We start from the raw sequence: 576716 nt of genomic DNA, 5'->3' as shown, positions 1-576716 counted from the left end.
GCCTCTAATTTATCATGTAACTTTGGGGACATTTCATACAAATGGAAGCAGGTAAAATGTATATGTAATTATCCTCCTTTTTGTTTTAGCACAAATGGTAGGGTACGAAAAATTGGTTTTTGTTTTAAAATCTATGTTTGTATTCTTTTTTTTGTAGTAAAATTTAGAAAGAGAATGTGATGATGCCTGTGTAAATTTTATTGCTTCATTTTTCATACTAAACACCATGTATAACCCCAAACAGATGAAGAGTGGGTACAAACATCAGCTTTTTTCTCCAGGGCAGCTTCTTCCCATTTGGAACCATGCTCTGGGGTAAGGCCAGAGACATTGGCTTGTATAAAATGCTGCATTTTAAGTATTCTCTTAGGATTCCATTGGGGGGGGAGGAGGGTTGTAAGAATTAAAAATAGGGAGGGAGATCAGGCCGGAGGCACAAATTTTCCTCAGAGTGAGAGCTCAGTGGGGAATCAGCTCAGGGCTGGGGTCTGTTGCATGTCACTTTGTTTTTCTCTTCTAGAGGATGGAGTTATTGTGATTCTCAAACCTGATGATCACCAGAACCCCTTGGAGGCTTCTAAAACAACATGAATTCCAGGGGCTCAGAGGCTTTCCAAAACCTTGCCAAATCTCAGTGGAAATCGTTTAATCAGTATCTATAAGAACTTGTCTTACCTGGGCCAGTAAGAGTTAATGTGTAATAGATTTGATTACACACCTTCAGGCTGAATCTGCAATACATACGGTGTTGTCATCTGTATTAGACTAAACAGAGCTCCCTAAACGGTGAACCACAGAGCCCAGAACTTTCCCACCAATTAACTGCACCAGCTGTGGTTCAGACACCCCTTCTGTCCTCATTAGGAACAGGTCTATTCACAACCAGCCGCCTTATAAACAATCCCCACCACCACTATCACTCCTGAGAATTCCACATTCCCTGCAGTACCCTGCTGGGCAACTTGCACACGTAGACATAGGGTGTGTGTGTGAGAGATGTTTTGGGGAGTGGACAATGTTGACTTCTTATCCAGCTTCATCCCGTAATGCCCGTGTCTCCTCCTTCAGCTGATGGGGAGAAGCGCTTCTTACATCAGCATCATTTTGTTTTGAGTTCACGGTGTAATGGTTAAACCCTGCAGTGTTTTATTATGATGTGTTTGGGGACAATCTGCATCAGAATCTTCTGCGGAGTTTGTTACAATAGTCAAATTTCTAGAACTTAGTGAAGCCCATTGAATCAGAGTGTCTGGTGGCAAGGTCATGGAATCGGAATGGTGATGTATTCCAGGGTGACAACCACAGCGCCAGGACCGACTTTTCCTGGATGGCCTGCACTCAGGTGTGGTTCTGTTTTACTGTGATTGGCCAGTAATAAAATTCAGTTCAGTTCAGTTGCTCAGTTGTGTCCGACTCTTCGCGACCCTGTGGACCACAGCACGCCAGGCCTTCCTGTCCATCACTGACTCTTGGAGTTTACTCAGACTTATGTCCATTGAGTTGGTGATGCCATCCAGCCATCTCATCCTCTGTTGTCCCCTTCTTTTCCCGCCTTCAATCCTTCCCAGCATGAGGGTCTTTTCCAGTGAGTCAGTTCTTTGCATCAGGTGGCCAGAGTATTGGAGTTTCAGCTTCAACATCACTCCTTCCAATGAATATTCAGGACTGATCTACTTTAGGATGGACTGGTTGAATCTCCTTGCAGTCCAAGGGACTCTCAAGAGTCTTCTCCAACACCACAGTTCAAAAGCATCAATTCCTTGGTGCTCAGCTTTCTTTATAATCCAACTCTCACATTCATACATGACTACTGGAAAAACCATAGTCTTGACTAGATGGACCTTATTGGCAAAGTAATGTCTCTGCTTTTTAATATGCTGTCTAGGTTGGTCATAACTTTTCTTCCAAGGAGTAAGCATCTTGTAATAAAATTTAGGCTACATTAAGGCTTAGCTTTCTGATCATTTTAGTCAAGGACTCCTTCCAAATCAGATGAACAGCCATTTCTACTTACAGGATTACTGCTGCTGAAGCTTTTTTCTTTCACTGATCTCTTAGCTCAGCTTTCTTCAAACTTCACTATGCTGGTGAATTCCTTGTGGATCCTGTAAAAGTGTAGATTTTGACTCAATATGTCTGCAGTGGGGCCTGAGACTCTGCCTTTCTAAGAAGCGTCCACATGATGCAGACACTGCTGGCCCATGAATCATACGTGGAGTCACTCTGTTAGCAGGTGAAGTCTCCCACCTCTTACTGGGGTGTACTCCCTCCCAGCTGAGGATGTGTTAATATAATAGATCTAAGACCTGTACACGCAGCTGCCTGGCCACATGAGTGTCTTGGTTTTGTTGTTTAGTTGCTACATCATCTGACTTTTTGCGAACCTGTGGACTGTAGCCTGCCATGGGATTTCCAGGCAAGAATACTGGAGTGCATTGCCATTTCCTTCTCCAGGGGATCTTTCTGATCCAGGGTTCAAACCCAAGTCTCCTGCTTGGCAGGTGGGTTCTTTACTGCTGAGCTGCCAGGGAAGCCTGAGTGTCCTCGTACCACGTCTCAATTCCTCTGGTTTTATGCTTCTTGTAGATGAAGGAATCCCTGAGAGGGAGGCCAGGCTCTGTCCCCAGCTGCCTGTACCTGGGGTGGAGGGAGGCAGCTGATGACATCACGAGCCAAAGGATCTATCTATCTGTGGCAGTGGGCATAGGGTTGAATTGTAGAGTCTGCTCCCGCATTTTCAAGGGGAGTCTCCAGAGAGCAGAGGCCGCCTTTGCTTTAGTTTATTTTGTAATTAAGGGAAAAAGAGCCCAACCTAAATCATTGCTTGAGGGTCCTGGCTTTTAAATTTATGTCACTGAACAGTCTATGAATCAAGGGACTCAGGGTGAAACTGTCACTTCTGTTATCAGTTCTCTTGCTTACTGGCTGTATGGAAATACGCTGTGCTCTCCAGGCGATACGCTTAATGGGGATGCGAGACCTGGTCCATCCTAAGCCAAGCGTGTCTTGGGTGTGCACTGGTGTCTGACTATGGAACTCCTGCTCTGTCTCCTCAGCCTGGGGTGTGGAGGTGACCTTAGTTATTTCAAAAACCTGTTTGAGGGGAGTGGCTTTGGAAGTTCTTGTAAGTGTGAAGATTTATGAGCCTTAAGTCACATTTCTGTACAAAGCAATTGCAGTTCAGTAAAAACATGTGCCAATTTTTTCTTTTCTTTTAGAAATCAAGAAAACCAGATAACCTTAAGAAATACCTAGTTAAAACATATAAAGTTGTTATTTCCTTTGTGTGGCTTTTAAGTTCATCTGTCATCTTGATGATTTAGCTTTTCTAAATTTGGCACCTAACAGGGACCTGGCATTTTACTCAGTCCTGTGAACATCAACAAAAGAACGGACAAGACATAATTGTGTCATTACAGAATTTATAGCAGCTGTGTGTGTGCCAGAACAGTTTTGTGATATTCAAATAATCTTTTGGGAGGATGGAATATGGGAGATTCTGATGCTATGATTATATTGTTCCATCTCACTTATGTAAATATAGGTACCTGATTCCAGGTTAGCGCGGTTGTTGACATGCAACCCAGATGTCAACTGTGCTTTTTAGAGATCTGATTAAGCTTGACCTGGATGTTTAATTTCTCAGTCTTCTGAGGTTCCAGAGTCTTGTTCTGTCTTCCCTAGAGTTCTAAAGCCTCCTGGACCTTCCTTCCTTGTTCTCTCTGTCTTCCATTCCTGTTTCCAAGTTTACTGCTCTGGTTTATATGTAAGTTTATTTAGTCTTTCCAACTAGATAATCAGGAATTTCAGATCAGGAAGTATGGCTGCTTCTAGAGAACTGCCACACAGTTCTTAGGCTGGGATTTGATGGTCTCTCCCTCCAAAACTGGACTGATCCCCGGGGACATTTAGGTTCTCAGAGCATGTGACATCCATCTCTGATGTTGAGGTGGAGATGGAAGTGGGCAGCCCCAAGGTCAGTAATGAGGAGTCCTGTTGTTACTTAGTTCCTAAGTCATGTTGCGACCCCATAGACACCCCATGGACTGCAGCACACCAGGTGTGCCCCCGTCCTTCACCATCTCCCAGAGCTTGCTCAAACTCATGTCCTTTGAATCAGTGATGCCATCCAACCATCTCATCTTCTGTCATCCCTTTCTCCTCCTGCCTTCAATCTTTCCCAGCATCAGGGTCTTTTCCGATGAGTCAGCTCTTCACATCAGGTGGCCAAAGTATTGGGACTTCAGCTTCAGCATCAGTCCTTCCAATGAATATTCAGGGTTGATGTCCTTTAGGATTGAGTCCTGAGTTCTGTTCAAATACCCAAGTGGGCTGGGTCATGGGGCAGAGCACTCACCACTTTCTTTTTAGGTCAGGACTTCATCTGCTTCCTGTTGCGGTGCCTCTTCTGTCTTACTGTCCCTAATAAAATGGAACAGTCATTTGACTCTTGGTAATTTCTGTGATCAAAGGAAGTTAAGAAGTCTTTTCTGCTCTTATTAATTAGTCTTTTCTTTCTCCAATTAGTTTTCCATTGATGTTCTCACCAGATAAATGTAATGTCATTTATTCCTCTCTGTGAAGGCCGTTTAAAGCCTTAGTGGATTTAGCTTTTAATGTATTGTTGAATTTTAAGTAGGAAAAAGAAATGGAAATGTTAAGTTATAACAGATAGGTTTAAATGGACATGTTAGCTGCTTTCCTTCCTTGGAGTCTGCTCTTGCTTAAGCAAGCTTGCCATCCAAGCACCCAAGAATCACACATGGTTGTACTCACATGCACCATCTGTAGTTTGTCGTTGTGGGGCGGGGGTAGAGGGGACATCCTGGCCAGGTAGTGATATAATTAAATCTAATGATTTTCTAATCTTTGTGGCAGATGTTCTATTGGTGTTTTTATTATCCTAAGTAGTGCTTTAGTGCAGAGATTTTTTGGCAGTCTTAAGCTTTGGAACTTGAGGTGTTTCCATTATCACAGAAGGGACATACTCTCAAGGAAGCATAGCACTCTGGGGAGGTTCCCAGAAGTGTCACATTCCCAAGTGGGGACCCAGATATTCACAGATCCAGTTCCGGGATGACTCATGGAAAGGCAAGGTGCTAGTAGGGAATCCGAGTGGTTACGTTCCTCAGTTATGCTCATGGACCATGCTAGGCACCTTCATCAAAGTAGGAACCATTGTTATCTCTGATTGAGGAAGAGAAATGCTTTACTTTGCTTTCTCATAAACTCGGTTGGTGGGCAGGGCCATTTATCAAAGGGAGTGTGGTTTTCCTGGCTTCTAAATCTTCTTTGGTTACTTTCTAATTGGAAATTTTAAAGCCTAGATCTACTTTGAAAAGGAATAATAAACCTCTCAGGTCAGGGTGGAAAAGTTGATACACTATGTGTTACATGAAAGTCTTCCTAAACTGTTTGAGGTTAGTTTCTATAGTTAAAACAATGCTTTAAAAAAAAGAGACTGTTCAGTCATATTAACAAGCAGATATTTGTAGGAAAACAGCAGCACAGCAAATCTTCGGGGACTTGAAAGGATGCTTGTCTGGTGTTATCTTCCTAGAAGCTAAAGGCTTAGAGCCAACCAGGGCAGAACCTCCCAGTGTGAGCCACCAGCTCCTCTTGGAAAAGGCTCACTGCAACAAATGTGTCCAGATCCTTATTTTCCCTTTGATTTTTTTTTTTAAACTGTGGTTTTGATTTAATGACAAACATAGTGGTGTTTGGCTATGAGGTGTGGATGCTTCTCTGCACTTTCTCGGTGAAGGTTGGACCAAGGTGGCAGACAGAATCTAATTAATTAGTCCTTTTGAAGTCCCCTCCAAACCCCATTTCTTTCTAAGCCCCTCCCTGGAATAGTCTCATGTTAAATGTGTGGTCTCTCCTGTCATGTGAAAGGGCTTTCATTATTTATGTATTTAAAAACAGTTTACATGCTCTGCATATGGAAATATTTAGGGGAAATATACTTGTCTCTGCAACTTTGAAATATGCATTTATTTCTTACATAAAAAGTAAGATGGATGGGTGGAGGAACAGAGCAGTGGATAGATAGGTGATAAACAAGAATAGTAAAATGTGAATTGTAGAATTACATAGTGAGCATGTAGAGATTTACTGTAAAATTCAACTTCTATGTGTATATGAAAATTTTTGCAATTCAGTGTTGGGAGGGAAAAAAGACAGGTTTCTATCCTGTAGGATTCTCACTCTGATAAAACCCAGGCTCTGGCATGAATCAGCTCCTTAAAAAAAAATTCTTTCTTTCTTTGTCTGCACCGGGTCTTCATTGCAGCATATGGGATCTTCGATCTTTATTGCCGCTTGAGAGCTCTTAGCTATGGCATGTGGGATTTAGTTCCCCCACTGGGGATTGAACCCAGGCCCCCTGCATTAGGAGCGTGGAGTCTTAGGCACTGGACCACCAGGTAAGTCAGAGAATGAATTAATGATTAATACTATTGAAGTCCTGATGTACAGGTAAACGCAGGGAGTGTTAATTACCTCTGAAGTTTGGAAAATTCTCAGTCAACATGAATTTATTATTTTTTAATATGTATTTATAAATTAACTACAAAACCTTGCCTTTTTTTTTGGTGCGTTTTCTTACAATGTAAGAATACAGACATGTGTGACTCAGAGAAGTCAAACTTCTGCCAGTATTTTTTCCTCTTGCCCTTTTTTCCATTCTTGTTTCCACGATCTCTCCAGATTTGAAAGATCTGAGTGGGCCTGTACAGCACTTTGTTTTTTTAGTAGGGCCATGCTATACATCTCGTGATAAGTTTTTATTACAGTCACACAATGGAGGTGGGACATCTTTCCATGGCATCACATGTGATGCAATCCGTATTTCTTCTTGGCCTCCAGAGTACTCCATTTGTATGAGTATGCTGTCTTTGATGGAACCAATTTTTGACTGATATTTTATATTTGCATAACAAGATATTACAGATAGCAGATATTTTTTGACAGTTCTGGAGGATGGAAGTCTAAGATCAAGGTGCTGGCAGATTGCATCACTGGTGACAACTCTTGTATGGCTTATGAGCAGCCGCCTTCTTGTTCTGTCTGCACATCTTCCTCTGGGCACTTATCCTTCATTACTTTCATAGGCTGTCTGTAGATGGAGTGACTTTAGGATTAGGGCTTCAGCATACCAGTTTGGGGGATGTAGAGAGAGACGGTTCAGTCCAAAACAATGCATATTTAAATTGCTTCAAATTGGGAGCAAATCTGCAACGAATTTACATGTGCGGTGGAAGCCAAATTGTTGGCTTATAGATTATACATATTGAATAGGTAATGCTAATTTATTTGAACTAACTTACGTGATAATTTCTTTGTTTTCTGTACATTGTCCACAATCACATCTTACCAGATCAGTCTTTTTAATATGTGTCAGTGTGTTAAGTAAAATATTTTGTGTTGTTTTTCTTTGATAATTAGTGATTACACAGTATTGTATTTGTCTTTTGTATTCCTCTGGATTTTCCCCTTCATATCTTTAATATGTTCCTACAGGGCCATCTGGCTTTTTAAAAAATTGATTTAAAAGACTCTCTCTACATCAAAGAGTGAAGTCTTTGTTGGTAACAAAACTTGCAAGCATTTCTTTTTATTTTTTTGCCTTTTAATCTTTGTTCTTGTTTTTATAGTTTCCTATCCCACTGAAGCCTTTTGATTTTCTACAGGCAGTTTTAGTATATTTCTGAGAGTACAACTTTGCTCTTGAGTAATTGGCATTGTCTGTCTGTCTAACTGCTTCTCCACCTTAATCTCTGCTATGGGGTAAATTGGAGCCCCCTCAAATTCCTTTGTTGAAGCTTTAGCCTTCAAGACCTCAGAATATGACTGTTTGGGGAGATGGGGCTTTAGAGAGGCAGTTAAAGTAAAATGAGGTCATTAGGGTGTCCCTAATCTGATATGACTTAAAAGAAGAAGAGATGAGGATGCAGACAACATAGACTGGGGGGTGACAGTGTGAGGATGCAGTGAGAAGACAAAGTCTGCAAGCGATGGGGAGAGGCCTCAGAAGAAATCAACCCTGCTGACACTTTGATCCTGGAATTCCAGCCTTCAGAACTGGGGGAAAATAAATTTTTTGTTGTTGTTTAATCCCTAAGTTGTGTTCAATTGTTTTGCAACCTCATAGCCCTCCAGGCCTCTGTCCTTGGTATATCCCAGGCAAGAATACTGGAGTGGGTTGCCATTTCCTTCTCCAGGGGACCTTCCTGACTCAGGGATCGAACCTATGGCTCCTGCCACTTCTCCTGCATTGCAGGCAAATTCTTTACTGCTGAGCTACCGAGGAAGTCCCAGAAAATAGATTTTGTTGTGTAAGCTGCCCAGTCTGTATTATTTGTCATGGCAGCCATTGCAGACTCATACCCAGCCATAAAACATTATGGCAAGAATTCCTGTTTTCATTCTCTTGCTCACTCTCCTTAATTGCCTAGAACAAGGTTTGACCTATAGTAGTAAACCAGCTGTTTGGTAAATGAATGAAGAGAAGTTGAGTGCCTTTATTTTGGTTATAATTTGAGGATGTGTTCTAGGGTATGCCTAAGTTATTATATGAAAGAGCCCTACACAGGACTAAGTTTGTCTCTCCAGTATCAATCTCTTACAGAGAGGCTCCATTTTACTTGATAGACTCTTCCATCTCTGATTCAGAATTGCTGCTCTTGCTCCTGCCATCACATCTCCATCCCAGCCAGCAGGAAGAAGAAAATGACTGTGACAGTTTCATTCATATCATTTAAAACTATGACTTGAGTTGGTATATATAATTTCCCTTTTTGTCCTATTGGTGAGAAAATCCCATGACCATATACAACTGCAGGAGAGACTGGGAAATGGAGTTTTGAGGCAGGTGGCTGAACTAAAACTCGTAAAATAGGAGGGGAAAATGGATACTGGACAGTTAGTTACTCTGTCACAGGGAGCATTGAAGAATACTGCATTTCAAGTGCCTAAATGCTGCCTTTTCAAGTATTTCACTTTAAAATCCAAAGAAAGAAGAAAAGTTACATTCTTGTGTGCCTCTAAATTTTCAAGAATGAAAGAATTTTGCCCATATTCCAGAAGCAGTATTCTTAAAATTTTTAACACCATATTCTTATCAAATGTGTGGATTTCTTTTATGTCAAGATGGGGAAAAATGGCTCTATATTCAGAATAAAATTTTAGTCAATTATATTATTAATCACTAGAAGAAGTAGACATCAAATGGTTTAAAATGGTTGCCTTTGGGAGTAAAAGAGATGTGACATAAATATTCCTTGTATTATATGCCCTTGTGTACTATGACTTTTTTTTTGAAATTATGTGCCTTAACTGTTTTAACACAAATTAAAATGTACAAAGAATGGGATTTTAGACAAATAATGACTGAAAGTATAAATTTAAGCAATGACTACATTAAATCAATAAAATGGCAAATTCAATCCCAAACTGCTAATTTATCCTTAAATCCCTCATTTATGTAGTTTGGGATTATACACACTATTACATACCAAATAGATAGCCCACAAGGACCTACTGTATAGCATAGGGAAGTATATTCAATACCTTGTAATAGTCAGCATGGAAGAAAATGTAAAAATATATGTACACATATGTGTAACTGGATATATATGTATACTTGAATCACTTAGTGATACTCTTGAAACTTACACAGCATTGTGTAAGTTCACTGGGTCGGAACTTCCCCGATCCCTGGGTGGGAAAGATCCCCTGGAGGAGGGAATGGCAACCCACTCCAGGGTTCTTGCCTGGGAAATCCCAAGGACAGAGGAGCCTGGTGGGCTACAGCTCATAGGGTTGCAAAGAGTCAGACATGACGGAGCATAGCACAACAGCATGTGAAGAAAGATAAACCAATTTGTGACATCTTCCTTTCTAACAAAGTGATTACATTTAACTGTGGTACTCTAAGCAGTTGATCTTGGTCACATGTGAAGGTTAAGTAGAACATGGGGGTGGACGGAAGATTGGGGTTTATGTCATCATTTCATACCTGAGCTGTCTTCTGCTGTAGGCAGCCGAGAGGCTTCCTGGAGGGTTCTCTGTGTGACATCATTCACTTCTGACCGGAGTGAATTCCTTATGATTCTAATTCTTGGTTCTGCCTGAAGATGGATATTACTGTGTGGTTGGGAGTTAGGGTCACCCAGTTGCAGAACTTTGGGAGGCTTTTTCTTTTCTGGACAGCATTCTCGGGGGAGAAAGCACTGGATTTGTAACTAAACGTGATGCAAATTCCATATTTACAATTTACTTGATCAGCCAACTGAAGGAGCTTATAACCCTTTTGAAGCTTGAGTTCCTACCTGTGTAATGAGGACCGTCCTTGGGCTGTTGGAAAGCTCAGCATGGAAAATGCAGAGTTTGGCACAGTGCTTGGCAAGTGGTCAGTGAAGACGGGCTGGGTCAACTGACAAGGTTCGTTCTCATCATGGCTGCATATTCCCTGGGGATCTTGAAGGAAACCTAAAACTACCTGCCCAATTCCAGACCAGCCAAACAGAAGATTTTTGAGGTGGAGAAGTTGACGTGAAGTAGTATTGGGGAAAACATGACATTCACGTAACTCTTCCTAGGTGGTTCTCGTGAGCTGGAATCTCCTGCACTACGAGATAAAATGCGGCTTGTCTTTTTGTGACTGGGTTATTTCACTGAGTGTGTCTTCAAGATCTATCCATGTTGCAGCATGTGTCAGAATTTCCTTCCCTTTTAAGGCTGAGTAATATTCCATTGTGTGTATATGTGTATCACATTTTGTTTAGTCCTTGGCCATTTGGATTGTTTCTACCTTTTGACTGTTACGAATAATGCTCCTATGAATATTGGTGATCAGGTATCTGTTTTGAGTCCTTGCTTTCAGTCCTTTTGGGTATATATCCGTAAGTAGGATTGCTGGATCATATGCTAATTTATGTTCAAATCACCACCACATTGTTTTCTATAGCAGGCACATCAATTTACATCCCCACTGGTAATGTACAAGGGTTCCAGTTTCTCCACATCCTTTTTAATACCTGTTATTTTTTTTCTTTTTTTGATAATAGCCCTTCTAATGCATAAGAAGTGGTATCTCATGTGGTTCTGATTTGCATTTACCTTTTCCCTAATGACTAGTGTGTTGAGCATCTTTCATGTGCTTATCAGCCATCTGGTATAACTTCTTTGAAGAACCATCTGTTTAAATGCTTTGCCTATTTTTTAATTGGGTTGGGTGTTTTTTGTTTTTTTTTTTTTTTGCTGTTGAGTTGGAGTTCTCCTACATGGATTTCGAACTCTGTTTCCCAAAGTGTGTTCCTTAGGACACTAGTTCTGTAGAACCTTAGTGGGCTTTTGAGTAGGACATTTTGCAAGACTAGAGTTTTGCAGAACAGGATTTTTGGACTATTGACCTAGCTTATTCACTGTGTCAGTTTTAATAAATTACCTTCTAATGCAAACATTTATATTCTCTCACTGTCTATGGCTTCTGGCATTTCTTGAGTTATGTCAAAATGTGGTTGATTATATTTCCTATGTCTTAGAAGAAGCTTCAAGTAAATGTTACTTACCAATGATTCTCAACAGGGGGCAATATTCCTTCCAGTCTGAGGGTGTTTGGGATGGATATGGAAGTTGGGAATGTCATAATTACTGGGGGTGATACAGGTATTGAATGTATGCTACCCAGGATGTTAAAGATCCTGCAGTGGATCTGACAGTTCCAGACAAATCCAAACAATTCCAGGGATGAAGAATCGTCCCACACCAAAGTCCTCATTATGAAATGCTGTAACAGGGCTAAGTCTAAGACTCTGATGGATGATTTCTAGGTGAAACTGTTTTTCCCATCCCCTTCCTCCTTGCTGGGAGCTAAAACTTAAATTGTTTGTTACCATGTATTCTTTGTTACTGATTAACGTGGGTGGGCATTCTTGCTGTTTTTGCCTGTTCCTCTTATCTTAACCCTAGCCCTCCTCTTATCTTAACCCTAGCCCTAACACTTTCCTTTATATATCCCTACTTTCTCCCCTGAAGGCAGGATGGTAGTTTTCAAGAGGCTAGTCTGCTACTCTACTCATTTGGGAGCAAATCAATAAACTTCTCTTTCCTTTATTCTCAAAACCTTGTCCTCTTCATTCTCATTCAGCACTGGGGACAAGGACCGAGTTTCTGGTAATAATACAGTTGGTCATCACAGCATAAACTTCAGCCCTGCATGTGGTCCCTCATCAGACCTAGCTCCTGACTATGTTTTCAGCCTAACACACATCCCCTCTCTTCCTACTCCCTATTCCTCTCCAACACATGCAAATTTATTGGGCAGATGAACTCTTCATGTGCTGTTTTTGTATCTGGAATGCTCTTCTGTGCTTGACTAGTATATAAACTCTTCCTACTTAGCATTTGTTCCTCTGCAAAGCCAGCTCTGACCCTTTCTACTCCAAGGGGAGGTCAGTTGCTCTTTTCTCTGTGTTCTCATAGCCACCAGCAGATCTCTGATAGTCACTGGGGATGATCATGAATATTTAGTCTGGGAAGATGTTAGGATTATATTCCCCTGTCCCTTCTCAAACTTCTGCACAATCAGATGACCATATAACTTACCAGTGGAAGCATTAAGAAGTAGTCACAGTTGGCTGTTTTCCTTCCTGCTATGACAGCTTGAAGTACATCACATGGTGGTTGCTCTGACCCTCAGTCCTGGAGTTCTGATGGCAGGGCGCTCTCAACCACCGTTGAGTTTTGATCTTTTGAAAGTACAAGTTAGATAAAGTCATGTGTGCTCGGTTACTCGGACGTGTCTGACTCTTTGTGACCCTCTGGACTGTAGCCCACCAGGCTCGTCTGTCCATGGGTTGCCATTTCCTACTCCAGGGGATCTTCCTGACCCAGGAATCAGACTTGTGTCTCTTGCATTGCAGGCAGATTCTTTATCTGCTGAGCCACTGGGGAAGCCCAGATAAAGTCCTGCCCACTACTTCGATTCTATAACAGCAATTAGCAGTGATGTGTCACAATCATTTTGGGCTGTGTTGCAAAATCTTTTTCAAGTAGCAGACTTTCTTCACTTTGCCTGAGGAGTTTAAAATGGTAACATGAACAGGAGATAAGCTGTGCTATGTTAAGCTACTGAAGTGTTTAGGTTGCTTGTTAGGACAGCATTAACCACACTCCTACTGATAGATTCTCCCGTTATAGCTCTTATCACTCTTATGGTAGTGTTACTGTTGGTTTTCCTCAGCTGGATCTTCACCGTGGACAGTGAAGATTTGTTCTGGTAGAGACTGTGTTGTTTTCATTCCTGTGTTGCCAGAATTTTGCATAGTAGCAAACGGTGTTAGTTATTTAAAGTCACATAACAAATGACTCCAAAACTTACTGGCTTAGAGTGACGGTAAACATTGTTATCCTCATGGTGGGTGGTGCTGGCTCTCAGTCACTTCACTCATGAGGTTGCGGTCAAGATGTCAGATGGGGCGCCAGTCCTCTGAAGGCTGGACAGGGCCTGAAGGATCCAAGCCCATGGTTGCTGTCTCATGTGACTGACAAGTGGGTGCTCGTTGTTAGGAGGTCTTAGTTCTTGCTCGCAGGGGCCCCTCCACAGGCTTCTTGAATGTCCTCACAGTACAGCGGGTGGCTTCCCGCAGAGATGGGAATGATAATGTCTTTTATGCCTCCACCTCGGAAGAAACACATGGTCACGTCTGCCACCTCGTATTGGTTGGAAGTGATTCACTGAGTCTGGCCCACATTCAAGAGAAGGAGAATTAGCTTCTACCTTTTGAAGGAAGAGTGTTGTTGTGATCTGAACATCTGTGCCTCCCCAAATTCATACCTGAAATTCTGACCCCTGAAGATAATGGGATTAGGAGGTGGGAGTGTTTAGACGTGATTAGGTCATGAGAGTGGAGCTGCTATGAATGGAATTGGTGTGCTTGTGTTAGACCGGTGCAAAAGTAATTACGGTTTTTGCATTTTTGGAATTTGCCATTTGATATTGGAGTACAGTCTTAAATAAATGTTATGTTATACATCATTTTAATATACATTTCTTGCTTTGTGTTTTTTGCTAATGACTTATTACTTGCTGCTTATTCTATACTTATTTTAGACTATGGAAATGATGTTAGACCAAAAGCAAATTCAAGTGATTTTCTTATCTGAGTTCCAAATGGATCATAAAGCAGCAGAGCCAACTCACAGCAGCAACAATGCATCTGGCCCAGAAACTGCTAACAAACGCTCAGTGCAGTGGTGGTTCAAGAAGTTTTGCAAAGGAGGCGAGAGCCTTAAAGATGAGGAGCACAGTGGCCGCCGTTGGAAGTTGACAGCGACCAGTTGAGAGCCATCAGTGAAGTTGATTCTCTTACAGGTGCATTAGAAATTGCCCAAGAACTCAATGTCGACCATGCTATAGTCATTTGGCATTTGAGACAAACTGGAAAGGTGAAAAAGCTCAGTAAGTGGATGCCACATGAGCTGACCGCAAATAAAAAAAAATCATTGTTTTGAAGTGTCATCTTCTCTCATTCTACACAACAACAACAAACCATTTCTCGATTGGATTGTGATGTGTGACGAAGAGTGGATTTTAAGTGACAACTGGCCATGACCAGCTCAGTGGTTGGACTGAGAAGTTCCAAAGCACTTCCTAAAACCATATTTGCACCAAAAAACGGTCATGGTTACTGTTTGGTGGTCTATGCCAGTCTGATCCACTACAGATTTCTGAATCCTGGCGAAAGCATTACCTCTGAGAAGTCTGCTCAGGAGATTGATGAGATGCACCAAAAGCTGCAGTGCCTGCAGCCAGAGTTGGTCTACAGAAAGGGCCCAGTTGTTCACCACGATAATGCCTGATCATGCATTTTACAACCAGTGGTTCAGAAGTTGAACGAATTGGGCTGCGAAGTTTTGCCTCATCCACCATATTCACCTACTGCTTAGCAACCGACTACCACTTCTTCAAGCATCTCGAGAACTTTTTGCAGGAAAGATGCTTTCACAACCAGTAGAAGGCAGAAAAATGCTTTACAAGAGTTCATGGAATCCCAAAGCGTGGATTTTTATGCTATAGGAATAAACAAACTTAATTCTCATTGGCAAAAATGTGTTGATTGTAATGGTTCCTATTTTGATTAATAAAGATGTGTTTGGACCTAGTTATAGTGATTTAAAAGTCACTATCTGCAACTGCAGTTATGTTTGCTCCAACGTAATATCAAGGTGGTTAAGTGGTAAAGAATCTGCCTGCCAATGCAGGAGATGTGGGTTGGATCCCTGGGTGGGGAAGGTCCCCTGGAGAAGAAAATGGCAACCCACTCCAGTGTTCTTGTCTGGAGAATCCCATGGACAGAGGAGCCTGGTTGCAGGTCACAAAAGAGTTGGACATGATTTATCAACTAAACAACAACAACGAATCAATAAAAGAGACTCCCCACCCTCAGGGATGCCTCGGCCCTTCACCGGGTGAGGACAGAGTGAGAAGACGTCAGCATTGAACCGGGAAGAGGCTCCCACCACGATGTGGCCATGCTGCACTTTGATGTTGGACTTCCAGCCAACAAAATTGTGATAAATTTCTGTTGTCTATAGGCTCCCCAGTCTGTGGTATTGTGTTATCATAGCCTGAATGGACTGAGTATAAGATGATGATGAATCTTCCTTCAGTGCGGGAGACCTGGGTTCGATCCCTGGGTTGGGAAGATCCCCTGAAGAAGGGAATGGCTACCCACTCCAGTATTCTGGCCTGGAGAAGTCCATGGTCAGAGAAGCCTTGTAGGCTACAGTCCATGGGGTTGCAAAGAGTTGGATATGAATGAGCGACTTTTGCTTTCTTTCACATTAAAAAAAAAAAAAAAATCTGTGGCCACACCTTAAAACCATCAAACGGGTACATAGTGGGTCCTCAGTAAATACGTCCTGAAGGAATGATCAACTTTTTATTCAACTTGGTAGAAAATGCCTCAGCTGGTTTTCTCTTTTTAGTTCCACAAGTCTAAGTTGTTTTTCCCACCTCTTCAATTAACCTTTATTTCAAATTTCATCTCTCCATTTCTTTAGCTTATTTATGCTCCAGGGGATGAATTATGTATAACCAGTACCTGAAAATTTTTCTGAGTGTGCCTGAGGAGCTTAAAATGGTGAGAGATCTAAGTCTCGTCTGCCGTATGAACTAGAATCCCCCAAATCATCACAGGAGATAGAAAACTCCCCTTTCCAAAGGTTGACAGAATCATCTTTACCTTGTTATTAGATTTCCCCCAAACTGCCAGTGAGGTGTGGGATTCCATCATCGCCATTTGTAACTGCAAAGAGGATCATTTTCCTCACCCGTGGTTTTTTGGAGCAAACCCTGGTTGGTCTCCTTAGGTCAGTTTGTCAGCTTTCAGCTGATAGAAGATTCTGGGTAGCGGTTCTGTCAGCTGCATTGCCTCAGCATGGCCCACAGTGCTAAAAATATTTCTTCCCAAAATGCCTGAACTTCTCGGTTTGTTAAAGTTAAATGTTTGTTAATGTTAAATGTTCATGTCTTCAAGAAACATATTTTAGCTCCAGTTTTCTTAGGAAGAAATGGCGCCTCTCCTGGGCTAATGCTGTCTTAGTCACTCTCTTCTCATGGAGAGACACTCGGGGAGCTTAGCACAGATTCCTCTTGGTTAGAGGTGATTTCAGCTTCTCATAGCAGTAATGAGATACCTGGGGGTCAGGGCTGCCGCACCAACCCGGGTGACAGAGTTGGTGAGGAAAGGTGAAAGCAGGAGCCTCTTCTTGGCCCTTCATGGAGAACAAACTCTGTGGGAAGCTTGGCGGGAAAGGTCCTCCAGCCTCCATAAGCTGACCCACTATCTGTGCTCCCTATCTAGGGCCACGTAGAGTCCACACCTCATCCCCTGCTCCCCCACCACGTGCCCCCACCCCCAGCCACCTCCACGAGAGCCAGGCTGTTCACCGTCTTCTCTCTCCCCTTCACTGACGTCTCTTCCCTGTATCCTACTGGGAACTTCACTGTATTCTACTGTCTTCTTTTAACCACCTTTTCCTTGTACCTTTTGTAGCCTCGCCTCACCAGGGTGGTCAGCTGTTCTGCATTCATTTCTTCATAGTGAAGCTCCTTTTTATCCCCCTGCACTTTCAGTATTTCCTGTCTTGCATTCCCCCTTACACAGTGTTGAAGTTTTGTCTAGTGTTGCTGAGTACAGTAAAGTTGTGAAGTGCCTTATGAGGAAAATACAAATGTTAGATGAGCTATATAGTACTTTTGGCTGTAAGTTTTAGCTTAATGAATTAACTATATATTTTGTCTTTCTTTTTTTTTTTAAACCAGGGGAGTGTTTATTTATTGACCAGGTCATGCAGCATGTGGGATCTTGGTCCCCTGCCAGGGATTGAACCCTTGCCTCTTGGATTGGAAGCACAGAATCTTAATCTCTGGACTACCAGGAAGTCCCAACAGTATATATTTTTTTGACATCTTAAAAGAATTATTTTTTAATTGAAGGATAATTGCTTTATAGAATTTGGTTGTTTTCTGTCAAACATCAACATGAGTCAGCCATAGGTGTGCATATGTGCCCTCCTTCTGGAACCTCCCTCCCCTCTAGGCTGATACAGAGCCCCCGTTTGAGTTCCCGGAGACATACACCAGATTCCCGTTGGCCATCTATTTTACACATGGTGATGTAAGTTTCCCTGTTACTCTCTCCACACATCTCACCCTCTCCTCCCCTCTCCCCGTGTCCTCAAGTCTGTTCTCTATGTCTGTTTCTCCATTGCTGCCTTGCACATAAATTCATCAATACCATCTTTCTAGATTACATATATGCATTAGTATGTGATATTTCTCTCTCTCTTTATGACTTACTTCACTCTGTATAATAGGCTCTAGGTTCATCCACCACATTAGAACTGACTCAAATGTGTTCCTCCAACAGTATATTTTAAATAAGATGTCTTTAAGTGGAATCATATACTGAGTACATACTATATTAATTATATGTTAATAATTAAGCACATAATATGTTGATCAGTGGATGAAAATGTTGTGATCAGAAGCTCACAGGAACCTAACCCTGTATTTCTCCTAGAAGTATGGTTCAGTATTCACTAAATCAGTATTCATGGCAACTTTATAGAAGGAAGCTACCACAAGTGATGAGATTTGATTATATCAACTTCTTGAGGCACCCCTCCCCCCATTTTAGTAGGTTTCTCTGTATTTATTAAGGCCTCTCAGGGGCAGGACCAGTTACAAACTTTGTGGGCTCAGTGCGGATAAAAAATGCAGGAGCTCTTGTTCAAAAGTTAGGAATTTTAAGCTGACAAAAAAAGAAAAATTTAAAACATTTTTAAGGAAAAAAAAACAGAAAAACAAGGAAAAGGAAAACAGAAAAAGAATTTCAAGATGAGCATTGAACCAGGTAAGCTGCACTGATGGGCCCTCTGTGAATACACGTCACAGGCCCACAAAGCTGGTCCAGCGCATGGATTTGCTTTACTTGATCTAAAAGACTGTACCTCTAAACAGCAGGCTGGGAGAGAAGGGGAGAATCTGATAAGCCCATAATGGCTATTGCTTTTGATGGCCAGTGTGAAGGGTTTAAAGTTTTGCTGCCAAAACTCTTGGCTTTCTCTGCTTGCCGAAGTTGAATAAAAAATACGGAGACAGAATTTGGAGGAAATAAAAAGGTGGCTTTCATCCTCAGCCAGCGGAGGGGAGAACGCAGTAGGCTGGTGCCTCCAGAGCTGTGCCCTCCTCCCATGAGGAGTCCAGGGGCTTATATAAGATGAAGACGCACAGTCATGGGTAGGTGATGCCTCATCACAAAGGTGTAAGGATCTTGTCTTCTTCCTCTTGTGTTGTTTCAAAAACAGTCACAGGCTGGCATCAGGTAGCCGGGTAGTTGGGTCTAATGTCTTATGCATTGTTCTGCAGCCTTCTTTCTGAAATGCAGAAAGAGAAGAACTACAAGGCGTGGTCTTCGAAGAGAGTGCTGTAAAGGTGAGCAGCAGCTAGAGGATGTAATTAGCATAGAGTCAAAGGATAATAGGTGCAGAATGTAGCCCATGCAGAGTTAGGGGCAGAAAAGCAAACTTAGTTACAGGCTACAGATTAGGAACAGTTAGGGTAAAAACTAGGAGTGATCAGGCCTGCTCACAGTTACCTTCTATGTTCTCAGGAAAGAAAAGAAAAACTGATTCCTCTTTTTTCCTTTTCACTACAACAAAAGTGAAGGCTCACAGTTCAATGGACTCTGCTAGTCCACTAGTGTACAGAGTCCTTGCTGGCCCAGGCCTTGCCCAGGCTGCTAGGTTCCTATTTCTAGAGCTCCCATCACATAATCAGTTAGTTATCCATCCCCAAAGCACTAATATCATGGGAAACTCTTGAGTCTGGAGTACAGTCAAGACTTATTCCCCTTTTTTGAAACTCTCTTTGGAGGACTTATTTCATATCACATCCCAGTCTACCCTGATGATTTTCTAAATGTTTCATTTGGAGGCAGTAACTATCAGTAATATAGCTACTTCCAGGTAGGTCCTGGAACTTGATGCTGATTTGACTTTTCTTATTCCAGGGGTCTGCCCAGCAAGTGGGAGGAGGGCTTTGCTAACTTAAAGGGCCAATAGATTCATCCCTTCAAAGTGTGAAAGCCCAGGAGCCTTGGCTGCTTATGAAGAGGCTATCAGGTTCCCCTACATAGAACAGTGATGATTTGCTCCGGGCAACTGTCTGGTCCTTCCTTTGGTGGGGCAGTGAAAAGTTGACACAGAGGGGTCATATATATCTTTATTTGGTTTGGCCTGCAAAGAGTTTTCTTCTTTTGTGAAATTTCAAACAAGTTGTCAGTATTTAAATTTCATAAAGAGGTCAATTGTAGCCTCTCTGAGGGAAAAAAAAAATCTGTGTATCTGAGAGCACATGGCTTATATTCCCACATCTGCCATTCTCCGGAGCTGACAGTAGCCATGAGCTTTCCTCTTCTACAGCCTCTGTGCCCACTCCCTCCCTTCTCCTGCCAGTCCAGGTAGGCAGGGCTGATAGATGCTGATGGGGATGGTTCTGAACCCCTTGGGGCTCAGGTGGTACCAGTTGGTAAATACTTTGAGGATCATCCCTGCCTGGAGCCATTTGAGCTGCTAACCTTGCTCTGCAGAGAAGTAGCTGTCAGCTTCTTGCTAAAAAACAAATTTAAATTCTGACTCCTGGGTCACTCTGTTACCTTGATTAATCTGTTAGATTGTCAGTATTCTCCACCGTTTCATTTGTCGGGAGCAGGCTTTCTAGATGAGCCTAGGAAGAATTCAGAAAGTCTGGCCTTGTCTCTGCTGATGGAGTGGGCACCTTGGGAAGCCAATTAACATGAGGGCTGAGGCCCTTTCTGGGGGATAATCATCCTGATGAAATGAGGAGCCAGGTATGGAGAGCCTGACCCTGTTAGAGGAAGCTCAGCTGTCAGATAATGGCATGAAGTCTGACATCTTGATTTCTCTCTGCATCCAGGCCTCACTGGCTCCTCTGTTTCCTTGGAAAGTGGAGCAACAAGTAAAAAAGGAACAGTGTTCACATTCTTGAGTATCCATCTCACAGAGCTGAACGTAAAAGGGCTAAAGAGACATTCTCCCATTGATTCCCCAGGGCACCTGCGACACTTTGAACACACCTGTATACCTGGGGGGTGCTCTGTGGGAGAAGACATGTGGGCCCCTGTTGGTGGTTTGGGGTCCTCACTAATCATTCTCACCCCTTTTCAGGTCCTGAAAGTGTAGCCAACAGACATAAGGAGCCGAATGGGTTCAGACTCAGAAATTAAGAATATGGCAGGGTGGTTATATTGTCTTCAGTTTTCTTAAAATAGTGTAGATGATGCTCTGTGTGTGTTTGTTAAATTCAGTATATACACTGGGAACTGTTGATGAATGTCTTGATTATTCTTAGCCTGGATATCTATTGCCACATAACCCACCGCAAGGTTTACTGGGTTAGAAAGTGATGTTTTAGTGTTTCTCATGGGTCTATGGTTGGACTGGCTTATGTGGGCATTTCTCATTTGGAGGTTTTGTGTGGTTGCAGCCCAGTGGCAGCTGGGGCTAGAGGCATCTGGGCTGGGTGGATGTCAGTGTGATTTCTTTCTTCCTGGCTGGCATCTGGGCTGGGATGCCGGGAACAGCTGGGGTCTAGCCGAGCATCTCTTCCCCTCTTCCCCATCCCATCCTTTCTCACCCCTACACTGTGCTTTTCTAAAATTTTGCCCCTTGAGGCTTCCCTGGTGGCTCAGAGGATAAAGAATCTGCCTGCAATGTGGGAGACCCAGGTTTGACCCCTGGGTTGGGAAGACCTCCTGGAAAAGGGAATGGCAACCCACTCTTGCTTGGGAAATGGTGTGGATCGATGAGCCTGGTGGGCTGCAGTCCATGGGGTCGCAACAAGTCGGACACGACTGTGCGACCAACACTTCGATTTTTCTCCCCCACTCTTTTCAAGTCCTCTGGTAAAAGTCTTTCCCTTCTTCCTTCCTCCCCACATTTTAACAGTTTCCATATTAACCTCCCCTTGCATTACCCAGGCTCAGTGTGTCCTCTCTTTCCTGCCTGGACCCTGACTCAGACTCTAGGTGAGCTGGTTTCTCTACTGGGACCCGTTTTTGTCCTTCAGGGAACAGTTAGGAATGTCTGGACAGGTCGTGGGCAGTCACCAATGAAGGGGGTATGCTGCTCATGTCTAGTGAGTAAAGGCCAGGGATGCCGCTAAACAGCCGACAATGCACGGGGCAGGCCCCGTTCACAGAGACCTGCCCACCCCGAATATCAGTCGTGCCCAGATGATAGATAGCTCTCAGGTCTGCTATTCAACTATAAAGTCAACACAGATTTTGCAAATCACATAGGAATAAAACTATAAAACCCACGACATTTAAATTAACAATATTCACTGAAAGTTAAAGATGCCATTGTTTTGCTGAAATAAAACTGCTGCTCCTGGAGTGAGGTGCTCCTGACTGCTTGGTGCTCGCTGCCTGTGAGGCTGGCCGACGTCAGGCCCGAAGCTGGGCCACTCCTTTCTCTCCAGGTGGCTCTCTGGGGCACACTGTGGGGTCTTGTTGGCCTTTACTTGGCAACAATATGATTTTCATCTGAAGCCTCCCATTATTCTTTCTTTCATTAACTTGTATCCATGGACGTTACATTAATTGGTGCCGATATAAATGTTTGCCAAGGAGAACTCAATGGTATTTGTCAGTCTTCAGATATTTTTTAAGATTTCATAGCAGTGAAGGCAGGAGACAAAAATAGAATGTTTATAGTGAGCTCACGATACCCCAAGAAGCAGTCCTTGAAGTGCTGGGAGAGAACCACTCTTCCGGTATTCGATGAAAAATGGAAAGAGAGGCCTGTTCCTTCTCGTGGCTGAGGATGGAAATACAGAAAGCTTCCACCGTGGGCGGAAGGCTTTGCTAGCAGACAACCGCAGCTTGCCTCTTGGCTCTGTTTGTAGTGCCTCAAAGATAAAGAAAGGGCTTTCTAATAAAAGCTTGATCCCTCTGCCGCACAGTGGGAAGTTCTCACACGTTCCAATCAACATGCTTTGCTTCCTCAGCTCTGGCTTCCTAAATGAACTTCCCCAGTGACAGGAGGATAGCAACACGCGACGTTTCTCTTCATGAAAGAGATTTGTTGGATTTCCTGCTTTTTCCCCTGGCGGGGGACGTGTATATGCTTCTGAGAGCTGTTGAGTTTGCCCTGTATGGACCAGCGCTGCAAAGAGCCTGTGTTCTAAACTCACCCTGGGCCACGCAGACCTCGTTCCTGGATCTAATAACACACCCGGCGGAACAGATCCATCACAGAATCTTGTCTTGCTCTGTCTTTTGTTCATGTGTTAGCACCTTTTGCAAATCTAAAACAATTATGAAACCATTTAGAAACAATCATGCTTAAATGCAAATACTTATATGTTATTAAACTGTTAGCATCTTGCTGAATTATTTCCTTATGGTTAATTACTTCATTTCTTTATAGCTAGTCGTGATTGATTGCTGGTTAGGGCCATTTCTACTCTGTAAGAAAATATAGTTATGTGCTTTGAAACTCTTTGGGTTGCCCACCACCACTTTCCAAACTGAGAGTGGTTTTTTTTTTGGTCATGGGAGTTCTTCATTTTAATTTAGTTTTTATTTTTAAATAAATATTTAGCTACAGTGATTTTGATGAAAAGCTCTTTACTGGCTTAATGAAGGAATTTTATGGGTCTATATAACATCAGTGTCTTAATTACTACAAATGGATAATAAACCCTTTCTCATATGTGGGAATGGGAAACACACAGAGTGAGTGCCATTAGAAACAATTGGATTTTCACTTGATAATTCAGTAAAAAAAAAAAAAAAAAAATGTAAGTACTGCAAATAACAGCCCAAGGGGTAGTTTCTGCAGCTCCACCAGAAACCATAGAGCATAGCTAAGTCTTACAGAGATTTTCTCTGTGTTTTTTGGGCTGTGACAAAAGCAAAATATAACTTCATGCAGGGAATGAAGTAGTTTTTCGTTTGGTAGATGCTAATTAATTTCTCTCTGTATGCCAGAGACATTTAATTCCTCATCATAAAAGGTCCTTGAATTTAGGGGAACACGTGGAGAGCAATCTATGACCCTAGGCAAGAAGCTGCGGGTTCCCAGGAGGAGTATTGTGGGCTCTTACCTTGTGTGTGTGGCTTTAAGAAATTCACTTGAGTTTAGAAACTGTCACTTACTGCTGATGCAGAACGGCCTTTGCCTGGTTAGCAGAAGGCCAATCAGAAAATAATCTCAGAGAGATTGTAGGGTCTGCATTTCAAATGAGCAAAGGAAGAGCTATTTAGTAGATCTTGAATGAACTATTGAATTATCGCGTTCTTTTAACAGTTTTCAAATCAGAGATTTTTCAAGGTGGAGTGTGTCTAAGCATTGCCTGGGAAACTAGGTAAGATGCTCTAGTCCAAGAAATTGATTCAGCAGGTTTGGGTGGAGTCTGAAAGTGTTAGTCACTCAGTTGTGTCCGACTCTCTGTGATACCATGGACTGTAGCCCACAAGGCTCCTCTGTCCGTGGAATTCTCCAAGCAGGAATACTGGAGTGGGTAGCCATTCCCTTCTCCAGGGCACCTTCCCAACCCAGGGCTCCCACATTGCAGGGGAATTCTTTACTATCTGAGCCACCGCTGTGGAGTCTAGGAATCCTTTATTGATAAGAATCCTAGGAATGGACCATATTTTGAGCACATTGGTTTCATTTGGTAGGTTAAACATTCCTTCGGTAGGTCAAACATTTTTTTGGTAGGTTAAACATAGCCTATAGGCTTTGCTATAGGCTATACTCTGCTCTAGTCTATAGCAGACTATAGCCTGCTGGGCTCCTCTGTCCATGGGCTTCTCCAGGCAAGAATACTGGAGTGGGTTGCCATGCCCTCTGCCAGGGGATCTTCCCAACCCAGGGATTGAACCCTACATCTCCTACATCTACCTGTATTGGCAGGTGAATGCTTTACCACTGGTGCCACCTAGGAAACCCAGTATATAATTCTACGCAGTGCCTAATCAAGTGGGCCAAAATTCAAGTTAAAAACCCTACTTATGTGCAAAAGTTAAGTTTCCCCCACCTTCTTGGCCATCCAGTGTATTTATGGTCTTTAGATTATAGCAACCCTGAGGTTCTAGAAAATGGCAGTTATTTAAAAATAGTGGCTCACGAGTTAAGTACATAACTATCTCTAACTTTTTCCATAGGTTTGGTTTGAATTAAGGTAGGGATTCCACAGTCCAGATCTGAAGAAAGATTATGCCTTTCAGTTCCAAAAACCTAATTTATAAACTGCTTATAACAAGATTTTGGTTGGACCTATGTTTACGATGATATTCAATTAAAGATTTATCACTGTAATTGGGGTTTAGCTTTTATTTCTGATGGTGTAAAGCGTTTCCTTTGTCCTGTAATTTGCTCCTTTGCTTCTCCATCCATTTTTAAATCCTCAGTGTTCCAAAATGTCTTGTTTATTTTCAAATGAACTTGGAGAAAAATTCTTCTTTTGCTTCAATTCCAGGATCTTAAGAAACTGACCTATTTTCCTCTTTGAGGGAAAAAAAAAGGGTCCACATGCAAGAGGACCTGGAGGGTCCTAGGGAATTCTTGTAGTCCCCTGACTTAACTCTGTTAATATTTTGGCGTAATTGACTTTACATTTTCCAAGGCCAGATTTTTGTTAAAGGGAGTTTAAGTTTTACAGTACTCCTTCTCAGAAATTTATTAAAAACCTCTGACCTACATGGCCATGTTTTGTCATGTCTTTTGGAATGTCTCCTAAGAGGAGAGAGAAAAACATTGTAGGTTTTTAAAAAACATTTATTTGATTGAAGTATAGTTGATTTACAATGTTGTGTTAATTTCTACTGCACAGCATAGTGATTCAGTTATACATACATATCTACTTATGTATATACACATTATTTTTCATATTCATTTTCATTATGGTGTATCTCAGAATATTGAATGTGGTTCTGTGTGTTACACAGTAGGACTCTGTTGTTTATCCATTCTGTATATAATAGTTTGCATCTGCTAATCCCAAACTCCCAATTCATCTCTCCCCCAGCCTCCATTCTCCTTGACAGCCACAGGTCTGTCACTGACACATTCTTGGAGATATTTCAGAGGCTTTGTACCAGTTCTGTTATTGGCTCATTTCAAACTGGTTCTCTGTTCTAATCCTCTTGGGGTTTATGAGATCCAGTTTGGGGACCAGTGAAAGAAATTTCTCTCTTCCTTCCCCTCCTCCCTATTTCTTTCTCTTCCTCTTCCCCCGTCGTTTCTTTCTTCAGTCAGCCTTCTCTGGGTGAAAGACCAGACCTCCCCAAGGGGTTCTGATTGATCGATACCCACATGACAACTAGAGAGGTAGATTTTTCTCTCTGTTGTGACTGCTGTAATTTGATATTTGCCATGCCAATAGCCACCACATGCTTCCCCTAGTTAAATGACATTTATTTGACATTCTTTGTCACATGAGTAATCTTTATTCTGTGCAGTGCATTTATCTTCTTTCAGTCTTTTGGTGACAGTTTGTTCAAATAACAACAGTAGCAGGTATTCATCAGTTATTGACCATTTACAGTGGGCCGGGTGCTGGCATGAGTGCTTAACATGTGCTTACTCTGCATCCTTGCACGCTTCTCTGAGGCCAGTGGTGGCATCATGCTTTGACAGGTGAGGCCCTGAGGCTCAGAAGGTTAAGGAATTTGCCTTGATATGGCAGGTTCCAACCCTGGTTTCCTGCATTGCCAGCTTCTGGCGACAGTGGGTGGAGACTGGTGACTGGGCAGTATTATTGTTGTTTTCAAATTTTCTGCAATCAGTGTTCTTCCTTACTTCCTGCGCTCGGGGAGAATCACACCTCCCACCCAACACCTGGCCCTTGGTACATTCCTGCTTGAAAGATTGCTTTGTCTTCAGGTGTGTTTTGGGCTATTTCTAATCCATTTCTTGATTGTGTTCCCTCTGTTTTTCTCAAACGAAGGCTCCTGGAGGAGCCAGGGTTACGATTGTTCGGAGGAATCACTGATCTGAATGTATGAGCCTCACCATTGTGAAAAGAGGAGCGCAGGAGGCTCCCCAGAGGGCTGCGCCTTCCTCCGTTGCTGGCACGGTCACCCCAGTCCACAGGGACATTCCTGGCTCAGTGTATCACCATGCTTGAAATGGCCCATGACCCTGGTATAAAGAGAAAGTCAGTGGTCTACATCAAGATCAAATCTCTTTCCAATTTGTATTCTTGAGGAAGGTGCTCAGCTCAGATACACTAGACCACTCCCCCTCCCCCACCGCCACCCCCAATTTCCTGGTGGCTCCACACCTGCAATATGGGAGACCTGGGTTTGATCCCTGGGTCAGGAAGATCCCCTGGAGGAGGGCATGACAACCCACTTCAGTATTCTTGCCTGGAGAATCCCATGGACAGAGGAGCTTGGTAGGCTACAGTCCATAGGATCACAAAGAATCAGACAGGACTGAGCGAGTAACACTTTCACTTTGTAAGAGTGAAGGAAAGGGGCAGCGCACAACTTCTGAAAGAATGACATATCCCAAGTGCACAACAGAAACCACCAGGCTCCTCTGTGCATGGGATTCGCCAGTCAAGAATACGGGAGTAGGTTGCCATTTCCTTTTCCAGGGACCTTCGTGACCCAGGAATTGAACCCGGGCCTCCTGCATTACAGGCAGATGATTTATCAAGTGATCTGTGAGGGAAGCCCACAACATAAACCAGTTAGAATCAAATGGGACCAAGATGGCAGACACACTAGACCTTGATCTTCAGTCAGCAAGTGAAATGACACACCCAGAGGTGCCATGACAATTCCAAGTCACTGTCAGAAGACCAAGGAGTGGGAGGTGGCCCAAATCCTGGAAATGTCCACTCCTTCCCAGAAGTAGTTGGAATAATCCTCCCACTCATTAGTATATAAAATCACCCAGCCTATAAAAACTGACCATGCCGCATTTTGAGGCTGCGCTCACCCTCTGCGATGGCCCACACTCTGTGGAGGGTGCTTCTCTCTGAATCGGAATAAATCCACCTCTTCCTGTCACTTTGTCTCTTACTGAATTCTTTCTTGTATGAGACATCAAGAACCTGAGCTTCACTAGGTCCTGAAACCAAGTACCATGCGTTTTGGCTGGGTTCAAGTGCCAGCCCCATAGTTTATTTAAAGTCCCGATCTGAGATAAATAGTTTCAACTTCACTTTGCCAATTTCCGCCAGATTCAGAAAAGGCTACCAGCCTAGCTCTCCAGGCTATGCCAGCAAGTTGTATTCACCCGCTGTGTTTACTCCCCTCCCCAGTTGTATTTTCTTCTAAAATGGCTACTTAACAGCACAATGTAATCTTGATCAGCTAATCCCATTAGGAGACAGTCCCTTTGCAGGACAATCTCATCAGAAATTCCCCTGGAGGAAAACTTATATTAAATTTGGTTGAAGGAATCCTAATTCCACCCAATACAGCCGCTCTAAAATATATCCCTCTTGTCATGAGACCAGAAAGGCCTGTGGATTCATCCTTATCTTGTTTCTTAGAGATTTTATTAACCACAGAAATGATAAATACTGCAAGTATATTCCACTTGGCTTTCAGTGTGAGATAAAATACTTATTGAAATGAAGAGTTTTGGAAGCCTCTGAGACCAGTAAGTGCATAGAAGGTTTGGAGGAGAGGGGAAGAAAATGCTTTTGTAGGTTTTTGTTGAGGGGGAAACGAATGGGACTTGGATTGTAGGAGGTGGACAGATGAAAGTACTTTTTCTCACTTGAATAGATAGAACAGAATTAGGCCAGGAGGTTCACAAGGAGCCTAGAACCACGTGACCCAAAGCCTATTTGTAGGCATAATACACGTTATGTGTGAGTGTTGGTTTGCCAGTCCTGGGCCTATTTGCCTGGAATCCAGTCTGGGGGAAGAGGGGTGGCCCACTCAGGCTCCCGTATCACCTGCCTCGGTTAGGCCAGTAGGGTGTGTGGATGGGGGGTTGGAGGCAGAGGTAGGGTAAGCCAGGGTCTGTTTTCTCCCATCTTCACCTTTCTGCCTTGGGCAGTGTCTGTGGCAGCAACCTTGATTTCCCCTGTGGCTTCAGCCATCAGCTGCTTGAATAAGGCAACCTCTTCCCTCTATCGGGCTCTAGGCTGCGCTGGTGCTAAAGGACGCACCTGCAAAGGCAGGGGACACAGGTTCGATCCCTGGGTTGGGAAGATGTCCTGGAGGAGGACATGGAAACCCACTTCACTATTCTTGCCTGGAGAGTTCCGTGGACAGAGGAGCCCGGCAGGCTACAGTCAAGAAGATCTCAAAGAGCTGGACATGACTGAAGCGACTTAGCACGCATGTACTTCCCTCGGTTGCTTAGGGCCGTAAGGCCTTTCTGCTGTTGATTTTTTCTGGGGCCATCTCAGTGTTCCTTTTTGACTTCTCAGCTCTTTCCTCCTTTGGGTAATCAATTTCCTGCTTTTAATTCCCTCTGTATCACATGCAGAGAAGTTTCCATTTTTTCTGGCAGGATCCTGAAGGATGCAGTCTGAGTTCCTTTATTTTTAGAAGTGGCCCTATGAGAACCACACATGAACTAGGTACATGTTTGGTTTATTCTTCATTTAGAGACATTCCTGTCCTTCTTGTCTTTCTCCTTGGATTCCATCAAGGACCAGAGCTCAACTGTTCTAGGCCTGTACCTCTACTGATCAGAGCACCATTGGCAAAGAATGTTGGTTTCATATTTATAAGGTTGATTGGATAGATTTTGGGGGCTCAGTAAATTGAATGCCCCAGAATTGGGAGTAGGTAGGGAACCCAGCATCACCTGGATTCTAGAAATGTTCCTGCTATCACAGCTGACCTCTGACCTGATGATCCCCAAAGACTCAAGAGTCCTGATGGAAAGAATGCTGATGACTGAGCTTAAGTAATATGTCTGTACCAGAGGACTTGGGAGTAGGGAGGAAGGAGCCTCGTGCTTTGACTTCCATAGTGACTGTGAGTGTCTGCAGTTACCATCCCACAGAAACCACGCATGGAGAACAGGCGTGGGCCACTGCTGGGAAGCAGGGATGGAAGCTGGGCAGCCGCAGTGGGCCAGATACTTGCCACATGCTCAATGAAGGATAGTTCTTACTGGTTCCTGTTTCTATCCTGCCTTCTCTGGAGAGGGTCTTATAGTCACTACTGGCTTTTTTTTTTTTTTGATACTTAACTAAGAGTATCCTCTCATTTGTCAGTTTACTGATGAGGAAATGGTGGCCCGAGGTGCTGAAATAAATGCCAGAGCTCACACAATTGGAAAAGTAGCTGGGTTTTGGTTTGGGTTTGTCTGACCCCAAGGCCCTGGAGGACAACCCAGAAGCCTCCTCGAGAAGCTAGTCACGTTGACTGCTTTTGTGGGTATCTCCACCTAGAAGGAGCTCTGTAGGATTACCTCGCTTCAGGAGGTCATGGTGTAGCTTGTACTAGAGGCTCTGAAAGGTCCTACAGTGATTAACCATGTAGAACCATGGTTGAGCTTGGAATTTACTAACCCAATCTGACCTTGGAACCCACTGAACTTATTAAATCTGTGTTAGGGAGAGTTCTCCAGAGAAACAGAAGCAGTAGGACACATCCTGTAAGCTGGAGATACAGGGAAGCTGGTGGAATTCTAGGCTGAGTCAGACGGCTTGAGAACCAGGGCAGCCAGTGGTGGTTAAGTCCCAGTTCCTGGGACAGGAGGAGATGGGCTGAGATGTCCCAGCTCCAGCAGGCAGGGTGGAAAAGGGGCCAATTCCTCCTTCCTCGCCCTCTATTCTATTCAGGCCCTCAATTAATTGCAGCTAATCCAAACTGGACTTCACTGAGTTCACCAAGTCAAATGCTAACCTCATTCAGAAAGGCTCTCACAGACAACACCCAGAGATGATGTCTAATCTGGGCACCCCATGGCCACTAAGGTGACCCATGGAATTAACCATTGTAGTATGTCTCTGATGGACACCATATAGGAAACTTCACTGCACCCCCATTTTCCCTTCTGGGTGAATAGATGAGGATGCTCCTGCCTGAAGATGAGCAGCCCAGGGGCCGTGGCTGCTGTGAGGGGTTGGGGGAGGTATTCTGCTAACACATGTGCCGTGCCACACTGTTTGCGACCATGCTGGGCCGCTTTGGTGCCAGTCCAGAAACTCTGGACTTTCTCTTCTCGTCAAATAAACAGGCCTGTCACCTTGCCAGGTCACCTCATAAAATTGTTGAAAGGGATTTAAATAGATTTTGACATCACTTAAGGTAGCTAGAGGTCTTCTAGGTGTTTCGGAATTACATTTTGGGTCAGCGGTTGTTTCACAGTTTAGTTATTCTGGGATTAGAGACACACTTCTCATGCCATCTTATGTTTCTCCAACCAAGATGAATAGAAAAGAGAATTCTATTAATATAATTTTATTGATGCATTTTTAATTAAAAAAGCAATCTCACTCAAAACTTTGACATCTGACTTTGTCTTTGAAGTCAGCAAAGCAGTGATGTTTCCAAATGGAGTTTTCAAGCATGCACGTGTGTGGGTGTGCATGGCGGCAGCAGTAGTGGTCATTTCCTGGTGTCTTCATTAGAGGATTAAAGAATAAGGTCTCTGCAGAATTATAGTGACTTTATTTGAACTGTCAGCTACCATCCCACAACACATTGCAGCTTGCATCTTTTGGCTGTAAAGCTGTGATGCTATAAATCTGAGAAGAGACAGGCAAATTACAAATTAGGCATATTGTGCTATTAGCTGCAGATTTCATGATAAATTCTGCACATAAAAATTTCCCTGTGATGGTTCTATGAGAATTTGTACTCCATATATATCTTTCAAAATGAAGATCGATGAATAATGGTTTGGCCAAGCAATAAATACATGATGAAGCATCACCTTTGATCTTTCTTGCTTTCTATGAGGTCAGAGTTGGCATGGGTTATAAATCATGATTTATGCCTTTAAATCTCTGGGTTTTTTTTTTAAAGTACCCTCTTGCCTCTCATTGGTTTGCTTTTGAGGTGTTTAATTATTCATCAATCTGCAGTACTTTCACTTCTTCAGTATTACATATATTTGTTTAATCTTGGACACAATTTGGATTTTGAGGTTTGCCTTTGCTCTTCCACCTCAGTTCATTATCTTTGTTTTCAGCCGAATTTTAATAACATCAATGTGAAGACTTAGTTGCAGTGATAAAACCCTGAAACACATCTGTGTATCCATGGGATCTACTGCAATGGAAATAATAGATTTTTAAATATAATTTGAGGTGTTTTTTCCCACTGGGTACATGTTTTTCTGTTTTTCTCCAGAACTCAAACATCTAAACATTCATAGGAACTGTGAGGATTCAAGCACATGTTTCACACACCATTATAATGAGTTTTAAATACTTCTTGATAGTCTAGGCATTTGATGAGAAGGGATTTTTCAAACTAGCATTTGTTTATAAGATAATTGATTGATAGTAAAAGAAAACTTGAGTTGGTTTTGCAAAATGCTGGAGGAGGCACATGTTCTCTTCAAACTAGAGAGATAGCATGCGAATTTCCTTTTATCTTAGTGATTGATTTTAAATTTTATGGATGGACAAGACTCTGACACATCTAGCCCCTAAATTTTCTGCTCTCCGATGTTAAACTACATTCATCAACCTTTTAGCATAACTTGATACTATAATTGGAAACTGGCAAGAGCTAATTTCATACATTATTTCTGTTAATTTGTTTTTATGCCCCAGTTACATTTTCCTGTCACTTAGTACCTCCAGGGGAAAAACTGGTTGGCAGCATACTTAAGAAAAACCCTGGAGTGCCTCACACACAGGGTAAAATACCTCTTTTCCTCCCAGTACCGTCTTCCTACCCTGAGAGTTAGTTCTCCTCATGCTGAGATTGTTGAAATAGCACGGAGTATTTTAGTGAATGCAGCATCACCTCATTAAGCATCCTTAGCAAGGATGGAATGTGGCCTTGTGGCCACTCTCGTGAATATAGTCCCCGCACTAAAAAACATTTATCGCCACCATTAAAAAAAGAACTTTTAAAATGAGTTTGAAAGAAAGCCATTACCTCCTTAACTACCAAATAAACTCAGTGGTCTATGTAGATTATGATGAAATATCTCTGGTGCCTCCATCGTATTCTCTTTGTTGCAAAAGCTGTAATTCACACTGCGCTTTTGCTGACAGTCGGGTAGCTCTCATCTCCAGGTTCCTCCCCACGCCAGTCAGCGGCCTTTGCCCACTTAATGGTTTTTGCTTTGTTTGCTTTATGCTCTTGTTTTCATCTTGGAATAAACTTGCTTGTTCCTTATTTTAGTTTTAGCAGTGTGTGTGCATGTATGCATGGTATATAAGTCTAAGGTATAGAAACCTATAAAACTTTGTTTTTGTGGAGGCGGTAGAAACAGGCTATTAGAGCAAGTGTTACTCTTAGATTTCTCTGAGTGTTTCTTGCAAATAGTGTCGTTCACTGGTAAGTATAGACTGCAGCATATCTGGGAAAACTTAAATGAACTGACCTAGGTCATCAGGAATAGAGAAGTATCCAGTTTCTCCGCCCTCAAACTGACCAAGGTCTGACTGTTTATTTCTTGAAAGCTCCATGAATCCTAAGAAGACATGGTCAGTGGTTTTCCATTCCAAGGGGACAGAGCACAAAAGCTTTTCGTTCGCATTCTCTCTTGCCTGCTTTGTGGTGTGTTCTGAATATGGCTGTGGTCTGTCTTTAAAGGCAGAGATAGAAGTGGAGGCTGGCAGAGTCTTGTAGGAACAATACAATCCCTGCGGGTTTGAACTGCTCTACCCTCAGCCGTTTTCTTAGCCTTGTTCCTAACGTACACCTGCTGCTGCTAAGTCGCTTCAGTCGTGTCCGACTCTGTGTGACCCCATAGACGGCAGCCCACCAGGCTCCCCTGTCCCTGGGGTTCTCCAGGCAAGAACACTGGAGTGGGTTGCCATTTCCTTCTCCAATGCAGGAAAGTGAAAAGTGAAAGGGAAGTCGCTCAGTCGTGTCCGACTCCTAGCGACCCCATGGACTGCAGCCTATCGGGCTCCTCCGTCCATGGGATTTTCCAGGCGAGAGGACTGGAGTGGGGTGCCATTGCCTTCTCCGGACGTACACCTAGCAACATCCAAATGCTTTGGACAAGAATTAACTGAGTCTTTCTTCAGTTGGCCATTGTTTAAAATTCATTGCAAATCATCGGTCCCATTTTATATCTGTAGATTTCCTGAACTTAATCTCAAGTCTTCTAAGGCAAAGGGATTTATAGAAACCAACTGAAACAACAGGTAAGTAAACAAACACACACCACATCAGAGTGGGTGAACGATCATGTTCATTTGAAGCTCCTCGTCTCTCTGCTGTGGCTGAGGCCCCAAGCTGTGTCCATGGAAGTGCCTGCCTGTGACTTCCAGGCTGGCAACCAGGACGAGGGACAGAGACATTTCTGGCTGCAGAACAGCGGGTGGGGTAGGGCATAAATCGGGAGCCCTGGTCTTGGTTCTCTCCCTCCTTCCTTCCTTCCTAGACGTCACCTGACACACCCCTGAGGTTCACTTTCTCTTCTCACAAGTCAGGAGAAAGCCAGGGTGGTGAAATCAAACAAAATAACAGACGTAGAAACGCTTGTTAATAATAGATGTTTCTGAATGATTATTATTCAGCTTGATTTCTGGTGGGACCAGTGTCATGGGAGATGACCAACGCAGTCCTGAGCTTACTTGAATGCTGTCCTATTGCCATCTTGAAATTCTTCATCATAATTTTTGAATACAAACCCCAATATTTTCATCTTGCACTGGGCCCCCCAGTTACGTAGCCAGTCCTGGTTATGAGGCCACAGTTGGTCTGTGTGAGTCCACAGGTGAGTCGTTCACTAAGCAGGTGTTACTGGGTCCTGCCGTGGGCAAGTGTGATTCTTGGTCCCGTGTTTGTCTCCCCATTCTCACCAAAAGAAAGAGGCAGATTCACTGGGAAGGTGATGCCACTGAAGCCTGTGTTCCCCTACCTTGCAGATCCCCCTCCAAGCCTCTGGGAGGAGCTTTAGAAATTTTGAAAGTATATTTATGTGAAATTGTATCATCTTCTGTTCCATCTCTGAGTCCACCTGTTTTGTCAGGGAGCGATGTTTGGGAGTGTTTCTGGTTGTCATAGTAATTGGAAAGGCTCAGTGCTGGCCCTTGGTGGCCAGGGGTAAGGGATACTAAGCTTCTTCACATGCACAGACAGTCCCACTGGTTAGAGAATGTTCTTCCTTCAAATATGATATCCTGGAGGCGTCCCAGGTGGCTCAGTGGTAAAGAATCCGCCTGCCAGTGCAGGAGATGCAGGAGACATGGGTTTGATACCTGGGTTGGAAGCATCCCCTGAAGGAAGAAATGGCAACCCACTCCAATATTATTTCCTGAAAAATCCCATGGGCTGAGCCTGAAAGGCTGTAGTCTGTAGGGTTGCAAAGAGTTGTACATGACTGAGCATGCACGCACGTGACATCCCACGTGATGGTCACATTACTTAACCAGGCATTCTTGTAGGTGAAGACTGGTTTCCATTTATAGGAGGCAGGATCTTAATGCCATTTTACACATAAGTACAATATATTTCTGTGTGGTTTTAATGTTTCCTGTATCATCCAGGAGTACAATTGCAGTAAAAATAGGGGGCATATTTTAGTGTGTTTTATCCAGAAACTTACTAAGAACTAGTCACTAGTTAAGTACTAATGGTACTTAACCCCTGATGTAGCCCTGTTGTGTGAGTCTGCACGGACTGAGGGCATTTGGGGGCTCTGATGCACACGCATATACAAATATATAGGCTTTATTTCAACATGTCCAGTCCAGACCTGCTGATAGTAAATTGGTCCAAGAATCTGACATCTTGTTGTAGGTCTAGTTAGTGTTGTTGCTCTAGCAGTTTAAAACTTGTGGCCAGATCCAGCTTGTGGCCTGTTTTTGTTCAGCCCATGAGCTAAGATTGTTACATCTTTCAAAGGCTGTGTAGTAAAAAAAGAAAAAAATTCAGTGGAGACTGTCTGTGGCCTGCAAAGTCTACAGTGAATTGTCCTGTATAGTAAAGGTTTGCTGACCCCTGGTCCGTCGTTATAATGCTCAAGCATGTATATATCACAATACATAGTTCATTGTAATTATGTTCTGTTTATTTCTCCTGTATGTTAGAATCAGGACAAGATATTGATTTAAGCAATTTGTCAGCTGATAGGTTATTTACTACTTTCAAGTCTCAGAGCCATAAATGATGACATTATCCATGACCACTCCATCTCTTGGCTCAGGGTGACCTTCATTCTCAGGCTGGCCTTTCCCACCTGGGCGGGAGCAGTGCTAGCTTTGAGTGAAGGGGAAGTACATATCTCCCCATTCCTCCTGCCTCCAGAGATGCAGGAGCTTCTATTCCCCTCCGATGATATTTGCTCGGAGGAATCGGGCATGTGCAACTGAGTGGCTTTCTCCTTTTGGGGGCTAATCTTTCTTCAGGATGCTGGGATTAATGGCTGGCCACGTGATACGTTTACTAGGGTAGGATCTTCCGTTGTGAGGCAGATAACTGTGATTTTTAAGGGTGAAGTTAGGGAGTCCATTTGTGACTTTTAGTCAAGCTTAATTCTTCAGTAATAAAACTGACATTATTCACATATACCATTCTGACTCCTGTGCCGGTCTCTGTAATTAGATGTGTATACAAAAGTGGAGAAAGAGTGGTATTTAAACACCAGCTTCCAAACCGCATGTATGACCACAATTTATGGTTTCGTCTCATCGTTTTAGCAAGCCAGAAAGAAAAGATTCCTTTGTATTGTGTTAGCAGAAGCCTCTTCCTGATCTTTTGGGTTGGCCCGAGTCCTATCCTTGAACCTTCCGGTTATAGATCGGCCACCCCACTGAGGTCACATGCACAGTGAGCCGAGAAAGATAGTGCTTCTCAAACTGCAGTGTACAAGCAAATTACCTGGGGATCTTTTTAAAAGATGTTCTTGAAGAAGTGACACAAGGGATTTTATTTTATTCTACTTTAGTTTTATTTATCTCTGTATTTTAATTTTGGGGGCTGCCCTGAGTCTTCCTTGCTCTGCTTGGGCTTCCTCTAGCTGTGGAGAGCGGGGGCTACTCTCTCGGTGTGGTGCACAGTCTTCTTGTTGCATTGGCTTCTCTAGTTGCGAAGCACAGGTTCTAGGCACACAGGAGTCAGTAGTTGTGGCCCAGGGGCCCTGGAGCGTGCAGACTTCAGTGGTCGTGGTGCACGGCCTTAGTTGCGCAGAGGCATGTGGAATCTTCCCGGACTAGGGATCAAATCTGTGTCATCAGCATCGCCTGGGAGTTTATCACCATGCAGGGAAACACAGGTTCGATCCCTGGTCCAGGAAGTTTCCACCATCCTTTGGGTAACAAGGTTATAAGGAATATTTTAATGTGATTACCTTAGGGGTAATGATGCTGGGCAGGGGAAAAAACCACAGAGGGTCATCATGCTTCATGTTGTCCACCTCTTCTGCTCTGTGAACGTGAGTCCAAGATTTCCCATGAAACTCTCCTCAGCAGCTACAGTCCACCATGATCTGTTCCTCATTGATCTCATTAATGTATAGTGTATGACATTAATTCAGTTATTTATGATGGTTAGACATACAGGTGTGAAAAAACCCTTGAGGAGAAATACATCCTTAAAAAACTGAAAGAAGGGAAGAAACATTGCTTTCTATACTGGAGGACTGTTCTGCCGAGTTTTTAACTGTAGGTCCCTCTATTCCACAGGTAGACTGGGGACTCAGAGGCTTCTGTGGCCTGGCCCAGAGCATAAATGACTTGCTTCACTGGAGAAAATTGGTTCTACATTCCAAACCAATAATTTATAAAAATAGTCATCCTGGAACAAAAAAATATTTGGTGGAGCAGGTTTTTTCTGTTGCCTGGGAATAGGTAAGAAATCCATTTATCATTTGAGAATAGTATACGCCAAGGTGGTAAGAGTGGTTTATCTGAAGTTGGTGTGGTTGGGGATGAGTTAGCTAGTGGTCTATAGCAGATACTTCCTGAAATTTAGTGACTTAAACCAGCAACTGTTTATTTGACTCAGGAGTCTGCCATCTGGGCCAGGTTTGGTGAGGATAGCTCATCTTTGCTCTACTTGGCATCCATTTGGAGGGTGGGATAGAAGGTTGGAATCACCTGGGAGAGTCACTCACCTGTCTGGTGGAGACTCAGACAACTGGGGCTGGACAGCTGGAGCTTTGGGACACCTCCGTTTAGTTTCTTTGTGTGATCTCATTGGTGTGGAGACTTCCTGCATATCCATCTAGCACTCCCAAAGCCCACATTGAGAGAGAGAGAAAGAGAAAGGAAGCAGGGAAGGGTGCAGAATCAAGCTCTAGGCATATCACCTTTTATGACCTATCCTTGGAAATTATGCAGCATCACTTGCACTGAATTTTAACTGATCAGTGCAGTTTTGAAGCCCCACATTGTTTCACGGGGAGGAAACATGGATTCTCAGTGTGGACCGTCCATATCACAGTGTAAAAAGAACTTGGAGGGTGGTGTGTATGTATGTGTGTTTATAGCCATCTTTAGAAAATAAAAACTTCCACAGAGGCTGTGAGTGACAAAAATACATACATTTTTTGTATTTTCAAGGAGAACATGTTGTAATAACCACAAAAATTACAGTGAAGCATCTTTGATAGAAAGAACTTTGTATAGGGTCTTAGAACTAAAAACTTGGCTAATGTATAGTGTATTTCTTGGCCCTAATCTCCTAGTCACTCTGATCACTGATTATGACTGAGTCAAGCCTGTCTGACACAGATAAAGCCATTGGTAACCCTGGCTGGCCAAATCACAAACAAATTGATTTCCTTTCAATACTTCTTGATATTTCAGACCAGCAGCAAGGGAAAACCTGAGGCTTTTCTAAGTCAAATTAAAGAAATCCCCCTGAAATGCTCACTAGTCTTTCCCGTTCAGCGGAACTTTGTAATTGCAGAGACTGGGCTTGGAATCCGACAATATCGTAGCTGCAGGGCATGGCAGCAGGTGGAGATCGCCATCTCATAAGCTCACACTCCCATCGCAGCCTGGTCGCATAGTGAGGAGAGCGACAGAAACACTCAGAGAATGAAAACATCCATCAAAGGCTGACAGACCTCTGACAGAGATTTCCTTTCTGTTACTAAAGGAGCTAGTTAGATGTGATGGAGCTGCTCATAAAAATTCTTCAGTGGTTCTGATGAAACAGCTTTGTATGCCTTATCCTTGTTTTTTTTTTTTTTTTCTATTTTTTTCCATATATTTTTATTAGTTGGAGGCTAATTACTTTACAGTATTGTAGTGATTTTTGCCATACACTGACCTGAGTCAGCCATGGATTTACATGTGTTCCCCATCCTGAACCCCCCTCCCTGCCTTATCCTTGTTAAGTGAGCAGGAAAGCGGCATTAGATTTTTCCCTGGCTAACACTGAATCTAAGGCAACCAGACCAGTGACATTCAACTCAGTTGTCTCCTGAAATTGGTGAGACTTGGCAGTGAATTGTTTGAATGGTGGTCTTTGCCACTGAGAGGCTCTCGCTTTGTCATCGGAGCCCAGCATCAGATGCTTTGGAGCCCCTGGGACAGGATCTGCTTTTCCCCGCATGAGTCTAGTATGTAGCGTTTTTCTCTCATCAAAGATGATCCCTTGAGGTAGGAGATTTTTTCTCAGGGCTCAGCAGAGGAGCGTGATCTTGCCCCATGCTGGAGGAAGACGTGTTTGCAGAGGAGTTAGTGAGTAAGAGGCTCCGTTGCAGCGTGGTCATTCTAAGGCTGTGCTCCACTTCCCTCACCTGCACTGACCACAGGACGTCTGGGATGACGGCATTTGTTTTGATCCACCTTGGTTACTTCCTGTTTTCCCATGTCCACTGCCAGAACCTTTGATTCTGGTGACTCTTGCTTTCCTGACACTCAGGAGATTGGCTTCTTTCACCAGGTAGGAGACTCGAGGCCTGAGGCTCCCGTCCTCCCGTGTTCTGCACAGCCATCTCCCAGGGCACAGACAGGGAGCAGGCGCTGTCCTTGCATTGTAGGCTGTGACTGTTCTCAGGACCCAGAGGCCCCTGTCTTCTTCCCAGTCTGGGGGAATTCTTCCTCCTCTTTCTCCTTCCTTTCCACAGCTATCTCGTTTCTTGGCTCATCTAGCATTATGGCTTTCATGGAGTTAAGCTTTCATAAAACACAGAGAAGGTGGCAACATGGGGTGCTTCTGTCTTCTCCCCTAGTAAAAATAAAAATCTCTGAGGTAGTCTAAAAGGGACTGTCTCTCTTCCAAGAGGGGAAAAGAGAGACAAAAACATACAAAGCAACTGCTCAAAGGCATGACTCTTCTGTGTCACCACTTCTGGCAGGGTGTGCCAGTTCTGCAGATGAGAAGATCAAGGCCTGGGGTGACGAGGATTTGGACACAGTGACACTGTTAAAGGCTGGTCTCGGTCTGGGTTCTGCCAACGAGAGCCCCGTGTGTCTGAGCAGGTCTCTGTCAGTCAGAACCAACTCTACTCATCAAATAGGAGAAGCACTTATGAGCATTTACTCTTGGCATGGCTAGACTTCTGTCCTCTTGACCCATCGGTGGACCATCAGAACACCTCAGAATTCCAGCTTTCAAGCTGTCATAGTTGTGTGATTTTGGACAATTCACCAGACCTCTCTTGTTGTTCAATTTCTAAAATCTGAAACACTTCCTCGATCAACTTAACAAGATGGTGAGGATGAGAGGAAAACTCAGCAAGTCTTCAGTGAGTTGTCAGCACCCCATGAGTGGAGTATTAGCCGTCAGAATTACTACTATCTGCCTTTACTTGTTTCAGACTTCAGGTGATCATGTGCATCACCAGTCTTGAAAATCTCCACAGAGTCGTGACATCACAGTGTGGGCATTAGAGGCATTTATTTGGTTATTATTATTTTTATGACATGTGACTCTCTCGTCTCATTGGGATTTGACTCCTACACAGAAATAGTTTGGGATGTCATCCTGTTGACAGAAGTCACTGAACAATTAACCTGTGTCCTTAATAGTTTGTTACAACCTCTTTGCTTTGCTGGTGTGTGGCCCTGGGCATCTCAATACACCATTGTTCCTCCCTGCTCTGTTGTGAAAGGGGTTGACTGTGCTCTAGAGCAGCTCTGTCCTGGAGGAAGAAGTTCTCCTTTATTGAAAATAAAAGGCTCTTCTCACACGTGCTTGGGCAATACAGCCCCTTTCCTTGCTCAATACCTGTAGGCCTTCCACGCCAAGTAAAGCAAAATGCTGCTTTTGTAGGTCTTTGTTACCATCTGCATAATGAGCTCTTGTTGACCTAATGACTTCTTCCCTGACCAGATTGAGTTGCCAGGGCTCAGGGCCCCTCCGCACTGTGTAGCAAGATATTTTGCGTATTGTATTTAGTAAAAAAGTTTGTTAGGGTTTTATTGTAACATCCCATGGAAACTCCCAGACGACCTTTTTGGCCAACCCAATATTTGCTGGAGAAAGCTTGTTTGAGTTAAATTTTACTAGTGAGTTGCCGTCACCAAACAGAATGGCTGGTAGACTTGTTACGAGCTGTTGGTATTAATCTAGCAAGTTTGTTTTGCTGACAGATTGCTTGTTTAACTGTAAAGGTGAGTACAGAGACTCATCTTGTGCTGCTTATGATTGCACCAAATAGTATTCTGAAGTGGATGAAGTCATGATGTTGGCAAGCCCGAATGTCTTACTGCTGCAGCTGCCAAGATGCTTCTAGAATTATTTTGGAAATTGCCTTGAAAGAAAGCAGGCTAAGAATTTCAGGAGGTCATGAGACCAGAATTTATATATGTTGGGCATGAGGGGAATGTTTAAAAACACATGTTTCAGGTCTTCCTGGTGGTCTAGTGGCTAAGACTCCAAGCTCCCAACGCAGGAGGCTGGATCTGAACCCTGGTCAGGGAACTAGACCCCACACTCGACTAAAGATAACAGCATGTCTCAGTGAAAACTGAAGGTCCTGTGTGCTGCAGCTGAGACCAGGTGCAGCCAAATATATACATACTAAAAAATAAAAATACATGTTTCAGATGTGTATTCAGTGGGTCTGAGATGGGACCTAGGAATCTACATACTGAACAACCCCAGATGTTCACATGAAGGTGGTCCTCAGAGTACAGTTTGAGAAAAATTCATATTTTCCCCCAATTCCTTAATAGAAAGAAAACTGAACATTAGAGTAATTGGCAACATTAGGATTTCTGAAGTATTAGAATATTGCCTGAGTCAGATTTTCAGAGAAGAGTGAAATTTTTAGAATTTAACATGGCCAAAATAAAACACATTTTCGAGGTGAAGTTCAAATGTGGAAGATTGATGTTCTGCATAGATAGCTATCTAATTTGTAGGTTAAAACAACCAGTTTGTTTTGCTTTCGATTTTGGAGGGGGTCGGGTATTGGGGAAGGACTCGGTGTGGCCGCTGGAGTCTGATGCACAGACCATCCGCGGGGCCCGGGGAGCCAACCAGCCGCCTCCCTGGGGACCTGTGCAGCCAAGGGCCTGCTGCCCGCAGTGCTTCCTGGCCCCTCTGTGTGGCTCGGCTTTCCCAGGAGGGTGGTTTCAGCGTAACTGTACTTTTTCACGGTGGCTGACGTCTGACGAGTAAGATCGCCAGCAGGCTTGTGAAAGACTCCATGTGTAATTGACGCAGCGTTCCTTCTGGTGGATTATGCTGGTGAAGGCGTTCCCAAACCTGCGCAGGTTTAAGGAGATAAAGGAATAGATTCCACCAGCTGATAGGGTGCTGTGAGTTCTCATTGTAAACGACCCTGTGGGTTGGGGGATGTTGTTAAAGCCACGCTTGGCAAATACAGTCTGCCATGTGTGACTTGCCCAGGATTAGGCAAGGGACAGTCCTGGTGGATGCATGCTGAGGGAGGGGGCCCATTTATGTTAGTGGTAGAGGATTATAGCACCTGCTTGATAACCTCCGTGTTTGCAAAATGTTTACTCTGTTACTTGGCGTGTTTTCTTGGCATTTTTGAGAAATGCAGACTCCATCATACATGCATGTTTGCATTTATTCTCTTTGTCCTGTGTACCTTCTTGAAGAGTGAGGCTCCATGTAACACGTGCCTCCCACTTCCTGCATGGTCTTGGAATGTTCACATTTACTCGTGGGTCACTTTTATTTTATTTTTTTAAAATTTATTTTATTGTATTTTTTTTTGACTGTGCTGCATAGCATGTAGGATCTTAGTTCTCCGACCAGGGGTCAGCCTGAGCACCCTGCAGTGGAAGCACAGAGTTGTAACCACTGGTCCAGCAAAGAAGTTCCCATGGGTCACTTTACAATTTACACATCCTCTGATTTTTTTTCTAGTTAAAAGAATTCATAACCTGATGCCTTTGCTCCTTAGTGTTATTTCCTCTTTTGCAATCATACTTTAAGATCCAATTTCATTGCCCCATTAGATGTGGTTCTTCTATTTTGATTTCTGCTTTTTGACTCTATTGCAATTGATGCTATCATATCAGTGACATTGACTAGTGGTTTTATTACACAACAGTGCAAAAGAATTGCCTTTCCTCCACTTCTATAAATGTCATACCCACATTTGAGCTGTGCCTGGATTTCACTAAAATGCCCTGAACTTGTTTGTTGTTCCACAAATAGCTCTTCTCTCTATTTATGTTAATGCTTTATGCCAAACAACAATTTCACACTTAGAACTGTCTGTGTTGGTTTGTCTGTTTTAAATGTCATCTGCTCATATTTATAAATGTGCAGTGAGCTTACTTAAATTGGATTTCGTGGATCCAAGACACCTCTAGTTTTCCTAATGACCAAATAACCAAAAAGCAGAACCTATTAAGAAGAAAAAAGAAATCTCAGGCATACACATCTCCAAGCGGTTGGGGTTTGTTTAAAGCTGCTTTGTTTGGCAGGAATGGTTAATAAAAGAAACAGTTCCCCAAAGAACTGTTGTGGTCTTTAATTAAACTCCTTTCCCATAGGTTTGTAATATAGCATTGGACAATATTTGGTCAGTTTCTCTGCCTCTCTTTCTTAGTCACAGGCTGGACTTTATTGGATCCCATGTCCTAAGGGAACATTAGGAGCAGAGAGAGGCAGACTACATCAGATGAAAAGTTAATTGTATTTGAGCTTCGTTGGAAACCAGCCTCCTGTGCACCTTAGCCAAGAGCCAAGTTCAGCATGCAGGTTCCCTGGCTGTTGCGCCGGGTCCACAGCCAAGAATATCTGACACAAAGTTTAGCAGCACAGAGGCCAGTGAACGTGAAAAAGGCCAGTCCACAGCCTTACTTCTCAGCTGTCATGGACTTTGGAACAATGGACAATGCAGGTGGTTCATTCCACTGGTGGGGCTGGAAGTTGGGGTTTTCTTTTAGGAACAAGTGCTACTGGGCAGCAGTTTGTACCTTAAGTTCATTAAGACCCAGAAGTGTCTCATGGAAAAGCTGTGATGAATTACCCTAAGAGATCTGGAAGCTAAGCACGGTTGAAATTGTTGAAGAGCTATTTCATTTGGCTTTCTTCCTGCCCTTGAGTTGAGAATCACTATATCAGAGTAGACACACAGTGGGCTCCCTGCGTTTCTGCAGGGGACTGTGTTTTTAGAGGAAATGCCCCCTTTCCTTCTTGTCATCACCTAAGGTGGACCACCCCCGTCTCCCCGTCTTGGCACATCTCTGGACACACATCATCACGAAGAGATATCAAGAGGTCTTCTGGGGTTAGAAGTTCTGTGAACATTCTTGCTTCATCTGGATGGTGTGGCCATACCCACACGATTTATGATTCTTTAGCAATTCATCTATTAGGGTATGAATCAGTTACTTACATTAGGGTATGAATTAAGATAAAAAATTGCTAAAAGTTGATCATTTTTCAACCTATGAAGTGGCAACTTTCTAAGGTTAAACATTTTACAAGGAAATCATAAAATAATGTAGTGCAAATGCATCAGATAGATCAGCAGTCATGACATGTATATAATCTAGGTGCGATGGTGAGTTTAGAAGCTACTCTGTAGTATAATAGCTATTCTATTAAATAGTGGTGCTGTTTTCTTCCCCTCTGAGAGTGTACTGTAGGCCTCCATGGCCAGATGTGCTTGGATTTGATCCTCTGCTCTGCCATCCATCAGCTGGTTTGGCTGTGGGGAAACTTCTGGGCCCCAGTTTTTTCATCTGAAAATAAGACTCATAGTAGTACCTACTTTCTAGGATTGTTAAGCAGATCATATAAATAATATAGTTAATCTTTGGAAGGTACAGGTTTGAACTGCAGTTTGGGTTCACTGATGTTCAGATTGCTTTCAGTAAATATGCACTACAGCATGACATGATCTGTGATTGGGTTGAACTGCAGTTGGTTTAAACCATGGATATATGCACTGACTCTAAACTTAAACTCAGTCAGTGTCTCTAATCCCTGCCTTGTTCAAGAGTCAACTGTGCCTGTCTTGCCATATGCATCTCCTGCCACATCCCTTCCGAATCTGGTGCCCTGGATGCTCTGGACTTCTTTTCACTTGAGTCTTCTAGTCTTCCCTTCTACAACTGAGTCTCTGAGTGTGCTGTTTTTCTACTTTCCAGAATATTCTTCTCCTCACCTTTGCTTACACAATTCTCCCTCTTGCCTGGGATCTCACCTTGCTTCTTGTTTCCTTAGCTGCCCTTGACATCTCTAGATGGGTCATGATTGTTGACTCAAGCTCTAACCCTGTAACTTTCCTTTGTGATACTTAATCTGTGATATCAGATTAAGATATTTGAGGGTTTCATCCATCTGTCATCCTCAGTTGACTGTGAGTTTACACATGGGCAGGAAACGAGATGTTTTTGGTCATTGTTGCTCTCTGGGGGACCTGGCTCATAGCTGGGATTCCAGAAACATTTATTGAGTGAAGGGACTTACGATCCAGCAATTCTTCTAACTTAAGACTTACTGATATTTCTTGTAAAATAATGACATGGGAAACCAAGTTCTTAAGCACAATGTATATGTGTTTTTCTAAAAATAACAGATAAACCCATCAGATAAACCCAAGAAGTCACTCTCGGCATTTTGCACACAGTGACGGGTGGGCACTGAAGTGCATGGTTGAAGAGCAGAGTCTTTGTCAGAAGTCTAGGTTTAAACTTAGCTCATCACTTGTGTGTGCTCTGTGATCTTGGAAAAGATACTTTTTCTGAAACTCATTCTCTTTGCAAAATGAATATTAAAAATAGTACCTGTATGCTGCAGGTTGAATCACGTCCCTTCAAATTCTACATGTTGAAGTCTTAACCTCCAACTACCTCAGAACGTGACCTTATTGGGAGGAAAGGTCTTTACAGAGGTCATCAAATTAAAGCAGGGATGTTAGGGTATATACTCTAGTCCCATACGATTGGGGGTCCTTACGAAAAGGGAAAGTTTGAACATGGAAACACAGGTAAGAGGGAACATGATTAAGTGATATATATAGAGAAGATGGCCTTCTGCAAGCTAAGGAGAGGATGAGAGACAGGCCCAAGAGCCTTCAGAAGGAACCAATTCTGCCAGCCCCTTGATTTTGTACTTCTAGCCCCCAGGACTATGAGATGATAAATTTATGTTGTTGAAGCCACCCAGCCTGTGGTTCTTTGTTTCTGTCGCCCTAGAAGACTTAATACACTGAATTAGTTTAATATACAGTAGTGCTTTGTGTTGAACAATCCAAAAATGTCACTGACTGACAGCAGAAAGCATGGTGTTTTCTTGCCTGTGGGCCTTGAAGTTCACCTGGACTCTAGACCAGCTGGGTTCTGATCCTTGTACCTTTCTCACCCTGGTGCTGGCACCTAGGGCATATTCTCTCATGGAAGAAGGTAAGAGAAATGTCTAATGCAAATGACACAGACCCACTGAAAGTCTTTCATGGCATCATCATCATGCTTGGTAGCATTCCATTGGCTAAAGCAAGTCACTTGGCCAAACCTACTTCCAATAGCCATAAATATATACACTCTGTCTCCTGTAAGGGGAGGTCTTGAAGGTCACATGGAAAAGGCAGAGAATGAAGTAATCCAGTTGGTCAGTTGGATTGACCATAGTCGGCATCCACCTGCAATGCAGGAGACCCTATTTCAATTTCTGGGTTGGGAAGATCCCCTGGAGAAGGGATAGGCTACCCACTCCAGTATTCTTGGATTCTCTGGTGGCTCAGCTGATTAAAGTATTTGCCTGCAATGTGGGAGACCTTGGTTCGATCCCTGGGTTGGGAAGATTCCCTGGAGAAGGGAATGGCTACCCACTCCAGTATTCTGGCTTGGAGAAGTCCATGGATGGTATAGTCTATGGGGTTGCAAAGAGTTGGACACAACTGAGTAACTTCCACACATCACAGGGTTGTCTTTGATAGATAAGATTTGTCAGCTTAAACTCTTTGCACCTAGTCACTGCTCTATAAATGGTCATTGCTATTGTTGTTGTTGTTCTTATTCTTGGACAAATTCTAGTGTTCATCTTCAATTGTAAGTCTTCATGGACCTTTTCTGTTCAAACAAGAAGAATTAGCTGAGTAAATTGCATTAATACTTGGTTAAGTGAAACTCTCTGTAGACTGCATTCTCGCAGCTGTGATTAATTCTTTTAAAATTCTTTTAAATTGCATGTCTGCTTCAGTGGATTGGAACAGAGATATGACTTCAAGCTTATGTTTCTCGTTAGGGCATGGAGGCCACAATTAAACATCCTTTTTCTTCTTTGAAAAGAATCAAAGACTCTTAGATTGTTGTGAAAGACCACATAAATATGTTTAAATCGATAGTTGAATTCTCTAAAGTGCCATCAAGACAAAGTGTTAAATGTTTTGATTAAATTTGTGATTGGTTAAGCTAGAAATCCATACAGTTGCATGTCACACAATATTTAATAAATGGCATGTAGAGTATCTTAATTGTGCCCATTTATCACTTCCCTCTGTTTCTAGCTGCATAAAGTTATCAAAATTGGAAACTCAAACATTTTTATTTCCACTTGCTTGGTTGGGCTTTGTTCTCTGTATTGCTTGCTGTATTGAGTCTGGTTTTGAGTTAAATATTTCTGACACAACCTTCATGACTCATTTACATTTAAATAGTAACAGGAAATCTCTTTGCCAAGAAGGCTATTGGAATCAAATTTTACACCAGATCTTTTCTTTTAAAGATGTTATAATCAATTATTTTGTACATCAAAGTACTTTTTTGCTTTTCTTTTGGTAAATCTAAGTATTATGGACTGTGTACAAATGTTTCATTTTTCATCTTGGGTGATTATTATTGCTTCTGATGCTTATAATTTATGCCAGTTGCTATAATATTAAAAATTAGAAATGGACTTCTGAGATACTCATTGCTATTGAAGTTCTGTGAAAGAGAGTTTGAAGTATAATGCATGCTCTTGAACTTGTTATTTCATGTTGAATGAGATCTACTCATAGGATAGGGGATATATAATTATAGGAAAAGTGATGAAATCAAATAGATTCCTAATCAGCAAATTGAGGTGTGATTTGCAGACATCCAAATGATGGGAAGATTTCATGGAACTTGGTGGGAGTTGAAGATGATTAAGAGTAAATCTGTCTAGCTGGGAAAACAAGTATATTTAGTAGAGGATGAGAGGGAAAAAAAAACTCCCAGGCTTCCAAATGGATTTCATCTATCACCCTACCTCATATTCTCAGGAATTCTCTTAGGGATACAGTGGAATCGCAGGAAGGCTTCCAAGCTTGTAAACCAGCGTCAGTGGCATCAGCTTCATTAGACCTTGTTGTTCTAGATGTCTGTAGGAGGAAGAACAAAGTCATTGTGTGCTGAGATCTTGTCACGGTTCTCCCTGACCTGGATTTTTTTTTAAGGGATGGTTAAAGCCTTGTGTAATAATAACTTACATTTTATTGAGTCCTTAGTCTGTACCAGGCATTGAGGGTCTTATGTGTATTAGTTCATCTTATTCCTCCCCAAAGTTTTTTTTTTTTTTTTTTTTGAGATGAAGGATAAGGTTTATTACTTTGATTACAGTGATGGTTGCATGAATGTATGTATATGTACAAATTTATCAAATTTATGCATTTAATATGTGTAGTTTTTAAAATTGAAGTTTCCCTGATGGCTATGAGGGTGAAGAATTGACTGCAGTGCAGGAGACACAGGAGACATGGGTTCGACCCCTGGGTTGGGAAGATCCCCGGGAGGAGGGAGTGGCAACCCATTCCAGCATTCTTGCCTGGAAAATCCCACTGGACAGAGGAGCTTCGTGGCAGGCTGCCATCTGTTGGGGTTGCAGAGTTAGACATGACTGACTAATAGTTTCACTTTAAATATATCAGCTATATCTCAGTAAAGATGAAATAAAATGAGAAGATATGGATTTCTTGAGCTTGAAAGTCTTCCTGTTTTCCTGCTGAATTTTCTTTGAGGGAGATCTTTGATGCCCACTTTTCTCTACCACACATCCTACCATATCTAGAATTCAGTGGCATTCCCCTGGGAATTCTTTGTGTATCAGACTCACTGGGATAGGCAGGGGTGGGGGATGTCTTCCCCAAAGCCTCTTGAGATCGGTCATATTGTTCCCGTTTTCAGAAGACAGAACTGAGGACCGAGGAGGATGCTCAGCGCATCCAGGGGTGGAGCTGGATGTGGAACCTTGGCTGCTAACCTGGAGTGTCCACAGTCCTGATCACTGTGCTCATCTTCACTCTCTTGTTCCCTTGAGTATTTATATAGGTGCCCTATATACTGTGCTCTGTTCTGAGCACTGGGGATGAGGTGTGTTTACAACAGAAACATGACTGTCTTCAAGGAGTTGATAGTGTACTGGGGCTGACAGACAATAAACAAGCAAGTCAATAATTAATACGATTTCAGGTTGTGCAAAATGCTATAAAAATAAAACTGTGTCAGGCTAGAAATGCTGGGAGGAGAGGTACTGTCATAGAGATGTTGATGTTTGAGAGATTTCCAACAAGGGGTTTAAGATGTTGGAAAATTTATTGACTTGTTTGTTGGAAAGCGAGCAAGCATGCTCTACCGGTGTAACTAGGGCTATGATCTGGAATTTCCAGGACTCTGTAGATTTTAAACCATACTGGACCACAGATGGAGAATGCCTGTGGACAGCGTTTTGAGTGATCTCAGGGCAAACTTGAGTCTTCTTTGCTTTGCCCTACTCATCTCCCTAGCTCCCCAGTTCTCCTCTTTGAAAATCTAGGCCAGGAGAACCTGCATATCAACTGTTTTCTCCTTAGTTGGGAAGGGACTACATCTGAAATCATTCCTTTGTGCTCCACACTGAATGGGGCAGATGATCATGGAGGGAACTTGCTGCCACTTAGGACGATTCCATGGGCGATTTACAGACATGGTAGAGAGAAAGTTGGAAACTAGTATCGAACTATACATGTTGAAAAATATGAGAGAAAACAGCCCTTACTGGCCTGCTTATTACCTCCTTCCTTCACTTAACTGAGTAGATACTCCCAGTTTATTTATTTATGACGCACTGGGTCTTGGCTGCTGCACCGGGCCTTCTCTAGTTGTGGCAGCTGGGGGTCTCTCTGGTTGCGGTGCTCAGGCTTCTCTCTGGGGTGGTTTCTCTTCTCGGGGCGTGCAGTCTCAGCAGCTGTGGTACATACGCTTAGCTACTCTGCGGCGTGTCAGATCTTCCCCCTAACCAGGGACTGAACCCGTGTCCCCTGCACTGGCAGGCGGATTCTCGACCACTGAACTGCCAGGGCAGTCCTAACCATGTATCTTAACATCAGAGACTCTTGGTGAACTAAGGTGGGGACAAACTGGGAGAGGAACTAGCAGTAGGATGCATTTCACGTGCCTGCTCTGATCCTTCCTAGAAGCTTCATGGAGTGTAGTGTTGAGAAGGATTCTGAAGTTACGCTGGGCTCTGTGGTAGGTACACAGTAGCCTGTAGTGTTACCTGCTGAGAGCCCAGGTGGGAGAAGTGGATCTATATCTGTATTGCGGCATTGGAGGAGCCAGGTTGTGGAAACCACTGTACTCTGATTTTTTGGGCCTGATTGAAGTCAGGAAACGAAGTATAGCAGGTGGATGTTACTTACGGCTGAATTCCTTCCTCCTTTCCTTTCCATTTCCTTCCTTCTACCCTCGTCCCTCCTTCCCTTCCTTCCTCCTGCATCTTTTCTCTCTGCCCTCCCTCCTTTTCCTTCTCAAGTCAAACAGTGGTAGTATGACAGAGTCTATCATCATGAAGATCACAAATCCTAGAGTTGGGCTTCTTGACTACCAGATCTGATTCTCTCACCTTCCACGCATGTGACCTTGAACAAGGCACTTCAGCTCTCTTGTCTGCAATCTGGGAGAACAATACCCCTTTCTAGTGCCTTTTGTTTTTGATCTCATAATAATTCCTTTGAGGACTGTTTCTCAATGTGACACATACACCCCAAATGACTGTAAGTTTGAGATGAGTTTCAGTGGTTTCAGACAAGGGGTTAAATAGTAATGTCTTTTAGAGTGAGATGTTACTCTTCTCTTTGAATCCTTCTAAGAATTCAAGGATAAAATCTCAATGTAGAGTTCTTTTCTCTAACACTTTTGTAACACTTGTTCATCAGGGTTACTAGCTAAAGAACACACTCGGGCCTCAGATTTTTCTGTTGGGACCGTGTCTACCTGAAATTAATAGTGTTATTTGCATCCTCCTGCCTTTCAGATTTACCTCTCTTCATGACAAGTGATACAAGTTTCATGCTCTGAGAGAGGGTTCAAAATTTCCCTTCACATTTTTGTGCAAAAAAGAAGTCAGTCTCTTTAAAGAAAAAGTCCCAAAATACACAATGGAATGAAATGTAGTAATGACTGACATGTAGCATGCACTTAAGTAATACTTGAGTTTGTGCAGTGGGATCAATTGAGAAGAGCAGCAGAGATGGGCAACCAGTTATGAGTAAGTTTGAATGGGATCCTCTTTGTTTAAGCCAAACTAGCCTTGCATCTGTACTACCACCTCTGTTTGTAGGGCTTTTTCCAGATTATTTCCTCTGCCCCCTTTACTTCACCTTGTACTCTTAATCTTTCAGATTTCTGCTCATTTATTGCATTCTCAAAAAGTCCTTCCTTGATTCCCCTGCAAGGCTGTATTGTGTGTTATTGGTTCTTCTAGACTAATGTTCAGTTTTTGTGAGCACACATCTCTGGCTAATTACATATTTACTGGCAGGTGTGGAGTAGTGCCTGCCTGTACTGTTGAACTGTAGGTTACTTGTGGACAGGGTCCTTGTTTATTTTAACTTATCCATTATCCCCAGAACCTACTAGGATGTAGCAGTTCCATCTTTGGTAGTTTACGGTAAGTATATCAGTATTGACAATTTCATATATCTTTCCAAGTGGAAAGATTCAAAATCTACCTTAGGAGTAGTCAACATTTAGATTAGTCTAATCATGGACTTAACACTGTGGGACTGCCAGCAGATATTACTATTCTGAATCTGCACCATCTACATCTTTTAGTTTATGTAAGTGATGTTAGAAAAAAGTTTTACTGCATATGTAAGCAATATCATATATTTGTCTTTGACTTACTTCAAAGATATTTGACTTACTTCACTTTGTATTATAATCTGTAGGTCCTTCCATGTTGCTGCAGGTGGCATTATTTCATTCTTTTTAATGGCTGAGTAATATTCCATTATATATATTTACCACATCTTTACCTGTTCTTCTGTCGATGGATATTTAGGTTGCTTCCATGTCTTGGCTATTGTAAACAGTGATGCAATGGACTTCAGGGTGCATGTATCCTGTCGAACCATGTTTTAACCATTGCAGAATCTAAGAAAAGGATGATACAAGTGAACTTATTTACAAAATGTCAACAGACTCACAGACTTGGAGAACGAATTTATGGTTGCCACAGGGGGAAGGATAGGGAGAAGGGATAGATTGAGAGTTTGGAATTGACATGTGCACATTGCTGTATTTAAAATAGAATGACTTTCGATAAAAAAAAATAAATGTTTTGTTGGTGAAATAAATGATGTTCAAAATATACAATTGGTTAGAATCTGTTCTTACACAGATTAGGTTGTTAAAGAAAAAATTACTTATGAAACTTGTTTCAGATGGTAAGATAGGCTTTTTTTTAACAACTATAGCAATAGGCATATAGGGTCCGCTGCAGTGGAGTTTTACAGTCGGGGAGAGAGACTGGGCTCAGCCCTGAATTCACCATGGCAGGGTCAATGGATGGGAAATTTCTAAGAGGTGATATCTAGGGTCTGGAAGATTCTGTCTAAAACCAACTAATGGATTTCTTGCTAGGAGCAGGCCAAGGTGATCAGACGTCACCTGGAGGTTGGTGGACTTTGGGGAACCTGGTCAGATATTGAGGGCAGTCAGTTACTGGAGGTGTGGAGGGTTCTCTTCTAATTAAGATAATTCAGCAGGGTTCTTGCTAAGACTGGATTTTACAAGGAACTGTACAGAGGGACCTAGGAGAAGGTTCAGGAGCCTGACTGAAGTGTGATCAGGAAAGAGTCTTTGTTGTGATTTAAGAATAAGGACAATAGAAGCCTGGAGCTCCAAGAGTTCTAGTCCTCCGCTCAGGGGAGAATTTTGTTGTCTGAATTAATTAAGCAGAGTTTAACCTGCCTTTAGAACGCAGTTGTATTTACCTGGGGGGTGCATCTATGCAAAGAGCTTTATGAAGCACCTAAAAAGCCTGAGAACAGGGACTGACTTTGCCCTGCATAGTCCCAGGTGATTTGATTCCCTGGAGACCTGCTTGGTCATGAATGTTTGTAGGTGTGGTGGAATCCAGTGTGAGACCTGCTCTAATTGTGACCTCCCACCTGAGTGGGAACAAGGGGTTGAGGAGATCTGTGGCTCTCAAGTCACCTCTAAACATTGGAGGTGCCCCATAATCACTGAGAGAGCTTGGCAACCATTGATGGCCATTTGGCTTGGTCATCTTATAACAAAAGAGCAATAGAGCATTGTTAATGGGAGAGGCAGTGGTGGGTTGGAGAATGTTGAGATTGAGTCATGAGATCTTGATGATTGATTTATGTGACTGTGAGGAAGACGGCAAACCTGACAGGTCCTGGAAGCAGGTTTGGAGGTGTGGGTTGGTTGAAGGAGGCTTTCTGTTTCTATCTTGTAAACTGAGCTGGTCGCTGACTCTCTTAGGAAGCAGACAGTGTTGGTCTTTGATAACCTCTCACCTCTCTCATCATGGCCCATTGTGAAACATTTCTTTCCCTAGTGCTCTGTCTTAAAGAACATCCTACCTGTCTGGTGTGCTGTGGCAGCAGGCTCCCAGGCCTGGTTTGCCAGGAAAAGCACTTTGGAGTCATCCGTGCACCCAGCCTATGTTGTGATGAGTATGGCTGGAAATCCCATGGGACTCTAGCCCATGTATATAAATTTGTGGTTCCAAAAACAATCTTTTATGTATGGCTCTTTTTAGATTTGCTGAAAAGTTGCAAAAACCCTGTAGAGAACTCTGATATTACTCACTCCACTTGCCCTTAGTGTAACATCTTAAGTATCCACAGTGTTATTATCAAGGATGAGAATTTGGTATGTAATATTAACTGACCTACAGACCTTATGTGAAATTCACAAGTTTTTCCTTTAATGTTCTCGTTTGTTTCAAGACCCCATCTCGTCTCCCTTGATTGTCTTTAGTTTCCTCCAGTCTGGGACAGTTCCTTGATCTTTCCTTGTCTTCATGACCTTGACATTTTTGAAGAGTCCTGGTCACTTATTTTATAAACAGATCTCAGTTTGGGTTTTTCAGTGTTTTTTCCTGATTGGACTGAGGTTACACATTTTGAACATGAATTTAACAAAAGTACTGTGCCATTCTCAGTGAGTTATGTGAAAGGGTTTATGATGTTGATATATCTCATCACAGTGATGATTTCCTTGAACAGAACTTGGTACCTTGGTGTTTACCAAGTTTCTCCCATATTAAGCTAGTATCTTTCCCTTCATAGTTGACAGGCACATCTGTGATTTTAAACCTGGTAGCATCCCCATGAGGGCACTGAAATTTTGGGCAAGAGAAATGGCCCCCTTCTCCCAACCTTCACTTAAAAAGCATTCATTTGATTATTGTGGCTCATCCTGGAAAACCTGTGCAGAATGATTGATTCAGCTCAAATAAAGTTGTCTTTTGGCTGCTTCAGTGGCAGCTTTAAAAGAAATAGTGATAATTCCTTTCTCCTTGCTGCCATCACTGTAGAACCTGTCTTTGATGATTTTGCCTTCCTGATTAAAAATGTTTGGGCTCCAAATGATTGTAGGAAAATCTAACTTCCCAGCGTGCCTCCTAGGACCTTCCACAGTTAGACTGCAATCTACTTGTCCATTTTCTTTCCCTCTCTCTTCTCTGCCCTGCACACTGACACATCCCATATGTCAGTCATGTTCAACCAACAACTGTCCTCTGTTTTGGCTTATGCTGTTCTTTCAGTCAGATAGATGTCTCCTCTCTTCTCAGCTCTGCCTCTTAAAACTCCCGTCATCTGTGGATAAGCAGTATTACGTCATTTGTCATTAGGCCGTGGTCTCTCAGCTCTCAGCCTGTCTTTCTGTACTCTGCTTTGTGAGGCTCAGGACTCTAACAGCTACGTGTCTACGTATGCCAGCTGCCTCCTGGAAGGCTCTGCCAGCATGGGGCAGTAGGGGTGCTGGAAGATACTTCATTGTTGCGAGCATCACCCCGGGCATGCTGCTTCACCCCAGTGGTGGCAGCTCCTTCCTGGAGCAGCCCCGGAATTCAGATGCTGTATTCCCTGCACTGTCGCAGCCAGCCGCGTTGTGCCATCTCAGATGCTGGTGCTCGCTGCCTGGAGAGCTGAGTCCCAGCCCCACGGGAATCCCCCCTGTAAGCTCAGAGTTAGCAGTACCTGCCGGGTAGCCCTTCCTGCTCACACTTCCATTTCACCTCCACAGAGAGCCTTCTCTAAGCTTGGAAGTTCTGCTGATTCCAGCCTCTTCCCTTCATTTCTGCAGTCCCAACAATGGTAGGTTTCTCCCCACGTGATAGCTTAATGGTCTCTTTTTGCTCTCTGTGAAGTTAGCAATCAGATTCACAGGTAACAGTGACTTAATTAAATTCTCTGTTATAAAAATGTCTACTTAAAAAAATACCAAACCAGAACCCCTGGTATAGTTTCTGTCTTTGTATTGGACCCTGGGTGATATGGATGTAGGTGCCAGGATGGGTTTAGGGGTGTGTTTCTGGGCCCTTGTGGTCTGAGCCCTGGCCAGTGGCACGGGCAGTGCAAGGACTGCATGCAGCCAGTCACACCATGCTTTGTGGTGCCTCCTAGAGCAGGGCTCAGGGGTCCACGTCACTTCTGCCCTTGACTCTGATGGCGTCACGGTGACCGTTCGGATGACATACTCACGGGTTTAAGCGCTCAACCGTGTCATGGACAGAGAACCAGAGAGCTCCCCTGGCAATCCCAAAAGAGCTTTCTCACTAAAACCATATTTGGAGATGATGGTGACTGTCATTGTTATCATGTCTCCCTGGTTTGAGAGAGAGAGAATAGGAATAAACCCAGCTTGGCTCAGAAGTCTCCCCAGGCGCAGTTAGCTCTGGCCAGGAAGGAGATGCCACACAGTGGGGACCGGGCTGCCAGCTAAGGGCAGCTATTTCCCACAGCAGAGGGCAGAGGCAGTAAGAAAAGACTGAGATATAATTGACGTATATTATTGAGGAATTGTAAGGGGTATAGTATATTTATATTGCAATATGATTGCCATTGTACCTATAGCTAACATCTTGGTCATGTCACATAAATTATCATTTGTTCTCCTGATGGGAACAATTCAGATCTAGTCTCATACGAAGTTTAATGCTTTGTTATCTCTAGTCACCGTACTATGTACCAGGTCTTCAGGATTTATTTATCTACCGGTTGCAAGTATATCCCCTTAAACAACGTCTCCCAAAATCTCCAGCCCCTGGTGACCCATTCTGCTTTCTTCTTGTCTAGATCCCAGTATATGAGGTTTCATATAGTGTTTGTCCCTCTCTCTTTGAACTACCTTGCTTAGCGTAATCTGTGTTGTTGCAGATGGTGGGATCTCCTTCTCCCTCATTACTGAGTGATACTCCATTGGATGTACAGCATAGCTGCTTCGTTCAGTCCTCTGTTGACGGGCACTGGGGTTGTCTCCCTGTCTCGGCTGTTGTGAATGAAGCTTCAGTAAGCATGACAGCCTATTCTCACTTCCCTGGGATATATACCCCGAAGTAGAATTGCTGAATTGTATGGTTAGTTGTATTTTTAATTTTTTGAGGAGCCCCAACTCTGTTCCCCATCATGGCTGTACCAGTTTATATCACTGCCACCAGTCACTGGTTTTGGAATATGTATCGAGGTACAATTCATAGCCAGGGAAGGAAATCTAGCACCTGGTCACCTTAAGGGTGGGGAGAATTCTTTTGCAGCTCTATCTCAAAAACTAGAGTCTGACCTTTAAGCTGAGAGGGCATTTGGCATGTATCGGAAGAAGTAGTTGTCCTGAAGGACTTGGAGATTCAGGGCAAAAGCCTGGCTGCTCTTCGGCATCTTTGATAACAGAGCAGGACTCTGTGTGAGGGAGAGGGGCATCTTTTCTTTTCTGCATGGCGTAGGGTGTGGCTTTAGAATAGCAGAGACTGAGGGTGCTGAGTGAAGCTTGAAAAGCAGGTGGGTTTCACCTCTGGGAGTCTTAGGGAAACCACACCCCAGGCAGACAAACAGCCTTCTGGAACGGGAGAAGGGATGGGCGTGGTGAAGCTCCTTCACCCAGCAGATGCCAACCAGGATGCCAGAGCAGAAAGTCACATCAACAGGACCCCCCCTAAATGTTGAGTCCTTTTGAAGTAGGAGCTGCAGAGCCAGTTTAATTCAGATATAAATGTAATTTCTTTTATGTAATTTCCAGTATTTCTCATGCTGGCAAGGCTTGGGATTGCTCACGTTACATTAAAACCTGCCTAAACAACTTAGAAACACACACACACACTATTGTTATTCTGTACTGTTAGGCTGTGACAGGCTCTTCTCATCCTGAAGACTTAAGCGTTCGAAACTCAGACCAAGAGAATGACAAAGAAAGCTGTGGATATTAATCCTCTGGTTTTCACTTGCATGTCTTTTTCACTGACATCTTTTCAAGGTTTCCAGAAGAATGAAGCTTACTGGCAAGGGACTTCTGAGACTGTCAATTCCCCAAAGGCAGTTTGGGGTTTGTCGTTAGCAGACCTGGCCAAGCACACATGGGAATAACTCATTCCTTGTTTTACCTGTTGTTTTAAAAAGCCATCTTTGAGACACTTTGAATATTTCACTCTGGGAGTTCTGGCAAAACATATTTCAGATGGGGGGTGGGTGGGCATAACAAACAATGGGAAAAAGCAGATGAATGTCCTCTGAAGGATGGCTACTTAGGACACATGTGTATGTTGCTTGTGGATGTAAATTAGAATATTTGGAGACCCCATGGTGTTATTTCTGAAGCCTTTTACTTATTATTCATGGTTTCATTATGGCCCCTTTTATTCACAGACACATCTAGGAGCAGGGGAGGGGAGGGGGCAGGTGCTGGGGTTAGCCTTAAAAAAAAAACTAAACATAAAACTCGCCATATATTTTAGAGTTATAGGTGCATGCATTTCTTCTCTTCCATCAAATCTTGCTTTTCCATTTTAGCCACATAAATGGTTGTCATAGTGACATTTGCTTCCAGCCTCTATAGCTTTGATATGGAGCAGAAAGCTCAGATAGTATCCAGTGACCATAAATTCAGCTCTAACTGTCCCCTTAGCTCTCTGAAACTAATCAGAAGTGAGGACTGCCATGGAGCCACTCCTGCTATCACAGAAGAAGTGGAAATTATGTTGAAATTAGGCTACAGCGGACCCTTTGTCTGAGTCACTCAGAATGGTGTTACTCATTTTTAGGGTAAAGTTTGCAAGCTCAGTGTTTCAAAGAACATGTAGCCAGCAAAAGTCATGATTTCTGTGATCCAGCAGTAAAGTAGGACATTTAATTCTTTCTAACAATCTCTGCATGACTTGGCGTCTGGAAAGTGGCCATTAAAAGTGGTGAGATAGTTAAACAAATAATTTTTCAAAATTTCTTCCAGCAGGCTTCAAACTCTCCTCTTTTGTAATATTTACTAATGTTACTTTGTAAAACTTAGGTATAAATTCAGATTGAGTGTCATCTCTAAAGATATTTCCTTAAGATTTTTTTTTAATTGAAAGATTTAAGAATTACTATAATCTAGAGGCAAAATCTTCAGGTTCACTTCAGCAGTTGATGGTTCTAAGGCATGGAGAGGATTGTGAAAGACCACCGAGGTGAACTAGTTTATAGGCGAGGGGATGGAAAAATGATTTCCTGGTCTTAGTTTAGGTTGAGTGTCTTTGAAGGACTAGACATTTCAAAGTGTTTTCTAGTGGCATCCGGGCCTCCTGCTGTAGTCAGTTCTAACTTCCATAAGAATAGGACATGCAGCTATCAGCAGTGGCATGAAATATGAAAAAAAAAAAAGTGCAAAGATGATCTGGGATAATATATCATTTGGGATGCATTTGGCTGCAAGAAGCAAAATAGTACCTAATAGTGGCTTAATTCATTTGGATTTCTTTTTCTTCTTATAAATAACAAGTCAGGAGCTAGCAACTTCCAGGCTTGGTTCAGTCAGCCTTTAACGTCGTGGATCTTGGCCATTGTCTCTGCAGTTACGTTGCTGCCACTTCAGGTTCACACCCTTAAGTTGTCATCATCCGCTGTTGAGGGAGGGAGAAGATGAGCATGTTCTTCTTGCTCTTCTATATCTCTCTTTTTCTCACTAACTTTCTTTCTTAATCTGAGATACCTCTCTGGTCCTCCAGATGTCCACTTAGGTTTCACTGGTAGGATTGTATCCCACCCCTGGTTGCCAGGGAGATGGAGAAGGTGAATATCTGACATTTTTCAGGGTCTATCATGAAGGTGGAATCTATGTTCACAGTAGAAAGGGGAAGTTAATGGTTGGGGTTGAGTGTTGACAGCCAACATTGTCAGCCATAGATGGAGTTTGCGGACTGAAAAAATGTCATGGTGTTGTTTTGCCCATCTAGTCTGACTTACGAGGTGACTGGCAGCAGAAGAGAATAGGTGACCTTGGTGTCAGATTAAAAATCTAAGTCTAGATCTTCTGGCTCACAGCGTAGACCTGCGGTTGACAATGACTAACTTCGGCCTGTATGTTCCAGCTGGCACAGCAGGGGCTTTGTTTAGTGTGTATCAGCTTGCTTATTTTCTGCCTTTAGCACTGGGGGGCCTGCAGGCTTCTCACAGCTGAGGGCACAGATGTCGCGGCGTGGCGCTTCTTCTGCTGAAAAGTGGCCAATCATTGCCTCCTAATTAAAGATCAAACATGATTTCAGATGGTCCCCTTCCTAAGATGTCATGGGAGATGTTCCTCGTATCTGCCACTGGTGCTGATCATGTTGTCATTCCTGGCAACTAATTCCTGGAATGAATAATAAAATTATAATAATCTCGCACCAGAGGGAGGATGGCCAATTTGTAAAGTCCATTAAGAATTGAGCAAAGGATTGTCCTCTAATGAGATGAAGCACGTCACGGAGCCCGTACATCAAGCTGGTCTGTCACCGATGCACAAAGGGAGCCTGGAGGGAGGGGCCCCTGTCAGGCTGGCGGAGGGAGGGGCGGCTTGTCCTGGATGCACATTTACATATTGTCATTGATCGGCCGTTGGAGAGGGAATGAGAGGGAATGACAAGAGCAGCACCACGGCTGCCCATAGTGAGGCTCGGGGAGTGTTTATGCCACCAGTGATTCATTCCCCATGAGGCGAGAAGCATTATTCACAATTTCCTCCTGTGCCAGGAAGAGAAGTGGAATCAACGGGCATATCATCTCTTTGTTGGAAGATGACAGCTCCCTTATTATAAATCCCCAATAAATTGAGGGAAGAGCCGTTCAAACTTCACAGATATGAATGTTTCCTGGGATAGGTGGGAAGTTATTCCTAGAGGGGACATACAATTGAGGAGCTGGTCTTTGAATTTTGAGGTATTGTTTTTGTTTTTCCTCCAGTTATCACGATAATCCTCAAAACAGCTGAATAGAGATAGCCAAAGTTTTCCATTCTCCCCATTCCTGTGCCCACCACTTCCCCATGTCTGTTACATTTGTAGCTTTAGAAAAACCCAATTGTACCTACTTTTTGAGGGAAATCTTCCTTTCGAAACTCCTTTATAGGGGACTTTGGAAAAGTACAAAGCTCCTTGTAACTCTTGGGGGTGATGTAACCCCCGCCTCGTAGCCTGGAAGCTGAACTACTGTTAGCTCTTGTATTTTGAAGAGTTTAAGTGTTTTATTCAATAGATACCTCGGGATTTTTGCTTCTAATAGGCTTTGTGATCAGAATATTGAGCCACTTGACTGTCCCTTTGGGCGGAGATCATGCCTGCAAATGGCTTATTTTGTGCCATCAGAGCTCTTCTCCGAGGTGGTCTCGGAAGGTCCTTTGGTGACCGTCACTGGTATTTATATTAATGTTGACACTCTTTTTACCCAAGAGCTTTGACACGTGAAACTGGACCTTTTGTCTGACACCAGCTGCATGTGGGCTGTTAGTAAGTACCAATCTTAATGAGGACCAGCCTCTTACTGATATTGGAACGTAGACCCAACCACTTCCCCGATGGCTCCACAGGGAGAGATGCCTTGATACCTTGTGGTTTATTCTGAAAAGGACACTCAGGGCTGCCTACTCTTTTGCCTTTGTTGGACCTGTGCTGGGTGTGATGGTTATCCAGGCAATACTGTTTCTATTTGCCATTTGCTGGGGAGGTGGAACTACAGTTCCTGGTCCGCCTGATTTACTGTATTTCTATTTGCCCCGAGAGCCCCTGATTGGGTGGTAAGGGTGTTGTCTGTAAGCCTGCCAGCCTTCTGAATGGCCTTGAGCCCACATCCCAGCCTCCTCCCTGGATGTCCAACAAGTCAGAGAAGGCCATTCAGCACTTCACCTGGCATCTCCAAAGCGGGAAGAATTCTGGTAATTGCTGTGTTCTAGCCATTTCTACGAGCTTCCCTGGTGGCGAAATTGATTTATTCTACCTCATCTACACACCCCACACCCAGCAGTTGTAGTTCTGCAACTATATGCAATGTGGTGCCCAGTAATGTTTCACAGAATTTGAAGGCAATGAAGGAGGAGAGCACAGTGAACATGTTAAAACTGAGAATTAGACATCACTTTTCTTGTTTTAAACCTGTGCCTTGGTTCCCCTCACTGCGGGCATCCTCACTGGTGACCTCGGTGACTTAGGTTCTGGGCTCCTACCATGCTGCTTCCCCTTCTCTCCTCTTTGCTTATTCAGGCAACAAGTCCAGAACACTGTGCATGGGTGTGTGCGTGCATGCTAAGCCACTTCAGTGGGGCTGACTCTTTGCGGCCCTATGGAATATAAGAGCAGTAAGTGCAAAGCAGACACTAGCTTCGACCTGAGGGGGCTTTTAGTTTTCAGTGGAGGGTTCGAGAGGGGAGGAGAGGTGAGCTGCACAAGTGAGTTCTAGCTGCAATAAACTGTGGTGCAGCCTGAAAGCAGGAGAGCTGGGTTCTGTGAGTGTGAGTACTGGCCCCACCCGTGAGCCTGTGGCACTCCGAGGCCTTCTCGCCTCACTTTCTGTCCTCCCCCCTTCCCTTCCCTCACCTCTTTTTGTTTTGATGGCTTCCTTCCAGACCTGTTTCAGGTTGAAGATCTTCCCTTTTCCTACACCAAGAGACTATCAAAATACTTCTCTAAAGGGCCATCTCCCTTTGTTAAAAAATACGCCACTACTCTCCTATGAAAAAAGACATTTGGGATATGGTTTTATTTGAAATTGCAGTTATTTCCTTCCTGAAATGCTGTCTAAGTATTTTGTTTTACAGTGTGAGATGCCCAGAATGAGGATGTGAAAGTTGATTTAGACATTGTTAGAATATTAACCAGCAAGATACCTCATAGTGATACATTCTCTTCACCTGCTTTTATTGAGATATAATTGATGTATAACATACTAATTTTAGGTGGTACAACATCACGATTTAATATATGTCTGTATTGTGAAATGATTACACTGTAAGTTAACGTCCATGCACAAACGGTTATAATTTCTACATATGATGTGTGTGTGTATATTAACATCTATGATTCTTTTCATATCTCATTATTGCTCTTCTTCTGCGTCCCCTCCCTTCTCTCTTTCCTCTTTCTTTTGTATTCCCTGGAGGGTAAAACTGGACACTTTTCAGCTGCCCATTTGTGTGTCAATGCACATTTTATAATACTTGTTATGTTCAGGCCCTGTTCTGAGCACCCATTCCAAATTGATACTCTTGTCTGGTTCCAGGAGAAAATCTTAGCTGGCTGCTGCTGTGACCTAGTTATTTACCCCCCTGAACCCATAATGAGGATCTCTGGGCTCAGAAGCTCTGACGTGTAGCTGCAGTTTCAGGACTCTGGTTTTGTTTCATCATCCTGTCTTATTTTAAAGGCTACTGTCTACTTAGAGCGATGGACTAAAAGTTTCTTGTAAAAATTAGTGTGTTGTTAATGTTACATATTTAAGAATGGATAAATGCATTAGGGTGGGTAGTGTCCAGATACGGCAAAGTTGCAGAGCTAACTAGATGGTCTAAAGCTTGGGTATCCATGGTCCATGTGTGTCAGCAGAGAACTCGGTGGGCTGGCTCATGTTGTGTGATGAGGATGAAGAAGGATATTGGGTTTGAGCCAGAAGATGTGGTGTGAGGCTGGGTTTCGCTTGATAAGTCACCCTTCTCTCTCAGCTTTGATTTCTTCTCCTTCCCAGTGGGGATGGGTACCAGGCTGCTATACAGATGAAATGGGAAAAAGCTTGAGGAATTCTTGGCATGGTGTCTGGCAAGTCATTGATGTAGAACAAACGTTTAAGTGGGAATTGCAACATTTTATTGAATTTAGAAGTAATTATTTAGAAACTGAAAAGGCATCATGATGGGAAAAAAACCCATCTGCTGGGTTTCAGATCCTGGGTTGTCTGCGATGGAGACGAAGGACTGGGCCCCACACTTAGGGGACTTCAGTGTCACAGGACCGACAAGATATATTTCACAGTAAATCCTGGAATTAAAGTTGTGATCAATCGTGAGGAAGAAGAGAGAGGTGCTGTGGGAATATTTGCCAAGCAGGCTTCACATTTCCTGGGGAACAAAGACCATAAGAACTTGCTTGAACTGAGACCCCCCACCCCAAAATACGTGGATGATGCTGCCAGCCAGACAAAGAGGAGGACGAGAGAAGAACTGTGCAGACGGTGAGCCTGCTCTCGCTTCTGCCGAGAACGTGACACTGACCGTGGTTGCGCGGAGCAGATAAACTCATCCTATAAGCAAGCTCAGTTTATGGCTCCCATAAACAGGCTTCATCCATCCCCCGCCTCAAGGCAGTCCCTTTATAGCAGTGATCTTTCTTCCTGCTTTATGTTACAACCAGAGTGGTTCCTTTTCCAAATTGCCTGGCAGCCAGGGGTGCTTTATGCATACTTGGGCTTCTAGAAACAAGCCATGGTGTCACATTTGGATTTCTCCATCTCCACCAGCCTGTTATGCTCATCCTCAGGCAGGCACTCCCTTGTGCTTAAAATGAGAAGTGCCTTCTGCGATGGTTGATTCTACATCTTCCTGAGAGTCTTACTTGATGAGGACAAGATCAGATGAAATGCTGTATTAGATGGCGTCTCCCTTTATATTTTTGGCTCTCTTTCCAAAGGGGGTCTGTGTCACTGTTCGCCATGAGATGCCCTGTAAAGAGAAGGGCATGTCAGAAGTCAGGCGTGGATTAGGATGGGGGATATTCACTGGCCTTAAAAAAGAATCCCTATTCTTGTAAAGGAAGCTTTGCCAGAATAGGATGGTTTCACTAGCATTCTGCTTCTCACCTGCTTGTTATTCCAAGCCAGGAAATCTTTTTGGGTAGGCAAGTTCACATTTCTACTTTCACTGTTCTGAAAGTAGCTCCAGTTTTGTCTTGTCTAACCTCATTTCTTGCTACTTGCAGGCATGCTAAGCATGAACTATACCAAACCTTTTAGTTTCTTGAATAATCCTCGTCCCCACCCACCTCTTGGATCTGCTCCTGTTTCCTGAAATATCCCTCTGCCTGGAACTCTGCCTACCACCCGCTGTTCACCTGGACCTCTCCTTCCAGCCTCATCTGACACACAACCCCTGGGACCCTCTCTTGAAAAGGAAGATGAGGTTGGAGCCCTTCTCTCTCACACATGCTCAGATAAGACTATAATTCTCCTACCAGAGCACTCATCACAACTGATTGTTAGCCTGATGACTTGTTAGATTGACCCCCACTCTCCGTTGAGGTTGGGACAAGCCACCATGTTTGCATCTGCATCTTCTGTGTCTAGCAAAATCCCTACACCTTGCTGGTATTCAGTATATATATATCTGAATGAATAAATGAATGAATAAAGTAATGGGAAAATAATGTGGGTAAGTGTTCCTGTGGGTTTGGTTTTGAATTCAAAAATCATTAAAAATCAATATTTTTCCCAGCCTCTTGATAGGTTTCTTTATTGTTATCCAAGACAGATTTCTCTTAAAAATGTGTTATTCCTCTTAAAAATGTTTCTTAAACAAGATAAAATACTAGCTTGGGTTTCGTATCATCTCTACTGCTCAAGGCAGTCCTTGGGTAGTATCTTTCTTCCTGTTTTCTATTATAACAGGCCTCGTTCAGAGTATCAATAGTACTCCGGAAGCACTTTTCTAATTGACTCCTAGCACTGAACTCAGTGGCTGAAGCAGGAATGTTGAGAGTAGAAAGAAATTGGTTCACTCCTGACTTGGTACTGGCCAAGTGGCTTACTGCCTCTTGGTTCCTCATCTGTAAAATGGGGATATTCATAGTGCCTACTTCTTAGGACTAGTGTGAGCTGTAAATGCTAGCTACTTGAATGAAGTATAACTGAAAGGTGACTGAAATGATCCTTAGAGCAATGGCCTTTCTCAGCAACGTGTGTTGTACTGTAAATTAAAAGCTCGTGTTAAACAACTAGGATGTAATACCAGGCATGGAAGAGTACTCAGTAAATAATATTAATAGCTGCTATGGTAATGCTCGTTCATACTAACTTATGAATATAGTCAGTGCTTGCCTCAGTCTGGAGCAAGCAGAAAATTAACGCACGTGACAAACTTCTGAGAGTGAATGCCATTGAACCTCTTGCCATCTTGAGAAGTCCTTGTCAAAATATATTTCAGGCATCTCTCAGATCAACCTCCCTATCACCACATCTCTCTTGCTCTTGGTGACCCCCATGACTGAACTCACCCTGTAACAGGGAACATGGTGACAGGTGGCAAACGACTGTGAGGAAAAACTCTTGGGTAGAGGTCGAAGATTAACACGTGCTTTACAAATTTCCCTGGAGGCACTCATCAGGGAGTTTCAGCCAACTGATATTATTCGTGATCTAGTGTGAAAAATCGTTGCTGAAGCCACTTTGAAGTTAATGTGAGCTTTTTATGTTCTTCCATGGACCTAAGATACTGACCACTTTAGGAAAGGTTTAAATGATGAGGCTAGCCTCTTTCACCCCCAGTGTTCACAGCCAATCAGATTGTTTTGGTTAATGAAATACTATTGACGTTTTTTTGGACATCACCTTCAGACTTAATAATAGGGCTTTATGTTTAGTTTTCATGGATCTGGGCTCATATTAGCATTTGATTCTTCTGTCCAATATGCTCTTCTGCATATTGTAGATATTTCTGCATGGAAGTAGAAGACAGCATACCTAGAATGTCTTTTCTGCCTCAGTAGGTGAGAGGATACCTAGAATTTCTGGGATTTGACCATAATTGGATTAAAAATAAATCTGGAGTTCACATAGCTTAATTATAATGATCACAGTGATGGGCATTAATGGGAGAATAAACCTGTTTTATATGCAAGGATGTTATGGGCATCCGTATATGAACAGGTATATATCCTGAGATATATGATATGTGTGTACAGATACATATGTGTGCATACACAGGTAGAATTGCAGTTCAGTGCTTTAAAACAGTTGTCACTTGCCAAGATATATAAATGACATAGAACTACCCTTTCAACTTGTAAATTATGCTTGGGACTGATAGTAATGTGAATGTGATCAGCCATTTTTACCTGTCCCATTCTCCCCCAATTGATGGATCAATCTGTCATGATATCCCCCCATGAGACATTCATAGCCTTGTAAATCATTCTATCACTACACTCTGTGCGTTATTTACAGTGGTGTGATTTTAAAATTGAATTATTGGCAGGACTTCCAGGTATGGCTGAATAAGGAAGTCAGTAAATCCTTTTCCCCCAAAGCATCTGTAAAGCTGGACGAAATTGAGACAGCAACCGTTTCAGTATTCTGGAAATTAACCAGTGGCGTCCAGCAATTTAAGAAGCACTTATGCTTGGAAAACTTTTGAGATTCAAGTAAGACTAGCAGGTGAGTCTGTGATATGCTGGTTGGGAGCTTCTCCCCTGCCCTGCTCAGGTGCTGCTGCTGCAGTAGACTGGGGTTTGCATGGTTTGGAGCAGTGAGTGACATAGTGACTTTTGGTGAAAGTGATGATCCTGGTGACCAGCAAATGGAGAGGGTCAGTAGCTTTACTAGCTTGGGTTTTCAGTCATGTTTGGAGTATGTTCTGAGGTTGTGTACACATGTATAGCTGAGACCAGAAATTAAGAGGAACCCATTCGTGCTGCAACATGGCTGATCCTCAGACACATTATGGTGAATGGAAGAAGTCAGATGCAAGTGACCACATGTTATGTGATTCCGTTTATATGGAGTACCCAGAACAGGAGAATGTAACAGAGAGAGAAAGCCAGAACAGTGGTTACTTTGGGCTGGGGTAGAAAGTAGGGATTAAGTCAAAATAGACCTGAGAGAACTTTTGGGGGTAATGGCTAAGTTTAATGGTATATAAATAATACGTCAATAAAACAGTTTTCAGTTCAGTTCAGTTGCTCAGTTGTGTCCGACTCTTTGTGACCCCATGAATCGCAGCATGCCAGGCCTCCCTGTCCATCACCAACTCCCGGAGTTTACCCAAACTCATGTCGGTGATGCCGTTCAGCCATCTCATCCTCTGTCGTCCACTTTTCCTCCTGCTCCCAATCCCTCCCAGCATCAGGGTGTTTTCCAATGAGTCAGCTCTTTGCATGAGGTGGCCAAAGTATTGGAGTTTCAGCTTCAACATCAGTCCTTCCAGTGACCACCCAGGACTGATCTCCTTAAGATAATACTAAATCATTAAATATTACCATTGAAAAATTTTATTAAGCCATTTAGATAAATTCTTCCCATGTGTGGATATGGTCGCATATGAGAAAAGTTGTTTCAAGTGCACATCTTTTCTAGTATATTACTTAATCCTACTCTGTACCTATGCTTTACACAACCCAGAACTCTGCTGTGAGGCTGTTGTTTTCCTAACTGTTCACCTTGGGGGGATGTCATTGGCAAACTCTCTTGATGAATAAGAACCTTCCTTTAAGGACAGGCCTTGTTAAATGTCTACACAGATTTTTTATAATGCGACTTTTGGGACACATTTTCAAAATGTACTCATCCATAGCCTTCCTTCGTAGTATATTATTCCCCTGTAATCTGCATGCTGCATACATGCTGCATCATGTGCTCTCATTCAGGGTTTGGCAGGCAGCAGCGAGACTTTTTGCTGCTGTCATGAGTTCCCAGGATAAAAGCTTTGGTACAATTAGTGTTCTCCCACGTTATTTTCAGCGTGTGTGGCAAAATCTCCTTGTGCTGTTGTGTGCTGTCACACACCCAACACACTGCTCTTAAATACGCACACACTGACTTTTCCTTAGCTTCATTTTCAAGTCTCTTAAACAAGCGACTTGAGGTTCCCATCAAGAACCCCCACTCTGGGAGGTTCCCCTCTTCCCTTATTGCAGAGGGGTGGCTGACATGCCTTTCCTAAGTGGTCCCTTAGTATTTCCTAAATCTTGCTTTCTTGCACGTAGCACACTTAGGGCAGGCACTGCTAATTACTGCCTCCCCCTCCCCCCACCATATCCATTCTACCTTTCTGATTACCAGACTGTTCTTCAACAAAAGAATAATTACTTAAATAGTAACAAAAGAACCCTGATTTTTCTCAGAGTAACCATGTGCCCAGTTAAAAATTCTTACCTCCCCATACTCCCTTGCAGATGTGTGTGGTCATGTGACCCAGTAGTAGCCAGTGAGATGAAGGATAAGGTCTAGGGTAAAATTGCCAGGCAGTCTTTTCCATTTAAAACGGAAGTCAGCTAGTTTGTACATTGTTTTGCCCTTGTCCTTTGCTCTGTCTCCTCCGTTCATTTAGAATTCACTTTTTAGCCTTGAGGAGCAGCAGGCTTCTTGTGAGAACAGAAATGAGGCAAAAACGTTAAGAATGGTGGAGCAGGAAGATAGATGGGGTCTGTGACCTTTGTCACAACAGGTACCGCTTTCTGTGTCTGGGACTTACTGCTCTTGAATTTCTTTTCAGTCACATGAAAATGTATTGGGCTAACTCAAATCCGTGTCTGATTAAAGTATTGCAGGTAGTTGAATTCATTCCTAACTGATAGTACAATCTTTGAATGGACTCTTTACTTAAGTGGTTTTATTGTCTAAGGAGTAACTTCAAAGAAGGCAAGAACCCTGTCTTGTTCACTTCTGTATTCCTCGTGACTTGGTAGTGATACTTGGCACAGAGTAGATGTTCAGTAAAAGTTTGTTGAATAGATAATTGGTTGAATGAATGAGTCAAGGTGAAAATGTAAGGATCTCCCCATGATTTGTATTTGTTCTCTTTGGGTATATTTTCATATGGAGCTGGGTCTACATATTCAATAAGACTTTTTGGCATCCTCTGGAGCAGAATTTCTCAGCCTTTTCAGAATTTCTTGGAATTTTGGGCTGGATAATTCTTTGTTTTGGTAAACTGTCCTGGACATTGTAGGATGTTTGACAGCATTTCTGGTCTCTGCCCACTAGTTGCAGGATCACACCACCCCCTCGAGTTGTGACAAACAGTGTCTTCAGACATAACCCAGTGTGCTCAAAGAATGTTCAAACTACTGCACAGTTGCACGCATCTCACACGCTAGAAAAGTAATGCTCAAAATTCTCCAAGCCAGGCTTCAGCAGTATGTAAACCGTGGACTTCCAGATGTTCAAGCTGGATTTAGAAAAGGCAGAGGAACCAGAGATCAAATTGCCAACATCTGTTGGATCATAGAAAAATCAAGAGAATACCAGAAAAACATCTGTGACTGTGTAGTTCACAACAAACTATGGAAAATTCTTTAAGAGATGGGAATACCAGACCACCTTACCTGCCTCCTGAGAAATCTGTATGCAGGTCAAGAAGCAACAGTTAGAACCGGACGTGGAACAACAGACTGGTTCCAAACTGGGAAAGGAGTATGTCAAGGCTGTATATTGTCACCCTGCTTATTTAATTTCTATGCAGAGTACATCATGAAAAATGCCTGGATGAAGCACAAGGTGGAATCAAGATTGCTGGGAGAAATATCAGTAACCTTAGATAAGCAGATGACACCACCCTTATGGCAGAAAGGGAAGAACTAAAGAGCCTCTTGATGAAAGTGGAAGAGGAGAGTGAAAAAGCTGGCTTAAAACTCAGCATTCAGAAAACAAAAATCACGGCATCCAGTCCCATCACTTGATGGCAAATAGATGGGGAAACAATGGAAACAATGACAGACTAGTTTTTTGGGCTCCCAAATCACTGCAGATGGTGACTGCAGCCATGAAATTAAAAGATGCTTGCTTCTTGGAAGAAAAGCTTTGACCAACCTAGACAGCATATTAAAAAATAGACATTACTTTGCCAGCAAAGGTCTGTTTAGTCAAAGCTATGGTTTTTCTAGTAGTTGTGTATGGATGTGAGAGTTGGACTATAAAGAAAGCTGAGCGCCAAAAAAGTGATGCTTTTGAAATGTGGTGTTGGAGAAGACTCTTGAGGGTCCCTTGGACTGCAAGGAGATCAAACCAATCCATCCTGAAGGAAATCAGTCCTGAGTATTTATTGGAAGTATTTATTTATTATGCTGAAGCTGAAACTCCAATACTTTGGCCACCTCATCTGAAGAACTGACCCATTGGAAAAGACCCTGATGCTGGGAAGGATTGAAGGCAGGAGGAGAAGGGGACGACAGAGGATGGATGAGATGGTTGGATGGCATCACCAACTCGATGGACATGAGTTTGAGCAAGCTCTGGGAGTTTGTGATGGACAGGGAAGCCTGGCATGCTGCAGTCCATGAGATTGTGAAGTTGGCCATGACCAAGCAACTGAACTGAGAGAACTTGCTGGTAACAGAGAAGGGATTCTAAAGTTGAGCTCTTTGAACTACTAAGTAGTGGTGTGTGTGAAGCCTCTAAAAATTATGCAAAATCTCTTATATGTGTGCATGCATTATTTTGGATAGGAGATCTGCATTTCTTACATATCCTCAAGAGGGCCAGTGGTTCCAGCAGAGTTCAGAACCATTTGTGTAGGATGGTCAAGCTGTTAAACTTTTCACCATGTTCTTTTAACCTCCTATCCACTGTTGAACTTAATAGATTGAGAAGCTGATTAAGACTACTGCTTAATGACTAGGGAAATTCTAATCAAATGTTAAAGTCTAATAAACTGGAATTGCTTTGAGGCCCACAAAACAAGCCATTTGAAATATTTTGGAGAGCCACTATAAATATGGAAATTGAGGACAATATTCTTGTGCCTTGTAATATAATGGTCACTCCACTTAAAGGAGAATCAAATTGCAGTTCTGAAACTGTAAATGCAGCAGTAATTGGAGGAAAAGTAAGAAGAGAAACTCTCATAAACAGATTACTTAAAAATGGTCTCAGGTGAATATATACTGGCAGGAAAATTTAAATTATGAAAAAGAAATAAGATGGATGTAAGCATGACTGAACTGAATTTAATAGTTGATGTTCTCACTTGCTTAATCACATAATGCTGCTACTTGGGACTCTATTACTGAAGCAAATCATTTGTTGCATCCAAAGGGAGCCATAATAATGCAAAATGTGCCATGAAATACCCAATTAAATTATTTTAACACGTTGGAGATTGTGGGCTGGTGCACGTGTCCTAGTCTTTCCTCTGCCTGACGGTCTGGAGGGTATGATCTGTATTTAATATTACCTGGTTTGTATTTCTTCACTCTGTTGTGTGTGTGTGTTTGTGTGTGTGTATGTGTGTGTGTGTGAGAGAGAGATTATCTGGTTTGTATATCTTTGCTCTGTAGTGTGTGTGTGTGTATTTACAAATGGATCCACTGCTCTGCTCTAGCTCTGAAAATATTTGGGCGCAGCACAGGCAGGGATATAAGGAACAGAAATAATCTGTAAATAAGACAGTCTCCTCCCAGAGCACTCCAGGGGGAAGCTGGGCATGTGACATAACAGGAACTTGGAAATAAGGTTTCCTAAACTTTATACCTTGGCGGAAGCGTATTGCAGTGAATGTGCTGGGGGCATGTTCCTTGCTAACTGATAAAATAGAGTAGTCTGCTGGAAACAATGGCTTCATTTGCTTGCACTGTTTTGGGGGCGAGGAAGGGGAAAAATTGTACACAACTCCCCTTTCTACCTGTAAAGTATGTTTATTAATGTGTCTTTTTACCATCCAAATTATTCTTGACTATAAGTATGTAGATGAACCATGAATAGTTTAATAATATTGATATATTCTGTGTATAAATATTACATGCATTCATTAGAGGAAAAGATATAAAAGAAAATGAGAATTTCCATATTACCACCAAATGACAACTGCTCAGTATATTTCCTTTTCATGTGTATTGAAATCTAAAAAAGTTTCTTTTCTTTTTTAAAGAAATAGTCTCATTAATACACAGTCCTGGGGAAATAGCCTGTAATACTTTAGCCCAGAAATAGTAGTTGTTCATTTTTATTTTGTTTTGTGTTTTTGGCAGCTCCCCATGACTTGCCAGATCACAGTTCCCTGACCAGTGATTGAACCTGGGCCCACGGCAGTGAAAGAGAGGAGTCTTAACAACTAGACCACCAGGGAATTCCCCAGTTTTCCATTTTTGCATGTTAATGTTCCCCCTTTCCCCCCAATGATTCTTGCAGCCACAGATATCTGTAGATGGGATGTTATCTGTCCATAGGTACCCATTCTATCATGAGAATCTTTCCAAGTCAATAGAGTATCTTACCATATCAAGCTTTGTGTAAGACACAAAACTTTATTGCTTTTATGCAGAAAGAGATGTTCTAGGAAAAAGGAGGAGAGGGAATATACAGAAAGATTTGGAAAAGACAGTAATAATACCCCAAATCCACCATCCTGATATAGCTTATGCTAGCATGGATGGAAATTTAAAATCACATGTACCTCCATTTACTTAATTTTACGTGATATTGTAGAAAGCCAGTTTTCATCTGCCAAGTACTTCTGTGCAAACTGTAGAAGGTATTTCCTCCCTGATGAATACAGGTGCAGTCCTCTCATCAGGTGCAGGGAGGCCTCAGAGTGCCCACACAGAGGGAGCACCCTCGAGTCTTTCAGCAAGGTGTGGAAGTCACACATGGTCACACACAGATGCACCACCCTTCCTGTGTCAACGGCCCCTCTGTAAGAGAACCGTTAGGGTCCTACAAATATCACCCTAATTTAACCCTTCAACAACAATGTAGTAGGTGCTGCTAGGTTCCCCATTTCACTGATGAGAAAACTGAGACACAGAGAAATTAAAGCACTTGTCCTAAGTCAAGTGATTTATCTAATCATTTCCTTAGGCTCATTTTCCAGTTAGTTTTTGTTTAGCATAGTATTTCAGTGGACATGAACTTGGTCAAACTCTGGGAGATGGTGAAGGACAGGGAAGGCTGGCATGCTGCAGTCCATGAGGTCGTGAAGAGTCAAGACACTACTTGGTGACTGAACATCAACATACTATTAAATAACATGAAATGCCTGACACTGTTATAAACATTTTACCAGTATTAACTCACTTGATTTTCCTACTAATCCTGGGAGCCAGCATTTATCATAAGCTTCATATTGTAGACGAAACAAAGAGAGATTAACTAAAGTAAGTGCCAGAACTGGGATTCCCACCCAGGCAGTCTGGCTCTTGTTCCTTAACCACTAAGTTACGTAGCCTCTTCCTTCCTTTAGGAAGCAGGAAGTATCTTGGGCCTTAAATTGGTTATACAACCACCACATTGTGTTTAGTAGAGAGTATCCCAGTGGATGATTTCCATATTAGGGAATTTTGTTCTAGCTATCTTTTTAAATGCACATCAAAACAGAATTTACATCATACCTTACATATAAATTTATTCATAGTTTTTTTTATTAAAGTTAACTTAGAAGACAAAAAATATAAAGAAAATAATAAATTTGCCAATGCATGCAGACAGATCTTACAGAGATAACCACTGAGGTCCTGTAGCCTATGCATTATTTTCTTAATGGAAGTACAGCTATATACACATTAAAAATAAAATTGCTATCCTTCTTGCAGTGAAAATGATTCTTTTTATTGCTTGTGTCATAGTGAATTATAAAAATTCAGTATAATGTATTTAACAAGTCTTTTGTTGAAACAGATGACATTGAATTTGGGGTTTTTGCAGGAAAAAATATCACATTAATGAACATCTTCACACATTATTCTTGGTATTATTTTATAGTCCCTCAAGATGGGTTCTTGGGAGAGGAATAATTAGGTCAAGGACTATGAATAATTGAGGGTTTTATAGATACACATTTAGCTAACTTGTAAGAGACATTTTTTCTAAGTTACTATACGCTGTTTATAAGAACCATTTTACTCTTTGAATAATATTCAGCCATATATCTAGGCCATACCTTGACTATTTTACTCCAGTGTGATGACTTTATTTAGAATGGTGTTATTCAACCATTTCAAATACCCTTTTGATAAACATTAATATCTCACACCTTCTTTAATGTAATTTTTAGATAGTATTCAAATCATTGACCATTTCAGAAATAAAAAATTCATTTTGATTTTGAAAAGTTATTTCCCTTCAGTCTGAAAAATCTTATGTCATTTCTTGGAGTTCACATCTGATAGTGACAAATTCTTTGTTTTCTTTCATCTGAAAATGTTTTTTGCTTTGCTTTCCTTCTGAAAGACATTTTAGTTGGGTATAGAATTCCTTTTTGACATTATATTTTTCTTTAGAACTGCAGATATTATTTCACTTCTGGTCTCTGTATTTCCTGATGAGAAATCTATGATGATTAAAATAGTTACTTCCACGTGTTTAATATGTCTTTTTTCTCTGGCTGATTTGAAGATTTTCTGTTTATTTTCAGCTCTCAGCCATTTGGCTCTGATTTGCTCAGGGATGGTTTTCTTTGTCTTTATTTGGATTGAGATTTGGTGAGTTTTATAAATTTATAAATGTGTGCTTTTACCAAATTGGATACATTTTGGATTTTATATATTCAAATATTTTTCTGTACTCTTTCTTCCTTGTAGGACAACAGCTATATAAAGGCTGGTGGTGGTGATTTAATCACCAAGTCATGTCTGAGTCTTGTGACCCTGTAGACTGTAGCCTGCCAGGATCCTCTGCCCATGGGATTCTCCAGGCAAGAATACTGGCATGGGTTGCCATTTCCTTCTCCAGGGGATCTTCCCGACCCAGGGATTGAACCTGGGTCTCCTGCATTGCAGGCAGATTGTTTACCAACTGAGCTATGAGGGAAGCTAGTCCGTGTGATTTTATCCTTCTCTGTTTGCTTTAGATTTGGTAATTTCTTTTGCTATAGCTTAAATATTAACTAACTTTTCTCTTGTCATTTCCTTTCTTCTGGTAAACCTAGCCACTGACTTAAATTTCAGATATTTTAATATTCAATTTGAGTATTTCCATTGGGGCCTTTTTTCATCATTTCTAGTTCTCTTCTCATTCATCATGAGAAATTTTAAGATTTATTAGACATTAGTTAGAACAGCTGTTTCAAATGTCAACATGGGGTCATTTATGGATTAATTTCTATTTTCTCTACTTGTGCAGCCAAGTCATGGTTTTTGGTTCTTTGAATATTAAGTAATTTTGAATTACTTATTATTATATTGTAGAAACTCTAGATTCCATTATATTCCTCTGAAGATTATTGATGGTTTTATCAGGTATTTAACTTGGTTGAACTCAAATAGTTAACTCTCACTTTTGAGTAGCAGCTCAAATCTCTGTTCAGTTCTTTTTATCTTTAGCTGAACTACTTTGAAACCTGTCCAGTTAATATGTCAGCCAGACACTTGGGCAGAGATCACGTGTAGAAATTAAGAGTTTGTTCACTTTTGCTTTCTCATCTCTCTCCTTACTTTCTAGTGGCACTGCTTGACTCAAAACTCTATCCTCTTATTTGTCAGGTCAGAAAAATTGAGATATTTCTTTCAGAGTTTTAGCCGCTTCAAGACTTACAGCTGTAGAGACAGGTAACTCATTTTATGCCTTTTTCCCCCAAGTTTTAACTACTCTCTAGAATGTTTTCTGTTGTTCGTGCTTTAGTACCTTCAGGTCTTCATTTGTGTGTATGTTTTGTCCAGAGTTTACAGCTGTTGTGTGTAGGAACTCTGGGTTCTGTAGGAACCTCCTTGGCTGAACCAGAAGCTAGGCTTCTGGGTGTTCTAAAGATGTAATAATTGGTTTCAACAGTTAAACATCAAAGGTGTTTAATACCCAACACCAACTTAAATAGCACTTTTTGAATAGCATTTATGACATTTGATTTTAAACAGTTATTTGCACACTTATTTGTCTAACATGTCTTTTCCATGAGAGCACAGGAAACCCTTTGATCCCAGCACATAGGCCTGGTAACATAGTTATAACTCCTTAAATACTTGTTGAACAAACAAATACAGCTGGGAGATGCTGAGGGTCTAAACCGGGGCACAGGAGCTGTGGGGTGTATTTAAGAGAAGCCTCAGAGGGAGCTTTCAGAGAATTTGTTATGGGCTAGATCGAGGGAGTTACGAAAAATGGAGGAGTTGAGATAAAACCTCAAGGCCTTTAGCTGGGGTACCTTGGTGAATGGTTGGTTAGGGTCAGTGGGTGAGTTCTTAGACTGAGACTGGACTTTTGAGCATTGAGAAAAATGATTCTTTGGCCTTTGCATGTTGATGCATTCATGCATGCTAAGTCATTTTATTCATGTCTGACTCTTTGTGACCCTATGGACTATAGCCCTCCAGGCTCCTTTGTCCATGGGATTCTCCAGGCAAGAATACTAGAGTGGGCTGCCATGCTTTCCTTCAAGAGATCTTCCTGACCCAGAGATCAAACCCGTGTTTCTTACGTCTCCTGCATTGGCAGGCCATCTGGAAAGCCCCTTGCATGTTGATGGTCCTTCCTGATTTTTGATTGATGTTTATCCTGCCCTTGGCCCATCCTTGATTGGAACTGAGATTAAAGGAGGAGCAGTAGCCAGATTTTTGATTCTTCAGGTGCAGCTGGATGTGCTGAAGAGAGAAAAGAGCCAGTTTGCAACCCAGGGCATCTGTTAAGGAAGGGTGTTTCTCTGTGATAAGAAGCCAAAGGTTGAAATATAATCCTCCCAACCCCTGCCTACCCAGTACTTCATTAAATTGTTCCTATTTGTGTGATCACTCCAAGATACCCAAAGAGCAGGGGAAATATTAGAAAGCCTGTGAATGAGGGGAGAGAGATTGCAAACTGCGGCACAGTCGTGATTTCGGAGCCTCGCTAAATTCATAAGTGGAAATGTCTGACAGCCTCGGAATCTGAAATCTTTCTTCTTCCTGGTGGAATACGAGTTAGCTTGTGCAGTAAAATGAAAACTGGTGCTGAGTGCTGCAGTCAGGTTCATGTTCCCTTAGCGGTGGGGTTCTGGATAAGAGCACAATTACGTGTAGGAGTGGTGCCCTAGGCTGCCTGTCACCTGATGCCGGGGCGACCTGCGCTTCCCAAAGGTTTCTCATTAGCACCTCTGATTTCTTCCAGAGCCACAGGCTTTTAGCTCATCCTTCAGAGGAGGGTGGCTGTTCTTGCCAGCCTCAGTCAAGGCATTTAGCACCAGGAATGCCTCTGCTGATGGACTCCCCCCTGCAATGACGGAAAACAGGTTTCCAACGGGAGGAACTTGTGGAGGGCTGTGCCTTTCAGTGGGGTTTCTCATGCTATTTCTGCTTTGAGGCGAGTCTCACCAGGATGTCTGGTTCTTTGCCACTCCCACAGGCTGTGCATTGGGGCACTGATTACCTTGCTGTCGTTAGGGGGAGTTTATGCTCTTCTTGTCTTGTAGTTAGGAGTGGAGACGAGGAAATGCTGAAGGAAGAAGCAAGCCTACCAGTTGGAAAAGTGAAGTGAAGTCGCTCAGTCGTGTCCAACTCTCCGGGACCCCATGGACTATATATATAGCCCACCAGGCTCCTCCGTCCATGGGATTCTCCAGGCAGGAATACTGGAGTGAGGTTGCCATGTCCTTCTCCAGGGGATCTTCCTGACCCAGGGATCAAACCCAGGTCTCCCACATTGCGGGCAGACACTTTACCCTCTGAGCCACCAGGGAAGCGGGACTTGCAAAAACACAGCCGTGAGTGCATTCATGGTATTTGCACAAGAGAACACTGTTGCTACCCAAATGTCATCTTAGGGCCCTCTGCCACACAAACCCTGGCTGTTAATTCTGGGAGACTCCAGAGACTGTCCCGTGAGTGCTTAAAGCACACTTCCTCTGTTTCTTTCTGCACCAGCCTCCTCACTGCATTCCAGGCCCTGACATGGCTGTACATCCATGGCTCCATGTGGTCCAGGCCAACGGGCGCTACTGCCATTCAGAATTTCTCTTCTGTTGCTTCCCTTGGACATGGATGTCCCATTGCTCCCTGTCTTAGGGCCAGAAGATCCCAAGGTTGGGATGGGAGTCCCCGCCTCCAGTTCCCTCCTTACAGTGGCCCGGTATGTGGCCAGAGCTTCACGATACTCTAGAAGGCAACCCTGCGTTTCTTCTCTGCTGTCCTTGTGTCCGCAGCTGTGGTTCACACCTCTGGCGGCATAGTGCAGTCACACGTGCAGCTCTTTACTTTAACTCTGTTTACATCGACACCCAGACCTTTGAGATTAGGCTCCCATGGGGTGGGCCCTGGTGTTGTGGCTTTATAAATTCCCCAAGTGATTTTCTGTGATGCTGGGAAAGATTGAAGGCAGGAGGAGAAGGGGGCAACAGAGGACAAGATGGTTGGATGGCATCACTGACTCAATGAACATGAGTTTGAGCAAGCTCTGGGAGATGGTGAAAGAGAGGGAAGCCTCATGTGCTGCAGTCTATGGGGTCGCAAAGAGTCGGACATGACTGAGTGGCTGAACAACAAGTGATGCTGATGTGTTGCCAGGGCTGAGAGCCTCTGCTCTGCAGGAAGCAGGGAAGATCTTGACCTTTGGGTGGGTTGGGCCAAGGGTAGCTGTCTGTACCCTTGTCTCCCTATTGCCAGGCTCAGGTGCCTGGAGGCTTCTGCCCTTTTGCTCAAATAGATGTCTGTTCTTGGATGGGACTGGCCATGGCCCTGTGGTTTGACTGGAAGTCAGACTTTGGATTCCAGTTCACTTTAAAACATTTTAATGTATTGATTGTGATTTCGAATACGATGTTAGCTTAACTCAGGAAAACCTAATCAGAAGCCATGGGCTCAGAGTCATATAGATTGACAAAAATGTGGAGTGGGAGGCTTAAAGTAGCCACCATCCATTTCTAGCTGTGTGATCTTCAACAGGTGACTCAAACTATCTGGTCTCTTTCCCTACCAGTAAAATGGGAGTAGAGTCTACATGGTGCAGTTGTTGTTATGTACATATTAGGTGACGTGCGTGGAAGCAGTTTGTAAGGCATTGTAGAAAAGCAACACCTTGGTATGTGACTGTTATCCCACTGTCTTTCTGGCACTTGTGGCGAGTATGACTGTTCAGAGGGGATTCATGAGCGCTATTGGAAAAGTCATCCCACACTCACAGTCTAGGGGTGAAAAATTGCCTTATTTTTGTGAATGAGGGGCAGTTGATACTGTAATTCAATTCTGTGATTCTCTGTAAGAGTGTTATTCCTGTGGCAAAAATATCAGTTTTTTCCCCCAGTACTGAGAATTCTGACCCTGGAATATTTTCACATTTTTCAAATGGTATCCTGTAGACCAGAGGTTCTTAAACACTAGGGGCACCAGAATCACCTGGAAGGCTTGCTGAAACAGGTCTCTGGGCCCTGCCCCCCAGCCCCCAGCGTTTTTGACTCAGTAGGTCTGGGGTGGGGTCCAGGAGCTTGCATTTCTGACAGGCTCCCAGTGGTGCCAATGCCTCTGGTTCAGGTAGCACACATGGGGAGCCGCCTCTGCAGACCGTGTCAGCTTTCCCTCCAGGCCAGTGGTTCTTGCCTTGAACTGGGCATTAGAGTTCCCTGGGGAACTTTTAAACATCCTGCTCTCTGGGCCTCACCCTGCAGCACCTGAAGTAGTCTCTGTGGGTATCACGATTTATAAAATGCTCTGTGGGTCATTCTTAGGTGAAGCCGGAGGTGGGAAATCCCATTTCTCTGCTTCCCGTCTTATGCCCTAGAACACATGCTCTTCTCGGCAGCAAAGCCTGTTTTAAAAGTACAGAACAGATTATCTCATGGCATTTCTCTGCTTAAACCCCCACATTTACTTTCTGATGTGCTTGGGAGACAGTCCGAGCTCTGTAGCACACTTCCAAAGTCCTGCCATACAAGCTGCCTCTGGACCCCACACCCTTACCCTGCCACCTGCACGTCTCACCCACCCACCAGGACCTGGACTTCCTTTCTCTCTTCTGACAGACCTAGCCCTGCGCGCCCCCCCACTGCCCAGGGCTTTGCTCTTGTCCTGTGGCTGGAGTGCTAGACCTCATCTCTGAGCACTGCTGTCTCCCCATGTCCCTCCAGCCTCAGCTCCAGGGTTCCATCCTTACAGAAGCCTGCCTGGCCATCCTGTTAATGGCTACTGGTGATGCCACTAGTAAAATGGTAAGTCCTTTTCCCATCCCCCAGCCCATGTGCTCATATTTGCCTGATCAGATTTTAGTATCTTGTTAATTTACGCGATTGCTTGTGTATCCTCTGTGTCTAGAAATCATTTTCATGAGGGCAGGGACCTTGCCCACTTTATTTACTCCTCTTCTATTTGCTTGCCAGGTAGGAGGATCTAAATATACTTATCGAATGAATGCCTAAATAAACCCTTCAAATGATGAGCTACAGGAACCTCTCTGTTCTCTGATGTTACTGGAGTTACGTCCACTCCAGACACATGTGACGGTGGACACTTCCCTACCACTGAGCTCCAGTTGGCCAGCACTGGGGGCCACACGCCTGTCCGGTTATCTCTTGAGCTGGCTCGGCTGCACGCTGGCTGCCCGTCACCGCCTGGTTCAGACAGCGCGGGGAGAGGTCTGGGCAGCGCGTTTGTGTTTGGCAGGGAGATTTGACAGGACGTGGAGGGGCCCTGGAAGCCTTTACGACATGGTTCCCGTACAGAGGGGTGGAGTCGTGCAAGTGTCAGTGATCGATAATTGCCTGTTTTATATGGATGCTTTATAGGCTAATCTCAATTAATTGTTTCTGAAAGGGCAGTAAAATTAGGCCGGGAGGCCATCCACTATGATGGCCTGTGAGGGGCGGTGGCACAGACAGGCTATTAGCACCGTGGAGGTCACAGCGGGCTCAAAGTGAAGGGCATCACGCCTCCGGAATGAGAGTCCAAGGCTGGACTGAAGTCTTCCTAGTTTAAATGGCACCTAAGATGTTCAGTTTTCTGCAGAAGAAAGGGCTGAGAGAACAGTCTGTGCTGTGGAGGAGGGAGGTGGAGGGAGAAGGGTTGATGGAAAATCAGGTGATCACAGCAAGCAGGTCTGTTTCTGACGGCGTGGATTTTTTTCCCCTCATACACAAAGAAGTTTTTTACAGTCCGTGCAACCCTCTGGTCTCTTTGCAGTGGCAGTATTTTCTTGTCATACAAAGTGACGCGTTGTGCACATTTGTATGCAAACTGAAGTGAGGTGGGAAAAAAATGGTGCTTCTCAAATAATTATAATTGAATTTCAGGATAATTGACAAGATTGTCCAAAGTGTAGCCACCCTTACTTTTTATCAGTGAGAGAGTGTTAGGCATGTGTGTATTTATCATTTAAAAATTTAATAACAAAGGAGAAGAGTTACAACTAGATACCATACCTGTGTGCTTTCTGTTGTACTGTGGTATAAAGTCTTTTGTACAAGCAAATTTTCTTTACAAAGTGTGAGTTGATTTAAAAGAAAAGAAACTGTTAAGGAACTGTCAGAATGAAGTAAGGAGATAGAGCAACAGTTATTTGAAGTTTGAGAATTCCTGGGAACCAAGACTAGGATACTAGATCTAAGCAAATGATTTAGCAAAGTTTTTCTTTGTCTAATGGATGGAAATGTGAGAAAAATAGGCTTTGCTCAACATATTCAGCATAAATACTTGAGAAGAGGGGGGTTAATCGGCACCTTCACTCTTTGGGTGAGCTGAGTTTTCCCATAGTGGATCCACGGGGCAGAGATTGAAAGTAAGGAGAATGGATTTAGCTGGATTAGCCAAAGTCTTGTTGGATTTTTTTGTCCAACAAAAGTGGAAGATGGATGCTGCCTTGACATGATGCTAGCTTCCTCAGGAAACCTGCCCTGACTGTGGACACAAAAACTCATCAATCTTTTCTAGCAGCCCTTGACCCCAGCAGAAGACAAAGTCAGGCAAGTCTTAGCATCCGTGGATCTCTGCCTAATTCAGTAAGTAGAGAGGGAGCCGTTTGCACTGCTGGTCACACTAACATTCTAGCAGTTGCCTATCTTTCGGGAATGCCCCAGAGCAGTGAATTTAACATGATAGTATCTTGAGATGATTAAGATGTAGGTCTTCCATGTCAGCTCCAGCTAGTAGTTTTGACCACATCAGTAGGTGCTCATATTAATAACTGCTCTTAGCCTATTTCTCTTGATGAGCTTGCTCTAGTTGAAATGAGACTTGGGTAGGAGAATTTCCTTTTTAAAAAATTTATTGAAGTATAGTTGATTTGCAGTGTTGTGTTAATCTCAGCTGTACAGCAGAGTGATTCATTTTATACACACACGGGCGCGTCTGCTTGTCGGGTGGCTCAGTGGTAAAGAATCTGGCTGCCAGTGCAGGGGACTCGGGCTCGATCCCTAGGGCAAGAAGGTCCCCTTGGAAATGGAGGAGAAGGATCTGGCACCCCACTCCAGTATTCTTGCCTAGAAAATTCCAGGGACAGAGGAGCCTGGCAGAGTATAGTCAGTCCATGGGATCACAAAAGAGTCAGACACAACTTAGCTACTAGACAGCAAACATATATCTATCTATCTTCTTTTTCATATTCTTTCCCATTATGGTTTATCACAGGTTATTGACTATAGTTCCCTGTGCTATACAATGTGAGCTTGTTTATCCATTCTCTGTGTAATAGTTTGCATCTGCTAATTCCAGACTCCCAATTCATCCTTCCCTATTCTGTCTCCCCCTTGGCAATCACAGGTCTGTTCCCTTGGTCTGTGAGTCTGTTTCTGTTTGTAGGTAAGTTCATTGTATAATATTGTACATTCCACGTATAAATGATATCATATGGTATTTGTCTTTGTGTTTCTGACTTGCTTCACTCAGTATGATAATCTCTAGGTTCATACGTGTTACTGCAAATGGCATTATGTTGCTCTTTTTCAGGCTGAGTGGTTTTCCACTGTGTAGTGTACTGCCTCATCTTCATGCATTCATCTGTTGATGCACTTTTAGGTTGTTTCATGTCTGGGCTACTGTAAATAGTGCTTCTCTGAACATAGGGGTGCATGTGTCTTTTTGAATTACAGTTTTGTCTGGTTATATGCCCAGAAATGGGATTGCCGGATCATGTGGTAACTCTATTTTTAGTTTCATGAGGAACCTCCATACTGTTTTTTTTTTCTGTAGTGGCTGTACCGGTTTCCTTCTTGGGTGAGAGAATTTCAGAACATAGGCACGTTTTTATTATCTATCTCCACTGTCCAGTATGGTAACCACTAGCCACTGGGGCTGTTAACTTAGTTAAAATTTAACTTAGTCACTTTGTACAGGAGGTGGTGATCAAAACCATCAACAAGAAAAAGAAATGCAAAAAGGCAAAATGGTTGTCAGAGGAGGCCTTACAAATAGCTGAGAAAAGAAGAGAAGTAAAAGGCAAAGGAGAAAAGGAAAGATACACCCATCTGAGTGCAGAGTTCCAGAGAATAGCAAGGAGAGATAAGAAAGCCTTTTTAAGTGAACAATGCAAAGAAATAGAAGAAAACAGCAGGATGGTAAAGACTAGAAATCTTTTCAAGAAAATTAGATATACCAAGGGAACATTTTGTACAAAGATAGGCACAATAAAGGAGAGAATTGTTATGGACCTAACAGAAGCAGAAAATATTAAGAAAAGGTGGCAGGAATACACAGAAGAACTATACAAAAAAGATCTTCATGACCCAGATAACCATGATGGTGTGATCACTCATCTACAGCCAGACATCCTGGAGTGCAAAGCCAAGTGGGCCTTAGGAAGCATCACTACGAACAAAGCTAGTGGAGGTGATAGAATTCCAGGTGAGCTATTTCAAATAACCTAAAAAATGATGCTGTGAAAGTGCTGCACTCATTATGCCAGCAAATTTGGAAAACTCAGCAGTGGCCACAGGACTGGAAAAGGTCAGTTTTCATTCCAATCCCAAAGAAAGGTAATGCCAAAGAACGTTCAAACTACCGCATAGTTTCACTTAACTCACACGCTAGTAAGGTAATGCTCAAAATTCTCCAAGCCAGGCTTCAACAGTATGTGAACCATGGACTTCCAGATGTTCAAGATGGATGTAGAAAAGGCAGAGTTACCAGAGATGACATTGCCAACATCCATTGGATCATCGAAAAAGCAAGAGAGTTCCAGAAGAACATCTATTTCAGCTTTATTGACTACACCAAGGCCTTTGACTGTGTGGATCACAACAAACTGTGGATAATTCTTTAAGAGATGGGAATACCAGACCACCTTACCTGCCTCCTGTGAAATCTGTATGTAGGTCAAGAAGCAACAGTTAGAACTGGACATGGAATAATAGACTGCTTCCAACTTGGGAAAGGAGTACATCAAGGCTATATATTGTCACCTTGCTTATTTAACTTATATGCAGAGTACATCATGTGAAATGCTGAGCTGGATGAATCACAAGCTGGAATCAAGATTGCCAGTAGAAATATCAATAACCTCAGATATGCAGATGACAGCACCCTTATGGCAGAAAGCAAAGAGTAATTAAAGAGCCTCTTGATGAGGGTGAAAGAGGAGAATGGAAAAAGCTGGCTTAAAACTCAAAGTTCAAAAAATGAAGATCATGACATCAGGTCCCATAACTTCATGTCAAATAGTTGGGGAAACAATGGAAACAGTGACAGTTTATTTTTGGGGGCTCAAAAATCACTGTGGATGGTGACAGCAGCCTTGAAATTAAAAGATACTTGCTCCTTGGAAGAACAGCAATGATAAGCCTAGAGAGCATATTAAAAAGCAGAGACATTATTTTGCCTACAAAGGTCCATGTAGTCAAAGTTGTGGTTTTTCCAGGAGTCGTGTACGGTTGTGAGAGTTGGACCATAAAGAGGGCTGAGCACCGGAGAGCTGATGCCTTTGAACTGTGGTGCTGGAGAAGACTCTGGAGAGTCCCTTGGACAGCAGGGACATCAAGCCAGTCAATCCTAAAGAGAATCAACTTTGACTATTCATTGGAAGGACTGATGCTGAAGCTGAAGGTCCAATACTTTGGCCACCTGATGTGAAGAGCTGACTCACTGGAAAATACTCCGATGCTGGGAAAGATCGAAGGCAGGAGGAGAAGGGGATAACAGAGGATGAGATGGTTGGCATCACCAACTCAGTGGACAGTAGTTTGAGCAAACTCTGGGAGATGGTAGAGGACAGGGAAGCCTGGCGTGCTGTAGTCCTTGGGGTCACAAAGAGTTGAACATGACTGAGTGACTGAACAGCAGTTAAAATTAAATAAGATTACGATTCACTTTAAATGTAAGGGTTAAACTTCATCTTAAAATTCTCCTCTGCACTAGCCACATTCCAAACACTTAATAGAATCATGTGACTATTACTATTGAATATCATATTAGATAACATAGGTATGGAATATTCATTCAAGACAGAAAGTTCTTTGGACAGTGCTCTATGAATGAGTCATTTCTGAAACATTAGACTGAATCAGCCTGTTTTCAAGGAGGATCATCCCTTTCTAGGAGATTGACTTTTGTTGGGGAGGAGTGGGGGCAGTTGGCAGTTAGGAATGTTTTTCAGTTTTCCAGTTTCTGGCTGTTTCTTTGTGTATTTGCATCACCCCAGGATACACCTCTTGTCAACGTGCCTACTCCATCTGAGGTTGATTGGCTTCTCCACATGAGCGTGTTGTCTGTTCTCTCTTCACTAATTCAAAGGAATTCTTGCCATTTCTGGAGAGCATTGATAGGGGACGCATCTCAAAGGGAAAGGCATGTTAAATCCGTTCTTAAGACCGTCACTCTCTGATCATCTTCCCCTTAAGGAGGTAAACAATCTATGGTCAACATTTAGTTTTTTTGGTAGAGGGTGTGTGTAAAAGAACATGAAAAGAGGTGATCTAGAGGCGGGAGGAAATTTGTTTCGGAATTTCTCTAGGTCGAGTCAGGACATTGAGTTTTCTAAAAGACAGAACTGACCTTGGGAGCCCTGGACATTTTTGTCCACTGGGTCTTGTCCATGTAGCACAGATTCCCCACTGCCCATTGAGGGATGCAGAAGAGATATCGATTAAGCCTCTGCTAAGAAAACAAGTATCGCCACTCGATTTGAGAAAATACAATGTGTCACACACTTAGTGAAAATCAATAATGAAGGAAAAGTTACTGGCTGCTATTCAAATCTCAGTTCCTCTCATTGTAGGCGCTGGCAGAGTCCCCCATTTTTGAAATTCACAGGTCACAATAAGTACCAGTCACCTGCTATTTGGGCAATCTGTAAAGATTCTCTTGAGTTGTTACTCTGATAATGACGAGGGGGAAAGGGGAGGAAGCCTATGACACAGACAGACAGACTCGAGGCGCCTGTGCTCGGAGCTGCTGCTGAGGCCGGAGGCTGACTCTGTAGAGGATGAGGATGAGAGGATGAGAACACATGCTTCTGGCGGGTTTCTCAAAGCTGGGGTCCTCCGTCTGGCTCCCTTCACCCATATGAGTTGCCCACCTCACACTGGCTGGGATTGAAGTTTATGACCCTCTTTTAGGGAAACCTAGGCATTGCCTATAAATAGATTTAAAAGCCAAGATGGAAGAGAAGGGAGGCCCTCAAGGAGCCCTGGAATTGAAGAGTTGTCTGTTGTGGTCAGAACCGAGGTGAACGTCACTTACCACGCGCCATCCTTTCCTTGAAAAACAATTTACCAACCGCGTAAAAGAATGGTGGAATGCAGGGCAGGGACGGGCGCGAGCATGCAGACAGATGTGGAAGGACTGGTGAGAGGAACTGTAAATGAGTCCTGAACCGAGGGCAGTAATGCGGCGAGTTACAGGCCCAGCCCTTGAATGGTGCCTGAAGTCATCAAAGGTGTGGGTTTTACCAAGCTGTCATTCGCATGTTATGTTAGTGGCACCTGTAGCGACTGCGTCCCTCTTGGAAGAGGCAGTGGCTGTCCATCCTCTGATACCGCCTCCGTGGTATTGATTAGCGTGGGTGGGCAGTCATTCATGGGGCCCTCCCGCTACCTTTTTTTCCCTCTAGCCCCAGATTTTCGAGTCTTGTGTGAATTGTGCTAATATAGCGATAACGCAGCAGGAAATCTCATTGTGTTTGATTGGTGTCTGGGGGAGAGAGGAGGATTAGGGAGAGAATCACCAAATATAAGGTGAAATTATTAAGGCCAGGAATAAGGGGACCTTTCAAAATCTATCAGGGACTGAAGGGAACAGTTCTGCCTGGAGTTTTCACCCTTTAACTCAGTGGCACCCCTGGGGAAGAAATGAGGGTAAGCTAAATATTTGGACCATCACTATTTCCATGTTTTATTAACAGTTTCCAAGACACACTCTCCCTTTTTCACTGAAGAACTTTCCCAAAGCTCCACCCCAGTAGGCGGGGGTCTCAGTGAGATGTGGCTCATTTTGTCCCTCAGCGGTACTTTGGTGCTTTTCTGCTTTTACGTTCTCAGCCGGGGTTCGGTGTTGAAGCAGGCTTCTGCCGACTATCAGTGTTCATCCGGACATGACCTTGGAGTCTCAAATCCACTCCCCACTACTCGTTTCCCCCAAACTTGGGCTGATGTTGAAGGGTGACATTCCTGAGAATCTTGAAATCTGAAAGTTTTTTTTTTTTTTTTTTTTAACACAGGTGATGCCTTGACCTTTATCTCTGACCAAAAAACCTGCAACTTCATTCTGTGCGTATTTTCATTGTAATTCTGTTCTGTTTTCTTTCATTCTGTCTCCTTGATTTGGTGTAACATATTTAGCAAGTTGGGGAAGAGTGGAAGCAAAAGGAGAAATGGGCGACAGAGGATAAGATGGGTAGATTGCATCACTGACTCAATGGACATGAATTTGAGCAACCTTTGGGAGATAGTGAAGGACAGGGAAGCCTGGTGTGCTGCAGTCCATGACGTTGCAAAGAGTTGGACATGACTGCGATACTGAACAACAGCAACAACAAACTTTGGCAAGTAGCTCTCATTTGAGATGTGATATAATGAAGTATATAACAACAATAATTGTTATTATTACACTTCGTAAAATTTTGCATATTATATTAACGTAAGCTTATTGTTACAATTGTATACCTTTGTACTACTGTTGAAATAATAATTTTCTGTCACTGCTAATGTTGATTAATCTCTTACTATGAGCCAGATGATGTGCTAAGCAGTTTTCATAGGTTATCTGATTTAATCCCCGTGAAACCCCATTGGTGAGTTTTATCATTTTACCCAGTTCAAAGTTGAGGAAACTGATACTTACAGAATTTAAGAGGCCTGCCATAGGATGCACAGTGAGATGGTGGCCGAGCTCGGCATGCTGCCTCTGTCATCCTGAGTTGTCAGCCCTGTGAACACTGCTCTGTGACTTGGTGTGGCAAGACAGGTGGCTCCAGGCCCAGGTGTCTGGCCCTCTTTCAAGCCTTCTGTTCTCGGAATGATGGAAAAGCCAATTTCAGCCTCCAGGAAGATGTTATTTTCCAGTGAACTGATGATGGCCCCAAGCCCCATTAGTTGGCTGGTGCAGTGGGTTTCAAGGAGGCTGTTTAATGAATCGCGGGGCCAGTTCGCTTCTGGGCCACCCCATCCTCGCTGACCCCAAGTGATGCATTGATTGACGGGCCTGGGGCTCCATCCAGCAGTGGGTGCGCTGTGTGGGCTGCAGCCCTGGGGCAGTGCGGTAAATCTGATCTGTAGATTAGCAGGGTCTCTCCCCTACTGCTGGCTGCCTCCTGTAAGTAATGTGTGAGCAACTGTGCAAGGAGCCGTGTGATGATGAATTATGGCGGCTCTGGGGCTGGATGTGGGCAAAATCCGATCCAGTGTTGTCTTTGTTCTCATGGACAAGAATAAGGTAGAAGCTTGCAACCTGTCTCCTGAAATCAAAGTTGGTCTTTTCCAGTCTGCTCTGGGCTCCCTGAGTTAGCGCACAAGGCTGGCTTGGGCAGGCACATACTGGAATATATGTTGGAAATAGCAAGGGAAAAGTGTCATAATTTGTCCTGTAACAAATACCTGGGGATGCACAGCAGCGTTGTCCTGAGATCCCCCGGAGGCCCAAAGGCCAACGCTGTGGGCCTTCCTGCAAAAGAACACTCCAGAGAGGCTGCGTATCCCCGCAGTGCAGGCTGCCTGGGACAGTCACAGCTCACACACCTCTCACTCCCACAAGTTCCTGTTGGAATATAAATTATATGGCCATTTTATGACTTTGTAGAGAATGAGGCAGCTGGAGTCCAGAGCCCAAGTGCGAGTCTTAGCTTTTCGTATTCAGAGCTCTGTGGCCTTAGACAATTAGCTTTCGGAGCGCTGACTGCCTCTTCTCTGAATTGAAAGGAATCAAGGCCACTGTTTCTGAGGGTGATCCTGAGGATTAAATGAGACAGTGATTGTGAAGGGCTTAGGAGGAGGTGCCTCCATGATAAGTACTCTCTGCACATAGAATTTAGATGCTGTGTGTGGCTCTTGTGCATTCTGAGTGCCAGCAATGTAAAAGCGGCTTGTCTTCTATACCACAGTGCACCTTCTGGTTTGGGCCTTCCTTTTTTTTTTTTCTGGACGCTGTTAACACTTACCTCAAGTTTTGACCCTGCTCTGGTGAATAGCTGAGCTCCCTCTGTGGATGATTTCGAAATTCCTCATTCAGTAGCCGCTTTGGTAAGGTGAACTCTTTGTTATCCTTAGTGTCTCTGGGAGCTGAAGCCAAGTATCTGCTTTCAAATCCTGGCTCCTGTCACGTGATCTTGGGGGACTTGCTTCACCTCTCTGTTTCTGTTTACCGTCTGCTAAACAGGAATAGAATCTACCCTGTGATTCAAATCAAGTGTGTGAAAACTTGTAAGCCTCTGTGAACTGTATTCAGTAAGTAGTGGGCACTTGGTGAATAATATAGTGTTATTTTTCAGGGAAACACGAAGAAAATTTTTTTTTAAAGGTTCGTGATTCCATCATCTAGAGATACTTGCTCTTAAAATTTTAGTGTATTTCCTTTCATTTATATTTTCATGTCATTTTATTTTTCTCTTTCCTCCTTTAATTTTTGTTTTATATTGGAATATAGTTGATTTATAGTGTGTTAATTTCAGGTGCAAAGCAAAGTGATTCAGTTGCACACATACGTATGTTGTTTCGTCACTAAGTTACATCAGACTGTTTTGTGACCCCATGCACTGGAGCCCACCAGGCTCTTCTGTCCATGGGATTTCCCAGGTAAGAATACTGTAGTGGGTTGCCATTTTCTTCTCTAGGGGATCTTATTAACCCAGGGTTTGAACCCATATCAGCTGCATTGGCAGAAGGATTCTTTACTGCTTAGCCACTAGGGAAGCTATATGTTTCTACTCTTTTTTCACATTACTTTCCCATATAGATTATGGCACAGTGTTGAGTATAGTTCCCCATGCTATATAGTAGGTCTTTGCTGATTGTCTATTTCATCTACATTACTGTGTGTATGTTAATCCCAGCCTCCTAATTTATCCCTCCCTCTGAGCCTTCTTGTTTGGTAAAGCATAAGTTTGTTTTCGAAGTCTGTGTCGTATGTAATTAGAAAAAAAAAGAGTAATGTACATGGACACTTTGCTTTTTCTTATGTCACAGTTATTTCCCCTGTTTTGTTGGTGTTAAGCTGATTTTTTTAGCATTATATTCCGTCATAAGATGAAAGTTATTTTTATTCACCAATTAATATTTTACATGATTTTCTAACTTTATTTGCTAACAAGTAATTGTTCAGCAAATATTTTGAATGAAAAAATGCAGAAATTTCCAGCCTACTTATTTTGTTACTTCCTTTGGATAGTTTCCTGCCTGCAGAAACACCAGACTAAAGAATCTTGATCATTTTTAAGGTCCTTGATATATACTGTGAAGTCAAACTCTAGAAATGTATCAAATTTATTTTCTCAGCAACAGAATGTAACAGTGCCATTTTATCACACCTTCACCAGCCTTGAGTGTTCTTTTTTTTCTTTTTCTCACTCACTGGCCTTTGTAAGCAACCTACTCTGTTATTTCTTGACCAGTACTATTTAATAGAACTTTCTGAGATGATGGAAATGTTCTGTATTGGCACCGTCCAGTGTGGTAGCCACTCATCTCATGGGGCCTGTTGAGCCCTTGAAAGCAAGCAAGGCAGTGAAGTTTTCCTTTAATTTGGATCAGTTTGAATTTAAATAGCCATGTGCGACTGGTGCCTGTGATATTGGCTAGTGCAGCTTTGAACTGTACCGTGAGCACGGAGGAGCCGTATCACCTTGGAGCTCATCTCGTATTCTCTTCTGGTCCACATGGTGGGGGGCTGGGGGCAGGGGAATGTGGCAGGACAACTGCCAGTTGCTGATACTGGGGAAACAAGGTCCTCTGCCTCCTGCATCACGCAGCAGCTTTCCCGGAAGGCCACCAGCCCGGAGCGCTGAGCCATTGGAGCAACTTTCAGTTGAGTAGTAGACTTTCGTGCACCAGAGGTTGCTGCATACCCTGTTATTTTTAGACCTCTTTCCCGGGTGATGTAGAAACCCCAGAATGGTGGTCAGTCTGCTGCTTTGCCACGGGCTCATGCTGGTTTGGAAAGAGTTGAGTTGCTTCTCTGCTTCCTGCTGCCGCTTCCACAGATGACGCCTGTCAGAGCTCAGAATCCAGGCTTTGTGTTTCTCACTCCACAAGTGCTGAGTGTGCAGCAAACACCAGTGTTTGTCCTGGTCACGTGAGTAGTGACACAGAGCGGCTCAGCGCAGACCTGAGCTCAGGACCTCTGTGACGCCGAGCCACCCGGGCCCCCGTGAAGTGTGACTCCGTCTGTCCAGCCCCGCCCACTGGGGCCCGAGTCGAATGAGGCCAAGCTGCCCAAGGCAGCAGCTGCCAAATGGCTCTTGGCAGATGTGGAGATGCCCTATGGCCTCCTCCTGCCCACATCAGAAGAGAAATTAATGTCATGCCGTGTCTTCTCCTTGTTTCATTCTTGGCAAGCCCGAGCTACAGAAAATCTCATTTGTGAATAGATGAACTCATTTTCAAAACCCTGAAAGAAAACAAGCAGCAAGAAGTGGTAAAAAAGAAAAAAAGGCTTAAAATCTGTTTTAAGTAGCTCTTATCCACTGTTCTTGTTAGCCTTGGTAGTCTTGTTAGGACAGCGGTAGCTCTTGTCCACCATTCTGTTCAGATGCGTTCACTTCTCCGCTTCCTCGGGGTCTGTCTTTGCCTTTTATTTATTAATCATACATTGTAATTCTATTCACTGAAGAGAAGACCAGGAAATTACACACGTAAACCGTTCTGTATGAATTCCCTCGGAGGCAAATTCTTGCCCATATAGCTGAGACTCTAAGAGACACCCCTCTTAAACTCTGCCTACGTGTTTACTGAGAGTCAGGCATGAGCGCCATGCTTCACATGGATTATTACATGTAATCCTTACAGCATCCTCCTAGAGACAGTGACATTTTTATTTCCAGTTGCAGATGAAGTGGTTTTCAGGATAGAGAGGGGAGATGGCTTGCCTCATGTTACCCATGTAGCAGGTGATAAAGCTAGAATTGCAGTCCAAGCAGATGTACTCGAGGGTCTGTATTCTACTAGCCTGCATGCTTAATATAGTTCCGATGGTGAACAAATGTGCCAGGCACTGTGCTGGTTCACAGTAAGGATTCTTCTTCTTTTATTACTATTTTTTAACTCTCACAGCAGCCTTATAGGCTATGGGTACTACTCTTGCCCCCCAGTTTACAGCTGTATAAACTGAGGCTCACAGACTTGAGGGAGGGGGGACCCAGGTCACATAGGAAGGAAACTGGTAGAAACAGAATGGGCCAAAGGTTAGCTCTTTCTACACCCCAAGTTCTCATCTACCAGGTTATAAGCCCACCCTACCACTTTAAAGGTTAATGGAGGTGGCCAAAGTGTTATTTCTTACAGATTGAAAACTGAGAAATATCATAATTATGTGCTTTTCAATTAAACTGGGTTTTTGGTGATCAGTGAGAGAGGCTTAGTGGTGGTAGACAGTTCAGTTGTTCAGTCGTGTCCGACTCTTAGTGATCCCATGAACTGCAGCACACCAGGCTTCCCTGTCCATCACCAACTCCCAGAGCTTGCTCAGACTTACGTCCATTGAGTTGGTGATGCCATCCAACCATCTTATCCTCTGTAATTCCTTTCTCCTCCTGCCTTCAGTCTTTCCCAGCATCAGAGTCTTTTCCAGTGAGTCAGCTCTTCACATCAGGTGGCCAGAGTATTGGAGTTTCAGCTTCAGCATCAGTCCTTCCAATGAACACTCAGGACTGATCTCCTTTAGGATGGACTGGTTGGATCTCCTTGCGGTCCAAGGGTCTCTCAAGAGTCTTCTCCAACGCCACAGTTCGCTCAGTGCTTCTTAAACTAGTAACCATGGTGAAGAATCGGGTTTGAAAAAATTTCCAATCCATTGTGGTCCCACTGTACATAGATAGTAATGGTGCTTGGCCCACACCCAATTCACTAGGGAGTGGGAAAGACCCAGGGTTCAGAGAGACTGGACCATGGCTGTATGCTTACATGACATGTCAGCATTGTCAGCTTGCTATAAAGGTTTCTCATTTTTTATTCTCAATTTCTGTACTAATGTCATTGCAGACAGGTGAGAGAGAGGTCATGTACCAGTACTGATCATGTGCTACACTTTGAGAATCATAATCAAAAGTAAGATTTCAGGCTCCCAGTTCAGGAAACACTCATTCTAGCTCTGCCTCTACCTTGCTATGTGGCCCTATAAAAGACACTTATCCTCTCTGAGTTTAGTTTCTTCATCTTTCAGTGGATAGATTTGGAGCAGACAAATAAAAGATCTCTAGTAGTTCCAAGGGACCAAGATTCTATGTGGATTTTGAGAGTCTTCTGCACTAGAGATGCCGGTGATCAGAAGTATCAGAATGACAGACTTTTAGAATATACTGAAAATGTTTAAGAGTCAGGTACCTGGCACAGGTGACTTGGGAGAATTGCCTTATAAAGGGCTCTTGTGATTTATAGCCTGTGACATCCTTTTGTTTGACAAATGAATTTCAAGGGCATGGGAGTAAGTTGAATTTGCTGATAATCAAAGCAAAGCCAACATGCCCAAGTGAGCTGTGTGTGGTCAGTCTTTGAGTTTAATTACAGTGATGGTTAAAATAACAGGAAATATAATGAGGTTTGTAAAGTACAAATCCCTTGTTGGCTGTTAAGTGTGGTTTCTTTCAACATCAGTCAGGAAGCTGGAGCCGGCAGCCTGGGTTTCTGTATCAGTGGTATTTTGAGAAAGTGGTTCAAGGGCCTCTGTTTATATTGTAGCTTTAGCAAGATTCCCTTATTTTGTATTTTCTAAATCCCCACCATCATCTGTGGTGTGGTCCATGGGCCAGCAGCCTCTACAACTCCTAGGAACCTGTTAGAAATGAAGTCTCATGTTTCACCCCAGGCAGGACGAGTCAGAGTCTGCTTTCTTTTTTTTTAAATATGAAACTTCTAGTATTTTATTCATTTTCATAGTTTTACAGTATTAGTAAAAATAATGGCCATTATAAATAAGTATAAAATGGAAGTTGATGAAAAAATAGCCCCAAGTCTTCCTTGACTCCCACCCTCCCACCAAAAAACTAGCTAGTATATGGCAAATATCCTTTTCACACATTATCTTTAGGCATATATTCACTTTGTAGTGGTGGATGGTTTAGTCACTAAGTCATGTCTGACTCTTGTGATCCCATGGACTGTAGCCTGCCAGGCTCCTCTGTCCATGGGGTTTTCCAGGCAAGATTACTGGAGTGGGTTGCCATTTCCTTCTCCCAGAGTCTGCTTTCTAATAAGACCCCAAGTGAACCTTACGCATCCAAGTGAGAGAAGGGCAGCTTGAGACCCCTGGAATTGCACTTGGAAAGGGGAAAATGGAAATTGTAGGTATTCAGTGAGTGTCGCTATCAGTGGCCTAGTAGATGGCAGGCACTGAACTGGCATTGCAAGGAGACAGGTCTGGTCTCCGCGTCACAGTCACATATGTCACACAGCTCGGTGCTCTCAGAGGGCGCGTGAGAGGGTCCCGGCGCCTGCAGAGGAGGGATGCCCATCCAGCCTGTGGTCAGGGAAGCTTCCTGGGACATGGCTTTCAAGCCAAGATACTAAAGTATAATAAAAAATAAAAGTGAAATGCTGTTGCTTCTAGTGGGGTGGGAGAGGGGCTTGCTTTGCTTTCGGTACTGGAAAGTTCCTGATTCCCCTAGACCATGTGTGCTAAGTCGCTTCAGTTATGTCCAACTCTTTGCAACACCATGGACTGTAGCCCATCAGACTCCTGTCCGTGGGATTCTCCAGGCAAGAATACTGGAGTGGGTTGCCATTTCCTTCTTTAGGGTATCTTCCCGACCCAGGGATCTAACCTGCATTTCTTACATCTCCGGCATTGGCGTCGGAAGGCATGTTCTTTACCACTAGCGCCACCTGGAATGGGTAATCTGTGATCCATGGGGCCTAATCCAGCCTACTGTTTATTTTTGGAAATAAAGTTTTGTTGGGACACAACCATGCTCATTTCTTTCCATATTGCCTGTGGCTACATTCCTGATGCAAGAACAGAATTGAGTAGCCGCAGCAGAGAGCTTCCAGCCTGCAAAGTGAAAATGTTTACAGAAAACACTTGCAGATTTGTCTTCCGAGTGTGGTTGTCAGCTCAGCACCGTCGATGTTGGCTGGGGACTCTCTCGACAGGAAAATTCTCAGACCCCCACCTCAGATTCATTGATTCAGTTTCCAGGGGTGAGGCCCAGTGACGTGTGTTTAGTAAGTCCTCCTGGTGATTCTGATGCCTAGGAAGAGAATCACTGCCTCTGACCCTACCCCACTGAGCTCTGGGATCCTCTGTCCTCCAGGCCCCAGCTCAGAAGAACCCTCCTTCAGAAAGACCTTCCTTGGACACCTAGTAAAAGGAGACTCCTTAGCCAGTCTGTCTCATTGCATATTCTTCTGTTTCTCATGGCACCTGTCCTGTTTCCCTCACATTTCTAAGTTCACACCACAGTCCCCTCTTTAAATCTGCAGTCATTCTCTCATAACTTAAGTTTACTCATCTGTAAAATGCTAGAAGTACCTGAGCTGTCGGGTTACTGGGGGCAGTGAGTGCTCAGACCCTGGCGTGTGTAGGCATTAGTCTGAGAGATGACACAGTGTCTACAGGTGTACTGTGGCAGGAGTCACTTGGTTTGGACTCAAAGTTATTTTCACTGGGCCCCCCATTTTGCTATTCTGGTAACTGGACTCGTGTATTTTTGGAACTGATGAAGCTGGAAGACTATCAGGTCTAACCCTCTTGTTTTACAAGGGAGCTGGGTCTGGGGAGGAAGTGCTGTCTGCTCTGTGGCTGTGGAAATCTACCAAGTACTTGACATGTCTTATCTCTTTAGTCCTCAATACCACTCCTTCTGAATCCCCAAGTTGTGTTGAAATACCCTTCGCTCAAAGAATCATACTAACTTGACTAAGATCAATCAGACTGTTGGAAAAGACCCAGAAAGGCCTTTGTGCTTAACAATTTTATTAAATTGCTTGTTATGTAAGGTCACGGCAAGCATGATTTCTGCCCATGGCGGCTCCCTTGGAAGTTGTATTTTTCTGGAGGAGTTGAATCTCAGCTCCCAACATTGACCTAAAACTTGCCAGAAGTCGTCTTGCTCTCCTGGCGTGGGGTTGATAGCCCCTCTCCGTGGACATGTGGTTCAGAGAAATTTCGGTGGAGGAAATGCCCGACCGATGGTATGTGCTCCCTTCCTTGGTATGCTGTGGTGCTTTCATGATGTTTGAAATGGTGGGCACTGAACTCAGCAATGTGGAATACAGTAAGTCCCTTACATGCGAATGAGTTCTGTTCTGAGAGCGAGTTCATAAGTCCAGTTTGTCGGTAAGTCCAACAAAGTTAGCCTGGGTACCCAACTGACACAAATGACTATATGGCACTGTACTGTAATAGGTTTAGAATACCTTTCACACAAATAATACATAAAAGACCAAACACAAAAAGTAAAACATTTTTAATCTTACAGTATAGTACCCTGAAAAGTACAGTCGTACCAGCTACATCACTGCTGCTTTTATGTTTGCTTCCAGACATCCTGGGCTTGAAATAAAGATACTGTACTCCTGTCATGAAATATAGATATAGTACTAGAGTACTGTATAATGAAGTACGTAAAAGCACAACCACGTGTAGAGGATGCACGCACATGACAATGTACACCAGATACGTGAACTAACTTAGGTGATTGGACATGCGAATGTTTGCATCTTTGAAAGTTTGCAGCTTGAAGGCTTATATGTAGGGGACTCATTGTAGACTTTTGCAGCCAGTTAGCTTGAGATCTGGTTGGTGGTGGGACGCAGAGGACCAAAGGAAAAAAAGGGACACTGAGTGGGAAATGACATTCTCCAGGTTTCTTCCAAAGGTCAGGCGGTAAAATACCCACTTACATGTAGGAAACTTCCCCTAAGATGCTTATGGAACAATATTAAAGTGCAATGAAGAATTCCTGGCAAAAATAAATATATACTTTCTTATACTTTCTTTGTGTGTTTTAGGGAGAGGCCCTTTGAAATAAAGCAGTACGAGCCAGGTCCTTCTTATACAGAGAATGAAACAATAGGAAGGGATGCTGACTTTCAGAGGGATCTCAGCTCAGGACTTCGTAATTACTTTCTTCCTGATAACATCCAAGACCAGAATGTTTTTATTGCTTGCAAAGAAGTGCCCTCAAGTTATCTACTACTCTACTCAAAGGCCTGTTTATAAAGGTATTGACCTTAAGATAATAATAAAGTGCGGAGTTGCGGGAGTGTGAAGGCATATTGGGTTTGTTGGGGGTTCGAAGGGAAGGGGGTTGCCGCTGGGGACCAGAAGGGCAGAGCACGACTGGCAAGCTGAAGCTGAGCAAATGGTGGAAATTCATTTGGATTCTTTATTTTGTTCTGACTTGGTGGGGCCCGAGGTTGTCATACAGCAGAGACCGTCCTGGTGCCTGGGGTGCGCACAGCTTCCCTTAAGGCAGCTTCAGTGTTGGAAAAGTGCAGGAAGAGAAGAAGGGGATTTAAAACCACCAGTTCAGGGTGTCACACTGTCTCCTTTTCCAGAATGTCATAGAGCCGGAATTACAGAGTATGCAGCTTTTTCAGATCAAATAACCATATTCTCAGTGAGTGATTTGGAGGCATTTAATAAACAAATAGGTGTATTTGCTTACATTCTGCAGGTGAACATATGTCTGGTTGCTCTGAAAACTAACGGAAACCTGTAAAGTGAAAGTTGGCAAGCTTTTTCTGGAAAGGACCAGATGGTAACTATTTTAGGCATTGTAGGTATTTATATAACCATTTAAAGATGTAAAAAAAATTCTTGGCTCATGAATCCTGTTGGATCAGGCCCACGGCTATAGTTTGCTTACCTCCAATATGATAGATTTAGAGAGAGAACTCAGCATACAGACAATTGTCCCCTCTTCAGTTTACCATCAGCCACTCTCATCCTGTGAGCTGGCTGCTGCTTCTGTTTGTGTTACCTGTCTGACCCATTTAGGTAATTAAGTTTGCAACTCCTAAAGGAATGAGCTTTAGGACGTTGACGGTAGTTGAGGGTGGGGCAACTTTTTGAGCTAAGAGAACGAAAGCTCAGGGCTCTGGTAAGGTATTCTCTTCTGTTGGAGTGATTCATTAGAACAAAAGCCAGGCCTGGTTCTGCTGTCTACAAGCTGTGGCCTTCTACCAGCCAGCTCCCGAGACTCATGTCTACATCCATCAAATGGGGATGATGATACCTGCCTCCTGGCTGCATAGGCTTGTTGTTAAGACTCAGGTCATGTTCTCTTATTATGTGGGGCTGTGTTGGGAATATAGTGTCTAGTATTTTTTCTTTCTTGTATTTAGTGTTTTTTGACTTGGGATCACAGAAGATTAAATGAAGGTGAGTTTGAAGTGTGATTTGAAGGGTCTGGGAACCATAACCTGAGGAACCAGAGTTGGAGACTTTTGAATAGTTTGGTTGTAGAAACGAGAAGGGAATGCATCACTGTGTGGCAGACAATTCTAGAGAAGCTCTTCTTGTGTAAAGCCTGCGGATGAGAAGTATCCATGTAGAGACTGAATTAGGGCAAATATAGCAGCTGTCTTTAGTTCAGAGTCTGACCTTTAGCCGTGTGGCCTTCAACTGTCCACGACTGTCGTGACTGTACCCGTCTTTCAGGAAAAGACTCAGGCTGGCTAGACTCATAGGACCAATACCGCAGAACTAGACTGCTTGTTTATTTCTAGTGAAAAGTTCAAGTGCCAAAGGGATCAAAATGCTCTTGCCTGGTGATCACTGGCTTCTCTTCCTTTTGGCAGAACCACGTGGGAAGCCCAGCCTGACACAGAAGGTGGCCTGGGGAGTGGGCCGTGGGTACCAGGGAGGGGAGTGAAGTGAATCTACAGGTTCGGGGTAGGGGTAGCCTGTTACTATCAGCTCTCAAGGGCTCATGGATGACTTTGCCAAGGAGACTGGAAAATTGAGTCTTTTACCTGAAATTTTTTGTATCTCTCTATGTAAATATAAATGTATACCTAATTCTGATTAGAACAGCATTTGGAAAATGCAGACAGACACACTCAAATACAAATTGTCTGTAATCCTGTTATTCAAGTTCTAACCTCAGTTAATATGTAATGGTAAGTTTTTTCTGTGTATGTCTGCATTTTATATAAAAATGTCATTATAAAATACAATACTGTACTAGTTAGGGTTCTCCAGGGAAACGGAACCAATAGGATCGCTCTCTAATCCCCAGGAGACAGACCGTAGGGGAAGTAGAAAATACCCAAGGAATTGGCTCTGGCTCACGTGATTATGGAGCTTTGAGACATTCTGGGGTGGGAATCACATGGCAGAGTAGTAGAACGTGGTACTCATCTCTTCCCACAAACATATCAGGGGAAGTCCCAAGATCTGGGTCACCAAACTGGAGATCGTGGGGAGCTGATGGTGTAGCTCCAGTCTCAAAGTCAGCAGGGGTGAGACCCAGAGAGAGCCAGTGTTTCAGCTGTAGCCTGAAAGCAGCAAGGCTGATGTCCCAGCTCGGGCAGTCGGGCAGGAGCTTCCTCTCATAGGCAGGTCACCCGTTCTGTTCAGGCCTGCAGTGTGTTGGATGGGGACGGTCACGTTGGGGAGGGCCATCTGCTGTACTCAGTCTACAGATTCATGCATGATCTCATTCAGAAAAACCCTCACAACACACTCAGAGTAATATTTTAAACATTGTTTGGGCACTCATGGCTCAGTCAAGTTGACATGTAAAAGTTGACTGTCGAAAATACTGCTTTATTGGAAAATACCTTTTACAATATAATATATTGGGAACATTTTCCCATTTTATTACATAATCATCCACTACGCTGTTTACATTATAGCACATTTTAATGAACCATTTCACCATTATTGTACAGTTAAATTGTATTTCCTAAGTTTTGGTGCACTTCCTGAAATTCCTTTCTGCAACAAGAATGGTATAAATAAAGAAGTGATATAACCTATAAATAAAAGAACTAATCCAGTTGACTCCAACGCCACAGGGGTTGGGGCATCAACCCTCTGCATACTCAGAAATCTGCATATAACTTCTAGTTAGCCATCTGTATTTAAGACTCCTCTGCATGTGGTGTTCCATCTGCAGATTCAACCAACATCAAACCATGTAGCACTATAATATTTACTATTGAAAAAAATCAGCATATAAGTGGATCTGTGCATTTCAAACCTGTGCTGTTCAAGGATCCCCTGTATACATCATAGGGGATAAAACGCCTCCCTAGGAAATGATTTCTTATTCTCTTATAAGAGATGGCCCGTGGATTTGACTCATAGAGGATAGGTTAGTTAAGTTGCCTGAAGCCCCCCCCTTTATATAAGATGGTTCCTTTCTTTCTGGTCAGCATTTCCCAGCCCTTTCCCTGACAATGAGTATATCTCTGGGTGTATAGCAGGTATATACTCCCATGTTTCTTGTCTAAAGTTATTGCCCCGTTCTTTTGTTCTGTATTATTGTTGTTACTATTGTTGTCCACCTCTAATCTAAAACATTCTTGTTTGTTACTTATTTTGCTTCTTAAATAACATTCTTGTTATTTATCTGCCTTCCAGACTCTGAGTACAGGAACTGTTGTCTGCTGTTACAACATAGGCACATAGTCGGTGTCCGGTGAACCTCTGATAAATGAAAACCAAACACCTTGGTGACTAGCCTGTGAAAATTTTCTCAGTTTCCAGAATCTAGTTATTGGTCTGGGAGGGAAAGGTGTAGGATTCTCCTCTATAGTTAAAAATGGGTCAGCTGTGAACCATGTGTTGATGAGCTTTTGCCACGGTTACACTGTACAATTTTGATCATTTCCCGTGGTCTACTTGAATGCACTGGTGTGTATTTCTGGTAACACTCTCTCAAATTGGATTTTGGGCAGCATGATCTACAGAGTCACCCCTTCCTCTTTTGTAGCTTTGGCATTTCCTGTCAGTAAGCTTCTCCACCCCCGGGAAAGGCTGTCACTGGAAAGCTGGCAGATAGTATTGGGAACACCCATGAGTCCATCTGCAGAAGGTACGGGCCTGGCTAACTCCACCTGCTGGGGCCTACTTTTGGGGGTTCAGAGGGTCGGTGACAGAAGAGGGAGGGAAGTGTGGTCCAGAAAGACCGGGGCCCTGTCACCTTTGACCTCATCCTCTTAATTTGTTTTTTGGCTGTGCTGTGTGGCTTGCGTGCTTAGTCTGTGTGCTTGGTCACTCAGTCATGTCCAACTCTTTGTGACCCCCTGACCTGTAGCCCACCAGGCTCCTCTGTCCATGTGGATTCTCCAGGCAAATTCTTGGCTGGAGTGGATTGCCATGCCCTCCTCCAGAGGATTCTTCCCAACCCAGGGATGGAACCCAGGTATCCTGCATTGCAGGCAGATTCTTTACCATCTGAGCTACCGAGGATCAAACCCCAGTCCTCAGCAGTGAAAGCACAGAGCCCGAACCACTGGGCCACCAGGGAGCTCCCCGTGCGTCCTCTTGGTTCCAGTGGGCGAGAGCCTTCTCTCACGTCAGGGGCCAAAATGTAGCCTGAAAAATGACAGAGCTGCTCAGATTAAGCCTGGGCCATCGTGACATAGAAAGCTGCCAGCTCGGGTTGGTGTCTGTTCCGTGGGGACGGTCTTTCTGGTAGTGAACGTTTTGAGTTATCCGTTTTGGTCCCCGGTGATACTGAGTTGACTTCTGTTCTTTACTGGGAGTCAGCAGACTTTCTCTGGGAAAGTGTCAGATGGTAGCTGTGTCTGGCTTTGTAGGCCATGTGGTCCTGGCTGCGTGACCACTCAGCTTTCCCCTTGGAGCGTGAAAGCAGTCCTGGACAGTACTGAATGCCATGGCTATGTGCTAATAAAACTTTATTGACAGAAACACACGGCGGGCTGGATTCGACCCACGGGGTGTAGCTTGTGTGCCCCTGTGCTTTAGCACTGTGAGTGCAGATGTGGATTCTGGGATCAGATGCACCTGGTTTCAGAAGCCAGCCCCACCACTTTCTGACCTTGTGACTTGGGGGAGGACAGCATATCACCTTGAATTCTGTCTCCTCATTAGAGGAATCAAGGAGATCTGGTTTAAAAAATTGCTCAGCACAGGGCCTTCACGTTAGTTTTATTTTTCTCAAAGAAATTAAATCAGGAGCATTTTAGTTTTTACTGAGAATGTCTTCAGTGGGAAAGAAGGAAAATCCATTCTGAGGCAAAACATGAGACCCTTCTTTGCTTTTTGCAGAATGTGATCCTGTGATCACTTGAGGCAGCCAGTAGCTTAAGGGCAGCAGAAAGGAGACGGAGCCACTAAAGACCGTTTTGCTTTGAAAGGCACAGAATAAACCAGACCACAGCTGCATCCCTTAAAAATATTCACTGTGCTTTTTTCCTCAAGAAAATAAAAGTAGGTTTCTAAAATCAAATTTCTCTTTGTTTCCCATACAAATGTCCTTAGAATAGACAGAAGCCACCCCACCCTGCCTCCTCCATGTGGTCCATCCAGGCCTGCCGACTGCACAGCCCCTCATGGCGGTGTCTGCCCAGCGGAATCCGGGGGGCTGCTTAATGAGGGGTGAAGACAATATGGACTCAGGGATGCGGCCAGTTGCTTTTTCGCAGTTGGTAGGCAGTGTTGCAGGTGCATTCTCTTAATGAGGGTTAATTTGTCTCATATTTTAATCTGACAGAATCTGGCCGTGTTGCTAGTATTCCTTGGAGGTGACTGGTTGTTTTTGGTTGGCATAAAGAGAGAAAATGGAATGTAATTTGGGGGTTATTCAGTGATAAAGCAGCAAGCTGGAATTTGTAGGAAATCCTGCATTTTCAGGGCCCAGAGTAACAATTACCTGGAAGGAGAGCATTTTAGTAGAAATGGCACTTCCGAAGGAGGCCTGAATTATGTTTGTGTTATCTCCAGGTTCTAATGGCTTGCTGTACAATGAACTGAATCAGCAAACGAACTAGAGGCATATTGTGCGCTGTGTATGCATATTTGCTGGTTTCAGATATTGCTACCTGTGGGGTATTTAGTTGTTTCTACTTGGAGGTGAACACAAATACTCTCTCTCCTTAATTAGAGACAAAAGTGTTTCTGGGAAAAACTGGGTTTTACTTGAAAAATAGTATGTACCTACTGCAAAAGTTAAAATGAGTGAATCAAGTGGAACATTTTTCCTACGTTAAATTTTAATCATAGATTTTTAGACCTAAGTGCTGGTAAATTGCTTAGATAAGTTTTGAGTTGGGTGGGGAAGCATACCAAAGCATACATGTAAATATTCATGGTATTTGGGAGAGTCCTTTAATTTGTGCATGATAGAAACCAAACTCTTAACTAGCTTGAGCCAAAAGTAGAGTTCATAGCTGAGCTTTGGGAAGCCCAGGAGTGGATCTGGATTCCAGCATGATTGTGTCCTGGGGTTCATTTGAAACCTTCTATCCTTGTTTCTCTCCTTTTATCCTTTCACATCATCTTTTCTCTTCATTCCAGTCTGTTGCAGATGGATCTCCTTCTCTTGAGGGGAAAGATGCTTACCTGTGTCCCCAGGCTTGTAACACACCAGTTCAGTGATCGCGCATGAAGAGGGGAACTTCTTCACCCAGGGACCTGTGGGTCAGTCCCAGGGAAGGATGGTGACAGCTCGGGCCAATCTCCATGGACAATGGGGACTGTAACACGAGAGCCCTGGGTCACCTCCCTCTGTGACCAGGTCAGGGGGTGATATTATTGGTCACTGCCAAGGACAGAACCCCATGAACTCAGAGAGGACAGTTTCTGATACCAGAGAAAGGAGAGTTGGAATGCCAGTTGAAGAGACAAATATATGTGAATGCACACATACGCCCACAGTAATTTAAATAATGAACAGAAGAATATAGAATCCCTGGTATTCTACAGCCTTATTTTTCACTTGGTGCATACCTTTCTGTGTCGTCCTTCTAGCTTTCTTTTGAAAAGTTAAAGAAGATTCATAACTGAATTCTCTTTTGCCGAAGGAATAGTCCCTGAATGAAAAATCACCATTTCACATCCATCTTAAAGCCCACGACAATTTATATTTCAGTATTTCCTTGTATGTCTTTGACAGCTAACCTCAAACTTCCAATTTCATTAAATAACAAATTTAGATTTTAAAAAATAGACATCGTAGTAAGTGTCGGATTGGCCTTTGTCAGCAGGAAACGAAGCAGGGATCTCCGAGCCTTCAGAGCAGCGCCTTCACTTGCTCTTTGTTGCCTGGTGTCCAGCTTCGGCAGCCCCTGTCCTTTCGTCTTGAGAAATGGAAAGCTTAGCCCTGGAGAGACGATGACTTGAGTAATGAATCTTTTTTTTCTCCCTAAGTTAGATGAGTTTTCTAGAGCCTTTCTCTGCTTCAGGGTTCTGATGGGAGATGAGAGGGAACCCTGGATCCCCTATGCCATACTGCCCACCCGTCCAAGGAACACTCGCTCTCAGGGGTCCAGGATTGTACCATGCACCATGTGAAATGTTAGTTCTGAGACCAGAGACCAAACCCATGCCCCCCACAGTGGAGGCACAGAGTCCTAATCACTGGACCACCAGGGAATTCCTCCTCCTTTTCTCTAATGAAGCACTGAGCTCCGCTGTGTCCCCAGAAGCACCCGTGTTTTTTGCGTCACCCCCTCTTCCCCTGGCATGACAACAGCAATGACAGCAAAGTAAAATAAAAGGAATTACAAAAGAACAAAAGATGAAAAACTGCTTCTTGGGGATTTGGCTCCATATGTACCAAGACCTGTAGGAGTCCAGAGGGCACCCCCCCACAATTTCTGCCTGTGTCCTCTGCCTCTCCACGCCCCCATCCACGTCTGCAGCTCCACACCTGTTAACAACTGCACAGGACACTTACTCATCCCCCAACCACTGGTGAACGTAATCAGTTTTTACTGAAGCATTTAGAGGATTCATGGAAAGGAGCAGCACTGGGATTCATGTGACTCTGTTGCCCATCTCTGGTTCCAGCATATGTGTTGGAATCAGGCAGGCATTTCAGATTCTTGCCCTGCTGCTTCCTGGCTGTGCAAGCTTGGGCCAGTTAATGAAATCTCCCCAGACCCAGTTTCCTCCACTGTGAGGTGACAGTCATGACGCCCACCTGAAAGCACTGCTGTGAGCATGGAATGGAGCTTCCCAGGCAGAAAGCCCAGAGCTGGTGGCAGGGTACAGGAGGGTGGGGTTGAAAAGGTGAGCAGAGGTTATGTTATGGAAGCTTCTAAATATCTCCTGATTTTTTTTGTTTTTTTTTGCTTAATTTTCAATCCAGTTAGGGACCATTCGAGATTTATTAATAGAGCTGGGCTTTAGAAAGATAATTCTGGGAGCACGGAGGAAGATGGGTGGTCTAGAGTAGCACAAGAAGTGCTGATGAGCTCTGGGGCTAGGGAAAATGGAGATCGGAGCTGTATTTGAGATGATGTCAATAGAACTGGGGGGTTTCCCAGGTGGCTCAGTGGAAAAGAATCTGCCTGCCAGTGCAGGAGACTCAGGTTTTATTCCTGGGTCGGGAAGATCCCCTGGAGAAGGGAATGGCAACCCACTCCAGTATTCTTGCCTGGAGAATTCCATGGACAGAGGAGCCTGGCAGGCTGCAGTCCATGAGGTCGCAGAGAGTCGGACACGACTTAGTGACTAAACAACAACAGAATTTGATAACCTACTAGATTCTACTTCGGAGTGAGCTTCTGTTCATCGCTTTCCCCCTGCATTTACTTTTGTGATTTGCTGTCACACATTCATTCTGCATATATGCATTTTTCTAATCATCTATTATTTTTCTAATGGCGAGCAAGATAAAGCCTCTGCAAGGTGTTTAGCCTTGTAGCTCTGGCTCCCAAGCATAAAGGCTACTTCCATTAGCGTGGTCCCCGAGAGAATTTGCACCCAGCACCCTGGGGGCCTTTAATCAATATTAAATGAGTTAAATCAATATTAAATGTACTTGTTCACTGTGGCAGCATGAAGTGAGAGGTTTGAGAGGTAGGCCTTTTTGATGGACAGTTTGGAAGGAAAAGACTTTCTCTCCCACAGCACATGGCACACAGTTGTCTAAAATGGAAGGTTCCTGTAATTATTGGTATCATCCGGGGGACATACCTCAGCAGGTTCTGTTGCTGCAGCATTAGACCACATCCTTAACTGCTGGCGTTAGAGGTGGGGCTTTGGTTTCTCTTATGCCTGCTTTGTAGGGTAGGATGCTTGCAGGAGAGGCTGGGGGAGCTGTCTTCAGGAAAGGGGGTTGGACAGTGCCATGAGAAACTGTGTACACAGACAAAGCTCCAAGCTGTTGGTAATGAGAGTTTCCTGTTTGGGCAGAGGCACACGGGCTTCAGAATTTCCCCACATCTCAGGTGTGAGAGCTACAGTTACCTCTAGGCTGTTTCAGCTAAATTGTGTGATCGGTACTCCTTTGATGAACCCAAGTCTCTCTGAAGGCTTGGCAACCAGGAAGGCTGATCTTTCATAAGTGAACAGTTGTCAAACAACTTCCCTAACCTTTGAGACATGAACTGGGCTTTCCCCCACCTCCACCCCAGTTCTGTTAGCAGTGCCTCCTGCCTGCTTCCACTCTTGGGTTTCTTTCCTGTGGGGTAGGCCGAGCATGAAATTCCCAGTTTGTTTATGTCTGACATATCCTGTGTTTGTCAGGCTCATCTCTCCTTAATTATGAAATGCTGAGATGGACCTTTGAAATGGAAGCCAAATCTTATTAAAGACTTAATCATAGGTCTTCAAGTTAGATAATCGCTGTGATCTCCCTCTCTTGGTTCCTCTTAAGAAAATTTAGTTTGGTGTCTAAATTTCTGTATGGTCATTGAGCTAGAGGAGGTGCATCCAGTAAGTCTGTCCAGGTTGTACAGAAAACTGTGTGTGTGTGTGTAAAATGGATTCGTTTATGTATACTGCATGTTCATTTAATCATTTTACATGCACATCCTTATTACTGTATCAGAAACCATGTTGCCTTCCCTGGGTGAGCCCAGGAAAAGTGAGGCTTGCAAGCCAGTTTTGCTTGACAGAATGATGAGCCTTGTTTTGTGGCCCACATCACTTAAATGCTACCTTCGAGTTTGGTTTGGGAGTCTGTGTCTAGGCTTGTCTTCCTGTACGATCCAGGAGCCTTCAGACCTCATTCTGAGAGGTCCATGAGACCCCTATCTCAGTGAATCTAGAAACTTTTCCTGAGTTAGATAACATTCGAGTCTGCCTAAGGCCTGGAGTCAAATGAGAAAATGCAGGAGGCTGTGCTTACTGAACAAAGCTGCCCATCTGGAGTTCATCCACCCAAGGCTGAAATAAAATGGGTAAAAAATGAAATGAGAAGCTTTGCTTACTTTTATTTCATTTTTTTGCCTGTTGTAGCCAGAACTTTCCATTTGCCCATTTGCTCGGTAATATGCAAGTTACCCCCTGTTATCCCTGTCTATACTTCATAGCTCTTGAAAAATCAAACTGCCTTTATTTTGACTGTTTTTCATCAAATACAAATGCTTACAAATACACCAAGGCATAAGGTCAGAAATCAATTCCATCTTCCTAAAATTACTTGCATGCGGGAGACGGCTACTCCAGGGAGCCTGGTTCAATATCTCATATTTTACTCTTAGAGATTACTTGTTTAGCTTCCTAATATCTGGACCATGCTATGGGATATCTTCTGTTATTTTCTTTTAAAGCAAAGAATTCAAAAATGCTTGATGAAAGGAGACTAGAGAGAGGAGGGAGGCCAGTGTTTGAAATCCAGTGCTCGGCAGCTCTGGAGGAGCCCGTGGCCTACGGGTTCTGCTTTGGCTTCTCTGGGCTCCCGAGCCGCTGAAGGTTGTGTTCTGTCCCAGTGGTCTAGGAGTCCTTCCTTACTAGTGTCACCAGGGTCCTAAATTAGTGGTCTTGTTTCTGGAGGCTCAGGCGGTAAGGAATCTGCCTGCAATGCAGGAGACCCAGGTTCACTCCCTGGACCGGAAGGATCCCCTGTACAAGGAATGGCTACCCACTCCAGTGTTCTTGCCTAGAGGATTCCATAAACAGAGGAGCTTGATGGGCTACAGGCCACAGGGTCACGAAGAGTCAGACATGACTGAGTGAATAACACTCACCTTCTTTTCAAAGTAGGTAGATGTTTCTTTTCATGAAGAAAAATATCTGTCATAAAAATTCTTTTTTCCCCATCAATAGATGTATCTCCTCTCATGGTGAACGGTGTTGCAAGTTATTTGATCCTGATGATTATGTAACAGATCAAAGCCCTTCAGTTATAGTGTTTTTTGAAAGGAAATTAATGATTTCAAGGTCATTTCTGTCATAGCACCCCTCTCCCCTGAATCCTGATAGTTTTCCTTGAGTGGGACAAAAAGGACTAGAATTCTAGTCATTAAAACTTACATGTGTTTTTCCATCTTTCCAACTGCCCACCTGTCCATCCATCCAGTTCTCAACAGGACACTGCTCTACGTGAGGCCTGGTGGTAGAACTGGGACATGCGGTAAAGGAGACAGGCAGGGTTCACAGCTTCGTATAGCCCCCAGTCTATTGGAAGAAACAGAATAGAAAAAGTTGAGAGCACTAATAAATAACTTAAAAATAAAAAAGCAATTTAGGTAGCAGCAACTTCCATGTAAGAAATGAGACAAATAGTGTGGTGGAGGAACAGAGATGGTGCAGACCTTTGCAGCTTAGATAATCAGGGCACGTTTGCCTGAGGAGTCAGTGTCTGAGCCAAGACCCTGGCCTGTTAGAAAGACCAGTCCACGCCAAGACCTGGGGGAGAGTGTATTAAGAGGACGAAAGAGCAGGGGCAGAGGCCCTGGCATGGAATGAACGTGATAGATCTTAAGAACAGAAAGGAGGCAAGGAGGGAAGCGGAGATGATGGAAGGAGAGGTGGCATGGAATTGTGTTTCAGGACCGTGGACTTGGGGCTTCCCAGGTGGCTTAGTGGTAAAGAATTCGCCTGCCAAGGTGGGAGACACAGGAGACTTGGGTTCGATCCCTGGGTCGGCAGGATCCCCTGAAGAAGTGCCAAACCACTGCAGTATTCTTGCCTAGAAAATCTCACAGACAGAGGAGCCCGGTGGGCTATAGTCCAGGGTGTCGCAAAGAGTTGGATGTGACAGAGTATGCTCATCCACACACCCCTCACCATGGACTTGAGAGCTGTGTGTGCCTGGACTGGAAGCGCAGGCGCTCCACTAATAGCCTTGTGACCCTGGATGTGTTTCTTCACCTCTTGATCGATGCCTAGTAATTGCAGTAATTCTATAGACACAAACCTTACAATGTCTTGGTTTAAACAAACAAACACAAAATTGCTAACCTAGGTCAGTACCCTTGTTTTGGAGAAGAAACTGCAACTTGCTGACAGGTTTCATTTAACTTACTTGTGAAATGTAGTATACAGGACTGTGTTCTTATTGTAAGTTCATAAAATGTTGCGAAAGCTTCACTCTGCTGTTTTTACCATCAGTCCTAGTCCTTTCCTTGAAGGTCAATATTTGCCCATGACTGATGGTTACCTCTGCATATGTATGCTTAAGTCATACATATGAAAATACATAGTTTTATTTTCATAGATAATATTAAAAATATCTTTTCTAAAAATTGTGACAAAATACACATAAAATTTACCAGTTTCACCATTTGTAAGTGCACAGTTCAGCAGCATTAAGCCCATTCCTATTGTTCGGCTAGAACATTTCAGTATTTCCTCGTTGGTTATAAAGCAGAATGACCTTTTTCTGTTTGGCAGAAAAATGTCTTTTAAGTCAGAAAGCAAGCGGTGGACAGTTGCTCTGTAACAATCATTTGAGGTTCCAAGCTGGCCCAAGTGGAGCTTTAGCTAATGAATTATGGAGGTGAGATACATTTTAAATAAAGCGCTGCCAGAGAGAATGGCAGTCTGCTTTGTCTCCTGTTTGTTTTCCTTACTCATAATTTGAGGGGTGCTCAGATGGAGCCTGGTAAATAATGGCAGCGTGCTTTGTAATCAGACACCTGTCCATCCCATCACAACTGTCGGGATTCACAAGGGTCGCACCACATGTGTAGCGGTGCTGGCAGCCCCACGCAGAGCTGAGCCACCCTTTAGTGGCTGAGAGAGTGTGGGAGGCTTAGGCTTTCAGGAGGAGCCGGGTGCTGAATCCCAGGACGGGAAGCCCCCGGTGTCCCCACGGATAGGTCATCATTTTCCAAAACATCACTCCTGGCAGGTCTTTAGAGTGGAGTGTACTGTTTGTTGTCAAGGATCCATTGTGAGGCTGTGTTTGCATGGTGAAGACTGTTGCAAAGGGGGTACATTAAACAGCTGAATTAAAGTAGGAAGGATTTTATTTTTCTACCATGCTGTTCATTACATCTCGAGGAGTTAGTTGTGTTAGAACTGGAAGTGTGTACATTTTGACAACCTTCACCCATTTTGCCCACCCTACCACCCCACCTCTGGCACCTTATTAGTCTGTTCTCTGTATCTGTGAGCTGTGTAAGAGTGTGTGTGTGTGTGTGTGTGTGTGTGTGTGTTTAGATTCCATGTATATGTGAGATCATGCACTTTGTCTTTTTTCTGACTTACTTCACTTAGCATAATGCCCTCAAGGTTTGCCCATGTTGTTGTAAATGGCAAGATTTCCTTCTTTTGCATGGCTGAATAATATTCCAGCATGTGTGTGTGAAAGATATCTTTTTTTAGATATCATTATTTATTTTTAATTTTTAAAAAACTTTTTATTTTGTTTTGGGGCATAGCCAATTAACAATGTTGTGATAGTTTCAGGTGACAGCAAAGGGACTGAGACGTATGTATACATGTATCCATTCTCCCCCAATCTCCTCTCCAGGCTGCTGCGGAACATCAAGCAGAGTTCCCTATACTATGCAGTAGGTCCTTGTTGGTTATCCGTTTTAAATACAGCGGTGTGTATAAGTCCATCCCAAACTCCCTAACTATCCCTTCTCCTCCTCTTCTCCCCGCTGGAAACCATAAGTTCATTCTCTAAGTCTGTGAGTCTCCTGTTTTGTAAATAAGTTCATTTGTATCACGTCTTTCTAGATTCCACATATAGGGGCCGTATCTGCTTTAGTCATTGCAAGCATTGATGAATGCTTGTGTTGCCTCCGTGTCTTGACTATTGTAAATAAAGTGCAGTGAACATGGGGGTGCAGATATCTTTTCAGGATATTGATCTCATTTCCTTTGGATACACATCCAATAGGGACATTGCTGGATCACATGGTAATTCTGCTTTTTATTTTTGAAGAGCCTTCATACTGTTTTTCATTTTTTTGGCGACTGCACTAAAAAAAAAGTAAGGGCTTGAAAAGATGCTCTAATTCACATTCTACATAAGATTTAGAGATGTCAGGTAATAACCAAGTATTACTATTGTTGCTCTGTAATTATTGTTGTCGTAACTGTTATTCTTGTTGCTACTACCTCTCTTTCTCTTTCCTGGAGTGTCTGTGTGGGAGAGGAGAGAGCATCCAGTGGGCCTAAAGCCTTTGTCAAAACAGTCTCTCCCCAGCGCCTGTCTTTCCTTCACCCTTGTCTATTTGTTTAAGTGGTTCTGCTCCCAGTTTCTAAGGAGTAGGATTCACAGATCAGATTCCCACAGACTAGACCCTCTTTGCTACTGCCTCAGATCAGCTGATTGTCTTCATATCGTATTGGCTTAGGGAATTCTCTGGCGGTTCAGTGGTTAAACCTTCCCCTTCCAGTGCAGAGTGTGCAGGTTCGATCCCTGGTCTTAGCTCCCTGGAGGAGCTAAGATCCTCCATGCCAGGGGGCAGAAAACCAGAACATAAAACAGAAGCAATATTATAACAAATTCAATAAAGACTTTAAAAATGGTCCCCATCAAAAAGAACCTTAAAAAGTGTATCCTATAAAGTTAAGTCTTAAAAAGTTTATTTATTTTTTTTGAGAAGTCATGACTTTTTTCTGCCTTATGCTAATAGTTGGTGAGTATTTAAAAAAATAAGGCTGTCTGGGCATCTTAAAAGAGTCAGGGGAGTCTTGGCATGTATGTGAGGATGGTTCAGCTGCTGCATATATCATATGATAGACCGGGTTTCCCTCTGACCTTCTTAAAGAAAGAGAACAATCAGCAACAAGAAACTAATGATGAGAACAAAAAGAAAGCAGGGCCCCACACACCCGTTCCCAGAGGAACAATCCACGGTAGACCTCAAGAAGACAAGGATATGGAATCTGGCTATTTTGATATTTTGGGTGGAGTGTGCACAGTTGGGTGTGTTAAAAACTCGACCAAGCTGAGGAGGAACAAAAGGGTCGGGAGCTCAAGGGACTTCTGCACCTGTAGGACATTAATGTCCCCAGTGATCATCTGCACTGTCTGTTGGGGACACACATCATGTACTTTCTAACTGATCATTTCTAGACTGTCTGTAGGAGGGTATTACCAATCACAGACCCCCTTGGGCTCCCTTTCACTAAGGGACATTAGGTCATCAGTTGCCATGGCGACTGGGTCACAATCTGTGACACCTGCAGTATCGACAACCTGGTAGTTTTATGTCCCCAGGTATTGAGGAGACTTGGTGTCCTCTTGGCATTGCCAGTAAGCAAGTGCTCTCGGACCTCAGTTTAAATCTGAGATTAGTGGGTTTGCTTCTCATGAGGGTTGGCATTTCTTGAGCCTTTACTACGGATTCATGATGAGTTCTTCACCTACATTAGGTCATGTAATCTTCATAACTTCTCTAGGACGTGGGTGGTGTTATTATCCCATTTTAGAGCCAGGGAAACCAAGGTCATATAACATCTGTCACACTCGGGTGATCATTCTTAGAGTTAGGGCTCAGCTGACTGTGGTCCAAGGGCCAGATCTGACCCTGTCTGGTTTTGGATGGCTCACATGTAAGAATAGTGTTCATGTTTTTTAAATGGTTTGACAAAAATTCAAAGTAGAATGATATTTGGTAACAAGGGACAGTTACATGAAATTCAGATCTTGGTGTCCATCAGCCAAATTCTACTGGGACACAGTCTCCTTTGTTCCTCAATGGACTGTCAAAGGCAGCTTATGCTATACGGCCACAGGACTGAGTTGCTGCAGTGGAAACCTGGGGGCCTGCAAAGCTCAAGATACTGACCATGTGGCCATTTCCAAAAAGGCCTGCCCACCCTGCTCTTTATCTTGCCCAGTCACCTGCCTGTTGGTCATCACTAACAGTCCTAGCCCGACTTCTGTTACATGTGCTGTGTCTCGAGCACTTTTCTAGGCAGTTAAAACCACTCTGTAATGACCCTTGGCATCTGATATCATCGTTATCCCCTGTTCACCTGTGAGGAACCTGAGTCATCAAGAGGCACATTCTGGAATGAATTTACAGTTACCAGTGGGGAAGGGTGAGGGGAAGGGGTAGTCAGGGAAGCTGGGATGGAGATGTGCACACTGCTGTGTTTAAAATGGATAACCAACAAAGACCTACCGTATGGCACTGGGAGCTCTGCTCGGTGTTACGTAGCAGCCTGCTGGGAGGGGAGTTTGGGCAAGGATGGATAGGTATATTATATGTATGGCTCAATCACTCAGCTGTGCATCTGAAGCTGGCACAACATTGTTAATTGGCCAGACTCCAATTTTTTAAAAAAAGAGGCATGTTCTGGGGACTGTGCATCTGAACACAAATCAGTCAGTGCACAGGTACCCTCATAGCCTGCACTTCAGAGAGGAGGAGAACGTGAGACAGAGGGCCAGTGACCTTTCCTGGGTTGCACAGGAAGCTGGAGGCGGCTGTACCGGATGTATCTGCGCCCCCATCCCTTGGGAATGCTCTCAAAGCCTGCCAGGGCTGCCAAGTTTTTACAGAGCTACCCTTGCCATGTGCCCCCCAGGTGACATTTGGCCCTCGGTACTCCAATTGCCTCTTTCAGGCCTGCCACACCATCTTTCATCCTTTGAGAGCCAGCTTCCCCCCCTCCCCCCGTATCCCTTACATTCTTCCATCCATCCTGGCTAAACCAGGCCTCAGTAACAATCTCATTTACATCTGGGAGGGGAGGGAAGATTTAGTTCAAAACCACGTGGGTAAAGGCATCTTCCAGTCGTGTGCCTTTTAAGCCTCATGCTAAAGCAGGTCTTGGTAATTCCTTCTTTACCTTCTTTCCCCAGAACCAGAGGATGCAAATCCCAGCAGGCTGGCAGCAGGCGCCCTGCTCCTTTCAAGGTGGATAAGTAGAGGCTCATGAGGAATCCGTGGGAATAGTTTTGATGGTCTCACAAGGTGAGAGCCGTTCCTTTTCCTTTAAAGGTGTTGCTTTTTAGGCATTACTGCGGAGTCCCTGTTAGAATAAATAGATGTGGTATTTCTTGAAAGCTCTCATGCTCACACTATGGATGCTTAAGTAGCATGTCTATTTTGAATGCGTGAGAAGAGAAAGGTACTCTTTGTAGCTTTAAAAGAGCTTCCTTTCCAGACCCTTTTCCATTTCAGGCTCAACCACTTGACCCCCTCCCCATTGTCCCCCTGGCATCCATTGCAATAAAACTCTTATTAAGCACCCTACACCAAGAGCAACTTCATTTAGTTTTTTTGTGACTTGTGTTCATTCTTAGAAATACTCGTCTCCTTTAGAAAATTGGGCAAAACAGGGAATGATGTCTGAATCTGCTGTGAGTAAACTCTCGTGTGTGTATATAAACTTGGGTTGTGAGACTTCCTTGGTGGCTCAGTGGTGAAGAATTCACCTGCTAGTACAGGAGACTCAGGTTCAGCCTCTGGGCTGGGCAGATCTCCTGGAGGAGGAAATGCAACCCAGTCCATATTCTTGCCTGGAAAACCCCATGGACAGAGGGGCCTGGCGGCCTGCAGTGCTGGGGCTTGCAAAAGTCAGACACGACTTAACACTAAACAGCAACAAGCATGGGCTACGGGGAGGAGGGATGAATGCATTTGAAATAGAAGACAGGGACTTCCTGGCGGTCCAGTGGTTAAGACAGCCTTTCAGCTCAGAGGGGGCTGATTTGATCCCATGTTGGGGAACTAAGATCCCATATGCTTCTTGACCAAAAAACTAAAACATAAGACAGAAGCAGTATTGTAACAAACTCAATAAAGGCTTTAAAAATGGTCCACATAAAAAATGAATCTTGAAAAAATAGAAGACAAAATATTTTAAAATTTGCTCTAAGGCAAGGCAAAGTGTAAAGCCCTACAATTCATATTGATTTACATTGACTCATGGCGGTGAGGGGCAAATTCATAGTATGCAGTTGGGGACAGTTTTAGGATGCTGCCTGATGGAGGTAGGATTAGAAATCAGCTTTGAAGTGAGAAATAAGATTTTTTAAAAATTTATTTTAATTGGAGGCTAATTACTTTACAATATTGTGGTGTTTTTTGCCATACATTGACATGAATCAGTCATGGGTATACATGTGTTCCCCATCCTGGCCCTCCCTCCCACCTCCCTCCCCATCCCATCCCTCTGGGTCTTCCCAGTGCACCAGTCCTGAGTGCCCTGTCTCATGCATCCATCCTGGGCTGGCGATCTGTTTCACATATGATTATATATGTTTCAATGCTATCTCTCAAATGATCCCACCCTCGCCTTCTCCCACAGAGTCCAAAAGTCTGTTCTGTACATCTGTGTCTCTTTTGCTGTCTCACATATAGGGTCATCATTACCATCTTTCTAAATTCCATATATATGCGTTAATATACTGTATTGGTGTTTTTCTTTCTGACTTACTTCGCTCTGTATAATGGGCTCCAGTTTCATCCATCTCATTAGAACTGATTCAAATGCATTCTTTTTAATGGCTGAGTAATATTCCATGGTGTATATGTACCACAGCTTCCTCATCCATTCGTCTGCTGATGGACATCTAGGTTGCTTCCATGTCCTGGCTATTGTAAACAGTGATGCGATGAACACTGGGGTACACGCGTCTCTTTCAATTCTTGTTTCCTTGGTGTGTATGCTCAGGAGTGGGATTGCTGGGTCGTATGGCAGTTCTACTTCCAGTTTTTTAAGGAATCTCCACATTGTTGTCCATAGTGGTTGTACTAGTTTGCATTCCCACCAACAGTGTAAGAGGGTTCCCTTTTCTCCGCACCCTCTCCAGCATTTATTGCTTGTAGACTTTTTGATAGCAGCCATCCTGACTGGCATGAGTTGGTACCTCATTGTGGTTTTGATTTGTAGAGAAACAAGATTTGCTGAAGGACATTGAGGGTGGGTTAGCAACAGGAAACAAGCGACATCATTCATGAAGTAAAAAGAAAATAGACATGCTTGCATTCCTTAACTAGCCAGGCAGAGCACAGGTCAAGGACTGGCAAACTCTACAGCCCAGGGGTCAAGTCTGGCCCTCTGCCTGTTCGTGTAAAGTTTTACTGGGGCATGGCCCTCCCCATCAGTTCGTGTATGATTTCTGGTTGCTTTTGCCGTGCAGTGCCAGAGTTACAGAGTGATTACAGCAGGGAGTGAATGGCATGTGAAGCCTAAAATGTTTACTGTGGCCGCTCTGTGGAAAAATTTAGGAAGATGTACTAGAATTTGCTAAGGAAGAGGTACTAGGTAAATAGAATGGAAGAAAAGTTGAGAAAAGAGAGGAAAAGGACAGTTTAGAGGAAGAATAAGGGGAAAAAGAAAAGTAGATGGAGAGAGAGAGAAGGCCAGAGCTTACTAGGTTTTTTTTGTGTGCACATGACCCCTTCTTTCAGCCAGGTATGGCCTCACTGATATTCACGGTGCTTGGCAGCACCCCGCCCTCCCTACAGGATTGTGGAATCGCAGTGGGGTAACTGTTGGCGACAGGAGTCCTATAGCATCAGCTTTCCCTGAAGAGTTCAGCGCCATGTAAAATCTGAAAGCAAAATTTCAGAACTCTTGAGAGCTAAATGATGTGTGCATAAGAACCGAATGAGGCCTGAAGGCAAAAGCATTACCATCCTGCTTTAGACATTCCACACTAAAGATGATAACCAAAGCAACACAGGGTGAACTTAGCATTTCCCTAATTTCTGGAACAATCTCCGTGATATTATGTGTTTGGTCAAGTGAGTTCGGGAAATGCTGAGTTACTGGGTTGATGAAAAATTTCACTTGAGTTTTTCTGTAAGATCGTATGGAAAAACTCAAATGAACTTGTTTGGCAACCCCAGAAAATACAGGTAAACATACTTATTTGCTGCTGGACTTCTCAGAGACTTTAATATTCCTTAGGACACTCTGGGAGCAGAAGAAAAGGCATAGTGCTTCTCAGATTGATTTGACATGAACGTCATCTGGCTTTTTAAATAAAGCCCATTTTGGGACACAGTGGTATGAGTCTTATTTTGAGATTAATATATTCATATACAGACAGAATCTTAAAGGTCACGTAGCCCCATGCTTTCATAATCATGTAGTGAATCTTCTTCCCAGGAACTTTTAAAAATCAGATTTCAACCTGAGAGTCTGTGCTGTTGATTTGAATGTTGCTCTTAGAAATTTGTTTATGGTGTTTGGGTTTAGAAATTTTGTAATTGCAATTTCTAATCCAATTTAACCTTAGATTCTACTTTCCTCTCAGCCCTTGAATTCTCTCCTTCCTGAGTGGGTAATGGCAAAAAAAAGAAAGGGGGCTGAAAATGATAAAACTCCGTAATTAGACACTTAAAGGTCAGTCACTGGGAAAAATGAACCAGCATGTTGCCTCGATGGTCGTGGATGATGAGTTTGAGGTTTAAAAAAAAGATCCTGTATTTCAAATACAGCACAGAATCAGCCCTAATTGCCTGAACTGTGGGCTTCCAAATGAGTGTCTGGAAATTGGCAGTCAGCACAAGCCCACATCTGCTGCGATCAGCTCCTGACTGCACTGCGTCCTCCGTCACGTGAAGGAGCCACTCGCCTCCCCAGTAACACCGTCCCCTCCATGCGGACTTTGCTTCCTGTGTGACCTGCTCTGCAACAGGGGAGGCCCACGCTAGGGGCTTAGGGGGTGCTCAGGGTGTACTCAAAGCCCTAGGATAAGCCCAGTGTATTTTTCTGGAGAATCCTTAAAAAGATTTTTTTCTTTTTGATGTGGACTATTTTTAAGGTCTTTATTGAATTTATTATAATATTGCTTCTGTTTTAGGTTTTTATTTTTTTTGGCTGCAAGATATGTGGAATCTTAGCTCCCTGACTAGGGATTGAACCTGAACCTCCTGCATTAGAAGATGAAGCCTTAACTACTGGACCATCAGGGAATCCCCCCAAAGTAACTTTTATTGACATATAACACACACACTTTTCTCTGTGTGTACTTTTCTCTTAAACAACTGGAAATAGAACTGCCATATGACCCAGCAATCTCACTCCTGCATACACACCAAGGAAACTAGAACTGAAAGAGACACGTGCACCCCAATGTTCATCGCAGCACTGTTTATAATAGCCAGGACATGGAAGCAACCTAGATGCCCATCAGCAGATGAATGGATAAGGAAGCTGTGGTATATATACACCATGGAATATTACTCAGCCATTAAGTACCTATGTCCTGATGGTATAACACATTTTCTTTTTTTTTTTTTTTCATTTATTTTTATTAGTTGGAGGCAAATTACTTTACAATATTGTAGTGGTTTTTGCCATACATTGACATGAATCAGCTATGGATTTACATGTGTTCCCCATCCCGATCCCCCCTCCCGCCTCCCTCCCCATCCTATCCTTCTGGGTCTTCCCAGTGCACCAGCCCCGAGCACTTGTCTCACGCATCCAACCTGGGCTGGTGATCTGTTTCACCCTTGATAATGTACGTTTCAATGCTGTTCTCTCAGATCATCCCACCCTCGCCTTCTCCCACAGAGTCCAAAAGTCTGTTCTGTACATCTGTGTCTCTTTTTCTGTCTTGCATATAGGGTTACCGTTACCATCTTTCTAAATTCCATATATATGCATTAATATACTGTATTGGTGTTTATCTTTCTGGCTTACTTCACTCTGTATAATGGGCTCCAGTTTCATCTGTCTCATTAGAACTGATTCAAATGCATTCTTTTTAATGGCTGAGTAATATTCCATGGTGTATATATACCACAGCTTCCTTATCCATTCGTCTGCTGATGGACATCTAGGTTGCCTCCATGTCCTGGCTATTATAAACAGTGCTGCGATGAACATTGGGGTGCACGTGTCTCTTTCAGTTCTGGTTTCCTTGGTGTGTATGCCCAGGAGTGAGATTGCTGGGTCATATGGCAGTTCTATTTCCAGTTTTTTAAGGAATCTCCACACTGTTCTCCGTAGCAGCTGTACTAGTTTGCATTCCCACCAACAGTGTAAGAGGGTTCCCTTTTCTCCACACCCTCTCCAGCATTTATTGCTTGTTGACTTTTGGATAGCAGCCATCCTGACTGGCATGTAATGGTACCTCATTGTGGTTTTGATTTGCATTTCTCTGATAATGAGTGATGTTGAGCATCTTTTCCTGTGTTTGTTAGCCATCTGTATGTCTTCTTTGGAGAATTGTCTGTTTAGATCTTTGGCCCATTTTTTGATTGGGTCATTTATTTTTCTGGAATTGAGGTGCAGGAATTTGAGATTAATCCTTTGTCTGTTTCTTCGTTTGCTATTATTTTCTCCCATCCTGAAGGCTGTCTTTTCACCTTGCTTATAGTTTCCTTTGTTGTTCAAAAGCTTTAAGTTTCATTAGGTCACATTTGTTTATTTTTGCTTTGATTTCCAATATTCTGGGAGGTGGGTCATAGAGGATCTTGCTGTGATTTATGTCAGAGAGTGATTTGCCTATGTTCTCCTCTAGGAGTTTTATAGTTTCTGGTCTTACATTTAGATCTTTAACCCATTTTGAGTTTATTTTTGTGTAGGTATAACACATTTTCAATATACAAACATATCCACACAACCAGTGCTCACAGAGGATCAGTTTTAATTGCATATTTTATATTAAATCATGTGAAGATATATTATCAAGTAATACACCTGAGGTATTTTTAAAAAATGAGATTCCAAATGACTTTTAGGGCATTGGCATGAGTCATTTCAGGCTCTGTCCTCAGAAGAGCTGTGTCCACTCCTCTCAGGGCACAAATGGATGCCTCTTTGCTGTTTGGTAAGAAGTTTAATTGCTGATGGATGAAAAAGTTCCAGGAGCAGTGAGTAGGCAGATCTCAGGAGTAGTCCGCATCACACTGAGTCCTCACACGGGGCCAAACACTGCACACGTGTTACTGTGAGTGTTCACAACATGCCTGGCGGTGCGTGCACTGCACACTTGAGGCAGCGGAGGCCTCGATGCAGTGTCAGTAATGGAGCGAGGGTCCCACATCCTTCAGATCCGAAGGTCCGTTCTCATAACTGCTCTGTTTAACCGCCTCTGTGACATTTCCCTGTTTGCTTTTGTTTGAAGCCAAGCAGTCTTACAAAGGAATATCGTTGCCATTTTTTAAACATGAATTGAACACCCATACTTCTTGTTGTAGCGCTCTGAAAGCAAAAACATTCATTTTTGGGATGGAGACACACACTGATGGTTTTGTAACATAGCCCCCTGTCAGTTTTAGAGGAAAAGCAATCCAAGTGGAATTTGGAATGAATTACCTTCAAATGGCCATGCTCTGCAATGCACTACTGTAATCTGGGATATTGCAAGGCAGCCTAATGTGCTGGGTGATGACACGTATGACCATTATGTGGCTCTCCCTCATTGAATGCATTGGGCGCAACCCAAATCATAAATCTGCCAGCAGACAAAACATAAAATTTACATGCGAGATCAAATCTCCCCTGTCCTGATTTTTATACAAGGGTCACCAGTGGGTAATAAATTAAGATTCAGAATAAAAGTTACCTGCAGGTGCTAAATCACAAGACCATGTCAGGATCATAGCATTTTCTTTTGTGAATAACATTTCTGTTTGTTACCAGAGCCTGTGCTTACGTAAAGCACGGGTCGCTGTTTGTTTAAGGAAAGATGCCCTTTGTCCCTTAGAGATTTTGTATTTCTTTGGACAAATGTACTCATATTGTTTTCCTGAACAGCCAGCTATCTGCTATCCAGATCTGGGTTTGAAAGCTAAACGTAGGCAAGCAGACATGCTTGGATGGTCTTTTGTACTAATAAATCTCTGGCTGTCAAGAAATTACACATATATTTTAATTTCATTAGCTTTCAAGAAATATTTATTGAGCACCTGCTGCCTGGTCATGTATGAGGCACAGAGTGTGCAAATATGAACAAGGCAGTTCCATTGAGAAATGGTTAGTCAGGGATCAGCACAAGAAAATACCACCTTAGGCAGTTTAAGCAGGGCGAGATGCAGTGTTGAAAAGCAGATGGTTAGAAATTCGTGGGAAGCATTGGAGGGTCTGTAAGGTCTGGTTCCAGGAATAAGCCCCTGAGCACCTCCAGTCAGCAGAAAGGAAGTACCAAGATCCCGTGGTCACCATCCCTGCTGCCTCAGCTGTCTCTTGATGCACAGAGAGACTGGAGAAAGCAGGTTGAATGCCACTGTCCAAAGACCTAGGGTTTCTGAGCCTTTCCTTGGTAACACGATCTTACCAGGGCAGAACGATGGTCTCTGCCTGACTTCTGCTTTGCAAAGACTTCATGAGTGCCGTTAAGTGGCTGAGTCTGATTTCTATCCAGCTGCAGAGGAGTCTGGGAAAAGCCATTCATAACTCTCCCCACTAGACGGATGGTGTGAATTGTCAGGAGAATTGGTCTGTAATATCTCCCACTGGAAGCAGGGCAGGGGGCAGATGTAAATGTGCATAATTTCAAAATAATAGGAATAGTCCCTGTCCTCTGCATCAAGTGTTGCAGGAATAGAGGGGACCAATGCTTATCTAAGCCTGAAGGGTGTCTGAGAAGGCTTTTGGGTGGGAGATGCCTCTGCACTGAGTCTCAGAAGGTGAGGGGGAATAACTGAGGTGGACGGGTCGAGGGATAGCCATGGGGGCGGCATGAGCAGAAGTAGAAGGCTCTGTGTGTGCATGTGTGTGTGTGTGCGCGCAAAATGCATGGCTGCCCGTGCACATGTACATACACGCATGCACGCACACACACCCCCATAGAAAATTCAGATAAAGAAACTGTTAGGTGTGGAGGAGGTGGATGAAGAGATGGGGTTGGAGAAAGATGCAAATAGGACTGAGTTAAAGAAGGCCTGTTTCCCATTCCTACCAGGAACGTGTTTACTCCGTAAAATGGAAGTGTATTACGAACATTGATTGTTTTTACGTTTTATTTGTCCCCTGTACTTTTAAGATTATCTCTTAATTCCTCTGGGGAACAACTTCTCCCCAGTCTTAGTCAGCGTGGCTTAAGAGAGGTTGACCCGCCTCCTGACTGCAGTAGAAGGCATGGGGCCCAGGCCTGCCCACTGAGGATATTCCATGCCCTGTGAATCAAGGTTTGAGTTGAGTCAATCAGACATTGCATACATTAGAACTTAGACTGTTACTGAATTTGTTAGTAAATATAAGCTTATTTAAACCTTCCTGAGGTTGCTAAATGGAGAAGCTGAGGTTCTTTAAGAGGATGCCCGAGAATGACATCGACAGAGAGGAAAGCAGAGACCAGAGACAGAGAAAGACCAGGCTAGTAAGGTCCCTCAGAACCCACTGGCCTAACGTCCTCCCCGCTTACCTGAGCCAGTCAACTCCCCTTTTCTGTCCAGGCAGTTGTGAATTTGTTGTCACTTTAAGTTGAAGAGATCTTGAGGGTTATTCGTGACCTTTGAAAGATTTTAAGACAAATATCAATATGATCAGACAGAATTAATGGGCTGAGGTTGAAAGCTGGAAGATGAGTCTGAAGATCTGTACTTGTCCCACAAAAATACTGTGTATGCTGGACTTGGTGGGGAGCAAGGGTGTAAGGGATGGCCTTGGGAAGTGTTTAGCACATAAATCAGCAGTGCTTCTGTGTGCTCATCCTTACTGGGCCAGTGGCCATGTTCCACAGTCCGGCTTGCAGCTCGGACAGTCATGTGACTAAGTAGTAGCTGGTGGGAAATACATGGAAGTGATATGTACTCATCCTTCCCCCCGACCCACGTTATGTCTTTAGAACAAGCCTGATTTTCCTCTATTTTGGCTTATTCTCCTGTTCCTCCTCCCTGCCCCCTGATGGACTGAAATCTAGACCTGGGGATTGTAGGCAGGGTCAGCCATGAAGATAAGACCAGTGCTCTAAGAATGGCACGATTGCAGGACTCTGGATTCTGGTGGCCTTGTGGAGCAAAATGGCCTTTTTTCTTGTATCACCTTTGCCTTTTACTGAGAGAGAAGGGAAACGTTTATCTTGTTAAGCCATTGGTTCTTAGTCTATCAAAGCAGCTGGTCCATTATTGTAGCTAGTATTTATATTTACATCTAGATCATGAGGACAGGAGAGAATTCACAGAAAATGATTGCCAGGCAGTCATGGTGTTTCTGTGTTTCAGAAACATTGCTCTGGAGAATAGTTTTGGAGGACAGCACCAGCTGAGATATGAGGCATGCTGGACTTGCTTGGGAGCAAGGTGTAGTGGTCCAAGGGGGAGAGAATTCCATTTGGGACCAGGATGTTAGTAGAGGGGACAAAAGGAGATAAGTGGATGATCTTATATTTCAGCTAAAGGCAGCAGGACAGGATGAATGAACGACTGTGCGGGTGAGGAGAAAAAAGAATCAAAATTCCTTTAGTCCATGGGGTAGGAGATGTCTTCACTGTCCAATTTGAATGGGTTTGGAGGGGGAGAAGAAGAAGTCAAGTTGGGGCACCATAAGTTTGAAGTGTGAAACCCACAGAGGGCTGTCCAGTAGGTTTAAGCATACAGGGGCCTACAGCTGCGTAGAGAAAGTAAGACTAGAGATGAAAACCTGAATGATAACAGCAGATAAATGGTAATTGAATTCATGAATATTGATAGAATTGCCCAAGAAGGGGGCAAGGCCTGGCATAGAATTTCAAGGGTGTGACACTTATGGGGGGAAAAAGTCCATGAAAGAGATGGAGGAGGAATAGTTAGAGAGGTGGGGGGAAGGAGTGAATAAGACGTGGATTTTGACGGGAGGACAGTTGAAAATAGCCTGCTACTAAGAGGCTAGAAGAAGAAAAGATTCTGGAAAGTGTCCAGATGGGATGATGACCTTGACAAGAGAAATTCCTGGGGTGGAAACCAACTGGGAGTGGTTTGAAGAATGAATGGGAGTAAGATATGGAAGGCAGGGTGTAGACCACTCCTTCAAGAAGGTAGTTACAAAGGAAGGGACCAGTGGCATTTGGAGGATGACATTGGACTCAAGGTGAAACTGTACTCAGGATTGTTTTTTTTTTCTTCCCTGTTTCTAACAGCATCCTGTGAATCAGTGGATCTACCTAAAGGATGTGATGTTTTCTCAAAAAGACTTGGAAATGAGTTCTGTTAATGTTCTAGTTAGATATAATAGGGCTATGAAAAGGTCTTTGCATTTGCTAATGGGCCTATAATGTAGGTAACAGTTGAGTGGTGTTTATTTAGGACCTGTTTGGCTTCCGTGTTGGCTCCAGTGGTAGAGAATCTGCCTGCAATGCAGGAGACCCAGGTTTGATCCCTGGGTCGGGACGATCCCCTGGAAAAGGGCATGGCAACCCACTCCAGTATTCTTGCTTGGAGAATCCCATGGACAGTGGAGCCTGGTGGGCTATAGTCCACGGGGTCGCACAGAGTTGGACATGACAGAGGGACAAACACTTATACACTCAGCGCCATGCTCAATGCAGTGAGGGCTACAGAAGGCCTGTAAGACATGATTTCTGTTCTGCAGGGGTTTACAGCCGTAACAATGGGTAACAGCCCAGCATTTTGAAATTTCAAAATACTCTTGAATATGTTTCCTTAATGTGAGTCTGGTAACTGCACACACCTGGAGGTATGGAGTACTGGGGACCCGCAGAAGCAGAGCGGTGGTAAAGGATCCACGTGTTCTCTCTCTCCAGCCGCCAACCGCCGCCTCCTTGCTCACAGCAGTTTCCATCTCCCGGAATAGGGACCCCAGGATGGAGAGTGGGTGGGAAGCGGAGCCCTCCGTTCTCCCCACCAGGACTTTCAGGCACTCCCTGAGGGCACCCACCCCATGCTCAGGGCCGGGGGGCACACACGGGTAGATAAGCTTGTTGTTCAGGGCGCTGGACGTTTGGGTTGAGGAGACTTTGAGTGACAGAGAAGCCAGGGGTTTGCGTTTCATCGTCTTGTGCTTATCAGCCTCCCTGAATAAACCTTCACGCTTGAAGACTCTTTCAGGTTCCAAGGAACAGAGTGATGCACTATCTTCCTCAGCTGATAGTAAGGTAGAGAGGTGAGTCGGGCATGGCTGGGGAGAAGCTGGTATAAGGATGGAGTGTGAGGAACGCAGAGACATTTGGCCAGGGCCATCTTGGAAAACATACCAGGAGTTCTATGTCTGATGTGGGCTCCCAGGACTGTAGTAACAATAAATAATCATAACCAAATCCACCAATGGTTACTGAGAACTTACTGCATTCTAGGTTCTGTGCTAAGAGTTGTGTCTTCATTACTCTTTTGTCTTGTTTCATTTTAAAGTTTCATATTTTGAATGGATAAGAGTCACAGCTCAGGAAAACATACATGGATATTTCTGTCCCCTGGACAACAGTGCTATTAATGGTTTTGATATCGTAACAGAGATATTTTATGCATACATAAGCAGATATCTATATTTATTCTTTACCCTTATCTTGTTTCTTTTTAAAAATGCAAACAGAAGCATTGTGCACACCTGTTTCAAATCCAGCATTTTCACTTAACAGTATATTAATAACTTGTGGTTCTTTCCAGGTCAGAAATAAAAGAATCCATTTATTTTTGTTTGTTTTCAGGAAGATAGCTTTATATCCCATTGTTTGGAGTAATATAATGTGTTTAGTCCTCTGTTAAAAGCCACTGAAATTGCTTCCATTCGTTTGCACATGTGGATTTTGCTGCAGTGAAAAACGTTGTATATAAGTCATTTTGCATCATAAATGAATCTATGGAGTAAATTCCAACAAGTGTAACTGACCTAACAAGGGGTATATGCATTTTTAATTTTGGTAGATAATGCCAAAGTGTCCTGCATGGTCATCACATCTATTTATATGGCCTGCAGCCCAGCATCTATTCCCCACAGCACAGTGGGTTATCCAACTTTTGCTTTCTTGTCGATGAGCTAGGTAAAAACTGATACCTTGGTATAGTTACAATCAACATTTCTCTTATTGTGAATGAGCATCTTTTTTGTGTGTATGGTCATTTATTGTTTGGATGTATATATGCTTTTTTCTGTTTTGGGTTGTCTCTTTGACTTCAATTTCTAGATGTCCTTATTTATGAGAGAGTAGGAAAGGTTAATTTTTGTCTGTGATGTGAGTAACTGATCGTTCCCCTGTTTTTCCACTGGTATTTTCATTTTGCATCAGTGGCTCTGCCATAGCGATAAAAAAATTTTTTTAAACATAATTTATAACTCTTTTGTGCTTTACCAAAAGGGTCTCTCCGTTGTGATATACTGCATGTTTTCCTTTCCAGGACTGCCATGGCTTTATGTTCACGTTTCCATCTTTGATCCCTTATAGTTTATTTTGGTATAAAATGTGGGCACATGTCCTGCTCTATGTAGTTCTGATGGCTACTCTGTTATCTGAGTACCATTTGTTGAAAACCTGTCTTTTCTCACTGATTTGAGATACTTCGTTTATTATATGCCATTGCTTCATTTAATTGTTAATGACAGTCCTTTGAAGTTAGTCTTGGTCTCCATGGTACAGATGAGGAAACCGTGGCTCAGCAAGGCTGTGTTACATCTAGAAGTGAATTTGGCAAAGTTTGAGCCCAAGTGGTATTGGGCTATGTTGTTTGAAACAGCAGTTCTAGAAGTTTCTTGCTCAGGGATGTGTGCCTCTGCTTGACCCCAGAGCCTTCATGTTGTTGTGGCTTCCCACTTGTCTGCCACTATGTACTGAAGTCCTCTTCCTCCAGCTCTTGGGCTCAGAGGCTTTAAAGAGGAGACTGGTTGCATTAGCACCCTTATTGGTCAGGGTGCCTGGTCAAGACTGCCTCCCAGGCCATGAGCCCCTGGCCATTTGTAGGTCCACTGCCCACTCCAGTGATGGCCACAGCCAAGGTACTAGGGCCAAAGTATGTAGTGTCAGCCACCTGCGGAAGAGGAGGGCCCTCCAGACGGAGGCTTCCCAGAGTAGAGCGCTCTGCTGGGCTGAGTGAATGTGAGCAATGTGCAGCCTGCTTGGCTGAATTAAGTCTTGTATCCTCTGTACGAATCGGGACTCTCTGGGTTAAAAGTAACAGAAACCCAACATGAATTAACTTACTCCAAAGGGGAAGTTTCTCTTCTAATGAAGCCACGGAGAAAGCTGTGATCTGAATGGCCTCAGATGCTTGGATTCAGGACATCAAAACCATCAGTGTCTGGCTCTCTTTCCTCCCTGTGTCTCTCCTCTTTCTGCCACCCCATCATTCCAGAAGAGGAGGTTCTGAGCTGACAGCATTACAGTTCATGAATTTCAGGGAAAGCTTCTGATTGACTGCAATTAGGGGCACAGATCTTCCATGGAATGATCACTCTGGCCAGGGAAGGGAGGCTCGGGTATATGACTGGCCCAGTCTGGCTGAGTGGCCTGGGTGACAGTAAGTGGTTAGGGTCATCGGAAGATCTAATAAAACTGTATGGTTGGGATGGGGAGGGGCAGGACAGGGGTGACCTGTGTCGGGATCATCAGGTAGAGCAAGAGAACAGATGTGCTCCATTTTATTCTGCCCTTTGTTTCAGAGCCAAAGCATGTACTTTGCCTGCTGTTGTCTAATTTTGGCACCGAATACTGCCTCCTTTTCTCCTTCCTTTTTCTAGAAAAGGGATCATTCTACTTAGAAGTTCCCATGAATTTTACATCAATAATGCCCGTCTTGGTTTGTGGCTACTGATCAGCTTATTTCAGATAAATTTATTCACCCAATTAAAGATTCTCTCATCCAATAAACTTTTATTGAATCCTCCTCTGTGCTGGTGGGTCTGCTCTATTAGCTTTTGTGGGATTGGAGATTTAGGATTTATAAATACTCAGTATTGGAGGTATTGGAAGAACCAGAAATCCTCTGGAGCTAGCTCATGCAGAATAATGGGAATCGATGAAGGCACAGTGGAAACGGAAGCCTCAGGAAGGGGCCAGAAGCAGGCCTGGAGAGCATTCGGGAATTCTCCTGTGCTTCTCCTGTCTGCTCTTTTCTTGGGCTGTTTCTCTCCTTGCACTCAGCTGACTGACCTTCTCAGCGGCCACATGGACCCTCTCTGGAGCTTCTGCATAACGCTGTAGTCCTAGACACCTGCAGGGACCAGTTACATCACTTTGTTAGGACTGCCATAATGAAGCACCGTAAGCTGGGTGGCTTAAACCCCAGAAGTTCTTTGTCCCACAGCTCTGAGACTGTAAGTTCTAAATCAAGATGTCCTCGGGGTTGGTTCCTCCTGAGGGCTGTGAGAGAGAACCTGTTCCATGCCCCGTCCGAGCTTCCGGTGGTTGTCTGTCGGTCTGACTGTTCCTTGGCATAAAGAGGCATCTCCCCCGTCCCTGTCTTCACTTTAGCACGGTGGTCTTCCTGTGTGTCATGGCAGCAGGTCCAGATTTCCCTTTCTTATAAGGATACCAGTAATACTGGATTCAAGTCTGCCCTAATGACCTCATAATTACTTCAGCAGTGGTCCTAATGTCCAAGTAAGATCACATTCTGAGGTCCTGGGGGTTAGGACTTCAGTAGATGAGCTGGTGCAGGGGATGCAGTTCAGCCCATAACACCCACCGATTCTCTATCCACATTCTGAACCTCCAGAAGAAGGGAGCTGACTGTCCCGTCTGCCTGTCAGGTGGCAGGTGTCTGCCCGCAGTAGAGTCAGCCTGATGGTTTAGGGGTGGAGGCAGGTGGCAACTACTCCCATGGTTTGGGAAGCTTTCTAGAAACCAAGGAAAAGTTCTCCTCCAGTAGCTCTAAGCCTTGGCCTCGGTCATCCACTTCTCAGTGACGAATACCTCTCTGTGATCATTCGTTACTGGTGGACACAGCAGTGATGACTTAGCAGAGAGCTGTTAAGACTGCCCCCATCGATCTGGTGACCAAACAGACTGGCCCTGCCCAGACTGGGTGCCAGATCACATTCCCTGAGCTTTGTTCTGCCTGGAAAAATGCGCTTCATTTGCTCAAGTAGCCATTTTGCTTTGTTATTTTTCCAGTGGAAGGAATACACTTTGTTTCAGGTTTTAAATTTTTTTTTTTAATATAAAGAGAAATGGATAACAGGAAACACTAAGAAGAAAGTACAAAGCCCTGCTACTCCCATGTGACTGAAATAAAAACACTGTTAACAGTTTGGTGCGCTTTCTTCCAGACTGTTGTTTGTCATTTATAAATAAAGATACATACATGCAAATGCATCCACCCATGTGTTGATGTATTAATGGGATTGTATCATATATAAATTTGCTGTTTTTGCTGAAATATTATTGATACTCTTCCATGTTAATCTGCCTAGATCTACATCAACTTTGCAAAATAACTACATAGCATTTCATAATATATTTAATCCTTCTATTAAAGGATATTTTAGGTGACTTTCAAATTTTTGTTAGTGATGATCCTTATCCGTGTGTCTTTATGAATTCCTGGAAGGAGAATTGCCAGGTCAAAGAGTGTGTTCTCCCTTAAATGGAAAAATAGAATAGGAATACTAGTAGCCTGCCGATCACACCCCTCTCTCCTGCTCCTGAAACACCCACAGGCATTGAGGGAAAATGTGCTCTGAGCAGCGCTTAGTAGATGAGAGGATGTGGCTTTCCTGGTGGTGATCTCTCCTGCCTGGAGTTGGCATCAGGCTGCTCCTGTTATTGGGCACAGTTCCCTTTGGTCTTTAAGTCAGTTTACAGTCTCTCCTCCTGCGGCAGCAGGCACCGACCTAGCATCCAAGCCCCTACCCACCAGAGTAAGTGTTGATGGGTTTTCCTGTTCTTTTTACCATCTAGTTGTAGATTTTTTCTTTTCCTCTGCCTGGGTTGAAGCCTTACTGTTGAGGGGGCCTCGTGCCCACTGAACGCACACCGGATGCCAGGCAGAGCAGGTGGTGGGCCTGCTGTGGCCCTAGAGGCTGGGGAGGGTGGGTTTTATGTCGACTGGAGTGGCCAGGCAGTTTCCTCCTTTCAGCCACCCCTGAAACAGCAACAAGAGATGAATCAGGTGGCCCTCTGCTCTCCAGGAAAATGTCTTAAAGTGTCTGCGTTACAAAGGAGGATTGATGTGTGGTATATTATTTAAGCTGGTGTTATTCATTATGTCAGCAGTCTTTTTCCAAATCACCAGGTGACAGATGATAAAAAAACAGGCCATTGTGACATCTGGCTTGAGAGACAGTCAGTCTCCTGTAGGGCCTTCGTTCTCCTGGGAGTTCACAGGTCTCTCATTCTAGGCTTGTTTGTTTTTGGGTTTTTGGAGCCTATAGAGAAATTTTGCAATGAGGGCAGTGAAGGCTGTGTGTGTGTGTGTGTGAGTGAGATGCCCACCCACATACACAAACAGCCATCTGGCCTACTGTTAGTGCAGCATCAAGAGCATTCCACCTGGGCACAGTTGTACAACTTTGTAAAAGCTTCACACAAAAGTGTATTTCTAAGACATGCTCCTCACTCGCTCACTGCATTCCCTGTAATTCATCCTGAGTTTATTGCGATTACCGATAGGCTTTGTTTTATGAGGACCACTCATTACCCCACCGCTGGGCCGAGGGACAGTGCAGCAGCTGAGTGATGGGAAAGAACCAGAGAAACGTGGGTCTGCCAGGGTCTGTGTGTAGCAGTTTAGGGGGAAGAGGAAGTGCTAGCCTTTTCCTAAGAAAACCTATACTATAGCATGTGAAGTAGGAGAAATAGATGAAGGGAATCCAGAGAGAGTCCTTAAAGGGCACATCAAAAGTATGTTTGGAGAGAGAGAAAGGACTCTGCTAATTTTATCATTTACCCAGAGGTTACTGTGCATTGGGCACCAAGGCTAAGTGCTTTACTGACATTTCATTGCTCATAAAAACCCTCTATGGCATCATTACTATTCCCATTTTACAGACAAGTAAGCTGAGTCTGGGAGAAGTTAGGTCATGTGTGCAGGATCGATCGTGCAGCTATGATATTGTCCTGTTCCCCTCTGATTTGAGAGCATACTGTGCCCTCATCCATAGTCGTATATGGTCCTTCAAGTTCATGTGCAGCTTTTGGTTTGGAGGAGAATGCTCTTCTGAGACAACAAATGCTGGATGTCATCTCATTAGACATTCATTTCCTTTCAGCACTGGAAAGATGATTATTTATTTGGTGAGATGAGATAAATTTTAAAAACATATTTGTAATAATAGTTTTGAGTTGTCTGAGCATGGACTGAGGGCCAGTTTTGCACTAAGATCTTGAAATGTATTATTTCACTTAATTGTTTTATAACCGTGTGAGAGTTCCTGTTATGATCCCTGCAGTTTCCAAAAATATTGCATGTTTGCTTATTTTCCATTTCGATCCCCCTCTCTGCAATTAAAATCCAGGCGCCCTGAGGGCAGGGACCATTTCTGCTGTTTTGCTGATACATTGCTGGTATTTAACCCAGTGCCTAGCAAAGGGTGAGACGTCAATGAAACATCACTGAATCCAAGAATGAATCAGTATTCTGGGGGGATAAATGAAGCCTGGAGAGATTGGATAACTTGCCCAAGCCTCAGGACTGGCTGATAAGCAGGGGGCTTATCAAAGGGCACTTCGATACTTGGTTTACTCCAAGTGAGAGTTAAGAATTTTACTTGCTGATTCCAAGAGGACTAATATGGATGGTTATAGTTAGGTGGAATCAGAATTTTAGGGTTTTGGAAAAAAAAATTCTGGAATCAGTTTTTACTTTAGAAAGCAAAAATCTAACCTCTTCCACCTTCGGTAGACAGTACATACCCCCTGTGAAGACCTCCATCCAGTGGCTTGTCCACAAACAGGGCTCCCATCTATGGGCCTGCTGACCTCATGAGGCCCATGTAGCCTAGGAGTTGAAATGAGCAGTACTTGAAAATCCTTTTGTGTCCAGATCGGGCAGTGTCAGGGTCCCTATGTGAAAGCCGCACAGACAAAACTTGCAAAACCTACTTTTGCAAGAAGAACCCTAGTTTGCTCAGCACTTTGTATCTTAAATTCTTCCTCTGAAACCAGTGAAAATCATGCCTGTAACTCGACAGTCAGGAACATGGTGCCCCAGGAACATCTTTCCCCAAAAGAAGCAAGGGGAACCTCAAGGAAATCATTTTTAACAAAAAGCTAAGTATGGTACTGGCACAAAGACAGAAATATAGATCAATGGAACAGAATAGAAAGCCCAGAGACAAATCCACGAACCTATGGTCACCTTATCTTCGACAAAGGAGGCAAGGATATACAATGGAAAAAAGACAACCTCTTTAACAAGTGGTGCTGGGAAAACTGGTCAACCACCTGTAAAAGAATGAAACTAGAACACTTTCTAACACCACACACAAAAATAAACTCAAAATGGATTAAAGATCTAAATGTAAGACCAGAAACTATAAAACTCCTAGAGGAGAACATAGGCAAAACACTCTCCGACATAAATCACAGACCCACATCCCAGAATTTTAGAAACAAAAGCAAAAATAAATAAATGGGACCTAATGAAACTTAAAAGCTTTTGCACAACAAAGGAAACTATAAGCAAGGTGAAAAGACAGCCCTCAGATTGGGAGAAAATAATAGCAAACGAAGCAACAGACAGAGGATTAATCTCAAAAATATACAAGCAACTCCTCCAGCTCAACTCCAGAAAAATAAATGACCCAATCAAAAAATGGGCCAAAGAACTAAACAGACATTTCTCCAAGGAAGACATACAGATGGCACAAAAACACATGAGAAGATGCTCAACATCATTCATTATCAGAGAAATGCAAATCAAAACCACAATGAGGTACCATTACATGCCAGTCAGGATGGCTGCTATCCAAAAGTCTACAAGCAATAAATGCTGGAGAGGGTGTGGAGAAAAGGGAACCCTCTTACACTGTTGGTGGGAATGCAAATTAGTACAGCCACTATGGAAAACAGTGTGGAGATTTCTTAAAAAGCTGGAAATAGAACTGCCATATGACCCAGCAATCCCACTCATGGGCATACACACTAAGGAAACCAGATCTGAAAGAGACACGTGCAACCCAATGTTCATTGCAGCACTGTTTATAATAGCCAGGACATGGAAGCAACCTAGATGCCCATCAGCAGACGAATGGATGAGGAAGCTGTGGTACATATATACCATGGACTATTACTCAGCCATTAAAAAGAATTCATTTGAATCAGTTCTAATGAGATGGATGAAACTGGAGCCCATTATACAGAGCGAAGTAAGCCAGAAAGATAAAGACCATTACAGTATACTAACACATATATATGGAATTTAGAAAGATGGTAACGATAACCCTATATGCAAAACAGAAAAAGAGACTCAGATGTATAGAACAGGCTTGTGGACTCTGTGGGAGAAGGCGAGGGTGGGATGTTTCAAGAGAACAGCATCGAAACATGTATATTATCTAGGGTGAAACAGATCACCAGCCCAGGTGGGATGCATGAGACAAGTGCTCGGGCCTGGTACACTGGGATGACCCAGAGGGATCGGGTGGAGAGGGAGGTGGAGGGGGGACTGGGATGGGGAATACATGTAAATCCATGGCTAATTCATGTCAATGTATGACAAAAACCACTGCAATGATATAAAGTAATTAGCCTCCAACTAATAAAAATAAATGGAAAAAATAAAAAAAAAGAAAGAAAGAAAAATAAATAAAAATTAAAAAAAACAAAAACCAAAAAACAAAAAGCTACTGGGTCACTGCACCACGGATCCCATGTCCACTCTTGAGACCTGAGCAGTTACCTGGCCTCTGGACAGGGGCTGTTGGGGCCAGGCTAGGATGGGCAGGATGAGCAGCAGCCCATTTGCTGATTGGCACCAGGCTTTTTTCACCCTGTGTTCCTTTTAGTCATTTTTTAGATATATTACACACCCACTGTGTACTTTTCTCATCTTAGGTGTGATGGTAACTCAGGTTTTCTCATTCTGGGCGCGTATAGCGTTTATGGCTAGATCATTCTGTGTATTGTGAGGGCTGCTCTGAGCATTAGAGAAGGTTTAGCAGCATCCTTGGTCTCTACTCACTGGAGGCTACCAGCACCCCCTTCCTGTCTGTGACACTGAAAATGCCTCAGGACCTTGCTGAAACGTCCAGGGGAGGAGGCAGAACCACCCAGGGAGAGCCACTATGCTAAGTGATCTTACATGCCTCATAATAAACACTTAACTCCCCGCAGCCCACCAGCTGCTGTTCCTCATTTTGCAGGGTGGGAGTCTGAGGCACAGAGGGGGTAACATTGTACCTAGTGTTTGAGTCCTGGAGAGTAGGGGTGCCTCCGGAGAGCTGATGTAAGTTGATCCGCTATTACCTTACTTTCAAGTGTCAAGCACACTGAGTCAGTATTTTTGCAGATGATACTCCATTAGAGGTTAATACATGATAAAGGTGTCATGCCCTGTCCTCTGTATCCTTGTTGCTTGTCTGTTTTATAGATGGTAATTTGTCTCTCAACCTCATACATCTGAGTTGCCCCTCCCCATTCCATCTCCCCCATGGTAACCACCCACTCTGTGAGTCTGTTTCTATTTTGCATATACATTATTTGTGTAATTATTTTGGTTTTCAGCGACAGTGTTCTCTGGTGCCCTAAGTACAGTGGGATCTTCCTAGAAACTCAGGTCACCTACCTGAGCTGAGCTGTCTTTGGAAGAAAGGGGTTCTCTTTTGTTGCTTCTTTTGTTCAGCACATTATGTTTTCGGGAGCACCTGTGATGTGCCAGCGTGGCTCTCGATGCCGGAGGGGATGCAGCAGAGAATGAGATCATACAGATCCCTGCCTTTGTGAGATTCAGAATGTACAGAAGTGTGGCGTCTAAGAGAGCCCTCGGGATATGTGAAGAGGCTGTGTGGCTGCCTCCTCACATGGGTGATAGCGTGCCATCTTGCTTTTTTGCTGTTATTATTACTGATGTGATTGTTGTCATTTTACTAATACTGACCTCAGTTGAAGAGCTTTACTGTAGGCAAGCTGTGAGTTTCTGAGCCCTGCTATTCACTTTCATAAACCAAACTCTATACAGCTTTGGTCGCATTTGAAATAAGGCTCAGGATCAGAAAGCGTATGTATCTTTAGCACATGTTGCAAAATAGCCACTCAGCATTTTTTCAAGCCTAATCAGTTACATTTTTTCTGACTTTCTCTCCCTTCTTGGATAGACAATGAGGTTTCAATGTTTTTGTGAGTCTTTTAATAATAAAGGCATGGATCTAGCCCTCTCACACCTCTCCTAATGGGTTGGAGTTCAGGTTGTGATTTTTTTTCAAAGAAGAATTTTGTTTCATTTTAGGTTCAGTGTAAACTCTTACCATAAGAACACACACATAAGTTTCTAACACTTATGGAAGTCTTTTGATGAATGGTACCATAAACACAGGCAATTTTCTGTATCATGTTCACAGGCTTTTGAAATTTACAAGGTTTCTCTTTAATATAATTGTCTCTGCTAGCTAACAGGCAGTTTTATAGTCTGTCCATATTTATCATTAGGATTAAAAAAACATACCCTCACCCTAGATTCTTTATTCTCACAGGAGCATAAATAATTCTAAATAACCAGCAATATCTTGGCCACAATTTGATTTGGTAGCTCTGAGGAAAATAGCTCCTAACCGTTAAATCCCTTTCCACCACCTACATTTGAGTTTTGAAAGGCCTGGGCACATTCTAAAATGTGTGCTATGAATCTGATTAATGTATACAAAAGTGTCAAAATGCAGTTTTGAAACAGTCATTACATGATTGATGTTCCTCAGAACCCTTTCACACTTTTATTTCTGGCTACTTTGGGAGTGTCAGAAATAGGCACACACACTTTAGGGGAGGGTCAGAGAAGTACGGTCAGAGTGGTCAGGGTTTTGAGTTGCAGGAGGGCTGAGAGGAGCTACTCCACATTCAAGGTCAGGAGGGGCGGCCTGAGGAGATACTCCTTGTCCAAGGTAAGGAGCAGCGGCTGCGCTTTGGTGGAGCAGCTGTGAGGAGATACCCCACGTCCAAGGTAAGAGAAACCCAAGTAAGACAGTAGGTGCTGCGAGAGGGCATCAGAGGGCAGACACACTAAAACCATAATCACAGAAAACTAGCCAATCTGATCACAGGACCACAGTCGTGTCTAACTCAATGAAACTAAGCCATGCAGTGTGGGGCCACCCAAGACGGTCGGGTCATGGTGGAGAGGTCTGACAGAATGTGGTCCAATGGAGAAGGGAATGGCAAACCACTTCAGTATTCTTGCCTTGAGAACCTCATGAACAGTATGAAAAGGCAAAATGATAGGATAATGAAAGGAACTCCCCAGGTCGGTAGGTGCCCAATATGCTACTGGAGATCAGTGGAGAAATAACTCCAGAAAGAATGAAGAGATGGAGCCAAAGCAAAAACAGTACCCAGTTGTGGATGTGACTGGTGATAGAAGCAAGGTCCGATGCTGTAAAGAGCAATATTGCATGGGAACCTGGAATGTTAGGTCCATGAATCAAGGCAAATTGGAAGTGGTCAAACAGGAGATGGCAGGAGTGAATGTCAACATTCTAGGAATCAGCAAACTAAAATGGACTGGGATGGGTGAATTTAACTCAGATGACCATTATATCTACTAATGTGGGCAGGAGTCCCTTAGAAGAAATGGAGTAGCCATCATGGTCAACAAAAGAGTTCGAAATGCAGTACTTGGATGCAATCTCAAAAGCGACAGAATGATCTCTGTTCATTTCCAAGGCAAACCATTCAATAGCACGGTAATCCAAGCCTATGCCCCAACCAGTAATGCTGAAGAAGCTGAAGTTGAACGGTTCTATAAAGACCTACAAGACCTTTTAGAACTAACACCCAAAAAAGATGTCCTTTTCATTATAGGGGACTGGAATGCAAAAGTAGGAAGTCAAGAAACACCTGGAGTAATAGGCAAATTTGGCCTTGGAGTATGAAATGAAGCAGGGAAAAGGCTAATAGAGTTTTGCCAAGAGAACGCACTGGTCATAGCCAACACCCTCTTCCAACAACACAGGAGAAGACTCTACACATGGACATCACCAGATGGCCAACACCGAAATCAGATTGATTATATTCTTTGCAGCCAAAGATGGAGAAGCTCTATACAGTCAGCAAAAACAAGACCTGGAGCTGACTGTGGCTCAGATGATGAACTCCTTATTGCCAAATTCAGACTTAAACTGAAGAGAGTAGGGATAACCACTAGACCATTCAGGTATGACCTACATCAAATCCCTTATGAATATACAGTGAAAGTGAGAAATAGATTTAAGGGACTAGATCTGATAGACAGAGAGCCTGATGAACTATGGACGGCAGTTCGTAACATTGTACAGGAGACAGGGATCAAGACCATCCCCATGGAAAAGAAATGCAAAAAGGCAAAATGCTTGTCTGATGAGGCCTTACAAATAGCTGTGAAAAGAAGAGAAGCAAAAAGCAAAGGAGAAAAGGAAAGATATTCCCGTTTGAATGCAGAGTTCCAAAGAATAACAAGGAGAGATAAGAAAGCCTTCCTCAGGGATCAATGCAAAGAAGTAGAGGAAAACAACAGAATGGGAAAGACTAGAGATCTCTACAAGAAAATTAGAGATACCAAGGGAACATTTCATGCAAAAATGGGCTCAATAAAGGACAGAAATGGTATGGACCTAACAGAAGCAGAAGATATTAAGAAGATGTGGCAAGAATACACAGAAGAACTGTACAAAAAAGATCTTCACGACCCAGATAATCACAATGGTGTGATCACTCACCTGATTTGTGAAGTCAAGTGGGCCTTAGAAAGCATCACTATGAACAAAGCTAGTGGATGTGATGGAATTCCAGTTGAGCTATTTCAAATCCTGAAAGATGGTGCTGTGAAAGTGCTGCACTCAATATGCCAGCAAATTTGGAAAACTCAGCAGTGGCCACAGGACTGGAAAAGGTCTGTTTTCATTCCAAATTCCTAAGAAAGGCAATCCGAAAGAATGCTCAAACTACTGCACAATTGCACTCATCTCACAAGCTAGTAAAGTAATACTCAAAATTCTCCAAGCCAGGCTTCAGCAATATGTGAACTGAGAACTTCCAGATGTTCAATCTGGTTTTATTATTTTTTTTCCCATTTATTTTTATTAGTTGGAGGCTAATTACTTTACATCATTGCAGTGGTTTTTGTCATACATTGACATGAATTAGCCATGGATTTACATGTATTCCCCATCCAGGTCCCCCCTCCCACCTCCCTCTCCACCCGATCCCTCTGGGTCTTCCCAGTGCACCAGGCCCGAGCACTTGTCTCATGCACCCAACCTGGGCTGGTGATCTGTTTCACCCTAGATAATATACATGTTTCGATGCTGTTCTCTTGAAACATCCCACCCTCGCCTTCTCCCAGAGTCCACAAGTCTGTTCCATACATCTGAGTCTCTTTTTCTGTTTTGCATATAGGGTTATCGTTACCATCTTTCTAAATTCCATATACATGTGTTAGTATACTGTAATGGTCTTTATCTTTCTGGCTTACTTCGCTCTGTATAATGGGCTCCAGTTTCATCCATCTCATTAGAACTGATTCAAATGAATTCTTTTTAATGGCTGAGTAATAGTCCATGGTGTATATGTACCACAGCTTCCTCATCCATTCGTCTGCTGATGGGCATCTAGGTTGCTTCCATGTCCTGGCTATTATAAACAGTGCTGCGATGAACATTGGGTTGCACGTGTCTCTTTCAGATCTGGTTTCCTTAGTGTGTATGCCCAGAAGTGGCATCTATTTCCAGCTTTTTAAGAAATCTCCACACTGTTTTCCATAGTGGCTGTACTAATTTGCATTCCCACCAACAGTGTAAGAGGGTTCCCTTTTCTCCACACCCTCTCCAGCATTTATTGCTTGTAGACTTTTGGATAGCAGCCATCCTGACTGGCGTGTAATGGTACCTCATTGTGGTTTTGATTTGCATTTCTCTGATAATGAATGATGTTGAGCATCTTCTCATGTGTTTTTGTGCCATCTGTATGTCTTCCTTGGAGAAATGTCTGTTTAGTTCTTTGGCCCATTTTTTGATTGGGTCATTTATTTTTCTGGAGTTGAGCTGGAGGAGTTGCTTGTATATTTTTGAGATTAATCCTCTGTCTGTTGCTTCGTTTGCTATTATTTTCTCCCAATCTGAGGGCTGTCTTTTCACCTTGCTTATAGTTTCCTTTGTTGTGCAAAAGCTTTTAAGTTTCATTAGGTCCTATTTGTTTATTTTTGCTTTTGTTTCTAAAATTCTGGGATGTGGGTCATAGAGGATCCTGCTGTGATTTATGTCAGAGAGTGTTTTGCCTATGTTCTCCTCTAGGAGTTTTATAGTTTCTGGTCTTACGTTTAGATCTTTAATCCATTTTGAGTTTATTTTTGTGTATGGTGTTAGAAAGTGTTCTAGTTTCATTCTTTTACAGGTGGTTGACCAGTTTTCCCAGCACCACTTGTTAAAGAGGTTGTCTTTTTTCCACTGTATATCCTTGCCTCCTTTGTCAAAGATAAGGTGACCATAGGTTCGTGGATTTATCTCTGGGCTTTCTATTCTGTTCCATTGATCTATATTTGTCTTTGTGCCAGTACCATACTGTCTTGATGACTGTGGCTTTGTAGTATAGTCTGAAGTCAGGCAGGTTGATTCCTCCAGTTCCATTCTTCTTTCTCAAGGTTACTTTGGCTATTCAAGGTTTTTTTTGTATTTCCATACAAATTGTGAAATTATTTGTTCTAGTTCTGTGAAAAATACTGTTGGTAGTTTGATAGGGATTGCATTGAATCTATAGATTGCTTTGGGGTAGTATAGCCATTTTGACAATATTGATTCTTCCAATCCATGAACACAGTATATTTCTTCATCTGTTTGTGTCCTCTTTGATTTCTTTCATCAGTGTTTTATAGTTTTCTATGTATAGGTCTTTTGTTTCTTTAGGTAGATATACTCCTAAGCATTTTATTCTTTTTGTTGCAATGGTTCAAGCTGGTTGTAGAAAAGGCAGAGGAACCAGAGATCAAATTGCCAATATCCGCTGGATCATCAAAAAAGCAAGAGAGTTCCAGAAAAACATCTATTTCAGCTTTATTGACAACGCGAAAGCCTTCGACTGTGTGGATCACAATAAACTGTGGAAAATTCTGAAAGAGATGGGAATACCAGACCATCCGACCTGCCTCTTGAGAAACCTGTATGCAGATCAGGAAGCAACAGTTAGAACTGGACATGGGACAACAGACTGGTTCCAAATAGGAAAAGGAGTACATCAAGGCTGTGTATTGACACCCTGCTTATTTAACTTATATGCAGAGTACATCATGAGAAATGCTGGGCTGGAAGAAGCACAAGCTGGAATCAAGATTGTCAGGAGAAATATCAATAACCTCAGATATGCAGATGACAGCACCCTTATGGCAGAAAGTGAAGAGGAACTAAAAAGCCTCTTGATGAAAGTGAAAGAGGAGAGTGAAAAAGTTGGCTTAAAGCTCAACATTCAGAAAACTAAGATCATGGCATCTGGTCCCATCACCTCATGGGAAATAGATGAGGAGACAGTGGAAACAGTGTCAGACTTTATTTTTTTGGGCTCCAAAATCACTGCAGATGGTGATTGCAGCCATGAAATTAAAAGACGCTTACTCCTTGGAAGGAAAGTTATGACCAACCTAGGTAGCATATTAAAAAGCAGAGACATTACTTTGCCAACAAAGGTCCTTCTGGTCAAGGCTGTGATTTTACCAGTGATCATGTATGGATGTGAGAGTTGGACTGTGAAGAAAGCTGAGCACCGAAAAATGATGCTTTTGAACTGTGGTGTTGGAGAAGACTCTTGAGAGTCCCTTGGACTGCAAGGAGATCCAACCAGTCCATCCTAAAGGAGATCAGTCCTGGGTGTTCATTGGAAGGACTGATGCTGAAGCTGAAACTCCAGTACTTTGGCCACCTCATGCGAAGAGTTGACTCATTGGAAAAGACCCTGATGCTATGAGGGATTGGAGGCAGGAGGAGAAGGGGACAACAGAGGATGAGATGGCTGGATGGCATCACCAACTTGATGGGCATGAGTTTGAGTAAACTCCGGGAGTTTGTGATGGACAGGGAGGCCTGGCGAGCTGCGATTCATGGGGTTGCAAAGAGTTGGACACGACTGAGCGACTGAACTGAACTGAACTGAGACTGTCAGAGCTCACAACTTTACAGAATTGTTGAAAATCAAGTTATGTGTCTGTTACATTGGTACAATCAGTCAGACAGTTTGCATCCTTGTTAAGACCATAAAATTAAATCAGTTTTTCTCCCAAACGTGTCAATTAACCCATTTTAACTGTTCTTAATAGTTATTTTAAAAATAGATTTTGGCCCTTACTCTCTCTATATCTTACCAACACATTATAAAATATAACAAGACAGATGTTTGTGTAGCAGGAGATACATTAAATCTTAGGTGTGTAAAAACATATCTTTCCTTACTTGCTATTATTTACTGGCTATTTCTCATAAGCCACTTAATCAAGACAGTTTCATCTGTATGCTACTACAATGCTAGTGCTAAGTCACTTCAGTCATGTCCAACTCTGTGCGACCCCATAGACGGCAGCCCACCAGGCTCCTCCATCCATGGGATTTTCCAGGCAAGACTACTGGAGTGGGCTGCCATTGCCTTCTCTGATACTACTACAGTAGGTAATAGGAAAATGACAGCAATTTAAACCAGGTTTTTATCTTTTCTTTCACATGAAAAAACATCTAGAGGTAGGAGATTGAGGGTTGATAGAACAGCACCACAACATCATCAATTTGTGATGACTGCTTCTGGCCATTTGTTGTTCTTTCATAAAGTGTGACCATTGACTCATAGTCCAAAATAGTTGCTGGGGTACCAGGCATCAAGGCCAGGTTCCAGACAGCAGAATAGAAGAAGGAAAGTCTCTGCTCACATTCTTTTAAGGAGACATTATGGAAGTCTCACAGAACAGTTCTATTTACATCTTACTGGCCAAAACTTAATTACTGGGTTGGCCAAAAAGTTTATTCTGGTTTATAGAAAAACTGGAACAAACTTTTAGGCCAATCCAGTACACGGTGACATCTGCTTACAAAGGGCGGGGGCTGGGAAATTCTTCAGTTAGCTGGTCATGTACACAGCTAAAAGTCAGGATTCTTTTACTGCGAAAGTTGAACAAGTCACTGTGTTATTCCACAAGGGAAGAGGAACTAGACTTGGCATGGGGAGGTAACTAGGACTTTCCCTGTTTACAGCAGCTGATTTCAGGTTAACGCTGAATCTCTAGAGAAGATGCCTGATTCTCTCGCTTTATCTCCATCTCGTCTCCCCGAGTGGCATCTGCTTAAGGAGAAGGCTGGCAACCTCACCGGGGAACACTCAGTGAAACGAGGTGCCTCTTGCTTGTTCTGAGCCTCTGCGTCCGAACGGTTCCTGCTGAGCGTGGCCCAGCGCAGAGCAGCAGATGCCGCGCACATGCTTGTTCTGTCGCTGGCAATTGCGCTGGCCCGCTTGGCTGCTGACCACAGACTGTACTTTCTGCTCATGAGGACCCTCCTGGCCTCTCGGAACCTGCACAGCCTGGCGCATCCATGAACTTCCCACCTTAGCACAGGCAGCTAGACGGGAACCACAGCGGGACGTTGGGCCCTTATCTTTTTACCTTACGTGTCGTCTTTTACCTTACATGTCTTACATGCTTGTCTCCGAGGGGTGAGGTCTCCCCTCAGGTCTTCTAGGGGCAGGGTGTGCTAGCCCCCAGTTTCCACCATCTCCATCTCTCAAGGTCCAACCCTGCTGTTGAAGGAGGGAGAAAATTGAGGGCTCCGAGTTCTCAGTCTCTGCCCTGCTTTCCTTTTTTCTTATGTCCCTACGTCTCCCTGCCCTGTGGATTTATTTTGGAGTAAACTGCCTTTTGCTTTCCCAAAAGCAAAAGTAAACTGCCTTGAGCTTCCTGGATAAGCCTTAGTGGTGAAAAAAATTGCAGGGGAAGTAAACTGAAAAATAAATTTATCGTAAGGAAAAATGCTTTATAAAATGCCTTTTGACTTGCATGAAAGCTGCTTATTTTCTGGGTAAGTCAGCAGAGCATTGCAGTATCCTGTGTATGTGTGTGTTTATTGTAGGTGGCATGAAAATCAACCTCAATTCTGCCCTGGTCCAGTTAGCAACAACATGAAATTAATAAGAATTCTAGTCAGAAGTAGTTTATAATAATATTAATATGTGGTAAGATTAGCATGGGCCTCCCTGGTGCCTCTGATGGTAAAGACTCTGCCTGCAACTCAGGAGACCCGGCTTTGTTCCCTGGGTCGGGAAGATCCCCTGGAGGAGGGAATGGCTGCCCACTCCAGAATTCTTTCCTGGGAAATCCCACGGACAGAGGAGCCGGGTGGGCTACAGTCCGTGGGTTCGTAAAGAGTCCGATACGACTGAGTGACTTAACACACATACACACAAGGTTAGAATATGTAGCATTTCAGTGAATACTCAGTGATTTAAAGAATGGTATTATTTTTTACTATTAATGTTCCTGCTACCTGGCGTGTATTTGTTGAATGAAGGAATGAACTACAGACATATCTGAAATCAAGACTGCCTATGGGGGTGGGGGAGGAAACAGCAAAAATAACTCACAGCTCTCAAGCTTAATCTTTTATTTTAACTTGAGATAGTCTTTCCCCTTTGGCATTTTGATTGTCTTAATTCAAACTCAGATGCCCCTCAGCATATTTTTTATCCCGCTCAGAGGCAATATGAAATTTACGCTGTCTGTCATGGGCAGTAATTGCTTTAGGGAGACTCATCAACACACGCCTCCTGCCTGCCCCTGCTTGGGGCTGCACCTCCTGCCACACGTCAGCTTATCTCTGTCGAAATGCATGGCACCCACATTAAGAACATGTTTTATTCGGCCTCCCTGACTCAGTGACACTGAAAAAGGAGGCTCATTACTGAGCTGGAAGGGGAGTGCCACTGTTTTTCAAGCAGTAAACATTCTCGCTCTCTTTTCCTTCTTTCCTGTTGGTGACTGTTAATTGTAAACTTTTGTGATATCAGGAACAGTAAAAAGGGCAATAAAATTGTTACTGTGAATTGTGGGGCTTTGGGCCTGTGGCATTTATTTGTTTAGATATTTTATTTCTTAAAAAATTTTTTTCTTTAAAGATCTAATAAGTTTTCTTGAGAGACTCAGAGTAGCCACTTTTTTCTTTTTAATAAGGTGACCAAATATTAATCTAAAGATTAATAAAGTTCTGCCAGTTTCCTGGGGCTATACAAGGTACTATGACTTTTGGTCACACTTAGCTTTTTTTTTTATTCCTTTGAGAGATGAAAATGCTTTATGATTTCAGGTGGGCTTTATTGAACTATAAGTGGAAGTTGGAGGCTTTGTAATTTCTCTAAGAGAAAGGGCTGTCTATTACTGGTATATCTGCTGGGTGTTTTATTTGTGGCAAACATTTGCTTTGAAAGAAGAAAGCTGGTCTTTTCATCTCCCTTGGTAGGCTATTGGAATGATACCTTGGGGTCAATTTTGATTGGTTTGAATTTCTCAAAGGATCCAATCCCCTAAGTCCTAAACCACATTCTAAAGCAAAACTTAGAAGATATAGAAGCGTAGGTTTCTTAGCGCCCCAATGATATGTGGGAGGCTGTCTCCTTCACCCACACTTTGAGAGAAAAGCTGCCCCCAATCTGCTCCCCATCACTCAGTTGGTCTCCTGCAAACTCGGCTAAATATTTATGTCTATTTTTTCTTGTGGTACAGAAATATATATATATGTGTGTGTGTGTGTGTGTGTGTTTGTAGAAATATATATATGTATGTATAGAAATAGTACAGAAATGTAAAAAGTAGACCGTGCAAGTCTCTGGGTAAACCGCCTTTAGAAATAACCATTATTTGGTGCATATCAAATTACATAGATTCTAGAAGACCTGGAAAATTTCGCCTGTATGGGGACCATCAGGATTAGGAATTGGGGAAAAGTAGAGGAGATGTTGTTAAGAAATCAGTGATTCCCAGTCATACCCTGCTACCCATCTTAGGGGAATTCTCTCTGATTTCTGGTGAAAAGAGAAATTAAGAATGATATGAGTTCTTTCTGTTTTTGTGGTGTTAAAGTATCACAAGGGCAATAATAATGGATATTAGTTAAGATGATGTTCATAAGTCCTTTCTTAAAGTTGGAGATTGGGCTGTTAATTCAAAGTACACACACAGTCGCTGCCCCTGCTTAGAGGGGAGCTGTATGTATGTCCTCTCCCAGTCCTGCCACTGAGACCTCGGGCTTGGCCTTGTGTCTTGCTTTGGCTATTTCACTGGTCAACTGTGTGACTTCCTATGAAAATCTTTTAAGAAACAGTGTATGTTTCTTTATTTTTTCTTCTTGTTTTCTTTTCCATTATGGTTCATCACAGGATGTTGAATATAGTTCTTTGTGTTATACAGTAGGACCTTGTTGTTTATCCATTCTCCATATAATAGTTGGCATCTGCTAATCCCAAACTCCTAAGCCATACCTCTCCCCCGCAACCCTGGCCACCTCAAGTTGTTTTATATGTCTGTGAGTCTGTTTCGTAGATAAGTTCCTTTGTGTCATATTTTAGAATCCATTTATATAAATGATGTCATTATAGTATTTGTCTTTCTTTTTCTGACTGACTTCACTTAGTATGATAATCTCTAGTTTCGTCCATGGAGCTGCAAGTGGCATTATTTCATTCTTATGGCTGAGTAGTATTCCATGGTATGTATATACACACACAAACACACACAGACAGTCACACACCATGTCTTTTTTATCCATTCATCTGTCCATGGATATTTGGTTTTTTTCCATGTCTTGGCTATTGTAAATAGCACTACTGTGAAAATAGGGGAACCTGTATCTTTTCAAGTTATAGTTTTATCCAGATATATGTCCAGGAGTGGGGTTGCTGGATCACATGGCAGCTCTATTTTTAGTTTTTTAAGAAACCTCCATACTGTTTTCCAGAGTGGCTGCACCAATTTACATTTCCACCAACAGTGTAGGAGGGTCCCGTTTTCTCCACCCCCTTCACCAGCATTTGTTATTTGTAGGTTTTTTGAAGATGGCCATACTGATTGGTGTGAGGGGATACCTCATTGTAGTTTTGATTTGCATTTCTCTAATAAAAGTTGATCATTTTTTTCACATGCCTTTTGGTGATCTGTATGTCTTCTTTCAATAAATGTCTATTTAGGTCTTCTGCCCATTTTTTGATTGGGTTTGCATTTTTTTGTTATTGAGTTCTATGAGCTGTTTGTATCATTTCTCCATTCTTTCTTTTCCTTCTTCTGTAAGGTGTGATCTCTTCCATCTGCCTAGGTCTCATAGTGAAGATGATGTGAAACAGAGTGGCAGGCAGCTCATACTGGGCATGCTGCTTGAGGAGGAAATAAAACTTTGTTGTCCCAGCCACTGAGCTCCGGGGCTGCTTGTTATTATAGCGTGACTTTATCTAAGCCAGCCAACACACTTGGCAAAATTAAATACGGTCAGCCCTGTAGGGCCTCATCAGGTATTGAAATGTTTATGTCTGTGAACTCCAAGCATCTGGGACTCATTGTTGTACATCAGAATAAAATGATTGGTAGCAAATTTGACTGTTACTCTTAGGGGCATGCTACCTAACGAAGTAGCCACTAACTGTGTGGCTGTTGAGTGATTGAAATGTGGCTGGTCTTAATTAAGGTATGTAAGTTTGAAGTGAAGTGAAGCTCAGTCGTGTCCGACCCTTTGTGACCCCATGGACTGTAGCCTACCGGGATCCTCAGTCCCTGGGATTTTCCAGGCAAGAATGCTGGAGTGGGTTGCCATTTCCTTCTCCAATATAAGTTTGAAGTACACTCCAGTTTCAAAGACAGTGCAAAAGAATGTGAAATATGTCAGTAGTTTTTATATTGATTATACACTGAAATGATAATACTCTGAATCTGTTGGGTTATAATCAAGTTTGTGTGCATGTATGCATGCTCAATCATGTCTTAACTCTTTGTGACCTTATGGACTGTAGCCTGCCAGGCTCCTCTGTCCATGGGATTTCCCAGGCAAAAGTACTGGAGTGGGTTGCCATTTTCTCCTCCAGGGGGTCTTACCAATCCAGGGATCAAACCGTCATCTTCTACATCTCCATTGGTAACTGGATTCTCTACCACTGAGCCACCTGAGAAACCCACAATCGCATATAATAGTAGCATTAATTTTGTCTCTTTCTTTTTACTTTTTTTTTTACTGTTACTCCTAAAAAGTTTCAAGTTATGTCTGTGGACCACATTTGATTTTTATCAGACACCCTTGCTCTCGGCTGTGGAGTCAGACAGATCACTTTGTTTCCATCTTAAGCATGCCAGTCTCTTCCAGGGAGACCCTGGAGAAGCTGCATCACGTCTCATGCTCCTCATTTGTAAGCAGGGGGAAGATCTGTCTCCCACAGATATTGTGAGGAGTAAGTTAAAATATTGAATGTAAATCGTGCAGCCCGTAGTAAATGGCCGTCTTCTCTCTTCTGCTTTTCTCAGTGTATTTTGTAGAGGCTTCCCGTCACATTAGACTTGATTTTCTTTTCTGGTGTTGGGAGTGGAGCAATTAATATCATGACTTCCAAGTGCTTGTGGAATTCAGAACTTTGGAGTCATGAACTGGTTGAGCCAAAGTTTTTCTCTGAATAATGTGAATGAGGCCTTCTCATTCTATTTGTATACTTGATCTTCCCTGGAGGCTGGAGAATTGTCTTGGATTACTATTCATTCTGATTTCATCATTCACCTCTCTAGAAAATGCAAATGGCCTGGGCACTCTAATGGATTATGTTGGGATGTTCATCTTGAAATCATTCATCTTTATTGATTCTTTTGACACAACACATTTGGGGTGCCTGAAAAGCAGATTCCCTGTGGACTACAAATTAATTTCCTGCATGAATCTATGCAAAGATGCAGGTTAGTTTGTTTATCCTGACGGCTGAGCCATGAGACAGATTCATGTGAAAAATATCTGTCTTACTACTTTCAAACATTTTTATAGAGAGACGTCCCTCTGTTTTAGTTAGATATCTAAATTCATTTATATGTGTTTATTTTATGAATGTCTGGAACCCTTTTAAGAGTTTTTTGCATATGTGAATAGCCATCTGTCAAGTTTTAAAGCATCATTAATATCGTAAACCTGTTGATACTTAATGTTGTGAGTTAGCAACTTATGAAGTTGGAAGCTTTATGCTCTCCAGTTCGAGTGTTAGACATCCCCCTTCTTTGTGCCTTTCCCACTACTTTCCAAAAAAAGATTGCTCTGTATTTCCATCAGAAAAGCCTGAGTAGAGATTGAATCCACTTCTTGGGAGCCATATAAAAGGTCCCAGGTTGAGGCACTGTGGTCGTCATTCCCAGTACCAGCACCACAATCATCAGCCTATGTTGCTGGGCTCTGACTGTACTGAGTACCTCCCCCAGCTTCTGATCACCTGCAGTCCCTGTTAGCCCATCACATTACTTGGGATACTCCTTTCTTCATTGTGGGATGCTGAGTGTCTTTCAGTTCAGTCAGTTCAGCCGCTCAGTCATGCCCGACTCTTTGCAACCCCATGGACTGCAGCATGCCAGACTTCCCTATCCATCACTAACTCCCTGAGCTTGCTCAAGCTCCCATCCATTGAGTTGGTGATGCCATCCAACCATCTCATCCTCTGTCATCCCCTTCTCCTCCCGCCTTCAATCTTTACCAGCATCAGGGTTTTTTTCAGATGAGTCAGTTCTTTACATCAGGTGGCCAAAGTATTGGAGTTTCAGCTTCAGCATCAGTCCTTCCAGTGAATATTCAGGACTGATTTCCTTTAGGATGGACTGGTTGGATCTCCTTGCAGTCCAAGGGACTCTCAAGAGTCTTCTCCAACACCACAGTTCAAAAGGATCAGTTCTTCAGGACTCAGCTTTCCTTATAGTCCAACTCTCACATCCGTACATGACTACTGGAAAAACCATAGCTTTGACTAGATGGACCTTTGTTGGTAAAGTAATGTCTCTGCTTTCTAATATGCTGTCTAGGTTGATCATAGCTTTTCTTTCAAGGAGCAAGTGTTTTTTAATTTCATGGCTTCAGTCACCATCTGCAGTGATTTTGGAGACCAAGAAAATAAAATCTGTCAGTGTTTCCACTGTTTCCCCATCTATTTGCCATGAAGTGATGCGTCTCTTTGAATTGAGTCTCTTTAATCACCTTATTATTGGATTGACCAAAAAGTTTGTGTTTTCGCAGGGTGGTATGGAACTACCAGGCACAGTGTTTGGCCGATCCAGTAGTCAGGTTTAGTTCCAAATCAAGAGTGATCCGAAATAGCAGATTTAAATAAGGTTAGAGTTCATTTCTCTCTTTTGTAAACAAAGACTCGAGATGGACACCCCGGGCTGAGTGTGACCTCCCAAACTCCTCTTCTTCTGCTGCTCTCTGATTCTCCACCTCGTGGTGCATCCTGCTTGAACTCCTGCTATCGTGTCTGCCTGCCAGTCAGCAGAAAAGAAGGCAAAGAAGGGTCAGCCCATAGCCTTTGAAGAGCGTATTCTAGAAGTTACACGTAACACCTCTGCTTACATGTAGAACATCTTCACTTGATTGTGACAGGCTGCCAGGGAAATTGGGAGAGACTGCCTGGATTCTGAGCAGCCATGCCCCTGCTGAAAAGTACAGGCTCTATTAAGGACGAAGAAGAGAGAGGCTATTGAGGCTTAGAGCCAGTAGTCTCTTCTTATTATCTTCATTTAATAATCCTTAAAGAGAAAGTTTTATGGACCTTATTTTACAATACCTGATTAGTCCTTTCTTCCAGCCAGATGAGGGAAGTGCTATTATCTTCATTTTTTCAGATAAGAAACCAAAGTTTGAAAGTTTGCTTTTTACTAAGTCAAGGTCACAGTAATAATGGCAGTTATTATTACTATGAACATTTAATGTGCTAAACTGCCATTAATTTTGGTCCCTCCAAACCCATATGATTGACTCTGTTATACCCCAGCTTCTCATAGGAGAAAACGTTGGATAACTTGTCCAAGGTCACAGGCTACTAGGTATTAAATGGAAGATCTTGAAACTTATTAGTCTTTTTCCCTCTTCTCTTGCTACGCTAACAGTTACCACAAATTTAGGGCCTTGAGTCTATACTCATTATGATGTCTCAACTCTGTAGGTCAGAGGTCCTGTGGACTTGACTGGTTTCTTGTTTCTAGGACCCACAAGTCTGAAATCACTGGGCCCCCTAATCTGGGAAAATCTCCCTGTATTAAGAGTATCTGATTAGTAATCTCAGTTCCTCCTTCAGAATCCCCTTTGCTATTGTAGTGTTAAAAAGTGAAAGTATGGTTGCTCAGTTGTGTCCAACTCTTTGTGACCCCATGGACTGTAGCCCACCAGGTTCCTCTGTCCATGGAATTCTATAGGCTAGAAATACTGGAGTGGATTGCCATTCCCTTCTCCAGGGGATCTTCCCAACCCAGGAATCAAACCCAGGTCTCCTGCATTGCAGGCAGATTCTTTACCCTCTGAGCCACAAGGGAAGCCCCAACATATAGTGTAACATATTCACAAATGCAGAGGACTAGGGTGTAGAAGGATATGGCAACCCACTCCAGTGTTCTTGCTTGGAGAATCCCAGGGATGGCGGAGTCTGGTGGGCTGCCGTCGATGGGATTTCACAGAGTTGGACACGACTGAAGCGACTTAGCAGCAGCAGGGTGTAGAATCTTTGGAGGCACCATTATTTAGTCAGCCACTTGCTGTGACCCATAATAAAGAAAAGTGAAAGTGAAAGTTGCTCAGTCATCAGACTCTTTGCTACCCCATGGACTATACAATCCATGGAATTCTCCAGGCCAGAATGTGGAGTGGGTAGCAGTTCCCTTCTCCAGGGGATCTTCCCAACCCAGGGATTGAACCCAGGTCTCCCACATTGCAGGTGGATTCTTTACCAGCTGAGCTACCAGGGAAGCCCAGCCCATAATAAGACAGACCTTTTATGTTGCCACCCAGCACACTTACGTAACAGTTAGTTGAAATGAGTTTCACCAACGATACTTAGCTATTCACTTCTTTCACTTTACTAGTAAGAAAGCCAAGCATAACCCAGCACATTGATCTCATGATTCACGTCTTGAGAAACACTCCTAAGCTGCTCCCATTTCCACTGTTGTTACCTGTGTGAGGTCACCTTCCTCTCGTGTGTGGATTGTTAGGAGCAGTAGTCTCTAGGTGCTATCTGTTCTTCTCAGCTCTACTGCTCCCACAGAACCCACCGCACCAGCCCTTTTATCCTCCCTATGTGTGTGCTGGTCTTGCCCTCCTGTCTGCATTGCCATGGTTACCAAACTAAGAACCTTGGTGGTCCCTTCTAAGAGGGACCCCGGGTGAGGTGATCACTGATTTTCATAACCAAGCTTTGGAAAAGACTGAAACTTCAAAAATTGCAGGTGAGTTCAACTTTGATCTCTTGGTAGTGTCTCAGAGTGGAGCGTCATGAAAAGCATCTTGAAACTTCGCAAAGGCCTGACAGAGAGTACTGGAATCAATTAAGGAATCAACTATGGACTTGGGAGGGGAGAGAGATGACTTAACAGCCAGGCATTCACCATCTCTGCAGTTAGGGGATGCCAGTCATGCTGTCTATTCAATTAGTAAAACCAAGCTAAAAGGGAAGGAACTTGAAGTAGGCCCAGGTCTGAATCTTAAGGATGAAAAGGTCGCCTATATTTGTCTGGAGAACAAGATAAATAAGGGATTTGTAGGAGACTGGAGAAAAAGTAATTTTTGTAATTTGGGCACGTAGAAGTGAGAAGAATACAAATCACCCTCTTAGGCTGAGAGCATCCTTAACTCATTAAAGTGTATTGCTGCTTGTACAACCATCTTTAGCTTCATAAATCTACTTCATCATTTTTCAGACCAGGGGTCAGGAGCTTAAATGCATACAAGGAAGACGTTTGGAGTCAGCCTCACGACCTGGTTGAGAGCCCTATCCAGGAGTCAGATCACCTTGGTTCAGATTCCAGCTCTCCCGCTTAGCTGAGCTTGAATTTCAGCAGGTTGCTTGACTTCTTTGGGCTTCAGTTTGTTTTTTTATGCTGTTGTCAGCTGGGGGTGCTGGGAAACTGGGTGACATGTGCCCATTGATGGTCCATGGAACAGGCTCCGCCTAGTCCTTTGGTGGAAGAGTTAATGTGTAAGGAACATGGGGCACGCAGTCCGTGATTGAGGAATGGTAATCTTTATTATTGTGAAGTTAGAACTGGTGGCTCTTGTTCATACTGTTGCTTAGCCATGCTTTAATCATTGCTTTACATGTTTCCTTCCCCCAGAGCCAGTAGGTCAAAGGCTGACTCCATCCTCTATCCCTCTTAGTATTTTAACAAGTGGGCTGAACTACAGTCATGTTCTGTGTCCACTCTGGCTGCCCAGAATCTCCTCTCCTCATGATGGCCAGATGAATCTTTAGGACACCTGCATCTGATGGTGTTGTCCATGGTCAAACTCTCTGGTTGCAGTGACTGAAAGGGCCCTTCACAACATGCTTTCTCCACCTGTATCCCTTTGATCTCATCTCCTGCCCTACCTCATTCCACACCAGCACATGGGCTCCTTGTGGTTCCTTGAACATGACAGAAGAGATTATTTTCCACTGTTAAGTTTTTACAAGATATTGACTATAGGTCCCTGTGCTATACAGTAAGTCCTTGCCCTCTGTTTGATGTATGTGTGTGTGTATGTGTTGTGTGTGCAACTCTTCTGCAACTCCAGGGACTGTACTCTGCCAGACGCCTCTGTCCATAGGATTTCCCAGGCAAGAATACTGGAGTGGGTTGCCATTTCCTACGCCAGAGGATGTTGCCGACCTAGGGTATCAAAGCTATGTCTCCTGCATTGGCTGGAAGATTCTTTATCATGTACCACCTGGGAAGCTCCATTATATGTGTATTTATATGTTTATGTGTAATGGTTTGTATCAATTAACCCCATATTCATTCCTGCCCCCCCTTTCCGCTTTGGTCATACAAATCATATGTTTCTATTTTATGTGTGAGTCTATATCTATTTTATGTATACATTTGTATTTTTTTAGATTCTAGCTGTAGCTGTTATCATGTAATGTTTGGCTTCACTAAGAATAATAATCTTTAGGTCTGTCCATGTTGTTTCAGGTGGCAGTATGTCATTCTTTTTAATGGCTGAGTAATATTTCGTTGTATACATATACCAGATTTTCTCAAGCTTATTGTCAATTAATGGACTCTCGGGTTGTTTCCATGTCTTAGCTATTGTGAACAGTGCTGCTGTGAACACTGGGGTGCATTCATCTTTTTGGATTAGAGGCTTTGTTTTTTCTGGACATATATCCAGGAGTGGGATTGCTGGATTATGTGGTAGCTGTATTTTATGTTTTTATGGAAATTCCGTACTGTTTTCTATGGGGGTTGCCCCGAATTACATTCCCACCAACAATGTACAAGTATTTTCTTTTCTCCATACCCTCTCCAGCGTTTATTGTTTGTGTACTTTTTGGTGATGGCCATTCTGACTTGCATGAGATGATACTTCATTGTGGTTTTGCTTTGCATTTCTCTAACAGAGTTGATGACTAACTTTTCATATGCCTGTTGACTATTTGTGTTTAGGCCTTCTGCCCATTTTTTAATTGGGCTTTTTGATATTGAATTGTATGAATTGTTTGTATAACTTGAATATTAAACCCTTGTTTTGTCATAACATTTGCAGATGTTTTTTTCCCAGTCCATAGGTGGTCCTTTCATTTTGTTGATGGTTTCACTTGCTGCGCAAAAGATTTTAAGTTTGCCTGTGTCCTGTTTGTTTATTTTTGCTTTTATTTGTTTTGCCTTGGGAGACTGATCTAAAAAAATTTGCTGTGATTGAAGTCTGAGAATCTTTTAGCCTAATGTTCTCTTCTAGGAGTTTTGTGGTGTCATGTCTTATAGTTTGGTCTTTAAACCATTTTGAGTTTATTTTTGTGTATGGTGTTAGCACCAGTTATTGTAGAGACTGTCTTTTCACCATTGCTTATTCTTGCCTCCTCTGCCATAGGTTATTTGACTCTAAGTGTGTGGGTTTATTTCTGGGCCCTCTGTTCTGTTCATTGATCTATATATCTCTTTTTGTGCCAGTTCCACATGTTTTGATTCCTGTAGCTGTACAGTATTGTCTGAATTCTGGGAGGGTTATGCCCCTAGCTTTGTTGTTTTTCCTTAGAATGGGTGATTCTGGGTCTTTTGTAATTCCATATAAATTTTAGCTTACTTCTGTTTCTGTGAAAAGTGTCATGGGTATTTTGATATGTATCACAGTAAATCTGAACTTCAGGTAGTATGGCCATTTTAAAATACTAATTCTTCCAGTCTAGGATCCTGGGATATCTTTCCATTTCCTTGACTCATCTTTATCAAGGAGATTGATAGTTCTCAGCATGTAACTCTTTGACTGCCTTGGTCAGGTTTATTCCTAAGTATATCATTTTTTTGGATGTGATTTTTAAAGGAATTTGTTGTTTTACTTTCCCTTTCTGAAATTATTAAAGGTGGTTATAATCATTTGTGCAAATTTTTTTATTGCTTTTTACTCTATGTATGAGCTTATTTAAGTGACCTTCAATTTTTTAATTTATTTTCCTTTTCTTGCTGTGTTTTTTCCTTTCCTATAGATTCTGGCTTCTTTTTTATTTAGAGAAGATGCTTCAGTATTTCTTTTAGGGTAGGGTTATTTGTGGTTAAAGCTGATTTCTTCTGCTTTTTGCTTGTCAGAGACATATTTTCTCTCTCCTTTTCTTAATATTCTAAATGATAATTTGGCTGGGTAGAGTATACCTCTTTGCAGGTTTTTCCTTCTAGGGCTTTGACTGTATCATGTCATTCCGTTCTGGCCTGCAAAGCTTCTGCAGAGAAATCAGCTGATACCCTCATGGGAATTCCCTTGTCACTGACTCTTGTTTTTCTCTTGCTCTTCATGGCTGTGCTTTCACATTATTCACAACTTTTCTCAAATACTGCCTTCTCAGAGAAGCCTCCTGTAACCCCTTTTTATAAAAAGAAACCCCTCACTCCGCAATCACTCCGTGTCCTCTTGCTTAATGCTGTTTTTCTTCTAAACATGTTGTTATAGCTAAGCATGTTGTGTTTTTGCTTGATTTTTAGTTTTTCTAGAAATTGTTGTTGTGTTTTGTTGTTACTGTTGTTCTTCTTATTGTTAATTTATTTTCTTTGCCTGTTTAAAATTGATGCTCTCTTGGAGGAAGGACTTGTTTTATTTTGTTCACAGCTGTATCTCTTGTCCCTGGCACTCTGCCTAGTAAACAGTAGGCTCTCAATATTATGTACTGATTGAATGACTAAATAAAATACACTCAGAAGATTCTCATTGAAGCTTCACCATGTGCAGGACCCTGTGTCAGGCTCTAGTATATACTCACTGAGTAAGATTTGACGTGATTGCTGCATCTTGAATTTTGTGATTGACTCAAAGGAGACATCGGCTTTCCTGGTAGCTCAGACAGTAGAGAATCTGCCTTTAGTGCCAGAGACCCAGGTTCACATCCTGGGTCAGGAGGATCCCCTGGAGAAGGGAATGGCAACCCACTTCGGTATTCTTGCCTGGAGAATTCCACAGACAGGCTGTAGGGTAGCAAAGAGTCGGACATGACTGAGTGACTTAACATTTTCACTTGCAAAGGAGACACACAGATGAAGACAAAAATTTTCAAATGTGTTTAAAGCACAATGACAAAGGAGCTAGAGAAGACTCTGGACAGGTACTGCAGAGGGTCCTGTCTACCCTAGGGTCTTGCTGAGGGGAGAATATTTAACCTACACCTAGAGGATCTGTTGGAGAGGAAATGGTAGCCCACTCCAGTACTCTTGCCTGGAAAAGAGGTGCCTGGTGGGCTGTAGTCCATGGGGTCACAAGAGTTGGCCGTGACTTGGTGACTAAACCACCACCACCAGCGGACCTGTAAGACTTCAGCTGAATGGTGCTGTGTGCTGGGGTGGGAAGGAGTGTTTCAGGCTGAACTGGAAATTTAGCCCACACTGGAGACTTCCCCAACAACCTGGATTTCTGAGACTCCAGGAGATCTTCCCCAAATCAAAGTTGACACGCTCCAGAGGCCCCAGCATCTCTACATAGTAGGGTTTTGGGGGCAGCAATTTGGTTGCTAAGGGGATTGCTTTGAAGCAGTGTTTGTGCAAGAAGAAATTTATACTTAGATCTTATTTTATTTTCAGTGGGGGGCTTAGGGTTCTGAGGAGGATTAATTAATTAATTAAGGGCCAAAGCCATTCTTGGCCATCCATTAGTGCCACAGCAATGGATGCTTTTTCAGAGAGGCTGTCTGGTGGACCTGATGGAGTGTGCTTTCCTACACTAGGCCAGGTAAGACATAGTGACGTCTCCTTGTCCTGTCTCTTAGGGCCTTGTGAGGGAACCCACCCTCCCATGTCATGAGGCTACTCAAGCGGCCCATGGAGAAGCCTGCAGGGGAGGCAGCGAGGAACCCCCCCCCCCCCCCCCCAAGCATCCATTATCATGAACGTGAATCACCTTGGAAAATACTTTTTAGCCCAGTTAAGTCCTCAGATGACTGCTGCCCTGGCCAGTATGTTGAATGAGTTCATAAGGAGTTCCAAGCCAGGACCATCTGGCAAAGATGATGTGGAATTCCTGACCCACAGGAACTGCAAGGCACTAAATGTTTGTTTTAAGTTGCCTATTTTTTGGATAATTTGATATGCAGGAAAAGATAACATTCTGAACTGTACTCCTGTTACTTATTTTTCTCTCCTTTAGTAACCAACACTTTTCTGTCCCAGCTTCCAGACTTGTTATTTTTCTGATTTCTCTCTCTCTGTTATGGATCATCACCAATCCCATTGGATAGATAAAGAAAATGAGAAAAAGCTTTTGTGAAAAGTCCATAGCAAACCTAAAATTGGTCCCGTCGGTACCTCTTTATCACTCTGCCTTTTACCATCGGTTGAGAATTTTATTGTGTGCCAGACGTGTCATTGTATACAATGAGCTTTGGTATATACATTGTCTTATTTAAACCTTTCATCATTCATCCACTTGAAATGGGTACTGTTTTTCCACTTAATTTTCAAATGAGAAAACTGAGGGTCAGTGAGGCTAAATAAGGTGACTGACAGCACACAGGTTGTCAATGCAAAGCTCGTTTCTCACTAACTACACTTGTAACTACACCCTGAAGAGCTGTCTGGAGTTTGGGGACAGAGGCCAGAAGGGCAGAGGCAAGAGTAATGATGATGTGATTCCGTGTTCCTCAGAACACGCTTCCTGGGAAGCGGATCACGTGCAGGTTTTGGTGACCTATAGCAGCTGATTGAGCAGGTCTGGGCTAGATCCCAGGACTCTGTATTTCTAAGACTCATCTAGGCCCTGCTGATGCAGCTTGCCCCAAGCCACACTGCAGTTGGCATGGGTGTAGACAACTTGAGACGGGAGAGAGAACTATCCAGGGGAGCCTCTGGCCCCAACCCCATGCCTTGTAACAAAGCCTTGAAGATCAGATGTCTTGGAGCAGTAAGTGCTGAGAAAGCTAGAAAAGGACCCGTGCTCGGGAGTTTGGCCTCATTTTGGAAGCAGTTAGCCAGCGCATTTGGTTTACTCATCGCAGGAAAATGCAAAGAGAAAAAAGAAGACACCCTGTCCTCCTGTCCTATGTTGTGTTGCAGGCTGCCAGATCTGTGGGCTCCAAGCTTTCCGCTGATACTACACGAAGGATTTATATGTGGAATGAATATTCTTAAATCTTTATAAGGTGCCTAAAATATTTATGGTTGTTTTAGTTTGCTTTGCATGCCATATTGTGCTCTTACATTAAGCAGTTTTTACACCATCGAGGTCTCCCATTAATCATTGCAGGCTGTTCCCAGCTCTCTTAACCGAGGCGAGATCTATTACATTCTGTGACCGGAGCCAAATGATCTAATTTCTCCTTTGGCTGTTTCACCGAGTGGTTCATAAACCGATGGCTATTATTGTATTAGGAAGACACATTGTGGTCCTTGAGTGTCATGTTGACAAGTTTACGTTTCTTTTTCTTGAGAGAAATCATGATTGAAATGGAATATTCTTTCACGGAGGACGTTTTATAGCCATTTCGGTCTGATGAAATTAAAAAATGGGGAACATTGAGTCTCCAACAAATGCTGAATTGGTTGAATTGGTGTCGCTGAAAGATCAAAACAATCCCCCTCTTCTTGTCTTCACACACAGAACTGTTCCAGTGGGGTTTTAAAGAGGAGGGAGATGTGCTGAGCAAGGATGACTGTGGTCCTAGGAAGAGGAACGTCGTGGTGGTATTTTTTAGGAGGCGATCTGGGACTTGGGATGGGAAAACTTGATGGTCTTACTACTTCCCTGTCAACTGAGTGTGGACACTTTCTTGAAAAATAATTTCCTGAGTGTCTCAGAGTCCACTTTGACTCTTGTAAAATTGATCTTATAGTAGATAAGAACCGAAGGTGACAAATGCTATTTTCTTTTTCCTTTTTTGTTTGGTTGAAGTCTAGTTGATGTACAACATTATATGAGTTTACAGGTGTACAGGTGATCGTAAGTCACAATTTTTAAAGGTTATACTCCATTTATAGTTATAAAATATTGGCTACATAGATAAATGCCATTTTATTTAATTTTTTTTACTGAATTATAGTTACTTTATAATATTATGTAAGCTTTAGGTAAGCACAACACTTCAGTTATACATATATGTGTGTGTGTGTGTGTGTGTGTATGTATGTATGTTCCTTTTCAGATTCTTTTCCCTATAAACTATTTTATAACATTGAGTATAGTTCCCTGTGCTAAACAGTAAGTCCTTGCTGGATATCTGTTTGATATATAATAGTGAGACATGCCATTTTAATTTAATCTTAAAGAATGGAGAAAGCAAAATTGCCTCAAATAAATTGAGTTTCCATTTATTTCTTTGGATTGTGTGTGTGTGTCTATATGTGCATGTCTGCACTTCCTTTTTGACTGGAGGATAAATGGACCTGACCATCCTTCACCTAAGCCATATTTAGACTTCTTTATATGCACACTAGCATTAAACAAGCACCATCTCAAAACAAACCACCAGGCTAATATCTTTAATCACAGGATAGTTTTTAGGAGAAAGCAAAGCCTGCAATCTGTTTAAGTTATAAACTTACTTTAACTTTTTTAGACTTCCTTTTATTAATATACACATCCATAGTTAAAGTGTCCTGCAAAGGAGCATGTTATTTTTCACTTCACTGACGAGAGACTTTGTAGATAAAATATATGTCAGTTCAGAAATCACTTTTGTAAAATGTTGCTTTCAATCACTGAGTCATCACTAGCGGCGTGTAGGCAGTGCACACCCATGCCGTATTCCTGTGAAAACCATGCATGCTGTCAGTAGTTTTCCAAGGATCCCTTTTGGCTTTCAGCTGTCATTTTGCATTTTTAGAGACAGATGTGAACTACCTGTATCACTGTCTGCCATGTCAACCTGATTAATTTGCTTTGGTATCCAAAACTACACATGGCGGTCAGGGAAGCAAGTTCAGAGGTAATCACAGCCAGCCCAAAATCAAGGCCAGTGGGCTCAGCCACAAACCCTGGAGACCCTCACCTATCTGTCCACGCTCACGACTGCTTTCGTGAATGTAATATTCAATGGTTTTCTTACAACTTATAGTTTCTTTAATAATTCTTTCTGGATTAGTATGCTGATGAGGAGAAAAGATGAAAGGCTGGAATTCAGTATCATTGACCAGGATTCAAAACCTAACCTAAGTTGTTTGCAGGTTCACAGTCCCAAGCAGTCCATTAAAAATACATGAATGCGGATGGCTGTATGCAGGAAAGTCACAGCTGTTCAAGCTAGCACGACTAGCATGCACACGTTTTTGACCGAGGTATTTAAAGCTTTAAGCAGAAAGGCACGATAGGGGGTGTCCTTGTTTTGATATAATCACCCTTTACCTCCTCCCTTCCATGCTCCCCTCCCCCACTCCAGCATTATGAGGCCTGAAACATGGCCAGACTGGCGGAATCCCATGGGGCCATGATTATTTCATGATAACAACCCTCCCTGGAGTGGTCTTATTGGTTTTATAAAAAGTGTTTATTTTGGAGAAAGCCTGTATTTTTGGTGCTGGCAGTAAAGGCTATTGAGCGGTAAGCACGGCTGTGGTTATGATTCGAATGGATAAATCTCTCACTGTAGACATCTCACTAGCCAATCAAAGTAATCCCAAAATAAGAAGGGAATTTGTAGAGAGGGGCAGAGCACACTGTGAGGCCAGTCCTTGCTTCCTGCCGCCAGCAGCAGCCAGGCTTTTCCAGGGTCCTGCTTGTTCCCCTTGCAGGAGCAAGTGGTGCCCTGCAGATGCTGCCCACCCACAACCAAATTCACACGTGTCCACGGCCCTCTCTTCATTTCCCGAGCCACGAGGCATGGGTCCTTTTTATGCTCTGAGAGATGTGGAGCTAAACCGGTGGGATGGGGGCAGCCAAAAGTCACTTGAAGATCACCATAGGTGTGGCGATAATTTGCATCATGATAGCTGGGGGGCTGGGGACAGTGGCCATTCTTGTGCTTTCTGGGGGAAACAACATGTCTCTTGTCCAGTCAGCACCCCCAAAGTCACAGCCGGGTGGAGCCCTTGTTGTAGGTTGTGGAAAGGAGTCTAACGTCTGTCTCTAGCACACACACAAATCAGGTGTGGCTCCTGGACGCGGAGCAGATGCTGCTGGACGCACTGAAATGGGCGGAGCCCAGGCTAGAACCGGCCAGGAGGGTAAACTTGAGCGCTGGAAGCGTTTGGTTGTCTCAAGCACAGAAGTGGTTTAATGACCCAGTTAGGTCTGCCTGTCTCTCAAACGCAGGCCTTACTCTGTCATCAGTGGCAAAAACCTCTGTGTCCGTGCTTAGTGGAGGCTCTGTGACCGTTTTATCAGGGACTGTTTATTGAGCAACTGTTACGTGAACTGTGCAGCGTTTAGGTGGTGGAAGGTCTCAAAGGTGCGTGAGGCTGGGCCTTTGTCCTCGAGTCAGGAGCTCAGAATCTGGGCCATTAAGAGGGTTCTAACAGTGTGCTGTGACCCCATTTACTTACCTGGTGAAGCTTTAGGGTCCCTTCTCAGAATGCTGTTTTTTAATTCAGTGACTAAGTAAGATAGGGTCACAAAGGACATCAGGTGACACTGACAGTTATCAAGACATTAAAAGAGATCTGTGATCTAGCAGTAAGTGCAGTTTTTTATTAATGAATTATGTAACCACAGCTTGTAGTGGGTCTAGTAAGTAGTTTCAAGTTAGGAATTTGTATAAAGAATATTTTGATATAGCTACAGTAACTATGACATGACGTGAAAATATTTGCTTTTTCTCTGAGTGGCGAAGTCATGCGTACTTGTTGCCTTTATTTATGGTTGAAGGATAGGCACAATTTCAGTTTGATGTCAGAGAAGGTGAAGGGTTTTTTCACATGTAAGTTCAGGGACTCTTGAATGTGTGGACCCAGGTTAAAACCTGAGACTGGGGGGAAAGACAGAAGTTCACCTACAGAGTCTCAAGTGGTTGTGACCTGGGTGGTGGAAGCAGGGGGATGGGGAGATTATCTCAGGGAGTCTGGCAACTCTTTGGGAGCGAGGAACATTTGGACTGAAAGATTGACTCCCTGGAGATGGAAGGGAGAGGGATTGGAGAAGGTACGTGGTAGGTCTCAGATCCTCTTCCAACAAGGTCCCTTCTTCCTAGTACAGCTTCACCCTCCTGTGTTGAGCTGGCACAGTAAACCTCCGAGGTACAGCCTGAAGGCACACAGATGCTGCCCCTCTGTCATGCCATGCCCGGGGCAGACATAACCAACTGATCAGAGTCCTAAACGTAGAGGTGGTCCCACAGATCTTAAAAGCAATTTCACATAACCTTTCCCTATTCATGTATCTTCTGAGATCAGATGTATTGGTCATTGCAGCCCTTAGCACAAAAGTGTCCTGAATAATGTCATGCAGAAGTGTGACGTAAGGTCACAAACTGATACCCAGCTCCGTCTGCTCAGAGTTCATGAGCAGTCAGCTTGCTTAGTCTTACTGTGTTTCTTCCATTCATAAGAGTTTTGAACAAGCACCCAACTGCAGATTGCAGTCAGTGGGGCTACTGACTATGATGTTTGGCTATGCCTTCATTCCTGTATCCACTTGCTATACCTCTGCTGTTGTAACTGAACATTTTTAAAACAAAATTTACTTTAAAAACTTATATTAGCCTGCACTTCAAGAAAAATTTAATGGTAAACTGTAAATAGAAAATAGAAATTACTTGCCACACATAGGAAGTAATTGTGAAAGTAAGTACTATGCTATGAAAAACAGTTATTCAGCCTTAGTTAAATACTGTTGTCTTCAAAACTCTGAGCTCAAGGCCTCCTCTCTATTAGTTAGTGGCAGAAATAAGTATTACAGAAGTTTTAAGGACCCGTTTGTAACAATATGAGGCTTTTTCTTAAAAAAAATGAAAGAAAATCAAACAGGAAAGAACTTTCTCTGTGCTTTTTAATTTAATGTCATCGGAAGCTTCATCTCTAGGGACTCTATTCTATGCTATGTTATCAAGAAGATCAGTGGAAGGAGGTATCTATTTGCGTGAAGTTCGGGAATAACCTCATTTCACATGATGTAAGGAAATGGTTTATGCCAGCCACCTCATTCCCAACTAAATGTGGCTGGGCATCTCCAAGATTTCATACCCTCAATCCAACTGTTTTTTCCAGAGCCTGATTTGAGTGGGTCTTGAAGAGGCAGCTGGCACGGTTGGGGGTGGAGATGCTCATTACCACTGTGGTCCTTTGCCGTCATCTCATCCCCATGTGTCCCCCCAGATCAGGCTGTGCGCAGCCACACAATCAGCCCCATAGGTATTGGAAATCAACTGCCAGGTCTCCTGGGAGCAAGTCACATGATGAGGAAACAGCATGACATAGTTTTGGTTGTTTATGGGACATGTTCCCGTGACTCTGTCACTACGATATCCTGGGCTCCTGTCCCAGTGCCTTTTTGTGTTTCAGCAGGGGGTTCTGTTGGCCGATAGCAGAGTTTTTCCACATCAGCAGTGATTGACATTTTAGGCAGGATTATTCTTTGTGTGTGTGTGTGTGTGTGTGTGTGTGTGGCAGAGGTGTGCAGGAGGCTGTCCTGTGCATTGTAGGATGTTTAGCAGCACCCTCGTATTCTTTACCCACTGGATTTCAGTAGCATCTCCCGTTTCTCCTATTAAAAATGTCTCTAGACATTGCCAAATGTTCCCCAAGGAGGAAGATCTCCCTACCTATCCCTGTTGAGAATCACTGGCTTAAAGGCGTTAGATATCTTGGTGCATTTTGGAATGTAAACAAATCAAATACCAAGGGACTCAACACCTCCTGGTGTCTCCCCAACCCTTCCGATGCCGTCTGTCCGCCTCTGACACTGCCTGGTTCCTGGATGGGCAGTGAGTGAGTGGGTAGTGGCTGGTGAGGAGATGTGGTGTGGTCTTGTTTACCCTGAAGCTCCAGCATGTGCTGCAGCCCGTGGCTGATGTTAGCACACTGCTTGTGAGATGAATGAGTGTGACGGGCTGCAGGAGCCATTTTTGGTACTTAGGTCATCAGTGGTTTCAAAAGCCAACATTACATTACATTACCTACAAGAGACTCACGTTAGCTTTAAAGACACATGTAGCTTAGAATAAAGGGATGGAAAAAATACTCTAAGCAAATGGTAACCAAAGGAAGCAGGGGTAGCTGTGTTTATAACAGGCAAAATGGACTTTAAAGTAAAAATGCTGACTAGAGATAAAGAGGTCATTATATATTAATATGTTCATATTCATCAAGAAAATTTAATATTTATAAATAGTTAAGTATCCACTATTAGAGCCCCTAAAAAAACAAATACTGAACTAAAAGGAGAAATAAACAGTACAGTAATAGGTGGGGCCTTTAATACCCTTCTTTCAGCAGTGGAGTGGTCAAAGAATCAATATTATTTTCAAACACAGTCGTGTTTAAGGACAGAGTTTTGGAATGGAGTGTGGCGTTGATGGTGCAGTAACTGGCTCTTCTAGTAAACCAAGAATGAGATGATGGAGCATCAGGCTGGGCACGGCAACATGATAGGGTTTTATAGCTTTTGTTCCATTTGATTATTATGACAACCTTATTAAGGAGATGTTAGTATTGTTATCTGCATTTTCTAGATGAGAACACTGGGGGTAGGTAGGTTAATTATCTTATGCAAAGTCAAACAGGTCCTTTCTCCATCACAAAGAAGCTGTGTGAATTTTAGAAGGCCATGCCACTTCCTGTTCAGCTTTCTCCTCATTTTTAGTTAGGGAATTAGACCAGTTTCAAGCTCTAAAGTGAGCTTGGAGAGTCCTGTCTGTCTCTCTGCAACTCCATGGACTGTAGCCTGCCAGGCTTTTCTGTCCATGGGATTTCCCAGGCAGGAGTACTGGAGTGGGTTGCCATTTCTGTCTCTAGGGATCTTCCCGACCCAGGGATTGAACTTGGGTCTCCTGCATTGCAGGCAGACTTTTTACCATCTGAGCCACCCAGGGCTTCCCTTCAAGCTCTAAAGCTTTACCACAAACTGGGTGTCTTAACGTAGGAGAAATGTATTATTTCTCAGTTCTGGAGGCTAGGAATCCAAAATGAAGGTGTCACCAGGGCCGCCCTCCCTCCACAGGCTCTAGGGGAGAATCCTTTCTTGCTTGTCGTAGGTTCTTGTGGCTCCGGGTCTCCTTGGCTTGTGACAGCCTCCATCTTCACATGGTCTTCTCCACTGCTATCCTTCCTTCTCCAGTCTGTCTCTGGCAGGGATGCTTACTGGGTTTAGCATTTACCTGGATAATTCGTGATGATATCACCTCAAGAGCCTTAATTGAAACTTTGTGGACTCTTTTTCCAAATAAAGTCACATTCACAGATGTGACCTAACTCTTAGGGTTAGGAGACAGATGGATCTTTGGGGAACCTACCATTCAACCCACTCCACCATGTCCCCTGTCTCCCTGCTTGAAATGGAAGAAACTCAGAACACTGACAGCCAGTACAGCAGTGCTTCGCCCTCTGCCCTTCAGGGGGACGGTAGCCCTGAGAAAGGTGGGGGGTGAGAAATCAGAGAGGCAGCAGGGTGGAAGAACGGCCCCGTCCCAGTCGTGGCTGTTAGAGCCCTCCACTTGCCCTGACTGCGTGGTGGGGCCAGCCTCAATGGCGAGGCTCACCTGTCTTCAGTGGCCATGTGACAAGGGCTTCTCAGAAAGGCTGTCCTGGAACTGCTTTGACACGTGGCGCACCCCGCCGCCTGAGAAGTCTCCCCAGGTTTTCTGCTCTGTTTCTAGATGGCCTGCCCCCTCTAAAGTAAACCGACTTATCACTCAGAAAAGGCCTGCTGATATCCTCAAATTTGCATACCCCAGATGAGGCTGCAAAGCCATTTATCTCTCGAGAGCAGCCTGCTGTCCCTTTTATTTTTTTATGGGATTGTCCTTAAATGGCTGATTAGTTTGGGGTGATTTATAAGTGCTTCCAGCTTGGCAATTTCCTCCTTAATGATGGGACAGATTTGTGTCTGATTTTCAGCTGCCTTGGTTGTTTGTTTGTTTTTTGCTCTCGTGTATTCTTCACTGCCCATCACCCTCTTCCTCCCGCTTCCTTTGCCTATCACCTACCTTCCCGGACTTCAGTCTCAGTCAGCTTTATCTTTCTCCAAGTTGCCCCAGCATTTTAAGAATTGCCCATCTTTGGTTGCTTACGTTTTTGGAAAGGCAGAAAACCAGGTACAAACAGTTTCTTATCCTCATTCCCTTCTGTTAACAAGAGAGAATTGCACCTCTATTGGACCAGTTATTTATCCTTTCTGAACCTTGATTTACTTACTTGAAAAATGGAAAAATGACAGAATCTCGTTCTATCTCAGGGGTTGTTTGAGAATGGTCTTAGCTAATGTTAGGAAGCTGCTTAGAATTATCTAAGCATTATCACTGAGCCCTTGATAAATGTTAGTGGGTATTTTTACTGTTTTAATGATATGGTAAGAGGCAAACATGAAAAGTGAGGATGCTTTGAGCTTTGTGCTTTTAAACGCATTTGATATTTTCACAATTATTTATGCCTGGCTTCTTCTTGGTGAAGCCTATCTCTATGATGAGTCCAGCTTTTCACCGCTGTCTGATAATACACCCTCATGTATTAAGTAACTCCTTTATGTTTTGCTTTTTGCTGTTTCTAATTTAATTTTTTGTGTAACACATGTATACCAGCTGCTTTTTATCCCAGTGGCTTTTATAGTTTTAAGAAATATGTTTGTATTGCTATTTCTTGTCTTTGTATTGATATTTTAGACTACTTATCGGCTTCCTGAAATCAAAGTTGATACATTCACTTGTTAATATACCCTCCCACAGAGATATAAACCCACATGCAAATTTCCTCTATCCACATTCTTCCATTATTACTATATCGTAAGGTTTGGTCAAATTAGTATTCCATAATCTATTTTTTTTGTTCATTGCTGAGTCATGGAGTATACTGTACAGTTAATTTTTCCTTTCCTATACAGACTTTTGTTTTTCTAGGAGTTAATAGTTGCTTTGATTATTCATTTTAATTTGCATAATTTTCTGTGAACCACTTGTCACTCCTGTTTTCTCATACATTCTGATAAAACTGTGCGGTTCTTCTCAGTATAGATAGGCACCTCACATAAGCAAGAGTTTAGTTTCCTGAGAGGCATTCCTTCTGCACCAACCTGAGCTGTTTGTCCGGTGGCCCAGCTGCACCACCATCCTCCAGGGATTTCCTTCCACCATCACACAGGCACTTTCCGTTACCTCTTGTGACTGGTATTCCCTTTCCTGCATGTCTTAGGCATGCTCCTTGGTTTCCACATTCATGTAACTGGCGCAAGTCCCCTAGCAACTTGCTGAGAAAGGATACATAGAATGCTAAAACAAATGAAGTACATATCTGAAAATGTGAAGATATTTTATTATTACATTTGGCCAATAATTTATTTGGGTGTGTAATTCTGGATTGGATGTAATTATTTCTCAAGATATTTGTGGCCTTGCTCTGTTGCCTTCTCGTCTTCCTGTTTGCTGTTGAGAAGTCTCATGCTAATTCCAGATCAGTTGTAGGCAAATGCTATATATATTTGCCTGTCGGGAAGTTCTTAGCTCTCTGTTCATAGTGCTCTGAAACGTTCTAACAATTACAGTGAACTTTTAACCAATTGCTACTGCTGTGCATCCATTGGGCCATTTCATTCTACAAATTTATTTTCTGCTGCCCTGGTACATTTCCTTGTTTTGCATCATTGATGGATTACTTTGTTTTATTTTCCTTATTTACCACTTCTGAACCTTCCATTTTAGACTCTTTAGATTGAACCTTTAATTTTATCTGTTCTCTTTTACTTTCCACATACCTTGTCTTTTTTTCCCCCCACATACTTTGTTTCTTTGTTATACTTTCCAACAGACTTCTTCCAACTATTGCTACCATTTCTTGAACAGATTTTTTTCCAGTATCATATTTTAAATTTCTAGATCCTCTTTCTTATTTTTAGAATGTATCCCTTTATAGAAATCTGTTTTGCTTTCTGAATATAATATTTTTAATTTCTCTCAGTAATGTGATTATGCTATTTGGGAATTTTATTATATTCCCTGTATTATCTTTTAAAAAATTTCTGAACTCTCTTCTGTGCCCAAACTCACCCTTATCCTTTCCTTTTTTTTTTTTCCATTTTTCATTTGATCTTTCATTTACAAAAATTAATTTAAGTTTCTGGTTGTCTTTGCCCAGTCATATTATAAGAATCCAGGAAAAAACTGCTTGAAAGTTAACTGTGCATATTCAGGGTGTGTGTGTGTGTGTGTGTGTGTGTGTGTATATTTGAAGTATGTGTATACATGTCTGAGATATTTGTATAGTGTTTGGTATTTGTGGTTTGTGTGTGTGTGTCATATGTTTTCCAGTGTGTTTGGTATATGGCTTTGTGAGTTTGGGGGACATGTATGTATATATGTCCCCTTCATGAATCACAGCCTTCTCATGGTGAATGTTCTTGTGTAACTCAGTGAAGCTATGAGCCATGCTGTGCAAGGCCATTCAAGGCTGACAGGTCATAGTGAAGAGTTCTGACAAAATTTGGTTCACTGGAGGAGGGAAGGACAAATCACTCCCATGTTCTTACCATGAGAACCCCATGAACAGTATGAAAAGTCAAAAAGATATGATACCGGGAGATGAGCCCCCTGGATTGGAAGGTGTCCAGTATGCTACTGGGGATGAACAGAGGGCAATTATGAATAGCTCCAGTAAGAATGAAGCAGCTGGGCCAAAGCAGAAACAACACCCAGTTGTGGATGTGTCTGGTTTATCACCAAAAGTAAAGTCCGATGCTGTAAAGAATAGCATTGCGAAGGAACCTGGAGTGTTAGGTCTGTGAATCAAGGTAAATTGGATGTGACCAAGCAGGAGATGGCAAGAGTGAACATTGACATCTTAGCAATCAGTGAACTAAAATGGATGGGAATGGGTGAATTTAATTTAGATGACCATTATATCTACTGCTGTGGGCAAGAATCCCTTAGAAGAAATGGAGTAACCCTCATAGTCAACAAAAGAGTTTGAAATGCAGTACTTGGGTGCAATCTCAGAAATTGACAGTATGATCTCAGTTCATTTACAAGGCAAACCATTCAGTGTCACAGTAATGAAAATCTATGTCCCCCAACCACTAATGCTGAAGAAGCTGAAGTTGGATGGTTCTTTTTTTCCCCCCATTTATTTTTATTAGTTGGAGGCTAATTACTTTACAATATTGTAGTGGTTTTTGCCATACATTGACATGAATCAGCCATGGATTTACATGTGTTCCCCATCCTGAATGCCCCTCCCCTCTCCCTCCCCATCCCATCCCTCTGGGTCTTCCCAGTGCACCAGGCCCGAGCACTCGTCTCATGCATCCAACCTGGGCTGGCGATCTGTTTCACACTTGATAATATACATGTTTCGATGCTGTTCTCTCAGATAATCCCACCCTTGCCTTCTCCCATAGAGTCCAAAAGTCTGTTCTATACATCTGTGTCTCTTTTTCTGTCTTGCATATAGAGTTATGTTACCATCATTCTAAATTCCATATATATGCATTAGTATACTGTATTGGTGTTTATCTCTCTGGCTTACTTCACTCTGTATAATGGGCTCCAGTTTCATCCATCTCATTAGAACTGATTCAAATGAATTCTTTTTAATGGCTGAGTAATATTTCATTGTGTATATGTACCACAGCTTTCTTATCCATTCATCTGCTGATGGGCATCTAGGTTGCTTCCATGTCCTTGCTATTATAAACAGTGCTGCGATGAACATTGGGGTACACGTATCTCTTTCAGATCTGGTTTCCTCGGTGTGTATGCCCAGGAGTGGGATTGCTGGGTCATATGGCAGTTCTATTTCCAGTTTTTTAAGGAATCTCCACACCGTTCCCCATAGTGGCTGTAGTAGTTTGCATTCCCACCAACAGTGTAAGAGGGTTCCCTTTTTTCCACACCCTCTCCAGCATTTATTGCTTGTAGACTTTTGGATAGCAGCCATTCTTGAATGGTTCTGTGAAGACCTACAAGACCATCTAGAACTAACTCCAGAAAAAAAAAGATGTCCTTTTCTTTATAAGGGATTGGAATGCAAAAGTAGAAAGTCAAGAGATACCTGGAGTAACAGACAAGTTTGGCCTTGGAGTACAAAATGAAGTAGGTCAAAGGCTAACAGAGTTTTGTCAAAGAATACACCAGTCATATCAAACACCCTTTTCCAACAACACAACAGATAATTCTACACATAGATATAACCAGATGGTCAATACCAAAACCAGATTGATTATATTCTTTGCAGCCCAAGATGGAGAAACTCTATACAGTCAGCAAAAATAAGACCTGGAGCTGACTGTGGCTAAGATCATCAGCTCCTTATTGCAGAATTCAGGCTAAAATGGAAGAAAGTAGGAAAACCACTAGGCCATTCAGGTATGACCTAAATCAAATCCCTTATGATTATACGGTGGAGGTGATGAATAGATTCAAAGGATTAGATTTGGTAGAGAGAGTGCCTGAAGAACTATGGACAGAGGTTTGTAGCAATACAGGAGGTGGTGACCAAAACCATCCCAAAGAAAAAGAAATGAAGAAGGCAAAGTGGTTGTCTGAGGAGGTCTTACAAATAGCTGAGGAAAGGAGAGAAGTGAAAAGCAAGGGAGAAAGGGAGAGCTATACCCAACTGGATGCAGCATTCTGGAGTCTAGCAAGGAGAGCTAAGAAGGTCGTCTTCAATGCAAAGAAGTCGAGGAAAACAATAGAATGGGAAAGCCTGGAGACCTCTTCAAGAAAATTGGAGATATCAGGAACGTTTCATGCAAGGATGGACACAATAAAGGACAGAAATGGTAAAGACTTAACAGAAGCAGAAGAGATTAAGAAGAGGTGGCAAGAATACACAGAAGAACTATACAAAAAAGGCAATGACCTGGATAACTATGATGGTGTGGTCACTCACCTGGAACCAGACATCCTGGAGTATGATGTTAAGTGGGCCTTAGGAAGCATTACTATGGACAAAGCTAGTGGAGGTGATGGGATTCAGCTGAGCTATTTCAAATCCTAAAATACGATGCTGTGAAAGTGTTGCACTCAATATGTCAGCAAATTTGGAAAACTCAGAAGTGGCCTTCAAAGTGGCCATAGAACTGGAAAAGGTCAGTTTTCATTCCTGTTCCAAAGAAGGGCCATGCCAAAGACTGCTCAAACTACCATACAGTTGTGCTCATTTCACCTGCTAGTAAGATCATGCTCAAAATCCTTCAAACTAGGCTTCAGTAGTACATGAACCAAGAACTTCCAGATGTTCAAGCTGGATTTAGAAAAGGCAGAGAAACCAGGGATCAAATTGCCAACATTTGTTGGCTCAAAGAGAAAGCAAGAGAATTCCAGAAAAACATCTACTTCTGCTTCATTGATTACATGAAAGCCTTTGTGTGCCTCACAACAAACTGGAAAATTCTGAAAGAGATGGATATACTAGACCACTTAACCTGAGAAACCTGTGTGTGAGTCGAGGAGCAACAGTTAGAACTGGACGTGGAACAACAGACTGGCTCAGAATTAGGAGAGGAGTACGTCAAGGCTGTATATTGTCACCCTGCTTGTTTAACTTATATGCAGAGTACATCATGAGAAATGCTGGGCTGGAGGAATCACAAGCTGGAATCAAGATTTCTGGGAGAAATACCAACAACCTCAGATATGCAGATGATACCACTCTAATGGCAGAAAGTGAAGAGGAACTAAAGAGCCTCTTGACGAGGGTGAAAGATGAGAGTGAAAAAAGTAGGCTTAAAACTCAACATTCAAAAAACTAAGATTGTGGTGTGCAGTACCATCACTTCATGGCAAATAGAAAGGGAAAAAGTGGAAGGCAGTGACCAATTTTATTTTCTTAGGCTCGCAAATCACTGCAGATGGCAACTGTAGCAGTGAAATTAAAAGATGCTTGTTCCTTGGAAGGAAAGCTATGACAAACCTAGATAGCATATTAAAAAGGAAAACTATGATTTTTCCAGTAGTCCTGTATGGATGTGAGAGTTGGACGATAAAGAAGGCTGAGCACCAAAGAATTGATGCTTTTGAACTGTGGTGTTAGAGAAGACTCTTGAGAGTCCCTTGGACTGCAGGGAGATTAAACCAGTCAATTCTAAAGGATTAATCCTGAATATTCATTGGAAGGACTGATGCTGAAGCAATACTTTGGCCACCTGATGCGAAGAGCCAACTCATTGAAAGAGACCCTGATGCTGGGAAAGATTAAAGGCAGAAGAAGAGAGTCGCAGAGGATGAGATGGTTGGATAGCATCACTGACTTAGTTTTGACCTGAGTTTGAGCAAACTCTGGGAGATAGTGAAGGACAGGGATCCATCCTGGCATGCTGCAGTCCATGGGGTCACAAAGATTTGGACACGACTTAGTGACTGAATAACATGTATATATGTTTTTGGGGTATGTATGTGTGTGTGTTTGGAGTATGCATATGTATGTCTTTTGAGAGATGTGTGTGGGGTGGAGTATGTGTTTGTGTGGAGTATGTGTATCTTGAGTGTTTGTGTGTGCACGCGTGCATGCATTTCTGTTTGGAGTGGCTATGTTTGGTAGGATGAGATTGATGGCTTCTCTGTAAGGTAAGCAGGTTCATTCCAGCCATTTTTATCACGATACTTGTCAAATGTTGGTGTCTGAAAATATTTTTCTCTCACTTCAGTCAGTTTTGCAAGCTAGGCTCTTTTATCCCTTGGGTCCTCCTATTCATCCTTCTGTACGTCCTCCTCTACAGTTCAGCTACCAGTATGATGCTCGGAATCACGATGGACAGAGGGATGGGACTCTCAGCATTAATATGCAGACTTTTACTGCATCCCATTTTCAATTTGATGCCTCACTTGAGTTTTCACTGTGCCTTGTGTTTTCAGGTTTGGAAAACATTTCTGGTCTGACGTCTCCAGATATAAAAATCCCACGAATTCCTGAAGTCAGGGTGCATCCTGATCTAGCCTGGCAGTATTAGGGGAGGTCCCCTGGTGGTTTAAATATTCCTTTCTTGGACTTTGAGCTAGTTCTCATTTTAACCTTACCCATCGCCCCTCCTTTTAGAGATACCCGGTGACTCTGATTCTGAGTCTGTCTGTGGGCAAGTCAGCTTTACAAGTTGGCATCCTTGTTTTCCTCCCCCAGCTTCCCATGCACACTTAGCGCCCCGCATTCTGGGTCCAGAACCATTTTGCTGATGCCTTGGCATCTTACCTCCTATTCTGTTCGTTCTTGTGAGTTTATACTTTTTTTTTTTAACCTTTGTAGTGTGAGTTTGAGCAAACTCCAGGAGATAGTGAAGGCCAGGAATGCCTGGTGTGTTGCAGTCCATGGGGTCGCCACCAGTTGGACATGACTGAGCGACTGAACAACAACAAGTATCTTGAGATTTTGGGAAGGAAGCAGGGCCAACTGTATGTGGTCATCAGTGAAGGCTTTCCGGGAGTCTCAGTTCTTTTGCTGACTTATCATGGGGTCCTCATATCTTTAAGCAGTGTGGCGGAAAGTGGGAGTCATAAACACACACAGAATTACGTGCTTTATACATACATATATATATATATGTATATGTATGTATATATTCTGGGCTAGTTTCTATGAATTATGTGCTATACAGATTTATTTCAACATATATTTATTGAGCTCCAACCATATGGCGAGGCAGTGTTTTAAATTGAGGTGGGTGGGTTGCAGAGGCCAACAGACGTCTCTATTTGGGGGAACTTACATTCTTGATGGCGGTGAGAGACGGGCAGTAAAAAAATAAGCAAGGTCAATATTGTCAGGTAGTCTTATGTACTGTGTGTAGAGTAAAAGGGGTGAGTGCTAGAAAGTTACGAGGGGACGTATTTAGACTGGGGGTGTCAGGGCAGGTGTCCCTAGAGATAGAATATTTAAACTGACTTCTGAGTGATGAGAGGGAGCTGCTCTGCCAAGGCCAGGGGAGAGTCTGCAGAAACATTGAGAGCAGCTGGAGCAAAACCTGGAGGTGGAAACTGATGTCACCAAGAAGCCTGTAAAAGGATCAATGGTTGATGCTCTGTGAGTGCTAAGGAGGATTTAGAAGAGATTGGAGGCTCTGGGCACTGAGGCTGTGGGATGCTCTAGGCCGGCTGAGGCATCAAGTTTTACCCCACGTACCATGAGAATCCTTTGCAGAGTTTTCATTTCTGTAAGGTGAGGGCAGGCAAAGAAGCAGGATTGGAGTGCAGCTTTGGCCCCTCACTTGGATGCTCCCTTTGGGGTGCAATGAAAGAAAGGCTGGGTGGGATCCACGGAGCCCATCGGAAACTTACAGGAACTCAGGGAGAGGCACTGATGCCCTGACCATGTGGTCAGGGGAGAAGGCCAAGAAAGGATTTGTTCTAGCAGCAGAAAAGGCAGGAGGTGCAGGTGACCTGGACATGGGAGGAGAATCACCAAGAATAGTGTCGAGATTTGGGGTGTCTTCGGGGGAGTCTAGGGAGCAAGTTTATAGAAAAGAGCAACTGTGAGAGTATGGCTCCAGAATGTTAATTTAAAAGGACAGTGCTTTTTATTTCAGCCAGAAGAACACAGCCGTCGCCAAGGATGAATTTTCCTGAGCGAATAACATGCATGTGAGCGCCGTGGGGTTCGGGACATGGAGCCTTCTCAGCTCTCCGCGCCCTGCCATCCGGAGTCTCCCGCGTACAGGCAGGGACGTGAAGTCAGTGCCGGGAGGATGCGGTCCAGGTAACAGTTGGGGAGCCACTGCATATAAATGATACAGTCATGGAGCTACATGAAATGAACTAGGAGGAGCTTACGGCGGAACCCAGAAGGTTTTCTGCTGTCCCACCATGGGGGGCGCGGGCAGTGATATTGGGAGCCCGGGGCGCGGGGCGCTGAGCACCAGCCGTTGGGTAGGACGGACAGAGGATCGCGGTGGCTGGACGTCGAGCAAGGGTGTCAAGGAGCGTGTGAGTAGATACACTGAAGGGTGCTAGGAAATCGGGGGGCGATGAGGTCAGAAACGGGCTCTCAGCCCTGATCAGCACAAGGGGCCCCCTGGGCCGCTGAGGACTCGTGTACACTTGTGGGGACAGGCGTCCAGCTGGAGTCAGTGAGGAAGGAAACAGGCTTTGAGGAAGTGCAAACAGCAGGAGGACACAGAATTAGATCACTGATGTGGAGGGGATCCGGGAGATGCTGTGATGTCTGCAGGGGTTCCTGGGATTAAGCAGGAGGAATTTTTTTTTTTAAGATGGGAGATGCTCCTTTTTTCTTTTCTTCCAATGATCCAGTTAGCAGGGAAGTAATGATGTCACAGGCAAGAGTGGAGCTAAACTCTCAGGAAGGGGGACACACCTAGAGGACAGGAATAATCACAGTTTCTTTTTTGTTAATTTATTTATTTTTAATTGAAGGGTAATTGCTTTACAGTTTTGAATCACATTTTCTTGATGAGAACTGACCATTTTAAACAGAGACGGGTGTCTGCCTGCAGGTCAAAGTGGTGGACATCACAGTGGAGTTCTTGTCTTACTGCTTCCACTTTCTTCCTGAAGAGTCAGCTGGGGCCCTGGCTGGGAGACGGCGGGCGAGAAACATAGGTGGGGTTGAGGACACGGAAGGTGTGAGAGAGTCATTGAGAAACTGGGAAAGTAAACTTAACCAGAGAGGTGCACTTGGCCTGGAAATTCTTGGTGGGTGCCTGAAAGTTGTGCGCATCTGCGAGTTGTGAGCGTGAATTTCACATGGCATCAGTGAGCCCCTTCATGTTTCCTGCAGCCACATTCACAGGTGTGGGTGGTGGCATGGAATAGGGAGTCGGATGCCCTCAACAACCCTCCAAGGTGTGGGGTGAGCTGCCCAGAGACCCGAGCTGGTCAGTGGTGGAGTTGAAGTCCTTGTGCCTCTTTAAACAGTGTCACCCTTTCCTGCAGAGTCACTGTCAGGATGAATGGGGACTTCCCAAAAATGGCTATTTTGTGGTTTTTAATCTGAGAAAGGCGCCTCTTGATTTGTACATCACCAGAGACCCTGGTCAGGGTGTCATCAGCTGCGCTGTGAGCCACACAGTCCTGGGAGCTTTTTCAGTGATGTAGCAGAGCCCCGGGCACGGGGAGAACCCGCTTTGCCAGCTACTCCAGGTCCATCAGGGTTAGTAGTGAGGATGATAATGATGGTTTTTAATAATTGTTCCTAAGGCGCCACTAGTAATTATTGTGCTAAAGCCATCGCCAACAACCTTCCTTCTCCCCGAAAGGAACAGGGATTGCAAGAAGAGATAACGTCTGTGGAAGCCACTCAAGGAGAGAGCGCATAAACGTGGGCAACCCTGGGCAGCCATTTCCCACGCTTCAGTGCTGCAGGCAGGACATGAATCCCAAAGTTTACACAAAGGAGCCGCTGACGCGAGCCACTGCATCCTGAACACCCTAGGAAGGGTGCTGGGAGCTCCCACAGCCAGCCTGAATGGGGGCCACATCTCTCTCCCCACGATGTGCTGGAGCTGCTCTTAGCGCAATATTTATCTCACCGCTTAAACCAATCTAGCTGGTTAGAAAAGCAAGTTGTATTGCATTCTTAGGCCATGCACTTAGCTGGCTGGTCTCCTGCAAAGCCATCTGTGTCTGACAGTAGAAATAACTTATCAGCATAAAGCCGGGTAAATTGGATTAAGAAATCACTGTGTGCTGAGAAAGTGGATGGAATATGTTTAGAAATGGAAGAGAACAAGGGAAAAAAAAAACAAGTGTAGAGTGAACCGGTGGCTGAGGCCAGTCGCAGAGCCGGAATCTCTGAGTTCAGATCCCAGGTCCTCTGTGAGCTGTTTGACCAGGGGCAAGTCACTTGACTTCTCAGTGTCTCAGTTTATACACTCAGTGGGGAATTCAATGAGCAAACGGATGCATTTGAAATATCTTTGGAACAGTGCTTGTAAATAGGAGCATATTGGTAATGTCAGTTATAATAGAACGGAACTTCGGAAAAGTCAGGATGGTGGGCTCCATCAGAAAACCGACTGAACTTCAGAAAAGTTGGTTGGGGCAGGGATTTGGGTGAGGGGTATAGAGTATAAATTTCAAATGGTGCCAGAAAACTCACTTTAGTACTAAAGATGTGAATAGTACTTTTGTATAATGTTTTTAGAATACCAAAATCCATGAAAACAAAATACCAAAATTGTAAAAAAAAAAAAAAAAAAAAAAGAGGATGTGACCCTGTGATTGTCCCACACTATCTCACTTGCCTTACTACTTACCTCACTATCTCACGCTTCCTCGTAACTCAGTTAGTAAAGAATCTGCCTGCAGTGCAGGAGACCTGGGTTCGATTCCTGGGTCAGGAAGATCCTTTGGAGAAGGGAATGGCAACCCACTCCAGTATTCTTGCCTGGAGAATCCCATGGACAGAGGAGCCTGGCGGGATATAGTCCATGGGGTCACAAGAGTCGGACATGACTTAGCGACTAAACCACCACCACCACCAACCACCATCTCACTTGCCTTACTCTAATCCCAGCCCTGGATTTCCAATAAAACTTTATTTACAAAAATAGGTGACCAATATAAGAGCCATAAGTTGATGCTTTGATTTTTTTTTTTAAAGGGATTGCATTAAAATATTATCTCTCCTTAGTATCGAAGGTTTTGGTACCCACTTAAATTTTACACCCAAGGTCAGTGTCTCTCCCTAGTCCCAACTGTGGATGTTTTCTTTCTCTGAGAATACCAGAGAAATTCTAAGTCAGACGCTGACCTCAGAACTCTTAGGGGCACGCAGGAATGTCCCCCTGGGCAGGACGACACAGACAGTGCAGTAATGACATGTGTATGACACGTGGTGATAGAGGGAGGCTGTCAGAAGTCTTCTGAGGTCACCTTAAGACTAAACTTCCAGCCCAGAAAGAAAACTGTTCTGATTTCATTGCGTCTCCTTCTGCCCACAAAGTATATTTTTGACATTAAACTAGATGCAGGGGGAGGGAAGGGCCAAAAGCGGAGAGAAGGCTGGGTGACAAATCCCAGGACCTGGAATTGCTGCCTTTCTCTTTGTTGTTTTAACCTTCTCGCTGCTCTTCAAAAAGGAGGCGTTCGTCAGCGCCGCCATCACCTTTAGTGCCTTCTGTGTTTATAGCTGTGAATTTAATAGGAAGGACATAAACATATACTTTTCATCCATTTTCACTGTTACTCACTCAGCTGAGACAACGGCGAGGATTATCACAGCCTTGCGGGGCGAGACATTACGAGCCTGGGGTTTATCCTCGCCCTGGCAGAGCCATAAAGATGGGGCCTCTGTGTGCAGAGACACGCTGTTAACGCAACCCGGTCATCAGCAGAGACCCCCCCCCCCAGCCCACCTGATTTGTTAGGATTAATCCCCTCTTCTCAAGGCTTAAAGTCAGCCTGCATTTAACTGCTCTGACAGTTGCTCGGATGTTGCAGTGGGTGAACATAAAATGCAGGCTGTGAGCTGACCTTTCTCGAGGGCAGAGGAGTTAGGGCTCGGCGTTTCTGCTGCTCTGGCCCATTAGCAGGAACAGCAGGACTTCCGCATCACTTGGACCCAGGATGTGGCCAGCACGGCCACTCATCCCCCGAGCCGAGGAGGACATGACCTCTCTTGCCGCCTTAGCTGCCAGCAGCCAGGGCCATCTGAGCCCAGGCCCTGTGGGTGGGAGATGGGGGATACCCTGTCCACCCGGGTGAGGCGATGCTGATGTCAGGCCCTCGTGTGCGTTATTCTTGTCCAGGTGCTCAGTCGTGTCCAACTCTTCGCGACCTTGTGGACTGCCGCTCTCCAGGCAGGCCTGTCCCTCACTGTCTCCCGGAGTTCTCGCAGACTCCTGTCCATCAAGTCGGTGATGCCATCCAACCATCTCATCCTCTGTCGTCCCCTTCTCCTCCTGCCTTCAGTCTTTCCCAGCATCAGGGTCTTTTCCAGTGAGTCGGCTCTTCACATCAGGTGGCCAAAGGATTGGAGCTTCAGGGGTTGTGATTACAATTTTGTAGCTCATTTTTTTATTTTTAGAAAAATTTCATTTACTAGTAGTCAAAGAAATGGAAATTAAGTTAACTAGGTCATTAATATTTTGAAATTACAATATATTTTGCTGCTGAGGGTATGAAGAGGGAGTTTCTTAACATTCTGCTGGTAAGATTTTGTAGCTTTATAGAGAACTCAGCAACAAAGGCAGGAGTAGATGTTTTTCTGGAACTCTCTCACTTTTTTGATGATCCAGTGGATGTTGGCAATTTGATCTCTGGTTCCTCTGCTTTTTCTAAATCCAGCTTGAACATCTGGAAGTTCGCGGTTCATGTGGGGGCGGGGGAGGGCAGGGTTTCTTTGTGTTAATATGAGTTTTGTGGCATCCTGGATGGTATAAAAATTATTCAGTACTTCTTAAAAAAATCAGTTTATTAGAGTCATACTCTACTTTTTCTTTAAATTTATAATCCCAGCTTCTTAATCTCCTTATTTATAAACCTCACATTTTAGCAATCACATTAAAGGAGACTTTATTATTTGAGATAATGTTCTATTAGATGCCATTAAACCCTTTTAAACATTTTAAATTTAATCTCCAGCTGATAGATTGCATTTCCTCTCTAAGAATTTCAGCTTATTCAATCGTATGGAGAGAGGGTCTAGACAGAGGTGGTCCAGGTAAATTGAGGTCTGGGGGGTGGGCCCTAATCCTGCGTGACCAGAGTCCTTATAAATGGGGGCGTTTGGGCCTGGAGACAGGAGCACAGAGGACGGGAGGGCCTTGTAAAGACGGTCAGGCGCCGCTGGGGTCAGGCCTGGGGTGTGGCATCTACGAGCCGAGGAGCACCTGGGCCCTGGGAGCGGGAAGAGAAGCATGGAACACCGTCTTCCCTGGAGCCTTCCCAGGGAGTGCGGTCCTGCCATCACGTTGGCCTCACACTTCTGGCCTCCAGCGCTGTCAGACAAGCAGTGACCGTGGTGTCAGCTGGCTCAGCTTGAGGCACGGTGCTGTCAGAGCCCTAGGAGTCTAACCTGCGTACCAAGGACGTCGGTTTCTCTCTGCCAGGTGGGCGTTGTCCATCGGCTTCAGAGTAAAGCCGCCGGCATCTTATTTTTAAAAGCCATGTGCGCTTTGCCCTGGCCTGCGTTCTTGGTGCCACGTCCTCACATGGCACCTGCTCAGAGAGGCCTGCCCTGACCGCCTGTAGCAGTGTGCACACTCGTTCTGCGTGGCCTACTGGGTTACAGGCTTCTTCTCCCTGGCTGTCCTGTTCAGGTCTGTGTTCATTGTTTATTCTCTCTTTTCACTCCCATCCCGAGACAGGGCCTCCAGAAGGCTAAGCACCTTCTCTGCTATCTGCAGCAGTGCCTAGGACATGACGGGTTCTGATCAGTATTTATCCAGTGGCTGAATCTAAAGGAAATGTGAGGGGAAAAAAGAACTCATCTCTGATTCTACACTCGTGGCTGTAAGGTCTTCCCCCCCTTTTCCCTCTCTTTGGAAAATCTCAGTGGAAAATCTAAATCCCTCCCCCCCCCCCCCCCTCCTGCTTCTTTCTCCTCCCTTCATTTTTCCCGCCCTCCCTCTCTCTTTTCTGCCGTTCATCAGGTGTCTCCTGCGTCAGAGGCACCGTGCTGGGTCTCAGCGTGTCCTCATGGAGCTTAGAGTCAATCAGAGGTGACAGACAGACAGACTAACATTTTAATACATTTTAGAAAGTAAAATATTAAGTGTTGTACATGTTAACAGTGGGGGACATTCCTTAGTCTGCAAGATGTGTGTGAATGGCAAAGTTTCTCTGAGAAGTTCCTGAAAGGAGAGGAGGAGTGACCAGGGGGAGAGGCAAGGAAGAGATTCTAGAAAACGAAAGCAGGGTTTGCCAAGGTCCTGAGTGGGAAAGAATGTTCTGGAAGAAATGGAAGGGGTGGCAGAGCATCAGTAGGGCTGGAGCGGTCATTTGTAGGATCTGGAGAAGTGGAACATTTAGGCTCAGGGGGACGTGATCAGATTTATATTTGAGAGAGATATTTTTGACTGCCTTGTGGAGGAAGGATGGTTGGGGTGGGTAAGACTGAACTGGAAGATCAGTTAAAAAGACTATAATCGTGGCCCTGCTGAGAGGATGTCTGACTTGGGTTGAGTTGGCTTGGGTGTTTGCCTTGTGTGAACAGACAGTTGTCTGTATGGATGGCATTTCTCTGGTTGTTTAGTAAGGGATCTGCTAACACATTCCACACAGCTGGTCAGTGGAGCCTTGGCACAACCTTCTAGAGGTGGTATCTCTCAAAATGAAAAAGGATTTTGCAGTTCCACTTGTGGGATGCCTCAGTAATGAAACTGTGGAACAGACATGATTCTACCAGCAAGTTTACTGCAGAACCGGTTAGGATAGTCGGACGTTGGCGCCACTGTAGAAGTCTCAGCTCATAGCGTGTGCACCCCTGTGGTGGTCCCCCATGTTATTGTGAAAGTTAGGATATAGACTTGCATTCATTTACACAGGCAAATGGCCATGGTGTCTTTTTATGGGGAAAACATTACAGAGATTACTGTACTTTTGTAAGTAAGCATGTAATTGTGCATCAGCATCTAGGCGAATATAGAAATGGTTCTTCAGGTGTTTTCTTGTGGAAGAAGCTCTGTAGGCTTACTCTCACTCTGGCAAGAGAAAAAGAAAAGACTACAGAGGGTTGAGGTGGACACTCGCAGAGGCCTAATAAGGACAGAGGCAAACTGACCTCACGGGGTCACTCTTACTCATGCCTTTGGTTGCATGAGTATCCTTACGCTACCGGAAATCTGAAAAAATGTATTCTTTATTTTCTCCCTTGCTGAGGAAGGTAATTTTATGTTTTTTTTAATTAGTGTTTTGGTTTTTTTTTTTTTTTTGGAGTATAGTTGTTTTGCAGTCTTGTTTCTTTAAAGTGATGCTCTTGATTTCAGGACTGGCCCAGAGGGTCCTGTAGGTAGCAGTCAAGAGCACTGGCCTTGTGGTGAGCCCTGAGGGCCCCTGGCAGCCCTGCCATTTGCTGTGTGTGACTTTGAGCAGGTCCCTGAGACTTACAGAAAGCTGACATCCTCACTGATGCAAAGGCACACACTTCAAGGGGGTTTTCTACAAGCCAGCCGAGGTTTACGAACTTAGCTCAGCACCTGGCATTTGGTATGTATGTGTATATGTGTGCACTCCGTTATGTCTGACTCTGGGCGACCCTATGGACTGTAGCCTGCCAGGCTCCTCTGTCCATGAGATTTCCCAGGCAGGAATAGTGGAGTGGGTTGCCATTTCTTAAATACTAAGAACTTGTCCCAGCTGCTCTTTTAGCACCTGCCTGCTCCCAGACACTTGACAGGTTCTCCTTGATTTTACTTGACTCCTATAGCCCTTGGGGATACAGTAATGCAGTAACAGGACAATCATATAGTGATAAGAGCGCGGAGTGTAAAGAGGAAGCTGAGGTTTTTCTGTTCCTGGTTTTCCATGAACCCGCTAGGTGACCTTCAGTACCTCTCAGCCCCACTGGGCTAACTTTCTTTAACTTCAAAGTGAGAAGGTTAGACTGAGAAAGTTTCCAAGTCCATAATTCTATGACCGCATGGACTAAGGACCCGATAAAACCTGTTTGACTATCTTGTTGAGGGTTCTTATCTGTGTGCCCTAGGCTGGAAGGCATCTTTAATGGGCTAATAGCTAAGAATTCAGTTTCTGTTTGCCTTCTGATCCTGTTGCACCAAAGATAGGCCTGTAGAAGGCTGTTAGCAACAATTTATGGTCACCTCCATGCATCGCTCTTATCAGGAAAGCGAATCACGTTTTAAGCTTTTTCAGGTTTTCTGCTTGGAATAATTTCTTACTTTTACTGCCTCACCGATCTTTAAATGGTAGTTCGGTTCCTTGATGTGGGAGAATTGGAGGATGTTTCTTATGGACTCCAGCTCTTTCTGCCCCAGGTAGAGACCTGTGAGGAGAAAATGGCAGGGACTAACTTTTCCTTTCTCTGCAGGGGAGTCATGGACATCTGGCTGGCTGGTTTGATTGTCAGCTGATTTACTGCTTTCTCTCTCAAAGTATTCATCCTTCAAAGCTCATTACCAGCATTATCCAATTACTTCCTTTAGTAAGTTGTTCTCAGAGATGTGATTGGGTGTTGTGAAAAGAACTATACGATGAAAAGTTGGCAATGCAATAAAATTGGAGTCTTTGATATTTCTCTTTTTTAAGAAAGTATTTTATTTATAGTTGATTTGGGGCTTCCCTGATGGATCAGCTATAAAGAATCTCGTTGCCATTGCAGGAGACGCAGGTTTGATCCCTGGGTCGGGAAGATTCTCTGGAGAAGAAACTGGCAACCCACTCCAGTTTTCTTGCCTGGGAAATCTCACGGACAGAGGAGCCCTGGTGGGCTACAGTCCTTGGGGTCATAAAAGAGTCGGACACAACTTAGCAACTGAACAACGTGATTGATTTACAGTGTTATGGTAGTTTTTGCCATACAGCAGAACTATTATATATAATTCCTTTTTCATATTCCTTTCCATTCTGATACTGAATATAGTTTCCTGTGCTGTGTGTACGGTAGGACCCTGTTGTTTATCCAGTCTCTGTGTAATGGTTTGCATCCTCTAATCCCAAACTCCCAGTCCATCCTTCTCCCTTGGCAGCCACAGGTCTGTTCTCGGTGTCTGTGAGTCTGCTTCTGTTTCATAGATTTGTTCTTTTGCAGCATATTTCAGATTCCACACTTAAGTGCTTGTATCTCTTTCTTTTTTGAGGAGGCTTATAATGTTCCATGTCATATCAAAGTCACTGCAGGGTCCTACAGTCAAGAAATAATGTTTCACTTGGTCTAATCCAGGATATCTATATCCCTTTCAGAATATAGAATGTTTTCATGAAAATACTTCTTAGCATCTTGGTAGACTTAATATTTTGAAGATATTCAAGACTGTGCTGTTGACCCTTTGAGCAGAGTTAGACTCGAACTCTGACTTCTGTTGAGAAGAATCCTTATGAAGGTGTCGTGGGTTTGACCACGGCCGCCTCCCCAGTGGGTGACTGTGTGAGGCGTCTTGGCCGAGACCCTTCCCTCCCCCTCTTTTCCTGCCGGGATGTGTACACCCTCTGGGGGCCCCGTGAGATGTCGTCTGTCCCCTGCTTCTGGGGCCAGGCTTCTGGGCAGAGGTGAGGGAAGGATACCCTCTTCACGCCCCAGCCTTTCCCATCCAGCCAGAGGTCCAGTCACTGTCCTGGGCCCTGAAATCCAGGGTGAGAGGCTGGATTCTCCTCCTCCTTCTTGCTGTTCTAACACTGGAATCTGGGCCGCCTGCCTTTTGTCTGGAGACGTGACAAGTCACCAGTTTGCACCCTGTCTACTGACCCCGTGGTGATGCCTACACCCGGCTCTCTGGAGACTGGCTGTGATTTTACTTCACTTTTAAATAGATACTCAGAAACGGGGCAATGATCTGGACTTCCCTGGTGGTCCAGTGCTTAAGACAGCCCTTCCATCTCAGGGGCGTGAGTTCAATTCCTGGTCTGGGAACTAAGATCTCACATGCTGTGTGGTGCGGCCAAAGCAAAACAAAAGACCCAGGCAATGCTCGTATTTGAGAGAAAGCAAGAAAAAGGGTAGGAAACCTCACTGCAGGGGGAGGCCAGGCCTCTTCTCCACGCTCTGTGCTGAGCGCGCTTGTCTGCTGGGGCTGACGTCACGGAATACAAGCTGGGAGGCAGAAAGCACGGCAACACATTCTCTCACGGTTCTAGGCTAGAAGTTCAGAGGTCAGGCTGTTGGCAGGTTTGTTCCTTCCAGGGGCTGTGAGTGAGAATCAATTCCTAGTCTCTCTCCCGGCTTCTGGGGGTTGGTGGGCAACCTTTGGCACCCCTGCGCTTGTAGAGGCATCAGCTCCATCCCTGCCTTCCTCTTCACATGGCCTTCTCCCTGGGTCTGTCTCCAGATGCCCGTTTGTATAAGGATGTCAGCCATATTGGATCAGAGCCCACCCTGAGGATCTCATTTTAAATTGATGGCCTCTTTAAAGGTCTTTTCTTCAAATAAGCACTCCTCTGGTGCTGGGGGTTAGGAACTCCACCTGTGAATATGGAGGCTGGGACATAGCTCACCAAAAACTTTGAATTATGTTAGGGAACACCAAGATAGGGATGATGGTATGACATCCCCCATTCCAGACGGAAGCTGGAGGAAGGGCTTTTTTGAGGTGGCCTTGCCATGACCTGTGGAAGACCTTGGTACACACAGCATGGGAAGCCTCAAGGACTTGGGGCCTAGCATTCATTTCAAGCCTACAGAGAGCATCAGTCAGGTTTGCTTATTAAATCATCAGATCCTTATGAAAACCACCTGCTTCCCTAGAGGCCCCTAGAAGGCTGCTTCCAGGTACCTGCCATCCCCTCTGACCGTATTTCGTCACTTCCCTCTTGTTTTCCTGCTCCAGCCCCGCAGGACTCGTTTACTCTAGAGGAATCCATTATCGGGAAGGTAGGCAGAGGCTCTTACACATCCGAGTCAAGCCGGGATAGGTGCTGGGAGCTGATGGGTGGTTGAGGACGGTTCTCAGAGCAGTTAGGGCAGGACGTACAGAATAGCTTCCCATGGGCACAAGTCAGAAATAAAGCTGAAAGACATTTCCATGTTGACTCTGTGCCCGACAAATTGTTTTCCAAACAGGGTGTGAAGCAAGGGGTGCTTGGGGCAGGGAAATGGCCCGTCAGGGAATCCAGGAGACACACGTGCTTGGATGGAACAGCTGTGGCATCTCTAGGGATGCATCGGGCCCCAGTGGGACAGAGTCAGGCCCTCCACCTGCATGGTGGAGCTCTACCTGTCCAAGTGTAGGCAGGGCTGCACTCTCCCACGGTATTAGGGGAGCAGGTCATCCTGCACTTGTGGCATTTTCCAGGATGCTTCACAGCAGCTAAGGGCTGTGGGAAGGAAGAAGGAGACTTGATTTTTGAAAGCGTGGTCTCATGAGGAGTTCTAAAATAAAGATGGTCTGTTGCGGTCAGCTTTGTGTGTCCCCTTGTCTGGCCCTGGGGTGCCCAGTTAGTTGGGTACACATGTTCCTGGGTATTCCTGTGGAGGTGTGTTTGGATGAGATGAACATTTAATTCAAGAGACTGAGTAAAGTAGATTCCTCTCAGTGTGGGCGGGCCTCATCCACTCAGTTGATGTCCTGAATAGAACAAAAAGGATGCTACTCCTCTCCAGAGAGATTTCTTCCTGCCTGATGGCCTTTGGACTAAGACATCAGGTTTTTCTTGCCTTTGGGCTCAAGCTGACACATTAGCAATTCCTGGGTCTAGAGCCGACCTGCCTTCCAACCAGGACTGCACCATTGGCTCTCCTGGGTTCCAGCTTGCTAGCTCACCACGCACATCATGGGGCTTGCTTCCTGCACAAGTATGTGAGCCAATCCCTTATAGAAAATATCTCTCTGTCTGCAGCCATACACATGTATCTGTGTGTACACACACACAGCCAATTCCTTATAGAAAATACCTTTCTATCTCATACACACCCACACACTCTCTCTCACACTCACTCTCACACTGTTTCTTCAGAGAATCCTAATACAGGATCTCAGGTAGAAATCAGCACACTAGGGCCTGTGAGCTAAATGCAGTCTGCCATCTGTTGTTTTACAGCCCATGATTGAAGAATGGTTTTTACTGATGAATATTTGTAATCGATTTAATGATAGGAACCCTTAGCTTTGATCCCCAGGTAAACAGAATGTTACCTGTCCCCCCCCCCCCCCCCCCACATAACTTGATTTCATTTTTCTCATTAGTAGTCCTGTATTTCTAAAAATTGTACTCATATACTTTGAAGTTCATCACTGAAAGTTGTGGAAATGTTCACATCCTTGATTCTGTCTCTGTCTCCACATAACCTGTGATACTTACTCAAAAAGTTTGCTTGCCCCTCATCTAAGTTCTGATTGTCTGGTAGAAGTGAAAAAGTATTGTGAGGATCTTAAAGACATCTACAGCACATTCTTTCCCTTTTATAATTGTAAAAAGTATCTATGTTAATATTCTGCAGGTATTTTTTAGTATTAAAAGGATATTTTCCCAAGGGGTGTAATTAAAGATTGAATCTTTTTTTTTTTTTTTCCTGGATGAAGGTGAATGTGGGGGAGGAGGCGAGTGGCCTCCTCCGAGTCGCTCAGGCTGGTTGGCCTTGTATGTTGTGTAGACCGGAGCTGGGTCTTTACAGTTCTGTGAGCATCAGCTTTGACCTGACCCCAACCCGCTCCTCTGGCCCCAGGCACCTTGAGTCACTGCAGTCGGATTTGTCATTGCTTTCTTTCATCAGCTGTTGTTCATCTCCTTTTTGTGAAGCCGTCTTGAATTTGTTCTGGAGCATTCTTTGTTTATTGTCTAGAAATGAGGAGGACTGCAGGGTACAGTGTAGGAAGTCAGACTACGCAGGGTCTCCCGCCTTGCTTACTGGGTGGCAGCTGGGCCGGCTTTGTCCAAGGTCACGGGGAGTTCACCCTGAGGGGAGAACCAGCCAGGCTCTGTAAATGGGTTCCTGGGCTACAGCGGCCCTGCTTTCACGTGCGCAGCCAAGTAAGAAAGGCGGTCCTGCTTGCAGACAGGGTAGGGTTTTCAGTGGCTCGTTAAACAACAAGGAGACCTACCTCTGTGTCCCTTGAGGAGGAGTAAGACTCTGGCTCCTAGAATCAGAGGTGGGACGCTGAAACTGCAAAGCATGGTTTGTCATGCAGTCTGGTTCCAAAGAAAGTTCCTTCCGACCCCAGGGCTTTTGCACTTTCTGTGAGAGGTGGCGTGGAATATCCTTGCCCACACTGTGCATGGCTGTCTCTTTCCCCACCTTTAGATCTCACTTAGATATTTAGGGTGGTCTTTTCTGATAACCCAGCTTAAAGTACAATAACCCACCTGACGGTTCAGTCCACATATTCTCTAAGGCCCCTGCTATGTCAGGAACTGGTCTAAGAATTAGGGATCAAAAGAAACCAACAAGAAAAAAAAAAAAGAAAAACCAATCCTCAGAACCAAAACAGTCGAAATTCCTGTTTGTTTACATTGTTTCTGAAACTGGCATGCATCAAGTCACTTGAAGGGCTTGAGGAAGACAGCCTGCGTGGCCCTGAGTGTCTGAATCAGTTGGTCTAGGTGGCCCAAGAATTCCCATCTCCAGTGATATCCCAGGTGCTGCTGGTGCTGCGGGCTCAGCGGCCCTGCTTGAGGGGGTAGTGCTTCTCGCAACCTGGGCTTGTTAGCCCACCATGATTTGCAAGTCCTTTGCCTTTTGTTTATTGGCACTTTTTTTCTTTTTCAGCTTGCCACTGGCAGAAGGGGTATTCTGTGAAGGGGAGTCATCTCTGACTTGCCCCCAGTGTTTTCCTGGTCCCGGCAGAGGGATCAGTATGTACTAGATGCTCCTTGGACACCTGAAGGGCTGAGCAGGGCTGAAGGCAGAAGGGCAGCAAGGCAGTCCAGCCACTTCCGTGATCCATGTGGAATCTTGGCAGATGGGCCAGGTAGGACCTGGGTTAGCTTCTCATCCCCAGTGGAAAAATCTCATGTATTCAATCAGGTTAGCTAAGGGAAAACAGTTCCTTATGCTGTGGGGGGGGAGGGCGCATTGTAGAGCTGGCAAGTAAATAAAAGATTGTGTGCATGTGGACCAAGAGAGATGGTGGAATGCTGGGTGTCCACACATAGGAGGAGAGGTGGTGTGAGGGAGGATCTTGCGACCAGAGAGCCTGTAACATGTAAGCATTCAAACTTTTTAAAGAAGAGTTCCCCGAGTTTGCACAGTGAGCTAACTCTTACTGAGAGCTGGCTTCATATCTGTTTTTTAGATAAGAGAGAACTCTGTGCTAGGGAAGTGACAGTGAAAGTCGCTCGGTCATGTACAACTCTTTGCGATCCCCTGGACTATACAGTCCATGGAATTCTCCAGGCCAGAATACTGGAGTGGTAGCCTTTCCCTTCTCCAGGGGATCTTCCCAAACGCAGGGATCGAACCCAGGTCTCAGCAAGCCAGTCAACTGCACTTTATGTCCTTAGACAGACCTTTGTCCCCTGCCTGCTACAGTAGAGGCTGAATTTGTAACTCACATCTGGCATCCTTTTAGCGTTTTCTGAAAAATGGTTGTAATAGTATTTGGTACCAGGTGATGATTCCTCCAAGAGAAACCAAATGTCTCTATCTGTTCTGACTGCTGTTAACAAAACATGATAAGATGGGGTGGCTTCTAAACAGAAGAGATGTCTTTCTCTCATCTCTGACCACTGGACGTCCGAGACCCTGGTGTCAGCAAGCTCAGGGGCGGGAGCAGGCCTCTTCGGGGTCGCAGTGGGTGCTCTGCTTGTCTCATCGCATGGTGGAGGGCGGGTCTCTGGAGGGCCTCTTGCATAAGGTGTTGATCCCATTCACGAGGACTCCAGCCTCATGAGCTGATCACTTCCCAGAGGATCCATCCTCTCATGTATCACCTTAGGGATTAGGCTCCCCGGGGACACAAATCTTTCATATGGAGCACTAGTGTAGGCTTGGGCCATGCCCTGAGTGGTCTCCAGGCTCAGGTGATACACGTATAATTTGTTTCCTGGGCATCCAAATTTCATTTTCCCCTCTCTCTCTAAGTATTTTTAAAGAGAGAGGGGAAAACGAAGTTTATTAAAATTTTTTCCTACAGTGGCTGCTCTATTCTTTTATTATTGAAGTATAGTTGATTTACAGTGTTAATTCCTGCTGTGCAGCAAGGTGAGTCAGTTATATATATGTGTGTGTGTGGGTATGTTCTTTAAAATACTCTTTTCCACTGGAAAAATTGAGTATAGTTCCCTGTGTGATACAGTAGGACCTTGTTGCTTATCTGTTCTATATATAAAAGGTTCTATCTGATAACACCAACCTCCTACTCCATCGCTCTCTCAACTGCCTCCCCCTTGACGTCCTCCACTGTTCTCATGTCTGTGCATCTTCCCTCCTGATGTGTTGTGTCTGTATATGAAGGGAGGGGAGGGGAGGGCGGACCACTTTGCTACTCTACCCAAGTAGGTTTTTTACTCTGAGTGGCTGACTTGCTGATCCTTTGCTGAGTGGGCTTGTATATGTAAAATTGAACCAGAGTCCTCAACTGTTTGGCTCCTACCTGTCCTCCCACTCTCACTACCCATCATTCTGTCAAGTACACTGGTTTGTTTGAAGTCAACCATGTTTATTTAAAGTGGGCCCAGCCCTGGGCCTTCACACACATGGTTTGCTTTGCCTCAGATACGACTTGTCTTCCCAGTTAACCTACATCCATCCACTGGCTCTCAGCTCAACCGTAACTCTGAGACCCTCCCTGAAATCGAGCACTTGATCTCCTGTCTGCCTTCCACCCCAACCTTGTTGATATGTTTAAAGTATTGGTGTGATGATTGGATTTTTCTTTTCTTTTTTTATTTAATACTTTGGCCACCTGATGAGAAGAACTGACTCACTAGAAAAGACCCTGATGCTGGGAAAGATTGAAGGCGGGAAGAGAAGGGGACGACAGAGGATGAGATGGTTGGATGGCATCACTGACTTGATGGACATGAGTTTGAGTAAGCTCTGGGAGTTGGTGATGGACAGGGAGGCCTGGTGTGCTGTAGTCTATGGGGTCGCAAATAGTCGGACACGACTGAGTGACTGAACTCAACTGAGGAGAGCTCCGTGAGAACTCATTATGACCTTAAACACAGCGGGCACAAAAACTCCTGGCTGAACAAATCCGTGTTGGTTTCTGACACAGCGCCTGGAGCACAGAGATAGTGATGATTCTTCAAATCAAACCCATAATGTCTGCAGTGGCAGCTGAGGAGGAGGAATGAACAGACAGTTCAGTTTAATCCTGATATATTTTTGAGAGGCTCTGACATCTGGGGAGTTTCATTTGGTTTCTGAGGACTTTTTCTAGAACTACCAAATTGGTAAGCAAATGTAACTCTGCAATAGCCCCATTCAAGTAAGGATCATTAATTTCTCATTTTTCATTTTAAAAAGATGCTGAGTGCACTGAGGTCAGCTTTCTGCCATTGAAAGGCAGTACCAGGCCACAGGCAGAGCACACGGCCCCATGGCCCCTGCCCTTTCAGGATTAGTTCAAACTGGAAGCTAAGAAAAATGGATCATGTAAGCAGGAAAACCCATCTGAACAAAATTCAAAGAACCACACTGTTTTCTGACTGCTTTAGGGAATTCATGTTTAATCAAAATTGAAGAGTACAGCAGTAGCCATGAGAATTCTTGCATCTTATCTCCATTTTAGTGATTTCTTTTTAATTAGTTGATGCTCTGCAGAAATCTTAATGCACTTAAAACAATTGGGAAGCTGAAATAAAAGTGGGAGTTGTGGTTGCTTCTGGCAGAATTGTTGCTGCTTCGGTTCTAGGCAATTTTGCTAACAAGTAACCTGTAACCTACTTAGACTCCAACTAGATAATGTATTTGGTTAATTTTCAAAGTTTAGTTTATAATCCTCATTAGTTCTCTAACTAGCTTTCCCCTGGCAGTGTACAGTCCTACCACATCACATTTGTGGTTCTTGCTTTTTAGGGCATCCTGTTTTCATTTAAAAGATGAAAAGCTTAATTAGTGCCCCCAGTTCCTAGATTTTTATGTCATGTGTTTTTGCCCGTGGTGTTAGAATATTTTGTCACTTAAAACTCCAGGGGGAACAGAGTGAAATGCCTGTCACTTTGAAGCAGTTCCATTTATCATGATGTTGACTAGGCTACGAGGAGTAGCTCAACCCAGAGAATTACTTCTTGAGAAGCTGGTGGAGGCAGAGGGGGAAAGGTAAAGGGTTGGGTATCGGGGGCGCAAACTTAGATCACAGCCCCACACTCATCTGGACACTGTTCTTAATCTGAACTGTTGACAAGGCCATCTGCCTGGCATCACTGTCCTGTGAATTGGGAGAGGTCACGTGTTCTGCACACACATGCCTGATGGTCTGTATTGGTGCTAGCCAGTAGAAATAAAGTGTTGAGTCTACTGAAATATTTTGTCTTTTTTTTAGTACTAAGTCTTTGAAAGCCATTTTCTCAGAACAGTTTGGTTTAGACTAACCATATTTTTATGTGTTTAATAGCCAGCTGTAGCTAGTGGCTACTGTGTTGAAAGGCATAACACTAGGTAATCAATAAATTCTCATTTCTTTCCCCTTATATCTTAGGAATAAAGTTGAGTCACCCACGCAGGGGAGTGGCTGTTACGGAGAATCAGAAGTCTGCCCTCCTCGTGGCCACATATAACAGTCTGGTCTTCAATGATAACGCATGAGGCAGGTAAACCCATGCGTTTAACTCTTACACGCAACCTGTGTATGTCTCACAGCAATTTGTAATCCATCTGACTGTTCTGATTCTTGGTAACACATGGACTAGTGAGGAAAGATGTGAGGTAAGAGACCTGGAGCCAAAGATCCAATCTGTTGGAACTTGACATTGGAGAGTATTGGAAAACCATGGTGCCAATAGTCCACCTTTTGCAAAAACTCACGTAGCAGGGGTAATGATCTTTGCAATGCCTGGTCTTGCAGAGGTAATGAACAGATATATTTATTCCTCCCCATTAAGATATCAGTGTCTTATCTTCATTAGGTTGTTCTAATGGAAGTATGACTACTAATTAGTTTTAAGATTCTGACTGCAAGGGAGGAACTTTGGTTCAAACAGGATGTGTTGAAGGAATCTAAGTCTCAGACACCTAACACCTGGATACTTCAAGTTTCAGTGAGAAATTATCTGGCATCAAGACAAGTGAAAATGATACTCTTTATAATCTCATTCATTCATGTGTCTTTTCAGGAGGTAGTGTAGCTGAAACTTGTGTGAATGTTATAATCAGGGAACAGTTTGTAGCAAATTCATTATGTAGAATCCTATGGGTTGTTGGAGTCTGAAAGATACCAGTTTTGAAGCCCACCTACTTTGGTGTACCTTGTTATTCTATGGAAATATAGATTTTGCAGATGTGTCTTAGAAATCCAACATCTCAGAGATGTTAGCTATTACTGACAGGCAGTAATGGTTGCCAGAAACCAAAGAAATTTCAAACAAATTGTAAACATGATGTTGGTTGATAAACTTGCTCATTCAAGTCTGTAGGATAGACGGGTCAAGTTGAGGCTTTCTGCAAGAAATGACAGAAAGCTAGATTAAATGGTGAGTGTTTGATTCCTTTTTTTTTTTTCTTCCTAACAGACTTTGATCGTACTTCTGTCTTTGGATTCCAGACAAGATGAAGGTATTGGATGATCTGAAACACTCAAATTCTTCTAAAGCATCAGGTAAGACAATGAAGGAAAGAAGGAAACACTGCAAAAAAGGCTTTTATTTTATAGGCACCACTGCAAAATGAGGAACACTTCAAAACATAGAAAATAATAATTTATTTTAACTTCATTTACTTAACTGTTTATAACTAATCATGATTCTGTGAATTTGCTTGTAAAAGTCTCCCTTTGAATCTACAAAGCAAAGGTTTTTACTACAATGAGCACTTAAAATTTCACAAACCTTCTCCATCCACAACTTTCCTGTACATGCAAAGTCCTCCAATGAGTTGCAGTATTTGCAAACATGCTGTAAACTCCCACAAAGTTGTATTATATTTTGCCTTCTGTTAAAACCTTTACACTCTCTTGGGAACTTTAACCAGAAAATTGTTAAAATGTGTATCCGAATTCTAAACACTGCTGGTTTGGTTATGTGCGTTATATATAGTTAACCACAGAGTTTGGTGGTTTTGAGTTGAAGCTTTGACCTAAATAATATATTAATGGTCACTCCTATGAAACACATTCAGCAAAGTAACATCATAAAATAGAGCTCCATTAAAATACATACCGGCAGTCATATCTGTGTTTTTAGCAGAAAAGGAAAAAAGCGTGTTTAACTTTCTTATATGAATATAGTTTAAACAAATTATTCTGTGAAGGTATGCTTAGTAAAAGATCTTTTTGAAATTTAAAAACTTTATGTAAAAGGTAACGAGTAAAAAAGTATCCTTGCTGTTTGAAAAAAAGCTGTTGGGTTAATATTGCCTTCCAGGACAGTAGTTAAGGGGGGGGGGTTTCGCCACTTAAAATAGAGTTGACACCCAGAGTGGTAGGGCTCGCTAGTTTGACTATAAACATGATGTTGCGATTTATCTTATATACAAAAACTTGCCGCATTGAACGAGGCAGGAATTGCTACCCCAACGGTAGTGTTCTTTTATGTACATAATGCAGAAGTGAAAATTATACAGTAGTCACCGAGAGGAATGAATTGTATACTCTAGTGCCGTCTGGGGATTTTGCGCCGTGGGTTAAGAGTTCTTGGATTGTCATCCAGTTATCAAATATCTTTTTATTCCTCTTCTTCATCATCTTTTTGTGGCTGAGTTCGAGGATATTCATCTCCTTCCTGTCGTCGGCCCCCTGCTGCTCCTTCAGGCAGTCGAGCCGGCTCTGCATCATGAACTCACGCCGCCGCCTCTGCTCCTTGGCCTTCACCACGTGCTGCTTCCTCTCCTCCTTGCTCCAGTAGCGCCCCATCTTCAGCTCGCTCACCGCGTCGTCGTCCGTGGTCATGCCGCTGCGCTCCTCGCGGATCTTGAGCGCACGCTCCCGCAGCAGGCGGTCCCGCACCGGCCGCTTGGTGATGTAGCGCGTGCCGTCGCTGCGGATCTTCACCTTCCACTCCATCCTCGGCTCCGACTGGTTGGCCGAGTTCAGGTCCTTGCACATGCTCACCAGGCTCATCTGGCTCTGCGCGTACTCGACGGCCGACTTCTGCTGGATCAGCTGCATGTAGCTCTGGTAGTGCTGCGCGTGCGCCGGGATGTGCGCGTGTTTGTAGGGGGAGTGCGGGAAGGGCGGCAGGTAGGAGCCGCCCAGCTTCGGGGTGGGGCTGCCGCCGCCGTCGTCTTCTTCCCCGGGCTTCCTCTCTCTGCTCTCCGGAGCCGGGCTGGGATCCAGCTCTTTCGGGGAAGGGCTGTAGTTCGGGGAGCCCCCCTCGGAATCTTCCGTGATGGAGAGCAGGTTCTTGGGGGACGGCCCGTAGGCTTCAGCAGCACCTTCGCCCTCGGCCGCCCTCCGCAGGGAGTTGTCGGGGGACATCTCCAGGGTGAGCGGGGTGCTGCGGCAGCTCTCGCCGGTGTTGTAGGCGCTCGAGCTGTCCTTGTCGGACTTCTCGGGCAGCTCGGTGATGTCGGCGAGCTCCCGCCGGCGCACGTCGGCGCTGGTGTTGTAGTTGCGGAAGCCGCTGTGGTGTAGCATCCAGGGCTCGCGGAGCTGCTCCTTGAGCTGCTGCATCTTGTGCGCGCGCACGATGCTGAGGCATTCCAGCTCGATGCTGCGCAGCTCCTCGTTGAGCAGCTCCAGCTCCTTGTCCACGCTCTCGGGGTCGCTCTTGCTGGCGTCCAGGGCGCCGCCGGGGTAGGAGAGGCCGCAGGGGCCGGCGCTCTTCACCTGGCACTTGAGCTCCAGCAGCTCGCGGAAGCGCTCGCACTCGTCCACGGGGATGCCCAGGTAGTCGGCGTCGGCGCAGTCGGCCGAGATGAAGGACTCGTTGCTGAAGGGCAGGTCACCGCTGCCCAGGGTGTCCTGGCTGCACGTGAGCTTTCTCTGCCCGGCCAGCGGCGGGGAGGCCGCGGGCGCATCGTCGCCGTTGTTCTCCTGCTCTGAGCTCTCGTCGTTGCGCGTGCTCTCGTCTGTCCGGCCCACGCCGCTGTCCTTCTCGTGCTGGTTGGACAGGATGGTGGCCGTGTCTGTGGTTCCCCCGTCCTCCTCCTGCTTCTTCTACACGACAGAAAACAAGAACACGTGGTCACGGGGAGGAAGGCTTTTCCGGTAGGGGGACTTGGGTTGCTGAGGTAGTTAGCTTGAGGTGAGCCGCTTCACCTCCTTCTGGGAAAGGAGGATGATCACTTGACCTAGTGAATGACTGCGGCTCTTCCAGAACCTCTTACCAGGAAGCAGGAGGCACAGAGGACATCCTTGAGTGCCTAAGGCACTGGAGAGGTTCCAGCCTCTCTGACAATGGTGGTGACAGAGAAGGGAGGGGAAAAGGCGCCGAGAAGCTGAGGCTAAACAGAGGGAACTGCTTTCCTTTCAAAAATGTGACTTGTTTTCTCTGATCTGCTCTTTATTTTGGCACATTGTTTTCCAAACAAGTATCAGAAGGTCGGCGGTACCTTGGCATTACTGCTTTGCTTTCTAAGCCCAGCAGCACTCTGTTGGTCTGGGAGGATATCAGCTTGCTTTTCATTGGTGGGCAAACAGAAAAGCACTTTTTTTCTTTTGCCAGCAGGTGGGTTTCTCAGGCTCCTAAGCATCATGGGGTGGGGGTGGGGAGCAGATTTCCCTGCTGTTGGGGGGGAGGGGCGGGCAGTGGTACCTGCTGCAGGACGCTGGCCGTGAACTGCATGGCCTGGTGGTGCTGCTCCTCCAGCATGTCCATGTGCAGGTCGTCCAGAAAGTCGTTCCTGTCGTCATCCAGCCAACCCTCGTCCAGCTGGGGAGAGGCAGGCACCCACACAGGCTTCAGAAGAGGCCCTTTTTGCTTCCATTTTATTTGTTTTTAGGAAAGGACATTACCTTGGGGAACCACATTTCTAGGCTTCCTCCAGGAGTCATCCCAATGCGGTCCGCCTGTTGTTTGACTCTCCGGACGTCACTGACCCCATCCTCAAGGTAAAGCCCCTCCCGCCCTACACCGCACGTCCAGGGGCGGCCCGCTTTAGCTGCTGCAGGGCTAAGTGCCTTCGCGCAGGAGGCCACCGAGTTAGGGGGTCAGAGGGCCGCAGCCCTGGCTCCTCTCCTGCTGGTAGGCCCGCACCCAAGCTTAGCAGGCCCCAAGGAGAAAGCACGGGCAGTTCGGGACAACAAAGGCAGGTCTGCTAACTACCTATTAGTCTTGGGCAAGGGCCTGCCACCTTTATCAGGCTCTTGTCTCTTTTGCTCGTAAAGAGCAGACTAGTCAGGGGTTTGAGATCACAGATCTGGCCTGCAGCTGCACCTCCGACCATACACAACCCCCAAATCCAGTCACATTTCTTACTTGGCCCTTTAAGAAAAAGTCTGCTTAGTAATGTTTCTTTTGCTTTTTAAAAGTAAAAACTGTATTACGGGTAAGATGTACATCGTGACGATTTGATGTGCATAGTGGAATAATGATTACAGTCAATTAACATATCATCTCACAGTTACTATTTATTTAGTGTGTGTGATGAGAATACCTGAACTTTACTCCTAGCAAATTTCCAGTAGTCATTACAGTGTTGGTAACTATAGACACCATGCTGTACGTTTCTCACACTCTGCCATTGTAAATGAGACCCACACAGGAGTGGTCAGAGTCTGGGGCAGTCAAACATTTTGATGGGCGTGACCCTGGCTGTGTTGTTTTCATGCTGTCAGGTTTCCTCCCCTTCTCCTTCATTGCACTCCCTGCATTAATGAAGCTCCTGGGCATGCAGTGTAAATGCCAAGGTGGAAATCTGCACCATCCTTAAAAGGCCAAAGCAAGAGATAGATTGAAAGTCAGATTACCTTTTCAGGGCACAGGGTACCTTCAAGTTCTGATTTAATATATTTTCTGCAGGGCAGGAACTCCGTGAGTGATTTTAGAACTACAGACTACATGCTGGAAGCCACCTTACCTGGAGTTCGGGCCTGGCAATTAGCAGTGAGAAGTTCTTGTTTTCTTCACTGGTTAGCAGAGCCACAGCCTCTTCACGATTCTGTACCTCTATCCCATTAATCTACAAAGAAAAAGGTGGAGGGGTGGACGGTAGCATGATTAGATTGTGCAAAACAATTCTCTACTGTTTCAAGCCTGTATCCATTGCCCAAGCACAGCTGGAACAGAGAACTTCAGGCAGGCTGAAAAGAAGGCTGGTTTTCACAAGGAAAGGCCTGGTTTAGTCTGGTGCACTCTTGCTATAGGAGACAGCCTCCAGAGGAGTAATTCACAAGATGAGCGGTGTGAACGGGAGTAACTGGGACTCCAAAAGGCAGCACTGAGAGAGACCGCAGTGTTGTGAAGAGGGAAAACATCTAAGCAATTTAACATAATTGCAGAATTAAATATACTCAAGCACGACTACCAATATTTTTGAAAAAGAAGCAATGGTCTGATGCGAATATGATAGAATTATTTAGGGTGTTTTGTGTTCCAAGTTTGACACCAACTTCTTTAGGTGGGACATAAAGTCAGATAAGTTCATCTGTACCATTTTTCTAGGTTACACACATAAACAGTATTATACAATCACACCTGATCTCTCTCTTGCAGGATTTTTGCTTCCTGTCCTGGAACCTTTGAGCTCTGCTTGTCTGGAGGTCTCAGCTCCAGGGGCCACAGCAGTGGTCCCACTTATGAGCTGGAAGATTGAGCCTTCCATCTGAGTCTTACGTCTTATAACAGCAAAGGGCATCATGGATCTTGGTTAACAAGGGGAAGTGTGGCTTCTGCAGCACAGTGAAGGCAGAGAGGGCAGGTAAGGAACTCAGGGTTTCCATACCCAGTGGTAGATGCTTGTCATTTGGAGGTCCTAGAGATGGTCATATAGAGTAAGTTAGAAAAACCAATGTCACATATTAATTCATGCCTGTGGGAACTAGAACAGTGGTAGAGATGAACTTATCTGCAATACAGTAGTAGAGAAACAGATGTAGAGGACAAATGGATGGACACCAAGAGGGGAAGGGGTGGGGTGGGATGAATTGGGATTGAGATATGCACACTGTTGATATGAGATAGGTAACGAGTGAGTACCTATAGCACACAAGACTCAGTGCCCTGTGGTGACACAGGGGATGCATGTATATGTACAGCTATACAGCAGAAGCGAACAACATTGTGAAGAACTAAATGCCAGTAAAAGTCTTCGACAGATAAACTGTAGAGAGGTGGTACTTACATACAATGGAATATTACTCAGCCATGAAAAGAATGAAATATAAGCCATCTGCAGCAACATGGATGCAGCTATATTAATAGATATTATCATACTCAGTGAAGTAGGTCAGAGAGAGAGACATGAATGCCATATGATGGCTTCTATGTGGTATCTAAAATATGACACAAATGAAGCTATTTATAAAGCAGAAACAGATTCAGAGATGTAGGAATAGACTGCTATTTGGCCAGGAGAAAGGAGAGGAATGGGTTGTAGAAGTTTGTATACATGATACATATATATAGAACGGCTAAAATAACAGGGTCCTACTATATAGCACAGGGAACTGTATTCAATATCCTGTAATAAACCATAAAGGAACACATTTTAAAGCAACCACACATCAACAGAAGATGTTATTTGGTTTTTAATTTTTTTAACAATTAAAAACAGACTAGCTGCAAGAGGAACAAATGGTTTATTTTACGTTAATTTTTATTGCAGCAGAGTTGCTTTAAAACGCCGTGTTAGCTCCCACCGCACAGCAGGACTCAGCAGTGCACACAGGTACCTCCCCTCCCATCTAGGCCGCCACAGGGCGGCAGGTCCAGTTTCCTGTGCTTTACAGGAGGTTCTTATTAGTTCTCTATTCTATACCTCGTATCAATGGTGTATATGTGTCTATCCCAGTCTCTCAATCTCCCCATCCTCCCCTTCCCCCTTGAGATCCATGTATTCTCTACATCTGTGTCTCTATATTCAGATGGCCTCATTTCAACTCCAAAGAGCAACAGATATCGGTTTATAGATAAAGTACTCTTAAAAACCATTCTATATAGTAGTTACCTGCTGAGTCAGAAAGTTTAAAAGACTGCTTAAAGTTGAAATGCTTGGCCCAAAATGAATCCTTCAGAGAAAGCTAGAATGAGCATTATTTGGGGTCACAAGAACTGTTGACCTGATTTGGCCTGTGTTGTCTTTGGTCCAGAGAGGAGGACAGGAAGTGAGATGAGCTGACTTGTATTGTAAGGCGCAGGGGTGGCTTGCCTGTTTAGATGGGGCCTCCTCTCTCTGGTTTGTCTCAGGCCCTGCCATGCCCTGTGTCCTGGTGTTTTCCAGAGCTGGGACTTCGGCCCTAATTTAACTGGTCTGCCTCACCACACATCTAGTTTTGAGATACTGATAGCTATTTGTTAACTTCTGCATTTTAACCCTAAAGCTGTGATCTGAAGCAGTGTGCTCTTCAGTGAAGGGACAGAGGACACTGACCTACCTGGATAATGCGGTCTCCTTCTCGGATGCGCCCGTCCTTGGCCGCGATGCTGTTAGGGTCAATCTGAAACACACGGCACCAAGTGGGTAACTCAGACATGCACGAAAATAAACAAGAGCACTGTCCAAAGTCTGCCTCTGTCTAACACGCCATCATGCTCATCCCTCTGTTTTTGTTTTACAGAGAAATAAGACTCCAGTGTTGTGCCAGGAGACACAAACATGGACTGATACGTTTCCAAGCCCCTTGCAGGCCATGGTCCTGGACTCTTGCCCCACAACCCTGCTGACCCTGCCCACCTGAGGGGATGCAGAGGCACAGCTAACAGCTGTTCCACCCAGAAAGGAAAAGCAAAAGTATGCTGGCCTACAGGTGAAAGAGTACCTTTCATTATGTGGTATAGCAGCCATATTTTCATTATTTTGCCAAATGTGTATATTAAATTTTGGAAAGGAACTTTACAAACAGAATCTAGCTGAGACAAGTGGCATTGCACTTTAGAGAGATACCCCCAAATTCAGCAATGGTGGGCCAGCTTAAGCTTAGTGGACGAAGTCTACTCAACGGGATGGGTAGAAAGCCTAGTAGTCACATCCTTTGGTTCATCCCATCAAGATGGATTTTATTTCCTGATAGAATGGGGCTTGTGTGCTAGTAAAGATGGGCTGCATGGTGAGGTATCCATACTGAAATCATCTGCTTTGTATTGGCTTCTCTGGGAAGATGAAAATAACTTCCGTCTATGTATTGGGTTCGTCAGAAAGTTCACTTGCGCTTCTCCATGGCATCTGATGGAAAAACCCAAGTGAATTTTTGGGCCAACCCAATACTTTGAAGTGGCACTGTGAACTCAGTGATACACAGTCTAGCAAAAGAAAAAAAAAAATCAAGAGAAACAGATAACAGAAATATTTGAAAAAGTGTAAACGACTCCCTCCCCCACCCCACTCAGTGAACTGGAGATGGGAAATGGGAGGCTGCTTTTCCCTCGGGGTTGAATACACAAAACCAAGCAAACGGCTCCATTTTATGGCCGATTTGCAGGCTTCTGAAGGGTAATTTTGCCTTACGCGCCAACATTAGAACTTGACCCCTATGTAGGGTAGTTCCATGGAGTGTGATAAAGGGGACAAAGAAATCTGGCTGTGTCTTTCCAAAGACATCTCAATAAGCCAGAGCTGCTCAACACATTAGAAGGAAAGAAAGACTACAGCCTCTGTGTCCTGCTATGATAGGTATAAAAAGTGAGCCTCAATACCTCGCTTATATAGATGCCAATGTCGTCTTCATCATCTGTCCGGTAGCACACTGTGAGACCCAGCTTGTCCTGGCTGTTCATTCTGTAGAGATCCACCTCCTAGACAAAGAAAAGGGCATTCCCTGTGAGACTCCAACAGGCAGTGATGGCTGGGAGGACATCAGATGTTTTAAAAAACCTTTTGTTTAAATGATGAACTGGATTTCTTTGCATTTGCTGTGGGCAGAGCAGTTAACTTACTAAACAAAAGGTGATTATAGGCAAGAGATCAATGCCTAGGGCATTTCTGACCTTTCAGTCAATATAAAGTCATTTTGAAAATAGTTATTTTATTGATCCCACTGAAGAAAAATTATCCATATTTCACTCAGCATCGAGACTTCTGGGGTCGGCCTTTTCAAAAGCATTCTTTCAATGTCTGCCACCAACGACAATATTTCCAAACCCCAAACCATCCAGCCATTTCAGTACAAATGTTTCCAATGTGTTTGGTTAGATTATTTCATGTTGCGTTCCCTTAATATGTGCAGTAATAGAACTTGCAAACAGATTACACATAAATTGATCCAAGGAAGGACGGTAACGTGATAGCATGCAATTAATGCTTTCCACAACAGCTGTGATATTTATAGTCGAGAAATTAGTTTCAGACGCTATTACAACAAATTAAATAAGATAAAAGTGAAGTGAGCCCAAATGTGAGACACATGGGCACACGCAGTGCCACTGTATTTGACAATTAAACTGTGCTTCGGAATGAAGTCAGAACTTTGAAAAGGGTTGGAGCCTTGGGAACAAGAGGCTTGGTTCTCTGAAAGCGTTCCCAGGCTCCATCTCCCCACACTGCCGACCGCCCAGGCGAGACTCCACAGCCCCGAAGTACAGGCCTGTGCCAAGGGCCGCCTGCTAGTAAGTTTCCAGGCAGACCCCCTGGTCCGGTGTTCACTGCTATGCTTACCAACCAGGAGGGGCTCTGAGATGGGGCCTGTCTCTGGGACTGTTTCCTCACTCCTGGCTGCTCTTGGATGGTGGTGAGGATGTGGTGGTTTCTGTGGTGAAGCTCAAAGCAGTTATGTAGCAGACACTCCTGAACCTCCTTCCCGGGTGCCCAATACCACAGGCACTTTCTAGGTGGAAGGACTGGAGGCCCTAAGGCCCTGTGAGCAAGGAAAAGAGAGGTGCCCTGAGCGTGGTCACGTAATGGGGCCACCAGGCCAGTGAGGGGAGCTTGGATTTTATTTCAGCATGCTGGGAAGCCTTGAGCAACTTTTAAGTGAAGACTGCCAAGCTCTGGTTGATACCCTCAGCAGGCTTTGTGGCTGATGTAGAGGATAAAGTGCTGCTGACGAGTTGGGGCTCTGAGTGCAGCTCCCAGCTCTTTCTAGCAGCTTCACCATAGGGTTCTGTGGGCTTGCGACTGTCTCTTAAGCCTGTTTCCTCACTGGTGCATGTCATCGTGCCGCTTGGACAGGGTGAAGAGTGACTGAGACAAGACGGCTGAGCTCTCGGCACATCGCCTGGCCCAGAGAAGGTCTACAGAAAACAGTAAGGATAATGACTGTGTGCAGGTGGTTTCTTACCCGAAGTCACAGCAGTTATTTGTAGCCAAGTGTGTATGTTTCTCACGTCCCCCCACCCCCAATTAAGATAATTTTATTTTCTGAATATTGACATGTTAATTAATTCAGTGACTTCCTCATTAAAGCTGCAGCAATCTGGTATATTACCCAGAAATGAAATCCTATTATCTTTCCTTGTGTTTGGAGGAAAAGACTAAGCAATCATAGAGGCAGCACATATTTAACCGCAAGGGCGCATTCTTTACAGATACTGTGGGATAGCCCGTTTGCACACCGCCCACATGGTGGGCTCACAGCATCCTCACGTTTCAGCCGCATGCCCAAGTCTCCACCTCAGGTCACACTTCATCGGGCGACAGACAAAGGGAAGACTTGCTCCGTTTCAGTGCTTCCTAACAGGTAATGTGGGCTTCCCTCGTGGTTCAGTGGTAAAGGACCCACCTGCCAATGCAGGAGACGTGGGTTTGATCCCTGGGTCAGGAAGATCCCCTGGAGAAAGCAATGGCAACCCACTCCCGTATTCTTGCCTGGAGAATCCCATGGACAGAGGAGCCTGGCGGGCTACAGTCCATGAGATCCTAGAAGAGTCGGACATGACTAAACCACCACCACAAGAGGCGGTGGAAATCCGTGGGGTTTCATGACGACTTGTTCGGGTCCAAATGTACCACTGCCGTCCCTGAGCCCTGGCTTCATGGTAGAAAGAAGCCAGCTGGTTCTGGAACAAGAACATGTGCAACGGAAGCAGGGGGAAGGGTAACTGGAGAGGTTTTAAGAAGCAACCGAGAAAAACAGCAAATTCTGTGATGTGACTTCTATCAGAGTAAAAAATCATAATACAGGTTAGAGTTTTCATTGAATGATCGACCACCAAGGGGAACAGCTCTTAAGAAAGACCAAAAGGTACCAGAGCTCCGCTGGGTGTCATTCTAAAGGATGTGACGTGTGCTTCGGGGTCATGATGAGGTACGGGCAGAATCTGAGGGTAGCGTTTGGGATCTTTTACAGTACTGAGGCACTGTCCTGATAGCCAAGGACAAGATTTTCAGACTCGTCTCACTGACTAAGGCATAAGACTGGGTATTACTGAACTGAAGAGGCAAGGGGTGAGCTATATAGAGTCTTGCACTTTGGTAGAATCACATATATTGGTCAGTGACATGTTAAAAATTTAACCAACCACCTAACCTGGCCATCCTGGACTTTCACCCCTGATAGTCTGAGAAGCATGACTCTGTAATACACATCTAGAATTGAGGGCTCCATTTAAGAACCCAGGAAAGTGAAAAGTCTGGAACTGATGTCTTGGGGGAAAAACAGCATGATGTGCTAAGAGTATTCAAGTAGGAACTAGGAAGACCCATAAGGAATGTGAGAGATGGAGGTCTGATGTGTAAAAAAAGATACTCATTGGGCCTAATGCCAGTAATATAAGCAGTGTGAAATCTACAATCAGTATGATTTTGATAAAAGCCTAACTTGAAAATCATTTCTACTCCATTTTCATCAAAATTTTGATTGCCAGATAGTTAAACAATTACCTATTGAAGTGGACATTAGTTCATATTCCTACTGGTGGGATGATTTCTTTCTCTGGACTTTCCCCTTCTGATTCTTCCAATTTCTTCCAACAGATTTGTTACTTTTATAACCAGAAAGAAGACTTTTTCAGAACAAATTCCCAAAGACAAGTGCACCCCAATGTTCACTGGAGCACTATCTACAACAGCCAAGACGTGGAAGCCACCAACAGATGCGCTGACTGACGAGTGGATAAACGAGATAGGGCACATTATACAATGGACTATGACTCGGTGATTGGAAAAACCTGAACTAATACCTTTCCTAGCAAAATGGATTAACTTGGAGATGATCATACTAAGCAAATGAAGTCACAGAATGACACACAAACAGAGTCACAAGCTTAGAAGACAAACTCATGGTCCCCAAAGGGAAAAGGTGGGTGGTGGGGAGGGAGGGATAAGTTAGGAGGCAGCTGGGATTAACCTGTACCCAGTGATACCTGTGAAACAGGTACTCAGAAAGGACCTGCTGTATGGCACAGGGAGCGCAATGCTCTGTAATAACCTATATGGGAAAATAATCCAGAAAAGATTGATTTCATGTATATGTATAAATGAATCAATTGGCTGTACCCCTAAAATAAACACAACACTCTAAGTCAACTACATTCCAATATAAAATAAACAATCTAAAAAGAAAAATAAAGACAAGTCAGTGATACTCCCCTCGGGCCTTGGTGACCCGGGCTGCTCTCACGTCCTTGGAGCCCGAGGAACCTTGGGTCCAGAGGGCTCCACTGTGGAGGAAATAAAGAGGCTGGGGAGGACGGGCCTGCAAACGAGCCCCACTTGGACCTGGACTGCCCCATCCCGCGTGGACGGGACTCCAACCTCCAGATGCAGGTGGGTCCTCCCACAGCTCAGCCAAGCCTACTGCACAGAAGGACCGTGGACCTCTGGGCCACAAGAGCTCAGAAAAGTACCTGGTCTCCAAGTCTCCTGGTGCTGCTCCCCCGGCAGCCCCTTCCTTGGAGTCACCCCACTTAGGTACGACAGTATCCTCAGCATCTCAGTTATGGGAGGGCTTGGGATTGTCTTGGGGGTACATGGTAAGGGAAAAGAAGCACCCAGACATAAGCCCTGGGGTCTTTTTTCTGGCCCATTCCACTGGAATCTACAAACCAGGAACACAAGTTTATCTTGGACGCTTGTTGCCCAAATAACCTGACTGGGGCATCAAGAAGTGCTGTCACCTGTGGACATTTCCTATAACAACAACTTGAAAACCTGTGCTGGGGGTACTTCATAGTCACAAGGCCTGCGAGGCTGTAAACAACATCTGGCCTCCAGAAATGTTCTGGAGTAGGTAACTGAAAAGATGCTAAACAGGGAAGACCTTCAAGAAGCTAGTTTTGAGAGGTAAAGTCAACATACGCTTTTTGGATATTTTTGTTTTTTTTGAAAAAAGCACTTAAAATGATGCTCTACATTGTTAATTATTTGATAACTGCAAATCAAAACTACAAGGTGGTATCATATCACCTCACACCAGTCAGAACAGTCATCACCAAAAAGTCTACAAGCAATACATTCTGGAGAGGGAGGGCATGGAGAAAAGGGAATCCTCCTATAGTGTTTTCGGGAAGATAAATTGTTGACAGCCATGATGGGAAAATGATACGGGGGTTCCTTAAAAAACTAGAGCTACCACATCTGTCAGTCATACTTCTGGGCCTCTGTGTGGAGGAAAACCATAATTTGAAAAGACACTTGCACCCCAACGTTCACTGCAGCACTCTTTACAATAGCCAAGATGTGCAAGGAGCCAAAATGTCTATTGTCAGAGGGATGCATGGATGGGTAAAGAAGACGTGGTACATATATACAACGGAATGTGACTTAGCCATAAAGAATGAAATAATGCCTTTTCCAGCAACATGGATGGACCCGGACATGACCATACTACGCGAAGGACCTCAGAGAGAGGACAAATAGCCTGTGATATCACTTGTAGGTGCTATCTAGTTGAAACAAATGAGCATATTTCCAAAACAGAAACAAACTCAGAGAATCAACTTATGGCTACCAGTTGGGCGGGATCCGGGGGAGGATAGATTGGGAGTCTGGGTTTGACATGTATACACATCTATATTGAAAACAGATAACCAAAAGGGACCTGGCATAGCACAGGGAACTTGGCTCAGTATTCTGTAATATCCTCAACAATTTGGAAAAGAAGAGATGCTTGTATAGCTGAAGTACTTTGCTATACATCTGAAAATAACACAAGATTATTATTCAACTATCATATAAAATTTAAAAATTTTTTAAACATTTGCAGAAGTTCAGAAAAGTGCAGAGAGGACTTCCCTGGTGCCTCAGTGGTAACGAGTCTGCCCGCCAATGCAGGAGACCTGGTTTCGATTCCCTGATCCGGGAAGATCCCACGTGCCGCAGAGCAGCTGAACCCGTGCGGCACAGCTACTGAGCCAGTGCCCTAGAGCCTGGGAGCCGCAGCTAGTGAGCGCGTGTGCCCTGGAGCGTGTGCCCCGCAACGAGAGAGGCCACTGCGACGGGAAGCCTTGAGCACCACCACCGGAGGAGCCCTGCTTGCCACAACTACAGAAAAGCCCGCACAGCAACCAAGACAAGCACAGCCAAAACTAAAAGTTTAATAAAGAGTGCAGAGAATGGAATGATGATTTACATTAACGTGTGGAATCTCTTGGCATTTAAAAAAAAGGCACATGATATGACTTCGCTGTGGAAACTCCATTTCCAGAGACTGGTCCCCCACCATAGAGAAGAGCCTAGTTGCTAATGGTTAAGCATAAGAGCTCTTGTCTTCAGAAGCTCTGTAAACACAACGATGTAAGAGCTGAAACTGTCTTGGGGTTTGTATAGATTTTGAATTTACTCTGGCTGCTCATAAAGAAGATTACCGTAATGCAATAATAGTTGAATAATGAATTGTACAGAAAGAGCAGTGTCTATCTATTATATACTGTACATGGTAGATGCTCAACAAAATTGAAAGACTTACCTTGAGAGTCCAAGGCAGACTAAAGATCCAAATAAAAAAATAAACTTGGCTCTGCCAACTGCAAGTCAGGCTGCCCTGGGAAAGTCATTTAACCTCTCTGAAACTTCTCAGCTATTCTTATCCCCAGAGGCAGTGTTTGGGGGCTCAGTGGAAACTGCTATTCTTCAGACTTACTAGGTGACTTGTAAATTCTGAACATTTCATTCTCACTCCAAGCTAGAGGTAAAGGCTTAGACGATTGAGCACATGACGGAAAGCATAGGTGTCATTAATACATACTATCTCTGAGGATGGAGATACGATCGCAGAGAAGGCCATTAATCAAACTGGTATGAATAATGTATTACCATTACCTGGATTACAGCTCCCCCACCACTGTTGTCCTGTTGCTCTCTGGTCTAGATGGACTGCTGGATAAAAATGAACAGCTACGCCTGACGTCTTAAGACGAAATCGACACAATAGCTCAATTAAGAAAAGTAAGAGCGCCACTCCACCTTGGTTGATCCCAGCTTTTGGTTTCAATGACAGCCACTTTAATCAGAGGGGAGGTCCCAGAGACGGACATTGGTGGCTTATTCATTTCAAGGAAGATTGGTTTCCCAAGTATAACTCTTAAGACCTTATGGATCCAGAAGTTCTGTGCATATTTCTAGAAATCCTCTACATGCTTTCTGTATGCATGGCACTATGTGGGACGTAGAGATGCCTCTAAAAAGACTGCACTTTCCTTCAAGGACCCTACATCTGAGGCTGGGTAACAAGGCTTTTATTCAACACAAATGTTGGCTGGGTGGCTGCCATCCTAGGCACTGTCTGAGCAGGAGGAACGAGCAGGGGATGGTCGTGTGGGGCCGGGGCTGCCTGAGAGTGGGAAGGAAGCTTCTCTGGAGATGAGCCATGCTGAGTGAGGCCAGGACCTGGGGGGAGAAGAGCAGAGCTGGGGGAAGGTTCCGGATGCAGGGGAGCAGGAGAAGGATGGGCAAGTGCCTATGAAACTGCGAGGGTAGTGAGAAGGTTCCCTGGAGGTGCCCTGATGCTGTGCCTTCAAGGCTACAGAGAATCACATAGGTTGGCGGGGAAAGCCTGTATTTATTTCTAGGATGGCCTCACTTCCCTCATGATCTACTGATGTTTTGCTCTGAGACCTGGTCTGGAGCTCATTTTAGTCCCCTTGTTGAAATTGTAGCTCTCCTTTTCTGATCTCAAAATGACATCAGGACACAGCAGAGGTGACGGCGGCCTCAGCCTGGCTAGGATGCCACCGACGAATCCACTGGGAAATGAAAACAATAGACTGAGGGAAATAAGCCTTCTTCAGATGTCTAGTTTCTTTCTTAATTGCCTACAGGAAGATCCAGAGCAGGTGTTCAGTACCTGAAAATTTATGGGTAATTATTTGGCGGCTCAACCCTCGGGCATACTTGGGTGTGATTCTTTTAACACTAAGCAGTTTCAAAATAACAGGGATTTGACGCTTACCTAAATATGATCATTTTGTGTACTTTAAAAGACAGAACATCTGTTTTTCTCTGTGTATTTGCTCCCATAACATCCCCAAACACTCATGTATTTTCCTCCTGTATCATATCCATGGAAATAGTTATCTTTCAAAAGCTGCAGATGTTAATCTAATCCAACTGAGACGATGAACAGTTGAGACTGGCCCCCTATTCAGAGCAAGCCTGGGTTGGGGGTGGGGGTGGGGGGGAGTACAACAGGCTGATGGGACTTAGAACCGTCAACAACCTGTCTCTGCTAAGAAATCTTGTAAGGAAGTGGGGATGACAGTGCCCACCATTCCCCCTGAAAACCGGGTCTCCTTTCGGAAGCCCAGCTCTTGGCTGGCTGCTGGTCATTAACCTTCTTGAACTGACCGGGCTGCCCCCCAAAGATGCCTCCAAAAACAGAGCCTTCCTGGAGGTATAGACACTGTTTCCTTCCGGTGAGCTGCCCCAGGGAGGTTTAGGAAGAATCTCCCAGAGTCTTGACCTCTGATCTGAGGACGGGCTGCTCATCCAAAACCAGCAGGTTTGCTTTAGGAGATGGCACTTCGTAAACAGAAATAACCTGGAAACATCTAAGCTGCTATCAACAAAAGTCCCAGTCTAAAAGCTGTCTTCCTGCCTGGTGTACTTCATGGTAACTGCTCAAAGGAGCTACAGATGGAGAGTGGCCACTGTCTTGTTCTCTAGATGAAAAACTCGTGTCTAAGCTAAAGAGCTAACAGCTATAAACCAAGTAGGTACTAGGAGCTCCTGAAGGGCTGGAAGGGTGATGACTTCCTGATTTTGCATTTCTAGCACCAAATTAGATATCTAATCTAAGATGCTCAGTAAAAGCAGATGAGCAGAAATGAACGTAAGTACGATGCAGACTCTCTGTGCTGCCCATGTATAAATGGGAAGAAGTCTGAGCAGAGTCCTGAATGTCCATGCGGGGCTTAGTCATCTCTAGTCCATGAGACCTGACTCTGCACAGATGGTGCGGGTGCTGTTAAGATGCTGGGAGGCACATCTTCACACCGCAGGGAAGGAAGCTCAGAAAGCCTCAATCACGTGACCTGTGGCAAGGGCAGGTGGAAGCGGGGCTTACCTGGGCCCGTGGCCTTCAGGTCAGGGCCCCTGGGACTTGACCACGTGCACGGAAGCACCTGGAGGGCTTGGTAAAATGCAGACTCCGCTTCTCTAGGCCTGAGGGCCCAGATTCTGCATGTCTGACAACACTGAGGTGCTGCCGCCCCAGTTTTTGCACCACACTTTGAATAATGAGGCTCAAGGGAGATGTTTCAGAGTGGCCCAGTCCAGTCCGAAGCAAGATGTTCTCAGTTCACGCAAAGAAAGTTACTTCCTTAGTTCACGCAAAGAAAGTTACTTCATTTAGGAAGAAAGACTCAATTTGGGCTAGTCTCAACACTTCTTTGATACCAACCTATCTCCTTAGACAAAGAGAAAGCAGCAGGAGGCAGTGGAGAGAATGGGCCCCGGGTGTCCCGCCCTCGCGGCACCAGTGACAGGCACTGGGATTTGACAGCACTGCCTCAGGTCCGCTGTGTACTGTACGGCACCTCTGAGTCGTGGAAATTCACGCTGAATTTTCTGCCTCAGCAAGTGATAAAGCATTTACTTCAAAATTTTCTTTAAATAAGCTGGGTTGAGTTAAAGGGAAAGAGAAAGCAAACTGGTTCTGGTGGTATCTGGATGCAGCCAGGTAATATAAGGCAGATATGGTGGGAACTCAGTGACCCTCCAGAAACCACATGCACACTCTAAGAGACAGGAGCATTTTTCCAGGGAGAGACCAGGGAGATGCTCAAAGGCGTAAAGTAAGATGGCCGTAAAGAATCCACCGCTGTAAGCTTGAGTGTAACTTAATACCAAGGAACTGCAAAGTCTACACCTGAAATGGAGCAGGACTCCAGGGTCCTTGCACCCACGTCCTCTGCCTGCCTTCTGTCTGTGGAAAAACTTCAGCCAAAGAATTAGTTTACTCAGAGAAGTGAGAATATGCAGAAACAAAGGAAACAGTCAAAGGAGACCAAATAATACTTCAGTCATTAAGCATAATCAAGGACTGGGAAAGAACCCACTTGCCAACGCAGGAGACATCAGAGACGTGGGTACGACCCCTGGGTCAGGGAGGTCCCCTGGAGGAGGCAAGGCCACCCACGCCAGTATTCTTGCCAGGAGAATCCCATGGACAGAGGGGCCTGGCAGGCGATGGTCCACAGGGCAGCAAAAAGTCAGACACGACTGAAGTGACTTAACATACACACACACAAGGATCTTTAGTTCCTTCTCAAGGGCTATAGATAATATTCTGAGCCATATCCTAGGATTCTGCCTTATAGATACTGCCCAACAGATGCCAGGTGGGAGAAGTTAACTATCGGATGACCAGACTACCCATGACATAAGCTGCCACAATTCCTCGGCCTTAAGGACATGGGAAAAGGACATGGGAACAAACCGACCCTGGAAGTGAAGACTGACTGCACTTTAAACAATCAAGACAATGCTAATCTCACCACCAATGATCCATTTCAAGATGACTGTCAGAGCTGACTGTGCTGTTTCTACATGTAGGCCCCTGCCTCTGTCCATAAAAGTTCTTGGCCCCGATTGTCAATGGGGGAAGCCGACTTCGGACAGGCATCCACCCTCCCCACCTCCCAGTTGCTGGCCACAAACCTGGCCTCTTTAATGGCTTTTGAGCAGTGAGCAGCTGACCCCACTTCTGGTTACACACCACCCTCCATAAATTGAGCTCCCAAGGTATTTGATAGCTTTTTAACGACCTCTGCATTGTCACAATGATCATCAAAAAGCAGTGTTGTCCTGTAAAGGTTGTTAAATAGCCCTTCTTGCAAAGCAGTGTTCCAGACAGCTCTAGACTCACTCTAAAATCCATGAAAAGTGTACTTTACATGTGCATCGATGATCTCGATATATGCTGATAGAGAACTTCCTGCCTTAATGACTTGACATGAGATACAGACGTTCTTCTTACCTCTAGCTCCAGCTCCTCCCTGTCCATCTCCTGATGGATGCCGGCGATGTAGTCGTTTGGGTCATAGTATTCATGGGCTGAGGGATGCCTGAAAAAGGAAGAAAGGACGTTAAGACCCTGCGTGCAGTTCTGAGTCTCTGTTTTCCCATCAGGAGCTCCAGCAGGGCCACGGGGCAATTCTGAGTCTCAGGTCTTAGTTTAAGTCTCTTTCGTTGTGTATGCTGGCATAGTCAGGACCTCCCTCGTAATATTTCCATCATCTTCATTATGTCCATTTCTTCTGGAAGAAGGGGTTAAGATGCAGGCTGAGGAGGAGGGATGCAGTGGGAGGTTGGGGTTAGCAGAGGTAAGCTAGTAGATATAGGATGGAAACACAACAAGGTCCCACTGAATAGCACAGGGAACTATGCTCAGTAGTCTGTGATAAACCATGATGGGAAACCAACATATAACTGCATCACTTTGCTGCACGGGAGAAATTAACACATTGCAAATCAACTACACTTCAATTAAAAAAAAGATACAGGTTAAAAGCAAGACTGGCTTTGTTCCTTCCAGTGGCTATCCCCCTGGCCCACTATCATTCGAGTCAGGATAACTAATTTCTAACTCAGCCTCTAGTCCAGAGACAGAGTTATAGTTACTGCTCATGACTTCATTCTTAGATTTTATCTCTGAGGAGGAAAAAAGCTCAACTTCAGGCGACACTTAAAGACATGTGCTGGCCTCTGACCTAGGTTCAAAGGGCTGTGGCCGAAACTGCTATGCTGTCGTCTAGGACAGTCTTTTTTTTTTCACCTTTTGATGGTCTCACAATAAGAAAAACATTTGACATCACAATCCATGCGCAGCTACATGTCTGGAATGTATGTGCTTGCATGCATACAAGGCATATACATATATATGCATGCTCCCTACACACACACGGCTAGGAGAATGGAGGCGTGCGTTCCTCTAGGTTAACGTGTGTGAAACAGAATTCACAGAACCCACCGCCTCTTTGGCAGAACCACTAACGGAACCTCTCGGAGCCAAGGCAGCAGCTCTGAAAGGTGTCAGACACCGATGGAGAACTTCAGCTTGATTATCGGCTGGGGGCCCAAACCTTCAGGTTCTCAAAGGTCAGCGCAGCAATCTGGGGACTCTGGTCTTCTCGCCCAGGGAATTAAGTTTTGAAACAACACAGCAGACAGGAGCAGTCACTCAAATGAAGGCTGGCTTTCAATTGTCTGAACCCATCAGGCAAATAGGCTGCCTGCACATCCAGGGCTGTGAGCCCTGAGGATGTGGCTGGAAGGCCTGGGCTCTCAAGCCTCAGGGCAACTAACGTGCCTCCACCCACCCCCTGTTCAGCCCGTGATGCACAATCCTGAAGTCCTCTGACCTTGCAGCCAGGACTGGGGCCGGGCTGACCTCTGCACTCTCCCGACATTTCTCAAATAGCCCCTGGGGGTGGGAGGGGCGAGTCCTGTCAAGTTAACTAGACTTTATGAGGAAATTACGGGTTTGGCTTCTAAAAAGCCTGTGACGGTGATGGTTCAACATTGAGAGAAGTAGCCTTAGAGCCGCATCAATATGAAAGGCAGTTGGAGTCTAAAACGTCAAATAACTGATCTGAGTGACTGCAGTCAGAGAATGGTCTGGTTGTTCCCTAGTAACTGGGATGCTCTGGCACATCGTCGGTGAGGTCTGGGAGATGAGGTGCGACCGGCTTCCCTTTCAGTCTGGCTGCCAGCTTGTGGGGGGCGGAACCGCTGAGTCTGTGGTTCCCTGGGGCACAGAAGGGACAGGCGTGAGAAGCAGGTCACAGCAGGGTGCTGGCACACCGCCCTGCGCCCCGTGTCAGGCAGGCACGCCCCCTCCTCCTCCACGCACTGTCGGCTGCAGCCCAGTTCCTTCTGCCACAGCTGGGGAACCGGCCCTGGGTTCTGATGACAGCTAACCCTCGGAAGAACCCTGCGATGAAAGGCCAGCTTCTGTCTGGAGTTGCTTGCTGCAACTACTGAGTTGCTAATAGAGACCTGACAGGTACCGCTCAGAGGCTGCCCCTAGAAGAGGTGGAAGTGCCCTTGGAAATAAGGCATTATGGAGGCAACGACCTGGACCAGGAGCAAGATGGGAGGAGGAGGGACTGTAGTATCAGCCAGAGCGGTTAAGACGGGAAAGTGGACACCCTGCGCACAGACAGGCCAAATCACGTGTGACGAGCCACCTTAAAATGGACATCTTTTAAGCCACATGGACACCTTAGAAAATTTCCTGCTCACTTTTCCTCCTTACATGTTTTACACCACTGATTAAATCAGCAATGATTACTGCTATCATTCATCCAGTGCTTACCATATGCCATGCTGAGAATTTTCCACACATGACTTCACTTAATCTTTCAACAATTCTATGAGATGGGTACTATTATGATCCCATTTTAACAGAGGAAAAATAAGGCCCAGGCAAGCAAACTACACATGTTACACAGCGAGAGATTAGTTTGAGCATCAGGTCTGGCCACGTCAAAGGCTCTGAACTACCCTATGTCTCTGGCAGGAAGTGCAGTGAGAGGAGAGTCGTGTAAAGTAATTACTGTGATGTCTTGGGTCACAGCTGTTATTTAATCGGTAAGTGTGGTACTTATATGAGGCACGTGTGGATTTATTCCACGGATCCAGGTTTGAAATGAGACCCAAGAAAGCAGAAGGCACCATCTCCAGGGCTCCGTTTACACTCATAACTTGCTCTGCCGTCTCCTTAAAAGAGCCATCAGCATTCCCTGTAGTGATAACTACCAAACCTTTCCACTGCCATTTGCAGTGATTAAATTTTATTCTGAAACAACTTTTATGACATTTGTAAGTAATTTTGTTCTTTGGCTATAATTTGAATAACTCCGCTCCAGGGTTATAATAAAGTAATTAATATGTCGGGGTGGTTTTGAGCAGGATTCAATTTATTGCCTCTGTAAACAATAAAGTGAAACATGGGCAACTTGGAGGAAAACGGTTAAGACGTGTTCATTTTTCTCCTCACACAGAAAGGAAGAAACTGACTTCCCTGTACTTCTGTACCAGCCCTCACACTCAGGATGCACGATCATGGGCTTCCCTGGAGGCCCACTGGTTGATAATCCACTTTGCGAAGGTGGGGACACCGCTCGATCCCTGGTCTGGGAGGACCCCACACTCTAGAGCCCGTGGTCTGCAACGAGGAGCCACCGCATTGAGACGCCCGTGGACCACGCCTGGAGAGTAACCTCTGCTCGCCGCAACCGGAGAAAGCCTGCGTGTGGCAGTGAAGACGGAGCCTAGCCAAAACAACAACAATGACCTTAAAAGCTGAAAAAGAAAAGCATGTGTTATCACGTGACTCACTCCTCTGGCAAGAGATAGGGATCCAGCACAGGCGGGGTGGGCGAGGACATCTTGGTAAGGGCCATGATGTGCTCAAAGGTGATGTCTGTCTGAGTTCCCGTGTCCACAGTCTGTGACTCTGATGGAGGAGTGAACATTTTGGTGCGTGGTGTTCTCCTCAACACCTGGACCACGATGGGTTCCTTGGCTGTCTTGAAGGCTTCCACAGCCTGGTCGTGAGTTGCTCTGGATAAGTCTTTGCCATTGACCTGTCGGAAAATATGAGAGGGTTTAGAGGATTATAACTAAGCAGATTTTGTTAAAGATGAAAAATTGTTTGAATTTAACAGCATTATCTTTTTTTTTTTTTTTTTCCAGTAGCCATGTATGGATGTGTGTGCTGGACAACAAGGAAAGCTGAGCACTGAATTGATGCTTTTGAACTGTGGTGTTGGAGAAGACTCCTGAGAGTCCCTTGGACTGCAAGGGGATCCAACCAGTCCATCCTAAAGGGAATCAGTCCTGAATATTCATTGGAAGGACTGATGTTGAAGTGGAAGCTCCAATACTTTGGCCACCTGAGGTAAAGAGCTGACTCATTGGAAAAGACTTTGATGTCAGGAAAGATTGAAGGCAGGAGAAGGGGATGACAGAGCATGAGATGGCTGGATGGCATCACCGCCTTGATGGACATGAATTTGAGCAAGCTCTGGGAGTTGGTGATGAACAGGGAGGCCTGGTGTGCTGCAGTCCATGGGGTCGTGAAGAGTCGGACATGACTGAGCAACTGAACTGAACTCAATTAAGCAGAAGCTGGGAAGATGGTTTTTGTGTATAAGCAGCTAAAAGGAAAACTTGGGGGTGTCAAGAACTTCACTGCTTAGTGTCAGGTTCCCCGGGAATGCCTGGTGGGAAGCGGGTGAGTGTGGAGGTGCGCAGATTAGACATAAAACAATAAGCCTCATGGTGAGGAAGGCTTGGCTTCCTACTGGAATGTCTTTACACAGTTTCACCCCCTCCTAGTCTTGCCTGTGAGAGAAAGGAGCGGCCTCGGGCTCCAGCCTTAATCGTGCCATACGAGCTATTAATAACTGGGCATTAATTAATTTTTCCCTTTTAGTGGTGTGTATTTTCCCAGTGCGTGTCAGGTGAGATTAGTTTTCCTTTCATGGAAGGGATGTGACATTTCCTTCTTAAATGAATGCCTTCGCTTTTCCTTAAAAAGTCAATTGAGAATATTAAGTCAGTGATAATCAGGCCGTAGGTGGATACGGCAGGGATCAAGGAGGAGCTCAGATGACCGGACGCTTTGACTGATGTTTGGGAAAAAGCACCTAGCTTCACCGCTCTGCTGTGCAGAGTCCTTTGCTGTGGCTGCCTTTCCTGAGCGCCCACTGTCTACTGCGTCCTGAAATGAAGAGGCCTCTGAACGCTTTTCTCATCAGTCTTGGGAAGGTAGCAGGACCAAAGCATGTTCATGCCCCTCCCCTTACAGCCACAAATAAGCCACATGAGATGACCTTGCTAGTTACTAATGGGCCACAACTTCGGATGCTGCAAGCAGGATTCTTTCCAGTGGTAGAATCCAAACTAACCGAACATGGTTCTCTTTAGAAGAGCTTACAGGAGAGGAAAGAGAAGCCAGAACCTTACATCTAGAAAATGAAGTCATTCCCAGCAACATGGAAGCGTGACTGTTTCATTTACCTTCCCTGCCCCAGCCCCCACGGCCAGGAATGGGACGCTGTGCTCTGATACTTTGGTCCAAGGATTGCACGTGCATGACAGTTCATCAGACTGGAATATTTCGGTCTCACCCCAAGAAGTTGGTCTACTTTTTAAAGTCAGGTATAAAATGACGGTCTAAGAATCATATTCTGTAGAGTGCATGTTAGCAGGAGTTCGCCAGAGTCGCAGATCTTTTCTGGACAGCACCACAGACAAATTCATGTCATTTGTTTATAAATGCCCAAACCAACCCTGAACCTTGCTTCTCCTGCCTGGCTTCTACATTTCCGCCCTCAGCAGCATTTACTTCAGAGCATACAGACAATTAGGTCCATCCTCTGAGGTAGGCACTTCAGTCTCTCTGTACCCAAGCTGCACATGAATACTGACGGTGCAGCGGTTTTTCTATTTTGTTCTCAGCCCTTTCACTCCGGCCCTACGGGGACGGGAACTCTGAGGCTGAAATGCCTTGTAAACAACTGTTAGGTTGAGGAATAGATGTCAGATTCTTTCCTTGTAATGAAGCTCAAATGAATCACGCCAGTGGAGATTATTAATGATTTGGAGTCAATCCACTTAAGTAATTTACTATCATCATAAGGGAGTTAGGCAGAGCAGGAACTCCAAGCTGTGAAATGCCTCGAGTGCACCAGTAAATAAGTCAATGGCTGAACCATCAAAGTCTTACAGTCCCTCATCCTGAAAGACGGGGAAGCCAGGATTTAACACCACAACTGTCTTCACTCTCCTTCCACTGAGGACAGAATGAAAGGACACGGAGGAATTCTTGCTAGCTCTCCAAACCAGTTGAGCACTGTGACCCCTTCCCTGCTCAGAGCTGAGAACTGTGAGGGCCCAGGGATGAGGTAGAGGGGATGAAAGTCAAGTCGGAATGCTGAGGCTGGACTGTCTGAGCCATATCTTCCATTAATGCCTCACAGCTAGAGTCAGATAATAAAGGAATTTATGTCACAGCAAAACTTGTCCCTGGATTCTATTAATGACACATCACAGCACCCTTAGGAGATACTGGTTTGGCCATTGCCAGCTCTCCATGCTGGTGACGGCTGATACTAAAGGTAGTTTTACTCACAGCAAACTCAAGATAGTATGACTTCTGAATGGGCTCTGCAAGGTATGTCAAAACTGTGCTTTCTCTATAATACAAGGACTTTTGCCAAAAGGGAACGAACATGGGATTTTCTTCTAAGGAGTCTTCAAATTGTGTCTCAAAAAAAGCCATCCTGGGAGCCTTTACTTTTTACCCACGTAACAAGGTCTTGCAAATAACCTCAGCAGAAAGGTTAGCTGCCTGATAAAAAGTGTCTCTCCTTGTTCCTCCTGCTTCCTCTCTGCCACCAGAGCTTGGATTGTGTTTCCTTTCCACTAGATCAGACAGCATTCCCCCTGGGAGAGGCCTGAGGTGTGCATTTAATTGGCTCTAGCCTGTGTGGAGGTCTGGTTTCTTTTGCTTAGTGATGGAGCTGGGTCTCTGAGGCCAGGTTAACATACTGAGGGATGCAAAGAAGAAAAATGGAGAACTGGCATCTCCTGACGACTCACTGAGCAAATGAATGGCCTAAGCTTAGAACCTCTTAATCTCAAAGTTCTTGTCACATTTGAGAACACAGTCTTTATGCTTTAGGCCATTTTAACTTGGATCTTAACTCCCCGCAGCCCAGAACACCGATCGGTGCAGCTATCGCACAGATGTTTTGGAAAGTTACACAGGGACGTCTTATTTGTTCCCATCGACATTCCCCTGGTCTGTATAAGACGGTGAGTGAAAATGCTTTTCTGATAAGGAGTGTATCTTAGTAAGCCTATTTTTATAGGAAAGTGATGGCATCTGCTGCTTTACTTGTATAGGTGTCAGGAACCAACGCTAGAACTACTGAGGACGTCCCTGGTGGCTCAGGGCTAAAGAATCTGCCTGCCAAAGCAGGAGATGTAGGTTTAATCCTCGAGTGTGGACGATCCCCTGGTAAAGGAAATGGCAACCCACCCCAGTATTCTTGCCTGGGAAATCTCATGGACAGAGAAGCCTGGCAGGCTGCAGTCCGTGCGGTCGCAAAGAGTTGGATATGACTTAGCGACTAAACAACAAAGAACTACTGAGCAGATGCTTAAATGGTACCTAGAAAGTGAAAGGAAGGACTCTCCTGCATCAGTCTATGCTAAGATTCTCGGCGCCAAAGAGCTGCCCTGTGTCTGGGAGCACACTTACAAACACAAGAAGGCTTTTCTGAATCTCTCCGACTTAGGATATTATTAAAAGGCATTGATGCAAACCCACAACATCCCCATGGTCTAAGATGCAGAGAAAGAAGAGTGGCAAACCCTCTGGGAAGCCAGGAGCCTGAGGGTGACTCTGAAACGTCCTCTCATCACCCATCAGATTGTCACCCCTGCTCACGACTAGGTTCCACAGAAAGAGCACTGGACCTGATGGAACGATTTCAGCAGCCCTCACGTGTATGTTAATCAGGCACAGTTCAAATATGCCCCCTCCACAAGCCAGGGGACCCGCTCTTGTCTTACAGCCCAGGGCTGGAGTGCCCCGGGTCCCAAACTATGGGATCGGACCAGGGTTAGAGACTGTTGTTTTGGACCATTTATTCTGAGTCTGTTTCTTCATGTGCAAAATAAATGTACTTATAGAGTTATGCCTCTTAGGGTTATTATAAAGTTTAATGAGATAATCTACTGTACAGCCGAGCATGCACATGATAAGAATTTACTGATACCAGGGCTAATAGGGATCCTACCCCAGAAGAGCCACATTTTCCCAGGAGACAACAGTCTGCAAATCAGAGAAGCAAAATGCAGCCTGCTTAGGTAGCCTTAAAGACACATTAGTATACTGAGGGGCTTCTTTATTTTTCAGTGAAGTTCCCTAGCCCAAATGTTTCTGAACTGCCAACATACATAGTAATGTTTTCAGTCTGCAGGTTGGAATTCTCTGTGTGTGGGGGTGCAACAGATAAATTCTACTGGACTTGACCCCTGCCACACAAACTTCCTGACAAGCTATTGCAGGCATTGGTACATTCTTCTAAAAGAGGACGAGACGAGGCGGGACTCCACTCTCCTAGACAATCTATTTTTGCAGCCAAATTTGTTTTGAATTACCTTGTGCACATAACACTTATTACGCTGTCATCTTGGAATCACATCAGTGAGAGACTCGGCGAGGTGATAACTCGGGTGCACGCCGTCAGCCAACTGAGAACGACAACCTTTATTCCTGGGATTAGCATTACATGTACATTACGCCAAACGGCGACGATGATGGCTGCAATTACGGGCGCGATGCTCATCCCGTGACGTTTGGCCCAGTCAAATTAAATATCATTAACTCGCCCAATTGAGCAGATTGCTTTTTAAAACAGTTTATGTGGCTCTAAAACCAAGTAAATGGAATGTTTTGGAAAGAGAAATGCTGATGGCAAACTTTATTATACATTAAATGCATAAGTTATTCACCTAGGGCTGAGGATGGTCCCCTGGGACGGAGGTGCAATTAGGGTGAAAATCCAGTCAGTTTGTCTCAGGGCAAAAAAGTGCTGCTACAAAATCTGACAGGATGCTGAGGGAACTTACAGAGGTCCCTGAGCTGGAGATCTCCAGGGATGCGATGCTGCAGGCATGCAACGATTCCTTCCTGGATGCATTGAAGCCTGGGCAGCGTGACTGTGGCTCTTTGAGGCACCCACAAGTACGTATTCCACGGCCCTGAGAACTAAAGCAAAGCTGGGGTGTGCCTCCATTTGGGGGTAAATCTCACTGATAGTCCCCCTGTCCATCTTTCATGCATTCATCAAGCATTTACTGAGGTTATTTAGTGAGCCTTGCTCCCCTCTTGGCTGCAGGGACAGCACTTGGAAGAATTTCTTGGGGAAAGATGGCACGGGAGAGCCACTGATGAAATGCGCTGTGGGTAGCATTTCCCCCTGGCATCTACGGAGGGACTTGATCTGGCCGAGGAGGCAAGTCTACACTGGAACACTAAGCTAGTGAATTACAGAGAGTCTTGGTTTGCACTGCCTACCTAGACATCCCATTGGTAAAAACTGCTGTCATACCCTTTCAGAAAACACCTTTCCAAAGAGGAGCCAGGGGCTTCTGGTGGCTCAGTGCCTGCCAGTGAAGACACGGGTTCGACCCCTGATCCAGGAAGATCCTACATGCTATAGAGCAACTAAGCCCTGTGTGCACCACAGCTGCTGGGCCTGCGCTCTCCAGAAGCCCTTGTGCCCTGGAGCCCACGCTCTGTAACCAGAGAAAATCCCATGCAGCAAGGAAGACCCAGCACAACCAAAAATAAATCAACAAAACTATACACAGCACAAGAAAAAGAGGAGCCAGAAAGCTTTCAAAGTTCCCGACACAAAATTGTAAGCGGTTCAGGATATTTTAAGCTATATTCAGAGAAGACATGGCATACCCTTTCTAAATTAGAAAATAAGTTTCTATTTATGGGAAGACATTTGGTTTCTGAGGATCGGCAGATAGCAATCATCTCGATTTCTATTACATGTGCAAATAGCCCCAGTATAAAGTGCTTATGCAGTTTCAAATTCGGCCTATTATAAATTATGCCCCAGGCTAAAACCCAACTTTTATAGGGTTCATTTAATTAAATACACGGGCAGTGATTGCATTCTGCAAAATATCACACCTGTTTTCAAACTAATTAAAACTTAGATCCCACTGGAAGCAATAGACGATCATAAAATACACAACGAAAAGTAAAAGGTTTCATGCCCGGATTGAGGTTGGGTTTTAAAAAAATCTTTTCTCATTCAGGAAATTCCTGTCTGTCTTAATTTATTTCAAATTTATAGTCTGCTCTGGGGCTCGATAAAGGGAAGGCCAACTTATCTAAAATGGAGGTATTATGTAGCTAAGAAGGAATATGGGTCTTAATGAACAAATGGTGTTCAAATTAATGTTTCTGTGAAAAGCACTGATTTTAGAGATGTGTGTGAAGAAAGGACTCACTTCAGAGATATGCATGGATAAGAACACTATACTCACAGAGACCTTGGCTCTGATGCAGTAAGAACTTAAATCCATGTGGGTGCATTTGGTCTGCAGTAAGGACCTCAGTGAGGTTTGTCCATGGGAATTTCTCAATTACCTGCCCTGACATTATTTCCATAAGTTTGGTATGTCTTCAACTGGAAGCTCCTCTCCTTATCATATTCTGATCTCCCTACATGGATGAATGTATAAGCTGGATAATTCTCCTATTAGAGGAGTCTTCTGTCAAACTTCTGTCAAACTTCTGTCAAACTTCATGTCAAACTATCATGTTTCAAAATCCTTTACTTTACCCCCTAAATGTAGAAAATACCTGGCTACCAGTTTTTGACTGATAAAAAGATGACATGTCTGAAAGAAAGAGGCTAAAAATCATACATGTACACTATTAAAAATCATATATGTACTCTACTGAAAATGATTAGTAGTAAAATATTACAAGATGCTTTCTTCTCAGGTCAGTATCCTACCTTCATCAACAAAATCCTCCTTATCTCCTTTTGGAAGCTTTGATAGAGCATCACCCCTAAATCCCACTGTAAGTGCCAGGTTATAGGTGTCCATTAAATTACAGTGTATCTGAACCATTCTGCATCTTAAAATGAACACGCAACTTTAACCTCATCTGAAAGCAGCTCAATACACAACAGGAAAGCCCCATTTTAAGTACTTGGAAACAAGGTGTTTCTACAGCTGAATCTGTCTGCTTTCTGGGTCCTGTAAATTCCTCTCTGAAACTTGAGTGTCTTTTCCAGGTACATATTCAATTCCTCTGGAAAAGAGATTGGTTTCTTGGTTACAAGAATGACTTGGTTACAAGTCATTTAAATATGGTCCTTTATATGCCAAGGTTCATCACTGTTCACTCCTGGAGGATGTCCTTGCAAATGTCTTCAACCATCCTTGCCCTTCTCTCATTCCTTCTTACTTATCTGCGAAGCCCTGGCCAATCCTTCTGGTCCAACCAGCTGCCTCACTGTTTCGACATGCAGATTACTGATGCTGGAGGACATTCCCACAAAGCGACGTCACTGAGGCAAGTGGGATGTCACCCTTCACAGCTTTCGGGAGATGTGTAAGTACATAGTTATTTGATTTTCTGTTAAGTGCCTGTATTTTCTCATGGGGCCCCAAGTTCCACAGGGCAAAAAAGCGTGTGGTCTGTTCAACTATAGGATGCCCAGAGGTTAGCACAGTGGCTGGCATGCAGGAGCCTCACGAATGTTTATCACCCAAGTGACCTATTTATATGTCTGTAGACCATCACATTCTCCTCATGCGCACTTGTTGGCATTTCATGGCATACCTTCTACTTTTTGGAGAAAGAAAAATATATGAGGTCCAGAGAGGCCTTAGAGTGTCTGTGAAGAATCAAGGCAGTCCCAGCTAAGCTCTCCTTAAGTCTCTGGGTTCTTAACTCACAGGTGACAAAGTGGGGCCATTGAAAGTAAAAAAAGAATCCCTGATCCCCAGTGGAGAGGAGAGACAAATGACACATCTATAGACCTCACAGGAAATGCAAAATTGCTTCTTTCTGTTCCTCAGACAATTCTCCCTCTTCCAGTAGTGGTGTGGACTCGGCTCTGAGCGCTGTGCCTGGGCCGGGTGAGCTGAGGGAGGGTGGGCAACGCGTCATGTCCCCCCAGAGGAAGGAGGGCCCTTCTGTAACTCACAGTGAGAAGCAGAGGGCTGGCCATGCGCGGGCTCTGCTCCCCGGCTCAGGAGTCGGCTGCAGCGGAAGCACATGATGGCGTGGCCTACGGACACGTGCACTGGAGTCCTGGCCGTGCGGAGGGGACCGCTGGGCGCTCAGCTCCCTCACCCTGTGCCAGGAGGGTTGTCAACAGGGGTCTCCCCTGAGTATTTGCAAGTTGACGACTCCGAGAAAGCCCCTATCAGCTCTCTGCGCGGCATCGCTCACCTTTGTACCTAATGAGTGACCAGAAGATGTGAGGTCGAGTACTGGAGCTTCTGGTGCTTCAGTCGTGATTCAGCGCCCTGGTGTGCCAGATGAAGACTTGGTCTACGCACTGTGTATACACCAACTCACACAATGATGAGGCAAGTCCTACTATCATCACCATGCGATGGGCATGAAATCAAGAGGCACAGAGGGTCTGTGCATCTTAACACCTTCCATTAAAGATGCTGGTGGCTTTCCCCTTGAATCAGGAGACACATGCTTAGTTCAGGAAGTATTCATACTTCTTCCTACACATCAATTTTACTTCATTTAACCATCCACACTGGCATCTCCTGTACATACGTGAATGCTAAGTCACTTCAGTTGTGTTGGACTCTTTGCAACCCCATGGACTGCAGCTTGCCAGGCTCCTCTGTCCATGGGATTCTCCAGGCAAGAATACTAGAGTGGTTGCCAAGCCCTTCTCCAGGGGATCTTCCCAACCCAGGGATTGAACCTGCATCTCTTATGTCTCCTCCATTGGCAGGTTGGTTCTTTACCACTAGCACCACCTGGGAAGCCTGATCATGATTGCCTGGCATGATCTCCTGTGATAACAGCAAATACGGCCACACATAGAAGAAAGAAAGTATGGCCAGGTTTTTGCAAGCGTCACTCAAAGGTTTATGGAAACCATTTTATTATGTCATTTTCATCTGCTTGATATGAACTTCATACTGGGCTCATAAGTCACTTGTATAAGTTAAATTTGTTAGCTGTTTTCCTCAAAGATTCAGGGCTGGCTGGCTAGAATAAAATTTTTACCCTCAAGTCTCTAATCATCAGAGGAAAAGATGTGTAGGAAGACACTTCCATCCACAGGACCACGGTCACACAATTTACAACAATATTTAATGATGTTCCGTGTCACCGCAGTCATTTAAGTTTTCAGTGAGGAGGGGCTTCTAACGTGAAGACAGGCAAGAACAGGCAGGAGTGCTATGTATGATGACGGTCCACAGTCAAAGCTAAAAACTGCAGCCCTGGTACCCACAGCCTGGGCTTCAGTGTTGGCTGTGTCACAGAGATGCTGAAGCATCTCAGGCAGGTTAACCTCTGGGGGCCTCAGTTTCTCTATCATTAAAATGGGTTTACAGCAGGACCTAACTCATTGGGTGGTGTCAGAGCTAATTAGGCTGTGTAGAGAAGGTAATCACGGCTCTGCACAGAGGGAGGATTCAACAGCTACTAAATCTCTGTTGTCCTCACTCGATTATAGAACTACTGGGGAACCACTGGGTGCCAGGCACTGATAACGTGGTAACCAAGGCCCAGTAACACTGGGTGAGGATGGGCACAGTTGGGGCTCTGGGATGAGATGCACGGGTGTCTTGAGTTCCTGCTCGGCCAGGCTGTGTGACTTAGGGTGAGTCACGCTACTCCTGTGCCTCTGGGTTCTCAGTTGGAGATGGGGGATATTTCAGCTCTTACATCTTATGTTTCTGTGACAACTGATCTTAGCACAGTGCCCAATGCTGGCTGTTGTTCGAAAGTGAGAGTGAAAAAGTTGCTCAGTCATGTCAGACTCTTTGGGACCCCATGGACTATACAGATCATGGAATTCTCCAGGCCAGAATACTGGAGTGGGGTAGCCTTTCCCTTCTCCAGGGGATCTTCCAAACCCAGGAATTGAATCAGGGTCTCCTGCATTGCAGGCGGATTCTTTGCCAACTGAGTCATTGTTTACAACCCTACGAACCTGGACAGACTACCTACCTCTCCCCGTGCTTCGTCCCTAAGTGGAGTTGTGTAACTCTATTGAAAAGGGCTTAGAAGGCAGTCTGGCTCATAGTTACTGCTTTGTCCTGGGGAAGTGGCCCACCTGTGGTTCCTAAAAATTCCACCTGCCAAATTTCAGTAAAAACTTTACTGCAAAATTATGTAAGAACAACTCATAAACAAGGCTTTATGTCCCACCCACTGATGTGGAAAGAAGGCCTCTTCTAGATCCTGGTATCCCTCTCGGAGATGTGATACTCTGAACTCGCAGCTCTGGGTATCTGCTCTGTGCCAGGCACTGTGCTACATGCTTTACATGGACAACTGTGTCCAGGTCGCAGGAAGGTCAATGGTGAGGTGGGGGATATTACCTCTGCTCTCACAGATCAGGAAATAAAGTCCAAGGCGTGCCAGCAGCTTGCTCAAAGTCGCGCAGCTCATGAGCAGTAGAGATGGGATTTCAACCTGGTCTGCCCAACTTCAAGCGCCTGCTCTCACCACTGGACAGCAGAGCTGGAGTGCTGGGACCCAGCCTCAGCCTTAAAGCGAAGGGAAGTGCTACCGGTGGATTATACTGGCCCCAGGGCTTCCCAGGTGGCGCTGGTGGTAAAGAACCCACCTTCCCCTCAAGAAGGGGTAAGGATGAAACAGAGTCATCAGCAAGAGAGAGGGGGAGGCACAAGATTAGGAACATGACTCTCAAATGGGAAGAACAAAGATCGTCGTCAAAGGAGAAAGTTCACTGGACATGCCTAGGTGCGGATGGGTGAGCTCCGCATGCTGGACCAGGTGGGCTCAGCTACCTGTCCTTTCTCAGGAACTCATGGTGGTGACAGTACCATGTTTAATGACATTCACTTACCCATCCCTTCCTACTTAACTGCAGAGAAGCTCAAAGGAGAGAGGAATCTATTTTTTTTTCCCCCTAAATTCTATTCTTACTAAGTTGTCATGAAATTAAAAGATGCTTGCTCCTGGAAGATAAGTTATGAGCAACCTAGACAGCATATTAAAAAGCAGAGACATTACTTTGCCAACAAAGGTCCAACTAGTCAAGGCTATGGTTTTTCCAGTGGTCATGTATGGATGTGAGAGTTGTTCTATAAAGAAAGCTGAGTGCCAAAGAATTGATGCTTTTGAACTGTGGTGTTGGAGAAGACTCTTGAGAGCCCCTTGGACTGCAAGGCGATCCAACCAGTCCATCCTAAAGGAGATCAGTCCTGAGTGTTCATTGGAAGGACTGATGCTGAAGCTGAACCTCCAATACTTCGGCCACCTGATGCGGAGAGCCGACTCATTTGAAAAGACCCTGATGCTGGGAAAGATCGAGGGCAGGAGGAGAAGGGGATGACAGAGGATGAGAGATGGTTGGATGGCATCACTGACACAATAGACATGGGTTTGGGTGGACTCCAGGAGTTGGTGATGGACAGGGAGGCCTGGCATGCTGCAGTTCATGGGGTCGCAAAGAGTTGGACACGACTGAGCGACTGAACTGAACTGAACTAAGTTGTCTCATCAAATTTTAGCATGTCTGAACTATGAATATCCATGTCCCAAGGCATTTTATGAAGTCCTGGCAATGGAACACCACTTAAAATAGTCCAATTAGGGCAAAAGTAATCTTCTTTTATAAAAAAGAAAACTCTTACCCACTAATGAAATAAGTAGTCTCAGACTTCTTGAAGCCTTTGAATCTTAAAGAGGAGTCAGGTCAAGAAAGCTAATTTTGAAAACATGCTTACCGGCCTTAATGCTCTGCACTTTATTTGCTTCTTTTAACAAGATTATGAAATCTCCTAGCTGTCTCTAAAGAACACGAAGGTCAGGTAACAAACCAATGTGTTCCAAAAAGAAAATCAAAGTCAAAAGTGGATTCACTATAAAATAGAATTTCTTGGCCGTCAGGGATTTGTGTAACCTCAAATCTGGTTGGGAACCTCAACAGTGGTTTGGAATTTTTTGGTTCTTTTCTGTTTGTTGTCAGTTTTCCATCCAAAGAAGCAAACTTTTGATGTATATCACTTAGATGAAAATTAATTTTGGCTCCTGTATCACCAACTAGTTCATCTAGTGATCTACAGACTGATTAGTAAAACTGATAAAATGACTGTGATAGGATCCTTGAAGAAAATACTGTAAAGACTAAATGTAGTTGTTGTTGTTTAGTCACTAACTCGTGTCCAATTCTTTTGTGACCCCATGGACTATAGCCTGCCAGGCTGCTTGGTTCATGAGATTTCCCAGGCAACAATACTGGAGTGGGTTGCCATCTCCTCCTCCAGGGAATCTCCCTGACCCAGGGATCGATCCCACATCTCCTGCTTGGCCACCAGGGAAGCCCCCAATTAAATGTAGGCTTAGTGGTTAAAAATATCAGTTGAAAAGGGCCTGGTGTCAGCATGAAAACAAAACTACTCCTGAATTCTGAGAGAATGGCTACTTTTTCTTCTGTCTTTATAGAGTCACAATCATTAGCTGGCTTGTCCATAATCACCTTTCTAAATAAATTATGCCGGGTCTTCTCAAATACCTTCAATTTCCTACAAAGCATTTGTAAGAGGTCCACACCAGGGGAAAACTGAAAGCATAGCTGGAATTTGAAATGTCATTCAAAGGCCCAAGGTACTTAGGCTGGAGTTCCTATCTGTGACTTCTTTGAACGAATGACATCTAACACTTCTGAGTATTTTCTATGTACCATACACGAGGCTTACGGATTGTACGTTTAATCACTTATTCGCGCAAAAACAGAATGACTAAAACCACAGTACATTTGTGAGTGAAAACAAATACAGAAGCTGCCCGAGGAAGACCACTGTCTGGTTAAGGAGACAGATGCTAATAATCCCATACCTGAGGGAAGGAAAGAGAACCTAGCAGGGACAGGGGTCAGGTGCTGGGAAGAAGGGACTCCTCTGAGAAAGAGATGTTGAGGGCAAACCAGAACAGCCAGGATTTACGTGGGGAAGAAGGGAGGAGACTGTATTGCAGATGAGACAGTGGCATGTGCAAAGTCCTGTGGCTGGGAGAGAACTGGTCCACCAGGCTCAGGATACATGACATGGAGATGCTTGTGTGAAGAGACTAGAGAGGTGGGGAAAGGTGCAGATCATATTACTCTCTGAGGCCGAGGCAGTGGAGTCCTCCCACTTTCCCCCATATTCCCATTTTCACAGGAAGCTGAGATTTAAGAGAGTAAGTGACTTGCCTAAGGGTTCTATAGATATCAAACAGTAGTTTGGGGAGCTTGAACTTGGTCTCCTAACTCCAAATACAGCATTCTTTGAAAGGTGAAATACCTGCTGAAATGTGAGGATCAAGACAAACAGGGGCAAGTACCACTGTCCAAACCTTGAACTGAAGAGGGACCTAGGCAGGAGTCCTTGCTCCTCCTGGGGGCCTTTCCTCATGAGTTCCCGTGGATGCTGCGGACACCATGACACCACCTGCTGCTCCTGCCCTGCCCTAAGCCCCTAGTTACTACTGGAGACTTTGCTTCCTAAGACTCTGGAACCCTGTATCTCTCCCCTTTTGCTGGAAAATCGTAAGAGGTTAGATTAGAAGAGGAAGCTTGGCTTCTTTTGCTGATGGATTAAAAAAGCTACTCAGGGACTTCCCTAGTGGTCCAGAGGCTGAGATCCCACGCTCCCAATGCAGGGCCTGGGTTCCATCCCTGGTCGGGGAACTAGATCCCACATGCTCCCACTAAGGGTTCGCAGGCTGCAACGAAGATCGAAAATCCCTCATGTCACAAATAAGACCCAGAGCAGCCAAATAAATAAATAATACTAAAAAAAAAAAAGGCAGTCTCAATCTCAACAATTTGTTCTGCAAAGTGGGACACGTACTCCCCAGCCTCAAAGAGGGGAGCTCTACCCACTTGCTCCGAAAACTCTTCGTCCTTCCCACAAGCTGCCCCACATTCATGGCATCATAGCATAAAAAAAAGGAAACCAGGCCCACTTATATGAAGTCTTGGATTCTGAGTTTTGACCTTTACTGGATGTCAGCAGTTCAAAAGTGGTATGATGGGTGATTATGGGCCTTTTCATTATGAAAATTGTTCAAATCTCATGGGGAGAACTAAGCAGAGAAATAAATTGCAGAACTGAAGCCTGCATTGTAGCAAGACAGCCCTTGTTTTGCCTTGTTTTTGGTTTTTCGGCACAGCTCTTGTTGCTCCAGTGTTCTCAGGGAAACAGGGCTCCATATTTTATTCTAATAGCATCATTTTGGAGAGTGATGCTATGTCCTTGGGAAGGGGTACTATTTCACTGCTTATCTAGCTCATACAATGAAAGCACAAAAGCTGACCTTGTCTTTGTCCTCAAGTTTGGAGAATTTCTCCATTTTTAAGTGCAAATTACTGCTCAATTTGTTGCAGAAATTTCGGTTAGAGGAGAAAATATTTGTCTCTTTTCTGCTGGGTTGAGATATATTTCTAAATTTGAATAAAAGTTCCAAAAGGAAAAAAAAGAAAAAAACGAAACAAAAAACCTTGCTCCTACTAGTTCACATTTCACCTGTAATAGGTACAAATATTCCATTTAGGAGTGCTTACATGCAGAAATGAATCCGGATATAGCTTTCTGGGATTACCAACACAGTCATCCAGTGCTGAGACCCTCCCTTGCAACCAGGGACCAGGAACGACTTGACATCAATAGATGGTATCAACTGTAAGTTATTTCCCCTGAAATATGCAATTACCTAATGACTGCTGTGAGAAATTAATGCAGACTTCTGGAAATATTGGCTTTGAAAGAAGAACCAATGAAAATGAGTGGGAATAACCAGCTCTGGAGACATCTACGGTGGAAGAAACAGAAACTGGGAAGATTTAGGACCTTTATGAATCAAAAATAAACTTAAGTTGGTACTTCTTGCTCAAAGATTTATAAGCATGATTTATAAATGGCACCAAAAGAATAATGATGACATCCTAGGATATTTATCACCTCTGAAACAGGAAATAAAATGACTCTCCTCTCGACTTCACAGGCACCGGAGGGCTTAAAATATGACCACATTATAATAATTGATCCTCGCTTTTTTGGTGATTAAACTCTGGGAAGTAAGAATAGCAGAATAATTGCATATTTCAGCTGTGCAGAACACCCAGCACATAGGAGGCCTCTGATAAGTTTGCTGAACTGAACAGAAATAAAAAGTGAAATGAAAGATAGTCGTAGAAAACATGAAGTGGGTGAAAAGCACTAAATTACATATGCATGGGTCTTGTAATTGATAAATGCTGGGAACCAAGAAGAACCAAGTAAGCAAAATATTCTACTTTAGTTAAAAGAAACCATGGATCCTTTCTGGGCCTCAGTTTCCTCACATGTAAAATGGGCAGATTGCTCAGATAATGATGATGATGGATTTTGATGTGAATCTCACTGGGCTTTGAGGTGCTCTCTGATCATTTTACATTCCCCAACACCTGACCTATGCCTTACGGCCATTCTAGACACAATTCCACAATCCCCTAACTGTCACATCCTGGGAGCAAGATATGTGTCCACAAATCCTTTCACATCCTCAGGGTACTCGGTTAAAACCTCCTCATTTCATGTCCTTGCTCCCTGGTTTGGTCACGCGGAAGCATCCATGGTAGGGGGTCCTTTTAGGCATACCCCTGACTCTCAGATCCAGCAGGGGACACAGAGGAGATGGACCCCTTGCCGGCAGCCACCTGGAGAAACCTTGCTTAAGTGACACAACCCTGAGTGTGCTCCAGGGAAGTGAGTGATCAAGTGCACCACAGAGGGTGGCTGGGCGTCGCATTCTGAAATCTCTCTTTTGTTGTCAGAGATTGTCAGAGAATTTTAATAATGAAGCTTAAGAGGTTAATTTTGTGAAAGGAACAAGAATACCATTGCTTGCAGGGGCACGGGACTCTAGTCCATAGGACAGAGAAGAACAAGCCCTGTTTTCTAAAATGATTTGCTAGGCATGGATAGAACTTGCTTTTGAGCAAACTCTGAGAGATGGTGAAGGACGAGGAAGCCTGGCAAGCAGCAGTCTGTGGGTCGCAAAGTCGGACAGGACTTGGCAACTGAACAGCAGCAAAGACCTTGCTAGAAACGGACCAGGAGCAAACCATCTGGAAAAGAATTAACCAATCAAAGGGAACACTAGATAATACAATTAGAATGTGAGGAAATTTAGGGGTTTTCCAGAGAGAAAGAGAGGCAAGTGTGCACATATATGAATTTAATTATGTCCAACCTCAGGCTGGAAAAAGACTGAAGAGTATAGTTATCACAAACTCACGGTTGCCAGGGGGAAGGGATAGTTAAGGACTTTGGGAAGGTCATGTACACACTGCTATATTTTAAATGGATACCAACAAAAACCTACTGTATAGCACATGGAACTATGCTCAATGTGATGCGCCAACCTGGATGGGATGGGGGCTTGGGGGAGAATGGATATACATGTATGTGTGGCTCAGTCCCCTCACTGCTCACCTGAAACTATCACAACATTGTTAATCGGCAATACCCCAGTACAAAATGTTTTGGAAGAAAAAAGAAAGAGAACATACTGAAAAAAAAAAAAAAGAACAGAGTTATCAGAGGGGAGAGGGAGATGGCTGGGGTTGATATTTATCTTTCAGATGCTCAGTAGTTAGAAATATGCCCAGATGGGTGGAAATGCATTTGCAGCTATGTTTCAGCAAAATGGTGTATGGGTCTGAGAAAAAGAAATGAGACTGCTGGCAGCAAAAATACGATTCCCCATCACAGGCAGTGGCAGAGGGCAGCCGTGGGAACACCATTTTCTCTTTAGTTGCTTCAGGCAACTGGAATTTTTTTTCCCCCTCCTCCGCTTTGTTTTGGTTCAGGGATTTTTCTTTCAACCTTTCCATAGTTGAGTTAGAAACCAAGAGTCTGAAGCTCTGGAAACTTCTCTCTGATCTCATTTCATCATGGTCTTGGATGAACTCACTGAAATACAAGTTTGGCTGTGGTGACATTTGCTGTGTGTCTCAGGAAACTTCAGGCCGAATACCTGCCCTCACTGCTATCCAAGGCTTTGCGTATGAAGTCTAGCTGGGAATAACACAGGCTCCTTTTTATTGATGTGAATGTATCGGCCTAAACATATACTTTTAATATTTTTTATGGAAGTAGTTAATTTACAATGCTGTATTTGTTTCAAGTGTACAACAAAGTGATTCAGTTACATATATATGTGTATATATATATGATTTTGCATATTCTTTAAACATTTTAGTGAATAATTTTTACTGATTTACTTTTCATATTCTTTTCCATTATGATTTATTACAGGATATTGAATATAACTGTTTTCACAACCTACAGTTGGAGCTCGTATGTTCCCTCATGCCTTTTTCTAGCTTTTTAATTTGGCAGGGATATGGTTAATACCAAAAACATTTCTTCTTTAAAATATGTGTCACAGAGACTTCACTGGTGGTCCAGTGGTTAAGACTTTGCCTCCCAGTGCAGGGGATACAGGGTGGATCCCTGGGTGGGCAGCTAAGATCCCACATGCTTCAAGGTCAAAACACCAAAACATAAAAGAGAAGCAACACTGTAACAAATTCAATAAAGACTTTAAAAATGGTCCATATCAGAAAAATAATCTTTATATGTCACAGAGTCACACCCACCAGCTACATGGCACTTTCATACTATATAAAGTGTTTTCTCTGGCTTTGCTCAAGGAGTAAGTGTCAAAGCTTGTATAGCACCCTGGAAACAAAGCTCTCTCTGGATATAGGAGCAGAAACAGGACGTGTGCGCACGAAGGGAATGAAGCGCTGTTCTAGAATCCAGAACTCCTTCTGCCCCGGAGCCTCTGCCTGGGGACCCCTGACCACTCCACGGTCCCAGCTAAGAAAGCCAGCCCGGCCACCACGACTGACTTTCCTCACCCCCACCCCATTACAGCCTCCTCGAGTGCTTGCCATCAGCGCCCAGAGTCCTGGCCACGGGTGTGGTTTCACCTGAGTACCTTGGCGACATCGCCTCGCTCTCTGCGTGGTGAGAACTGTGAAGACTGTGACCTCTTTAGTGTGGTTGCAACCGCCGCAGCGCTGTCAGTGACCGTCCCTACTTGGCATACTGCAGGTGTTCAGAACATCACCAGTTGGAAAAAAGAACTGAATCTGAGCATCTCCTCCAAACACACTGCATAGGTCCACCTCTGCAGAGTATTTCTGGGGGAAGCCTTGGCCTTACATACCCGTCTCAAAAGCCCTGTTCTCCCTCGTTACTTTAACAGAAATGGCTCAGCAGCAGCGGTACCAAGGATGTCCCCAGAAGTTGCTCTTTCTGCATCCACTCCCAGCACTTCACGCATTCCTCTGGGGATGACAGTCCAACATGATGATCCTCTCTGACCCGATTCTGGAGACCTGGCTGTCCCCACCTCCTCTAGAGACGCCGGCTTTCTCTCTCGGTCCCCAAAGATCGGCTTGCTTGACAATGTGTATCAGTGGTCGGTGCAGCGTCGCGCCATACATGGTCCAGGTCTGCACGCTCACACATCTCAGAGTGCAGCTGCATACTCCCAGCACCCTAGCAGGAGGAGGAGTGTGGACTCCTGTGCTTCAGAGGAAGAGTCTACTGTTCAGAGAGGCCCAGTGAGCTTCCACAGCACAAAGCCACTCCATGGCACGGCCCTGAATCTCCCCCTTTTACACATCGATGCTGAGTAAACGAGGTCTCCGCTTTGTCTTCCCACCAAGGCCATGGATGCTGTGAGCACAGGGGCTGTTTTCAGTTTTTTTCTCAGCGTGTGGCCCATAGAACACAGTAGGCACTCAATACATGCTGGCCTTAGGACAACTAGAGGATGATTCTCAACTGGGGTACCTTGTGTGTGGAATCGGGGAACCCCCACTTGGAGGTGGTCTCAGACTGATACGCATATGCCCCCAGAAGCTGCAGACCCGCCTCCATGTAACAGAAGACAAAATCAAGCACAGTTTCTTGGTCAGTGCTTCTGCAGTTGACCCATGTTCCCTTGCAGTTGACCTTACACTGTAATTACAAGCTCCCGGGTGTAAGATTTATTTTCGGCCTCCCTCCCCCTTCTTCTCATGAGGGTCAGCCCCACAGGGCATGGACTCTGCTCTCCATGGCAGTGCCTGATACTTGGCACGACACCAGGACCACAGAGGGACCCTCTGAGGCTCTGTGGAAGGAAGGAGTGAGGGGACCTGCCCAGGGTCAGGTCTGCACGTGAACTAGTTCTGAATCAGGATAACTGCTCTCCCTCATGATTCCAGGCAAGCCACTCAGCTTCTCCCACTCTCGGCTGTCTTGTCTGTAAATGGAACTGGTAATAGTACCTGAACTATAAGGGGCTGGGTGAAAATTACATGCATATAACACATGTATATTTTCTTGGGCTCCAAAATCACTGCAAATGGTGACTGCAGCCATGAAATTAAAAGACGCTTGCTCCTTGGAAGAAAAGCTATGATAAACCTGGACAGCGTATTAAAGAGTAGAGACATTGCAGACAAAGGTCCGAATAGTCAAAGCTATGGTTTTTCCAGGAGTCATGTGTGGATGTGAGAGTTGGACCATAAAGGTTGAGTGCCAAAGAACTGATGCTTTTGAACTGTGGTGTTGGAGAAGACTCTTGAGAGTCCCTTGGACTGCAAGGAGATCCAACCAGTCCATCCTAAAGGAGATCAGTCCTGGGTATTCATTGGAAGGACTGATGCAGAAGCTGAAACTCCAATACTTTGGCCACCGGATGCAAAGAACTGACTCATTTGAAAAGACCCTGATGCTGGGAAAGATTCAAGGTGGGAGGAGAAGGGGACGACAGAGGATGAGATAGTTTGATGGCATCATCGACTCAATGGACATGAGTCTGAATGAATTCGTGAGTTGCTGAAGGGCAGGGAAGCCTGGTGTGTTTCAGTCCATGGGGTCACAAAGAATCAGACATGACTGAGTGACTGAACTCAAATGAACTTTTATACACAGAAAAGTTACTGACAGTCCATGGGGTTGCAAAGAGTGGGACATGACTGAAAGTCTGGACAGCAACAACACACCGTATACAGGGCTATCTAGGTGGCTCAGTGGGGAAGAATCTGCCTGCCACGCAGGACATGTGAGTTCGATCCCTGGGTTGGGAAGATCCCCTGGAAAAGGAAATCGCAACCCATTCCAGTACTCCTGCCTGGGAAATCCCATGGACAGAGGACCCTGGCGAGCTACAGTCTGTGAGGTTGCAAAGAATCAGACACGACTTATCGACTAAACAACGACAACACATGTATATAAACCATGTGCACTGCGAATAACATCCAGTAAGTTATTTATCATTGCTGTTATTGTTATTTATTTTATGCTGATAAGCATAAATCTCCAAATCATGAGAATACATTCACCCTGGGCCTTCACTGTTCACTCAAAGATAAATAATGCAATCATGGAATTGCTTTGCTCCTTTGGACATTTCATAACTGTGGCTGCATATGGAATAGAATTGGTTCTGAGAAAAATGGATGCAGTAACACCAGGTTGCTTTCTCCATGGTGGTCGACTCCCTCCCTTCACTCTTAGGGGAACAGCCACTGGCTCACGGATTCGACTCCGTGGACAACCGTGAACAGAAACTTCATCAGGGTGGGAGAGGTAAGACAGACACGCCGAACAACTGAAACTTCAAAACCTAAAAAGTTTTCCAGAGACCGAGCCCTATCCAACAAAGCTTCAGTTTAGAAAGTTGCCACAGCACTAATCAAAAAGGAGAAAATGCCAGTCCTGGGGCAAGAGAGGCCCCCCTTGTTAAGGGATCACTCCAAAAGAGAGTGCTAGTATCTAACACAGACAGGATGTGCAGAACGTTACTCACAGGGAGCGTTTCATAAGCTAGATAAAAAGGAACGCAATCCTGGCTATAAAAAATCATTGAGATTCCAGGGAGAGGGGCAGCCACTGCTTCCACCTCCTGATGCCATGTAAAATATCATTCTGAGGGACAGTAATTTCTCCCTAGGATTTTCCAACTCTCCAAATAGTGAGCAGCTGCCTGATGAGGGGAAATTGGTTCTTATTCTTTGGAGTTTTCTTTTATTAAAGTGCACATCACTTTGAACGCTGTGTGCCGCATCCACTGACACTTTAGGCGGGGAGGAGAGCAATTAATTGTCCCGCGTGCGGAACAGGAACGAGTCTGGTAATTCTACGGTAAACTGCGACACGGAGGAGACTGTTATCTTCCCAGATGTCTGACAAATTAACTCTGTTTTCATTGGTTTAATGCTCTGAATGGTAAGTGTCTGCACTGTTTGGTTTATGCGTTGTTTGTTCACAAAAGAGACAACATTTTGCTGAAGTCTTCTTTATATAGAAACAGGCAGACATGCAAACTCTTAAGAAATGTGTTTATAAAGACTCCAGCTCTGACTCTAGCCTTACAGATGTCTTCTCTTCTGTTACAACAAATGTTATGGTTTGGGAGAATTCTTTTGTGAGTGAAGAATGCTTTATGCTAAGAAAAAAATAAAGCAGTGTTCTGTATTTTTTCAAGATCTTTATAGCTTATCAACCCCTCCCACCATTATTATTCGTGATTTACTTTCCTTCAGAATTGGGGGAAGGGGAAGGCTTTAAAATATTTCTTCTTGAGTCTTTTATTAATGTTTATCTTTCATTAAATATTGACTAAATTTAAAAATATTAGAGATATGTGTAACTGTAAACAATGTTACAACGAAGCCTTATAAACCTTCCACCCATTTTCAGAAAAAGAACACTACCCCCAGGTCACCTCGACAAACTGACATCTCATGTCCATGAATGATCAGAGTGCCATGAATAGACAAGAAGAACGTACCAAGGCGACTCTGGGGAGGGACCAGCTCTGTCAGGGATCAAAAATTACTGCAAAACTGTAGGAGGATAGAATAGATGCCCTAAGTGCAATAGTGGTGCAGGGACAGGAAAGGAACCAGAAACAGCCCCGACCATACAGGGAAGCTGGCACGACCCCTTGACTAGGAAGAGACAGGCTTTTCTCCAAGTGGTATTGGAAAATCCATATGAAAAAATGAAGCTGGACTCCAACCTTACACCATATATAAGTAGGTAACTGGAAAAGGTCAAATTTATGTTAAACTTTTAAAAGAAAACAAAGGCCAGTAGCTCTATGACTTCAAGGTAGAGATGATGTTTGCCAACAGAGACTAAAAGCACAAACTGTAAGAAAAGACTGATTTATTTGATGACATTCAATTAAGGAATTTGGTTCATTGGAAGACATCATAAAGAGAAGGGAAAGATAAGTGACAAACACGGAGAAAATGTTTAAAACTCATAACGGACAAGGGACTCGTACCTAGACTATTTTTTAAAATTCCCACAGGCAATTTTAGAAGATGCAAGAAGATGCAAATTCCAGTAGAGAGCAGGGCAAACCCTGAACTGATACTTCACACAGAGAAAAATGAACTCAAAGAAGACGAAGATACATTTGAAAAAAAAAATACAGTGGGCCCCCTGTAATTGCAGGTTTCACGTCTGGGGATGTGAAAAGCTGACTGCATTCACCACACTACACCATTTTACATAGGGTGTGTGCATCTGTGGATCTGGGTGTCTGCAGGGGCTCCTGGAACGATTCCCTGAGAATACTGAGGGTGAATGTGCTCAGCGTCATTAACTGTGAATAAATCAGATTCAAACCAGAGTGAGCTACCTCTCCATGTTCGCTATGTGGGAAAGTTAAGAAGTCAGACAATACCAAGTGTTGACAGGGATGGGGGGCAATAAGAATCTCTACCAAGATGATGAAAAATAATTTGGCACTAGTGAAACTGAAAAGGTACATCCCCCAAATGCCCTCCTTTCCTCCACATCCTGTCTTTTCATTCTCCCTGACTGCCTTTCTCCCTCTTTCCTTCTTTCCACCCCGCCTACCACTCACCCACCTACCTACATGTAAGTACCTATGTGTCTCCTAGAGCAGTGATTCTCTAAGGGTGGTACCCAGACTAGTAGCAGCTAAAACCTCATGGTGATGCACAGGACCCAGTGTTCTGACAAGTCTCCCATGTGATTTATGATGCCTGTTCAGTTTGAGAACCATTTTCCTAGACGGTTTTTTATGCCTTGAAACGGGTGTCAGAATGAAAGTTACAAAATGAGAGTCCATTCTCCTCTCTCACTGGTCTTTGCTATCCAAAAGGCAAAAAAGTGAGACTATCCTATATCCTGCTATACACCCAGGGTGTATAGCAGTGGGGGTGAGGAGAGGTAGACATTCACATACTCGTGGGTATTACACAGACAGGCTTATTTGGGGGGAGGTGACTTGGCAATACTTGTAAAGAACCTCTAAAATCACTGATCCTCTGACAAAAGAACTAGAGGTGTGCCTAAGAGAACTATCTAAGATTGGCCAATGATGTTGTTTAATTGACAGATATATAGTGAGATCGACTCCTGTAGCCTGAACGTCACCAGCAGTGGGGTCCAAATATCATGAACTGTCATGAGGGTGACAGCTAACTGACTCATCATCACAAAGAAGTCCCTCATCAAACTTAACCTCCCCCTAATTTCAGAAAATCAGGATTCATTTAGGTAACAAGGTCCTTTATAAAAACACATTCTCTTCTGGCAGGAGGATTCTGCCCACCTCATTCACATTATTCGGAATTACTTTCATTAGATTACCTTCCCTTTGACTACTGGGAAAGGGATGTTTGGAGTAGGATGGTCTGTGGTTAGGGCAACACAGGATAACTTTGGAGCCTAGGGTGATTCTGACAAGGGCAATGGTTAAAAAAAAAAAAAAAAAAACAACACCCTGAAGGTTTGTGAAGTTTTATCTGTAAAACTTCCTGATGAGTAAATATGTAAACATGTCCTGATCAGTTACTGGTTATGTGTCAGGACTGGGGTGTGGGGTGTGTGTGTGTGTGTGTGTGTGTGTGTGTGTGTGTGTGTGTGTGTGTGTGTGTGTGTGTGTGTGTGTGTGTGTGTGTGTGTGTGTGTGTGTATCTTTTTACAGATAGAACTTCACTTACCTACAATTTTTCACTTGCAAACTAGAGAGTGCATAAAAATCTACTCGAAAACTCTGCTTAAGCAGAATAAAGTAAACTTTTTGGTATTGATCTACAGATGGTTAAATTTTTGATCTGCATTTGAATGTCTGAGATGAAGAGCTTGTCTTGCTGTCTACTTATCCAAAGGGCTTCCCTGATAGCTCAGTTTGTAAAGAATCTGCCTGCAATGCAGGAGACCCCAGTTTGATTCCTGGGTTGGGAAGATCCCCTGGAGAAGGGAAAGACTACCCACTCCAGTATTCTGGCCTGGAGAATTCCATGGACTGTAGAGTCCATGGGGTCGCAAAGAGTTGGACACAACTGAGCGACTTTCACTTTCACTTTATCCAAAAGAAGACTTAGGAAAAACATCCTGCTTGATGACTAGTATGACTGGGAAAGGGACCCCTTCCCAAAGTTCCCCAAGAGACACATGCAATATTCCCTTGGTGGAGAAATGGGAAAACGGGCCATTCAAAGTCAATGAATTCACTCTTGATGGTTTCATGCTTGCCTCTCCGCCGCATGGCCTGACAGCATCTTACTAATATTATGACACCTGCCATACCACTGAAGGTGATGCTGCCAGGAACACGGCTCTGCACGCTTCAGAGAGGATGCTACGTCCCCTGCTGAATCCCACTCAGGCAGAGAATGCATGAGGATTGTTCTGGCTCTGGTGGGCCTCTGCTCAGAGCTGCTGACAGTATTCTTTTGCACCTCTTCCTCCTCAACTTAGCCACGGCCTCTCTGCATTATTCATGCGGGTAAGAAAAGTCATTTATAAAAACTGCATTTTCCCCACTGCTCTGTGTATCTGTTTCTGCCTGCCCCTGCAGGTGGGTGGCAGGAATGCAGCGAGCGGGGCAGAGGCCTCCCCTGTGACCCTGGGCTGCCTGCCTGAGGGCCTCGTGCGGCGGTATCTGTGGGAGCCATTAGAGGCTGGGGACCCGGGCTCATTTGTCACTGCGCAAGCCTTTCCAGACCAAGGCGGGACCCAGTTGAGCCATTCCTCATTCAGAAGCTAATTTGGTAAGCACGTCCTGATTGGTTATTGGTTATGTGTCAGGACCAGGGGTGTCACGGAGAACAGGCAGTGTCCCCAGCTTCATGTTTTCCTGGGCGCTGGAGACAAATGATAAGCAAGTTAATAAGTGTGTGAGCTGTGACAATGCCAGAGAGGAAATAAACTCCACACCGAGAGGTCGAAGCTGGCGGGGCTGGGGGGACCCTCAGATCAGGGGGGCTCTCAAGGGAGAGGGACATTTAAGCTGCAGCCTCAAGGATGCGTTAGTGAACTACGCGGCAGTGGAAGGGAACGGGCCATGGGAAAGTCTTGGCAGGGAAGGAGGGTTCTGGGCACTGAAAGCAGCCTGTGGGGACCAGGGCAGGTGAGGAGGGGAAGCAGCGAGGCATGCGGCTACGGAGCCAGAGGAGGCCAGCGCACGCAGGGCCCTGCAGTCTGAGGTAAATGGTTCCTCAGGGCTCTGGGGAGCCAGGGAGCAAGGCACAGAGAAGCTCAGGGCTCAGTGGCTGGCTGGATGAACATGTTGCCTGAATGAATGAAAAATACATGTCTGTGTCCCTCTGCTCTACCCGCTCACCCTCCTGGGGCCCAATCACGGTCATCTCATCTAGCAGCAAGCTGTCTTTCAGGGTTCCTTACTAGTTCCCTTGTTTCTTTTCTTGCTCCTCAGCTCTCACCGACACATACAAAACCCAACATGTTCAACCAGCCATGTGCTGAGGCAAAGGTGGTGATGAAACCCCCCAGGAAGTCACAGTATAATAGAGGTGGTTCAATGAGCAAAGAACCACAGAGACCAAGTGGACGGAGGTGCAGGGATAGAGTGATGTGCGGGGCCTTGTGGGATGGCTCAGCAGAAGGATTCAGGGCTGCACAAGGCATCATGGGAAGGCAAAGTGCAGGGAATCCAGGGGTGCGCAGAGCATCATGGGAAGGCAAAGTACAGGGATCCTGCGGTGCCAGGGCATCATGGGTAGGCTCAGTGCAGGGATCCAGGGGTGCGCAGGGCAGCATGGGTAGGCTCAGTGCAGGGATCCAGGGGTGCACAGGGCATCATGGGTAGGCTCAGAGCAGGGATCCAGGGGTGTGCAGGGCAGCATGGGTAGGCTCAGTGCAGGGATCCAGGGGTGCACAGGGCATCATGGGTAGGCTCAGTGCAGGGATCCAGGGGTATGCAGGGCATCATGGATAGGCTCAGTGCAGGGATCCAGGGGTGCACAGGGCATCATGGGTAGGCTCAGTGCAGGGATCCAGGGGTGTGCAGGGCAGCATGGGTAGGCTCAGTGCAGGGATCCAGGGGTGTGCAGGGCATCATGGGTAGGCTCAGTGCAGGGATCCAGGGGTGCACAGGGCATCATGGGTAGGCTTAGTGCAGGGATCCAGGGGTGCACAGGGCATTATGGGAAGGTAAAGTGCAGGGATCCAGGGGTGTGCAGGGCAGCATGGGAAGGCTCAGTGCAGGGATCCAGGGGTGTGCAGGGCAGCATGGGTAGGCTCAGTGCAGGGATCCAGGGGTGTGCAGGGCATCATGGGTAGGCTCAGTGCAGGGATCCAGGGGTGTGCAGGGCATTATGGGAAGGCAAAGTGCAGGGATCCAGAGGTGCACAGGGCATCATGGGTAGGCTCAGTGCAGGGATCCAGGGGTGCACAGGGCATTATGGGAAGGCAAAGTGCAGGGATCCAGGGGTGCACAGGGCAGCATGGGAAGGCTCAGTGCAGGGATCCAGGGGTGCGCAGGGCAGCATGGGTAGGCTCAGTGCAGGGATCCAGGGGTGTGCAGGGCAGCATGGGTAGGCTCAGTGCAGGGATCCAGGGGTGCGCAGGGCATCATGGGTAGGCTCAGTGCAGGGATCCAGGGGTGTGCAGGGCAGCATGGGTAGGCTCAGTGCAGGGATCCAGGGGTGTGCAGGGCATCATGGGTAGGCTCAGTGCAGGGATCCAGGGGTGTGCAGGGCAGCATGGGTAGGCTCAGTGCAGGGATCCAGGGGTGTGCAGGGCAGCATGGGAAGCTCAGTAGAGGAATACAAGGGTGCACATGGCCTCATGGGAATACTCAGAAGAATATCTAAGCTGGGAGGTGGTTTGCTGGGCTTAGTTCTATGGGGAAAGCAGGACAACTCCTTTTTAGTTCCCCCATATCTTTCCACCTAAAAAAGAGACAGGAGGAAAGAGAGAAGCAAGCCCTGTTCTAACCCTAAGCTATGCCTTTTCATTTCCTAACATAAAAGTGGCTTATGATCCATTGTTAACTGAAGAGAAAACAACAGCTAGTGACAGTAAATGTCCATGCTGAAAGCAGTGACTTTCTCAACCAAAGACAGGCAGGCTCTGTACTCATTAATAAAGGGCCCCCAGTTTGTCAAAGCAGGAGCAGGTGGGCTCTTTACCTGCTTTGCTTAACTAACTCAGAAATTAGTTTAGTAATTTAGTTTAGTAAATTAGTTCAGCAATTTAATTTAGTAAAGCCATTGCTAAAACAAAGTTTTCAGAATCTATTGGTAGGCTGTTTAAGCAAACACACTTCTAACTGCAGGAAAGGAATGCCAGGTTCGACGCTGCTGTGTAGAGGTCAAGTTTATGTCCATCTAATTAACCACCATTAACTCTGTACTAGAACTTGCCTGGTTCAGGTGGTAAGGAATCTGCTTGCACTGCAGGAGACCTGGGTTCGATCCCTGGGTGGGGAAGATTCCCTGGAGGAGGGAATGGCTACCCACTCCAGTATTCTTGCTTGGAGAATCCCATGGACAGAAGAGTCTGGTGGGCCACAGCCTATGGGTCTCATTGGACTCACAGCTGCTTTTGCTTCAAAGCTGTAAACTTACCTAACTGAGTATTGAATGTAGCCTATTAAATATGAAAATAAGACTGTGTACGGTCAAGTTTCCAGAATAGTCCTTAAACTTCCAGATCTGAAGTAGCATTTAGTACAGAAATTTGGTTTTTTTTTTTTAACCAACTTACCAATAGATTGACAGAGAAAGGGTCACAAAGCTTATATCTTTAGTTTTCTGGCAAGTTACAGTTATTGGGTGGAATTTTGCTGTTCAAAACCAACAACATTAATGGCCGAAAAAGGGCATAAATTCCTCTTCTATAGTATTCTTTGTTACTAAGAGGTAAAACAACAGGAGCTTGCTTTCTCAAATCATCTGTTCTAAAAGTTGCTTGGGGCCGGGGCGGGGGGGGGGGGGGGGGGGTGTCCAATGAGAAGAACTCTCTCAGTGCCTCTCAAGCTCATTTCTCTTTGCTCACCACCCCCCTCCCCACCCAGCCCCAATGTGAGGGACCAGAGGCTCTATAGAAAGCCGTCTCATTTGTAAGAGAATAGATCCAAAGGAGAGCAGGCTGACAGCTGCCCAGCAGCACAGGTCGCTGTGTGAGAATGTGGTGTCTGCATGAGGGCCCCACAAAGGCAAGGGCAAATTCAAAACGAACCCAAGTGCTGCATGTAACACTGGTGATCTACTCATGGACCTTGATGAAAACGATGTATACAAGTCTGCACAAACCTTGGAATCAGATGTGGCTCCCAGCCCCCTTCATAAGTCGTTTGTGTTTCACTTTCTTCATCTTTGAAATGGGGATAGTAACATCACCTATCTCTTGGTGCTGCTGTGGCAGAAAGGCATGGTTGCCGCTTAGCATAGCACCGGCATATAGTAAGCGCTCAATAAATAATACTAGCGAGTTTGGGATCGACATATACACACTACTTAATACAAAGCAGACAAGAATCTGCTGCATAGCACACGGAACTAAATTCAACATCTTGTAATAACCTGTAATAGAAAAGAATCTGCAAAAGGATACATACATACGTATAACTGAATCTCTTTGCTGTATACTTGAAACACTGTAAATAAAATATACTTCAACAAAAGAATAAAAATTAAAATAATACTGTGGTTGCTGAAAGGAGCAGCACTGTAATTTTCAATATTTTTATATGCCGTCTTGAAAATTTGCATGAAGGTTTTAGTGAATGTGTTAGTTGTTATGACTAACACCAGAATGACTTCTCTGTTGGGTCATCAAGCCACAAAGGTCACTATTCTACCAAGAGTCTCTGGCTGACCTCAGAAGAGGCAGAAGGAATGAATGCTATGACCTAGTGAATCACTGCTTCCCCACCCCCACCCCTGCCCCACTCCAGGTCTCCATTCGTGAGAAGAACCCCCTCAAAGCATCCACAGGCTGGCTTCCCCCTAGTCCTGACGGAGCACTGCTGCGTGGAGGGCTGGGGCCTGGCTTATGATGGAGTCATGGGCACAAAGCCAGCCGAGTGGCAGACTTGCCCATCTCTGCTCACACATCCCCTAGCTGACAATAGGTCATCAGCTTCAGCTCGATTCTGACTGCAGCCTCAGAGCTGTGACGCTCCCTGTCATGCTATCCTGTGAATATGAGATCTCCCATTAATTCATCCAACTGGAAGATTCCAGTCCTTGATAACCGGAAAGAATCTTCCCTGTCCTTTCCACTTCCCTGTCCTTCTACTTCAACAGTGCTTCTGAGTATTCTAAGTCACTCAGGGCAAGCAAAGGCTTTCCAAAGCACGAAGCAGTTGCTAAGTTAAATTTTAAACCTCTCATAAGCGTGGGCCGTGTCTTGATGCTCTGCAGGATGCCACCGTCACCATTAAAGCACAAGGCACTGCTGTAACTCAGCTGATCTGACAATCCCGGGGGGGGGTGGGGGGCAGGGGGTGCATCTTGTACTCTCCATCGAAGTAGTCCAAACATCCCCAAATATCCCAGGGCATTCCTTAACACACAGCCTCGATCACTGGGATGTGTGCGCTTCCGCAACGTCCTTTAATGACCGGGCAACTTCGTGTGGTTTTGGTGTTTTCCTATTGTGATTAAAGGTACAATAAGGTATGTTTGCAACAAGAGGCATGGCCATTGTTCTGCATCATTAAGCTCACAGCAGTCCCAAAAAGAAACTGTGGGCAGCTTGCCAAAGGCCCTAATGAAGAGCATCTCTTTGAATTATCTCTGGATGAGGAAAGGATCAAGTCTGAGCCCCAGAATATTTGATCCTCTTTGTGCTGCTGTTACAAGGGCTTACTGAAGCCAGACACGCTGGACCTTCTGCGACTGTAATTTATGGAAACCTTAATTTCTCTGCTCTAATAAGGCTTTGCATAATAAGGGCGGGAATGCAATTACTAATTCCTGCAAGTGTTTTGTGAATTCCTTTATGCTATGGTTCAGGGCTCCCAAAGAATAGGAGAAAGGGGGGTTTTACTTAGTTGGCACAAGGGTAATGGGTCTGAAAAGTAGTTTGAGTTTCCTGAAAATAAATCTGCATGGCTTCCTAAATTGCTGACAAAGTGGATTCCAGATGAAAGTCATTTATCAGCAATTTACTGCATGATGCTTTGGCCAGAAATATTTCCACATAAATTCACCTAGTAACAAACAAACACACAACACCCAGGCTTTCTCTTTTTGGGGGCTGAGAGGGAAAAGCCCAAACAACACAGATGAATAAAGCACAGGTTAATGCAGATTTGCAGAAAATGTGGTAGTATTACCTTTTGGAGGGTGTCAGTTTAATTATTACATCTATAACAATGTATGTGAAATAGTATTTTCATGCATTGATGGTTAAAACAAAAAAAAGGAAGCTATTAATACTAGATTTTAACGCAGTTTTTATCTTATATGCATCAGTGAGCGTCTGTATATAATCACCCTGGTGATGGTTCTGGTTTTCTACTTGTTTCACTTCTAAACGCCTCACTCACTGAGAACCAGGGCTCACTGCACACGATAACTTGGCAAATTTAGGATTACGACATCAACGGATGATAATATGAGAGCCAGATCTCCAGCGGCAACAGCACTTCTACCCAGACCTCCAAAGTGCCCGTGGACTGCCCTGCAAGGAGGAGAAGCCAGCACAGCCCTGAGCAAGAGGTCATACGTCAGAAGTATTATTTCCAAAATTTATTTAAGATGCTTGTTTTTTGAACAGTATGTGCCCTCCACAGAGAAGAGTGGCCTGGGTGCCTAAGCCCCAAAAGATTTGTTTGCACACTCTCTATGCCTCAGTGCAGAAACACACACACACACACACACACACACACAGAGCCCTCTTTCATTCACTCAGAGTTACTCTATCATTAGATTTTTGTCCATAGAGGCAGCCAACTCACAAATCTTGCTGGAGATTTAATGTTAAGCGCCCTCTGCTGGCTCATGAAAAAATAGCACCCAATCAACAGCTAACCACATTTTTAAGTCTAGCCCCTTTCAAGAATTTATTAATATACCATTCATCATGAAAATCAAACAAGCACCTTTTCCCCCCTCACCAACAGCTTTATTCTAATGTGCTAGTGTTAAAATGCCTTTGTAACACGATTATGATTTTTTTTTTTATTACCAGAGAAAATTTTGAAGGAGTTAGAATGATTTAAGGGGAAAAATATCTTAAACTGTCAGGTAAAACGGTGTGAAAATCTCCTAGTACAGAGGAAGACTGAAGCATTACTAAGCACTTAACATGAACATAAGTGCTCTGAACTGTGCTGTAAATACCCCACTTCATCTCCACTGAAATTTCCTACTGCCGATGCTGCAGAAGTTTAGAGAAGCCATACGCCGTGGATGACGGCAGTCAAGGCCACTCCACTCGCTCTGGAAGTTCTTAAACTTTTCACAGGGGAAGGGATAGAAATGGCAAGTGCGAAGCCTGAATCTGAACCACATGTCCTGTGACAAGCTGCTCATAGACTGAAGTCTGCGGTAGAAGCCTGTGCTCTCCTGAAAGGAGCGCCTTCCAACAATTTGTAAACAGAGACAAAACCGAGGCAACATTAATCATCTTCCACGTCTTCTGCAACTTGTTCAAAGGGTGTGTGACCACGCGCTGACCCTGCCTAGGACATCTGTCCGCCACTCCGGAGAGAGTGGGCGGTCGAAACAGCTTTGTGACATCGCAGCTCGAAACACACTTTATGGTCCTCAACATTCATTTAAATACTCAAATACAGGCACCCGGGGCCACTGTCAAGGAAATCACCTAAGAGACTTCATAGAAAACACACAGAAACGTCAGAAAGGCTGTTTCGTTTCACACACACACACACACACACACACACACACACACACACATGCGCGCAGAAATCCCCAGTTCCTTTCCCAGGAGTTCTGCTCAGCCAGGTGGCTGCCCGGCCACTCCCACAGGCTAAGAGGCAGCAGGTTACCTGACAAACTTCGTAGAGTAGTTTGTACTGCTCCTCCGGCTTCTGCAGGCTGCACAAACTGCATCCCATGTTTAGAGAACTGGCAGAGGCAGGCTGCAGGACTCGCCGGCGCCCGGGAGCAGCAGCGCTCTCAGCGCGCAGGCATGAAGGGGTCCTCGGGGAACCTCAGGTGCCAGGTGCAGCGCCGCTGCCGGCTGGCGGTGCTCCTGGAGGCTGCCAACAACTCTGCTCCCGTCCACGCTCCCCTTCTTTCCCTCGCAGAAGCACGCACACACGCACACAGACATACAGACACACACTCGAGCGCGCGCGCGCACACACACCACTCCCTCCTCTGAGTGATTCTGGCAGCTGGATTGTGGTCCAATGCACACGCTATATATACTGCCACTCATGCATATTAATCAGCCCTCATTGACTATTCATAACAGACAATGATACAGAAGCTATAATTGCCAACTATGACAGTTGAAATTTCTCTAATTAACAAGCAAGTGCTCCAGTGGCAGGGAATAATAAAAGACACTAACAATTTTGCAAGCCATTTTCTGGCAGTTACCAATAAACATGACTGCATGTTGAGCCGGGTCTCTGAGGATAATCCCTAATGCACTGAAGCTAAGTAGAGATTCGTTTTTAAATATACCATAAAATTTGTGATGATATAAAATGTATTTAATGCTGCAGATAATGATGGCATATAAACGGGTTTTATGGAATGGACATGTTTGGAATCACATTCCTAGGACATGTAGTGCTTTACTAAGATGCGGGAATAATCTTCCACATATGAATAAAATTTAAAAATTTAAATTGCGAGATACATGCATGAGTATGCAAAATAACCAGAGGGGTATAAGGAGAGAGGCTGCCCGATAGGTGAGCAAGTAGATAATCACTGCTAGGGTGCATTTTCAATTCCCAAAGCGGAAAGTTATTTGTGAAAGGGCTGCTGGGCTAACTGGAAGGTGGAGAAGCAGCCCGTCTCCTGCCATCCCCACAGCCATGAAGCCCATCTCAGAGCTCATGCCGCGAATCTAAGGGTCACTGGTGACTCCAGATCTGTATTTAATGCTCCAGATCTGCCCAGACTTCTGTAGCTTTGCCCTGTGCTCAGTATCCAAGAAAGGTGAGCACAGACAGGACTGAATAATTTTGGTCTTTGTTGCCTTGCTTCTTGCCTCCCTTTCATTCAGCCTCTGAACTACTATGTAAGTTTGATGGCTTTAAAAAAAAAAACCAAAACAAAAACTGTGTTTTTATAAACAATCAACTGCCAGACCAAAATGTGGTGGTCCCATTTTCTCAGCCCAAATGGTTGATGTTGACAATTCTCACAATTGCTTCCTGCCACAGCCTTCACCTCCTTCATTTTACAAAGGTTGAACTGTTTCTCAGCACGACTCCCACGTCTCATGTCGAGAGGCATCACGGAGCCTGAACAATAAAGCTCCCTTTCTCTGGGAATGAAGACACACCTACAGTGTGAGTAAACCAGTCCCAGTAAACTTTGGCTTGTGCTGGCAGCACAAGCTACTGGTCCCATTTCTTGGACCTGGAAGGTGAGGCACAGGGATGGGGCTGGATCAGCTAATGGCCTGGCTATCTGGAAGGGGAGGGAGGGAGCCTTCATCACAAGCCCTCGCCTGGGCAGGGACAGTGAGCTGAGGTGTGGCATCAGACAAAGGAAGCCGTAGATGGCACTCAGCTGCGGCAGGGAACTTGGACTGCCTTTAATGATGGGGAGGGTCTCCTGGACCCGTGAGGAACTCATTGAGCCCCATTTCCTAATCTCCAAACAGGTATAATATGAACTACCGTGCAGAGTTTTGCTACCAGGATGTGAGAAAGCAAGCGACTCAAGCCAAAACCAGAGGCCACGTCTGTTCACTCCCTGGCCTCATTTGCGGAGCCTTCCGTCAGGAAGTCTGTCCTCTTCCAGCCCACAGTAGACTGCAGATGGGCCCAATGTCCACTCTCATCCAATTCACATCAGGAGCCTCCCACCCTGCGCTCTGCATCCTTTCGTCTTCCCACTGACTACTAGCCTTCCAATTTACACTCCATATGCCAGGCTATTATTTGTGTAAGAATGTGTGCTAAGTCACTTCAGTCATGTTCGACTCTGTGGGACCCTATGGAGTATAGCCTGCCAAGTCCTCTGTTTATGGCATTCTCCAAGCAAGAATACTGGAGTGGGTTGCCGTGCCCTCCTCCAGGGGATCTTCCCAACCCAGGGATTGAACCTGCATCTCTTATGTCTCCTGCACTGGCAGGCGGATTCTTTACCACTAGCGCCACCTGGGAAGCCCAAGCTATTCTTTATAAAGCAGAAATCCGATCACTTCTTTCGCAGGCTTTAAAGATCCTCCAGTAATGTCTCGTCACACTTGAATTAAAAAAATCTCCTCCAGGGCGTCCAATGTCCTGTAAAATCTGTTCCTTACCCATTGATTGCTCCATCCCCATCAATCCCCTCTCAACCCCACACCAGTGCTGTTTTCTCTCCCACCAACCCAGGTCCTTCTTCAGGGTCCCTGCATATGAAGTTCCCACCGCTGGAACAGCTCCTCCCCTTCTCCTGCCCACTCAGCACCCCCATCTCAGCTCAAATGAAGACTGCTTAGAAAAACTTCGGCTGGACACCTTGTATGAATTTCTTTCTCAGCCCTCCAGTCATTTCAACCCAATCATTTCCATTGCATCACTTCACCCAGTACTGAATGATCCCGCCCACTCATGCTGATTTGCTCACTGTCTGTCTGTCTCCCTGTCTAGGGATTTCAGCATCCCAAGGGCAGGGCCTGGGCCCATGAGGGTGCTTGGGAAACATGTACTCTTTATCAGAATGACTAGATAAGGCCGGGTCTGCGGTCTCACCAACTCATCAGTTACACCGCAAATTGGAACTGCCACATAAGGAGGAAAATGGTCCCCATGAGGGTATCATGTTTGCATCCCTCCTCCACTCTTGTGGGCCTTTAAATTATTATTTTTTGGCAAGGTTTAGTGTCTCACAATTAGTTTTTTCCTCATCTTTACCTTGTACATCCCCAAATTGGTAAAGAAACAGGCCCTGGCTAAATGGATGGGGAACTTTTCCCCATCCTTCTCTTCTTGGTTAGAAAACTTCTAAATCTCAGCCACAAGCCAAGAGAGCTTTATTGCATATTGCCCTGTACTTCACAGCAGTGTATTTCTCAAACTTTGGGGGCATAGGAATCCTTCACACTCTTCCAAAAAATTCATTGATACTCCCCCTTCCAGGGCCGTTGTCTATGTGGGTTATGTCTACTGATTGTCATGTTAGAGGCAATCAAATTTTAAAATATTTATTCCCTAATTCATTTAAAAGAGCTATAACAAATCTATTACATATTAATATAAGTCACACTTTTGGAAAAGCCAGTATATTTTCCAGAACAAGAATTTTTTGAGAAGAATGGCAGTGTTTTACAATGTCACAAAACTATGTCTCGCTCGATTAAAGACAGCTGGTCTTTCGCAGTGGTTTCTGCATCCAGTCCTTTTTGATATGGTGTCATAGAGGAGTTTCTAGAAAACTCCACAGTACTGTATATGAATCAAGGAACAACAGTGAAAGAAAGAGGAAAGTAACATCTTGGTATTTTTATGAAAATTGTTTTACCTCTCAGCAGGGCCTGGGTCACATTCTAAGAATGGCTGCTTTAGAAGGATGTGCCCATGAGCTGAGTGTCTAAGAGCCTCCTGCTTGTGCGGAGGGACAGAAGAGTAGAGAAGATATTCATTCAAATTCAATTCAGGGTTGGTTTTGCATCTATTCTTGTGACTAATGATGTATTATTGGAAATCAACAATGCAAAGTGCTCATGTACCCATTATGGTCCAAACAAGACTTTGTTGGGATAACCTACCTTAAAACTACCCTTTACTTTGCAAAACCATCCAGGGCATCTAGAATACAGTTTTGCTTGCAAAACATTGCTTTCACAGAGTAAGTAAGAGGCACAATGGTGTGAAGGGAGGCTCACCTATTTTGCACCATTCACAAGGCATTTCACGCTGCAGATAAAAAGGCACCGGAAGTCTGTGAGCGACAGGAAGTTACACCAGAACTGTCTCTAAGAAAACAGCTGTCCCAGTAAAGATGGAAGCTACTGGCTGCACAAAGGCACACGCTATCTGCAGAAGATGCTGAACATCCTTTCCAAGTTAGTTATCGCATCACTGGAAAGTGCTTCCTGGGCTCAGAGCGCACGGGACACTCTCCTCTCTCTGCTCCATCTGATGCCCTTCCTGCCTCTTCCTGCCTTCATGGAGATGAAATCTACAGTGCAAAGGAGTGTCACCGAGGAATACACTCAGAGACTGACGGACAGAAGGGACACATACAGAGGGGGCTGAAGGTGCCCCGGGAACATCCTTTACAGTCATCCTCTGAACTTCCCTAAGTCACCGGGGCTGCTGCAGGAGTCAGCGGATGGAGACATCCACTCATGTTCACTTAATTGTGGAACCATCTCTACCTAACCCAACCGTATTATTTTCCGCACACAGACAGGGTGTTTATTCATCTATTCACCTGGAATGTGACCTTTTCTTGTTTCCCCCAGTGTCTGATGAGCCCAGGTCTCATCAAACTACACCTTTCAGCTGAATTCTGTGTTCTTCAGGGAAGAGCCATGTCCCAAAAAAGGAGGGACGATGGGGCCAAGCAGGAACCAAGTCCTCATGGAGCAATGGGGTCTCGCCAGGACCAGTCAGCTACTCAGGGGATAAATTCCAGCTCCCCCCAGTATCTGGGAGACCTGCCGCTGGCTCTACCATGCCCTAGGCTCTTTTCAGCTTTTTCCCGGGTCATGCTGCTTCACTAACTTGGCTTCTTGCTGGTTTGAACCTCACTCTCACTTCAATTCCTGCCATACACAGTGGCTAGAATAATCCTACACCTACACCCAGCCCCCGCAACACACACACCCCCCACTCCCGAACCACCCTCAAGATGCGGTCCAAGCCCTGAGCGTGTGCCTCTGCGCTGCTCTGACCTCCCCGTCTCCTCTGTTGTCCAAATGGACAAGGAAGCCTGCTCCTGCCTCCAGGAAGATCAAGGCCATAAACCTGGAAAAAGCACTTTTTATGCCTGCTAGGGTCTGAGTGTTTGTGTGTCCCCAAATTCTTATGTTAAAATCCGAATGTCTCCTGTGATGTTGTTAGGAGGTGGGTGTCGGGAGGGGCTTGGGTCCTGAGGGTGGAGCCCTCCTCAATGGGAAGACAGCTCTGATAAAGAGCTTGCCTGGTGGCTCAGTGGTAAAGAAAGTGCCTGTTGGGCAGGAGACCCAAGTTTGATTCCCGGGTTGAGATCCGCTGAAGAGGGGAATGGCAATCCACTCCAGTATTCTTGCCTGGAGAATTCCATGGACAGCAGAGCCTGGTGGGCCACAGTCCATGAGGTCGCAAAGAGTTGGACATGACTCAGCGACAGAACAACAGCTCTGATAAAAGCCGCCCACAGAACTCCCAGTTCCTTCACCACATGATGATACATCTCAAAGTCTGTGACCTAGAAGCGAGCCCTCACACTTTGCACTGGGCTTCCAACCTCCTGAACTGGGAGCCATACATTTCCGCTGTTTACAAGCCACAGAGTCTATGCTACTTTATTACAGCTGCCTAAACACTAAGACAGCACCTTCAGGATAAAAACTGTTCCCACAAGCACCCTACTAGTTATGGCCAGGGATTCAAAACCACCATCTGTTCAGGAAACAGGTTAGTAACTTCTAGTTAACCCTCCTCTTCATCAGGGAGACTTTTCCACAGCTTGTCTGAACCCCATTTAGTGAGTTCTTGAGCTGATTCTTAAATAAAAAGTAAGAATTGCTAGAAAGCTAAATGTGGATGGAAACATCATCACAGCAAAGAGAAATAGCAACTTCAAAGATGTCAGAACACATAGAGAAATGTCAGATGAATCGAAAGAATACATCATAGCAACTATGAGTGCTGTTTTATTTCTGAAAAGCTACCTAAGCTCATAACATCTGCTCGGGACCTCAAATCTTTTTTTTTATATGAAAGGATATTTTCCCCTTGCCAAATAGATGGAGGTGCTGCTGTCCTGACGGCATTCTCTTGGGGCACCAGATGTCTGATGACCATCCTGGGTGCTGGAGATGGAGAGTTTGTTGTTTCCACTGGGAGAGATTTGCAGAAAAGGTACCTGCTAGGCCCCTTGGGGGAGGGGGATGGAAGAGGAGGAGGGGTCAGAGCAGTCTGGCCACAGCTGCTGCTCAAACCCCACATGGGTGGATGAGCATCCATCTCCAAGAACTACTCAATGAACCACTAGACAGGCCACCAGACACACACGCAGCAAGAGCAAGCGGGAGATCAGGCCCCGGGAGGTCGGAGCACAGGCCCTTCTGATGAAGACAGCCAGTGGGAAGGAGCTCGGTAGGCCATGACTTCAGCAGAAGTCCTGGGGGTGTTTTGATTCCCTAGAGTCCACAGCACAGTTGTGTGTTTCTGCACAGGGGAGGGCAGTGCCTCTATTTCCCCAAGCTGATTTGAAATTCCCGGAGGGTGAATTCCTGAGTGAGTCATCTCAGTGAGCCCAGACAAGCCGAGAAAACATCTGACCCTCAAGGAGGCTTTTACTCTGAACCCGTGACCCTGGCCAGGTTCTCAGGGATGCTGGAGGTTATCTCAGTCCTGCAGTGATCCCTGTGGGCCTTCGGCAACTACTGGACGTGCGACCATACCTGATAGCAGGAAAGAAGATTCGAGAAGGTCGGGGGCCTGGGCGGGAGAGATGGAAGAGCAGGAGATGTGACGGAGACACATGTGGACATGGAGATGAGAAATAACTGCAGAGGACGTCGGGACGGGATGTGGGGGGACTAACGTGGGGACCACGCACATCCTTCAAAGTCCTGGCGGCTCAAGCCTGGCTTAGCTGTGAGGGGAGACTCAGCTGAGAGAGAAGGAGAGCAAATGACAGCACTTAACAGCCTTGACCCAGAAAACTCGAGAAGAGGAAACGGGGGATAGAGTCAGGATCACAGCCGAGGGACACAGGGAAATGGCGCTAGGAATGTTATCAATGATTCACAGAAAAGACTAGAATAACAGGCTGGAAAACATGTACACAAAGGGGCACGTGAACATTATAAAACCATGGAGGGACCAAGGAGGAGATGCAATCTCATTAAGTTAAAAAATAAGTTAGAGGTCACAGACTGCATGCTAGACCAGTGTGGCATCTTCAACAGTTTGGATCAGGTGATAATCCAATAAACTGGGAGTTTTGACCTACATGTGTAGAGGGTTTTTTTTTTTTTTTACATCTTGTGATACATTTTCCACGTCTTGCACAGAGGGCCTCGCAGCCCCATACAAATGTGAGCAGGTGCAGAGCCCAGGATGTCACCTAGGGATGGTCCCCGTGTCCCTCTCGGGCCTCCTCACTGGCAGTCTAAGTGAGTGTTGAACCAAGGCACCCAGGCCCCTGTGATGTTGGTTTAAATACAAAATTTGAGAGTCTGGGGACTTTATTGGTGGTCCAGCGGTTAAGACTCTTGACTTTCCACTGCAGGGAGCACGGGTTTGATGCCTGGTCAGGGAACTAAGATCCCACATGCCATGTGGCCAAAACAAACAAACGGAGTAGATGTATGTGTGTGTGTAACTAACTCTGCTGCATGGCTGAAAGTAACACAACACTGTACATCAACTATATGCCAATAAAAATTAAAAAAATAAATACATGCTCATTTAAAGGCAAAGTCTGGGTATGAGACCACAGGTGGAGACCAGAGGCCGGGCTTCGGGCTGACCCACCTTCCTGCTGCACCTGGGCAGGCGGTGAGCTCACTGCGGGCGGGGAGGCGTGGGAATCAGGCTGCTCCCAGCACGGCAGCTCCAGCCCAGGGGTGGTGGGAGGAAAGCGGGATGGGAGTCATCTCCATGGGTGCAAATAAAAGTCTCCCTCCACACTTTCCTCCTCTTGACTCACGGCCTCCTTATGAATGAGTGGCCGTGAGCCAGGCACCGAGATTGAGTGATGGACACAGAACAGAAGCCCTGCCCTCAGGGAACAGCCTCTCTGCACTTGACTTGTGGCCTCTGTTGTATGACAGGTGCTCTAAACTCACAGATGACAGTTCCAGTGTCAAATCTCAACCATCGCTTAGCCTTTGGCCTGGGCAACTCTTCTGCAGCATCTTTCCACTCAGAGTCTTCCTGTGTTGACATCTCTGTGTTCCAAACTTCCAGCCGGAGGGAGCCACCGTGATTTTTCATGTATTAGCTTCAACACTATTTACTTGATTCTTTTCTTTAAAGCTATTCAGTTGGTTTTGTTTAAACGTAAGTATATTCAAGTGAAATCTAATGCTGATTATAAATGGGAAACCATTATGCCTGGCAGTGTATAAAAACTACAGCACACATTACCATCTGAATTTCCAAAGAAAAAAGGGGTTCATTCTCAACATCACACATTCTCCTGGGGTCCCCCCACGTTTACCAGGTTGTGTGGAAGGTACATCCATTTGTCGCTGAACTTCAGCCTCACTGTGACCTCGCCCACATCTCTTTTGCCAGCCTTCTCTATCTCCGCCCCACCCCTCCAGGTAGACACTCCCAACCTCTTCACTTCATTACTGAGGCTGCGAGCTCTAACCAGCACACCCTCTGCACAAACCTGTGCTGTCGAAATCTGAACTCCATCCTTCAAACCCTGTTCTTCTTCAGACCAAACCCCAACGTCCCCATTGTAATTTCTCCCTTGTTCCTGGGGGCAAGTCTGTCTGCCTTCCCAATCACTGAGTTCAAGCTGGCAAAGATTACACTAAGAATCTGGGATAGAATGGTGACTGTGGCCAGCTCCTTCCTTCTAAGAGAAAAGCTACAAGGTCCCAGAGAGACAAACTCTGCCGTGTTTTATGACCAATAAATAGCTTCATTACAGTGAGTAATCAACAAAGCCAGCATTTACGGAACATCTGTGCTCCACACCGCACCAGCTGAGGGGATATGAAAAAAAAAAAGGTCAAACTTTGTCTCTATATGCATGGAACTCACCACCTTTTCTGGAAGACAGGACTGAACTGTGAAGTGGTGGGTAAGAGGGGAAGTCAGAGCTGCAGACAGGAACCCGAGGCACACTCCTCTTTATAACCCCACTGGGTTATAAGGGCAAAGCTCCTGGGGACCATGCTTCTGGGTCTGCTGTGATTACTCCAGCCTCTGTGGGGCAGCTGCAATGTGAGTTGGTTGTTGTAAGATGGAGGGAATTTGGACCTAGGAAGAAATGATGCAGGCTGGAGTCTGGATGTGTGGGGGGCACTTCCTACTGGAGATGAAGCTGGGTGCCTGAGAAAGGCAAGCCCATGAGAACGATGGTCTGGACGGCAAAGGGATGCTGGGACAAGGTGATATCTGAGAAAGTGGCCTGGGACGGGTGTGCCTGTTGGTGCAAAAGTGGGGAAGGTATAAATTGGCAAGAGGGTAACACCAGGGAAGAGCTCATGTCTGAATTCAGAACTAGGGGTTCCCAGGGGCAAATGACTTTGTACTTTCTCTGGCGGATGTCAGGTGGAACGACAGCCATAAGTGGCTCTGGGAAATCCAGGTTCTCTTTTTCATTCTTGGTCAGATTTTTGGACTCAGGACATGCCCCTGTAGCAGACTACCCCTTCCGACAGCCTGTAATTGAGCCATAGGCTCCAGGACTCTTCGTATCTGAAGGACCTTGGAGGACAGAAGCAGCATGAGCTGGATGGATGACTTGGCCACTAAGCAGACGCTTGTTCAATATTTTAAAATCACTCAGAAGATAAACAGGTCACTGCGACGGAGAGACTTACTTGAGGGGAAAAAAAAAAAAGCAGTGCAAAGTGAGGCTTCATAATTCACCTGTTCCTATAAGGTTCATGTGCTATCAAGTCTGAAATTACTTACCAGGCTTCTATCCTGGATTTACTTTCTATATAAAATCGCACTTCGACGAATAAGTAAGTAAACACTATTATGACCGATGGTTGGTTTTAAGAGAAAAATGTTCTCTTACCAATGGCAATACTAATTTTTTTTTAACATTCTCAGGGAAAATAAAACAACACAATATACTTGAGAAGCGGGTATGAACCATTGACATTGTACTTAATCTTTAAAACTGATATATGTGTGTCTAAAAGCTAATAAAGTTCCCTCTAAAATAAATGGGGTGGGGGGCAAGTAAGACACTGGATCACAGACAGCACTCAAGCTTCGGCTTCTCATCTGATGGGCATAGCCCAAGGGCAGGGAAAATTGAAGTGATTTAAAATAGTCCCTGATAGGATATATCTGATATTAGTGGGCATGCTGAAGTGGAACCATAATACTGGAGAAATACAAGGGTGTAAACCCCATTAGTGTGTGTCCAAATGTTTTGATGGCTGGACCTTGACATAATTCATGCGACTCACCCACGGGACGGGCAGACTTGGGCTGGGAAATATCAGCGAGAAAGCCACTGAGCAGGCGCACAGAAAACACGACTGATTTTACGGGATGAAGCGAGGGCTGCTAACAGCTTCCTTCACACTCCACCTTTCACCGCAGAGGTGTCCCCTCAGCGTTCTATGTTCTCTCTCTTGTTTTTGCATCCATCTACCATGACCTACCTTGGGGCGAGGTATTTCATTACAAAAAAAGGAACAAATATATGGTTATGTCAACAGTGGGTGTTCTTTCAAAGCTTTGCTTGATCAAGCCATACTTCAGTCTCACTCGCTTGCACACCAGCTAATCTTTGAATCCTATCATGTACACTACAGGCCAATCCTTCTCCATCACCTGGAACTCATGGACTGGTAAGCTTAAAAGGGTAAAGATATCTGAGGACCAAGAGAATGCCCTTGGTATAATAAAACATATTGTTTTATATGTGCATTCATTTGTCGGGACTTTAATCAGAAAAAAAAATTTCAATGGACTTAATGTAAAAATTTAAATATCAGAATGAATTTTTATTTCCAAAATACCACACTGTTCTATTTGACTCTCTTTTCAAGTATTTGGTCACTTTAAGTACAGAAAGCCCACACTCCAGGGAAGCTACAGAAGAACACATAAACCAGGCTGCTTCTGGTAATTTCTCTGGCTTTAGGAAGAAGGGTTAACTAGGACACATCAAAGAGGATAGAGCATGTTTTCTGCTTACTTCCTTCTTTCCAATGTGTGCGAATATGTTCAGTTGCTCAGTCATGTCCGACTCTTTGCCGCCCCATAGACTGTAGCTGGCCTGGCGCCTCTGTCTATGGAATTCTCCAGGCAAGAATACTGGAGTGGGTTGTCATTTCCTTCTCCAGGGGATCTACCAGACCCAGGGATCGAACCTACAACTTTTGCATCCCCTGCATTGGGAGGTGGTTTCTTTACTACTAAGCCAACTGGGAAGTCCCTCCTTCTTTCCAATACTGAATTACAATGCACCAGATTGGTAGGCTTTATGGCTTACATATTCTTTCTTTATTTTTTTAAAGCTAATTTATTTATTTTAATTGGAAGCTAATTACTTTACAATATTGTGGTGGTTTTTGCCATACATTGACAAGAATCAGCCATGGGTGTAGATGTGTCCCCCATCCTGAACCCCCCTCCCACCTCCCTCCCCATCCCATCCCTCTGGGTCATCCCAGTGCACCGGATTTGAGTGTCCTGTTTCATGCACTGAACTTGGACTGCTCACCTATTTCATATATGGTAATATACATATCTCAATGCTATTCTCTCAAATCATCCCACCCTCACTTTTTTAAATTGAGGTATAGCTAATTTACACTGCTGTGTTAGTTTCAAGTGTCCAGAAAGTGATTCAGTTATACATATAAAACAAAAGAATCTCTTTTCCAGATTCTTTTCCATTATAGGTTATTATAAAAGGGTTAGTATATTTGCCTGTGCTAAACAAGTATTACTTTCCTTCCTCCTGCCTCTCTATGTACTCCTGTCAGGGGGGGTTCAGCAGAGAAGAAATGCCCTCTTCCATCTAAAAATACCCTTCCCATTCACCACCCGTGAGCACGCACCTACGGTGTGAGGGTCAGCCAAGTGAAGAGTCTGGGATCAGGGCTCAGACGCCCACATTTCAAATCCCAGCTCTGCCGGTGATTCAGCACACAACTATGGGACTGGGCAAGTGTCTTTCTAAGTCTCCATTTCCTCAGCTAAGCACACAGGATTGTCATGAAGCCTAACGGGGAAGCTTTTAGGAACCACTCAGGAAAGTGGCTGGCTCACAACACTTGTGGTAAGTTCTCAGCAGAGTCCTTCTTTTTATTTAAATTTTCATTATTCATGTCGGCCAGAGATGATGCTAAGCCCTAGTTCCTCCTCTTGAGTAGCTCAGTGCCTTGGAAGGCCCTCCGATGCAGGCACTAAATGCTTCCATCAACTTTAGCTGTGCTCTGACGGATGTATGCAGAGGTGAGTGTGGGAAAAGGGAACCAGAAAAGGCTTCCTTTGAAGATCTGAACATTGATATGATTCTTATTTTCCTTCCTGGGAACGGAGCTTGTCTATGGACCATGTGCAAATGTTACCTAAAAGAAAGTTTTGCAAAAAAGCGAAATCATGGCGGGGAAAATCCCCCAAAACATTTAGAATAGAATTACTCCGACTGTGGGCTGCATCAGAACCCCCCCTCTTGGGAAGTGAAGATTTTTAACTTTGTGAAAGGCAGATTCCTAACCTCTATCCACTCAGTAGACCTTAATGCCCCTGTCACGTAGGTGAATCATGCGGGGAGCACCCTGATGGTGGGGAAGGGTGGCTGTAACAACACACACAGACCAGAGTTGTTTTTGATGATCATCACACGTTCTTGTCTCTTTCTGCCATGATCTCTGTGAGCAGGGTGGCAAACATGCTTAAGGATACAGAAGGAAAAAAAGCTGCATTTTGACATTTGCACATGGTTTAGTAAATAGTTACCTATTTCGAGGGTTTACCCCACAAAATGGTTTCAACAGTCTGCCGGTCTCTTCTTCATAAGAAAACGAATTCATGATTCCCTAGCCACCAATGGCCGGCAAGAAACACAGGCCAGTATTAATTCACAGCCACCCCCTGGAGACATGCACAATAGTTAACTGCAAGCCAGCAAAGCCATGTAAACACCTGGAAGGATACATCCACACCTGCAGCACCAAAGTCAGAACAGGGTCTTTATATTTTAAACCAATCACCATGACGACCACGACCCAGTTTCCAGTGCTGTGGAGACCCTTCATTTTCACGGTGCACTGTGCTGTGTGGTGTGGTTGGTCACAAGGCTGATTTTCATGGGCCTTTGAACCTCCAATGCTTGTATGTTTCTTTGAGTTTCATTTAAAGTCTGGGTTTTGCGAGATCGGGAGAAGAAATCACAGATAATTACAGCTGAAAATATTCTCATTTCCTGGCGGAGCTAACAAGTGAAACTACAAGTAATGATGTAATCCAACTTGTCAAAAAGGAACATGAAAAGAGGAGACAGGAGGCAGGTCAGAGCCTTGGGACCCGGCATGCCGTGTCACCTTCTAATTAACTAACTGATCCTTTAAACTGTCAGACTCGGAGAGGCACTCCCTAGCTTGGTGTCTCATTAATATTCATATGTGGGCATGGGGTGCTCTGATTTAGGTCCCAGTGGTTGTAGTTAAACATCAGTCTTTAAAAAAGAGAGAAATAAAACCCTGCATGGCCAGCCTCAGTCTCCAGGTCTTATATTCATAGGGAAATGAGGGAAGGCCATACTGGAGTCTGTAATCCACAGTGAGCACCAACCCTTCACGGATGCACATTGATTTCTGAATCATGATGAGGACTTGTATATTGAAAAAATAATTATTTTTCTTCTCCCTCCTGGCAGCCACATTGTTAATCACACTCTGTGCCTCACTGTTAAATAAGGGAACAACGCGTGTAAAATTGCACAGCATTCGGTAATATAATCAAGCGTTTAATTTCAAACAAAAATAATTGAATATGTAATTTAATCAAAGCAAGCTAGAATCGATCATTTCCTTAAACTATCGTAAGTGGTAACCTGGACATTCATTCATAAGGCACAAGCTGCAAAAGAATATATTCCCTTGTACTACTGACTTCCCTTAACTAAAAGATGTTTGCATCGGGTTAAATGGGCAGAAGGCCTAAACAGACATTTCTCTAAAGAAGACATACAGATGGCCACAAAGCACCTGGTCAACACTGCTCATTAGTAGAGAAATGCAAATCAAAACGACAATGAAGCACACCATTTCACACTGGTCAGAGAGGCCATCATTAAAAAGTATACAGATAATAAACATTGGAGAGGGTATGGAGAGAAGGGAACCCTCCTACACTGTTGGTGGGAATGTAAATTGGTACAGCCATTATGTAAAACAGTATGGAGGTTCTTCACAAAACTAAACATAAGAGACACCATATGATCCAGCAATCCCACTCCTGGGCACACACCCAGACAAAGCTATAATTCGAAAAGATACCTGCCCCCTATATTCAGAGCAGCACTATTCACAATAGCCAAGACATGGAAACAAGCTAAGTGTCTGCTGACAGGTAAATGGATAAAGAAGGTGATGTACAAGGACACAATGGAATAATACTCAGTCATAAAAAAGAACGAAATAAGGCCATCTGCAGCGGCATGGATGGACCTAGAGATGATCATACTTAGTGGAGTAAATCAGAAAGAGAAAGGCAGATACCGCATGACACCATTTACATGTGGAATCTAAAACATGACACCAATGAATCTATCTACGAAGCAGAAACAGGCTCATAGACATACAGAACAGACCTGTGGTTGCCAAGGGGGACGGGACTGGGAGTTTGGGATTAGCAGATGCAATCTATTACACATAGGATGGATAAAGAACAAGGTCCTAGGGCATAGCACAGAGAACTGTATTCAATTTCCAGTGAAAGCCACGATAGAAAAGAACATGAAAAAGAATATATGAAAAGTGTTTCAGTCCAGGATGTAAGAAGTACCTGGACTACCTACACACTTTTGGTGGAGAATGCAGCTGGCTTTAAAAAATATATAATGCACCCCAGACAGTGTCTGAGTTGGGCTCACACTCCCAGCCACCAACAGCCGGGCAGGATGCCTGAGGATTGTTGTTTTAGAAGATGGTGACATTCGAAGCGTTCTTCAGAGACACAAGACTGGCCGGGACTTTCTCTTTACTCTCAGTTCACAATTTATTGTTAATTTTTAATTGGAGGATAATTGCTTTACAATATTGTGTTAGTCTCTGCCGTACATTAAAACATGAATCAGCCATAGGGACACACGTGTTCCTTAAAGATCTCCAAAGGAAGAATATAATTCAACCCAGTTTCATGGTGAGTTCTAACAGCACAGGCTTTCAGAAAATATTTCCCAAATCCGAATTTGCACCTCGCCTCTCATGGGATAATCCATTCCACACTAACGTATCCTGGACTGAGATGCCACATATCTATGAACCTTCTCTATAGTTCTTCTTCTTTATCCTTAGACCTTATTTAACATTCTTCAGCCCTTGCTAAACTTAGCACTGAGCTATTTTAACTCATATTAATAATGGGTGACACTGCTAAAGAACACACAAATTGGGGTCAGCATTCTCACACATGTGGAATACAAATGGCATGGAACAGCTACACTCAACTTGACCCATTCGACCACCAGATACTGAGGCTTACCATGTAATCAGACACAGTAATCAGTCACAGCTCACTTCCTTTCTTAGCAGAGGGAGAAGAAGAGAACACACCACATACATGATCAATACATGTTTAATAAAAGAAGAGCTTCCTCTTAAAAAATATATGTCTACATTCCAAGGGCTTTCCAGGCTGAGAAGAAACTCGTGATCCAGCTGGTCCAGGACCCTCCAGACAGAAGGCATTCATCTATTTCTGCTGCTAAGAGTGGATGACAGCCACCCCACAAGGTCAGGAGCGTGCCGGCTGGGTCACACCCACCAGTGACAGATGAGAACTAAAACTACAAAGAAGAAAGGCTGGCCCCTCAGGAGCCTCAGTCCTTCCAGCCCCTCTGGAAGAGATCATCGAAATTACTGGCCAAAAACATTCTGTTCTTACCTCCTGATGATTATTTCCAGGATGACTTAGAACACTCATGCTCTTGGAAAAACACGCAAAAAGCTGACATGCTCCAAATTCACACCCACCCACCTGTACGTGGGATCAGGACCATTGGAGAAACCCCCAATCAGTGCCAGGTCTGACCTGTGAATTCCATGGCAGAGAAACCCAGTGCCAAAGCAGGGAATGTCTTGACGTCTCACTTCCAAAGTCAAGGCACAGGGTCACCGCACCACTTGCCAGGTGACATCCTGAGGGGTGTTCCCTGGAGCTGCAAATGCTCCTTCAGATGGGGAGCAGGCATTAGGGGCACCGAAACTGGCTCGATTCCACAGGCAGTAAAGTAATTAATGGTGTCTGTCAGGGCAAGCACCATAAAAAATAATTGCTCTCAAATTGTGACTGCTAATGAATGAATGGTACAGTCAATATTTGTGTTGTGGGGAGTGGATATGTGATAGAGAGAGAAGGGCCTAGAAGGAGAGGAGCGTCTTGGATTAAAAATACCCAAACCAGTTCATCAGCCCGGTTAACAATTCTGAATCGCCAGACCACAAATGCTGAATGTGTTGACTTTCAATGTCCATGGGGATAGTGCCATGGATCAAAGAGCACATTGATTAATCCAACAGAGACCAAAGTCTGTCACTTCGGTCATGGTGCAGAGATGGGCCAACCAGGGTCACTAAAGAGAGCAAATGAACAGGAGAAAAATACCAAAGCTGAACTGGTTTCAGCAAGGGGCAGAGCTGCTGACTACCTGTCTATGTGCGACCTGATGAGGTAAAACAGCCTCCCTCCCCAGCACATCTGCCCACTTCTGCTCAAACAGGGCTTTCCCTTCTTAAAACAACGACCCGCCTGCTGCCGCCAGGTAACTCTCCCTCAAGGCGGCGGCGTTTGGTATCACATGAGGTCATCTGCCTTCCCCCTACTGAATCCCACAGACGGCATCAACTTCTCATCAACACAGGGCCCTGTGAACAGAGATTTAAAGATAACTCTGCTCATGTTTTTTATTGGGGAGCCAGTTCTCATAAGTAACAGGAATCCACTGCTAGGATGAGCAATGAACAGAGGGAGGAAACGCTGAGAGCTTAACACAACTGGATCTTTACTGATGTGAGGATGACATAAGCGGCCACGTGTTCACGGACCAGTTTGTTCAGCTGGCTGGAACACTGCTGCACATGAGGCCACCCTGGGGAGTCTCATTCCCATGCGAAAAGGACAAAGCACCTCATGGCTACAGAATGAATTGTTACTCTGCACCCAAGATCCCACAGATTCACTCTTGGGGACGGGGTGGAACACAGGACTAAAACAAAGACAGAGCTAGTACGGTAGACTGGAAGTGGGGTCTCAAGTAGAGGTGAGGTGGGAGGTAGCGGGTGGATGGATGCCCGAGCCACACATGCAGTTGTATTCTTTGCCACCAACAAGAACAAGATTGTTGCCACCAACAAGCATTTGCTATTGTCCCCCAAAGAAACTACAAAATGTCTGTCACACACAGTTCTCCAAAACTGCTAACTGAAGTACACACTTGGGATCATTCTATTTGAATCTGCTTTCCTCTAACTGCATGGAAGGCTGAGTCATGTTCTGGAAACGCCATTCTCACAGGGAATAAAAGTTAAGATCAAGTCAGTTCTGTCTGGGTTGGGTTTTGAGGACCTTTGCATAGTCACCCCAACTGGTGGTGTTATTCATGCACTGATCTCATACTTGGAATTTCAGAGCACAGGCTCTCTCCTGGGGGTATCATATTGCATGTGGTTTCAGGTTCTGAGTTCCTCCAATGCTATCCCCAAGACCACACTAGACACTTGACTCAAAGCATACAGTGAATAAATGTATAAGTTATTTGCGAAGTAACAACTGGTGCCAACAAAGCAAGCTTTCCACAGGAAATTTTTTACCGGCCACAAATTTTTGCTTTTTTTGAAAGTCCATTGCAGTTGTCCTTAACTTGGTCCTCGCCTAATTTATTGGGCAGCTGTCAAACATACATGTGCTCTTGTTTCATATCTGACATTTGTACAGAGAGGCATGACATCGGAAACGGGCCATGGACAGACCCACACTCTGAATAAATGAGAAAGAAAAAAATTGCAATGACGAGAGAAAACAGCTGGGAGAAAGCACGCTGCTTCCTTCCGTGACTGGGCAGGCCTGTGAGGGCATTCATGGTTAATTCTTGAAGAGTCCACAGAAATGAACTAACTTCACAACTTTTTTAAAGCACAATAATCTCAATGTACATAAAGTAATTTTCTTCATGGTTTAAGTATATAAAATCTCGAAATACAGTTTTACAGAATCTTATACTTTTAAACAATGATTTTATAAAGTCAACAATGTCGATACCATAATGAAAAACACAGTTTGAACAACTCTCTTAAATGTCTCAGAAGAGAATGCCTGATGCCTCAAATTGGGCCAAACCACACAATTCTGAAACCTCACACGCACAGACCATTGATCTCTGTGTTACCCATGAAGCATTGTTACTAAGCTAACACTCATTCTTTTTGATCTCTTTCCATTTCCTGCATTGTATTCTCTGTCTCTTATCCCCATCCAACATCAACAGGTCATTTCTCAGAGGGGTCAGTGTTGGCCAATATAAATAACCATTATAAAACCTCTAGCATGCTTTAAGTCAACAATCAAAGTGCCCTACACTGTTTAAAGAATAAATTCCAAATATTTTCATGGCAGAGGGTAGCCAAGGTCTGTGACAAGTTACAGGTACAGATTACCGCTAAATAATCAGATGGAGGCGAACTAATCTAGCACAAAGCGTCCTATTTTTAAACCAGCTTGAAAACAAATATTGACGGCGGTGGCCCTCGGGCAGGACTATCAGCCTGGGCTCTGTACCACAGGCATGTATGTTTCAGGAGAGTTTCACACACATGGTTGAAATGCCTACCATGTGCACAAACACAAGGAGTCTCAGCCAAACCTAGAATTGCCCAGAGAGATTCAGAACAGAGAGAGGCAGTGATTCTCTTAAGTTTCCAGTTGTCCCTTCCCCATGCCCCTGCCTGTTAGCAATGACCCCCACCCACCCCACTCACCCCACCTGAGCAAGGTGATGCATTGCAGCATCAATGTGGCACCAAACTCTACTGAAAGAGGCCATACGAAGGGGCCCCAGTGAAGAATCTGAGAGTGAACCGATATCTGGCTTTGGGAAGCACTGCATGTTTCCTCACTCCAGATGTACCTCTTCTGTCTGCTTTACCTTGGTTATTATTGGAATTATGAGCATTACCTAAGAACACGGTCGTTAAGCTGGGTGGAGTAGTATCTATAAGCACTAAAGACCAAGCAAGCCAAGAATAACATTGACCATGACTGTGATGAAGATCGACATTTATTGCTATGGAGAGATGGCTAGAATATGGAGCTGATTGAGAAACAGGAAGTTTTGAAACAAGTGTGAACAGTGTGGGATCATTTTACATAGAGAACTAAACCAGGGAATTTTAAAAATGCATGAATAATAAATTAATACATAACATTTAGAGGATACTTTTTCAAATCTCATCTCTGTGTACTGGGAAAATAGTTGATTTTATGTCTCTTTATTATTATTATTGTTAATAGTATTGTGTTATTTTTTGCATTGATACTTTGGTTTGCTTGATTTCTCATCCCGAGGAAACAGGTCTGAATTTCTACACTCTGTTGTGCACTGGCTGGTCTCTCCTGGAGTTCCAACCCATTCTATACCTCCTGTTCCAAGCTGTTGGGTTAGGTATGGACATACATTCCTACTGAACTGAATCCTTACCCTTTGGAAGTTCCCCTCCTAATTTCACAGTAAGTTTTAAGTTTTTATAACTGAATAATAAAAAAAGCTGTTTTCATATCAGAGAGAGAGTCACCGTAATTCCCAAATCATCCTCTTCAATACCCTTTGGGAAATATTCTGTATCATGGCATCATGGCCTTCAATCCTTTCAGTAACTCCACACAATAGAAACCCTTGCCTAGAACATTCTGTCTAGTTTACAGACAGGAAAGGTGGGGTCAGGAAGTTAGGTGCCTCCTCTGAATCCCACCGTAACTGCTGCAACCACAAGCCAACCTCAGCTGACCCAGCTACAGAGCTCTGGCTCTTACTGATTACATGAGGCTGTGCTGACATTAAGAAATGGCTATCTTATTATACCCACACTGGCAGAAAAAGACACTTCAGATCGAAGAAATTAAGACACGAGCTATCTACAGAAATCTACTTTCTTGGCCTGTAGAGATTTTCAGGAGCCAGGCATATTTAATTTCCGAGCTTCTACTTCTCTTAGCTGCACACAGGTACTACAGTCAATTTTTTCTAAAGATGAAAACATGTTTCCAAAATGCTCTGAGAAGGTGGGATGTCTTATGTCAGTTTAAATGACAACAGACTGTCATTTCCAGTATTGAGCAAATGAAAGCACAGAACTGCATTTAGGCCTTCCTAACGAGTCAGAATGTCCATTTTCTTTACTTTCTTCATGAGGCCAAATGTCCTCCTCTGACCTCCTGCTCATTTTCCTGATGATGTCTGAACAGCACATGCTGATTTGGGTAATTCCATGTCCATGTGCAAAAATAATTGATGACATCAGCATAGTTATGGGAATTAGACTTATTAGTTAATTACAAAACCAGCAGAGGGAGCACAAAGCCTGCATAAATAATCACCATTTCTTCTGTGCTTAAAAAACAGCACTGCCCTTCTTAAAGGGCAGTAGGGAGAAATATATTGAAAACTCAATTGTCAGTAGTCCAAAGATAATCTTCTCTTTATTATGGGAGCAATGTTAGGGTACAAATCCAATCCACTGTCCATACGGTCTAAGTAAAATATTGGCTTCTTGGGTATCTAAGAGCAAGAAGTGTGTGTGTGTGTGTGTGTGTGTGTGTGTGTGTGTGTGTGTTTTGCTTGGTATCACAGTGATAAACTACTCCATCAGTGGTGGAATAATTAAGGTCAGATAGTGAGACTTGCCTAGAGTTGGCAAATATTTACTTCACCCTGGTATCAGATCAGCTTTCATTTTAGCTTTGTTCATCCTAAAAAAGTCCTGAGTGAATAGGCCCTTATTATTCTTCTAAGGTGGAATCACGGTTTACATTTATGGTTGAATAAAATATTGATTCCAGTCAAACAAAATAATGTCTACTGGTAAAAAAAAATATATAATTATATTTCTAAAAACATCTGCCTTAATTATTGCTAACATTTTAAATAAACAATCCTATTTAATATCTTTAAATGTGAAGCAAATGTTGTTCATCTTCTCTTCTGGAATACTACTGATAAATAGTAAAGAGATGTAGGCCTCCAACTAAAGGAACACTTTTATGCATAACGTAAGTTAAGAGAAAGAACATCCCTTTATCCATCCTTCAAAATGTTAGGCTCATTGCTTTAAAGACATCTATGATCACATCACTACCACCCAATAAGATGCAAAATTTAGACAGAGATGAATAATACAACAAAGGACTTGCTTTATATGCTACGAATTTCTTCTGTTGGTTTTAAGAAGGTAGTCTCCCCACACTTAACTTGGAAAAATTAAAAAAGAAATAATGGTACTTATATATTGACATTTAAGTTATAAGCATCCTGCTGTTGTTGTTTAGTCGCCAGTATGCATCCTAACATAACCCTAATATACAATATTTATTTTGAAGAAGTCTCTAGGCAGGGCGTGGTGGACAGAAATTTCAGCTTTAGCTCACATGCTGAGACCCATCCAGGCTCAGGAAGAGAGAAATGGTGTTGGTGAAGAATGGTCCCCATCTGGGCTCGTCTGGCCTCACATGGGCTTAGCTGGAGCTAATTCAGGGACACTGGGGACAGCCACGCTGCCAGGGTGCCTTCGTGCCTTCTGTTCCCACGTGGACCCTGCGGGCTTCTGCCAACCTCTTCTTCCACTTCGGGCCCTGTCCTGGGGGCACTGTTTCCTATGGCCCCATCCATCCAGTGCTGCCTCCTCAGGGATGGGGAAGCAGAGAGTCAGCAGCGGTTCTGCCATAGGACTGGAGAGGCGCTTGGATGCAGAGACCGGGGGTTCGGATGCCAATGAGGAAAACCATGCTCTGCCCTTGCTTTTCACCCTTTTTCTTGGTTGAAGGACTCTGAACACAGTAGACACTCCAGACGTGGCCCTCATCAACTAGCTGCTGTTTGCCTTGGGGTGCTCGGCTTCCTTCATCAACACCATCAGGAAACAGGAGGCAGTAGGGTGGTCCTAGTGGGTGGATTCACCTCTGTGCCCAGCAGGTGCCAGAGACTGCTCCCAAATCAGGTGCCAACACCTCTCCTTTAGAGAGGAGAGTGATACTTCTTTCACTGCTTTAAAAAAAATCTAAATGAGTTTATCTCACAGGGCCAGGTAACTCTCTGTCCTGTGCCTCAGCACACATATTTCTGAAATTGGTCTCCATTTAAAGTAATCTTCCTCCAACTTTTGTGCACATCTGAGGTTTTAATGTCAATTGAGGATGTGCTGGACACCTACCATATACTAGCAGAGCATCAGAAACCCTAGCTATATGATCTCACATAGGCCCCAAAATAATCTGATGAGTTAAGCACTCTCTTTTATTCCGACTTTCTAGATGGGGAACCCAGGACTTGGTAACTTGCCCAAGGGTTAGGTAACTTGCCCAAGGTCACCATGCTGGGATGCAGGAGTCATGAGTTGCATTCAGATGTCTGGCTGTGAAATCTGTGCCTGCCTTTTCAACCGGAACTCACTGAATCTCCCATTTTAAGTGAAAAGGTAGATGACAATGTTTATGGAAGATGGGGCAATCTCAAGTTGTTAGAATTCTCATACATATGTTGTGGGGGTTTTATGCAACAGAAAGTTCGCTGGTTTTAAGAATTAACAGCCAAAGAATCCTGTCACTGAAAAAAATAGGAACTGGTGAGCAAATAATGACTGTGACAGGAATGACTCTCGCTAACATTCTCTCTGGTGAGCCCAAGTGCCTGAATTACAAGTTGCGTCCTCCAACAGAAGGACCTTTCTCTTCTGTCCTGTGGCTGAAGATCATTACAGACCCGACTGGCAAGCCAACAAGCCCCTCAGCTGTCGGAGTCATCAAGACCAAAATAAATGAAACCAACAGTCTGAAGCCTCAACTTCTGATTTATCTTGACAATCCACTGGAAACTCGAGGTTTCTTACAAATTAAGAAATTTTTAAAGTCTCCTCTGGGAGCCTATTAGATTTCTGGCAAGTGTAGCCCCATCATTTTCTTTATTTACGATGCTACATTTTCTAAATGAAGAGTTTTACCATGGAATGCGATATGAGTGCATTCCTGGTAAGCTCTTGTAATCGATCAAGAACAAAGAAACAATTTTAACAAGCTTTATTTTCATCTAGTAAATGAATTTAGCACAGCTCATCTATGGATGAAGCATGAATGCAGGGATTCATGTTATATTTACTATTTGTTGTTGTTCAGTCACTAAATCACGTCCGACTCTTTGCAACCCTATGGACTGCAGCACACCAGGCTTCCCTGACCTCCACTATCTCCTGGAGTTGCTAAAGTTCATGTCCAGTGAATCAGTGATGTTATCTCACCATCTCATCCTCTGTCGCTCTGTTCTCCTTTTGCCTTCATTCTTTGCCAGCATCAGGGTCTCTTCCAGTGAGTCTATTACTCATTATCATTTGTGTCAAATGGTCTCAAAACGAGTCAGTCAACAGACAGTAGCACTGGGTCTCATCTAATCATGTAGGAAGGGGTTGAAGATCTAAACCCTATAATATTATTATAGTGAAAAGAGCCAGCCTTAAGCAGAGCTAATTGTTCCATCAGGCCTATGCTATGTGCATAAGTTTTTATTTTTAGTATCTCACACCCATTCTTAGTGAAGTTTGCAGACAATTCAGGAAGCTGTATAAACTTAGGGTAAATAGTATGTATGTATTTGGAGACCCAGAAATCTTATTATAAATTCTTTTTACACTACCCACTCCCCTGTTAAACGAATAGACACCAGTAATAACTGGGTTGGTGGAGTGCATCTCATCAATATCTGAAGCACTGACCACCACAGATGTGTTTCTGTTAAAAATAGGTGGTTTTCTTCACTCATCTGTGGAGATACAATGTCTCCCCACCAGCAACCCCCAAGCATCAAGTGTTCATGATAACTTGGAAACGAAACCCCAATTTTTCACCTAGATCTTGGATTTGGTCTTTGGCAGAGAGATGTGGAGACACTATTATGTCATCTGGACGGTTCTGTTGCCAGTGGCTGTATCCTGTCACAGTTGTGTCACGCGTGCCTGGCAAAGTACATGTCATAGCAACTGCCGAGTCATCCACAGCCTAAGGTTCCCCAAGGACAGGGGTTCAGCCATGGGGCGGCCAGAGAAAGGGCCGTGATTCACGCCGCAGGGACAGGACCTGAACGGAATTGTCTTTAATTGTCTAGCTGTCATCTCTGAGATACTAATGCATGATGCTGTGGCTAGAGTAATGAAGAAACTAAAATACGCGGGATCCCATATATTCTGGGATCCTGAAATGTTCTATTTGTTCAATATTTATTAATGAGGAAAAAAAATTAGACTTCATCTTTCCTGTTTCACATTGATACAGTCTATCATTTTTTTTGCTCCAGCATAAATTGGGTATATATTCTTTCAATTACATAAAAAGCAAGGCATCAAACAGATTACACATTTGAAATGATTCTTTCTTTATTTTGCTATTTTTTATTGTGAAAACCTGCAGTTGGAAGGCAAGGTAACTAGGTGAGAATAACCTGAATAGTAAACTTGCTCTAGAGGTAGAAAAGTCATAATTTCATCACTCAAGTGTTATAGAACTTAGGCACCTTTACAAAGGAACCTGATTCCATTTAAGCTGTAGAAGTTTTCGCATTTGCATTTGATCATACTGTCATGTCAAGGGAAAATCAAGCCCTCTGACCCCTCTGCATGTGTTGTCAGGGGCTTGCCCTATTCTCTCACTGAAACAGCAATGGTGGCCGACAGAAGTGGTCACCACCAGATACCAGGTCCCACGCTAAGCGCTTTGCACAAAGCATCACAGTTCTCGACATCCTTTCTCCATAAGCCAATACTGGTCACACTTTTACAAATGAGAACTCAAGGTTTAGAGGGTTAAGTACTGCGTCCAAAGTCAGGACTCACAGCCAGTTCTGTTGTGCGTCCAAGCTTGTGCTCTTAACCAACATACTCCATCATCTTTAGTTGCTCGTGTGTTTTGCGACTACTCGCTGTTGACAACACCAAGGATGGAAAGGCAAAGAGAGACACGAGGATAAGATTTTAGCTTTGCAAGAAAAGTCCACGTATACTGCAGGGAAATAAAGCAAGCAGCAAGAAGCGGGTATCTTCTAGGGGAACCATGGCAGAATGCTGGCTCTCCTGGGGCTCCCCTGCATGGGGACCTTAAGCAGGTCGCATCCTTGCTCTATCAGACTTGGGAAGGAAAGGTCCAGTGAAATCAAGAAGTGGGCAGCTGAGCCGCTCAGAAAGAAGAGGCTGATCCCTATGGAGCTAGCGAGTTACTCAGTGTCAAGACGACCCAGGAAGCCAGCAGCATGGGAAGCCCTTTCATCATTCATGTGATACTATTGATCACAGATATTCCTCATTCTTTGAAAACTTTACCCATAGATGTTTACTCAAGAGGGTTTATAACTTAGAAAGAAGTGTCTCTTTCAAAAAATCTAGACTCAGACTCTGCTCTTTGAGTTTTGTGTGTTTCTTAGTGTTTGCATCTTGAATCTCAGCCTCTCCTCTTTTTTGTTTATTTCCCTTCCTTCACCTCAGATCAATCATCCCTTTTCTACAATAAGTCGCCTTCCTTAGGCATGGGGGCAGAGAATGTGGACTGAACATTCACTAAATTGTTCTGTTTTCAGCCTGCAAAATATAAGGAGGACATGTGGAAAACAAGACCCCCAATGAAACAAAATACAAAATCAAACAAAAAACAAAATCTTGTTCATGAAGAAGACCCCTTCTCTATACAAGGATGGATCCAACTGCTGAGGATCAGAATGTCTACTGGGAAGTCACAATTATTGTCATATGTTATTTGTGTTTAGTGCCAGAGAAACGATTTTCCTTTTGCAATATCTCTGTCCCAATAAAATTAAGAACTTAGTGCAGGAGCCAAATTCCCCCCAAAGGAGTCAGCTTACAAAAATTTACTAGCTCCACTGCACAGGGATTTATGGTTTCCTTTTTAATAGCTGCAGACTGATAAACCTGAGTTTCTCGGGTCACGAGGTAGATTCATTTATCTTTCTTTTGAACATTTTAAGCAAATTCCGGCCCTGCAAATTGATTGAATTTTTATATCGAGGAATAAACTGTAGGACAGGGTTGGAATACATGTCCAAAAATAAGAAGATCTTACAATAAAAACAGATACTGAAGTCTGTATTTTCCTATTGTCAGTCAAGCTAATTATGTTTTACTCTGAAGCTCTGTCTATCAGGCAAGAAAGGAAAAGGCAGCGAGGGGCTCCCTCCTCACCCAGGCTGATGTTTGGGAATATAACAGCAGTTTCCTCACAGCAGGAGTCTGCTGTAATTGGCAGCTCTGTTTTCTCCTACTAGAGGGTAATTCTCTAGCCAAGGAAACACAATGTTAACAAGATTTTACAAATCTGACATATGGTATCCTATCTGAAATGACCAGCAAAAAGTTCCTTCTCTCCCCAAGCTAACAGTTATTGCTGGTTAGGGATACAAGACAGGGTGATAAAAGAGGTAAAGGCCCCTGGAGTTCTTTTAAGGGGGCTGGTAAATCTGTGATCTTGAAAAAGGCCAATTAATAAGGAAAGGTAAGCTACTCAGCATGGTGGTAACTCTCAGAGATGGATGAAATAACAATAAAAACCTCACCTGGAAGACTGGGCCTCGTTCATGACATGTGTTCATCCCAAAGGTATTCAAGGCGAGCTCAGTGAGTCCATTAAGGTGGGGCTGGGAGTGGGAGGGCTGGTCCCGCATGTGAGTGAAAGCGGGAATCCTGAACGATGCACTGGACTTAGAAATGGTTCTGGGTTGACCGCATTCTCACCCTAAACCTACAGAAACACTAGAACGAATTTTCACGGAGGGTGAAATTGCTTTGATGTGAGTCCAAAAACTTCATCACAACCTAAATCTTGTTTAAAACCATAACCCCCCAATGAGATCCCTATATTCTGTTTTAACTAACAAAAGAATGGCAGAAAGAACAGTCTGGTGCATAAAACCTAGGCAGAAGTACATGTAGACTTTCCAGGAAAAGAGGAACAGGAGTATTTTCCTTCCCTCTTGTGCATATTAAGCGACACACTGCTTCATTCTTTCTTGGCAGGACGCTGGGTAGATTCTAAAGAGGGCAAAGATGGGTTCCCAGAAAGTTATCCTGGATGCACTATGATATCCACACTGTAGTTACGGCCGAACGCAGCGGCTGACTGTCGCCAGATCCCATCTAATGTCCCATGACTCCAGCTGCAGACAGTACTCAGACTGCAGGCTCATTCGAAGTTGGGTAAAATCAAGGAGTTTACACATGAAGGGATTAATGAGCAGCTTCAAAGCACCAGGTACTTGGGAGTAAAGACACAGAGTCAGGTCAAGTCCTAATTTTCAAGGGGAAATAAACTGCCTTTTGTTACCTCCTGGCAACATGCTGTGGACAATCAACTGGAACCTGCCCACGTGAAGGATGGAAGGATGACGGCACCCTTCTTTGGTTTCAGGGCACCCAGTGCCACAGACTCTCCAAATATTCCAAGAGCAGTATTTGCCTCTTCAGTGAGATCATTTGCTCATTCACTGTGCCTGCCCATTTCTCCTTTCCTTTCTGGATGTCCTACAGTGGTGATTTCCAGTAGCATCTGAACTATTTTTAAGTAGTACAAGGACAGACCTTGAACAAACACTGACTCACAGAACAGTTTTGCTTTCTTAAATATCCTGCTGTCCTTGAGATTATGAGAAAGTCGGAGTCTCAGTTTGGTGCTGATACATCTTGCTAACATCTGCTAACCTCAAAGGGAGATAAGAACCTCAGAATGTCCAAGAGACAGCAGAACTCAGCCAGCATCTAACAATGGGATGTTTTCATTGTATTCATTCTTATGGCTATTCCTTCTTTGATGACAAGCATGGCTGATTTGCCATTTCTAGAAGTTAGAGAAAATTTTCATTTGAAATACAGTACCTCAAATGAAGTGAAATAAACCAATCACAAAAAACACATATTTTAGGATTCCACTTACATAGAGTATCTAGAGTAGTCACATTTATATAGATAGAAAGCAGAATGGTTGTCAGGGGCTGGGGGATGGAGAGAATGGGGAATGGTCTAATGGATACAGAGCTTCAACTCTGAAAGATGAAAAAGTTTTGGAGATTGGTTTCAGAACAATGTGAATATACTTAACACTACTGAACTGCACTCAAGAACAGCTGAGATGGTAAATTTTACATTACGTGTATTTTACTGCAACAGAAAAAAATAAGTGGAAGACAGACTTGGAGGAGGATGTGGCTCTGAAAGATAGATGTAATGCTGTTGGCTTTAAACATGGAAGGAGGGGCCATCAGCCAAGGAAAGCAGGCAGCCTCTAGAAGCAGGAAAAGGCAAGGAAACAGATTTTCCTCTAGAGCCTCAGGAAGGAAGGTAGCTCAGTTAGCACCTTGATTATAACCCAGTAAGACGTATTTTTGACTTCTGCCTTCCAAAGCTGTAAGATGATAAATCTGTATTCTCCCCCTTCACGCTGAAAAATAGTTACTCAATGTTTTTTCTTAGAGTCAATCAGAATATATTTAGCGATGAGTCTGATGAAGTACATGTCTCTGGGAAAACTGTGAAGATGACATGTAAACACCTGGTGTCCGGTGAAGATATGTACACTATCTTTTGGGCTGTAAAAGACAAACCAAGTTTTCCAAGGTTTGTTATACATAAGAGGCATCAGAATTAACATGATGGATTAAAAATGGGTGTCTAACATGGTTCACATACAATTCTATGACCGGCAGTGATCTTTAGTTATTAAAAGCAAGCCCTCCCAAACTCTTTCATTGTGTTGACTGATGCAGATATGAACCAAAAGCTAAGCTGAGGATTTGGAGGCTGCAACCATAAGTTAAACCTTATCTCTGCCATTTAAGAACAGCAAAAACTTGGGACTAGTCACCTAATCTCAGAGCCTTAATTTGCACAACTGTAAAATGGGATACTCAGCACCTCCCTCAGTAGAGCTGCTGTGAAATCAAATAAGAGGATGCATGTCAACTTTTGGCTCAGGCCTGATTCCTATCATGATTATCAGACATTATCTGTGCTCAGACGCTCAGTCGTGTCCGACTCTCGGGTCCCCCATGGACCATAGCCAGGCTCCTCTGTCCATGGGATTCTCTAGGCAAGAATACTGGAGTGGGTTGTCATTTCCTCCTCCAGGGGATCTTCCCAACCCAGGGATTGAACCTTGTGTCTCCTGATCCTACCAAATAGCTGTTTTGTTTCTGGAAACAAAAGTAATTCAGCACTTCAATATAAATTCAATATGAGCAACTCCAGCCTTTGCATATTTGGAAGATCTCATTAGTTGGAGTCAGGGCAACCTTGGTTTTCTCTTAGATGTTGGAGCAGGTGTGCTCGTGGAGTTGGCTCTACTGTTTGGTCAGTGGAGTGAGATCACTGCTCACTCGCTGCGCACTTGCACAGGCTGAAGGGCCGCCCGAAAGCCTTAGCCATTTGATGTCGAAAGCCTGGCCTGCATGCCAGGCTCCTCCATAGCAGTCATTTATCAGCAGCACAACACCCCAGGGGTGTGTATTCATCAAATGCTTATTGACTTAAGCTGCAGGGTTACCCACCACCCTCCCCCTTATAACATTAGAAAATATTGCTTCTGATTTAAATAGTTTTCTTTGCAGGATGGAAATAAAAAACCAACTGCTATTACATGGCACCCATTTTCTGATTGGATGCATTGATTGAAGGTGAGCACTTACTCATGGAAATACGTTGGAGGCTTTAGGCAGGGTTTCTCAAGCTCAGCACTACTGACATCTCGGGCTGAATAAGTCTATGCTGCAGCAGCTGCCCTGAGCATTGTGGGATTTTAACAGCACCTTTTGCTTCTGCCTCCGAGATGCCAACAGAGCCACCATCCCCACCTGGGACAACCAAAAGCGGACACGAACAGATGCCCGCTGACAAAAATCGCCTCCCACTGAGAACTACTGCATGAGCGGGTGATATTAGCACTGAGATTACTAACTGCAGCTATTTGCTGAAAAAATAATTAAAATATTTAATATAGAAAGCTATGAATAATTACTAGCTACTAGCTGTGAATAATTTGAAAGAAGCACTTCCCTATTTTCAACACTGTCCAACCACCCAATAAATATAAATTAAATCCAACAATACATAAAATGGCTTTGTAAACTATAAAACATGGTGCTAATGATTATTAACATTTCCTCAGTATGCTCGGGGACTACACGAAGGATGGGCTGCTTGAGGAGCAAACTTTTATTAAGCCAGTGCTATGTGCTAAGTACTTTGCTCACATTAACTTAGTGGAGCTTCATCCTCTGATTTTTACGGATGGAGGATCGGGATCATTCAGCAATACTAAGGCACAGCCACTCAGCTGATAAAAGGCACTGGCAGGGTCCAAATATAGGTCAGTGACTCTCCAAACTCACTCGCCACTATTCCACCCACTGCCTGCCATTTGTTGTGGATGCCATTCTCAAATGGGAGAGAGACATTCATATGCTCTTCGACAAGCCTTTCTAGAAACAATGGCACCTATATCTCGAGAAGCTAGGAGGGTTGGAGTGAAATCTATAACCTGGAGCTAAAGCCAAAACTTGGGCCCAACTTCATGACCCAGGACCCACTGAACAAATCATCTAACCAACTTATCACAAACTGACATCTGGAGGGTCAGTTGTTAATACCTGCTATTCCTCTGTTCTCCCTTAAGTATCCAGAAAATTCAGATTTGATGGAACTATCTGGGAGAAATAAATTCCCAATTGACCTAGATAAAAAGAATTTAGATTTTCTTTTGTAATTTTTTAAACTTAATATCTATAATGGGTTGAAATGGATTCCTTAAAAAAGATTAGGGTAAAGCCCTAATCTCAAGTCCCTGAGGATGTGACCTTAGTTGGAGAGGATTGTGCTAGAGGTCATCAAGTTAAAAGGAGGTCACTGGAGTGGACCCTCATCCAATATAACTGGTGTCCTTATAAAAAGGGGAAATTTTGACAAAGAGGGAAGATGATACGAAGAGACACAGGGAGAATGCCTTGCAAAGACAGAGGACTGGACTGATGCTTCTATAAGCTGAGCAATGCCAAAGACTACAGCCATCCATCAGAAAGCAGGGACAGCAAAGGCCGGATCTGCCTACAGTTTTCTCAGAGGGAGCGTGGTGCCCTGCTGACACCCGAATTTCCGACTAACAGCCTCCAGAACTTTGAGTCAATGAATGTCTTTTTTCTAAGTCGTCCAGTTTGGGACTTAATGGATAAAGGAAACAAATATTATGGCAACCTCGGGTAACTATTTAGTAGAGTGTCTCTGTTTCGTAAATTAATCCACTGGCAGATTTGGGGAAATGCATTTGGTGTGTGTTCAGGGCGGCTTCTAGAACACCGTACTCATGAGTGGAAAGCAGTCCGAGCTTTCTGGGGTGGCTCGTCGCTGGGCTGTGCTCGCCATATGGATGTTCTGGCCCACGGCCACGAAGTCACAGCGCCCTCACTGCGCCAGCTGGCAGCGGGGCCCTGGTCAGCCTTCTCCCTGGCTCTGCTCTCGAGGAGGCTGGGGCTCCCTTGCTGTCTGTCACGAGCTGCTCCCTGAGACCTCTTTTATCCACCTCCTTATGGCGTTTCTCCAAGTCTCAGGCAAAACAGCCTCCTCGCTTTTGCCCCTAAGATCTCAAAGGGTTGATACACATTAATTCTGAGGGATGTGTAAATATCACATCTCAGAGTAAAATTTCTCTCAAAGCACACATATATAAATAGGTTCAAAGAAAAAAGACGACGACAAAACAGAGAAACGCAGGGGACACTAATGTTGTACACCCACCTGGAATGTGGGCCAAAAACGGGGATGCGTTAGCAGGCGGCAGCGAAGGAAAAACACAAAAGAAACTTTTCTCAAAACTTCCTGTGGAGTCTGATGTATATGACGCAGGGAGCCCAAAGCCAGTGCTCTGTGACCACCTGGAAGAATGGGGTGCGGAGGGAAGAGCAGGGGGTCTGGGAGGGAAGGGACACATATGCCTCTGGTCGACTCATGTTGATGCATCGCAAAAACCATCACGACACTGTAAAGTAATTATCCTCCAATTAAAATAAAATTAAAAAAGTAATTGTAAAAAATAACTTCTTGATGTCTAATGCGGATCTACTGTCTTTGAGAGATGGCTGAGGAGCAAAATCGAGTGGGAAGTTAGACAGCTCAGGTCTGGCAGCAGGAAGCAGTGCAGAAAGCGACACAACTGCCTGGTGGGCGAGGCGGGTGCCCTGGATGGTTTCACTTCTGCCTTTGTCACAGCTGCCCGCGCCAGCTTTGTTTATAGGTGTCCTTTCCTTCAAATCCGCCCGCAGGGGCTCGCCCATTTGTCAGAGGCTAAATAGCCCGAGGCCAAGAGTAGACATTTACTTACAGCATCTTCAGACTCTTTTAAATGGGCCTTTGGGATTCTGCCGCTGACCGCTCTGTAGCCTGAGGCTAGGGGATGGCCTGCCCTGGGTGTTTGTTCTAATTGACTAACCTCGATGGTGCTGTTCGAAACCACCGTAACCCAAGCGTGCCCTCGGTCTGAGGCTTCTGATGACCTTTCTCTGGCCCTCCACACATATGGCTGAGACGATGCAAACATCATTTGGAAGAGGAGTAAATTCAATAACTCAATTACAGCTGCACCAAAGCGCCATTTATCAAACTCAGACCACAGCACTCTGTCTCCCTTAGCCCTCTGGTTTTCCACGGCCAGGCATTTGGGGAAAGTCACTAATCAATTTAGGAATGATTAAATTGGAATTTGTAACACTTCCCATTATTAAACCTTCAATCTTCATTACGGCAACTTAATGATCACATCATGGTGGAGAAAAACAAATTATGGGTAGCCGGCACCGTTTAGAAAGCTGGAGCAGCAAGGAAGTTGTCAAAAACACCAAAAGTCTCATACATGTAGGTGTGTAAGTGATGGTTTGAGGTACACAAAATTTCTGTTTGCTTCAGATAAAAATACGCGTTGAAAAGGGCCTTTATTGAATTCTTGCTCTTTTTAAATAGATTCACTTGATTTACCTGGAGTGAAAAGATGGGAGGTGGCAAACTCACAAAATCCCATGCAAATTTGGATGTGTGCACATGAGCTTTATTCAAGAAAGAAGGGCCAAAGATCCTCACCAGATCCTTAAAGGGCTGGATAAATGGAGATGGTCTCTATTACTCACTAAATCATTGGAAGTCTCTGCTAAGTCACTTTAGTCGTGTCTGACTCTGTGCGACCCCATAGACGGCAGCCCACCAGGCTCCCCGGTCCCTGGGATTCTCCAGGCAAGAACACTGGAGTGGGTTGCCATTTCCTTCTCCAATGTATGAAAGTGAAAAGTGAAAGTGAAGTCGCTCAGTCATGTCCAACTCTTAGCGACCCCATGGACTGCAGCCCACCAGACTCCTCCATCCATGGATTTTCCAGGCAAGAGTGCTAGAGTGGGGTGCCACTGCCTTCTCCATTGGAAGTCTCTAGTACTCACTTAAATCATTGAAGGACGTACTACTTTTCATTTTAGAGAAGAAGAGACGGAGGCTTGGAGAAGTTAAGTAACTCAGCTGGGTGTGATGGCCTGGAGCTTGGCGGGCTCTGTGTGGTTCTCAGAGTCTTGTGATTGTCGCCTACAACGTACCGCTACTGGTCGGTGTGACCGACAGAACGGTTCAGAAGCTCCTGGAGGTCACTCTGAGATTCAGGCAGAAGATACCAAGGCTTCCGTCTGCAGTGCGCTCTCTTTCTTGGATTCCCTGCTCACAGGAGAGCCGGCCATAAGGTCATGAGCAGATCTATGTGGTAAAGAGCTGAGGCTTCTTGCCAACAGCCATGGTCATGAACTCAGAAGGGGAATCTTGGAACCCAGCAGAGCCTCCTATGCGTGCAAGCCCTGCAGAGACCCCGCGAACTGGAACCACTGAGCACGTCAGCCAGTCTGGGCTCCTGACATTCAGAAACCATGTGACAGAACGAAGTCTGCCATTGGGAGCTCCTGAGTTTTTAAGGGACAGTACATACGAATGGGTTCGGTAAGCCCCCTACACATGAACGGGTCCAACTGCAAGCGTGCGTTCCTAAGTCCAATTTAAGTCCTATGAACTTAGCCAAGGGACCCAACTAACATGAGGGGCTACACAGTACTGGACTGTAATAGGTTTCTAATGCTTTTTACACAAACAGTACGTTACAAACACAGACATACAGGAAACATTTTTAATCTCACAGTATAGTACCTGAAAAGTGCCAGCTACGTCACTGTTGCTTTTATGTTTCTTCCAGAGATCCTGGCCTTGAAATAAAGATACTGCGCTCTATACAGTAAACATCAGCACAACCGCTAGTAGAGGATGCACACTTGTGACAATAAATACCAGACGTGTGAACTAACTTATGTGACTGGACGTGCAAACACATGTTCACATCTTTGAAAGTTAGCAACTTGAAGGTTCGTATGTAGGGGACTTACTGTGATTTGTCATAGCCCAGTCGCACACCTTCCCAAGTGGCATTAGGGGTAAAGAATCTGCCTCCCAATGCAAGAGATGCAGGTTCAATCCCGGGGTCACGAATATCCCCTGGAGGAGGGGATAGCAACCTGCCCTAGCATTCTTGCCTGGGAAATCCCATGGACAGAGAAGCCTGGTGGGCTGCAGTCCACGGGGTCGCAAAGAGCGGGACATGACTGAGTGCAGCACAGTCACACATCTACTAAGCACTAGAGCCTGGATGCAAACCCAAGCTTGCCTGGCTCTCAAGTTCATGCTCTTTACCACGATCCTACTGTGTCTCCTCAGGGTTTCTGAAATATTCCTTTATGCACCTAGTACCTCTTTTATGGGAAAACATACTTTACTTCTGCTCCCCTGCCGCCTTAGCAGGCACTTTTAGACGCTGCTATGGTCTTCCCCAGCCTGCTGATCAGCAAAGAAAAAGGGCAAAAGTAACACAGCTTATCACCCAGACAGATGGGAGAAACCCCAGCGCTTAGCAGGGGTGCCCTCTTGTCCCTGCTTTTATCAGCTTTGGAAGTTTCTTTTACACACACGAGATTTTCTAAGGCAGACCGCTAATCGCGGTGTTCAGTGGGAAAACACACACACACACATCTCATAATTAAACCTCATTTATGAAAGAAGGCAGAGCAGATTAAACTCACCAAATACTATCTTCCACCATGGGGTTTACCCACGAGAGTAAATGTACTGAAAAATAAGGTCATCTTCTCATGTTCCATCTTCACTGAAAAACTGCCTATGTTAAGGCACCGCAGCCCCATAACTTCTCTGCTATCCAAACTTGACTTGTGGTGGGGGTGCAGAGCCATGGCTTCGCTTCTGTGATGGGGTACACTTTTAAGCTCAGAGAATAGAGAGGCATTAAACAAAAGAGGACCAGCGGGGGACCCATCCATTTCAAGCCCTGGGAAAGGTCCCTCTCGCCAAGAGAAGGGGGGAAAATGAGCCGTGAGGTATTAAGAGGGGAGCAAGCTGTGAAATGAACCAAGGGGTAGGGTAGATGGTGTAGTTCATGACCCTGCAGCCTCATAACACAGCCCTTCAGCCATGGGGTCGCTAATGAAGGGCGATGCCTGGAAATTAATGGAGTGATGTGGGGTGTGAGGGTGAAAAATGAGAGCCTGGTGATGTGTCCAGTCCCTTCTGCTCAAAGAGTCTGGGCAGAATAGTTATTAAAGCTTCCAGCACTTTGATAAGTTAATATTTCACCATTATGTTATTAGAAGGAGCCCAGCATCAAGTAGCCAAGCATCTTTTGGTGAGATAGAAGGGATCAGGAGCCCCAGCAAAAAGAAAGAGAATAAAGACATGCCCATCTGATTGCAGGCTCTGATGTCCTGAGGAGGTAAGGGCCTTCCTCTTCTATTGTTTTAATTCAAAAGGCCCCTTTAGCCAAGTAGACTCTGTGAAATCCTCCACCAAGAGCTCACGCCCTAATCACACCCTTCCAGAGCCTCCTAAATAGATATTTGCGGCAAATACAAAACAGCAAGTGCGCTGACTTAGGAAAGGTGATTGGTTCCATCTGCGAATTGAGACCTGAAACCTTTCTCCTTTCATGTGAGCTGTCATTTTTCTCCTACAAATGAAATGAATAATTCCTCCTCATGGCAGTCAATTTCAAATTCACAGGGTTTTCCCCTGCTCTGAACCCATTATATTTTGTTGCATAAAACCTATCTTATAAAATAAACCTCTCAAAGTTGTAAATTAAAAAATAAACATTCTTGAGAAAATGTCAAATGTGGGCCTGAGAGAAAGGCCAAAAAATCCATTTAAGGGAATACTGCAGTGAATCCGTCCCCAGAAAATTGGGGGGGGAGGGGAACATTCAAGACTGGTGATTGAATATAAATTCACTGCCTTCAGCCAGTTTGTAATGAAATGAACCTTTAGCTAGGGGTTGCTATATACTTTTAGAACTGAGTGTAAGATTAGCTGTGCCTGCAGTGGAGGGAGATAAAAAAAAAAAAATATGCACCAGAATATTAAAATAAACGCCAGAACGAACAAACCTCAGAGGGGCCAGCGCAAGCATCTGGCACCATCTCTGGGTGTGCAAATAAAGTCACAGAGAACATTCCCTGTACATGGATGGTGGGTGCACTGAACAATGGACTCATATACTGAATGGTCAGGTTGGTTGTCTTTCACTGGTAAATCCTTAGCTCCAGAGAAGTTTTCCTAGAGTGTCTAGCCACCTTCATGGATGGACAAGTGATTCAATGCAGTAGTTAGAAATGCACAAATACCACAGAGGCAGTCCACCTCCAAGACTCCAAGTCCGCCAAATACCAAGTCTCCTGGTATTTATGCCCCTTCTCACATGGTGAGGGTGTTTTGTGTGACTAACAGAATATGGTAGAAGTGACGATATGTCACTTCCAAGACACTGTAGCTTCCATCGTGCTCATGCTCCCTCTTTCTCTTTTTTGATCATTTGCTCTGCTGCGGCTGCTAGGTCGCTTCAGTCGTGTCCGACTCTGTGACCCCATAGATGGCAGCCCACCAGGCTCCTCTGTCCCTGGGATTCTCCAGGCAAGAATACTGGAGTGGGTTGCCATTTCCTTCTCCAATGCATGCATGCATGCTAAGTCACTTCAGTCGTGTCCGACTCTGTGCGACCCTATGGACAGCAGCCCACCAGGCTCCTCTGTCCACAGGATTCTCTAGGCAAGAATACTGGAGTGGGTTGCCATTTCTTTCTGAAGGATCATTTGCACTGGGGGAAGTCAACTGGCAAGTCCTGAGCAGCCTTCTGGAGAAGCCCACACGCTGAGGCTGAGGTCTCCTGCCCACAGCCAGTGAAGACCTGAGAAAGCTTCATCAACAGCCCGTGAGTGGACTACCACGGACACGGACTCTCAGCTGAGGCTTCCGATGACCACAGTGCAGGCGGGCATCTAGACTGCCATTTCATGAGAGTCCTTGTACCAGAAACACCCAGCTTAGTTCCCACCCCCCCCCCATTTCTTGATCCTCAGAAACTGTGAGATAATAAGTTTTTGGTTTTCATTAAAACACTACATTTGGGGCAATCTGTTACACAGCAATAGATAATTATTACAACCACCATTTCCAGACAGCATGTGGCATGTTTTTCACGAACAATCTGACTTAACAGTACATCACTTCCTATTACACAGGTCCCATTTTATTACTCCCAGGTGCACCCCATGGGGGTACAGTGAGGATTAAGAGATATATAAAGTATTGAGGGCTTTCCTGGTGGCTCAGTGGTAAAGAATCTGCCTGCCAATGCAGGAGATGCGGGGTTGATCCGTGGGTTGGGAAGATCCCCTGGAGAAGCAAATGGCAACCCACTCCAGAATTCTCGCCAGGAGAATTCCATGGACAGAGGGGCCTGGCAGGCTACAGCTCATGGGGTTGCAAAGAGTCAGACAAAATTGAAGTGTCTTAGCATGCAAGCACAGTTGACCCAGCATCCAGGCAGAAACCACCCACTGGGGACCATTTTAGTATGTATTTGCTCAGGCTTTCCAGGTGGCTCAGTGATAAAGAATGTGCTTGCAAATAAAGGAGATGCAGGAGACGAGGGTTCTATCCTTGGGTTGGGAAGATCCCTTGGAGGAGGGCATGGCAACCCACTCCAGTGTTCTTGCCTGGGAAATTTCTTGCCTGGATAGAGGAGCTTGGTAGGCTACAGTCCATGGGGTCGCAAAGAGTGGACACGACTTAATGAATGAAAACAACATCAGAACACTTAGAACAGTGGCTGACACACAGTAAGCACTTACTAAATGTCAGCTATGAAGACTATTATTACTCGTTTTAGAGAGGAGTCAACGCTGAACAAGACAAAGTACTTTGTTCTAGCCCATGCGGCTGAGAAGTAGCAAACACGAGACTCTCTTATTTCAAGGCTCATATTCTTAACCTATGAGGCTTCTTCTGACAGAGCAGTCCACAATTAACAAAATAAAATGCTATTCTCCATTTCTGTGAGTCTGTTTCTCTTTCGTGGATATGTCCATTTGTGTCACATTTTAGATTCCACATGTAAGTCATATCATATGGTATTTGTCTTTTTCTGACTTACTTTGCTTTGATAATTTCTAGGTCCATCGCTGTTGCTGCACATGGCATTATTCCATTCTTTTCACGGCTGAGTAAATAATCGCAGAGAACAAACTTCTGGTTGCCAAGGAAGAGGAGGAGGGGAGAGGGATGGAGTGGGAGTTTGGGATTAGCAGATACAAACCAGTATATACGGAATCGATAAACAACACAGGGAACTGTGCTATAAGATATTCAATATCCTCTGATAGACCATAATGGAAAAGAATATGAAAAAGCATATAGATATATATAACTGAGTCACTTTGCCGTATAGCAGAAATTAATACAACACTGTAAATCAACTATACTTCAGTAAAATTTAAAACCTAAAATAAAAGGAGGAGAAGAGAAGAGAAGATGCACGCTAAAAACAAAGGTAAGTAATTCCTGGATTGTTTACTATCTTAGATTAACCATGATCTTGGATCATTCACATTAAAAATCCCCTTCATATGGGATGCTGACTGAGCTGATGGTATTTCCTAATTCTCTACAAGTATTCTCAAATGTTAAAAAATAATGAAAGCAAGGAATTACCAAAAAAAAAAAAAAAGAAAGCCTGTAAGGAATCAAGGTTTTTATTTGGTGTAAACAGTTACTGAATATCAATGACATTTAGAGCAGAGAATTGACTAAATGTTGCCATGAGTCACTAAATCATGGCTCTCTTTAAGATGAAATCAAAGCAGACAGAAGTGAATGTGCATCCCTCTGGCCACATCCTAAACCTGCAGAGGAACTGTAACTTCAAGTTTTGGTTACTGGGTTCGCCAGTACTAGGAGGATTATCAAAGTCAGAGAGAGGTCCAGTCCTCTGACCCAGGTGGGCTTTTTTCTTCTGTGTGTCCCAGGCACGGTTATAAACTCTATAAGATTAACAGGGATTAACAGAAACTGCCTGCTGATGCTGTTTAAAAAAATCGCATTTTGAACAAGTCTTATAGAATTGATTCATTCACGTATCACTGTCATCCCCAGAGCAGAACCTGAGACTGTACGTAATTCACCACAGAATGAACATCACTTCACTGTGGAGGCTTATTTATCATCAGCATTTGTGCAATGACTGAACGTGGTCTGAATCTTATTCTATCTTCAAGAGTTCTCTGCTTCTTTGAGCTCAGGCAGCTTGAAACAGACCCTGGGTTTTTCAGATCTCATTTCTTTATGATACTAACATCCTCAGTGAAAGCAATGCAGCAACAGCGAATAAAACTGCCACTCAGAGCATTGATGCTCTTTTGGCCTCCAAGGAGGAGAAGCTCATCTCCTTCAGTTTATCAGTGTTTTCAAAAGGGGAAGGGAGCAATGAGCAGAACCCAACCCTGAGTGGGAGCCTCTCCGTCGTGGAGGGGCTCCTTTTGACCAGCATGCACTTTCCCCCAACTGATGCAGTCAGCCCTTTTTCCACTGCTGGGCTTCAGCCAACAATTCCCCGAGAACTCTAGAGGGAGCCATCCCCCTCCAGTCTGCTCTATGCAGTCCAGAGCAGAACCTCTGTGGAATCACTCAAACCCAATCCTTGTGTGGGCTCAGCCTGAGAGGTGGATCCCTGTATGTATGGCCACCAGGAGTGCTTCAAAACGGCCTCAGTGAGGAAAGCTTGGACCACAAGGGCCAGCCCTTTCCCTCCCCGCTCCTCAACTAGCATCACCAGATGGATGGAACATCCCCAAGCAACGCCTCCCTCCCCTCCTGCCCAGGCTCCCAACTCACGATGTGGGAAGCTCAACTCGATATTCACAAATGTCAGGGGCGCTCACATATCCACTGAGATACAAGAGCTGAGACTCATACCTCGCTGTGCAGGGGCGGGGGGTTATTTGGCAACGCGAGAGGGACAGACTGAGCTGGAGGGGGAGACGACGGGAGGAAATGAGGTTACAGTGTGAGGAGCAGACTCGTGCATGGAACACAGTCTCCAACAGAGATGCTGGCACCTATAAACCCTGTTGTTTGTAACGGGATTTTATTGGTGGCAATCCAATTACGGAGAAGTTCAAGCCACCATCCGCAGGGTAAGACCTGAGGCCAGGGTCTCACTATTATAACTCTATTAATGCTCGCCCTCCCCAGACAACCCGTGTCTGCCCCTGGCCGTGGTGACTGCCCATCAGAGAGCATCCTGACCCTGAAGCCGCTGCGGTGTGAAGGCCAGCCTGAGGTCTGACAGGGCTGAAGCTACTGTGGTCCACACTGCAGCCAACAGTGCTCTCCTGTGGAAGGGTGCCAGCCTCCCGGGGCTGAGCGGCGGAGCGAGCCCTCTGCCAGCCAGGGCCTCCTACCGCCCCCTCGACCCTCCCAGCCTGCCTCTGCTGAAATGCTGTCAGTTCAAGCTGCAGGCAATGCAGGCTCCAGCTTTTGGTCCTCAGCATAGGCGGGCTCTCCGCTCAGCCTCCCCAATAGTAATGTGACTTCCTGTTGTCCGGTTCTCCTCTAAACCACGCTGACAGCATAAGTCCCCTGCAGACCAGTCTTCAAGTTGTGACCTTTCAAAGACGTGAACGTGTGTGCCACCAATGTCAGGCGTGGGTGAAATCGCAGCTTGCCCTCCGTCTCCTGCTGCTGACGATCCTTCAGCTTTACCATCTCCCATCTCTTCCCCCCGTCCAGCCGGTAACTCTTCTAGCCTGCTCACTTGATGCCAGCCCCCTATATGCTAGCTGTTGTACTGTACTACTGTACTTTTCAAGGCAGCGTTCTCTAAGATTAAAAATGTCTTGTTCGTGTGTATGTTTGTGATGTAGCATTTGTGTGAAAAATATTATAAACCTATTACAGGGCAGTACTAAGTAGCCGGCTGTGTTAGTTGGGTACCTTTGCTGACTTTGTTGGACCTACAGACAAATTGGACTTACGAACACGATCTCAGAACAGAACTCGTTCTTCTGTTGGGGACTTACTGTACTCTCTATTCTTTCTAGGAACTTCCTCAGCTTCTCAAGTGCAATTGGCAGGCTCTCCCGGGACCTTGGGGCACGACGCTGGTCTCTGTAAAGCACTTGGTTCAGAGAGAAGGACAGTGGCATTTCCCTGTCTCGTCCCACTGCCCTGTATGGGCTCCTTTGGGGTGGCTGTTCCTCCGTCCATCTGCATCCCCCTAGCACCCCGCACAACAGCATGACCAGACAAGGCATAAGCCTAAAGACCTACTGTCCTCGCTCCCGACTCGGGGACACGTAATGCTTTCTTCACTCACATCCTGCATTTTCTCCATCATCACCAAGAGAGGACACGCAGCTTCGGGGCCTCATTTTCCTGGGGTGACTAACTGCTTCCTTACATGTGCTGTCTCACCTCTAACACTTCTGTGAATCAGGTACTGATACTATTCTTTTTCTTTGACTTGAAGTATTGTTTATTTATAGTGTTGGGGGTAGTTTCGAGCCTACAGCAAAGTGATTCAGTTGTACACACATGTACACACACGTACACACACACACATATAACCTTTCTCAGATTCTTTTCCATTATAGGTTATTATAATATATTGAATACAGCTCCCTCTGCTATACAGTAGGTCCTAGTTTACTTATTTTATATATAGTAGTATGCATCTGTCAATCCAAAATTCCTAATTTATTCCTTCTTCCCTTCTTCTTTGGTTAAATGTAATTCTGTTTTCTGTCTGTGAGTCTATTGCTGTTTTTAAATAAGCTTATTTGTATCATCTTTTTAGATTCCATCTATAAATATACCGTATGATACTTGTCCCTGGCTGTCTGACTAACTTCACTTAATATGATAATCTCTAGATTGGTATTATTCTTGATTTATAGCTCGGTAAAGGGGTTTGGGTAAGCGGCTTGTCCAAGGTCACAGCCGTAGGCGGCAGAGCTGGGATCTGGCCTCTGTCTGCCCTGCCCTTGCTACCCGAGCTATTCACCAGTAGGTACAGAGTTCCCGTTTGGACAGGGCTTCTTACGGGCTTCTGAACCCTCTGACACACGGCCATGTGTGGTGATTACATGTGCTGGAGGTTAAACAGAATATCATGTCCACCCAGGCGTATATCACTTTGGAGAATAATCTCCTCTTACCTCAAAATAACAAAGAATAAAGAGACCAACAACTTCGCTTGATAGGCGTCTACCTCTAACAAGACAAGGAGCTGGACACAGAGACACCCAATGACCTCATGAGTAGCAAACTGCCCGTTCTGATTTCTTACCCTTGAAAAAAGTGGAATAACATATTCAAATTTATGAACAGGTTGTTCATAAAATTTACAGTGCGACTTTTATAAAGTAAGGGATACCAGAGACTATCCGATCCACTTTACTCACTTTTTAGAGCAGAACAGAAAGCCCTGTGAAAAGTGTAAAGGATTTGACCAAAACCACAAAGCCAGCCAGAGGCAGTCTCAGGACTATACACAAGTGTCTTTTCGAATCCCAGCCCAGTATTCTATCATACAAGCGTAGCAAAACGTTTTCAACATAAGGGCATCCCTGATGGATTGGCAGTGACTGCAAGGAGGCTCTGAGGGGAAGAAGGTGATGATGGGTTGATGAGTCATGCCTGGTGCAGGTATGGGATGCAAACACAGAAGAGTAAGCTGTTGCTTCTCAGGCTCCTTTTTCATAGAAATGTCTCTGTATTTAACTTCAGTAGACTCATAATTTATCTCAAGAGCTATTATGTCAATACCATCCGAGATCTAGTTTATTAGATTGTGACAACTCTATTTTCAAGAGAATATACATTTTAAGTTGCAATGCAGGATTCCAGAACTCTTGACTCATCCTGTGAGGTAAGTCATCAGAAAGGGAGATGAAGCTGGAACTCACTGGAGACTAATCCATTAGAAACTCTCAATCCTCCATTCTCATAAAAAAAAAATAGGTGACTTTAATAACTATACTATAAAAATAACTTTATACGGATATACCTTTTCCTGTTTGCCTTGGTGCTGGCCATCATTCATCTGGGTTACAATGGCCAAATCACACATTTACCATCCACTTCCTTAAAGCAGTTGAGATTTTTAAAAATAACATCTCCAACAGTCTTCAACTCCTTTGTTCATAATGTGTGCCTAAAGTACTTATGGAATGCTAACGGAAAGCTTGTCAATTTGGGGAGTGCCCTGAGAAAACTCAACACTCCAGGGAGTGAGGCTGGGTTGCAGGATACCCATGGGACTAGTCTAGGAAGTCCTTCAACAGTAAGATAAGAGGACCTTGGGTTACCCGCAGACACCATTTCATAGTAATACAGCATTTAAGGGGTCTGGAGCCTATGGTGTTTCTGAGGACAGACTACATCCTGTCACAACAGATTCAGAAGCTATTCTATTAATACATGCCCTGGATCAATCCAGCATCTTTCACCTTTCCTCAATACATTTACATGATTTTTCTCTGGACACCACGTGTCTTAGGGAATTAAAACTGATGGTGTCTTATTTTTGAGTAATTTAAGCTCTCCAGCATCAAAGAAGGTAAGACAATGGACATGCACACCTGGCCTTTGCATCAAACTCTAGGGTAGAAAATGGAACTTTCTCTCTACTTCAGAGAAGACCAACTACACATGAAAAGATGGCTGTGACTGTCATAGAAATATTAGGTATCTGAATGGCTGATCAAAGCACTCCAAAGGGAGAAAGTCAGCAAGAAAAATCTACCAGGATTCAGGGAAGAGCTTCATTCTGAAGCAGTCCATAAGAAACCAGAGAGCTGTGCTTTCTGGAACTCACATTTTCCCCCTTGTACAGTCAACATAATGTAAAAAGAAACAGCAGTTAACATAAAGCATTTCAGCTATATGCCCTTCACCAAGCAGGATGTTCTGTCAACTGTGTCTTCACCACTCTGTCGGTTGTCCCAGGGAAGAAATGTGCCCTGGATTCATGGTGCTGAAGTGTTTACAGAGTAGGAGAAATTTATTTTTAGTTCACCAGATGCTATCATGCCAGCTATCATAATGGTATATTTCAAGCTTCCTGTCACTATCTCTTGTCTGGGCAATGTAGATGCCATGTAATTAAGCCAATACATACCTATTCTTTAAAGGTAAATGTGGAGGTGATATAAGTTAATTGCATATGGCATAAAGTGAGAGTGAGAAGCTTGATGATCATGTTATTTAAAACACAGAACCTTACAGAAGCACTGTGTGGAAGGATTTAGGGTGAAGCTACAAATATAATGGTGTCTGCTAACCACGGGGCATGATCATGTTATTTAAAACACAGAACCTTACAGAAGCACTGTGTGGAAGGATTTAGGGTGAAGCTACAAATATAATGGTGTCTGCTAACCACGGGGCACTGCTGACTTGGAACAAGAGTCTAATCGAGAATTTGATGGAAAAGGTACTGGCAAATTGCGTTTGTGAATTATGACCCACAGATGCTCAAGAGGCGTCAAGGTGTCTGTGAAACACTCTGCTTTTGCTTTTCCCTGATTTGTTTTTGGCAGATGGACAGAGTCCATTCACTGACTTCCTTTTCTAAAGATGAAGTGTGCAATGCCATGGGTTAAAAGATGAGCTGGATTTCATTGACAAGGAGAGGGAGGGCATCTCAGATGGAGAAGAGAGTGGCTGCAAAGGCAGGAAGCAGGACGTCCTCGATGTATTTGGGACACAGGATGGCTACCGTGTAAGGCTGGGGTGAGAGCAGGCCAGATGGGGAAGCGGGGGCTGGGAGAGGCTGGGAAGAAGCCTGAGAGGCGAGGCTAAGTAACTGGCACGATTTGGCAACCAGCAGAATTTTTCTCCATTTGGAAATGATATATCAGGTAAGAGTTTTAGACAAATTTTAGTGCTTGGAGGTACTGGGTTGGTCAAAAAGTTCACTTGGGTTTTCCTGTTAAAACCTTGAAAGAACTTTCTGACCAACTGCAAGGTGATTAAAAAAAATAAAAAGGATTGGAAGAAGACAACAGAGGGAGGGAGGAGATAGGAAGGAAGTAAAACAGCCACGGCAAAGGTAACTGCATGGTTGGGACTGCACATACAGAGGAGGGGAGGAGCACAAAAGACAATGTTAAGTTAGAACTGGCAGCAACTGACAGGCAGGTGGGCAAGACGTGTCCAGAATATCGCCAACATTTCCAGCTTGAGCAACTAGGTGGATGATGCTGATGTAAAGACTGGGGAGATGAGGAGGACAGAACACAGGAAAAGTGTGGGTTTATATACCGTAGGTCCTGAAGGAAATCAACCCTGAATATTCATTGGAAGGACTGATGCTGAAGCTGAACCTCCAAGTCTTTGGCCACCTGATGTGAAGAGCTGACTCACTGGAAAAGACCCTGATGCTGGGAAAGAATGAAGGTGGGAGGAGAGGGGACGACAGAGGATGAGATGGTCGGATGGCATGCCCGACTCAACGGACGTGAGTTTGAGCAAGCCCTGGGAGATGGTGAAGGACAGGGAAGCCTGGCGTGCTGCAGTCCATGGGGTCGCAGAGTCGGACACGTCTTAGTGACTGAACAACAGGTTTGCGGTGCGCTGACATTGGAACAGAGACGTCCCACAGACAGGTGGCAACCCAGATCTGGGTTCTGCAGAGGGGGCATGGCTGATTTGGGAGGTGGGTTAAGTCATGACTGCTCAGAGGACGTGTGAGAGCGGGGAGGTCAACGAAGGGGAGTGGAGGCTCACATGCCCCGGAGGGCCCAGGATGAGGTGAGGACAGAACTTCCTGAATATGATGGCAGAAAGGCCCTGCATGGTCACATGTCAGAAGAGCTTCAGCAAGGGGCTGGGGAAACAAGCCACGCTGTGACACAGAAAGCGAGGAAAGAAAGCAGGGACTGAGGCTTCTTTCAAGGTGACTGGCATTGCATGGGAGGGAGAGATGAGCAGGACTTCCAAGGGGAGGAAGGTGTGGTCCCGGAAAGGAGTGAAATGGAGAACCTTGCTGGGTCCACTGTGGTCCCTGGAGCAGGATGAGCAGCAGCAGCCACGAGCTTGATAGAAACTCAGAATGTCAGGTCCTTCTGCAGCCAGAATCTGCTCTTCAGCAAGACCCTCCGCTGGCCTCTTTGCATACTGAAGACAGAGAAACCAGGATGAAGGACTCTTGAACTTTCTCTATTAGCAGAACGGGAGACCCCTGGAAAGAGCAGCATAAACCTTCTCCCAGAGGAAGTGAGACGAGATTAAAATACAAGGAGTGAAATTAACCTGAAAATGAAGCCAGATGGGGACATGTATTTTAACCTTTGTTTCTTTACCCAATTTCCAACAGATGTACACGGGTGATGAAAATAAGCTTTTTATGGGGTACCAGTTCTCTGACTTGTAAAACAAGAAAAATGAAGAATTATTTAATTGAACAATCAAAATTTCAACACCATCATCGTGGAATGAGAAATACTTTCCTCAAACTCTTTTGACCTCTTTGCAGAATGAGACTGTTATGGAATTGAAACCAGTGACAGAAGGATTTTTTTTTTTTTTATGGGTCAGATACTGCTCCTCACTCAGATCCTTCATGGGAGAAGTAGTTTTCCTACCAGTATTTGGCTACTAAGTGCCTGGAAATTTCAAAGTCAAGTAGAGTTTGACTGCATCACAAAAAATTAAGCTCTAATTTTAGGATAGGCGGTAGTATTTTAATCTTCCAACAACCTCCTGAACAAGAGCTTTGTCAGGTCCAACCTTACAGGTAGCAGTAAATGTTTGTTCATTTTAAGCAGTGAGACCATGAAAAATGGGTTTTTTAATGTAGGCTCTCAAAGAAACATAGCCAGCATGCAAAGGATGACAATTAAATAAGTTAAGTCAATTTCAGGGAAATTGGCATGTAACCTGATATGTGCTAACCTATCCGTCTCCACTTGTAATCTTCAGAAGAAAATTTGGAAAAACTTACAGGCAAGGCAAGGATGATAAAAACCTATAATTACAACCAAAAGGCAGCATCTCTATCAAGTAATTAACAACATGTCTGGCAATGATTACACATGACTCACTGTTTCCAATTTCTTTAAGTGAATTTTAAAGCTATTACCAGTGCCCTTGCCAACACACAGCATGGGACGTGGCTGAGCAGCTTTTGTGCAAAAAAAACCTTTATCTTCATCAGTGGAAGGTAAGTGGATCAAGCTGACAGGAAGCTGGGAAACAGCACACGGCAAGGACAGACGTGTGTGATGAGGGAAACGGAAAAATAATAAGCACATTAGCAGAAATGGGGTCTGGGAGATGCCGGTGGCTGCGAATGGCTTGCTTCTAGGTCAACAGCTTGAATCTGACTCCGATGGGCAATAACTCCAAATTCTATGGCCTGTGTAAGAGCCTGTTGATGGGAGGACTGGGATTACAACCCAGGCACAAATATACACAGGGGGATTTCCGTGGCTAAAGCGTTGGCAAGGCGCTCACAAACCGGAGGGGAGCGTGATGTGAGAGACAAAAGATCATTCGGCCGACGGATACAATTTTCCAAAAACTGAAGACAAACCTATTAAACTAACCAACAACAAAGAAACCAATCCATTTACTTGGGGGTTAGAGAGTTTCTGTTTGGGAGTAATGAGCCAGTCTGGGAAACAGATAGTGATGATAGCTGTACCACATTGTAAGTGCAATGAATGCCACTGTACATTTAAAAATAGTTAAAATGGTGTTAAGCTATATTTTGCCACAGTGAAAAAAAGAGAGAGAGAAGGAAAAAGCCACACATTTAATTGATCTAGTCCATGAAAGCTTCCTCAGTGGAGCACTGGCTCAGCTGAGGGCCAGTGGTACAGGTAACATCTAAGCGTGATCATTAGACGTGTTTTATTTCATATCAGGCAAGGTAAACAGTTTGAAGGAAAGATATGAATAAATCAACCCAAGACATAGCCTTACACCTACTATAAACTAAATATGCCTGGTCTGCTTAATGGCTTTTGTTCCAAAGTTGGTGGCCATTGTTTTTTATACTATAGTCCCATCCCTTCCCCAAACTGATTAAAACGTATAAACATTCAAAATTTTTCCTCTATGTGGGAATCATATGTATTTTCATAGTGAATATAATACAAAAATTCTACAATATGAACTAACTTTAAAGAGGGAGAGAGATAAATGTCACTGGGCTTTACTTTTTTCCCAGTAACTTCAATATTTCAAGATTTAGAGAGATGTTTCCAGACAGTTTCATTTTGAAAATTAAGTCACAGTCTTAAAAATTTTTCTTTTTACCATATTTAAGTAGTATCTAATTGTATTAGAAGGTCAAGCGCTTTCTTAAAAAGAAAACACACATATACACACATGATTTTTTTAACCACTGGGAAAGTAACACCAATACAATGAGTGTTTAAATAATAAAATGTGGCACAGGTACCTAATTGTTATTTTATACATTCTCTGTGCAACACCTAAGAAAAGGTTGTCTTCCCTCCGTATGTTTTCTGAGAGGTGGACTCATCACTTCATTACAATCTACAGGATGAAGACATCACAATGACCTGATTCCAGCTAATTACTGCTGCTACTGTCTGGGTCATTTCAGACTCTGCTCTCTAGCGACTCTTAAGTTTTCTTCTCTGGCTGAAAACTTTTTTAATTTTTTTTTTTTTTTTCAAATCCAGAACAAATATGCCCCATTAAGCAGCCAAAACATTCACAAGCTGAATTTTTTGTGTTGAAAAACAGCTCTGGTGTAAGAATAAGAATTTCTGTGTCACTGTTGGAGGCAAGTGCAGACAATTTTTGAAACCTGTCTGATTTTCCCAATGATGTCTCCCTCTCTGCCAGAAGTGGGGCCTTTTACTGCTCACAGCTTAAATCATTCTCCTTTGAGGCCATTTCACAACAGAAGGCCTCCCAGAAACACAGCCTAATAAGAACCCCAGAAACCATCTTCTTATCTGACAGCAGTGTGCAGAAAAAAATAACCCACAGCAGATTATCTAGTGCAGAGTGAATTCTCCCCATTTTAGATAAACTCTTTTCAATAAGGTGGTGATGGAGACACTCAGGTTTTGTATTTCACGGGAGCAAATGGCAAGCAGGAAGTATGGTTTGATTTTTAGATTAACTGTCAACACATAGTTACCAGATGAAATCCGCCTTTGAAGGAAAAAAACTAAAATCTAAACTTTTTTCTTAAAGGTCTCCTTGGGGGTAAAGAAGCTTAGACTTCTAGGCAGGAATTAACCCAAGAGAATGAGGTGTACAAAGACACAGGCACTGTTTAAGCAAAGAGGGCTTATTTATCTTGTCCCCAAATACTCCTTTATAGCTTTCCCACCTTCTCCCATGTTGCTCCTCTTGTCAACCCTCAAGCCCCAGCCAGAGCATCTGCTTTCAGTTTCTGCAACAAGCCAAGCAATTTCTGGCCCCAGGGACTTTGCACATACTGTCATTGTTCTGCCTGCAACAACCTTCTTCCCCATTTCCCCGAGGCTGTTACCTTTTCATAGCTGGGTCTTAGTTTAAATCATCTGTTATCCAGAGGTTGCCTGTGTACCATCTCTAACAGCCTCGCCTTGTTGGGCCTTTCTCTGCCCTGGTCTCCTTTTTTTTCCCCTCACCTTAGTAGAAATCACATTCAGTGGGAGGGAGGAGGGATGGGTGTCTTTCTGACTACATTTCTCTTTTACTCTTGCAGGGTCTGGCTTCACACACCCATAGTTCCCATGCTTGGGGCTTACTACTGTGTGGTCACGGTCATGAAGTTTTCAATTCTTTTATCTTTGAATTTTCATTTTATAAGTGAAGTGTGATGGGGCCACAGAGCCTGTGCGGACAGCTTGGAGACTAGGCTCCGGAGCTGTCCCCGGGGTCCTGCCTGACTTCCTTTTCCTTGCCTCTGCTGCTGACCTCATCCTTGGTACAGACTGGGTAAGACAGCTGGAGTCACATGTGTGTGTTGGTGGCATCTTGTGGCCGGGCATGGCGGCGATTGTCCCTGCCCTGGGCAGGCCATCCCGCAGTGTGTTCAGTGGGCCAAGCACATCCTGGCGCACGGACTGCAATACTCTGGGGCTCTCCCGTCTGCTGTGGATTAGGGCTGTAGACTCAAGCAGTGGGGAAGACACCTGGCTCAACTCCCCTCCCACGGGTGACACGCGATGCACTGGGCAGGTGACTGGCAGGAAGCAGACCCAGGGGCTGGTGGCCATGTCTCTGCCACATTGCCGGCTCCCCCCCACCCCCAAGAAGTCTATGAGGTTCTGCATTGCACATGGCCTGTGAGCACATGGGGAGCTCTGTATCTGAGGGCGCTTGGCATTCAACAGCAAATAAAAGCACCGTGACAGGTAGACAGACCATGGAAGAAAAGAAAGAGTTTTATGTGTTAGTTATTTACGGACAACTTTTTTCCTGCCTTTTCAAACAGGGTCCCACATTTTCATTCTGCACTGGTCCCTGTAACTTCTGAGGCTGATCCTCTCTACCATAGCCTCCCCAGCACCTAGCCCAGAGCAGATACTCAACCTCTGTTGAGTAAAACTCTCTGCACCCCATTCTATTTCGGGGGGGGGGATGAGAGGAGGACTTCCATGGAGCTGCACTACTGAAGACTGAACACAACCCTTGAGGTTGTTAAGTACAGCATCTGAGGTGATCCTGCCTGGGCTCAGGGGCAGTTTCTAATATTCCTCCGGGCACCTGAGGTGGCCACGTTTCAGACTGCTTCCCGGGTACCTAAACCCACAGATGTGGTGACAAGGTCATGACCCAATTTCGTGAGCTGCTTCTGGACTCGGCCATATTCCTCGTCATCACATCTCTTCACGTGGGAACCTCTGGACTGACAAAAAATATCTCCCTTGATGAGCTGACTTTAATTGGCACTACCTGCCCTGCAAAACCTCAAAGACATCTTTCCCCAAACAACTAGTCTTACCTTAATGGCCCAGCACACCTGCAGCCCTGGTGGGGCCCAGCCCCCCTCCCAGAGGACACATAAGCAGCAAAGTCTGCTTTCTTTCCTCGCATTTAAAGGGCAAGCCCCCCCACCCCACCCCAGAAGGTTCCATGGGCTGAAATAACACTGCCTGGCCCATCTCACCACCGCATACTACCCACCCAAGAGAGAGAAAACATGACGCCTGGTTAGGATTCTTGTTCCACATACAGTATCCTGCACATGCACAGCCATATGGTTTTCAGTTCCACGCGCAGCTCAGCTGAGAGACTGAGCTCCTCCCATCACTCCCTGCAAGACTAGTTCTTGCTTCTTTTGGCAGGAGCACTTTTACCCTCCAGAGTGGCAGGTGTGGGCAAAATCTTCATATTTGCACCAGCAGCTGAACAGAGGCTTTTTTTTTTTTCCACCGATGGTTCCCTAGCCATAAATTCCAACGTGAGCAGAGTCAGCAAAAACTAGGGCTACAGGGTATCTCTTCTTTACTGCTGAATCAGCATGAAATCCCACTGAAGGGGGTAAAGGACGAGGTTATGGTGCATTCAGACCAAAATGACCTTTCCAGTGCAGGTCTGGTTCTTTGTCAGGCAAGCTGCCGCAGAACCCCAGGCCTGCCTTCCTTAGTAAGGGATGCAGGCAGTGGCTGCTTGTTCTCCGGATCCTTGACCTTGAAAGGAGTCCAAGTGACCTGACCCAGCCCGCTGCCAAAGGAAACAGTGTCTGAGGACGCCCTGGCCAGAGGTAAGTCAGCACGGCGGTCCTTAAATGCATAGACCGCCCCCCCCCCTTCTCCTGCCCCTCTCAGGCTGAAACTGTAATATTAGGAGTCAGTAAAAAACCTGCCAGGCAAACTTTCCAAGTTCACGGTAAGTTCAGCGAGCCCTGGGAAAGCTCAGGGAGGCGGCCATGATCCCCAGCAGTTCCCGTGGCTCATGCTCACTCACGATGACCCTCTGGCCTCCTGGCAGGCAGGCAGGCAGGCTGCATAAGCCTGCAGAAACTCAGGTTACAAAAACTTTCTCCCTGGGGCGTGCTGAGAAGGAATTCATTCATTCCTTGGGGGTGGCACTAAGATCAGCCTATAAATGACTCAATGGTTCACCAGGGGCCCCCTTTCCAGTCCCCTACATGAAACAGGCAGCAAGGAGGGGGACCGTGGTGTCTGAGTGCCTTTGACCCCACGCCCGCTCTCAACTGGCTCTTCTCTGCCCCAAACTTGCATCGTGGAGCCTATTCGTGAGGATGCAAATCTATACTGCTGGTTGGGCTTTGCACTACTTGCTCCAACACAGATTTTAAAGGATGGGGGTGAGGTCATGAGAGAAGGGGGGGTTGCTAATTCAGATGAGCAGACTCCCCAGTCTCTGGGAAGAACAAAAGAAGAGCCTGGCAGGAAATGTTGTTGACTGGACCAGAGGTGCAGCGTGCCAGTATCTCTGGAGATGCCCGGCAGGTCTAGCAGCAAATGGACCGGGGAACCCCTGCATCCGCTCTGCACTTCTCCAGACTCCTCCCCACAAAAGAAACACACACAAACCACTGAACAGAGACATCTTAAAAGACTGCAGTGAAGAAACCTTCTACTGCTGCTTCTCATATTCACAAATCCTCGAATCTCTGTTCCAGGCCTATCCGGCCCCTCCCTACGCCAATTTCAAGGGGCCTCTAAGTTTCCAATTTTCCAACACCAAGTAATCAACACATTTCATCAGAAAAGCCGGGTTTTCTCTTTTCTCTTGCAAAAGCCTAGAAGCACAAGCAGCTGCAGGCAGGCTTGCATCTCATCCTGGCAGTAATTGGCTGGCCCGACAGTGGCTTATGTACAAGACTTATGTGCCCACAGCCCCTCATTTCATTCTTGTCCTGAGTCCCAGGGCCATAGGAGGCCTGTATGCATGTGTTTACAGCACATGTCTAATCGCACTCTGGAGAATGTGGGATTTACCAAGGGTCTGAAGCACAAGTGAAGAATACTCCCTGGGTGCCCAAGTGCACAGCACGGTTCTTGGGGATCTGGGACTGCAGAGCTGATGAGAAAGCCCCCATGACGGGAGCTGAGAGCAAAGGTGAAAGATGAGAGGGACTCAGAGGGCACCCTGGGGCTGGGAGGTACTGAGGCTCTGATGCCTGTGCTTAGCCAGCCCCCCGGCCTTGCTAGGCCTCCTTACAGATGAGCATTTCTTTTTCTCTTTTTACTTGGGAAAAAAATTCTTGTAACAATTTTATACAGGATGCCATCTGAAGCAGATGGGGTAGGGTATGTCTGGGGCCCCCACCTCTTTGGCTTTCCCTTCTTATTTGAAACTTTTTCATTGGACCTCAGAGGGATCTCCGTACTGAAATTCGAGGTTCCCTAAACTGCAGATATGGCCTCACTGCCTGAGTGATGCCCAACGTCTCTACAGACTCTGTATGTCCTACCTGTCTTTCTGAGAAGTCTCAGGGAAATACGGGGGAGGAAGGGACATGGGAATATTCGCCAGTGCCTGACAGAAGAAAATAACTGGGAAGAGTGACAGAGGCCACACTCATGACCTCATCCAGGGAGCATATATGTGCACCTGTAACATGGGAGGTCACATACCATCTGTGCAGCATCTCCAAACCTGGTGGAGTGAACTCATGAAAGAGCCTGACACCTCTCAAAAACAGCTCCTTAGTAAATGATGAGAGCAAGTGTGTATGATCACAAACACATACAAGAATATGAATCCCTGGGGAAAAAAGAGACAGCCTGCAGACCCAATATCTCTGAAAGGCACATTTCTTTCTGCTTGCCGACATCCACTCCTTGTCTTCTCTTGGGCAACCATCCCTTCTTCTCCCAGCATGATGAAGGCAACTGAATCACTAGTTCCAGTGATGAGCAAGTCCCTCAGGCTTGGCCAATCAAATTGTTACAAAACTTTGGTGTCAGTGATTGGTTAAGGGATAGTACATGATCTGACTTGGGCCAATGAGAAACTGCCCTAAGATTTTTATGGAAATTATCAAGAAAAAAAAGTGCTCTTATCCTGGGGTTCCTGGGCCGATAGGATCAATCTTGGAAATGCTAGGGGCCAGCTTTTACCATCTGGGTGAAAAACACAGCCCAAAATAAAGCCAATATGGAGTTAGGCACAGCTAAGAAATGGATGACAATACTGGAATAGCTGGACCTAGCTGAGCTGAAAGCTAGAGCTGCCTGTAATTTTCCATCGCTTGAGCCAATGAATTGCCATTTGCTCTCTGTTCTGTTTACTGCTATGGCCAATTTGGGCTGGGGTTCTGACACAAGCATTCCAAAGAATCTTGACAAATATAATCTTTCTTCACTGACCACCACAGTACTGTAACTTATGTTAATACTTTAAATTCATACTAAGGCTTTCTTACAATAAAACCAAAAGATCAAATCAAAAAATTAAAAAGTAAAAGGCTGTTTTTTTAATCTCTTAACATTACCTATAAGCAAACGAATTCTGACCAGATGTCCAAATTCTAACCATTCCCTAAAATAACACGTTTTCCTTGGTTAACTATGAAGCTCGGAGCAGGACAGTCCTGACACATTTACATAAAGTTATTTCTGGGAAGATGTGTGAATAAAGTCTATGTCTGCCTTATGCAAGCTTATTTGCTGTCACCAAAACACCAATAAAGAAACACAAATACCTCATGGAACACTTATCAAGGAAAATATTTACAACCTATGAAATAGTATTTGCAAAAAAAGTTTCATGGCAACTGCTTAGGAAATGTATTATTGAAATGGAATATTTAAGAGCTGTTGGTTTTGGCCATAATTCTTTAGCTTCTTTAAGAAGCTGAATTTATAAAGTAATTTTGCCTGTCCATGAACTTTTTCTTCTGCATTATTTTAAGAACACTTATGTAACCTCATTTATTGACTTGGTTCCATTCACCATTCAATCTAGAGGCAATACCTACCATTATTTTTTTAAAGTGAAGAATAAGATTTCATGTTTCTTAACATGCCACAATATAGAAGATAGAGCTTACTTTTCAAAACCGCAATAGACCAAACAAACAAACAAAAAAATCCAGTATTACAAAACAAAGCAAATCAACTATATCCCAACAAAACTAAAAACTAAAACAAATAAAGCAAAGAAAATCGATCACTTTACAAAATTATTTACTTAAGAAGTCTTTTTAATATCAAGATGTATTTAGCAAGTGGCTTGCCTTTTACATACTTTTTAATTGCATAAGTAAGGCATGAAGATATTATGCTTCTAAAAAATTTAAGCATGTCTAATAGAGATAAGATTCCTCTGATCATCTCCTTTTTGAAGAGGAAACCATAGGAATGCCCTCCCAGATGTATAGGTATATGCCCTTATAGTTGTATATTGTGTGGTATGTACGTGTCTTTCAATAAATGCTATCAAACACTGTGTGGTATGTAATTTCACTTTTTTCTCTCATTAGTTCTTCTTACAGATCTTTCCCTGTTAGTGCACAAATATTTCTCTCATTTTTATTAGTAACTCCCACTTTAATCATTCTGTTGTTGACGGGCATTCAGGATGTTCCTGTTACGTACAACACTCCAATGCACATCCAGGTATTTACACCTCTTTACACACAGGCGAGGACTTCTCTGGGTGTGATTTACATTCATTTCTTAGGACATCTAACCAAATAAACAAACAAAAACCAAAAAGAAAACCCAGAATTTAAGAAAAACTGTCATGAACCAAAGTTGGTGTTCTGTTTACTTTTTAAGGATCAGATCACTGTCTTTGCTTTTCAAGAATTGTTGCTGGTTGAAGGAAAGCTGCCCAGTTGAGACAGAGACCACAGCAGGTATTCAAAAGCAATTTTTTTATTTGATCACTTATTCTGCTCTGCCCTCTCCCCAGAATTTCAGCACTGGATCTACGTTTCGTTGATGTGTTAATTGATGGATTGCTGATTCATCAAGTACTGTCCTAAAGACTTTTACTAAGTCACAGTGAAGACATGTATTTGAAAAAAACAAAACTGTTGTATAGAGACGAGCTTCACTTCTAAAATGCAATGTGTAATACACGCACAATAATGTGCTCACACCTAGTGTGTACAGTACAAAGACTGTACATTAAATACCCAAGTTCCCACCATTCAGCTTAACAACAATGTCTGAATGAATGATACCTTGGGGTGCCAATACATTTGCCTATTCTTCATCTTCCTAGAGAAGACATTATTCTGATTTTTATGTTGACCTATTTCTTTGTTTTGTTATTAATATTTTATTGTAGAACTCTTTGAACATACAAAAAGTCAGAGAGAATAACCAAATGAACTCCCATGTATCCAACACACAATCTGAATGAATGGATATCAGCTCTTTGCCACTCTTGTTTCATCTATCCCTCCCCCACCTTTTTTCAAATTTCCCAGGGTCTTTCTACCCATATTCACATTTTCTAAACACAAAGATGCCTTCTAACAGTTAGGAAAAAAAAAATTAGAATCCAAACCAAAAAGCCCACATTATTTTAAAAATATTTCACTTCAAGCTATTAAATGGCCAATCTCTCCCTCAAATTAGTATGCGATAATGAGGTTTTACTGTATAACCAATAACTTGCTGAGCATTACCAAGTATATTCAAGGAAGCTAAGCACGGATACCGTTTTCCCTTCCCCTTCCCCATGTCTTCCATAACATACAACAGAATCACTAAAGTATGGGTGAAGCAGTCGGTAAAGTTTTAAGATTTACAAGTGTACTGATGCGGTTAATAAATGAACTAAATTATATGGGGACCACACTGTTACAATGTGACCATTATACATTCTGGGCCTTATTTTCCAAGCTTAAAAATAATCGGGCAGACACCACAGAGTATTTGGGCTAGGAGCTTATTTATTTTGCTTCCTTTACGGAAGCACATGATTCATTTAAATATGGGTGTTCAGAAACATTCGCTTCCTTGTTCTGTTTGCTTTTTACACTCAGAAAGAAAGAAATCTGTGTTTGGGAAGCAGTAACATACGTGCATTTGACAGGAACACTGTTAGGTAAATGTTGAAACTGCTTCTGTGGGGTTTTGGTCCTGCCTTTCTTGGAGTATTTACAAAGAGTGAGGAAATACATGCATGAAAATTCACCTGTAAGCTACAGGATCAGAATTCTGTGTGCTCAGCTACTTTGCTAAAACGGAAGTCTCATTATCATTTCTGATATTGCAGGTGCATCTCCGGTTAAGAAAACTCAAAATCCAAAATGCTCAAGAGTTAGAGGGTGATTACCGATGGGATAAAAATATTTCTTTCTTTATGCAAAATTTCAAGCAAAGATAGAGAAGTACTGTAATGAAATCCTATATACCCAGCATAAACATTTATCAACTCCTTGTTAATCCTGTTTCAGCTACAATATCAGTAGTTTTACGTTGGTAATATGCCATGGGGACTGATTCGTCTCCATGAATATCTCAGGAATACAAGGAAGTTGAGAAAACTCAACTACAGCTGGGGTGTAGCACCTCCTAAGTTCTGCAGGATGTGGGGCATATAACAGGAGCTCAAACGTTCGCTGAACCCATCAGGAGCCCATGAGACACACACAACATTATCAAGGGAGAAGTGACCTAGGTGTGAGTTGTTGATTTCTGAAGGGAGACCTGTAAAATCTCCTTTCTCCCCATCATTTTTCAGATGTGATAAATCACCAAGCCCTGTCACTCCATCTGAAAATACAGTCGTCTCTCTGTATCTGCAGAGAATCGGTTCCAGGACCTGTTGTGGATATCAAATGATGCCAAACAACAACAACAAAGAAGCAAGTTACCCCGATTGTAAACATAGTACATGAATGAACCTGGACTGGTTGAATCCATGGATGCTGAGCTATGAGTTCAGACAGCTGACTGGATTTATTGAAAAGAATCTGAGCATGAGTGGATCCACAGAGTTCAAACCCATGTTGTTATGGGCTCAACTGTATATCCTAGGCCTGTCCCCCTGTCTCCATCCTCCTGAAGCCACTCTTTCCTTCTTTAGGGTCCATCAATGCGTGACCCTGTTTGTAATCTAACTTGAAAAGATTCTCATCCTTGTGTCTGGGAGAAGCATGACATTCAGTGGTTAGTTTCATAGGGCAGCTGTTTCTGAATTACTGCTGCATCTAGGTACCAAATGAGAACACAAGAGTCCAACACTGCTTTCAACCAAAATTTTAAAACAACTACTAGCTATTTGAAAAAAAAAAAAAGAGAGAGAGAGAGAGAGTGTAAACATTTGAGTTGTTTTTCCTAACTGCTACATCTAGAAGAATGGATGACTTGCTATTATCTGTAACCTAACTCTAGCTTTTCAAGCCAGTAGTAGAAAGGGAGGAGGTAAAATGCTCCAAAGCTGTGAGGAATCAAACTAAACTTTCTTTTCCTTTTTTTCCAACACATACTGGGTAGGGTCATACGGTGGCCGTGTGACTCAGAGGTCAGACTTGCTGCTGTTTTCGAGGTAAAAGCTAGTATCTCAATGCCCTAGAAGCCCTGCCCTATTGCTGCCCAAGGAGGAGGAACTACGATCACACGACTCCCGGTGGCCAGTGACACCACACAAAAGGGATGGTGGCCACGTGGCTTGTTCTTATGCCCAGTAAGAGTGTGACTGAGTTTTCTGGACCCTTTAATAACCTGCCAATAGCAAGCCCCACTGCCTTATCCTCTTCAACACACACCAGGTCCCAGGCACTGGTACAGAGCCATGTTAGAGATGGATGGTCCCTGATCTCATGGAGTCTGTCTTTGAAACCTCCAGTTTCCATACCTGGAGGCTGACGACCATCCTCCCAGGCGCTCAAACCTGACCTGCACTCAGAGCTTCCCTGCCCACCCCTTACACCAACTCAGCACCTATCACCTTTCAGAGGCATGAAATCGACTGGTGTTAGGCTCTGGGGCGTGTGCTCTAGATATGAATGACTAGATTTTCCGGGAATATCCTAATTCTGATGACTCCACAGATGTTAAAGAAACCACTGAAATTTCAATACTGTGGCTTCCAACTGACGAGCTCCAAAGTGTCCATGCCTGGGAGGGAAGATAAGGGGCAAAGAGACCTCCTGTTTAATCACAAAAGGAAGCACAGGGGTCTGGGGAAGCTTCCAGGTTCCTATCTGGGTCTGCCATTTACTAGCTGCAACTTCTTGGGTGAATTAGAGAAACTGCTACGCTACCATTCCCTTGCCTGTAAAATGAGGGTCATGATAACACACCTACCTCTATGTTATAGTGATTAAATGACTTAAAACATGCTCTGTACCCAGACGGAACCAGCCACAGGGAAAGCTGGATAGATGTGAACTAACATTATGTTGTGGTTATTACTGTTATTACTTGTCAGAGATTTCTTTTATTGTTTGAAAAACCTAGTCACTACGCGATGGGGCACTGCCAGCAATACCAGGGGAAGCCTGGTGTCTTCAAAGTCTGCTATTAAGACTGACCTTGAACCTGGCCTTTTCAACTTCTCTCCCTCCCCTCCCCGCTTCCACATGAGGTGCAGCTCACTTCACTTTGGCCCCTGACTATCTCTGAGCTGAATTACTAGGACTGCTCTACATTAATCGCCATGGCTCCAGCCTCGATCAGCTTCACCGCCGGGGTAATCCTCCTAAAACACAGCCTTAACATGCTCTTCCTATCCCGCAATGGCTCCTTCTTGTAGACTGGATTAAAGGTGAGCTCCTCATTCTTTCATTTTGGCATCTCACTCACCCAGCCCAGCCCACCTGCCAGCTCTCACCTCCGCCCAAGCTGGGTCAGCCCCTTTAAACCACCTACATCTATATTCCAGGCCATTCCTAACTTTGTCCACCACTGCCACACCTTGTCTCTTTCTCTCTAAATCTGCCTATACTAAAGCTTTGATTTCTTCATGATGCCTAACCCATTTACAGCAGACCCTGTGAATTTTTCCACCAACTCTACAGCTCCTTTGGAGCAATGTTATTTCTTTTTTTGTGTTTAGTTTGTTGGGTTTTGTCTCCTTTCTGCAAGTCTGATCTCCCCAGACACAGGCTTTAAATTTCTCAAGTGTAAGCGTGCTGTTAAACTTTTTTTTTTGCATTCCTTCTTTTTTTTTCTTCCCCCACAAAAGTAGTCAGGTGATTCAGAAATCTTGTAATCCTTGGAACTATTTGGACAAACTCTCACTGAAATTTTGCTATGACTTCATGAAGCTGATTCGAGCTGCAAAATCCAACGTGAAACAACAGCCGGTGTGGTTTTCTATGGAGCTCTTAACAACCGAACTAATTTCTGCACTTGATTCCCACCTCTGATGAAGATCGTGCCTGCTCCTGTCCTGAGCTAAGGGTGTCTTTCCACTCTCAACTGGGAAGGAGCTTTCAGAGATGTTGCCCTCTACTCAAGGTCTGTCTCCTCTAAGTAAATGTGTCTCCTTTGTTTGTTCCCAGGTTCTGTGCTATCTGCCTTCCAAACAGGGAACATGCAGCCTCACCTTCCCGACTGACTACATGCAGGGCAGCATCCTCACTCGCCGTGATAACTGCAGAAGGCTCTCACCTATTTCCTCCACCTCCTAATGTATGGAGAATTCATTCAACAAACGCCTATTTGTGCCTTCTATACAGAAAGCACAGGCAACAACATTGGGAGGAGAGGCTCGCCGGGTGTCTAAAGGAAGACTGGTTAAATCTGACCCTCTGGCTCCATCCATAATTTGGTGGGAACAAGGGAGCTGACACTGTCATCTAAACTGTAAAACAAACCACCAGAAAACGAGTTGTCTCCAGCTTTTGGGTCCAGTGAGACCCTTTTCTTAGAGCTGTGTTATCAAGCAAACAGGAACACAGGGCAGCAGACAATACGAGAGAAGATGAGGGACTGGTTTACAGGCATCTCGATTCAGTTGGCTCACAAATGCACCGAATCGAGTGTAAAACCTTTTGTCTAAGGTAATGACTATGTTTTCAGTCAAAATTACAACTTGGTTGCAGCCCAAATGATAGGTTTTCATAGAGAAGATTCCACTGCCATAATGGTGTTCTTTAGTGTCTAAATAAATGGCTTCCCATAAGACAGCGATTGTCAGATGGTTGTGAGAAGAGAAAAAGATGCTAGGTTCTTGATAAGTTAAGGCCACTAATAAGTAAAATTATTCTCTTCAATATTCATCAGTTCTATTTAATATTCATCTTTCTGCATGTTCTTTTATTGCAACATTTTCCCCCTCCTAGCATCTTCCCACTCCAACATATGTAAGGCTACCGAATAAGAGTTCCTATTTCGTGATGTATTATGTTATTGTGTTCTGGGCCTGGCATCATGAACCTAGGCAAGTATAAGAAATGAGAATGCCAACTCACAACTATGGACAGAGCAGCTCGGTCAAGGAGTGGTCAGATGAAGGCAAATCACTCAAGGATCCAGATATTTCTAAAGACAAGCTATGTGGCATTTTACAGAAAATCCTGGAGTGTGGTATACAGTGTGACCAGTCTGCCTCTTGTGCGGAAAGGAAGGATGCGGAGATATGGAATCAGATCGCCACCTTCTGGCACAGCTATGGCAATGTTTTATATACAACGCACGTCGAAAGGACACTCATTTGATCCTAAGTAAATAAATTCAAAAAATAAAAAAATGAAACTCTTCCTATGAGCAAAAGAGACAAGCACAAAAACACAGCTGTGGTTTTGCATTATTGGGGCTCGGTATACGGAAATCACTGATCAGAGAACATTATACTATCAGGGGCTAGTTATTCTGTCATTTCAGATAAGGCAATTTTATTGAGATCTTAACAGTTCCTTGATCTCAACTTTAAAACTCTGACATTTTGTTATAAACGTAAGATATGATCATGAAGAATTTTGGTAACTCAGTCTTATCAAAAAAGAAACTAAACAAGTTTTCCATAGCTGTGTTTCCTTCATAGGCTAAATCCAGGCTTATTTTAATGGTTCCTTCAAAGTGAAAGTCACTCAGTTGTGTCCGACTCTTTGCAACCCCATGGACTATACAGTTCATGGAATTATCCAGGCAAGAATATTGGAGTGGATAGCTGTTCCCTTCTCTAGGGGATTTTCCCAACCCAGGGTTCGAACCCAGGTCTCCTGTACTGTAGGTGGATTCTTTACTAGCTGAGCCACAAGGGAAGCCCTTTCAAAATTTTTTTTTCAATTAGGTCCTACTTTTACAAGCAAATTTGAAGTGGTCCATTATTTACTTTGAAGATTCTCCTGAGGTCATAAATCTGCTGTGACTTTCATTTACAAGTTACACATCTGGAAATGCATAACCAAATTTAACATTACACATGGAAAATTCTTTATTTTAAAACCTCAAGAAGTATGATTTCATAGTTTAAATACCAGACTTGAAAAAAAGCAATTTCTTCATTTTAAATCAATCTCTTATCTGTAATATTTTATCCTAAATATTATTCCCATTACTGTCTACTCAGCCCCAGCTAATGAACAATGGAAAAAAATCCTTCTTTTACTTAGTTTGATAGTTTCTGACTATAGAGAACATCATCTAATGCTTTTCTCCATGCAGTCTGCAAAGTCTTAAATGACAGAATACATTTCCAAAAATATAACATTGCATCTATTGTGTCTGAACTCAACTGTCTCAGTGTAACCATGAATGTGTCTCGAGAAACTTGGTAAAAACCGTTTGAGCTTCTCTGGGGCAGAAAGGCATAGGAAACTGAAATTAAAAACCTCCAATTAAAGCTTTCTATACTAAACTTACACATAGGTCAAGCTGCGCTCTCTGACACAAAAGCAAGAAACCACGGCGGGGCAGGCGCTCACTTGCACAGATGCGTTTTTGTATTGCGTAGACGACCTCTCCATCTGAAGCAGAACTCAGTGAAACTGAAATCCCAGCTGTGTTATTCCTTTTCCAAGGAGAATAGAGATGCAAAGATGGCATCCCACAGCCACTGTACGCATACTAGGCCTTCATTTCTTCATACCTCAAAAAAGATGTATGCACCCCAATGTCCACAGCAACATTATTTATAATAGCCTCCATTATGAAATGGAAATTAATATTACACTCTTGGCTATGCATGCGTATCTATCTTTCATGGGTACATTCTTCATTCCAGATCATCTCCCAACTCTCCTCGTTCTCACCATTAATTAAAACAGTTAAACGGTTAAACACCTAAGGATATGGGGTTAGTTAGCAAGTGCTGTGTAACAAAGGAACTCATATAAAATTTACATGTGATTTAATTAGCTGATAATGGGTCATTAGTTGAGGGGCTAAAGAAAGGAAACAGATTTTTTTGAACACATAAAGGAACCATTCAGGAAGAAGGGAGTTGTTTTCATCTGGCCCTTCTCAGCTAGGAGAACCACCTGTGCAAACATGGGGCTCAAGTCAAATGACAAGCAAGGTTTTCATGGTACCAGGAAGATTTCCATCTCCATGACGACTTTCCTGGGCCCAAACAGAGGATGTTATTTTTCTGGAGTCAACATCTCAGCCACACTAGCAAGGAGGGCACAGTTCGGGCCTGGTGTGAACCTGAACACTCTTTCTTGGGCAGCCATTATGGACCAGGGCTGCTTGTGCCAAATCATGACTCATGGGAGACTGTAGATAGAGATCTGACATATTTCACAGTGACTCCATCTTCTGAGTGCTTCAATTCCAAGAAATGAAGTAATGCTCTGACTCAACAACTCACAGGCATTACAAACCACTCTTCCCATCTCCAAAGTACAGCACTTGGTATTAAGTAGGTCATGTAAGTCATGAGATGTTATATGTAAAGGTAATTGTGTTAGTATCACTTATGAACATGCATTAAGATAATTGTTCAGATATCAATGAACAATATGATCGATTGATATGTGGGGGTGGGGACAGAAGCACACACAATGACTTTCTGGAAAATTCTTCCAAATAAGCAGGGGGATAAAAAACAAAACCACCATTTTCCTATATAACCACGCTTTAGAACTGGAAAGGACCATTTTTGCATCAGATTCAAGTAGTGCTCCTGCTGTTTGGAAGTCTATCAAGTTGTTGATTTAGAGCCAAATCCCATACCTATTCTGAGAGAGAGCCACCCCCCAGAGAGGCAGTTCAGAACAGATAAGGATGAAATCACAGAACTGCAGGTTAATTAAGAGCTAAGTCTTAATGGTGGCTCAGTGGTAAAGAATCTGCCTGCCAATGCAGGAGACAAGGGTTCGATCCCTGATCCAGGAAGATCCCCACATGCCACGCAGCAAGTAAGCCCATGCAGACACAACTATTGCGCCTGTGCTCTAGGCCCCGGGAACTGTACCAGAGCCCACACACACTAGAGTCCACACTTTGCAACAACAGAAACCACTGCAGCGAGAAGCCCACGAACCACAGCCAGAAAGCAGCCCCCGCTCGCTGCAATTAGAAAAAGGCCCACACAGCAACGAAGACCCAGCACAGCCAAAAATACAGAAATAAATCTTCTTTTTTTTTTTTTAAAGAGCTAAGCTATACTTCCACACACAGTGCCATTTTATGTATGTGGTTTCCCATGAATAATCATTTTGGGCATTTTTGGTAGGAAGCCCTCTCTGACCACACTCTTCTTATAAACCCAGTCCCTTAAAGTTCCAGACTTTGATTTGGGATTCAAGGCATCAAATCTGGCTCAGAATTAAAAGCCATAGAATTTCATTCATGCAACTTTCTTCACTGTCAGGTATCTGGGCGGCAGTTTTAACAGAACTGGACTGCGATGCACTGGGTAGCAATAATAACCACATCAGAAGAAACATACTCCGCTGGACAACCAGAAGCCCTATCAGCCCGAATATTACAATTTTCTAACTGTCCATCTTGTGAAAGATAGTTAAGGACATTTATCAATTCTTTGAAGGCTGAAATCGTATTACTATGTTACTTATTAAACTCCTTTTAAATTAACTACAGGTTGTTTATTTATAGCTCTCAAACCTCAGGAAGAGGCAAAAAAACAAATAAATGGGAATGCCTGTCTGCAGCAAAGATGCAAATGCTGCTATCTCTAATATATATGAAGCTTTTCTATACCAATAAGGTAAAAGATGAACACCTCAAGCAACACCCAGGGAAGGCAACAAGGCTTACACCAAAGAGGAAATACGACTACCTAATGAGTAAATGAAATGAGGTCCAACCAATTTAAATAATGAAGTGCTATTTTTTACTTATCCCACAGCAAAGATTAAAATCACCCAGTACTAGTGAGAGGGCAGGTTAAAGAGCTGCTCAGATACCATCTGTGGGAAACCAGTAGTCCCCACCTTTCTAAGGAGATATTCATAATGGCATACACATTCCATTCTAGAAAATTTTAAGACAAATATATAAATGGATATAAGGGTTTCTACATAAGAATCATCAGTCCAGCAACAGTAAACCTGACAATATGTAAACAAAACTACAGTATAGCCACATGTTGAAAACGACACAGCCTTTAAAAGTGATGAGGCTAAAAAATAATTGAATGACACAAAGTATACTGTTTACAATATGGTGCTAAGCGGAAAAAAAAAAAATAGCTATAGTACCCCAGGAAACACATAATTTCTTTAAAAAAAAAAACCTCTGTGGGTATGATTGTGTAAACATTCATTTTTATTCTCACTTTCTATCACACATATTCCTAAGACACACCCCCACCTTAAAATACAAGTAAGGCATAAAGTAAAAGAGCAATAACTTTATTTTAGCATTGTCAGATGACCGGCAACACCTTCTCACTCTTGGTTTTTCCTGGTGCTTTAAGAAACAAGACAGTATTATTTCAGCAACTTGGTAAAGTCATGGAGTTTCATGAGGTTGGGTCTAATTAGAATCAGCCAAATGAGAAAATCACTATCGGCAGGTGAACATTTGGCAAAGGAAAGACGGATATAAATGAAGCCTTAACCAGTCTCTAGAATTGTATGCAACATGGAGGTCTCGGGCATTAGTGATCTTAGGTCACACTTCAACAAAATTTTGCAATTAAAATGCAGCGACTGCCAGCCCTGTTCTCCTTTCTCAACAGTGGATCTAGTTACTGGTGAAGCTTGCTTGAAAAACACCGTTCTTCTTCCACACGCTGGACACCCCATCTGAACCTTGGTCACCTCCAAACAGTTCCTCCCATCACGTAGCCTTGGACAGAGTACTTGCCAAGGAAGGCCTCCCTCTTTGGTCATGAGAGCCTTGTGCATAAAATCAGTCTTGCATCATCTCTAGAACTCAGGGGACAGCGGCACAGAAGCAAAAGAAAAACCATGGGGATGAAAGAAGGAAAGCCAACCAACTGCTCCACGCATGTTATTATGGTGGCCAGCTTCACCTCCGAGCAACCCAAGAAGCTAATGGTGGTGCTTCCAACACGAGTTTTGTCAGCTGCCTTTTCACGAGACCATCAATAACCCAGGTGGCGCTAGTGGTAAAGAACCTGTTTGCCAATGCAGGAGACATAAGAGATGTGGGTTTGAACCCTGGGTGAGGAAGATCCCCTGGAGAAGGAAATGGCTACCCACTCCAGTATTCTTGCCTGGAGAATCCCATAGACAGAGGAGCCTGGTGGGCTAAAGCCCATGGGGTCGCAAAGGACTGGACACAACTGAAAGGACTTTTTCTTTTGGACTGTGGTGTTGGAGAAGACTCTTGAGAGTCCCCTGGATGGCAAGGAGATCCAACCAGTTCATCCCAAAGGAAATCAGTCCTGAATATTCATTGGAAGGACTGATGTTGAAGCTGAAACTCCAATACTTTGGCCACCTGATGCGAAGAGCTGACTCATTTGAAAAGACCCTAATGCTGGGAAAGATTGAGGGCAGGAGGAGAAGGGGACGACAGAGGATGAGATGGTTGGATGGCATCACTGACTCAATGGACATGAGTTTGAGTAAACTCCGGGAGTTGTGATGGACAGGGAGGCCTGGCGTGCTGCAGTTCATGGGGTTGCAAAGAGTCGGACACGACTGAGCCACTGAACTGAACTGAAAGGACTTAGCACTCATGCACATACGTCAATAACCCATGGGACCACTAGGGGGCGAACTTGGCATGGATAGCTTTCTATCCTTAGGACAAGAAAGCTAATTTCTAATTTAGTCATTTGAATGGAACTAGCTCCGAGGTAAGGTCTATTTGAAAGGTTGATTATAAATATAAGCAAGGTTTTTCTTTTTAACATCTCTGGAAATGTTAGCATAAATGGCTTTGTGCTAGAAATCTGAGAAAGCATATGGCACACAAAATTAAGTTTGAGAATAAATGTTTTTTCTCTCCCCTGTCTACTTCTGCAGCCATCCCAAGGCTTCCTTCTCCAAAAGGCAAAATAAACAAATAAACCTCTGGCAACAGAGCCTCTACTGTCCCTTTGAGGTTCTATTTATATATTACGACTGTGGTTTATACAGACAGTCCTGCAAACAAACGTTCTTTAGAGGAAGGGACAATTTCACCCACCCCCAGCCCCTTGGCGTGTGTTATCTGTAAGCCTCACATGGCAATTAGTTACTTAGTGCCGAGGGAGGGCTCTTCTCCTTGGTGCTTATAGTCATAAGCTGCTTCAAATCCTTTGTGGAAGGAGGCAAGATATAAACAGTAATTTTAAAAACAGGCAGGCTTACTCCACTGTTTACATTTTTAAATGCATTTGACTTTTCCTTTCTGATTTCCCAAGACTCCTGTGAGGAAGTGACTTCGCCTTCATATGCTGGTTGGAAACCAGCCAGCCCGCATGGGGTGTGCAGAGGGTGGGGGACACGTTCACTGAACACCTGCCACACGGCCGATGCTGGTGAGGCTCTGGAGGACACAGAACCTCAGGTCCAGGAGATGGTCCCCGCCCTTGGCAGGCAGACGAGCTGGTCCTCTGCGCTGCTGTCCCCGCCTAATTTCTCCCACATGAGTGACCTAGTCTGACCATCTCCCTCCCTGGGCCTCAGTTTCCTCCTCTGTAATATCCAAGGGGTTGAACAAGATGCTGGCTAATGTCCCTTCTGGCTCACCCAGTGCTACGGACTCAGAAGGACATCCATCATTATTGATAACTTACTGCAAAATGAGGCTTTGAGCCCTGGATGGAAGAAGTGTTTCATTGGGAGAGTCATGCCAAAATTTGATCTCCTATTGGAGTCTCAGGTTTTTGGGAGGAAAAGGAGCCTCTTCCGTCACCTCCTCAGTGATTGTAAGCTGCCACTTTCCGCTCTGACTGAATAATCATTTTTTGCCAGAAGACGCCTGAGTGAATACCAAACAGACAACTTCCTGCCTCGAGCCCTTGTCGGGGGTGGCACTTCCCCGTGATGTCTCTAGAAACCCGCTGCACGTGTTTCTACCTGGGAAAACCAGGGCGAGGGCCTCCCGCCACCCCTTCCTTGAAAGCAATAGTTGCAAATGTTTTGAAAACAACAGATTATCTTTAAAGCAGCAGCAGCAACAACAAAAAGCCATTTGCTTCTTCAACCACGACTGGTTCACGTGCTGTACACTTGGGGGGCAGAGGTGGGCAGGAGAGCCCTTCCACCACATGCTTCCTATCAGAGGCAAGCACTGTGATGATCAGAAAATCCCCGAAAGACATTCCAGTAGTGTGGTAAATCACCGAGCTGGAGGATTCTGTAGCATCCCTACTCGGTTCTTTCTGTCTCTTCCATTCCACTTTCATGTCAATTAATCCACTGGCTAGAAATCAAGCGCGACTATCAGAAAAGGCCTTAGCAAGGACATGAAGCTAGTGCTTCTGCCTATAATGTGTAAAATCTGGTCTTGCCCAGAAGCCCGCAGCTCTGTTCCTAGATCTCCACCATGAAAGAAATGCCAGCATGCAGGCATGGGCACAAATGTTTAAGGAAGCTCACGGCAGTATTGCTTGCAAAAGCCAAAACCAAAATGGCCAACAACCTTGATATCCAATCACAGGGGAATGGATAAAGTGTGCTCTAGGCTGGGGAAGAGACCTGAACCAGAGGGCAGTCTAAACTATACTCCAATTAAAAAAACAAAAACAAAAACAAAAACAAAACAAAAAAACCACAAAAACAGGCAAAGATGACCTATGGTGTTAGGAATCAGAATACTGGTTACCCCTGAGGTGCTGAAGAATAATGACTGGCAGAGACACAAGGAGTGTCAAGAATGTTGTTTCTGAATCTGGGTAAATGGCTATATAGGTGTGTCAGTTTGTGAAAACTGAATGGTAAATTTATTATATATGTACTTTTTACATATAGATTGTAAATTTATTATATATGTACTTTTTACATACAGATTTATTAGACTTTTATGTATACAAGTTAATAAAATGTTTTTAGAAAGATACAAAAATATACAGAGTAAAAGGCCCAGAAGCAGAAAATAAAGACAGAAGGAACACATACCAAAATCACAGCAGGGATTGCCCTCTGCACTGGGGAGGGGCTTGGAAGTGAAGAGAGGTTGAATCCAAAGAAGGCTTTAGATGTATATGTATCACTCTGCAATTTTAATACGGGAATGTGAAGGAAAGTGTATTCAGATATGCTCGATATATTATATAAAAAAGAGGAAGGAAAAAAAACCCAGAAAGCAGGTGTGCCAAAGGGGGCTACTTTAGGAAGCAGGAGTCCAGATGACTGGATTGCTCCTCTGTGCTTTTCTCTATTTCTCACCAATCTCTTTCTGCGGTTGCTCAGTCTCTCAGTCAGGTCCGACTGTTTGCGAGCTGATGGGCTGTAGCCCGCCAGGCTCCTCTGTCCATGGGATTTCCCAGGCAAGAATACTGGAGAGGGTTGCTATTTCCTTGTCCAGATCTTCCTGACCCTGGGATCGAACCCACATCTTCTGCATTGGCAGGCAGATTTGTTATCACTGCGCCACCCTGGAAGCCCCCACCCATCCCCTGCCCTTCACGAAAAAACAAATAAGCAAGGCTTATTACTCTGTGGTCTCACAGACACCCGCCATCTGGGAGAATGAAGTCTACAGTGTAGAGAAGAGCCAAAGCAGGAAATAGGGACTATTCTTCTCTCCTTTCTTGTCTGTGCCAGAAAAACAGTCCTCCTTTCCAAACCACCCCAGTCCAGCCCTGGGCATCCCTGGAGCCCCTTCCGCAGCCAGCGGCCCCCAGAGCTGGCTTTCAGTTGGGTGAATCTGGTTGGAGCCCACGCTCGGTCCTGCCTGTGTCTTTGGACTGCCTTTGTGGAGCGAGTTTTCCACTCTCCTGTTCCAAGTGCTCCTAGAGGCACTGGCTTTGCTGAGCATCTCATCCTGAAATCCCGGGCCTCGGGCAGATCGGGGATGGAAGGAGAAAACGGCAGTGTTTCTCACTGCCCTCAAGTTCCGTCTTCAGCTTTAGTACACAAAGCAGGGGATGTTGTTTTAAAAAAAAAAAAAGCAATTCTGCTGGCACATGGAAAACAAATCCGTGTAGTATTTGGACCCAGGCTCGGCGGCCGCATCTAAAACAGACATCTCATTGTGCTCGGTCTTAAAAGGAGCCCTCCGGAGCGGGGGCCTTTGGGGGCTGACAGCTAAATCACAACGGCAGATATTTACACGAACAGCTTCCAACTGTCTGGGCAAATGCATAATATTTCTATTTCACAGAAACCAGGAATGGTTAACAACACAGACGCGGGGGCCACCAGAAAGTAAACCCTTGATGAGTAAGAACGTGTTTCAGACCTAGACCTTACATACTTGCAGGAGTGAACACACTCCTTTCGTAAACAAATTTGTTGTTTTTTAAATCAAGCGACAAGTGTAACAGATCAGAATGTACTTACACATACGCGTCTCAAGACGGCTTTATGCTCATTAAATCAAGTCTGTTCCTGGGAGTGCTTTCCGCCATCCAGGCATTAGCAGGGAAACGGCGTGATTCTTCACTTCTTATGAAAAAGCTAGCAGAGCTAGGCAGCAGCAAACCATTGCAAACGCAGACAGGAAACACCTGGAACTAACTCTCGCGCCACTCGGCCCGCACTTTACATTTCAAAACAGAAGATTCTGAATTGTTCATAAATATTTGTCTTGTTGCAATAAAACACTCTTCAACCAATTTCATAAACCCTCGGTTCAGGAGGCTAAAACATACACGCTACTAGTCGTCCACATTCTTTTCACATTGCATATATTTATGTGGACAATATCCTAGAAGCTTAAAATCCAAAGGAAGGCATTTAATGCCACCATAAGGGAATTTCAGGGTTTTTTTGGGGGGGGCGGCAGACAACTCCCACCATCATTAAAGCCCAAATCAGGTTTGTTTTTGACAATCATGAAAAAAATACTGAACTGAAATATAAATTAAACCCGTCTCCCTAATATGCCTATAACAGTAAATAAGACCCAGACAAACCCTTCTAGAGACTTACAGAAAAGCTTTAATATAAATGATTATTAAACCTTCAGCTATAGAGTAGAATCACACCACAGGCCCCACAGCCAAACATTCATACTTGCATGCTGAACCCTTTAAAATGTTTTACAGAGCTCTTTTTAGACACTAAAATGAAAAGTAGCTCGGCTTTCTTTTTGAAAATTAGATTTCTGAAAGCTCTTTTTAAAAAAATTTAGACTCTTCCAGATTTTTCACCATGTACGTAAACATGGATAGATTTCATTTACTGTAATATATACTTTGAAAATCAGAAAAATGACCATGTCACACACACCCATTTAGACACACAAAGAGGGAAGGATCAGGGAGGAAAGGAAAAACAAACTGGACTTTTGAGCAGTGTAGAGATGCTGTGTGTCCCCCGGGAATGACTGGAGCCCTGAGACCATTTGTGAAAACGACAAGGGCTGGTTCCAGGCAGGGACTCTGCCAGAAGCTGAGCTGACGTAAGCAGCAGGGGGGTGCTGAGATGGGGCTCTGAGGAGGCGCCAGCCGGGACCCTGAACCCAGCCTGCCTGCCAGGGAACCCTGACTTTCCCCACTAAACTAGTTCTCCAAAGTGAAAAAGAAAACAGAGAAGCCCGGGGTTATCAAGAGTTAAGTGGAAAAGTAGGTCATGAGAATATGCACTTCTCAGCATGGTCCAAAGACTGCAATGAGTGAGCTGATTTTTTTTCTTTTTTCCCCCTCTTCTTTCTCTTTTTAAGCAGTTGTGATGAAAAATTCTTCAATTGGCCATAATCTGCTTACTCTGGTCCAGCTTAAAATATCAGAGCGCTGCCCCCTGCAAGTTAATGAAGATTAGGCTTGGTGGTGATAAGGGATTTCATAGAAGCTCTTCGGAACCATAAAAGGCAGTAGTTAGAGGTAATGATAAACTAATTCTGAATACACGGGGCAGCAGACGCTCAGGCCCGGGTTAATGATTAACGTGCTGGACTCCGGCCAGTTAAGAAGTTGTTTAACCAGCGCTCCTGAGAAGCAAACCTGTTAGCATTCGCGTGTCCATAACGACGGCCACTGTGTTCCCCCTCCATCTACAAAGAACCGAAGAGCAAGCAAGTTTTCACCTTCCCCTCCTCAAACCAGGACATTCAGCATCCAGGTCCTGAACATCTAAGAATGAGGCACCCACAGTTTTCTGCGATCCCTGAACCTGGATTGAAACAATCCACCAAAGATGTCTGGGTCTCCCTCTAAAAGAAAACATTTTGACCCATGGCTGAATGCTAACCTCTCAGAGCTTAGTCTGTCGTTCTTCAATTAACTAATTTTTATTACTCTTGAAAAAGGATACCCACAAAATTTAGGCATGTTGATGAGATGGCATTTAAAATAAAGGATGGAAAAGAAGAATCCCATATGCTACTATATACAAACCTTCCGTGACCTTCTTGGAGGGATCTGCACAGAAAGCCCAACCCATAGTGAAGGGTCAAACTGCCTTTGTCAAATGTGAGGGAACTCTTTAGGGATATTTAATCTAATTTGAGGAACAAAGTATCTGAAGACAGTGATTAGAAATGCAAATGAAAAATCACCTTTGGTTGGGGATAAGCAGGACAAACAAAGGATCTTAGAAGTCCTGGTGCTGTCTTCTGGGGTACAGCTGCTTTGATCATGCTGAAAGGCAGGTTTTTAAATGACTGAAAAGACAGGACTCCAAGGTAGGAGGTCTGAGGTCTGTTTATTCTACTTAGTTCAAGTTGGAATTAATGCATTTAAAAGTCTGGGATGACCCTAAACTGCTCTTCCTGGGGCAGGCCTTAACCAAAGTGGTTGGTTTAGGCAAACAGACTATAATGAGTATCTCTGTGTATGTCTAACGATAAATGTCATCCCTTGAAGGTTTTGGTTGAAAAAAGGTGTGACAGAGTGGGAAGGTTGGAAGACTGCAGTGGCAGGGGAGAAGCAGGGTGGTACTTAGTTCACCTAGGTTTTTTATCTGGGCAAATTCTCTGGTCTCGGTTTGCGCTAGGAGGGCCATGACCACGAATACACTCGCACCCATCCACTTCCGCTAAGTCTCTGAACTAAGAACTCTCCACCAACACAACTTGATCTTGCGTATTCTGCACTTCACATCAGGTGACTAGCCAACAGTTCTGAGTTCTGATCTCTGACCAGCTTTCATGATCGGTGCTGGTTCTGTAACCCAATTAACAACTGGCAGAATTCCAGGCCGGTGGCCTATCTGATCTAGGCTGGGCAGAACTGCACAAATTCTTTACTTAAGATTGTAGAGCTATGGTTCAACAGTGATGACAGGTACTAACAAAGACTTGTCCTGTGCTGCTAGGCCCATTCTACCTGCCCTATCCTAGCTAGGAGCTCCATAAGCTAGTTATCCTTCACAAACCCATTTTAAAGATGAAAAAACAAATCTGCGAGATGACAAAGCGAAAAATGAAGGAAGCCAATTTACATGTGGTGTATCAGTCTACATAGCAAATTCCCCTCATATGCTTCCTAACATGGAAAACTGACTCCTCAAATAACAGTTTACCCTTACGTGCTCACTACAGTATGGTACAGAAGGGCTCCACAGATACAACAGCCTAGGTGGCCTTTGCTGACCAGGTAATCTAGTGAGCCTCCTTTTCCACCAAAAATCAGGCCTGCATAGAGCCTAGAACCAAAAGTGCTTTCCTCCCACCCCAGAAAAGTTCCTATAAAGGAATGACCTCACCTGCGCATTCTGCTTGCAGTGTAACTCCACCCAAGACTTTTAAAAGATGGGTTTCCACAGAAAAGCCGAGCCGAGGATCTATATCCACATCATAGTCTGCTTCGGAAAACAGCTCTCAGCTCTCCCCCACGACAGGTAACTCTGTGTTCTTCCCTCTCCAAAGGACAGCTCCAGACAATCGTATTGCATAGATGGGACCAAGACTTAAAGCTAAATATGGTCATCTATAACTGCTAGGATCATTTTCAAATGGATCTCAATCAAATCTCAAATTTTTTCAATGAACAGACTGCATTGGGGAAAACTTTTTTTTTTTTATTTTAACAAAGTAGAAAATGTAAACAGGAAAAACAAAAAGCTTATCCATACTGCTACAACAGCAGTGTCAAAACTTTAACCACTGTAGCAATCTCCTGGGTATCCTTCTAGGTAAAACCATATACTAGACACACAAACAGCTAGTCCTCCATATCCACCGGTTTCACAGATGCTGGTTCAATCCATCGTGGATTTTCTACCATGAAATTTCAACCTGTGGACACAAAGGGCTGACTGGATTCAGGTACCAGGCCACTTACATAAGGAACTTGAGCTTCTATAGATTTTGGCATCTGAGGGCTTCTCTGCTGACTCAGTAGGTAAAGATTATACCTGCACTGCCAGAGATCCTGAGTGAGGAACATTCCCCTGGAGAAGGAAATGGCAATCCATTCCAGTATTCTTGCCTGGAAAAAAATCCCATGGACAGAGGAGCCTGGTTGGCTACAGTCCATGGGGTGGCAGAGTCAGACACGACTTAGCAACTAAACTACCACCACCATCTGAGGGTGCTGTCCTGGAACCAATCCCCCTGGGATACTGAAGGCTGACGGTACCAGTAGGTTGTATCATTTTTAGAAGTGACTTACAGATGGACAAAAAGCATATGAAAAGATGCTCAACATCACTAATTAATAGAGAAATGCACATCAAAACTACAATGAAGGATCACCTCACACCAGTCAGAATGGTGGTCATCATCGAAAAAAAAGTCTACCAACAGGGACTTTCCTGGTGGTCCAGTGGTTAAGAATTCACTTTCCAATGTAAGGGACACAGGTTTGATCCCAGGTCGGGAAATTAAGATTCCACCTGCCCTGGAGCAACCGAGCTGGTGCACTGCAACTAGAGAGCCCACGGGCCACAGACTGTGGAGCCTACAGACTCTGGAGCCCCGGAACCCAACTACCGAGCCCGTCTGCCACAAGCAGAGAGACACCTGCGTGCCGCTAAAAGATCCCTCGCGACACAACTCAGACCCCACGCAGCCAAAAAATAAACAAACAAATATTTAAAAAATCTACAAACCGTCAGTGCTGGAGAGGGTGTGGAGAAAAGGGAACTTTCCTATACTGTTGGTGGGAATGCAAATTGGTGCAGCGACTACGGAGAACAGTATGGAGGTTCCTTAAGAAACTAAAAATAGAGCTACCATATGATCTAGCAATCTCACTCCTGGGCATACATATAGAGAAAAAACCCGTAATCTGAAAAGACATATACAGCCCAATGGTCACTGTAGCACCAGGTACAATACCTAGGACATGGAAGCAACCTAGATGTTCACTGATGGATGTATAAAGAAGATGTGGTACATACACACAAGAAAATATCAGTCAGCCATAAAAAACAACTAATGCCACTTACAGGGACATGGATGGACTTACACTGTCATTCTGAGTTAAGTCAGACAGAAAGACAAATATCGTAGGGTATTGCTTATATGTGGAACCTAAACAAATGATACAAATGAACTTATTTACAAAATAGAAAAAGTGTCACAGATGTAGAAAACAAACTTATGGCTACCAGGCGGGAAGGCTGGGAAAGGGATAAATTGGGAGGTTGGGATTGACACATAAATACTACTATACATAAAATAAATAGCTAATAAGGACCTACTGGATAGCACAGGGAACTCAACACTCTGTAATGACCCATATGGATAAAGAATCTATAAAAGAATAGATACACGTATAATTGATTCACTTTGCGGTACAGCAGAAACACAACACTGTAAATCAACTCTACGCCAGTAAAAATTAATTTCCATAAACAAATGAAAACAAATTGGAAAAAAGTGATTTATACAAATATTTGCTGTTTCACATCACACTGAAGCTCAAAAATCTGTCCAGTAGCCCGGCTGCAGATCTACTTCATTCTTTTTAATAGTGACTGTCATGAAATTTAAGATTCAGCTTGTTTCTAATTTGGGAGGAAGTGCTATCTTGTAGTGTTGGTTTTCCATTGCATATTATTATCTGTAGCATCCTTCTTTTGTGTGTGTGTGTGTATGTACTCAGAAACCTTGGCGTACTGTTTTGTAATTGTATCTACAGCGTAGACGTCTAATAATGTAATTTATGAGCCAGTCAGAATGCACATTTTAATAGATATTGCCAAAAGCTTCACCAGTTTAAACTCCCACCAACAGTTTACGAGGGTGCTTATGTCAACACACTCATCAATGTTGTATATTATCAGATGGTTACATCTTTGCCAACATCATCTCGTTTTACATTTTCTTAATTATGAATGAAGTTGAGCACCTTCTCATTCGTTTATTCATGGTACTGTTGGCTTACTTTTCTATTGAGTAGTAGTTCGTATTTCTCCTATAGACATGTAGGGGCATATAGGAAAGGCCGGAAATCAATCCTTTGCCTGCTCTTGCCAGATTACTTTTTATTATATTTCTGTTACCCTATGTAACTTCTAAGTTTTAGTCCGTCAAATGATCAATGTCTTTCTTTATGGCTCTGGGTAGACTGGGTTAAAAAAAAACAGATTTAGACTCAGACCTATAAATAGGTACCCATGAAAAAATGCACACCCAAGCCTGGCCAAAATTATCCTCGAGTTCTGACATTTACAACAAACACTCCAGAAAGAGGTCTACACTTGTTAGAGTACAGAGAGTTCTGGACACCTGCCCAAAACCTTCCGGAGCAGAGCACTAAAAAATCCATTTATGGTCTTAATCTGCTGCTGGCTGTGCTCATTTGCCTACAGACTTGGAGGATTCTTTCAAGTCAAGGCAGACACTACCAACAGCAGAGAGCTAAGTTCAAATTCTGAGTGGAGCTGTTGCCATGCCAGACTCCCAGTGGATCTCCCGTCAACCCTGGTTCCTCTGAGGGAAGAAATGCAAAGGACTTACTTATTTAAGACGTGTTGAGAGTATTCACTGGCTACCACAAAGGAAGTGTGGAAACAGTCCAGATATCTGAGGGCAGTGGTGTGTGTGTGTGTATGTGTGTGTGTGTCCTTTCACAGCGGGTTGTATGAGGAAGGACAGAAAGCGTGGATGCAGTGGAATGACCAGGGTTTAAGTTCTGTAACCTCCATTTACAAGCTTTGTGTCTCTGGGTAACTTAGGTTTTAACCTCTCTGAATCTCCATTTCTCTGTCCAGTGAGTGAGGACAATTCTATTATCTTTCAGGGTTAGGCAAAGAATATTAAGGCCAGACATCTGGGTCTAACTGCTAACTGCTTGGCTGTTGTCAAATACTTAGCAAATGTTACTTGCTTTTAAAATGTAAAATAACTCACCTGTGAGTAACTTTTTGGAAAGGTTTAAAACAATTTAAAAGAAGTTACAGTTTCTTTTAAATGTATAATCCTGGTATACCAAGGATCTTCCAAATAGATATTCCTACATGAAAAGAACTCTCAACTTCAACATGGCATAGCATATATTACTACAAATACCAAGAATTTCATTATAGAAAAATAGACATTAGATAAACAAGCCAAAACTCCCAAAGTTAACATCACATCTAGGTTAAGGACCAAAAAGATGCTGAGACACTCTTTAAAAGGTTACAGGCTGGACCACAGAGGCACATACAGGAGGATACTCTCAAAACAACAGGGAGGAGACTACAATAGGAGACTATCTGTAGAATCTGTAGCTATGGCAATCAAAATATTCAGTTATGCCATGTAATTGAATCCATATCTGTAATTTATACATCTGCTTTGAAAGCCAGCTTCATATTTCACTAGCAAGATGATGTGAACTTTTTGCCATGCATTTGGCTGAAACTTTCTGTGGACCAAAATATTTGCCAGCATCAAAAGGATAAATGGGTTAAGACAAAAGCAGTTGATCTCATAGACATGACTAAAAAAAGTTTCTCTGATGTGGGATACCATATAGATAGAACAAGTGTAAGAGTGAGCTTTTCAGGTCAAAACAAGTAATATAAATAACAGAAGGTGAAAATAGTACAGTGGATCCTCAAAAAACTAAAGAACTGCCATGTGATATGGCAATCCCACTTCTGGTTATATATACCTAAAAGAACTGAAAGCAGAGTTGTGAACAGGTATTTGTAGATCCATGTTATAGGAGCATTATTCACAACAGCCAAAAGGTGGAAGCAACCCAAGGTCCCTATGGCTGGATGAGTGTATCAACAAAATGTGGTATATATGGACAATAGAATGTCATTTAGCCTGAAAAAGAGAAGGAAATTCTGACCTGTCCTACAACATGGATGAACCTTGAGGTCATGATGCTAAGTGAAATAAGCCAATCAGAAAAGGACAAATACTGTTATGACTCCACTTCTAAAAAGTGCCTGAAGAAGTCCAATTCACCGAGACAGTGGTCCCGGCTGTTGAGGACCAGGGAGTGAGGGAATTGAGAACTGCTGTTCCTTGTGTAGAGTTTCCATCTGGGATGATGAAAATGTTCTGAGGATGGGCAGCGGTGAAAGTTGCACAACAACATGAAATGTTTTTAATGCCACTGAATTGCACACTTAAAAATGGTTAAGATGGAAAATGTCATGCTATGTATATTTTACCACAATTAAAAAAAAATGAAGCATACCTCTGTAGTGAGGTTCCCGGCAGGAAAAGGATGACATACCTAAGACAAATCAGCTTGACTTGCAAAGCAGGCATGAGAAGCAGGGAGGACCACAAGGACCAACAGCAGGGACCTGGTCCAAAGGAGAGCACATCCTACAGAAGGTGTCTGGAAAGAGGCAGGGAGTCTCCACCCATAGCTGGAGCCAGCCTGAGACAACCTTGGAGCGGGAGGACAAGAAACGAGTCCCCAACTCCATTTTCCCTCCTCACTCAGATATCCTGCAGGGCTCCCCACGGCCAAACCCACCAAGAAGGCAGGGGGCACTGGAACTGCTGAGAGGTCCCCTGAGCAGAGAGCAGGGGTCAGAAAGAAGGGATGGCAAGAGACATCTGGGGCAGAGATGAAGGGCCGTCCAAGGGACTTTAGCCTGATCCGTAATGTTTCTACAATTCTCGAGAAGAATGTGCTCTTGCACTGCTTGTCCAGCTGAACGTTAATATGAAAATAGGTTAATGTCATCAGTTCATTTAATTTAATGAAATGGAGATACCTCTAGTTCTTACCAAACTGAATGAGGAAACCCATGCCCAGGGATGTCCTAGGAGCCTAAGTGAGTAGAGTTACAATAAAACAAGTTTCACAGTATGTCAAGCTATGTCTGTTATCAGTGGTTCTTCAAGCATGGTCCCTGGATCAGCAGCATCACATCACCAAGGAACATGAAAGAAATAGATTTTCAGGCCTGACCCCAGCCATACTGAATCAGAAACTCTGGGGTTGTGTTTCAGGGAGAGAGGTGTATGGGATGTGGTGGGACAGGAGTTCAAGGACAGATATTGCTGGAGCCTCTGAACCAGAGCTGCCAAGTACAGTGGCACAGGTTGTACACTGCACAACTGACGGAGATGCAATTCATGCAGAGTAGGAGGAGAATGTTGCCTCCTAGGGCTGTGCAGTGCAAAACCTGCATACCAAACCTGGCTGTCCTTAAAACAGTGGGAAACCCACAGAGAAGTTTTAACAGAGGGAAGACACAATCAGAGTGGTCTGTGAAAAGGCCCTGGTGGCAGTGGTGTTACCTAGGAGACACGTGATGAGGAACTCCATCTAGCCACTCTGTCCCGTGTATATATCCTTGGGGCTGTTTATAAGCTGCATTAGGAGTGAACTAAAGTAAAAGATACCTTAATGGAATTCAAGACATCTTTATAGCCAAACCTCAAAATCAGATTACAAAGTGCTTGAGTCTAGATTAGAAGAAGGACAGGGGAAAGACAAAGAAAGATCATGATACACTTGTAGGTTAATTCAGCTCAGGCAAGCAGGTCTTGGTGAGGAAGACATGAGCTGCTGAGCAGGCAGTGGAAAGAAGCAGCCAGAAGCCAGAGGGTCAGTTCCAGCTGGCGATACTGATCTGAAAGCCATCAGCATCCAGATGGTAGTGAAACTATAAGCACAGGTAAAATGACTTGGAGAGACTGTGTAAACACTGGAGTAAGTGCTTGGGACCAAGCCCCGGAGAACCTCCACCTTAAAGCTGAACAGAGGCAGGTGAAGGTGTGTGCGACACCTGACTTGGATGTAAGGGGACCAGAAAAAGCCAGCAGGCACTCGACCAAAGACTCTTGGTGTGGAAGAGTCAATAATTTTATTCCAGGGAGACAGAGCAGGAGACAACACAGGGGGAACTGCCCATGGACTTTGTCCCCTAGGAGCATCTTTCTCTGGTGGACTCCCGAACAGGTCACCGTGGCTGTAACCCCGTCAGGCTCCCTGGACCCTTCCTCGGCCTCAAGAAAGACTTCACACGTCTGGACTTCTCTGCTGGGGCCCAGGGACAGTCCTCCCATTCCCCAGCATTTCTCATTTGTGAGGAGCTAGACCAGCTGAGGGAAGCTTCTCCAAGCTTCAGAGTATCAAAATGTGCCTCTGGGAGGGGTGGGTGGGCAGATGGCATCGGATTAGAAGAACGCTGGGTTCACCTGCTGCTCTGCAGTCTCTGAAGGGTCTCCAGCACAGCCGTCTGGAATCAGCAACTCCATCACATGGCCTGAAAACATGAGTGTCTCTCCAAAAAGACTGTGCACCTCTACAAGACATGGAGGAGGATACACTGCAGTTTGAGAAGGCCTGGGATTTTAGAAAACCCATGACTCACCAGGATCTTGCTGGAATCAATGATCATGTGCAAATCTGCCTCCAGTCTGAAGTATTTCTCATCCTGCTTGGTCACTGTTCACTTTGTAACACATCCACTCTGCTACCTTGCCGCTCTTTCCAACTAGACTGTAAATTCTTTGGAAAAAAGATCACCTTAACTCATATATCTGATTCCTTATTGCCAAAGTCATGGCTGCCATGCAGCAGTCGACCCTCAGGAGTATTTGTTAAATAAATGTGATGGGAAGACTGCTTTGCAGAAGTGCTAGTGGAATGTATGCCTCTCTGTTTATCTGAAGTTCTAAGACTTAAATGTGTAAAGCAAGGTTGAGAAACTATAGCCCATGAGCCAACTCTGGGCCATGTGCTATTTTTATGGAGCTTTCAAGGTTTTAAATGATTGGAAAAAATATTTTGTGGGTAAAGTATGAAATTATATGAAACTGAAATTTCTGTGTCCATCAATAAAAGTGTATTTGAATCACAACTATACCCATTTGGTATTGTCAATGGCTGTTTTGGGGTATTTCAGTATTTTTGAGTTATATTGTTGCTACAGCAATGACATGGCCCCAAAAGCCTACAATAGTTACACTCTGGCCCTTGATCAAAAAAGTTAGTTGGCCCTTGATGTCAAGTAATGCTAAACTAGGAGATAAACTTCATATATCCATCAGAATACGAACTTCCTCACAAGGAGAGTTCTTTTCAAAGACTTTCCAGTCATTGGCACAAATACAAAAGACATTTTAAAATGGGGCGTGAAGTTCAAAATATCTTAGCAGTGTAAGGTAGCAGGCCCTGGACTCAGAAGGGCCTACATTTAATCCCTATGCTATAATACTGTTTAATAGGTCTTACTCTCTAGACCTCAGTTTCCTTGGCAGTAAAACAGGCACAGTAATAAGACTTTTTCTCAGGCAGTTGTTCTAAGAATTAAATAATGCAGTGTATCTTTACCTGTTAACCTGGTATCTAATGTTTAATAAGACTCTGATAAAAGGAACTATAATACTTTCCCTCATTGCCTTTGGAGGACGGCTTCACTTGAAGAAAATGTCCTCTTTGGTATTTGTCTATGAAATGAATTATTCACATCAGACTGCAGTTTTTATATTTAATGATAATAATGTGAATTACTACTCTAGGATCTAGTTGCTAACTATGAATTTACAGAAACCTCGACAACATGTGTCTACATGAAAACTTAAGATTCTTATGATAGAGTGAGGTGTTCTAGCCAATGAAATATGACAAGAAAAAAGCATTAAAGGCAAAAGATCTTTGAAAGAAACAATTCTCATTATTTAGAGATGACATAATAGACTACTGCAAAACACTGGAATAACCATAAAACTATGTAAGTAGTTAACTTACATGCAAAGTACATCATGAGAAATGCTGGGCCTGGATGAAGCACAAGCTGGAATCAAGATTGCCAGGAGAAATATCAATAACCTCAGATATGCAGGTGACACCACCCTTATGGCAGAAAGTGAAGAGGAACTAAAAAGCCTCTTGATGAAAGTGAAAGAGGCGAGTGAAAAAGTTAGCTTAAAGCTTAACATTCAGAAATCTAAGATCATGGCATCTGGTCCCATCACCTCATGGGAAAGAGATGGGGAGACAGTGGAAGCAGTGTCAGACTTTGTTTTTCTGGGCTCCAAAATCACTGCAGATGATGATTGCAGTCATGAAATTAAAAGACGCTTACTCCTTGGGAGGAAAGTTAGGACCAACCTAGATAGCATATTAAAAAGCAGAGACATTACTTTGCAACAAAGGTGTGTCTAGTCAAGGCTGTGGTTTTTCCAGTGGTCACGTATGGATGTAAGAGTTGGACTGTGAAGAAAGCTGAGTGCTGAAAAATCGATGCTTTTGAACTGTGGTGTTAGAGAAGACTCTTGAGGGTCCTTGGACTGCAAGGAGATCCAATCAGTCCATCCTAAAGCAAATCAGTCCTGGGTGTTCATTGGAAGGACCGATGCTGATTCATGGGGTCGCAAAGAGTTGGACACGACTGAGTGACTGAACTGAACTGAACAATGACAAAAGCTATATGTATATATGTATGCATGTGTATATATACGGCTACATATACATATGCATGTATAAAGATAGGCATCAGTTCAGTTCAGTCACTCAGTTGTGTCTGACTCTTGTGACCCCATGGACTGCAGCATGCCAAGCCTCCCTGTCCATCACCAACTCCGGGAGTTTACCCAAACTCTCTCTATATATATATCTACACACACACACACACACACACACACACACACACATGTTGTTGTTTAGTCACTAAGTCCTGTCTGACTCTTTTGTGATCCCATGGACTGTAGCCTATCAGGCTCCTCTGTCCATGGGATTTCCCAGGCAAAGAATGCTGGAATGGGTTGCCATTTCCTTCTCCAAGGGGATCTTCCCTACCCCTACACACACACACACACACACACACACACACACACACACACACACACACACGAAATATCAAACAGCAAATGAAATGAGGAGTGATTCTCTACAGAAAAGCACAATGTTTTAGTGACACATACAAAAGAATGTTATGAAAGAATATAAATTATAACAGTTAAAATCAGTGAAAAATAAGACCACAGAAACAGAACAGTTGGTTAAAGGTCCAAAAAGAAATCTGGTGGGATGCAAGAGCTTAAAACAAACTTCAATCTCAGTATTACACAGCGGGGTGACACACAGCCCTCCCATTGCTCAGATGTTGGCCAGTCTTTCTTGAAGCTGCTTTCATTTAGGAGTGAGCAGATGCAACTGTCAGAAAGGAAGCGGGAGGCTTTTCGAAAAGCAGCAGGAAATGAACAAGCAGGGAACACATTCATTGAGATCCTGGCAAAGGATCCAACGTGTTCTGTAAAAGGAATTTGGAGCCTGTGAGTGGGTTCACTGGATTTACAAACCAGGACAGGATAGTTTCAGTACTGTTAACTGTATCTCACATGCAAATTCCAGAGGGCATGCCTACCCTTCATTGGAAACTCACTGTTCACCAGACACTTCTGAGTGTGTGGGAAACATTTTTGGACTCTAAAGGCCACTTCTACTTTAATGTTAAATACTGCAAAAAGAAGACAGGGCTGGATACCACTATCCCTTCATATAGTCAAGGATGCAAACGTATCAAAACATTTTGGAGACTAGAAAACAGGCAGGCTGGGTGACCTAAAAAAAGGAAATTTAAGTAACAGCATGAGTTTGTACATATTTTTCCTCCTTATAACACAGAACTCCTTTTTCCTATAGATATTCAAAATTAGTCTTTAAAAAAAAGCTTAAAAACTGTGGCGATGCATATTACCACCAGTATCTGACAAGAAATCACAGAGAAATTTCAAGTTTTCTCTGATTAACAACTTAGCCCCTCTAAACACACCACCTACTGAAAAAGCCATGACCTCTGGAAGCAGGCTGTGACCTCCACGGGCCACTCATCACAGGCTGCCAGTGCCGGCTGCAGTGTGGTCAGGTGTGCCCCTGAGGATCAGAAAACCTCTTTATTAAAAATGAAAGAGAACTCCGCCTTCTCTTGCTGCTTTGATGTAAGATCAGCAATTTCTAATAAGAGGGATTTTTTTTTTTTTCCTGGATGGGGATACAGAACCAAAATCTAAATTTAGATGGGTATGTTTTCACTGGCAAGCTCTAGTTTAATTAATTTCGATTTAAAAAGGAATAGCAAAGGTGAGTGACACTGCTATCCAGGCATGCAAATTCAAAGTGAACATAATCCTAGTTTACATTTTTGGAAAATAGCCAGTGTGTCTCGGGAAATGAAATGTACCTGAGAGGGACAAAAGACGTGATTTCCTTAATTTTTTTTTTTTTAAATAAAGAAATGTTACTTCCTGTGGCAGATTTGAAAGGTACGGACAGGCATTAACAGAACAGTTTTTCATGAAACTGTTTTGGTGATCTGTGTGATGCTGCCTCTGCTAAATGCAGAACAAATAAATTAGCATTCATTAATTTCATGCGTAGCATATATTTCAGCATTTACAATTATGACGCTCTTTTGAGGGCTTCCTTGCTCAGAGTTATGACTCTGTTAAATCTTTTTATTTTTTTTAAAGAAAAAGAATGTATATAAAGGCAGAGGAACATCATGTTTTATGAACATGTCAGGTTCTAAGGAACCAAGTCCCATAAAAGAACAATAAGGAAATATTTAGAAGCAGAACTTCAAAACTTTTCTGTCCTCTTTTTCCACATTTGGGAGAGGGGAGGGGATGGTGAAATGTGGTCAGTTATAGGCATTCATGAAAAGGCTGAATCCCTTTCATGTTTATAAAATTGAACATATGTAATAAAACAGAGAAAACACTAAAGCCACAGAGGCAGCTGCAGAAACTCTTTTCAGCTGATTGTGAAGAGATTTTACTACTCAAAGCAGTCCTGACCAATAACTTTCGTTGCTCATTTTGAGCAGCTACTCTATACGAGTAGCTGGTATCCAGACTTTTCCCATCTTTAGACTTTCCCACTTTTAGATATACCCCCCCCCCTTGCTGAAGTCCTCTGTTCCCCCCTTGTCACTTGGCTAACTGCTATTCATTTCTAGGTCTCAATTAAACATCACTCCCTCCAAGAGACCCTCCCAGATTTGCCCCTCTCACTTAGGATATCCTGTTTATCTGCTTCATAGCATTTAGCACAGTATGTTGTCCTTGTGTTTGTTTTACTTTCATCCTTTCTCTGCTGGACTCTGAGTTCCCTGAGGGCAGAGATCTTCATGTTAGTAGATCACAGACACTATGATGTCATGGTTAAAATGGTGGTTTTAGACGTGGACAGTTGGGTTCCAATCCCAACTGCACCAATGCAGTAGCTGTGTGACCTCAGCAGGGTACTTAACCCCTCTGGGCAATCATTTCTCCCTCTTGCATGGAGGTAGGGCACGTGGAGCATCTGCCTCATGTTTTCTAAGGGTAAAATCAAATGTGATGATGCAAGTAAAGCACTTCATAAATGAGCACTGTTATTATTTGCCACTGTATACCCAGTGCCAACTACAGCTCTCATACTAAAAGATGCAGGATAAATACCTACTAAACTGATACACTTTAATACAATTAAAACTGCATATTCTCACAACAACTCATGAGGTACTTCTACACCAACTTCACATGTAGGAGACTAGAAAGATTAGTAATGCCTTCCTCAAAGCCTCACAGCACTCTGGAAACTTCCATCCTTTGAGCCCCAGTCCCACAAGCATAAACTGAGGACATTATTTCTACCAGTTTCTCATGAAAGGGTGTCACCATCAATCTGTTATGGGCAGGGGCCATCAAAAGACAGTACACACAATAAAATCCAATAGGAATCAATCTATATTCATGAAACAATGTTTATCTGATTACAAACATAGTGTGATATGGACGTTCTGTCGGATCCTATAAACCCTTTGAGCCTTAGTTTTCACCTTCTGTGAAATGGGGATAATAAAGACATAAGAGAAACATACAAAGCCCTGCACAGGGTCTGGTATTAGTTAGGTGCTTGAAAAAGGCAGCTCCTGCTTCTGAGAGGATGTGAGTCACTAAATGATTCTTTAAGGCCATAAGTTATACTTTATCCTGAATCTCACTAGTTCAATGGTGAGAAATCATTAGAAATAACTATTTTGCTTTCAAAGTACAGGGCAGCTAGAATGCTGAGGTCTTTGGGTTTGCAACAAATACTGTATGATGTTACTCCTTCAAAGTTTCTAGGCAAGAACTAGATGGCGGAGGAGTAGGTGGACGTGGAGTACATATCTCTCCACGGATACATCAGGAATACACCTTCAGACACAGAAGTACATGCAGAACAACAGCTGAGAGTTGTCAGCAGGACCTGACCAGAGAAAAAGAACATATAGAACCACGCAAAACTCGATAGGACAAAGCAACCAGGGAGGAAAACAGGAGTGTTAGCAGGACTGGACCTGCCCTCAGCTGGTGGGGGAACTGAAGCAGGGGTCTGACCCCACACTGGGGTCACTATCTGAGTCAGAGGAGAAACACTTAAGGCTGAGAGTGAGACAGCTGATCTGCGGCAGCCTAAATGGAATGAGAATCAGACAGTCCTTGCCGCAGCCATACATACCCTGGACAGGGACACAGGCCCCCTGGAGGGTGCAGCGGCTGGGAGCTGGAGTTTAGGGGTTTTGGAGCAATCCCAGGGCGAGGGCTGCTGTTGACTGCGGAGAGACGGGTCGAGGGGATGTCAGGGAGGAGACTGTGGTGGGAGATGCCTGTGCAGGGAGGCTGGGCAGCCACGGAAGCAGGGCGATGCTGCTGAGTCACACAGTGTGGGTAAAGCCAGCACCATGGCCTCTCTCCCCGCATGCCAGCATCAGCAGCTGAACAACAGAGACGCTGGCCCATCAAATGCCTGAGGCACTGAACGATAGAACAGGACCCCACCCAGGGTGCCCCTTTGAGTGACTGATGCCCCGAACTCCAGAGTAGGACCCCCGCCAGGGGGGCCCCCTCTATGTGCTTGACACGCCAAACAACAGAGAAGGACCCCAGGCAAGGGAGTCCCTGAAGTGCCTGAACAGGCAGAGCTACGGAGAAACACTGGCCAAAGAGGCCTTCTGGTCGGCAGCTACAAGAGGCTCGGAATAAGACTCTGACGGGGTCAGAACTCCTGCGGCGGAGGCAGTCCGTGTCCCCGCACACCTGGCACCGCCAGGGTCCCCGCAAGCCGAGCCGCTGCGCCACCTTCAAGCTCACCTCGCACTGGGGCAGAGCGGCCACAACGAAAAAAGTCTTGTGTCTACGCACGCAGGGTCGCTTGGGTAGTGTCCGACTCTGCGACCCTGCAGACTGTGACCTGCCAGGCCTCTCTGTCAGGGAGGGGGCTCTCCAGGCAAGAATACTTAATGTACTGGCCAACACTGGTTGCCATACCCTTCTAGAGCACTGTATTTCCTGCTGCCCTAACCGCCAACCCTCCTGAGTACCTGGCGCTGCCAGAACCCCTGCGACCCAAGCAGCTGCACCATCTCCACACCTGGGCCTCACAGGGGCAAACCCAAGTCCTCCAGGGCAGCCTCAGGGGCAAACCCCAGTGGATGACCCACATGCAGAGGTGGAAATAAAATCACGATTGAAGCCCAGGGGCAGTGTGGCTAAGGAAGAAGACCCCAAACCTTCCCACCAGCTCTACAAGCTGCAGATTAAACCCACACGGTCAACTAGGCAGACTCTGTGTCTATGGAATATATAGAAGGTCAAGAGCATCCACAAAACAAAAGGCACTACTTCTGATGGCTGTGGACGCTGGAGGCAAGCACACACAGGAGTAGGGCCAGATTAGAATCTGAGCTGCCCCCGCAGCAGGTCCAGAGATCAGCACGGTGTCAGAGGGCGTCTAGGGAGGTGAGCTGGACTGTGGCTCCCAGCGAGGGAAAGGACTCTGACAGCAGTGACTCAACAAAGACATTTATTATTCTTATGTTTTGACTTGTTCTGTAGATTCTGTTGGATTTTTTTCCTCCCCCCCACCCCCGTTGTAGTTGTCCACTTTATTGGCACTATGAAATCTAATTAAGCTTTTGAGCTTTCTTTTTTTCCTCAGTCACATTTTTTTTACGGTTGTTACAAACCTCTGCCTCTATGTTGGGCTTTTGCAATTTTGTGGAGTTTTCCTTTTTTTTCTTTTCAATTTTTAATTTTTTAAATCTATTACTATTTTTTCTACATTTACTCCTTTGTTTGCTTTTCCTACTGTTCTTTTCCCCTTGTAGCTAATCTTTAATGTATATAAATCTTTATCTACTTCTATTTAACTTGGTATATCTAGTCTTTCTTTCCTTTCCTCTCAACATATTTGTTAGCTTTGTTTTCATTGCTTTATTCTCCAATTGGCACCTTGCTTTAGTTTTGTTTTCCAGTTTGTGCTTTAGTTTTGTTCTTAACTGGTAAATATAATTTTTTTTCCATTTATTTTTATTAGTTGGAGGCTAATTACTTTACAATATTGTAGTGGTTTTTGCCATACATTGACATGAATCAGCCATGGATTTACATGGGTTCCCCATCCCGATCCCCCCTCCCGCCTCCCTCCTCATCCTATCCTTCTGGGTCTTCCCAGTGCACCAGCCCTGAGCACTTGTCTCACGCATCCAACCTGGGCTGGTGATCTGTTTCACCCTTGATAATGTACGTTTCAATGCTGTTCTCTCAAAACATCCCACCCTCTCCTTCTCCCACAGAATCCCAAAGTCTGTTCTGTACATCTGTGTCTCTTTTTCTGTTTTGCATATAGGGTTATCGTTACCATCTTTCTAAATTCCATATATATGCTTTAGTATACTGTATTGGTCTTTATCTTTCTGGCTCACTTCACTCTGTATAATAGGCTCCAGTTTCATCCATCTCATTAAAGCTGATTCAAATGAATTCTTTTTAATAGCTGAGTAATATTCCATGGTGTATATGTACCACAGCTTCCTTATCCATTCGTCTGCTGATGGGCATCTACGTTGCTTCCATGTCCCGGCTATTATAAACAGTGCTGCGAATGAACATTGGGGTACACATGTCTCTTTCAGATCTGGTTTCCTCGGTGTGTATGCCCAGAAGTGGGATTGCTAGGTCATATGGCAGTTCTATTTCCAGTTTTTTTAAGAAATCTCCACACTGTTCTCCATAGCGGCTGTACTAGTTTGCATTCCCACCAAAAGTGTAAGAGGGTTCCCTTTTCTCCACACCCTTTCCAGCTCTCCACACCCTCTCCAGCAAGAGACTATTATGAACAACTATATGGAAAATTCTGAAAGAGATGGGAATACCAGACCACCTGACCTGCCTCTTGAGAAACCTGTATACAGATCAGGAAGCAACAGTTACAGTTGGACATGGAACAACAGACTGGTCCCAAATAGGAAAAGGAGTACGTCAAGGCTGTATATTGTCACCCTGCTTATTTAACTTATATGCAGAGTACATCATGAGAAACGCTGGGCTGGAAGAAGCACAAGCTGGAATCAAGATTGCTGGGAAAAATATCAATAACCTCAGATATGCAGATGACAGCACCCTTATGGCAGAAAGTGAAAAAGAACTAAAGAGCCTTTGCTGAAAGTGAAAGAGGAAAGTGAAAAAGTTGGCTTAAAGCTCAACATTCAGAAAACTAAGATCATGGCATCTGGTCCCATCACTTCATGGCAAATAGATGGGGAAACAGTGGAAACAGTGGCTGACTTTATTTTCTGGGCTCCAAAATCACTACAGATGGTGATTGCCTCTTCAATAAGCGGTGCTGGGAAAACCGGACAGCTACATGTAAAAGAATGATCTTAGAACACCTCTGAACAGCGTACACAAAGATAAACTAAAAATGGATTAAAGACCTAAATGTAAGACCAGAAACTATGAAACTCTTAGAGATAAACATATGCAGAACACTTGATCACATAAATCAAACCAAGATCCTCTATGACCCACCTCCTAGAGTAACAGAAATAAAAACAGAAGTAAACAAGGGGGACCTGATTAAACTTAAAAGCTTTTTCACATAAAAGGAAACTATAAACAAGGTGAAAAGACAGCCCTCAGAATTGGAGAAAATAAGAGCAAATGAAACAACTGACAAAGGATTAATTTCCAAAACATAAGAGCAGCTCCTACAACTCAATGCCAGAAACAACAAACAACCCAATCAAAAAGTGGGAAAAAGACCTAAACAGACATTTCTCCAAAGAAGACATACAGATGGCTTACAGACACGAAAAGATGCTCAACATTATTCATTATTAGAGAATGCAAATCAAAACTACAATGAAATATCACCTCACACCAGTCAGAATAGCCCTCATGAAAAAGTCTGCAAACAAAAGAGGTGCTGGAGAGGGTGTGGAGAAAAGGGAACACTCTTGCACTGTTGGTGGGAATGTAAATTGATATAGCCACTATGGAGGACGGTATGGAGATTCCTTAAAAAACTAAGAATAAAATCACCATATGACCCAGCAATCCCACTCCTAGGCAGACACCCTGAGAAAACCAAAATTGAAAAAGACACATGTATCCCATTGTTCATTGCAGCACCATTTACAATAGCTAGAACATGGAAGCAACCTAGATGTTCATTGACAGATGAATGGATAAAGAAGTTTGGTACATATACACAATGGAATATTACTCAGCTATAGAAAGGAACACATTTGAGTCAGTTCTGATGAGGTGGATGAACCCAGAATCTACTATACAGAGTGAAGTGAGTCAGAAAGAGAAAGAAAAATAACATATTCTAACACATATATACGAAATCTAGAAGAATGGTACTGAAGAACTTATTAACAGGGCAGCAGTGGAGAAACAGACATAGAGAATAGACTTATGGACATGGGGAGAGGGGAGGAGAGGGTGAGATGTGTGGAAAGAGTGACATGGAAACTTACATCACCATGTGTAAAATAGAGAGCCAACGGGAATCTGCTGTGTGGCTCAGGAAACTCAAACTGGGGCTCTGTATCAACCTAGAGGGGTGGGATGGGGAGGGAGATGGGAGGGAGTTTCAAAAGGGGGGGATATATGTATACCTATGGCTGATTCATGTTGAGGTTTGACAGAAAATGACAAAATGCTGTAAGCAATTATCTTTCAATAAAAAAAAATTAAAAGAAATAAAAACATTGTAAAAAAATGTCTAAACTCTTCTTAAAAGTACCTAAACTCTCTTAAGATACAATATGAAGAATAAAAAATCCCAAATCTAGGGCATTAAAAAAAATTTCATACATTCTGAGATAGCCTTCAAACTCTTAGACTCTTGAATAAAGTTGCTTCAAGGGAAAGTGGCTGTCTTTCTTTAAGCTATTTAAAGAATCTGCCCACTCCTAACAATTTTTTTTTTTTTTTTTTGCTCAGAACTCTATTAGTGGAGACTCAACACTGCTACAAGAAGGACAAGGGGAATCCTAAATAATCATGGTTCATATCATGTTCCAGACCACCCCAAGAGACCACTTGACCTAAAAACCAAATGGTAGAAATAAACCCCTGTTTACATGGGTTGGGCAAAAGACACAAAACAGAGAACTCTTCTCCCACGATGAGCAGAGAAGTAAGGCTCCCTTCATGAGTCCTCCTTGAAGGCAGCGTCCAAAACCAACAGGCTTATGTCTGCACTCAACTGACCTGGACAAATCACTCATGGTGACACTCAGCTAGGAAGGCCAAGGTCAAAGGGCAGTGGGCTCTGGGGTCAAGGGCCACCCACCACAGACTAAAGAGGCCACAGGCAAGATCACTCATTACTGCTGTGTGGTTGCTCGCCTTGGATCCCTCGTGGCCGAGATGTGCCAAAGAAGAGAGTATTCTTTAGCAGCTGGTTTAAAAACCTGCTGGTTAATTCTTCAAACAACCTATCTTGCTTTTATCCAGTGTGCTGAGAAGGTTAAACTAAATGACCTCCCTTCAGAGGGTCAGGGGAGCTTGTTAGGGAGTCTGAAGACTTGTGTTGTAGAGAAAAACCTTTCAATGGGAATAATGGCCAACAGGGCAAGCAGCAAGCAATTGTCAATAAGGATTAGATAAATGCAAGATGCAGCAGAACCTGGCCCAAGTTAGGCAAGAGAACAATGGCCCCATTTCAACCCAAGGAGGGGGAGAGACTCAGGAATAAACAAATGCTCACCATCTTTTATAAATAATGAGGAAGGAATGCGTCTGACTCCAAATTCTCCTGGTTTAAAAATTCAATTGCATTCCTCTATTTCTGACTGTACTCTTAATTTTATTCACAGCATCAGAGGGCCATGTAATGAGGATCAAAACAAACAAAAGCAACAAAATGAAGCCATTTTCACAAGCTAGTGAAATAGTGTGAGAAACAGAACGAAGACTTTGCATGACCCTGGGACTGTGTGTCTTGCACACAACCTGACATTGAGGCCTGTGCATCAATGCCTTTAGGAAAAGAGAGGGAGACAGATGATCATGAGGGAAAAATGGATATGCTTAATCTCAAGACCATTTCTGGAACAAAAAGCTGATAGGAACTGCTTTAAAACCTTGTCAGAAAGAAATAGTTAACCCACAGGGAGAGAAACCTATGTTTCTGACCAACCTGTGTTCACTAAAAGAGCTCTGGCAAGAATAATACAGACTACAGTATGTAAGAGCTTTTTTTTTTTTAATATCTCCATGGCTAGAATGAGGGTTGAGGATTTGGAACTTTGGTCCACGAGTGCAAATACAAATTAAGCACACCTCTGCTGGAATGAACTGCAAGTGGTAACTTTCCACCTAAGCTTTGCTGCGTTCATTATCCTCCTAAATGAGGACCTATAAGCCTTATACTTGTGACCTAAGGCTGCTGGGAGTGCTGACTTATTGTTCAGGACCTGTAAGGAACAGACACTGGAAGGGGTCTGAAGGTCACTTCTGGCCCTCCCTCATTTGCAGATCAAAGCGCTCCTCCAAGACATTCACACAAATCAGAACTGAGGCCAGGGCACAGACCCGCCCCGAGATGGGGAAGCTGGCAGGTGGCCCAAGGTCTCCACTTCGTGTTCTTCACTCCAATGGGTTTCCACTCCTGCCTGTTATCTCACACCCCCTCTCCTCTGCACTGCTGCCTCTGCCATCCCTCACCTCATTCAATCTCCATTTCCAACTGAAGCCAGTGAATGCTGACTCTGCCATCTGCAAAGCACCTTATTAATGAAGTAAGGGGGTTTCAGGGGTGGGAAGTGGTTGAGAAAGGAAGATACAGGAAGCACACAACACAGCCTGTCCCCAAGCAGATGGCAAGGTGTCCGCTGGGAAAGTACAAATTCTCTCTTTTTTTTAATGCCTGGGTCTAAGTACATCATTTTGGTGGTCTTCCTCATTAATGAAAGAAAGAAGGAAAGAAAGAGAGAGAAAAAAGAGAGAGAGGGAGGGAAGGAGGAAGGAAGAAAGAAAAAAAGAGAGAAAGAAGAGGGAGAAGGGAGAAAAGTGAAAAGGAAAAAAAAATAAATAGAATGGGAATTCCCTGGCAGTCCAGCAGTTAAGACTCTGCACTTTCATTGCCAAGGGTGTGGATTCACTCCTTGGTCGGGGAACTAAGACCCCACAAGTCACACAGTTCAACCAATAAATAAATAAGTAAAATAAATATCATATTAAGGAGTTTAGATTTCATCTTACAAGCATGGTAAGCCACCACATGCTTAAGAAAAATGAAAGAAATGAAATACATGGGGCCTGGTCCTGACTTTGCTTTGAGAACCTGGGCTGCTTTCTGGTGATCATGTCACTCTTTCCACATGCTAGCTGGTCTGTCTTCCTGTCTGTGCTGTGCTTAGTCACTGAGTTGGGTCCAACTCTTTGCAACCCCACGGACGACAGCCCTCCAGGTTCCTCTGTCCTTGGGGATTCTCTAGGCAAGAATACTGGAGTGGGTTGCCATGCCCTCCTCCAGGGGCATCAGAAGTAGGATGAGAGGGGAAGGGGTGGGGTGGGGAGATTTATACTCAAAATCCAACAGCAGGGAGAAGATGAGAAGAAACACAAAACTTAAAGGTGCAGATGTATGAACTACACAGTACAATTTGGGGCTTTAAAGAGTAAAAGCAAAGTACCTGGTGCAGTGATCCTACAAAAAAGAATAGCGTCCTCACTGCCCTGCCTGGGAGTCACAGCCATCGGAAAAGACTTGCATTATACCCACTATCTGCTCTTTAAGACAACAGGAAAGTATATAAAGTGATACACTTTCTGAAGAGCTTCATCCAACTGGTACTGTTCAATGCGCTCCAAGAGAACATTTCCATTCATTTCCTGACAGCACAAGATCTGCATTGCCATGCCGCCTCAAGAACCATTCAGGCCAGAGTGAATTCATCAACAGGTGAAAAACAAATGTTTCTCTCTGTGCTGTTTGTTTTCTTCCAGCTGCTCTTAAAAGGAGACAGCAATGCAGAACATCAGCTAGGCTGAAAGGTCTAAATCCTGCTCCATCACTGGATGCACTGAATTGAGCAAGTCATTTCATCTGTCTCAGGTTCCTCATATATAAACAGAGGAGAGTAATAATACCCTCCTCATAGGATTGTTGTGAAAATGAAAGGCATTCATGCAGGGCAAGCCCTTACCCCAAGGCCTGGCACATGTAAGTTCTGTAAGTGTGAGCTGTCAACATCAGCAGCAGCATGATTTTACTTCTTATCCATTCACTTAACCATAATTCCTTAAACATCTGATAACCACCATAAAAACCTAACGCAAAGCCACAGGACGCAAAATCTCTTTACAGGCTGGGGGTCAACTTTTGGCCTCACTGCAGTGCTTCTGCTCAACCACACTCCCTATCAGCCTGAAGTGCCCTTGGGAAGGCTGGAACAATGACCACAAAGGTGTCTAGAGAGGTCTGGTTCTTTTACTGGGCACAGTGTAGACACTTTTTATGACTTAATACTCACGCAATAAAAATTAAGTGCTTACATAAGACCACTACCAAATGACAAAAACATGATTATATATTGGTTCACTACAAAATCCTTTAGAGAAATGGATGCTATAACTGAGAACTGGTTATTAAGAATCAACAACCTCAAGATCAACACCAACATAGTCATATTTTTTAGGAAAACCATTCTTGGTTCCTTGAAAATTTCTAAAAAAATAAAAAATAATCATCAAAGTGATCTTGTTAAAAAGTCCTGGTATACCAGGTTATGCCAAATCTGGGTCTATTATAAGAACCAAATGGCCTACAAAATTGTAGCTGTCATTTAAAGCAGAATGCAGCCCCTTAAAGGGCAATGAGAAAAATATAGATTAAATGTCATTTTTCTAAAACAAATTCAAGCCAAAAGTCTTAAATTTGTTTCTTGGGGAGAAAATCATGGATATCTTTGATTTATCTTCATTTCTTATGTATCTCAAAATGCACTCAGTCAAAACTGTGGGATTTTCAGGAAGAAATGTCATGAATTCATTGACTGCACCAGTGAATCAACTGAAAACTCTTCTGTCACTGGATTGTGAAAAATCTAATGAGTTGTGATGAAGACCAGATAAGGAATATAGCTTTGAAGAGAAACAAATCAGGGCAATGCAAAACTTTATTACTGGACTATAATTCTTATTATCCTAACTTGATCAAGAGTGTTGATTCTGTCCCAAAACATGTCTGGTAATGAATGATCCTTTTTGTTGTGGGCCAACTAAATCCTATCTTTTCTCCTGATTTCTCCAATGTAAGCTTTAGGCCCTATTCACTTCACGGTATTGCTACAATTTCCCCTATTCATAACCTCTGCCATAACCATGTTTGCCTTTGTCATGCTGAGGATGACTTGGGTATGTCTATCACCCCACTCAGTGGGTGATTGTAGAGGCTGACCTTCCAACAGTGCTGATCTGATCCAGTGTTCTAAAACCCTCCCCAAATGCTACTTTTTATTAGTTGAAGACAAAGCTGCACTGTTGGTCAAACAGATAGCCTCTCTGGAAGGAGGTAACCCGCTTCTTCATCCAGGGGTGTGCAAGGGGTCACCTTTCCTTGCTAGAGACAAACACATCTCAAGGCCCATACTGAGATGGACCAAACTTCTCAATGCCATACAGCGAAAATATGCACATTGGCTCAGGAAATCCAATCAGCCTAATGTCTAGACTGGGTGCTGCTAACACTCGAGGTGGCCTCAGAGCAGGCAGAAACGAGGAGGAGAGAAGGGGGTCAGTGCACACGTTCTCTCTGAGCGAAGCCACTACCCCTCAGCTCCTGCTGGGTGTCGGGAAAGGTGGGGGAGGTACTGTGCTGCCAGACAGTCTCCGTTTTCAAATAAAGCCAGGAACCCAGACATCTCTGTAAAAACCCTCTTGATTTTTAAATGTTGGCAACAAATTCCAAACATTTTTAAACACAGTGCTCACTGAGCCAAACACTTCTTTTAGCCACATCCAGCCTGCAGCCTGCCAATTATGGAGATGACTCCCCCAAAAGGTCAGGCAACCCAAGTAATCATTTCCATCTCTGCAGTATTTGCAATGGACTGACCAATAATGGGCCCCAACCAAGGGGCTAGGCACCCTGCTAACTGCTTTCCATGAGTCATCTCATTTTGAACCTCATTACAAACTGACTGCAACATCGTTACCCAGGTTGAAGAGATAAAGAAAGCCTCTCAGGAAAGCTCAGACCTTGTCTAAGTTCTGAGAGTCAGGCAGGAGCAGGATTCGAACTTGTGGCTCTGTGACTTTAAACCGCACCAACTTTCCACTAATGCACAGGACCCACCTAGAAACAAGAGTGGAATAAAGCAGACCTTGCGGAAGAGGTTTCTTCAGCCCTAGGGAAATAGCTGAGGTGGCATACAGATCTCTGTGGCATTTGCTGGGTACACACTACCAAGTGTACTGTTTCAGAGTCAGTGATTTAATGCAGTCACCTAAGTAGTGATAAATAACAGTGTATTTGACCATGTTTCAAATATATGATTCAGCCTTTCAGTGTGATAATTGCTGGCTGGTGTGCAATGGGCCAGAGGAGGCCAGAAATCTGGTCAATAACTAGATTTGCAAGCAAAATTATTCTTAATAATAACAAAAGTAACAATAAGCACTTTTTAAAAGGCAAACCAGAAACTTCTTGTTGCAGAAGGCTTTACACATAATGACTCTTTCTTATATCTAGAAGTTTCACAACTAACAAGTTGATTTTAATCTCCTTATTTCAACATCAAAGAGAGAAAAAAGGTTCAACATCAAATGGATCAGAAATGAAGGATTTTATAAAAAAAAATTTCTGGTAACCTCATGCAGCACTATTTCTTAATTATGTTAACTTAATCAAGTTTCCATATTGCTTAATGCTCACTTTTGGCAAAAATTAAAGCAAAAGCAACTGAGTCCAAAATTAGTGCACAGACCAGTTGCGATTTGTATTTGCCTTAATTCAACTTGACAATAGAGCGATTGTGAAGGACACAGCTTCCTCCCAAATACTCCACCTCCGCCACCTCTCTCTAGCCATTTTTGAGAACAAACCTCCAATTATTTACATAGAGCTGCACAACTACGGGAGTGTTTAACTGTGTATCAATCCACTACCTATTTCCAACTCCAAGTGCAAAAAATAAATTGAGAAAATATCTATCTATATTATAAACTCAAAGGGTAATTTTTTTTTTATTAAAAAAATTGCCTGGAATTATATGGGGCTGCATTTCAGAGTGCTTTATGTAACAGAAGCAACTTACTGGAACTGTCTAGGTGACCCACACCACAGGGCAGACACAATACCCACTGACTGTCCGTGGGTCAGAATGGGTCACCATTCTCTGTGAAAGGCAAGGCCACTTTAGCAGAAGAGGGAAGTTCATGTAAAGAACTTTCTTAATGAGAAGCCCAGGTGAGAGATCACCAAAGACATCAACTATGGATGGTCCTGCTGGGCATTCCACTTTGTATCTTTTACTGCCTTGCGCTGGAACATCTTTTGCCAATATGGCCTTTTCCTCCAGGTTTCTGTGTCCACATCACCTATTCCACGGGGCCTAACCTGACCACCCAAGAGCCAAGAATACACTCAATATCAGCACTCCACACCGAAACTCCCTACCCCACTTACCTTGACAGTGTATCACTGCATTTTGCAGCACTTCACATTCTACATTCATCAGTTCATAGTTTATAACCTATTCATCCCCCTAGCAGGATAGCACATCCATGAGGGCTGGACCTTGGACCATCGAGTTCACTGCTGAGTCCCCAGTATCACACTTAATCAACAGATATATATATATTTCAATAAAGTAATTAATATAAAAGTGATAGTTCATTCACAAACAAGTCCACTAGAATGCAAGCACCTCAAAAGCAGGGTTCCTGTCTCCATCTCCCCTACAGTCCCCCAACACCTACAATAATGCCGGACAAATAGAACCTAATGCCTGAATCAGCAGGTCAGTGAAGGATACTGCCTGGCTTACTGGGAAGCTAAGAAGCCAACGCCACTGGCCAGGCAGCCGCATTCTTCCAGGTGTAGGCAAGTGTCCAGTGGGCGTTCAAGGTCCCCTTTTCCTTTTGTGGATCTTTGGAGGTGAGTGCTACAGTTAGTTAATCTCATCTTTTAGGTGTTAATTTTATTTTAATCTTAAAAGGGCACTGGTGAAAGGAATAGACGGAATATTTTTGGAGAGGAATATATTTATGAGAATGGAGGGTAAACAATGATCAGTTCCCCGAAAGTTCAGAAGATTATGGGTCAAGACTGACGAGGAGTCTGTGAACCCTGAAGCAGGAGCTCCTTGGCCTTGGCTGGGCAGCCCTCCCCCTCTCGTAAGCTCCCGTTCTTCCATACGTGTCCCACACTTTCTAGTTTTCTCCTTACTTCTTATAGACAACGCCTTCTGACACTGAAGAGTCTTTTTATTTTCTCCTACTGTTTTTAAAATTAAGTTTTATAGGCACATAGGTGCTTTATAGTGTTGTGTTAGTTTCTACTATATAGCAAAGTGAATCAGTTACATGTACACATATACCCTTTCTTTTCTGGATTTCCTGCCCATTTAGGTCACCACAGAGGACTCAGTAGAGTTCCCTGTATTATACAGCAGGTTCTCATGAGTTATCTATTTTATACATAGTATCAACAGTGTATATAAATCCATCTCAATCTCCCCATTCATGCCATACCCCCTTACCCACTTCGGTTGGCACCAAAGATTTCTTTGTCCCTCTGTGGCAGTGAGGATTAGCAAAGATCAAGGATTCCACTTCTATCCTTCCTGGAGTCCGTCAGCCTGCATTGGCAAGGATGAAATGCTCGCAGTTGTCAAAGGGCGGCACTGAGAAAATCAGCCTTGCCTTGCCGTGTGCGGCAGGATCCACTGCTGCTTAGGATATGCACTGCCCTTCCCTGTGGGAGGATTCTACTTCCCTGTCCTGGTGATGTCAGGCTCACCCAGGTACGCACTCGGGACATGCGACTGGGAGGGATGTCCCTCTTTCTGAGCTGAAGATGAAAGATCATCGCCTGTTTCTGCCTTTTCTTTCTCCCTAGAAACCAGCAACAACCCAGGTGGGGTGGGGGTGAGGGGTCAACCCTTCAGCCTGGGTCCTGGAAGGCTGATGACATGGCACAGTGCTTCTGCTGACCCCACAAGGGCACATAATAAGAGCAAGACATTGTTGCTGGAAACTGCTTAGATTTTCCTAAGGCATTACTGTATCGGGATTCAACCTGGTGCAGAATGATACACTGATCACAGTTTCACGGTAGTAACTACTTTCTCACAGTCGGATCCCTGATTAAGACATGTGGATAAGGACTCTGCCATGCCTTCACAGTCACTGAGGCTCCCTCTTTCCACATGGAATGGAGGCTCACCAGAGCATCAGTAACGCATATGCCCGGTCACAGCAAAGGCCAGTGCAGTCCAACGACTTGGTGTCTGTGCCCCAACCCTACTCCCAAAGCTCAAAACACGTTTGAAGTGAAAGCAGAAGCCCTGGGAAAAATAAAAACCGACACACAAAGACAGAACTTGCTTCCTCGGGAGAAATTATCTTGTGAAAGTTTCACCTGACAATTCACATGGGGCAGACGGTTCTCTATCGGTCCATAATTAGATAATTGCACGCTTATAATCTGCGTTACCTCAACTGTCATCTGTTGTTGATGTACGGTGTAAGCCTCACACCTAATGTGCACCTTGAAGGTGATTATAGAACAGTATTTATGAGGCACCCACATACATGGGGCACAGCGCAAACAAGAAAGGCAGCCTCCAGGCCTGGAGTAACTTGGCTCAGGATTTAACTGTGGGGACAAGGGGAATTTACAGGGATATGAACGAGGGGGTTTCTCCATAATTATACATTATGTAACACCACTATAAAAGGAAAAATGATATGATCTAGACAGACTCAAACACACTCAATTTGATGAATGTGGCTGAGAAATAAAAGTGAGAATTTTTTGGATGCTAATTTCACTTTTAAAAAAATCCATGAAAGTGCTGTAATTTCTTTCTCTGTGTCATGGTAACCAAGACAAATGTCTATGGCATGCCAGAGTAAGCCATTTCTGACAGATCATGGCATTTACTATCTTTAATGCCTCATAGCCACCAAGTATGTACCTCACAGTTGTTTAAAGTTTCATTACATCAGACTAATAGAATATCAAGATTCTGCATTCCAAATCAAACTCTCCCGGAGTCCTTTCAGCTTGCCTGCCAGCAGGGTTGACCAGATGGAAGTGGAGAAGGCCCCACAACAGGACCCCGGGAGTGAACTCCGTGTTGGCCCAGAGCTGCTCTGACGACCCAGGCATCACTTCTGCCCAGGTGTCCACCCTGAGGATATGGCTCTGTTGGCCTGACAGATGACGTCTGTCATCTCCGATCATCTGCCATGCCCACTGAGAAAATACTCAGACACATCTGAAACCTCTGCCCCTCTGCACAGATTTCCAGCTGCTTCTAATCCTGAACACTGAGAACTTGTTTTAAGAGACAACGGTTTCTTTAAGCCAATATCCATAATTAAGAGACTGGAGGCAGGGACTGCATCTAGAATGCCACACGTGTTCTTCAGCTGTCCCTGTCCTTAAATCCTCTGCGGTGGCAGGTCTCTACACAAGGAAAACATGCTTTCCACACTCAGGAACTCCTGCACCCAAGACCAGAAAGGGGATGTGTCCAGAGGTGAATAGGGCTACATGACCCTACTTCTGCTGGGGGACAGGGGTAAGGTCCTGACTCCTCCAGAAAACATCTTAGGCTTACAGAGAATTTCTCCTGTGTGATGAGTCACTTTCATTGCATATCATCCCAGGGCCACTGGGAGGCCTCCCACTGTTGGTGCTAAGACTGTGACCACATCTGTGCCCCAGGTGCAATTACACTCCCCAGAGTCCTCAACTGGAAAGCAAGGGGCAGGCTGCCAGGGCTCACTGACGCTGCATCTTCTCTGGGCTCACGACTCTTTTCTCCCTCACCTCCATTAGATGCGGTCATGAGACAGACTTCTGGCTGGAAGAATGTGAGCAGAAGTCATGCACCTCATCTCTGTTCCTGACCCACAGTCCCCGCCCCTGCTGGATCCTCACTCGCTTTCCAAGTGGAGAGATTCAGGAGTCCTAGAGAAGGTGCAGCTGCAAGATGGGAGAAGCTATATCCTTGAATCGCTGCAAAGAACAGAGGGCCTGGCCCCTGTCAAATGGCATCTGACCCTCGATGTGAACACATAATAAGTATTTATTGTGTTGAGTGTTGAAAGTGTTGGCATCTACTCTACTACAGAGATAAATAAATCTGCTTTAATTGGCTAGATGGCATAAATCTATAATGCTGAACTAATATCTGGACATGTGCTGATACTTGGCACCAGTAAACCCTAGGTGATAGTCTCAACTCTCCAGCTTCTATTCTAGAGTGCTACAGAATCTGGACAGTAGTAGTCAAAGGATAGCCAACAAGACCCAACTGTCACCTTCTGTACAAAGATGATACAAGGCCTTTCTTTCACATTTTCCTTGTGTACAGACCTGCCACCATGGGGGGGGGGGTGTTTAAACGCAGAGGGGCAGCTGAAGAACACATATGGCACTCCAGACATGGAGCCATCCCTTTTTCCAGTCCCTAAAGAATAGCTCTTGGTTTAAGGAAACTTGGTCTCTTAAGTTGCATTCAACATCGGCACCTAATTCACTGTTCTAAGAGGGGCTTCTGGACCAAAACAACTTCCTGATGTGCCATCAAATCTCGAGGGGGCATGGTCATGGAATCCATAATACCTGTTGATAAGTGGAAATGCATAAACTGCACCGTCCCAGGTCTGGGCCATCACCTGAAGATCTAGGACTCGCAGAGAAGCATCTCACTTTAATTCTCCACCTTTGTGTAACACGTCAGACTTCCAAGAGTCTTGCATCTGTCTCACAGTGGCCACAAAAGACATTCTCTAATTGCATCTGACCGACAAGCAAAGGCTTTTAATTTCCTCGCATAGAATATGCACGTCTTGCACACACTCCTAGCACTGTGCAGTGTGTCTCCTTCTCTGTATGCACAGAGCTTCATCTCACTGGCAAAGAGCTTCGTCAAATCACAATACACCTCCTAAGAAAGGCAATCTCGCTTTCTGAAGGTCTTCAAAATGAGCTTAGCCAGAACTCCAGGGATTCCAATTACATGTATTTACCTGATGTACTTTTATGGGACACATAATTCAAAAATTGCAGTCTGCCTTTTATGCTGCGTACTATGCATTTTAAAAATGTACTTATGACGTCGAGCCCTTTCTTTTGTGGTTTCTTGAAGCTACCACTCACTCAGAGTAGTTTCAGTCTTTCCCTTATGTGAGGCAATGCAGTTATTCTTCAGCAATATAAAGCTCCTAAGGGTTTTGCAAGCCTTGTTTTGCATCCATTCTTCTCCTGCATGGAACATCTGATTTTTCATCTGGTTTTAATCTCAAACAACGATGTAGGTAAAGGCAAACTCCAAGACCTGGTAATTAAGCCCTCATGGTCGCCCAGAAGATGCACGGGACATGTTTGCTAACCATTCTCTGAAGGGCTCACCATGTTTCTTACAGTCTCTAGAAAGTTCCTTAATCTTGTTGCTTCCACAAAGACCCACAATGGTGAAACTGCTTTCTTGTAACAAAGTCTATTCCCAAAGAAATGCTATGTTTATAAAATTTCTCCATATTTTAACAACAGTGGTATACAGCTTCCCCACCATCCCCCGCCATCCCCATGGAAATACCACTGTTCCCTTAAATCTGCTTCATCCCTTCAAGGCTGACAAGGAAGTTGGGTTTGTCTAAGGGTCACTGACTTTATCATATTTACTAAAATAAAACGAAAAGCGATTATTCCTCAGAAAAGGCATTCCTCTCACATTTGGGTCCTTAACAAGGTTTTTAGGTTACAAGTCACTCTCTGGATTACTAAGTTTTGGGCCACATAACAACGTTATCTTCAGGGAAGATACGTTAGCTTGAAATGTTTTCTATCAAAGAAACTTTGGCATGTCTGTAGAGTCACTGGAGTGAAGTGAAAGTCACTCAGTTGTGTCTGACTCTTTGTGGCCCCAGGGACTATATAGTCCATGGAATTCTCCAGGCCGGAATACTGGAGTGGGCCGGTTTTCCCTTCTCCAGGGGATCTTCCCAACCCAGCAATCAAACCCAGGTCTCCCACACTGCAGGTGGATTCTTTACCAGCTGAGCCACAAGGGAAGCCCAAGAATACTGGAGTGGGGAGCCTATCCCTTCTCCAGGGGATCTTCCCAACCCAGGGATCGAACCAGGGTCTCCTGCACTGCAGGCGGATTCCTTACCAACTGAGCTACCAGGGAAGCCCAGAGTCACTGGAGGGCATCAGTCAAAACTGAGGGTGTGGTGGGTTAAACCGGCCACACACGCCCTGCTGCTCCTCTCTCCAAGAGATGGATCTACTTCCTCACTTCAAATCTGCGCTGGCCTCTGGGCTAATTCTGACCAGTTGCCCGCAGGGGAAACAACACTTGAGACTCCTCAGTGAGGTCTCAAGGACATCTTGACTTCTACTCCTCCCTCCCGATACTCCAAATCAAACGCACCATGAGCCTATCAGCCTCACGGAACAGGAAAGCCCACAAGGACAAAGGAGCCCAGTCAATACCCAGCACTAAGAGCTGAACTCATGTTTGGGACCAGCTCAGACATCAGACCCAGCTGTCACCTAAGTGAACCCAAGCGGGACCAGCGGAAGAAGGGCCCACTTAGAGAATCATGAAGAATAATAAACCACTGTTCCAACAACAAATCTGGAGATGGTCTGATACCCTGAACCTGAAGGAAGACAACTGAGAGAGACATATTCTCTACTCCTCGTGAATATATCTATATAATTCCAAGTGTCAGACATTACTGGAGAGAAGCTTTTTAAAGATAATTTGAAAACGATCAATAATGGGTTAATAGTAAAGAGCACAAACACTTTTATAGGATGAATGGGAAAATATGTTGAAAGGCTACAGAGAATTTATGGCTCAGATGAAACTTCCTATGACGTATATAACACAAGAAGTGCTGTGTCTCTAATAAAAGTGAGGATGGTGTGCACTAAAAAACTGCTGGATGAAAAAAAAAAAACTGTCAAACAGGACAGTAAAAAGGCAGTATTTCTAATTTAGCACATTATTTTGTATGTGATTTACCTCAAATCCTAAATATGTAGAGTAGAAAAGGTTATACTACTAGCTCTTTACCTGCATCTATAAAAGTTTACATGTTGATGATGACCCCTTCCAAAACAAAACAGGTTTTTCAATTTTCTCATTGGGGAGATGACAGAATCAGCCTAGATTTGTGCATATATGGTATTTTATAATATGATAATAAAGTATAATAAATGACTGGAGACTAAAATTTGGCAAACATTACTTTGAGAAGGTACAAAAGCTATATTTATTTTCTGTAAACAACTGCTGTTAATTACATTGCTGACGGAGATGCCTGTGTAACCAATTCTTAAAATAGAATTTAACCATTCAAAGTGATAAAGGAAAGGAAATAATTTATTCTAATGTACACTAAAATTTCTTGAGAAGCAAAAAGGTTCTGGGAACTCGTGGGCAGTTTTTAATTCCATTTTTGGAGGTTAAAAAGGAATGTGAGCTGAGTTTTAGCAACAAAAAAAAATGTTGCCTAACCTCATGAATATTTGTTCTAAATGGCTTTTGAGTCACCTAAATATGACTCACCTGTGGCATACACAGATTTAAAACCCTACTAAGAGACTCTACTTTAAAAATATTTTTCTTCTAACTATCAAAGGCACATATGTTCACTGTAGGAGAACAAGATACAACCTCTCATCATCTCGCCTTTCCAAATTGGCAAATTACCTAACATTCACCACAAGTCAGACAGTGGGCTAATTCTTTACATATATTAGTTCATTTAATCCATCTAAGCCTCTGAGTAATGTACCAGAATTATCCCCATTTTACAAATAAGGAAACTGGGGCAGAGAGAGATACTAAGCGACGTGAGTTTCATGGTCCAATAGCCAGTAAAAGAAAAATCTGGGTGCCCAGGCTTAGGTCTCAGAGTCTGAATCACTACATATGTTGTTGCCATGGGGTTGTCAATTTCCCTTCAGTCTTTTTTCTATATTATTTATGATGCACACATACTGGACTTACATTGAGATTTCTGTTGTTGTTAAGACATCTAATAACCATCAGGCAGAGTCTCACCTTTGTCACACAGTCTTTCCAGCTGTCCCCAAACCCTCCAAAGTGGCTAAATTAGCTATTTCAAATGTTGTGTTTAGTACAATGTGTTCCATAGGTTACTGAGTGCAAGGACCATATTTTATTTTAAACTCATCTCCCAACTCTCAAACACTGTGTGAAAGTTTGTAAATGCTGGAAACATTTGGGAGTTTGACCTATTTCCAGCAGAGAGGTATCTGAGACAAGGAGGATTACAGTAACTGCTTTTCAAAAATGCTTTGGAACTATTCTAAACTCTAAACTACTGATGGCAGAGGTGTCATCAGAAACTAATGTTGTGGGGAAAACAAACAGAAGATAAGAATAGTCTACAGTTTCTTTGGAGTGGAAACTATCAACAATGGAGTCAGTATTGGACCGGGTGTCCAAAGCTCTATAAATTATCAAAGTTTTATAATTGACTAATTGCTCACTTCGATAGCATGATTAAATAATTATGGACAGAGAGATGCAAAGCAAATGAGAAATCAGCAAGATACCATACAGGTCCCTCTGGATGAGCAGAGAGCAGAGGGTCAGTAGTATCTGGGCAGGAACATGCTGGTGTATTTATGTTGCTATGAGCACAAACCCTGCCTTCTTATCATCACACTGCCAGTCCCAGTCCAACTACACCATATCTTCAGCAACCAATTTTCTCCCCAGCAGATTTATAAGTTAAACGTAAAGGAATCTTTCATTAGATCAAGGCACAATAAAGGGCATTCTATGACCTTCCTACCAATGATCACTGCAGGAAAACACACTGACTTCATACAGTTATGTGGAATGTCATCAAAATTGATGCTTCACACTCCCCAAGCACTCATGTGACTTTTAAAACAAAACTGAAGTTGGCCAGGGGAAATTATGCCTTTCCTGCTATGTGCACCACAAGTGTCTGGCATTTTAGACCACACTGAATTTTATTCTAAGATTCATATTTTACCTGTACAAATGCAAATATGCCCAGTTCATATTCATGGACAGCTTCAAGAAGGCAAAGACGCCATCCAGAAAGAATCCCCAAGGGCTCAGGGAAGCTGCTTTCTACTTCGAGGCATCTCTAGCAGCGGTGTGCCAGGACAAAGAGCATCCAGAGCTGAGAGGGGGCCAGGTATCCAACTGCAGCAGGCAGGCACACCCAAAGCCCTGCCTGCCCCTGGGAGGCCAGGACCCAGCTCAGCATCTCCCAGGAGTCCTCCTTAGAACCAGACGGGCAACTGCTGCAGTGACAGAGGGCAGCACAGAGAAAGGAGGGAGTTCCTTCTTACACAAACCAGACAAAATTCAATCTGGCGTTGAAAACAAAAACGGCCTCTCATCCAGCCTTCAAATTTATTCTTGCAAGTTTACAAAGGTTACTGGGTCCTGTGCGTGTGCGTGTGTGTGCACACGTGTGTGTTTCAGTCTTAACCGAAACTTAAAAGGGTAGGCATTCCTGACAGATAAAAGATTCAGTCTTTGCTTCAGTTTTTTTCACTTCTCCCACATTTATTTCCAGGAAAAGCTCTCAAGGCAGCTGGTACCGACAGATGCTACAGGTGTATTTCATAAAAGCAGACCAACTATTTAACTTAGAAATGAAGCTGGCTGTAGGGAAGGGGCTTGGATCAGTCCTTGGGGCGTTTGTTAACACAGGATATCTGACACCTTCACATCTAAAACAGACTCTTCCAGACCAACAAGCACAGGGAAAAGAAAGAGCACTTCCCTGCCTAACTCAGATTCAGTACTCCTACTTGTTGTCATTAAAATAAATACATGTCCATTATAAAAAACATTAAAGAATTAAACATGTATAATGAACTAGTTCAAGTTTCCTATCTTGCCCAATGTGACCTCCAACCACAATTAAACCATGCTTTTCCCAACTGTAGTTCTACACACAAGCTACCCCTATGTGTGTTATTATTTAACACAGATGAGGTCACATAACACATTATGTTTTAAAACTTGTTCTTTTACTTCATCTGAAACTGTTATGCATATTTGAATTGTAAAGAAAATTATACAGAAAAACTCTCAAAGACACTGTTCCTTCATCAAGCCAGATTACTCCATTTTCTGACTTTTTACCACTGACCACCCTGAAGCTTGACTATCTGGACTTCTTTTCTGACACACCCGAGTCAAGGAGATGCCCTGGCATTTAGAAAAAGCGTAAGAAAAAATGCTGCATCAGCAGGTAGTTGGTTTGAAAAGGAAGGAACTGTGCGTGGCAGCTATTCTTAATAGCATTTTCTGGGGAGTTTATTATGAGCTGGCATCAACCTGAGGTCATTTTCTCACAGATTTCAGAATATGCATGAGATGTGATATGAAAACTGAACCTGATTCTGTATCTTCTCATCAAGATCTCCACAGCCATTTTCCCTACTTCAAATACTCACACACAAACACAAAACAACAAAACAACAGAAACAATTTGCAAGGGAAACAGAAGTAAAGAAAAAACATCCACTTATTCTGCTCACTTCCCACCATGCCTCACTACATGACTTGTTTAATCACAAGAATAAAGCCAAATGCTAACTTACTGAGCCCAACTAGAACCTGTGTCTTACGACAGGGTGTAGGTGGGGGACAGGTAAGCGGGAGGGCAACCCCCAAAACCCCACGCAGAGACGAGGGTCCTGACACACACTACCTTAATCTATTAAGTTTTATCTCCTTTCATTAGCACCCCTTTCATTAGCACCGTAAGAGGTGGTGAGAAGTGCACCTTGTTTCTCGGTTAGGTCATAATCTAGGAATCAGAGTTTAAGAAATCCTTTGGAGAAGGGCAGATCACACCAAAAAATCTTGTCAGCTACCGCTGCAAATGAATACCAAGTTTTAATACAACTTTGTATCACTTCAGCTACTACAGGAGCAAAAAATGAACAAAAGGTTAGGCTGCTCAGAAAATGCCTGAGTGCCTGGGACATACACAGCAATTTTCCTCCCATTTATTAAGCACTTACTACATGCCAGGTACAAAGAGGAAAGAAACGCAGCAGACCAGGCCAGAAGGAAATGCCTATAATCACCCATTCTGACATACATTGAAACGACAATCCACATAGCTTTCTGTAGTGGTTCTAGTCCCTGAGACATTCTCAACCAGAAACTACTCAAACATGCAGGCAAAAACTTCCTGAACAGGCATTAAACATCGAGGTGACAGCAACATTTTGATAAACATGCTTTTTCCTTGAAGTCCCAGATTCTAGTATTCTAGTATGGGACTTTTGCCATGGGCAATGACAAGAGTTTTTTTTTACACATTATAGTACAAGAACTGAGGGGAGTTACCTATGGGGTGGGCAGGGAGGAAAGCCACTACGTTTTTTAAAAAATAGGTTAAAATGTATATTTTTGTAAAGTAATTAGCCTCCAACTAATAAAAATAAATGGAAAAAAAATAATAAAAAAAAATTAAAAAAAATAAAGAAAAAAATAAATAAAAGTTCCTTCGTAAAAGGAAAAAAAAAAAAAAAAGACAAAAGAACAGGCATTTATTCACCTTATTTAAAATAACTGATATAAGAAATAACACATTTTAAATGCTAATTTTCATACAGTGTTCAAAAACAATTCAGTCTGCAAATAGTGAATTCAAATTCACCTATGGCAAGGCCTGATGTGCAACTGCCACTGAGGTATTTTACACAAAATTCAGGCTAATACAACTAAGGAAAAGCAGAAATCAACTGGCATTGACCATTCTGAATCAAATTCAGTCAATGTTACGTTCAGGAGGCTAGTTCAAAGAAAGCCACGCCCACCACAGGCCTGGGAAGAGGGAGAACTCTCCACTGCTATTCCAACTGGAAATTAACGAGTCGGTAGGTTACAAGTTCTGACTCTTGACCATGACTTGCTTGACGAAAATGAAGTGTGCCTTTTGGTTCAGGGGAAAGTCACTGCTTTTTTTTTTTTTTTTTATTTAACACTGGAGTATAGTTGATTATATCTTATACTAAGATCATGGCATCTGGTCCCATCACTTCACGGCAAATACAAAGGGAAAAATTAAAGCAGTGACATTTAATTTTCTTGGCCTCCAAAATCACTGTAGATGGTGACTGCAGCCATGAAATTAAAAGACACTTTTGCTCCTTGGAGGGAAAGCAATGACAAACCTAGACAGTTTATTAAAAACCAGAGGCATCACCTTGCCAACAAAAGTCTGTATAGTCAAAGCTATTGCTTTTCCAGTTGTCACATATGGATGTGAGAGTTGGACCATAAAGAAGGCTGAGCACCGAAAAATTGATGCTTTCAAATTGTGATACTGGAGAAGATGCTTGAGAGTCCCTTGGACTGCAAGGAGATCAAACCAGTCAGTCCTAAAGGAAATCAACCCTGAATATTCATTGGAAGGACTGATGCTGAAGCTCCAATACTTTGGCAATGTGATGTGAAGAGCTGACTCATTGGAAAAGATGCTGATGTTAAGAAGGACTGCAGGAGCACTGTTTATAATACCCATGACATGGAAGCAACCTAGATGTTTATCAGCAGATGAATAGCTAAGAAAACTGTGATACATATACACAATGGAATATTACTCAGCCATTAAAAAGAATACAGCTGAATCAGTTCTAATGAGGTGGATGAAACTGGAGCCTATTATACAGAGTAAAGTAAGTCAAAACAAAAAACACCAATACAGTATACTAACGCATATATGTGGAATTTAGAAAGATGGTGACGATGACCCTATATGCGAGACAGCAAGAGACACAGATGTACAGAACAGACTTTTGGACTCTGTGGGAGAAGGCGAGGGTGGGATGATCTGATAGAATAGCATTGGAACATGTATATTATCATATCTGAAACAGACCACCAGTCCAGGTTGGATGCATGAGACAAGTGCTCAGGGCTGGTGCACTGGGATGACCCAGAGGGATGGGATGGAGAGGGAGGCGGGAGGGGGGCTCAGGATGGGGAACACATGTACACCCACAGCTGATTCATGTCAATGTATGGCAAAACCCACTACAGTACTGTAAAGTAATTAGCCTCCAATTAAAGTAAATAAATTTCAAAAAAAAAAAAAAAAGGACTGAAGGCAACAGGAGAAGGGGAAGCAGAGGATGAGATGGTTAGATAGCATCACCGACTCAACGGATATTAATTTGCGCAAACTCGGGGAGCCAGAAGAGGACGGAGGATGCTGGTGTACTGCAGTCCACGGGGTCAAAGAGAGTTGGACGTGACGTCGCAACTCTGTTCCCTATGATGTAAATGTCCTCAGGATGGCTTGCTTAAAGCTTGCTTCTTCATAAACAGAATGGGGAATAGTTCCTTATAGAGCTGTGTCCATTGAGATGATCATTACTGAGACTGGTACTTTGTAAGTGACCAATAAATGGGAACGATAATTGCTCATCCACCTAATTCCCTGAGTTGAGGTATGCATGTGTTTACTGCTTTCTGATTGTGTGTGTGGCTGAAGGCCTGGCTGTAGCCCTGTCCAGGCACCCCTTCGGGGTTAGTGAAGCTTTCCAGTAGTCATGTGTGGATGTGAGAGCTGGAATATAAAGAAGGCTGAGCACCAAAGAATTGATGATTTTGAACTGTGGTGTTGGAGAAGGCTCTCAAGAGGCCATTGTACAGCAAGGAGATTCAACTAATCCATCTTAAAGGAAATCAGTCCTGAATATTCATTGGAAGGACTAATGCTGAAGCTGAAGCTCCAAAACTCTGGCCATTTGATGCGAAGAACTGACTCCTTTGAAAAGACCCTGATGCTGGGAAAGACTGAAGGCGGGAGGAAAAGGACATGACAGAGGATGAGATGGTTGGATGGCATCACTGACTCAATGGACATGAGTTTGAGTCAACTCCAGAGTTGGTGATGGACAGGGAGGCCTGGCGTGCTGCAGTCGCAGACTCGGACACAACTGAGTAACTGAACTGAACTGAACAATGACACATCGCAGAGAAGAAGCCAATTCTGACTCCATGTTGAAACTGTTTCTGTGACTTGCTTTTCATTGCTTTTGTTAATCTAATTATGCCGATGGCCTGCCTCAGAGAATCCTGTCCCTCCACCTGACTGTAAACTAAAGTGCCTTTGTTCAGAACTCTGTCCACCTATAGATGGCAGGAAGGAAAAAATTAACACATCCCCTGCCTGAGGCTTGCCGTCCTAGGAGATGGTTGTGAGATTAATGGCCCTTTCACTTTGCTCCCTCACCTACCCCCATCTCTGACCTATAAAAGCTGGCATCCAGACCCCAATAAGATGGTTATTTTGAGGTGCTAGTCTGCCATCTTCTTGGTCAGCTGACTTTCCGAATAAAGTTGTATTCCTTGCCTCAATACTTCACCTCTGGGATTCATTGGCCTGTTGTGTGGCAGAGTGAGCTTGGACTAGGTAACAAACATAGTTGATTAACAGTGCTGGGATAGCTTTGGGTGTACACAAAGTGATTCAATTACACACACACATACACACACACGCCTATTTTTCAAATTCTTTTCCCATGTAAGTTGCTATATAATATTGAACAGAGTTCCCTGTGCTATACAGTAGGTCCTTGTTACGCATTTCCAACACAGCAGCGTGTGCATGTCCATCCCAAACTCCCCAACTTCCCCCCACCTCCACCAACTACAAGCTGGTTCTGGAAGTCTGAGCGTCTATTTCTGTTTTGTAAATAGGTTCATCTGTGTCATTTCTTTTAAGATTCTGCATATAAGTGATATCTTAAACTTTCTGAACAGAACTGAAGGTCCAGGCTCAGCCCCTAGCTCCGCCACTCCCCAGGTGAGCAGTGGGATGTAACCTACACCCACAGCAGGGAGATGAGTTCCTCTCAGTTCGGACAGGATTACACACAGGGACTTCATATCTGATGAATACACGAGCTCATCAGTGAATGAATCACACTCGGCAAATTCACTGAAGAACGTCAACTACTTTTTCTCTACCTGAAATGACAGTACTAAGAGACCTGAAGGGATTAAATAGATTGTGTGTATAGTGTTTATAAACCTAAGGCAGCATATTTTTCTGGAAAAAAGGACCAGCAAGACACAGCACAGAATGAAGAAAACCTCAACCCTACTCATGTGGTCCTCACTGTCAAGCAAATTTCGAGCCACCTGGAGGTCCTTCGGCAATGCACTGACAGCTATCTGTCCTTGGATCATAGACGCACCGACTTATTCACTTTGAGAAAGAACTAACCAAATAAACCCAGCACACTCCTGCCAGGCCCTTTCACCAGGAAGGAAACACTTCAACACAAGCATCTTTGGTAAAGGTTCTCCTTGATGTGGGATATCAAGTGAAGCTCAGACTGCAAGGTCTCACAAGCTGCAACTCAAGACTCTTTTTCAACTTGCCTAAAACATTTTGCAATTGTTTTTTACAGAATTCTGCTGCGAATGGGTCCCCCACTTACATACACAAAATGTATACATATAATATTTACCTGTTTTCATGTTGAAGCTAAGCACAGACTTTATAAAATTCTTCTGCAAATAAATAGCCTTGGAGTCCATGCAGTGTAGGAATGAGTGGATAGTTGTTAATACAACATACACACCCACATGAAGAAATAAAACACACTGTGGAAAGAGCCCAAGTTCTGTAGCTGGGAAGTGGGGTAAGAATGTTCAGGCCCAGCTCTGCTACCCACTTCCTACCTCCCTACGCACCCAGGTTTTTGCCCCTAAAAGGCCCAGCACCATCCTGACAGAGGAGGGGAAACAAGCTGGGATGTGCAAAGACAAGGGCAGAATCCCTTCCACTGAACTCTTGACAACAGCCCAAGCAAGGAATTCTTGCAAGCTCTCGAACGGTTCTCCATTAATTCATCATCCTTAGGATCGAGGAGGAAAATCCACCCCCCCCCCCACCACCAATCTATCCCTAACCCAGCTCTAGAAAAAAGTTGATTCATTTCATGTCTGAGGTTGACAGTAAAAGCTTTGGAGTCTTAGTGGCAGCAGGCAGTCTTTTCCCTTTACGCTTATAAGCCTTCCTTGAAGAAAAACGAAACATTCCAAAATGTCATAAAAGGATGGCCATGCTGCCCTGAAGCCTGGTTTGAGAGTTGTGGGTATTTCAGCCACCATCCCAGCAAAAAGACAGAAAGTCAACTGCTTGGTAAGAATCTGCGGGTGGGAAGGTCTGAGAGAGAGACCCTAGGGACCAGTGAATGGACACAGGTGGGGAATGGCTGTTCAAGTCTGCTCACTGCCCTGGTCCAAGCAGCAGCCATCTCTGTGCCTATTTGCTCTCACTCCCCGGGCCAGAGGGAAGAGACTCGGCTGCAAAACAAGTGTGCGGAGGCGGGCGGCTGCCTTAAGAGGAGCAGATGGGGAGCCTGAACTCACTGCCCTGTAGAGTGTGTGTAAGTGGCATAAGGGCCGCCCCCCAGCTCCCTGAAAAGGGGGAAGAGGGTCTTTCTCTGTTGTTGCTGGAGTTGTGAGTCCACTTAGGTCTAGAGGCTCAGCCCAGGGACAGAGTCAACCCTGAAGCTTGATTTTATTTATTCTTGGCAAGTCCCAACTTCCTGTTTCTAAGGGGATGGAGGGCTGGGGGGTCGGGGGAGTTAAAAGTCTCATAAAAAGGCTCCAAATGCTTCTTGGATACCAAAGAGCTCTTACAAAACTACATTTTGATGAGCTACGTGTAAATGAATCAGAAACATATGGATTTCATTTCCTTCGTAATACACAGGGGTTTAGGAACGAAGAGGTGGGGGAGGACTTGGCAAGAGGAGTCTGGGCTCTGGCGAAAATGTTAAAGGGTGGTGGGGGGGGGGCAGGGGAGCTTCAGACATGTAGCTTCAGACATTTGCTAAACTGAAATTAAGATGGAGATGACCACCCCACCCACCCCTTCCTCTGTGGGCCTTCGGGATCCATCGACCAAGCTCATATGCTAGTGAGACAGATACCCCAGAGTGATGACTACTGGGGTCTGGGTCTTTTTCTAATGAGGCTGGGCCCCTTGGAAGTGCTCTGGAACCAGCTGAAAATATGGGCTATTTTGGGACTGCTGGGAATCAGAATGCAGAAGAGAGAAAGGCTTTATGTGTGTAAGATTCCACTAAAGGGAATGGAGGCAGCATTTTCTGTAAGAGGTATCTTACCAGGGTACCAGAGCAAAGAAGGAATCCTATGTTTCAAACCTCACCAACTGGAGGTTCTTTGAGGTGCCGTATCTTGGAGACTTGACTATCTCACTAGGAACTTGGTTCCCTTAAATCCCCGGGATGTAGGCAGGAGAAGGATGCAGGCATCCACACTATGTACAGCCGTGCGTTCCACTTCGAACTTTCACACATGTGTTTTATTAAGCTAATGAATTATGAGGGGGTAATAAAGAAGTGAGGAATAAATGAGGTTTCTGGAGTGAGGGTCAATCACTCAACACCTGTTTTGGCTAAAAATTAAATGGACTGCTTTAATTTTTGCCTGTCAGAAACCTAGTGGCAAGTTCAAGTGGAGAAAGGCAATTCTTGCCAAAGAAGAAAGTAACAAAAAAAACGCAGGGACAGATGCCGGGGAACGATCTACAGGGAAATGGCAAACAGATAGATGGTACAAGAGAGTCTCAAGAATGGAGGAGAAAGAACATTCAAACAGCCGGAAGAGAGAGAAAATGGTATGAAGGGTGGCACCTGCCCCAACCCTGGGGCCCATCGGGCACAGAGCTGGCCGGGTCCGGGGGGACATCAAACATCCCCAGAACCATTTTCTTTTGATATGTCACATGCTTGGTGGCTTATCTCTTCTCGCCTCTGAACACAAGTACAATCACTTTCTGTTGATAATCATGTTCAGCTTAATTACACAGAGGTTGCACTTGAACATTTCCTTCCTTAAGGCTGAAGTGATGCCATTATTTTTCATTTAACTGCAGAATAAGGGGTGCTCTGTTCGCACAGCCCAGGAATTGCTAAGACCACAATGGTGAATAGCCATGGCTGTGCACAACTTCAATTTTCATGATTACTATTAATTAAGGGTCTGTCAAAGGGATAGAATGGGCTCTTTTCTTCTCTATCAGCCAGCATAGACACTCTCACCGAGAGAAGTTGCACGGCAGGAAGGGTGAGTCAGACTGCACTGTTGCTTGGGTTCAAAGCCCAATCCCACAAGCCCAAGATGGACACGGTATAGCTGTTTCCACAAGTTCGCTTTTCCATAAAGACTGTGTGTGTGCCAAGTCGCTTCAGTCATGTGCAGCTCTTTGCGACCTCATAGGCTGGAGCCCGCCAGGCTCCTCTGTCCATGGGATTCTCTAGGCAAGAATACTGGAGTGGGTTGCCATTCCCTCCTCCAGGGGATCTTTCTGACTCAAGGATGGAATCCATGTCTCTTCTGTCTCCTGCATTGACAAGCGGGTTCTTTAGCACTAAAACCTGGGAAGCCCGAGCCGTACAGGTTAGGTGAAGACAGGTGGACAGTGAATGTACTCCAGGGACATGGCGGAGCTGTCATCCTAGAAGACCAAACATCTCATCATGGATTTTTCACTTAAAGATGGGGGAGGTTTTTCTAAAAGCAAATAGGAAAAATCCCAAGAATTGGATAAAAAGAAATTTACAATATCCAATTAAATAAGAAGTATACACATCTAGCCAGAGACCACACATACTGCACCTAAAAATGTCCTGTTCTGTGGGCCAAGTACCATGCTTTGTATTCATCTTTGCACTTCTGGGCCACGTATCATGCTGTCCAGAACATTAAAAGTGTTGCCATTTCATCTTTTCCCAAACTACACATCTCAGTAAAGCTGAACAATCTGTGGGTAACTTTATTAGCCTATTAGCCTGAGCAACGATTCTACAGACCCTTGCAACACTCTATTTAAAAAACAAAACTTCTAATCTGCCTTGAATCTAGTTCCTTTCAGATCCTGGGTCTCTAGTTGCCTGTCAGTGAGGATACTGGTTTAAGGGAAAAAAAAAAAAAAAAAAAAAAAGGTTCAAATCACCTAGGAAAAGAGAAACAGATTTTAATGTTTGTGCCTGGCGTGGTTGTTCTACAAAAAGCAAGACTGTGTATCTGTACTGGCATCATTTCTTTAAAAAAAAAAACAACAAGACAAAACAGAATCTTATATGGCTCTCGGAAAGAGTCCTCTCAGCCAGAGGTTCTCAAAGTGGGTTCCCAGAAGCATCAGCACAGCCTGGGAACTTACAAATGATGAATCTTGGACCCCACTCCAGACCTACTGCACTAGAAATTCTGGGGCTGCAGCCTGGAGATCTGTGTTTTCATAAGCCTGTCAGGGGATTCCACAGCACACTTAAGTTTTTGAGAATCACTCCAGATCAATTAAACCAGAAATCTCTGAAGGGGGGGGGGGTTGGCTGCAGTCTTCATGGAAAATTTCCTCAGTTGATTTAGCACACAGTCCAAATAAAAAGCCAGGGTTGCCAGTGAGCAGACCTGCTCTGTTCAAGGTAAATCTCACCGCAACAGACAATTTAGTGACCCCCCAAAGCAACTTAATTATTGTGGAATGAGTACTGCTTTCTAAAAATAAAGCGATATTTATGTACTACAACTTTTACCCAAAGAGGGCTTTCTCTAATACAAAGTTCGGGTATTTGAAAGAAAGGCAAATGCCAGCAATCAGGGCAAGGAAAGGATGCCTGAACGAATGCTCAAGAAAATAACATCAGCCTCTGGGTCTGCTTCAGAAATCAGCAGATTCCTTGAGACAGGGGTCAGGTGGACAGCGGCGCTCCAAACTGTCCCTTGCCCTGCAGAAGCAGAATGTTCCAGAATGTTCTTTTCAGTGTTTATAATGAGGGTACCAGCGAGAAAACCAGCTGAGGCTCAAGAGCAAAGAGCTCTGGATGCTCTCAGGGAGCCATGGTTTAGCTTTCTGCATCTGTCATCATCCCAGTTGACGTTTACAATAATCAACGGTGAAGTCATTCCCTGCAGCTCAAGTGAAAGAAGACGACATGGAGATGGAAGCCACTCCGAGTCATCTGATGGAGGCAGCATTGCACGCGCAGGGTTTCCACCAGCTGCCCTTTCAGTAAAAAGGCGACTGGTTCGGCCTCTGAGCCTCAGACAGCTGACTGAGAAGAGACTGGCCTCCACCAGCCTCTCCTGACAGGTGGCAGGTCTCACGTGCGGCTTCTGAAACGTGACCCGAGCCCGTCACGACGCAGGAGAGCCGCACACTGGTCTGATTTCGCTTCCTCACATGTCAACTGCGATGTTTACATCACTTTACACTCCTTTCAAGAGACATCACACGTACACCCGTGGCGGATTCATGTCAATGCATGCAAAAACCACCACAACATTGTATTTAATTAACCTCCAATTAAAATAAATAAATAAAATTTTTTTTAAAAAGAGACATCATGCTTGGGAAGCCCTACCCTACAGGGTAAAGTTTTTGTCTTCAAATTCTTTAGAAATAGGTTCAAGTGTGTACTTGTGCATAGTAGCTCCATTCCCGTGTTCCTCAATAGTTCTCTTTCCTGAGACCCCCTAGTTCCAGATTGAATATCTAACGTCAGTAAATATACTCTTTGTTCATGGGCTGCCGACTGTAAACGTGGCCACTCTACATGCTTCAGTTTAGGTTCCAGTATAGTTCAGGTTCATCTCACATGACAGTTCACAAGGAAGAGAGACAGGGAAGCACTGCACTTGGAACACAGATTCTGAAGACAGACCAGCAGGCCCCACACTGGCCCAGACAGGGTTAGGGGCTTGCTCAAGGCCAGTCACTAAGGCAGCTAAGCTGAAACACCTGTCCATGTCTGGGTGACTCTGATGCCTGTGGTCTTCCAGGTCCCTTCACTGCCACTCCTTCCTTGTGAATGGTGCCCTCTACTTCAGAGACAATTTCTGCAAAGGAAAACATGCTAGCTCCCTGGAGCACATTCACTTTCCAACTTCCTTCGCAAGCCCCCTTCTTCTCTCCCCAGGAGTCACTCTCTTCTTTGGACCCTGGTGTCCTTACTTCAACACTGCTTCTTGGATTTGAGACAATAAAGGAATAAACGGCTACAGGTAAAGCTACAAACCATAGCAGAGGCCCTGCATGTAGAAATGCTATATAAATAATCACTACTATGCTTGTGATTAGGTACTATTTACCCCAGTAATTGCTCACCACTCAAAACTATACCCACCTCCCTACCACTGCACCTGAGCAGTATCTTACTAACTTTAATTGGAGACTAACCTGGTCGATCAGTCAGCTCAGTCACTCAGTCATGTCTGACTCTTTGCAACCCCACGGACTGCAGCACACTAGGCCTCCCTGTCCATCACCAACTCCTGAAAAAGAATCTGCCTGCCAAAGCAGGAGATGCGGGTTTGACCCCTGGGTCAGGAAGATCCCATGGAGAAGGAAATGGCAACTCCAGCTGCCAGTATCCTTGCATAGAAAATCCCATGGACAGAGGAGCCTGGCGGGCTATAGTCCATGGGGTCACAAAGAGTCAGACACAACTGAGTGAGTGAACACACACATAATCATATCTAGACAGCAGGTTTACTGAGGAAACTACACAATTATCTCATTTATTCTTCATGACTCTAGAAAGTTAGGGTGTTTTTTCTCAAAGTATGAACTATTATAAAAAGCAGATTTTTGGGAGTGTGTATGGGTCTCTGTGAGTCCGTCCATGATAGCTTTCAAAGAGGCAAATCATTTTTTATCAACTAGATTCTGCAGAAATGAAGACAAAGATTACATGAAAAATTACTGCTGAGACATCACTATGTGTGTGAATTTTAACTGGATCGATCTAGCTATCTGCCTGTGGAATATTTGCCCAGAGAACACAGCTGCCATTGCTTGGGAGAAGTATGACTGATCAACTGTTTGGAGTTTGCAGAGACTCAGATACGGTATTTGGAAACAGCTCTTCAGAATTAAGGTAAACGTTTCTATCCTTGGATAAACAGAACACAGTTGTCCAGAGGAGAGTTGCCCAGCACGATGACTCAGGCATTCCCAGCCCTGCAGCACTCGGGAACAAGCCAGGTCTACCGCCTGCTCCCCACTGTGACCTGACTCTCTGGTACACAGAGAAGGACCAGGTGACCCCAGCCCCCATCATCTGAAGAGGTAAAACTAACAAGTAAAGTGGATAATTAAGGGCACAGGTAGAGGATACAAAGACAGGAAAACATTTTGAGAATGTAAATGGAAGTAAAATGATAGTCAGCATTCTTTAAAACATTATCTCACTTATTCTTCATGACTGAAGTAAGAAGTATTACCCCACCCTATGCCTGAAGAAGCTAAAGGTCATCAGAGTCAGTATTTGAATCCAAACCTTCTGATTACACGGTTTGTATCCTGAAGCTTTCCACTATATGATTTCAGAACATAGGATAAGGACCAACAATACAGGCTGGAGTAGCTGGCTGGCAAAAATCACACACAAGAGTCTGTTTTTTTCAGATCTGGCAAAGGATTAGGAGGCTATGAGAAAGGCATAGACAGGAATGGGAAGAGATGCCGAAAACAAGACACTCATCCTAACCAGAGTCTATATAAGGGGGTGTAGGGAAACAGAAAGAAAGAATGGGCGTGAGGAAAAAGAAACCTACAACTGTATGCAAATGTCTCCCTGGCAGCCGGAGATGCAAAGCAGAGGCAAATGAAGCCCAGAAACCCAGGTGTTAATCAGCACAGAGCTGCTCAATGAAGATTTTATGTAGCTTTGAGATGGAAAAAGAGAGGATCAAAGTCTGGGTCGGAGTAATGGTGACTACTTAAGGCAGGAGAGAGAACCAGGAAAGAGGAATATGCATTTTAATGGACTTTATTATACCGATAAGATTCTATTTGGGCTTCCTTGGAGGCTCGGCAGCAAAGAATCTGCCTGCCAGTGCAGGAGATGTTGAGTTGGATCCCTGGCTCGGGAAGATCCCCTGCAAAAAGAAATGGCAACCCACTCCAGTATTCTTGCCTGGGAAATCCCATGGACAGAAGAGGCCAGCAGGCTACAATCCCTGTCCGGCAAAAGAGTCAGATATGACTTGGCCCTTATAACAAGGTTCTATTTGGATCAAATCCCAGTTAGGAAACTTACTAGCTTTATTACTTTGGTCAAGTTCAATTTCACTCAAATATAAAATGGGGAAAATAAGAATACTTAGCTCACAGGGCTGATGTGAGGATTCACACACACACATACACACAAACACACACTCCAATGATAAAACTAATGCTGGGCACATAGTTAAGTACTTGCTAAGTGTCTGCTTATTATTGTTGTTATTGTTGTCATCATCACCATCATTCAAATAAGCATAGTCTCTAGCACTGTGTGTGGTAGGGAACAATTAGAAACAACCTTCATGTACATTCATAGGGAAATGGCTATCCCATGGAATACCATGAGACAGTTTAAAAAACTGGAGTAGGGTTCTATATATTCTAGCCTGGAAAGGCCTTCAAGATATAAAGTAATAGAAATAAGGTAGATTCCAGAATTCTCATCCATACACACTAATTCTGGCAAGGCAGTGAAAATGATGAGTGTCACACAAACATCTTACTAATTTCTTAGCAGAATGAGTCTTTGCAGACCCCAGTGTGGTAGGGAGAACAGTTTTCTATACTGATGCATTTAGCAGGGCCAAGCACATTGTGAGGCCTGGGCCAAAGCCCTCAGTGGCAGAGAAAGAACCAGATTCCAACAAGCCTGACTGGCTGTCGCCTGCCTTAATCACCAGACAGAGCAGATAAGCTACACAGGGGATAGAAAAATTAAACATGTCTGTTTCACTTTTTAGAGGCAATTAGGGATTTATAGCCAAAGTGTTGTAATTTTTTGGATCACAGCCAGAAATTTTTTTTTTTCTTTCAAGGAAGATGATTATGCCATTGACATTCTAAAGGACCATTTTAGAGCCACTTTTTTATTCCCCTAGAACAAGGACTAGTTACTAAAACCTAGCCATGTCCCTTGGGACAAGAAAGCAAATTTTAGAGAAGCTCTCAGAAGGAGCACGTTTGTTCTCAGAGTAAAACAATAAAACAAAACAGCTGCCATGGTTATCAAACAGGCAAGGCCAAACTCTGAATCCACAAACCCATAGGGAGAACCCTCATTTGCAGAGATTCCTACAGTCCAGGATGTTTAGAAACAGCTCAATTCTCTTAAGTAATTAAAACTTTCCCACTGACATTTTGTAAAAATGATTGTTCTCCCTGGCTTTCCCTTTCCTTATGAAAAATAAGGGTTGTCTTCAGGCTCGCTCCAGCATGATGACCTCCCATTCCACATAACTCGTATCTGAATCAATGCCACGTCTCAAAGTCCTCAACTCTGGAAAGATAAAACTGACAAGATATGCACCGTGAATTTACAGGCTAGAGAAAGGGCAACTATGAAAAGAACAAAATTTAGGATATGGAGAGATGACAGGGAAAGGCTGACGGTGACCTTTAAATTCAGAAATTCTCTATTTCTGAATTTAAAGCAATTATTGTTTAAAATGTATAAATTAAAAAGAACAGTCTTAAACACAAGACTGTTTCCAGCTGGATCTCTGTCTTTCTTTTGTGTCCTTATATATGATATATGAAAGTTGTTCAGTTGTGTCTGACTCTTTGTAACCCCATGGACTGTAGCCTGCCAGGCTCTTCTGTCCGTGGAATTCTCCAGGCCAGAATACTGGAGTGAGTATGCCATTCCCTTCTGCATGGATCTTCCCAGCCCAGGGATCGAATCCAACCCAGGGATCAAACCCAGGTCTCCTGTATTGCAGGCAGATTGTTCACCATCTGAGCCACTAGGGAAGCCCTTTCGTGTCCTTATGCATAAGTAAATACAAATATTTACATAAATAAATACATAAATTCAAACAAATACCCAGTACTTAACACATTCAGGGTGCTGTGCCAATCATTGAAGATGGCAAAGTGATTCTGAAAAGATAATGATTACAAAATCTTCTAAGGAATCAAAAGAGAAAATTCTGGAAAATTCCGCCACTGCTCAATTTTCTTTCCCAAATCCATCACTGATTTGAGAAATTCTTTCAACTTTCAAAATCCTCATCTTAAAAAGGGCATAATTACTAATGCACTCTCTACACTTTGAAATTTTTAGAATGGCTTAAACACAAGGAAATCTCAAATATAATAAGCAATAATCATTCATAATCTCTATTTCTCACTTAAAACAATTTGAATTAAAAGGTAAGACCTTGGCAAAAACAATTTCAGGCATTAAATAATATAAAACTTACATACAGTAACATAGCATTATAATAATATAAAGTTATATTAAAATACAATAAATACCTAAAATAAGGCACATATAATTTTGTCCTCTTCCTGTTGGCAAATGTAAAGAGTCACGTTCAACTCTTTGCAACCCCATACAGTCTGTGGAATTCTCCAACTCGGAATACTTGAGTGGGTAGCTATTCCCTTCTCCAGGGGATCTTCCCAACCCAGGGATCGAACCCAGGTCTCCTGCATTGCAGGCGATTCTTTACCATTTGAGCCACCAAGGAAACCCAACATAATACTATGCCACCAAAAAGAGCTATCAAAATTTACATAAATATTTTCATCAAGAGATTTTAGATATTTAGATTAACTAAAGAGAGGTAAAATACCGTTTCAAAAAGTCTTTTTACTCCTTCAGTGAATATTTAGGTAGGGCTTTTGGTGGTGCCTGGGGCTGAGGACAAAACGGTGTACAAAACGGAGAGAGGAGGACAGTAATCAAATAATCCTAATACACAGTAACCACAGACTATGTTTGGAGGCGATTTCGTGCCCGGGATCCAAGGCAACCCTGAAGAAATGCAATGTGAGCGGCTCTCCAAAGGACGCTGCGATCACAGGGCAGGTTTGCGGAAGCAGCGCCAGAACCAGGGGACTTCCAGCTCTGAGGGTCTTCCTCACTTGTCCCTGTGGAAGCTGCTGGGGGCAGTGATTCAAGTGCCGTGAAAGGAGCTCCACCGCAAGCCTGAGCGGTGGGTACCTGGCCGAGGACGGCTCCCTCTGCCCTGCTCTGCCCCAGGACTCGGCCACCTCCCTGCCTTCCCCTCTGAGTGCCTGTGGGGTGAGACTGCTCTCATCCTGCTCCTCACGTTCTGAGTCCCCTGCGTGTGCGCACTCTGTCACCCAGTCACGTCTGACTCTCTGTGATCCTGTGAACTACAGCCGCCAGGCTCCTCTGTCCATGGGATCTCCCAGGCAAGAATACTGCAGTGGGCTGCCATGCCCTCCTCCAGGGGATCTTCCCGACCCAGGGATTGAACTTGCGTCTCCTGCATGGCAGGTGGATTCTTCACCAGCACGCCACCTGGGAAGCCCTCTGAGTCCCTGAGGCAGAGTTTATAAGGGTGGGACACACAGCAATGGGGCTGGTGTGGGTGAAATAAGAACGGGGTCCCTGCATAGGATGGTGGAAGCCTGCTCCTTGCTTCCTCCCTCCCCCAGCTCCTTCGGGAGGAAAATATCCACAGCCTGGGTTTCTGAACTCACAAACAGCTCAAGGATGGAAAGCCAGCTGCTTTCAAAAAGAAACAACACAAGTATTCTTTATAAGACCTTTTCCATTTCTGGAAAAAAAAAAAAGTAGCATATTAAAGACAACAGCTGCTTCAAGTTAATAAAATCTGAAGTCTCTCTGCTTGGAAACTGATCACTAGTTTTAACTTGGAAAGCTGGATTTCTGTGACAATTTCTCATCTTTTGATTTGAGTCCTTTGTCCTTGGGGTGGTAATAAAACTGAGTGTGTGGTTACTTTTTATCCTTAATTTAGGTCAGTAATGACCCATTTAAGATCTAAGGCCTCATATTAAAAACTATGCAACCAAACTAGTGGGATAAATAAAAGTAATTACAAATTACAAATTATTATGTTGGAATGTATCTCAGCATTTTTCATCAATCTCTTTGGCTATTTTCTTTAACATTTAAAGGTCATATCTTATGTCTAAATATGAACATTTCTAAAGAATATTGAAAGATATGAAAGACTATATTGTTATAACGATTTCAAAAAGGCAGGCAGTTTAATAAAGTCTTAAAACACCATTTCAAATCATTTGAATAACCCCATAAGCAGTGAGTTTCAGAACATAAATACCATTTAGTTCAACTTGTGTCTTACACACAAGGAGAGAAGCAAGTTTAGAAAATTCACAAAGTCAGGTGGTTTAATCTCAATGTTTTTTTTCTTTGTATAAAAATAAAAGAGTAGATTCTTTATGGTCTGAGCCACCTGGGAAACACCAAAATATCAACCGTGGTGATCTCGACTTGGTGGGCTTGCACTCTGCCACATATTTTTCCATATGTTCTATAAAATGAAAAGACTTTACTTTCATAATTTCAAAAAGAAGTTTTACATCTTTAATACATACTTTCTGTCTTTAGGACTAAAGAAATCAAATACAGAAGTACTGTTTCCAAAAATAACCCTCTGTAATGTAGCCGTTATTTTTATATAATAAAAATAAAATCCATGGCTAGCTGTGTATAGACAAGTAAAGCTCCCTGGGCATCTGAAAAAAAAAAACAAGCAACCAACTCCAAAAGCCTCCAGGAACAGATCTGGAAAGCTAGCAGGCAGACCATTTAAGTGCTAAATATTAGGTTAAATATCCTGATTTTTGCACAATGAGAGTCTTTTATAAGATACCAATATCAGAGCATGGTTCAAAAATACCATGATTTTGAAAACTAAATTTTTTTATTCTAACATATAATAACTCTCCTCCCTGCTCTGCCCCCCTGCCCCAAATTATCACAGGCTTAGAGTATGTGGTCAATCAAAACAGAAAAGGAAGCAACACTGACATGATTCATTCCTCACTGGCCCTTGCCGGGTCCAAGGCACACCCAGCACCCAGGGCCCGAGTGTGAACATGCCCGCTCTCCTTGCTTCTCCTTCTGCCAGCCAGCCTCCCTCCTGATCAGGGGCCGCGACCCCAGGACCGGTAAGGTAAGGCACGCGGCTCTAGCCGGGAGAGAGTTCATTCTAAGACGCTTGTCCTTGCCAAGGGCAGGGAGGGGCGGGCTATAATTTTAATGACCTAAGTACTCTGCGCCAGACTCCCAGTAAACTCTTAGATCATGCACACTCATGAGCCTTTCTGTCCCATCACTGCTGCCACAGCCGGGAACACCTGAGATCCTTGGGAGCTTCTGAAAGAGGAGCCCAGAAGCTTCCAAGGACATGGGACTGCGCTCTCAGCAAGCTGCCAGATGCTCCAAGTCTGCCCAACAACTCATCACGGAGTCTGCTGTACGCATTGCACCAGGCTTAGAATAACGCTGCAGCAGAGATAAAACGGGACTCCTCCCCTCCACAAGTGCCCAGGTACACACAGCCATCAGGACTCCCAGGGAGCCTCAGTTAGCCAGGGGTGGTGCATGGCAGTTTCCTGGCTAACATCTTTCGGTGGGTTTGGATTCACTCCATTCTGCCTGGTTGACAATGTCCTTCCCAAACTGAAGGCCTAACCAAAGAAGAGCTGCTCAAATCTGTGCTTCTTTGAAGTACAGTTGCTGACGAGCAATGCCCTGAACTTTGTTTCCAGAAAAGGAGAAAACGGGAACCCCTAGTGATAATGGTGTTAATAAAAGATTAGGTGATGCCATTAAATGGGGTCTAATCTACAAAACAGGTTGCTGCAGGAATCCAAACAAAACCCCTTAGAACTTGTCTAAGGAGTTCACATCAAGGAGAAAGTCCTCTCTGATTGGTGCCATCACATCCTAAATAGCCCTCTCACCCACTTGTTAATTTCCTCTTGCACCAGGGTTGCAGGCCTTAAACTTGGTGTTTTCCACCCATCCTAAGACACTGTTTTCCCTGCTCATTGAAACACATTCAATGGCTTGGTCAAAACGCTTTTTTCCACTTAGTTGTCTTTAACTTTACTCAAGACAATTCTGTTAGCCTGTCATGTCATTGTGCATTAAAAAAAAAAAAAAAACACCTTATAAAAATTGGTGAATTTGTGTAGCCATTTTAATATTGAAGATGGAAGGAAAAAGCAACATTTCTGGCATATTATACTTTATTATTTCAAGAAAGGTAAAATCCAATGGAAATGCAAAATAAGAAGTACAGTACATTACAGTACATGTACAATACTGTACATTTCTACAGTATATGGAGATGGTGCTGTGATTGATCAAATGTGTTAAAAAGTAGTTTGTGAAGTCTCATGCTGGAGATTTCATGCTGGATGGATGCTCCACAGGTGGGTAGACCAGTTGACTGTGATCAAATCATGATATTAATTCAGAATAATGAGAGTTATACCATGCGGGAGATGACCGATGCACTCAAAATATCCAAATCAAGCTGTGAAAACCAAGTGTGCCAGATTGGATATGTTAATCGCTTTGATGTTTGGGTTCCATGTATGTTAAGCAGAAAAAAAAAAAACTTTCTTCGCTGTATTTCCACTTGTGATTCTCTACTTAAATGTAAAGAAAATGTTCCATTTTTAAAACAAATTGTGACGGAGATGTAAAATGGACACTGTAACATAATGTGGAATGGGAGAGATTGTGGGGCAAGTGAAACTGGACCACCACCAATCACATCAAAGGTCAGCTTTACCCAAAGAAATTCCTTTGGTTTTTCAGCAAAAACTAAAAGACACATTTTTCATTTTCACCAAGAACTTCACTGAACAATGTACTCACCATTTTGTTCTACAGTCTTACAGGGAATTGAAATTTTTTCCAGTAAGGGAATTTTGTAGAGACTGAAATACATGGAAATCTGAAGGCGCATTGTCTGGTGAATACAGTGGATAAATCAGAACCTCTTAGCCAGCTGTAATAATTTTTGCCTGATCACCAAAGAAACACATGAGGTCTTGCGTTATCCTGATGTAAGATTATGCATTTTCTGTTGACCAATTCCAGACAGTTTTTTGTCAAGTGCAGCTTTTAGCTGGTCTAACTGGGGGCACTACTTATGGGAATTAACTGGTTTTCTGGAAGGAGCTCATAATAGAGGACTCCCTTTCAATTCCACTATATATAACAGTTACTGCAAGGGTAGTTTTCCACTTATGAGAGGAAGAGATTGTTTCTTTTTAAAATAAATTCACATTTTAAAAGAGTGAATTTAAATAAAAATATTAAGTAAAAAACAATTTAGACCACAGAAAAACTGGCAGAGGTGGCTGGATATCTGAAGTCCAGCTAAGGCTGCAGTGCAGGTTCGGTGTGCATGCAAATAAATACAAGACAAAATCTAAACAACTAGAAAATATCCTACCACAATATTATTTCAGTTATTCCTAAGAATCAATATTTATATGTACAGAGGACCTGTGTGAGCATATAGTTCATTTACAAGCCCCAGATAATATGTTCTGTCAAGGGCAGCAGCAGTCCTGGTCACTGTTCCTAACATGATCTGATTAGAATGGCTAATGTCAAACCTTCTCTCTGCACATGACATCTCCCCAGAGTCCGCTGCACCAGAAAGTGCCTATTCTCAAGGTAACCAACACTGAGGTATCAACACGGCTTTTCCAAGAAGGAGTAAAATCTGGTTCCTCAAAGCCTTATTAAACTTTCCCTTAAACCTCAAGAGAACTTCTTTCAATTGCTAAGTGCTACACTTGGCAATTTACACTTATCTTCCTAATTTGATTGTCACAAGGTTCCTATTAATTAGCAGTAGCAATATACCACTGGTTCCAAATTGGGAAAGGAGTATGACAAGGCTATAATACTGTCACCCTGCCTATTTAACTTATATGCAAAAGTATTTTACATCATGCAAAAGTACATCCAGCCAGGCTGGATGAAGCACAAGCTGGAATCAAGATTGCCAGGAAAAATATCAATAACCTCAGATATGCAGGTGACACCACCCTTATGGCAGAAAGTGATGAAGAACTAAAGAGCTTCTTGATGAAAGTGAAAGAGGAGAGTGAAAAAGATGGCTTGAAACTAACATTCAGAAAACTATGATCATGGCATCTGGTCCCATCACTTCATGGCAAAAAGATGCAGAAACAATGAAAACAGTGAGAGACTTTATTTTGGGGGGCTCCAAAATCACTGCAGATGGTGACTGCAGCCATGCAATTAAAAGATGCTTGCTCCTTGGAAGAAAAGCTAGGACCAACCTAGACAGCATGTTAAAAAGCAGAGACATTACCTGGCCAACAAAGGTCTGTATAGACAAAGCTATGATTTTTCTAGTAGTTGTGTATGGATGTGAGAGTTGGACCATAAAGAAAGCAGAGTGCCAAAGAATGGATGCTTATGAACTGTAGTGTTGGAGAAGACTCTTAAGGGTTCTTTGAACTGCAAGGAGATCAAACCAGTCCATCCTAACGGAAATCAGTCCTGAATATTCATTGGAAGGGCTGATGCTAAAGCTGAAACTCCAATACTTTGGCCACCTGATACAAAGAACTGACTCATTGGAGAAGACCCTGACACTGAGAAAGATAGAGGACAGGAGAAGAAGGGAGTGACAGAGGCTGAGATGGTTAGATGGCATCACCCACTCAATGGACATGAGTTTGAGCAAGCTCTGTGATATGGTGAAGGACAGAGAAGCCTGGTATGCTGCAGTCCATGGAGTGGCAAAGAGCCGGACATACTTTAGCAACTGAGCAACAACTGACAAACAAGACTTTCCATAAGAAAACTTGCATCACTGTATATAAAACATGGGATAAAAATTGGGAAACTAGTTAAACATACTGATGCAATGGCATATCAGACACATTTTGCTCCATATCTGGAAATACTCAACTTACTCATTCAAAGGTGCTTCAACAAAACTTTATCAAATCTGCCAATTTTATCTGGTCCCTTTCTCATCATCCTGAGATGATGGCACAGGTTTTGGCAAATGGACCTCTCTGGTGGAACCACAGGGGTCTGTAAGATTAATTCCACAGAGACAGAAGTGTTGCAACAGGGATATTTCGGGTTGGTACTGCCAGGACTGAGCCTCACTCTTGGGCAGGATCACTGCATTATCAGGATTCAGATCCTTTAATACAGAAAGCCTCCTGGCTCCTGAGACAGTCAACAAATGTCATGGTTCATGTGCATCAAGTGGGTTTGGCATTTGTGGACCCTGAAATCTATTTGCTACACCTACATGAAGCTTGGGCTTCCCAGGTGACTCAGGGGTATAAAGAATCCATCTGCCCATGTAGGAGATGTGGGTTTGATCCCTGGGTCAGGAAGATCCCTTGCAGGAGGAAATGGCAACCTACTCCCAATTTTCTCGGCTGGGAAATCCCATGGACAGAGGAGCCTGGTGGGCTACAGTCCATGGGGTCGCAAAAGAGTCAGACACGACTGAGTGACTAAACAATAACAACAACATGAGGCTTGTCAGAGAGAAACTGGATGAAGAAAGAGAGGGAAGGGGAGGAGAAGAAGCAATCATGTAAACAGTTCATAAACCATTTGAAAAATATGTGCATTTGTTGATTAGCAGAACACAACCAGATAAAGGGACCTCGGAAATAAACTTTATGCAATTTTCCTACCTTTGGGTAGAAACTCTTTACTTACCACTGATCACCTCGATACTTGAATAAAATATGTGTTTTGTCTGTGATCTGATTGATCTGAGAGCGGGACAATGTTTAGTTTTGACATCTGCTCAGCTACTTGTGCAGGGCTGTTTTAAGAGAAGTGGCAAATGTTCGGAAAGCTTTCTGCCTTTCTTCAGCCATCAGGGCCCACCCTGACTTAGACAAGCCCTTGCACCCTCTGCCTGCTTCAGAACTGCCGTGTCCAGCGCAAGCTGCTGTCCTTCTGGCCACTGACCAGGATGGAGTGAGTGTCCCCGCTGTGGGACTCAGCATTCCCAGAAGGAGAGGCTGTGGCACACACCAGGGGGCGAGGGCTCCCAGGACCACAGGTGCTGTTTCTATTCACTAATGGACACTCCACCAGTGTGCTCTCAACACGTGGGTGCTGAGCATGGAAGATTCCTTTCTCAGCATCTGACACGGCTCATCCACTCACTTCCCAGGATGTCAGCATTTTTGAAGGAACGCTGAAATGAGCTAGTGATGAAAAATATGGCTATCCACCTGATGGGCAGGGGAAAGGATGCTGGGGTCAGTCTTTATGAGCAGATCCTCGCCCACCATGTATGAGGCTCATGTCTGAGAAAGGCCAGCCTGAACTCCTCAAGTCCAGTGTCTCCATTCCTGGAAAAGCACACTTCTTGAAAAAGTTCTCTTTCCTCATTTCTTGGTATGATTTTAAACAAATAATCACAACTTGGTACAGTGAATATCTCAAAGCAACCCAAATTATCTTCTTGCTTGGAAAAGCTCTGTTTTTTTCTTCATTAGGAATCCATCTAAGTGCGCTGGACTTCAGGCAGATATATTCCACTTGCCAAACTCCACTGCCAACATCCTCTGGGAGATTTATAAACTTTGGTCACAGAACATCCTCTGATCTGAGTCAATTTTTAATCTCCAAAACAGCACAGAAAAGCCTGCATCCTTTTGAGTCACACATTCACAGGGATAAACAGACCGACATCCCCACAGCCGTTCTTAGCGCTCTAACTGCACAGGGGAGGAGCTGACACTTAATAAATTAATGTCCAACATCTAAAAACTAGCAATGAGAACTTCATTACAATTATCAGGGTTAAGTTAATAAAAGAAATCTAATAGGTGATGTAATGTGGAGTGCATGTGAACACAGGACACCCTGTTACATGATGACCATGAGATGAAATTCTTCTGAAACATTGACCCAAAAAACCCCTGATGTTAGGAGGTGTTTCATTAGGTTGAAATTAGACATGGTTTCCAGAGTTTCTTTGAAAAAATAAACAAAAAGGCTCCATTCCTTGTAAAGTACAGACAAAATATGTCATTACTCAGACCTCAATTTGCTTTTGGAGAGCCGTGTAACACAGCCATCCTCCAGCCCCATGAACCCCTGATTACCATGGTCAGCCTCATCTGAGGCATGCCATGTCCTTTCTTCTGACTTCATTTAGTGCAAGAGCATCTAAAATTTATGTAACTGGGGGCATACTAGATACACATGGGCATTTCCCCCGCAAAGCACAGCTCGAACAGACAGATCGAACAGATTTTTGTACTGTCTTTACTTTCATTCACTTTTTAATTTCAAAAGAGTGCAAGAGAATTCTTTACCAAAGGTTCCTAGATACACATCTCAGTTAAAAGTCACCTTAAGAATGAAGTGTATGTTCTCAACATTTCCAAATCAGCTTAACCCCTTCTTCTATAAATGGAAAACACATTTTCAGGCTTTAGGGTGATCCTTGCTTATCCGTGGGCTGCAATGTGCCAAATTGTATTTCCATTTTTTAAAAAATGGTGGATGAATTGGACAAATAAAAAGAAGCATTGAGGAGAAAGCTGAGCAGATTTGCAGAGAGAACACGCCTCTTATAATCACATTTACACAGACTGGAACTCTGTATTTTTAAAAAGCTATCTGTTTTTTGCATTTGACTGTTTGCATTTAACAATTTGGAATCTGAGGTTGAACATATAAGGCTACCATTTTCTGTGACATCATACATAAGGCAAGGACCACTTGCCTACTGGGGATTTTCTATAGATTTTCTATGATAGATAACAGAGTTTTAAATGCCTGAGTTTTCCACCAACATACGGGAGAGTGGAACAGTCTTGACAAAGACCATTTGGTCCCCAAGGGCAAAAATATTCAACTGTCTCTTTATAAAAAGGTTTGCCAGCTCCTGTTGTAAATCTCACTCAACTCTTTCAATACTCTTCTGTCTTTTGTCTGCCTCCCGTCCTTCTCACGTCCTGAGCCAGGCCTTCTAGAACCAAACCTATATAACTCTACATACGAGATCTCAAAGCCAGGGCCTGGCAAGCCCAGTTGAATGACCTAGAGCTGTAGACTTGGGGCTGTCACTTAAAGTCCCCCAAATTCTTGTTTCCCACCTGGAAAAAGCTTTTCATAACTGTAAAACCCACTGTATGCCTTGCAGGGCTCTTCAGATGTTAGCTGCTGTCTCCCCAAAGGACACCTGTCCATGTGACAGGCCCACCTTTTATTTAAGCCTCTGGTCTTCTCTCACCAGCAGCCCCAGGACCTTCATCCAAGGTATGCCACAGGGAGCCAGGTTCCCAACACCGGGCCCATCTGGGTTTCATCAGTTCTCCGAGCACCTGCAGCTGACCTCTTTTCAAAGCTTGAACCCCTGGCTGAGGTTCCCTCTTTTCCCAGCTCTTCCACTGGTGGGGCAAAAGCAAGCTGGAGTTTTCCCCCAATCTAAATGGTACCTTATGTCCACTGGGTTATCCAGTCCTTCCCAGGGCTGACCATGCCTCATGCCACTCAGGACCTTACCTTCTTGTCAAAAACACCACCCCCTTCCACACTGTGACTAGCGGTAAGCCTCATCGTTAAGAACGCAGGCTCCAGCATCAGAGAAACAGGGGCTGGAAACCCAGCTCGAAGACAGCTGTGAGACACTGGGCCAATTTAACCTGCCCACTCTACCCTTTTCAGTGGGAAGGTTATAGTTATTGTGAGGCTGAAGTGACAGCACGTCAGCAGAGCTCCAGTCATATTGGCTGGTACACAGTAAGTGCTGGATAAATGTTAGGATGCTGCTCTTTGCCTTTTATTATTCTCATCATCACTATTACCACCACTCCCAATTGCTACGTTTACAATCAGTATCAAAATTCTCTCAGTTGAACAGTGTTCAAGTTCCTGTATACACAACACTATACCATATTGCATGTGCTGTGTGTTCTCTGGGGCTATAAGGAAGTATCAGATCCTCCAAAATTAACACAGGTGGAAAAGTAAAAGTGAAAGTCAATCATGTCCGACTCTGCAACCCCATGGACTGTAGCCCACCAGGCTCCTCTGTCCATGAAATTCTCCAGGCAAGGATACTGGAGTGGGTTGCCATTCCCTTCTCCAGGGGATCAATCAAACCCGGGTCTCCTGCATTGCAAGCAGATTCTTTATTGTCTGAACCACTAGGGAATAAGCCTATGCTTCCTCATCTGAAAAGCAGAAGAGTTGGATGAACTGACAGATAATGTTTCTGAATGTTGTCTCTAAGAATAAGGTGAATAAACCTGTATGCTGATTTCAACCTCCACAGCATCCCGTGAAGACGTGGCCAATCTGACAGGCTTCCAAACTGGCACTATTTGTTGAAATCTATGTTTTCAGTGAAAAGCACTCCTGTTCTCCTGAACATCCAGCTTGGTCTTTGATATTCAACACATTTCCTGAAGCTTATTCTGTGAGATAAGGATTTTTATGCCAAAGAAATGAACGACATCTGGGAAAAGTAAAAATAAACTCGATACCTTCTCTCAACTTCAGAGAAGTCAAACATTTGAAAGCCTAAACGTTCCAAGTATTAACATAATTAGGGGAAAAGACAAAGGTAGCGCAAACTTGAAATTCCGAGAGATCACAGGATGACTGACAAGTTTGAGTTCTATTTTTATTTTCTATTGCAAGAGAGAGATAAGGTGGGTTTGATTTTGCAGTCAGTGTTACTTGAACCAACTTCCTTTCCTGGTCCGCACAAAATGACATATCTTCCAGTACTAGGAATGCAGAAAACCTCAGCTGGTAAACAGGCGTGCCCACTTAGCACATTTGGATTAAAAGGCTATTTGAAAATCTTACCGACAGAGTCACATGACCTGTGAGCACAGCACTCCTCTCATAAAAGAGAAAATACTGATGGGGGAGCTGTCATCACAGAACTCCCAGGAGGATAACCTGACCTGATGCTGGGAAGCTTCCCCCAGAAGAACTATGACTCGGTTCCAATTTTGTCAAATGTTCATCATCAGAGAGCAACAGACACATCCATGAAGGGGGCGTCCGGGAGGATGGACCTGGAATGGCAGTAACCACTTACTGTCTGCTCACTTCTTTCTCTCCTTTTCTTTGACAGACAAGTCATGTTTTAGTCACCCGCAGAGAAAAGTGACTAGATCCCAACTGGTCCCAGCCAATCAGGGTATTTCAGGTCCCATAACTGGATTAGCATTGGGCCCCCTTGTATCCAGCAAGACTATAAAGATACAGTCCCTTCTAGGGCTTCCAGGAAAGCATCTTTTACACTAAGACGGAGAAACAGGAGACTACCTCTCGCTACTTTCTCTGAAGGCTGTCATGTCATGTCAGCTAGACATGATGCCAGGATCTCTGGTAGCCATCTTTAGACCATCAAGAGACCAAGTGGACGTGCTAAGGGCAACCAAGAAGAACCTGAGTCCCTGACCAGGTCACTGAGCTGCTCAACTCACTGACTTGGAGAACCACCCAGTCCTTGTATCTGCGATAACATGTTTATGCTGTTTTGATTTCAGAGTTCTGCCACCTACAGTAGAAAATATCTCAAGCAATTGAATTGGACCAGTGGAAAAATCTGGAAGTCTAGACGTTCATTAGCTATACATTCTGCAATGGTCATCCAGAACTGTATGGCTCTACCTCACCCAAAAGGCCAGATGTGAAAGGAACATGTTTTAAGAATCAAGAAGGAGCTTTTTATTGCTGACCTGCATACTTCCACATCAAGCATTCTAAATGACATGCAGATATGCTAGGAGTCAAAAACAATGAGCAACTATACATTTGGTTTAAAAAAAAAAAAGCCAGGTATGATTATTTTTAGTTCAAGATCATGGCCGAGGTTTCCAAAGTTGAAAAATTTCTCAGGTGTTTAAAGCCGAACTGATGATTAACAGATTTTTATCAATACTACTCAAGTAGAACCAGCACTGAAACTTCTTTAATTCAAAGTCTGCTGTATTTTTAAAAATTTTTAAAAAATCCCCCAAGCAAATCTTATTTATCTACCAGCCATTATTTGGAAAACCACACACATTAAAGTATACACCTCTTTCATTTGTGGACATGTATTTTCATAACAATGTTCACACCTCAAACCAACCTTCCCTTTGGTCTGCTTTCTGCCTCTGCGTATAAACATTCAATGAACAGCTTAGCCTTTAAAACTTCTTACTATACCCTCCTTGCTTAAATATTAACAAAGGGTCTCACAAGGGTCACGCCCTGCATGAGGGCAACAGAGATGGAGACTAGACCTTAAGAGATTGCATATTCTTATGGTGGAGACAGACTAACAATACAATTAAATAATAAATACTAACAACAAGCTAATATAAAGAAGATTAAACTCGTGACTAATGCTAATAAGGGAATAAGAGGCAAAGGCGACAGTGAGCAGGGAAAGAGCAGTTTTACCCCAACAAGGATGAAACAAGGCCCCTCTAACAGGCAGCATACAAGCTGAGGTCTTAGGGCCAAGAAGAAACCCACCAAGGGAAAAGCCACATGAAGCCAGCTATCAGAGCAAAATGGATGCTGGTCCTGAAGCCACAACCCTCAGCAATCTCATCTGTAAAACGGTACAGATCATCACTAACTTGTCTTCCAGGAACTTGGTATAGCTACAGAAAAGAAAGAAAAAAAGAAAGAAGGAAAAAAGTCCTCTTCTTTTTGAATTCAAGGTTAAAGGCCCTACCAGTAATAAATGTCCTTAATTATCAATCTTCCCTTGGAAAAGCAAGAGGCTGTAGTTGCTCCAAAAATATACACCTATTGCTTGCTTGGGTTTCATTCTGCATCTCTGAAGCAGTAAATGAAAACCAGTTTTGACTGGTTACGTTTTATGGCCTTGGAGATACCTGGAGATCCACGGGGCTCTCTCCAGGCAGAACGGGGAACAACTCTCCTACAGAATTTTAGTAAACACACGTCATTGCTATAATGACCAACACAATGACACTGCAAAAGTACAGTGTCACAGTCACCCAAATTAGAAAGAGCCCTGAGTGGCTGGCAGAGGATCCCGGGGCAACCCATTTGACATGGTAACCCGAGGCAGCAGAGGCAGCTAGGAATTTGCTGGCTGACGACCAAACCCTATTTGCAGCATACTCTTTTTACAGCCCTACCTCCTAATGCATGGTTATTTGCCACACGATTATGTAAAAATTAAATAATCAGTCACAGTGCTAAGAGAAAGTAAAATCCTGTGATTAAAACGAGTGACAAACCTATTAACAAGCGCAGGGCATTATGTTACAACCGTTTCTGTTTGATTAGGGTAAACCAGATGTGCAGTTTTTAAAAGAGCTCTGCATTGCAACGGGGGACGTGTGTGTATGCTAAGTCGCTTCAGCTGTGTCCGACTCTTTGTGACCCCCATGGACTGCACCCCTCCAGGCTCCTCTGTCCATGAAATTCTCCAGGCAGGAATACTGGAGCAAGTTGTCATTTCTTACTCCAGGGGACAGATCACGACAATTAGAGAGCACGGCTGAAATTCCCGTTCAGCCTTGGAGGATCCCTGAGGATGGAGGTACCATTATTCTCCTTTCCAGATGAAAAACTGATGTCCTAAGGAGTAAATGGACTTGCCCAAGGTATGTGCTGCCGCTAAAATTTGAATCAAGTTCATCTGATTCCAAACCACATGGTCTTTTTCTGCCTCACAAGGCCTCACCTGGTGAATCATGTTCCTGTCTTCTTTATACCTCGATGCATTAGGAGTCCTCTAAGATTTTCTTGCAGGCCCTTCATAGGAAGGGCTTAAGGTGAACACGAGCAATCTGGAGACTGTTATATGAAATGAAGACTGAGTTTCTCTCCAAACAGCCTCCGGGGAACCTCAGCACAAGCAGGTTACCAAGGCTCCATAAGGGGGAGCGGAGGGCATCTCATCCATGCACGATGGGGCACAGTCTGCCTCCTGGATGCCCTGCTCTTCCAAGTCTCTAGGCCTCTGCACTGACAACTCCCACTGCTAGAAAAGTCCTTCTCTGTCCTACTCTCTACCAAGGCGGCTCCATCCTCAGCAGAGCCCTCTGAGAAGTTCCTCCACCCCCTTGCGCCTCCAAACACAGGCACAGGCTCCACCCAGCAATAACCCTCAGGGCACAGTGGCAGAGCGCAGCCCGGCAGCCCTCCTCACTGAACGAGGTCATCTCCAGGAAGGACCTGAATTTACCTTTGTGTTTCCTCCCCAGGAGAGAGCACAGAACCTTCAAGGATCAACTTCAAAGAGATACTCATCGAGCCAAGCCAGGTGCCGGGCTGGAGGTGGCAGTGATGGAGATAAGGGACTCTCAGGAGGGTTGAGAGGAGGGTTTCTAGGTGAACTCACATCTACCCTCTGTGTCACCTTACCTGTCCCTTAAATATTGTGCCTTGATTTCCCTATCTGTACATGGGGACCACGGTCCTGCTCAGCCCCCACAAACCTGCAGTCAGAATGACAGGGAAAGGAAGCCAGGGGTCCCTGACACCAAGAGGCTAAGAACACTATGGATGCTGTCTTAACCTTCCATCCCTTTCTGTCCCCACCCAACCTGCTTCATTTACTTCCAGGTGATTAATATCCAGCTGACACATTATATATTTGGCTTTGCTTCTTGCCAGGATGTAAGCCCTGGCAAGATCACGGGGATGTAAGCCACAAGGATATTTCCTTTTTTGTGTGGATTTCCCAGGTGGCGCTAGTGGTAAAGAACCCGCCTGCCAACACAGGAGACAATAAGAGATGCAGGTTTGATCCCTGGGTGGGGGAAGATTCCCTGGAGAAGGGCATGGCAACCCACTCCAGTTTTCTTGCCTGGAGAATCCCATAGACAGAGGAGCCTGGTGGACAACGGTCCATACGGTTGCCAAGAATTTGACACAGCTGAAGTGACTTTGCATGTATGCACACACACAGTAAAGGCTGCACATGTATTCAGTTCTTAGAAAAGACTGATGGCTGATTTCATGCTAGGTGGTACAGGGGTCCTCACATTTGTACCTTACCTGTCCCCAGACTCTTTGTTATATAATGAATGCTTCATGAACCCACACGCTCATGGCCCACAGACCTCTGCTTTAACAAAACTCTCTGGAAAAGGACGAGTCCTCTGTAAGGAAATCTATCACTCCAGCTGCCTAGATTCAGATTTCCTCAAAGGCCAGTCTTTGACTGACCAGAGGCTCCCTATCCGAAAGGAAGCACTGGTGGAGGGCTGCAGGAGGCCCCATCCATCCGAGGGGTAAAGGTATCAAGTTCCACTAGCACCGAGACTGGAGGAGGAGGAAGAGGAAGTAGAGAGGATGCAAGTGCCTGGGAAGGAAGACCTCAAGCTCCAAAATCCCTCTCTGGACGCACACCTTCCAAGACGTTCCTAAAAACTCTCTTAAGGTGCCTGCTTTGTTCTCGCCCTTAACAGCTTACAAATGCATTTGCATTTGATTTTTTTTCTTTTTCAGATCTACCTGGCTGGCTGTGGATGGTAAGAAAACTTATGCAGAAGACCAAGATAAGGGTCCTGATCTTTATCAGAGTCACCTCTTCAACTTGCATGAAAACTCTAAATTAAGAAGCATCACTTATTCCATCCCAGATATGGACTGAGGTTTCTAAGATTCCATTTTCTCAAAGTAAGGTTTTCTCAAAGGAAGATTTCACCTTCCTCAAAATGAAAGGAAGACAGTTCACGTAACAACTTATATACCCACAATCCCAGCTCTCTTGCAGTTTCTATATACGTCATGTATAAATGCTCCAGGGTGCTTTTACTTTTCCCATCTCTAAAAGGTCTTTGTATCCCTTTCTTCTCAATACCCAGTGGTGAGAAAAGTGATTTATCACCTGCCACGGTAGCTACTCGGCATTCCCACCATAAATCGTGCCTCTCTGACAAAACCCTTATCTTCAAAAACAGATAGCATCAACCATTACTGCTTTGTATGTCGAGGCCCCCTTTATTTAAGAACAACTCTGTTTTCCTTATAAATCCTTAAATGTATTAGTAGAAGACTCATTCAGAGTAGATGCCTTCAGTGACGGGCAATCCAGCCCAAGCTTCGTGCTCACTTCTAAGAAAAGGCGAAATCCATAAGCAAACACATGCCGCAGGGGCTGTGACGAAGGACATTTTTCAAAGACTAGTGCCACTGGGTTGAAGTCAGCTCTGCATACCTTTTCAATCAAAGCCACAGCTGCCCCAGCAAGAAGGATCAGAGAACTCGATCTCCACAAGCAGGTGGTCTGCGCTCCACCAACAGACTCGGCCCCCAGAGTTCATCCCTTAGTCGGCTGCTCAGAACCCAGGGAACAGAGGCAGCTCCGTGAAAGCTGAGAGGGACACATGTACTTCCAGAAAAGACAAGGATGACCCATTCCCTTGAGCACAGGGGGGGCCATCTGCCCTGACACAGGCCAGGATGGAGACTGGAATAGGGGCTTCGGTTTGGGGAAGGTGTGCCAGGTAATGTGGTACCTAAGGTGAACAGCGACAGTGGGGTGGTTTTCGGGAAATTCATCAGGTTTGTGTCAACAGAATTTTCACTCATACCAAAAAAAGATCTCAAGAATCGCTTCACTGAGCATCTGCCTTTCACACAGAAGTGAGCTGGAGTGCTTAGCAAGGAGTCAGGTCTCCGAGGGCAGTCTCTCCTTTCAAACCCGATAATCAAGACAATAAAAGACAAACATGCAATCTGTTTGCTCACGGCTGTGTGTTTTCTAACTTTTGATCAATTTCATGGGTGGTCACGTGGATTGTCTTCTGTACCTCTTATCCCTCTTTCAAAGATTTTAATCAGTTCTTCCCAAAGATCAAAGTCCACTTGGTCAAAATGTGAGTTTTTCTAACTCCTAACTCACTGGGTGGAAATTCAATGCTATGTTTTATTCTAGGGGACTCCGGCTGATTAGAGAAAAGAAAAGAAGTCCCAGATCAATTCATCACAAAGTTTAGAAATATTAAGAGCTTCCCTCTGTTCCTCAGATGTGCTTTTCTCTCAGGGATCCCTGGACCTCACGTGCATGACAGAGAATCAAGCTAACTCATCTCTGTGTGAACAACCCCCCATAAATCACAATGTACATTCCATCTGTCATAGTACATACGACAGCGCTAAGCACTGCTGGTTGTGCACCAGTTACAGGCACACGGAGTCACTGTGAGCAGGGGCACAGAAGTACAAAAAGGAGACACTTAATCATCAATCCAAGAGGGGCCTGGCAAAGAGGGAGTGAGTGGCGTGATTTTGCAAAAGACTCCTTCCCACACTTTCTGATAAAAAAACACCGATTCCTTCCTGCACTTGAGAAAGCACCACACATATTTGGCTTGGATTTCAAGAGTTTGGGACTTCCCTGGCGGCTCAGATGGTAAAAGGATCTGCCTACAATGCAGGAGACCCAGGTTCAATCTCTGGGTCGGGAAGATCCCCTGGAGAAGAAAATGGCAACCCATTCCAGTATTCTTGCCTGGAGAATCCCATGGATGGAGGAGCCTGGTAGGCTACAGTCCATGGGGTCACAAAGAGTCAGACATGACTTCATTTTTCAAGAGTTTAAGGAGACACGTGGAAAAACTTCTGTAGTTTTGAAAGGACTAGAGCTTTCATGATGGAGACTGTGGATCAACCAAGTAAAGGCCACAAGCTCATCAGCAAAAGAGAAGCTTTCTGCTCTTCTCTGCAGTTGCTTTTCTGTGGCTTTTCTCCAAGTCTACAGCAAGATGTGGAGCATGTTGACTGGTGGCTGGAAACCAATACAAATGTGGAGCTGTCTTCCTTGCCCCAAAGGTCTGAGATCCGAAAGTGACCTTCGCCAGCAGTAGAAGGCCCCAGACCAGACTGCAAGATGGGATCTCCAGGGTCTTCAGCTCCAGGGAAGGGCAGAGTAGGCAGGATGCAGCCCAGGATTGGTCACTTTTATTGCAAGGTGTAGCAAGTGATAATCTGGAATGTCGGGGCCCCAGAGCACCAGGAGGGAAAGGAAGGCACAGACTGGTCCCTGAGATAAAATCTAGCTGCAAAGCCAGATCTATAAATCAGCAGCAGTATTTTCTAGCAGAGCTGAACAAACCACAGCCTGCAAGCCAATTCTGGTCCACCACCTGTTAGTATTGGGTTTTGTTTTGTTTTGTTTTTTTTTTTCAGTAAATTTCACTGGAGCCTAGCCATACCCATATGTTTACATACGGTTTAAACAAGAAGATGTTGTTGTGCTGATTAGTTTCGAGGGGCTATGTGGCCCCCAAAGCTGAAAACATTTACTATCTTGCCCTTTACAGAGTGTAAGTCCCTGTTCAATGGTGAAATGTCAATGTTATGGGCCACTTTCAGTCTTCCAAATCTATTCAAGCCCTCCAAAATTACCTTTTATAAGGCTTTTAAAAAGGCCAAAAAATATACAATTTACCCTTCCTGGCCATGGGTCCTTACCACACCAGGCCCTCAAAGTAACCCATGCTGTGACACTTAAAAAAAAAAAAAAATCACAGCAAATACGGAAGGGTTTCCACCCCACTCCAGACAAGTTCACCCCTGCCTTGCCACGGACACAGCTCCAGCGGCCAGGTAGAGTGTGCGGCTGGACTCGGCGCATCCTCTGGACCTGAGCAGTCGCGGGGGGCAAGAAGGCCTCAAATTAAAAGGGCAAATAGCCCTCACTCTAACGTCACAGAGAAGTAACAGTTGTCTGGATAAGTGAGCTGACTCTATCCCTGTCTGATACTTGACACTCAGCCTCTAAAGGAAAAGAAAAAACATCCAACATTAATTACCTTCCAGGGCCAAAGGCTGTGCTCTAAGTGCATTCTAACCCCCACTCGGAGCCTCTTGACCGCTAATCTCCTCAGCACGGAGAAAACCCGCCCCAGGGTAGAAGTGCCTTCTTGGCTAAAGCTGGATAAAGCTTCCAAAACACAACAGGGTATGTACTTGACCATCTTAATTAGGCAGCGGGAGCCTGTGTAGCTGAGGAATCTCTGCCCAGCCTCCTTCCCTAACACTTCTCCGGAAACAGAAAGAAAAGCAATGAGTTCAAATGAGCACATTGACTGGCAGTCGCAGAGTTAAGACTCCATGCTTCCACTGCAGGGGGCATGGGTTCAATCCCTGGTCTGGGAACTAAGATCTCATATGCCGAGTGGCCAAAACAGAAAACAAACAAACAAGCATACTGATGACTGAAAAACAGCCAAAAGGGACCAACCAACACTGACTCAAAAGAAGAGAAAGGAAGGTGATTTTTAAACCAAAGTCAGGTTTCTCCTACCTGCACCTAGCCCCTTCTATCTCTGGCAGTTCGGTCCCACGCTGAACAATGGCTTCATTTATAAGACAAGTCCTACTGGAGCAGCTGCCAAATACAACTGCGTTTTCTACCTCTCAGCTCCCCAAAGAGCCAAGATAAGTTGTCACTCCTTTCAAGTGTGGGACAAGAGAGCAAAGTGATGGCTTTTTAAAGAAAGGGGGAAAAAAGTTAATAAGTTATAATACACAGACAATCTCCAAGCTCTAAAGAATTTCATCTTTTATTGCACAAACTAGTACTTCTGTAATTTACCATGATCGCTGATAAAAACAATGAATGAACACAAACAGCTATACTTAAAAGGGAGAACTGGGTTTATAATTACACATGTAATTCTCGAGGTGGTTTACAGCTACAATATGTGTGCGATTCACAGACTACAGAGGTGCCTGGAACCTTCTGGAAAAGCCAGCCTTGCAACACCAACTCAAGTATAACATCTTACACTTCCAAGAGTGCTTGGAGATCCCATTTTTGGGTAAGTGATAGAGGAGCCTGGTAGGCTACAGTCCATGGGGTTGCAGAGAGTCAGACACAACTGAGCGACTTCACTTTCATTTTTCCTCTTTCCCTACTAACATCTGTGCCAAGCTCAAGAAAGAGCCATACAAGAAAAAGCTGCTTCTAGAACATTCAGCTCATCTTTTTCTCCCAGAAATTCCAGTGCCTTTCTCAAGAGAGTTGAGAAATAGCAGTCAAGTCAAACGGAAAACTCATCATCAGCTTTGATCATGTTGACAGGTGGGCCAAAATTGGGACACGTGTCTAAAAGACAACGTGTTTACAGAAGCGGAAAACTTAGGAAGTTCAGAATGAAGAGATAGAAAAGCAGGTGACAAAAAGCACTGCTGCATCCGTGCACCTCAGCTGTAAAGCCTGGCTCCAGTCCACTTTCTCACTATACCAACAGGAGGCCAAGTGAACTGGTCTCCAAGGATCACCCAGTTGTTAGTACAATCCTCTGTGTATGCTGATCAAAATCAATTTCTGATTCATAACTCAGCAGCAACTCTCTTAAACGTATGTCTGACTGCCAAGAACACTTAAAGACTGATGTAATCTGAAAGTGAGGGTGAAATACTACAGAGGGAGAGAAGAGGCGCAGTGGGATAAGTAAGGAAGGAGAGAGAAGAAAAGGAGAGAAAGACCCAACCAACACATCTTTAGTTATCTTGCTATCATTCTGCAGTAACTGAATGTCCTTTAGAAGAAATTACATGTGTTTGCACATCTGCACACGCACAAACACAGGTATTCATACTGCTTATTTTCTGCCAAAATTGTTTCTTTATCCCTACTCCTTGACTTCAAACTGGGAACTGCACTCCATCATGTGTTAAGGATGGGAGAAAGAAGTCCAAAGTGAGGCTGATTAAAACAATGCAGTTAACATACCTGATGAGAAGTGTTATCAAAGCCACTGAAAACTAAAGCTGATCTAAAAGGATGGTCCTCTACTTAAGTAAGTGATACAGAATGAGCCAAACTGCACCCTCCAGATCTGAGTGCATTCTGCCCTCATCACCCACCTATAAGTCAAGACAGCTGCACATAGCTTCTGGCTGTAGTGTGCCCAATAGCAATGCCACAGTGCTGGCTTGCAGTGGGAACTTTGTCTTTCTCTGAATGTAAACATAAATAAGTGATCCAAACTTTAAAAAAGGCAGAAAAACAAGTTTTCAGGGTGATTCAAGGAGAATTCTGAGGCTCCAAAATACTAAGAAATGATCTTTTAAGGATAATCTGTCAGAATACAGCTGCCAACACCAAACCTAAGTTCCCTGAAAAGTCTGCTGAAATCACCAACCTTTAGCCTTTTATTATTTTGCTTGATGAAACTCACAGACTAGATAGACTTGGTAGAAACCAAGGCCGGTTCCTGCAAAAGTAGACTTTACAGAATTGCTATCCTGTTGGTGTGGGTCCTATTGGGTGGGTCACCCTAAATATCACTATTTAGGGTGATAGCTTTGAGAGCTACAAATAAATAAGGTCAGGTCCTAGAGGTAAGTACAATTGCTAGAGAAAGCATTACAAAAATGAATTATGAGTTAAAAAAAAATCAAGAGGGGGAGAAACAGTATCGGGGTAGAGGAGTAAGAGGCACCAATTATTAGGTAAAAAATAAGCTATAAGGATAAATTGTACAACATGGGGGAATATATCCAGTATTTTATAATAACTGTAAGTGGAGTATAACCTTTAAACTCTGTGAAATCACCCTAATGTACACCTTATAAAACTTACATAATATTATGCAACTACTAGACACCAATAAAAATAATTTTTTAAATAAATAATTTTTAATAAAAGTGAAAAGAAATCAGGATGAACCAAGCACAGTACACATTCCCAAGACACCTATTTTCAGTGCATCTATTAGTGAGGATGGCAAGGTTATCAAGACATTCATCTTCCTGGCCTTACTTTAATCTGAAATGTGGTATTTGGGGACCTAACTCACATAATGCTTTCCTTAAATGGACGTACTCACTCATGCATTGTTGACACCTTAAATTCGATAAAAGGTTAATTTTCATTCATTCATTCTGGCAAACATGACTTTCCTTGCTTTCAAAGGCCAGCTGAGAGCTTCGCAGAAATGTCTTTCCAAAAGCTTCCTTGCAGAAAGAAAAGTCTGGAGGAGCGCATGACTGGGCCAGGGGATTAGACACTGTTATATGACGAACCTCGGCACTGAGCAGGTCTCTGATGAGCATTCTGTTCAAGCTCTCTTTACTCACTAACTCTTTAAAAGATTGTAAATGGAAAGAATGCATGTAAACCCCACATGTAATCAGACATGCAGATGTTTATGACGACTAGGATTAATAAACAACAACAGGAAAACAATGTTTACAGAGCCTTCCGTGCTGAGGGACGCCACGCTTCATGACGGCGGGCCGCGACTCACTGACCCCACCTGCCACAGTCAGGCCCGCTCTTTGATCCCAGGGAGGACTTCCATCACAGAACAGGGCACCAGGCCCCTAGCTCGGCTGGCTTCAGCCACAGGGCACACCAGAGGAGAAGCCCGAGAGAGGAGAGACGACCCCTGCATATCTGGCCAGGGCACCCTCCTTGTGGGGTCGACAGCATCTTTCCAGAGACCAAGGCTCAGGTCTGGGCGGCCTGCTCCGCAGCGCCCCCTCCGCCTGGCTGCGGTACTTCCTTCCTGCGCTTCAAGCCACAGCTGGTCCCAGCACGGCTCCCTGCCCTGGATGCCACCCCATCACCTAAGCATCCCTCTACTAGGGATGGACAAGACATGGCCCATGAGCCAGACTCAACCCAAAGCCTCCTTCTGTTAATAAAGTTTTACTGGAAGCCACATCTCTTCAGGTAAACGCTGTCCATGGATGCTTTCTCCCCAGAACCGCAGAGTTAAGGATCTCAAACAGGCTACATGGCCCCAGGGCTGAAAATATTCACCATGTGGACCCTGATAGAAATAGTTTGCTAACCCCTGCCCTACACTCTCCCCACACCCTTGAGAAGGTTCCTCACTAACCTCTCCTGATTCATTCCACTGCAAGTATGCTCTGTTCACTCCTGGGATCCTAAACGACACAGTCCTCAACTATGCCTGTGAAGTAGCTTCAGTTATTGTAATTATTCCCATTTCACAGAGGACAAGAAAATGTAAGATTCCTTTAGGAGTAAATATTTAGGTGAAAGGAAAAGAGGGTGACACTGAGTTTCAGGGAAAAAAGAAAGGCCAGCCAAAAATAGGCTTAAAGAGAGAAAGAGACAAGACTTGACTGGTGACGTGTTAAAAATTTGTCAACACATTCAGGATATGGATGACTTCCCCTCTTATTTAAAAGATAAACTAATAGCGGCCAAGAATCTTAGCTGCTCTGGTGACTGGTGAGAAGCTGATCTCCCTCGCCTTATCTTGCTTTTTCCCGTTGGATATGAGCACCATTCATACTTGGGTGAGTAAAATGGAAAGATTCTTCCACAGGATTCTTTGTTCATCTGTGACCATGGGAGAAACAATGGCATGAGTTCTTGGTGAACAGAGAGCTACATGGTTAAATCCAGGCCCTCTCGGCCGGTCCCTGCACTTCCCATCACTCACTGAATGATACCTTATTCATCGGTGACTCAAATGACCCTTTGACGTCACTATTCCCTGCACAATGGAATGTGACACGAAGAGAAGACGGCTGATTGGACCCCATCTAAATGGTGTAGCTACTCAAGTAGCACTGGGGCCTCTTCTGTGGCCCTTTCACCTATTAGGCAATATCTCAACCTCCAGTCTAAGACTCAAAATATATTCATCAGTCTGATGAGAGAAAATGAAGCAAAAAATGCACATGGACCTCCTTGTATACCATGTTTGTGGTTTGTTGATTTTCCATAAAAAAAACTATGTTTCATTACTGCTGCTATTTTTCCAGAGACTGGCTAGAATTCTACCTTACTTCATAGCAATAAAATTTGCTTCAAATGAATTTTCAAACACAATATGTCCACCTTTGCAGTATCCAAAGCTTCCATGTAACATACCAGAAGCAACCAGCAATTGTTTTTATTTTAGTAAAATGCCTTTTTTTGTGTGTGGAGCGGGAAATGAATTCTGGGGTCTGAGGTTTGACCAAGTATAAAATTTCAAGTTCATACACATGCCTGTACGCAGACGAACAGGTCTACGCAAGAGCATAAGTAATATTCCTTTGGGACTTTTCTTTGTGCAAAGAATCATGTGTATACATACATGAATGAGTATGTGCACGTGTGTATTTGTGTGTGTGTGTGTGTGCTTTGTGTGGTTTTTTCTCAGGCAGCTGAGTAGGCAAAGAGAACTGATGGTTTTCTCTCAGTGTGTTTACCAGTTTTCCCTCTTTTTAAAACAAAAACACTCCCTATGCCATGACCACACGTCCTTAAATATTATCTTTTACTACAGAATCCCACAGTATCACCAATGAACCCAGTTATGTTATTTCAGTTCAGTTCAGTTCCTCAGTCGTGTCCGACTTTGCGACCCCATGGACTGCAGCACACCAGGCTTCCCTGTCCATCACCAACTCCTGGAGCTTATTCAAACTCAAGTCTATCAAGTTGTGATGCCATCCAACCATCTCATCCTCTGCTGTCCCCTTCTCTTCCCACCTTCAATCTTTCCCAGCATCAGGGTCTTTTCAAATGAGTCAGTTCTTCACATCAGGTAGCCAAAGTACTGGAGTTTCAGCTTCAGCATCAGTCCTTCCAATGAATATTCAGGACTGATCTCCTTTGGGATGGATTGGTTGGATCTCCTTGCAGTCCAAGGGACTCGCAGGAGTCTTCTCCAACACCACAGTTCAAAAGCATTAATTCTTTGGCACTCAGCTTTCTTTATAGTCCAACTCTCACATCCATACATAACTACTGGAAAAACCATAGCTTTGACTAGATGGACCTTTGTTGGCAAAGTAATGTCTCTGCTTTTTAATATGCTAAGTTGGTCATCACTTTTCTTCCAAGAAACAAGCATCTTTTAATTTCATGGCTGCAGTCACCATCTGCAGTGATTTTGGAGCCCAAAAAATAAAAGTCTGTCACTGTTTCTATTGTTTCCCCATCTATTTACCATGAAGTGATGGGACTGGATGCCATGATCTTAATTTTTTGAATGCTGAGTTTTAAGCCAACTTTTTCACTCTCCTCTTTCACTTTCATCAAGTGGCTCTTTAGTTTCTCTTCATTATGTTACTTTAGTCTTTGAATTAATGTGGCTCTGCTTTTAGAAGCTATGTCTTCCCATACCAGCCACGAAGTTGGTGTGGTGTGTCTGTGTGTGGGTCTGAATGTATGATCATCTAGTCCTCAATCTTTTATGTGAAATTTTATCTCTGATCACAAAGAAACATTTTCTCATTGTGGAAAAAAAAACATCAAAATCGTACGAATGTACATTACATATTCAGCTTTTTAAAGTCCAAATACAGTATGAATGAGTTCTCTTCTGAGAGCTTGTTTATAAGTCCAGTTTGTTTTTAAGTTTGACAAAGTTAGCCAAGGTACCCAACTAACACAATTGGCTACATAGTACTGTACTTTAAGAGGTTTATAATACTTTTCACACAAATAACACATAAAAAATGAACACAAAACATAAAGACGCATCATCTCACAGCACAGAACCTTGAAAAGTGCAGTAGTACTGCACAATAGCTGGCACACGGGGCATGTTTGAACCTTTGAAAGTTTGCAACTTGAGGGTTCGTATGCAGGGGACTTACTGTACCAGGTCCAAAGGGAAGATGCACAGGTATGTAATGACAGCAATGCTGGCAAGTTCAAAACTGTAAAAACACTGGGAGGATATATCGATTCATGTGGCTTCGAATAAGCCGGGGTCACATCCATGTGATGAAATAGTATGTGTTTATTACAGTTGATGACCCATCTGTGTTACCGCCTGGAGACCTGTGCACGACACACAGGTAAAGAAAGCAAACTGAAGAACAAGCAGGATTCAATTGCAAAAAGAAAATGATCTAAAAATGAAAAGAAATGCCTAACGTCCCATGTGTGCATGTGTTTCTATTCCTATTCAAGGAAAAGGATGCCTACCAGGCTGAATCACTGCTTACCTCCAACACAGGAGGAGGAGAGAACAGGAAGGAAGGAGACCTGTCTTTTTTGTTCGAAAATTACTGTTTCCATAACTGTATTAGCTATACATAACTTTGCAATTTGGGCAGCCGTAATTCAGTAAATATTTAAAAAGAGAACTATATATTTATTTTAATAAGGAAAGATCTTAGAACCCACTCCCCTCCTACTATCCTTCAAGTGAGGCCACTGCTGGCAACTTGCTGTGTGCAAGTTCCCATTAGTACTTATGCCTACATTAACTAAAATAACTTTTTCCTCTCTGTATCTACTTCAATACAGATGTTCTCAAACAAAGTATTTACTGAAACTAAGGGATCAAAAGTGTCCAGTGTATAAATCCCCCACCCCTCACCAAGATGCTTATGACTTATTTGGATAGATTAAGCAAATATTCCTTAAAAGATAAACAAAAAAGGTTCAGGTCTAAGTTTCAAATTTCATGCAAAGTGAAAAAATCAATACTTGAGATTTAAACATTTTGATTGCCTCAAAGTCCAAATTCAGCAAGTATTTTCAACCAAGCATGATGCATCTGATCATCTTTAAAACAAAATAAATTAGAAATCATATGCATACATACACACACACATACATATTGTTGTTCACTTAATGAGGTTTCCACCCTCATGGGGGTGGAAGGGGTCACGGGGTCTAACTGGGCAGAGATGTGACATTCAGTGAGCACAGACAGTCTGATGCAGATTTCAAGCCTGTCATCCTCAACCACCAGTTCAGAGACCCCAGATAAAGCCTTAACCGAGACTCAGTGGTGTCAGTTCTAGAGTAGGAACAAGACTCCCTGCTGTTGCAGGGCTGTGGGGAGAATTAAATGAAAAACACATTAGGAAAATGAGGCTCCCTGTCTGACTTACAGTAGGTGCTCAACAACAAATGGGAACTCCCACTAAGGATGATATAATATTTAAAAAGTCACTGAATTCCTTCTGGGTGCTAAAAACTCATGGAAGAACTTCTAGACTCTTTGAGACATATTAACTCACCTAATTTGCACCCAATTTATGAGATGGGTGCCACGGTCCTCACTTTTTCAGACAAGAATATAAAAGTCCAGGGAAGTTAAGTAACTAGCCCAAGGCTATACAGCTAATTTTATCAGAGCTGAGATTCCAACTCAGGCAGCTAGCTTACTCTTATCCAGCACACACATGGCTGCTCAATACCATGAATGCAGCAGGAGTTTATGGAATTACCTTCTCCTACAGGAGCATTTTCTCAGGTGACTGCAGCCATGAAATTAAAAGACGCTTACTCTTCGGAAGGAAAGTTATGACCAACCTAGAGAGCATATTAAAAAGCAGAGACATTACTTTGCCAACAAAGGTCCATCTGGTCAAGGCTATGGTTTTTCCAGTGGTCATGTATGGATGTGAGAGTTGGACTGTGAAGAAAGCTGAGCGCCGAAAAATTGATGCTTTTGAACTGTGGTGTTGGAGAAGATTCTTGAGAGTCCCTTGGACTGCAAGGAGATCCAACCAGTCCATCCTGAAGGAGATCAGTCCTGGGTGTTCATTGGAAGGACTGATGCTGAAACTCCAATACTTTGGCCACCTCATGTGAAGAGCTGACTCATTGGAAAAGACCCTGATGCTGGGAGGGATTGGTGGCAGGAGGAGAAGGGGACGACAGAGGATGAGATGGCTGGATGGCATCACCGACTCGATGGGCATGAGTTTGAGTAAACTCCAGGAGTTGGTGATGGACAGGGAGGCCTGGCGTGCTGTGGTTCATGGGGTCGCAAAGAGTCGGACACGACTGAGCGACTGAGCTGAACTGAACTGACTGACAGGAGCATTTGTGGGGACAATGTCACAACAGGTGGACCACGCTAGCTAAAGCAGCCTCAGGATGCCGGGTTATCTTCTCAGCACTGGGTCCCCAACCTTTCCTTTAGGGTACTCAGGTGTATACTTACCTGGTCACCCCAAACTAGCCCACCTGGGACGTGGAGCCCTCTCTCCCCGACTCTCCATGTGCCCATCCAGTTACACTCCACAAGGAGACCCACCAGCCTGGGGATTCTCTTTTTCCCATAAGCATGTTTAGTACCCCAAACAAAATGGAACTAAAGGGAAGGAAAAACGAGCCAAGGAAAACAGCATAGGGTGGCCTCAAGTCTGCATTCACATGAAACATGCTCCTGCATGGGTCACCTCACCCCAGGAAGGTCACCCAAGGGGGCAGCCCTCAACAGTGAATATCTCACTAGTTTATGATGGAATGAAAGGTCCCACAGGCTATTAAATATACATGTGACCCCAATGTCCTGCAAAAATCACCCATTTCCAATCTGCACATTTCACCGTATGTCTGCTACTTCTAGGACTCTCCTAAATTAAATCAAAATGGCATTTCTGTCTCCTTAAAGGTCAAAAAGACCTCAAGTTGGAGTCTGACCTATCGGTGGTCTGTAACATTAAACCATCAACAATTAGCTTCATGCTTTCACTTCCAATGCCACCCAAGTTCCTTTCTCTCTGTGTCAAGGCCAGGGCATTCCTTCTGTCTGGGTGGTAAATGAGAAGAGAAAGGAAGGAGGAAGGGAGGGAGGGAGGGAAGAAAGCAGCAAGGGAGGGAGAGAGAAGAAAGGGAGGGAAGGAAGAGAAGGCAGGAAAGAAAAGCAGGTCATTTATAATCCAGTGCTCTAAAGGGGCAGAATCCCGCACCCGTGTTACAGGAGCATCATCTGTGATTGCTATGGAACGTCAGGTGTCACTGGGGTGAGGTGAGGAAGAAGGGAAAAAAGAGAGAAAAAGAGCCACTTCTGCCTGGGAAACAGGATAATGGCAGACAAGTCCATCTCATTAAGCAGATGAACTTAAATGCTAACAACACATTTTCCTCAGTTAAGATGACAGCTACATTTTCAGAAGCTACTGACTTTTATTGCTTAATTAGATGCTCCACTGAATGGGTGTGTATGGGTGAGGGTGTATGTGTGTGTGTGTGTAAGAAAATGAATGAAAACTGATTTAGGAAAAGAAGAAAAAATGTATTACTAAGAAAACAACCTAGTTTTTTAGAAAAATTTTCTTGCTCCACTGAATGATGTGTATGTGTGTGTGTATATGTGTGTAAGAAAATAAATGAAAACTGATTTAGGAAAAGAAGAAAAAAATTATTACTAAGAAAACAACCTAGCTTTTGAAAAAAATTTTTCTTAAGGTTCCCTGAAACATTTATTTTGATTCCTTCCGAGTTATTTTTGCTCAGATTCTAGTGTCAACTTTTGCGATATCCTTAAAGGACATGTCATGGCATTTTCTCTAAAGTAAATACAGACGCTGTATTGCATTCTTTTATGGAGAGTGTATATTCTTGTTTGGATAGCAAGCTAAGCAAAATGTTACATTAAGTGCATTCAAAATCACAAATGCATGTTAACAAAAGTAGCTAATTAATTATGCACAGTTTCCCACTAATCCTTTCAGTTGGTATAAGAGAGGTCATACTTATTCTTTAAAATGTCCACTGAATGAATTCTGCCATCCCCCATTCTGAAAGGCAAGAGAAACTGCATTGTTTTTTATTTACCTTCTCCTTTTCAAATCTTTAACCAAAAAAAATTTTTTTTCAAAATAAACTCTTTCAATGTGAGTCCAGGCTGCCTCCACCTTTGAGAGAGAGCATTTCACTCTTAAGCTGCATGGCATAGAAACACACAAGCAAATGCCTGTCTCTAAACAATTTTGCTTTCCTTCCTTGGCTCAAGGGTTCAAAGGAAAAATTAAGACAGTTGCTCTATATTATTTACCATTTTAGGGCTTAATAATTCAAATTTTAAAGTCTCTGTTTGCAAACAGTATTTGGAAATAGAGCAGGAACTATGAAGACATTTCTACTGGATTTCTTTATTTTTATTCATGTTTGCGTTGTTTTTAGCTTAATTTAATTCTATGAAGACATTCATCTACTTTTGGCTTGTTGTATTTTCTCACTAATACAGCACAGAACACAAGTCTCAAACATTTTAGCAGGAAGATATCAGTAAATAGATTAAACTGTTTACTATGTTGCACTGTAAACATCATCTCACTTATCATCCTGGATGTGATCTGGGGGCAAGGAGCAGTGAAGACCTTTCCCAAGGTCTTTGCTTAATGTTCTAATTTGTATTCCCCTCCAAAGAAGCCCTTAGAAAATTCTATCAAGGTTTATGGCTTCACTGACAACTTGGTTTGATAAACAACGGAATTATTTCTTGCAGCACGTATAAAAAAATCCATGGCAACAATGGTGGCTAAACTTCCATCTAAAAACATGACACATTCAAAATAAAAGGGAGTGAAGGCATCTTCCAGAACTTAATTGTTCTTGATTTTATGTTGCCAAACCCGGGTCCTATGGGTGCTAAGACCGAAGACAATGAGAGGACTCTTTGCAACCCTATGGACTGTAGCCCCCCAGTCTCCTCTGTCCATGGGGCAAGAATACTGGAGTGGGTTGCCATGCCCTCCTTCGGGGGATCATGCCAATCCAGATACTGAGCTACATTATATCTCCTACATTGGCAGGCAGGTTCTTTACCACTAGTGGCACCTGGAAAGCCCAATGAGAGGACAGAGGTGACCAGTGTCAAATATTTTCCAAATACGGTGGCAAAGCCTGTTGCTTCACAAGCAAAGAGCACAACTACTATAGGAAACTTGTACTCCATCTCACAGAAACTGAGTTAACCAGAGAATACACAATTTCCTGTATCAGATTGCTAAATATGACTGAGAGCAATGTTTTCTTAAAGCATAAAGTATGGAATTCATAAATGTAGGAGACTTTAAGTTTAATTTATAAAATGAATTGTGGTATCTCAAAAATCACACACCTGATTTTCTTATGCCTCATTATATTTATATTGCATCCCCCAAAATGGAACTCTACTCCTGAATTCCCCCTGGCGGGAGGAGATATATCTATTTTAAGGCAATGCTATTCCTGTATGGACAGCTGGCAGATTCCACCTGTCCAGAGGAGGTGTTGTCAAAGTATCAGATGTCCCCAAGACCTCATGACAGTGTCACCTGCCTTTAAGGCTTCTGATGGTGGTCTTCCTGTAGTTTTACTTTCAGAAACTGGTCAGGTAACTTGAAAATCTGTTTCCAAGTCAGCAGCACCTGTTCAGTCCTGAGAACACTGCAAATACAGAGCTCAATCCACGTGTCCCTGTTCTCTGGGGCTGACACTCTAGCAGGACCTGCCTTGGTCCTTAAACTGCACATCTCACAGGGAGACCTCCTCCTTAGCAGGGCCCTACAGATGCTGAATGATGCTGAATTCCGAAGTCCGCGTGGGTGTAACTTACAAACTCCTCCCCTCCTCAGACTCTGGAAGTCAGTCACCACACGTGGCACATGAAGCAGTCACATCAAATGCCAGGCAGATACACTTTTCCCTACTAAGAGAAGAATCCACCCTGGGCACCAGAACTTCACATGTAGGAGCAAGTCAGGCTTCCGAAGGCTGGACCTAGGGCCCCTTTGTAGTCAGTCCATTATGATGCAAGTGACCGCTAACTAATGCCCTCTGTCTGTTGGTGGCCCGCAGAATCCGTGAACTTTGCCTAGGGCAAGACGTTCCTAAGTGGAAAGTTGACAGGTAGTGGAGCTCAGCATTTTGTAAATACAGTCACATGTCTTAATAAATCTGACTCCATTCTTTGGCAAGAGGCTGGGGCTTAGATGTGCCATCCACAGATACAACAGACTCCAGGGTATAATATCAGGAAAAGACATCTGCTCTCAACATGGAAGGTACAGTTCTTTCCTCCACAGCAGAATGTTTCCAAACTGTTGGCCACTGCCTTTTAGTGAGCCATGAAATCAGCTCAGTGGGTGGCAAACAGCATTAAAAGAAAAAATTAAATAGAAACACCAGACTTCTAAATGTAGTAAGGATAAATATCTTTTGTGAACCTTTTCTTAATTTTTAGACACATACATGGGGACTCACTCACACTAGTGAGTGTTGTACTGTGATTATATAAAACATATTTCTTACCAAAAAAAGATTGCAAAGTGCTCTTTCAAAGAGGAAGATAGCAGGAGGGGCTTTGGGGGACAGTACTTAAATATCTGTGTTTGGGATGCATAAACTGACACATGTGCATAGTATAAAACAGCTACGACGGGAATGCATAAAGATAGTATGGATTTTCATAAATTTATCAAAACAAATAAAACTTTATCAAAGATGGATGCCCTAATATCTGGCTGTGATTCACCTTTTCGCCTCTGAAATTATTTTTTTTTTAATTTTTATTTATTTTATCTTTGGCTGCGCTGGGTCTTCACTGCTGCACACGGGCTTTCTCTAGTTGCGGTGAGCTGGCCCTACTCTCTAGACGCCGCACTCGGGCTGAGTTGTTCTACCACATGTGGAGTCTTCCCAGAACCATGATCAAACCCATGCCCCCTGCACTGGCAGGAAGACCACCAGGCAAGTCCCTGAAATGCTTTAGCGGTGATGGAATTATTCCCCCTTGTGGTGGACCCTCACCTCTAAAAGCCCCTTCCCTCCTCTACCCCAGACTCAAGTGTCTACACAAAGTATGGCTCCGACTGGCTCGGGGCAGCAGTGGGCAAGATGAAATCCACAGCACCCGACGTTCCTGAGGCGTGTGTTAAAGGACCCGACTGACAGGATGAGCGGCTCATCCCACTGTCCATCTCCAACCTGTCCGATTTCATCGAAGAAAGTGAAAGTGTCTGTCACTCAGTCATGGCAGACTCTTTGAGACTCCATGGACTACAGCCTGCCAGGCTCCTCTGTCCACAGAATTCTCCATTTCCTTCTCCAGGGGATCTTCCGGACCTAGGGACTGAACCTGAGTTTCCCCTTATTGCAGGCAGATTCTTTACCATCTGAGCCTCCAAGGGAAGCTCTTGCATCCAGGGGACAGAGTCAATTTGAGCCTAGGGTTTGCAACACCCTTTGGTAAAATAAATGCTATCTATGTTTACCATGCAGGATGTGATTATGTCCATCTTGTGTATTCAAGTGTCCAGCCTGATGTATTTCCATAGCCTGAGCATATGAACTGACCATTATCCAGATGAAGACTAGCATGGGGCCAGCATCCCAGAATCTCCCCTGGGGCTCCCAGTCAGCATCCTCACTTCTAATCCCAAAGGATAATTTTGCTCTTAAAGAGAAAGCAAGACTCAGGATCTCAGGATCAAAGTATTCCCCAAGCAACAGCATTTGGATGAAACCAACTCTACACTTTTAATGTATTTATTTCTACTGTTACCTTTTATTTACAGCACAAAATGACTTTCCATTTGTGCAATCATGGCATAAAGTTTCCTTTTAAAAGAAATCTAGGTGAGACAAAAGCATGTTCCTTTAAGAAAAGTGTGAAGTATTGAACAAAACAGGTGGTGTAGAAATGCAAAAACTGAGTGGATGGTATGCAACTGACCTGAGTTTGAGAAACCCTTGTTCTTGGCTTCTTCTTGCTCATGTTTGCTGATCAGCGTGAAATGCTAAACTGGCTTAGCTGACTATCCCCAACCCTGATTTTCCAAGGATGATGGTAGCTTCTCTCTTGTGCTCCAAAGCATCAGAGGACTAATTTCTCTCTCACATTGTCTTACAACAATTTAAGGTCGGTGCTCTCAGGAGATGATATGATGCTATTTTTCTAACCCTCTGGCTTGTACTTCTTATACACATCACGCTTAATTAAGGCTGGACTAAGTTGATTCTGAACAAAAAGAAATATATCAATCTTTCTCTTCTTAAATTTCTTCTATTTTAAGTTTTAAAAGGTCACTTAGAACTGGGATCAACTATAACAACAGGTCACAAACAGATCATATTGAATGCCTTTAGTGTTCTAATTATGGCAAAAAGCAACAAACCCTTCCATAGACTTAACTTTCAAACAAACTGAAGGAGAAAGGAAAACATTATTTCAATATATGTAACAACTTCCTTCCTTGTCCTCTCTCTGAATTAGTGTAACATCCTGTACATTCTATTAAACCTAGTAAATGTAGCAGAGGAGACTGTCTGCATTTCACTTTTAAGATGTACTAATCACATCAGGCAAATTAGCTTAATCTTACCTATGAACAGACTTTGAAGGCAATTAAACAACCCTGTCAAAACAAAGATTTGCTGGCCTGCACTTTACATGATACCACGTGTCCAAAGGATTCTTCTTTCATTTCTCACCAAGTATAAACAGAGGTTATTAAACAGGGACTATATTCAAAACAACTTAAAACCTCATCCAATTTGTCCTGGGTCTACAATGACCAACTCATACAAAATAAAGGCAAAATCTCTCAAGTAACTCACTTGAAGTCAATATATTCAGGCATATACACTCGCTCCCAGATTCATAAACATGTATAATTCCTACATGGAGTCATACATATACATGCAGCTTCTACAAGCTCTTTAAGCAATCTTTAAAAAAAAAAAAAACCTTATTTGTCAAAACACAGTTTATTAAAGGTTTATGACTAATTAAAGTTAAAATGTGGTTTAGAACTTGAAAATGCAGATACTGAGGTTGAAGTAATGCTTTTATGAAAATGATGAATCTGAAAAAGATTCAGCCAAATGCAGCATTTAATGTCTTTCTTCTATCTGATGTTTCCCTCTGCCATTTCAAATACCAAATGCAATCAGTCCTTCAGATAGACTCACATGCTGATCAGGGCAGCTGAACGGAGAAATTATAAACTTCTCCAACTTTGCTACTTACTACCTTTCATTCTCCAAAAGCAAAGGGGAAAGTTTTTTTCAGTTTTCAATTTTACCTTTTAGCCACCAAGGAAAATTAAGATATTACTCTACTGATAGTATTAATGTTTTGAACTTTCAATAAAAAATTAGATAAAATATTTTTTTCTTGCTTGATTCCCCCTTTAAAATTCCTTTATCATCAGCAATTCTATTCCAAGCCCCCTGCATATGTTAATATTCCCCTGTGGTCCCTATAAGCATAATGACTTAGATATTTCAGAGAATGATGTGAAGTATTTGAAATCCAGTAACATTACTATAAAAAAAAATACTTCATCCTATTTTACGTGTGCTCTTACCAATTCATTTAAGCTAGAGTTTAGAACAAGAAATGAAAGTTAATATGTGCCCCATATGCAACTTCCATGTCTCATTAGATTCTAACACATAGGCCATTAATACCCTGTGATTAAGCAAACTGATTAGCTTTTGTCAAGATAATATAAGTTTTTCTTTTTTCATCTTAACTTTTTAGCATATACATAAAATTTTCTACATGGGTGTACTGCATTCATATCAATATACAAAAATGTTACCCTACAAAGAATGTGATGCAGCTTGCCATCTTAAGTGAAGATTTGGTTCAAAGAAATACAAACTCCATAATTTTAAGAAAATTCCAATATTCCTCACGAGTCAGGATAAAAATGTAAATTTTCATCTATTCAGGCACTTTAAAAATAGCTGATATTAAACACGCAATCGTTTTATTTTTAGAACACTGAAGTCACCACATATGCAATGAATTACCAGCTTCACACTAAGATGTAAACTAAGAATTACTCCTGATTGATCAATTACTGAGATTTATATGGCCTTAGGAAGTGACAGCTCTTTCTCCACCCAGATTCAAAGGGCCACTAATTAAATAAAAGAAATCTAAAACAAATTAAAGTGATCTAGTCACAACTGTAATTTTGGGTTTATGAAACCGTGCCACACAACCGTCATCAAAGCGCTGGCTTGTTGCAAGGTCCTCTAGTCCAGCCTCTCCAGTATGACAGGAAACACAGCAAAGCTAACCACCTGCGGAGTGTTTATTCTGGAGCCAAATTTACAGTTTTCAGACACATGTATTATATTCTTTATTGCAGCAACCCCGTGATATATGTACAGGCAGACCTTGTTTTATTGTGCCTTGTCTTTATAGAGCTTTGAAGATTACTGGGTTTCTTACAAATGGAAGGTCTGTGGCAAAGCTGAGTCAGGCAATTCTATTGACATCATTTTCAACAGCGTTTGCTTGCTGCATGTCTCTGTCACATTTTGATAGTTCTCACACTATTTCAAATGTTTTCACAACTATTACACTTGCTATGGTGATCTGTGATCAGTGATGTTAGGCATTTTTTAGCAATAAAGTATTTTTAAAATAAGGTCTGTACATTTTTTAAGATAGAATGCTATTGCCACTTAACAGTATAGCATGAACATCACTTTTAAATGCTCTGGAAAACCAAAAAATTTTGTGTGGCTTGCTGTATTGTGATATTTGCTTTGTTGCAGTGGTCTGAAACTGGACCTGCAGTGTCCCCAGGGTATGTCTAAATGGTTTTCATATTTTACAGAAGAAAGCACTGCTGGGAGAGGAGAAGAAACCTGTCCAAGTTTGCAAGGTTGGCAATAGGAGAACTAGAATTAAAAATCTGATCTGAGTCCATTGAATCCTAACCACTCTATATGCTGACTGCCTTTCTTATGACCCTTGTATCAGCTACCTTCTGTCCACTGGTCTGACACGGAAACTTCCCAGATCCAGGGACCACATATGAGCTCACCATCCATTCTGGCCTATCTCAGTATTAGGGAGAACACAACAGGTGAACACATGCCCGCTGATGGTTTTTCTTCCACCAGGGGCCTAAGAACTCCTACAACATGAAGATTTTCAACAAGCCCACGACCAGAGGTCACTCTATATAGTCCATTCCCTCTTCAGCTCTTTCAACAAACACCTAATATGAGTTGCATGTCTTTGGTTAATGAATTCTCAAATCAACATGTGTAGAAACACTAATGTCCCAGCAACAGTCACTCTAGGAAATGAACAAAAACTGCCTCCTTTGATTACAGACTGTCAGCATCTTCTAATCTGCCCCAAAGTTTCTCCAGATATTGAAAAATAAAACCTAACTATATTTAGCTTATTTTTAAAAACAGACCGACATGTTTCTTTGGGGAGTGGCAAAGAAACCACGCACTCTTAGGCTTCTAGTTCTCTTGGTCCCCAGAGCTGTCAACTGACTCAGCAGTAATAGCAGGAAAAGAGGAAGAGCGAGAAAAGATGGAAATTAAGAGAATCAAACAAGCCAAAGGGAAGCAGGGAGTGCCACCCTCCGGAGAAGAGGGGTGGGACCCAGGCGCTCTGCACTTCAAATGACAGTCAAAACAGACACAGGCAAATAGACAAAACAAAAGCCAAAGCTCCTCCTGGAGCGGCGTGGGGTGTGGCGGAGAACGGGGTCCCAGCTGCCTTCCCCTGGAGGCTCATGGGAACCACTCACCATCCTTAGACAAAACCACGCTGCTGCAGCCGCCCACCCTGGGCCATAGGGGGCTTTCAGCGACAGGGGCATAACCGCACATCAGCACTTGTAGCTGCCAATCTGACCGAGTCTTCCATGTGTAATTCCCAGGGACAGTTCATAATCCAACACTCCCTCCTCCTGCCCCATCGCCTCATCTGTAGGCCCTCTGCTCCGATTTTGTTCCAAGTGATGTGGACCCACTGCTTTGAAAGGTTCCCCCAGGGCTTCGCCCACAGAGCTTATTTTACATACAGTTCATAGCTGTCAGACCATCCCAAACATCCTGGAGTAGGAAATGGCAACCCCCTCCAGTATTCTTGCCTGGAAAATTCCATGGACAGAGGAGCCTGGCAGGCTACAGTCTGTAGGGTCGCGAAGAGTCAGACACAATTGAGCACGCATACACGCAGCCCAAACATTCCTTCCAAATTTGATAAAAGTGCATCCAGCTCTTTGTGTCTTATACCAACAGACTGAAAAGACAAAAGCTTATTTAAAAAACAAAACAAAACTGACATGGGTTCTTATTCTCAAAACCCCCATACTTAAGAGTCTAGAAGACAACAGAACAGAAACTGTATCTTGTCTCTTCTGCTGTCAAGGATTTGCTGTTTTGCTGTTGTTGGGAAATTACCAAAGACTTAATTTTGGGACCCAATCTTCATCGGAAAAATTTAATGGGGAGGCCAGTCACTTCTGATTTAACCTTGATTTTAAAGCACTTTGTGTAAGAGCTAATTAACTCTTCTTACTAAGGGTCGACCCAGAGGGATAGATTTAAAATTTGCGGAGTCACAACTCCCACACAATACAGTGTCAAGAGACAGTGAACTCGGATCATCTGGGCAGAGGATGGGAGGGAAGAGCTTCCAGAGGCTGCCCACACAGTCTGTACCCAGGGCCACATGCTAGGAGCTGGTGGAAAAGAGAATGGCAAGTAACTTTTAAAGGAAACATGCAAGCAGGAGTCAACACTGTTATACCTGGAATTCAAAAGAAACTTCTAGCTCACCACATTTTACACTGTTTTTGTGGATTACAAAAATGAACACTCACTTCTTGGCAGAACAATTCCAACATTTTAAAAATGTGACTTTAAAAACTTAAAAGTTTCCCCATAATCCCACTCTACAACTCTATTTAAAACCTTAAAATGTTTTATTAATGCTGAGCATTTTTTTTCCTATGGAAAGACTAATATACATACAAATGCCTTTAAAACAAACTGCATCATGGCACATGTTCCACTTTTCACCTAGACTATCTGGCTGGTATGCAGTGATGTCTGTTACAAAGATGTTCACTGAAAGCCCTAGTTTGCTTTTTCTATTCTCTTTGAAAAACTGGCTTTAATGGCAAAACTGTAACAAGAAAATAACAACAGCAATAAAACCAAGTCACTACAGTCATTAGAAAAAAATTAATACATAATATTATTTTTTAAAAGGCAACTGGGAGTCAAGAGGAAATACTTGGTGTTAATTGGTTACACTGTTAATTCTGGAAAGTATATCTTCCTGAAACACATAAAGGTTTTCACAACAGTCCTACAGCAACATTACATTCTTGCTAAAACATGCAAGGGGGAAACAAATCTCAGAAATATTACTGCTGACTTATATACTCAGCTTTGGTATTGAGTTCTTGTATAAGATACTAAAATTTTAACTAAAAAAAAAAAAAATTCTTAATATTTGCACTTAACAACAAAATTCCTTTGACTTACATTATCTCCAAGCGCTACCCAAACAACATGACAGGCATGGGAGACAGAGTGTAATTCTCTTCTCATTTTAGAGATGAAGAGACTGAGGTTCAGCATTTAGGACACTAAAACCACAGAGTGAATAACTGAGTAGAAACCTAAACCTGGGTTTTAGGTTTAATTTTTATTTAAATCTCAGGGCTCTTTCCACCTCGGTATGTGCCTTCTAATAGGAAGGAAAGGAGTTGCCTTAATTTTGCCAGAACTTCTATTGCTGTAGTACAGGCTATAAGAATAGATGAAAGTGAAGATAGTCCTTAAACGGAGTGGGGGGGGGACGACGACACAAGATGCAACAAAGGTATTGTTTTATTATTTTACATCAGAAGACTGAGAAGAACGGCTGATACATTATTATTAAATATGCACTATGCCAATGAAAGCTGATACATTATTATTAAATACGAACTTTGCCAATGAAAGGAGACATTACTTCCAAATGATAAAGTTGTCATTCCAAAAACATCTGAGTCCATCCAGAGATAACAAATCCAGAGTCAAGCTGTCACCCTGCCTCTCTTGTGTCCAAGGCAAACATCTCTAAATGGTCACTACATTCATCCCTCTCAATCTAGACACGGTCTCAGAATCCTTCCACAACGCAATCCAGGGTTCAACGCTGGCAACCAACTGCAGTTAGTATCTAAGGTGAAACTCTGGTCTCTGCCTCTGGAAACAGAGTTGGAATCCATTACTAATAAGGGGGTCTCTAAAACCTGTTTATTTTTGCAGCTAAAAAAGAACTTCTCAACAATTCTCAACATAGCTTGAATTACACCATATCTCTTTCATCAAAACAGAGTATTTGTGTAACTGACGCAAAGTTAGAGATCTCAAACTGACAAGAATGGGTCATACTTCTTAAGAGAGTAACTGCTATAGAATTCTTTCCTCTCTGCTGAGTATGGCGAACATCACTGCAGAGGACAAGGGCAGAGACCCTTGTCTATTTTGGTGACCCATGTCTATTTTGAATATTACCCCCAAATGGCGTGTGCATCTCTCTGCCTGTTCAGCAACAGTAAGAATCCTCTATGCAGTTACATAAGAAATACTGAGCTTTCTTTTCCCTATCATGAAAGAAGAGTATAACAGTAAAATCATATACTTTATAGGATATTTTTCCTGAAAAAATGGAACTAAAAATAGTGTGGAGATATTTTAAATAATTGCCATCAACAATTTTTAGTTCACTGATAACATCTAAGCAAATATCAGCGAGCTGATTCAAAAGAAGAGAGTATATTCATTACTATTTCAAAAGGGATCCCTCTAGGAGTTACCAATCCTCAAAGAAGAAGGAAAAAATTAGCCACGCAGATTTGGATTGGAATTGGAAGTTATGATGCAGACATAGTTTTCAAAATATTAATATATAAAAGGATGAATGAAGAAATACATGGAGAGATGCGTGCTGCTGTTGATGATGATAATGTTGTGTGTCTGCGTAGATATTTATATTTTCTAACTCTGTCTGCTGAGAGTGCCTAGGAACAATGAAACCTCAAGTGTAACAATCATGCTAGCAGCTGAATTAGATTTCTAAATGCCACTCACACTCCACTCAATGGAGTTAGAGCTACTTGGAAAAAAAGTGGACTCTATAGAGCTGGGGCCAGCATAGTACAAGATGAGCCTGGGATACCTTGTGGTTCCAGAAAGTAACAAGTGCTCAAAAAGTGATGGGAACACACCCAAGGATAGAGGAACTAGTTAGAAAGAGGTCCTTCTGGCCCAAACTGGCCAATGTGAACACAAATTATAAGACTCCATGAGTCCATACTGAAACAGGCAAAAAGAGAGATGGAGATAGACAGGTAGAAAAAACAGCGAGGAAAAAACACTTTTTCTTACAACTAATAAACACAGAAGGAATGTAGTCAATAAATCACCACTTGTCAACCATAGTAATAATAAATTCAAGGAAAACCTGTAAGTGGATGTGAAAATCAGTGTATGCGAGTCTCAACAGGATATTAACACAACCTTAACATAGTCCCTCTACCCCGACAAGATACCAGAAAAAAGGAGAAAACAGCACCTGCACAGCAGAGAAATCTGGCAGATAGACCTTCAACTGAGCAGTCCAAGCTAACATCACCAAAAAAAGGACAAAGTGACATCACGTGACTCTTGACAGGATGCATGGAGAAGTACACACCATCTCTTCTTCTACCCAAAATGTATGACCTGAATCCATACCAAATTGAGAGAGTTTATACAAAAGACCTAGTTTGCATTCTGCAAAAATATCAGTAGCACGGAAGACAAAACTGAGGCGCTGCTCTAAAGGAAAGAAAACTAAAGATATAGGACAACCAAATAAAACCTGTGATCTGGGATTTGCTCTTGCTATCACAGACATTGTAAGATCAAAAATCTGACTACATGCTGCAGACGAGACAACAGTACCCCACCAATGTGTATTTCGTGATTTAGATAACTGGACTGCAGTTACATAATCGAAGGTATTGTTCCTAAGAAACACACACTGATGTATCTAGGAACAGGGAGTAGAGACAGAAGAGGATAAAGTAAATGTAGTAGATGTTAATATTGAGGGAATCTGGGTACAGACTGTAGAGGAATTCATGGATGTAAGTCTGAAATTATGTCAAAATAAAAAATAAACGGAAAAAAAATGAGCATCTTCTACTGCTTTTCCTAAAACTAAACAGCTTTTCAGGTGAATCCATGTGCCATTTTACAATTTTAGTTGGTGGGAGAATACTATCTTCACTAAGTAAAATCTCACTTTACCACGTGGCCTAGTTTGGGAATGGAAGACAGTGTTCATCCATTCTAGTCAACTCTGTGACTCAGACTTTTCAGCAATGACACATGAACTAAAGCTAGAGCAAATGGAGAATGACTGATTTACACAAAAGCCACTGAGGATACAAGACTTCTGTGACTACATGCCTCAGTCTCCAAATCATAACACTCCCGAGATGAACAGAGATTTACAGAGGACTGTACGAAATAAAGGTTACTGGCAACAGAGGGCTTAACTGTCCCGCCTGCACTGCATTTGGAGAACTGCATTTATTATCTCAAAGCAGAAACAGGACCTTGCATTTAACCCAGACAACTGTTGGAGAAATTCACTTACCACCAAGTGAGGAGTGAGCACGATACAAGAACAAGCTTCTGCACGAGGTGCCTGGCAACATAAGGTTTGGGAATAGGACAAATCTCTACCCCAGTCTTCCTCTTTGGGGTCCCTATCATAGCCAGAGGTACTGGTGGAAATCTATGGAAGTGATTTTCACTGTCGCAAAGATCGAGCTGGGGACCAGGGATGCTAGAAGCCCTACACTGCACAGAGTCTTGGACAGTGAAGAATTATTTAACTTTCAGGATAACTTCCCCATATCATTCCAGACATTAGTAAAGATAAAATAGCACACTTTTAATAAGTACCCGAGTGCAGATTCTAAGTCTGTTTTACATATAAACACTAAGGAGGTTTTAGTGGTTGCAGTTTAAATACATACAGATTACACAGCCATGTTCTCAGCAGTATTACTCACCACAGCATAAAAGGGGAAAGCAAGCCAACATTCATCAATGGAGAAATGGGTAAACAAAATACGGTATATACGTCTACACATACAGTAGAATAGCATGCAGCTTTAAAAAGAAAGGAATCCTGACACAAGCTACAAGTACACAGACAATCCTGAAGGACACAGTGTAACAGAAAGATAAATGCTGTGTGATTCCACTTACATGGGCACAAAGAGTTGTCAAATGCATAGAAACAGAAAATAGAAGGAGGCAACCAGGAACAGGGTGAGGGGAAGGGGGGTAGTTTAGTGGCTACAGGTCTAGTTTGGGAAGAGAAAAAAGTTCTGGGGATGGACGGTGGTGATGGCTGCACGACAGCATGCACGTACTTAACACCACAGGAAAGTACACTTCAAAACTGGTGACAACGGTAAATTGCATGTTATGTAGATTTGACCACAATAAAAAAAATACATACACACAGATGTGTGTAGATCAAAGGAAGACTGCAGTTTTTTGTGCCATATCATAACCATAATCTGTTCACCACCCTGGAAAATGCAACTGTGGAGAGCAATGCCTGAATCCACAGCACTGCCCACCTGCACCCAGCAGACGAGAAGCTGGTGTAACCACGGTGAGTCCACACAGAGGTGCCTGAATCTGGCAATAAACATCACAGCGTCTTCTAATGTTGTTGGGCCTGAGCATTTACACACTGATCCATACATTTTTTTATAAATGATCTCCCTTTTATTCTTCTATTCCAAGTCAGTACGAAATCTACCACTAGGTGCATACATATCGGGTTGGTCAGAAAGCTGGTTCCAGTTCTTCCGTAAACCAGCTTATAGAAAAACCCAAAGGAACTTTCTGGCCAAGCCAATATATAAAACTTAGTTGTGAATTTTGTTTCATGATAGTATTGATGGCATTTCACAACATTTCTTATAAAAACCAAGGTGAGTGTGCGTGGCTCTGATGTGGGCGCGATCTACTGTTCTGTTCTCAGGGAACAAAGAGCAGTAGGAACAGGGTAACTGCTGACAACTCTGCTGAGGACAAGACTCACTCGGTCCCTACGGATTTAATATAAGCATCCTTTCATCGGAATGAAAGTTCTTATGGTCAAAGTCTCGAGGGAGTTTGCCCACTCCTCTGAAAAGGAAGCAATCTGACGGAAAACTAGAAAACCCCTGCCTGACTCTTCTTAGTGATAAAACCCACATGCACACTTAAAATAATCAAATTCATGCCTGGTAATAAACTCAGACAGAGACGAGGTGAACCGGGGAACATCATTTTCAGGCATGGGAATCACTGCATCATGTCAAAAGAGATTAGAATCTGACTGAGAAGGGCATGGGGTGTCAACTGCAATTACACATCTTCTGTTTCTCTATTGGGATCATCCCTCTTTCTATCTCAACACTGGGACATGATTAATATTTTACATACTGTCCAAAAGCAGAATGTGACTTACCAGAAACCTTACTGAACGCTTCAAATACAGATCCCCGCTTTGCCAAGAGAAAATCCTGCCCAGCTGTACATTGCTCATTTGCAAAACATAAGAGCAATGAAATTCCATTACTTAGAGAAACTGGCTGTTCCACCAAACCCTTGGCAACGGAAGCTGTACTTATCTTTTGGAACAATAGTCTCAGAAAATGTATTCTCTCTCTCTCTTCACAGAAGACAGTAAAGGATGCATTTGAGCTCTTGAAAGAGCATCTTGCCCAAGCAAATTCCTGGAAGGGAAAATCCACTCCGCTGACCTGGGAAGTAGGAAGATTGACCCTAAAACATGCAGCAGAAAGAGTTCCAAGTTTAAGAACTCTTCAAAAAGTCAAGGAGGATGTAGCATGCTTAATAATGTCCTTAAAACAAGATCAAGTATCCTTTCAGTAAGTAACTTGTCACATTGCATCCCCTAATTCTAAAAAGTAACTCTTACACCATAACTTTTTTAGTTTGTTTTCTTGGAGAGATATAACCATCTATTTTCCTGAAGATATAAACTGCCCTGAATTGTACTGCTTTGAAGATCGCAGAAATCACCCACATGAGACCAGAAAAGCGAGACTCTGTCTTTCTCTTCCCAAGGTTCCCTTCCCAGCAGCATGTGGCCACTTTTCTGCTGGTTATGTGAGACTCCTTTGTGGCTTATCCCATGGCCAGAGCTTCCAGTCAGTCCAAGGTTTGAAATAGGCCAGAAATACACTCAAGAAGTATAGATACCCTACACAAATGTGTTTGGAACATAGAACATTCAGTGGTCACAGGGCCATTTTTCCAGTTTCCTATTTAACGTGCTATATTATGGTGACAGCACATGGGCGAGCTTTTTCTGGACTTTAACATCTCATCCTGGATTCTCATATTTGATTTTTTTCCCTCACAGAAAATCCAGCAAATTGAGCCCACATATTCACCCATTAAAAGAACAATCAAAATGGTCAAAATCACAAACGAAAAATAGTCACTTATATCAGACTTTGCAATGAGAGCCCACACAAGCAGGCCACACAAACAGCTTTCGGCAGCTCGGGGAAGGCTAGGACACTGACCCTATTCCCAAGGGTCCTATGATTGGGTGGAAATAGCTACCTCCCCCAGCATAAAACTAGAAACCTCCTACACAGAAGTTTAAAATGATGAGTGAAGAACTGAAAATGAGAACAGTGGTGATAAGTGATCCTCCTGAATATCAATCTTTGTCTGCAAACCCTTAAGTCAAGCAACTGGTACAACTGACAACAGGCAAGACACAGAAAAGGGGGAATGATATATATGCAGAAATAATCGCGTGCCGCGAGCTCTGAGGACATGAGAGTGGTCCCAAAGCTGACACAATTACCCCCTGGTCACCGACCTGAACAGAGTCACCGTTTGCCCACCAGAGACTGCTCATCTGGTTCTAACTAACACACAACTCCCCAGAGGTTTTCACACGAAGCTCCAACCGAAGCACACAGAACAGATGCACAGCCGCATGAAAAGAGCCAAATCGTGAACAAGCCACTCATACTTTGGCTTCTCTGTACTGAATATAAACAAAAACTTAACACCAAGGCAATCAACACCCAATGGGGTCCCATACAATCGGAGAAATCTGTCTCCCGCCCAAACAGCCACCAGTTGAGGCCTCCCTCTTCTACCAAACATCTAGCCTTGAGCCGGATGAAGACTGCATGGCATTCAGCCTATAAAAGACCCTGGCAGTGTTCACATACCTCAATAATCCTGTCGTGAATTTGCAGGCCTCCGTCCTTGGCTGCGGGCCCACTGTCAACTATTTTGGATACAAAGATTCCTTCACTGGACGATCCATCTTGGTTGTCCTTTGGGTTAAAAAAACAAAGGCATGAATGCTAGGCATTAAGTTGATCACGAAAATCAAGCCAACACTCTTAAAACAGTAATGGACTCTTGCTGGTGTCACTAGAGGCAAAGGGGTAGAAGTCAGCTGTTTCCCCTCATATCTGTTTTAAACTAAAATTAACACATGGTAAAATAATTCAAGTCCGACCAAAAGGTATAAAAGGGTAAGTCCCTTCCACCTCTAACCCACAATCTTCCTATCCCTTTGCAGCATCGATTGGCAGTTAATCCATCCTTTCTAAAAGATTTTTTCTTTGACCAGGCCGCACAGCATATGGGATCTCAGTTCTGACCAGGGATGGAACCTCTGCCCTCTGCAGTGGAAACTCAAGAATCTTAACCACTGGACCGCCAGGAAGTCCCTTTCCAAAACATTTTAATGTATCACCTTCCTAAGTGAAAGTCTGGTCTTTCAGTCATGTTCAACTCTGCGACCCCATGGACTGTAGCCCGCCAGGCTCCTCTGTCCATGGGATTTCCCAGGGAAGAATACTGGAGTGGGCTGTCATGTCCTTCTCCAAGGGATCTACCTGACCCAGGGATTGATCCCACATCTCCTGCATTGCAGGCAGATTCTTGACCACTTGAGCCACCAGGGAAGCCCATCACCTTCCTAACCACATATCTATTCCTTTCTTATACACATAAATGGGATTATGCTCCACTCAATCTCTTTCACTTAACTTTAAAAATGTGAGAAAATTTTCACCATCTGACCCACTATCACCCTCATTTCCTTAAGTGACTAGACAATCCTCACACAGGAGTAATTAGTACTGTCTCCTGTTGTTGCGTCCCTGCTGGCTGAGATGGTAAAGAATGCCTGCAATGCAGAAGACCTGGGTTCACGGACAGAAGAGTCTGGCGGGGCTACAGTCCATGGGGTTGCACAGTCAGACACAACTGAGATACTAACACTAGCTAGTCGCTGTTAGAGACAGTATCACCTCCAACACCTTTCTACCTGTATTTTTAAATAAATACTTTCACTAGTATATATTGCTGCAAATGCCTAGTAATGGAACTGCTGGGTTGAGAGTATGCGTATTTGATTGATGTTGCCAAATTACCCTTCAGAGAGCCTGTACTGAAAGCTCATTCAACTGAGTATCTTCTCACATCCTTACAAGCACAAATGTAATATTAAAATTTTAAATTCAATAATCTGATGGTGAAAATAGGCTTTTTATTTTTGCTGCGATTTGCATCAGAAAACCCCACCAAGCACCAGCCCCCACCTCTTCAATCCTAATGAATTCTGATCTCCAATCTCTTTGAACCCCTTTAGATCTTTCAAACTCCAGTCTGAAAGTCTCTGGGAAAGAAGACAGTTCACTGCTCAAAGTCTCTCCTTTATTTAAAAGCAAAAAGCTTCAACAAACTCATTAAAAAAACAAAACAAAAAAACCCCTCACAGCTTGTTCATGAACAACTTTCCAAACAGCATTGGGATGAATACTCTCCAAGAGCGTGGATTAAATTTCTCGTGATTAACAGACGGATTTAGAAATGAAACGGCAAAAGTGCATGTTGTTTCCAAACAAAAAGATTTGGGAAGTTAAGTTCAGGATGTTCCACAAAAAACTCCCAAATCCACCATCCTAGTGATTTCCCTGCCACAACGCCGTAAGAACATCTACTTCAGTAATCATTTCTCTATACAAATACATCAAATTTATAAAATACAAATACATCAAATGCAAATACATCAAAATTCCATTTGCTAAAAAATTAAACAAACCCCAAACCCTATATTCTACAGACGGAGAGAGATGACTTTGAAGAGGTTCAGTCTACCCCCTGAAGTCTGACAGCAGGAACCCACGGTGGGAAAACACTCCGCAACTCTGCTCTCCCCTCCCTGCCCCGCTGCTCACAAAGACACACACACAACACTATACAATGTAATAACAGGATTCAAAAGAAACTACAATCACAATGTAAAATGAGCAGTAAGTGTTTTTCCCAACATCCCTCCCCACAAGACAAAGGTAAGTCTCCCACTGTCATCTGGGTTCCCCCAACACTCTTCCGGGGGGAGGATCAATAAGACTGCGGGGGCTGAGCTGGATCAGCCAGCCCCCAAAGACACCACTGCCCAGCATCGCAGACCTCCCCTCAGGCCTACTGCACACTAACCCTTTCCCGTCTGAATGTCTTGGAGACTCCTCTCTCTCTACTACTGATGATGATGCAGGAGTCGCAAGCATCTCTCAGATACAAGCACACGGAATTGCGACAGCTTCTATTTACTGAGTGCACAGCAGGTGCCAGGGACATGGGGCTTCCCTGCTGGCTCGGAGGTAAAGAATCCGTCTGCTAAAGCAGGAGACACGGGTTTGATCCCTGCGTCAGGAAGATCCTCTGGAGAACAAAATGGCAACCCACTCCAGTATTCTTGCTTGGGAAATCCCATGGACAGAGGAGCCTGGTGGGCTACAATGCAGGGGGTGGCAAAGAGTCGGCTAAACAACAACAAACAGGTATGTAATGAGTGTTCCCTGGCCATCATGTAATGCTCATAAGAGCCACACGTGGTAAGGAGTATAACTACCCATTTCATAGATGAAAGAAATCCGAGACAGAGAGGTTAAGTAACCTAGTCAAGGCCATACAGCTAAAAAGGGGCAAAGGTCTGTTTCCAACTAGGATAGGCTGATTCTCTTACACAAACTCTAAGTGGAACAGTGTCTCCCATTGAGAAAAATTTCAAAAATACACGTGAATTAAGAAAAAAAGCATTCCAGGCTATGGAATATTTCACTAGAGGACCCTGAAGAGTCTCAATGGACCACAAAGGATTTATGGACAAGCTTAAGTTCCTTAAGAGGTGACGTCAATATATCAAATGAAAAGAGATCGGTGTTTACTGTGATTGAACCGCTTTGCGTTTCTCGGCTGGGGAGGAAGGAGGAGACAGGGGCTGAGATTTCGGTTTTGGCTCGTTTTGCAGAATAATACATTTGAACTTCAAATTACATTTGAAGTAATTTATCTTAAGGAGCATCAGAAAGTCCCAGCAAAAATCAGAGAGGGACAGGCAAGAGCAAACACCAAACTGAGGTCATATGAAGACTGTGATAAGGGATGGAAACAGAATGTAAAAAACATAGCACAAAACCAGAGAAAACCAAATCCAGGACATTCCTGATCCTCTCAGAACATATCTCTCTATTCTTTGTTTGGCGGCTCCTCTCCTATCGCATTTTAAGGGAGAGCTATGCACCAAAGTGAACCAATATAACTTAGGATTTGTTTGGGTTTACTGGCCTGAGAAACAGAAAAATGAAAGGGCTTGTTTGCCACCCCAGGGGTGCCAGACAATGAAGTAAATTTGCCAAAGGCTGAAGGCATAGGTCTGATACTCCAGGCTGGCTGCTGTTTTTTCAGGGACCCGAGCACTGGTGAATGGGTGATGTGATGCTGCTAAGAGCATTACGTACTGCAAGGTGCAATGAAAAGCCTTATGTCAGAGCCCCCTGCTGGGCTTATGTCACAACTCAACCAAGCATCCAACACAGGAATTCCTTGGGAAACACACACGTCATTCGCCCTGCCTTCTACTTCCAGTAACTAACAATGAGTACACATTGTTGCTCATCCTGGCTTTTTAGCATGTTCTCAATGACCTGCCAGATTTCCAGGCAACAGGGCAGAATCCATTTAGGTTTCATTATGCTGCTTCTGCTAATCAGGACACGTTTTTAAAAACATGATGGCAAACACATGCATATGGAATTCAATTTCCCTCCCCAAGGCTAGGCATGGAGTTCTCACAAAAAGACCACATAAACTGAGAGCCCTTTAAAGCTACAAAAATCTGTCTAGTTTGTGCTTATACCACTTTTTTGAAGGAAAAAGAAAATGACCTAAAACATATTTTTTTGGTAAGTCTGAGAAAAACAAAAAAACTGCATTCTAGTGAGCCTGGAAGCATCCTTTCATCCCTGAGGAGGTGCAGAAATGAAATACCATCTTTGTGGGCTTTCCCACTGTTGCCTGACAACAATTGCCAAGCCATTAGTTTGCCTCTCCATTTCAGGCATTTTGCAAAATTTAGGCTCCCCTTTCCTATATATATGCTTTGGTGTGCAGAGAAGAGAGCTTCCTGGTTCGGACTCTTTGGGTTACAGGAGCTTTCAAAATGTCTAAAAATGAAAAGCATCTTTGTTTACTGTAGTTGTTTCTTAAAATGGTAATGTAATGATGGATAGGGAGAGAATGAATAATTATGAATAAAAACCAACTGCAGCCAACCGTCTTGTTACATGTGCCAAGTGGCAAAACACGCTCTCCCAAAGATAAGGTGGACTGAGTTCCTGTGGTCCTGGGACCATGACTGAGCAAGTCAAACCCCATTGGCTCCCTCAGCCCGTCTCACAGCTGGAAAGCCCGACCCTCGGCAGCACGGTGCTGAATCAGAGCAGCACCATGACATGCAGCCTGGGATAGCGGCAGACCAGAAAAAAAGGGAAAAGCAAAAAAGTCCCAATCTGACATAATTTGGGGCGTCTCAAATGGTGCTAGTGGTGGAGGATCTGCCTGCCAATGCAGGAGACACAAGAGATCTGGTTTCAATCCCTGGGTTGGGAAGATCCCCTGGAGAAGGAAATGGCAACCCACTCCAGTATTCTTGCCTGGGAAATTCCATGGACAGAGGAGCCTGGTAGGCTATCGTCTATGGGGTCGAGAAGAGTAGGAAATGTCTGAGTAATTGAGCACAGAGATAATTTTAGTTTAAGAATTCCCCTAAGATGATGGGAAGAACAAGGGTATGCCCATACCCCTGGGGCTCAGCCCAGGGGGACTGCTGCCTGCCCCGACCAACCTTCCTTCTATTTTAACCTCATCATCTAGAAGTGTTCTTTTTAAAATATATTTTACAAGGCAAATCATGTATCTGTTCATCACTTTAATGACTACGTATCACCTACTACTAAGCTGTCATTTTCTTGCAATAAACCACGCTCGTTTGTTGTTGAAACTGTGGCTTTGGCCAAAAGCAAAGGGAATTTAATCACAACCCGCCTCTTCTTCTCTGGCCTCTTTCTGACCACGTCCTGCCACTCCTCAACTCTGTCTTTGTCCTTGTCCAGGTTCCCCTGGGTCTGTCCACTTTCTTTTATCTCAGTGACCTTAAAAGATGGGTACTTGCAATGAAACACAGTGGAATGATGAAACAGTATATTAAAAGTCATTTTAATTTCATCATTTAAAATGATTCTTCAGCATGTAACTTTTATAAGACAGGTAATATTAGTTCAGTAGTAAATATATGTATAGTTTATAACGAACTATGTCCCATTTTTTTTCTATAGTTAAGACTGTTCAACTAAATATATTATATATGAACCTCTGATCTAGTAAAGTCCTACTCATCCCTCAGAAGCCAGCTTCAACGGCCTGCCCCATGATGCCTTCTTCCCTAGGGTTAACTGCCTCCCAAAGCATCTTTAGCTGAACTCAGGCACAGAGTTTTATCAGTGAAAACAGCACCTTCCTCTCTAATTCATCAGTTTCTTCAACTGGACATGAGCTCCATGAAGATGGGGCAAACATCAGTTACATCCAGATAGCTGGCATCTTCTTATCCTTTAGGATTTGGCTTTATATCCCTTCCCCTCTTTCCTGATCACTCTGGGCAATGATGCCCCTTGCTCTTTGGAATGTAGCATAGCCATCCTCCCATTTTTTTCCCCTTCATTGTACTTCTCCCAATCTGTAATTACTCTTTACACTTCTTTTTTTTTTTTTATTAGTTAGAGGCTAATTACTTTACAATATTGTAGTGGTTTTTGTCATACATTGACATGAATCAGCCATGGATTTACATGTATTCCCCATCCCAGTCCCCCCTCCCACCTCCCTCTCCGCTCTGATCCCTCTAGGTCTTCCCAGTGCACCAAGTCCGAGCACTTATCTCATGCATCCAACCTGGGCTGGTGATCTGTTTCACCCTAGATAATATACATGTTTCGATGCTGTTCTCTTGAAACATCCCACCCTTGCCTTCTCCCACAGAATCCAAAAGTCTGTTCTATACATCTGTGTCTCTTTTTCTGTTTTGCATATAGGGTTATCATTACCATCTTTCTAAATTCCATATATATGCATTAGTACACTGTAATGGTCTTTATCTTTCTGGCTTACTTCACTCTGTATAATGGGCTCCAGTTTCATCCCTCTCATTAGAACTGATTCAAATGAATTCTTTTTAATGGCTGAGTAATATTCCATGGTGTATATGTACCACAGCTTCCTCATCCATTTGTCTGCTGATGGGCATCTAGGTTGCTTCCATGTCCTGGCTATGATAAACAGTGCTGCGATGAACATTGGGGTGTACGTGTCTCTTTCAGATCTGGTTTCCTTGGTGTGTATGCCCAGAAGTGGGATTGCTGGGTCATATGGCAGTTCTATTTCCAGTTTTTTAAGAAGTCTCCACACTGTTTTTCATAGCGGCTGTACTAGTTTGCATTCCCACCAACAGTGTAAGAGGGTTCCCTTTTCTCCACACCCTCTCCAGCATTATTATTTGTAGACTTTTAGATAGCAGCCATCCTGACTGGCGTGTAATGGTACCTCATTGTGGTTTTGATTTGCATTTCTCTGATAATGAGTGATGTTGAGCATCTTTTCATGTGTTTTTTAGCCATCTGTATGTCTTCCTTGGAGAAATGTCTGTTTAGTTCTTTGGCCCATTTTTTGATTGGGTCATTTATTTTTCTGGAATTGAGCTGGAGGAGTTGCTTGTATATTTTTGAGATTAACCCTTTGTCTGTTGCTTCGTTTGCTATTCTTTTCTCCCAATCTGAGGGCTGTCTTTTCACCTTGCTTATAGTTTCCTTTGTTGTGCAAAAAACAAAAGACTTATACAGAGAAAACTATAAATCACTGATGAAAGAAATCAAAGAGGACACAAACAGATGGAGAAATATACCGTGTTCATGGATTGGAAGAATCAATATTGTCAAAATGGCTATACTACCCAAAGCAATCTATAGATTCAATGCAATCCCTATCAAGCTACCAACGGTATTTTTCACAGAACTAGAACAAATAATTTCACAATTTGTATGGAAATACAAAAAACCTCGAATAGCCAAAGTAATCTTGAGAAAGAAGAATGGAACTGGAGGAATCAACCTGCCTGACTTCAGACTATACTACAAAGCCACAGTTATCAAGACAGTATGGTATTGGCACAAAGACAGAAATATAGATCAATGGAACAGAATAGAAAGCCCAGAGATAAATCCACGAACCTATGGTCACCTTATCTTCGACAAAGGAGGCAAGGATATACAATGGAAAAAAGACAACCTCTTTAACAAGTGGTGTTGGGAAAACTGGTAAACCACTTGTAAAAGAATGAAACTAGAACACTTTCTAACACCATACACAAAAATAAACTCAAAATGGATTAAAGATCTAAATGTAAGACCAGAAACTATAAAACTACTAGAGGAGAACATAGACAAAACACTCTCCGACATAAATCACAGCAGGATCCTCTATGACCCACATCCCAGAATATTAGAAACAAAAGCAAAAATAAACAAATGGGACCTAATGAAACACTTGTTTCTTGCCTTATATCACCCAGGACATAAACTCAATGACCAGAGGGAGGGATCCAGTCTCCCTGGCCAGTATCTCCAAGTCCACAGCAAATAGCCCATGTATAATACTTAATTGTTGAATGAGTGAATCTGATTTTTCTTTCCCTTTTCCTTGACTATTTTCCTCTTAAGCTGACTAACCAGGAAGAAGTTTGATTTTAGTCAATCAGTTGTTTCCAGCTCTTTGCGACCCCATGGACTATAGCCCGCCAGGCTCCTCCGACCATGGGATTCTCCAGGCAAGAATACTGGAGTGGGGTGCTAGTCCCTTCTCCAGGGGATCATCCCTACCCAAGGGACTGAACCTGGGTCTCCCGCACTGCCAGCAGATTCTTTACCATCTGAGAAGAATGAGGAAAGGCTGAGCACAGGAAAAGAACAAGAGATGATGCATACTCTGGGAATCCCATGTGAAAGGTGAGACTCCAGAACACATCCTCTGCCACCTTCCCAGAGCCCTCTCAGCAGACATTTTCCTGGCAGTTAAATCAACAGATCTGAATTCTGGAGGATCCCCTTTCTGGAGGAGGGGATCATGATGAATGGGGCGAACAAACGGCTCCAGTGAGAGGGAAGTGCAAAGGCTACACCAGCCCACAAATGAGGGAATCGTCCCTGTCTAATGAAAGGCGGGTAGAAGTCCTGACAAGACTGCCAGTCTTAGAGCCCTGAACCCAGCAAAGCCCCTCAGTATAACTGCACAATCCTTTTTCTTTTAAACTTATTTTGTATTGAGGGGGTAGCTCAGCTGGTAAAGAATGCATCTGCAATGAAGGAGACCCTGATTCGATTCCTGGGTCAGGAAGATCCCCTGGAGAAGGGATAGGCTACCCACTCCAATATTCATGGGCTTCCCTGGTAGCTCAGATGGTAAAGAATCCACCTGCAATGTGGGAGACCTGGGTTCAATCCCTGGGTTGGGAAGATCCCCTGGATGGAGGGCATGGCAACCCACTCCAGTATTCTTCCCTGGAGAATCCCCATGGACAGAGGAGCCTGGCAGGCTAAAGTCCATGGGGTTGCAAACAGTCGGACATGACTGAGTGAGTAAGCATGGCACATAGCCAATTAACAATGTTGTGACAGTTTCAGGTGAACAACGAAGGGACTCAGTCATACATATACATGCATCCTTTCTCTCCTAAGCTCCCTCCTATCTGGGCTGTCTCAAAAAATTGAGCAGAATTCCACACATATTAACATGACTTTTCTCAGTTCAACTGCTATCAAATTAGACATGAATTCTTCAAAGCTGAATAGCTAGGATTAGCTATTGTATGACTAGGACGATGCTACATTAGGAAACCACAGCTAATCCCCAAAACCAAATCACTTTGCTATACACCTGCAATTAACACAACATTGCAAATGAACTATGCTATAAAACTATAAAAAAGCAAGAAGATAGAAACCCCCGAGTACAAAGATGATAAATGCACAATGAACTCTAACTAGAGCAGAATGAAGTGAGCTAGGTTTCCTACCCTTCACACCCCAATCCTTGACCCCTCTCCCAGCTCCATCAGGGACCCGTAAAATCCATCTCAACAACGAACGTACCACACATGGCCGGCCACCAATGATGTTGAATCCTAAGGAGCCGGAGTCCCGATGCAGGACAAGAGTCAGGCTTTTTGTTTCTTCACCCTGCAGGGAATAAATGAGTTCAGCATTTCATTAACATTTAGGAAAACAAATGGGAAGAATTTTCTATCTAAATGGACTCATGGATTGCCAACCTGATCATTAAAAACCCTATGTCTCTAGAGAAGTTTAACCCAGAAAACTTCTGAGGTTCATGCTGAAACTCTGGTCTATGGTTGAGGAGGTTACAAACATTTCTAGATACCATCAGACCCTGCGGTGAGCACTTAAGATCATCTGAAGACATCCAGACAGAAGAAATGAACATTTTCTCAGTGACACCTTGCTCTGCACACACATCTTTGCTTTGATCAGCCCACCATAGGCTGGCTGTTTCGACGGCTACCTCTGTCCCTCAGCCATTCTCAACAGCAGCATTCACCTTAATATGCCGTGAAAGGTTATAGTAGCAATCCCCTCGGAAGATTAAGCACATATACAGCCCATCAATAGTCATCTGTGTTTGGGAGGTTTCAGGGGAGAAATAGCACTTAAAAAGTCAGACTCAAACATGGGTGGGAACAAGGAAAATCCCGAATCTTACTAAAAAGGGAGGAGGGGGCATTTTCACAAAGTAATGACTGTCCAGTCCTGAGGAGACGCAGACTGCTGAACAGAAAACACTCTGTTTAAGGCAGGTGGGACCACGTGAGCCACTTTAAATCAAACAAGTGGCCCCGGCAGGTCTCAGAGGCGCAATGTTCAACAGTCAAAGAAGATGGAGATGCCAGGGCACCCCAACCAACACTCTCCAGTAACAGACAGATGGATAAAAATAGATCTCACCTTCTACGCAAACTATCACTTAATAGGCTTTGACATAAATATTAAACTCGCTGATATACCACTGAAAGGGTTCCAACTATTCAAATGGTATGCAAAGGTCCACATGCACTGGCTATAAATTTCCAATTGCTTCACTCACATTTTCTATTTAAACAGGGTATCTTTTAAAAGGGCATTTAAAAAAAAGTATGAAATATTTCATTATATGCTTTCTCAAAAACAGTACTAACAGCTTATCACAAAAGAGGTTTATTCTGATATTTACTGCTTCCTGGTGCAACTTGTGCCTTATACTTTGGCAGGGGTTGGGTGGGGGTAGGGGGGGAATAAATAGCAACATTTGAATGACATGAATACAGCTATCTGACCTGACCACCATGGTGGCAAAGAAAGCCACACTTTTTACCTGCACTGCCCAGTGGTTTTTCCTGCCACCACTTTCAATGTAAAATACTGTTCCACCACTGTCAATGTAAAACACTGTTCCATATTTGGCCAGGAAAAATGCACAACACAGCCACATGCACATTCACACATATATTAAAGACTAAGAGGTCTCAATGTGTAAAATTATCTCCATGGGCTTAAAATCCTCAGTAAACAAGCCTGTTTCTCATGCCTAGTTAGTATATAGCAGAACTCAAAATATCTTAAAAAATGTCATGAAAGTTAGCATCAATTACTAAAACGTTGTAAAAAAAATGAAAATAATTTACTATTAGAAACAGGCTATTTCTGATGGAATAACTAGGTATTCAATAAGAACAAAATAACAAAATCTTCATTTCTGCAGGGTCACTTAGTTACTACAGAAAATAGAGTATATAAATATAAGAGAAGCCAGTCTCTATCAAGCTATGGTACTTAACAAAAAAACAGCAGGGCCTCATTAATGACAACCATTTACTTACTTAAAAAAAAAAAACAATTCCAACCCACAGTACCACCATTCAGAGCATCTAGCTTCCCTGGTGTCTTAGTTGGTAAAGAATGTGCCTGCAATGCAAGAGACCAGGGTTCGATTCCTGGGTCGGGAAGATCCACTGGAGAAGGGAATGCTACCCACTCCAGTATTCTGGCCTAGAGAATTCCATGGATGGGGTCGCAAAGAGTCGGACACGACTGAGCGACTTTCACTTTCACTTTCATCGATGCTATCAATCTTTATCATTCATTTGAACCAACAGCAACTTTCAAATTAAAGAGACTAAAACTTGCAGAATCACCCTAATAGTTTGGAGATGTAAATGTAATGTTTTGCAAACCAGAACAGTTTATATCTTTCTGTCTTGGAAATGGAAAAGGTTGCTAAGTTCACATCTTGCTTTGTTTTCTTAGAGAGCTGAGAAAGAAATACATGGAAATTTGAGTGAGTTATCATACATAGCTTACATTTCTGGCTTTCATAACTAATCAATGATAGAAACTGCCAGGTCATAGTAATCTTAAGGCAGATAGCTCTGGTTGGACAACCTCAAATGATGCAAAAAGGAGAATGCATAGCTAAATGATTAAAACAGACTAGTTTAAAATCTACTGTGTGATAACTATTCTTTAAAAAAATGAAAAATAAAGAAATCATATTACATTAACAATGATAACAGCTAACTTTTACTGGCTCTTTATCATGTGTTGGAAATTATACTGAGCACTTAAGTGCTTTATTTTGTTTAATAATCCAACCAATCTTATCAACTGGTATTATTACCATCCTCAAGATATAGATGGGAAGATGGGGAGGATTAAAAAAGCTTGTCAAAGGGCTAGTAAGAGGTCACTGGCATTTAAACCCATGATCTCCCAGATTCTAGACCTCAACTCTCTACACTAACTTCCTTCTCATGTGGGATGTAGAAGAGTGCCATGTAGGCTGGCAACATCTCAGGTCCCACCCAAGTTGATTCCCTTGATGGCATTTCAAAAAGTTCCACAAAGAAACTCATTATAGGAGGTCTTGGCTGGGAAACCAGTATCAGAACAAAACTCCAAACTCTTTATTGAACTATTAATCTCCAAAAGATCCAACTTGAGATACCCAGAGACACCTAGGTCTGGTCCCAAACTCAGAAATCTCTTTCCAGGGACAATGGAGACCAACTGAGACAATGCCTGAAACAACACCATTTAGCCAAACAGCAATCTGCAAAGGCTGATCAAGTTAACAGTCAAGTTAACCCTCCAACCCTCCTTGCCAGATGCAATCAACCGCAGGGGATAAGAGAGCATGTTCTCTTTTTCTAGAAGTGTGTTGACCCAGTCTGTCGTCCAGCAAGCTTACACAGTGGCTTTAGATGACACTGCCTATTTTAGGACTAATTTACAGGACTGAGTCACCACATGGATGTTTCAACACATGATGCTGGGAATGATGACAGAGAAGAGAAACCCTCTGGCTAGACTGAATTACTTTCATTTCTCTAACTCTCAAAGGTCAGTTCCTTTCCTCTGACACCCTGAGCTCCATTCTGATGTTTCCTTTCCACTTCTTTCTCCCTAAGCAACCTGAACTACTTTTGTTTACTTTCTTATTCTTCAGAAGAAATGTTAACAGAATTTTAACAGGAGGCTTCACAAAATACCATGTTAACAGATTAACTTTAATTTCTGCTTAATGATTTAATCTGTTCCTGGGTTCAAAGTGTATCAGGATAGAGAGCATTTAAATGATTCTCATTCAGTTATACTCCACCCAATAAAGCAAAGAAAGTGAAAGTGTCAGTCATTCAATCATATCCAACTCTTTGTGACCCCATGGATTATAGCTCTCCAGGCTCCTCTGTCCATGGGATTCCTCAGGCAAGAATACTGGAGCAGGTAGCCATTCCCTTCTCCAGAGGATCTTCCCAAACCAGGGATCAAATCCAGGTCTCCTGCCTTGCAGGCAGATTCCTTACCGTCTGAGCCACAAAGATCTCAAGAGATGGACAAATGGAATAAGGACAAAGGCTCTCATCAATGCTGCTTTCCCGGCTGTTCACAGATGTTATATTTGTAAGTAACATCATTCATCTAAAGGAAAATTTAATCAGTATTTCTCTGTCTTGGTAGTTTATCATGACCTATGCTTTGAAACCTTCTCAATGTCTTGGTATAACAAAATAAAAGACAGGAAAGAGCTCTCTTTCACATAAACAACTGAGTAACCAAAACATCAGGCTTTTGAGGCAGGTATTATATCAAGCTCTGTATCTGAGAAACTGAGGCTCTGAGAAATGCATACACTTGCTGAAGATCACGTGGCTGCCAAGAGGCGGGGGCAGGGTTGGAACCCAATCCACGGACTCCAACAGGCAAGTTCTTGCTACTGTGCTGGGAAATGTGTGCGCCCTACCCTAAACCCCTTTGCCTCAAAATACTGAGCCTTCACGCTAAAACGTCAGGAAGGATTAGACATCTAATTTCTTTTCCAATTAAGAGTTTTAAGCAAGGCTTCTTTGGACCATGCACCAACAGTGGCAAAGATTAGAGTATCTATTATACCCCAAACAGTGTCATAATAATACTGTGCCTTTTACAGGATCAGGGTGATGGTTAAGATCCTGGACTTCAGAGTCAAAAGGTGATTTTAGTTTTCTCCTTCTTAGGAGGAGGACAGTAATGGCTTCTTCTGAAACATGAATGAGCTGGGGCTATCCCTGCCCAGTGCCTCCGTACAGGGCGTGGCCAATAGAAAGGGCTCCAGACATGAGCCGAGAACAGCAGTGAGGCCATGATGCTCTCTGACCACATAAGTGACTCTGCTACAAAACCCCGGAAATGGAGAATGTCTAATCCTAAATTAACTTAGTCTACAGCAAGTCTGGAAGAACTGAGGCCTGCAGTTAAGCAAATAAAGACAGTTACGTGTTCACAACATCTGGCCATCAAATGGGAACTATATCCACGTATACATTTCTCCTCTTCCCAAGTCTGGAGAGAGAGTGGCACAGTCTTGGAGGGCTGATAAAGGGCCAGGAGGCAGATTTTACCCTGGAGGCAGTGGGAGAGAGGCATGATGCAGACAAGGGGAGCAGCTCGGCCTGAACCTGGAGCTTCAGGGCCGTGGAGACAGGATGGGCAGAGGGTACTGACGATGGCTGGAGCATGAGAAGGGAAATCAGACAAAGGACGTCCCCAGGCGTGGAGGGAGATGTCCTCATGACAGGACAGAAGAGACATCAAGTGAAAGAAAGTGTGGACTTGGATACGGACAGGGGAGGGAGGAGCTGGGAACAGAGGACACTGGAGGGCTGCTGAGACACTGGGACAGCTTCCGATTCTACCAGAGGGCTGAGTCTTGATGGGCTGAGAAGAAGGGGAAACGGACAGATTGGGAGTGACGTATATACACTACTGACACTGTGTATAAAGCAGGTAATGAATGAGAACCTACTCTACAGCACTGGGCAGGGATGCCCAACCTCCGGGATCTAATGACTGATGACCTCAGGTGGAGCTGATGTAACACTGCTAGACATGAGGAGAACAATAAATCATACTGAGTCATCCTGAAACCATCCCCAGCCCCCAGTCCCTGGAGAAGACTGTCTTCCACGAAACTGGTCTCTGGTGCCAACGAGGTGGGGGAGTGCTGGCGTAGAGAACTGCGCTCAGTGCTCTCTGGCGACCTTCCAGAGTGGCAGGGTCTCTTCCCTCCACAGCCAGGATTGGGAGCGCGAGGAGCTCTCACTGAGAGCCCTCACTTGGCGTTGGGAAACAAAGATGCCTTCATATTCTGGAGTCCAGCCAGCACTGCCTCCATGGGGAGCGGCACGAAGCTCTGACATGCTCAGCCCCCCATCTCCACCCCAGAATCCAACTCAAGCAGACAGTCAGGCCCCCAGCGCACGGCCGGGTCTCCTCGGGAGGTGCTTAGGTCTTGCTGATGGTGACAGGGCAGAGACTCAGTAACCTGGGAGAAGGGGGCGTAGCATGAGCCATCCATGGCAGGTAAGTTACAAGCAGAAACGGCAGCTCCAAGTTCAGGAACATACAATCGGTTCTGCTGAAAATAAACTTGGCTATTGTACTCCAACATGTAACTACCAGATCAGTGTTTCAAAAAAAGCACCCGATTTATAATCTGCTCAATTTAAGATCTCACTGGACAAGATTAAGAGGAGGGAAACAAAAGTCACAGTGAAAAAGCAGAAGTCACAAGTCCTTTGTCAGAAAGACACCATATGGTGGCTGTTCTTGTTTTAAGCCCAAGAATGTGAACTGTCTTTCTATGGCACAGTCCTTCTTCCTCTCAGCATCACTCTAAAGTCACCGCACCGCTCTCCTCCAAACAACCCGGCCTCAGAAACTTGGACGCCAGCCATCTTCTAATCTATGTGGCGGCCCCCAAAGTCCATCCATGCCACCATCAATGTGGATCCTTTCTACAAACTCCTTTCCTCCCAGTGACGGGTGTTCCTTGATTATTGCCGCCGTGGGACTCGCAGCTGAGAACTGGCTCGACTGGAAAGCCGCCCGGCGGGTTGTGAGCACTGTAATTGACTGACCACTTGTCTGCATATCTGGGATGACAGGACACCTCTCTGCCTCAGATCATGCAAAGCTCTCAAAGACACACAGCTGGGAAACAGCTCTGCCTGCTGACTAGTGACAAGAGAGGGCAAAAATGTGGAGGGCGGGGCTGGGGGGCCAGGAGACAGAGCTGGCCACCAGGCATTCTCTCCTAAAGAGACGGGATGCCCTCTCTTTCTCCGAACTGAGATGCTTCTGTCCTCTTCGTCGGTCAAAATATGTTTTTAATGGGGAAGCAGCCTGGACTAAGCCCTCCCTGTAATTGCAGCCTCAGTTCTAAAGAAGGCGTTCTCAGAGGAAGAACAGGAGGGGAAACTGCTCACGCCCAAGACCAAAGGGAGTAGTGGGAATGATACCTGAAAACAAATTGGAAATGGATGAGATTAACAGAAGTATTAGCAGCATGTACCTGCCACGAGAATAGGGAGGATGAAAAGAGATAGGAGGAAAAGAGATAAAGGGCGTGGGGGGACAGGCAGAAAGGAACAAAGACTTCCTGGAGCCACAGACTAGGAAACATTCATCCATAAGCCAAACAAGATGGTTTTGAAAAATACCCTAAGAAATTAAGTACAGATTGTCAGTGTTGCCCTAGGCCAAAAATATACACACATTTTTAGCCTGTTGTTATATTTAAATAACTTGAGAAACCCCCAAGTCTACTTCTCTATTTGCAAGAGTTGGAGTTCAAGACTGTGTCTCTCGTTTTTATCATCCGCTCATCTGCTTTTCTGGTGAATACCTCCAGGCGACACTGTCACCAACACAACAAACTGACTTAAGGTACTACAGCATTTTCACATTTCCACTTGATGGACTGCAAGGGGGTTTCAGTTTTTGAGTTGTGACTATCCAGTCACCCAACCCAGGGCATTTTCTCCTCCGAATCAGAAACAAAGCAAAGGCTACCCAGCTGTAATGTCCTGTGTTCCCGCTTACAGGATGCTGGGAGTTTGGCCTGCCTCCCCTCCTCTTGTTTTTCCCAGTAGTCATGTATGGATGTGAGAGTTGGACCATAAAGAAAGCCGAGTGCTGAAGAATTGATGCTTCTGAACTGTGGTGTTGGAGAAGACTCTTGAGAGTCCCTTGAACTGCAAGGAGATCCAACCAGTCCATCCTAAAGGAGATCAGTCCTGAATATTCATTGGAAGGACTGATGCTGAAGCTCCAACACTTTGTACACCTGATGAGAAGAGTCAACTCAGTGGAAAAGACCCTGATGCTGGGAAAAACAGAGCAGGAGCAGAAGGGGTGACAGAGGATGAGATGGCTGGTTCTCATCAACAAATAAATCAATGGACATGAGTCTGAGTAAACTCTGGGAGTTGGTGATGGACAGGGAGGCCTTGCGTGCTGTGATTCATGGGGTCGCAAAGAGTCGGACATGACTGAGCAAATGAACTGAACTGACCTCTCGTTAGTTTGGTAACTGCAGAAGGACAAGTGAATACACATAAACATGCAGAAAGCACATTGTGTTTGCGGCTTTAGGTACAGCCCAGAGCTGCTACCCAGATGCAGTGCAACTGACACAAACACCCCTCTTTCTCAGAGTCTCCAGCACTGACAAGCAGTTAGAGAAGAGACACCCAGGGAATGGGTTACTCAGGGGCAGCCTGAGGCTTGCAATGAGCCTGTGATCCTTTGGGTAAAAAATCCCTTTCCTTCTTCTCCATTAAACCATTTCCAATTTCTAAAGTTTCTTCAGTGATTTACCTGGAGAAAAACCCCAAACCCACAGGTACTTAATAAATGTTCAACAAATGCTCGGTAAGCCTGATTAGGATCCTGCCTGCAAGAGAGCCAGGTTCGATCCCTGGGTCAGGAAGATCCCCTGGAGAAGGGAATGGCACCCACTCCAGCATTCTTGCCTGGAGAATTCCATGGACAGAGAAGTCTGGTGGGCTCCAGTCCATGGGGTCTCAAAGAGCTGGATATGACTGAGCAACTAACACTTTCATTTTATCCTAAAGCCTGTCTCATATGGGCATAGCATTAGCCCATTTTAGAGATGAGGCAGTTAAGGCTTACAGGAGGTTAGAGGATCCTCCCAGAGACCCTCAACAATGAGGCAGAAGGAGCACAGGTGCCTGCATATCACTGACTCCAGGGTGTGATACTGATCACACACCGGCTCAATTCAGGGTACCCTGGAGCTGCCAGTGACACAAGGCCTGCATCCAACCCTGGCGGGCAGCCTGAATGGGACTTCACCCTCTCCCCCATCCACGTGCAGCAAAGACACAGGGCATCTGAAAACAGCTTCTCTCAAAGTTCGAGGGGTGACCCCTCTGTCCAGGACTCATTTCTGCACACCCTTGTGGTCCTCTGCCAGGGGAAAAGTTCATCAGACTCCCCTTCCTGGAGGAGGGGCCGCTGCGGGGCCCATGTACATACGGGCTGCACTGTGGCTCCGCCCCAAAGGCTCCCCACCATCAGACTCACGGTATGGGGGAGAAAGATGGACGCCCGGGTCCATCTGTTAGTTATTTTCTTTACAAGAGTAATCATTATGTTACACCACTTCCCTTTCTTATTGGAACAGGCTTATTAGAACACCATTAGTCAGGAGGGGACAGAGGTGACCCACAACTCGGGTGAGCAAAGAACAGAACGACGTGGTGTTTTCAAAGACACAAGTGGGTGTCTAACGAATCCAGGGGTGAAAGCTGTGCACATTCCCCTTTGTACCCAGCGGTGACCATCCCAGTGCCTGGTACAGGGTGTGTAAGCATGTGAGAAGCTAACCCGAAAGACCACATTTGGAAGAATTTCATTTGCTTCCTACCACCAGCCACTCTTTAACTCACTAGGTTCAAAATTAGGGAAGGATTAAAAATTAGGGAATGAGGCATGGTTCCATCCAAGACACCATCTTTTTCTTTTCCTTCTGCCTCTCTTTCACAGTGAGGACCTGTTTTGTTTTATACTCCACATGCTCCACACCAGACCTCTGAAGATGGGAACTACAGCCTGGGATGAACCCACTTCATCACCATGAACCACAAGCCATCGGACCAACTGGAGCCAGAAGATGATGCTGGGGAAGTTATTTTACCTCCAGAATCTTTCTTTTTCCATCTGTAACGGGTTGTGGGTACTAAGTTTGCAGAGTCTCTCTGAAGTTGCACACACATCTCTAACCTACACAGTGCTGGCGCGTAGAGGAGCAACCCTTTGGAAACTTGCATGAGCCTTTGGAGGGGACACTGCCTCAGGAGAAAATATGGTCTTATTTTGGTAACAGCTTGGAATCAGGTTCTGGGTAAAAATACCATCTCTACACAATTAGAATCCAAATGCATATAACTTCTAGCCTGAACCCAGATGTTTTATAGTGTTTTACAACCTGCCTCTCTTACCAAAAAAAAAAAAAAAAAAAATCTACCAAATGAATAAGATGGGGAAGTTAATGTGTGTATATATACAATGCACTCTAAGTGTATGGCACCCAGTAAAACTCAGTGAATGTTATTCCTCTTCCTTTTAAGCTCTGTGTCTACAGCCAACACAAACCAGCTTATAAATAGATGCTCTCTCATCAAATATTTTTACAAAGAAGCAAACACCATTTCTGAACTCAGAAAGAACCACTGACAGATAGACGGGAACAGAATTCCCGGTTTCTATTATTCAGTTATGATCATTTGAGCCAGTGTAGCTGGGAAACACATCTGTAAGCTGAATCCTAGTTTTCTTTATATATCAATGAAACGAAATGGATGCAACAGCCCACAACTTCTTTTAGCTGAACTGGGACACTGCGGAACAGTCATTCTCCTGATGGCTTTTCAGAAACAGAAAAGACACTGAACTGTGAACACTCTGATAGAAACATTTCAAAGTGTTTGGACATCTGGAACACCTTTCCATACAACTGTCTATTATAGATTCACTTATCTCCAGGAGTTCTGAAACGGACAAAATCGTTTCTGGGATTTGGGGCTTTATACAATTTGATCTGGGTAGATCTCAGGGAAACAAAAAGCATGCCTCCCACAAACCTGGAAACAATTTTGCTCACTTGCAGGTCAAGGAAAAACTCATTCTTTTTTAAGAGTGAGCTAACAAGCTCACTCTTGGTCAGCAATCTGAAAAGTTTTGACGGCTGACAAGACAGCCCTTTCGATCTTGAGTTTATTCACTGAAAATATATCGCGAGCTCACAGGGCACCTGGTAACCGAACTGGTGCCGGGACACAGCCCTGAAGAATGCACACGTGGTTCTTCCTTTATCATCCCTCACAGACAACGAACAGCTCTTCCCGTTATTCAGTTACAGCAGTGAAGAAGGCCATGCAGGTGGAGCACCAAAGTGAGGGTCTCAGGGTACCAGCTCTAGTCTGTCAGGCCAGAGAGCGAGGGCTTTCTGCAAGTAATGATGGTGGGAGGACAGAAAGGTTATCTAGTCAAGCGCAAACCCTAACTGCCGACAGAAAGGCAAGGGGTAGAAGGTGAAGAGTTGGAAAACCTGCTGGTTACCTAGGTTACCTAGTGATGAGCACCTGGAAAGACTATTCCTAGGGGAAAAGAGAGCAAGTGCAAAGGCCCAGGGGCAGGAAGGAGCACATGGATCTATTCCCAGAGACGACAGAACCTGGGAAGGAAAGCAGAGCAGAGTACAGGCAGGCAGGATCCAGAGTGTGCTTCACCTTACATCCATTCAAGAGAAACTCAAGGCCCAGCAGGGTTTAAGTTCCCAGGTGGCACAGTGGTAAAGCATCCACCGGCCGATGCAGGAGATGTGGGTTTGATCCCTGGGTCGGGAAGATCTCGTAGAAGAGGAAATGGCAACCCCTTCCAGTATTCTTGCCTGGAGAACCCCAGGGAAGAGGAGCCTGGTGGGCTACATAGTTCATGGCGTTGCAGAGTCAAACATGACTTCGTGACTGGGCAGGGTAGCAGATTTACATTTCTAAGAGATGATTCCCAGCTCGAGGTCACTGGGAGGAAGCAAGAAGATACAGAGAGGGAACAGCTGTGGTCTAGGTAAGAGGTGATGGAGGTTGAGACCAGGGCTGATTTATGTCCCACAGGGGACAATGACAGTGCCTGGAGATATCTGTGATTGTCACAATGTGGGAATTGCTCCTGGCATCTAGCAGGCAGAGGCCAGGGATGCTGCTCCCCATCCTGTAATGCACACAACACACACACACACATGCACTACCAAGAATTATTCAGCTCAAGATGCTAACAGGGCTGAGGTCAGGAAATCCTGGTTTGGACCAAAGCGATGATCTGATGGGGCTGGAGAGTAGTGAAGAGATTCAGGAAGTAAAATCAACCAGGTTTAATGAAAGACTGGATGTGGGGGTAAAAGAGCAGATGCTACTGAGGCTCAGTCTCAAGGTTCTCAAAAATTCCAAGGAAAGTTATGCCCAGAACCTTCCCTTTCCCAGAAAGTCAAAGTTGTTTTTTTTTTTTTTGCTGTGGAATGCCTTTGTTCTTAGAATCAGGTGGTAAGTCAGGGTGGGAAACTGAGGCTAGGAGCCAAACTCTTTAACATCTTCAAGTATAGTTTCCCCAAGTCTGCTGTAGCCCAGATAGGGCTGCAGATTGGTTCAAATGCCTTTCTGGGTCATGTTACCTATCATACAACTGCTAGGTGCTCTGAGTTTGAGAACTATGCACTGGTCCTTCATAAAATACTCAGGAAGAGATGTTTAGACAATGATCAGTAAAATCATAACTGTGTGAAGAAAAAGAACACATGTTGGTCTACGTCTCTACTTGAGCCTAAACTCTCTTTCTAGCTGAGCAGTTACCCAAAATGTGCTAGGTGGTCCAGCATCAGCTGGGAACTTACCAGAACCTCACACCCCATACCAGCCCCTGATGGAGCAGAATCTCCAAGGGTGAGATTCAGGAATCTCTTGTTTCATCTCCAGGTGATTCCAATCATATGAAGGTTTGAGAAGACCTGTTCCAACTCACCTTTCAGAGCAGAAGAAACCCTAGCTCCAAACCCTGAATGGTTAAGTGTTTGTTGCTCAGCGGTATCCCACTCTTTGCGACCCCATGGACTATAGCCTGCCAGACTCCTCTGTTCAGCGGATATCAAAAATTGCAATCTAAGATTATTTAAATAATGCCAGATCATTTTATGGTACAAGTTCTAAAGCCCTGAAGAGGGGTATGGAAAATCTTCTGAGTGTTTCTTATCTACTTTAGCTCTTAACAGAGAGGTAAGCGATAGGACTTTAAAAAAAAAAAATAAAAGTGTTGTACATGCCCGTTTCCAAGGAATATAAATCCTTCTGCCTTATAGAAGAGAATAAACAGTACCCGGTGGGAGCAGAGAGTCCCGCCAATGAAATAAACAAGTTCTTAAACAGCTTGCAGTGGGAGGGGGGTCTGTCTGGCAGATGCAGGAACAGCAAAAGCTCTCCCCAAGGGTGACTAGGGGTTAACTTTAAGGCAAAAGCAGCACGCTTTCCCCTAAGGCCTGGGCTGAGACAGCCAGGGTTGGAGGCCTGAAAAATGAGTTCAGCTTTCAGGCCAGGCCTTTCTTGGCTGTTCTCAAGCCAGCACTAAGGTCCATGAAAGTCCTGAGCAACGCTCCAACTCCAGAAGGAAACTTTTGTCTGTAAGCTCAGAAAGTAACATCTTGTCCCCAAGCTTAATGCCCCTGATTATCCTCCTGACTCACCCAACAGAACTTCAAAAACATCCACAATTTTGATTCAAGTATCATATTTTTGATTCCGAGAGAGGGAGTTTACCCAAACACTCCAGAAAGAAAACAGAAAGGCAAGAAGAAATAATAAACCAGCTTAACAATGAATGATGTATAAACTCCGGGGAAGTGAAGGGCTTGTTTATAAATAAGCATCACTTAAAACTCCACAGGAAGTCCAGATGACAGCATAAACAGGAGAAACTCCGGGAACTCCTTCACCCCAAGCCCGGCGCCTGCTTGTAGACAGAGCTTGGCCCCCTGCTTTGGGGACTTGCAGGCTCACTCCAGTCTTTTGTACGCCTGTGCGGTCCTGGGTGAGCCTCAGAGCTGTAAATATTTGCCCTTCGCAGAGAGCCGGCCAGCTGCTGGGGCTGCAGCTGACAGACAAGCCTGGAGGGGGGGGGGGTGCCAAGACGAGGTGGAGGGGAGAGGGGGGAGTCGGTGTGCGCTATGGGAGAGGGGGCTGGGGAGAGGGGCCAGAGAGGCAAAGCAGACGCAGGCCCCTGGGGACCCTCAGGCACACACATTCTCCTCCCCTGCAACAGGCGACCAGAGAGGCACCAGCATGGCCCAGGTGCCTCACCAGCTGGTGAAAAGGTGGCCTCTGCAATCACGGCAAACCCTGGTTCTCTTAGGGGACTGTGTCCCCTCAGGGAATACGTGACAACACACGCAGACGTTTCTGGTGGTCACACCTGGGGGTGGGGGGTGCTACTGGAATCCAGTGTGCTAAGGAGGCCTCTCAGCGCATAGGACGGCCTCCTATAGCAAAGAAGTTGGGGGTCCAAAATGTCAAAATGCCCAAGGCTGACGACTGAGGTGGATCCTCAATCCTAGCTCTGTCTCCTGAGTCACCGTTTGACTCTGGACAAGTTCTGGGACTTGCGCCTGCTTCCTCATCTCAGAAGACTACATACAGAACGCATGCAGAGTGCTTGCTACTGTGGCTGGTACATAATAAACCCTCAGTAAATGGTACTTGTGGTTACACTGAGAAGCGACACAATGGGGATTAAGAGCCTGGGCATCCGTGGGTTCAGAACCCAGTTCTGCCACCTCGAAGCCATGACTCAGGGCCAGGGCTGCCCCTCACTGGTCCTGAGTTCTCTTCGTCTGCAAAACGAGAAGCAACCTGCCTCCCTTGATTAAAAAGGAAACAGCTGAGAAGCACAAGAGCTTAGCATAGGGCCTGGAGCAAGGCAAGCCTCCAGCAGTAGTGGCTGTTGTAATTACACCAACTCCCAGGACAGGGGGATGGCTTACAAGGGGAGGAGGTAAAGATAATTACAGGCAACACTTGTTGAGCATTTGCTCTCTACAGGGCAACTTGCTAGATCCTTTTCATATGTTCTCTCCCTGAAGCAGGCAAAGAATCTATTCTACATTTAGAGAGACTGAAGCACCTGGAGATCAAGCCACAACATTAGCCAAGAGCCCAGACTCGAAAAACAGTTCTAACTCCAGAGGCCTCATTGCCAATTATTACTTTATATTTGGTGGCGGTTCCTTTAATTCTTTCTGGAATTCTTTCAATCCCTGGAGGAATACCACAGGAGGGGCCTGGCAGTGTTTCACCCCCTGTGTCACATCTCTAGGGCCCTACTTTCCAACTTGAGAGAGCTTAAGCAGCTTGCTCAAGGTCAGCCAGCTAGTTGGCAGCAAAGCTCACACTGGAATCCAGCTTTTACTCCAGCGGCCTCTCCTCTGGCAACCTTGCTAACCTAGTCTCCAAGGCTGGGCTGTGGGTTCCTTTGATTCTTTCCGGGCCGCCTGAGGGTGCATGGATATAGTTAACATCTCCTGTGTCAGTATCTTATCTCCTCCGTCACGTGTAGAGGAACCCTGTTTCCCAACCTTCAAAGAGGTTAAACGACTTGCTCATGATCATCCATCTGGTCTGCACCAAAGCCCCTGCGGGGTTCTGACTCAAGAGCCACACTCGCCCTTAACTCTGCGCTGCTCTCGAATTCCTTTTAGTTTTTCCAGAACCGATGAAGCTGCGGCACCTATAATTCAGCCTGAGGTTAATCTCTAAGGACAACAGTTCCCAAGGTGAGACTGACTCCCCGACCGGCTCAAAGCGATCTATCTAGCAAGGAGTGTTAGAAGTGGGAGGCAGAGATGCTCCCGGTAACCCCAAGACCACAGAGGCTGGGAGGCGCCCCGGGGCCAGTAGGGGGTCGGGGCGGGCGGCGGGCGCCTACCTTGCCGCCGGGCGGCGCGGCCACGCAGCGGCTCAGCGAGTCAAGGCGCGCGCTGTACTCGGTGAACTTCTTCTGGTAGCGCAGAGCGGTCATCTGCAGCTCCAGCTGCGCGGCGGCCAGCTGCGCCACCAGGGACTTCTCGCGCTTGCCGGCCCGCAGCGCCTCCTTCTTGAGCGCCTTGTGCAGCGCGCCCAGGCGGGCCTGCAGCGCGGCGTTGTGCGCCCGCAGGGCCCGCGCGCAGCAGTGGCCGCCGGCGCGCTGCTCGCCGTGCGTCAGGGGCAGCCCGCAGCCCTCCTGGCAGCGGCCCACCGGCCGGGCGTCGCACGCGTCGCGCATGTGCGCCTCCACGTCTCGCCGCAGCAGCACCTGGCCGCAGCCCGCGTGGCGGCAGCGCGCGGGCGCGAAGTCGCAGCGCTCGAGGTGCTCGGGCAGCTGTTGCAGCTTGACCACCCGGCCGCAGCCGCGCGCCGCGTGCGCGCACTTGATGTCCAGCTTGAGGATGAGGCGCTTGAGCGGCAGGACGTGGTTGAGCTCCTTGGCCGAGAGGCGACCGCGGCAGCGCGCCGGGCAGCTGCCCTCCTGCACCACCCAGGGCAGCACGCAGCCGGCGCAGAAGACGTGGCCGCACGGCGTGGTCAGCGGGTCCTCCAGGACCTTGTGGCACAGAGCGCACTTCAGGTCCGGGTCCACGTCGCCGTCGAAGCGGTCCAGCTCGAAGCCCATGGTGGCGGCCGGGGCCCGGGGTCGCCGCCGGGCGGCCGGCCGCCCCCTCCCTCCCTGCGAGGCAGCCCAGACGCGCCGGCAGCGCCGCCCGCTCGCTCGCTGGCTCTCCCCGGACTGAGCCTAATTGCTCCAGACTTCCTCGGAAAATGCCCGAGGAACAGAACTCCTCGGCCGTAATTGCGCGAGCGCGTGCGCAAGAACATTCTGCCTCGGCGGCCTCCCGCCCGCCCGACGCAAAAGGGAGGAGAAAGGGAGGAAGGGAGGAGAGAGAGAGAGAGGGAGGGACGGAGGGAGGCGGAGGAAAGAGGGAAGACCCAGAAGCTCGCCAAGGGGACTGGCCCGCCCAGGACGCCAGCCTGAGCCCTTCTCTCGGGAAACTCCACTCCTCTCTCACTTGCAGTTTTAGCTACAGGAGACAAAATGACAGCCTAGAAAGCTCACTGAGTTAGCCGCTGAGGATGCTGCAGCCGCTCAAACTAGTTTCCCTGGAGCCCTGTCCGGGCCAGACTGCGACTTTTGACTCCACTCCCCGGCCTCCTCTTTCCTGTAGAGAGATTAGTGTGGGGTCCGCTATTTCAGCACTTACGGTCTTTATTTATTTCATTCCAGGGAAAGTTACAGAGTCGGCGGGACGCTCCAGCAACTACGGGTCAGATCCGAGGTTCAGCGGATCCCGAAGTTTGCCAGGCCAAGGTTTCCAGGTGCTGAGAGCGAATGTATGAGGGCCAATTTTCGGAGACGAGAGCTGCTCACCCGGTGCACGGGTGCAGGCTGGCTCCATCCAGTTCACTTAACACCTCCGACTTAATCTGCATTGCAGTATGGTGCTGGGCCCTGCTACATTGGTCCGTTTAAAAATCAGTACAATACTTTGAGAGAGCGTCAGCTGTATTTAAAAATTATTTTCCGCCATTACAAAAGAAGTAACCCTGATCTTACATTGTTAAAAACTGCACAGTGTAGAACTTGGAGAAGTTCCCCCAAAGTCCCCCGCACTCCTGTGAACTGTCTTCCTTCCGTTGTTGTTGCTGTTGTTTTTCTCTTTGTATGCACTTTGTTATATTTCCATATTACAATTGGGGAAACTCAGGCTGAGGGAAGGCAAAAAATAAACTACTCCTGAAGGCCCTGCAGAGCATTCTTTTTCAAATTTTACTGTGGATGCAGATTCTGATCCTGTAGGTCTGGGGTTGAGTCTGAGAACCTGCTTGTAAAAAAGAGCCTCCAAGTGGTACTGATGCTATTACTCAGTGGATTTCCACCTGATTGGGAAGTGGCAGTCCATGAATCTGGATGTTTTACTTCTGCTGGGGAGTAGTTTCAAGCAGGGCAGTTTTCAGCAATAGTACTTTGGAATTCCAAATTACTTGATCAATTTATAGCAACATCCATGGTTTAGTGATTTTTTTAAATTTTTCTTTCTCTACCCCAGGCTCTAGACATGGCTAAGAAACATCCAGCCAGAACTGGTAAGAAAGAAATCAAGCTATGGCATTCTCATTTGGGAAGTGCTGCCAGATCCTGAATAGTGAAGTGGAAAAGTTGAATCTCAGTGTTTAGTGTGGCTCTGGGGTCTGGAAAGTGGGATTACAGCATCCATTTTGTCTAATTGCTTTTACTTTTCTCCTTTCTGTGGCTGAGAAAGCCCCATGACCTTCACTATGTAACTGTTTTGCCAGATTGAGAAGGTTCCCTTGATGTCCAAAAGGATTACGTGTTTTGAACTGGCCTTTCAAAAGTTGTCACTGATTAGATTTTTTAGTGCCTTGTTGAGGTCCCTGGATGGTGTTCTTTCATCTGTGTTGGTGGCATTTGTTGTCTATTTGTGGTAGGGACTTTAATTGCTTAAATCAATTAATGCATTCCTTTGCTAGTTCTTGGAATATAATTGGCCTTTGTTCAGATAAGCATGTGCCAGAAATCCTCCATCAGTATATATATTAAGTAGCTCACAGGTTCTCAGATAATGGGTAAGAAACACATTCTTTCACCAAAGGTGTGTGGGCCTGTCAGTTTCATAGGGTGGACTAGTATCAACAGGGTGATCCTCGTCAAACCAAACTGGTTTTGAGAAACAGGGAAAGCTCATCATGAACCATGAATGAGAAATTCCTGCTCACTTTGGGTGTAGGTTTCTCTTAAGACTTGTCCCACCACCCCCACTGCATCACCAACTAAGAAGCTGTTGATGAAATGCTACAGCTGAGGCCACAGAAAAGCTATAGCAGACTGGATTGGCCTCTGTAGGTAAAAGAAAAGTCTGTCTGAACCACTCCTTGTTGGTTAATTTTAGAAGCAAAATTCTTGGAGGTTGGGGGGAAAAAAGCCTCCTAGAATGTCAGAGTTGGCGGATCATGCATATTATTTAGTGGCTGAATTTAATAGGGGAATTGAGAACCAGAAAGGTTAAGAAAAGAAAAGTTTAAGGGCAAGATTTCTGTTTTCAGGCAAATAATTTTTTTCCCTGGGCATTGTAGGATGTTTCGTAGCATCTCTGGTTACTACCTACTAGGTACCAATAGTATCCTCCGCCCCACACCCTTGCTTGGTGGCATCAACCAGACATTGCCAAAGTCCTGAGGAGGCAAAACTGCCCTGGGTTGAGAGCCACTGGTTTGGGGGCAGGCTTGCATTCATTGCTAAGATCGGTCTGACATCAGTACTGGCAGCCCATGCCGTGTCCTCTGCTGACTGTGGAATGACAGTGAATACAGCATAGCGAGAGGGGTGTTGAATTGAAAAGCTGAGATGCCACATTAATAAACATGAATACAAATGGTAAGAAGGTGAACATTTGCCATCACAAGTCATGTGAGAAAAGTAGCAGGTTGTTCTGGTATGGACTAGATACTCAAGCATCTGAGAATCATCTGAATGTTTATGAAGGGATGATTCCTTGTGGACACTTTACAATTTCCTGCAGCTTAGACCATCTCTGCCACCACCCCTTATTTTCATAGTCTGATTCTGCACTTTCTAACCAAAGTGTGGCCCCAAACCTAACATGCGATGTTCACCATCACTCTGATTTAGATTCTGTTCTTACTCTCCTTTCCACCAACATGTTTTATCAGAAGTTCATGTGCATAATATTTATCATTTTTGAGCTGCTGCTCGGTGGCAAGCATTTTGCTCACCAATTTACCTTCATTATTCCTTAATCTTCACAGCACATCAAGAGATAGATGTATTGTTGACCCATTTTACAAATGAAGAGACTGTTTAATATACTAGTTATCACTGGAATCAAGATTGCCAGGAGAAATATCAGTAATATCAGATAAGTAGATGACACCACCCTTAAGGCAGAAAGTGAAGAGGAACTAAAGAGCCTCTTCATGAAGGTGAAAGAGGAGAGTTAAAAAGCTAGCTTACAATTCAACATTCAAAAAACTAAGATCATAACATCTGGGCCCATCACTTCATGGCAAATAGATGGGGAAACAATGGAAACAGTGACAGACTACATTTTCTTGGGCTCCAAAATCACTGCATATGGTGACTGCAGCCACAAAATTAAAAGACTCTTGCTCCTTGAAGGAAACGGCAACCCACTCCAGTATTCTTGCCTGGAGAATCCCATGGACAGAGGAGCCTGGTGGGCTGCTGTCCATGGGATAGCATAGAGTCGGACACGACTGAAGCGACTTAGCATGCATGCATGATGCATGCTCCTTGAAGGAAAAACTATGACAAACCTAGACAGCGTATTAAAAAGCAGAGACATTACTTTCCCATCAAAGGTCTGTATAGTCAAAGCTATGGTTTTTCCAGTAGTCATGTATGGATATGATAGTTGGATCATAAAGAAGGCTGAACACTGAAGAAGTTATGCTTTTGAACAGTGGTGTTGGAGAAGACTCTTGAGAGTCCCTTGGACTGCAAGGAGGTCAAACCAGTCAATTTCCTGAATATTCTTCGGAAGGACTGATCCTGAATCTCCAATACTTTGGCCACCTGATGCAAGGAACCAGCTCATTAGAAAAGACCCTGATGCTGGGAAAGATTGAAAGTAGGAGGTGAAGGGGCTGACAGAGGATGAGATGGTTGGATGGCATCACCCACTCAATGGACACGAGTTTGAGCAAGCTCCAGGAGAGGGTGAAGAACAGGGAAGCCTGGAGTGCTGCAGTCCATGGGGTTGCAAAGAGTTGGTCACGACTGAGCGACTGAACAACAACAAAAGAACAGCAGTCAGGAATGTAGACAAAAGGATTCCAGAACCCTCACTTGTAACATCTGTGAGCACACACTGCCTCCCCCACAACTCCTAAACTTGGAAGTCATCACCTTACAGATCATATAGATAATCACTCCACACCTCCAGCATTACTCATCTCCCCTTTCTCTCTATCAGTCCTGTTTCCCCTGAGCTTTAGATAATTTGTGGGTTCAGTTCTAGTAAGAAAGGAAAAAAAGGTGCAAGTTTTTTTCTTGTTTTTGGTGGCTTCCCTGGGCTTAAATATATGTACTCTACTAGCCAAAACAGCACTAAACAATCAGATTAATAAGCATCTTTATTAAAAAACCAAATTGAAAGTACCACGAGGGTTTATTAAGGTATATTTGTCATCTACAAACAAGTGTGAAATGTCTCAGTCAGATTGCTTGCCTCCTACCATAGGAACGTCGTCCATTCTAGGGCCTGGGAGATTCATCTCTGGTGGCTCAGACGTAAAGAATCTGCCTGCAATTCAGGAGCCTCAAGTTCGATCCCTGGGTTAGGAAGACCCCCTGGAGTAGGAAATGGTTACCCACTCCAGTATTCTTGCCTGGGGAATCCCATGGTCAGAGGAGCCTGGCGGGCTACAGTCCATGGGGTCACAAGAGTCAGACACAACTAACTCGCACACAGGTAAGATGGGTCATCTTTGACCTGGACTGTGGAAGGCTTGGAATAGTCAAGATGAGCTCACACAGTGGGAGCTTTGGACAGAGAAGAGGAAGCATTGGGAAAATGTTTCTTACCTGCTTCTGTGCGCAGGTCTGGTGCTGCATATCAGCAAGACGTCATCCCTGTCCCTCTCTACAGCACCATGGACGTTCCCTGGTATAACACTCATCCCACTTAAAGTCTCTGAACTTATCCAGCAGGTATTTATTTAGTAGGTAGGCTTCCCTGGTGGCTCAGATGGTAGGGAATCTGCCTGCAATGCTGGAGACCTCAGTTTGATTCCTGGGTTGAGAAGATCCCCTGGAGAAGGGAATGGCTACGCACTCTGATATTCGTGCCCATGAGATCCCATGAACAGAGGAGCCTGGCGGGCTACAGTCCATGGGGTTGCAAAGAGTTGGACATGACTGAATGACTAACACATACACACACATGAACACATGCACGCGTGTGTGCACACACTAGGAAGATGCCATTCTGGCACTGGGGCAATAGGTGAACAAGATGGGCTCAGTGAGCAGTCCTTCCAGGCTGGGGAGATGCAGGCATCCAGACACAAAGAGCTTCCTGAGACAACAGTGTGATAGGGTGAGTGCTCTCGAGCAGGGCTCCTCAGAGTGTAGTCAGAGGCACAGGCAGAACCAGGGAGCTTGTTGGAAATGCATAGTCTCAAACTTCACCCTGCACCTACGGAGTCAAGACCTGCATTTTAACATCCCCAAGAGATCAGTGTGCACCAAAAGTTTGAGAAGCATGGCTACAAAGACCATCCACCAAGACAACTTGCTGGAGAGAAATCAGAGGAGACTGTTCCAAATAGAGAAGTCTCCTGAGAGGAAATGAGATGTGGCTTGAAAGATGAGACAGGCCAGCAACAGTCAGCAGGAGAAGATTCCGGGCAGAGAAGCAACAGAAGTGCAGTGGTCCAGAGGGAGTCAAGCTCTTGGTTTATTGAAATTGGACAGAACATCCCTGGAACAGGCTGAGAAGGGTGGAGAATAGAATCAAATAAGGGTAAAAAATTAGGCAGGAGCCAAACATCCAGTTGCACAGCTTACACAGTAAGAAGTGTTCATTGCTTTTCTGAATGCCGGATGCCGGTGTTGAAGGGTTTGGTCTCTGCCTAACATTCTATTAGAGAGTCAGGACCTCATGTCCACATTCTATCTCACGTGGGTAACACTTAGGTGTTCCTGCTCCCTGGTCATGTAAGTTCCTGCTTCTAGGATCCTAAGTACAGGCTGATGCTAAGAGCATGAGTGTCTGTGTCACAGGATGGGTTAAACAGGCTGCTGTGGCCTATTTAGAGTATGTATCATCATTTAATACATTGTTCCCAGAAGAAAATGTATTCTGAAATTGGGAGCAACCAACTCGCATAAGGGAGAAGTCAATGGCACTCCACTCCAGTACTCTTGCCTGGAACATCCCATGGATGGAGGAGCCTGGTAGGCTGCAGTCCATGGGGTCGCTAGGAGTCAGACACGACTGAGCTGACTTCACTTTCACTTTTCACTTTCATGCATTGGAGAAGGAAATGGCAACCCACTCCAGTGTTCTTGCCTGGAGAATCCCAGGGACGGGGGAGCCTGGTGGGCTGCCGTCTATGGGGTCGCACAGAGTCAGACACGACTGAAGTGACTTAGCAGCAGCAGCAACTCTCATAAGAGAAGAAAATGGCAACCTACTCCAGTATTCTTGCTTGGAGAATTCCATGGACAGAAGAGCCTGGTAGGCTACAGTCCATGGGGTCACAAAGAGTCAGACACGACTGAGTGACTAACACTTTCAACTCTCGTAAGAACAGCTGGATCATGCTCTGGTCATGAATTAGCAGGCTGTGCAGAGAAAAAGTGTGCGTGTGATAAATATGATTCTAAAGATACATGGCACTGTAGACATTTGGAGCTGGAAGAGACCTTCCCTTTTATTCCACAAATACTTATGGAACCGTTATCCTATAAAGAGCTTAGAAGGAAAGAATATGAAAAAGGACACAGACCCTCTTACCTTTAAAGAGCTTACAAGGCCCCCAAGGTTACTAGAAGTTCCAGTAGTTCTAGTACAGAAACTAATACATTAAGTATCTTATCTAGTCCCAACTACTCACTATCAGATGAGGAAATGGAAGCTCAAAGAAGTTAGATGACTAAATATTTCTGATGAAACATACTCTCATAACACACACCCAGATACCCTGCATGCCAGTTCAGTGGAGAGAGGACTGGACTAAGCTTTGGGAGATGCATGTGACACTGATCACGGGTGGCCTTGGGTCAGTTATATGAGTGTATGTAGGCATAAATGTGTATGTATACGCAATGTAATTAAGAGAAGCAAACCCTAATTCTCAGAGACCTCAGTCTGAAGAATTTTTTTTCTACTCTTATCCCCTGGTGTGGATATCCATATGGTCACTCAGAGCCCCAGGCTCCTTCCACCTGATGGCTCTGCCCTTCTCAAGTCCTCTCCTTAAAGTCCTTTCTTTAAAGCCTCTCCGTTTAGTCAGTAGATGGGGAGAAAGAAGGAAAGACTGCTCTACTGACAAGGCTTGTGGATGGCGTACACTCTCCCTCCTACTTTCTTTTGGCTATAATCTAGTCACAGGGTGGCAATGATAGTATGGAAATCTGGGAAATGTGGTCTAGCTATGTTCTCAGGAAAAAGAAGAATTAGGCTTGAAGGATTCTAGCCAATATATCCATATGTGTGTATATGTATATGTGCGCACCCCATATGTGTGTACATCCTTTATATGAGCATATACACATGTACGCACACACTCCCATACATACACACACAAATTCCAGAAAATAGAGGATTATGTTGAGCTAATAGAACAGAACAACCAGGGACTAAACAAGCTAGATTTTTATTTCTCTCTCCAAGAAAACCATATGACTTATAGTTAGCAGCCCATGGCTGATGTAGTGACTTCCAGGTCACAGGGACTCGGGATTCTTTCATCTCCCTGCTCTGACATCGATAGGAATCTCCCTTCACTGACCAAGATGCCTGCTGCAGAGCCAAAAATTCAGGCAGAAGGATGGGGGGATGAAGGAAAGGCCCGAAATGACTACCCCTTCCTTGGCCAGCCTTCTTTAAGAGCTTTTCTTGAAGCCCTATCAAACCACGTTCCCGCACAACTTACCAGCAACCACTAAATGCAAAGAAGGGGATCTGTGAAATATAGTCTTTTATGAGAGCACATTGCTTCATGGAATATTAAGAGAGTTTTACCACAGCTATCACTTCATACTCACTAGGACGGCTAATAGCAAAAAGATATAATAACAAGGGTTGGCAAGGATATGGGGAAATTGGAACCCTTATGCATTGCTAGTGGGATTGTACAATGGGACAGCTGCTTTGGAAAACAGTTTGGCAGCTCCTCAGAATGTTGAACGTTGAGTGACCATCAGACCCAGTAAGTCTACACCTAGGTGTATACCCAAGAGAACTGAAAATGTTTATCAACATGAAAACTTATATATAAATGTTTACAACAACATTATTTGCAATAGCCAAAAAAGTTTAAACAACCCAAATATCCATCAACTGATAAACATGTAAACAAACTTTAATATATCCATGCAATAGGATATCACCTGCCATAAAAAGGAAGAAAGTACTGATTTATGCTATTACATGGATGAGCATTGAAAACATTATTCTAAGTGAAAGACACTTAACAAAAAAAGGCCACATATTGCATGATTCTATTTATATGAAATTTGTAGAGACAGAAATTAGGTTAGTGCTTGTCACGAGCTGGGGGGAGGCAGAAGTGAGGAATGCCTGTAATGGATATGGGAGTTCTTTTCGAGGTGATGGCAATGTTCTAAAATTAATCAAGCCAATGGTTATATAACTGTGAATATACTAAAAGCTACTGAATTGTACACTTTTAAAGGCTGAATTTCATGGTATGTGAATTATATCTCAATGAAGATATTATAAAAAAACAAAAATATTACTAGGGTTATATAAATAAGGAATAAGGGAATGATGAATATTAGTTACACAGATACAACTATTCTGCTTGTATCCATATATATGAATAAGCTTTTCAATCTAAAAAAATTAGTGTTTATTTTCTTGTTCATACTAAAGGCTATATTTTTTTAAATTATTTATTTGAATTGCAATTAAAACTCTTTTCTCCTACAAGTTTTTGACACTCAATTCAAAGTGACTCAGGCATTTGGGGGCGGGGAAAAGACAAGGCCCCATCACTGAAAAGTCCAGGAAGTAAAAATGGCTTCAGGTATGGCTGAATCCAGATGTTCACACAAACACATTACCAATCTACCCTGCTTTCCTCTGGGTTGGCTAGCTTCTCAGGCAGGCTCTCCCCATGTGTCTACACAGTCCCTGTAATCCAGGTTTACATCTTACCAGCATGCCAACCCCAAGAGAAAGAACATCCTTTCCTAATAGTTCCAAGAAATGTCCTGGGCATAATTCTTGGTCTGCCTCCGATCATGTGCCCATTCCTGAACCAGGGAGTGGATGACAGTCACACCCATAGCACAAGAAATGAAGATAGGGGAGGCAGTGGTTCTCCAAAGAGACTCCAGAAAGGCAAAAAATGCATGCCTACTACAGTCTTACTACAGAAGTCATCACTAGCCCTAGAGGGGGAAGAAGCATTACCTGAAAAATATATACACACCCACTGTCTAGGAAAGACATTTTAAAATGCCCTCAGCTCCCTTAACTGTTCTGAGTTATATCCTGATTTTAAGCAATCATCTGTGAAAGGAAAACAAATACACATACTAAGACCATTTAAGGGCTTCCTTGGTAGCTCAGACAGTAAAGAATCCACCTGCAACTCGGGAGACCTGAGTTCAATCCCTGGATCGGGAAGATCCCCTGGAGAAGGAAATGGCTACCCACTCCAGTCTTCTTGCCTGGAGAATTCCATCGACAGAGGAGCCTGGTGGGCTACAGTCTATAGGGTCACAAAGAGTTGGACACAACTGAGCAACTTAGCGCACACACATGCACAAGGCCATGTAGTGCTTTTTTTGGTGAGGGCTGCTTTTAAAAACACAAAGTTTAATCTCTTATCATTCTAGAAGTAAAAATCTATAGTGTGTCCCATGGGACTGAAACCAAGGTGTTGGGAAGAATGCATTCCTTCCAGAGGCTCCAGGGGACGATTCTCTTCCTGACCTTTTCAGCTTCTAGAATCACCTCACACTCCATGGCTCACAGCCCCATCCTCTTATCTTCAAAACCAGCAGTATAGCATTTTCAAACCTCTTTTACTTTTTAATAACTACGTTCAAAATGACTGGGTTTTTATTTTTATTTTTTTGCAACAATAGACCCTCCTCCTTCAGCTAAATGACAGGAAGATACGGTTTCTAAAGTCAAATTTAAACTCAAAGTTAAAAGATACCTGTCTCGTCTGTCAGTGCTAGATCCCCAGGCCCTGGGACAGTGTTTGGCACACACTGGACACTCACTAAACTTGTATATTGCATATGTAACTTACTCAAATATTTACAAGTCCCCCCAAAAAAATCTGTTTTCTGTTAATAAAGCCTCAAAAATCTTTGATTATTCTGAAAGAGCAAAATACCAAGGAATGCAATTTGAAGAGTATGAATTATAATCACATGAAATCCCCATCAAAAGGAAGACCTTCACAGATGTATGGAAGATAAAAAAAATCATAAAAATAAATATTCATAAATTAATAAAGCCCAGAATCCTAGCACTGGCTTCATTGATAAGTAGAACTTTTTTTCTAAATTTGGAAAACCTACTTTTCCAATATTTAAATTTCACTTTAAGAAAGCGTGTTCTTTAAAATAAGCAAGCTCTTTAAAATCTTTGCAGCTCAGGCCTGTGGTCTGTTGTTCATCATTCATGTTAATTTTTCTCCTGGCAACTTCTCCATCATTCTCATTTACTCTGTCTCTAAAATTAGGATAATAATAATCCATGCTTCCCTAACAGAAGGTAACGATTCCTAATTAACTAATTTTTATATGTAGAAGCCCTTGAAGAATGTACACAGTTGCTAAATATAATCATTTTAAGCTGACGGTGAAGATAGTACTTTCTGTTTTCGAGAATGCTGTCCCTTCCACAGAGATGGAATTTCATACACTCTGTCCGTGTATCTTCCATTACTGATAGATGTGACAAGCAAAACCCTGCAGCGTGATATCACTTTCTCTTGTCACCTAGGACTTCAAATAGCCAGAGCCGTTTCATCAGCGGGGGCCTCTTTACAGCAAGGTATAAACCACTTTGGCACTGGCTGCAACAAACAGCGGTCTGAGCTCAGCTAATGTAGAATGGCAGCTCTTAAAGGAATGGATTTCCAGAGTGACTCCCTACCGCCTCCATAAAGTATAACACAATTGCTTTCATTTAAATCCCATTTGATTGCATTAAAAAGAGGCTTGCCCATTGTTTTTTTCCTCCTTGCCTTTTCTTTTTATAATTTTTACAACCAAAGAATAACTTCTTTTCTTCTGGGAGGGCTTTAGGCAAAACATTTTTGAGATGTCAGCCAACCAAGAGAACTGTCATATTGCCGTTCTTTGAAATCTTGTCCATAAACTGTGGTTTTGGTACCCAGATCAAGCGGGCACTTGGCAATGAAAAAGCTAAAACATAGCAAGAATGAAAATAGTGCTATGAGGGTATGGTGTTTCTAGGATAATCGTTTGTTATATTTTAACAAACAAAAGTCACTTGAATCTTTCATTCTATTTTCATCACTGGATAGGAACAGATACAAAGCATTTCACGAAGCTGGTGCGGCGCTTTTTACAGGGGCAAAAAGCAATCATGGGGGAGAAAAACACCTTAGTATGATAACGTTTTTTCAATACAGGTAAAGTGGAAAATATGTCCCAATGCTGGCACACTCTCTGTCATTTTGGCAAATGGCACACTCCGTCTTAACAGAATATAAAAGAGCTTAGAAGTGGAATCCAGAGAGATGAAAGGATGTGGAGGACAGTGAGTCAGTTTGTCATTGGTGGGAATCTTTATCATAACTTATAATTTATCTGTGAGTTGTGTAAGCTTCAAGATGAAGATAAAGCTGGAATCAGAGAGCTCATACTGGTTTTCCCTCTATCCAGAATGGCAGTTTCTGATGGTTCTTTCAGTTGCAGGAGGTGAGTGAAAGTGTGTTTCTAACTTGTGTATTGCACGCTTTGCTTTTTTCAGATGGGCACTAACCAGCTGACTAGCCAGGGTGGAGACTGCTCAGTCTGTAAATAGGCTCGACGAGTGAAGGTCTCAGAAGTACAGACAACTCTAGATAGCCACAAACACTTAGGGGTACCTTTGGGAAAAGTCAAAGGTTTCACATGTTAAACTGGGAATGGTGCATTTTCTTCTCCATCCAGAAATCCCCCTTGGATGGACTGACAACCATTTTTGGAGGTGGGAGGTGGGGTGGGGAGCAGCATTTGATAAAAATGTATTGAATGGAATAAATACTGTATACATATAAATTTAACAGTTAAACTGACTCTGATCTATTGAATGGGCTTCCCTGGTAGCTCAGCTGGTAAAGAATCCACCTGCAATGCAGGAGACCCCAGTTCCATTCCTGGGTTGGAAAGATCCCCTGGGGAAAGGATAGGCTGCCCACTCCAGTCTTGGGTTTCCCTGGTGGCTCAGCTGGTAAAGAATCTGCCTGCAATGAGGGAGATCCGTGTTCAATCCCTGGGTTGGGAAGATCCCCTGGAGAAGGGAATAGCTACCCAACTCCAGTATTCTGGCCTGGAGAATTCCATGGATTGTATAGTCCATGGGGTTGCAAAGAGCCATTGAACACCACCAGTCTATTCATTAGAAATAATTTAATCAAAGAAACAATCTATATGATTGCACTCTATATCAGGGTTTGGCAAACTTTTTTTTTTCTAAAGAACCATATAGTAAATATCTCAGCTCTATAACGGCTTTGTGGGCTCTCTGTCACAGCTACTCCAGTCTAAGGGAGGCAGCACAAAAGCAGCCACAGACAGCATGTAAACAAAGGATTGCGGCAGTGTTCCAGCTCAGCTCTGATTTCAAAAGGGCTGGTTTGGCCCACGGGGCTTAGATTGGTGGCCCTTCTCATCTGTAAATGCACTGCCTTTTGGTGAGACAAAATCAACTAAACCTGAGACCCTTAAGACTATCAGAGAAAGACAAAGTGATATGGACTTTATGATAAAAAGATGCTCAATAAATAATAACACTTTCAACTTGAGAGTCAGAAAAATCAACCTTCCTGGACCCACCAGTTATTATTGGCTATACATTTGCAGATTTGCTCAATTTGCAAAAGGGAGAGGCTATTAGTGCCTACTTTACAGAGTTGATGTACGTTCAATAGGATAACATTTAAATGAGCAAACTCGTGAAATGTTTCGCATGGTGCCAGGCACATTACTGACTGAACTGGATAATATTAAGACTGAGTTACTGGCCATGGGGAGGGTGAGGATTCTAGTGTACTGGCATTGCTGGTGCTTTCTGAAGTTATCACCTACAAAGGAAGCCCAGATCCTCTGCCCTACAGCCCTGGAATTCCAGGATCCTACGGTAGCTCAGTAGCAAAGAATCCACCTGCAGTGAGGAGATCCAGGTTCAATCCGAGGGCCAGGAAGATCCCCTGGAGAAGGAAATGGCAACTCATTCCACTATTCTTGCCTGGGAAATCCCATGGACAGAGAAGCCTGGTAAGCTACAGTTCATGGGGTTGCAAAAGAGTTGGACACAACTGAACACACACACACACACACACACACACACACACACACACACATCTGCACGTGATACAGAGAGTGAATCTGAAGCCACATATGTAGTGACACTGAGAGGCAATTTGCTGGCAAACTTTACCAGAAAAGAATGAGAGGGACAAGAAGCCATAACAGAGCCACAAATGAATCATCTCTCTGTTCTGAAGTTATTATTTTGTGAATTAGCTGGTTAGTCGCTGTCACGATGTTGACAACCTCCAAAAACAAATGAATAAAGGAAGAATGCGGTGGCCTCTCTTTTTAGGAAAAAACGGTGCCAAGAGTCATTCAGGCAATTCCCTGAAAGTGGATTACTGAGTGGCATTGTCTTTCAAGGTCAAATGTGTCCACTGTGTTAAGTGTAAAAACCAAAGTATCTTTTTAGGCGTTCTATAACTCAGATTTCCAAGATGCCTTCGTTACTGGAAACCCATGTTAAGCCATTTAGGGAAATATTTATTCATCCTTTGTTTACAGGAACTGGAGGCAGAAACCAGAGAGCTATTTCACTGAGGAAGTCACAAGGTCATGTCTTATTTACCTCTCTGTCCATAAGACTGAGCGTGGTTCTTGGCATCCAGGAGGTGCTTAGTTGATGCCCACACCAGTACTGACTGAAGGAAGAGAAGGTGCCATGGCTTTCTCAGGCTTCTGATGGGACAGACACACAGGTCTGGAACATTCTACCATTCAAAGCCCTTGCACTGCACCGCAGGGTATATTGGAGACAGTAACCGATTGCATCATATTATATGCTTGGCATAATTATACTGTAGGCTTTTGTCTCCTTTGGTGCCAGCCAGTCTCAAAACACATGCTTTGCTTATGTCAAATGCTGGGGTAGCCCACTCATTACATTTGGGACTTGTGAACTCTGTGTCCGCATCCTGAGTGGTTTCTGCCCAGAGGCTTATGCTTGGGAGTACCAGGATGGCTTCCTCCCTGCCCCCCGCCCCCCCCCCGCCGCCAAAATATGCTGGACAATGGGCATGTGAGTCCTGGGGGAAAAAGAGGAACTCAGCAGACAAGGACCAGCTGGGGCTGGATCCGATGCTCCATGTGGATCGTGGTGATCATGTCTCTTCCGTTTTAAAATATTATTAATAATGAAGCTGCTTTTCCTTCATTCCTCAGAAGGGAGTTTAATCTGGAGGATGCTATAGATTCTCTCCTCCAAATCTCTCTCCCATCCATTTATGTAATGTCTTCACCACCAGCCTCAATCAAGCTACCATCTCTCTTATCCCAATGATGGCAGCATTTTCCAAAGTTGTCTCCTTGCAAGTCCCTTCCACGCTGCTGCCAGAGGGATCTTTTTAAAATGGAAAAATATCTCCGAACTGCTGCAGCTGGGATATTCCTATTTCTCTTAAGAGAAAAATTGTAACCTTACACTTCATTTCACCTCTAAGGCTGGCATGATCTCACCCTGCATGCCTCTCTTGCCAGCCTCATTTTGAGCTTCTCTCTCAGCTTCAGTTCAGCAACCGAAGACACTGCAAGTGTCCCCCAGTATCACTTCTCTCTTGCGCTTAAGAAAAGAAAAAAAAAATACTGAGGTTTCCTCTGGGCCTATGACTGCCCAGTAAAGAACTACATTTTCAGCCCTTTGAATTCTGGACAATCCAATGTGAGCAGAAGTTATGTTGTCCCTCAAAAGGATGTAAGTGTCCCACCCCCACTGGTCAGCATGCACCCCAAGCACATGTGACCAGCCAGGGCACCAAATTATATCCCGCAGGCTAAGGCTGGTTCATCACTTTTGCGTCTGTAAAGTTTGATTGGAACATGGCCCATCCATTCATTTAGGCATTGTCTGTGGTGGCTTCTAGACGGTCAGAGTTGAAAAGTTGTGATCAGGACCGTCTGATTTGCAAAGTCAAAATACTTCCAGTCTGGTCCTTCATACAGGAGTCTGCCAGCCTGTGCCCTTAAGGGCACAGAGCTACCAGGGAGAAGGAGCCTGGGTTCCTGGCCCTACAGAGCCGCTCATGTCAGCCAAATCAGTCCGTCTGGCCTGTGAGACATACTTTTCAGACACACTTGTAAAGCTTCCTCGGTGGCGCAGTGGTAAAGAATCCGCCTGCTAATGCAGGAGACACGGGTTCAATTCCTGGTCTGAGAAGATCCCGCATGCCCCAGAGCCACTGAGCCTGCGCGCCACAGCTACTGAAGCCTGCTCACTCTAGAAACCCTGCTCCGCAACAACAGAAGTCACTGCAGTGAGAAGCCCAGGCACCGAGAGAAGCCCCTGCTGGCTGCACCTAGAGAAAAGCCCGCACAGCAAAGAAGACCTGGCCCAGCCAAAAATTTGCATACATAAACCAAACTGTATCTTGTTGAATCCTCTGTTCGGGCTTCCTATTGATCAGTGCCTCAACCTTGATGTTACTGACATTTTGGGTGAGAGAATGCTTTGTTTACGGGGGCCGTGCTCTTCACCGCAGCCATATCCCTTGGTTTGTGCTTGAAGCATCCATCTCCCAGGGTGTGACACTGCCGCATAGCCCACGGGGGCTGCAATCACTCCTGGTTGAGGACTGCTGCGTTAGAGCAGCTGAACCAGCTCCACTGAGCACCTCTCCCCTTCACTGTACCTCTGAGCATCTCTCCCTCACTGCTAGGACCACTCCCATGCTGCGCCCTCCTACTCCCACCCCCCTCACTTAGTCATCTCCTATAGAAGTGCCGTGTATCAACTTCCACATCAAATCCTCAGGGGAAAACTTCCATGGATCCTCCCACCAAATAAATGCTCTGATCGTCATCTGGAGTTTCCCTGTGGCGCAAGAGTGTGAGGATTAGAGTTGTTCACCATTCATAGATATACAGAAGGCCACTCAATAAATCACTGCTGACCGCCTGAGCCATGTGACATGGCAATTTTGAGGGGAAAGCAAAAGACTCGATGGTAAAGAAAGTGAACCTGAAGTCTTGCTATGGCCCTGATTGGGGGAGAGGGACTCTAGAAGGATGGAGAAGCTGATTATAGAAGAAGGGAGAAGCAGCCAGTAAGAAATGAGGTCTCCTTACCTCTCAGCCCCAGGATTCCCATAAACCAAGAAACCTGCCTTCCTTCCACAGCAGCCAAAACATCTGCTATAGCGGGTGCCTTTCTGCATTTCAGAGCAACATGTGGATTTGTACTTTCTTTGGTTTTGCATTGGTTGCATTTTAACCCTGTACTTTTCAGGCTCAATTATATATGGTATGATTTATTAACCCTGCACTGCCTTTTTAAAAGTTAAAAATAATCCCTATGATCACATTTTAAATTCACACACAGATAAAATGTGCGCCCTACATTCTCCAGCCCCACTGTTATTGGAACAAAGAGGCTAAACATTCAGAGAGGTCTAGATGCTTCCTTGGCACAAGGCCATAACAGGAGATGTGTGTGGTCTACTTAATCCTTTACATTTTTCTCTCTATTCAATGAGTCTGTCTTCTGTCTCAGTCCCTCTCTTTAGGTTTCTGGGCCTTTAAAGCCAAAATCTCTTTCTCAAGATTCTTAGCATTCTGCAAGGGAACCTGTATATGTTTATAATAAAGGTACCCTTCTAATCCTCCCTTAGTAGAAATACGCAAGGTGTTCTACTGAAGGTTGCAAGAGATATTTTACCAACAGACCAAAAGCTTGTATTTTGCGGTCAGATTTCATGCTAAGACTTAATTCAATCAATTGTTTAGGGTACTATAATGACTGGGAACAATTGCATAATCTCTCTGGAACCGTAGTTTATCTTTTTAATGGGACTAAGAATGCTTACCTCAAGGTGATATTATATGGATCAAATAATACATCTTGCATCTGATGAATGTTTCTGTGATCTATTCACCTAGTTTTTTCTAGAAACCCTGAGATAGCTCACAGACTTCCTTGAGATGGCCAGCTGGTGCATGGGACAGACAATGACAGTGTTCTGCTAACCAGACCATAGGGGACCTTACCATTTTTGAATTGTGGTGCTGGAGAGTATTCTTGAGAGAACCCTGGATGGCAAGGAGATCCAACCAGTCAATCCTAAAGGAAATAAACCCTGACTATTCATTGGAAGGACTGGTGCTGAAGCTGAAACTCCAGTCCTTTGGCCACCTGATGCAAAGAGTCAGCTTATTGGAAAAGACCCTGATGCTGGGAAAGATTGAAGGCAGGAGGAAAAGGGGACAACAGAGGATGAGATGGTTGGATGGCATCACCAAGTCAATGGACATGAATTTGAGCGAGCTCCAGGAGATGGTGAAGGACAGGGACTGGCGTGCTGCAGTCCATGGGGTCACAAAGAGTCGGACATGACTGAGCCACTGAACAATAACAACAGGCATGTGAGGGAGCTCCTGGCAGACACTGTAAACAACAGGCATTTTTTCCACGCTAATTCTTGGACACACATGGTGAGCAGGATGCTCATGTTCTGACACTTGCACACGTGCAGAAGCTCACTGTATACACACCTGCATTGCCAGCATGTGCTTATGTGCATACAAAAATTCCACCTCGTATTTGAGTCAGTTCTAATGAGGTGGATGAAACTAGAACCTATTACACAGAGTGAAGTCAGTCAGAAAGAGCAAGATAAATATATCCTAACACATATATACGGAGTCTAGAAGAATGGTACTGAAAAACTTATTTACAGGGCAGCAATGGAGAAACAGACATAGAGAATAGACTTATGGACCTGGGGAGAGGGGAGGAGAGGGTGAAATGCATAAAGAGAGTAACAGGGAAACTTACATCACCGTATGTAAAATAGATAGCCAACGGGAATTTGCTGTATGGCTCAGGAAACTCAAACAGGGGCTTTGTATCAACCTAGAGGGGTGGGATGCAGAGGCAGATGGGAGGGAGGTTCAAAAGGAAGGGGATATATGTGTACCTATGGCTGGTTCATGTTGAGGTTTGACAGAAAACAACAAAATTCTGTAAAGCAATTATCCTTCAATTAAAAAAAAATTCCACCTGCACATACACCACCAGAACCTTTGCAATCTGCTCAAGAAATCTTTACCTTATGCCTTTATGGGGAAAACATTGTGTAGAGTCATTGATTCATGGTTGGAAGATGTTCATAATTGCTTAGGGGAGCCTTGGAATAAGGACAGGGCAGGACAGAGCATGAAGTCCCATTCAAGTGAGGACAGGCTGGGAAGAAAGGAATAAGAACAAAGTGTCAAGACATATCAAGCCGTAAGTTCTCAAGCGAGTGGAACTGAGCATCCAGAAATTTTATCCTGAGATGGGTAAAAAAACTCATAACTGTCATTTACTTTGCACTTTATGACAAAAGCTTAGCAAATAAGACACGAATGACTTCCTTTAATCTTCACAACAACCTTAATGTGGTAGATACTCTTCCCTGCATTTGACAGATGAGGGAAATGAGGCCCATAGCTGCCAAGACTTCCCATGGATCTGTGAGTGACCCAGCAGAGTGTCAAGCTCCTGGGTACTGGATGGCAGACCCTGAACTCACGATGCCATAGAGTGGGGTCCCAGGGATTCCACATAGTGGAAGGCTGAGGATTTCAGTGGTGGAGAAGGCTCTTGGCCACCCCCAATCCCTTCTCCTCCACTAAGGCATGCTGCTGCTGCTTTGATGTGGCTGTCCCAGGCAGGCATGACGGATCCTTGCACCATTCTTTGATTTGAGGTGGGACTTGCCACTCACATTCTCTATTGAAGCGTGACACAAAGAGATCTGTGCTGCCACAGTCATCCTTAAGAGGCAGGCATGCCCCTTCCATGTCATTTTGCCCTTTCCACTAGCTCAATTCCTAAGACCACCAAGAGCCAAGCTATGACTGAACTTGGAGACGAAGGAACTTGGGTCTTTGAATCACTACCTGGACATAGGGCTGACCAGCAAATCTCTCTGGGGACACTTCCATGAAAAAGAGATGAACTTTTATTCGAATCTTGTCATCATGATTTTTAGGCCTTCTTTGTAAACAGCCACTGAAAGAAAGTGAAAGTTAAAGTCGCTGAGTCGTGTCTGACTCTTTGTGACCCCACGGTCTATATAGTAGTCCATGGGATTCTCCAGGCCAGAACACTGGAGTGGGTAGCCATTCCCTTCTTCAGGGGATCTTCCCAACCTGGGGATCAAACCCAGGTCTCCCTTATTGCAGGTGGATTCTTTACCAGCTGAACTACCAGGGAACGGCATCACAGCCACTAGACTATCTTAACTAATACAACTTCTCACTCTGCTTTAAGGAACAAAAATGGCTCCCGACCAGTCTAATCAGTTAAAAAGAAGCCCCTAGATAGCATAAGTAAATGGCAAATGAATTATGCCACCATAAAATAAACATTTCCATAATTGGGAGACAAAATTAAATTCCAATGTGACTTATTAAACATGGCTAGTATTTAAAACCATTTACACTCTATCTCCTCTTCAAATAAAGCAAGATAGCAGTTTGTAGAGAAAATGTGAAAAGACAGCAGACAATGCTAATAATATTTCAAACACTGAAAGGTGTTCTATTAAATTATTTCAAATTAACACCAGGAGAACAGAATGAAGCATTTACTTTAAAAAAATAGTAATAGCTACTTTTTCCTTTGGCTTGGAATTATTTTTCCTTATTTTCTTCAGTCACACTTTATTCAGTTGAGCGTCTGGCTTTCTGAGCCAGCTTGTCTTTTATGAATTTTCCAGGTGCTTTGAAACCCTGACTAATTAAGTGACTTCTGCACAGTTACTAAGAGCTGTCAGATCCATAGCCTTCTCTCCTCACTTCCAGCTACCCCTCCCCAACGTGTTCCTCTCCATCTCCATGCACAGAACCAGACAGAAATGTATTACTTAAGAAAGGAGCATCAAAAAAGAAAGAAAAGAGCATCAAGCCTCTTTTAACCTTAAAATTCAACTTACCTACTTTACCGTTTCCAACCCATCTCATTTCAAGGTTGGGAATTCATATTTGATATGAACAAAGATTCAGAACTACCTTTGCTAAGGCTGACGCCTGATGGATGTTCCCAGAGAAATGGAAACCAACTCTCTGCTTTTCTCTCTGCTCTTTGCTTCGTACTTTCATGGAAAAAGGGAAAGTGCATGGAATTAAAACGCAGACGTGGCACCCAGTTACAACTCCTGGTGGTTCTGGTTTTCTGTTTTTATGACAGCCTCAAACAGAGACAATAGCTAGTACATGAGCCTAATTACTTTGTGTGTGCTACTTGTGAGCTGCAGTCTGGACCTGGGTTTGATTTAGTGTTTTTGAATAGAACACAGAGAGCACAGCTAAGACTCATTACTGCAGTTGCGGTTTCCAAGCTGTCACACCCACGCAGAAATTCTGGGTCAGCCTCCTTTTCTAAAAGCTGCACATATTTCACCTCACTCTATACTCTTTCCCGCCAACTTTGTCTCATAAACTTATCCCTTAGCAGGTGTCCCCAACCTCCAGGATCTAATGCCTGATGATCTGAGGTGGAGTTGACGGAATAATAATAGAAATAAAGTACACAATAAATGTAATACGCTTGAATCATCTAGAAACCATCCCCCACCTCCACCCCGGTCCATGGAAAAATTGTCTTCCACAGAAATGGTCCCTTGTGCCAAAAAGGTTGGGAACTGCTGCCATAGGATATTTGCATTCAAGGTTTCTTATTCGGACCAAGGCCCCTGACCCTGATAGAATTCTCAGACACTGGCCTTCGAGTAAGGGAAGGCTGTAAAATGGCCTTATCCAACACAATATCACCCATTCCAGTTAGAATTCCAAGTGTGTCCACTTCCACAAGCAGCCGCTGTTATTTCTCCGACTTCCCCTCTATCTGTCCATTTGTACTCTTACTCTTGAGGTGAGGTATCCAACCTCTTTATTTGGACCTCTTAGCTTGTGAGTCATCCTGCAGCAGCCCACCCCTGCCCCACCCTCTGCCACCTCCAGGGTTTGGCACATAATGGCCATCCACTAAAAGTAAGGCGACTTTTATGTCAATTGCCTGATGGGACAAATGGAAACTTCAGATACTTCCGTGTAGTCAGTGTATTTTAGAGACAGAAGTGATCTATAAGCATGGCTGCTGCTCTTCCTGGCCCAGCATCAACATTCTCTTCTTTTCAGAGGGGCACTCTGCTTCTCCCTTTGAGGCACTGTACACACACCCACCGCTTTCGGATCAAGTTGCTATCTGCATCTCTTGGATCTAGGAATGGGCAAGAGAGCCAGCCTGGCCAAACCGCATATGCTGCTCACAGTGATCAGTACCATGTTAGACACACGGCCTGAGTGCTATAGACTGAATGCTTGCATGCCCAGCAAATGCATGTTAAATACTAATATCCAGTGTGATAGTGTTAGAAGACAGACTCTTTAAGAGGTGATTAAGTTAGAAGGTCAGAGGCCCCATGAATGGGATTAGTGCCCTTATCAAAGAGGCTCCAGAAAGCTCCCTTGCCATTCCTGCCATGTGAGGTTACAGAAAAAAGATGGCCATCTTCGAAACAGGCCCTCAGTAGATACCCAATCTGCCAGTGCCATCATCTTGGACTTGCCAGCCTCTAGAACTGTGATAAATATATGTTAGTTATAAGCCACCCAGTTAGTACTATTTTGTTGCAGCAGTCCAAATTCACTAGGCCATCAAGATAGTACAATCAGAAGAAATCCACACATTCTTTTTCTAGAATTAGTGGAATGGAAAGCTGTATTTAACTTTGAGTTTTCTAATAGAAGACTGTAAGTCCAACTCTGGCTCACCACATACAGAGATCTGGCCTGGAATGGAGACAACAGAGAGGAAAGGAAAGCCAAGTGACTGAGTCCTGGTGACATATAAGATCTCCTGGATCCATCTGTACCTGAAGGCATACTGACTCTTGGTCTTACCAGTGTTTAAACTTATCCTGCTTAATACAACTTGATGGGGGTTTCTGTCATGGATCACCAAAAGAGTTGATTACAATATGCCCAATATAACTATATTCAATGATTTTCAACACATGGGCCATGGAGAGTTAAAACTGCTAAGGCTCCTCTTTTTAGTCTTTCTATATTGTCTTATTCACTCATATGACTTTAAATATCTTTTGTATTGTACTGACTCCCACGTTTATATGTGTTGCCCAGATTTCTCCTCAGTGCCCCAGTTTATCTAAATGGTTTCCTAAGGTGTTTGCAAGGTCACTCAGAAACATCCCAAATGTTACCCCTTCTAAAAACTAAACTCTTCATTTCTCCTCCCCAATACATTCTTTCCTGGGTCACTCTTGGGTCAGTGAGGGCCACTGCCATCTATTCAGTTGTCCAAGCTAGAAACTGGAGACACAGTTTGGATTCCTCCCTCTCCTTTGCTGCCCACATCCAAGCTGTCAGCATGTCCTGTCTGTTCTGTCTCCTAAATAGATCTCAGATCTGCAGACTTCTATCTTTACTGTCTCCACTCTAGTTCAAGAACGACCAGTTCTATCCAAGATTACAGCCAAACTCGATTTTCTGATTCTTCTACAACTCACTTCTGAATCCATTCTCTACATTACGCCCAATAAAAATAGGTTTAACCGGATCATGGCATGCCCCGGCTTAAGGCACTTTGCTCATATTGCATGCAGATTTAATTGTTTACTGTGGCCTAAAGGGGATCCAGGTTGTAGCAGCGGCGGCAGCAGCAAACGGGATCCATGTGCTCTGACGACATTTGCATCTCTCATATCATTTTGTACCAACTCACCTATCCAGCCCCATAAGGTTTTACCTGCTGTCTGGGACATCTGCAGGCCACTTTAGGAGCAGCTGCTAGTGGCGTTACCTCTCCTGAGCACTGCTTGCCCATCCCCTAGAGGGCCTCCTATGACTTCGACCTTGGTGTCCTACAGGAGGCCAGCTTTGTGGGCACGCCAATCTCCATGTCAAACTTGATCCATTTCCTTACAGATTCGCACATTTTGAAGCCACTCATTTATTGGTTTGCTGTTGTTGTTTAGTCACCAAGTTGTGTTTGACTCTTTTGCGACCCCCTATCCTGTAATCCACCAGTTCCTCTGTCTGTGGGATTTCCCAGGCAAGAATACTGGAGTAGGTTGCCATTTCCTTCTCCAAGGGATCTTCCCAACCAAGGGATCAAACTCACATCTCCTATACTGCAAGTGAATTCTTTACCTCTGAGCCACCAGGGAAGCCCTATTTATTGCTTGGTTTACATATGTACTATCTGTCTCACCTTACCTGTCTCCTGAGAAACCTGTATGCAAGTGAAGAAGCAACAGTCAGAACTGGACTTGGAACAACTGACTGGTTCCAAATTGGGAAAGGAGTACAATAAAGCTATATATTGTCACCCTACTTATTTAACTTATGCGCAGAATACATTATGCGGAATGCTGGGCTGGATGAATTACAAGCTGGAATCAAGACTGTTGGTAGAAATATCAGCAGCCTCAGATAGGCAGATGATACCACTCTAATGGCAGAAAGTGGAGAGCAACTAAAGAGCCTCTTGACGAGGGTGAAAGAGGAAAGTGAAAAAGCTGGCATAAAACTCAACATTCAAAAAACTAAGACCATTACATCTGGTCCCATCACTTCATGGTAAATAGAAGGGGAAAAAGTGGAAACAGTGACAGACTTTATTTTCTTGGGCTCAAAAATAACTGCAGACAGTGACTGCAGCTATGAAATTAAAAGATGCTTGCTCCTTGGAAGGAAAGATATGACAAACCTAGACAGCATATTAAAAAGCAGAGACATCACTGTGGTTTTGATTTGCATTTCTCTGATAATGAGTGATGTTGACCATCTTTTCATGTGTTTGTTAGCCATCTGTATGTCTTCTTTGGCTGATTCATGTCAATGTATGACAAAAACCACTACAATATTGTAAAGTAATTAGCCTCCAACTAATAAAAATAAATGAAAAATAAAAAAATAAAAAGCAGAGACATCACTTTGCTGACAAAAGTCCATGTAGTCAAAGCTATGGTTTTTCCAGTGGTCATGTATGGATGTCAGAGTTGGACTATAAGGAAGGCTGAATGCCAAAGAATTGATGCTTTCAAATTGTGGTCCTGGGGAAGGCTCTTGAGAGTCCCTTGGACTGCAAGGAGATCACACCTGTCAATCCTAAAGGAAATCAATGTTTAATATTCATTGGAAGGACTGATACTGAAGCTGAAGCTCCAATACTTTGGCCACCTGATGGGAAGGGCCAACTCATTGGAAAAGACTCTGATGCTGGGAAAGATTGAAGGCAAAAGGAGAAGAGGGTGGCAGAGGATGAGATAGTTAGATAGCATCACTGACTCAGTGGACATGAATTTGAGCAAACTCCAGGAGACAGTGAAGGACAGAGAGGCCTGGCGTATTGCATTCCATGGGGTCACAAAGAATAAGACACAACTGAACAACAACAAATCTGTCTTGCCACTAGACCAAACCGCATGTGGGCATGTGGTCAGCACCTGATAAATACAATTGAATGAAAAGGAGTTCTGTGATTCCATGTGCAGACAAGACATTTTCCACAGACAGAATAAATACCACATGATGCCCAGGCACAAGCTCTTTGTCAAATGTTTGCAGATGCTGTCGTGTGTACCAAAGCACAAGTTCATTTACAGTGTGAATGAATTGATGTTGTCTTTTTTTTTTAGGTATTTTCTTAATCCAGGGCTTCTTTACATGAGGTTTTCCCCACTTCCACCTCCTGACAACTAGGCCCTGTACAGAGTTATCAGTTAGCATTTTGCAATTCCTCTTTTAATGTTGAAAATTTTTCCTTAGGGTCTTTATAATGAGAAACTCCAACTTAGGATATTTAAAAAATGAGGGACATGTATCCTCAGGAAATAAACACATATATATAGATTTGATGAGAGAGTATAATAGATCATAAACCTGAGTGAAAGCTATGGATTGTTTCAACAGAAATGTAATTATATCACAATCTGCATTCTACAGGTTGTTTGATTCATTCAAACATGTTAATAAGAAAAGGATCAACATGAAGCTGATGCAAAAGAACTGGAAAAATATAAATAATAAAAATTATATATTATGAGATGGTTGGATGGCATCACTGACTCAATGTACATGAGCTTGGGCAAACCCCAGGAGATACTGAAGGACAGGGAAGCCTGGCATGCTGCAGTGCATGGGGTTGCAGAGTCGGACATGAGTGAGTGCCTGAACTGATTAAACTGAAGTCTCAAGATAAAAAGAAGAAATACACAAAATATGATGGAAACCACCTCAAAGAAATTATATACAAAAATAAACTCAAAATGTATTAAAGATCTAAACGTAAGACCAGAAACTATAAAACTCCTAGAGGAGAACATAGGCAAAACACTCTCCGACATAAATCACAGCAGGATCCTCTATGACCCACCTCCCAGAATATTGGAAATAAAAGCAAAAATAAACAAATGGGACCTAATTAAACTTAAAAGCTTTTGCAAAACAAAGGAAACTATAAGCAAGGTGAAAAGACAGCCCTCAGATTGGGAGAAAATAATAGCAAACGAAGCAACAGACAAAGGATTAATCTCAAAAATATACAAGCAACTCCTGAAGCTCAATTCCAGAAAAATAAATGACCCAATCAAAAAATGGGCCAAAGAACTAAACAGACATTTCTCCAAAGAAGACATACAGATGGCTAACAAATACATGAAAAGATGCTCAACATCACTCATTATCAGAGAAATGCAAATCAAAACCACAATGAGGTACCATTACACGCCAGTCAGGATGGCTGCTATCTAAGAGTCTACAAATAATAATGCTGGAGAGGGTGTGGAGAAAAGGGAACCCTCTTACACTGTTGGAGGAAATGCAAACTAGTACAGCCGCTATGGAGAACAGTGTGGAGATTTCTTAAAAACTGGAAATAGAACTGCCATATGACCTAGCAATCCCACTTCTGGGCATACACACCAAGGAAACCAGATCTGAAAGAGACACGTGTACCCCAATGTTCATCCCAGCACTGTTTATAATAGCCAGGACATGGAAGCAACCTAGATGCCCATCAGCAGACGAATGGATGAGGAAGCTGTGGTACTTATACACCATGGAATATTACTCAGCCATTAAAAAGAATTCATTTGAATCAGTTCTAATGAGATGGATGAAACTGGAGCCCATTATACAGAGTGAAGTAAGCCAGAAAGATAGAGACCAATACAGTATACTAATGCATATATACGGAATTTAGAAAGATGGTAATGATAACCCTATATGCAAAACAGAAACAGAGGCACAGATGTACAGAACAGAATTTTGGACTCTGTGGGAGAAGGTGAGGGTGGGATGTTTCAAGAGAACAGCATCGAAACATGTATATTATCTAGGGTGAAACAGATAACCAGCCCAGGCTGGATGCATGAGACAAGTGCTCAGGCCTGGTGCACTGGGAAGACCCAGAGGGATCAGGTGGAGAGGGAGGTGGGAGGGGGGATCGGGATGGGGAATACATGTAACTCCATGGCTGATTCATGTCAATGTATGACAAAAACCACTACAATATTGTAAAGTAATTAGCCTCCAACTAATAAAAATAAATGGAAAAAAAAAGAAAACAAAGGAAGTTCTCAAATCAGTGACCTTTGACACGACTTTAAGAAGCTAGAAAATGAAAGTTAAGAACAAATAGAAACCAATGAAATAGAAAAGAAAAAAAAATACAGAAAAAAATCAATGAAACTGAAAGCTCTTTGTTTTTTTTGGACAGCTCTTTATTTATTGGAAAGATCAATAAAATTGATAAACCAATAGCCAAACTTATCAAAGAAAAGGAAAAAGATATAAATTACCAGTATCAGGAAAGACAGAACATCACTACAGATTCCACAGACTTAAAGGAGTAAAGGAACATTATAATTAACTTCAAGCCAATAAATTCAACAGTTTAGATGAAACGGACACATTTCCTGAGAGACAAAACTACTAAACTGCACTCAAGAAATAGATAATCTGAATTTCTTTTTATCAAATCATTAAACAACTTCCCACATCAAAAACTTCAGGCCTCTACATGAGAAAAAAACTTAAAAAAATAGTGAATATATGTGTAACTGATATACTTTGTTGTACACCTGAAACTAACACCCCATTGCAAATAAACTACACTCCAATAAAAAAAAAAACAATATAATCTCACTAAGAAAATAGTTCAAAAAAGAGATGCAAAGACTCAAAGAAGAGGCTATAAAACAATAGAAGATGCTAACGGTGAGATGGCAGAGACTGAGAAAGAAAGAGAAAAAAAGTAATAGGGAATTTTCTAATAGAACAATAACAATAAAAACACATAACTCCAAACTGATTTAAAGAAATCCTGCAAAAGAAAAGAAAAATTAATAAAGATATAAAAATGGCTGTGGCACTAGTGGTAAAGAACCCACCTGCCAATGCAGGACATGTAAGAGACACGGGTTCAGTTCCTGGGTCTGGAAGATCCCTTGGAGGAGGACATGGCAACCCACTTCAGTATTCCTGCCTGGAGAATCTTATGGACAAGAGAAGCCTGGAGGGCTATGGTCTATAGGGTCACAAAGAGTCAGACACAACTGAAATGACATAGCACACATGCATGTAGAAAAGATAACAGGTATGGATGGTGGATGAATGAGATACAACTTATGTATAACTGGGTTGCTAAAGAACAGTGGCAACAAATGCAGTAGAAGAATACATTCAAAGGTAAAATGGAATAGAGTCTCACTGAAACATACACTTTTAATTTGAAGAGGCCATACCACATTCTTGGAAAAAGTGATATATAAAAGGAACAAAAGGTATATCCTAGAAGAAGTGAACGCCACTTTATTTTAAAAAGCTTAATTTGAATGTTTTCACAAGGAATATTCCTGCTGTTTGTAATATAAGGAGAATGAAGCAGATAACCTCATTGAGGGAGACAACCACATAATCTACAGCATGGGAAAGTATTTCAGCCAGGATGCTCTTACCCATATGAAACTCTGACTCAAACTGGCTGACAATCTTGCTGCTCCAGATGTGAGCCCTTTGCAGCAGCATTGTCTCACCTGGAAGCCTGCTAGACAGGCAAAATCTCAGGCTTATCCTAGATCTACTGAATCAGAACCTGCATTTTGACAGGATCCCTTAGTGATTCATATGTACATTACACTTTGAAAAACACTGGCTTAAATGATCTAAGATTTCTTTTTAGCAGTGTTCTCAACTTGGCAACACATTAGAATCTCCTTAGAAGCTGTAAGCCATCTTGTCATAGAGGCAACAACCCATACAAATTAAAAAATCTAGGATTCGGGCAGCCTACTGCATGTTTTAATATTCCAGGAAATTTCAGTGTAAAGCTGTAGCTGAGAAAGACTGTAGTAAAAGTCGAGAAGTAGGTGGAATTCTAGGGTTGGCTGATTCCACAGTTCAACAGAATCATGCTGGATCCAGGATCTTTCCATCTCTTTACTTTGCCTTCTTCAGGACTGACTTTTTAATTCACAATGGATCTTGTTTTGTTTTACTTCCCAGCACTCCTTCCCTCCATGTTTTCTTTTCCCCATTTCCCCTGTATTTCTTCTTTGCTGTCTTCTTTTTATTCTTATATACTTAAAGTAATATTGACTGTAATTATCACCAAATATTAAGATGACTGTTTGCTGGAATTTTGAGTGATTTGAAGTACAACTTTAGAAACTGATATAACTATATTCTAGTCCTCAAAAAAAATTTTTTTTTGATGTGGGTTGGGTCACCATTATTGACAATATTGAGAACTGTTGGTTTGGCCCAACACCCTCACCTTACAGATGAGGAAAGAGACTCTAGATTATATCATTAGGAACAGCATGGAGGGGAAAGTAACTGAGGGGAGTCCTTGCGCTACTTTGTATGGCCCAGAACCATCAGTAATATCCATGGTATTAGGGATGCTTCTTTGGAGTAAGTGGTTCCCGCAAACTTCTAAGCATTTGGAGCTGGGTGAGGGAAAAGGGCAGGGGGGAAAAGATTGGATCTACAGCAGGATTTAGCCAATGATAGGTGCCTTGGAGAGGCATAGCTCCTGGGAGATTGGCAGGAAGAAAAAGAAGGGCTTCTATATTGATGGCATCTTGAGCCGGTAACAATTAGCAAGAACATTTCACACCACTGAAAGCAGAAGTGACAGGAAGACATTTGTGTTCCAACAAATGTGTGGGGTGGTCACTTCTCTGAGGAGGGGACATTGGAAGAGAGACATGAATGAAGAGGTGAATTTCAGGGTCCACTTCAACCAAGTTAAACCAAAGATTCAGAGGTCTTATTTGTTGGTGTGTTTGGCTGTAAATCTTGGCAGGTAAAAGAAAGAAACTTTCCCACTATTAGAGAAAGGACAGAATTGCTTCCTAGGTTTACAACTTACACAACCGATAGTCTCTGCTTTTCATCATTTTGCTATGATTCTAATAATTGCAATTTTTGTCCTCTGCAGAGTTGGGAACATGTAAGCCTTGCCCCATGAACTACCCTGATACTTTAATTTTAGTCAGACAGAATATATTGTTATTATCTAGAACTGTGCTGTCCAAAATCATAGCCATTGGCCACATAGAACTATTAAGCACTTGAAATGTGTCTAGTCTGAAACTAGATGTGCTATAAATATGAAATACACACTTAGTATAAAAAAAACTCAGCAATAATTTCCTTTATATTGATTATATGTCAAAATGATAATATTTGGACTATATTAGGTTAAAGAAAAAATTTTAATTTCACCCTATTTTACCTTTTAAAATATGACTACCAGAAAATGTTAACTCACTTATATGGCTTGCATTATATTTCTATTGAGTGTGCTGCTCTGTTCTGGATTCATCCCAAAGCTCAATTCACTTTTTCAAAAGCAATAGGTGATCACTGATATTTTATTATAGATGGGTATGAGATTACAGGCTTCCTTAGTGGCTCAGATGGTAAAGAATATGCCTGCAAGGCAATAGACCCAGGTTCAATCCCTGGGTCAGGAAGATCCTCTGGAGAAGGGAATGGCAACCCACTCCTGTATAGTCCAGCGGTTGTGAAGAGTTGGACATGACTGAGTGACTAACACACACACACACACACACACACACACACACAGATCGCAGTTCAGACTTTAGGGCCTAGTTTATTACCAGAATGATTGAGGTATAGGCAGAGGCCATAATAACCCTAATAACATTAGAAAGATGGTAACGATAACCCTATATGCAAGACAGAAAAAGAGACACAGATGTATAGAACAGACTTTTGGACTCTATGGGAGAAGGTGAGGGTGGGATGATCTGAGAGAACAGCATTGAAACATGTATATTATCAAGTGTGAAACAGATCGCCAGTCCAGGTTGGATGCATGAGACAAGTGCTCAGGGCTGGTGCACTGGGATGACCCAGAGGGATCGGGATGGGGAGGGAGGTGGGTGAGGGGTTCAGGATGGGGAACACATGTAAATCCATGGCTGATTCGTGTCAATGTATGACAAAAACCACTACAATATTGTAAAGTAATTAGCCTCCAACTAATAAAAATAATTGGGAAAAAATAATAAATAAAATGGGTGAATTATATTAAAAAAAACCATAATAACAGTATCAATGCTCACTAGTATGATTGTTACCATTACTATGACTGCTGCTACTTTCACTGTACAGTTCTCGCTACTGTTACTACTTCTATTATAAGCTAGACTCTCATTTTGAGAGTTCCAGATACTGAGCCAGGTTGTCCTTACGCACTTTCTTTCTGATCTTCACAAGCAGCCTGCTAGTGTATTTGGTTTTCTCACCACTAATCAAAGAGGAAACAGAGGTTGAGAGAGATGAGTTCCTTTCCCCGGGACACAGGGAATTAGATGGAACTCAAGTCCACGTCGCCACTCTCCACCCTGCTCACTCACAGCCATCTCCCCAATACTTGGCTGTGGGCCACCCACAGCCTTCCATCGTTGAGGGTGGTTTGTCCGGAGTTAGTCCAACAGGCCGGCCCCTGCTAATAAATGCTTTTCCTCTCCAGTTAACAGTGGACTCGGAGCCAAAGTAAACGGACTGAGCTTCTCCAGAGGATCCTTCAAGAATAAGACAAATGCTGGATATTTCAGTCAAGAGTCCAGGCCAACAGGGTGGTTGATATCTCTGCCTAACTTCCTGTTGACAGTCCTGAAATTCTACTTTAAATATCATCGTCTTCTCTGCTTGCAAAGAAGTTTGATCCTACAAGAAAACCAAATTCCTGAATTCTACATTTACCAGTGAAGAGTGGGCTTCAGATTCTCATTCCTGGAGCACGTTTTCTCACCTCTTGGCTCCCCTCTCTCCCCGCCTCTCCTCCCCATTCTTAGTTCTCACATCAAAGGTCCCCCTCCTCCACCCTGGCAGACGGTCTCTGCTCTAAAGAGGAGCCCGTCTGAGTGTTCCTTACTCAGTTCCTTGTTTATTCTATTCAAAGAAATTATGGCCATTATAATTAGCTTTTTTTCTCTTGTTCCTCCTCCTGTTACAAGTTAAGTCCCAATGAGGACCTCACTGTCATATCTATAGCTTTTTCTCAGCACATGAAATGAAGTGTGTGTGTGCTCGGGTTTTCAATAATGTCTGACTCTTGGTGGCCCTATGGACTGGCAGCTCCTCTGTCCATGGGATTCTCCAGGCAAGAATACTGGAGCGGGTTGCCATGCCCTCCTCCAGGGGATCTTCCTGGCTCAGGGATCAAACCCTTCTCTCTTGCATCTCTTGCATTGCAGGCGTATTCTTTACCGTGGAGCCATGGGGAAAATCCATGAAGTGAAGTAGGTGCTCAATAAATATTTGTGGTCTGAATAAATGATTCTAACATATTTTCTTTTTAAAGGATTTTTCCTTTGTCCTAAAAGAGAGACTATACTTTTCTCTGAGAAAATATCCCATGACAACTTAATTCCAAACTATGGTCCTCAATCCACAGGTACAGGAGGCTCAAGCCCTGTTCATGCCCATCTGCGTAACCTTGGGTAAGCTGTTTACTCTTTCTGAGCCTCAAGTTCCTCCCCTGTATGATGGAGATAAACAGATCAGTCTGAAGCATTATACAGACGCTGCTCTAGAAGCATTTGGAAAACTCTTCAGAGCTATGCAAACAAAGCAATGGGCTTCTATTGCAACATGCTGTATAGCGGAAGGCAGAATATTAAGATGCTTGTTGTAACCCCACAGATTAGATGGGTCCCCAGTTGCAGAGCCTTAAATAAGGATTTGTGTGAAAGCAGTCTATTAGGAGGTGACCCTGGGGAAATGAGTGGAGGAGTACAAGTGTAAACCAGGGAAGAGAAGGAGATCAAGGATGCACCGTCTTAGTGAAAGTGACTCAGTCCCACTGGGAGGCGGGGGACACAGACAGGCTCCAGCCTCAGCTGTCATCATCAGGAGTGAAGGAGCAGGAGTGTCTATAGCCCCACATCCATCAGTTACTGGTCAATAGCTGCCCCTAGGGGTGGGATTGCCTGAATTCCCCAGTCCTTCTACCTGAGCAAATCTGGCTCTAGTAGCCGGAGGGGGGCAGCTCTCAACAGAGAAGTAATGTGCTGGCTGTTGGGTGTGATATTAATAGTATTCCAAGAACCAGTGTGCACAGACAGGGATAAAAGGGAGAGGAAGCCAGGACAGAGCGTCCATCAGGAAATTCCTGTCTCCATCAGAAACTATTATACTTGGCAACAGGGTTCAAGTTATGAGTTAAGATTAGATTTGAGTCACTACTACCTTGTATTTATGTAGCGTTTCTCTTTTCTCTTTGAAGTGCTTCTCTGTATAACTCATGTGAAAGGCTCGCTGAGAGCAGGCTTGGTTGGATCACGTGTGGACCATAAAAAAGTACATTTTCAAGGGCAAAAGGTTAAATAAAGGAAAGAGGTTCACTGGTTTTACAGCCATGAGTGGTTTCTACTTTTCAATAAGTCAAACCCCTTAGAAGACATGGCTGAATGGCCAAAGAACACTCTCAGGGAAATTCATGATTTGACAGCTTGATTTTCTTTGGAGAAAGGGGAAAATGCAAGCCATTGGCTCAAAACCATTCATTTCATCAAGATCCTGAAGAAAAAGGTGGGGTGTTTTTTGTGGCAGAGAGGATGCTTTCTAAAATATGTTCTAAAAGTGTTGCATTTGGATTTTAAGTGTTGCTTTTCACAATCAATGCTTTCTTTCCATCCACCAGAATGGTCCTACTTTACTGAATGTCAGGAGCTGACCCACAGGGATGACACGGGCCAGGAGGGAACTGTCATCCTATTAGCCTTCGGCCTGTCTCTGGTGTGGGAGACCCTTCTCTTTTTCCTTTCTCACTGTGGAAGCTTCAAGGCTCAGTGCAAAGAGATCTGGTTTGTAATCAGACATGATTCGGTGACGTGACCCAGGCCAAGGGTTGGCAAACAGTGACCAGAGGATAAATCCTGCTAGCGGCCTGCTTTTGCCTGACCCCTAAGTTAAGAATATATTTTACACATTTAAATGGTTGAAAGTAAGTCAAAAGGAGAAGTATTATCCGTGTCATATGAAAATTATATGAAATTCACACTCCGGTCTCTCTATATAAGGTTATATTGGAACACGGGCATGCCCATTGGTTTATGTTTTTCTATGACTGCCTTGGCAGTGCTGTGTAGGGGTACAAAGACACGAGGCCACAAAGGCAAAGATACTTACTATCTAGTCCTTTACAGGAAGTATGCTGACTCCTGAACCAGGACGATCACCTTATCTGAGCCTCACTTTCCTCACCTGTAAAATGGGATAATAATGGGACCTCCCTCCCAGGCTGGCAGCTTAAGGAGGCAAAATAACGTATGGGCCCGAGCAGACACTCCATCACTTACTAAGCAGGTGACACGATCTCTTAGCACCTCCGTTTCTGTTTCTCGTGGGGATAAGAGAGCCTCGGCCTCCTCGGTGTGAGTTCACCATGTACATCACCAGGAAGCCTGCTGGACACAGGGTAAGTGTTAAGTGATGTTAGCAACTGTCACCCTTACAGGATTGCGGTGAAGAGAAACACTCGTGTGTATTACAGAGAAGACAGATGAAGTCATGCTCTTGTTCAAAATGCCCAGCAGATGCTCATCTCACAGTAAAGACACTGGCCACATGCACAGACAGCAGGGATTCTGCCGCCAGAATACCCCAGGGGAAACCCAGATTTCATTCACTAGCCATGTGACTAACTTAACCTATCTGAGCCTCGGTTTTATCATCTGTAAAATGCAGGTAGTAATAATAATAACGATCCCCTCCTTGGATTTTATGAGGATTAAATGACAGTGAATGTGTGAAAAGGACTTAGCACCCAGCACAGAGTAAGTACATTTTACTTTTTACTTCACAATTCTGAACACCATAAAGATAAAGCATAATGAAGGGGGTGGGGGGAAGGTAACTCAATGATGACCTGAAACTCATCTCTCACACACTAAGAGGTGAATGCACCACCATATGGGAAATGTGGACCGGCTGCCAGATGGATGGCAGAAATCTTTAGAAGGCGAAGGGGAGCAGGTAATAACTTGTCTCTGCCCTTTCAACCATCAGGATCTACCCCCAAATATCTGTGAACAGAAGCGTGACACATGAGCATAGGCTCCAAACCTCCAGATTTGGGGTACAGTACACCCCACCCACTGTTGCACCCCTCTGGCCCCCGATCATGTGTTTCTTGGTTATCCGGCCTGTCTGCACATCACCTCTGCTCCCACCTCTTAGCTACGGTCAGTACAACTTCAGTCTCCATCTTGGGGAAGCTTCTCTAGCTCACCTTCTGCCCTCTCACGACACAGTCCTGGCCCTCACCCAGCCTGCCAGCCAGATGGAGTGGACCTCTGACATTCCGGCGGCATGACGTTTGAATATTCTATTTGAGGGGATCCCAAGATCAGAGCTTCCCTGGCAGCTCTGATGGTAAAGAATCTGCCGGCCATGCGGGAGACCCAGGTTTGATCTCTGGGTCAGGAAGATCCCCTGGAGAAGGGAATGGCTACCCACTCCAGTATTCTTGCCTGAAGAATCCCATGGACAGAGGAGCCTGGCGGGCTACAGTCCACGGGGTCACGAAGAGCTGGACATGACTGCGCGACTAACAGTTTCACTCTCGTTCAAGATCAGAGCCAAAGAAAGCCCACTTCTCACTACAAGAGCTCCGAGGCTGGGCTGCATACTCTTCTCCCTTGGCTCCTGGCCCCACAGTCCATCAGGAGTGGAGGCTCCAGTCTCCGAATCTCAGGGAGTGGCGCAAAGGCACAAGATCGGAGAAGAGCATGCGCAGTGTCACTGAGCCCCGGGCCATGGGAAGAGCCATCAGTGGCAATGGCCCCATGGTAGTGACAATGGCCCTGGTGGACCACACTGAGGGGACGTTCCTGGGGCTCGATTTGGCTTTATAGTGCCTGCCCTCGTTCCTGCCTGAGCTGGTTCTCTGCCTTCTTTGATGCTAGGAACTATGTGATCAGTTCAGTTGCTCAGGAGTGTACGACTCTTCACAACCCTATGGACGCCTCCCTGCCCATCACCAATTCCCTGAGTTTACTCAAACCTATGTCCATTGAGTCGGTGGTGCCATCCAACCATCTCCTCATCCTCTGTCGTCCCCTTCTCCTCCTGCCTTCAATCTTTCCCAGCATCAGGGTCTTTTCAAATGAGTCAGCTCTTCACATCAGGTGGCCAAAGTATTGGAGTTTCAGCTTCAACATCAGTCCTTCCAATGAATATTCAGGACTGATTTCCTTTAGAATGGACTGACTGGATCTTCTTGCTTTCCAAGGGACTCTCAAGAGTCTTATCCAAAACCACAGTTCAAAAGCGTCAATTCTTTGGTGATCAGCTTTCTTTATAGTCCACCTCTCACAATGATACGTGACTAATGGAAAAACCATAGCTTTGACTAGACAGACCTTTGTTGGCAAAGTAATGTCTGCACTTTTTAATATGCTGTCTAGGTTGGTCATAACATTTCTTGCAAGGAGCAAGTGTTGTTTAATTTCATGGCTGCAGTCACCATCTGCAGTGATTTTTGCACCCCCTAAAAATAAAGTTTGTCACTGTTTCAATTGTTTCCCCATCTATTTGCCATGAAGTGATGGGACCAGATGCCATGATCTTAGTTTTCTGAATGTTGGGTTTTAAGCCAACTTTTTCACTCTCCTCTTTTACTTTCATCAAGAGGCTCTTCAATGCTTCTTCACTTTCTGCCATAAGGGTGGTGTCATCTCCATCTGAGGTTATTGCTGTTTCTCCTGGCAATCTTGATTCCAGCTTGTGCTTCATCCAGCCCAGTGTTTCTCATGATGTACTCTGCATATAAGTTAAACAAGAAGGGTGACACTATACAACCTTGACGTACTCCTTTTCCAATTTGGAACCAATCTGTTTCATGTCCAGTTTTAACTGTTACTTCCTGATCTCTCAAGAGGCAGGTCAGGTGGTCTGGTATTTCCATCTCTTGAATAATTTTCCACAGTTTATTGTGATCCACGCAGTCAAAGACTTTGGCATAGTCAATAAAGCAGAAGTAGATGTTTTCCTGGAACTCTCTTGCTTTTTTGATGATCCAGCGGATGTTGGCAATTTGATCTCTGGCTCTTCTGCCTTTTCTAAATCCAGCTTGAACATCTGGAAGTTCACGGTTCACGTACTGTTGAAACCTGGCTTGGAGAATTTTGAGCATTACTTTACTAGCGTGTGAGATGAGTGCAATTGTGTGACAGTTTAAACATTCTTTGGCATTGCCTTTCTTTAGGATTGGAATGAAAATGACCTTTTCCAGTCCTGTGGCCACCGCTGAGTTTTCCAAATTTGCTGGCATATTGAGTGCAGCACTTTAACAGCATCATCTTTTAGGATTTGAAATGGCTCAACTGGAATTCCATCACCTCCACTAGCTTTGTTCGTAGTGATGCTTCCTAAGGCCCACTTGACTTCACATTCCAGGATGTCTGGCTCTAGGTCAGCGATCGCACCATCATAGTTATCTGGGTCATGAAGATCTTTTTTGTATAGTTGTTCTGTGTATTCTTGCCACCTCTTCTTAATATCTTCTGTTTCTGTTAGGTCCATACCATTTCTGTCCTTTATTGAGCCCATCTTTGCATGAAATGTTTCCTTGGTATCTGTATTCTTGAAGAGATCTCTAGTCTTCCCCTTTCTATTGTTTTTCTCTATTTCTGTTCATTGATCACCGAGGAAGGCTTTCTTATCTTTCCTTGCTATTCTTTGGAACTCTGCATTCAAATAGGTATATCTTTCCTTTTCACAGCTATTTGTAAGCCTTCCTCAGACAACCATTTTGCCTTTTTGCATTTCTTTTTCTTGGGGATGGTCTTGATCCCTGCCTCCTGTACAATGTCATGAACCTCTGTCCATAGTTCTTCAGGAACTCTGTCTATAAGATCCAATCCCTTGAATCTATTTCTCACTTCCACTTGTGTAATTGTAAGGGATTTGATCTAGCTCATACATGAATGATCTAGTGGTTTTCCCTACTTTCTTCAATTTAAGTCTGAATTTGGCAATAAGGAGTTCATGATCTGAGCCACAGTCAGCTTCTGGTCTTGTTTTTGCTGACTGTATAGCGTTTCTCCTTCTTTGGCTGCAAAGAATATAATCAATCTGATTTCCATATTAACCATCTGGTGATGTCCATGTGTAGAGTCTTCTCCTGTGTTGTTGGAAGAGGGTGTTTGCTATGATCAGTGGTTCTCTTGGCAAATCTCTATTAGCCTTTGCCCTGTTTCATTCTGTACTCCAAGGCCAAATTTGCCTGTTACTCCAGCTTCCAATCTCTGTTCATTCTTCAAATCTCTGTTCATTTGCAAGGCAAATCATTCAATATCACAGTAATCCAAGTCTATGCCCCGGCCAGTAATGCTGAAGAAGCTGAAGTTGAACGGTTCTATGAAGACCTATAAGACTTTCTAGAACTAACACCCCAAAAAAGATGTCCTTTTCTTTATAGGGGACTGGAATGCAAAAGTAGGAGCTATATGATATCCTTCCAATAAATTTCACCTCTCAATAAGGTAATCAGAAATGTTTCCATTGTTTGTAACCAAATTCCTGACCAGAGCATCAGGGTTGGGGGGTGGGTGTCACCAGGGTGACAGTCTATATTTATAGAAGCTCCCCCATCACTGAGCCAGTCTCTCTACTGGAGAGCATAGACAAAGACCTACATTTGCAAGTTGTCTTATTATTTTATTTTTTGTCACGTTCATCCTCTTCTGCTATTTGCCATGCTTTTCTTGCCTTCCACATTCCTTTCTGACCATAAGACATTCATTTGGTTTACAAAATCTAAAAAACTTTGGAAGCCTAGGCATTAGCCAGCAAGGAAGGGAAAAAAATTTTTATTAAAAATATAGGTCTGACTTCTTCAGGTGAAGCCAAGTAACATTATTGGGAAAGAATTCTGTCCCGTTTTCTTTACTGAATTTTCAGTGATTTGATAGCACTGGGACATCTAGCCCATGCAGGGATTTTAACTTTTAGTTTCCATTATTGTTTTGGATTTTTAAAATTGCACGTGGCAAGTCATTCTTTTAGGCTCAGGGGGTAATATTCAGAGAAGTACTTAGGATAAGTTGTTGTTTTATGTAATATTGAAGCAACATCAAGAAAATATAAAATATACGTTTAAACATCCTCGCACAAAAAAGTTTCTACTGTCCATATAATTCCAAATGATAGAGCATATTCCAGTGTCACCCAATAGTTTAGACTTCTTTCTTTCCCTATTGGATATATTTATGGCCTAATTTATGTCCCTTTAAGGAAATGGCAACCCAGTCCAGTACTCTTGCTGAGAAAATCCCATGGACGGAGGAGCCTGGTGCAGGCTACTGTTCATGGGGTCGCAAAGATTCGGACACAACTGAGCAATTTCACTTTCACTTTTCAAATAGATACTTGCTTAACAAATATTTGTCATGAACCCATCTTCTTCTAGGCACATAAAGACATGAAGAGAGAACACCTTTCCTTTTTGTTTTTCCAAATCAAGAGCTTACTGAGAACAAATCCACAGCCCATGCCTCATACACTTGAACATGACTGGGGCCTATCCCTATGCCTGGTGTATTGTTTTGTGGTTGTTGTTCAGTCGCTAAGTCATGTCTAACTCTTTGTGACCCATGGACTGTAGCCCACAAGGCTCATCTGTTCATGGGATTTCCTAGGCAAGGATACTGGAGTGGGTTGCCATTGCCTTCTCTAGGGGATCTTCATGATCCATAGATCGAGCCCACATCGCCTGCATTGCAAGCGGATTCTTTACCACTGAGCCAGCAGGGCTTCCCGCTGGGTATACAGTAAGCATTCAATAAATGTTCACTGAAAGAATAACCCCACTTTCAGAGAACTCAGCACATGGTGGCACAGGTAAACAGGTACAGGTATAAGTGCTGCATGAGGGGACTGGCATTATTAAGAGAGATAGAAAAATAAAGTAGGGTGGGTACTCAAGAAAAGGAGGATACCAGTTTGTTTAGGGAGGGCAGGACCAATATCTTATTATCTTTTGCATCCCAGTGTAATGCAATCATCCAGCACTTCCAAATCTCCCTTTTAAAGCACATTTATGGGAAAGAGGATTGCATGGATGCTCACAGCGCCTGCTGGAGCAGTCTCTCTGTGTGGTCTCTGGTCTTGTCTTTTGGCTCCGCCCTCCGCTCTTGCCACCTCTATCATGGATTGGACTCCTTTTCCTTCCTTCCCCCAAAGCACTTTAAACAGAAATGTCATGGGCAACGGTGGACTTTGACTGAATTTGGGGAATCACAGACCATAGCCCTCATGATACCAGATTCAGTGTCTGACATTCCTGTTCCGACAATCTGATTGATCACTCCTCACTTTCGGAGCTAGTCATAATCTTATGACCTTGCTAGTCATAATTTCAGCTGCCCCCCCTTGCCATGACCAAATTCCCAGCTGCTCACAAATTCATAGTGAGTTTTTCACGATGAGCGGGTGAGCTCTCCTCCACCTACTCCTAACTCATGCCCGGCCTTTCCGTTGCCTTTCCGAGATGTCCAAGGTGGTGGTACCCTGCTATACCACTGACACCAGTATCCCACCTGAGCATGACCGAGAGCTAGAAGGAATTTCAGACTTAAAAGATGTCACAGTGAGGCAGAAATTCCTTTTCCACTGTCCGGGTGGGGGTGGAGACACGAATATCCTGTTACACTCCTAGCACACAGTCAGACAGGAACAGGCTCTCAAAGGTGGTTGACAACAGCATGAATGGGATGGAAGGAGACAGAGAGAGCAGGTGGCTGGGGAGGCAGGTTCCCATGCGAGTCAAGCACACGGAGATAGAGGCTGGCGGGTTAGTCCTGGCAAGTATAGGGGAATGTTCTCTCTTAGAAACAAGCCAAGAAAGGCAGGACAGGTGGGATAAAAATTAAATAAATCATGGTGTAGTTCCTGCTTGATTTCTTCTGCACTAGACATGAATGGGAAAGTGTTGGTGAGCATTTTCAACTATGAGCGTTGTCCCAGGTCCCCTTGACTAGAAGTGGGACCCATAGCTTGTCTAGAAAGAGAACGCTGAACTTGGGAATACCAGTCTAGGGAATCAAAGAGTTTGGATGTGTGGAATCAACTCTAAATGTGCCTTGCAAAACTCTAGGCACCTTTCTGTGGAGTTTATAGGATTTATTTCTCTTAAAAAAAAAAAAGTCAGTGAGCCTGTCTCTTCTTTCTTCCCCTCTGTTTGTCTGGGTCCCCTTCATAATCTGTCAGTTCCAAGAGTGGCTAACACAAGGAATGAAGTGTAACTGGATCCCAGCCCTTGCTTTTAATGTCTAGTACCTTTCCAGACTGCACAGACGTGCGGACTTTTCCAGCTTGACATTGAGACAAGAAAAGGAAAGGAACAATAACAAACCACACCCTGTTGTTTTCCCAGGATGTTCTGACTTTGAAAAGGGATTGTCTTACACGGAAGTAATGAAGTGAGACTCATGGGATGTAGAAACCAATGCTCTAATTTGCCCAAGTTGGAAGCCAGTAAAACACAATTTGTCTGTGTACTTTTCTTCCCTTCTACCTGTATGAATGGTAATGGGTAATAAGTCCCTGATCAATTCTGTAAACCTCATAGTTGATGAAAGTTCATGATTGGAAGGACTCTTGTAGGTCACTTCGTTCTGTCCCTAATTGGCATTTGAGCTCCTTTAGAAAGACGTTGCCGAACAGTTGTCCTCTTTACTTGTGCCAACCTCTTATGTGGAAAACTCATTATCTTTAAATCACTTCATTCCTTCCTTTGCCAGATATGACTGTTGGAAAGTATTAATATAGCATCCCAGTCCCTCTACCATTAGTTCCTACTTCTATTCCATAAGGCCATAAAGTAAACAGAATCTTCACTATCTAGATACTCATGTAAACCAAATTCAAGAGCTACTCTTTACTCTTTTCTGTCTCTTATACTTGCTATTCAATCCATCTGTAAACACCATCAGATTCACCCCAGATTTTTACCAAACTTCATCACTTCTCATCTTTATTCCAGGCACCCTAGTACATGAGCCCCTATATTCTCTAGCCTGGACCTACTATAATAATTTGTTCAGAGCTTGCTCTCATATTTTCTCATGTTTTCTCATGCCTTCATCTGCTGCCTATATATCACCCAAGGGGGATATGTTTTAGAAATAATTCTACTATTTACCATAGCCAAGACATGGAAGCAAACTAAATGTCCATCGACAGCGGAATGAAAAAAGAAGATGTGGTATGTATACACAAAGGACTACTACTCATCTCTAACAGAAAAATGAAATAATGCTGTTTCCAGCAACATGGATAGACCTCAGATTACCACACTAAGTGAAATCAGACAGAAAAATACAAATACCATATGCTATCACTTTTACGCAGAATCTAATTTTAAAAAATCATATAAATGAACTTATTTAAAAAACAGAAATGAACTTAAAAATATTGAAAACAAACTTTTGGCTACCACACAGGAAACATGGTGGGGACAGATAAGTCAGGAGCTTGGAGTTAACATACACACACTACTATATATATGCTAGATAACCAACAAGGACCTACTGTATAGCACAGGGAAAGCCACTCAATGTTCTGAGGTAACCAACATGAGGAAAAAATCTGAAAAGGAATGAATATATGCATAACAATCACTTTGTTGTACACCTGTAACTAACACAATATTGCAAATATACTATAATTGAATAAAAATAGTTTTAATATATTTTGCTCCCATCCCCCCAGTACATTCTATCATGTCACTCCCTTGGTCAAAACTTTCTGGCAGCTCTGCAAAGTATCTCAACTGCAGCCATACAAGGCTCCTGAATTGACCCATGGTGCTCTTTCTCTCTGATCTATTCTCCTCCCACTCCCTCCTTTCTATCCATTCCTGGACATCCACTGAAAAAAAACAAAGCCTTTGCATTACTGTTCTCTCTGCCTGGAATCCTCTTCCTTCAGGTAACCCTGAGGTTGGCGCCTTCACTTCACCCTCGTCTTTGCTCAAGTGTTACCACTTCATTTCATTCATTTGCAAATATCATCACCACTCTTCATAGCATTTATCATCTCTTATTTGGCATATTCATTTATAAAATGTGTTTCCTGTCCATTATGTCTAACTAGACTGCAAACTCCATGAAAACACAGAGACTGTGTTTATTTGCTTCTGTACCCACACTGACTCACACATTTCAATAAAATAGTGTTGTGAAGAGTGAAAGAATAAATGACTACAGCTCATCTGTCATCTTTCTTCCAAACAACGCTCCTCTTGTCATGTAAAGATTTTACTGATCTCCAGGTCAATCTTTCTCTGGGAAAACCAAACTCATCCCATGGATGGCATACACACGACTTCCCCTTCTCTCTTGGTCCCTCTTTTCTCTCCTCCGTGTAGTTTGCCAGCTCTCCTCTCGTGGTGGTTGGTGCTGGACCAGAGCGTCAGGCATCAGTTAACTGTGTGGGTTCTGTAGTCAGCCCAAAAGGTTCTTGAATGACTTGTTTATCTTCCTGCAAGTCACTTGATGTTCTTTATAATAAGCAACAGTAACTGGCTGAATTAAACAATAAAAAAGTACACTTACTGGAAGTACATGCACTGGCTCAGAGATCTGATGGAAAAAAAAAAAAAAGTCTCTGGAAAAGCAGAGTTGAGGAGCAAAGCCACAGGGGCATTTCTGCAGAATACTGATGCTGGGTGCTATCAGTTCCACTATTTTCTGTTCTTGTTATACTCCACTCATGGCTCAAATTCCTGGAAGGAATATTGGGCAGGCCAGGCGGCAGGTGTCCACTGCACTCTCTAACCTGCCATTGGCTGCCTTATCGATTATCTGAGGCTTAAACAAGATAACATGCATAAGGTTTCATCACAGAGCTGGGCATATAGTAAGCACAGTATGCCTACAGGAAGTAGGGACCCCAGATTGGAATTCAATACTCTAGGTATGATAGAGCGCACGCCATTTTCCTCATTTCAGACCCTAGTAACAGGGGCTGAGGGGGGAGGTACATTTTCACAGTAATGACTGACTCTAACTGAGATTTTCATCAACCAATACTCCTGGGTTGTTATTGTTAGCACTTCTGCCAGGTCTTGAATCCTCACATGAACATGGCTGATGGTTTGATCCTTACACTTATCCCGTGACACTTAATCTTATTAGATAATAGCATCTGGATCCTATCTTCTAATAAAGTCTTTTAGTTTTATGTCACCTACACATTTATAACCAGATTAATTGCAATTATAGGAGAAAGTATATATGAAATTCTTTGGAAATATGCATCACAGTGCAAATTAAAGGTATTATTTTAGTTAATAATAACTACAGTTATTTAGTTAATAACTAAATAATAATGATTTGGAATAACTAAATAATTATTATTTAGTTAAAAATAACTAAATAATAACCAAGTGGTGATAGACGGAAATTACTGAGTACAGGATCCATTTTCCTGGCATATGCCCAATTAGTTTTTTTTCCCTCCTCTGGTTTCAGTTCCACTAGGTGAAATAATGCCATGTGCCTTCCGAGGGCAAGCAAATTTAACTACTTTACAAGCAAGAATACGTGGGGCTTTTCCATTAGCATTCATCTTCTAGATAGCTTCAAGGAATTTTGGTTTTCAACAGACAGCAATCTAGTTCTTAAGCCATATGGGCATTTGTTCTCCATCTTTTAAGTCTGACCTTGGCTGGCTTCAAAAGCAACAGCCAGTGCTATTTCAGAGCAAATGTAATTTACATTATCTGATTGTCAACAATGCAATATCTCTATGCTACATGGTCATGGTCAGGAAGATAGCTACAATAAAGGCTTTATATGAATAGCTCTGGTTAGGGACTTAGGGTAATGTTATTTACATAACTTCAGCTTCTTCCGTGGAAACCATGCAGAGCACTGATACTCTGTGAAGAATACATTAATGATATATGACTGGGGGCTGTGTGTCCTTCACCTTTTTACAAATTGATTTAGATGCCAAACAAAACTCCTAAGCACTACTGTTCTTTTGACTGGAATTAAATTCCTTTCACCATACTAAAATAAAGATGTCCTACTTAGCATGCAAAGATATTATATATCCATGAGCTTTAAGCCATGGTCTGTATACCTAGGTGCCTAATGTGTTGTCTGATACTGGTGTTATCATTTTATATTTTATTTCCTATGCCATTATGAAGTTCATGTCTTTCCTGGTAATCTTTCATATTGACATTTATTCATTTTTGAGGAAATACATACCTATCGATATATTTGAGGAAAATAAATGTCTTCTTGCTTCTGTTAAAAAAAATGAACATTTTCAAGTCACAAAATTCATTGGATTATAGTTTTTTGCTTTTCAAACTCAGGCATCTTTAAAGCTTACTAGGAGGCCTTTGAAAAGTGATTTACGGCCTCTGTCCCCCACAAACCAGCCCTTGGTCCTCAAAGGAAAATGATGACCATCATAACTGAGGTTTAATGGAATAAGGCAGAGGGAATAGCTAAAGGCAAGAGCAAGTGCTTAGGCCAAACGCTGACTGTTAGACATTTTTCTTCCATCTTTGAGAATTCTCCAATCCATAGGTTTGGCCAGGTAAATTTCTGCTATTTTTAAACAGCCCCTGGGTCCTTTGAGGGCGGTCTGGTTTCAATCCTCCTGGAGATAAGAAACGCTCAGTTGTGACGAGAGGCATTTTCAGGCCAAAGCTTGTATGGAACAGCACAGGGTTAGGGAGGACGCTGAGGTTCGCTGGGTTGTGGCAAAGAGGATTCTAAAAAGACCTTTGAAAGTGAGAGTCCCCCACGGAGAGACATGCTGTTGCCACGTGAGTCTCCCCTCCTTGGGCCTAGAGGGATTCCACATTCTCGCAGAGCTTTGATGTTCTGAACGCTAATTGGAAAATGTAAACCCAACAATGCTTCTCTATTTATTATTTGTACTTGGATGAATTCTGACCTCACAAGGCAAACTCCTGATCTTGGTGTAAGATTCTTTATCTGGGCAATGTTTTTATTTTTTCCTCCACGTTGTTTTTTAAACATCCTGGGGCCAGATTCCATTAATTCATTTTTCTCTTCTGATTTCAGAAGGCAGCTGATGATTCCAATGACTGGCCTTTTCTCTTCATTTGTTTTTTTCCTTTACTACTTAAACATGTTAAAAACCGGCATAACTTTTGCCAAAAGATGAGACCCAAGCAAACCTATAGGATGAATATATGTAAGTCACTAAAACAGAATTCAGTTTTGGTGACATGACATCATGACTTGGTATTTGGAAAGTAAATACAAGCAGGAATTTAACGACAAAGTATGAATGAGGTGGAGGAAAATACAGACTGAGGGGTTATATAGTAAGACTTCGCAATTTCCTCAGCGGCAGGATCTCAAAGTGGATTCAAGCTCAGGATAACTTATGGAATTTGGTGCTGATCATGCAGTCTTGTGAATGGCCTTTAGGTCGGGAGGATGGCTCTTATCTGAGGGGCCTGTTTTGCATCATCCTCTCTGGCTCACTCTTCCGTGTAGCTAACGACCCTGAGAGCCCCCGGCTGTACTGTGGAGTGTCACATGTATTATAACAAATGACCTGCCGGGCATGGAGGCAGATGCAAAGTGCGTACCGTGGCATTAAGGACCCTGCTTTGCAGATCTCATTTCATATCACGTGTGGGAAAGTGATCTGCTTGAGGTTTTGTTGGATAAGATTATTGAACTTTGTTGACTGTGTGTCTGGAGGCATTGCAGAGCCTGCTGGCATGTACAACAGGCTGCATCATGCTCAGGTCTCTCGCATCATTTAGCTGAGGTGGAAGCAGGCGCAGGGCCCTTAGGTGCTTCCAGATGAGGCAGAAGGGTCCTCAGAAAAAATACATACATGGGTGAAGAGCAGCAAGTCTCAAATCACTGTGCATAAGATTACCCGGGAGGGCTTCCCTGGTGGCCCAGTGTTTAGGACTCCACCTGCCAACGCAGGGGACACAGGCTGGATCCGTGGTCCGGAAGGATCCCACGTGCAGTGGGGGCAACTGAGCCCATGAGCCACAAACAGTGAGCCCGTGAGCCACTGCAATGAGAAGCCCGCCAACTACAACCGAGAGCAGCCCCCACTCGCCACAACTAGGGCAAAGCCTGCAGAGCAATGAGGACAGGGCTGCTGCTGCTAAGTCGCTTCAGTCGTGTCCGACTCTGTGCGACCCCACAGACGGCAGCCCACCAGGCTCCCCGTCCCTGGGATTCTCCAGGCAAGAACACTGGAGTGGGTTGCCATTTCCTTCTCCAATGCAGGAAAGTGAAAAGGCCAAGTGAAGTGGCTCAGTCGTGTCCGACTCTTTGCGACCCCATGGACTGCAGCCTAACGGGCTCCTCCGTCCATGGGATTTTCCAGGCAAGAGTGCTGGAGTGGGGTGCCATTGCCTTCTCTGGAAGACAGGGCAGGGCCACAAGTAATTAAATTCATTCATTAAGGAAAAATGAATACCTGAGACTTGCTTTCCTCCTGGTCCTACTCCCTACCATTCTAGGCCCCAACTATAGAGAATCGAATTCTCCAGGCTTTAGACAAGGTGCTCCATACTTTTAACGAATTCCACATTCTGGGGGCAAGCAATCCCTTGACCATACTTTCAGAAACACTTATTTGGGAGGTGCTCCTTGGTATAGCAAAGAACTGAGACACAGGAGCCCAGCTGGCATGGTTTGGCTGCAGTGCTGCTCATTGATCAAATGTCTTAACTTCTTTACCTTTACTTTGCTTATCTCTAACACTGGGACAACAGTATCTCCCTGGAGTGTACTGGTGTCAGTAAAACACCTAGTACGTGCTTGCTCAGTCACTCAACTGTGTCTCACCGTTTGGGCACACTGCAGGAACTCACTGAATCACAATATTACTCTGAATCCTACTATTATTTTAAAAAATCATGTTCAAAGATGTGCTACAATGACTTCAGCACCAGAAAAACTCCACAAAGCAGGGGATGGGGCAGTAGAACCAAGCCAAGGAAAGGGTTTATTAACTGGTTGATGCCCTACTATCCACTCCTTGCACTAGCCAGGCCATCTTTCTGTATTCGCAACTCCCGTGTTTTTATTCTCTGTGGTATCTTGCTCTTTTCTTCTTTAAAGGTAACCCTCACCAAACTTGTTTTCTTGCCATCAATTATATTATTTTTTTATGGATATACCAGGAAAAATATGGCAGGAATTATTCCTAACTGTCTTGATTTTCCATACAAGGCAATAGCCAATACCACTGGGACTGCTCTAGTATTCCTAAGAAATACTTGAAGTGAGTATGGTAAAGGTAAACTGCCTCGAAGATATGTTCTGAAACCCAACTACTGTCCACAGTGATAGGAGCTGTGTGTATGTACAAGCCCATTTTCCAAAACAGCGTTCAGTGCTCCAATGTACTGGTTGCAAAAAGGATATAGTATGTTGGCGAGTTAGTGATGGTGCTGGTGGAGACCTCTGAAGTGGCACGGAGTCCCATAATTAGAAGGACCCCACATTTGTTTTAATACTCTCCTGTTGCTATCTTGAAATTTGCAATAATATTGATCAAAGGCCCCATGCTTTCAGTTCACATTTTACAGCTGGTCTTGGGTGTACATGATGGTGGATATTAGAAAAAACATTGATGGTTATTGTTAGAGACATCAATAGAAAGTTTAAACACAGATGTGCTCTGATTTATACTCTAAAGAGATCATTCTTGTTTTTTCTGCTGAGGAAGAATAGATCACATATGAATAGGAAGAAGAATGAAAGCAAAGAGACCATTAAATAACAGGGTCATTTTAGTATCTGGGTAAGAGATGATAGTGATTGTGGACTGGGGTAGATTGTAGAAACAGAACACTCCAGGTCCCAGAAGGAATAGAGTTGAGATACATTTTTGGTGGTAAAGCCAACAAGATTAAAGTTTAAAAACAGTAACAGAAAGATATAGATGTTATAAATTTCTCTCATCAGCAAGATGGCTTCTTGTCAATACTCACAGAACCACACTGGTGGGAACAGTAAATGGTACATGAGATTTCTGGCTCTGACCCTGACAGCTTTCAGGCCTGGGGCCTAATGATCAAGCTGAACAAGAGCTCTACAGGGCAGGTTTCAGGCTGACCAAGGTCAATCACAGCCAACCTTGTGGATGGGGTCAGAGAAGATCCCAACTTGCAGCTGTGGCCCAAAGCTGCCCATGACAGCAGTTATTGATGGCTGTTCTTTGTCCCAAGCAGCCAGGAGACAACATAAGCAGAATAAAGGGATTAATGTGGGACTGACTATGTATGTACCAGCTTGTTAAGAGAAAACAGTGGAAGAACATCATCCAAACATGAGTTACACGATTCTTTTTAGAGCTCCAATGTTATCTAGACTAAAGGGGGCAGTCTTTAAATATTTACAGTGATTTCTTGTTTATTACATTTTATTTGGCTTTTGGAAAATATTACAAAGGTGAGTTGTATTGTTGTTACTAATGATTAAATTCCATAATTAATTTTAAACTCAACATGGCCTACTGCTATTTCTTTACTCTAATTAATGAGACTCCTTGGAATTTACATTAACCAATTAATCAACATGACTACAGGGAAGACACTTGGGTTGCTAGTTTTCAAAGCCCTAAAGCTGAAAGTCCATTCAAATACAGAAATTTCAGAGACCCAAGCTTATTTCCCCCCCCGAACAGAGACTTTAATCATATTTATGAAAAGCATTGAGCTAACATTATTTTTCTTTAATTTCTTTAGCTTATTCTAATTATAGAACTGAGGCTGTCATATGGTTTTGAGATAATGAGTTTCTTTTGTAGCAGTCCCATGACAGTCTTTCATGCTTGCTCCCTTACAATGGAAAAAGAAAGCTAGGTTGGCCATTCCTAAATGAAAAATGATGCTCCAGACATGTGAGACCCTGTGAACTAACAAGTCTAGTCTTGTGTTCAAATGCAAATGGAACCCTACAAATGCTCACTGCCCAACCAACCATTTTTCTTCAAAAACAACTGAAACACAAGTTAAAGATTTCTGAACTTCTGCCTCACACCTTGTTTGCTGTGTTGGGTTTTTGCTAATGCAGAATCACCATTTGATGAAATGAATGGAAGAGGCAGGGAGGAGCATAAATTCCATCAAAAACAAGATGACAGAATCAAATGAAACTCTCTTTCATCAGAGTTAAAACATTTAGCCTGTTTTTATGTGTAAAGATCAACTTGAGGGCTTCAGAGAGGCATTGGCCAGCAGGCAAATATATTTGTTTCAATTTGTGTATTCAATTGGTCTTAGAATCCACTTTAAAAATACATAAATATTTTCCTTGGAAATGCAGATACTTCCTGCATTTATGAAGGGGAAAATAAATGAAAGCTCTGTTTGTTTTTCATGACCAGATGTGGGCTGGATACAATGTGGGATGGAGCAAAAAAGACTGGGCTGGCTTGAGGCCCCACACTATCAGCAACCGTGACCTTGGGTGAATCACATACACCCTTCCCCCAGCCTCAGTGACATCTGTAAGATATCAATCAACTAGTGATGTGAATGCTAAGGTTTCTTGTAGTTCTACAATTTGACACCACCAGCAGTCACTTCCCTTTCTTCTTTCATTTCTGCATTTTCAGTAATTCCAGGGGATTTTTAAAATTCGAAACTCAGTATTCAGTACTTTTTTCATATCCTCACCTTATCTTCGCATTAACTTTTTTTTTTCCTTTTACCCTCTGATGAACCTCAAGGCAAACCAAATTGTCTGTACAGGATTTAATCAGCGGTTTATTGATTTTCTTCACTTTGGTCCATTGTCCTTTGGTTGTTTATGAACACACAAACTTGTATTTAAGTGTTTACAGGCAGAAATTATGTAAATAATTATTGGAGAGTCAAGAAAACATATAATCACAGAATGAGTCGGTTGTTGATATATTTAAAAAAGTGTAAAGCAAAGAAATCAGTCTACAGCCTGCATATATATTATGTAAGCTTCCATCTAATCTGTCCATCTAGCCACTCATCTTTTTTTCTTAGCAGGAAACATTGATGTACGTTGTATAATGGCAACATCGTTCATCTTGGGAAAGATTTGAACTTAAGTACTACAAATGTTAGAGTTGTCATCTAATTTCACTGTTGACTAAGTAATGCTACTTTTCCTTTATCTAGCCAGTACACATATTCTGAACATTAACATACAATTACAAAAGGCCCATATTAGAAGAACTATTCCAGGTCTCAGGAATGATTTCTTAAGTCTGTTGTAAATTATTCTAGTATCACCCTTATATTTCCTTGCAGAGCTGCTAGCATTTTTCTGACTTTAACTTAATTTCCCCCGAGGATAAAGAAACTTCACAAAAATTTACCACTGCAAAATGTTTCTCAAAGTACAATTTTCCCTTTGGTCTGAATAGTTAACATCCTGTTGGAAACAGGATGGGATAAAACTTTGAAATATATTACTGGAAAATATAATTTAAACTTTTACAGACATATAAAGACAAATATTATATTATTCTGTTTAGATAGGTTCCTACATCAGTCAAATGCAAACAGACAGAAATTAGAAAGGTGACTGCCAAAGGCTGGAGGAGAAGGAAATTAGGAGTTAGTGTTTAATGGGCATAAACTTTCAGTTTGGAAAGATGAAAAGTTCTGGAGATGAATGGTGGTGATGGCTGCACAATGCTACAGAAATGCAGACTTAAAAATGACTAAAATGGAAAATTTTACATTATATATATTTGGCACCTATTTTAAAGACAAACAATTGCACCAAAAAGAATAAAATACCTAGGAATCTTTTTAAATGAAGTTGGTGAAAAACCTGTATAATGAAAACCTGTATATTTCTTGATAAAAGAAATTGAAAAACACAGAAATAAAGTAAATAGATATTCTATGCTCCTGAATTGGAAGCATTAATAATGCTACAATGTCAATGCCCAAAGAAAGCTACATATTCAGTGCAATCCCTGTAAAAGTTCCAATGACACTTTTTGCAGAAATATAGTGCACAATCTTAAAATCTATGAAACCTCAAAAGATCCCTAATAGCCAAAGCAATCTTGAAAAAGATGTACAAAGCTGGAGGCCTCACATTTCCTAATTTCAAACTATATTACAAAGGTACAGTAGTCAAAACATATATTTTTTTGGCATAAAAGCAGACACATAGATGAAATGGAACAGAATAAAGAGCCTAGAAATAAATCTATGCATATACAGTCAGCTAATTCATGACAAAGGAGGTAAGAATAGGCACTGAGGAAAGGACAATGCCTTCAATAAATGATCTTGGGGAAAAATCAACAGTAACACACAAAAGAATGAAACTAGACTGCTATCTTACATCACACACAAAAATAAGTTAAAATGGGATTAAAGACTTGCATATGAGACCTGAAATCATAAAACTCCTAGAAGAAAACATAGGTAGTAATGTCCTTGACGTCAGTCTTAGCAATAATTTTTTTTTTTTAATCTACCTCCAAAAGCAATGGCAACAACAAAAAAAAAGGAACCACACCAAACTAACTTCTGTGCAACAGAGGGAAAAATTAACATAAAAACGCAACTACTGAAAGGGAGAATATATTTGCAAATTATATATTCAATAAAGGGTTAATAGTCATGATGCATTAAAACTCACACAACTCAGTAACAAATACAACACCAAAATCAACGTGATTTTAAAAAAGGCAGGGGATCTGAATAAACATTTGTCCAAAGAAGACACACAGATGACCAACAGGTTCATGAAAAGACACATTGCTAATCATCAGGGAACTGCAAACCAAACCCACAATGAGGTATCATTTCACACCTCTTTGAATGGCTATTATCATAAAGACAAGAAATAAGTGTTGGCAACTATGTGAAGAGAGGGGAACATATATGTGCTAATAGGAATGTAAATTGGCATAGTCACTATGGAAAACAGTATGGAGACTGCAAAAATTAAAAATAGAACTACCATGTGATCCAGCAATTCCCCTTCTATGCTATGATTTCTATTCCTTAAAATTTTTTAAGGTGTGATTTATGGCCCTGAATGTGATCCATCTTGGTGAATGCTCCATGTAAGTTTGATAAAAATATGTGTTTTGCTATTGATGGATGAAACAGTCTATTAATGCAGTTGATAGAAATGAACTTTTTGAAGCTTTAAATTTACCTTATTCATGTATAGTGTGATATTGGTGCAAAATATAAATCATTCTGCCATTTTTTTGGTTTGGAGTGTTAAATTTTGACAAGCATTCATTTTTCTTCATGAAAATCTTGGAGGGGAGTTAAATCTTTATAAACCTCTTCCATGACTCAACTGATGTATATTGGCAAAGTATACAACATCATTAAAATCACTGTCTTCTAATCTCATCAAGAATTCTAAAAACTGGTGATGATTTCTAGCAGTTGCACATATATTAAACAATTTTTAACAGCGCACTCGTGATACTTTTAATAGGGTTTGCTTTAGTAAAGAAAGCACAAATTGTTTCAATATGAATCTTTACAGTGAGTAAACTATTAAAGGAATCACCCATCTTTTGTTTTAAAGTACCGTTAACTTTAGATTTTTAACCTAACATACTTGGAAGTCCATCATGATAGAAACTAATTTTTCACATCTAGCTGAAATTCTTCTTTGACAGATACAAGTTGAAAAGTATCTACACAATTTTGACTTTTTAAATTTGGTTTAATATTTCTTAATAAATTTGGAATCCCTTTAAGACAAAACCAATCCAGAGTACTATTTGAGCTGTATCACATATCACACAGTTCATGGAAAGCTAAAGTAAAGTACTTGCAAGGTTTTCATAGTTTCATCATTTGCTCTTTGATACTGCCAGAAAAGTCTTGCATTCTATAGTCAATTGTTCTCTGGCTTTGTTAAAGATCTTTCATTTTTCATATATTATTTTGTCTTTTCTTCATGATTTTCTAGCACAATTTTCATAATGGGATTAATTTACTTTACCATGTCTCTGTCCTTAAAATACTTCTCTTTTTCTACACAGGAATCCAAGATGCTTATAGCTGGCCAAAATTATAAACCCATATTCTGTTTGTTTTTTTAAACACTTTATTTATTTACTTTTTTTTTTTGCATTTAATTTGGATTTCAGATGACTATTTCAGTGATTCCTTTTTGAATTTTGAAAGGAAACCTATTACCAATATTATAGAATAACATTTTGAAACAGACATTTGCAGGATGAACACAGAAGTATTAGACTCAATCATTCTTAAATTTGAATGATGCAACTGAATTTTCCAATCTTAATGTGAGAAGAAGTTAGAAGCTAAATCTAGGCTTCATGGTAAATGTTACTGGTTCAATCAGCTATTAATGACGCTTATGGAGTGGGAGTTGTAGCAAATATACTACCATCTGTTTGGAAAAAATCTGGGATTGAGAAGTCTAACTGCTTATATGTGATCTTGGGTAAAAATTCCTTACATTTTCTGTTCTTAAAATTATGGAATATAACTGCTAAACCCGAAACTAAAATAGTTCCATGATCCAGTTACAATCATTCTCTACCAAACTCTTTCTCTATATGCTGCAAATTCCTTTATCCATCAAAAACTTTTTCCTGCTTTTTCAAAAATCCTAACTTTTTTTTTCCCCTGGCCATAGCACTCGGCACGTGGGATCTTAGCTCCTCGTGTCCCATTCGGTGGAAGCATGGAGTCTTAACTGCTGGACTGCCAGAAAATCCCTCCAAATTCTGCTGGTTTATGACATGGCTCCTGCTTGCTGTGGTACCAGTTCTATTTTGTAGCCCCTTCATGGCACACTTTCACTTAATTCTACTAATTCTAACTGGCTCAAGTGCTCTATGCTTCCAACGTGAAACTGTTAAGAACTAGGCAGGTACCTATTTGTGAGCAAATAAGCTAAGGGATCGAGGTCACCTGGGAGAAAATAGGACCATGTGAGCAACAGTGGCTGTCCAAAGCCTGTTGCCCTTAGAAAGAGGTGTGGGTAAGCAGACAGGAATTAATGGCATTGGAAATCCTTAGGATTGGCACAAAAAAACACTATAGCTCCTATTCTGACGTTATATATATATATATATTCTGACACTGGAGAGATTGAGAACAATTTTCTGAAGTAGGGAGATTTGTGAAGAAGAATTCTTTATCCCAATATAATAGAAGAAAATTAGGACACCAATATTATCAATGCTCTTCAGACTAATTATTTCTAAAGTTGACCTTACCTTCTGCAATTTTCCATTATACTACTGCTGTATGCGCCATCCTTCACCTTGCACAGACTCCTCTAGTGAGCTCTGGGCTGGCCTCCCTACAGCCAATTCTGTGTCGTCTGATTTGGTCCACACACAAAGAAGAGTATATTATACTACTTAAATGTGACACTTGGTTTTCACTTCCCAAAACTGAGTTGTCACTTTGAATTAATTCTATTTGATAAGTAAATATTGAGTACGTACTATGCTAGATGTTTTGGGGAATATAATCATGAACAGAATATCTATCCTGCCCTTGAGGACTGTACAATGTAGAAGAAATTTTATGACTTACAATCGAGGATGCATAGGAGAGTATGGTATCCTAAGAAAGAGTATTAATTGAGGGAGGGAAAGATCAAAAGTAGGACCTTTAGTTGAGCCTGAAAGCAAATGGAGGATTTAGCAAATGGAGGATTTAGCAAATGGAGGGAGAGGCCTACTCCTAAGGGAAGAAAACAGGAGAAGGCATAGGAGGACGAAAAGCTGGGAGCAAGAATGGAAAAACTGAGTGCACTGGTTCTGTAATCCAATTCCATCCCTAACTGTTGACCCAACTCAACACTAATTCTGGTCTCCAACTCCACCCATTTCAAACCAATGACAGTGATAACAATGATAATCACAACGACAACTAATATTTGTTTAATTACTGCTTGGTGCCAGGTACTGTTCTAAGGAGCACACCTTCCTGTTTCCTTGTTTATCATGTTGCTGAGGAGCCTCTGCCTCCTCTGGGTGAGGCCACTCCATTCTCCGGCTCACCACGGAGCCTGCCAGGCGCCATTGTCTTCTCCGCACCAAAGCGCAAGCTGCCATTTTTCACTGAGCTTGCGCAAGCGCATTACGGCAGAGTGAAGCAATCTCTCTACATCCGTGACTCAGAAATGGGGAAACAAAACACAGATCACCACATCTTTCAAGAAAGATGGGAAAGAGTATATTTGTTTGTTGAAGTCAAGAACACTTGTGTGTATGTAGTGTGGAAATACTTGATCTTTTTCGGTTAATCTATATTCTATCGGCACTCTAATCAGACATTTGAGTTGGAGGTCCTGTTTCTGGTGGCAAGACAGTCCTATCAACAAGCAGTCAAAAAAAGACAATCAGTTCCTTACGTCAAAGGTTTGTTGTACATAGGAAGTCCACAGTTTCAAAATGTATCCAAAGTCAGCATGGAACTTGACGTGCATCAAAGGAGTTGTGAGGCTGGCTCTCCATATGAGAGTTTTGAGCAGTTAGGATGAAAGGAAGAATAAAAAGGGACCTGGCTTTCTTTTGCCGGTTTCTCTTACAGCCCCATCTCTTTGGAAGCAACCCACTTTGTCGAGATTTCACGTTGAGAAATTATAGGACCCTCTCACTCAGATTCTAAGAAGGATGGGAAATGGAAAAAAAGTGAAAACAAAACTAAGTTGAATGATGATCCAAATATGGCAAAACTAAGTCATTCTGTGTTTATTTGGAAATCCATTTATTTTGGTAAAACTCACCTGTGCTCAACTTTTAGGAAACGTCTACTTAGGGAGAAGCAGTCTCTATGACTCAAGTCTGAAACATGTTTATTAAGGAGAGATGAAATATACAACTGTGAGGACATGTGCAAAGGCACATGTGAGGACACTCATAAGGATTCCATATCATGCTTCTCACAGGAACCAATGTTAATTGAGAAACCCTGTAGCTTCAGACACTCTAGAGACACAAGATAAATTGTTATATAGGTAAAATATGAGTGTGTGTGTGTGTGTGTGTGTGTGTGTGTGTGTGTGTGCATGTCCTTGCAGGTGAGGGAGGTTAACCAAATGATGCTCTCTTAGAATTTATTTGGCTTGCATCTACAAAACACCCATAAGGCGAATAGTCTTACTGTTCTCCAATAAGGTATGTTGAATTACATCAACATTATTTTCACATTAAAGATAAGCCCAGTTATTTGCTGAGGGTAACATGAGGTATATGGCTTCAGAATAACCACACCAGACTTGCCAATAAACAACTTCAGTGAACTCAATTTTCTCTAATTTATAGTCAGCCTGTTTAAATTACTGTTATTTGGCTAGGATTATTTCATAGGGATTTAATTGTGCCTGTAAATTGAGTTTCTTTCAAATTCATCTCTTTAATTCACTTTATTTCCCTCCCCCATGTCTCATTTTGCATATGCTCCAGAACATATCAATAATTTATGCCACAAAGCCTTGTTTTCGCCTTTGTAATGACACACATGTTCTGCATTGTGTCGTGATGTCAAAGGAAATGTGTACATTGTGAAAAGGTCTTGAATTTTTCATGAAAGCTGGTGGGGGCCAAATGGCTATTTGCAGCGCTTTGGGAGAAGGACAAATTTAGTTTTTGAAAAAGTTTCAGAACTGAGTCAAAGCAACAAAGATAATATTTGCTGAGCCTGTATTTTTTCCTTATCACACAAAAACCTCAGCATTTACACACAGTCTTATCCTTATAAATGCATTGCAAGGGAGATGTCTCTGATGATCTCCATTTTACAGATCAGGAAATGGAGGCTCAGTCATAAGCAAGTCACTGGCTCCATATCATGCAGTCAAGGAGTGACAGAAGAGGGACTTAAAGCTCAGGCCTTTGGGAACTCAAAGTCCAAGTGGTCTTCTTATAAAATTACTTAGGTAACTTTCTCATACTTGGGTCACAGTCGTTCAGAGAAATTGGTTTTGCTTCAGTTCTAGATCTAAAACTTGAACCCTCAACTCTCCTTTTCTTTAAAAAAAGAAAAAAAAAATGTTTTTTTTTCAGTCTTGTCTGTTCTCTTCTCCTCTGACTGCCTCTTAACTGACCACCAAATCAAGTGAACAAAGCCCGATGGAATTTTTAGCCTAAGTCAGAGGGAATGACATCACTGAGGTCTTTGGGCACAGACAGCATGAGATCATTATGCAGAATATTCATTCATTTAGCATTTACTGAACTCTAACTCTCTGTGAGATCAGGGGTCAGCAAATTGTCGCCCACGAAACAAATACGTCCTGTCTCCCATCATCACAAGCAAAGTTTTACTGGAACACAACCGTGCCCATTCAATGCATATGGTCTGTAACTATTTCTGTGTGACAACAGCCATGCTGAGTAGTTGCGACAGACTCCATATGCCCTGCAGCGATGAGGATATTTACTGTCTTCCTCTTTCCAGAAAATGTTCATTGACCCCGTGCTAGACAATGATCAAAACAGACACAACCTCTACCCTTGCGAAGTCTATAATCTCATGAGGCATTAATCAAATAATCATTATATTATTAAAAACTGTGATACATGCTATGAAATCAAAGTGTGGTAGAGTGGGCAGAGACTTTTATTTATGCTCATCTCTTGCCATCAGTTCTTGATATTCAATCATTTGGGCCTTATTCTCTTACTGTAAAAAGAACTTCTTGCCTGGACTGACAAAACCATCATTCACTTATTCAAATTCAAAGAATATGCCCAGAGCACCTGCCATGAACTCAACACTGCCTTGGGCGCCTGGATGTTGGATAGAACAAAAGTTGAGAGTTGGTCTCCCATTTGGCCTTAATCCTCAATTGGTTCAGAATCCAGGAAATGAAGAGGGATTCTAGTTATTGGACCCTGTCAGGCTCCTAACAGAGTCCATGGTAAGATCTGGCTCCTTCTTTTTTATTTTTTTTTAAATTAAAAAAAATTTTTTTTGATCTGGCCCCTTCTTATCCCTGAATTCTCTGAAATGACCTTGCATCCTTATAGCAAGGTGCTTCCCAGCTGGCACAGTGGTAAAGAATTTTTTGATCTGGCCCCTTCTTATCCCCGAATTCTCTGAAATGACCTTGCATCCTTATAGTAAGGTGCTTCCCAGCTGGCACAGTGGTAAAGAATCTGCCTGCCAGTGGAGGAGACACAAGAGAAGCAGTTTCGATCCCTGCATTGAGAAGATCCCCTGGAGAAGGAAATGGCTACCCACTCCAGGATTCTTGCTTAGAGAATCCCAAGACAGAGGACACTGGCGGACTACTATACCCTCTTTTTGAATTGAAACTAGCTTGAGTAGGTTTCTGCTACCCAGAACCCCTAACACACAGGGTTTAGTGACTAAATCAGCTGGAGGAGCACGCAACCTCACACACTCTGGCAGCAGGAACGATTAGCCTAGCCTTTGTATGGACAACCAGTTCTGCCCCAGTTCTGTTTCTGAGTTTCTAATTTTTCCTCCCTCTGTGTTCTTCATCTCAGCCTCAATGATGTGAACCAACAATAATTTCTCTGGTCTTCCAGGACACAGTTCTGTCCTTAGTCCTAATTTCTGTTAGCCTGCTGCTCAAGTAGACTTGGGAGTCCCACTGGTGCCTCGGACCTGACAGGACACATTGACTTCCTCCACCCCTCTTGACTTGTTCCTGGTCTTGACAACACCCTTGGAGATAAACATGGATCACAGAAACAGCTGAAACCACAAGCCCATGTCACACCCCAGTGGGGGAACTGCTGCAGGCTTAGGTGGAGGCCATGCTGGTAGGAACATCCAGGTAAATTCTGTCTCCCTGGCCTTAGGCAGGCCCAGGTTACCATTGTGAAAACTGGCCTTTCCTGTTCCTCCTCACTCTGACCTTTATCCTTCTTAGGACTTGAGGTGATTCTCTGATTCTTAGACCTGAGTTCTTGAGCTTGATTCTGTACTTTCTAGTTCTCTCTCATCCTTGACCTTTGGATACTAATTGGCTATTCAGTGTGTTATATAGGTTATCTAGTAGAGTCCTGAAAACACATTTGTGAGAAAGGTAGAATTATTATTAAAAACTATTCCCACATGAGGAATCAAGTAGAAACCTGTTCAAGTGACTCGTCCAAGGTGACAAGAGATGTATGTGTTTGGAGTTAAGATTCCAACCATGTCTGATTGGCTCCAAAGCACATATTATTCTAATTCCTTCTTCCAATACTTGGGCCACCTGATGCGAAGAGCTGACTCACTGGAAAAGACCCTGATGCTGGGAAAGATTGAAGGCAGGAGGAGAAGGGGGTGACAGAGGATGAGGTGGTTGGATGGCATCACTGACTCAATGGGCATGAGTTTGAACAAGCTCCGGGAATTGGTGATGGACAGGGAAGCCTGGTGTGCTGCAGTCCGTGGGGTCGCAAAGAGTCGGACACGACTGAGAGACTGAACTGATACTGATACTGATTACAGGAAGTTGATTTCTTTTCCCTTCTTCCTTAACTGTACTATTTTGGAGGTCCTGATCTTGTAACTTGCTTTAATACTTATACCAGTGGTTAGAAAACTTTCTCTGTAAAGGACCAGGCAGTAAATGTTATTGGCTTTGCAGGACATATGATCACTGTCACAACTATTTAACTCTGAAACAGACAATGCTTAGAAAATGCTACACTGAGTGTGGCCAGAGACAATACATAAATGATGGGTGTGGCCCTATGCCAATAAAACCCTATTTTGGACACTGAAATCTGAACTTGATATCCTTTTTACATGTTGCTAATTATTTTTTTTCCAAAAAGTATAAAACTATTCTTAGCTTGTGAGCCATACAAAAGTAGACAGTGGACCACATTAGATCCCTGGGCCACAGGTGGCCAACTCCTGGTTTATATCCCATTGTTTGGATTTATCATTTTTTTGAAAAATTCATGCATTAGTGAGAATTTATGGTGTGCTTGCTACACATCAGTGTTCTAAGTTTTTTTACAAATGTACACTAATGTGGTCCTCACATCCACCTTATGAGGAAGATGCTATTATCATCTCAAATTTACAGATGAGGAAAATGAGCTACCGAGAGATGAACTAATTTGCACAAGGCTGTATTAAGCTAGGAAATAAGTGAACTTGAGATTGGCACCCAGGCAGTCCCAGCTCAGGGCTGGCATCTTAAGCAAGAAGCTATGCTTCCTCTCTGGTTCCTATGAGATAATGTATTTTAAAGTGTTTTGAAAACTGTAAAGGGTTCTATAAATATAAGTCAATAGCTATCATAGATAGTGATACATCTTTATCTAGGTTTCTGAAGGGATTGGACAGCAATCAAATTGATGTTAATCAAAACAAAAACACCCAGGCATGTCGTGGGATGGTATCTGTTTTTCTGTCCATCTTAGCAGTAAACATTGTTACGCACTGAATTTCCATCTCCAATAAACAACGGAGGAGACTTCTTGTGTAGACTTCACTCCTTGCTCCCATCTCCATGAACTTTACATCATGCCTCAGTTTTGATTAAAATGAAAATGAAGCTGCATATATAAAAGAAGTTATATATCAATAAGGATTGTGATTAAGTGGGTTTTTTTTCCTCCCACTATTTCTTTCAGGTTCTTAAATTAGATAGCAAGAGAGACATGACTTAATTATTGAGAATACTTTGGAGCCAAATGGAAAATTATACAACTACTTACTCAGATGCCAGGGTAATTAGAGGCCAATTATCTCTCTCATTTGGCGCTAATGAATGAAGATCAATTAAAAAAATAATGTAACTGTGAATTGCTTTTATTGAGCAGAGAACCCTAAGCAGCTGAAATTGTCTACTCTTTCACTAATTGAAAATCCAAAATGAAGGCAACCCAGAATTCGATTGTCTTCATGTAATTTTAGAGCAGTTCGATTTTCAAAATCCATGCAGATGGCCAGAGCCTTGGATTAGAATCATTTCCTGGGTACAGCATGCAATTCTTCCACAAGGAGAGTCAAAACATGGCTCAAGCAATTCCTAATTCCTATTTCCCTAGTGATAACATCAGGTTTGCTGGCAGGACTTTATTGTTGCTTCTGGGCTGGTTGTGCTTGGTCTAAGATGGAATGTCTGATTTGCTTGGCTATTTCACTTTTCTCTTGATTAGTATATCCATTTCATCAAATGTATTCTGAAAACATTTATTTTACTGTAAAAAGCTGATTGAAAAAGGCATCCCCTTGATTAAAATTTGAGATCCCGTTTATATGGTTATGGATTTACCTGCTCAAAGATCACCTTGGAGTTCAGTTAGCCTTTTAATATCATAGTTAAATAATCTCCACTTAAAACAAGTTTACTCTATTTTACTTTATCTAGAATATAGGGTTTTTTTTTCCTGAGGTATAGGAATTTCAATTTTTTAGGTTTGTTTATGGTCTGAATAAATATTCCCTTAAAGGAGCTGGAGGGTCTTAGGACATGAATCTGTGGATAAAGTAATGGTGCCATTTGTAACAATGGGCTTCTGCTTGTAAAATTGTCAATTATATTGGGTTGGCCTAAAGTTCTGTTTAGGTTTCTCCATAAGATCTTATATATTATAAAGTAGGGAATTCCCTACTTCTCACCCCAACACACACTTAACATACTCTCTAAAGAACTTTGCAATTCATGAGATGTTTACCCTAGATTATTTCATTATCCCCAAACAACTTTGGTAAATCAATCAGGCAGGTTTTACCTGCAATTTACAAAGGAAAAAGGTAAAACTTCACAGAGCTTAAAGGGCACCACAGTATGACCAGAGCTGTTGAGTCCCCCTGTGGTCTCCGTGAAAGGCCACCCCGAGGATTGTGCAGCATGCAACCTGCACACTCATACTGGCAACCTGGCTTTGACCCTTAATTTAGCTTTAAAGAAAAGCTAAAGAAAATTCTAGAAAGCGTGAGTCACAATGAAGGCAAAGCTTACAACATGTTTCTTTGCATTTTCCCAACGAAAAAGGATTGGGTGTGACCAAAGTTTGAATCAGCTTCGGTCATCAGGGCTTGGCTACAAGGCTGACGATAAGTGGGGACTCAGAAGTAAAAATCCCTTTTATCCAGAAATGCAGTCAAAATGGCACACCAAGGTCATGTTCGGCTCATGAAGTGACACTGACACAGAAGTATGGGGATTCTGAACTCAACAATCAAGGCTTGGGTTTTGATTTTCCAGTCCTTGGCCTATCCCGCGTCCCATGAACTACTTTGTTATGTTCTATCAGCACTGCCAGCGCCTCTCACAAGGTGTGGGGCAGGAGAAGGAGAGCTATTTATCATCCCAGCAACCAGGGGCCCCAAATTACTAGTGCCAAAGGTGGCCATGCCTAAGGTCCCAGAAGGGTAGTGACAGGAGTAGAAGAACACACCATTCTTTTGAGTCTTGTAGCTGTATCTCCCCACCTGGAGTTCATTATACATTACTGCTGTCTTTTTAATAATTCTATTATCACCTTGTAAACAGTACTCAGAGCTCACTGTGGCTTCCGTGTGTCTTGTATGTCAGCAGTGTAACTTTGCTAAGTGAGCACAGTTAAATTAGCCCACAATTTGTCCTCCTTAAAAACAAAACAAACCATATCGAGAGGCTAAAAAGAGGAAAGAACCTGCCCCGCTGCCCAAACTCTGAGAAACTTGTTCAATGCACTAGGGATGAAGGTGGGATGTAGGAGGGGAAGAACGTAACTCTGAGGTCAGCATGCTTGGGACAAATTCTGGCTTTTCATTTTTCACACTTAAGTCTTGCACAAGGTATTTCTTTTTAAATCTCCATTTTCTCATCATTAAAATGGGACAATTAAAATTAAATACCTCAAAGCACTGCTCTGAGAATTAACAAGATCTTGAAGGTCAAGGACTTAACACATACCACCCACAGAGATGTTCACTAAATGTGTGTGCGTGCGTACTAGGTCATTTCAGTCATATCCAACTCTTTTCGAAGTTATGGACTGTACCCTGCCAGGCTCCTCTGTCCATGGGATTCTCTGGGCATGAATACTGCAGTAGGTTACCATGCCCTCCTACAGGGGATCTTCCTGACTCAGGGATCGAACCTAGGTCTGTTATGTCTCCTGCATTGGCAGAAGGGTTCTTTACCACTAGTGCCACCTGGGAAGCCTCACTAAATGTGAGATCTAATGATTTCTCTCTTGAGCTAGGATGGACGCATCTATCTGTGGGGAATTCCAGGTAAGTGGTGTGTTTTCCCAAACACATGGGAGAAATAATAAAAAATGGGAGCACTGAGGCTGCTGGGGCTGAAGCTGATGTTACGGTTGTTAATTAATGAATTCAATAAATGCTTATTAAATTCTGCTAAGAAGAGACCCATGTAAGGCATGGGAGATACAGAGGTAAACAAAACAACTGTGCTGTGTGCTATGAACAAGGATGACTCAAGGTGATGGTGGGGATAGACAATGATTAGATTTGCACACGTTAGATGTGAGTTCTGGGGATGGGGGGGTATTTTAAGAGTTTGGATAAATAACTCATCACTGATGAGGGGAACACCTGAACAAAGTCCTGGAGAAAGGGCGGGGGGGGGGGGGGGTTGGTATTCAGAAAGTGGAAAGATGATTTCCAGGAAGAGGGAAGGATACATGCAGAGGCCCTGAGCTGAGAATGAACTTGGCTTGTTCAAACAATAAGACCTCTGAATGCCCGCAGCAGAGGTTATGTGTTGGGTATAGGTACTAGTAGGGTTGAGGACAAGAAGAGAAATCAGGTAGGGTGTGCAGATCTATGTGGATCAAGTTAAAAACTTTGGATTTTATTCTGGGTATATGGTGAAAAGTAGATGGGTTAGATGAAAGAGAGAAATCATCTGATTTGCCTTTTTCAAAAGTCACTTTGGTTTCTGGATCAAAAGTTGATTCCAGGAGGCAAGAGAGGAAGCAGAAAAGATAGGAGACTACTGTAGTGGTAAGAAATGCTGGTGGTTTGGAATAGAGTAGCTGCCGTGAAGGGGATGAGGAGTAGACTGATCAAGTATAACCTTGGAAGTTTCCACGGAAGGACTTGCTGTTGGACTGGATGTGGTGTGAAGGAAAAAGAAAAGTCAAAGATTCATGACTTCAAAATTTCTGCTCTGAACAAACAGAGATATATGGTTCTTTACCAGCATGGGGAAGCCTGGAACATGAGTGGGTTTGGATCATGAAATCAAGAATTCTGCTTGAGATGGCTATTCAAATGATGTCACGTAAGCACTTGCATACATGAGATTGAAGATTAGAAGAGAACTGGACCTGGTGATATTAATTGGGATACTGATACTAATTATCATACAGCGGGTGTTCAAGATTCCATAATACACCATGGTATTTATTACCTCAAACACAGAAGTCTACCATGAGTCTCTTCTCTTAAACAATCGACCACTGGGTCTTAAACTTTGCTATGGTTTTCTGCACTTCAGAATCATCTAGAAGAATCTACATAAATGCAACTGCTCAAAGTTGTATTTCTTAGAAAATTATACCTGAGTTTATGATTTTGTTAGTTTCTGTTTTGTGTAATAAAGTCACATACATGTCCACTATTCTAGTCTCTCGCTTAGCAGCACTTCAAACATTTGAGAACAGGACTCACAATAATCATGGCTATCAGTATTGAGCACACGGCAAAGGCGGGTCCTTAAATCCCAGAACCATAGGGAGAATTTCAGGGGTGCAGACAGTACAAGGGATCTGGTCAACAACCTCAGCAAGAAGAGAAATGATGGTGATTTTGTCCTGATGCGGATAATTGGAGATTATACTGTCTGTATCAAGATGTTTCAATAAAAATCCACTAAACCCAATGACTGTGACCCCTCTTCTCTGATACCCAAGTATTCTAGGGCTATCTTACTTAGAAATGCTGAGGGGGGCATAGGAAGACACAAAGTTGTAGAGAGAGTGAGTAATTTCAGTCTTTCATATGAACCTGTGACTTGAGCTTGAAATTGTGACTTGGGAAGGGTCAGGTCTACACAGCTTGCAAGCCACACAATGCATATCAATTGGCTAAAGAAAAGGGGGGAGAAAAGTTAGATGATTAACTTCAAACAGGGCTGCCTCCAGGTCCTAAGATGAAGTTGTCAGGAACACCTCTCTACTTTTTGAGATATGGATTGACAAGTGGGCAGGGAAAGTGAAAAGTGAGAGTGAAGTCGCTTTGTTGTGTCCGACTCTTTGTGACCCCATGGACTATAACCTGTAAGGCTCCTCTAATCATGGAGGAGAATGCTGGAGCGGGTTGACATTTCCTTCTCCAGGGGATCTTCCTGACCCAGGGATTGGACCCAGGTCTCCTGCATTGCAGGCAGATGCTTAACCATCTGAGCCACAAGGGAAGCCCAAGTGGGCAGTGATGCTCTGCAAAGGAGAATCAAGTTTCCATAACCATAAAGAGGGAGAAGGGGTGATGGAGACAGAGGAGCAACACATGTCCACTACAGAAAGGACAGGAGAAGGGAAAGCAGACCTTCATTTCACAGGTTATTTGAAAAGTGAGATTTGTGTTTAATTCCTATTTAAAACAAAACAAACCCCAGGACAATGGGTTCACACTAAAAAGTGTAAATATGACCACAATGTGGACCTAGAAAGTTCTCTTGTCATTAAGGGAGGAAGAAGAACAGGTGGTCAGGATGGTGAAGGGTGTGGCCAGACTATCTGGGCTCTGGTCCAATTTGACCACATACAGTTGTAAAAGAGTTAATGGAAGACTTAGGTTTCATAATAATAACTGAATCATAATCTACCTGTTTAAGCTTCACATCCTATCATTTCCACAAAGATGGTGCTCAAAGCCTGGTGCTATAGAACGAGGACACAGCTCATAGTCTGATATGGTGTTAAGTCATAGTTTGGCCACTTATCAGTCATGTGACTCAGGAAGCGTTTCTTTGCCTCTCTGAGCCTCAGTGTTCTCATCTGTACCACAGGGCTAGTGGAGTCTCCTTCTGAGGGCTTTCGTAAGGATGTAATGAATTCTGCACACATCACACCTGGCACAACACTCTGGACATGGTGATCACCCAGTAAAGGTGACAATGCCTCCGGCTCTTCATCATGGTCGTCATTGCCTTATTGTGGCTAAACTGGATCCACAGTGAGTGATAAACCACACACAAGGCCGACTCAAGGCATTTATACTATCTACTTAGGCTCGAAAGGACTGTGTCTCGTCTAGAAACAAAACATTTTTGAGTGGCTGACAGTTTGGCTTTTGGACATAGAAAGACTAAGACATTTATCTGGGACCAGGCAATCCTAGTAGTTAGACTCTCTGAGACTCAGTTTCCCCATACAATAATCTTCACAGGGCTGTGAGAACAGCATGAATCATTCATCTATTGGGCCTAGCATAGTGTCTATAAGATTTCAATAAATAAACAATGACAATCATCTTAATCTCTATTATTATTATTCTACAGTGATTTCTGCCAGGCTGCTTTGGGCCTTGTGAAAAGAAGCATTCAGGAAAAAATAAACAAAACAAAACAGTTTCCCTTGAGGAAGATGCCTTTGGGACATGACAGACCTTCTCCACCATATGGATCACCTTAGTCATCCTCGTTCTAGTTGGTAGGAATGCGACATCAGAGTCAATTTGTCTGCTGGTGCCTCTTGAGGAGGGGCATCTTGACTCCAGTCCACGGATGATTTATTAAGTAATGCCTGGGAGCCCAGAGACACAGAATGTTCTGAGCAGTCAGTGCGTGCACCTTGTCCCGGGGTGATTTCATGACTGCTCATTTGTTGTTTACAGGCTTAAATCTCTAATTTATAGACTCTGAAAGCACCAGTGAAAGCAACAAACTTGCTTTTGGATCGCCTAATATAGTTTATAGCACAACCATAAATTTGGAACCATTTATGGAACATTATGACTTGCAAACATCTCCCCCAGTTTTATTACTCAAGCAGAAATGTGTGGAGCTCATAATCGTTCTAAAAACTGTAAAATGCATTAAAAAATTTTTCACTTGTTTCACAGACAACCCAGGGCAGGATGCAAGCTTTTATCTTGAGTCCTATATGGGAAGCTCAATTTTTTTTTTTTTTTTACTAAAATGTCAGCTGGTTTCAAAACACACGAGATGGCTGGCTTGGAATCTTTACTGAAGAGAACTCATCTTTGCTCTTTTCTCTTTCAAAAAAGAAAAACTGCCCTGTGCCTAAGGAGGAATTTAGCAATTAGATGATCGCTGTAAAATAGCCATTGACATCTGCCCTATTTTTTCTACCATCAAAGAAGTTTAATTTGAATAAAAGCTTTCTCCTCCACAATCTGACATCCTCCCTGAGTTTTATCTGACTGTAAATCATTATCTTACAATTAGGTCTGAACTTAGGGGTAAAACAACAACAACACAGACCAGGAACTTCAACACAGAGATCTTACTTGGGTTGTCCTGTGGTGTCTGATGCTATCTGGGTTGGGCTGCCTTTTATCCTCCTGGTGTTTAAAGGGAAAGGTCTCTTCTGTTGCCTTCCACCCCTGCCCCCTACCCTATTATTCTTTTCAGTGGAACCTGCTGAGTAGTCCCAGGCCTGTGTGTGTCAAGACAAGAAATTGTTGTCATAAAAATGGATGTGGAGGTCATGTGTTTATCTCTGTCTCTCTGTCTCCCGCTCAGGATCCAGAGAAAGGAAAAATTATGGATGGGGTGCTTTTATCCAAGCAAAGTTCAGATGGAGATAAATAGTTGGGGTGGCGAGCAAAGAGAAACAGAACTGGGCCAGGGAGAGTCTTGGAGGAGAAGAGTCCCTTCTATTGAGTCCTGTAACTGGCATCACACAAGGGACTTTAGAAATAATCCAGTGTGACTCCATTAGGGCACAGAGGCGATGCAGCATGGGAGGTGTGGGAAAGTGCAAATTCCTTCCAAACTCTTGTTCCATTAGGAATTTAAGCACCCAGGGGAGTACGGGGTCAGTGTATGCGGTCCAGGGTCAGACAGCGTGGTTTAAATCTTGCCTGAGTCATTTTTTGTTGCATATGGGCAAGAAATAGAGCTTCTCCAAGGCACAGGGCCCCAGGTGTCATATGCGAAAGAACATGCATCATGCATTACTGAGTGTATTACTCAAAGTCAAAGATGGAAAGCAGAGAATGCTGAGCCTGACAGAGTAAGGCTTTCTTCCTTACTTCCTTACTTGCCCTTTCTTCCTCCCTCCCTCTCTACCTTTCTTTTCTGCTTACTCCCTCCCTGCCTTTCTCCTTCCTTTCTGCCATCCTTCTTTCAACTCCACAAACAATTATTGAATATTTATAATGTGCATATATTGTTCTTGGCACTAGGGATACAGTGATATGCAGGATGGGGCTCCCAATCATATACATTTTACTAAAATTTAATCACAATTATTATGAGAAATGAGGAAAATTGAGACGCTAAGAAGTTGATTTGAGTTCTATAGCCAGGGAAGTAAAAGAACTCACAACAGAGCAGGGTCTTCAGAGTCCCATGCTTCTCCCTCGTCTTACCCTATTCTGGGATGCTTCAATTCAGTGTATCACCTGTGATGTTCTTTGTTACCAAGTGGACTCTTTTTGAACAAGATTTGTTGTTTAAGCATAGTTTTTAGATTTATAAAAACAAAAACCAAACCATGCACACAGTACAGAGAATTCTTATATACCTTCCTATTACATCTCACATAAATACGGTATATTTGACACATCTAATGAGCTGATATTGATACATTATGAAGTCCATACTTTACTCAAATTTCCTTAGCTTGCTTTTTTTCAAACCTGTTTCTTTTTTCCATTTCAGTTGAACAGATTACGTTCAACCGTCTTGTCTCCTCAGCCTCCTCTGCATCACTCAGGGTTTCCGTCTTTCCTTGCTTTTCACGAGCTTGACAGTTTCGAGGAGTGAGTGTGTGCTCACGCGCTCAGTCGTGTCCAACTCCTAGTGACCCCGCGGGCTGCAGCCCACCCGGCTCCTCTGTCTGTGGGATTTTCCAGGCAAGAACACTAGAGGAGGCTGCCATTTTCTTCTCCAGGGTATCTTTCTGACCCAGGGATGGAAGCCACATCTCCTGTGTCTCCTGCATCAGCAGGTACATTCTTTACCACCGAGCCACCTCGGAAGCCCTAGTTTTGAGGAGTACTGGTTAGGTATTTGGTACAATGTCCCTCAATTGGGATTTGCTTGGTATTTTTTCTTGATTATTGGAGTTTTAGGTTTTTGAGAGGAAGACCACAGAGGTAAAGCCGGTGCTAGAGAGATCTGCTGAATATCAACTAGAGTCTCAGGGCTGGCTGCAGTCACTTAGCCTGGCTCACTAATGCCCTTGCATTAAGTCTTTGCACAGGTCGTGGTGGCTGCCACATGAAATCTACTGTGTAATTGTTTGGATGAAGACAGCAAAAGCACAGGTGAGTGGATCAAAGGGTAGACCGTATCAGACACACCTTGGGTACCACCTTAGCACCTCTTATCTGTTCTTATCGTCACCTCTTATTCTAGCTGATCTGAGATAACTGGTTGCGCTCATCCTTCAGCCAGCTTCATGCAGGTGAACCTGATGGTGCTTTACCTGAAGATTCCACTGACCTGCATGTCTCCTGCTTCCTGCTGTGGGGTTCCTTTGATGGTATACAGTGCGGGATGCCCCTGGGAATCCACTTGGCACTTGCTCAGACACAGCCTGTGGACCAACGACTGATCCACAGAAAATAGGAGCCAGTGGAAAACATTTTTCCTTCATTTCTCTGCAGGTCAATGGACCTGAGAAGCATTTCAACTCCTCTGAAAGTCCCATGACATTAAGAATTCAGTCTCCCCAAGCACTTGTCAACTTAAAATCGCATCTGTGTATTGGGTCTCAATCATTCCCTGTATTCGTCTGTCCATCTGACACTCCCAAATAAGCTGCCTGCACAGAAGTCTTTCTCTTAGGGGCTGCCTTTGGGGAAATCTAACTCTCACCGAAACTGAAGCATATAAGGAAAAATAATTTTATATGGACAATGACCACTTTCTTAATTTGATGTGAATTAAGAATAAAAGAATTTTAGGAATCTGCCATTTTAACTATCACATACAATATTATTACAGGAAAGGCTGGCATGCTGCAGTCCACGGGGCTGCAAAGTGTTGGGCATGACTTTAGTGATTAAATAACTACATTATTAAATGCATCAAGGGTTCTAGGCAGATACAGTACCCAGACACGTCCTCTTCCCACCAGACTATAACCCCTATATAGAAGTGTTGAGCTGCCAGTGAATCAGAACTTCTGACATGGAGAGAAGTCAGCACAAAAAGAGCTCTTTCATTATTTAACCATTGAGAGCAGGGCTGGAGGAAGGTGATGTTTGTGCAACTGGATGGTGGGGACGTTGTTGTTTCTAAAAGTGAATTATAATCTCCCTACTCTATTTGTCTCATGTTCTCACCACTAATGTTTCAGTTAGGTACTGAAGAGAAAGATCTTTGTTCTTTCCCCGACAGTTTTTCATCATGGCCTGAACTTCATTAAAGATAATTCACTAAAGACACTTCATTAAAAATCTGTTGTTTTTTGAGAATGTGTTTGTTCCAATGATCTGTTTATCTACAAGGAACCACCCCAAATAGAGTGGCAACAACAAATTCATTTGGCTTCCAAATCCACAATGTAGGCAGGGTATAACAGGAACATCTTTTCTCTGCTCTACCTAGTGATTGGGGTGACTTCAGGAAACTCCTGACTTGAGTTTAATGCTCAGCTGGGCTGTGGTGAGAGCTGTCAGCCAGAGCACCTTCATGTGGCCTTCTTATGAGGCCTGGGCTTCCTCACAGCTTGGAATCCAGAGCTGATCATTTCAAGAGAGAAAAAGCCAAGAAGAAGGTCTATCACCTTTTCTAACACAACCTCCGAAATCCCAGTTTCACTTCCACCTCATTCTGTTCAATAGAAGCAAGTCACTAAAAGCCCATACACAAGACAAGGAGAATGAGAGTCCACATTTTGATGGTTAAAAGATCTACTGTTTATAATAGCCAGGACATGGAAGCAACCTAGATGTTGATGAATGGATGAATGGATGAGGAAGCTGTGGTACATATACACCATGTAATATTACTCAGCCATTAAAAAGAATTCATTTGAATCAGTTCTAATGAGAGGGATGAAACTGGAGCCCATTATACAGAGTGAAGTAAGCCAGAAAGATAAAGACCAATACAGTATACTAACGCATATATATGGAATTTAGAAAGATGGTAACGATAACCATATATGACAGGTTTTAAAATCACCAGAGTATGCCGAGAATAATAGCTCTCCTACAAATCATCTAGCTATGAAAACTGTTTTTCATGAGAATCATTTACTCCATGATGCCTGAGGTTGTGCTGCAGGGCAAGGCTGTCCAATAGAACTTTCTGTGATATTGTACATGCTCCACATCTGCTCTGTCCCTGGTGGATCAGCGGTAAAGACTCTGCCTGCAGTGCAGGAGACCCAGGTTTGATCCCTGGGTCAGGAAGATCCCCTGGAGGAGGGCAAGGCAATTCATTCCAGTATTCTTGCCTGGAGAATCCAATGGACTAAGAAGCCTGACAGGTTACAGTCTGTGGGGTCGCAAAGAGTCAGACATGACTAACACTTTCACTTTTGTAAAACAGTCACTGGTCACATAAGGCTGTTGAGCACTGACAATATGGCTAACGAGAGTGAATTTTACATGTCATTTAATTCTAATTAATTTAAAGTTAAATAGTTTCCTGTGTATCATAGCTACTACACTGGGCAGCTCAGTTCTAGATAAACAAATAAAGAAAGAAGAGTTCAAATTCCAGCTGTGATGTAAGTTTTGGGCAGGCTTTCTAGTACAATCCTACAACATTCCAATTATAAGCAAAATGTTTCCAGGTCTGACTGCATTCAGAGATACAAATGGAGATGATTTGGCCTAGGATGTGCTAGAGAGGAGAATTCTCCTCAAGTGTGGGTGTGGAAAAGCAGAATAATCACTGGGGAGAAGAGTCAGGACAATGTCTCAGGTGGGCAAGATGCTGAAACCATTTAGACATGCAGAGCCTTGCTCAACAATCCATCTCTTCACACAGAGATGCTAGCCAACTTATTTTGGCGTGAAGTGTGCACTGTTCAAGATTGGATCTCACAGGAGGATGACTTCTGAAATTCCTCTGTGTGTCTGTCTCCCATGCCTGCCTCCCTTAGCCTCTCTGCCCTCCTTCCCCTCCTCCTTCCTGATCCTTCATCTTGAAACTTGTGATTTTGAAGATAAAGTGTTGAAAAGATCATGGCTATGCCATCCAAAGAAAGAGCAATGATTATCCAAAAAGATTTCTTGATCATCTCCTATGTGTAAAGTTCTATGCTGGGAATGGCAAGAAGCATAAAGCTCCACCCTTGGAATGCTATTCTTTCATTGGTGAGATTTAATAAAACAACTAGTATTTATAGCAAGCTTACAATGGGCCAAATACTACACTGATGTTCTCATGAATATGATATCATGTGTCCTTTTAAAACCCTATGACACTGAAACTTCTCAAAGCATGCTTTCCCGATGAAGAAACTGATGCCTGGTGAGTTTAAAACAGCTCATTCAAAGTAAAACATCTATTTAAGTGGTTGAGTAGATTCGAACTTAGGCTGAGTAAATGCCAAAGCCTGTGCTCATAACCACTCAACTATGCACACACCCCATTATTCTGAATAGCATTTCCTACTTCTTTGGGGCTGATTTTGGCAAATGCAAGTCACCGACACTTAGCGAGATTTAGCCGAATTCCTGAAGGATACCAAGACATCAGTCTTTGGTTCACACCAAAGAGTGAAGGAGGTAAAATTGACTCACCTATTTTGAAGACATGATGAAAGGGTGAGGAAAGAGTCAGCAAGAGAAACTTTGTTTTTAGCATTGCCCAATGGAAGAAAACATTATTAATCAACGACAAGATAACTGGGAAGGGGTAAGTGGTAAATGAGAGGCTTTTTTTGAGAGTCACAGCCCTTCTATGAAAGGTTGAATCCTGCCAACTTACTCTACTTGGGAAGGAATGTTACATTAAGTGTGCATGTTTCAACGCACTTAGCTCATCGGAAAGCCTTGAGGAATTGCAGTCAAATGCCAGCATAAGCCTCCCTGAGACAGGGAAAAGATCCCTATCACTAAGAAATCCAATTTGAAGGACTTCGATTACCTATAGGGAGGGGGGAATATCTCTGCTGAGGGCACAGAGAAAGAGAAAGAACTTAAAGGAATGATCATTTGTCTACAACTAAATATGGGATAGAGATTAACTGCTTAAGACCTGGGTTCAGGGACTTTGATTCAAATCCCAGCTCTGTTATTTACTAGCTAAGTAACTCTGGATAATGTATTAAACTGTCTATATTCCTTGTTAAAAAGAAAAAAAAAAAAAAACAAACCAGTTTCATCCTTATTAGATGAAACAATTCATGTAAACTGCTTACTGCAGTGCCTGACACATAATAGATGTTTATCAAAGGGTGGCTGCTCTCAGCTTTAAAATGTCTGGAAAGCAGTGTGGATTCTGGAACTGCACCATTTGGGTGTGAATCCCAATTCTACTGTTACATAATAAGTATGTGACCTTGGGCAGGTTATTTTGTCTCTCTCTGCCTCAGTTTCCCTCATTTACAAAATGGAGACAAATACAGCCCTGCACATACCACACACGAATTTAGATGGAAATCAGTCCTGAATATTCATTGGAAGGTCTGATGCTGAAGCTGACACTCCAATACTTTGGCCACTGGATGCAAAAAACTGACTCATTGGAAGAGACCCTGATGCTGGGGAAGATTGAAGGCAGGAGGAGAAGGGGACGACAGAGGATGAGATGGTTGGATGGGATCACTAACTTGATGCCCATGAGTTTGAGCAAACTCCGGGAGTTGGTGATGGACAGGGAAGCCTGGTGTGCTGCAGTCCATGGGGTCGCAAAGAGTTGGGCATGACTGAGTGGCTGAATTGAACTGAATACAAACAAACAAACAAACAGAAAATAAGTGCTGGTGAGGATGTGGAGAAACTGGAACTCTTGGGCCCTGATGGTGGGAATGCAAAATGGTTCCCTGCAGCCTCCATGGAAAACAGGAGAGTAGTCCTTCACACTATTACATAGAGAATTACTGCAGGACTCAGAAGTCCTTCTCTCAGTATATACTCAAAGTAATCGAAATCCTGGCCTTAAGATCTTTGTACAACCATGTTCATTAGCAGCACTATGCACAAGGGCCACAAAGTGAAAGCAACCCAAGTGTCCATTGATTGATGAATGGATAAGCAAAATGTATGTGTGTATATGTATATATGAAGTGTAATGTTCAGTTCAGTCGCTCAGTCACGTCCGACTCTTTGTGACCCCATGAATCGCAGCACGCCAGGCCTCTCTGTCCATCACCAACTCCCAGACTTTACTCAAACTCATGTCCATAGAGTCGGTGATGCCATCCAGCCATCTCATCCTCTGTCGTCCCCTTCTCCTCCTGCCCCCAATCCATCCCAGCATCAGGGTATTTTCCAATGAGTCAACTCTTCGCATGAGGTGGCCAAAGTAATGTTACTTGGCCTTAAAATTGAGTGAATTTTTGCATATGGTACAACATGGATGAACCTTGAGGACATTATGCTATGTGAAACAACCCAGTCACAAAGGACAAATATGGTATGCTTTCTCTTATACGAGGTTCCTAGAGTAGCCAGATTTGTGGAGAGAGAAAGTAGAATGGTAGTAGCCAAGGGGTGAGGGGGAGGGAGGATGGGGAGTTATCTTTAATGGGTGAAAGTGAAGGTGAAAGTTGCTTAATTATGTCCGACTCTTTGTGACCCCATGGACTACACAGTCCATGTAGTTCTCCAGGCCAGAATACCGAAGTGGGTAGCCTTTCCCTTCTCCAGATGATCTTCCCAAACCAGCAATCGAACCCAGGTCTCCCGCATGGCAGGTGGATTCTTTACCATCGGAGCTACCAGGGAAGCCTATTTAATGGGTACAGGGTTTCAGTTTGGGAAAATGAAAAAGTTCTGCAGATAGTGGATGGTGGTGACGATTGCACATCAATGTGAATATACTCAGTGCTATGGGACTGTACCCTTAAAAGTGGTTAAGATGATGAATTTCATATTATGTGCATGTCTATCCAATGAAGAAAGAGTTAACATGCGTCAAGTGTTCAGAGTATTAGCTGCCACTTAATATAAAGCTTTGTTATGATGATGATGATGGTTATCAGTATTATTTATATTACATCTTTCTTTGTGTGCTAGCTTTGTGCACACAAGGCTAATTAATGTTGCATTAATTAATATTCCCTTTCTGTCTCCATATGACAAGGATAATAATCAGCTAAGAGTTAAACAGAAGATCCACACTCAGCCTAACCTTCCTGACAGATTCTTTAGAATATTGATTTTTTAACATATGAGAAAAAATGAATATTAATGACTTTTCTTTTTTTCTCTTTTGTCTTTACAACCAACCATATAGCACCAACATAAAGAGGATAGGGATGCAGGAAGATTAAACTGATGGCTCTTTTTTTCAGTAACAATTAAAAAAAAGTTCAGGTGTCTGACTATTCAGAGAGTCTAGGAGGAAATCTGAAAACAAATGAAATATGTCATCCCATCATTAGTTAAAGGATTAAGAACAAACTCTGCAAACCACAAGACTGGAAGAGAAATTGCTCACATGCTAAAACTAATAAAGGTAATTTTTAAATGCCAAACTAGTTCAACTGTCAAATTCTGGGAAATTGTGTGTTCCCAGTGACAGTAATTCCTAATGTTGGGGAGAAGAAGGAAATTATGTGACAGGCTTGTTCAACTTTGCTAACAACAACGACTGAGGCTTGTTCCCGGGGTGTATAAGAGAACCGGGGACACTATGACCAGAGCTACAGACTGAGACAGCAGACTCTGGCACCGGACCTGAACACAGGTTACGCGTGTTGACTGACCTGTGATGGAGGTGAGGAAATGGGGGGCAGGGGTAAAGGGCAAGGCTTGAGGTGTCACACTGTCTGGTCCAAATCCTGGCTTGGCCACTGATTAGCCATGAGATCTTGGAAAAATTAAACTGTAAGACTCATTTCCTCACCCGACAGTGATGATACTAACAGCTCCAGCCTCAGTTGTGATATTAGATCATCAATAAACAGATTTTTAGACAATTGCTTTGACTGCTAAATAATTATTAGACAAGTTAGATAATGATTTTATAAATATAAAATTAGACAATAAAGCCAAAAGGTAATGCTTGTAAATGTTCAACAAACATTAGTTGAAGTGATGGTGATGGTGACAATGACAAAGGAGCCTAGCACCTCTCATCTCACTCAAGTGCTGTCACAAACCCTCTGGGGTACACTAAACCTTATTTTAGATCACTAAACCTTATTTTATCAGAAATGATTTTAGCAACTAGTAAGAGAAAACCCAACTTCAAGTGGCCTATAAAATAAGTCAGGGTTTATGAAGGAAGAGTACTACCACAGTTGGTTCACAGCCTCAGTGATCTAAGAGCTAGCTTACCAGTGGGTCCTTTGGCCCTTTTTTATTCTGGTTGCCTCATAGTCACAAGATGGTTGCTGTAGCCCCAAACACCAAGTCTGATTGAAAGCAAGAAAAATGTGTGATGGAGAGTACCAGATACATTTCTCCTCTCTCACCAGGAAAGTAAACATTTACCCAGAACCCCTAGCAGAAATGTGATTACAGCCTACTGGACAAAACTGGGCCAAAGGCGACTCCTTGCAACAAGTAAGGAAAATAAGTATTTGTTTTTGTCCTAGAAAGCAAGTATTTAGCTGGGCACACTGCTGCTTTGAACAATCTGGGTTACCATCTCAAGGAAGAAGGAAGCAGACGTAGCTACCGCACTTACACTTGCCTTCATGTTTTCCTTTTAAAAGTGGTATGAGGGGGATCGGGATGGGGAACACATGCAAATCCATGGCTGATTCATGTCAGTGTATGGCAAAAACCACTACGATATTGTAAAGTAATTAGCCTCCAACTAATAAAAATAAATGGAAAAATAAAGTGGCATGAGATTCTGGATGCCAATTTACAGGCTTTGTCTGTGAGATTACATCAGAAAGCAGACAACAGCAACAGCACAGTCCTGAATTTCAGCATCCAGTATGTTGTAGTTGTCATTTTGTCCGTCTTCTAGATCAGGGTTGGCAATTTATGTCACACGAGCCAAATCTGACCCATGGACTGTTTTTACAAGGCCACCATCTTAAGAAGGGCAAATTTCACATCTCTAATGGGTTGCGAAACAAGCAAGCAAGCAAGCAAACAAATGACAATGTGTATACAACAAAGATGCTAAATCGCCCATGAAGCTTCAATCTATTTACTTTCTGGTCCTTTTTGGAGAACCTCTGCTGACCTTTTGTGGCCTGTGGACAGCCCACTCAGACTGTAATTCTCTTTATCTTTGGGTCTCTCCGATAGGATCTGGCACATCCTAGCTGCTCAATGAAAGTGTGATGAATGGATGTAGAAAGAATGTCATGAATGACTAAATAAACTGTGTACCCATATTCTATCAAGTGTTTTAGATTAATAAAGAGTTTCCACTTAATTTCCCTTAATCTTCACAATTAGCCCTGCTGATTGATGCCCAGGTTTATTTAGCTAAGGAAGCCTGCCCAGGACTCATAGCTTCAAGCATCCTGGAGAAGCATCCAACCTAGAAACATCTTGTTTACTTCTTTTTCTTGTTTACTCTGTACGAGGGCATGGTTTCTGGTTGTCTCATTCACTGACTACCAAATCTCTGGGTCTCAAAAAATATTTGCCCCATGAATGAGCAAATGAACTTGAGCCTTCCCACAATGTGGGGTCGTGTTTCAATGTGTCAGTCATGCTCCTTGCCCTCACTGTGTTGGGGATTGATGTGAATTTTGTTTACCTGTTTCGCTTTCCTCAGCAAAGAATTATTCCTCATACTTGTGGTACTTTGTGGGCCCATTCAGATCTGAATTCAGATTCCCCACTCAGGCCACTGGGAAATCTGTTCCCTAATTCTTCTGGGATATATACATGTGGGCACAAGAGCACTGTTCTCCCTGCATATACATAGGTATTCAATCTTTTCTTTACATCCTCCAAGATTTCTCTCATTTACTCGCCAGCTAATTAATTTGCGAACTCACCCATCATCAAGCGACATTTGAGCCTCCTCTGCATCAGGCAAGGTGCTGGGATTCATTAACTCCTGCTCCAGAAAGACATATGACCTAGATGGGAAGACAGATAACAAGCAAACAAATACCACGTGGTTTTCCATATACAGACTCCGAGGTGACATTTTCAGGTTGATTTTGTTTGTGTGCTTCTTTTGAAGGGTACCTTGTATAAGGAGGTGGCATCCATAGGGAGCCAGCTCTCTACTGATGAAGCTGATCAGGACAAAAGAATTTGGTTAAACAAACCAACCTTCATGTCTTAGGAGTGTCAACCAGAGGGTGATTTACTGCTCTGATGATTGGCTTTGTTTTCCTGGTTAGACACCTGCGAGGTCTTGGTATGGAAACACAGGCAACAGAGATGGGGTGAATGGATCATTAGGCCTCAACGTCATCTGAGTCCCAGACCGCACACACAAGCAACAGCAGCATTAAACACATGCGGTTTAACACGGGTGACATCCATCAATTTTTAAAATATACTTTCTTCTTTGAGATAAAGTTAGATTTAAAGAAAAGCTGCAAAGACATTAAAGAGAGTTCTAACATTATCATCTGACCTGTGATACAGCTGCAAAAACTAGGAAATTAACACCAGCGCGCTACCGTTAACTAAACTTCAGACTGTGTTCAGATTTCACCAGTTTTCCTCCATTCCAGAACTAAATATTATATTTAATGTTACTCACTGGGGAGAAAGAACTATAGATAGAAGTGTTTTTTTTTCTTTTAAAGTCTGTAAGTACATGCAGTTACGTTTTGAAATTGCTTTGTCGCTATATAAATTAGTATAAAAAGAAGTAAGATATAGCCACTAGTTCAAAATTTTCTTAATATGAACCTATGCATGTCAAAATAATTGACCATATTTAACACTGCTGCTGCTGCTGCTAAGTTGCTTCAGTCGTGTCCAACTCTGTGCGACCCCATAGACGGCAGCCCACCAGGCTCCCCTGTCCCTGGGATTCTCCAGGCAAGAGCACTGGAGTGGGTTGCCATTGCCTTCTCTGACACTTAACACAGAGACTGACAAAGACAGATAAATTATTTAGATGAGTTAAAAACATAAACTTCTTTGGCAGTAATCATTAAAGAAGTTGAAGCACATGCCAATAAAACATTCCAGCAAAGGGTAGTGTTGGCCTACTAAAATATGCATCTCAAACACATGAAGTGCCCTATGGAGACTAGTTTTAAGTGATAAACATTTATTTAGAAAAAACTCTTCTAACTCTGATTCATGAAAGTCTCTGTTCTGTAAATTCCTCAACATTACATATAATTAGGATTGCCTGTAAAAACATTTTCTACCTAACAGTCTGAGATTTTTCTCTGCTAGTTTTAGCCAATAAATAATTTTTATGGGCAAACCAAGGAGATACTGACAGATTTGCGATGTCTGAATGGTGTCTCTCTACTGAATTATATTTAAGTGTATTAATCCTATGCGGTCATGTCACCTCCCTACACTTCAGTTACTTTATATCTGAAAGCTGCTCCTTCATGGAGAGGAAGTTCCCCTTGCCTTGCACACATTCCAGAGATTTAGTTCCTTTCAAACCAGACTTCAAACAGGTTTCCATTCTGTCCTTGGCCCTAAGATTAGCCATGGGATTAACATGGAATATTTGAAAATATGAGAAGAATGTACATTTAGTATTTGTAAAGATTTTAGACAGCATGTATTTGTGTTTTCACTCTGGCCACAAAGTAGCCTGACTCTATTTAGTGTTTCTCAAAGTCTATTTCTCAAGAAGAGAGCATAGAGTGGAGGGCTGAGAATGTGGACGTTGGAACTAGGCAGTGTTTTAAATCTGAGCTTGGCCGCTAGCTGTGTTGCCATGAACCAAATTACTTAATATTGCTGAACCTCAGTTTACCACTCTGTAACATCACCCTGGTGGCTCAGTGGTAAAGAATCCACCTGTAATGCAGAAGAGGCAGCAGGAGCCGTGGGTTTGATCCCTGGGTTGGGAAGATTCCCCTGGAGGAGGAAATGGCAAACCGACTCCAGTCTTCTTGCTTGGAAAATTCCATGGACAGAGGAGCCTGGCAGGCTACAGCCCCTGGGTTTGCAGAGTTGGACACAATTAGGCGACTATAACAGCAACAATGTGAGAATAGTAACAATGAACCCCACTGCCAGTGTGGGAATTAGTTGATGCTTAAAGCCTGTAACACAGGATCTGGAATGCAGTTAGCACTCCACACACGTGGAGCTTCTACTTTGTATTCTATGCTTTTCTTCCTTGGAATGTTTGGGAAGCACAGAGCTTAATTTAAGATAATCCAATTTTTAACAGTTATTTAAGTTTCTTATATATTTCAGAATTACACACACAAAAAGCATCAAAATGATCTTTTTTTTTTCCCCCTGAAAAGACTGGCAATGCTGAATCTGAAAAGTATATGAATTTTGCCTTCATTGATATGATCTCTGATAACTTAAGCCCATAGAATGTTTCTTATGTGCCAAGTAACCTATTTCATGGAAATTATTTTAATCTGCACAGCAACTGTATGAAACACCGGGTTGACCAAAAGGTTCATTCAGTTAGTGAATATGTTGTTCAATGAAGTTATTGGTGAAAAGGAAAAATGTCTTATTTTTAAACCGAATGAACTTTCTGGCAAGCCAATCGTTAGTATTATTTTGAGAGCGCACACACACACACAAACACACACACACACACACAAGAAGGAACAGAAGCTTAGAGATGTTAAGTGTCTGCCTGAGGCCACATAGTACTGATGGAGGTGTGTGTGCTGGCTTTCCAATTCATGTCTGATTTGTTTCAGAAGTCCAAACTCTTTACCATTATGCTATTCTCTTTTGGCAACCCCACCCATATTGCTCTCTCCCTCTCTCTCTTTCCTCTTTTTTGCACTGGTGATATACACTCAATACCTCAACTTCCTCTATGGTATAAGTTATCAGTTGCTGCCTAATGAATGACCCCAAAGCTGAGCGGATTAACACAAACAAACATTTATTATTTCTCAGCTTCCCTGGGCCAGGAGCAGCTTAGCTGGGAGATTCCACCCCAGGGTCTCTTGTATCAGCTGGGGTGACAGTTGTCTGCGGAACTGACTGGGTGTGGAGGACCCACGTCCAGGTTGGCTCACTCCTGTGACTTTGCCAGGAGGACTCCCTTCCCCACCAGCTATTGGCAGGAGGCCTTGGGCTCTTGCGGCATGGACCTCTCAGAGTGCCTCTTCAGTAACCTCATGTGACGGCAGCTGGCTTTCCCCCGAGTGAGTGATCCAACAGAGAGCAAGACAGAAGTCAGAGTGCCTTTTCCGACCTGGCCTTGCAAGTTACACTCATTATTCCAGCACCATACTGTTGGTTACAAAGGCCAGCTCCATCCAGTGTGGGAGGGAACCCCATGAGGGTGTGCGTACTGGAAGGTGAGAATCTTTGGAGACTGGCTCCAACACCTACCACTAAGGAAGCTGGCCAAGACACCTACTATTCCTTTCTTTCACAACTCTCAGTACTTACTCTCCTCCTTGCCTGGGACTTTAGAGACTTCCAATAGATTTTATAATTCCCGTCTCAATTATAATATTTTTAATTTGGGGGGCTGGATTTAACAATCCTTCATCATTCCCTACTTTTCCCCCTTGGTTTTCATTCAGATCCAGTCCTTAGCGTGGTCCAGGGCACATCCAGTGGCCACTTAACATACCCTTGTGACATGAATGAACGCATTCACTGAACGAGCTCTTGATTTCCTTCCCCTGCTGCCCTTCTGAAGGGCTGACTCTTCACTAGGGCTCAGCTGCCATCTGGGCATATTTGGGCCAGCTGATGTGTTTTATTTGGCTCACACATGATTAAAAAAATTGAACCAACATTTGAAAGTTACGAGGTTTCACACAAAAATATGAGTTCCTGTTTCTCTTGAAAAATACAAAGCTCTGGCATGAAAACGTTTACTGGAGCTAAGAAATCAGGGCCCCCTTTAGAGATGGCAGGCGCCCTTCCATTCACCAAGGTCCCCAGCTTTTTGTTTCTCTTTCCCTGACACTAAGGCTCTGGCAGCTTGTCATTCATAACTGTGATTACAACGCTATTTTAGAGTACAGGAAGGTCCCTAAAACTTATGGCTCTATCAAAATGGGGAAGTGAAAAATAACCCAGGTGTCCATGTGATTAAAAAAAAAAAAATACCTGCCTGACTGAAGTAGCCAACAGTTTATAACCTATATTCTCTGTTCCCAAGGTCAAGAGAGTGATTTCATCCTATAATTTTTCAGTAGGACTGTGAATCCTTATCTTTGATATCTTTTCTTTCTTAACAGTTCAGGTTAGCAGTGGCATGTGAAGTCCATGTTCAACTGCAAGACTAACTTTTCTACTAGCATGGGGTGGATAAAACAGCCATGAAAAGAAACCACCAGCTTGTCTTCTGTTAACACTACATCTGCACACACACGATTCATTTTGTTTTGGTCTAGAAATCCATATGGCCAAGGCTTCATTCTACTGTTGGGAACTGTTCTCCAGTTTCCACTCATCCCCCTATTTAGTACACTTAAGCATATCTAGATCAGAGTCAGATTCTATGTGTGGAGCAATGGAAGAATGGGAAGATGAAGGTGGCTTATTCAATAGGTAGAGACATAGGTAAGAGTTGAATGATGCTTATCCCCCCTAAGACAAAGAGAAGTTTAGGCTGAAGAGAAGAAATAATTTGTCAACACAGAGCTAAGTGAAGGAAAGGAGATAAACCAGATACAGTTGTATACCTAGTGTGGGTTGGCAGGTCAACCTGAAAGTGAATAGAAATTCAGAAGATCTTCAGGTTTACTTATCTGAGTTATTAGTTTGTTGTTAATAACAGAGACCCAATGAAGCAATTTGGGATTTCTCTCATTTAAAAGAATATTGGTAATAGCCATCCAAGATTGCTATGGAAGCTCCCTAGAATCCTTGCGAGTCCAGCTTTGTACCGTGTTCTGGCTCTGCCAGCCATCAATGCATGATTTCCATCCTTAGGTCACAAGATGGCTGCTGGAGTTCCAGCCATCATGTCAGCTTGCTGAATAAGAGGAAGGAAAACAGAAAGGGCTCTCCCAGATACCCTAAGTCCCAAACTTGTGCATATATTTAAATGACCATCCCTATATATAAGGGAGGATAGAAACGTATTCATTCAGCTGAACACATTGCTTAGGGTTCCGGTACTAAGGAACGAATGATGAATAATTGTAACAAACTATGCCAAATCTACCTAAGAAAAGTAATTATCATTCACTGACTATTTAAGACATGTGGTGCCATGCTATAACTAATCTTCACTAGATAGTCAAAAACCCATACTGAATAAGAAATAGTATGTCACTTTGTATTATAAACAAGGAAACTGAGGCTCAGAGAGGATAAATAACTTGCCTAATGCCACACAGTAATATTCGTGCATGTTCAATCACATTCGACTCTTTGTGAGTCCATGGACTGTAGCCTGCCAGACTCCTCTGTCCTTGGGATTCTCCAGGCAACTATACTGGAGTGGGTTGCCATTTCCTCCTCCAGTGAATCTTCCTGACCCAGGGATCAAATGTGTGTCTCCTGCAGTGCCTGCATTAGCAGGTGAATTATTTACCACTGACACCTGGGAAGCCCAAGTTCATATAATAAGTAGGTCAGCATTTCAGAAACTGTTGATTTGTCCTTGGAAATTTATGTGACATGAGATACCTTGGTAAACTCCTAGAGTTTCTCATTTTTCTTAGTGTGGTGTGAATTGTGCAGACCAATATAAACTTCTACTATGAACTCTTCTGTTCTTTATTATTGAGATTTAAAGTCATAATAAAACAGTTGTTAAAAGCCTTTGAGAACTTTAGGAAAGTGATAAACTGTCTTTAGATTTTCTCCAATCCTCCACATTTAACTTAGCAGTTTTCAGGGCCCTACAATGGACAAGGTGTTTTCCTTGAAGCTGTGTTCCTATATGTGTACTTTGCTCACTAAAATCAAGACCTGCCTCCCAGGTGGATATCCCTTGCTCTTGTTTATGCATTTTCTCATTCCAGGATGAGAAATAAGTTGTACCTATTCTACTCAAACCAGGTATAAATTTTGTTCTACAAACTAGGACAAAATTGTGAATTGTGAATTGCCTACTGTCAAAATCAGAGCATAGTTTATTGTCTTAATACACTACTTCATTGTTATTCATAAAGTCAAACTCAGCGATTTACCAGTGAGATTTTCAAAGAAAGCGTATTAACTCGTGAAGTTCATGATGGGAAATGTCGAAGTCTAGCAAGACTAAGTGTAGTGTCATGGGCTTTGTTTTCTGTAGAGAACAAAAGATGGGATTTTCTCAAACCCAGGAAGGAAACAAGTCACACCTAGGAGGCTGAGCGGTGGATCAAATGTTCAAAGCTTGGATGAAATAATACAAGCCATTGTCCTCTCTACCACACTCCCAGTGTGAGCTCAAAAAGATTTATTATTGCTAAATCCTCCAGTGTCTTTCTTCGAATCTTCCAGAAAGAAAACTCAAAGTTTGCTGTGTTAGCATATCTTTTGAGGAGCCTGAGTGCCAGTATGCAGAAAATACTAGGATTGAAGCTTTCCAAAGGCAGTGATTGGTTTTCCTTGTTCACTGACTATGTGAGGTACTAACCACATAGTTCTGTGCTTAGTCGCTCAGTTGTGTCCACCTCTTTGTGACCTCATGGACTGTAGCCCACCAGGCTCCTCTGTCCATGGCGATTCTCCAGGCAAGAATACTGGAGTGGGTTGCCTGCCCTCCTCCAGGGGATCTTCCCAACTCAGGGATCGAACCCAAGTCTCCTGCTTTACGGGCAGATTCTTTACCATCTGAGCCACCAGGAAAGGCTAATAAGCACATAGTAGGCACTCACAAATTTACTCAATGAGTGGATGAAAGAAAATATTGATAAGACTTCTTAGCTTCTTTTACAGTTTGAGGATCTTGTTAGGATCATGCCTGCAGCTTCCAGACCTCAAAGCCACCTCACCACTTCCTACTCTTTTGATACCTGGAGTCCATATACCTTGGCTTAATGAAATGGTATTGAAAATCAGCCTTGTGTTACTTACGCTAACTCCTTGACCTTCTCTCAGACCTTTTGCTTCCTGGTCTGACAGCAGCATTGGTCAAGGTTGGCTTGACCTTAGAGCAGTCTCTTCCCTTAGTTTCTGCAGTGCCTCATGCTTTTATTTTCTTTGGCTGCTCCTTGCGGCATGCGGGACCTTAGTTCTCTGACTAGGGATTGAACCCGTGCACTCTGTATCAAGAGTGTAGAGCCTTAACCACTGGATCACCAGGGAAGTCTCAGCGCTACAGGATCTTGATTCTCCTTCCCCTTCTGTGACCTTATCTCTGTCTTTCTCTGCATTTCCTTCCATTGTGTCATGGAAAGTCATTTCACTGATATTCAATTGTTCACTGAGATCTCCTCCCGCCTTTCTAAAATTCTCTCCCTGGTGATCTTCTCTCTACATGTTTCCTCAAATATGCCCCTAACCTCACTTCTCTGCTCTGCTTTTTCCTCTATAGTCATCTCCCACTTTCATTATCCAGCTACTGGAGGACTTTGCCATACATGTCTAGAGTGGAAGTGATCACCTCATCTCCTAGACACACACAGAGTCACACACGCACTCACTATGATAGGTAATTTTATATGTCAACTTGACTGAGGCATGAGGTCCCCAGGCATATGATTAAACATTATTCTGGAGTTGTTGGTGAGGGTGTTTCTGGTTGGGATTAATAAGAATCAGTAGGTGGTATAAAGCAAAATGCCCTCCCCAGCATGGCTGGGTAGAATTCAATCCCATAAAGGTTTAAATAGAATAAAAGGTTGAATGAGAAAGAATTCTTTGTCTCTGATGGTCTTTGAGCTGGGACATAAGCCATTTGTTTTTTCTCTCTTTTTTTAAAATTAATTTATTTTATTTGGAGGATAATTACTTTACTATACTGTGATGGTTCTTGTCATATATCAACATGAATAGGCCATGGATATACATGTGTTTCCCCATCCTGAACCCCCCTCCCACACCCCTCCTCACCATATACTGGGGTTGTTCCAGAACACTGACTTTGGGTGCCCCGCTTCATGCATCAAACTTGCACTGGGGTCATGTATTTTTTGCGTTTGAACTTGAACTCAGACAGAGATTTATACAATCAGCTTTCCTGGTTCTCAGGCCTTCAGTCTTAGACTGGAAATTATATCACTGGATCTCCTGGGTTTGGATTCCTCAGCATCCTAATCTTTATAATCTCTCTATCTATAGATACAAGTTAAGAGATATTGGCATCCCTATATGTATCAATATGATTTGTATATCCTGCTGCATCCTATTTGTTCTGTTTCTCTGGGGAACCATGACTCCCACAGCCACCCCTCCTCACACTCACATAAGCAGCTCTATACTAGAGGACTTCCTCAATTCTGGATTCTGCATCACAACCTCAAGGAAGAGTCTTCAAGGTAGCTTTGGTCACCCCCTACTCCTTCATTCTTTAAAGCCAACCAATCGTGAAGTCCTGTTGGTGTCTCCTTTCTGTGTTTAAAGACAATTTCTTCCATTAAAAAAATTATTTTAAAAAAGTGTTTTATAGAAAAGCTGTGAAATAATACAGAGAATCCCCATATATCCACTATCTAGCTTCCCTTACTATTAACATCTTATGCAACTGCTGTTCAATTAACAAAACTAGGCGATGAACTTTAGTACAATGCCATTTACTCAACTACAGGCTTTATTAACATTTCATCGATTTTCTCCTTTTTTTCCGCCCCCCTCAGTTCTATGACCTCTCTGCTGTATACTTCTTGTCTCTTGGAAAGCTCTTTGTCTTTCTCTGCCTTCTGACTGCCCATTTCATAAAAGCTTATGGCCCAAGGAAAGTGCACACACTACTATCTTCTGAACATATTCATAATCTGGCTCAATCCTACTCCCACTGCTAATCCCCAGTTCCAAGCTTCTACCCTCTCCCTCCTAGATTTCTGCAGGAACCTATCAGTTTCACCCTCTACCCTTCTCCCCACTACAGCCCAACCTCCACACAGTCAGAGCGATCTTTAAAAATGTTCATCAGAAGAAGGTCACTCCTCTCCCAGGCCCTGCAGTGACTGTTTCACAAAGGTTATAAATCAAAGTGCTTGGGAAGCACCTAACCGGATCCGCTCTCCACCATCACCTCTCCACCCGGACACCTTTCTACTCTCACCTTTGCTCACTCCAGTCCAGCCACACTGACCTCTGCTAGAATATTCCAGTCACAATGAAGCTGTAGGGCCTTCATCTTGGCAGGATCCTCTGGCAGAATGTTCTTCCCCCAGATATTCATATGGCAAATTCCTTCAGCCCTTTCACAAGTTCACTCAGATGTCACCTTCTCAGTAAGCCCAGTCTCACCTTGAAAATGTCCGGCCTCCCTCATCTTGCTCTGCTTTCCCTGTTTTCACAGCGCCCAACACCTTCTAATAAACCTGAAAGTGTTACTCGTGTTTGTACCTATGGCATGTTGTCTCTTTGGAATGGAAACATCAGGGAGGCAGGCATCGTTGTCTGTTTTGCTCACTGACATGTTCTAAGCACTTAGCACAGAGCTTTGTACACAGCTGGTCTTCAGGGAATTCCCGGTGAATGATTGGAGTGTCTACTCATAATGACCTCCCCCTACCATGTCATCCTTTGACATGTACAGTGTCTGAATGATCCTTCTGGCTCATACCAGGTATACCCTGCCTTACTTCACTTCTAAACCCATAGCCTGTTTCTGCAGCAAGATTCTAAGTTTGGAGATGTGATATTTGTGGGTTTGTTTTGCTGAGAGTCCAGGCCACCATCTTTGGTTCAGCATTATAGTTTCCTTTGGAAAGTTATATTTTCCCCAGCTCTCACACTGTGTGGTTCTGTTGGGCTAACATTAGTTCCTATTCCAGAGATGAATAGTCAAAGCTATGGTTTTTCCAGTAGTCATGTATGAATGTGAGAGTTGGACAGTAAAGAAGGCTGAGTGCCAAAGAATTGATGCTTTCAAATTGTGGTGCTGGAGAAAACCCTCAAGAGTCCCTCAGACTGCAAGGAGATTGAATCAGTCAATCCTAAAGGAAAACTACCCTGAATACTCATTAGAAGGATTGATGGTGAAGGTGAAGCTCCAGTACTTTGGCCACCAGATGTGGTCACCACAGGGACTGACTTTATTTTTCTGGGCTCCAAAATAACTGCAGACAGTGATTGCAGCAATGAAATTAAAAGACGCTTACTCCTTGGAAAGAAAGTTATGACCAACCTAGACAGCATATTTAAAAGAAGAGACATTACTTTCCCAACAAAGGTCCATCTAGTCAAAACTTTGGTTTTTCCAGTAGTCATGTACGGATGTGAGAGTTGGACTATAAAGAAAGCTGAGTGCCGAAGAATTGATGCTTTTGAACTATGGTGCTAGAGAAGACTCTTGAGAGTCCCTTGGATTACAAGGAAAACAAACCAGTCAATACTAAAGGAAATCAGTCCTGAATATTTATTGGAAGGGCTGATGCTGAAGCTGAAGCTCCAATACTTTGACCACTTTGAAGAGCTGACTCATTTGAAAAGACCCTGATGTTGGGGAAAGATTGAAGGTGTGAGAAGTGGATGACAGAGGATGAGATGGTTGGATGGCATCACTGAATCAATGGACATGAGTTTGAGCAAGCTCTGGGAGCTGGTGATGGACAGCAAGGCCTGGCGTGCTGCAGCCCGTGGGGTCACAAAGAGTTGGACACGACTGAGCAACAGAAGAATAACAACAAAATTCTCCCTTTAAATCACTTCCCTCCAGCCACCAGGAATTCTCACTCCATGTTGAAAATGCCAAACCTGTTCCTGCGTCAGGACCTTTGTATTACTATTCTCTCTGCCTGAAATCTTTCTTCTCAAAAAATCTTCACATGACTTGTTCACTTATTTTATTCATTTTTGTACACATCTCTTCCTCGGAGGGGCCTCCCCTGACATCCCCCCTGTAGTTACCTCCAAGCCCATCACTCCCTATCCTCCTGCCCTGCTCTCATTTTCCTCACACCACTTATCACAGGTGAAATAATTTTATAGACATGCTTCTTCCATGACTGCCCTACTAAAATGGAAATTCTCTGAGCATGTGAAATTTCCGTCTTATTCACTGTGGAATCCTAACTTAAAGAACAGCTTTGAATGCAGTAATGACTAAATACAAGTTGAATGAATGGAGAGAGTTGATCATTTATTGGAATATGTCTTTGTACCAGACATAGGACAAGGCGTTCTGAAGGGATGATTAAGCCAATTCCTACCCTCAAGAAACTTATAGTCTTGGACGGTGAGTACCTCTTGACATGTCCTCCTTGGACTTGCAGTATCACCACCATCTGGGAACTTATGAGCAGAAAGGCAGATTCTCAGGCCCTACCTGGAACCACTGAATTAGCAGCCCCAGGCATGGGGTAGCCTTCTGTGGTTTCACAAGTTCTTCTGGCAATTGTATGCTCTGTGGAGTTTGAGAATCACTGTTCAAGTGGAAAACTCAGACCTAAACAAGCGATTATCGTTTAGTGGGGGCCAGTACCATTTGCAAAAGCCTAACATTTTATTTTATTTTATTTTTTAAAGCCTAACATTTTAAAGAAATTCTTTGTTAAAAGTAAGAGGGTTGTGCCAGTACAAATAAATCACTCCAATCTACTTGTCATTTTCCATTTTCTTATCCTTTTCACTTCTCTAAAGGGAGTGAACTTGTATTTCAAACAGAGGGGAAAGAAAAACAAAAACAAAAATAAAACACAAACAGCAGGCCCAAGACCGGGGAGCTGTAGCCTTGTTTAACCAGTTTTCTAAATCCAGTTAAACTAGGCTATAACTCTGGAGGCTGGCCCACGCTCTGCCTTGTTTAAACTACAGAATCTCCACGGGAGTTGGAACAAGAGGCCCAGTGTTGCCTGGTCTGAGTCGGCAGCACACCTAGACAATGGGAGTTGCTCACAAAACAAGGACTGAATCCATTGCGGAGGATCCAAACCTCAGGGGAAAGTTAGCTTCGGTCCAAGAAAGCAGGCCAGCTGATTTCGGCCCGCCTCTGTCTGCACTGTCCACCTGGGGCACTCGAGGTTTCAGTCCGTTCACGAGCTGATGTCAGCATGGTTTTTAGTGCACCGGTGAGCTACCATCCTGATGAATACTGATCAGCCTCTATAGCTCCCTCTGATTTTAGCTCCACGTAAGAGAAAACTCCCCTGGACATTTGCACTTCATATTTACCCTCTGAACAATACTTGGTGAGCCAGTTTCGTTGGCCTGAATAGCCCAGACTTGCTATCAGCTGATAAATCAGAAGAAGGCACTTAGAAAATTAATCTTAATCTTGTTTTAAAACTTGGGGGGGAAAGTGAGGAAAAAAGAGAAAGAGTTTGACTAGGTTTCAAAGCACTGAAGTGACTGGCCATTTCAAAATTTCCAAGATGTCAGCTGAAGCCCATATGAAAACAGTTAAATGCTATTCTAAGAGAATCCAATATGCTAGGAATATGATAGGGGACGTTGAATGGAAAAATCTGTAATTACTATGTTCGTGTTTCATGGTAAAATATATTCAAGATTAACTGTATTCTAATGGGATGGTACATGTATACAAAACATTTGGTTGGGTGGGAAGGAGGAATAATTTAATTAGGCCACAGATAGAGTTTTCATACAATTCCTGGTCATAAAGCACTAGGTTTGAATTTCTTCTTTCACAACTTTGAGCCATTAGTCATGAAATCAGCATTGTTAGGGAACAAAGCTGGGTTGCAGCCGGCTCACTTCTGTGCTACCCATGTGGGGCCGGACTTGACCTAGTGGGGGCGGTGAGGGTCAACACAGACGCCCAAGGTATAGCTCATATACATAAAGCCCTGTGGGGGTTTCACAGGCGTCCACTGACTTTGGAAACCAGTCAGTTTCTCTGAAAATATACACAACGTTAAACCACAGGCCGAGTTTTCAGTATGTTGTAAACATTCTCACAGCAAGAGCAAAAATAGCCCCCTTTGATTCATGGCCTGCCAGTGCTTGCTCTTAAGAGTGGCCGAGAGGAGCAGAGATGCTGGGAAAGTGAAAAAGTGAAAAAGAGACAGAGGCAGAGAGAGAAGGGGAGAGAGAGAGAGAAGAGAGGAAGCAGGAACCCAGCATTGAGAGAAAGAGACAGACAGAGAGAAAGGAGAGATTTCAAAGCAAACCACCAATCCTAAGTACCCTGAGATTTTCAACTTTCTAAAAAATTCAGTGGAAAAGGGCAAAGCTTACTTACTCCTCGGCTAATACTAAGACACCTTGGTTGCATGAGGGTGATTCGCATTGACAGAGCTTCTGGCTGGCTGCCAGCCTCGCACCATGACTGTAGAATTTCTCTTGGAGTTTGGATTCACACAAATATGAGCATCAGGGAGAAAACAGTCCCCACTGACCTCCAGAGTGAATTTCTCAACTGGGCTCATCAATACATCATTATTATGAAGCAAGGAGGGGTTTTCCAGGGTTTCCCAATTCACAATGTATCTTGTGCTCAGAGACAAAATAATAATGAGTCTATTCACAGATTGTAGAAAGGGGAAAAACACAAGAAGAAATAGTGTTCATGATATTTCTCATGTGCACATATAAGAGGAAAAGATATTCAAAAGAAGTAATGTTGATAATGCTAATATTTTATTTTTAAAGTTTTTTAAATTTTTAGTTAACAGTATTTTTGTCTTATTATTCCCTATAGTGTTCACTGCAAATTTTCTGAGTTTAAGAGTCATGGTTTTTATAGAGGCATTTTTAACTGAAGTTTAAAAACCTTACTACCTGTTTAAAGCCATCTCACTTTCACATCACTCAAAGGAGCTCTTGGATCTCACAGACTTAATTTTAAAACTGATACTCACTGTTTCAGCCCACCAGACTTGCTCAATTTAATGATATATGTGATTCCAGGGGGCTTCCCAGGTGGCTCAGTAGAGCTCTAAGACCTTGGCCATATGATGTAAAGAGCTGACTCACTGGAAAAGACCCTGATACTGGGAAAGATTGAATGCAGGATAAGAAGGGGACGACAGAGGATGAGATGGTTGGATGGCATCATCGACTCAATGGACATGAGTTTGAGCAAACTCTGGGAGATGGTGAAGGACAAGAAAACCTGGTGTGCTGCAGTCCATGGGGTTGCAAAGAGTCAGACATGACTTAGACATTGAAAAACAATGACCAATACAAGAAGACGCAGGAGATTGTGTTCAATCCCTGATTTGGGAAGATCCCCTGGAGGAGGAAATGGCAACTTGCTCTAGTATTCTTGCCTAGAGAATCCCATTGGATACTGGATGAAGCCTGGTGGGCTACAATCCATGGGGTTGCAAGGAGTTGGACACAACTGAGCAATTGAACACACACACACACACACGCGCGCACGCGAGCAATTCCAGGAACTTTGCAGATCACCAAGAAAACTCTAGTTTTCTGCTTCAGCTCAGTACTTGGGTTCAAATCCCAGGTTCACAGTTAACTGTCTAACTTTGGAAAAGTTAAATATTTTCTCTGTAATTCAGCATCCCCAGTTGTAAAATGGAGATAATAATAATACTTGCTACACAGTGTTGTTGCGGAGGTTAAATGAATTGATAGTGATAAGCACTTAGAATAATACCTAGAATATAGTAAGTGCCATAGAGAAACATTAACTACTATTCTGAGTCAAAAGTTCATTCCTACGTTTATTTTTATTGATCAACTACTCTGTGCCACACTTCCTCTGACCACAGAGTCTTTGCAACTACAGTTCCCTTTGCCTGGAATGTTTCTCTCCTTTTGTTGGATTAAATTATATCTATCTTTTAGCTATTAGCTCAAATGTTAATTTCTATTGGAAGCTTTTCATGAACCTCTGGAAGAGATCAGATTATTAATGTTCTGAGTCTCTTTGCTTCACAGCATTTGTGAGGCAGCTTCACAGAGTTTGTAATATGCTTTTGACTTTTATTATTGATTCCTGTATACCCCTCACTAGACCATGACAATGTACTCCATAAGAGCATGATCCATGCAGATTTTGGTTCACCATTACATTCTCAATGACCAGCAGAAAGTAATGCTCACTATATAATGGTGTTCTGAACCAATGGGCAAGGGTGCCATCCCCATGCTGAGTATTAATGAAAGATCACTGGTCCCTGCCCTCAAGAAGCTGAGAGTCAACTAAGGTTGGAGGCCAGTCTGAAATCAATCTCAATTGTCCAGACGAATAATGAGAGGCCTGACAAAAGAAAGCAACAACATGCTGGCTCACTCAGCTCACCGGTTTCATTTCCTGCTGTGGCAGTTCCAGACAATTTGAGGGCATGGTCCAGGAACAATGAGAATCTCTCTAGTAAAGCAAGATAATGGTTCCCTTCAGGAAGCTGCATTTGGGAATCTTCAATTCAAATTTACTCTCTGGTCAAATCTAATCGCTGGGTAGCTGGAAACCCCAGGAAGTTTCTCTTAAGTTTTGTGCAAGGCTGTTACTAATAGTACTTCTGCAAACTTTTCTTCTTGAAAAATAATTTTACATTTTAGTTGTGAGTTCAGTGCTATTTGTGATTCTGAGGTCTACTTTTTCTGGAATTTGGCCTACATCTACTGTTTCATGCATAACGTTTGACTGCATCTTTAACTCTTGCTGAGTGTTTCATTTCCAGGCATACATACCCAGGAAACCAGATCTGAAAGAGACACGTGCACCCCAGTGTTCATCACAGCACTGTTTATAATAGCCAGGACATGGAAGCAACCTAGATGCCCATCAGAAGACGAATGGATAAGGAAGCTGTGGTACATATACACTATGGAATATTACTCAGCCATTAAAAAGAATTCATTTGTATCTTTACTTCTATTTTTTTTTAGCTTATAAGAACAAAAGACTTACAGTGATGAACATTAGCAACATGCATATATTAAATGCTTGCTATCTTTCTTAGTGGGTCCTGAAATTTAGGTTTTTAGGCTGTAGGACTTTAACATCTCTGCTACCAGCTGACTATATAACACTGGGTTAGCCAATTTCTTAATGCATTGTACCTGAGCCTTTTCTCTGAATTACAGGGATAATTGTAATACCTGCATTCTCAGGCTTCTGAGAATGATATCAGGCTTCTAAGCATGATAATTCCATATGGTGCACTAAAAGGTCCACCACAATAACAGGCATAAAGATGCTGACATTGACAATATGCACCTCAATTGTGAAGTCTATTCCTCAATCTAGGAATTTAAAGTTGTCCTGGATTGATGGTGTATCTGGCTGTGTGGTAGAAGCAACTCACGTTTTCTCTGGAGGAAGGAAACTTCAACTTAAATGCAATCTCTACAGACACTTTTTAAGGACAATGGCCAACATACAAGTAAAAATGATCAAGCATGTAAGGAAACAAGGCACCAAGAGTGAGAAGCAGCAGAAGCAATATAGAGCAGAACCAAAATTATAATGACTTCAGATATTGGACTCACCAATAAAGTATTATAAAACAATGGTTTTAGAATGTTTAAATAAATAAAAGGCTAACTTCAGAATATCTTCAAGTTATTATCCAACTCCAGAAATGGCTGAGATGAATTCTGAGTATCCTTGTAGCAGAACGCCTTTTCTTTAGCTTCTCTATTCACTTTGGCCCTCCACTCAACTTGCTCTCCCAAGTTCTACTTCTAGGTCTAGGCCTGGTCTTGATGTTAACACTTATGGACTGGGGTCCTTTTTGGTATTTCTCTTTCCTAGAGGAAGAGGGTTGATTTTACATCCTGCACTTCCTGGGCAAAGCTAGAAATCTTCCCAGGAAGGGATAGACATTCTGGGACTTCAGTTTGTCTTATGGTAGTAATATTCCCCGCCCTCAATTCAGCTTGGTTCCTATTTCACAGAAAAACAGGCCTCCAATTAGTTAAAAAATAAGGAAAGGTATTATTTCACTTAACAGAAAATCAAAAGGTAGGCTGGGCTTCAAGTTAGGTTAATCAGCAATTCAGCAACAGACCCAGATTCTTTCTAACTGCCTTACTATTAAGACTACTGACTTCATTCTACAGCTAGCTATAATCTCAAGGTAGCTGTCAGGGGCACTTAGACATATGTGTACTTAATTCAAGCCCAGTCAGAGATGGTGAAAAACACACTTTCCAAGGCGGTGGAGGTCTAAAAAGGTTTACTGACTGGCTTAAGTCTGAACCAATCACTAGCAAGGAAGAATTCATTTATGTAAAGTGCTTAGATCAGTGGTTCATGGTTCTCTAAGGGGATCAAACTAGTCTTGGGAGGAAATTTAAGTGGTTGTAACAGTCCTTGCAATGATTTAGGGGAAACAAGTGGCTGAGACACTAAAGGTCTCACAAAGTATAAAGAGGACTGCAGTAAAGTTTCAAACAATAGTGAATTATCCTCTGATCTACAGGACATTAAAAAACTTTATTGAGATATAATTCATATGCCACAGAATTCATCTATTTAAAGTACATGACCCTTTTTTCATATTACTCAAAGCTGTGCAACTATGATCACAACAAATTTTACCACAATTTGCCCTCTCTGTGGCAAATCTGCCCTCCCTGCAGCTCAACCCCACCTACCAACACACACACCCTGGAAACCTAATCTATTTTGTGCCTTAAAATACTTGCCTCTTCTGGATATTTCATATAAATGGAATAAAACAAAATGCAGCCTTTGGTGACTGGCTTCTTTCACTTAGAATAATGTTTTTAAAATTCATCCATATCATAGCATGCATTAGAACTTCATTTTTTTAAGTGCAAAAAATACTTCATGGTATGGATATACCACATTTTATTTATGTCAGTTGATGGATATTTGGGTTGTTACCAGTCTTCAGCTGTCACCAATAATGCTACTTTGGACATTTATGCACAAGTTTTGCATGGATACAAGTTTATGTTTCTCTTGGGTATGAACCTAGGAATGGAAATACTGGGTCACATGGTAACTCTATGTTTAAACTTTTGAAGAACTGTCAGATTGTCCAAAACATTTTCTATTCTTACTTTATCTGCAGATGAAAACACCCCTGTTTCTAATTATCTGAGTGCATTATATGACACTGATTTACATATAAACACAAAGCATTGTTTTGCAAGCATTAGATGCATTACTAGCACCTCTTAGACTTGGTTTCATGGAAAGAATGCAGCCACTGTGTGAACTGAGGGAAGACTTCACTGCGTTTGTTGGTCACCATTTCAGCAAAGTCACTTCACTGACAACCACACTATTTGTTATATTCGAGTTACCCTCACACCTTTTATCAGTCTACATCAGTGATTCTTAACCAGAGGTGATCCTGCCTTCTGCCCCAGGAATCACTGGCAATGATTCAGGGCCTTTTTGGTTGTCTAGGAGTGGGTGAGAGCTGCTAATGGCACCTAGGAAGCAGAGTTCCAGGATGCTATTAAGCACATTTCAAGGCTTAGGGTGGTTCCCACAACAAAGAATTACCCAGCCTCAAATGTCAATACTGCTGAGGTTGAAAAACCCTGATGTGTGCTCATAGTTCTCCAATTCACAGTGCTTCTTCCCTCAAGCACGGTCTTCCCACTATTTATTATGTGCTTTAGTGGAGCCATGCTGGGGCATATTCTGATTGAAATGTATATAATTTTATCATATGAAACTTTTATTTATCCTTTGTATGGCAGTTAGGGAATCATATTGATTTTATAAAAGATGTATCTCTGAATTTCATTTCATGATAATATAGGGGGTGCCACAAATTATAGGAGTCTGCTAAAATGGGAGTCAGTGATTTGGGCCTCTTTGAGAGCTGAGTTGGGCTTCCTCTGTAATCACTGGGCCCTGAAGGGGAGGGCTGAATATTGAGGGGAACGGGGACTCTCTAAGGAAGAAGGAAGGGAGTTCTAGGAAGATATTCAGTCACAGATACTGCAGTTTCCAGTGTTGCCAAGGTCCTGGTTTTAGATCTGCGGGAAAACTGAATGTACTTCCTATCTAGAATGATCCCGGAATACCCTGGTCACCTATACCCCCTTTCTTTTCTGGATTAAATTCATTTCAGTAGATACCATTATTTCCAATCAAAAAAGGTCAAAAGTACAACAAAGGCAGGTGGGAAAACACAGAATGGCATTCTCAGAAGCATAAATAGGGACTGCCAATGACATGATTCAAACCTGGTTTTCCGAATGCTCCTTAGTAGCAGCAGATGTTGCTGTGGAACGTCTCCACCTAAGAAGGCAACAGTAGAGAAACGGAACTCTCCTGCTGAGAATGGTCTGGAGCTTGCATGTGGACAACAGAAGACCCTGCAAAGAAAGATCTCTCATGGGACTCATGAGGACTGAACATACTTCCTGCCCCTGGGAAGCTGATGTTCTGAAACTTTCTTCTACTTGGTGATCAAGCAATGTATTTCTCGCCTGGTCTATGAAAAGCGAGGTAGCTCTCTAGTTGACTCTGAGCCTTTTCCTGGCAGTTAAAAAACCGAGCATGCACAAGAATCTCAGCGTGGGTGTGCATGCCCACACGTGCTGGTTTTGGTTAATATTCAGATTCCTAGATTCCGAAGGATGACTATCTCAGTAGGTCTGGTGGGTCCCTGGGAACATGTATCTCATACAAGATGCTACCCCACTGCCACTTTTCCTGCCATGACTCCTTGTGATTCAGGCTCTGAGAATCCTGCTTTAGACAGACTGATTCTGGTCTTTGTTCCTGACTGAAGCAAGAGTTGTGAAAGAAAAGTCTGCCAGCGTTTTTCCCGCTGCAGAAAGCTTACTCAGATCCATCTGTCAGCTCGGCTTTCTGACTGCGTACAGAGGCCCAGAGAAGTTGGCTCTTCTAGGGCTGGCTGACATTCCTTCTGCAATGGAATTTCCTCTGCTGCAGAACCCGTGGCCTGTGTCATGCTGTGCACAGATTTTGTTGCTACTCAGGAAGATTTCCTTGAAGTGGCCTCAGCCGACAAATGGTTAGGAATAGGGCTTGCAGGCCCTGGGATCACTTGATTTGTGGTGTGGCCATCACACACAGTTTGGCCCCACAGGGGAAAATGCCTATTGTCACCTCCTCAAGGGACAGGGCCATTGATTGTCAGCTGCCTTATATGATATGATGCTCATGTCCTTGTAAAGGAGTTAGTCTTGATAGAGACCAGGGTTGGAGGAGTGAGTAGATGTATTTCTGTATGTATATAACCCCTGATGGGTTGAGGTTTCTGTGTTTCCCATGGACTTTGATGTGGAGGAGAAGATACATTTCAGCAAGAAATCTTTGTCAGAGAGAAGGCTGGAGTGCCCTTCCCCACTCTCTAAAGGCTTCTGAATCAGACAGAAAGCAGGTCTCAGGGAGATGAAAAGTGGAAGTGCTGTGAAAAACAGTAATTTCAGCCAGGATTTCTGGTGGGTGTGGAGAAATGACTCAGATTCATGAAAGAGAATCAAAGAAAGGCTGAAAAGGAGAAATTTGGTGCATAGGGTGGTTGTGACTTTTTCTTTTTTGGGAATGGGTGCAGGAGCTTTAAGAAGAGGAAAACAGGACAACTAGGAATGTGTGGGAAAACCAGAGAGGTTAAATGCCTCCTGCCGAAGCCAGGTAGGTCCTCAAAAAGAATTACAGATCATTTAGTGACAGAAACAGTCCCAGCTCTACAAGGATAGAAAGTATCGGGCACTCATGTCACCACTCTTGCCTGTGGGAGACATTGCCAATGGATCACTGCACATTCTCATTCTAGGCAGCCATTAGCAATCGATCACAGTTAGCGCTCAAGATGGATAGAAGATAATTAAATATACCCCAGGGAAGATTTGAGAGAACATCTCGAACTAGATAAGATGTAGGAACAAGAATAATGTCAAGGTTCCAAAATCTCATGAATCATGGGGGATTCCTCAGGTTCTCAGGATGGTGGGGAACCTGGGATAGTTTATATCAATGATAACAAAGGCAACTGTTATTTATTAAACCTTTTCAATGTACATTGAACTATTTTTGTTTCATTTCATCCTCACATTAGTGGCATGAGGGGCTGCCATTCTCATTTTGTAGATGAAGGAACTGAGGCTCAGAGAAATTAAGAAATTTGCCTGAGATCACATAGCGAGGAAATGGTCTTAAATTTAGACCCAAGAAGCTTTCAGTGCAAAGTATCAACTTTAAGCTCAGAGGCCTTGGGCCTAAAATGATTTCCCTCAGTCTGGGTGAACACAGGATATTATAAAGGTATGGCCCAAGACAAACTTTTGGCCAGCACCCTTAGATGTCTTTATCCCCAAAATTACCAGAGTAGAGATTTCTGACACCTAACATCTCCATTCTCTATTTGCAGGAGTTGGGCTCTGTCGGAAGGAGAAACATGCAGAGATTGTAAGCTGACACCTCGCCCTGGTCAGTTCCATGACTTATGAACACATATTAGACACACAGTTGCCAAATACCCTTGCACATACTCATTTTCCTTGGGTCCCAGCTGCCGGTGAGTCCAGAAAGAAAGCTGGGGCCAGCTCCAGGGTCAGCTGAATGAACAGATGGGGATGAGCAGAAGTGACACCCGATCACTCCTCAGCATCTGCTGGGCCTGTCACGGCTGTGTCGGCCAGCTCATGTCTTGACCCAGCTAATCCTGGTGGTCATCCTGGTGCCGGCTGCATCATGTCACTCATCCAGCCCTGGGGGTGACTTCTGCTTCTAGAGGATTTCTTTCAGAAACTCAGACTGATAGGGCTCTGACCTATTGCTTCAATTTTGACCTTGGGTTGGCTTTCAGCAGACAAACCCTATGCAGGGGCTAAAGGAGCATGGTTGGATGGCATCACTGAGTCAAGGGACATGAACTTAGGCAAACCCTGGGAGATGGTGAGGGACAGGGAGGCCTGAGATACGGCAGTCCACAGCATTGCAGAGTTGGACGCGGCTTGGTGACTGAACAACAAAGATGCCTTATTCTAGGTAGTTGACTGAAAACATGGGTCTATCTCTAGCTACTCCCTTTCTCGACATTTGTCATCTGACACCAAAAAACACTCACAGACCTGCAACGGTTAGCTAGATTTTCTAGAGCACCATGCTAAAACAATGAAGTTAGCTGACTTAGTTGGGTCTATGGTCACAGATCTAGTTTATCATCTACCCTCTAATACTTACTCAGCACCTACTACATATCAGTCAACCTTAATTGGGTACCACCAAATCAATGATGAACAATTCACCTTCAATACTGCCACTTGGAACTCCCAGTCTACTGGGAGAGAGTGAAAAATAAGCTAGTTAGAAACAGATTGGTATAGTTATAATTTGAGCAAAGCTAGGAAGGATAAGACTTCCCTGGTGGCTCAGATGGTAAAGCATCTGCCTACAGTGTGGGAGACCTGGGTTCGATCCCTGGGTGGGGAAGATCTCCTGAAGAATGGAGAAGGCAATGGCACCCCACTCCAGGACTCTTGCCTGGAAAATCCCATGGATGGAGAAGCCTTGTCAGCTGCAGTCCATGGGGTCGCTAAGAGTTGGAAACGACTGAGTGACTTCAGTTTCACTTTTCATTTTCATGCATTGGAGAAAGAAATGGCAACCCACTCCAGTATTTTTGCCTGGAGAAAAATCCAGAAACAGGGGAGCCTGGTGGGCTGCCGTCTATGGGGTCGCACAGAGTTGGACACGACTGAAGCAACTTAGCAGTGGGAAGGAAAAGAGCCTTTCAGGGACTGATGTGTGAAAACCCAGAAGAAGGGAGAAGCTTGACTTGATCTAGAAACTTAAAGAGACCTTGAAGGAATTTAATCGGTTGTAGGGATGGGGCAGGAGATTGGGAGGGAGAGGTAAGTACAGGTTAGATCATGCAAACTAGGGCTAGGGAGCCTAGGTTTTATGTGAGGTTCACTGGAATATGATAAAGGGTTTTAAACAGAAAAATGATATAATCTGGGCAACATATACTGCTTTTCTGTAATGTGAAGAATGTTTTGGACAAAACCAGTGTGGAAGAAGTCACGCAAGTTAAGAGACTAACACGATACCTCAGAAAACCTGAGATGGCTGGAATGGGTATGGAGAAAAGTCAGAGATCTCTTAAAATTCTTCTTTTTGAATCTGTGGGAATAAAATGACAATAGGTGGATGGTCTGGGTGATTAAAATTTCCCACTCTGAGTTTAAAAATTCTGACAGAAAGCCTAATTGAAAATTATACTTCTAGTAATGTATTATGTGGAAGTAAACAGGTGAACACAGGTTTAACTATAAGAATGTTCACTACAACAATGTTTACAGTAGCAAAAAATTATGGTTTGAATGTCCCAAATACTCAGTCTAGGAACTTGTTTAACAAATCTCAATTCATCTATATAGTGAATTTTTTGAAACAATTATTGCATATATAAATCTTCCTAATGATATCAACAGTATCCATAATAAAAAAATACAGTGAATAAGGCATATTAAAGATCAATATGGACAATATAATGCCCTTTTGGGCTTGCATTTGTTAAAAAAAAAATCCTTCAAATGACATCCAAGCAAATAACAGTAGTGAACACTAAGTTCTAGACAATCAGGGTGATTATAAATCTTTTTTATTCTCATGTCTATTTTCTATTTATTCGCAGCAGCAGCTACTATATGCAAGAGTACAATTTTATATAGTTCTAGGTATTTTAAATACAATGCCCTATACATAGGTAGTGGGTTGGTAGTAATAACCTTCACATGCAAACTGCATATGTACTTGTCTGTGTTAAAGTTAAACATAGCTTTACTCTCTGAGCCTTGGCATGTGCTATATATCTTATCTCTCTTTGATCTTGCTTATAATCTTTGTTTACTGCCTTCTGGAATATCTTTTCCACTCTCAATACCTTGTATCTAAATTCAGTCTTCCATAAGTAGGGAAGACTGCATAATTGAAGACTGAATGACCACATAATTCCTCATGCAAACTAGGACACTTCGGAGAATGAGAGGGACCAATATTACACCATTAAGTATAAACCAGTGTTGCCTCAGCCAAGTCAGTACATCTGCTCAACCTCTTGTAATCCCTTGATCATTGTGCATCTCTCATGTAATACTCTTTGCCATTTTGAACCCTAATCATTTACTTCATCTTCTGGCAAGAGTTATAAACATACCATTTGTTTTATGTTATTTTCCATATAGTTCTTTTCATCTTTGATTGCTATTGACCATTTCTCCCGCCTCTGTCTTCTTTTTTGACTGGCCCCAAGCTCAGTGATGGCAGGCACTATATCATCCACCCACTCACTTTCACTTCACTGCTAGGACAGAGTCTCTTACCTAATAAATGCTCAATAAATGTTTTCTTCATTTAGTAGCAAAATTATTACATCATTTCACCCAAACAAACAAAAATTTACTCGGGTCAGAGAGAAAAAGTTAAGGCAAGTCTTCTGGGAAGGTGCAGCTTGCAGAAACACAGCCAAATCAAGCTTGGTTTCCAGTTTTCTAAGAGTCAGGGAGCCCAGTGGATGTTCTCTATCCCAAACTGCAGAAATTGGGAACAAATGCTTTTGGAAACTTCACATGTTAAGGGGTGGGGGATGCTTTGCAGGCTTGTAGGCCACATGGCAGTTTAAAGTTTCAGTACACAAGGCTTGGGAGTGAAAGTCAGATGTGATTAAAAATACACATCTTACAGATGTCTGGATGCTGTTCAAATCCCCAAAAGTGTGATAGAAAACCCAGTTGCTTTCCAGATTTTAAGGCAGAAAAAAAGGCCAGTGTGGCCCCTTTGTCTCTTTATTGAATGGGTATGTTCAAGCGACGTTTTAAATTTGTAGTGTTAGCTCAGCTGCCTGTTTACCTTTTGAGCGGCCCTGCTCACTGCCCTGAAACTGAAAGCAGGGTAATTGGAGGAACATGTGACACATCCCAAGAGATGAAAAATCCTTATTATTTTTAGTGTATGCTAAGTAAGCCTAGGTAAGTGCAACACATAATTTCTGGGACTGAAAAAAAAACATAAAATCCTAGATACTGTCTCCTTGATACCAAAATACAACAAAACTATTTTCTTTTAACATTCTCCTACATGTTCATTTTAAAAAAAAAGAATTGAAATTTTGTTTATTTATTTTTGAAACAACGTTCTCTAATCATGTCCAGCTGTCTGGCTTTGTTTATAATAACCTGTTTATTCCTCATCAATTTAAACATACAATCTGGACATCTGTCTTCTTCGACCCCAGCTTATTTGCTTTAAGTTCTCATTTTAGCTTGAACTTGAAGTCAATGTCTTTTTCTCTGGGCCTCAAAGGAGTTGCTGAGACCCAAGAGATGTTTCCTTGCAGTGGGCTTGAGAGGTATGTCTAATTTAAAAATTCACATCCCACCCCTGCCCCTGAAAAAGGAAGGAAAAAAAAACTGGTCTCTTACACAGGCAGAGAACAAAATGGGAAAGAAAGGCACTTTGTTTTGCCAGACAAAGACAAGCTATCAATTTTCATAAATCTGCATTCCCAAGACAACTGCTCATGTCTGGTAAGAAGTCTATTTCTTTGAACTTACATACCAGAAAGTATTTTCTCCCTTGTCTTAGAAACTGAAGAATACAGTTAATAATAGTAAAACTAAAGTATTATAACATAGATAATTTGTTAATTTCAACAATTCTATTTTATAAGGATGAAGGTCTTAGGGGTGGGAATGTGGCCCATGGTAAAATATGGAAAGTCATAAACACAAGTTGTGCAAATATGCTTCCTGGTTTTCTAAAAAACATTATTTGTAACCATAATGTGTGTGCTTATATATCAGTTTGCTGATTATAAGATGAATGTATAAATGTGTTAAAGAAACAAGTGGAACCTGGTACATCTCTAACAAGATAATTTGTCAAAATTAAAACTATTTTACATCAAAGAGTCAAATATTACCAACTTTTACTAGTTTCCTAAAACCAGGAGAAGGTGGTAATAATTTATTTTGTTAGACTCCAAAATCACTGTGGATGGTGACTGCAGTCATGAAATTAAAAGATACTTGTTTCTTGGAAGGAAAACTACAACAAACCTAGACAGCATATTAAAAAGCAGAGACATCACTTTACTGACAAAGATCTATATAGTCAAAGCTATGGTTTTTCCAGTAGTCATGTGTGGATGTGAGAGTTGGACCATAAAGAAGGCTGAGCATTGAAGAATTGATGCTTTCAAATTGTGGTGCTAGAGAAGGCTCTTGAGAGTCCCTTGGACTCCAAGAAGATCAAACCAGTCAATCCTAAAGGAAATCAACCCTGAATATTTATTGGAAGGACTGAAGCTGAAGCTGAAGCTCCATACTTTGGCCACCTTATGTGAAGAGTTGACTCACTGGAAAAGACTCTGATGCTGGGGAAGATTGAAGGCAAAGGAAAAGTGAGCAGCAGAGGATGAGATGGTTAGATAGCCTCACTGACTCAATGGACATGAGTTTGAACTAAATTCGGGAAATAGTGAAGGACAGGGGAGCCTACAGTCCATGGAGTCACAAAGAGTCAGGCACGACTTAGCGACTGAACAGCAACAAAGTTTTATGTTTCCTCCTGTTCTTTTCTTTTTCTTCTCCTCCAGTTTTAACCACCAACAAACTAATATTCTTGCACAAATTATATCTACCCATACATATATACCAACACCAAGCATGAATATGTACAGTACCTGTCATCCTTAGTGAAGATTCATAGCTGGGTGTTTGAGACAAACAGGGTCTATGTTACTAAGACTGTCTAACACACACAACTTCATTACATAATGAGGTCCCATGGAGTGGAGGGATTCCCAGGAGGAGCCAGTGGTAAAGAACCCACCTGCCAATGCAGGAGATGTATGAGATGCAGGTTCGATCCCGGGGTTGGGAAGATCCCCTGGAGGAGGAAATGGCGACTCATTCCAGTATTCTTTCCTGGAGAATCCCATGAATCCTTCTTGCCAGAGGAACCTGGCAAGATACGGTCCATAGGGTCACAAAGAGTTGGACAAGACTGAAGCAACTTAGCGTGCACGCATGAGTCACTAAATACATATGGCATAGATCAGTTGAAACAACACACTGAAAGATGTCAAGGCAGATTTTAAGAATTCGCACTGGTTCCTATATATTCATAGTATTGGGGAACCCCAGGATTATGATAGCTCAGTTGGTAAATAATCCGCCAGCAATGTGGGAGACCTGGGTTGATCCCTGGGTTGGGACGATCCCCTAGAGAAGGGAAAGGTTACCCACTCTAGTAGTCTGGCCTGGAGAATTCCATGGACTATAGTCCATGGGATTGCAAAGAGTCAGACATGACTGAGCAACTTTCACTTTCACTTTTCAGGATGGAATTTTTAGGGTCAACTAAACTACAGATTCCAACCTGGTTGATGATATGTTATTTCACGTAACTGATAGACATTTAATTCTCCTGACCTTACTTCTGGAGACTTTTGATTCAGCAGGGTGGGATGCTTCCTACAGGGGCATTTTTCATAGGTGTTTTGGGTAATCCTTGTGATGGGGCACATATAGACAAGAACACTCTAAGCTCCTGCTGCTCAGAGTGTGGTCCTTGCAACGGCAGCATCAGCATCACCTGGATGCTGGTTAGAACCTCAGAATTTCCGGCCTCAGCCCAGACCCCCCAAGTCAGATTCTGAACTTGAGCGACATCTCAATATGATTCGTGTGTACAGTGATGTCTGAAAAGCACCATTTGTTATATTGCATTGGCAAAAAGGTTTGTTTGGGTTTTCCATAAGATGTTTAACCTGAACAAACTTTTTGACCAACCCAATATATCTACGGTCTGAAACTATATTTTGCTTTACTTTATCCTACTTTTGGGCAGCTAAATATATTCTACAAATTTGTGCTTTGAGTCTCAGTTCAAGGCAATGTGATCGTGATGTTGAACTTACTGGCTGAAATAATTACTCTGGTCAAGAGCGTGGTTAATCGTGGGGAAAAACACGCTCTCACAAAATCCCCAAACCATCAGCCAGGACAATTAACCATTACATAATGCATCAACCAAAATACCTCCTTGTGTGATGGAATTACTTCCGTTGCAAAGCCTTGTTCTGATAGGAAGCTGGGTTGACTTTTGGTGACTCAATAACAGGAGGAAACTTATATGTCGTCACTGAAGCCATGGCATGTTTGGTAAAAATCTGGGTTTGGGGGGAAAAAAGAACTGGATTTGAGTCTTGGTTCTTTTACTTACGACTTGCATGCTCTTGGACATTTTTTTTTTTTTTTTTTTTACTCTTTGAACCTCAGTTTCTCTACACATTAAAAGAGAACAATAAGACACCCCATCTACACTGCAGCTCATCCCAAACTGTGAAGGTTAGTTTTCATCACTGAGATGGCTTTAGGGAGTAGTTATTTTTTGTTATGTTTATAAAAGAGATATAACTCATCTATAGAATTCACTTTTTTAGGGAATAGCTTTGTTTGGAGGCTGTGTTTGTTGGATTTGGGGGTTTGTGTTGGTGTTTTAAAGGCCTGGAAGCTTTATCAATGGTCAGTCTATGTAATTATAAGCCAACTAAGTAGACTTGAGCGGATCTCATTTAGTTTCCTGGTGGTCTTGTTAGAGAGACCCAGGATAGTATCCATGCATATGTGTTTTGTTCAGAGTAAGTCCTCTTTGACTTAACTCTGAAGCTAGTTCTCATATACTTGTGACTTCATTCATTATTTATTATTGACCTTGTCAGATCCATAGGACTACTGGATGATATTGGCTTTCTTTGAGAATAATTTATTGAACAAGGCCAGTCCAAGGGGGATTGGAGGAGATGGCAAATCACAGTGTAGGTGGGCTTGCTCCCAGTCCAACATGAATTCAGTGATTTCAAGTTAAAAATGTTTTTTTTCAGGCAGGGGATATAAAAGTCATCAAAGCAAAATGCATGGGCTGGAATTTGGCAGTGCAGAGAAGGAAAAAAGATGATTCCTTTGGTGATTACTTATCTACACGTGAGTCTTACACCCTGTTCAGTATTACTGTTACTTCTTCACCTATACCTCTCAGAGGCACTGCCCACTCCATGGTCTCCTCAGCATTGGATAAAATCCCACTGGTGTTTCCGCAAGCACTGATCAGCTAATTCTATACAAGCCAAGTCACAGAAAACACGTGGGGCTTCAAAGTTATTTTTCTTTTAGCAATTAAAGAAAAATGATTGATAATAGTAATGCTTCTTTCACTTACTCAATAAGTAAACATTTTATTTTGAATGACTATACTCAATAGTGGGTAAGTTTCTATGAATCACTGGCTCTTAATTACTGCTGATGAGAGTAGAAATAAATTTGACAATATATAGTGAGAATCTTTAAAAGTTTCTATTTTTTGGACCACTCTTTTTGGATCATAAATCCTTAGGCTGAACACAAAGAAATCATTAACAAATGTTCACCTAACAGATTTTCTTTTTCCCACAGAGTTATTGGTAAGCAATTTTGAAGCTACTTTCTGTGTAAACTAGGGCTGAGTAAATAACTAGATTGTGGATGGTAGTAGCTATATTTCAGATTATTGAACAATGAGGTTACATATATGAAAAGGGCAATCCCATTCTGTTGAGTTGGATTTGGAGGTCATTCCAATTGAAGGTCATAAAACACACATTATTTTATATATTTTATATATATATACATATATATACACACACACACATACATATATATAGCTATCAGTAAACTTACAGATATGGATACAGATAAAGATGGGTATGTACATGCATACACACATGTACACATGAGAGTATGCATATACATATTTATATTTTCTAGTTCTGCAGGTGGAGAAGGTCTAGAAGCAATAACACCTTGGTATCCATGTGCACATCTATATTGATTTGAAAATATTTCCCCTGAAGAGCAAGTAGGGCCCTTTGGAGAAACAGCTGACTCCAGGGGAGAGGAAACAAACAAACAAAACAAAACCAAGATGGACTTGAAACTTCACATTGTTCAAGAAAGTACAAAGTACTTAAACAATTAGATGGACACGCCAAGAGGACAGAGGAACCAACTTGAAGAAGCCCACACTGCTTATATTTGAGCATCAAAATAGTGATATTAACAGATTAAGACCTACTGAGTAAAATAGGAAACCATGAGTCCATATGGATATCAGTAAATTAATGAGTCAAAGAGAAGGAAAGCTTCTCCTTATGGGAAAATGTGTCTAGTAAATGCAGAAGAAATCATGGAATCAGAAAATCACCCTTTGGCAAACATCAAATTCATTCATGCTAAAATAGTCAATAGTTAATAGATAATAACACCAGTAGGTCAAAGTTTGATGAGTAATGGAATATTTACATAGTTTCACAAATACATTTTAATGATAAAGGGAGAAAATCTGTCTTTATAGTGGAGAATCCTGGCAGATAGCACCTTAACCATGTGGTCAAAGTTAACATCATGAGTAACGAGACTAATCAGTATCAGGGATCTTTTGAAGGAAACAATATCACTTCTAGGGTATTCCTGCCCCAAATAAATAACCTGAAACCACTCATGAGAAAATAGCCAAGAAGCAAAAGAGAAGGACATTTTACAATATTCTACAACTTCATTCTGCAAGGCTGTCAATATGAAGGACAAAGAACAGTTGAGCAACGTTCTAGTTTACAGAAAACCAAAGATATACATGACAACTGAAAACAACGTATGATCCAAAATTTTCTTTTGCTATAAAGATTATTATTAGGAAAATTGGAGGAAACTGCATAAATTCTGTAGGTCAGATAACAGATACTGTCAGTGTCAATTTTCTGTCTTAATTCTTGTACAGGGTTATGTAGGAGAATATCCTTAATTGCATGAAATGTACACTGAAGTATTTAGGGGTAGAGATGTATCATATCTGCAAGAAACTCTAAAATGGGAGTGGAAGAAGGAGGGAGAGAGAAAGTTTCACAAAGCAAATGTGGTAATATGTTAAAATTTAGGAATGAGGAAATATAGGTGAAGGCACATATGGTAATTTTATACAATCCTTCCAACTTGCCTGTAAGTTTAAAACTAGGTCAAAACAAAAAGTTAAAAAAAAAAATGTACCTTGACTCGGTAATTTTACTTCTGAAAGTCTCCCTTGGGAATACAAGAGGGGAGATAACTGCTTATGTACAAATATGCTTATCAAAGAATTATTTACAATAATGAAAAATTATAAACAACATATCTACCACATAATGAGAAAGGTTAACCATTATACATAGCAGTTAAAAATGGATTCAGTAAAATGAAATTTTTCAAATAGACTTAATTAAATGAGAAATTCTTTAATAGTGATTATAAATATGAATTCAATTATGCAAATTATATAAAAAGAGAAAGCACATTAATATTCTGATGCATCATTTCTTTAAAGACAAAAATAAAGAACTAAAGATTACTCCCTTAAATTTGACTTGATTTTCAGTTTGTTCACAATTAATGTATTTCGAGTAAGAAAGAAAAAATATTTTAAAAATTTTATACCTAATTTGAGATTCTTTTTAATTCGTGCAAATGCTAGGTTTGCAATAAAGGAATTTTTTAGTCAAGAAGTATAAAAATCATTTTAACCAAAAAATTATTCAAAATGTTGGGCACATTAGAGAACTCAGTTTATAAATAATTAGTATGCTAATTATGAATTGCAGCTTATTAACAATTCAAGTTTGATGGTTTATTCATTCTTTTACTGCATGTATTTCATAGTAATATGATTGCACCTACATGTCCTGAAATACATATTTCTTCTGTTTCAGATTTGCCTTCCCTTTAATACATACAAATTATGTACATTACATATCCTTCTGAAATGTGAGCTCCAAGGATGGGAGGTGGCTTTTGGTAAAGAGACAGATGCTTTCTGCAGAGAATGGAAGACATACCCATAGGGCTGGGAGCAATGACTTCTCTCTCATTTAAAAGCACTTATAAAATGTTGACCAAGAGAGAACTTGATTGAATATAACATGAAAATATTTTAAATGGTTTTTTGTCACACGTGGATGTGTGTGTGTGTGTGTGTGTGTGTGTGTGTATACATACATCTTTTTAATATAAAAATCTCCAGGGTTATATAAGTGACTAGAAAAGACCCATTTGTAATTGGAAACCTTAGCAATGGTTGTGGTGAAGGATGTCATGCCAGTATTTCCATGGCTAAGAGTCTTCTCTGGAATCACACACATATGGTGTTCATTGACGATTTTTTTTTCTTTGGAGGTGGTTGGTTTAGACATCTTGGCATTTTTGGGAAAAAAAAAAAGGTTATGCATAATGTCCCATCCTACTGAAGAAAGGATCCAGAGAAGAATTCACAAGGGGGACATTTGTCAAGTAAAATAAAAAAATGTTTTGAAGTTGGGGATTTACCAAAATCAAGTTGGAAAATGAAAGCTGGTAATAACAACAAGAATGAGCACTTATTGAGCATCTTCTATTTGCTCATTGTTTTGCCTGCTTCACCCAATTTATTGCTAGTTTCTAAACTGTGAAGCCTGGAAAGGATAAAAGTAAAAAATTATCTTGCAATTTTTAGCAACATCTTCTATGTTTAGCGCCCAAATGGCTCAAGGAAGACTGCCTGGCTGACTTGTTTATGAGAGATAGGAATTGAGTTCGAGCAAGAAATCCTGGAAGCTGGGCTTCAGGTAAGCTGGAGGCCTTGGCAAAGGAAGGCATGAGGCAATGTTTCCATTAGGGATGACTGGGGGGAAAAAAAGAGGCTGGAAAGGAAATATCCATGGGCTCTTGGGTTGCCAAGAAGAACATGACTCACCAATGAGAGGTTTGTTATCTGAGCCTCTAAGTCCCTTCTTGAAAAGTGATACTTTTCCTGAGGTGGATTGGACTCAGGAAGAAAGAGATGTGGGAACCTGGATGGGTTCCATTCCGAGGGGGAGGGACGGGAGACTGCACTCCGCCGCCAGTATCTCAGAGGCAAGGTATTGAGTTTCCCCTGGACTGTATTACAGACGCGCAAGCCTGATGCGCAGTTGCAGCACCAGAGCCTGACCAGCTCAAAGGAGCAAATCTCGCACTGAGCCCTTACTCATGTCTGCAATCTGTCTTTTCTCCCTCCTCTTCCTCCTCCACACTTCTGCCCACATGTCGAAATCCTGCTTGCCTTTAAAGGTTAAGACACAAATACAGTCTCCACTGAGAGATCTTCTCTGATCCTTTTAAGTCCCATCTAATCGCTCCCTTCCTGGTGCTTTCCTAGCACTCCATCTATTCTTCTTTTATGTCAAATCACGCCTTCTGTCACCATGGGTTGTCTTCTACCAAAACAATTGGTCCAGATGTTGGTCTTCTCCACTGTTGTGAAACTGCTTTGTAGGCAGGGACCAAGTCTTATCTTGCCCCTAGACTATCATTCAAAGCCTTGCACAAATAAAAGATCAGTAAGTATTTATTTCTGGAGTTGAACAGAAGAGGACCATCTGTGTGATACACATTTATATAGTGAAGACAGCGAGAAGCAGGTAAGAGGTATGAGTGGGCAGGAAGGCGTAGGTGGATATGTTGCTGTGGAGAATAGATCCAGAGTCATCAGAAAGAAAAGTCAGTGATTTCCTTTCCTCTTTCTTTTGAAAAGAATCTGTGAATTGATCATAAGTCAGTCATGACACTTGAGACACTGAAAATTAAAGTCAGGGCAGCATGATGCTGCTGGAAGGATCCTGAATTAAGACTTTGAATGTCTTCCCATCTGACTTTAAGAAGACATTTAACTCCCGGGCCACTTGGTCTCCTCCCCTGCAAAACTGAGACAAAACACTTGCCCGTCCTGATCATGGGTTTGTTTCCAACATCCACGAGGTCTCTGTGAAAATGACCTGTAAACTCTAAGGACTGCTTGTGATTGTTGGATGCCGGTATCCTTGGCATCCCCGGGGAGCTGGTTAGAAATGCAGAATCTCCAGCCCCACCTTAGAACTCCTGAATCTGGATTTACATCTTCGCGAGGTCTTCAGGCAATTCACATGCAGGTGAAGAGTTTCAGGAGTACATCTCTAACAGGCTATCCAAGATGAGGTACCATTGTTATTTATAAAGTTTATGAGTGTTAGGGAAAATAATCATGGGCTCAGCGCTGAGGATTCAGCACTGGAGGGGGAACCAGACTGCAGAGCGAAGGAATGTTAACACCATGGGTCCTATCAGTAAGGCAGAAGATAAGGGTCCTCTTCCGTGGCATTTAAAGTGGTGGACATGCCAATGCCTTAGATATGGTTGCTCTGATGCTGCCTTTGCTCAGAACTTTCCCTTGTCCTCTCCCCTCATCAAAAACTCATCTTCCCTGTGTTCCTCTTTCTTAAGAATCCTTGCCACATAAACACTAGGTAATATAAAGTACTGACTCTATGATGATGGATGCTATGTTGCTATCTGGGGAACTGGTCAGGACACAAAAAAGAATTTTCCACTTCATAATTTATTTCTGTGTGAGGTAATATTTTATAGTGGAAGTCAAGACTTTGGATAGTAACTTGAATAGTCTTTAAGCTTTGTCCTCAATTTTGTACTTGGAAAATAACCACCAAAATGTTCCCACTTTAATTATATCTTTTTTTGTGTGTGTGTGTAATGATAAACTGTTCTAATATGAAAATGGGGTGACAGTTAATTGAATTTGACCTGGAAAAAAATCTCCACAAGTTTACATGAGAGAGAAGCAATCTTGTGCCCATAGAAGTCTACCTTGAAGAATGAACTGTATGTTCTTTTATATTTTTTTAACCATAGATTCTAAAGAACAAATAATTCGGAAGATGCTTTAGAGCTTATATTGTTAAGAAAAGATATAGTGTTCATATGTACTTGCTATTAATTTTTAAGAAAATTATAGTTTTGTGCCCTTGTCTAGGTGAACAGTGGTCCAGGATCAGAATCCCACCCCTCATACCAAAATCAACAGATGCTCAAGTCCCTCACAGATTAAATAATATTTCTGATTCACATTTGGTTGAATCTGCAGATGCAGAACAAGTGAATCTGGAGGGCTGTTGTACACATTCTACCAGATGTGTAATATCACAATTTTAATTTCAGAAGACTAGAGCTGGAATGACATCATATTAATGTCGTTTATAATAACAACCCTTGAATTCATCCTACTTCTTTTGCATTAGTTTCAATGTTAGGGGCTGAAACACATGTGATGATGCTCTTCCCAACCATTTGGGAACACAGATGTTTAACTGCTTACTAATCGGAGTCATTTGAAAAAAATAGCCGGGGCACAGCAACAAAAAAATCTTTTTGTAAATATGTAATATTAGCAAATCTGCTCTAAGGATGTCACGTAATTCTCTCCAGCTCTGTGCTAAAAGGGAAGCAGAGAAGATTTAAATCAATAGGGGAAGCAGGAGTGTGTCACAGGGTTAGAAGCGTGGATTTGACGTCAGCCATAGCTTCACCTGCAGCTTCTAGCTCTTCCTGGGGGAATTTGGATAAGTTATTTATCCCCTAGTCCAGTTTGCTAGTAAAATGATGATGCAAGTGGTATATGTATGATGTAGACAGGATTGTTGGGAGAACTGGATGAGATAATCCACAGTAAACTTGAGCACTGGATGTGGCCTACATAGTTAAGAGAATGCTATTGCTACAGAAAATTACAAATGTTATCTCTGATTCTTTACAAGAGAAATGGAATTTTGACTGTGGTTACACATGGGAGCTCTGGATTAAATTGGGGTGAATAAGAATCAGAATTGCTAGAATTTACCATGAGACTTGGCCATCCAACCTCTTCCTGGCTTCTGCTCAGTTGCCAAGAACTGTGGTTTCTCATTGCATCTTGTGAGTTCTTAAGTCTCAGAAGACGACAGTTGGGGTTCCTTAAGAAAGTGTGGTCCTGGTAGATAGACTTACTTGTGTTTATGCCACCCCCTTTAAATGCCCTAAAAGTATGCCAGTAATTGGGTTTGCAGAGTCCTACCAGATTGGCGGCTCAGCTGGTAAAGAATCCGCCTGCAATACGGGAGACCTGGGTTCAATCCCTGGGTTGGGAAGATCCCCTGGAGAAGGAAAAGGCTACCCACTCCAGTATTCTGGCATGGAGAATTCCATGGACTGTATATAGTCCATGGGGTCACAAAGAGTTGGACACAACAGAGCGACATTCACTCACTCACTCACCAGATCTGAGACTTGCAAAACCAATGCTGAGAGCATGCTGGGAAATTTGATAATGAGACCAATGTGCAGTGGATGATATTCCCCAAAGAGCAGCAAACAACTTAGCTCAGGCTGTGGCTGACACTTCTGTTCTTAATCGAAATGCTTCTGCTTTAAAGGCTAGTGATGGTCTTCACCGGGGCTCCCCTGGTGGATCAGATGGTACAGAATCTGCCTGCGATGCAGGAGACCAGGTCTTCACTACGGACTGATAGAGTATTATGCAGGAAAATGGTAAATTGCATATGAACTTTTTCATCTTTTGATAATAATGTTTCCAATTTTATTGTTTATATGTAACAGTACAGATAAAATTGTGTCTTCTCAGCAGCTGGTTTGAGGATTCTTTTAAACTGAGAAATGTAGCCTTTGCTGAGGAGTTATGTGCAGCCAGCTGTGGGGAAGGAGAAAGTGTGGAGCTGGGGCAAGTTTTCACGTAGAAGAAGGAAGGAAGGGACTTTCCATTTATAAGCATCAGAAGCTGGAGTGGAGACAGCGGGCCAAGGGAGACCAAGAGGCTGAATGGGTAGGAAATGAGAGAGGGGAAAAGCCAGAGGTTACTTGGAAAAGAGCCCTGATCCAAGGAAAGGTCCTAGCGGGGATGTTTTGAGATAAAACACCGTGGGCTCTGAGAAGCATCCTCTCTTCTCTTTCACCTGAAACTTCCATAGAATTTAGATTGCTCATCTGAGCTCATGGTTTCAGATTCTTTTTGGAAAAGGAAGAAAGGTGCTCAGGCTGCCTCAAAGTAGGCGTGAGGAGAAAGCAGCGCCTGTGTAGGAGGCAACCAACATATGGTACACACAAGTGGCACCAGCTAAATGTGGAAAAGTGAGAAAGTCTGGGTGAGCACAAGGAAGGAAAGAAGGGCTCCAGATTTAAACCACCCCAATATAGCTGTTGCTAATGTGCTGATGCCTTCTGGTCCTTGTTCTAGATTATTGAGCACATTTCGGTTGCTCCTTTATTCTTTTCTTTAAAAAGAAAGTAGTGTTCATGTGGTATACACTGCTTTATAACATTTTGCATTGGTTTAACCTCACTGAGACCATCACTTTACCTGTGAGCTGTCACTGGAGGAAGCTATGTAGAATAATTGACACTATAAATACTGATTCCCTGGCTTTTGCTATCATAATTACCAGTCTGATAAATATCTTGAGGGTCCAGCCTTGCACACTTATCTGGTTACTGTCTTCAGATAAATTTTTCTTCCTCCCTTTTCCCTCCCTTTTAGTCTTTCATGCATCTGTTTATCAACAAATAGTTGCTGTCTTAGCTTAGACTGCTATAATAAAATATAGTATGGACTGGTTGACTTAAATAACATTTATTCCAAAGTTCTGAGGACTGGAAAGTCCAAAATCAAGGTGATGGCAGATTGAGTTTGGGATGAGAGTTATCTTCCAGATTTGCAGATAACCACCTTCTCTCTGTGTCTTCACATGGTAGAGAGAGAACAGAGAATGAGGGAAGGCGAGAAAAAACTGTCTCTTCTCATTATAAAGACACTAATCTCATGATGGGAGTCCCAGTTTCATGACTTCATCAATCCTAATCAACCCCCAGAGGGCTCACCTCTAAATACCATCACATTGGTGGGTGGTGTTTTAATGTCTGAATTTGGGGAGGGATACGAAACATTCAGTCCAAAGCAGTTGTTGAATGTCTCCTCAGTGTTGGGAGTCCTGGGAGAGGTTCTGGACATACAGATCAATTAACCTGCGTGTGAAAGACACAGGCATTCATCAAACAGTCCTGAAGAAAAAAATACTAAATAACCAGTGAAAGAAGCCCCCTGCCAAGGAGAGTCATGTTCCATGTGTGCGTTGAGTGAGGATTTGACTAATTTAGGGAAGTCATGGAAGACTTCACTGAGGAGAAATGATGAGCTGTGATGTGTAGGATGAACAGAAATTAATTAGGGCAAGAGAGAAAGAAAGGATCATAGGGAGAAGGAAGAATGGGTGCTGGGGCTTGAGAGCAGGAAAGAATATGTTAGATAGACCAAAGGACTAAACGAAGATCAGTATTATGAAAGTAGACACACCCAGGAGGTGGCAAGGAACTGCTAACTGAAAAGAATACAGTATTTCCAAGCCTTATTTTAAGTAAAATTGTCCTTAAGTTATGCTGTATCACATTTAACTACACTGTTTTAAATACTCCACTGATGGTCAGACCATTCCAATGAGAATATTTAAATAAGAAGCTAAGGAATGTCAGATATGGTGTTGAGAAGGCTGAGTGAACAAAAGTGAATCTGAAAAAACATTTAAGAAATGTCACCCTCATAGGGTTTGTGACTCGTTTTAACAGCCCACACTTAAGAACTCATCTGAGATGGGCTTAGTGAAGACACATATGTCACCAGTGCAACAAATTAGCAGAGTAACAAGACTGGCTCCGTCACACTTGGTAAGTTCCATCAAAGGCCCATTTCCAGAGTCCCTAATCCTGGACCCTGTCTTTTCTCAGCCAGCAAAAATACGGAATTTACAGAGCAAGACAATGTGGACTCACGGCCAGAATGCCATTGCTCAGTTGACAGAACTCCATGTAATTCTTGGACAAGGTACAGAACTAGAACATAATTTCATGAAAATGTCCATGATTTTCTTGGCACGTCTATTTGCTGACGACACTGGTGAGACTTACGTGAAAAACGCTGTTTATGACTCAAACGTGATACCTGGCGATCACTTCAGCTTCACGTGCACCCTCACCTGGGTGTTAATGTCTTGGGTCAGGTGCAATCAACAATACTGTGCCAGTGGTCCTGCTTTACCTTATGCGCCTTTTGATGTAAGACAAGGCTATTGGGTTGCTTTTCTTATCTTTAATTTGACGATTTTTCACAGGAAAGCAAAAGGAAAAAAGCAAGATTTGAAAATCACCTCTTCTTTTATTCACTTTCCCAATATTTTATCCAATGTATAACCTGCTCTTATTTTCATACTGGTGAAAATTAGATCATATAGCACAACTAATGTTTCACAAGGAAATTCAGAAAATTAGATGAAATATGCTTAAGGAGATGGTTCATGGTAAAGTCTGTGCTTTTCTTCAAATGTTCCCTTGCCCTGTGCTAGAAGGGTAATGTTTCTTTTCAGAAGTTCTTCTGGCTTTTTCTTTCTCTTTATTTGTGGTCTAGAAGGACCCCAGTTTAAAACGCTTTATCTGTGTTTTCATAAAGAGCAAGCTGGCAGCAGTCCAAAGTAAATGGGCTTAGTTTTAAAGCATGTTTCTTCAGTGAAGAAACAACTGACTTAATTGCAAAAGAACTGAGGGGGGAACAAACAAATCTGATAGCTAGGAAAGCTCTCCCCTCAAACCACTGTGCTCACTGAAAATTATCCCAGGGCTCCCCCCTTACTCACAGGACATACAGTTGCAAGATCCCCACTGGATGTCTGAAACCAGGAGTACCGAATTCTACATATACCATATTTATTTCCTACCCATACATAACTACAATCAAGTTTAATCATAAATGAGGCACTGTAAGAGATTAACAATGGTAACTAATAATAAAAATAGAACAATTAAAACAGTATACTAGAATAAAATCTATGTGAATAGACTCTCTTTCTCTCAAAATATCTTACTGTACAAAATTTATGCTGTTCCCATCTTAACTAAGCACTCGTGATGCACTGTGGCCCTGACTTTCACAGTTTGTGATGCAACTGTGAGGCAATTAGCACGAGTTCGTTTTTCCTCCCTCCCTGTTTCATGGATAGAAGATTTACTCTTAGTCTAGATCTAAGCAACTTCAGACCACTTTTTTTTCTTCTTATATAATCAAGGTTATTGGACTGACTGTAGCTCAAACGGTAAAGAATCTGCCTGCAAAGTCAAGGTTAGTAAGATTTTTTTTTCTTATTTAGAATAGGTTATTTAACCTCTACTCAGAAAGTATGATGACATTTAAAATGTATCAGTTGTTTATTTCTGGAATTTTCCGTCTAATATTTTCAGACTACAGTTGAATGCGGGTAAATGAAACTGCAGGAAGTGAAACTGTCAATAAACAGGAATGACTGTAATAGCAATAGAGGGAAAGAGTGTGCTGCACGGCATCACCAGTCTTTCGTTCCTGAATTGTTCTTTTCAAGTATATAGCAGTATGCCAAATATTGACCTATGTAAGCCAACCATTACATAGAGCCTGGCATCATATTTTTAATAATTGTTCAATACAATACAGCTAACTGGTTCTACACAACTGGAATATGTAGATAGGATCTAAAAAAGTTTCCAACAAACACAATCCCACAGAAGCCAGGTCCACTCAAGGGTTTCTTTTGAGCTCGAAATGCTATTTGAATCATTTTCTAGCCATTGAAGTTTCTATCCCCCCTCTCTTTATAACACTGTTTTTTCCACTTAGAGGAAACATGAGCTTCTTCTCTTAAATCTGTTTTTAAGATAAACAAAATAAGATTTCTCTCTCACAATGTGCCAAGCTTTGTTGGGAATAAAAACAAAGAGAAAAAGAAGGAAAAATAAATACAGCAACAATTATTCAAAGCAGGATAAATGAAAATATAAGAAGCAAGCTGTAAGCGTGTCAGAGGCACTGAGGGGGGCACACCAGTCACAAGAACTGGGGGGTCATCAGTAATTTCACCCCACATAGATGGTCTCCTATCTTGTTTTAGACATTGTGTTTATGAGGCCACACTAAGAGAATGTGCTACCACTAAGAGCAGCTTTATGAAATTTCTTTCTCTAGGTTAGTGGCAAGTACAGCAGGTGGGATTAGGAAGTTTGGATTTTTGCCTAAGCTCTTCCATCAACTTATGTTTCAGTCAACTGTAGTTTTAATTATGCTGCAAAACAAAAGACCCCACATCTCAGTGGCAGACAACAATGAACATTCATTTCTTGCTCACTTGACTGTGGGTCGGCAGGTACTGCTCTGCTTCTGTCTGCAAGTCTACAGGTCACTACCAATCAACTCCAATCAAGGTCAGGTCTACTTCAAGAGTCTCTCTTGCCTAGATCAGGCTGAAGGGGCAGTAGCTACCAGGGACATCTTCATCATGGAAGAGATGGGAAACTTCTGGAAGGCAAATGGAAACATCTCATTCCTCTCAAGGCCTCCGAGTGGAACTGGTACACTGTCATGTCCATCCTCAGGGACCTTCCTTCCTTAGCTAGCCAGACCAAACCTAAACTCAAAGAAGGGGGCAGGGATGAAGGAAGAATACTCCTCCCTTGTATGGAGGGCGGTTGAGGTGTGGCTACTGGCTGCACAATAACAGAATTTACCACACTCTAATTTCAAGTAACAACTGTATTTCTGTTTATTAAGTCTGTAAAATAAGGCTTTGGATCACACAGGCCGAAATCCTGCCAAAGATCAAGTTAGGAAACAAGGGTTATGAACTGCCCTTTTAAAAAAGTCACAATTAAATACACTTAATGATTTCCATGAAGATCATAATTTAGGCTGAGTATATTATGAAACATCTGCATATCGATGAGAAAGTTGCCGCTGCTTTTTGACCTCTTAAATTCTTCTATTGCAGCCTATTGGAGAAGAAGGTACACTCAGGCAAGTAAACAAAGCAAGCCAGTCTGCATATGGGAATCTGCCACCTCCGTCTCAGAGGCTGTGTTGCCAGGTTAAAGTGAAAGTGAAGTGAAGTTGCTCAGTTGTGTCCGACTCTGTGCGACCCCATGGACAGCAGCCTACCAGGCTCCTCTGTCCATGGGATTTTCCAGGCCAGAAATTGGGGGTTAAAACCTATGGTTTAGAGGCCACATCTGGCCCACAGCCTGTTTGTGCATAACCTGTGACATACAGATGGTCATTTTTATATTTATAAATGGCTGGGGAAAAAAACAAAGAATATCATATAACTGTGAAAATATAAGAAAATCAAATTTCAGTGGCCATGAAGAAAGCCACGCCCATCCGCTTGTGTACTGTATCTGACTGCTTTAAGTGCTGTAGCAGCAGAGTCACGCAGTTGCCATAGAGACCACATGGCTTGAAAAGCTGAAAATATCTGCTATGTCTTTACTGGCCTATTACCTGAAACATTTACCAACCTGTGGACTGAACGATTCATTCAGATATGAGATACCGTAACTCTATTGGGGTAGGCCAAAAAGTTTGTTTGGGTTTTTCTGTACCATCTTATGGAAAAACTCGAAGTAACTTTTTGGTCAACCCAATATACGGTTCTCAAACAGTTTGAAGCCTATTCTTAGATAGGTTTGAAGCCTGACAGTTCTGCATCATGAAACAGAGAGGTGAGCAGAATATCTAGTGGATCCAACTGTATCCTTGAGTCTACATCACTTTGAGAAAGCAGGAAAGCCAGATTTCGTGATCCCTGACTCTCCTCTAAATATTCTGCACAAACTGCAACTTGGAGTCAGCATTTTCCATAGTGGTGGAAGCCGTATCAGTTCCCTGCGGCCTAGGTAAAATTCCATATTCCTCTACCTAGGTGTGTCTTGGCACTGGCCAGAAGGAAATACCCAACTACTCAAGGGTTTATTGAGCATGAGTTCACGTCATCTCAATTTATGTTTCATGTTGCATTTTGAGTTATGCCAGAAATAGCCCCTCCATCAACACTGATTTACATTCCATGGTGATTTATGCTATGTGACAGTTTGGTGTCTGCCCATTACTTTTCACACACTTTTTTCCTAAACCCTCATAAGCTTAGAATTTGATTTAATTTTTGTTTTATAAAAACAAATGTCATCCCATGAGGGGAGATGGCTCTTGTTATAAACACACGTGTGTAGGACTGTAAAACTTAATGAAATTCACAACCAAACATTGTAATAAATGGCCTCGGGACAGAAACAATCTAATCAGCCTCCAGTGAGTCACAGATGATCGGCTGGAATTGTACACAGGTGGCTGAGGGCACAAGGCCTTTGGCATCGTGCCTCATAATACACAGGGGACGTGTGTTTTATGACCCAACTCTACGTGCCCTGTCGCGCTTTACTGTTTGTGTATTTCTGTCCCAACTTGCCCTGGCAATGTAGTTACACAGAAATTATAGTCTGCAAACTACCCTCATTAGGAAAAGTTAGCAACTATTTCATTGCCTGGGAAAGGACTGGTTCCTTTTAAGAGCAGTGTCCAGATGAAACTCAAGCTCTGGGGCCCCGGCTGAGGTTTGCAGCTTTGAAAAGGAGCACAGAGGAATAACTACCCCCTCCTCTCTACATGAAGTCTTCTTTCGGTAATTCTGTGGGGGATAGAAAATATGTTCCTCAGCTTGTACTCTGTGCTTTATGGAGTTGAACAGAGTCACTGAGCAAGCTGACATGGCTTTCAGTAAAAGCAATGTAAATATCTTAGCAGCTTGGAGGAGCATCATTATTAAGACCACCTTTCCAATCTTCCATTCCAAAATTAAATTGTGAGCTTTATCATGAATATTGGGAGGTGTTGCCAGGGTCACTGACACTATTCAGGGAGCCATTTGCTGCACTTGGCTGTGTACTGATGCTGCGCAGGGCAGGTGGGTTGCATGAGAACATTCTAAGAAAGAGTAAGCAGGCCTTCTCATGGCACTGACTGATTCCAGCAAGGGAAAATGTATGGGATCATCCAACTACAGGACGCTAGTGGTGACCTAGAAAAATATATCCAATCAAGAACTAATACCCCCAAAAGATGTCCTTTTCATTATAGGGGGCTGGAATGCAAAAGGAGGAAGTCAAGAAACACCTGGAGTAACAGGCAAATTTGGCCTTGGAGTACAGAATGAAGCAGGGCAAAGGCTAATGGAGTTCTGCCAAGAGAACGCACTGGTCATAGCAAACACCCTCTTCCAACAACACAAGAGAAGACTCTACACATGGACATCACCACATGGTTGACACTGAAATCAGACTGATTATATTCTTTGCAGCCAAAGGTGGAGAAGCTCTATACAGTCAGCAAAAACAAGACCAGGAGCTGATTGTAGCTCAGATCATGAACTCCTTATTGCCAAATTCAGACTGAAATTGAAGAAAGTGGAGAAAACCACTAGACCATTCAGGTATGACCTATACCAAATCCCTTATGACTATACAGTGGAAATGAGAAATAGATTTAAGGGACTAGATCTGATGTACAGAGTGGTTGATGAACTATGGATGGAGGTTCATGACACTGTACCTCAAGTGTATCTTGTACCTCAAGGAATCAAGGCCATCCCCAAGAAAAAGAAGTGCAAAAAAGCAAAATGGCTCTCTGAGGAGGCCTTCCAAATAGCTGTGACAAGAAGGGAAGCAAAAAGAAAAGGAGAAAAGGAAAGATATACCCATTTGAATGCAGAGTTCCAAAGAATGGCAAGGAGAGATAAGAAAGCCTTTCTCAGCGATCAATGCAAAGAAATATGGGAAAACAATAGAATGGGAAAGACTAGAGATCTCTTCAAGAAAATTAGAGATACCAAGGGAACATTTCATGCAAAGATGGCCACAATAAAGGACAGAAATGGTATGGACTTAACAGAAGCAGAAGATATTAAGAAGAGGTGGAAAGAATATACAGAAAAAAGATCTTCACGACCCAGATAATCACAATGGTGTGATCACTCACCTAGAGCCAGACATCCTGGAATGTGAAGTCAAGTGGGCCTTAGGAAGCATCACTACGAACAAAGCTAGTGGAGGTGATGGAATTCCAGTTGAGCTATTTCAAACCCTGAAAGATGATGCTGTGAAAGTGCTGCACGCAATTTGGAAAACTCAGCAGTGGCCACAGGACTGGAAAAGGTCAGTTTTCATTCCAATCACAAAGAAAGGCAATGCCAAACAATGCTCAAACTACCTCACAGTTGTACTAATCTCACACACTAGTAAAGTAATGCTTAAAATTCTCCAAGCCAGGCTTCAGAAATACGTGAACCATGAAATTCCAGATGTTCAAGCTGGATTTAGAAAAGGCAGAGGAACCAGAGATCAAATTGCCAACATCCACTGGATCACTGAAAAAGCAAGAGTTCCAGAAAAACATCTATTTCTGCTTTATTGACTATGCTAAAGCCTTTGACTATGTGGATCACAATAAACTGTGGAAAATTCTGAAAGAGATGGGAATACCAGACCACCTGACCTGTCTCTTGAGAAACCTGTATGCAGGTCAGGAAGCAACAGTTAGAACTGGACATGGAACAACAGACTGGTTCCAAATAGGAAAAGGAGTAAGTCAAGGCTGTATACTGTTACCCTGCTTACTTAACTTATATGCAGAGTACATCATGAGAAATGCTGGGCTGGAGAAAACACAAGCTGGAATCAAGATTGCCGGGAGAAATATCAACAACCTCAGATATGCAGATGACACCACCCTTATGGCAGAAAATGAAGAACTAAAGAGCCTCTTGATGAAGTGAAAGAGGAGAGTGAAAAAGTTGGCTTAAAGCTTAACATTCAGAAAACTAAAATCATGGCATCCAGTCCCATCACTTCATGGCAAATAGATGGGGAAACAATGGAAACAGTGGCTGACTTTATTGTTATGGGCTTCGAAATCACTGCAGATGGTGACTGCAGCCATGAAATTAAAAGATGCTTACTCCTTGGAAGGAAAGTTATGACCAACCTAGACAGCATATTAAAAAGCAGAGACATTACTTTGTCAACAAAGGTCCATCTAGTCAAGGCTTGGTTTGTCCAGTGGTCATGTATGGATGTGAGAGTTGGACTATAAAAAAAGCTGAGCACTGAAGAATTGATGCTTTTGAACTGTGGTGTTGGAGAAGACTCTTGAGAGTCCCTTGGACTGCAAGGAGATCCAACCAGTCCATCCTAAAGGACATCAGTCCTGGGTGTTCACTGAAGGGACTGATGCTGAAGCTGAAATTCCAATGCTTTGGCCACCTCATGTGAAGAGCTGACTCATTTGAAAAGACCCTGATGCTGGGAAAGATTGAGGGCAGGAGGAGAAGGGGACGACAGAGGATGAGATGGTTGGATGGCATCACTGACTCGATGGACATGGGTTTGGGTGGACTCCGGGACTTGGTGATGGACAGGGAGGCATGGCATGCTGCGGTTCATGTGGTCACAAAGAGTCGGACACGATTGAGCGACTGAACTGAATTTGAAAATAAATGAGTAAACATTATTTCATTATTTTGGTAACTAAGCAAGCACCTCCACTTTTGGAGTCACACTAGTGATGGTGCCGCTACTAGCAGTAACCACTTCCAAGGGTATCTGAAGTCCTTCTGGGATGGCATTCAGATAGCAGAGTGGTCAAGAGCAGGCCATGGAACTAGACCATCAGGGACTGAGTCCTAGTCTGTCAGGTATAAGGTCTGTGACTATTAGCAACTCAGTCAGCATCTGTACCTCTGTCTCCCTTCCAGAAAGACCAGGATACCAACAGTACCTACTTACTGAGTGATTGAGTTAATCTATGCAAGAAGTACAGTGTCTGGCACATAGTCATGCTTCATTGAGATCACTTATTATTAATATAATTATTTGGTATATATGTTTGTTCATCTACCCAGGATTCTACAATCATTTATTTAAGAAGACAGATGAATAAGAACTATATTTATTGCATACCATGGCCTAGATCTTAGCTGACTATTCCCTATTTATTATTTTATTTAATTCTTCTAATAATCTTTTAGAGGAAGATACTATTTCCATGAATGAGAAAACAAATTCTAAAAAGGCAAACAAATAAGAACCTGCTCATCAGCTATAGTAGATCTAGTGTCAGCAAATTACAAATCTGCACTGGTTATTGAGCTGAGACTTTGGGTTTACTTCCTTCCTCTATCTCTTACTAACTGTGAACTTGGGCAATTTAACCTCTTCAAATTTCATTTCTCTCCTTGCAAAAAGTACATAAAAACAGAAACTACCTCACAGGTATAGCAGAAAAATTAAATGATATACCAATATCTATGAATGTTTTGTATAGTATTCAGTACTTGAAAGATAGTGATCAGTAACTATCAGCTCAGTTCAGTTGCTCAGTTGTGCCCGACTTTTTGCGAACCATGGACTACAGCACGCCAGGCCTCCCTGTCCATCAACAAATCCTGGAGTTTACTCAAACTCATGCCCATTGAGTTGGTGATGCCATTCAACCATCTAATGCTCTGTTGTCCCCTTCTCTCCCTGCCTTCAATCTTTCCCAGCATCAGGGTCTTTTCAAATGAGTCAGTTCTTCACATCAGGTGGCTGAAGTATTGGAGTTTCAGCTTCAACATCAGTTCTTTCAATGAATATTCAGGACTGATTTCCTTTAGGATGGACTGGTTGGATCTCCTTGTAGTCCAAGGGACTCTCAAGAGTCTCCTCCAACACTATAGTTCAAAAACATGAGTTCTTCATGCTCAGCTTTCTTTACAGTCCAACTCTCACATCCATGCATGGCTAATGGAAAAACCATAGCTTTGACTAGACAAACCTTTGTTGGCAAAGTAATGTCTCTGCTTTCTAATATTCTGTCTAGGCTGGTCATAACTTTTCTTTGAAGGAGCAAGCTTCTTTTAATTTCATGGCTGCAGGCATCATCTACAGTGATTTTGGAGCCCCCCCCAAATAAGTCATTATAATGTAAGATCTGTGTGGAACTATGGCTCTGTGTTGCCCCCTTCACAACACTTATTGTGTTGTTAACACCTATCACCACCATTTAAAGAGTGAGCTGTGTCATAGTGGTTACTCCTTCTCTGTTGATCACTGAATGTCTTCTGTTTATGACACAAAGATTTTGGCACACCTCAGGTATTCCATAAATACAAAAATAGTGGATGGATGGCTAAATAAATTCATTTTTATGTTTAAGTCATCCGTTCTGTGTTTTTGCTACAAGTATACAAAGAAGATACAAATTTACAGTGGAATATTATTCATTCTTAAAAAGGAAGCAAATCTTTCCATATGAAACCACAGGGACACAGACGGGAAAGTATGGCATGATACCACTCATATCAGGTATCTATCATAGGCTCAGACGCAGAGTCAGATGGTGGTTTCCAGGGGTTAGGGGAGAGGGGAGTGGGGAGTTGGGTTCAGTGGATATAAAACTTAGTTTTGTAAGATGGTCAAGCTCTAGTGATCCATTGAACAACATTGCACCTATGGTTTTAATAATTGCACACAAACATTTTTTCAGACAGTAGATCTCATGTATTCTTAAAACAATATTAAAAAGAGACAGAAAGAGAGAGGCACTACAACTGAAATTTCTTAAGTAGTTCCCAACTTAATTGCATGGAAATTTTGCCCAAGGAATCTGTTTTGATTCCTTTTTTAATTTGGCTTGAAGAAACTGATATCTTATGAATGACCCTAATAAGCCCTTTTCTTCTTTAAAGAAAGAGAAGTAGCAATGGAAATAAGAAGACATCATGGCCTCCTGGGACCTGAAAGATGTTGCTTAGTGACATGGCATCATCACCATCAAATTGCTACCCAACTTTAGTTCTTTCTCTGTGTAGCATACTGTACCAAGAGCTTTTCAATAATATCTTATTTAGCACTCCCACCTAAAGGAAATCAATGCTGATTAATCATTGGAAGGACTGATGCTGAAGTTGAAGCTTCAATACTCTGGCCACCTGATGCAAAGAGCTGACTCACTAGAAAAGACTCTGATTCTGGGCAAAAAAAAGTGAGGGCAGGAGGAGAAGGGGCAACAGAAAACTAAGATCATGGCATCTGGTCCCATCACTTCATGGCAAATAGATTGGGAAACAATGGAAACAGTGAAATACTTTATTTTGGGGGGCTCAAAAATCACTGAAGATGGTGAATGCAGCCATGAAATTAAAAGAAGCTTGATCCTTGGAAGAAAAATTATGACCAACCTAGACATCTTATTAAAAAGCAGAGACATTACTTTGCCAACAAAAGTCCATCTAGTCAAACCTACAGTTTTTCCAGTAGTCATGTATGGATGTGAGGGTTGGACTATAAAGAAAGCTGAGCGCTGAAGAGTTGATGCTTCTGAACTGTGGTGTTGGAGAAGACTGTTGAGACTCCCTTGGATTCTGCAAGGAGATCCAACCAGTCCATCCTAAAGCAAATCAGTCCTGAATATTCATTGGAAGGACTGATGCTGAAGCTGAAACTCCAATATTTTGCCCACCTCATGCGAAGAGCTGACTCATTGGAAAGGACCCTGATGCTGGTAAAAATTGAAGGCAGGAGGAGAAGGGGACGACAGAAGATGAGATGGTTGGATGGCATCACCAATGCGATGGACATGAGTTTGAGTAGGCTCTGGGAGCTGGTGATGGACAGGGAAGCCTGGTGTGCTGCAATCCATGGGGTTGCAAAGAGTTGGACATGACTGAGTGACTCAACTGAACTGGGGTATAGTTTATTAACAATGTTGTGATAGTTTCAGGTGATCAATAAAGGGACTCAGCCATACATATACATGCAGCGTAAACTCCCCTAAACTCCCCTTCCATGCAGCCTGGCTCATAACATTGAGCAGAGTTCCCTGTGCTACACAATAGGTCCTTGTTAGTTATCCATTTTAAATATGGCAATGTGCACATGACCTTCCCCAAATCCCTAACTATCCCTTCCCTCCATCCTTCCCCCAGCAACCACAAGTTCGTTCTCTAAGTCTGTGAGTTTCTTTCTGTCTTGTAACTAAGTTCACTCATATAATTTCTTTTTGAATTCCACATGTAAGGGATGTCATATGATATTTCTCCTCCTCTGTCTGAGTTAGTTATGGATGCAAAATTTTCATTCCTGTTCTTTCAGTGACAAAAAGCGATGTCCAGGGAAGTTAAGTGACTTGCCCAAGGTCACAGAGCAGCAATGTGTCAGATCCAGGGCTAAAACACAGCTTACTCTGACCTCAGATCCCCACCTCTGCTGTCTCTCTTTATTCACCCAGCCTATAAATACTTACCGAGTATCTACCATTAAATGAGTTTAAAGAGTTTAGAACAGTGTCAGCTACAAAATAAGTGCTGACTGTGTTTGACAAATAAATGCATAAATTATTGGCTTGAATGGAATATATCAGTGAACGAAGCACAATGTAACCTCTGCTCTTGTGAAGCTTAAGACAGGGGACATGTAACAGGGGGCAGATGATAAACAGTGTGTGTAGCAAACAAGCAGCAGAGCATGGCAGGTTATAAGTGCAATGGAAAAAGAGCAAGGCATGAGGATGGGGTGGGAGCATTCATAGGGGTGCTGGGCTGCATTTCAACATGGTGGTCAGGGCAGGACTCAGAGAGAAGACAAACTCTGAGTAAGAAGTGGTGGCTCTCTCGGGCAAGTGTACTCCTGATGGGGGACAGCTAGAGCAAGGGCCAGAGGAACAGCACACAGCCCATGAGTCTGGACTGGAGTGACCAAGGGCAAGAGAGGAGGGGAATGAAGTCAGAGAGGTGATGCAGTGGGATGGAGTGAGGGGTGGGGGGTGCCATGTAGGGTTTCCCTTTCAAGCTGCTAGACTAGGACCCCCTCCCTCACATTCTGTCCCCTAGAGGCTGATCCAATATTTGCAGTTCCTGCTTGGGGACATGTAGAAGGTCTGAGTAACCCCGTCCAATGCTTGACATTTCAGGGTCGAGAGAGTTAAAGCATTAATAGAATATTCAGGAGCCAGATGGTCAGCAGGGTCTGCTCATTCCATGAACATTAGATCCTGCAAAGGGCAAGGGTTATGTGAGTGGCTCCAAACCTATAACATCTGTCGGCCATGCACAGATAAAGGGGCCACAAATAATTTGGAAAAACTGAGCATGCAACTGAGGGATGCTCTCTCTGGGGAGAATAAAGGACTGAACGACCACAAGAAATCTAAAAGTGTATGTATATGTATGTACATATATATGTATATAAGCATTTGTGTATGAATACATGTATATACATTATATATATGTGTGTGTATAGATTTAATTCAATTAAATCACTAAGTAATAACTGCTCAACATGTGCAAGGCACAGTGAGGAAGACATACGATTTTTATGACATATTTTTAGGCACCATGAACTACTAGAAAGAATACTGATATTTGAAGTCAAGAGCAGTGGTTGGAAAACTGTTTCTTGAAGAGCTGGGGAGTAAATATTTAGGTTTTGTGGGCCATAGAGTCTGTGTTGTAACTTACTCAACTCTGCCATTGAAGGCCTCCTAGACACCATGTAAACAAATGGACATGGCTATGTCCTAATTAAACTTGACTTACACACACTGGGATTTGGCTCATGGGCAGTCATCTGCTGTCGCATCAGTTGAAGATTTGTACTTCTACTAGATTTGCAGAAGGTGCTATCTACTGAGCATCTGTACTCAGTATCAGGAGCATATGCTAGGTGCTTCTCCTACTAATTCTAATATAACTCTAATAGCATTCATATTATCATCCCTATTTTGCAGATGAAGGAAGAGAGGCTCACCTCAGAGAGGGTCAGTAAGTTGCCTAGGGCCACACAGTGATTAAGTTGGAAAACTGAGAAGCAAATTGTGGAACACGATTCCACATGGCACTTCTTTCTATCACAGCTCACTGAAGCTCACAGAAGAGAAATGCAGATAATAATATAATCAGATATTTAGCCCTTTGCCCAAAGCAACTGAGATTTTAGTCACTGTGTATTCTTACATTTACAATATCCATTTCAGCTACGGGGAAAGAAAAAAAAAATGCACATTTCCATTTTGCCTTCTTTGGCATGTGTGCGGACTTCTCTCCAGAGATTTCAAAGCTGCCTGAGCCTCAGGTTCTGATTTTTCTTGGAAACAATCTGTGCTTTATAAATGATGGTGGTGGGGGGCTTTTAGGCTGTGGGGAATAAATTAACACTCCCTGCTCCTTGTTCTGAGCAGTGGATTAGCGAACTCCAGGATGAAGTGAGCAGAGTGAAATGCAAAAATACTTTTTGAGTTACATGCAAACTAGAAAACGTACA

General features: G+C 43.4%; 1 protein-coding gene and 2 long non-coding RNA genes across 7 annotated transcripts; 2 read left to right on the top strand and 1 right to left on the bottom strand.

Moving 5' to 3' along the window:
- The first annotated feature begins 115270 nt into the window (after positions 1-115270).
- LOC110143888 (uncharacterized) lies at positions 115271-206251 on the top strand. 3 transcript variants are annotated; one of them, XR_011483686.1, is made up of 12 exons: positions 115271-115372; positions 175614-175783; positions 189362-189563; positions 191510-191625; positions 193239-193350; positions 194269-194354; positions 197636-197744; positions 199348-199552; positions 201174-201583; positions 203957-204030; positions 204313-204464; positions 205700-206251. It is a non-coding gene; the product is annotated as an uncharacterized lncRNA (long non-coding RNA). The 3 variants fall into 3 exon arrangements; XR_011483684.1 differs by having other exon boundaries at positions 201174-201599; XR_011483685.1 differs by having other exon boundaries at positions 200459-201599.
- Positions 194379-445468, bottom strand: PDZRN3 (PDZ domain containing ring finger 3). 3 transcript variants are annotated; one of them, XM_020903665.2, is made up of 10 exons: positions 444548-445468; positions 429281-429367; positions 419951-420058; positions 216506-216753; positions 213141-213228; positions 202486-202584; positions 201228-201290; positions 198713-198814; positions 197449-197565; positions 194379-196850 (listed from the first exon to the last, which is right to left on the bottom strand). In XM_020903665.2, the coding sequence occupies exons 1-10, from the start codon at positions 445268-445270 to the stop codon at positions 195309-195311; spliced, it is 3177 nt and encodes a 1058-aa protein (XP_020759324.2). In that variant the 5' UTR covers positions 445271-445468; the 3' UTR covers positions 194379-195308. The 3 variants fall into 3 exon arrangements, with proteins under 3 accessions (XP_020759324.2, XP_020759325.2, XP_020759329.2); XM_020903666.2 differs by lacking the exons at positions 419951-420058; positions 429281-429367; positions 444548-445468 and adding an exon at positions 249243-249537; XM_020903670.2 differs by lacking the exons at positions 419951-420058; positions 429281-429367; positions 444548-445468 and adding an exon at positions 218192-218283.
- LOC110143890 (uncharacterized) lies at positions 444007-446401 on the top strand. The gene is made up of 2 exons (XR_002315727.2): positions 444007-444395; positions 445880-446401. It is a non-coding gene; the product is annotated as an uncharacterized lncRNA (long non-coding RNA).
- Positions 446402-576716: the final 130315 nt, after the last annotated feature.

Source organism: Odocoileus virginianus, chromosome 26 (assembly GCF_023699985.2).
Source record: "Odocoileus virginianus isolate 20LAN1187 ecotype Illinois chromosome 26, Ovbor_1.2, whole genome shotgun sequence".
NCBI lineage: Eukaryota > Metazoa > Chordata > Mammalia > Artiodactyla > Cervidae > Odocoileus > Odocoileus virginianus.
The sequence above is the reverse complement of the archived record's forward strand: the minus strand, read 5'-3'. Positions and strand labels throughout refer to the sequence as shown.

Bases quoted from the DNA above. Each gene is read 5' to 3' on its own strand.
- PDZRN3 (XM_020903665.2), bottom strand. From the start codon at position 445,270: ATGGGCTTCGAGCTGGACCGCTTCGACGGCGACGTGGACCCGGACCTG. The intron at 198,815-201,227 runs GTAGGTCAGTGT...TTTTCTTTGTAG, and splicing joins AAGGAGACCGCATTATCCAG to ATTAATGGGATAGAGGTACA. The intron at 197,566-198,712 runs GTAAGGTGGCTT...GCCTCTCCCCAG, and splicing joins TTGCCAGGCCCGAACTCCAG to CTGGACGAGGGTTGGCTGGA.